General features: G+C 43.5%; 2 protein-coding genes across 4 annotated transcripts; one reads left to right on the top strand and one right to left on the bottom strand.

Moving 5' to 3' along the window:
- Window positions 1–111,080: 111,080 nt before the first annotated feature.
- Window positions 111,081–363,770, bottom strand: WDR7 (WD repeat domain 7). 2 transcript variants are annotated; one of them, XM_054986975.1, is made up of 29 exons: window positions 363,696–363,770; window positions 350,137–350,308; window positions 347,124–347,230; window positions 346,791–346,869; window positions 343,838–344,012; window positions 342,266–342,342; window positions 340,418–340,537; window positions 339,771–339,916; window positions 337,338–337,452; window positions 335,851–335,992; window positions 333,956–334,204; window positions 331,614–331,834; window positions 329,448–329,643; window positions 326,443–326,657; window positions 315,341–316,107; window positions 314,092–314,180; window positions 312,278–312,280; window positions 310,537–310,626; window positions 305,785–305,903; window positions 301,816–301,939; window positions 277,804–277,917; window positions 222,134–222,355; window positions 198,099–198,285; window positions 181,676–181,793; window positions 177,572–177,721; window positions 175,246–175,328; window positions 159,730–159,829; window positions 118,070–118,174; window positions 111,081–112,896 (listed from the first exon to the last, which is right to left on the bottom strand). In XM_054986975.1, exons 2-29 carry the CDS (start codon window positions 350,293–350,295, stop codon window positions 112,693–112,695), a joined length of 4,476 nt encoding a protein of 1,491 aa, XP_054842950.1. In that variant the 5' UTR covers window positions 350,296–350,308; window positions 363,696–363,770; the 3' UTR covers window positions 111,081–112,692. The 2 variants fall into 2 exon arrangements, with proteins under 2 accessions (XP_054842950.1, XP_054842949.1); XM_054986974.1 differs by lacking the exons at window positions 310,537–310,626; window positions 312,278–312,280.
- A 4,454-nt stretch (window positions 363,771–368,224) lies between these two features.
- On the top strand, window positions 368,225–402,028 carry TXNL1 (thioredoxin like 1). 2 transcript variants are annotated; one of them, XM_054987302.1, is made up of 8 exons: window positions 368,225–368,492; window positions 379,352–379,448; window positions 382,452–382,625; window positions 387,451–387,573; window positions 388,471–388,540; window positions 390,247–390,419; window positions 391,401–391,505; window positions 397,545–400,095. In XM_054987302.1, the coding sequence occupies exons 1-8, from the start codon at window positions 368,284–368,286 to the stop codon at window positions 397,566–397,568; spliced, it is 975 nt and encodes a 324-aa protein (XP_054843277.1). In that variant the 5' UTR covers window positions 368,225–368,283; the 3' UTR covers window positions 397,569–400,095. The 2 variants fall into 2 exon arrangements, with proteins under 2 accessions (XP_054843277.1, XP_054843276.1); XM_054987301.1 differs by lacking the exon at window positions 397,545–400,095 and adding an exon at window positions 401,710–402,028 and having other exon boundaries at window positions 368,228–368,492.
- Window positions 402,029–576,716: the final 174,688 nt, after the last annotated feature.

The following is a 576,716-nucleotide window of genomic DNA, read 5'->3' as shown; positions in this document are numbered from 1 at the left end:
GCATGAATTCTTGAACAAAATGTCTGTGACTTGAGTAGCCCACCCCATGCTTCTAGCATCCTGTCCTCATTGTTTCCCCCTTCCTACCCGTAAGCAATGTAGCTCGGCTTCATATATTTTTCATTCTGACTGAGGGTATATAGAGTCAGCTTATGACCTCTGTCACACATCAGTGCTTTCCTGGATGTAAATGCTGGTTATTTTCCTCTTTGCCTGGCCAGCAAAGTAACTGTATTTATTTTATATGTCTTGAAGTGGGCCTATTTATTTTAAACCTATGGTTACTCTCAGGAGGTGGCTAAAGATAACAGTGACATTATATGGGGAGAGCAGCTTGGCAACAACAACACAAAAAACTCGCTCAAGTATTTAGAAGACTCCGAGTCAGATAACATCTGTCTAAAAGGAGAGCACAGCTGCGAAAGAGTCTTGGAAAGCAGCGCCCACTGCCTCTCCCTGCATGTATTGATTTTTTTTTAAGGTTGGAGGGGGTCAAATTCAAATCTCTGGCACAAAAGATTGGCTATTCCTCCTTGACTGTGTGCCTTTTGACAGAGAACAAAGTCATGAAATGGAAGGGGGGGGTAAGAAGAAAATGAAGAAGGGGGGGGGGAAGATTCGGCCACATCTTAGAGCTCAGGCGTAGCAGCACAATCCTCTTTGAAGAGCATCTCACTCTCTTTTGTTCGCAATAAACTTGGGCCCCCAAAGTACAAATTGGCCAGTGGTTTATGGTGGGCCCCTGCTTTAGTGAGTGTTTAAATTGAGGGGGATTGCAACAGACTGAAGAACAGTTCTTTCTATGGGAAGGGATCTTGGTAGATTGCAAAACAAACAAACAAACCCTCACTCAACTGCTCAGAAGGCTTTGAGACAGATGACATCAGAGGGACTGGAAACCAGGGTTGTCTGGTAAATAGGGACTTCGGGAATATATGATAGGTAAGTTACTAGACTAGGGCCGTTTCCACACGGCTCTCCGCTGCTCGTAACAACCCGGAAGATCGCGCAAAAAACGCGGAAGATCGCGTTTTCTCGTGCGAGATTTGCGCAATGTCACGTGACGTCGCGCAAATCTCGCGCGAGAAAACGCGATCTTCCACGTTTTTTGCGCGATCTTCCGGGTTATGAGCAGTGGGGAGCCATGCAGAAATGGCCTAGATCTCTACTGAAAGAATCAGCAGTGGCCAGTGGAAAGAGATGTAAATCTCAAAAGAAGGGAGGGACCTCTTGGGAAACTTGGTGCTTGATTTAAATCATCTTCCTCCAGCCATAGCACTTCTGATTCTTTAAGAAGAGATCTAGAAGCTTATCCAGGGCTTTTTTTCAGCTGGAACACAGTGGAACGGAGTTCTGGAACCTCTTGAAAACAGTCACATGACTGGTGGCACCGCCCCCTGATCTCCCAGACAGAGGGGAGTTTAGATTGCACTGCTGAGCGGCGCGGAGGGCAATCTCCCCTCTGTCTGGAGAGCAGGGGCGGGGCCACTAGCCATGTGACCATTTTCTCTGGGGGCAACCCACTGAGTTCCACCACCTCTTTTCCCAGAAAAAAAGCCCCGAGCTTATCTATCATATGTTCCTAAAGTCCTCATTTACCAGAGGCAACCCCTGATTTCCAGTACCTTTCCCTGGTAAATCACTGTCATGCTTTGTCTTCTTGGAGAGAGAGCGGGTTTTTCCCCCCCTATACATTGTTTGTGTGCACAAGGACATTATGGTGCATTTACTTTCCTCCCAGCCCCTTCCCGTAAATGCTTATCCAAATAGTAAATGATGTTGAATGCTTGAGTTGTAGCTATAATAGGCACGATGAGATCAATTATGTAATTAAACATTTTTTTTAAAAAATTCAGTAGGATTCTTTTTAAAAGGGAAACTGAATGTTATGGTTGGTTTGCTAACATACTTGTTTTAGGCACCAAGCTGCCGCAATACAGGATACAAGAGGCAGAAAAGAGTCTTTGCTCAAAGCGTCTCTAGCAGGAAGCTTGGTAACATCTCCGCCACCATCTGTTCTCTCATTTAAGCCTCGGCATGGCCAGAGACACTTCTCACTCTCCTCTTACAAACTTCTCTGCTAGCGGAATGGGATTTGGTCAGAGCTCCTGCCCCCTTCTTTATTCCTGTTATTTAAACCTGGGCAAATCCAGAGGTGTGGGCCTTTGGTGAGTCCCAAGGGGCTGTTGGCCTGTGGCCTGTGGTGCTGAGCGAGCCGGCTTAGAAGGTCCAGGAAGTTGCGTCATATTTTAATGTTTGTATTTTAAATCACACTTTTGTGTTTGTTTCTAAGCTTCTTGGTGGTCCCTCTGTGGGACAAAATGCATGCAAAGTGACGGTAGGTAAGTGTAGGCCTGCGTGTAAAGTGCTGTCAAGTCACAACTGACTTAGGGCAACTTCAGCTGGGGTTTTCGAGGCAAGGGGTGGTTAACTCTTGGTACAGCAATCTTGAAGCCAAACTTAACAGAAGGATGTAACTCCATATGTATCCACTGTGCCACTGGAGAAGGATATGCATTTGATGTTCTCAAAAAAGAGGGTAGAGGGCCGGGGTGGTAACAAAACCTGGCTCTTACTCGGAATAATGCAAATTTTGCATTGATTGAACATGTTCAACAATTAAATGTACCACTTTTACTGTGATGATCAGACATGAGCAAATCACCAGGTCTGTGCAGCTCCAAACTGAACAACTTGAGTTTTGGATTTTTTTCTTCCCCAGAGCGTGCAGTTCTCGCGGTTGTCCTTCCTCATAATGTAATTTTAGAGAATATGCTGTAGCTTGTTCAGTATTCATTGCTAGGACCACATTTGTTTACCTGCTCAGTAAACTTCACAAACAGCACAGAAAGTGCTCAAGTGGCACAATCCTAAACAGAGTTATATTCTTTTAAATCCATTGAAGTCCATTTGGGATTGCACTACAGGCACAGCTGGAGGTAGCATTTTGTCAAGAGGCAAGGGTGGACTTCCCTGGAATTCATGCAGCTGGAAGCAGAAGTCCAGCACCTTGGACAGATCCATGGGCCAGATGGCTTATGATGAAACATCTCAACCTGGAGTTGTTGTTTTTCTAACAGGGCTCTGTCCCCTGCCTGCTGTAACTTCTTCGTCTTAGGTGGGTAGCCATGTTGGTGTGCAGCAGAAGAGCAAGATCGAAGTCCAGTAGCATCTTAAAGACCAACAAGATTTCCAGGGTACGAGCTTTCAAGAGTCAAAGCTTCCTTCATCAAAAATTTACTCCCTGGAAATCTTGTTGGTTTTTAAGGTGCGACAGGACTTCGATCTTGCTCTTCTGCTGCACACCAACACGGCTACCCACCCCAAACTAAAAAAGTATGGTAGGCAGAGGACTCAGACAATGCTCTCACACCTCTTTAGTGTGCCTTAAAAGGGATGCACATGAACACAAGAAATAGCTTTATGCTGAGTCAGGCCATTGACCTATCAATTCTGGCTGGCGGCAGCTCTCTGGGGTCAGGATGAGGTCTTTCACATCACCTTCTACCTGCTCCTTGTAGCTGGATATGCTGGGGACTGAACCAGAGACCTTCAGCACGCAAAGCAAAGATGCTGTCCCACCGAGTCTCAGCCCTTCCGCAATAGTTTGCAGTCACAAACTCCAGCCTCATTCTCCGAGCTTTAGCTAGGTGTTATATTTCTGCCAGCAAGCACGACTCCAGAGATTGAGAAGCCTTGGATCAGGGGTCCCCCACCTTTTCTGAGCCTGCCTTTGGAACTGTGACACAGGGTGACTGGGGCAACCACAAGATGGCTGCCACGGGAGGCAGAGCCAACCACAAAATGGCTGTCTTAGGAGGTGGATCCATGCACACAAAGGAAGCCTAAGTTCAGGGGAGAAGAGGGATAATTTCAAAAAATACACCGGGAAAGAGGAGTGAAAGAGAATAAAATCAACACAGTGGTGGCAGCTGCTGCAGATGTTATTTAAATGTTATTTAAATCTGCTTGGCCAATCAGATCTCCAGTGGCTAGTCAGAAGCCCCACTGGGCAAATGTCCCACCTGGCCCCACCCATTTTCTAAAAACACTTGGTGAGTACCAGGAAAAGTGTTGGCGGGTACCACGGCACCTACGGTTGGGGACCTCTGCTTTTGATGCTGTGGATGATAGTATTTTGACTGGGTCCAGTGAGGTCATGTACATTAGATCTACTGAGGCAGTGTGGTGGTTAGCACGTTAGACACGGAATAGGAAGAACCAGGTTCAATTCCCGACTCAGCTACAAGGCTTAGACTAGTTATTCTCTCTCAGATTAACTACTTCACATTGTCAGATAGGCTTTCAGCGTATCTGTCATGCATCATATGTATTTTGTCTCAGTGCCTCTGAGTGGGTGCAGAGAGTACTAGAACTTTGTAAATCTGTTGCTAACTGCTTATCTTCCAGACAAGGTGTTTTGGTTACGAGTTCTTGCAGATGCCTGAGAATGTGACCTTGGATCCAGGACAGAGACTGAACCGAGCGCCTCTTCTTCCCCCTCCCTTCTTCCCAGGCGATGCACGCCAAAACTCCTAACTGCTTCTTCTTCCAGCTGCAGGGAGGAGGCATTAACCTATAACTGATCTAACTTTCCCACCTTTAGTCATTCCAGTCAATTCCCTTGTTACAGTGTCTTGAAACTGGTATTTACTCTAAAGAAACATTTTTAACTCATACACCGGAGTGATGCAGCAAAGTGTTTGGGAGAAGTACCTGGCAAGACCTGACACACACACGCTACCCTGAGACTTCTGGAGGAAGGGTGAGATAAAAATGTACTCCATATAGGCAGGAGCAAGAATCCAGTAGCGCCTCTAAGACTAACAAATTTAGTTTTCAGATACCATCTGAAGAAGTGAGCTGTGACTCACGGAAGTTCATATCGTACCACAAATTTTGTTATTCTTATAGGTGCTACTGGATTCTTGCTCTTTTCTACTGATACAGACAAACTAACACGGCTACCCATCTTGGGCAATATAAATAGATAGCTCTTGGTCTTGGCGCACATCAGTGAGATCATCAACACATGCCAACAATCAAAGCCCTCTGTGAAGGCTGCAGTCTTTAGGGTGTGGGTCATATCACCACTGCTGTGTCATTAAAAGGGGGGGGGGCTGATCTTTGCGATCCCTTTAATTCCAAAGACTCTACTGGCCAGTAGAATCACTGGAGCCCCTAGCGATGTCTGTTGAAACTGCTGTGGCAGCACAGTGTGGTGCAATGGTTAGAATGCCAGTCTAGGATCTGAGAGATCCGGGTTCAAATCTCCACTTTGCCATGGAAGCTCATTGGGTGACCTTATGCCAATTGCACACTCTCAGCCTAACTTAACCTCACAGGACTGTTGTGAGGATAAAATGGAGGAGAGGAGAGTGATGAGGCCCACTTTAGGTCCCCCTTGGTGAGAGAGGTGGGGTATTAAGGAAATAAATACACACATTGGGGTCCCCATTGGAGAGGAAGGTAGGGTCTAAGTGAAGCAAATGAATACATGAACAGTTAACCAGCTCTTGCGGCAAAGCTTGCGACTAATTTGCCCATCACATGCACCATCTTAAAGCCATAGAAGTAGCATGCTAGAATATCACTCTCAAAGAAGTCCTTAATATTCTAGACAATGGCTTGGAGCCTTAGAACCAAATACTGCAGAAATAAAAATTCTGTGTCTTTGAGTCCTCAGTTGCCCATGGGGATTGGTGGCAAACAAGAAATGCCTTTTCCTGAAATCTTATCTCATTGGCTATCCCATTGTATAGCTAAAAATCAGATCCAGGCTTAGTTTCCCCTTTGCCAGTGAAATCCTTAACCCTCCGAACCTTAGAGCACGTCAGCATAGAATTAAACTGTTTCATCCCCAGTCACAGTCGCCTGCCTTAATTAGTGCCCATTATCCGGTCCACAAGAGAGGAGCGAGACAAGTAAATTGGTTGCACAACAAGACAAACACACAATTGAGCTGCGTTACACGGAAAGCTCCAGTGATCAAGAGAAAGTGCATGGGTTAAAGAAGGTAATGCATGTGACCGGTGCGCTATAGACAGTTAGCAAAGTGATGTTAATTTTCTGGCACTAATGGTTTCAATACGTCAATTTCTAGCAGCGGATGCATTTCTGGGGATCTCCAACTGCGGGCTGCTTAATAAACCTGGATAGCAAAGGCGAGCTCAAGGAAAGAGGAGGCGAGCGATGAAAACAAAGAGAAGGAAGATGATAGAGAAGTCTCTCGGGAGGATTCCCATGTTTTGAGTCTCTGTTGCCTCAAATAATTTGCTCCGGACTGAAAACCTATGAGAGGAAGTGTGACTCAGTGGCGGACCGTGTGCTTGGCACACAAAAAGGTCCCAGTCCAATTCCTTTTTTTTTTTTTCCCAGTCCAATTCCTGGCATCTCCAGGGGGCAGGTGGTTAGAAAACATCTTTCTCTGCCTGAAGCCCTGAAGGGTTTCTGCCAGTCAAAGGAGATGGTGCTGAGCAAAATGGTCCAATGCTGTGCTTCGTGGGTTTAACCAGTATCTTGACTCAACTGTCGTCTGCTCCAAATTCAATAGGAAACAGAAACAATCTAGATGCTTTTTTAAAAAGGGGGAGGGGTTATATTAATGGAAGATTAATAGCTCTTATCCATGATAAGCCAAATGGAGCCTCCATGATTAGTAGCAGTATACCCATAATTATTGGATGATGGGGCAAACAACACATGGCTGTTGTGTCCTGTCCCATAAGGCAAGCTTCCTAAGGTATAAGAAATAGCTCAAAGAGATACCTTGGGAAAGAACAGGGACTGTAGACAAGGCTATTGGGTACTGTCTACTGAAGCAGAAATGCTCCTACTGGGTAGTTCGACGTTGCTAAAGATGTCATGTTACTTTCTTACGCTTTAATTCAGAAAGGTTTCATCTATATTTTCGGCTTTCTGCTACTTTTCAAATTTGTGGCTACCATTCCCTCTTACATCTATTTTCATTGAATGTCCCAACTGTTGATCATGTTGTTTTTCTGCTCTGTGAACATCTTAGCTATTGATTATATTGTATTCACTTGCAGTATGTAATCTGCCTTGGATGCCCATGAGAAAGGCGGACTATCCATAAACAACAACAATAATAGTGCTATCCTAAACAGTTACCCCAATCAAAGTCCACTGAGGTCAATGAGCTTAGAAGGATGTGGCTTTGAGGCACCAGCTGCCATCCAGTGTTCATGCAGGAAGCTAACGTGCTTATGAATCTGTGCGGAAACAAAGGAGAGTGCTGATCATTCCCTTCACTTTGCGCAACATCTGTGTGATACCGTAAGGCTCTGATTCTTGAGCCTCCTCAGTATCCCTAGACAGGAGTGGGATCCTTCACTTTGGTCCCTTCCAGGATCCAATTGCCAGCCTCAAGAAAGAGCCAAGAACGACGGACAAGCAGCCTACTTTGCAGCAGAGCAGTCTGTGCCCACCCAGCACAAAAGAGACACTCTGTTCTTGTGCGTGAGTAGGCAGTGCCAGCTCAGCTACAGAGGAAAAGTTTCAAGTGATTCTCTCCTTCATTTGCTGCACAGACAGCAAAATAGCTCAGGATGGTCTAAGATACTGCAGCGTGTTTATCAACCATCTCATTTTTCTCAGGCATGCCCAGGGCTTTTTTTCAGCAGGAACGCGGTGGAACGGAGTTCCGGCACCTCTTGAAAATGGTCACATGGCCGGTGGCCCTTCCCCCTGATCTCCAGACAGAGGGGAGTTGAGATTGCCCTCTGCTCCGCTGGCGGTTTAAACTTTAAAAAACTTCCCCCTTGTTCCAGCTGTCCCAAAGTGATGTCACTGTGCAGTCCTGAGTTCCACCACCTCTTTTCCCAGAAAAAAAGCCCGGGGCATGCCCCTACGATGGATCAAAATTCAGGATCCTTAATATTATGGGACTGGGTCCTTTCATTTGTGCTTGATCCTTGAGGAACCACATTTCATTTTTGCCGTATTTGAAAATTGTAATGGGTTGGCTCCTGCCCCAACCCCATAAGGGGTGGTGATTTTTGAAAAGTCCCCCTCCGGTGGTAAATTTCTGATTCCCACCCTAAGCTATTTCTGGGGTCCCCTTTCCTCAGGAACAGCTTCTTGGAGGCATTTCTTGGTGCAATGGAAAGGGAGAGGCAAGTAAATTGACTTCTTGGGAATCCTTATAACTGTGGAAATTGTAAGATCAAATCCTATTTGTTTGCAACCATGAACTTGGGCTAATGTGTACCTTTCCCCCTGCAAATATATTCTACGGTATTGAAAAAGTCCATGTTTGCCTGTTTACATTGTCCAGATGTTATGTGGCTCTGAACTGACTTCACTTCCTCTCAGAGATGTCATCAGGCAATCCAACCTGATTGGCTGTGTGGCATTGTGATGTCATCTTGTCAGCTGGGATCTCCCAAGTGACGGAGTCCAGGAAGGCAAAAGCATTTATTATTATTTATTTTATTTTATCGTATTTATATTCAGCTCTCATAGGGAGGGGAGTAGATGTTATATCCTCCAGCCAGTGGAGGCCCAGCCTCAGCCATAAGCCTGGCGGAACAACTCTGTCTTACAGGCCCAGAGGAAAGATAGTAGATCCTGCCGGGCCCTGGTCTCGGTAGACAGTGTTCCACCAGGTAGGAGCCAGGACTGAGAAAGCTCTTGCTCTAGTCGAGGCCAGGTGGGCCTCCTTGGAGCCAGGGACTGATAGCAATTTCTTTTCTCCTGATCGGAGGGTCCTCTGGGGAATATACGGGGAGAGACGGTCCCTCAGGTACGCTGGCCCCAGTCCGCACAGGGCCTTATAGGTCAATACCAAAACCTTGAACCTGATCCAATACTCCACTGGCATTGTGGCATTGCGATGCCATCTATTTCACTATTCAATTTATAACATATACTGCCCTTCAGGACAACTTAATGCCCACTCAGAGCAGTTTACGAAGTATGTTATTATCCCCACAACAATCACCCTGTGAGGTGGGTGGGGCTGAGAGAGCTCTGAAAGAGCTGTGACTGACCCAAAGTCACCCAGCTGGCTTCAAGTGGAGGAGTGCGGAATCAAACCTGACTCTCCAGATTGCAGTCCTGCCGCTTTTAACCGCTACACCAAACTGGCCATGTGATCTATATGCTTGGTTGGGGTGGGGAATGGCCACCCATGGGAACGGGCCTAGGGAAAGCCATTGTGGGATGTGGGGGCAGGATGTGGGGGCAGGGATATCATCAAAATAGCATCAGGTAGCACAGGGAAAACAATGGCACATAAGTGAACTGGAAAACAAAAATAAATAATTGTTCCTTGTTCTCCAGGAAATGTGTCTGCCCTGCAAAAATCACTGTTTGCTATGCTGAAATTTAAAACAGGAGACTATTCTGTGCAGCCTGACTAGGAACTTTTTAAAAAAAGTTACCAAGTCAAAGTTATGATGGCCTTTTGATCGAAAAACATTTGAGAAACGTAAGTCAGGCACTCAAAACTGCAGAGGTCATCTAAAAACAGCCTTTCTTGTGGAGGCGAAGACAGAGTGGCCTCTGGTTCATTTATGAGAGGGTGGTAAAGTGATGCAGCACTCGGGTGAGGAGAAAGCCTCTTTTGCAGCCATTAACTAACCTCAGGATCCAGAATTAGCTTTTTCGGAGTTTGGAGACTCTTTCGTTCCATTTCCAAGGAGGGCCTCAAGCCACAAAGCTGGACTTGACTCTGCAGATAATGTTTCCTGAAGTGTAGCAGAGTGTTTGGATCTCATCTTGAGGTTGAATCTGCAGCAAGAGTGAGGACAGCGAGGATCTGTTTATTTAAATTATGCAACGGAGGTGTCTGGATTTTGTGGAGGTCTGAGCTTCAGATCTGCCTCTAAAACTAGAATCCTGAAACAATGCGAGGGGTACTTAAGTTCAACATCGACTTAAAAATGCAAGGAGAGACTTGGTGGATCACTGCAACCGTCCAGTGGGAGCAGAATCCTGTTTCCCACCATGGCCAACCAGATACCTCAGGGGAGCACAGCCAAATAGTTTCCCCTACTGCAGCTAAGAGACTGGTAGTACAACCTTAAGTAGACTAACACCCTTCTAAGCCCATTGATTTTACTGAAGGATGAGAACCAGTGCTGTGCAGTGGTTAGAGTGTTGGCCTAGGATAACAACAACAACAACATTTGATTTATATACCGCCCTTCAGGACAACTTAATGCCCACTCAGAGCGGTTTACAAAGTATGTCAAAGTATGTCATTATTATCCCCACAACAAAACACCCTGTGAGGTGGGTGGGGCTGAGAGCGCTCCAGAGAGCTGTGACTAGCCCAAGGTCACCCAGCTGGCTTCAAGCGGAGGAGTGGGGAATCAAACCCAGTTCTCCAGATTAGAGTCCCGTGCTCTTAACCACTACACCAAACTGGATCTGGGAGACCCAGGTTTGAATCCCCACTGCCACGGAAGCTCGCTGGTGACCTTGGGCCAGTCACACACTTTCGACCTAACCCACCTCACAGAGTTGTTGTGAGGATAAAATGGAGGCCAAGAGAATGATGTAAGCCACTTTAGGTCTCCACTGGGGAGAAAGGTGGAATATAAATTGTAAATAAATAAAATAGATAAATAAAGTAAGGGAATAATAGATAAGTGCTTAGATGGCACTGTCAGTTTGAAGCCACCTTGGAGTTCGAGGTGGAGGTGTTATTAAAAATGGAGGCTTTCTGAATCATAGTTCAGTTGCTCAGCCACTACACAAAACTGGTGTAACATAACAGATGCGGTAACTGTGCTGGCCCGTTCACACATATGCAAAAGAAGCTTTCATTGTTGCAAGTGACAAATATGCATTCCGTGAGCCAGTCTTGAGTAAGGAGGAAGGTAAAGGAAAGGAATGATAGCATTTTGAAAAGGCCCGGTATCTGTTGCTAGGCCAGGAAGGGTGGCCTTTGGGGGAACCAAGCCACAAACATGTCTCTGGTTGTTCTCTATAGCATAAAGGACCCTTACTGAGCAGCCCTGCAAAGCCAGGCAAAGATTTCCTACCGTCTCTGCCTTTGTAGGCAGAGCTCTCGGAGCAACGTTACTGCAAAGCGAAATGAAGATCAGCCTGCAGGGTCTGGCAGCATTTATTTCATAATGTCAGTTGTGGAAATTCACCATCCAAGTTACTGTCCCACAGGAATGCCTTGAAATTGTTTCCTAGACACAGACTAACAGGAAACAAGACGCTCGGCAGCAGAAATAAAATGCAAAAAAACACACACACATCCCGAGAAGTCTAAATACACACAAACTCACAGTGTCTGAAGGTAGGTGGGCATCTTGCACAGCAAAATAGCATTATTAATATTCACAAGGTGAGTATGGCTGTCCATAGTACCAGTCAGTTGATCCTAATTGCTATCATTGCAACTATCCATATTTATAGAATACTATAAATACCATCTTATTGGACCAGTGTGGTAGAGTGTCAGACTGGGGGCCAAGCTACAAGTGTCGAATGACACTTGAATGGCAAGTGGATTGAGTGGAGTGCAAGTGAACAGGGAGAAATACACTTGCCGTTCAAGTGTCATTCGTCACTTGTAGCTTCGCCCTGGGACCTAGAGGCCTGGGTTCAAATTTTCCCTTAGCCACGAAGTCCAATGGGTGATTGTGGGCCTGTCACCTGCTCTCAGTCTAAGTCACCTCACATGGTTTTGTGAGAACACAAATGGAGAAAAGGCAGGATAAATGCTTACATAGATTTGGATTAACCAGAATAATATTTCCTCTAGTGGTTGAAGCACTTCCCGGATTGGCAATGACAGTTTTCTGAAATCTTCCCAGGGTGGACTATGATTTAGCTCTTCACAAAACACATAGCAGTGCATGGAATTTACTCCTAGAAACAGGAATAGACGAGTTTGTGAAAGAGTGCTCTATCAATGGTTATCATCGGTAACATCCTGACAGAATTTCCATGTTTAAAGCACTTCACCTCTGAATATTAGATGCTGGGACCAAACAGCATGGCCTGAGAAGTCTCCCAGCCCCTTCTGATGCTTGTTTTGCTCCTGACCAAGAAAAATGGAGGGTGGAAAACAGCATCATATAACATTGTGTCACTTCCAGCTGTACCTGGAAGTGACATCATGATGCTCTAGGAATTCCCCAGATCTCTGTGGTACAACTGGAATTGACATTGTGACATTGTTCCACCCTCTATTTTTGCTCCTGCTGGAGTTAAAAGGCTGACTGGCAACCCTAAAGAGCTGCTGTTTGTAAGGTTCCCAGAGTGGCTACCACAAGCAACAGATGTAGTATTGGTGCTGCAGGCTGGCCTTTTCTTATGTTCTTCTCAGCTCCTTTTGTCTGTCCGTCCTTCTCCTGGCTCGTGGGAGCCGTTTCCCACCAAAGTTGTGTGTGGTCAGTCCAGAGGTGTGATTCAGATATTCTAGAGCTTCCCCCTCATAGATGTAAAAACTTGTTAAACCACATTAGCAGTCCTCCTTAGATCAGAGTATTGCCCCTCAAATTTTAGCAACCCAAGAATTCACAATTTTGATTTTTAATATGTTCATGAAACCCCAAGAATCCTGGGAACAAACCCCTAACTGTTTAATTAAACAAAGGGTTAGAGATATAGAGCGCCAACAAGATCTGATTCAATCTCCCCACTTCATGGTCTCCAGGGAATCCAGATACGTCACGGATGTGGCCAAATATCTGGTTTATTTGGATATTCCATCTTACAGAAGAGCTTTCACCCTGGCCCATTGTGCAGTCATCCCCTCAATGGTTATTGAAGGGAAATATAGGAGGATCCCGTATGAGGACAGACGTTGTTGTTGTTCTGGAGAAGTGGAATCACTTCTCCATATGTTTTTTTTTCACTGCCCTCTTCATCAAAATTATAGGGACAAGTTCGTCTTCCCACTTCTAGGTAGACCAATAGTGGAGGTGGACATGACCTGCTTGAATGATGAAAACCAGACTATCTCCAGACAAATAGCCAAATTTTGTTACTATTTGGTCAAATTCCATTGTAGGAAGTACTAAATACTGAGACTTTTTTTTTAAAAAAAAAATAACAGCCCCTAACTAGTGTGTGCCATATGCAGCTAGGGTTGCCAAATCTGAGTGGGAAATTCCTGGAGATTTGGGGGTGGAGCCTGGGAAAGGCAGTGTTTGGGAAGGGGAGGGAGCTCAGCAAGAACGTGCTGCCATAGACTCTGCCCGCCGAAGCTGCCATTTACTCCAGGAGAACTGATCTCTGTAGTCTGGAGATCAACGTAATGTGGAAGGTCTCCAGGCCCTGCCTGGAGTTTGGCAACCAGACTGATGCCAGGCACTCTCTTTTCACACTGCATGTTGCAAGCCACGGAGGCATCTTTCCTTTTGCATCCTGGAAACGATACAGTGAGACCATTTTCAGCTACATTTTAAAAGCAAATTTAAACGAAACATTTGAATTTATCCTGCGTATTTCTAGGCTGCCTCTTCAGAGACCAGCTTGAGGCAGCTTACAATTAAAACTATATCACAATATTAAAAACAAGGCATTGGACATAAACAGCACAAAACACTGCCATCTATAAAACAAAAGTAGAGTAATGCAAAGCTGGTAAGATAACCCCTTAATTAAGATCCTAGGTAAAAAGATGTGGTTTGGCCTGGCGCCTAAAGGAAAGAAAAGTAGGCGGCAGTTAAGGCTCAAATGGAAGGGTGTTCCAGAAACGAGATATTTATACATAGCCTACAATGTCAAGTCTTGGACAGTTGGCTTTATAGGATCACAGCTCGAAAGGGCCATAACCAAAGTTCTAAGCCAACGTACTTCTTGGGAGTTGGTGCCAGAGACTGTAAGAAATTCTTGTATTGGTTAATGACATCTAGATCAGCGGTTTCCGTTGTAGTGCCTATGGGCACCACAGTGTCTGCCAACACCTTTCCTGGTGCCCAACAAGTGTTTTTAGAAAGTGGGTGGGGCCAAGTGGAGCACTTGCCCAGTGGAGCTTCTGACTGGCCACTGGAGATCTAATGGGCTAGGCAGATTAAAATAATGTTGTTTCAGCACCAGCTGCTGCCACTACAGAGCTGGTTTTATCCTCTTTTCCACTGTATTTTTAAAAAGTATCTCTCTTCTCCTCTGCTGTTAGGCTTCCTCTGTGTGGTATGGCTCTAACTCCTGCAGCAGCCATTTTGTGGTTGGCTCTGCTTCCTGTGGTAGCCATTTTGTGGTTGCAGCTACTTTCCTGTGGCAGAATTCCAAAGGTGCCTGCCCTGCAGGCTCAAAAAGGTTAGGGACCCGTGTTCTAAACAGAGGTTGAGGGAGTCGAAAGGGGACTTTCACAGCTGCTTACAGAAATAGAAAGAGACCATGTGACATAAAATCTGAATTTCCAGTATCCTTTTGCATACTGCCATTGTCTGTTGTCTGTGAAGACTGACTGACATCTTTGTACATTTTCTGGCTAGTGCTGTGAGGTGATCTGGAAGCTAGAGGATTACAGGTGGTGGAAACTCTATAAATTCCTCTCCTTCAAAAAAAGTGGGGGAAACTGATTCCATCCATCCCCCTTTCCCTGAGGTGAAGAGTCCCTGCCCCTATTTCTAGAAAAGTCCTATTTCTAGAGCACTCCATTTTTATGTTTTCCTGATGGGCTTACACTCTACAAAGGACTCACATACCCCATTGAGTACCCTTGCAGACCTTGAGACTCCCTAACTTGAGAAAAGCTGGAGTGTTTCTGTCAGATAAATTTGGCCATCTTACAATATATATGGGCAGCCTCCCAAGGGAAAACCTTGCTTAATATACTTGATCTTTCTTCCTGGGTGTACTTGCTGTATCCAGCACAAGCAATCTTAAACAGTGCTTTTTAAACTTTGTTTTTATTCATTTCATTATGGTTATTTTATTTATATTGTAAGCTGTCTTGAGTTCCTGCAAGGTAGAAAGGCAGCTAATAAATGTTTTAAATAAGTAAATACATATCTCTGAGAAGAGCTTGAACCAAGGGTTTCTGTAGTGGCGAACTGATTTTGCCAAGAAAATGCCAAGGATGTGGCATAAAGAGTGAAGGAAGCTGTTGAATTCATTTTCCTGATAACTGGAAATGGTCATTCAGTCATGGGCATAGCAAACTGTTGAGAACACAGACGGGAAAGATGGGCATCTTTCTATTGTTGGACAGTTTGTCATTATTCAGGCATACTTCCTAATTCAGTCAAAAGTAATGGCTACAGAACAGTTGCTTACTCTCGAATATCTAGCTATTCAAAGAAGAAAACAGAGTCACTTTCCTCCTCCTTTTCAAAAATGCTGTGGCTCTCAGTGCAGGAAACAGCTCTCCCTAAGGGATGGAAGCAGAGCTCAATCAATGCAGCCTCTGAAAGGACTGCCACAATTGCACAAATCACAGTAATCGCATGTTCCTATGTGGAGGTACGGGCTGAATTACAAGTTCACAGGGCCATACGAGGCTGGTGCATATCTCATCTATTATGACTAAGGTACCCTTCCTTGTGAGGTGAGAGCCTCTTCACGCTTCACAAAATTTTCATTGAAGAGTCTTCTTTGTAGATATTGATGCGAAATGTGTCATTTTATAATGAAGGGGGAGGGGGAGAGAAACAAATTCAGTGGCTTTGGTTGGGTAATTCTTTTTCAATCCCCTTCAAATGGGAGTTTGTGTAAGATTGGGAGCTATCCCCCATAACAATGGAGCAGTTGTAGGGAAATACTGGCAAAAGTGGAAACTGTGCTACTGGAACCCCACTATTTTCTCTGCTTGCTAGTGGCACGGATTGCCTACCAAAAGCCAAACCCCTTTGTGGACATGCATGGCTTAACAGCCTTTGGAATCCAGTTAGATATTGTTGCCATGCGAGAAGCAAAATATATGGCAGAGATTTCCTGTATACCACCTGGACGGTCATATTTAATAATAACGGAGCAAATTTACAGCTCGGGCACCTCATGGTACATCCATTCCCATCAATTGAGACCTCACACACCATAAAAGTAAAATGGAAGGTACACACTCAGTAAGTGCAACCTGGGCAGTGTTATTAGATCATTTAAAGCTAAACACACTACTATGCTGTTTTCTTTTCTTGAGAGATATATCAGCAATGGGAGGAGGGAGTGGGGAATTAGGAGACGGTGTCCTAGGCTGGCTTACCTTCAGAGCCATGGCATTAAACCCAGTCTTGGAATGCGCTGCGAAAACACCAATGCTTCTGCAGGCCACAGGTTCTGGCATTTCACATGAGATCCCGAGAAGATGCTTTTTGTGGTTATCCATAGCAGGGATTTGGCATTGCTTAAGAGGTTTTTGTTTTAAAAAAATAATAATAGATGTCTTTTCCAGTCAATTAAATGTAACTGGAGGCATTGGAAAAGAAAATGGACTTCCATTTATTGAGACAGGATGGCCAAAGAGCACCATTTGATAACAAAAATCGTGACTGGAGTCCATTTGGGTAGCTGGGGAGAGCCGTTTATTCTGTGTATTGATCAACTTTTTTTATGTGACTAATTAAGACACATTACGCACGCCTAGCACTTAACTCTAAAATACTCCATTTTATAAAATAGTTCCAAGCACATTACAATGCTGAGCAAAACTAGTCAACATAAGGAGATGCAGGGAAATTGTAACCCAAAATGAAAATGCGCTTCTCAAAGAATGTCGCAAAGGGAGAGAGGCTGGTGTAAGGGGAGTAAAATTTCCTTGCCGCAGGATAACATTTTTCATACCATTTCCCAGTTGGAAACCCACAAGAAAGTGTGAGAAAATATGTATGAAATGTTAAAAAAGCCAACAGGAACGCTGTTTCCTTCCCAAGCTGGCAACAGACCAAGAGGGGCTGATTAAAAGCTGCACTCCAGTGCAAGGAAAAGAAGTCTTCAACAGATACAGTAAGGAGAGAGGCTAAGGCCTGGGTCACATGTTCTCATTTATCATTTGACGATTTCCATGTGTAAATGATAGAATGTCTATCACAGCTCAGACACAATGATTTTTATTATTTTACAAAATTTATACCCCACCTTTCTATTCTCATTAGGGCCACCAAGACGGCTAACAAATTAAAAACACACATCACAAAATCATGTCTTAAAACCGACAAAAACACATCATTAAAGCAATTAAAACCAGACCTAAATATATATAAAAAGCATTAAAAAACAACAGTTTTTGAAAAACAGGCAGGAAGGAGGGATCAGCGAAAAAACGTCAGATCAAACAAAAAAAAGTTTTCACTCACTTGGCAGAGAATGGTAACAGAAGGGGATTGACAAGACTCACTGAGGAAAGAGTTGCAGAGTTCTGTTGCCAAGGCTGAGAAAGCCCTCCCCCAGCTTGCCACTCACCTAATCTCGGAAGGTGGGGACATCCAAAGCTGGGTCTTGGAAGATGACCGTAGTGGTCAGGTAGGTTCATAAAGGAGTAGGTGATCCTTCAGGTATGTTGGTTCCAAATCACATAGGGCTTCAAAGGTCAACAACAGAACATTGAATTGTGCCCAGAAACAGATTGGGAGCCAGTGTAGATGGGCAAAGACTGGCCTGATAATGGTACCTCTCACCATCTCCAGTCAACATCTTGGTGGCAACATTCTGCACCAACTGAAGTTTATGTACACTTTTTAAGGGCAGCCCCATGTAGAGCGCACAGCAGTAATCTGATCTAGCGGTAACCAAGGTTTGCACCTTAGTAGCCAGATCTTTTCTTCCCAGAAAAGGCCACAGATGGCTAACCATTCAAAGCCAGTAAAAGGCACTTCTGGCCACAGCTGCCACCTGCTTATCTAACAGTAGGTTTGTGGAGAAACACCATTCTGTTTGTGGAGTTAACTTTCTATGGGCTGCAGAGGGGAGGGGCCAGTTCTGAAGTAGAATTTGATTGGAGGGAGAGCGAGTCAGTGGGAGTTGGAAGTGGACAGTTGGTGGCTGGAGAGCGGAGGGGGAGATGGCTCTGAGGGGAGATGTAGATCTAGTGTAACTCCAGCTTTCAAAGGATTGGGCCTGCCCTACACAACGTCTCATTAGGGCATGAGGGAGACAGAGTAGGGGTTTCTGTTTATGATTTATTATTCCTTCCATTCACTGTATATTTGCCTGTGTATAGTTAGAAGTTAAATCAATGAGTTTTGGAATTTATGAAGGAAGAAAGCTCTTCTGTTCCACATAGTCACCCAACCACTTGGGCCCACTAGCAGAGGAGGGAGGTTAGGAGGCTGTCCTGCCTAACCAGGACCCCATACAGGGACAGTGGTGGCAGCAACTACCTGGAGACAGGAAAAGGAGACAGCCCCTTCAGGTGCCTGGCCAGAGGCGAAAAGGGAGCAGTAGGCAGAGCGGGGTCTACCAGTGGGAGGAAAGGCCCCATTTCACCGCAAGGTCCAAAAGCATTCCCAGACTATGGACCTGTTCTTTCAAGAGGAGTGCAACACCATCCAGCGTGGATGACACCTTAAATCCTGGGTAAGATGGTCTGCTTCTGCTTACCAGTGGCACTTCCATCTTGGGTTTAAGCTTCAGTTTATTAGCTTGCATAACTAGGGTTGCCAACTTCCATGTGGGGCCTGGAGATCTCCCAGCACTATGACTGACCCCCAGGTGACATCTCTCAGTTCTACTGAAGGAAATGGCTGTTTTGGAGGGTGGACTCTATGCCATTATACCCAGTCTCTCCCCTCCCCAAACCTCACCATCCCAAGGCTTCAGCCACAAATCTCCAGGAGTTGGCAACCTTGTATAAAACATTTTATGTTGCTTCTCCAGGAACCTGTCCAAGGCAGCTTACAAAAATAAAAATAATTAAAACAAAAAAATTAAAAGATATTAATTAACACCAGCTATTCATTTAAACCAGCATTTTAAAAGTCCCAGCCCAGAGTCAAAACAGATCATAAGAACAGACCACAAACAGCTTAAAATAACATTTTCCAGGCTAAAATAGTGTTAAAAATCAGCTTATTATTGAAAAGCCTGGGTGAACAGAAATATTTTGGCCTGGTGCCTAAAAGAACGCAATGTAGGTGCCAGGCAAGCCTCAAGGGGAAGGGCATCCCGGAAGTGAGATGCCACTACTGAAAAAGCTCTTGTCCCTGGTTGCCACCCACCTCACTTTTGAAGGCAAGGTACAGAGAGCGAGGCTTGAGAGGCAGGTCTTAAGTCGCAGGCTGGCCAAACTGGGAGGAGGCAGTCCTTCAAGGGCTTTGTCACCAAGCCATTCAGGGCTTAGAAAACAAGCTTGCCAAGGCTGGGCTGGGGCATTTCCCCCTGATTTGTCATATTTCTATGGATAAGGAGCTTTTCTTTAAGAAAAAAGAGAGCACTTTTAATCATAAAATCCACCCCCCCCCCCCACCACCACCTATGTTCTGAAGTAATCTACTCAGGGCTTTTTTTCAGCTGGAACACGGTAGAATGGAGTTCCAGAACCTCTTGAAAAGGGTCACATGGCTGGTGGCCCCGCCCCCTGATCTCCAGACAGAGGGGAGTTTAGATTGCCCTCCATGCCACCGAGCAGCGTGGAGGGCAACCTAAATTCCCCTCTGTCTGGAGATCAGGGGGCGGGGCCACCAGCCATGTGACCATTTTCTCCGAGGGCAACCCACTGAGTTCCACCACCTCTTTTCCCAGAAAAAAAGCCCTGAATATAGTTGTATAAGGGCTGTAGCACAGGATATTTCTGAATGTTTCATTCTTACAGCTGTGCCTTTGTCTTATGTCTAGTAGATGCTCGCTTTAGCATGCAATTTTGTGACTGTCTGTGTAACCCTGGCAAACTGAATTGTCATTTTTAAAAATGAAAGCTCAATGAGAGGCCACAAAAGTGTGCTAGAAAGCGGTAAGAATAATTCCCTCACCAGGTTTTATAACTCTTGGGCTGCCTGGAATTCCACCCACCGTAAACAACCTCTGCAACCAGCCAGTTTTCAACCTTTTAAAAATCTATCTCTGAGACTCATTATTATGCAGCCCAATTTTTCATTCATCTTGAATCTACAGCCAGCATTTTAATGTATGAAGCTTCCTCGCTCCATCTCTTCCCCCTGAAGAAAAATCGCTTAATTTCTGCAGCTGATAGATTTTCCTGATCCTTCAAACAGTAGAAAAAGACTCTTGAAAATCGGTCGTTGAACTATCCACAGGCATTTTATAATGGCCGTAAATAGGACTATACCGAATAGCTCTCCAGGCATCATCTTGAATGGTGTCCTTGACACTGTTATTATTATTATCCTTGCTGCAAAATAAAAAAAAAAAATTTAAAAAAAGTATCTCCAGGCCTCACCACTTTGCAGTTTGCTTGCCAGTGTGAATCTTCAAGGGTGCTGGAGGGGGGAGGAAAAACCTATGTCCAACCTCAGTTTAATATAAAGGCTAACCGAGTAAATCTCCCCCACCCCCATTTGTTAATTTACAAAATCATGTTTTTCTTCATACCGGGGTAGCCCCCAAGGACATAGAGACCCCTGCCTTGTCTGAGAATGGCTCATTCATATACAGCTATCTTAGTATTAGATACAGCGATGTTAAATTCGAATACGAGATATTTAAAGATATTTGTCAAAACAGTCACAGAATATACAACAAATACTGAAAGGCAAAAGCAACTGAAGGACAATATTCTAAAGAGCGGAAGGCATTCCAATTCACTCTAGTTCTAATGACAGAGCTGTGGCTTGGGGCCTCGGGACCTGAAAGTTCGCTTATAAACCTTCTTGCTCAGAGTTCAGAAGGAGTGACTTGAGACAGGCCATCTGGGAAGGAGCCCTGGCTCAGTGACGGAGCACTGGTTTGGCATGCTGAAGACCTCAGGTTCAGTCTCCAGCACCTCCAGCTAAAAGGCCGAGGTAGTGGGTGACGTGAAAGAGCGCTGCCTGTCAAAGTAGACAGTACTGATAGATCAATGGTCTGATTCGGTATACGGCAACTTTATAGCTCTGCTGGGGCTGTGCTATGCTTCACTTTTGGAATACCCAAAAGATTCCTTTGTAATATCACTTTAACATTCAGCAATTTTATTTTAAATTCCCCGAACCATTTTTGACCATTGCTTAGTTTCTTTTAGCTGTGGAGACAATTAAGTGCTGGGATAGGAGTGGAGAAACCTGAGTTCAAATATTTGCTGTGACCTGCAACTCTATAGGCGACCTTGGACCAGTTGACCGCTTGCAGACTGACCTACTTCGCATGGTTGCTGTGAGGACAGATCTGAAGAGTTCAAGCTCTTTGGTAGAACAGCAGGATAAAAACGTGATCATTTGGTTACCATTGGTTTTATTCTGTTTATGATGGTTTGGTTTTGCTTGATTGGAAAATGGTTATTGTTTTTATGTTTTGTGATCAGGGCAGGTGTCAGCACATGGCAAGGTGGGGCAGCTTGCTAGGGCCCATCGCTTCTGGTGGGGCCCAATTATGTTGACTCCCCACTTACACGCCTCCTCTGATGCTTGCACTCACATTCTCCCATTGTCTGCTTGTGAGTGCTTTGTCACCTCCACAGAATGCTGGGGAAAAAGTGATTATTTAAATTTACCTTATTGAAAATGCCCTTTTGTGGGGGGTCAGTTTGAGGCTCTCTTTTGACTGCCCCAAAGATTTCCTTGAAATGAAAAGTGAATAGTATTTTTGCAGGGTGAACTGCATTTTTGCATTGCCGAGTTGCAATTTCACATGATAACGGCTTATTGTATGAGCTTGATCATGATGTCCCCAGTCATTTGAAAAAGTATATTTTAAAAGTAGCTTGCTTATGCTCTATATGAAGCCAATGGGCTCCTGAAGCATTTCCTGTTTCAAGGAGGTAGAAGAAATCCAGGACTGGGGAAAAATACAATTTGGGGAAGAAGAAAGTAGGCACCTGTTCCTGCACTGGGCAGGGGGCTGGACTAGATGGTCTGTATGGCCCCTTCCAACTCTGATTCTATGATTCACCTGGAAGCACAGTGGCAGGTACCATGTTGGGGATCACCTCACCCCCGGTTCTGCAAATTCAGCCCTGTTCTGTTAATGCTAGTTTATCCCCAGCAGGCTATGGGGAATTTCTCAGGAGGCCTTTCCTCCTGGCTGTGTTCACGGCCATTTCCACACAGTGGCTGATTCCGCACTTGTTGGATAATGCACTTTCAATGCACTTTCAATGCACTTTATCAATCATTTAAAGTGGATTATTTGTTCCGCACACACAAAAAATCCGTTCTAAATGATCTATAAAGAGGATTGGAAGTGCATTATCCAACGTGTGCGGAATCACTCACTGTTAAAGAGACGGCCCACTCACTGAACTCTGGTGTTTTTTTTTCTTCACTCAGTCCATAAGTCTCCGATTTCAAAGCGGAAACAGGCAGTTTGGCTGTTGTTTTTTCAGCGTCTTTTAACTGGCGCAGGAAAGTGTGGGGGATTCCGTTCTCAGAAAAGACGTTGAATAAAAGGAAGCCAAACTGCCTGCTTCCGCTTTGAAATCGGAGACGTATGGAGTGAATGAAAAAAAACCCTCTTTAACAGTGAGCGGAAATGACCATTGTGTGCCTTTGGACCAAGTCCTGAAGCATCCAGCTACAACCAACAGCACAATGGCCTCTGCTGTGCAAACACCCCATTCTCTTTTTATCAAAAAAAAAAATCTGGTGCAATTGGCCTTGAATTTTTTTTAAAATGCCCTGGATCAGTTGTGCAGCAAACAGCATTCTGGAGGCTTTCAAAATCCAGCACCAGCTGTAGAAGTTTGCAAGCTCGTCGCTATATTTCTTCCACGAGCATCCTTTCCAAACAAAACAAGAAAGCTAAAATACAAATCAATTCCATTGTCCAAGAGTATGACAGGCTGGCTCACCCGACCTGTCTCATCTGGTACAGGACCACGTGGTTTGCATTCCATTATGCTGGTGGTGACTGCTGCACCATTAGTACAGAGCAGAGGTCCCTTTTGCATGTCAGTTGGCTCTGCTTGAATCAAGGCTCCTCCTCCCTTTTACCATTCACTACAAAAAAAAAAGGAACCATTTGCCAATTGACATTGTAACATGAGTGTCACCCTACAAAGCAATCTCTCCTTCAGCACTAGCCATGCTATTGTAAAAAGAACACACACACACACCATGCTTATTGGCCTACTCTGCTCTTTTTAAGAGCAACATTTCACAGTTATAGACAGTTCATTATTTTCCATCGCCAGCTGGTTCCTCATTCTTTTGCAAAGTTTCAAGAGCTCTTGAGAAAACTCTTATGTTAACTCTGACAAAGGGCGCAGGCATCTTAACCTTTCTCACTACGGAAGGGTGATTAGATACCAGTCAGTGAAAATGCTCTTATCGAGCCATGCAAGTAGAAAATATGCAATTCGGTCTCTATTGCATAGGGTAAAGTTGCTAGAAAGGTAATAGATACAGCCTGAAAGAACTGAATGCTGTATCAATGTATATAGATCCAGAGGAGTTAGCCGTGTTAGTTTGTAGTAGCAAAATCGAAAAGAGTCCAGTAGCACCTTTAAGACTAACCAACTTTACTGTAGCATAAGCTTTCGAGAATCACAGTTCTCTTTGTCAGTTCTCATCCTTTCCTTTTTACAGGAAAGGATGGAATTAGAGATGGGCACAAACTGGGAGAATTTCAAACTGTACAGTTTGTAGTTTGTTGCATTTCATGAACCAAGAACTTTCATGAATTTGCCCTGGTTTGCGAACCAGTTTGTAAAGTTCATGAAAACAACACTTCTGGGTCAGCAGAAGGTCTACAAAGAGCCCATCCCCCCCTTGCTTAGGAAACTGACTGATTGGCTCCAGGTTGTCTGCAGTGACTAATCAAAATACGAACCAAACGAATTGGGCTAAATTTCATCACAGTTTGTGAGAAACGAGCTCCAACGAACTGCTGGTTTGGGAACCATGAACTAGTCCAATTCGCGATGAACTTCAGTTCATATTTCGGTTCATGCCTGCCTCTAGATAGAAATATTTGAAATATTGCTTCCTATTAACACATTGCTTTTGTCCAGGCAGATCCCACAATTGGCAGCACAGCCATTTCGGTTGGTCAAAATTGACTTCTTTTTCACCACTTGAAAAGCTGATTGGATCCAATTCTATCATAGGCCACTGGGCCTTCTGCTATGGTGGAAGGTCTCCCATTGGCAGCCATTTTTGCCTACCACCCCTCTGAGTGTTGGTAGAATAATTTTTTTTTAAAAAAATGACATCTCTATTGTTTCTATGTCACTTCCAGAGAAAACCCAGAAGTGACATAGGGTAGCTCTAGAAATTGCTAGAAACTCTATGATTTTACCATAGTGTTTTCAGCAATTCCTAGAACTACCCTATGTCATTTCCAGATTTCCCCTGGAAGTGACATAGCAACAGCACATGCCCCCCATGTTCTTGCCCCCTTCCCACCAGTTGCCAGGCTCAACATGGCAACCCTACTCTGTCACTGTAGTAATAGCAGTGCATTTATAATCCATATTGTCTTTCTTCAGCTTTTTCTCAGTCTGTGCACATTCTCAGTCCCCATTGGTGACCCATAATAGCTTAGAACATCATTCTCCCCTCCTCCCTTTTATCCCACTATAACAACAACACTGTGAGATTGCTTAGGCTGAGAGAGAGTGACTGTCCTGTAGTAAGTTTCCATAGTGGAGTGGAGATAAGTATGTGGGTCTCCCAGATCCTAGTCTGACATTCTAACTGCTACACCACATTGGCATGATGAAATCAAATACAAGCCTAAATCACCTGTATATGAATGTCTTCTGCATTTGTGCAAAAAAAATTACTTCCAGAAAAGCAACATTGTTCCACATTTCTTGCAATGTTCTCTGCATTCACTCGGGAACTGTCTTTGCCAAGAATAAAATGCAGGACATCTTTCCTCTGACATCGGAAAGTTTTATGCTCAAGAATGACCTTGAAAGCATCCAGGCTGAACTCAACCCACAAGATGGGATACCAGATGAAAGCCAGTCTCCTGACTAACTGAGTTAATAGACCACGGAGGGCTTTTGGGGTCATTGCTTAAACTGTGCGCTTTGGGGAGCAGAGAGACAGTGTACAAGAGAGAGAATGCACAAACCTATGCAAGCCTCTGAGAGCTAACTGAAGCTGTACCTGATTCCGAAACTATAAGAGGGGCTAACTCTACCCTAAACAGTGAAGTCTGGTGGATGGAGTGTTGAATCTATGTACTGACTAAGCAGGATGAGTGGAGTCATGCGAGAGGAAGGGAACCTGCCCATGCCACCCCCCTCGTCTCTCTGCAGCCTTCTCATCCCCCTGAAATGATGCTCCTGTGGGACAGTAGACATGAATGAGCAAAGCGCAGAGGAAATTGGGGGTTTGCAAGAGAGGCAGAATTCTTCCTCCTCTTCTCTGCAGATGGAAAAGCTGTTTTGCCAGAGACGTTATCCCGTTCTGCACTGGGGACATAACTCTTCACTTTCCCAGAAGTCAAGTTGAAAGGCATGGAATCGGCTTGTATGTGACTGTTTGCACCTCTTGTCAGAGCAGCGATGAATCTCTGGCAAAGCGCCAGTCCTGCCTCCTTCTCTGTTGCTCCCAAGCATCTGTTTCTCCACCATGGGATAAATAGAGAATCTAAAACTCGATTATTTCTGAAACCCATATATTTAGCCCCCCGTACAATATTCCCACCAGTGCAAAAGCAAAAAAGAATAAAAAGGGCAGCTGTTCAAGTAGCCCTGCTTCCCAAAGGCAGTACTTCAGTTTTCCACACAGGAGTGCAAGGGAACCATTTATTCATAGGGAGAAAGTAATTGGACAACTCAAGAGTTCCATTGGGTTCTCAGCATTCCTTCCAAACTCGTAGAAGAGTCAGCAGAGTCCTAGCAATATGTATGAGAGGAAGAAGAAAGAGGTTTTCTTCTTTCGTCTGGATTTGGGAGGAATTGGGAAGTGACACATTCATGAACAGTAGACCAGAGTACACATGTCTGTTGGGGAAGAACTGTGGCTCGGAAGAAGAATACCTGTTTTGCATGCAGAAGGTCCCAGGTTTGATCTCGGTTATTTCCAATTAAAAGGCTTATGTAGTAGATGATACCAAAGAACTTCTAACTGAGACCCTGGCGAGCCATGACCTGTCAGTGTAGACCCTGATAATACTGACCCTGATAAACCACCAGCCCGACTCAATATAAAGCAACTTCATGTGTTCAACAACTGTTCTCCCTGGAGACAGATCCATGAAGCCAAGCCTGGTGAAGTCTTCTCAGCTTGATGAGAGACACTATAGCACTGGCTTGTCTTTCCCCCTTGCTCCACATCTCCAAATTCTGCAAGTCCAGTCTTGTTTATTGACTATTAGCAACCTGTAGCATAAACGCCCAAAGATTAGGTTAAAAAGGTAAAGGTAGTCCCCTGTGCAAGCACCGAGTCATTATACTGACCCATGGGGGGACGTCGCATCATGACGTTTTCCTGGCAGACTTTTTACAGGGTGGTTTGCCATTGCCTTCCCCAGTCATCTATACCTCCAAGAAACTGGGTACTCATTTTGCAGACTTCGGAAGGATGGAAGGCGTGTCGGAACACACGAGACAAACTTAATGTGAAGAGCACTTGATTGGTCCCGCAATCTCTGCTGGGAATGGTAGTCTAAATTCTCCACCCACCCCCTCCGAGCAAAGTGGAATTTCTTGTAAAGAACAGCCGCTTAATTGAAGAGATTGTCTTTCAAAGAGATTCTCTCAAAGAGAGACTGATTCTCTTTCAAAAATCCAATCAGCTGTACTGGAGATGGGGTGGGGGGAACCCAAGTTGCGGTTTCCTGCTGGGAGGGACGAATTTCTCTCTTGCTTGCAAAACACCTCTGCTTTTTTCTGTCTCTTGTTACATCCCCCCACCCACCCCCATCTACAGCTCTCAGAGATTTTTTGAAAGAGAGAAAGTGCGTGTGTGTGTGAAACTCCCCTATCCCTCCCCAGCAGAGAATCATGTTGAGCAGATGTTTTTTTAAACTACAATTCCCAGGGATCATTGCAGGATCCAACACCTGCCCATGAGTATCATGTGTTTTGACCCTGAGTCAACCTTGAGCTGGGTATGTGAATCCGGCTTCCGCCAGGATCGAACTGAGGTTGTGAGCAGAGCTTGGACTGCAGTACTGCAGGTTACCACTCTGTGCCACGGAGCTCCTGCCCCAAAGATTAAGCCAGAGAAAAATCCTCATCCTCTCCCACCGAATGTGGGTTAAATCAGGAGAGCTTTGTATTGCTCGTTCCAATTTTTTAACCTGGGTACAGGTTAAAAAATTGCACTATTACAAATAGTGCAACAGTGCAGTTGAACATAGCAGCAGCTTAAGAACAGTGGTGGGCAGCTCTCATAGTTCCTTTACATAGTTCCTTTACTGTGTTACTGAGAATCCACCTGCTCCCGTCCTGGCAATTTGGAGTTGTCAGTTGAAGCTAAGCTTGTCAGCTTCAAGTCTGGAAATTCCTGGAGATTTTAGGGATGGAGCCTGGAGAGGGCAGGTTTAGGGGAGGGACCTCAGCAGGGAATAATGCCATTCAGTCCACCCTCTAAAGCAGCCATTTTCTCCAAGGGAATTGATCTCTGTGGCCTGGAGATCAGTTGTAATTCCAGCCACCACCTGGAGGTTGGCATCCCTATCTGAAACACATTCAGTTATCTCATCATATGGTTCAGCCAAAACGAAGGCTTGTAAAGGCAAACCCTGGCTTCCTGCTATGTTGAATTTGGCTTGGATGATTCCAGGGCACATTCCCTCTGCTTTTACAGCTGACACCTAATTAGAAAGTCCTGCTTTTTATTTTTTTATTTTTTCTAATGTCATTTATAGTCTGCTTTTCTCACTGAGACTCAAGGTGGATTACATAGTGTGAGATTAGTAGTAGCAAGGACAAGGGCAGGCATTTCCATACAGTGTCAAGGACATTTCCATAAACAATGGCATAGGGTAAATAAATACGAGTTTACAAAGACATAGCATTAGCAAGTTTCCAATACGGAGTTGAAGAATTACTGAAACAGAACACAATCAATGACAGGACTGACACTAGACAGCATGAAGCACAGGTCGTATATATTTAAAGCAACAGGTAATATGCAAGGCAACATAGTGGTGAAGTCTATGGCCCCTAACTCATTAGGAAATCATCTCCCTTCTACAATACTGCCTTCCTATCTGAGTTAAAAGCAGGGACAAACGAAACTACTCCTACCACTGCATGCGCACATGCGGTTCTTTTTCCTTCTCCCAAACCATTTCAAAGTTGAGTGTGGTCACTCATTAAAGTCAAGTAGAGTTAGGGTTTCCTCCAATCACACACAAGTTTAGAGCACATGAGACCAGGCTTTCATATGGATTACATCTGAACCTTCCACAGAAATTTCAGGCTCCCCCAACAGAGGTTCAAAGAGGGTAACCATCCCCATTTTTTTTTAAATTGATTAAACAATGCACAAAGCCAACACAACACAAAGTGCAATCTGAACCATCAGTCTGTTTAAATCAAGATCTCCAAAACAGACTGACGGACCAGCCAGGCATTGAGCATTAGATATCTTCAAGATTTTATAACAGTGGTATCCTTTTTGATATCGTTCATCTTCTTGAAATTCTCCTTTCTATTGGATTGATCTATATGACTTGATCCACTGACTTCCACACCCTCTTGCTTTGTACTTGTTCAGATCATATATTTCTTGCTTTTTGGATTCTAGTTATTTTTAATATAAGTATTCAGTATAACTGTTTGCTTTACATACACACTGGATATTGCTTGATTTTTTTCCATTTCATATCTTCGGTGGTAAGTAAACTAAGTATATATGCATTTCTTTCTTGGGTGTTCCCTTTTCATATATTGCCCCAAGTGATTCTGTAGAAAGCTCTTTCCCTCCCTGTTTCCATCTCCGTTTGCAAACACCGTAAGTCTGCAGAATTCCCTTCTCCAAAGAAAACTGACCCAATAAAGGCTACCCTCAACTTTACGTTGCTCAGAGACAGTGAAACAAAACAGTATTATTAAAGCATGTTTTGATCTCTGAAAATCCTTCAAACCCTGGTTTAGGCTAGCTATGAAAAACTATCATCTCCTGGGGTGCCAGAAGGAGTTAACAGCCCTGGAACTCTAATCTCTGCACTCAGCTGACTGTTATCCAGTCAAATTCTGTCTCCCTCGACTTCTGCTTTATGTTCTTGCGGCCTCTTCTTTTATCTTCTCTGTATCTTTGTGGTATCTCTCTACTTCCTCTGTCTTTCTAAACTGCTGGACTCAACATTTTGTCTTGGGTTTTTTTCCCCTTGCTTCTCTCTCTCTCTCTCTCCAGGACAGCAGCATCTCACGATCCATCTCTCCGTGATGCCTGATATCCTGTTGGTTGCAGATCACAACGCAGGGAAATTCTCTCGGCTCCAGTTTCTATCCTGCTGTTTTCCAGGGCACCATGTCTGTAAATGGAGAAGTTTGAAAGGCAGCTACTGAAATCTAGCAAGCTATGAAATATTAAAGCTGTGTGATATACATTTTTAAATATGAAAAAATGCAGTCCCTAAAACCCTTTACACTGAAATATTCTTTTCTGCTTCAGTGCTGGCAGTTAGAGTCTGTCTACACAATACGTTTGACACGTGTTCTTCACGTGTCAGGAGATGCAATGTTAGGCAGGAAGCATAGTTTTAAATGACAGAGCTGGTGGAGATCGCTCTGGAGGAGATGGATTTTCTCACAGCCCTCTGCTACCTCTGGTGTTTCCCATTCCAGAGACTTTGCCCTGCCGAGGCTCAGTTGAATCAAGTTTCAAGCAGTGAGGGCAGCAGGTTAAAAGGTCTGGAAGGGGAGACATACGATCCAGCATGCCAGAGGCAGTGGAGGGCTCTGAGAGAATCCGTGCCCTCAGGAGTGATCTCCACCGTCTCTGTCTTTCAAAACTATGCTTCCTGGCTAACATCGCATCTCCCAACACTTAACAGACACATGCCAAGACATCTTGTGTAGAGAGATTTTTACTCTTCTGTGCTTGAGAATTACACTTCCCCACTTCACATGCTTGATGGAACATTGGATGCTTGTGGGGTGGGGATATGAATCCCTTGTCACCACCCAGCTTCTAGCTTGTCTTCCACTGGAATAGGCTATCAGTTCACCTAGCTTAGGACTCTGATTTGTGGTGGCTTTTTAAGGTCTTAAAGGTAAAGGTAGTCCCCTGTACAAGCACCAAGTCATTACTGACCCATGGGGGGATGTCACATCACGACGTTTTCTTGGCAGACTTTTTTACAGGGTGGTTTGCCATTGCCTTCCCCAGTCATCTACACTTTACCCCCAGGAAACTGGGTACTCATTTTACTGACCTCGGAAGGATGGAAGGCTGAGTCAACCTTGAGCCGGCTACCTGAACCCAGCTTCCGCCAGGATCGAACTCAGGTCGTGAGCAGAGCTTTCACTGCAGTACTGCAGCTTACCACTCTGCACCACGGGGCTCTTTTAAGGTCTTAATGCCTCCAAAATCATTGTGACCAACCTTCCTATGGAAACCCTCCAGTGGAGATGTCAAGGGTTTAATCTAGGAATGTCTTTGTGGAAAGCATGTGTTCTCCCACTGAAATATGGCACACACTTTCAAACTCTGTAGCAAAACGGTCCTCAGGCCATGTTTTGAGAGTCTATCAGATGGATTTCAGCATTCCACCTGATGGATCCTCTTTTATAGAGGATGCTGTATTTATGATGCCATTTTTTTGCTTCTTTTTCAGAAGGTTCATGATGCTCAGACAAGTTTCACCATAGGTTGTATCATGTCTCCATTTGTATGCATGCTCAGGGGAGCAGGGGAATGGTGAGGTGAGACAACTCAGTGGTGGAGAAGTCCTCTATGGCGTTGACTCTTGGAATTTTCTTCACCATGGTACACGTCCTAGTGCGAGGCTTATGTTCTCTTCCCCCAACTTGGTTGGATGGTTGCTCAAAGTCCTTACCTCAAGCCCAGTGAGGCCATAACTCTGTATCCCCTCTTCCTGTCACATGACTCTGATGTCATATGACTTCCCATCATGTACTTGCAACTTAGGGTCAAACTAGACATGCAGTTTTTTAAACATGCAGCCACACAGAAACTTTGGGGAATTGCTGTTAAAAATAAAGGAGAGCCCAAACAGCCTTAGAATACCTCCATGGGGGGAGGGGCTCCTCCTTCCCCCCTCAAGCCATTTCCCGTGTCACCATAGCTCAGTGGGGAGTTTTTTTTCCTTCTGTTACTACTGCTTCACGTGTACAGAATATTCCACGCGCAGCAGAAAAAACAGGGGGAAAACCTTCCTCCTGTGCTATTTTGACGTGAGGAAACAGCTTGAGGGGGGAAGGAGGAGCCCCTTTTCCGTCCACGATGGCATTCTGAGGCTGTTTGGGCTCTATTTTTAACAGCCATTCCCCACAGCTGTTGTGTGGCTGCAGGGAACCTGAGTTGGGTCTGGGGAACCCCGATCCAGCTCTTTAAAAACCTGCATGTCTAGCTTGACACTTAGCGGGACCTGATTCTGGAAAAGTTTATGATCACTGCTGTAGCACACATACATGGAGACCTTCTCGATATAGTGCTGGTTCCCCTTTCTTTTCCTGGCAGACCAAACTACAATAGGGAATCTATTAGATCCTAATTAGTGAGGGGCTTTCCCCTACCTCATTGTGTCCATACCATTTAGAGTTACAGCATCTCCGCTGTGAACCTTCTGCCACTTTGTCACTTTTGGGTGGTATTGCCAAATTTTGATTTGAGGAGGAAGCTAGGGAAAAATGGAGAAATCTGGTAGGTGACAGGTGGAGATAGGATGGGATCTATTTGGTTATGGAGGAAGCCAGAGTGGAACCTAGCAGGTGATAAGCTCAGTGTGGTATAACAGAACTGAGCTTGGCAGAATCTACAGTTTACTGAATTTCTAAACTGCGTATTTTTCAGAGTTCAGTTTCATTGCTTGTATTAGCAAACACTGGTTGACATATGTACCCTCCGCTCTCTGAATGGCGCCTGCTGTTGCTTGCCTTAGGTTTCCTGCTTCTCCTTCCTTTTACAGTAGAATCCTAAACAGAGTTACTCCAGTTTAAGCCCTCTGAAATCAGCAGACTGGAGTGACTCCACATAAGATGATGCGGTTAATAACGACTCCCAGACTCATCTGGGGGCCTGAGTTGCAGGCGATGCGGGGGAGGTCACCTGGGAAGCGGCATGTCGGCCGCCATGTTGTGAAGGGGCAGAGAGTGTCCAGGAGCCAGGTGACCCCACCCAGGCACATCCGGCATGGGCCCCTTGTCTGATGGTTGGCCCCCGCCCCTCAGCACTTGGCCCGTGGCAGCATGGAGGCAGGTCGTACCTGGGGCCTGCTTGCAGGGGCCAAGCAGAAGTCGCAGTCTTGCAGGCCGTGCTAGGCTTTGGCCTCGCTGGCAGCAAGCGAGCGAGCCACATGGGGCCTTGATAGCTGCGAGGCCCCGCACGGGTTGATGTGGTTACAATGCAAACCTAAGCAGAGATCCACCATTCTAAGTCCACTGAAATCAACAGACTGTGCTGAGGACAGAGACTGCCAGGCTGCAATCTTAAGGATACTGAGAGAAAGTCCTGTTAACTAAAATGGGGCTTACTTCTCAGTAGACCCACCAAGGGATATTCCCCTGATCTTTTCGCTAACGGCCTGCCTATTTCCTGTGTAACAGGGGGAAAAAGTCTAAAAAACTGCAGAAAATGATACAAAATATCATGTTTAAAATTGCACGGCACCCTTCAATGCCTTGCCTCGGATATCTGGGTTCATCTTACAGAGACTCCATAATAAGAGTGTATGATAACAGTGAAACAGGAATCTGCCTTAAACAGCAGATGCTTTTTGGCACATGTCAGTTGTTGAGTTTTACCTTCCCAGAAACATTTCTCTTCTCTTCTTTCTCTGCACTGGCAGCTCTCCCAAGAGCAGAGATATTTCCTTCAGTCTCCTCGCACAGGTCAAATGGGAATAATTCGGCAATGTCTGCTTACAATTCCCATGATCCTTTGTGGGTACTTTACTTCCTGTGTAATGCTCCTGGTGCCTCTATAAAGAATTATATTTGCTGTAATTGAAATTCTCAAAGATATTATTGCATGAATCCATAAAAGTGGGGAAGGGGGAACTGAAGACTCCTGATTCCTCAGAAGTCAATGGGAAGAAGGTATTTTCCCCCTCTCTTGACATCTCCATAAGCAACTCTGAAGGGACCTTGTGAATGGAGTGAGTTTGAGAAAGTAATTATTACTTCCCGTCCCCCCCCCCACAGTTCCCTCCCAACCACTGCTGAAGGTGATACTTCAGTGCCGTATACCATGTGGTATAAAGAGCTATGGCAAGAAGAGGAACCCAGCCAAAATCACACTCCTCAGTATTACATAGTTTTCTGCTCTGCTCCTGGTGTTTGCTTTATTTGCTCCTGAGCAACAAGAAAATTTCAACAAACTCCCCCTTCTCATTTGTTGCTCAGCAATGATGGGACGGCCTTCTAGGAAGGGAGAAGTGGTAAGAATGCCTTCCTGAATTTGCTTTGTGAGTGGAAATCTTGGATCCAGTTTTGTTACTCAAAACATAATAACAACAACAACATTTGATTTATATACCACCCTTCAGGACAACTTAATGCCCACTCAGACCGGTTTACAAAGTATGTTATTATTGTCAGGAACTACAATGCCAAGACCACGGCAATACATCCCGGAAAACCCACAACAACCATCGTTCTCCGGCCGTGAAAGCCTTCGACAATACATATGTTATTATTATCCCCACAACAAAGCATCCTGTGAGGGGGGTGGGACTGAGACAGCTCTGAGAAGCTGTGACTGACTTAAGGTCACCCAGCTGGCTGCAAATGGAGGAGTGGGGAATCAAACCCGGTTCTCCAGATTAGAGTCCCGCGCTCTTAAATACTACACCAAACTGGCTGTCAATGCACAAGTAGGGACCCTCATGGGGGGGGTAGGGTCCCCAGCCTCCAAGTGGTGGCTGGAGATCTCCCAGAATTACAACTGATCTCCTAGCCACAGAGATCGGTCCTCCAGGGGAAAATGGCAGCTTCAAAGGAGGACTCTATGGATTATACCCCATTGCATTTTCATTCATTCATTCATTCATTCATTCATTCATTCATTCATTCATTCATTCATTCATTCATTCATTGGATTTTGAGCCCGCCCTCCCCACAAGCAGGCTCAGGGTGGGTCACAATCATAAATAAGATACAATAAGTAAAACCAATAAAATAACATCTCATGGATATCCACATTGCAAATGGCAGCTCTCTCAGCCCCACCCACCTCACAGGGTGTTTTGTTGTGGGGATAATAATGAAGCCCCTCACCTCCCAAACTCTGCCCTCTCCAGGCTCTTCCCCCCCCCAAATCTCCAGGAATTTCCTAACCTGGACCTGGCAACGGTATGGGGGTCTCTATCCTTTTTGTTCCTCTCTCACTGGGCCACCGACTCGTTCCGCTCCTGCAGAGCTGAAGCCCGCCTGACCAACCTGGCTGCTGCTGCAGCAGAGGCTCTTCTCTTCTTCCCCCCACCCACCATACGGCTGCCCAAGGAGATCCACACAATTTATGAGAAGGGAGGAACTTTCATTTTTCTCTCCTGTCAGATACACCTCAGTATATCTGCCATGTTTGTCTTAATATAGATCTGCCATGTCTGTTTTACTGCATGTTGTTCTGAACCTCTGAGAATATGCAAAGGGAACATGTTTGCTAGCTTGCCTGTTGGCTGCTTATCTTGCAGGTGTCTGGTTGCTATTTCCCGGCTGACTTGAGACCGTGGTCTTGAAGTTCCAGTTGGAGACATATCACCCTCCCTAAAGGACTGGGATGAGCTCATCCTTCCCCTCCCCCCTCCTCTCTGAGATCCTGGACCCTTCGCGCCAAAACCTTAACGGACTTTCTCTCCCAGGGGTGGGAACGTTCCACTATAATTAACCTTGCTTTGCCATCCTGCGTCACTTCTGCCGATGATCCTATCTGACTATCTTGATCCTGGTATCTCTCTTCAATTAAATAACTTTAACTCATACACCCAAGTGATGCAGTGAAGTGCTTGGGGATTTACCTGGCAAGACCTGATGCCTCCGTGGGCTGGCCATTTTCCAGCCGGCTCTCATGGCTGCAGCACTGCTGCTGCTCCCACCTGCCCAAATGACGTGGCAGTGGGTGTGTATGCTGTGGCAGATCTCACTTGCCTGCTGACATAGTGGTGGTGGTGGGGACAGCAGTGCCTCCCCTGCTCACCAGCAATGCTGCCACTGCAGCTGTGGAGGGGGTGGCATCGGCTTCCACTTTCCCTGTCTCCTGCTTGTCTGGTTTGGGGGAGGGGGGGCAGCTCCGGTGGATCCTGCTCCACATTCCTGTCCACTGGCCTGAGGAGGAGAGAGGGCAGTGGAGGGGCTGTTGTTGGCAGTGGTGCCTGACTCTGAGCTGGCAGCCCAGCTGTATCTGAGCATGCAGACACAGCTGGCTCCTCTTCTTTCTGCCTTTCCCATTCATGGTAAGTGTACCTCTGTTTGGAGGAATTGATCCCACTCTCCTTATTTGGTTTGTTGAAAAATGATCCTTGGCTGCTTCCACACACGTTGGATAATCCACTTTCAATACTCTTTAGTGAACATTTGGAACTGCTTTTCCATGTGTGGAACAAAAAATCCACTTCTAAAGGATTGCTAAAGTGCTTTGAAAGTGCATTATTCAACGTGTGTGGAAATGGCCCTTGTCCATACCTGGCTCCATTCTGTGTGGGAGCCAGGTTCAGAATTAGATATAGGATGTACATGAACATGAGGACCAGATATCCTGGAATACGCACCCCTCCCCCCTGCTTACATCAAACTTTGGCCTCTCTGACTTCAACGGTGAACTTGAAATAGGGAAGGGAAAGAATCTCCAACAATAATAAGAGGCTATTGACTCATCTTTTAGCGATGGGTGAGCTCTTCTTTGCACATTTTGGTCTCAGTTAATAAAAAGATATTTTCCCACTAACAAATAGCACTGAATAGTTCATTTTTCTTGTCCCCCAATTCCAAAATGTATTTATTTCAAATATTTCTGCCCTGTCCTTTAATCGTCAAAAAGAGATCCTCAGGGAGAGTTTAAAAAAAAAAACTGGGCTTGTAAGAGACGTTTGGTCCCGCAGTTTCTGTGGACTTGATTGACTGAGACCATATAGAAAAGGACCTGGGATTCTATTATGTTTAATACTTGCACATCTTAGGCCCCATTTATAGTGATTTGCAAGAACGGCTTTCAAACTATTTCTTTAAATTTCTGAGGATGACAGTTGTTTTTAAAGACACATTTACAGAATGGGCATGCCAACTCCTTTCACAACTGACATGAGCTGTGATCTAGAATGATGCAATTTTTAAAGTCTGAATAGATACAACACACACACACACATATATACATAAATAGACAGACAGACATATAAAAATGAGAGTCCTTAGTTCTTTTGATTTTCCTCCAAGAAGCTACAAATTGCATGAAAAGAGTCAGCATTGTTGCTGAGATCTGTCTAGTGGGTACATTGCCCCAGAAGGAGTAATGATTTGTTCCAAATGTTTTTATATTGGGTTGAGAGGGGTTTTTTTAAGGCATTATTTTTGATATGCTGAATTTCAGGTGCTGGTAGTTTTGTTGTTGTAATTATTTCAGGAACAGCGCACGCACACACACACATGCACAAGGATTGGGGACAGAGGAAGTGAGTTCTGGCTTTCAGATGTTTTGCAGTGCATGTTCACTTTAAATCTTCAAAAGGTAATTATTTTCTATGGGATAACTTCAGGGCTTTTTTTCAGCCGGAACATGGTGGAACGGAGTTCCGGAACCTCTTGAAAATGGTCACATGGCTGGTGGCCCCACCCCTGATCTCCAGACAGAGGGGAGTTGAGATTGCCCTCCATGCCATGGCACGGAGGGCAATCTAAACTCCCCTCTGTCTGGAGATCAGGGGGCGGGGCCACCAGCCATGTGACCATTTTCTCCGCGGGCAACCCACTGAGTTCCACTACCTCTTTCCCAGAAAAAAAGCCCTGGATAACTTGATCTCCAAACTCAGTAGACCAGGTCTACCCCCAATGAAAATAAGTGCCCTGAAGAATTTTAATGGGCCATGCACTACTAAACAGTTGCGGGAAGGGCGGGGACACTGAAAGTAGACCGGGTCTTGAAAGCTGTGTCTACCAATTGTAGAAAATAATGGGACCATAGTTCAGAGAGGCACCGTATCAGTACGTGGTACAGAGGCCAGGTCTACCGTCTGCAGGCAATAATGGCCACTATTGGAAATAATTTCCTATTTAAAAAATAATGGCCGGTTGGTCACATTGTTTCCTATGGGTTTAGGCCTTCTGCTGCCCATTATATGTTTAAAGTCTAAAGGGCTATTATTGTCAGTGGATTGAGACCTGGCCTCCTGAGTTGACAGGTACCATGGTCCATAGAACAGGGGAGAGCAGGATGAGTCTTCTTTCTCCTTCCCTTCCTCGCCATTCTTGCACCTCCCTGAGACCGGAACAATCTCAACATTCCAGGAGATAAATTAGCATTCTTTCTGGAATATCAGGAGTATTTGGATATCCCCATGCTGCCCTGAAACAGCTAATTCAGGTTTAATTTCAGTTCTGGTATATTCAAATGCACACCTTTAGTTTCACCATTTGAGGCTGGAAGCTTTTAAAATTTGTGACGTTACATCTTATGCGTGAAAATGTGATATAGTTTTTAGAACAGGAAAATTCCTTGGAGAGCAGAGACTGGTGTCCTCCAAAAATGAGAGTGCTCAAAACTCACTCATCTCTGCCCTTCCAACATTTCCTCGGGTACTTGTGCCTTTATCATTCATAAGTTATTCTGAAGCAAAATCATTCCTTCTGGCAACTAATATATTCACACTGAACGCCTATGCACATTTACTCAGAAGTATTCAATGTAGTTTACTCCCAATTCAGTGTGCATAAGATTGTGCTTCATTCAGGTACGTAGCCATGTTGGTCTACAGTAGAAGTGCAAGATTTGAGTCCAGTAGCGTCTTAAACACCAACAGGATTTCCAGGGTATAATCTTTTCAGGCCCTTCCCTGGATAGCCCAGGCTAGTTATATCTCTTCAGATCCTGGAAATTAAGCAGTGTCGGCCTTGTTTAGTAATGTGATAGGAGACCACCAGGGAAGAGCAGGGCCGCTATGCAGAGTCAGGGCAATGGCAAACCACCCCTGTTAGTCTCTTGCCTTGAAAATTCCAGCTGAGGTCACCATATGTCAGCTATGACTTGATAGCAATTCCCACCACCAAGCTTTCAAGAGTCAAAGCTCCCCTTGTCAGATACAAGTCGGATTGTACCATTAACCTGGCAAGATGCTTGAACGAGAGCAGGGAAGTAGTGAAAGTTTCTCATTCATTTAACAAGGTGTTCACTGCAAGCAGGGCCAAAAGTATGGAAGTGATTTTTGTTTTTATTCAGCTAACAATTTTTATTTTTTCATTTGTTTATATTTCTGTTTATAAACCGTCCATCCTCAGGGGCGCTGGGCGGTGAACAAGTTAAAATCAATAAAAACAAGAAAACAACAATTCTAAAATCAACATACAATAAACAATAATGAAATAAATTCACCAAGTGCAATGGTGGGGAGAACCCCCCCATCCCAAAGGTGGGAGGCCGACATGGCACCGCCCCCTTCAACCACTGAACGCCTGACGGAAGAGCTCTGTCTTACAGGCCTGGCGGAACGATAATATGTCCCACTGGGCCCAGGTCTCCATTGACAGAGTGTTCCACCAGGCTGGGGCCAGAACTGAAAAGGCCCTGGCCCTGGTTGAAGCGAGGCAGGCTTCCTTAGGGCCGGAGACCACCAGTAAACATTTATCCGCTGATCGAAGCAGTCTCTGGGGACTGGGGAACATACATGGAGAGGCGGTCCCAAAGATATTCAAGAGCAACACAATTCAAGGGCAACACAATGCCCTGAGGTACATGATCATAGCAATTAGCATTATAGATGTTATTTATGTTCATATTTGTTAAAATATTTCCATACTGTCTTCCCCACTCAAAAAAGGGGGGCCAAGGCAGCTTCTAAAACTATCAACAGTAAAACCATTAAATACAGCATTCTAACAAAAACATTAAAACAGAATAAATCAGAATTAACAAACAGCCCGATCAGCAGACCATTCTTGCTGCATCAACCAATAAATACTCTTCCACACGATCTCCGATAGAAGAAGTAAACCTGTAAGCTCCAAAGGAATTCTTTACCATAATACTGGGGGAAATACATAGTGGGGAAAATACTAGGGGGGGGTCCACAAATAAGGGGGTAACTGTCCTAGCCACTCCAGGAAATGGGACAATGGAAAGATGCTATGAGGAAACCCCTGATCATTCAATTTTTCAATCTCAGCTACGGGCTTACCCCATGAACAACAGCCCTGTGAGGCTAGGATGAGTGATAGTCGCTTCTAAGAGGCTGGAGACAAGAAAGGCAAGGAGTATTCCGCCCCCCCTTCATTCTTTTAGTTCTGAGCGGCAATCAAAGAGAAAGGGGTGGGGTGGAGGACTGCATAGACTCTAAGCTTGAGTATAAATCTCTTGAAAATATCTATTAACCTCCATTCCCTGCTAGGCTCCGGATGAAGAAAGTGTGGCTCTCCTTAAAAGCGGGAGAGAGTGTGCGTGTCATTTCGTACATGAAAGAGTCTTCACCTCGAGGAAACAGAAGGATGAAGAGCCCTTTTTTGAAGAAGTTTCCTCAGGAGGGATTGGGAACTGCCCGCTGCCTTTTCTGCTGCAGCTTATTCAGAGTATTTGTGTGTGTGTTAAGCCTGAAAGCTGAAGCTGAAAGCTTTTCTAGCTGTGTGTAGACTCTCTATCTGATACAAGGAACCACAGTAAGAGAAATCTGTCAAGAATTATTGCATGACTCTACGGTAGGGGGGAAAAATCACTTCAGCCGCAGAACGCAAGGCGAAATGGGGAGGGGGCAATGCAGAGACAGGATAACCGCCAACCTCTTTCATCATGAAAGGAGCCAGGAGCAATTTTCAAAATGGCACAATTGACCCTTTGAATGACTGACCGCTTCAGACTGCCGGTAAGCTCCTGTGAAAGAGAGGCTCTGTCTAGACCATCAGTTTACAGTGCAATTCGTGCACAATTGTGGCTCCTTTGTTGTAGGGATCCAGACATCTTTTCAATATATAATGTTTTGGTTGCAGGGATACAGCATTTTTGCCAGTATCTCAAGCCCAATGTTCAGTTGATGAAAAAAATGTGCTTCTTTATTTAGCTAGGGTGGCCATTACTGTTTCAAATGTTGTGAGGGATGTGGCAGTGTTGGTTTCACAAGCACCTACTGGTCAGCGCCTGTGATGGCATTAGCAATGTGCAATATTTCCTCTTCTACAATGATGCTCCACTGGTCTGCAGTGCTGGAATATTCATCTTCTATAGAGAATTGGTGTAGTTGCTAAGAGCGTATGCTTCAAAGGCCCTGATTCAAATCTTATTTCAGTCAAGACCTCACTTAGAGTCCCAGGAAAGCCATCAGCCCAAGTCAACATCAACAATATCAGAGTTGGGGGTCATCTACGGTCATGGGTGGTGGTGAAGAGTACCCTCAAGTCACTTATGGTGACCCCTGGTGGGGTTCTCAAGGCAAGAGATTAACAGAAGTGGTTTGCCATTGCCTGCCTGCCTCTACAACTCTGGTCTTCATTGGAGGTCTCCCATCCAATTACTAACCAAGGCTGACCCTGCTTAGCTTCTGAGATCTGATGAGATCAGGCTCACCTGGGCTACCCAGGTCAGAGCAAGGTCATATTCAAATCTTGACCTGGAAAAAGTGGATAAGCTGCAAGTAGCAGGATGCTGAGTATTAAGATCACAGTAAAGGTGGAGGCTGTGGATATCATGCTCTGTCTGGAGAACTGAGTCAGAATATTTGAAGAACAGACCTTTTAATGTGGTGCATGAAAGCTTCTTGAGGGAGACCTTGTTGGACTGCCCTCAAAGGCCACCTGGAGACTGCAGCTGGTTCAAAGCGCAGCAGCCCAATTGTTGTTAGGTGCTGCCTGCTGTAGACACATCTTCCCTATTTTAAAACAGCTTCTTTGGCTGCCAGTTTATTTCCAAGTTCAGTTCAAGGTGCTCATTAAAGAGCCAGTTTGGTGTAGTGGTTAAGAGCGTGGGACTCTAATCTGGAGAGCCGGGTTTGAATCCCCACTCCTCCACTTGAAGCCAGCTGGGTGACCTTGGGTCAGTCATAGCTTCTTGGAGCTCTCTCAGCCCCACCCACCTCACAGAGTGTTTTGTTGTGGGGATAATAATGGCATACTTTGTAAACCGCTCTGAGTGGGCAGTTAGTTGTCCTGAAGGGCGGTATGGAAATCGAATGTTGTTGTTGTTGTTATTTCACAGCTTAGTACCTGCATATCTAAAGGACCATCTCCCCCATGTGCCAGCTATGGTCATCCTCTCCTGCTTGCCACTTTCTGGTTGTTTTCTCATGAATGGTGGACTCACTAGCATTGATGAGGACCTGTGCTTTCTCTGGGGTCTGGATCTCTGAGGAGAAAAGGAGCGCACCATCCTTGAATTTTTTTTAGGAAGCTCTGCAAGTCTATTTTGTTCACCAGAGCTTGTAGGTTGCAGGCACTTTATTACATTTTATTAGTCTTGGGCATTTCTTGTAGCTTGATGGTTTTATTATGTATTCTAAGCCACCTTGAGCCATAGGGAAAGACAGTATAGAAAACTGGTCAAAATATCTGTAGGGGCTGGCGTTGCTCCACCCTGAGTCCCAGTTATCTGGAAGAAAGAGGAAATTTCGAACAAATAAATGTGAGATTGCTTTGAGGTGCCAAATCAGCAGGGGGTGCCACCACAGAGCTGCTGACAGAGCAACTTGAGGCATTAGATGAAAGGCAGGTTGCAGAGTTCATCTACAATCTGACTCAGAGCAACATGGGAAGAAATATGCATTCCTTTGCAGATGCTGCTGTTACAGCCAGGCTGTGATGGGCTGCACAAGAGCTTCCATAGACCTTTGGTGCCATGGCAGCAACAGTCGGGAAGGAATGCATGCCAATCACCATACCATTGAGCCAGCCCTGCTGTCACACCATCCAGATCCAAGTCCTGTTCACATAAATGCTTGAACAACCTGCATGTGCATGCATACACCTGTTTGTAAGAAAGGGCCCAAGGTGTTTTCACTTTGCCAATAAAACCTGGGACCAGTAACTTAATACAAGATGAGTCTCAATTAAAGGTGGGCATGGACTGAAAAATGGACCAAAGTTTGACGCAGACCAGCTTGGTTCGGTGTTCACAAACAAGCGGGTCGTGGGACACGCGTTTTTCACGGACACAATGATTTTTGGGCTGGTCAGTCGGTCCATTGGTCCATTTGTCTGTGAAACCAGACATCCCGGCGCCGAGCAATCTATTCCCTAGGCAACGTAGGAGAGTCACCTGTAGACCCGCTGCCTTTGGAGCACACTAATCTTAGCTCTGAAAACCTTGATAAGCAGCTCTGGCTGCCAACCAGAGAGCTCCCATTATTCTCTATAAGAGCAAGCAGTATATATAACACCCAGCACTGAGCCACGGTTTCACTTTCCTGCTGGTTACCGAGGGAGGAACTGCTTGTTGCGGGAGGTTTGTTTGGGTTACACAAGAGGGAGGCTTGGGGCTTGTGCTGCAGCAAGCTTATTGGGTTTCCTCGGCTGAGGTCTCACTCTTCTGTTTAATTTTTTTTATTTCAATTCTTATTTGCTTGTGGGGTGGTGAGCTAGACTAGGGCTCTGCCCCAACCCAGAGCTGCAGTAAGGCTCTGGGTGCAAGCTTATTGGGCTCCTTGAGGGCTCACTCTTCTGTCTTATTTCTTTCCCCTTTCAATTCTTATTTGATTGTGGGGTGTTGGGCTACCCTAGGGCTTTGCCAATTGCTGCAAGCCACTGCAAGTCAATTGGCGTTTGCGGCTCCTATTCTATCTACTGGAAGTTTCCTGGGGGCAGCCACTTTGGGGGTCTGTAACTCAGACCTCTGAAATGCAATCTTGGCCAGACTTGGAGGATGGCTGGAGGAGAGCCTGCTGAAGACTCACTGCAAGATTTGCATCTCTGAGTGTGAAGAGGGCAGTCCTAGGGCCCCCAGAAGTGATGGACCACGGACCAATGAACCAGTCCCAATTGGGTGAGTCTGTGAAAAGTTCGTGGTCTGTGGTCTGTGAAACACAATGAACCATGGACCAATAGTCCATGGTTTTTTCCCAGTCTATGCCCACCTCTAGTCTCAATCACACATTCAGCTATACATGCAAGTATAAAGAAAACTCAAGTGTACTCTGTACATGAATTGTACATGCATTCACTGTAACTTGTGAACAGGGCTAAAGAGGAAGAGTGGGAGGGAGGGAGGAGAAGGAGGGAGGGCAGTTTAGAACTTAGTCCTCAGCTTGCAACTGGACTCAGATCAACAAAGTTACTTTGCCAACTTATTAGCAAACAGCTTAGTTTATCTGATCCCCTTCTGAGTCGAGCCCAAGGGAGGCATTGCCCATCACTGCTGATGAATCAACGAAAGCTTGAATTGATCAACTGATTGATTAATCTACAGGTCAGATGGATAAAGCTGGCAACAACTGCTTTTGCATGGAGCTATATTCTACATGCTGATGCAAAATGTCTGTGTTCCAGACCTATTTTGAAACACCTGGAACACAGGGAAGGCAATCCCTGTGGGTTGAGATTCCTAGTGGTTTACCTCTATCTAGGCAAACAGCTTTCCCATCCACTAGCTTGGAAAAGAAATGTATACAACAGGCAAAGGCTGTTCTCCTACTATTCTGCTCAGAATCAGATGCAGATTTATTCGGTCTATGACCACCAGCGCAAATCAAAAGATCAGAAAATTTTGCATTAAGATAAATAAAAGATACTGAAGGTCCATCCTGCTTCTAAAGTTTAAAATCCCGACAGATTTTTGCAAGCGGCTGAAAAGAATTTTGCACAACTAATAGTAATCTGTTGGTTAACACCCATTAAAAGCTTCTTTGAAATATCAACCTCAGAACAGCCTGGAAAGCTTTTAAGCAATGGAGCGATTATATTTGAACGAATACCCTGATAAAAACAGCAACGGAACAGGACATGCTCCACTGATTCCACTTCTTCAGTGCCACAAGGAGAGATTCTCTCGTTCATGGGGATCTTTTTATATCTCCTCTCCAAAACTCCAGAGGGGAGAGCTCACCATCTTGCTGACATAAAAGCTCTCTGTTGGTTAGGTACCTCCAAAAGGAAGAGATATGGAGCCAGAGCAACAACGTATCTAAGATTCTCAGAGATCAAAAAAGTGGGTGGTTGTTGTCTCTTTTTCACTCAATATTGGCCATTTTCACACTACTAACCTGCTTCCGTAACATTGCAAAACGTCGCACAAAAACCGTGGAAGATAGCATCTTCTTGCAAGAGTTTTGCATGACATCTCGCGAGAAGGCGCTATCTTCCGCATTTTTTGCGCGACGTTTCGCAATGTTACGGAAGCAGGTTAGTAGTGTGAAAACAGCCATTGACAGCCTTGGTTTGAACATTGCTTTTACTTGGTCATGTCCAATTTTATCATTCCACTCAGCGAAATTTGAAATCTTCCTCCAGTCCAAGGAGGCTTCATCCAACTTAGGTGACACTCCCTCCAGTGAAAGAGGAGGGCTTCAGAATTTGCTGAGGGGGATGGTAGAATGCAGGCTGTGACACATACCCTATTGGGATTTCTGTCACAACTTGAGGTTTCTCTTCCTTTCCCCCTAAAAGAACCTTCAAGAATACCTCAAGATATATTAATATAGTTATTTATTTATTTGACAAAAATTCTATCCTGCCTTTTGGCCCTCACAAGGGCCTTCAAGGCAGCTAACAAATTAAAACATACATAATAAAATCCTATTTGAAAATCATTAAAACTACCCCTCAAAAACCCAGCACAACCCTAAAATAATTAAAACAGGACCTAAAATACATACAAAACACTTAAAACATTGAGCAGAAAGGAGGGATTGTTGAGGAAATGCCAAACAAAACAGAAAAGTCTGTTGGCAAAAGAGGCAACAGAAGTGAGCAGATGAATCTCCCTGGTGAGAGAATTCTAGAGTTTTGGTTCCATGACCAAGGCAGTCTTCTCTTGGGTCATCACCCATCTAACCTCAGAAAGTAGGGGCACCCAAAGTTGGGCCTTTGCAGATAATTGTAGTGGTCGAGTAGCTTCATTAGGGAGTAGGTAGTCATTCAGGTATGTTGGCCCCAAACCATATATGCTTTAATGGTCAGCTCCAGCACGTTGAATTGTGCCTCAAAACAAATTGGGAGCCAGCATAGATGGGCCAAAACTAGAGTGATATGGTCCCTACAACCATCTAAACCTTGCCCTTTTCCTCAGTGAGGACCCAAAGTTGCTTACATAGATTTCCTCCTCTCCATTTTGTCTTCACAACAGCCCTGTGAGATAGGCTAAGCTGAGAGCATGTGACTGGCCCAAGGTCACCCAGCAATTTTCCATGGCAGAGTGGGGATTTGAACCTGGATTTCTCAGATCCTAGTCTAACACCTACGCCACACATGTTGTCAATAGCGTGGTATTTAATACATATATAACATAATAATGTGGCAGTTAGTATGTTTGTATGTATGTATATATGCCATTTATAATCCATCTTTCTCACTGAGGGCCAAGCTACACATGACGAATGACACTTGAACAGCAAGTGGATTGAGTGGAGGGCAAGTGAACAGGGAGAAATACACTTGCCGTTCAAGTGTCATTCGTCATGTGTAGCTTGGCCCACAGATTCAAGGTGGATTACATAGTGAAATTAGCACAGTCAGTATCAAAGATTTCAATAAACAATGATTTATTAAGATTTCAGTAATAGAACAAATTTCAGTTCTATGTGTATTAAGCCAAGAAAAATAAGAAAAAACTAACAACTCCTGTCCTTTTATAAACCATGTTTAGATACAATAACCTATTTCCATTATATTTGTGTCCACCACACATACTTTTCTTGTCTCTAGTAATTAAGACTTTCCAGGACATATTTTCTTAACAGGGTTTCTCCTCAGTCTTCTCTTTGCCCAACTGCTATGAACCAACTTTAACTGATTCTAACAGACCCACCCTCAGCCCTAGAATTTTCAAAATTCCACCAATAAGGTATACTGCTTATCATCCTGACCAATCACAGGCAAGCCAAGCAGTAATGGTAACCAATCCCCTTTGGGATCCAACTTTTTTCTTCTCAACTCACTCTGTCAAATGCTTTTATCCTGGTTCCTTTTAAACTTTTCTGTTTGTTGTTGAACTAAAGCTCACATTTTGTCCACGCAGGCCATGGTATTTGCAAACTTCAAGCTTCAGGGTATAATCGGAGAGCCAAAGCCGTTTTGCATTGAATAAGACTTCTTTCTTTTACTTCAGTTTAATTTCCCATCATTAGTCTGAAATAGAAAATTCTCTGTCATTTGCTGCTTTAAAGAGGGGGAGGGGAAACCCAGCCTAGAAACCTTGAAAAGTTCACACTGGGTTTCTGCAGACCTCTAGAATTGCAGCGGGCACATTTTTAATGTAGCAAATGTCCTCAATGTGTTAATGGAAGCATAGGACAGCACAGAACAAGCCCCTGGCTAGGAAATCACATTTGCTGGTCTCATCCATCGGTTGCAAATGCCTTCCTGCTCTGAAAAGGATAAATGCTGCAATTGGATAGTCTGTACTGTTAGAGGGCATTTCCATTAGCTCTAAGACTACTGCTTTATTAATAAGTGTACTGCTTTTTGCTGCCTACCATTTTCTGTCACCAATGTGGTGTTTATTTAATTCATTTATGCCATACTTTTCTCCCCAACGGAGACCCCTCCTCCAGTTTATCTTCACAGCAATAGCAACTCTGTGAAGTAGGTTAGGCTGAGAGAGAAACTAACCGAACCAAGGTCACCCAGCAAGCTTCCAAGGCAGAGATGGGATTTGAACCTGGGTCTCCAAAATACTAGGCAGACAGTGAGGATTTCGGGATTAAAAAGTGGGATATAAACGTAGCACAAAATAAAATAATAGTTATGATGTAGAGCCAGCATGGTTGGACTAGGATCCCCCCCCACACCGCCTGCCAGCTGATAGTTTAAAGAGACCTGCCGCTTGCAAGCGGCAGAAAAAGTTTAAATGGCCATTTCCGCAGGGAAATGGCTATTTAAACTGCCCCTTTCCCTGCCGCTTTGCAGCGGCACGGAAAGGGGCATTGTCCTTTATTACAAACCAAACGAACCAGTAGACCAGTTCATGGAAATTTGTAGAAACGAGCCACAAACCTCGAACCGGGGTGATTTGTGGGGTTTTTTGGGTCGTATTCAGGTTCGTGCCCATCTCTACTTCCCATCATGGTATGGGATTCACATACCTGAAGAACCACCTCTCCCTATATCAATTGACATGTGAGTTGATGTCTTTACACCAGTGGTGACTTGATGTACCATCTCACCACCATGGGCTAGACCAAGTCAAATCGAATCGAATACCTTTATTGGCATAACAGGACATACATATGCATAGTCAGCAAGGAGACAAAAAAAATCCCTTGCCCCATCACTTAAACCATTCTTCTCCTCTTCAATGCACAACAAAGAAATTTAGCCACAGACTCAATGATCCCAGGGCTATGTGTGGATAGTAAAAGGCGTGTCTTACTGTCGTCCGATTGACCTTCATGATTTTGAAGCAAAGGTTCTAGATAAATGGCGCGGATATCACAATACAATAAGCAGTACAGGAGAACATGTTCAGTACTTTCTATATCCCTCACGCCACAGGCACAATACCTTGTGGAGCAAGGAATTTTCTTAAACCTCCCATGGAGTACTGCAGGCTAGACTAAGTCAGTTTTTTGCTGTCTTCGCCAAGTCTCTTCCTTACAACAGCACCTGCACTGCTTGGCTTTTATCATTGTACATCCCATGAGCTCAGTATAGCTGTTTTTGGGTGGTCAAAGTGGTCTACTCCCTCTTTCATCAGCAGAAAAGGTGGTTGGATCCATCCTCATATTTGATTTGTGGCAAGTTCTCATATTTTTCCTGTTGTTGTCTAGCTCTTCTAGAACCAAAGGAAGGTCATAGGATTCTGCCTTTAACTAGATCAGGGATCCCCAACCTTTTTGGAATGCTGACACAGGGTGGGGGGGTTCAACCACAAAATGGCTGCCACGGGAAGGAGAGCCAACAACAAAATGGCTGCCACAGGAGGCGGAGCCATACACACAGAGGATGCTTAAGTGCAGGGAAGAAGAGGTATAATTTTTAAAAATACATTGAGAAAGAGGAGTGAGAGAGAATAAAATCCACAGTGTGGTCTCAGCTGCTGCTAAAACAAGATTATTTTAATCTGCCCAGTCAATTGGGTCTCCAGCATCTAGTCAGATGCCCCATTGGACAAGTGATCCACCTGACCCCAACCACTTTCTAAAAACACTTTGTGGGCATCAGGAAAGGTGTTGACGGGCACCATAGTTCCCAAGTTCATCATGTTGGGGACTCCTAGACTAGATGCTGCACATAGTTGTAGCATAGTGGTTAAGGGGCTGAGCTGTACATCAGTACTCTTCTGGTTTGAATCCCACTACTACCGTGAACTCAGTAGGTGGCCTTGGGTAAGCCACTCCCCTCAGCCCCGCTCCCCAGCTGTATTGTGGGGATAATAATACATTGACTTTGTTTACCACTCAGAGTTGGGCACTAATCTGTCTAAAAGAATGATATATATGTGCAGTCATTGTTGTTGTTATTTTGTAGCCAATGTAAAGTGATACTTTTGTTGATCACAAAGAGTTATTGATGGATTTGGCAGTGATGTTGCTGTATTGTTATTTTGCTTTGTTTTAATTTTTTTCTTATGGTGCATTTTAATGATTGTTATTTCATTCTGTGTTTGGTATATTTTGTAAGATGCTTCAAACTTTGGAGAAAGGGTTCCAGAAAATGGCAAACAAATAACTCACATTAGGCTCTGGATCAAGGAGACTTCATCATATCTGCAGATTCTCTCATTTGTAGGCACATACCTCCTTGCTGATTTCAGGAACAAGTTCATAAACCACAAAACGAAGCCCACAAGAGCACATTTGATCTAATTTGCCTAAAGTATAACAGGAGATGGAAGGAGATTAATGAGATAATATTAATAAAAGATTTTATCTACCTGATAAATATTTAAATATGTTTAATATTCTTCTGGTTAACAGAATGGGAATACTTGAAAAACTTCACTTCCCCCAGCTGCTGTTTGCAGTTTAAAATATATTTGCTTCAGTTGAGCTTTATCTTTTTAATGATTTTTTTTTAAAATTGCCTAGAGTGAATTTTTAAAAGGATTTTCTATGTAAGCCTATAGTTTTGGTAGCAATATGTGACTGTTTCAAAAACAGGACATAAGATGCAGTAGGAAAGACAAGAATTGAGATCTACGGGGAGAAAGTCTTCCTATTTGTTATTGCAGAATAAGTTAGCAATAATGAGTAGCTCAAATCTAGACATTTTTATGTAGGAACTGGGCCTGAATCTGTCTGATCTGATCTGGAAGACTTACTAATCCACCTCAGAGGATCAACCATGATTCTATAAATATTAAATAGAAGACTGTAAACAATATTATACAACACTGTATTGCCAGAGAAATTTGAACACTTTGGTCCACAGCTTGTCTGCAAATTGCAATCAGAACCACTGAATGTCTGATAAACCATTTGCCAATTGCTCAACACAGCAAACAGCCAGTCCCCCTTATAAGCAGATACATTAATATAGGGTTTCTCCAGAAGAGTGTTGAACCTGTGAAACCAGTTACCTTGTCGTCCTAGAACAGGAACCAGCAATAAGCCCTACAGAATGACAACTGTTCAACAACAGAAGTCCACTGGCTTAAGCCTCAACCTGAAATGTTCATCCATCCTCCTTTAAAAAAAAAAAGTTCCCGAAAAAAAGATTTCAGTTTTCCCTTGCAACAATGAGCCTTTCAAAGGATGCATGACCAGCTTGGTGTAGTGGTTAAGAGCAGCAGGACTCTAATCTGGAGAACCGGATTTGATTTGCCTCTCCTCCACTTGAAGCCAGCTGGGTGACCTTAGGTCAGTCACAGGCAGCTTCTCAGAGCTCTCTCAGCCCCATCCCCCTCACAGGGTGATTGTCATGAGGATAATAACAACACGCTTTGTAAGCCATTCTGAATGGGCATTAAGTTGTCCTGAAGGGCAGTATACAGGGGTCATTTCGTAGAAAAAGAGCTGGAGGAGCTCATTAGCATAATTCATTAGCATAACTCATTAGCATATGCCATGCCCTTGCCATCCCTGGAAGTGGTTCATTAGCATAACTGATTTGCATATGCCACACCCCCTGACATCACCTATCCTGGCCGTTTTGGATCCAATCCTGGCCATTCAGGGCCAAAATTGGGCCCAAAATGGCAAAAGGGGGCTGAAAATGGCCGAAAAGGGGCCCAAAATGGTCAGGATCGGGCCAATACAGGAACCAAATAGATTACATAATTGGAAGCAGAAGATGAAGCTCTTTCCTGTCAGCTAAAACAAGATCAGGAGTTGATTGTGATACAGATCATGAGTTGTTAATATCAAAAATTATAATAAAGCTGAAGAGAAACACTAAAAGAATCTTAGTGCCAAAATACAATCAAAACAATATTCCTGAAGAATTTAAAGACCAGGTAAGGAACAGATTTGTAATACTAAGTTTAATTGATTGTGAGCCAGAACTATAGGCTGAAACCAGAGATATTATCAAGGAAGAATGTGCAAAAACCATCCCTGTAGCCAAAAGAAAGGAGAAGCCTAAATGGATGACTGAGGAAACTCTTAAAATTGCTAAAGACAGACGAGAAGCAAAAGCAAAAGGCAAAAGAAATAGGGTCAAAATTCTAAATGCAGCTTTTCAGTGGCTTGCATGCAGAGACAAAGAAAGCTATTATAATAATCAGTGCAAAGAAATAGAAGAGAACAACAAAAAATGAAGAACAAGACACTTGTTCCAAAAGATCCAAGAAATCAAAGGGAAATTCAAGCCACATCTTGGGATGCTGAAAAATCAACATGGAAATACAGTATCTGATCAGGACAAAATAAAGGAAAGATGGAAACAATACACTGAGGAACTATACAAAAGAGATGGAAGGATGTGGCACAAGTGACTACTATGCTTGTGCAAGTACTCAAGATGAATTTCAACAGAAAACCTCTGGCTCGGAGCTCACCTTTTATGTATGCAAGGATATTTGATGATCAAAGCTTGGCAATCATGTCATATTGAAGTTCTCATTATCCCTTGGACTGCTTATGACCGGCCACTATCATCTAAAACAGGATATATCTGTGTCCTGATATAGTATTTAAAAAAGGTAAAGGTAGTCCCCTGTGCAAGCACTGAGTCATTACTGACCCATGGGGGGACGTTGCATCATGACATTTTCTTGGCAGACTTTTGTTACGGGGTGGTTTGCCATTGCCTTCCCCAGTCATCTGCACTTTACCTCCAGGAAACTGGGTACTCATTTTACCAACCTAAGAAGGTTGGAAGGCTGAGTCAACCTTGAGTCGGCTACCTGAACCTGGATTCTGCCAGGATCGAACTCAGGTTGTGAGCAAAGCTTGGGCTACAGTACTGCAGCTTACCACTTTGCACCATGGGGCTCTCTTCCTGATATAGTATGTTAAGGGATTATATCTGGGTATGAAGCTGGGATGTTAGGAACATCAGGAAACATCAGTCCTGATTGACGGCTAAAGACTCGTGGCCAGAATTGAAAGTAAATGCATTTCCTTATTTATTTCCCGCCTTTCAGCTTAATAAACTTTCAAGGCAGCTTGCCAACAAATAAAACGTAAAGTCAATTACTAACAATAAAGTAGAATCAATAAAATCAATGGCTGGCAATAAAATAAAAAAAAATTAAATAAAACAGCAGTCACCGCCGTCCCAATAGCTGCAAATAAGCTGACTCATTAAAGTCCAGGTTGCACTTTGCCAATTAGGAGCCATCTGTGTGAGCAGTTAACAAGCTCGCAGGGGGTCATAATGTAGCAGGTCACAGCTACTGAATAGCTCTCTTGAAAGGGCACCTGGATTAAGCCTACCTAATTTCCTTGTCCCACAGGAGGAAAGTCTCGGAAACTAGAAGTGTTGCGCATTTCAGCTAGCAGGATAATGCCTTTATCAGGAACAACCACAGCTTCACCAAATAACAGCAACTTTCAAGATCCCCAGAACTTCTTTTTAGATCGGGTGTCTAACAAAGCAAAAAAATGAAAGGTGGGGTGGAGAGACAGAAAAAGATGTTGTTGGGCATGATGCAAAGCCTAAGACTAAAACCATCCAAAGATAAAAGCACGGGGGTGTCTCTGGCTAGTGATCTGTCCCAATCACCGTCCTTCCACGTAGCACCCCCAGAAGGATCCAAGGTGAACGGCAGAAGAAGCACCTTGGATGGATCCAAGGGAACAGCGGCATGGGATGAGACATCTCCTTTTACGTCGTATGGGCTGCATTTAAAGCAGGCCTCGGAGGAAAGGACAGATTGGGAACTCAGAAAGTGAAGCTGCAGGACCTTGCAGTGGTGGAAGATGTGATGGAAGGTCTGCAGCTTCCTCCAATGTAAGTGTCTCCCAGAGGCTTGTTGCCCCACGTGGCTGATGGGGCCAGAATGGTAGTGAACCAGCCCTCGTGGTACAGAGGAGGTGTGATCAAGACCTAATATTATATATTGAGATCAACAGCTCTTTGTTAGAGTAAACATCTTTATTGGAAGCTGGAAGCAGACAGACAGCAGACAGGCTCAACAGTAACTAATTTATACTTGCAGCAACCACACTCCCTTTTAACAACAAGCAATACAAGGTAGGCAGCTAGAATCCTTCATTTGCATGAACTATATATAAAGTAACTACTTGCAGCACAGTGATTGGGCTATAAGGCAACAGTTATGATTGGCCATTACCGGCACAAAAGACCAACAGTCTTGTAGGCTTCAGGTGCCTTCATTCCTAGTCAAGCAATACATAACACCTAAGTAGATCTGGCTATGTGGGATGGAAGATGTTGCATTGCATCAATGAGCATTAATGCAGGTTTCACAATACTTCCTGTTCCCTTGCTATTACTGTTGCCCTGCTATTACTGCATGCAGGCAAACATTTAAAAGCACTTAAGAAACACTCTGCTGGATTAGTCCAGTGGCCCAACTGGTTTTATATCCTCTGCCCAAAAGAAATGGACCAAATGACGTGCAAGGCCCGCAGCAGGAGCACAGAGACCAAAGGCTCCACTCACCGCTAATCGGGCAGCAACTAGCATTCACTGCTTCTGAAAATGGACATTCGGTTCAGCCATCAAGGCTAATAGCCATTGTTGAACTTCAAACTCAATGCAAACTTGTTTGGTCAGGCATTTGAGTTGTTCAGTGCCAAACAGAACAGACTCAGTGATTGGCTCTCATCTCAGCATCACTGTCAAATATGGTAAGCTTAGAGGGTTGATCATATTTGGTGAGAAATTCATGAGATCCCTAAACTGGAGCTAGTAGCAATTGTATCTAGGGCTTTCAGCAAGTTGTGCATGAGCCACAATCTCTTCTCAGAATTGTGGTGGAGCCTCTTCAAGGCTGTGCTACTGATTCTAGGCTATGGTCTAAAGGCACCTGTTGCAGGGAACTTCCTAAGGGCCTTTCACATTTCCATTTTACCCTAGTTGTTCTCTATTGATGCCCACATTTCATATAAAGCAATGTGGGGGCGGCAGTTTCAAACAGCATCTACATCCACTTATGAGCTGTATGTCAATCATTGTGGCCATTTCAAACAGTGCCATTTTTCCTGGTACCAGAAGTGGCTATTAGAGATGGGCATGAACAGAAAAAAACCTGAACATGATGTTCGTTGTTCGTTGCCATCCACGAACAGGGACTCATGAACAACCATGAACATGGCCCTGTTCATGAACATGTTCGTTATTGGCTGTTCGTGGGGGCCAGCAGGCTCTCCTCCAGCCATCATCCAAGTCAAGATCCCTACTACACCACTCCCAGAAACCTGACCTGGGCTGAATCCACACACCCACGGAGCGTCCCGGCGTTGCACTAAATGTTCACTAAACACCTGGAAATGTAGTGTCTTTCTAGCATGATTCAGAAATCGCGCTAGAAAGATGCTATACTTCCGGGTGTTTAGCAAACATTTAGCACAACGCCGGAACACTCCGAGGGTGTGTGGATTCAGCCCTGAGCAAGCAGCAGGAAAGGTACCAATAATAAATAATAGCTTGGCCCAGAGCCTGGCAGCAGCCCTGGAACTTGAAGGGGTAGATCCCTATCCCACCACACACAAAGAAAATTCAAGCTCCAATGCACTCTATCAAAATGCCTACAGCAGCTGTCTCTTCCTCTCCAAAGCCAGAGCTGGGAGCCCCCCTCCCCCCCCGCTCTTTGTTCCCTTGTAACAAATTTGGAGCTCCACACTTGGAAGGAAGACCTGCCTATCAAGCTAAATTGGGCTTAGATTGGGGTTTCCAGGGCAACAGCAGGAGTTCAGACAGAGTTCAGACAATCCCTTCCTGAGTTGCCATGGGAATTGATTGCAGGTGCCAGACTGTCTGGCTTGACAAACAGCAATGAACGAGGCTTGCAATGACTACCTGTTCGTTTAGAATGGGGCCTCACGAACAGCTTGTTTGCGAACAGCAGATTGGGCTGTTTGTGGCTTTTTTTGTTCATATTGCTGTTAGTACTCATCTCTAATGGCTATTCTCCTGGGCCACCAGGACTTTTGCATTTTAAAAAAAAATAACACAAAAATATTTCCATAGAGTTGTTATAATAAGTGTAGCAGATACTCTGAATTCCTAACTTTCATTTTTTAAAAAAAGTAAGTCTCTAGCCCTTTCCATTGTGGAGATATAAGGGAAAAGGTGTATCTCTGCAACGGGGAGGGCTAGAGACTTCCTTTTTAAAAAATGAAAATTGGAAATTCAGAGATACTGCTACATCTATACAACACCATAGAGTTATAGCACTAATCTATATACATTCAAAAAAGGGTGTGCTAGAATTGGGCAAAAACATCAAAAAGGCAGCACAGTCTGAAGCTATGTACTTTTCAAACAGTACTCCACAGTGAATTAGAAGCACATTGAAAATGTGAGAATGGGGGGAAAAAGTTTTTAAGAAAATGCTCAACTCCACATTGCAAATGGGACACGCACAAAATCTGCTAGCAACTGGAAGTCAAACCAGTTGTGTCTGAAATGGCACCAAAATGGCTGTGTGAAAGTTGAGCAGGCCTAAATCTGGTCAGTGCCTGGATAAAAGACCTGTGGGGAATCCTATATATGTTGCCTTCAGCTTCCCTGGTAGAAGAAATGATGGGACATTGATTAAAAAAATAAAATAATTTATGTTGATAATACCATTGCTATCTGCTTTCCCTTATTTTTGTTTTTGTTTTTTTTTTAAAAAAACTTTTCACATGCAGAAAGCTAACCTTTCAGGAAAAGACTTTAATTATAACTGTTCTTGATGTGCTAAAACTTGTGCGCCAGATGTTTTCACAATGGCAGAAGGAGGCCAGCCAAAGAAGAATTTCATCATGTGATTTTGCTCCATACAATTTTGCCACATGGCTTTGAGCTTCTGGCATTCTTTCAGTTCAAGAAGGATTTGCATTGGACCAGCTTAATATAAATTTATTTATTTGGACATTTCTTCTCTGCTTTTCTCTCTACCTGGAGACTCAAAGCAATGTAACACAAATGTGAAAAAGCAGTGTAAACTAACTGACAAGCAAAGCTACGTACAATATGGTGTTCCACCATCCTGGTCTACTGTTTGTCTCACTCAGGGCCCTTTGGCTCTTGTCCTTTGTCTCACATCTCCGCTTATGCCCAGTCTTAACAGCTGTACCAGAGGAGGAAAAGAAGTCCAGCCTCCTAGAACAGAGATGATTCAGCATGCCTGGACACTGGGGTGTGTATGCTATTTTTTCCTTTACATTAGAAGCAGACTATATGTTTGTGTGATGCCTTTCTGTGTCTGATCTGGAAGCTTTTATCTGTCTCCTCCTCTTTTTGCGCTTTCTCTCTCTCTCTCTCTCTTGCAGAGCTCTCCTTTGCAAGCATGCCAAGAGGCACACCTATTCCCAGCCATATACAGCCAGCTTAGCTGGCCACTTGTAATAGGGAATAGTGTTCCTTAGATTTCATTTCTACGTTTTCTTATGCTTGGAGAGTGATTCACAGCGTACATGATTCTATACTTCTCAATCTGCACAACTTTGCTACAACAGCTAAATAATATGTCCAGTGCCACCTAACTATCATTCAACTAGTAAAAGAGCAAGACTTCGGTCCAGTAGCACCTTAGAGACCAACTAGATAGTCAGAGCTCCCTTCATCAGATATGAGTTCTGACTCTCAAAAGTCCATTCCCTGCAAATCTTGCTCTTTTACTGCAGACCAACATGGCTACCCAACTGAAACTATTGACTGATAAAAGGTGTTCCCAACCTTACTCGTCTAAAAAGAGAGCTTTGATGGTATCTTACATCTCAAAACCCCTACAGTGGGACTTCTGAGGGTTTCCAGGTGAAATTCAGTACAGCAATGGTTAATGAGGATTTCGTTCTATGTTGGGCTGGAACAACCCAACCCGGAGAGCAGTTGTGTTAGATAATTCACACCCCAGGGAGGCAGTCAAGTGTGACTAATCCTTGAAGGATGTGATTATCTCTTCTGAAGCTCATCCCAGGAAGCCTCTTGTTTTCCTATGCAAAATCTATACAACAACTATGTTTGGTGCAACAATTTTTTTTAAAAAAAATCCTAAGTGTATATGATCGAGTAAAGTCTAAGATCCTAAGCTGAACTTATAGCTGGTCATCTTTAGAAATTTAAGATATCCCCTATGTCAACAGCTGTAACACCATTTGTCATAACTGTGCTTACTTGGGTTCACTTTCAAACTTTCTCGCAAGGAATGGTGGAAATCTTTCTCCCCAGCCTGCCACAGAAAATGCAAAAACTCCATATGTGATATTTTGGCAAAAGGAAATAAAATGGAAATGTCAACAAGAAGCTGAAAATATTTTGTTGATTTCCAGCAAGAAAATACATTGGCTCGGATACTGTGGGACCATTCCAGTAACAACAGAAGAACTGAACCAGCAAAACATTTAAATATTAAAACCCACAAACTATCACTTGCCCCCATTTGTGCCAGTCGCTCATCATAAGTCATCTGCCAAGGGCCTTCTTTGTGTCCACTCTTTTCAGAAACGAGAAAGGAGCTTTTTGGTAGTGGCTCCTCGTTCAGAATACTCACCCCTTGGCTGTTCACCTAATATCTGATCTTCTTAGTTTCAGATGATGGGTTAAGTGATTCAGACTTGTTGGGCGTGTTTTAGAACATAGGATGTTGGCTATCTTGACCAGTCCATTACTCAGTGTAGAAATTCAAAGCTAGAGCATCCCCCAATAGATGCCTTTCTAGCCTCCCTCTTTGAAGTCCTCCAAGCAAGGAAGAGCTCATGCAGGCCTAGACAGTTGCTTCTGTTGTCAAATTGCTTACAGTTTGGAGTTTCTCCTAATGTTGAACTGAAATTTGCCTCCCTGTTAATTTATACTCCGTTAGATTAAATCCTCCCCACCTGAGTAGCAGAGAACAAGTCTTTGCCATCTTTCATATGACAGCCCTTCAGGTATTTAAAGAGTGTCGGAGAAACACCTTCCACCCAAGAATTTACCCCAACATTTCAAAATAGTGTCTGACAAAGAGAGCGTTGACTCTTGGAAAACTTATACCCTGAGAATAATGTTGGGTTTTAATGTGCCACTGGATCCAAATCTTGCTGTCCAAACTTTCAGTTACTGCGACTGCTCTTTGCCCATGTGCAAGGCCCCAGCTGCAGATTGGTAGCTGGCAAAAAGGAGCCATCAAATTTCTGGCCCAGATTCCTTAAGCTTTGGGCTATGCTACTGAGTCTGGCTAAAGCAGGACAATGGCTGTTTTCACACTCCTAAAACCTCTGGAAAATCATGCAAAACTCACGGCACAACGGCATCTTCATAGTGCAATTTCCCGTTTAATGGTGTGATTTCTGACGTCACTGCACCATTAAACAGGAAATCGCACTATGAAGATGCCGTCGTGCCATGAGTTTTGCACGATTTTCTGGAGGCATTAACGGGCATATGAAAATGGCCAGTGGCTTACTGCCTCACAGCCTGTTGCAAGGTTACACCCAAAAGGGACAGGGACAGCTGGGCCATTTCCACACGGCTCCCTGCTGCTCATAACAACCTGGAATATCACGTGACATCACGTGACGTCGCGCAAATCTCGCACGAGAAAACGCGATCTTCCGCGTTTTTTTCGCGATATTCGGGGTTGTTACGAGCAGCGGGGAGCCATGTGAAAACGGCCCTGGTTAGAAAGTAAACTCTTCCTTTTGGGCCATATCCAAATGACTCCAAGTTGGACAGACACCCCCCCCCCCCAAATAGATTATAAATTCTTAGGACATGAGGAAGAATCTCTTTCTTACTCGTCTGTTTTGGGCAGCTCTTTGAATGGGCACAAGCCATGATGGACTAAGCTTTGACCTAGGGATCCATGTTTGGGTTGCCAGGCCTCCTTACCCTCCCAGTAGAAGGGGGGACCTGGCACTCACCTTTTCTGACGTCTTTGCATGAACAAAGCCCAAAGTGGGCCTAAATTGGTCCGCTGTGAAGCGTGGGAGCGCACTCAGCCCCTGAGTGATGACATTACTCCTAGGAGTGATGTTGTCATGTTGTCCTGGGAGCACTCTGGGAAACCTATTCCCCTGCCTCCCCCCGCCCTGCCAGCCAGGTGAGTGGTAGCAGAGGATTAGCATGGGGGATTCCCCACCCCACCAGGGGACCTGGGATCCCTAACCCATGTTGTCCACATGGCCAGGGACAATGAAGAAAAGACCCAATCAAAAGAACGAAGGTAATAATGAAAAACGACTGCAACTTCAAGTAAAGTGAGCCTGTCCTAAATTAAATGTCATTTAGAAAGTACCTGGTATACGAAAAGAGAACTGCATATTTCCACTTTTTCTTTGTTCCCTTGCTCAGCCCTAAATCTTGACTAAAACAACTGTATTCCTTTAGTCATTTATTAAACTTTCATATATTTTGAATGCTTTAAGTCTGGTCTCTGGAAACATACCATGCTTATTGGGTCGTGCTATTTGAAGTGAGGTAGTGGGGAGAGACAGCAGGTCAGCTCATCCTGCCCAGAGCATCGTAGCATGAATGTGCACAGATGTGGTTCATTGCCCCCACATTTCCTTGTGAAAGTGTAGGGGGAGGCACAGCAACTAAGCAAAGCCTTTAAAGGGCAAGAATGTGGTAGTAGTATGACTCTTTTTAGCAGGAGATACTGGCCGTTTCCACACATCCTTAAAGAGACGGCCCACTCACCAAACACTGGCAGTTTTTCCCCTTGACTCCAGACATCTCTGTTTTCAAAATGGTTGCAGGCAGTTTGGCTTCCATTTTTTCAGTGTCTTTTCAGGACCACGCCCAGAATGTGCACGCCCAGAAAATCCACCCCCAAAATGAAAGCCAAACTGCCTGCATCCGTTTTGAAAATGGAGACGTCTGGAGTCAAGGGGAAAAGCCGTCACCGTTTGATGAGTAGGCTGCATTAGAGGGTGGACTCTGTGGCATTATATCCCACTAAGGTGCCTGCCTTCCCTCCCTAAATCCTGCCCTCCCTCCAGCCTCCACCCCACAAATCTCCAGGAATTTCCCAACTCAGAGTTGGCAATCCTACCAACTCACCTGTTGAAAGCTCATAGCTTCTGGATCTAAATGGGGACAGTGCCTTATCTTTGTACAGGTGAGTTGTTTGAGCCAAGCAGAAAGCTAGCGCTTGAGTGGAGCTTCTTTTAAGGGAAGGCCAGTCTGGTTTTGGCTGGGAGACCAGTTTCCTCTCCCACATCAGGTATCCTGACACGTCAAGTCACCCTGAATGAGCTCCTGCTACCAAAGAAGATGACCTTACTGTTTGAAGAGATGATAAATCTGATTCTATTCAAATGCTTGGTTTCTTTAGAACATTTTTTACCCTGCTTGGGGCCAGCATATCTTAAGAACGGCCTTCTCTCATATAGACCTACCTGTCCACTCCAGTTGTCTTTGGAGGCCTTGCTTCAGGTATCCCTGCCAGCCAACTGAAGCTAGATGGTTAGCAACCCAAGAAAGGGCCTTTTTAGTCATGGCTCCAAAACGTTCAAATTCCCTCCCTAGGGAGATTACTTTTTCTTCTGCCATTGTTTTTCATTTGGCAAGTAAACTCTTGTTGGCCCACCTCCTTTGTGTGTGTGTTCGTATGTCTGTATCTCTATATTGTATTGTTAAATGTCTTTATATACATTTTAAATGCTGTTGAAATGTTTTTAATGCTTTGATGTGTGCCGCATTGGGGACCTAATTTGGGTGGAAAGGCAGCATACAAATGTTTTAATTAATAAATGCACAGTTCTCCCCTCACCTCTATTTTTATCCTCATGACAACCCTGTGAGGTAGGTTAGATTGAGAGTTCACCAGATGAAATTCATGATGAGTGAGGTTTTAAACCTCGGTTGCTCAGTTCGTAGTTGACACTAACCAATATGCCAGATTGACTCCTAAAAAAGAATTCTAAGTCTTCTAGATGGGCAAGCCAAGCAAGAATATGAGTCTTTCCAACATACAATGTTAATGGTGATCAAGGCTAATGGACCCTCTTTTGAACCCCCTCTATGCTAGACATAAGATACCCGGATCCCACAGGCAGTCTTAAAATGCTCCTGGCAGACATGGCTTTCCCATGGAACTTGGGATTTAAGGCCCATGCGGATTCTCTCTTGCTCTTGGAAACTTTGCTCACTTAGCATCTGCCTCCTGCTCTTGGTGCGTGTTGCTATGGCGATGGCTGGAGCACAGTTTCACCTTTTCCACCTCTATGTATTCTTGATGAAGGTCACGGCTGGGATATGCAACCTGAGGTCAAAGGTCTTACAGAGAGTGATAACTCATCAAGAGGTAGATGAGGTTCTAGTGGAGTTTTGCTTCCCTGGGAGATCTCATATCATCAGGACAGAAGCAGGGCAATCGGCGCCTGAAAGATTTGAGAATGTTTTCCCCAAACCATCTTTCCCAAATATTCTCCTGACTTGGCCTCATTGCTTGGACTGATCTCTTGGCTGCCACCAACTGTACATCGCTCATTTGACCCTGAAGTATGCATATAATGATTAGCATCTCTGCAGGCTTTTCAAGCATTCATATCACATTATCTCAGTAATCTTTACAGTGGTTTTGGAACGCCATTGTAACGTACAGGTGTTATTTTCCATATGCTGCAGGAGGAGCCCTAAAGCTTGTCTGCGGCCACTGAATCAGCTTCTAGCTCAGCTGATATTTGAGCTAGGGATTTCTTAACTTGGAGTTCAGGGATGCGCTGGAACATCAAAATGGCCCAGGCACTTGTCTCCAAACTGAATTGTAGCAATGACAACAAGGGTTCTCGGCTGACCCATTGCCACCTGAGCAACTCCTGTGACATTGCCAACATCACTGAGGCTCATCGGTGGCCCTACAGGATAGTGTCCCATCTGGAACGTTACGGGTCAGTCCTCCCCTGTGCTTAGTCTGGTGCCAGATTCTCAATAGCAATGTAAAACTGCCACACTCGTAATACTATCAAAGCATGGGTCCGTACAGAATGTTTATTGGGGATTATGAAATAGACAGGAAAGGCAGAAATGAAGAAAACACCAAAACTGGTGTATCAGTTATGGGTTGAGAAAAATAAGGCCCCTGTTATTAGTAACAATTGCATAGTGGATGGCTGCCACCACAAAGTCACTCCTCAGTGGCAGGTGCACGGACATTTTTACCATATGGGCACTCCAAGACATATCACTTCTCAAATCAACGTCGTCTCTTTCCACCAGGGTAGGAACTTGGTTCTCTTTTGGTTTGATTTCCCACTGAGATCACCCGTGGGATCCAAAGTGGGCTCCAAGGCACATGGAGGGCTTTTCCCTTAATCTTGTTTTTCCTCCTCTTGCCAGCTCTTTCTCCCTTGCAGCCCATGAACACCGGCCAAGAGTTCTCCTCGTTAAGCGGCAACCTCTCCTCTTCCCATTGGTCGCTTCAGGGATTTCTCCCATTCTGATTAGGAAAAGCCCCACACATTGATTCCAGCTAATACAAGAATTGGCCATGATAAAAATGATTCAGCAATAAAAATGCAGAAGATCTCTGGGTAAGGTCCATTCGAAGGATAATAGTATGGTGGGGTTGGTCTCCTACAAGAGATACAAGTGATGCTGTATATTACACAGTTATAGTCATACAGCTTCTGAGGTTTCCCATGCAGATAGGAAAATCTGGGTGGTAAATGACTAAAGTGTGCTAAGGCAAATATGTGATTTCTTCAATTGTGAATATATTCTCCAGACCATTGTAAAGTTGATGTTCGAGTGGCTGATTAATGCGAGATTGTCTAATTTAAGCAACTTGCAGAGATCTGCATCTAAAATAAACTGATTTTCTAACCACTGGATTATAAATTCTAACTGTGTGGTAGTTGTGTAGTCTACTATAGGGGAAAAAAAGAGAGAGGCCTGTGACATCTTAAAGACGTAACACATTTATTGTAGCGTATACTTGTGTGGATTTTTGGCTCACTTTATCAAGTGTAGTGCCCAACCCCTTGGTTGTGTTTAATGAGAAAGGGTCCCTGCATGTTAGAAAGGATCCTGGCAATATTAGATGGGGATGGGGATGTGGGGGGAAATAATTTAAAGCGGTTATGTTTGGGGACCAATTAATTATCAAAAACCTCCGGTTTTGAGAAGGAAGATATTTAATCTCTTCTAGCCCCTTGTGGCTCTGACCTTTGACCTCTGTGTTCTGACCTCTGGCTTCAGGCCTCCCATCCCTTAGGACATGACTAAATATAGGGCTATTGTTTTGCAAACAATAGTTCCATAAATCTTGGCAAGTGTAACGTTGGAGAGCTTTACTGTCAGTATCCTTCACATTGTCTCTCTCCCTCCTCTATTTTTCTGTATAAGCTATGAATTCTTTTTCTTGATTTTTAGCATGTTGTTCCTGCAACCATAATAACCAAGGGGTGGAAGGAAAGAAGCACAGGCCCAGAATTTGCAATAAACATGCAAGTACCAGTCTAAACAGAGCTGTGTATGTATGCGTGCATTTTGGTGCTTCAGTCACTGGAGTCAGTTCCTGCTCTGATCTGACAGTGGGAGAGTTTAGAAGATAATTATACGGCTCTGTGCGTGCCTTGCTTGCGGCGTAAGACACACCGCATTATTGACACCAATTTTAATTACTTCTATTTATCTCTCCTCTCTACCTAATCCAAAGTTGACATTAGTTACTTCACTGCAGGAGCTACAGAATATTATCTAGCGTAGGTCTCGCCCTACCTTGTGCCTCTGTATTTAAATAAACAGCAGAAGGTTATGTATTTTTTAATAGGAAAACAGCTTGGGCCAAAAGGTGGCATATAATGGATTATGTGAAGAACGTGGTTTGTATTTGTGGGAGCTACCAAGTGGAGGGTATTTTCTTGCTCAAGAAGACTCCTTATGGCTTATGTGCAGACACTGAAAGAAGTCTTTATTTCAGAGCTCTTGAATAAGCCAACTTCCTCATTTGTTCATTCTAGGGTTGCCAACCTCCAGGTGGGGCATGAAATTCTCCCAGAATTGCAACTGATCTTGAGATCAGTTCACCTGGAAATAACAGCATCTTCAGAGGGCAACGTCTATGATATACCATAGATTCTAAGTGAAATCCCTCATCAAATTCCTTTCTCCACAGGCACCACTGACAAATCGCCAGGCTGGAGTTGGTAACTCTAGTTACTCCAAGGGGTAAGTAACAACACAGTGCATACCACCCTTTGCATGCCTGGTGCAGTTGCCCCTTCCCTGCTGAAGTGAATGCAGAAGACCTTGTGGATATAGGAGAATTGGCAGTCCTGCCGTGTACATGTCCTCATTGCAGACATTACATGTTACCATGGAAACAGGAAGTGCATATGTCTCCACTTCCTGTTTCCCCCACACTTTTCAGTGGCTTATAGCCATGTCACTAGATCGAGATGCTATTAATAAGAATTTAATTCTAGTCTCAGAAATGTGTATGTTGTCTCTCCAGAGACCTACCCAAATCGGCTTGCCAAGAGAAGAATACTATAGCATCAGAACCAACAAGAGAATGATCAGTAATAAGACAAGATATAAAAAAACAAACCAAGGGCATTTAAATAAATATTAAACAGTGTTCAGCAGCCTAACAGTGATACCTACAAAACAGTTTTCAGGCTACAATTGGTCTACTAAAACATTGGTAAAAAATCACATGCTTCAGCCAGGCACCTAAAGGAGAGTAAAGTAGGTGCTAGGCATGCCTTGAGGGAGAGGGCATTGCATCAGCAAGGTGCCAACACAGAAAAAGCCTTGTCTTTAGTCGCCACCCACCTCACCTCCACAGGCAGGGTCATGAAAACGAGGGCTTAGGAAGAAGGTATGAACTGGCCGGCTGAACAATATGGGAGAAAGCATCCAATCTCCAGGTGGGACCTGAAGATCTCCTGAAATTGCAACTACCTCCAGACTACAGAGATCAATTCCCCTGAAGGAAGTGACTGTTCAGAGGGTGGGCTCTGTGGCATTATCCCCTGCTAAACTCTTCCCACTTCCCAAACTCGACCTTCCTCAAGCTCCACCCACAAATCTCCATAATTTACCAAGATGGAGTTGGCAACTCTAGTTCCTTTAAGTCCCCTGGCCTTGAGACTTTTACAGCCTTGAAAGTAAAAAATCACCACTTCGAATTGTGCCTAGAAACAGAAGTGGAATGAGCAGGGCTTTTTTTCAGCTGGAACACGGTGGAACAGAGTTCCGGAACCTCTTGAAAATGGTCACATGGCCGGTGGCCCTGCCCCCTGATCTCCAGACAGAGGGGAGTTTCGATTGCCCTCTGCGCCACTCAATCGAAACTCCCCTCTGTCTGGAGATCAGGGGGCGGGGCCACCAGCCATGTGACCATTTTCTCCCAGGGCAACCCACTGAGTTCCACCACCTCTTTTCCCAGAAAAAAAGCCCTGGGAATGAGCCAGTTGCAGAAATGAGGAATGGCTGCCTCCCCAAGCACACTTGTCGGCAAAGCCAAGCCTAGGAAGCCCCCCCCCCTTTACGTTTTCACATACATTGGGAGAGGGGGCTCATTTCTGACCCCTCCTTGCAAAGCAGCCGATGGCGTCGATCCGGATGAAAGATGGATTTGGGAATCGGCATCAGCTTCAACCTGCACATTCAAGTGTAAAAATGAATTATTGCATATTGTCAGCAGGCACGGCAATATCGAGACGCAAGGCAGAAGGAGAAGAATATTAAGCACTGCTTTAATTTAATGTAGCAATGGAGATTTCTATGCACTTATTATTATCCACAGGATGAAACATTCTCTGTGGCTAAGCTTGCACCGACATTAATAATTCATCTTCGGCTCATTCCTGACGCACTGCTGCACATCTTCCCCACCACTTTGTACGCAGGTGGATATTTTCAGTAAATGGAAGGGAGGGATTTTTATATATTTATATGACATTGGAAAAAAGTAAATCATAATGGTCGTGTTTTGAAGCTCTTGTTTGCTTTTAGTTTTTCAGCGCAAGCAAGGATTCCCCCGAGAACACATATGCCTGACCCTAAACTTTCCCCATTTTCCAAGTCAATGCACTTGATGGAAACTCATCAGGGCTCTCCCGCTTTGATTACATACCCTTTAGATCTTTAGTTGTGTAACTGTTGCCAATTTAGGGTTGGTTGAATTCATTGCATTTATGGCATTTCAAGACCCAGCCCCCCTCCCCACCCTTTCTTTTCTGAAACGTCTTCCAAAAGAACTTCAGCAGTGTAGGAAGTCTGGAGGTTTGCAAAGTGGGGTGTTAATATCTCCAAATATGCAAGCGGTTTACATTTCCCTTCCGCCCAAGTTCTGGAGGGGCAAAATTGTCACTTTGGCAACCAAGCCGGAGTGCTGAGCTCTCAAAAGTTCCCTCCCCCACCTTCAATTTTTAGCAAGCTAGTAAAAATCAATAGCCTCGTGTTCCCATCTGTAAGCCACCTGACATTCTATGAATGATCAATGGACCCTGCACAGGCACTCTTGAGAAAGCAGGCCAAAAAAACACCGCAACATTACAGTTATTTTTTTCAAGTCTGCTGCTGATTTCAAAACCATCCTTTCCCTCATATGAATGGTTTACTTGCATATTTAGGGACCGTTAATGAACTCTGGGATGTCACTGAGTGGTGATCGTCTGAAAGAGGCTTTCTTAGAAATTAGAGAATTGGGCGGGGGCGAGGGGAGACAAAAGGGATATGAAATATTATGCCATGGAATCCATTCTCATAAACAAAACAAAACAGTGCAGCATGTTTCCCAATGCATAGCCCGAGACCAGGATGCAGAATTTCACCACTCAGTTCATAGAACTGCTCATGTAATATAGCCAAAATGGAAACAGTGACCCACTATACACTGTATTAAATGCAATTTATTTATTTCAAATTTGTATTCCGCCCTCCCCACAAGTGGTCTCATTGTCCAATGAAGTTTCACCCAGCACAGTCGCTGCCAGTTGATGCTACCCTTATGGTGTCTCTAGGCTCAATGTTGCGCATGCAAATACATTTTTAATCTATCGGAAAGCCATTCTGACATTTGGGGTTTATGACAACAATCTAACAATTGGCAACGGCGAGAGGTTTTTTTTTTTAACAAAGTAATTGACAGAGAAAATGGCAAAAGCCTGGAGTCTTTTCTCCGAGAAGAAGAACATGTAACAAAGATCTGGCCTCCCTTTTCAAAGCCCCAAAGTGAACCTTTAGTATTGTCACTTCCAAGCCAAGATGAACTCTGAAAGGAATCTTTTCAAGATGTGCAAAAGCACCAGAGAGCACTTTTTTTTTTTTGGAGCTGTAAAGCACTGCCATCTGCCACAGCCGTCCACAACCCATAATCCCCAGGTCGGGACAAGCTTTCTTTCCCCCTCTTTTTTTCTTTTTCTCTTAGTGGCTCATGCTGTGCCCACTGGAGAATGAGCATGAGGTAATGAAACACAAAAGGTTCAGCGTCAAAGAGGAGTTCAGCTTAACTTCTTGGTCTGGTCCTTCGCCAAACTATTTTTTGCCAGTTCTTGGTGTACGTTGAATATTCTTCTGTATGCCAGAAGAAAGCACCCTTGTGCCGATGTATACACGAAGCTGCTATATGCTGAGTCAGACCCTCGAGACATCTACAATGTAATCCTAAACAGAGTGCAACCAGGGTGGCCAACTCAGGCTGGGGAAATTGGGGGAGATTTGGAAGCCATCAATTGGGGAGAGGAGGGGGGACTCAGCAGCGGTGTAAGGGATGCCATGGAGTTTGTCGTTTCTTCCAGGGGAACTCCACGCTACAGTGTAGAGATCAGCTCTAATTCTGGGAGAACTCTAGGCCTGACCTGGAGATTGGCAACCGTAGGTGGCACCCTTCTACGTCAGGAAGGATCACTTTCCTTGCCAGTCCAGCATCATCTTTCTAACCAGCAGTGGGCCTTTGGAGCAAGAGTTTTCCCAACCCTGCTCCAGAGGGATGCTAAGAACAATCTGGGACATTATGCCGTGCACCCCTGCTCGTTACTGTACCAGACTCATCTCCCCAATCCTGAATAAATGTGGTGTATAAATAACCATCAAAATAATGAATCATGATGAGTGTCTCTTTGTGCCGTTTCAGCTACCACGCGGTGCGTTTCTAAGCAGGTACCACTCAATTACTGGTCACCTGTTCCTATATTCACAGATTTGGTTTAGAAGGAGGAGGAGGGCTCGGTGCTTCCATCTTTGGACCTTCACAGGTCAAGTTCACGATGGGATGTCACCCAAGGCAAGGTACACCTGCTGCTTTCTCCCATGCTGTCATATAGCTAGGTCCAAGCAATATCCCTGCAATAATGCCACAAGAGATCCAGCCAACTGCAGTGTGGATTGCTGGGGGTGAACAGAGCCTCAGTGGAGCTTTAGGATCTTCCGTCTCATGATTCTAAATATAACCTGGGTTTTGTTTAGTCTAGCTGGCAGGGAAGAAAGTGGAGAAGATCTTGCTAGTTGGCTGCCAGCAGCTGACATAGATGGGGCTAAGTTTGTTCCTCCTTCGCCCACAAGTATTTAAGGCCTAGTATGGCCAAGAGCATGAGCCAAAGGGTTGCCATCCCTATGCTGGCAACCCCCAGAATGTTCGTGGGTGGAGCGTGCGGAGGGGAGTTAAGTGACATCAGCATGTCAACAACACTCTAGGAATCTCCCCACATTTCAATGGTAAAAAGACCATAGAGATAAGGGAAATTTCTAGATGTTTGTGGCTCAGCAACTGGAAGTGATATCTTTATATCCAGGAAGTCATTCTCCCACAGCTCCAGTTGCCCAAGAATAGGTGAGAGTGGGCAGGAGTGGGAAGTGGGCAGCCCTACTAGTTGGCCTGATTGAAGCCTAGAGCTGGCAGGAGAGAGAGAGAGAGAGAGAGAGAGAGATACGTTGTTGCTTTGCATTGAGAAGTCCCCCTCCCAACACACACACCTATTTTGTCTGTTTCTGCTCTATATTTTTGTACTGTTTTTGTACTTTAAGCTCCTTTGAGTCCCCATTGGAAATAAAAGTTGGATATAAATGAATGAATAGATAAATATTTAAAGTGAACCAGAGAGTGGAAGTTCACTAGAATAATCATGCTCCGAATATCTTCATTTGTGATCCCATACCCTTTTTTTTTTGCTGCTTAGCTTATTTTGGGATGGCGAAGACATCATCTCTCCTGCATTCCAGGGGGTGGAGCATTCGGGTTCTGCAAACGGCATCTAAAGCAGCTGAGGACCAGCACCTGCTTGGGAAGAACAACAACAGGCAGTTGAGTGAATCCGGCCTCATGCAACGATCCAGTAATTTGCTGCATTCATGGCCGGATGGCAGGATGCCAAGGAGTAACGTTCTGACAATAAGCCCTACCCTGAGATCCAGAGGAAAGCCTCAGATCTTCTCTGCGGACTTCCAAAAGGGCCATTACTTGTGCTTTTAAGACTCAAAGACTTCCCAGACATCCAATTTTGCCTCACTGCTCCAATGCCACTGTGAAAATGGAAGACACACAAAAGCAATTGACTTCAGTGGCACCGAGCCAATTTAGACCAGATGAAGATTTGGCTCATATTAAGGAAGGATCCAAAAAATAGGAGTCGGGTGTAAGGGGGAGAGAGTTTCATCTGTCATGCTCAAACTGCAAGAAATAACAAGTGCCAATCCTATTTTATTGTGTGGTTAAAGGGAGCAGGTTGAGAAGGGCAAAGGAATAGAAATTCAAGAACAGATAATGAAAAATCCCCAGGTTTCCTTAACACACGTTGAATGGAGAAACAAACTTATCATTTCAAAACAAGAGATATCAATATATCTGTCCTACAGACTTCATTATTGGTTCCACAACCCCACGTAACATGAGTGTGCTCTGCCCATGAGCGTCCCAACGCACGTGGTTTCCATTTTGTGTGAACACGTACAACACATGGATTTTCCATAAATGTACAGTTTCAGGACACACAAATGCATTCCTTCAAAAATCTGGAGTTTAGTTTGCACTTAGCAAACTGGAAAATGTACAACTCCCAAGATGCTTTTCAAAGAACCACGGCAATTAACTGGCAACTATGGTCCCTTAAGATCTGGGTCTGAGTGTTGATTGCCCAACCTAGCGGATTGGAATGCATGGATGTTTTGGCATACCAGGATTGATTCTGATGGGTATCACACTTCTGTGGAAAAATAAACACTAGAGGAATCAATGGGGAAAGCATTGTACTGGGATGCAAGAGGAGATCAGCAGGGGAAATGCATAGCACATCATTTTGATATGTAAGCATAAATATCACAGCCTGGGACTGCAAATGTCAGAGATTTCCTCCGACTCTCCCCCCTTCTCAGAAGGTCCTGGTCATAATATCTTCCTTTACTGAGCCCAAAAGAGTGGTTCGGAGCAGCAGGGCCTTTTCAGTAATAGCTCCGAGGATCTGACATAACAAAAGAGCAAAAGCAACCTCCAAGAGAAAGCCCAAGGCTCATTTAATTTCACAGCTGCTTGGATAGCTTAATATCAACCATGGAGATTCAGATTGCTGCTGATAACTGGCTACGTTTCTACCAGCTTCTGCTTTTTAATATTGAGATTTTGATTTTTTTTAAAGTGTTTTGATTGTTTCAGAAGCCACTTCAAAGAACAGCAGAGGTAGAATATAAGGACATAACAGCAGATATGCAAGGGAGCTATTTTTGATGCCGTGGTAAATGTGTATAGAGATTCACGCTAGATCTGCATTACTTTGCTGGTCACAGAGAGGTTTTTATTTATTATTATTATTCCTTGCAAAGCCTATATGGATTTTGCATTTTAATGAACCAGTTTTCCCATGGGTTCTACCTTGGGTGTTCTTCCTCAGAAGAACTGGCTGATAGTAGAACTGGCCCGAAGAAAAGGGAAGGGAGAAATTTACATGATTCGCTTGGATCTTCATGGTGAATAATGAACCCCTCTGGATTAGACCGGTGCCCTATCTAGTCCAGCATTCTCCTCCTTATTGTGCCCAACTAGTTACTCCAGAAAGCCTACAATGCCAAGGCCTCTACCAACTATCCCCCACAAACTGGAATTCAGAGCTTTACTACTTCTGAACATGGAAATTCCACACGTAGCCATTATGACTAACAGGCACCGATGGGCCATGAATGTGTCTGATTCTCTCTTAAAGCGAGTAGCTATCACCTCTTCTTGTGGCACTGAGTTCCATGGGTTAATAATGTGAAGAAGCACTGCCCTGATTCTCCTGCCCATTGACTTCCCAGACTAACATTCTGCACTTCCGCACACTGGTCGTGCCCTCTGTTGAGGACATACAGAACTCCCCACGGCTTGATGCACCGCCAATCTTACAGGCATGTTTTATGATGCAGCAGCAATAGTTTGTAAAAAGCCTGTGATCACCCAGAAGGCATCTATCCACATTCACCCGGATGAGTCATTTGGAGCCATCAAGTGCGCTGTGGAAAAGAGAGGAGCCATTTAAGAGACAATAGAAGATGTCCAGATTCTTAATGGCTTAGCCATCTGCCCACAAAAGGCAGAAGCTGTCTGAAACTGGCGGTCTGCTATTCAATTCCACTGCTTCTGCTGCTCTCGGTATACTTGGAGTTATGGCAGGTGATGGCCTTATATACACAAACAGGCATCCCCGTACACACAGCAGATGGGCCCACAGGCTAAATGCACCGAGTGGAATTGTGCCTGCTAGCCTCACTCCTTGCCCACGTGTACTCAGCCCCACACTGGCACATATTCAAAATGAATGTGTGTAATACCATCCATAGAAGAGGGACCCCTGGAAAATTGATTGCGTAGACGGAATAGTAAAGAGTCCAGTAGCACCTTTAAGACTAACCAACTTTATTGTAGCTCAAGCTTTCAAGAACCACGGCTCTCTTTGTCAGATGCATGGAAGAGAGCCGTGGTTCTCAAAAGCTTATGCTACAATAAAATTGGTTAGTCTTGAAGGTGCTACTGGACTCTTTACTATTTTGCAACTACAGACTAACATGGCTAACTCCTCTGGATCTGTGTGTAGACAGAGTATCTTGTTGCCTTCTCCTTTGTTAGTAGGGAAAGGTGGGATATAAATCTAATAAATAAACACATTTTTGACAAGCATAGGCTCTGTGCCATCATAGGACTGAATAGGAGTTGCCAACTCCAGGTTAGGAAATTCCTGGAGATTTTGGAGGTGGAGCTTGTAGAGGGCAGAGTTTGGGGAAAGGACAGTCCTCAGCAGGGTGTAATGCCACCCTTCAAAGCAGCCATTTTCCCCAGGGGAACTGATCTCTATGGCCTGGAGATCTGTTGTAATCCCAGGATATCTCTAGCTACCACTTGGAGGTGGCAGATGCATATAGGCAGGAATCCTGCAGTCCTGCTCTGTGCATATAGCCTGGGCATATCTGTGTATGAAGACCCTCTGCCTGAGGCCTTGGAGAGCTTCTGCCAGTCTGAGTAGATACTCCTGACCTGGATGAACCGAGGGTCAGATAGAGTATAAGGCAGCCTTTTGTGTATGTGTTTTGTGTTTCTCCACCAAGACAGTGGACTCACAGTGCAATCCCAAGAACTCTTTCTTGAGAATGAGCCCCATTCATTAGGATTCAGAATAGACCTCCTTAGGATAGCACAGTCAGAGGAGTTTATATAAAACGGTCTATACACGGACCCATATCAGTATGTTCCGTGTGTCAGGTTCTGCCCTAAGTGCTGCCCTGAGAGATGCTGGCCTGCCTGACTTCCACCTTAGCTAGTTTGGCTGCGTTGGACAGCTACAGCTGTGCTCTCTTGGCTGGCTGCCAAGCTTCCTCTGCTCCGAGCTTCCAGGAGCCTCAGCTGGTCTCTATTATTCCCTTCCTCCCTGTTTGCAGCTTGGGGCATGGCCCTGTGCTGATTCTGCTGTCCTGCCGGTAAGGTAGCTGTCTGGCTGGCTGATGGCTGGCTGTCCCTATTTCCTGTGCCTTCTCCCTCTGCCCTGGCCCCCTCCTGGCTGTCCTTACTTCCCCTGTCAAGGCAGCCTCCCACTGGAGGGTGGGGCTAGCAGGCTTCCACCTACTCCTTCTGACCTTCTGGGGCTTGGGTGCTTCTTTCTCTCCTTGGGTGCTGGCAGGTTCTGGCCCTGGGGGTCTGTTGGGGCGTCTGGGCAGCTGCCTCCCAGCTGTCTCCTGTCCCCTTCTCCTGGCAAGTCTGGGGGCTGAGCCACAGACTCTGAACACCGTGACCTGGGACTTGCATATCTGTGAGATTGCCTCGTGGTGAAGAGTGCCCTCAAGTCAGAGTTGACTTATGGAGACCCCTGCATGGCAAGAGAGTAACAGGGATGGTTTGCCATTGCCTGTCTCCTCCCATGTATGCCCACAAAGCAGCTCCAGTAGTCAGACCTGGGATGATTAAGAATTCTTCTACTCTGTCTTCTTGAACTTTATCAGTGGCTAATTCTGTTTGTTTGTTTGTTTGTTTGTTCGTTCGTTCGTTCGTTCGTTCGTTCGTTCTCTTTATTACCCTCATATAAGAAATTAATGGGGCTTTTGATCCCTCCACTCCATTTTCCATTAGGAAATGAATGAACATTCCCTGCACTGAGCTGAGGTGATCATATGCCTGCTGAATGTATTGCATGCCAGCGTGGTGTAGTGGTTAGAGTGTTGGACTAGGATCTGGGAGACTCAGGTTCAAATCCTCACCCTGCCATGGAAGCTCACTGGGTGATCTTGGGCCAGTTGCGCACACTCAACCTAAGCTACCTCACAGGGTTGTTGTGAGGATAAAATGAAGGATCAGAGAACAATGTGAGCTAGTTTGATTCCCCATTGGGGAGACACAGTATAGTAGGAAGAACCCAAAGGTCACCCACTGCCTAAGATCAGGATCTCCATCATGCACTAGAACTGCCAGGCCTCCTACTATGGTGAGAGATCTCCCAGCAGCCACTCTTGCCTGCCACCACTCAAAGTAGAGAATTTTTTCCCAAACCTGTCAGCATTCTCTTCGCCATTACATCATTCCCAAGGAAAATCCAGAAGTGATGTGAGGTAGCTCTAGGAATTGCTGGAAACCTTATGGTTTTACTATAGAGTTTCTGGAAAGTCCAAGAACTACCCTATATCAGTTCTGGGGTTTTTCCCCCCAGAAGTGACATAGCAGCACAGAGGACATTGTGCCTCCCATGTCTGCTCCCACAACCTCCTGCCAATGGCATGGCCTGGCAATCCTATCATGCATCAGCCTTCAGACTTAAGCTGTAGCACTTCTGGTTTCCAGGATGGAGAAAGCAAGGAGCAAAGGACTCTGGGCATTCATGCCCAACTTTGTTCAGCCAGGAAGCTCACATGCTCTTTCTACCGTCTCCCCCATTTGGCCAGCTATATGGCATGGGGGAGGGGTCAGCATGCCCAATGGTCAGGCTCCAGTCTAGTCCATGCTGAATGTCTAAAAGGGGGGGCTGGGAGCAGGCTGGGTATTTTGGAGCGGTCTGCTGCACCACCCAACAAGCAGCTTATAGCATCCAAACCAAGACAGGGGGTATCAGCTCCTTTCCCAGTTTCCCCTTTGGGTGTTATGAGCTGGACTGAATATTTCCAAATATTTGAAACCTGCTCCACATTTCCAGTTTTGTGAAAATTTAAATGCAGTTTTACATCAGAATTGGATACTTGACAGTTGTCGGCCAGCTTTCATCATTTCGGGTAGCTGTCAAATATAAAACCATGCAGCATCTGTCAGATGTCAAATACTAAATGTCACCGCTTGTTGCCTATGAAATGCTGTCAGGTGCTAAATATTAAGTCTGAAGTATATTCAAGATGCAAAATTTCAGGGTTCTGAAGAGAATTTCTGGAGCTAATGTGCTTCGGCAGTGCCTTGATCCCATCTGTAAAAAACTGTATAGCTACCCTTTTTAAAAAATCACAGGGACTCACTTTTATGCCTACAAGACTCTTGTCTATCCCAGGTGGTCCTACCAGAATGGAGCACATCAAATTAGGCCTACGAAAATCACAGCAAACCAACACATGGCTAAACAACACTTCAGAAAACATGTTATAGGTGCGAGAACTGGAAACACTATTCCCTTTCAACAGGAGTGATCCCTAGAGAAAGTCAGCATTATTTTCTGCAGCAAGTTCTCATTTATAATACAGGTATCCAGTTGCCTAGAAAGACCCACAATTTTTTTACATTGGCAAGCAACGATAACTGGTTCCTACAGAAAACTTATGAATGGGAAATAATACACCTAAACCTCAACATGGCCACTTCTGTGGATACTTAAACCCAGAGACTGGAGCCCTGTATAGATAAGACAGTTATTTCTATAAACCTGAAAAAGCCCCATATTGCAGAAAAATATGGGGTCTAAGGGAGGAGTTAACTTCCACTCCAAAATGATAGAAGCAACACCTGTAGCTTTAAGAAATGAATGACCTCAGTGGCTGTTGCTAGGCAACCACAACAGTATTGCCAGGCTTCAAGCTTTGGTCCCTATCAGTAAAAGTCAGGGGGAGGCGGATTTTCAGTTCTGGAGTTCAAAGATCAGAGCTGAGGATGGAGTTGGTCAGATTCATGTACATTGACCCTGGCAGGCAGATCCTCCTGAACGTCAAAAGGAAGGAGTTGCCCCTCATTGTGGGAACACAACTACAAAGCACAGGAAAACATGGCATCAACAGGCAACAGCAGGATGCAAAGGTAATTTATTGGCACTATCATAAAGCAGGATTTTTGAAAAAAAAATGTTGCATTGGTTTGCAATGGAGCTCTCTCCTGCTTGAGCGGCCACCCACCTCCACTGCTTTGCCAGTCATTTTCTCGCCATGTGCGTGCCAACCAATAGGCACCCTCTTCGGGGTCCATTGTTGTTTGTGTTTTGTGCTTGAGAAGAAACTTGTTGGATCAATGGTTTTTTGGAGTAGGAGGGGGTACTATTAGTTGGTAATGATGCTTTTGGTTAAGCACAAATAGAGCCTTGTTTCCTCACTCCCCCCCCCAAAAGGACAGTGTGCACAGCTGTCCAACATTTGCCTTGACACCTTTCCCCAAGCATTCTTCAGAGTTTGTAAACACTGAACCCTACTGTTGTGTATTTGCTCAAACTCCAGTGGGTCAATGATTTGGAGGGACGACTGTTTTCTGTGTGATTTTGATGCTGTTTAGTGCGAGAACAGTTGCCCCAGAGCCTCATTTCCCCAACCTCCCCTTAAAAAGAACAACATTCTTGTGCACATACTCAGTCAACACTCGCCTTGTGTGCACACAATAGGCAAAACTTGTGATAATGAAAAATCCCAAATTGAATAGATTCCAACTAGCACTGGCCCACCCAGAACAAACCAATAACAGAACAGAGTTTGTTCGGAAACCTCAGCTTTCAAACTGAAACAGAATTTTTTTTTTCAGTGTACATCCCTGCAGGAAACTCCCCCCGCCCTGCAATCTAAGTGGTTGAGTCTGGGAAAAGCTTTACCACTCGGCTCCTCCAAACGGTTTGCAATGTTGAACTTAAGAGCCTAGGAACTGGATAGCAAATGTGTTTTCTAAAATGCCAACCTTGTTTTTATCATGTGTACAGTTTTTCTACATACGCTCAAGAGCTTTTCACTTGCTGACATTTTAAAATGATGACACACAGGAGGGGGAAGCAAGACAAACCTTTCAAAAGAGCATCGGCTGTGAGCCTTACCTGTCCAGGAGAAACACATTGCCCCTTAGAGACATTAATCTGGCTGCTGGAGAAAACAACTGCTGGGGCACATTCTTGTATAAATAGCTTCCAGTTTAGTCAGACGAAAACAAGGTGGCATTTCATACACTTCTGAATAAGACAGACTAGCAAAACGGTTGTTAGGAGGGCTAGCAGACGTCTATGGAGGGAGGGTTTAAATATTGCTAGATTTGTCCTTACTTGACTGCTTCACTTTGTATTTTCTCCACTTTGACTTATATTTGGAAGAAAATAAAGGAGTTCAGGACATGGACGTGGCAACTGCTTCCTAATTGTGGTGACCCCAGTAAATAGTGTGTGTGTGTGTGTGTGTCTGGGTGTGTCTGTTGTTAAGTTGCTTCTGACTAGGGTTGCCAGGTCCCCTTACTCTCCTGGCAGTGGGGGGGACCTGGCACTTGCCTTGTGGGTCTGCTCCCAGTGGGGCGCAATGACATCACTTCTGAAAGTGATGTCATTGTATCCAGAGGCTAGCATGCTCCCATAATTCTCAGGGGCCAAATTGCGATGATGTTGTAGGCTCTGGCATATCTTAGGAATGTCTGATTAAGAAGTGAATGAAGAGAGTTTATTCAGGAACTACAACTTTGATAGAAAGCAGAGAAACAGAATAGATACTAAATACCTCACTAAACTGGGAGAGGGAGGGACTTCCAGGAAGAAACAGGAAGTAGCCTAAGAATACCAGTCTGGAGACATGCAAGAAGGACAGACGAGAGGAAGAAAGAAGGAGCCTACCTTGCTATCTATCTGTCAGATTTGCTGCCCCTTGCAGGTGTTCTGTGTATACAAGACATTGTATTTCCAACAGATGTCACTAAAGAAAGTGATGTGGTTGGTGGGAGCTAGGGTTCCTATCCCCCCGCTCGGGGTGGGGGATCTCCCAATCCCACCCTCCCTCCCCCGCGCCCACTTACCTGGCCGGTGGGGGGGGTGCGCTCCCTGGGGCGCCGCCTCCCCAGGTGGTGCGGCGCCCCCAGGGTGCGGGGTGCGCTCCCGCGCAGCGAGAGCAGACGGTGGCAGAGAGAAAGCAGGTGGTGGTTGCAAAAGCACGCCGCCCTCACTGCCGCCGCCACCGCCTGCTTTCTCACCATGGCCACCGCCGGCGCTCTGCGGCCGGCGCCAGCAGGGTCAAGGGGCGCAGCGCCGGCAGCAGCAAGAGAGCGAGCTGCGGTGGCCATGGCCTGCTCTCTCGTTGCCGCCGCACCTCTTGTCCGTGCCAGCTCGGGCAGCACAGGGGCAGTGGCGGTGAGGGAGCGAGCTGCGGTGGCCACAGCCTGCTCTCTCTCTCTCGCCGCCGCTGCCGCGCCCTTGTCTCTGCTGGCGCAGGCAGCACAGGGGCAGCAGTGGCTGCAGCGCACGCAAGAGCTCTCTTGCCGCTGCTGCTGCCCGTGTGCTGCCCGTGCCAGCAGGGTCAAGGGCCGCAGCGCCGGCAGCAGCAAGAGAGACAGAGAGTGCTGCCCGCACTCTCTGCCCTTCCTCCCTGCGTGATGATGTCAAAAGTGATGTCATCACGCACACTGGGTGTCTGCGCACGCGCGTGCAACAAGGACAGCCCCCAATGAGGTAGGAGCCAGTGTCCCAGTCTTCCGCTGGGAGACTTGAGGGACCTAGCAATCCTAGTGGGAGCGCAACTGCTGCGTACTGGCCCCGGAGATTTTTGGCCTCCCGGGCCCATTCCCCTGGCCTCCCCCCCATCAGCCATGTGAGTGCCAGCGGGGACAGAAGCTATGAGCAGGGAATCCCCCGCCCCCACCAGGGGAACTGACAGCCCTACTTCCAACCTATGGTGACCCTATGAATTAATGACCTCCAAAACAACCTATCGTTGACAGTCAGATCTTTCAAACTGGAGGCTGTGGCTTCTTTTATTGAGTCAAGCCTTCTCATTTTGCATTTTTTCCCTTTTCCTATTGCTTTCCACCTTTCCTAACCTTATTGTCTTTTCCAGTGAGTCTTGTTTTCTTGTGATGCGACCTGACCAAAGTACAATGGTCTCTGTTTTGTCATTTTAGCTTCTACAGAGATTTCAGGCTTGAAAGGGTAAGAGGTCAAGTTTAGTACCAGACAACAGCTTGGATCGTCTGGTAAGAGCTCAGTTTGCTAGGTCCTTCGTTGCTTGCCCCTTCCCACATCAGCTGTCTTTAACTCTGCGCCCCACCAGGCAACTCGGGAAGTCATGGGACCTACATCAACAAAAAGCTAGTAGCTGTGGTATGCTGTAGTAAGGGGGGGAAATCAGGTGAAATTGCCCGTACCTTGTTCTTGCATCAATATAGCTCTTCCTTCATTATACTTTCTCTGCTAAGATTTCTGGTGGCACAGTTTTTTGGCAGGCCAATGTTGCCTGATTCCCCTCCACGCTGACAGCTGTCTTGTATGGTGACCATTTTTCTAGAGGGTACCTACAGCCTCCAGCAACTCCAACTGTAAGTATGGAGTGGAAGTGGGTAAAGATCTGCCTCTGGGATTTCCTCTGTGCAACTGTAGGAATGTGGTGGGAGAAGGAGAGGGGCATATCACCACAGGTTTATGAATCAGTTTGTGGAAGAATTGAGAAAGGAAGGGAAACGTGTACGTCCCCTGTTCTTCTCTGTTATTGTTCGTGAGTTCATTTTATTTGATTATATCTACTTCATTTATACCCTGCCTTTCTCTGCAATGGGGCCTCCTGAAGTGGCTTATATCATTCTCCTCTCTCCCATTTTTATTCTCACAACAGCCCTGTGAGGTAAGTTAGGCTGAGAGTGTATGCTTGGTCCAAGGTCACCTAGCAACTTTCATGGCAGAACGGGCATTTGACCCTGGGCGTCCCAGATCCCAGTCTTACACTCTAACTACTACACCACACTGTTTCCATTATAGCCACTGTTTCCTTCTCCATTTTCTTCTCCACAGATAATCTCTCAACAACAACAACAACAACAACAACAACAACAGTTTGCTTATATACCGCTCTTCTGGACAGATCAGTGTCCCACTCAGAGTTGTGAACAAAGTCAGTGCTGTTATTATCCCCACAATACAGCTGGGGCTGAGAGGAGCGGCTTACCCGAGACCACCTGCTGAGCTCATGGCCGTAGTGGGATTTGAACCAGCAGAGTGCTGATTCGTAGCCCAACCATTTTACCACTATGCTACAGCAGCATTTTCCAAATCAGCATACATACCAGGCATTGCGCTGCATCCCTAATTTTGCTAACATTTTTTTATTTTAGTTATGTGGCTTACAATCCACATTTCTCTCTGAGACTCAGGGTGGATTACAGGATATGAAACAATGCCGACAGACCGCATAAGAACCAATGAACAATACAACAGAATTAAGGAACAACAGAAACTATCTAAGGCAAGGTATACTATAAGCAATACAGAAAGTGGATTACAAAGTAAAGGACAATGCAGCAGTCATTGCATTGGACTCCTATCCCATTATAAAGGTGCCCTTCTGAGCTATTTCATTCTATTACAGTTCTCTTTTTTTTAAAAAAATCTTCTCTTGAACATGACGGTTTTGCACATTCTGTGGAATGTAACGTGTCTGGAAGCCTTCCTGACCTCCTCTGGCAGGTTGCTCCACAAGGTGAGAGCCACCACTGAGAATGCTCACAAATGAGCAGCTGCCGGTTTTCTCCACTTGCTGGGGTGGCACCTTGAGAAGGCTTTGCTCAGATAAGCAAAGCTGCCACCATGAAGCATGGCGGGAGAGGCAGCCCTGCAGGTATGTGGATGCGAGGCCATTAAGGGCTTTGTAGGTGATAACCAGAACATTGAACTGAACTCAGCGACTGATCGGTAACCGATGGAGTGTCAGCAGAACGGACGTGACACGCACCTGGCGCTTGATAGTAGCTAGGCTGTGGCATTCTGCGCCAGCTGGCATTTCTGAGTTGTCTTTAAGGGCAGACCCATTAAAACGGTCTAGCCTCAAGGAAACCACGGATCCAAGTAGCCAGATCAGCCGAGGGTCATTCTACATGTTCAAGCCATGCTCTACAAGCCAAGCCAGGCTCATGGCTTTTAACAGAAGCCATTTAATAAGAATGGCTTCTATTAAAAAAGAAGAGCGTAAATGGGCTCAAAAAGCCACTGCCAGTGGAGAGGGAGCTCCTACCTTTCTCCAAAGCTTCCCAAGCTTCCCCCCTGTGCTGCTGCACGTGCACACAATACCTCCACAGGGAGCAGCAGAAATGAGGAATGTCTCCCCTCTGCACAGTTTTTGCATGGGGGGAAAAGCTTGGGAGAAAAGCGGGACGTCTCCCTCTCCCAGTGGCAGGATTCGGAGTCCATTTGCGCTGGTTTTTTTAATGGAAGCCATTCCCTGGAGCCGCTGCGTGACTGTGCTGAGCACAGAGTGGCTCCCATGGAGAACTCATAGAAGAATGAAGTCTATAGTGACCCTGAGTCAGTTTGGTGTAGTGGTTAAGAGCTCAGGACTCTAATCTAGAGAGCCAGGTTTGATTCCCCACTCCTCCACTTGAAGCCAGCTGGGTGACTTTGGGCTAGTCACAGCTCTCTCAGGGCTCTCTCAGCCCCACCCACCTCACAGGGTGTTTTGTTGTGGGGATAATAATGGCATACTTTGTAAACAGCTCTGAGTGGGTGTTAAGTCGTCCTGAAGGGCGGTATATAAATTGAATATTATTATTATTGAGTCAAGGGAGTGGCCACCTTGTGGACTAAATGAAGCTGGCAGAATGCCTTTTCTTTTTTTTTTTTTTTTTGCAGCTGCATTAACTTGCTTCTCCAGTGATCGTGTTGGATCCAGTACAATCCCCCAGGCTCTTGGCTGAGCCAGCAAGCTTCAGCTGGACCTTCTCCGCTGTAGGGAGTACAACGTAATTCAATGTCAGCTAAGATTGTTACAGGGTGAGGAATTTCTCCCCCACCCCACCCAAAATCACCTTTTTAGATCTAGCCATTGATTCCTCTTATTCTCTTTTTTTCTCTCCAGCACATCACTGGGCAGCAAAGAAAGAGAACGGGGAGTTGAAAGAATAGGAGGACAGGAGACTGTGTGCAGGGAAGAAGCTCCACTCTGCTCCCAATGACCCATAAAAAACTGACCTCCAGGCAAGCTCTCTCATTTCTCTCCAACAAGCTGGTTGGAGATGGACAGGAATGCACCTCTGGAAACACAAATAGCTGAGATTAGTCTGTGTCATCCCAGAAAAAAAAATCCATACCTTGTTATCAAGTGGGGCACAGGACTACGGAAGGAAGACTGGAGTCGGATGACTCCTGCCTCTGCTTTCCTTCCGGCAGTTAGAGCAGTTCCAAGTCAGAAACTGACAGATATATACTATCCGTGACATCACTTGGGACCAAAAAAAGACAAGTCTCAGATACTCAAAGAGCATGTGTGCTTTAAAAAAAACCCTGGCGCTCAGCATGCATGGAGGTCCTTATTTGTGAGCTTTGAAAGGATTCCTGGTAGCATGTACACTGAGGGATAGGTTCCAAAGCCAACCACAATGTGTGTGTGTATGCACACAGAAGTGTTTGGTCAGGGATCCTGCCTCTTCACTAATGCACAAGAACTTCCCTGCACAATAGTTGGTAGCCAGAGAAAAAAAGACAGTGCGGAGGCACAAATATGCAGTTATTCAGTTCTGAAATCAAATCCAGACAAGGATGGAGTCTGTGCATTTCAGATTCAATCCGGAAACCAGAGAAAGTAAGTCAGGACCCTATATTCCTCCAGAGAATTTTTATGCCATTGCAGCCGAGAGTAAGCTGGCTCTCTGTCTTACATCTTGCTCATTTATAAGCCCATTAAGTTTGACAGACTGGTAGGAGAAGCAGAGATCTGAAGAATTCTAGAGCTTTTATCCAACCTCACATGTGACCCTCCCACCTCAGAAGGAGAAGAAAGCTCAATCGCACCATTCACTCTGCCAACATCTATAATTAAGGGTAGTCAGATAACGAGGTGGGAATGGGGAGTCTCCCCAGTCTTTTGTCCTTTCTTGGTTAGGTGTTTGCAAGGCAAAGAAGATCTCTTGCAGAGAAGGTCCCATGGAGACCATATCTCTGTTCATGGAATCAGGGGGATAGGTTGGTGGGATGTGATGAGCTGCAGAACCCAGAGAGCTGTGAGTCAGAGCCAAGCTACAAGTGACGCCTGACACAGGTTGGACACTTGTCAGCTTCCCTCAAGTTTTGATGGGGAATGTAGGCATCCTGGTCTTGCAGCTGTAATGGAGAGCCAAGCTGTAAAACCAGGACGCCTACATTTTCCATCAAAACTTGAGGGAAGCTGACAAGCGTCCAACCTGTGTAAGGTGTCACTTGTAGCTTGGCTCTCAGTCAACTTGATCTAACAGACTCAGAGCAGGCCCAGGAAGATCCAAGGAGCCTCTCCCAACAGTCTTCTTTCTGCACTTGGAATCAATTTTTGACCTCCCTTGGCACTCTCTGGCCTCCTTGTGGCTTCTCTGGTATCTCCAGAAAGTGGTGGTGGTGGCATTGGAGGCAGGGCTTCAGGACGGTGGAGGGACTAGACAACTGGCTATGGTGTTCAGGTCCAGAAGTGATGCTTCCACACACATAACCCACTGGCCATTCTTCTGGGCATCTGTTTATCAGTGTTTGTATCAGTCTCACTGGGTGGGGACACTTCCATGGGTGAATAAGGGAGATGGGCCCAACTGGATATGCCAGACCTACTAGTCCTGGGCCCTCTATGGTGGCATAGCCTTTCTGAGAATGTTAGGAAGGCACCCACGTTCACAGATGCAATGCAAAGTTATGCTCTTTAAATGTGTTTCATGGTGAATTTTGATCTGTTTATGCTCTGGCACTCTTTTTCCTGTAAAGATTGATCCATGTTTATTTTTGTTGATGTTTTCTATTAATATTATAATCTGCCTTAAATTCTTGTTTGGAGAAAGTTGGTGTTAAAATGTTGTGAAATAAATAGTTTTTTTAATGCCTTTAACTTTTCAGCAGATGGCATTCAAACGTATTTTAAAAAGCAATTAACAAGCTTATGAACATATAGGATCTTATCCTTCAATAGCTCGACCGAGGTGCTGATAATATGTGCATTTCTTTAAATTCCATTGCTCAATCTCAACTAATTAAACGGGGTAAAAGTCCAGCTTTGTTAGCGAAAAAAAGTCATTGACAGCCTAGAAACAAAGGCTGTGAACCTCAGGATACTTTTCTGGGGGTAATCAACATAGAATAACATGGGAGTCACTTATGAGTAGATCTGTTTAAGATTGCTCTCTAATTATTTTGCTGATAGAGGGGGACTTAACAGTGCAATCCTAAGCAGAGGCAGAGTTACACCCTTCTGAGAGTCTCTCTACACAAGACACCTCGGCGCATGTTGGTGAAGTGTAGGGAGATGCAATGTTAGTTGGGAAGCGTAGTTTTAAAATACAGAGCCGGCAGAGATCACTCCTCAGAGGGTTTGTTAATTTCATCTTTGCCTCCCCAAAGGCTCTGCCATTTTTACCTCTCCAGTCTAAAATTGTGTGGGATCGCAACCAGAGGGCAGCAAGGAATGGAAATGGGGTGGAGTTGCCTTCCAGACCCGTGCTTGGACTTATAATGGGCTGAGGTTTCCCTTCTGGCATTTCACAGCCCTTTCACACAGCTCCAGTGTATAGCAAAGCCTTTGCCCTGCCACCAGCTCTTGTCTTTTTAAACTACCCTTCCTAGCTAACATTGCATCTCCTGACATGTGTTCACGTGTCTTGTGTAGAGAGACTCAGTTTTTGGAAGACAATAATTTGAAAGGATCTGCTTAGGATTGCACTCTTAGGCACACCTTTCTCTGTCTTTCATTCAAATTTGACATTCTGCTTTGGAGGAGGAAAACTCCACAATAAAATTACTGGGGACGAGAAGTAGGAAAAAAGAGATGAAAGTCTTAGAAAGGGAAAAATGGTTGCCTCTACGAAAGAGAGGAGGCAGATTTCAATCAATGACAACAACTGATAGTGTTTGCTGGCTGAAAAGATGGCTAAGATGTGGTTATAAGATGAACAATCCTTCAGGAAAGGCCAAAGCCGACTATACTCTTGAGGTCTTACCTGTGTGAGGTTTTAGGCAGATTCTGTCGATCTGTCAGGATGATCTAGAACAATCTTAAACAGGTGTACTCTGAATAATGATAATAATAACAACAACAACAACAACAACAACAACAACATTCGATTTATATACCGCCCTTCAGGACAACTTAATGCCCACTCAGAGCGGTTTACAAAGTATGCCATTATTATCCCCACAACAAAACACCCTGTGAGGTGGGTGGGGCTGAGAGAGCTCCAGAGAACTGTGACTAGCCCAAGGTCACCCAGCTGGCTTCAAGCGAAGGAGTGGGGAACCAAACCTGGCTCTCCATATTAGCGTCCTGCCGCTCTTAACCACTACACCAAACTGGCTCTCATACTGAGATCTAGTCAAGTCTTAGGAAAGTGTTCTGAGGATTGTACTGCAAATGGACTAATAAAACCCTTATCTGAGAAGATTGGGTTGAAATGTCCTATGGTAGTGGGTTGGACTCTATGATTTGATTCCACTAATGGCGGACCCTTCCACCAGGAGAAAGAGCCTTCCTCTGGGAGGCGTGTTCTGCCAGAAGAAGCTCCTCTCACCAGACAACTGCTCCACTGTGAGTGGAATGGAAACATAGGACTCTGGCCCTGTATGCTGCACATCTTTCCATCCGTTCTAAAAAAAAATGGGTGGAAATCAAGCTGGTATTCAAACGTCAGACAAAGATGTCCTGAAAAAGCACTCCAGCTTTTATTCCAGTCTCTGAAAGATAATGTGCGTTTCCACACTGTCTATAAGTAGCATGAGACTCACGGAAGGCTGCCGGCTTCCTCGCACGATTTTTGATGCCATCTGTTTACAAAACGCCACAAACGGTGATTTATGGCGTTTTGTAGTCACATGGTGTTAAAAATCGCGTGAGGAAGCCGGCAGCCTTCCGTGAGTCTCGCGCTATTTATAGACCATGTGGAAACGGCTAATGTTTTGCTATGTTGGAGAAGTGGATGCTACCTTGGCCGCTTCACTATGCACGTATTAAACTACCTCCCAGGTTTGTTGTGATGATCAAAGGATATCCTGTAGTCTGTGCTAAAGAGGGCTTCTGTCCCTGTAACAGAAGAGGAATTTTCTGCAGGTGCAGACTGCCATGTCATAGTGCTGCCCAAATTCCGTCTTCCATGTAACTATCCTAACCTCCTTCGCTGCTGGGACTGTACGCAGCTCCTGTTGTGATGGTCTCCTACTGGGAGAGGCGGTCCAGCACAGTTTGCAGGTCCAGGAACATTAAGGTATTTAATGTTAAGTATGACCAGCACTTTGTGAGCCAGTTTGGTGTAGTGGTTAGAAGCGGCAGGACTCTAATCTGGAGAACCAGATTTGATTCTCCACTCCTCTGCTTGAAGCCAGCTGGGTGACCTTGGGTCAGTCACAGCTTCTCAGAGCTCTCTCAACCTCACCCACCTCACAGGGTGAATATTGTAGGGATAATAATGGCATACTTTGTAAACTGCTATGAATGGATGTTATGTTGTCCTGAAGGGTGGTAAATAAATCAAATGTTGTTGTTGTTATTGAATTGAACTCAGAAACAGTCCAACAGCCCATGTACATTTTAAGATCTCAGTAACATGGCCAAATTTTTGGTCCTGGGGCTGCATTTTCTCTGGTCATTTCAGTTCCTTAACAGCCATGCAGCATGGAGACCATTCACCTTCTCTTGGATTGGTCCACATTTCCTTGGAACCAAGCTACATCTTTTGTTATCAGAATGCAACTAGCATATCCTAAGCATGTGAAAAATCTGCTCTATCTTATTTTGCTTTCATCTTGCAAAAGCAGTTCTATTCATCAGTGGTCAAAGAAGCCTCTGTGATCCAAGCTGAGAATGAAATTGGAGTTAATGTAATTTTAGCGTTTGTTGAGATCACACTGGGTGCCAGGGAACATTTGGTCCTTGCATGAAACTGACATCTGGAATGGATCGTTCTCCTGCATCCTCAAGTCCAGGTTTATCAATGGTCTCCTCCTTTCCCCTATAATTACAACCACTGGCTTTGGCTTGGGATGCTGAAATAATTTTAAAGGGCCACAAGTTTAATTAGGGATGTAATATTTCAGCATCCATGGTGCAGGCCTGAGGAAAATTCCCTCCTGGTATCCTTTGATCCTCGTTAGCCTCCGTACTAATGTCAGGCACGAGCAGAGCAAGTTGGACAAAATAAAAGTTATGTCTTCATTTAGAGACAGGTATAAATTAGCAGTGGGTGAGATCATTAATTTCATTGATTTGGGATTCAGCGCTTAAAGATTCATGCCGTAGATTTGGAGAAGGAGATTATATCACAGGCTGTGCCGGGTTCCCAGCGGGATCAGACTCCTTCAGCTTGTTGAGGTAGGTTCATTTGCTGAGCACAAAAGCAGGGGAAAGACTTAAGCGGGTCTCGCTAGAAGTTCAGCTGAGTGATTTGCATTGACCTTGGCAACGGCAGAAAGGAAAGCAGCATTGAAATGCAAGAACGGCAGCAGAAATGACACAGCTGTTTTGGATGGTAGAACATATAGCACAAAACTGCTTTCTGTCGCCTCCCATATGAAAGCAATATTCTTGGATGCTGACATAGTCTAGTGATGAAGAGACTGAGCTAGGGATCAAGAAGCCCCTGGTTCGAATCTCCCTGCTGCCATGAATTTACGAAGTGGCCTTAGATAAGCCATTCTCTCTCAGCCTCACTCCTCCATTGGCAATACAGGAATATTGATACAAATAGAGTCAACTGATGCAAGGCTGCCAGTTGGTAGGAGAGTTACCCAGGTGGGGGGTAATAATGTCACCAATGATGCACTGACATCACTTCCCATGTGCCTGGAAGTGATGTTAGCAAAGCACTGGAGATGCTCTACCATTTGGACATTTGTCCCTGGCGATGCGCTGATATCACTTCTGGGAGCAGGGGGAATGACATCAGAGCACTGAGATGCTGCCCGTCACATGCGAAATACATCGTTTTGTGTTTAGAACACCTTTGTAAGGTAGGCATGTATCTAGGCTTGCCAGGTCCCCACTGGTAAAGACAAAAATACAAAGAGGCTCCTACCAACAAATACAACCTGTTAGAAGGTGGAAAACCACATGTGTAAGAAGGCAAAAATAAATCAAATAAATGAAAAGGCAATGAAGGTCAAAGTGAAGGTATATGATTTTGCCTTCCTACACATGTGGTTTTCCACTTTCTAACAGGTTGTATTTGTTGATAGGAGCCTCTTTGTATTTTTGTCTTTACCAGTGGGGACCTGGCAAGCCTAGATACATGCCTACCTTACAAAGGTGTTCTAAACACAAAACAATGTATTTGGGGAACTTCAAAATGCTATGCTAAATTTAGGAATGTCTTTGCCAGTTGCATAACACCTAAGTTGGGCTTCCATTTCCCCTCTTGTTGCTGAGTCTTCAGTCTTTGTGTGGTCAGAGGCACAACCAAAGGGAAAGAGCATTGGGCTGTAGCCTTTAGGTCACAGCTCATGGTATGTTGCCTACGGCCCTGAATGAGCCAGGCCAGGATCCAGGACTAGCCCAGGTTAAGTTCAGTTCCTGGCTTATGCAGTTAAATGGATTGAGTAAAAACAGAATTATTCAAGAGGGTATTTTTACAAAGGGAACAGGGCTATAGTATAACAAAACGGCTCAGGAAGTTGCTGGTATAAAGCTAACAAGACTGTAGTCTATGCCACTGTTTATTGGTATGCATTATCTGTTTTTGACTCAGATCAAGATGGGTAGCTGTGTTTGTAGCAGTAGAAAAGACCAAGAGTCCAGTAGCACCTATAAGACTAACAAAATTTGTGGTAGAGTATGAGCTTTCATGAGCCACAGCTCACTCTCTTCTTCAGTATCTGAAGCCTCCATATTTTGAAGCCTCTATATTCTTGTAGAACTCACTGATTTTTTCCCTGGCTGCGGGAAGGTGAATCTGAACCAGTGTTTGTACTCAACTGGACTGGGCAGTATCTGAAGAAGTGAGCTGTGGCTCACGAAAGCTCATACCCTACCACTAATTTTGTTAGTCTTATACGTGCTACCGGACTCTTGCTCTTTTCTACTGTTTTCGCCTCAGTAAAGGAAGCCACAGCCTCCGTTTTGCAAGACCTAAACAAGGCAGTTAAGGATATTTTGGATCCTGGAGGTCATTAATTCATAGGAACAATATAAGTCAAAAGCAACTTGACAAAACATACACAGAGTAGATGATGTGAAAGACCTGGGCCTGAGACCCTGGAGAGCACTGACCTTGCTAGGCCAAGGGTCTGACACAATCTAAGGCAACTTCATGTGTTCAGGCCTCAGGCAAGCCTCCATATTCTTGCAGAACTCACTGATTTTTCCCTGGCTGCAGGAAGGTGAATCTGAGAGCAGAACCACAAGTGACAAAAGGCACAGGTTGGACACTTGTTAGCTTCCCTCAAGTTTTGATGGGAAATGTTGGCATCCTGGTCCTGCAGCTTGGCTCTCCGACTGCTGTCCAATGGACTTTTCAACTGTCACTTGTCCAACATTCCGCCAAGCTGCCTACATTTCCCGCCAAAACTTGAGGGAAGCAGACAAGTGTCCAATCTGTGCCTTTTGTCACTTGTGGTTCTGCTCTTAATTGGTGTTTGTACTCAAGTGCACTGGGCAGCCCAGAGAAGGCATGGATGTTAAAGCAGCTCAGGAGCAATGGAAGCAGAGCTTCAGTCCCAATTGGGCTTCCCATCTTCCTACCCAAGGTGGGGTATTCCCTGCCCCCACCTGCTGTCTTGGCCAGTTGTGGGGGGAGCACTGCGGGGGGGGGGAAGAAGCGTGTCCAGTACATGTTGACTGAAAACCACACTTTGTGGGGGGAGAAGTGTGTCCAGTACAAAACCACCCCTTTGGGGGCAGTTTTCACTGTGAGCATGCATGCATGAGCCACGGCTCCTTCTTTCATCCCACTGGAAAATGAGTGGGATGGGATGAAGGAGAGAGCTACAGCATATGCACACACTCTCAAAGTGAAAACTGCCCCCAAAGGGGTGGTTTTCAGTCAACATGCACCAAGATTCCTCTGTGGAGGGGCAGTATAGGAGTATATAGCATATGCGTAGTGTGTATAGCATGAGTGCATAGTGTGCAGGTAAGTGCCCCGTTGTCATCCCCCCCAGCCCCCTGCACCCCCGCTTGGGCCCCTGGCAACCCAGCCCCACTGGCCACACTGCAGGGGCTCCCTGGCCCTGATGCAGCCAGCGACAACTCATATCTGCTGGCCAAGTCAGAGAGGCCGCTGGGATTCAACTCCACTTTCTCTTGGGTGCCAGAAGCCCCTCAGAGCAGCAGCTCGCTGGGAACTTTCCTAATAGGTTCAAAGGCCAGTTCACCTTGCCCTTTCTGTTGCATCTCTGCTCAAGCTTATGCAACGTTGTTCCAGTCTAGTGTTGAACTTCTATGGGCTTAGACTGGAGTAAGGACTGCACTGTAAATGACCCAAAGTGCAGATGCCGTAATATTACCCACCTCCAACAGTAGATAATTGGAAAGAGGCCAGGTCAGGAGATATCTCATACAGAGATGCAGTGGGTAGCCTCTTCTGGGGTGCACAGGAGCTTTTATTAATTTTCCTCTTGCAACATAGCACCAGTCCCCCCTCTGCCACAATATACTCATGTGACTTGCAGTAGAACAGGGCTTTGTGGTTAAATGATAGTACAGATTTCTGATCATTTTATTAAAAAATACTTGTACATTTTCAGGAGCATCAGCAGAGCCCTTATGTTAAACGGAGGCCCATTTATCTCTTCAGGATTTCCAGTAAATCAAAAGCAGCCATTTTTATGGTGTGTTAACAGATCTTGCATTGCAGATTTGGTTTACTGTATTTTGTGTCCATTTTCCTGGAGTAATTTGTTCTGCAGTTCTGTAATTATTAGGATAAGCATTTCTAAAGATAGCCATTTGCTGCATTAGTCAGGACACGGAGGGGCCAGGGTACCAACTTTATCAATATATTGTTTTAATGTCATCTCATCACTCAGGTTTTACTGATTTGCCATCCATATTCAGAGACCTCCTCCGAGATCTCATCCCTCAATCCAAACTGAGCAGAAGTGCCTTGAGATTTTCTATGGATTGCAAGAAGCTCTAAAGTTTAGTTTCGGAGAGCTTCTTTTGCAATGGCACGTTTGTGGTCTTTTTTTTCACATGGTCGGTAACAACAGCAGTGCCTCCATGTTCTCATCCTACTATATAAAAGGCAAGCCGTATTAGCGGTGACTCACTTTTTATCCTCGTGCAGGCGCATTGCCAACGACTCTGGCCTGGAGGCTGCTGCGAAGCGCTCACTTGCAGCCGTGAGGGGGCCTGCTGAACCGACATCCTAAGCACTCCTCCCCGTGCCTCACCTGAGGGTCGCTGAGGGGAAGGCGGAAGCCTCAGCAGCACTAGACGCTTGTCTGCGCTTGCCTGGGAGGGGCCTTGTTGGATCCCGTGGAGCTTATTCTCCCCTCCCTAAAGAAACCTGGCTGCCATCCTGAAGGCAGTTTTCTCAGAGTAAGCACTATTGAATAGCATGGGCCTTACATCTGAGTAGACCTTCTTAGTGATCTCCCCCCCCCCCACTCCACTGCTTTCTTTTCTTCTCTCTAGAACCTGTTGTATTTTTTTACACAATGGGCTTTATTGCTAGTAAGGAATATTTGAGCACCCACCAGGTCAAACGGTTTGCCTGAGCAGCTCAAACCTGTGCAGCGGGTTACTTTCCACATCTGCAACCACGGGGTACTCAGCAACGTTTCACATGCTTGCGCTCTCACACAACCCATCCTAGTTCTTTCCACCCTTGACCTGTCGTCACTATCTGTCACTCAGCAGCCATTCATTTAATCAGTGAGCAAACCTGCTCATTACCAATAAATGCTATGTTTTTTTTAAAAAAGGCTTGCCCCTTGGGTATTCATCTGTGGGTCACTCTAAATGTTAGTTCTTTCAAGAGTTCACCACGGAGCCAATGTGGGCATGCACAGACACACAGCAGCTCTGGGAAATGCTGTACACGGAGGTATTGTGTGCACATGCTGCAGCAGAAATGGTAAAATCCCCCCCCCCCAAGCTGTTTTTGCACAAGGGAACAAGGCTTGGGAGAAAGGCAAGAGCTTTCTGCCCACCCACCCCCCGGGCAGCAGTTTTCTGAGTAGTGGTTAAGAGCGGCAGGACTCTAATCTGGAGAACCAGGTTTGATTCCCCACTCCTCCTCTTGAAGCCAGCTGGGTGACCTTGGGTCAGTCACAGAGTTTTGGAGCTCTATTAGCCCCACCTATCCCCACTGATTGTTGTGGGGATAATAATAACATTTTTTGTAAACCACTCTGAGTAGCTGTTAAGTTGTCTTGAAGGGTGGTATATAAATCAAATGTTGTTGTTATTTTATGTAAGTGATTCCCCAGAGCTGTTGTGTGTTTGCATGAGTCTGGGTTTCTGTGAGGCAGGGTTTCCGCAAGCCAGACAAATTCATGAAAGGAGTAATGTTTAGAGTGACCCTGTGTCTATGTTATTCCACACACGGAGGGCGCAGTCTCAAACCCTGCCCCCCCCCCCATGTCATTTACCTGAGATGACAAACCACAATCCTGGGGAGAACTAGTGTTGCCTACTGCAGATGCAAAAGTAAGATGCAAGACAGATTAAAGTGGAACTTGGCCACTGACGCCACTGTACAACTGCAAAGCTGTTCAGCAGCTGCTCAGATTGGATGGCAATGAGGCAATCTAAGGCTCAGCTCACACAGAGAAGGGCCGTGGCTCAGTGGTTGGGCATCCGGTTCTCATACAGGAGGTCTCAGGTTCAATTCCAGGTATTTCCAGTGGAAAGGATCAGGTTATAGGTGGCATGAAAGATTTGTGCCTGAGTCCTTGAAGAGCCACTGCCAGTCTGAGTAGGCAATACTGACAAGGGCTGATTCCGCACGCGTTAGATAATGCACTTTCAATGCACTTTATCAATCGTTTGAGGTGGATTTTTTGTTCCACACACAAAAAAATCCGTTCCAAATGATCTATAAAGAGGATTGGAAGTGCATTATCCAACGTGTGTGGAATCAGTCAAGGATATACCAATAGTCTGATTCAGTATAAGGCAGTTTCATGTGTTCACTTGATCTCAGCTGTCACAACTGGTATATTCACTGGGAAACCAACAGCATCTCTATCAATAAGGATGCCTTCTGAAGCAGAAGTCATGGGCAGAGTTGCCTTTGCTTAAAATTAAGGCATCATCTGATTCCAAAATAAATCTTAATGAGTAACTATTTTAAGGGGCAAGATTCAGTTCTGCAATCCTAGTCCTACTACTTGGGTGCTAAAGGCAGGCTTTAAAGGAAGACAACATGATAGAGTCATGTGAAGGACAGGCAACGCCAAGCATCTGCGGAAACTCAAAATGTCAAGAAAAGAGAATCACAGGAAAGACTAGAACAACAGGTGAACCATAACAAACTAACTACACAAACTCGTTAACACATGAATAAATACCATGTAGCAAACATTCTTGTATTGAAATATATAATGACGTCTTTATGAAGTGCAAAAATATACAATTACTAAAGTGCTCAAGTATTCAAGGTTGCACAGTCAATACTTCCAGCTCAATTAAAGTTAACAAAACAGCAGTCCTGCCGAAAACAGGAATCATAACAGACAGGAAGTTTAACCAGTTAACAGATGGTCACATGCCACAAACTTGCTTCTAAGCAGTACGGACTAACTTGTCCAAGTTCAACATAAACAGCATTTTTAGTGTAGAGATGGATAGTACAACTGAAAGCAAAGGGCATATTGGGCTTCTAATGGATGCAATCGCTGGAAAGCAAGGCGGCTTCATTGGCACATGAAGGATAGGCAATGCCAAGCATCAGCTGACCAGAGATAGGCTAGGCATGGTTGTCCATCTCCCTCTTGAAGAGAGGGAAAGCCCCCTGGGGACCCTGTGATGCATCAGAGGGCAGGGCCGGATCGAGGGGGGCAGGGGGGTAGTCTGCCCCCAGTGCCGCCAGGGAGGGGGTGCCGGGAGCAGCTGCCAGCTGCCGGGAGCACATGGGCAGCAGCACGGGCAGCCTCGCAGCCTCCTGCACTGCCTTTCGCCTGTCGTGCAGGACAGGGGGCAGCCGGCTTGCCACACACACCCTGTCCTGCAGGGCAGGCAAAAGGCAGTGTGGCCACCCACACCATTCGTCTGCTCCACAGGACAGGGGGTGGCCACGCGCCCCCTGTCCTTCAGGGCAGGCGAATGGCATGGGCGGCTTCGCAGCCCCCGCGCTGCCTTTTGCCTGCCCTGCAGGACAGGGGGCACGCAGCAAGCTGGCCACCCCTTGTCCTGCAGACCAGGTGAAAGGCAGCGTGGGGGATTGCGAGGCTGCCCACACCATTTGCTTGTGGGGAGGCGAATGGCGTGGGCAGCTTCCCAGCCCCGCATGCTGCCTCCACCACTCCGCCCTGCGTGATAACGTCACTGAAATGACATCATCACGCAGCGCCGGGAGCACACGCGCACTGCGCTCGCACGCAAGCAGTCGGACTATGGTTGCCCTGGGCGCCGGCAACCCTCGATCCGGCCCTATGAGAGGGTCTCCTATTTCCTGCTGGAAGAGACATCTGGAAGGAAAAGAGTGTGACTTTTTTCATATTCTTTATTGCCTTGCTGATGTGCCCCCCCCATTGGGAACCAAAATGGCTTATATCCATTTTATCCTCTCAACAACCCTGTGAGGTAGGTTAGGCCAAGAGTGTGTGGCTGGCCCAAGGTCACCCAGTGAGTTTCCATGGCAGAGCAAGGATTTGAACCTGGGTCTCCCAGGTCCAAATCCAACACTATAACCACTATACCATGCGGGCATGGAATGCATTCAGCAGACGTGATCATCTCAGCTCAGTGCAGGGATATGCAGATCAAAAGCCCCATTCATTACATTCATTAGAGTAATAAAGTGGAATGAATGAATGAATGAATGAATGGCATTTGTTGCCTTGTGATCTGACTGTCTGGTTTCAATAGCTCAAGGAGAGAGAGAGAGAGAGAGAGAGTCAGGAAAGATCAGTTATGGCACTGGCATCAAAGCTTTCCAGTCATCAAAGTCAAACATATCTTGCAGAGGAATTGAAATCTGCAGAAAGGCCTTTGTTCTCCAGTACCGCCAACAATCACATTGCTGGTTTAATAGCTTCAGGGGAGCTTTTAAAAATCTATATAAGCAGGAACCCCTGTCCCAAAGTTCGTTCTTTGTCTGGTTTCTTTGAGCCGGATTGAGCAATCTCATAATGCTTTCCCTATGCTTCAACTTCATTTTTGTGTTTCAAAAAAGCAAGAAAATAGACATTTCAGTCTCCTCCCCTCTGTGTCTGCCTGTGTGCGTGCTTGTTGAGAGCGAGAGCTGTGTTTTGTGTCTCTGTTCTAGCTTTGCCCATTTTGCCTAGCTTACTCAGAGGGTGGATCCAGATTGCAAATAAACATTTGTGTGTGTGCTTGCATTGTTTTGCCTAAGCTGCATCGCCGTGGAGGGGTTGGTCCCAGAATCCATTAGCCCCATGTACTAAGGATTTTTAATTATTAATTATTAATTATTAATTATTAATTATTAATTTATAGTTCGCCTTTCTCACTGAGACCCAAGGTGCATTACACAGTGCAAGTGAAATACAACAGCGTCAACAGCTGGGACATCCACTGAGCAAAATACAATGATGAACAACAGGACATTCAGTGAGCAGATACAATAGAGAATAGTAGCAGAAAATTTGAAACAAGCACGTGCCCCAGTAGGAGCATATCGACATCAGCAGATACTACCTCGTGGCATACTCTGTCTTTACCAGGGATTCTCTCTGAACTATTTCTTATGACACAGCCCAATAATCTGGGTCGAAAACCCTCCTGAATTACTAAGGTTTGCATCATTTGTGGAAAGCCAGGGGACTGGGAGCTTTCCTGACCTTCTCAGGCAGGTCATTCCATAAGGCGGGGGTTACCATAGATAAAGCACGTGTGCAGGCAGCTGTTGATTTTGGCCAACTGTAGGGTGGTGTCTGCAGAAGGCCCTGTTCAGATAAGTGATGCTGCCGTGGCGGAATATGGGGGTGAGGCGGTTGCACAGATATGAGGGGCTACGGCCATGAGGGGTTTTGAATGCGATAGTCATGACCTTGAATTGAATTTGGTAACTGATGCAGGCAGTGGAGCCAATGGAGTGATATGCATGCTCTGCCTAGCTCCAGAGAGTAAATGTGCTATGGCATTCTGCACCAGCTGGAGTCTCCAAGTCACCTTTGAAGGGAGGTCTATGCAGAGTGCATTACAGTAGTATAGTCTCAATTACTGTGGCATGAATCCAGATGGCCAGATTGGTTCTGTCAAGGTAGGGGGCCATCTTCCAGGCTAGTCTGAGTTGGGAGAAGGCCTTTTTGATCCATTCAATTCTGAGGATGCTGTGGCATGAGGAAGGTCACTGGCAGATGAATGCTACCAACAGTGCAGTTGCAAGAGCATCACACACACTCTAATGTAGCCGGTAATACTTAATGTGTCCTCACACTGATGAGTGGGGACTGTAGTCAATTTGGTGTAGAGGTTAATAGCAGCAGGACTCTAACCTGGAAAGGCAGGTTTGATTCCACACTCCTCCATTTGAAGCCAGCTGGGTGACCTTGGGTCAGTCACAGCTTCTCAGAGCTCTCTCAGCTCCACCTACCTTACAGGATGATTGTCGTGAGGATAATAATAACACACTTTGTAAAATGCTTTGAGTGGGTGTTAAGGTGTCCTGAAGAGTGGTAGATAAATTGAATGCTTTATATAAATAAAATGTTGTTGTTGTTATTATTAATTTGATCTGTATACATTCCAAAACATGAGCCAACAGGATTAATCCTGCCAACTTCTTAGGTGCAAAAGCCACGCAAGTGCTGCAATGCACTTGATTTTTAATGAAGAATTCCCTGACCTGGCGCAGATCTAATCCAAGCAAGTGAGCAAACTGTACGCCTGTGCCAGTGGGAAGTACATGGGGAGCCATCAGGCGGAATGTTTCCAGCATGCTGATTCAAAATTACTTGGAATTCTGCTTATTTTGAGTGGTAAGCTAGTCATGGCGGTAATCACGTGAAGTGCTTGGCTCAGAAACAAAAAAGCATTGCAAAGTAGTTAAACGATTTTTTTAAAACACATGTTTTGCAAACATTCAGTAAAATGTCATAAGTAATACACAAGCGTTTCTTCCACTTACTTTCCTTAGTCTGTCTCTCTGTGTTGCTGATTATGGAGTATGCATAGATTGAAGAGTTTGCCTGCACGCATACTGGAATACACAAATATTGATAGCGAATGTGTCTGTTCTCTCTCTCTCTCTCTCTCTCTCTCTCTCTCTCTCTGTGTGTGTGTGAGTTATTGCCATGCTGTTTAGGCTTGCCAACTTCCAGTTGGGGCCTGTAGAGCTGAAATTACAACTGATCTCAGACTATGGAAATCATTTCCCTTGGAGAAAGTGGCTGCTCTGGATCGTGGATAGAGATGGGCATGAACTGGAAAAAAATGAACCATGTGGTTTGTGATTCATCAAATTTCATGAACCACGAACCACAAACTTTCATGAACCTGCCCCTCGTTTGCGAACCTGCTCGTTTGGTTTGTGAAAACGTCACATCCAGGTCAGAAAATCATCACTTCTGGGCCAGCAGAAGGTCTGCAGGAAGTCCATCCCTTGTTGCCTAGGAAACTGATTAATTGGCACCAGGCTTTCTGCAGTGACAAACCAAAAAACAAACCAAAAGAACCAGCCTAAAGTTCGTGGCAGTTTGTCAGAAATGGGATCTGACGAACCACGAACCGGCCTGGTTCGTGCTTTATTTCGGTTTGTGCCCATCTCTAATCATGGACTACTCTTTATGCCCTGCTGAGGTCCCAGCCCCCCAGTCTCCACTCACAAATCTCCAGGAATTTTTCCATCCCAGAGCTGGCAACCCTAATGCACACTCATATTCACATGACTTCCACCAAGCAGTCACATTCTGGGACTTGATTCCGCACACGTTGGATAATGCACTTCCAATCCTCTTTATAGATCATTTGGAACGGATTTTTAGGTGTGTGGAACAAAAAATCCACCTCAAATGATTGATAATGTGCATTGAAAGTGCATTATCCCACGTGTGCGGAATCAGCCAGGGAGGTGATTTCATTTAATGTACAGGCTTGAATTCAGCCAGTTTTTTCACTCACTGTCACCCGATTCCCTTCCTTACTACAGCCCCTATCCCATACGGTTTTTGTTCATGCAGGTACCATGACCCCCAGCATAACCTGTGCTGGTGGTTAAAGGGAAGCACCTGCTCCCTTTATCACCAACAGAAAAGCTGGGAGGATCTAACCCCAAAAGAAAAAGACTGCTTGCCTTTCGTGCAAAAGGCACAAGCGTGTGTACAAGAGGTATACAATCCATTGTATACTGAAATGTTATGATTCCAGCTCAGAAGAAAGAGTATCTTGGCAATCTCCTGAGTTCCCGAGAGAAGCAAGCTTTGAACTGGGACATTCTGGTTCACATTCTTAGCAGAATAACGCATCCGCTCTTATTTCTTTTCAAATCAACCCTCTCTCCAATCACTTCACATTAAGCAACACTGATTCGTGTTTTTAAAGCAAACCTATGCTTTTGATTAGAATGATCTGCAGTTGGTTTCAATGTTCATAACTGAATACAATCACCTGGGGGGGGGGAAAACCCTGTAAGCAATCTAAGCCGTTGAACTGCTCTAGAGGAAAGATTCACCCTTTAATTTTTCATAGCAGATTAATTTTTAATTTCCCAACAACAGGGAAGGCTTCGAGTGAAACTGGCTGTTCAAAGGGCTTTCTCTTTGGGCGACTGTTGCCCTCTCCTTTAATTCTTTACCCCTGACCGCATCCTTGCGATGATTGCCCAGTCCGATTTGCTAGAAGCTGTGAATCGCCCGGAAAGTGGGACAAGGAAAAAACTTGAAATCCACCTTTGACTGGAACAGCTTTAACTATGAGACTGGATTCATTCATCAGGCAATTGACTTCCAGAAATATGTCTCTGCTATCTAAATATCGAAATGAGACATCTGGCATCAGTTGCATGAATGAGACAGAGATGATACAATATTCATTTTTAACACGTTTGCACTAGAATGTGTGTGTATGACCAGTGCTACTGAAAGATTTAGCTTACAAACTCAGATTATCGTAAATTTTTTATACCATTGCAGCATGAATTCCAGCAGCGCTTCCTCTGCAAACCAGCTGACGAGAGCCTTTGAACTGAAACTCTGCAGAAATTAATTGGTCTATAATTTTTGGAAGAACCATTGAATGTTTTCTTTCTTCCCATTTTTTAAAATTTCTGGTGGATTTCTATTTTCTTACATGCACTGACATAAACATGGGAATCCTTTTTAGCCAACATCCTGAGGTTAGAACATTTTAAGTGAAATTGGGATCTATCTAACATGTATGTTTTATGTGCCATCAAGTCGCCTCTGGCTTATGGTGACTCTATGAAGGAAAGACCTCCAAAATGTCCTATCATTAACAGACTTGCTCAGATCCTGCAAACTGGAGGACGTGGCTTCCTTTATTGAGTCAAACAATCTCATTTTAGGTCTTCCTCTTTTCCTACTGCCTTCCACTTTTCCTAGCATTATTGACTTTTCCAGACAATCTTGTCTTCTCATGATGTGACCAAAGTACAATAGCCTCAGTTTTGTCATTTTAGCTTCTTGGGAGAATTCAGACTTGATCTCGTACTCACTTATTTGTTTATACATATATTTGGGTTGTGCCAGTTTAACTGTCATGGCTTCCTCCAGAGAAAACAAACCTCCTGTTCAGTATATTGTTGAAAACCAGTTACCAAGGGCAACACCAGGGGGAGACTCTGATTTCTGTGTCTCCACTGTGGGCCTTAGGAACATGGGGGAAAAGATGGTGGTCTAGATGGACACTGATGTGATACAGAAGAGTTGCATTCTTATGGCTATTGTATTCAGATATGACCCAAGAACTCTTTAGTCCCTCCTCATAGAACCTCTACAGCCAAGAGAGGGAAACTAGCTATTAGACCAGTTTAGTAATACAGTGCTATGGTCTTTCACAGCCTGCAGATCTTTAGATATGTTAAAGAGCCTCTTAGACTATGCAGAGTTGTTTTACTGTTATACTAGTATACTGTATTCTGGTTTACTTTTACACTGGTATATACTGGAAGTATATAGAGGCCAAAAAATGGTTAGCATCCTATCATACTATGGTGGTGGACTAAGTTGAACTTAGTCAAGATGCTAAAAGTCTCTCAGATGTTGGTGCACTTCATTCATAGAATCATAGGGCTGGAAGGGGCCTCCAGGGTTATCTAGTCCAACACCTTGCACAGTGCAGGAAATTCACAACTACCTACTCACCCCCCCCACACACACACCCCGTGACCCCTGCTCCATGCCCAGAAGATGGCAAAACGCTGCCACGATCCCTAGCTAAACTGGCCTGGGGAAAATTGCTTCCTCACTCAGCCTTACCCTGGGGATGTAAGAAGGGGCCAGGAGAACTAAGCACTGATGAAACCCTTCCTGCCCTCCCTCTCATGATCTGCCCAGGTTCACAGAATCAGCATTGCTGTCAGATGGCCATCTAGCCTCTGCTTAAAAAGCTCCAAAGGAGAGCCCACCACCTCCCGAGGAAGCCTGTTCCACTGAGAGACTGCTCTGTCAGGAAGTTCTTATTGAACTTGGTAGATATCCAGAAAAATACTTCCTCTGCCTCTTCCTGCTCTGTCTACATGGCTGCTATACAGCACAGGATTTGATTTCACAACAAATCATTGCATATTTATAGAAGAATATCATCTGGCAAGCTACTCATATTGAGATGATCCATCATCATCATCATCATCATCTCCATCACCATTATTATCTATAATCTGTCTTTCTCACTGGGACCCTAGGTGGACCACAACTATGATAAAAACTTTTCTGTCAATCAATACATGGATTACAAGATACTATAACATTTGAACTGAACAGCAAAGATTTTTGTAAGACAAAAAATGCAGTTGGTTGGATCAAGTGTATAGCCTGAGCAGAGTTCACCCTGGCCTCATGTTGAGTGAACTTCAAGTTTGCTGGCAAGGGACGCTTTGGCAACTGGTAAAGAGTCCTGTAGCACCTTTAAGACTAACCAACTTTACTGTAGCATAAGCTTTCGAGAATAACAGTTCTCTTCATCATATGCATCTGACGAAGAGAGCTGTGGTTCTCGAAAGCTTATGCTACAGTAAAGTTGGTTAGTCTTAAAGGTGCTACTGGACTCTTTACTATTTTGCTACTACAGAATAACACAGCTAACTCATCTGGATCTTTGGCAACTGGCTTTCTGAAGAAAGGGCATGCTACACAAGTAGCTGAGGCTGTTAATGGGTAACCCACATCTTCTAACATCCTTTACTGTTTCAGGCGTTCAGTAGGAACCTCTCCTCTGCTCCTCCAGTTGTTGATGCAAAGACAATGTTAGCGAGATATGGGGATTCCATACCTTAGAGCAGGGGTCCCCAACCTTTTTGACCCCGTGGGCACATTTGGAATTCTGACACAGCGTGGTGGGCAAAGCTACAGAATGGCTGCCACAAAATGGCTGACGCAGGAGGTGGTGCCAGCCACAAAATGGCTGCTGCAGCTTACCTTCAGTCACACAGTGAAAATCCTTGTGCTGTGAAAACAGCTTCTGCCAAAGCAATGCTTTTAGAAATCTGCACAGCCAATCAAATCTCCAATAGCCAATCAGAAGCCATGCTTGGCAAAACCCCACCTGGCCCTACCCACGTTCTAAAACTTGACAGGCACCACAAAAGATGTTGGTGGGCCCAATGGTGCCCATGGCCTTTGAGTATGACTACAGTTGGACACAGAATAACATCTGATCCTGCTATTGCAATTCAAGTCCTTAAGGTAGTAGTGGGCAGTTTTAGTCCATAAACCAGATCTAGTGTGATTGTGTAACACTGCCTATGTGGCCCCTGAAATCTGAAAGGGGGTGGCAGTGGAAGTAAGCCGTTGACTCTTGGAAACTATCCAGAGTTCCTTCTGGTATCACAGCCTTTTAAAGAATCTGCTTATTATCGCATGAAAAGCTTCTTTATTTTTTTTTTACATCCATGAGGACTAGAAACACTAGGGAGCCATTTGCATTCAATGTAGTGACATTTGTTGCTGAGATGCATAGGATAGGTATGCATGGCCTGGTTAATTTAGAAACATTTTTAACTTTGTCACCAAAGCCCTTTTTCGCTTTATCCAGCAGCAGTTAAGAAAACTTTTTTAAAAAAAACCTGTAACAAAAACATTCACATCTATGCTATAAACCATCTCCTCTGTTAACTATCAAAAGTGGCTGGTAGTTTCAAAGCATATACATAACTTTTTTTTTTTAATGATGGTATTGGGTTTTTTTGCAAAATTCTTAGATCGATACCTGGGATGCAGTTTTTGTTTACAGCCAGGTTCTACATTCTGAAACAGAATTTGCTTTCCACTTGCAATTGGCATCTCTTGGAAGATGACACTTAATAAATACATGCGATGAATTTATAATTCATAAAGGCTTGAGACACAGCTTATGTATGGTATGTTCAAAAAGGAGGCCTCGATTGCCCAGGCAGGGATGCTATTATGCTAACTGTCAGATGGCTGCCTCTGCTTGGAATGGAACACAAGGCTGTTTTCAACAACAAAAGAGCAGACAGTTGTAATTTCCTGTAATAATATTTTCCCTATAGATCTCAAGTGCCCCCTCTCATCACAGGTATCCTTTTCCAAGTGGAGTTTGCAACTGAGGGATCATCTGTGATATTGAAGTAATTAGCCAGTAGGTGGCCACAGCTATTAAGCAATTTGTACCAGCTCAGATTCAATGCTGGGTTACAGTTTAGAGAGACGCCTCTTCGGTTACTAAAAGTGCATCACCTCTATGCTCAACCTCTTATTTGCCAAGCCTATTTTTCACAATTTTGGGGACATGCGTTTATTTCAGCCTCCATAAACACTGTGCTCTCCTGAACACGTCTAGAAAATTCCCTGCAACTTCCAGTAAATGACAAGGGGGAAAAATTAGATTCGCCTTTTAGTGTGATTTATCTAGAATCTTGATCTTAGCACCACAGATGTGCCTTGCAGTTTTACATTCTTATTTATTTGCTGTCTTGGACCAAAAAAGTGCTCAAAGTGGGTTAAAATTATTAAACAACAAAAACACCTTTTCCCCCCTGAGTAATTCAACCCTCAATCAGCTATAATAAAAACATCACCCAACCTAAACTACCTTATCCTTAGATTACAGATCAAAAAAATACATACAATGAAGCCAGGTTAGGGTTGCCATATTGCCAGCTTCGGCAGGCAACCTCCCACCGATAGCCTCTGTACCTGCTGCTTCTTGAATGAACAATGGAAGCAAAAAGGGACGGGGAACGGTATCGCATATTGCTGTGACATCACTTCTGGGAGAGTATCTGGGAGTGCCATCACTGCATTGGGTGACACTCAAGGAATTTCTATAATCTCTAGGGTTTCTAACAGAGATCCAGGAAATTCTTACAGCATTACCCAACACAGTGATTTCACTTCCAGGTACTTGCCTGGAAGTGAGTTCACAGTATTGCATGATGCTGTTTTTGTCAATCTCCACCCCTCCTCTAATCTGCTGCCAGTGAAAGGCTGGCCACCCTAGGCCAGGTATAAATTGGGGACACGTTTCTGCAAACATGGTGGGACTCCCAAGCATGCAAAAAATCTCAACCTTAACAAAAAGGATTAAACATAAAACAGCTTTTACCAAGACTGCTTCAGGAGATCTGCCAGCTATTTGGATTTCCTAGGCCACCACAGAGACGACATTACTGATGTCATTCCAGTAGGAGGGTTTCTGGCACAGTAACCCTACAATGCTGTTATACCCCTGCATGTAACCTCCAAATATTAAGAGCACAAACTGAAGGCCTGCGACAAATTGCAGGAAGGGCAACAATTTGACATCTCCACGCCACTCCCAAATTTCATCCTTCTGGGCTCCAGAAGCTTTCAGGGAACTGATGGGGTAGGGAGGAAAATTGACTCTCAGCTGCTCTCAATATGCAGTACCTCTCCAGGAGCATGCGCAATCCGGCCATTTTGGTCTCTTTTAGTTTTTTTCCTGTATACTTGGGGACTCCCCCCCACACACCAGTATATGCTAGCATTGCCAGCCTCCAGGTGGTGGCTGGAGATCTTCCAGGATTACAACTGGTCTCCAGGTCACAGACCTCAGTTCCCCTGGAGAAAATGGCAGCATCGAAAGGTGATTTCTATGGCAATATACCCTGCTGAGTCCCCTTCCCTTCCCAAACCCCACCCTCTCCAGGACCCCCCCCCCCAAATCTCCCAGAATTTCCCAACCTGGAGCTGACAACCCTAGTATAAGCAGACCCTTGCCTTGCCGGGGGGTGGGAACTGGTTTTGCTGCTTTCATGACTGGAACACAGGGCAGCCCTTTTCATATTAAAAGTGATACTATGGGGCAGAACAACAGACAGGCATATTTTTCATAAATTATAATAGCATATACTATTTTCGCTTAATTGTATTAACTTCCAAGAGATATCAACCAATCTATTTATGAACAAAAGTAAAAAAAAAATCAAGAAGCAATAAAATGGTTGCTGTTGTGGTCAGGGGTGGAAGATGGGGCTCTTAAAACAGCCTAGGAGCAAACTGGGCCTAGTAGAAACTTGCCAGGCTAGTAGTGCAACAGGAACTGTTCATCTCAGACCTGGGTTGTGGCAACAATGTGCCATTGCTCCAGTTCAGGTCCAAACTAAGCAGTCTCTGAGGAGCTGCCAGCACGGCAGGAAACGAGGGTTGCCAGCTCTGAGCTGGGCAGTTCCTGGAGATTTTGGTGGTAGAGCCTGGAAAGGGTGAAGTTTTGGGGGGGAATAGTGTCATAGAATCCACCCTCCAAAGCAGCCATTTTCTCCAGGGAAACTGATCTGGAGATCAGTTGTAATTCTGGGAGACCTCCAGCCACCACCTGGAGGCTGGCAATCTTAGGAATCACTGAGCCCCACTCAGTCCTTTCTGCCAGTGGCTGTCCAAGGCAATGACCACTTGGAAATTTCCTAGTGAGTTAAAGGGCTGACCCACACTTGCTTATGAGGCACACAAGATGCAAAAAAGAGAGAGGATAGCTGTTGCCTCAATGAGCTTGACAGAAAGCAAGTGGCCCATTAAGCTATCATTGGTCTGTTTAAGATGGTCAGTGGCTTTCATGGAACATCAAAGTGTGGGTCATGAGTAGACATGAGCATGAACTGCATTACGAACCAAAAAAACCCACGAACCGCCTGATTGTTGGTTCGCGATCCGGTGGTTCGTGAAGGTTCATGGCCAATGAACCAGCGTTCGTTGGAAGCCTGGTTCATTGTGTTCGCCCACAGTTCGTGAAGCCAGACAGTCAGGCACCATCAATCAATTCCCTTGGAAACGGAGCTGGGGGAATGCCTGAACTCTGTCTTCACTCCTTCTGTCACCCTGGAAACCCGAATCGAAGCCCAGCTTACCTTGATCGGCAGGGTCTTCCTTCCAACCATGGAGCTGCAAAGTGGTTACAATTGGTTACATGGGAGAAGACACCCGGGGGAGGGAGAGGGAAGGGGCATGTTCTGTAGCCATAGGTACTCCAATCTCATCCCTGCAAACCCTGATAGGCAGTTCTGACGGCCAATCCCTTGTACACTGGGCCAACATCAACTGGTGGCTCTAAGTGTATAGAGTGGGAGTTTCCTGGGGGCCTTGGATTGGAGAGGGTATAACTCCAAGATCCCTATTGCAATCTTGACCAAACTTGGGTGCTGGCTGGGAGAGAGCCTGTTAAACACTCCCTGTGAATATGGGCTCCCTAAGTGCAATAGGGGCTGTTCTGAGCCCCATGAACTACGAACAGTGAACCGGTTTGGTAACGGGAAATGTTCGTTTTGGTTCGTTTGTTCAGGTTCGTCGGCGGTACCAAACCACGAACCACAGATTCATTAATTTTTTTTGGTTTGCGCCCATGTCTAGTCATGAGTACAGGGGGTTCCATGGAGATGCTGAATGTATGAACCGTTGCCTTTATGATGGGCAGACACGCGTTGCTAGAGTGATTTGTGTTGCGTTACTACGTCTGTTTGTTGAGAGCTCATGGGAAACACAATCATTTGATGTTGCCATCTTATCTGTACTATGTCCAAAGCACAGGAGGGGCTCCACGGTTGATCTCAGGAATTGCCAAAGGTCTGAACTGGAAGAGAACAAGAAGCCCTATCCCACTTTGAAATCTTTTGGGCTTCTACCCCCAAACTGCAGTTTTTAACTGGAGATATCCTCTTGAACACCATGGGACAAACTGTGCTAGCATGTATCATATTGGATTGCCATTTAATTCATATGGCTCCAGACAGGAATTGCCAATCTTTGTTCCCAGTGATTTTTTGCCAATAAAAATGCTACCATTTGCTTCCTCTTGCAAGGCCTTCCATACTCCCTCAGTCTCATTTTATCCAGCCTTTCCTCCACCGGGTGGTTTACATAGCTCTCCCCCCTTCCATTTTATCTTCACCACAAGCATGTGAGGTAGATTATGCTGAGGAAGATTAACTGGCTCGAGGTCACTCAGTAAACTTCATAGCATAGCAGGTATTTGAATCTGGGTCTCCCCAGTTTTAATCTAATAGTCTTAACTAGTATAAAATATAAGCTGTCTAGCTTTCTTCTAACTCAAAGCACACCCAAACATACACTAATTCCTAGACGCTAATACAAATCAGCTCTTTGACTTGATCAGAAGCTACTAGGTAATTTGCATCTTTCCATAACGTGGAGACTTCTGATTACCATTTCTGAAGGCTCACTTAGAAATATGGCAGCAGCACCTAGTGAGGAAGGTTTGTGTATTATTCTGCCCATATACACAGGAAACATGCATGGACGCTAAAGCACATAAGCCTCTAGGACAGAGCGCTAGTGAGTAATACGTAGGATAATGCTCATTAGTTCGGGGGAGAGGAGGGACCTCAGGAGGGTATAATGCCATAGAGTCCATCCTTCAAAGCAGCCATTTTCTCTAGGGGAAATGATCTCTGTGGCCTGAAGCTCTATCACTGCACACGTGACCAGGAACCAGAGCCATGTTGTGATGTTCATCTACTGTCACCGAGAAAGGGTGTGGTCTGAAATTAGTAGTTAGCAAGCATTGACACTTTAACACCTGAAATCGCCCAAATATAAAGTGCATGCTCAATTCATGACCCCTCCCCCTCCCTTCTATGCCCCATCAGCTTCCATGTCTTTTCACTTCTCTGCTCATTCCTCAAATACCAGAGACCATGTTTCTTAATGAACTTGTCCATGCACAAGTGTAGTATCTTAACAAAATACAGGAAAAAGAGCCTGGTGGTTACATTCAACCACCGAGGTCTGGCCTTAGTGAACTGGCCCTGTAATTTAACTTGGCAACACTGGTACAAAAGGAACAAAGGACAGCACAAGATATAGCAGTAGATGAACAAGAGTCTCAAAACCCATAACAGGTATTTGTACTTCACAGATTACTAAATGGCTTTCAAAACAAGATGGAAATAGATTGAGGTATAACTTAAGTCTATATATATTCATCACTAGTTGACTTCCAACATCAACTGATGCTTTTTGTGTGTGAAAAGTAGCTACCATCAACCCCCCCCCCCCAATTTTTACACCATCTCACGGACAATGGGGTTTGTTTTTACACTCACAGTGCACAGATCAAACCTAAAATGAGCTCTTGATCCGTTCCTTGCTTGATTTGGTATGTAAGCAAAATATTTTGTGTTTCCCAAAGATGAATCCTGGACTGGTTCAAAATATGAGCAATTGGTAGAAGATGGTTCTGGAATACAAGAGAGAAGGAACGAGCAAGAAGCGTGTGCGCTACTAGACAATGAAAATTGCTTGAGGCAGAACACAAATGCCTGTAATCCCTCACCCCTCCCCCATCCAAAAGAGGACAAGCGGGAAGAATTCAGGGAATCACTTAATTTTTTCCCTCCCTTTAATGTGCATATATATTTGGGGAATCAAAGCCTGGCTACAATCTTGTTATTTGGTAAAGTAAATAGCGGGTAGACAATGCATGTGATTTCTGAAATTCTTCTTTGCTTTTCTTTTTGACCTTTGGTATTTGTGCGTTATCGATGCTTTCTCTAAACCATTGTACAAAAACACCTTGAAGTGTCAAGCTTTAAAAATGAGTCTTCTTTTCTCTTTCTCCTGTGCAGCTTGGATTATCTTGGCCTTGTCAAAATACATTCTCTAGTTAGAGGTTGGAAATATTTCCCTCCTGGCTCCTAAGTATTGATTTTTTTCAACACTCAGCGCTGTCTGTCAGCTGAAGAGGTGAAAGGTGAAAGTTCATCCCGCACTGCCTGGCTTTAGCTTCCTATTAATGTCATGCCCTTTCTGCGTTTGATCAGTTTAGGTGATCAGCCATAGAAGAGTCACTGAGCAGATTCTACCTATAGGAAAAATATTTAAGTCGTCAATTATTTTAACACAAGTGTGCACCTTGAGAATCAAGAGGTGCTCGAAGTGATGCAATTAAGTGTGGTCTGTGATTATCTCACGCCACCCCCTTCTCCTCTCTCATCTCCTGTTATGTAATGACCAACTTAATTCACACCATTCTGCCTTCTTATAGAAAAACAGGGTGGGGGGCACCGATGAATCAATCGTTTGCTATGATCCTCTTGAAAGAATAATTAATCCATTGATATCATGATATGCAGAACCAAATTGCTAGAATGAAGCAAAGACAACCTCTTCTGGTCCCAAAGGACAGCTGTCTAAACATCTCAATGAATAATTTGGCTCCATGGCTGCTTCTCAAGAGGCTAGGTCACAAAAAGACCTACTGTCTTCCAGTGCGATGGAGGGTGCTATTAAGACTGTAAAAGACCTATATTTTTGTTTCATGGTAGAGTCATACTGCTCCTAAACAAACAAACCCTCAAGTGGCTTCCTCTGCGCATCGCCTTATCATTTCCTTTTGCTGTATGAACACACTGGATCTGTTGAGGATTAGTCTCTTCTCATCACAGGGAAACCATTTAAAGATGTCAAATGAGAAACTGTTGCTTCCACACACGTTGGATAATGCACTTTCAATGCTCTTTAGCAATCATTTGGAACTGAGTTTTCATGTGCGAAACAAAAACTCCACTTCCAAAGGGTGGCTAAAGTGTATTGAAAGTGCATTATTCAACATGTGTGGAAACGGCCTGAATATGAAACTAAGAGTCAAACTAGACATTACGGTAAGCCGCGTGGGTGCTGCTAAAATGGCTGACCAGCTTTTCCCACGTATTTTGCAGTGGTATACATGAGAAAATTCTACTAGATAACTTTACGGAGAGGGAGAAGAACAAGATATGTGGAGATTGTGTTCAGGATGAACTGTACGTTTAACTGTAACATCTTCAGCCTTACCAGAGCAACCACCTGGTGGCGTTGAGTGTGGCAATAAAAAACAAGGATTGCAAAATAGGGAAGACAATCTTCAGTCCAATTCAGTATTTATTTTGCACACATTATCTACATAGGGCCATTTGGTACACGCAGCAACCGGTAAGTGGAATTGTCAAAGAGTTTCTTGAGGCAGGACATTTTAATCAGGCACCATACATTGCGACTTTAGCCATGACAACATTTTCATACAGGTGTCTCATCATGTCATCTTTTGCTTGTAAACTGCCAATGAAGCCACGCACGTCTCTACATTTACAAGGACAAATCCAAATACAGTACTAAACAAATCAATAAAACACTAAAAGCTTACACTGGAATGACAATACAAATTTTACTGCAGTGCTGAAAGATCTAAGCTGTGGTGGAGTTTGCAGTGAGGGTTAAGAAAGTCACTCAAGTGCAGATTTGAGTGTGTGGTGGTTAGGGGAATTAAGACCAGTAGGGGCAACTAACCCTCAAAATGGAGCACAGCTTCCACCCACTCCAGTACGGGGATTGTGCGGAGTCCCCATGCAGGCCTGGTGGATTGTTGCAGTCACTAGGAAGTAAATATTGATTCTCCTGTTTAAATTACTCCTGTTCACAGGCTAGCTTTCCCATTGGGTTAGAAGACCTGAAAAATGTCCCCCCTCTTTTAACAGACATAATGCGTTATGTTTTAGATATCCGTGGAAGACATAATCGGTGTAAATCTTATGCAACAACCATGTTGCTTTTTATTAACAAAAGTAGGTGTATTTAAAAATGTCCCCCCCCCCCCATTTGAATTTAGCAACATTTCTTGAAGCAGGTAGTTTTAAAAAGTGTAGTTTTGAAGGCCATTCACCCAGCATGGTTGCTGTGTATCCCCACACTAAAGAAAATGACGTGTGTACAAGCCTACTGAAACAAACACTGATTGTGCAGAAGCTTTTGAAAGGGTTGCACACATTCCGACCGATGCAGCACCTCTGATACACACAGACAATGGGACTAAACATCACAACACACACACAAAGGCTGCTGGCTAAAACAGCAACCCCCGAGTCTATCTTTCTCCCCTTCTCCTATGCAGTAAATCTTCCTTGTGTCCTAATATCATACATTTCCTTGCCCCTGGCCAGCATCACTGGCTGCCCACTGGTGGGAAAATACACGTTATGACATCAGGACACAGCTAAGTTTTATTAGAGGTTACAAAGGGGGAGGGAGGAAACTTGACATGGGGATAACCATTTGCAATAGCTACCCTGTGTTGATTGTAATGCACACTTCTGTCCACAGTCACCCTACATGGAATTTCATAAAAGCAGGGGTTGCCCATTCAATTTCCTCCAGCACTGGAGTTCATTCTTTGCACTACATCCCACTGCATGCAGAAAGCATTTAGTCAAGACGGAGGAGATGGGGTTTCCTCCCTGACTGTATACAGCACCATGTAAGAATGTATGCCTCGCACTGTGATCGCTGAAACAGACGGACAAGGAAAATTTTGTAACAGAAGTAAATATGCCTTTGGAATCTCCATGGGAAAAAAACACAGAAGGTTATCTTTTCATTACCAACTGCGCCAACAGTCAAACACAACACTCAGACATTATGCTTGGTTTTACCAAGTGTCCATATTCTAGGTGTTTTCTTGCCTTTTCCAAATCCCACAGCCACTTTTCGTAAGTACCAACCACATTACATACATTCCCTTAAAAACATCTACATCCCATGACTGGTTTCTTTTACCACCATTAAGTGTACACTAATTTAGCTTTGTCATAGTTAAAATGGGAACAAATTTACAACTGTACGAGATAAACATTCCTAATTGCTTGCTTAAAATCTCGAGTAGATATGTTGATTGTGGTCTATGCAATCTTTGTTATATGTACAGTGTACTCATTTTTTAAAAAATCAATTATTATGCACGCTACCATGAACTTCTCCATTGTAAGGCCCACTGAAACAGAGAAAGGATTCTGTAATACTCTTGAACAACTTTCATTCATTTCAAGGGGGACTGCACAAAAGAAATGCCCCCAATGTGTTCTACATTTAGAATCTATTATGCCCTTTTATTTATTACTTCAAAGTCTAGTTTCAAATTTTCTACAGACTCTACTTATGTTGAGTTTGTCTGCATTAAGAGTGTTCTTTCTGCACGTTTTCCAAGGCAAAGAGAATGCAAGCTAGAAGCACTGAAAACGCACATATATACAGCAGTGTTTAAATAAAACATTTTCTACACCATTTTTGTCCTTCGATGTGAACAAAATTCACACAAAAATAAATACGCAAGACATAGGGCATGGGAGGTATATATGAATATCAGTTGTTTACATTACAATTGGATCATCATAAAGAAAATGCAGAAAAATATTGAAACTGGATTCTAGTTAACTTTTTTGTTTCTTGCAGTAATTGTCAAAAGTTTGTGTCACTATATATTCCCAACTCTTACATCTCTGTTCTTCGTTAATATCGAAATGTTGAAAATGTGCTACATCATGATTAGTTTTACATAGTTAAAAAAAAAATATGAAGGGTCTTTGTGCCCATGCCAGATCCCGTGCAGGGGGAGAAAGAAAAGCCTTGGATACAACTACATTAGCACTCCTAGAAAATAATGATATTCATACTGTTCTCCTAACTTTTCTTCTCAAAGTTTTATGTTCTCAAATTTCCCACCATGACAATATCATTTTTTCCTTCCCTAACATACTTAAAATGGTTTCTTCTTCATTCATTAAAGCATACTACCATCCCCAAATCCGGAATGTACACGAAGAAGCATGCTGATTCTCAAAGCAAGTAGAAATTTCTCCCCTTCGTATCTATTCTCTTATGAAATCCTAAACCTGATAGGCACAACTTTTTAATGCTGTGAACCGTCAGCTGCAACAGGCACATGGGAGCTCCTGTGCTCACAGGGGGGACTGGAGGGGGGGGGTTCTCTTCTGCAAGTTGAGAAAGCAAAAAGATTGCATCTGTGAAGCTGCATGTGCTTGCCGCAGGACCCCCAGAGATTTGGAGCATGGCCCAAAATTGCAAAGCCAGCGATCCTCCAACAGCTGCTGGAAGAACGTCAATGTAAACATATAAGCTTTCAGTAAACATCAAGATTTTAAATATTGCAAACATTTTTTTTAAAAATTTAAGTTTGGTGAATTATTTCAGCTTTTCTTAAAGTGACCTGAGATTCAGGCCATTTTTTTTAAAATGCCAAATTAAGGTCTTCCATACTCTTGCCGGAGAAGCCACAACTCATAACTTGTAGCTGTGATTCAAACCACACACTGATCTGGACTGCTGAGTTAGTGTGCACACCTCCAAGTTAACAGACTGCTTAAAACAGGGCTCTGCTCCAGAGAGCTAAGCAGGATAAAAATGTCCTGGGCTGATCCTGTTAGACAACTTTTACGGTCACTGGCATGGTTAAGATCACAGAGGAGGAGAGAATTTTACTGGGAATTTTAAAACAAAACTGTATTTCGAGAGAGGAATTCCTGCCTCCCAGCTCTACACCACAAACCGATGTTCTTTGCCATCGTGCGCCATAAGGATAACATTGCGGTTGGAAGTCCAGATGAGCCTGGCCAGCTTGAGGGCACTGTGGGTGCCTGGGGATGCCGTCTGGACGGGGGGCACTTGGTACGTTTTAATGCAGCGAAGTTGCGGTGCAGAATTCAGCATTCCAATGCTTCCCAAAAGAGAGGTGTTCATCTGCCAGGAGAAACCGGGAAAGAGAAAACGGGTCAGTCAATATTAAAAACCAAGATTAGCTCAGGAGCAGCGTAACACGGTGTAAAATGGAGAACTTCCCACTAAACGATCAAAGGAGCCAGACCTCATGGCTTCCCTACGGATGGCAACTTCGAAGAAAAGCCTGGAGATCTCCTGAAACTACAACTAATCTCCAAACAACAGAGATCAGTTCCCCTGAACGGCGGACTCTATGGCATTATACCCCCCCGAGGTCCCGACCCAAACTCTGCCCTCCCCAAGCTTCACCTTCAAATCTCCAGCAATTTCCTGACCCAGAGTTGGCAACTCTAGGTTTTCTACAACCTTGAACCAGAGGCTAGCAGCCTCTCACTTCACTACTCTCTGTTTTGCTAAGCAGCGGATACAGGCATGGTGCACTTCACTGACTCTTTACCTATACTCATGCATACTTCCTTCTCGCTGCCACCAGTTGGAGCTTTTCTTTAAACTGCATCTAAACGAGTGCAACGTATGCTTTACTTAAGGTGAAGTCCCAGTCTGTGTGTCCTTAGGCAAGCCACTATTTTTCTCAGTCTTAGCTCTGCCCGCCCAGTTTGTACACAGGGGGATAAAGAGCTTCGGTCTAATTTACATGATTATCACAAGGGTTGCTGAATGCTGAGACAACAGCAGTCAAGTGTTTTTTGTGTGAACAGGCTTTCCCATACACTTCCATGGGAAGGTTAGCTCTACTTATGCATTTCTATCCATACGCAAAGCTCTCTTTGTCCAATGAAGAGGGATGTTCTTGTCGGCAAGAAAGATCTGTGCGCTCACCGGAACTCCTCATACTGAATCAATGAATGGGGGGCAATTGTACTTCCGTGCAAAAATTCAACACACGGCCTTTGCTGCTGAGATGCACCATTTGAACCTGCATTTAAAATGCGTTTTGAAAAACCCTGCATTTGCAGTACTAATTAATAAATCTAACCAAGAACTGACTTATGAAGTTTTGCCAAGGCTGCCTTTTATATGTAGAATGAGTATATTACACTGCCACAACCAGGGCTTTTTTTCTGGGAAAAGAGGTGGTGGAACTCAGTGGGTTGCCCTCGGGGAAAATGGTCACATGGCTGGTGGCCCCGCCCCCTGATCTCCAGACAGAGGGGAGTTTAGATTGCCCTGTTGATAATATCTGTCCTACAATTCAGAAGCATCAATGGCCAAAGATAATCTAAACTCCCCTCTGTCTGGAGATCAGGGGGCGGGGCCACCAGCCATGTGACCATTTTCAAGAGGTTTCGCAACTCCGTTCCACCGCGTTCCAGCTGAAAAACAGCCCTGGCCACAACCATACAGTATTACAGAAGAAAATATCTTTGGCCATCGATGCTTCTGAATCGTAGGACAGATATTATCAACAGGGTGCATTTTGAAAAAAAAGAAAAAAGAAAGCAACAACGGGCAGTGGCTTTCTATATTTCTGCCTTTTCTCCAAACAAGCTATCAAGGGAACAAACCTTTTAAATATTGGAGCTTCCAATTCTCTAGGCAACTGGTCAATTTATATCACTTTGCTAGATGTGTTATGAGCTTTAAAACAGGGAAATGAAGAAACAGACTTTTGCTGGCTTAAATGCCCCTGTAATCTTGAACGTCCCTGCCTCCAACGAAATGCATGAGGATCTTTGAATTTGCACAGAACAGGCAGGGGGGAAGGTTTGAGCGCTGCACCCGAGACTTTGACACACACGAAAACCTTGGCATATCCTAGGACGTTTTAAGATGGGCTACTGCTGATATCATGCCCTGAATTCTGATCAGCGCAACAGAGAAGCCATTACTTTTTTTCCCCTGGTCCTTCTCAGCGGCAGCATGGTGTCAGAGAGTGTAAATCACGGCATCCGTGGCAGGGAGCATGCAAGCCCTACTGACATTTTCACAATTTAAATCATCTTGAGTAATAACCCTTTTAAGATGACTAATGTTACTGATTTTCCTGCATTAATAGTAGTGCTGAATAGAACACAGTCAAGGGGTGGGGTGGTGGGTGGGGAGAGGTTCACTAGTGCAGGGGGAGTGTCACATTTTAAAACACAACATCTAGGCTCATTTTAACTCTTTATGTTAAAGCTGTGTTAAAAACAAACACCCACACACACACACACCTGAGAAGAGAGGAAGATTCAAATAGAGTTTATTTGTTCAACCACGTGCTTGGGACAGAGAAATTGCACCCGCCACCCCCTGCAATCTTAGACGATCATGTAAAACACCTCAATCAATACATCTGATTGTTTCCCTAGATCTTCTTACGTAACTCAGCTAAATATATGGAAATGATGGAACAGGGTTTCCGCAGTTCTTATTCACTGCTTCAGAAATCACACGCTATAGAATGATGGATAATAATTCAATACGGTTAATGGCACATACAGTTATCACCACATGACACGCAGAAATTGACAGTGGATTAGAAGATATATACTATTCGCTGATAGTTACAGGAATTCTGAATCAAAAGAAACAATAATTCTACCAGCTGAGGTTTATAAACGTATTTTGCTTACAGGGGGCATCATCCCCCTAGAATACCTGCTGCATGAGCCCGGCCAAAATGAATAGGAGCACGAGGTCCATGAAACACCTGTGTCACTCCTGTAGTGCTCGCACAGGAGAGCTTCGTGACGCCCCAAGTTATTAGGTCCCAGTGAAATCTACACTCGTGTACGTACTTATTTTTAAAGCTCTCCCCAGCTATGAACTAATTAAAAAAAACCCCAGGCAGTTGAATCGTTCCATGATTGGTGTTCAACAGAAGAATCTTTTTAAAAATCTGAAATAGGACTTTCTCATCATTTAAAATTGACAACTCTATTGATGGGTATGCAGTGTGACCTACTGGTCTTTGTATCTGTGCGTTCTCCATTTTTTATTTTTAAAGAAAGCTCTCTCATGATCATGCATGCTCCAGTCCCCATGTTGGGCTCTTATAGTATGTATCTGGTGGCTCCCAATGGGGCAAATTCACGCCCACTGTTTCCCCTTCATGTCTTAGGAGATAGTGAATCCTTTGATGCAAAAGGATGAAGCATGCCTAGTAGGAAGGACTTGGTGCTCTGAGCTACTTGCTTGCTCATAGGGGGATAAGTAGAACCTTCTGCTATCCTTTCTCAAAGATGCTCTGCAGCGGAAAGGAAGGATTTTAGACTCTGAGACCAAACAAACTCTCTGCCTCTCCCGCTCTCTGCAGACTTAAGCAGAGAGGCTTCTTTGAGCTGACCCACCCTCCGAGAGGAGAGTGTGTGTGATCCTAGCATTTGGTTGGGACACCTATGCCCAGGACGTTGTTCCCACCCACATTTTTAGCTTTGGGTGCATTAAAAGTATGCTTGAGAATCCTGAAAGAAGCACAAGACCCAATGAGACAAGTGAAAGTCATGTAACAGCCGCTGTTTGCTGGGTTGTGAGTATTCACTGCAATACAACGGCTCTAGTAGGCACGCAGATGTCTGTGTTCCTCATAGTTTAAACAGTTGCTCTGGAGCATCCGGACTGGCAGACGGAACATATTTAATTAGTTTGGTTATTTAAACAAATGCAGTTTCCCCTTCTGAAACTGGGCTGCAAAGTAAATGCACTTTATTCAGTAGCCACGTATCTGTTTTTCATGTGCTTCACCATAATCTCAGAACGATTTCCCATTCTGTGTACCATATGCTATAGTGAAGGCACATGAAAGGTTTTGTATCGGTCTAATACGAGTGTTTTTTTAAAAAACTGTGGCTGGTTTTTATTGATTGGTTGATTATAATAATGGCTTCTAGAGTTTTTGGTTGAATAAATAAAATAAAGTATCCCCCACCCCAGCAAAGTGAACCCCTGAGTACTTTAGAGGTTGAATCCCATGCAAGATTTACATGCGTGCAACCAGTCCTTGCGCAAGTAGAAGTGCTAAAATTATTTCTCGCTGTTTGCAGTAAGTAATTGTATCCCTATCTTTTCCATGAGTGTCAGACTTAGCACAAGGCATGTCTTCTGACACAATTTCAAAACAATCATGCAAACTATCTGTTGTACAGCTAAGCGATCCGTAAGCAATCAGCTGTTTTGTTCAAAATTATATCAAAGCACCGAGTGTTGCTGTAGCCCTTGTACTACTTCTTTCACAAGTGGGAGTACACAGGGAGCACGTTCCTTTCTGGTCATGCATCACTGGATCCAAGCCATTGGAAGAGCAGTGACACCTCTAGTAATACTAGCCTTTGGAGGCTTCAGGTGGGGGGTGGGGGGAACAGCTCAGCTGAGATTCCAATCATGAGACTCGGTGACATCTAATTCCAAGATTTTATCACACTGTTTTCCATCTTTTGGAGGAATGCTTTCCAAACAGAGTTGTTCGCTGAGGAATCTTCGTTTGTCTGCCACTCAGCAAATGGACATCCTAGAATTCCAGAGCATGTTCAAGGACGGACTAAGTCCATGGGGGACACTGGCCTGGCCTACTGGAGGTTATCATTGCGTGACGTGAGCGTATCTCCTAAAACATGCTCAACTTTCTCCCCTGGTTGTACGCTGAAAGGGAAGATTGGTAATGGCAAGAAAGTTGTCTTAAGTAGGCATGCCTGCCGTTACTGATCTCATCCTTGGGGAACTCCTGATCCTCCAGGTAATATCAAGATTCCGCAGAAGACAAGTTTGAGAAGCATCTGTGTTATCCTAGCCAGCTACAGAAAAAGTCCTGGCTGTTCTCTCATCAGCCATTCACTAGATCACACTTGAAGGACAAGAATGCAGTTATATGAAGCAGCAAAATATAATCTCACATGCAAACGATTAGCAACAGATTTTGTTGAGAAATTAGTTTGAGGATTAACTTTTTTAGGCCAGTATGATTCTGTGTTTACCCAAAAGGAAGGCAACTCAATGTACAACGGCCACCCTAACATGTTATATGCAAAACATTTAAAAAAAAATATTGTACATATGGGTGGAATATAAGATGACCTGCTCTTTCATGACAGCACGTCTGACATGCCCCCAGTCTTTCCTTTTGGGTAAACACAGCTGTTCAATTTGAGGACATATAATTACACTAATACAGACTGAAACATTTTTTAAAAACTAAACAGATCAAAATAAAAAAAATGCCGTGAGAAGTATCACCTGTTTGAAACACGCAACTTACCTGCCAAAAGGAGATGTGACTGTCTTTGTTTGAGTAAGTGGCAAGATACCGTCCGTCAGGAGCAAATGCCACAGCTGTTATGGGCCCCTGGTGGCCATGGATGGTCTAAGCAAGAATAAGAGACACAGATGTAAAAGACTACCTAGCAACAGGCATAAAGCCATATGTTTCGTTTAAAAAACGCTGAAAATGTGTGGAAGAATCTCTATCGAAGGCTAATACAGTTGCAGAATTTCTACAGAAAGTTGTTCTTATGAAACTTGGTGCACTGAACTAAAGGTTTGCTAATTTGCCTGCAAGAACAGATATGCCCCATCTAGCAAAAACTCCTCGATTTTAAGTTACTCCAAGCTGCAAGGAAGATTCAATCAAGGCCAAACTTAACCAGAACCCAAGATTCATTCAAGCTGAACAGCTATCAGCCATGTCATGTTTAATCAATTCTTCTCATTGCAAAAAAATAAAAATAAAAAAAATCTAAACATGCTCTGGCCGTCACAGGCTGCATATATTATAGTTACAAATCAGCAAACAATCCCGGAAACTTTTTGCTGTTAACATTTACAGCAATTTTTTGAGAACAACAACAAAAAAAAAAGGGATAGACAAAACATGCACTTTTTGGAAGTAGTTTCCTTTTTTGAAATACAAGCTAAAAATTCACTGCAAGGTAGGACAAAAAAATCAGCAGAGTCATTTCAAATGATTACAGTGTGTGGCTAATGTAGAGCAGAAACACAGTGAGGTTATAAAAAGTTACGCAAATTAGTGCATGTCCAACCTTAAAGTTTGGATTGTCTCTCTGTGAGACTGAACAAAAGATGGATCACTTCTTGGTAAACCTCTTTTTTGCACTGTTCCACTGACACATTTCCAGATATCCCCCAAACACATACTAACAGCATAGATTAAAGCAGGGCTTTTTTTCTGGGAAAAGAGGTGGTGGAACTCAGTGATGGAACTCAGGACCGCACAATGATGTCACTTTGGTTCAGCTGGAACAAGGGGGTAGTTTTTTAAAGTTTAAATTGCCCTTGGCGAAAATGGTCACATGGCCAGTGGCCCCACCCCCTGATCTCCCGACAGAAGGGAGTTTAGATTGCCTTCTGCGCCACTGCGCGGAGCGCAATCTAAACTCTCCTCTGTCTGGAGATCAGGGGGCAGGGCCACTGGCCATGTGACCATTTTCAAGAGGTGCTGGAACTCTGTTCCACCACGTTCCTGATGAAAAAAAGCCCTGGATTAAAGTATCTTTATAAAGTAGCACCCCATAACTAACATTTTCTTAACATATTTCACAGCAATGATGGTCAGATAAGTGATTACCACCATTTTTAGACGGGGCCTGAAGCTATGTAAGAGTGAATTGTCCAGGACTACCATACGAAATCATGGCAAAGGGGAATTGGAATCCAGGATGCTAGGCCAAGCCTAAATCTAGGACATGAGCCCTTATCATTCGCAACAAAACCTTTGGCAAGTGGATGGACAATATATCAGAGAGAGAGTTTAACAGTTACTGGGAAGCTTGCTTCTCCTCCATCTAAAGGAGAATGGCACCACAACTGGAAGGTAACCTATACAGAAGCAAAGAGTTCTGGCTCTATCCTCTAGCTTAGAAGCCTTCGCTAGCAAACTGAGAGGTGCTCTCTGAAATACTGCAGGAGAATTTTGTCCACTGCTCTTTTCTTTAACAAAAAGGTACGTATAAAGCAAATAAAAATTGCCAGACAAAACTATGTGCTGTCTGAATTAGCTCTTCCTGTACCTTCCCATTAACTGTGTTCTGTTGTTGGGTGTTTAGTAAGGGATTCTACAGAGCGCTCCCCCTCAGTTGCTTTAGAGATCTGAACCCACCCAACTGGCATTCATTGGGCTCCTCCTCCTGGGATCTTGGGTGAGATTCAGCTCCTATCAATTCTGAACCATCATGAGCCTAACTCTCCTTTCTACCTCTCCATCACCTTGGAGCAATTCAAGTAAGCATGTTAGAAAATATGGAGGATTTTTTTTTGAGCCAAACCTGCTCTGTTTCAAATTTACATATTCTGAAATTTAATTTGCTGTTACATATCTCTCTACATCCATTACCAGTGCTTCCGATTGCCACACAGCGGGAAGACACTTTTTAATTAGCAAGACAACTTACTATTCCCACTATTCTATACAATGTGCTTTATGACTGATATCTGATCATTAATCACGGTATGCTGTTTAAAACCGGAGTAGCTCACTACTACCACCAGAGTTACATTGCGGCAGAATCCTTTACCCTTGTTCTTTGGGGGCAGTTTTTTCCAGTTGAGAATTAAGGTACTGAGCTATGACTGCAGGGTGCTCAGCAACTGTTGTTAAGGAAGAAGCTCCGAAGTCATACTTTGTAGCAGCATTGGGTGGACAATTATACAGGAAGAACAGGCAGCAAGTGCAACTCCCCGCCCCCAAACAAGGAGGAATGTGACACTGTGGGAAAGCGACAGACGTTCAGCAGGGGTGTCGGGAACCCTGGGTCTCCCCTCTTCCAGCAGGCATGCCCCGTGCCTCCAAACAATGGGGCATCCTGCCCTTTCAGCCCAGTGTGGCCTCAGAATGGAGGGCTGCTAAGTAACTGCTGCTGCTCTCTCTGAGTCAGCCCTCCCAGCAGACAGCATCCTCCCACAATTCCACCCTGGGTTGGGCTGAAAGGGCCTTAAAAAGCCCACCTGGGCCTTCCCCAGGCCTGCCCTTTTCTTCCGTACCTGCCCAGCCCAATGGCTAGGCATATTCCTTATTACCAGGCCCTGGCCGATCCCTCTGGTCTTCACAGGACCAGGTGTGGCTGCCTGGCCCTGCTGTCCAAACGTCCCCTTCTGCGGCATCTTTGGGCCTGCACTGGAAGCCAGCGGAAGGGCTAGGTGCAACACAGCCTTTGGCCTTGACTGCGATCACGCTGCCTGCAACCCAGGCAAAGCTTGGCTGGTCCCAGCTCTTGCCCATCATTGGAGCTCTCAGCTCTTTCCTGACCTTCTGCTCGTGCTGAGAACAGCAGTAAGTGGCAGTGTGTGTCTGATTTTGTGTGTGCGCAAAGCAATGGCATGGGTTGGCGGGAGTGCAGGGCTGCGGCACAGGTCAGCTGCTTCCACCTTCGCATAAACACTAGGCCATCCCAACCTGAGCAAAATTCAGGGGCTCCCCAAACACAGCAATACGACACTCCTTTAATGCAAAATCCTGTCAATGAGTCATAGGGTGAACAAGTTCCAAGAAGACCTTCAAGGCAGCACAAAGCACCACAGAGACTGACGGAACAATATTGAAATAAAATCATGCTTCTTTTGCACATAGTTCTCCCTTCTCCCTCGGCCAATCTTCGTTGTTATTAGGTATGGTAGTATAAGGAATAGTTTGTTCTGCTTGGTTAGAAGAAAGGGGGAGGATAAGCTTCCTTCAACCAATGGGTTAAAATTAAATCGAAAGAGTTTTCGGCTAAATATTAGGAAGAACTTCCTGAGAGTTACAGCGGTCTCTCAGTGGAACAGGCTTCCCTCGGGAGGTGGTGGGCTCTCCTTCTTTGGAGCTTTTTAAGCAGAGTATAGATGGCCATCTGACAGCAATGCTGATTCTGTGAACCTAGGCCGATCATGAGAGGGAGGGCAGGAGGGGTTACATCAATGCTTAGTTCCCGTGGCCCCTTCTTACATGGCCCAGGGTAAAGCCGATCGCCACCTTGGCATCAAGTAGCAATTTTCCCCAGGCCAATGTGGCTAAGGTTCCTGATGAAGTTTTGCCATCTTCTGGGCACGGAGTAAGGGTCACTGTGTGTGTGTGTGTGGGGAGGTAGATAGTTGTGAATTTCTTGCATTGTGCAGGGGGTTGGACTAGATGATCTGAGAAATTCCTTTCAACCCTGTGATTCTGTGATTCAAGAGATGGGTGGGTGGGAAGAAATAAATAAAACTGTGGTTATCAGGAAGAGCGAGCTTCAGGACAACAAGCAGGACGGCTCTGCGTGAGTCCTCTGGTTCATACTGTTAATAAAGCATTGTTAATTGTAGAATGATTCCTGTATCACCTAGTCAGAAAACATCACACTCCCTAAACGGTCATGGGGCAGCTATCCCACTTCCCCAGAAAACAAGAGGGCAAGTAGTTTAGGGCAGGGCTCATTTCGAGGGGGGACGCACAGGAATGCAGTTCCAGCAGTTCCAAAGAGGTCACATCAGGTGGCCCCACCTACCTGACTCTCAGCCATTTTGGGCCCGTTTCAGCCTGGATTGGGGCCGAAACGTCCTGGATCGGGCCTCTGATGGGTGGTGAATCACTCTCCCACTCAGCAGTAGCCCAATCCTGATCATTTTGGGCCCCTTTTTGGCCATTTTGCGCCCCTTTTTGGCCCTGAATGGCTAGGATTGAGTCCCAAACAGCCAGGACAGGTGACGTCAGGGGGTGTGGCATATGCAAACCAGTTACGCTAATGACACACTTCCGATGATGGCAAGGGGTGTGGCATATGCTAATGGGTTGTGCTAATGAGTTATGCTAATGAGTTCCTCCAGCTCTTTTTCGACGAAATGACCCCTGGTTTAGCGTAAGAATTGAGCAAAAACCCAAGTCTTTTCTGAATAATAGTTTGGATTTCTGTACCTCTTCCCCCTCCTGCTCCCCTTTGGTCCCTCTATTATTCATACAGAAATTAAGTTCAGATACCAGTACATTTATACCATTCATTGTGCTGCTTATGTATAAGTGGACAAATAAAATCCAGAAAGCCAACAATCATCCTCAACGGTAAATTTTGGCACTGGGAGTGTTCAGAAAGAATGTTGCCTCATGTTAAGTTCTTACTTGCCAAACAATGTGAAAGAAAAAAGATCGGAACTGCTCTCATTAGTAAATCTGTTTTACAGGATTAGCACAACAAAGAGAAATGAAATAATGCAACAACTGTGTCCCCACTCCAGTGACAACATAAATGCCACTATGACACGTGCTTTCCTCCTCCTCTTTTTAAAAAAAACTCACTCATGCACTGTTGAAAGTTCCTCCCTTCGTAGGTTCTGTACAGGAAGGTACATGGAAGACTCCATCTAAGATGTCGGGAGGCAATCTATGCCTGATCCTGTCTCCCCTTGATGCAGAGAGGGTTCTTTTGACCTATGCTGCAGACTGACCTTTCTGCTGAGTGGGTCAACTGGCTGTGGAGAGAATATCCATGCAGGGCTTTTAACAGGCCGCGTGGTTCAAAGAGCTAGTTATATTCCTACAGCGATCACTCCATTAACTCTTGCTGAATACCTACAGAATCTTACTGCGGTTAAACAAGTATCACATCAAAACGGGAATTTATGCAAAGACTAAGTATCAAAACAAAAATCGGAATGAATCGGAGCTGCTTTAGGAAATGACAGAGAGAGAGAGAGAGAGAGAGAGTTTGTGTGTGTGTGTGTGTGCATGTGCATGCACACAGGGGGTTGCTTTGCTGTTTATTTTGCTGGGATTTTTTACTACGCATGTTCTGAAAAGGCAAGCAGGCAACAAACAGCAAGAATTTATGTAGCACCTGCCTCAGTTGTTCAAAACTATGCCATGCCCAGAAAATGGCCTAATGTGTTTTTTCATAAGGTATGACTGATAAATGCAAGTCTCCAATGCACAACTGACTGAGCAAACAGGGCAGCTGGGCCACTGGAGCAACTCAGATTCTCCTTTATTGCTACTTTCCAAATACTTGTGCGGATTTTAAGCAACGGCTGTTGCTGCCTCAAGAAATAACAAATTCTGGGTACGTGCATGTGATTTTTCACATGCAATTAAAAGGGGATCGTACTTTCCTTCATTAGAGATGGCAGGGCGATGGCGGCATCAGTATTATTGCAGCCCGGTTAGCAGCTTTGTGTTAGCTGCTGTCACATAATGTGTTTTGGCAACAGAGCCTTGGCAGACCACAGCATTAAGGAAGGATACCACAACCTTTGTGGTTACACTTGACTTGGATTTTCAGTAATGGAAAGAGATTTTGAAGTTCTGCAACTGCTTAAAATAGATCTGACGAAGGGCGCTGTTGTTTATGCAAAACTACTGAGGACTGGGAACAAGACAGACGATAACACTAATTTTTCTTCTGCTGGTAAACAATCCCCCCATATGTGCTTGCATGCCCTCTCTCTCTACAGAGCTTGTTTTGTAGGGTTTTATCCTTAGTTGCCCCTCTGGTGGCAGGAAAGCTGTTGGAATGCCACAGGCTCACAGCATTTTTCCTCTCCCAGCAATCAACACAGTCATTTATGATCACTCTTGACATAACCTGCAGCATGTAATTAGATGGGCCATGGCCATAAATAGATTATGACACCAGCGCATGGTGTCTGTTAGTGGAAACATGTAAAATGGGAACAGTCGCTGTTCCCGTACAATGAACGCCCACAAAACCCCATGAAAAGGAGGAGCCTGCAATTTCTACATCATCCCTAACTTCCTAGAGGTCCAGAGCTGGTTCATGAGTCACTTCTTTCAACTGCCTTGTTCAGAAGTGCGTCCTTACTTGGACAGCTGTATCATGGGAGACAGAGATCATGGAGCTTGACAATGAAGCTTCCATTCTGTCAGAAGGCTGGAAAATGTGCCCACAAGGTTGCCGCTGTGGTCAAAACCCAAGTCTAACTCCAGTTTTCCTATGTTATCCCAAGGGACCATGATACAGTGGGAAGAGAGGTCCTTGTTTGTCCCGTCTAACTATACACATTTCACTCTTGGAAAAGTGGTTCCCATGGAAATGATGGAAATTCAAGATTTTCCATCTCCCCAGTGTTTTCTGAAAGCCCGTATCCCTCTATTCACCACTCCCTCAGCTTTCACAGTAGTTCAGTTCATACGGCGATAGGTGATGAAAGAACTATATAAACATTAGGAAACATATAAACATTAGGGAACATTAGGAAGGACTTCCTGACAGTTCGAGCGGTCCCTCAGTGGAACCGGTTTCCTCGGGAGGTGGTAGGCTCTCCTTTGGAGGTTTTTAAGCAGAGGCTAAATGGCCATCTGACAGCAATGCTACTTCTGTGAACCTAGGCAGATCATGAGAGGGAGGGCAGGAAGGGTTACATCAGTGCTTAGTTCTCGTGCCCCTTCTTACATGCCCATCGTAATGCCAATTGCCACTTTGGGGTCAGAAGCAATTTTCTCCAAGCCAGTTTGGCTAGGGATCTTGGAAGTTTTTTGCTATCTTCTGGGCACTGGGCAGGGGTCACTGGGGATGTGGCGGGTAGTTGTGAATTTTCTGCATTGTGCAGGGGGTTGGACTAGATGACCCTAGAGGTATCTTCCAACTCTATGATTCCATGTTTGACATACAGCCGTGCAAAGTGTCCCCACTGGAAAGGAATATTAAGATCTACTAAGGATACATTTAAAAGACACTGGACAGATCTGCATGGATATTCCCAACCATATGAGTTGCCCAAACTATTGTCCAATCCAGCATCTTTTAAATTGTGGTATTCTTCGACCATCACAGGTTATGAGATGGGTTGGGTTCCATCTCTAAAGTGAAGACTTTCCATTGTGAGTGCCATGGAAGATGTTTTTATTGGTGATAAGCTAAAAGTTTGCAAGATGATTCATGTTTCCAGGGGATTTCTTTTGAGAGCAATCTCATAGCCTCCACCTTCATGGTGCCAAAGTGCACACCCTCTCCCAACGAGGAATTCATTATCTCTTGGACCCAAACGGCCACTTCCCCTTAGCTAGATTTCCTTAGCCAAGCCACTCAACACTGACAAGATGCAACAACGAAAGCAGTAAGATGGCACCGAAGAAACCAATGTTCTGCCACTGTACTATATTTAATCTGGAATTTAAGATGGAGCACCTTGGGAATTTTGAGAGGAGGTAATGAGCACCAACTCCAAACACCTGCTGCAGGAGATGGAGCCAAGCACAGCACCTCCTCTCCTTGCTTGGCAAAAGAAGCATGTCAACCACACTGAATAACCGGAAGCAACCAGATTTGCCTACGAGACAGACATGGCAGGAGGGGTAGGAACTTTGTTTCTTCCAGTACGCAACCAAAACAAAGGCTGGAAGGCATGTGATATGGCAACTATGCTAGGCAGATACAGGTTTAGCAGGCTAGGAGACTTCCTAGAAAGTCTCTTGTGTGCTGTCTCCAGCTCCGTGATGGAATGACACAGGATATAAATGGAACAAACAAATCCTTAATGGGAACAAAAAACCCTCACTCACTAAAAATTCAGTTTCTTTCAGATAAGTGGGAATGTCAGCATTCTTTGTCTCTGATTCCTACCAGGTTTCCCCATCCAGTTTTCACAGAAGCCTTATCGACAGTCTTTGGCTGAAGGAGCTTCATCTCCTGTTTTGAGAACTGCAAGGTCCAGCAGATATATTACAGCAAAAGAAGACATTCTGCACAGCAGACCCCCTGTAAATATGCTCCAGTCAGGTCCCCAATATTTTAAGGGCTAGGATTACCAGTGCACCATGACAGCCTCTAGAACCAGTGGGCTAAATCTGCAGTTCAAGCTCCACCCCCAGCATAAACGATTGCCAGAAACGAGAGCTGTACTACAATAGAAAATAAAATGTACTGCACTTACCAAAAAAGCAGACATTAATAATCTATTGTGATATTTGTTTACTGTATATCATGCAGAAGATATGTTGACTTAAGCAAACGCCAGTGTCTTATGTAATCTCAATTGCTTAATGATAACGGAAACTAAAAGGCCGATTAATTATGGGATTCAATATTTTGGCCATCAAATTCCTTAGCACTTAACAAGCAATTAATATTTACCAGTGAAAAATGTTTGGGTATTTCAAAGGTGAAAATCAATACGGCTAGCAAACTTGTTGCACTCTTGGCCACTGACAATTTATCCAAATAGCTGCAATCCTTAAGGGAGCCAAATCGCTTTGATGTTTTAATTTATGTGCTTTCCTTGCAGATGCTAATCCTTTAAAAACAGATTTCCCTCTCCTTGATGTAATTCAGTTTGCACTTTGCAGGACTCACTCTTATTTATTCATCAAACAAACAAGTATGGGCACGCATGCATCCATACACCCTTGCAGATGAATCAAAAGTATTTCTATTTCTTGAGGTTTTTAGCTGGCAAAGGGCACACAGGTCTGAGATAAAAGCTGTATGGAAGGATGTATTCGGTGGCTGCTCAAATGATAAATGGCTATCACTGAATATTTGTGGAAAGCTCTGAAGCCTTTATTTTATTAACGCAGAAAGCAGGTATCAGTTGGTATAGAAAATCAGAAAAAATGAGGCAACGGCTCTATGAGTGACTTTACAGTGGGAGGACTTGAGGGTTTTTTTTTTATTAACTGAAGGTCAAGACAGGTAAAACAGAGAAACACGGCAGTTACGGAGAATCAACTGTCAAGGTACAATATTTACCAAGCTCAGAACTGAGGCAAAGTACTGATCATCGCTAATGAGGGTTTGTCCTATTGCAATTTCAAAAGGCATAGGTATTATTTAACTCAACATAATGAGAGAAATAGGTTACCTTTGTCATGCGGGCACCCAACCAAAGCTTGGTTCGGATACAACATCAAGCTCTGATCGGGCCCTAAGAACAAAACTGAGAGGAGAGCTGGGTTCTCTTTCATGGCCTCTCTCACTGCATGTGGTAAGCTATTTAAATACTTCTTGCTTTGCAGCAAGTCACAGTCTGTTGTTTCATCTAGACTGGCACACTATGGGTTCTACCTGCCCAGGAAATCATGCAAAATCTTGGTTGGCACAGCAAGTGCAAGCCATAGATTGCCAGTTCAGATAAAACGGCAAACAGAGAAAGTATCTAAAGAGCTTGCCAGGTGAGATCATGAGTAAGACCCAGGTTCCCTTCCAGCCTCCAAACTCAACCTCATAAGTGGCAAGACACAGGTTGGCATTACATCTCAGTCAAGCCACAATACACAGCCTAATACCTAGAATAATGGGTAGAACCCCTTATGCCAATGCATTCTTCTAATAAGCAAGGATACCTTTGCTCATGCAACAGGCTCCAGGGTTGGCACAGGAGGCTCTTGGGATCAGAAGAATGTTCCTTGGAGAAATGTGCCAGCAGAATGGAATGACTGGATGCAACTCAATGTAAAGTGAACATGCTATAAAAACTAAATAGAGCAAAAAGCCAACGAGTGCGGAGTGTGGGGCTGCAGGTGTTGAAGTGCTCTGGCAAAGTCTCTTGTGATGGAATGGGCTTTTAAATGAAAGGTTTACTAAGTGCAACACCCAGAGAGTGGAAGGTAAAGGTGTAAAAAAATCTGCCTGAAGGGAGAAGGATTGACAGACTGCTTCCCCCTCTCTGTGATTGGCCAGTGAGAAGGTAACAATTGGCGCTGACAGAATTGTTGAAACAATTGAAGTCTGGAGCCTGACCCGGTGTGTGTGTGTGAGACTAATAACCCCCTGTGTGAGGAAGAAGGGAAGGTTTGCCCTAACTGGGACAGCTTTTGGTTTAAAGAAGTCTTTTAGTTAAAGAGTGAGAGCCAGCACTAATTTACACAGACAAGATAGAACTGGAAGGGTGTTGCTGGCAGAGGAAGTGGATAGTGAAAGGAGGCTCCCCTTCAGCCGAGTGAACAGGGTTATGTCTTTTGGAGAAAAATAATTCCTACCCAGAGTCTAAAAAGAGGGTTTTAGGCTCTGAGGAGGACCCTGGGTCTGGTGTAAAGGGAAAAGAGTGCTGTATTGAAGTTAGAACTCCTAAGCTGTAAAGTGAAATCTCTGAAGGAACCTTGTTAAAGTAGCCTAAGTCTGAAACTACCAACCCTGCCTGTTTAATAAACCTGCTGTTTCCTTTTGAACTTTACCCACGTCTAGTGCCATTTCATTTCAAGAAAATGTGGGCTCCTGCTTCTCCCCTATCAAATATTTGGGCTGGAATATAAGCCAAAATATATATGTTGTAAAGTGTAGGACAAAAAGACCATTAAATGATATCCAGAGACATGCTACCAGAGGCTGCCCAGTCCCAGCAAATAATCTTGACCGTTTTGGAAGAGAAATTGCCTCACAGTGTGGAGTGAGTGGGGCTTCCGTCCTATCTTCCATCTCTGGTTTTTCAACCATATACCTCTCTGCTCAAAATAATAAACACAGGATGCAGCCCAAGTAATTCTGCTCAAGCCAGCATATGTAATTTAATAACTGTAATGCATAGTAACTCATCTGAGTTACTAATAAAAAGACAGCAAGCCACTGACAGTGGCTTCCCGCCCGGAAGCTGGAACAAGCAGGGTGTAGCAATTAGCACGTTGGACTAGGATCTGAAAGAGAGCAATCCTGGGTCAAGCCCCAACTCTTCAATGAAATTTGCTGGGTGACTTTGGGCCTGCCACTTTCCTTCATGGCCTAAGCTATGTACTGAACAAATAAATTCTTAAAAAATGAGGCCAAACCCTACCAAGTTTATCACAATTATCCTTTATTCCAGTTGTATTTGGTCAAGGAGCTTCTGCCTATGGTAAATAACAAAGAATTCTCTACTCCTCTCAATAAAGGAAAACCACACGGACCGTGGGATGAGAACCAAAGAGCTGTGCTTTTAAGAGGGGAGAACAAGGAGGATAAAATTCCAGGGGGTTCAGGACGCTTCAGGAACCCAAAAAGCCAGGCAAGGGCCGTGATTTGCTTTTAGGTGACGTTTAGCTTGGGTCTAAGTGATAGTGATGCGAGGTGGGGGCTCAGAGGGTAACTTCGAGGTGGCTCTCTGCAGTGACGGGGAATGGCTCAGTGGCACAGCACTTGCTTGGCTTGAAGAAGGTCCTGAGTTTGACACCCGGCACCTTTGGTCAAAATACTGAGCTTGATAGACCGATGGTCTGACTCGGTGTAAGGCTTCCTGTGTAGCGCAAAATTCGCGCGTGCTATTGCTTTTCTTTTGCCAAACCCTGCGCATACCTGTATAATCCCACAATCGTGGCGTTCTGTTTATTCTGCTTAATGACGCTTTTTAAGCGGTTCGTGGGAACGACTGGAGACGATGGGGAACTATTGGGAATGCTTCACTAGTTGGGAAATGCCTCCCCACTGAGCCCCTCCCCCCTTTCCTTTTCCAGCCTGTGCCGGCCGGCAGTCCAGACCAATTTTTTATTTTAAAAAGGAAGAGATTTGCGCAATTGTGATGTTTCTACTGTGGCTGCCAGTCACGTTCAGCATGTGAACAATAAATGCTGTGATTTGAGCACTGGGAGAAAGAGAACCTCTCTGTTCTTAAGAGTTTCCCTGGGTGGCCACAAAATGGCAGGGTCCCGCCAGTCTGTGCGGGCCAGACCATTAATAGATTTGTGCAACTGCATTGTTTCTATCAATAGGACACCCCCCCTTAATGTTTATGAGGGGGGTGATTCCTATTGATAGTAACTGAAAAAAGGCAACCATCTACAGTGGATATTGTACATGTTGAATTGAGGAGGTTACTTGTGCAGTCCTGAAGAGACAGGACCGCCACTTTAGCCTTTCTTTTCGACTTTCCTCTCAGAGGCAGCGCATTAGCGCAAATCTCCTGTCTACTGTGGGAATATAAGGGCTGGTAGTCGTTCGTGGTATCACAAGATACCATGGGAGGGGCGCAGAATTTACCTATTGAAACAGTGATATAGTGCAAAAGTTGGTGAGGGAAAAAAAAGGTGGAGAAAGCAGGCGGTAAGGCCCTGACATCAACTGTGACACGAGCAGTTACTGCCCACTGCTGTGCGATTTCTACAGAAGTGTGAACTGCTGGGAGTGAAGGAAGCGCAACGAGGCGCAACATGTCGCAACGAGGCGGATGGCTGGTAAGCTATTCCTTGCGCAAAATTTGCGGTATATTTGCCCATGTGAAAATGGCCCCCGTTTTCATATATTGTTTTAGTTGATGACATTTAGTAGATTTAGGAGGTCAAGGCTGAGGGAGCTGGAACTCAATCTTATCTTAGTCTAAGGCAAATTCCTCTCAGTATGGTTAACCTCATGATTACCAGAAGCTAGTTTCTGTAGGAAGTAAACCATAACCTTTTGATCATGATCAGAGAGTGAACAAGTTATCCCCTGTTGGAGATGCTTACCCAGTTCTATTAACTTACATCCACTAAAAACTGAGTGTGGCATGGAGAAGAACCTCTTTTCTATGAGAAAAGGCTGAAGAACTGTGGGCTTTTTCATTTGGAAAAAAAGGAAACTGAGGAGGAGAATATGTCAGAGGTGTTTAGAAGTAAGAATGGTTTGAATGGAAAGGTTCATGTATTAATAAAGGAAACTTTAGAAATGTTGAAGCAGCTCACAAAGTAAAAAACTATACAACAAAACCCATAAAAACAACACCATAAAATTATCAATAATGCACATGCCATTAAAAAAAGCCAGGACATTTAAAACAAAACATAAAGTATCATTCAACAGCCTAAAAATGATACAAAATGGTCCTCAGGCTAGAAACAGACCATAAAAGCATCTTAAAATTACAGAACACCTCAGTTAGAAGACATCTCTGGGTAAAAAGGGTCGGCGGGATGGGGGTGGGGGAAGGCACTCTTTGAACAACACGGCACTGAACTTGGGCCAAACAAGAGGAAGAATTTCTTCATTAAATGTATGTTAATGTACAGAATTAGCTACTGCAAAATGTAATGATACCCACTGACCTAGATGGCTTGAGAAGAGGACAGATGATAACTTCTTCTATCCATGGCAATTAGCCATGGTATATAAATGGAACTCCTCCATCTTCAGAAGCAGTATTCACTTCTGAACACCAGATGCTGGAAGGGACTTCATGACCTGCTTTGGGCTTCTCTGAGACATGTGGCTGGCTACTACTGGAAACTGGATTTTTGTATGGGAGGACTCTTGGCCTGATTCTGTAAGGCTTCCCTTTCATTTTTAGGTTCAAGGATATGTGCAACAGCTAAGGAATATAGGAAGGAAATCAATTCAAACAGCTTTATTCAAATTCATAGTCATATATAGCTCCAGTCCAGGCTGGAGGCAAAATGGGCAACTCTTAAGGGCAACACAGCTATTGACTGATACTACTCTGAAAAAGAATATTTTTTCGCTCTTTTTTGTGCACCCCTCCCCAAATCCTATCTCTGACTGCAGCAATCTTTAGATCCTGTGAGATGAACGATACATTCTTACTTGTCATTCTTGGTAAAAGTTACCTTGAAGTAACATACAATTACTGATTTTACCATGCAAAGACGATTCTCTAGCTCCCTCTCTGTATAGTACAAACACTTTTTTAAAAAGACACCTTGAACAAAGAAGCTAGGGAAAGAATCCTTCTTTCCATGTTCCTTCAAGGGCAACAGAAACTACGAATGCATCTCACTTATGGTAAACCCCATTCTCACCTTTGACTTGCATTACATTAATGACCAGTACCAAGAGACAGGATATTAGCCAGAAGTGACTGATACACATCTTTGAAACTAGAAAATACGTTGTATGTTTTCTTGAATATGCATGCAATTTCTATACATATTATACACAACTTCAAACAGTGTTCACACATTACTTAGCAACAAACCTGGGTTTGCCAAGAGTATACAATTCGAAGGAAGCCGCAGGCAATGCTGGCTTTCTGACAACTGTACCACTATTGTTCATGTATTTGCTGCATGCACAATTCATGTTTACCTTTCAGTACACATCTCAAAAGAAGTATGAAATTTTCTCTTGAGTTGCCTTACATGTTGTTCAGCCACATACTTCAAGCCAAGATATACATATTTTGCCAACCGGTCTGCTTTCCCTTTGCAACACATTTCAAAGACACACTATCCCACTTTGATATATTTTTTTTTTTTAGAGTGGAGTAAAAATGAACTTCCAGTTTTCTGTAAGGATTGACTGCACGTTTCTCCAAGTGAGTATTGTTAGAATTTTGAGCTTCTTTGTCATCTTTACATACACTCCAAAAACAGCCATTATCCCTGGGATGAAATAATTCACACTTCAGTCCTGAATACATTTACTAGAAGTAGATTATCTTGATTTCATTTGAACTCCATTACATGTCGTTAGTATCGCTGCCTCAGTATTACATTATCGGGGGGGGGGGAGTACACTCATGTTAAGGTTTTAAATTTATTTTCTACTTGTCTTCTAAATGGTTTCTCAATAAAAGCAAGAGGTAAAGTGGCAAAGTTTTAACTCAGATATATGTCTTAATTTTTTTTTTAAATCTAATGCTATTATTTTGCATCAACCATCACAAATTACTTTGTATTAAAACGTAAAACTGCATGATTTGACAGCCAGCATACAAAGAGAGCAGAAAGTGACCTTGAACAGCAGTGTATAAAAATACATTTATCACTGAAATGGCATGCTGGCTGTCAGTCAATATATGCCTCTCATTTGTTCAGAGGTTCACCTGCTGTGATTCCCTCATTACAATTTGCTTTTACTTCCTGGGCAAATGACAAGCTGAAAATGAGGCAGCGTCTTTCTTGGCCAAACTTAATCCAGAAAAAATTAGACAACAGCTGCAGCCATCCAAGTGTTACAGCGTGTTTCACAAAATGTTATCTCAAATGTACTGCTTATATACACCCTCAACATCACATGATGCTAAACAGGAGAGCTGACGAACGTGCCCCATATCCTTTAAACCCATCACATTTTATTAAGTTATTTACGCTGATCTCTTTAAAAAAAAAAATCAATGCAGCCTATTTTTCAAGCACGCCAGACATTTACAAAGATTTGATTTACATTCGCAGTTTAAGAAGCACACGCTTCTTTCCTGTTTCAGGTATTTCAAGATGACACTGCCAAAAATTAATATGGCAGTAAAGTCAACAGCGCATTTTGAGCAGTTATTCCTAATTAGAAGCACTCACCTCTAAGAGGGCGTTGTTAAGGGATGGCTCCCAGATTACTGTAAGCGACATAAAATACTTCAGAGCAAAGGTAGTTGATATCTTGCTTTGTGTAAACATGCATGAGCGCACGGTTGCGGCAAAATGCTGCTACATCTTTTTAACACCCCCCCCCCCCGCAAGCAGTGAATTACAAGTGACCTTTATCTAGATGAGGTAAGAATATTTCAATCAGCTCAGAGGAACACCTATGGGGAAGGGGGATATCTCTCAGTCTTCTTGGTCTACATGAATAAGCATAGAATATGAATTTGTCCTCTAAAAATCAATATTTATATTATTTTAATCTTATGAAGGAATTCTGCAAACTAGCTCTGAGCTCTAGACTGGTAAAAACCTGCTTTAAAAACATTATGTGGTGTGACTCGCACAGTGGGCCAAGAAACCATCTATATAGATTTAACTCTTCAGGAAGAATTTATTGTAAGACACAATACTGAGAACTCTCAAAACGCCACCGCCACTATTACAAATACCTGCAATATTAAATGATAAAAACGTATCAAATTCACCTAATCAGACAAATAATGACCCTTGAATTTACATGTGCTTGCTGTACCACAAATCCCACAAGCCTGATGTTTAATACAAGGAATATTAGTTCAAAAAAGAGCTCTTTACATGGGAAACATATACCCAAAATCTTCATAGAAGTAGTAGTAGTAGTAGTAGTAGTAGTAGTAGTAGTAGTAGTAGTAGTAGTAGTAGAAGAAGAAGAAGAAAAGTAATATTAATTAAAAGGTTTGTATCAGCCTTCACAAATGAATTAAAATAATACTTTTAATGGACACAGATGTTAGAAGAAAAAATTATATTAAGGATACTTAACATGGTACATTGCTTGTAAAGGTATATCTCAGAAGCAAATTGGACTTTTTAATCTGGATCAGGATACAGGTCCAGAAAAGCTGCTTATTTTTGTTCATTTGTATTGATTCCATTGATTGATCGGAGTTCCTGAATTTGGCTCACAACACTGATAAAAACTAACAATTCCATTAGACTCCTTAAGAAATGAACCCACAAGGTGAGAGCAATTAGGGGGAAATAAAAGAAAAATAGATTGGGGAAAAATGAACACAAAAACATAAAAACATTTTTTTTTAAAAGTCAAAAAGGGATTGAGGCGTAAATGAATATATGCCAATCTGTTTTACAGAAAGTGGTATGCTACAATATATTTAAATCAGAATAACAACTTACATAAAGAAAGAATCTTTGTAGAATTTGTATAGAATTAGAATACTTGTTTGTAGCATTTACAGAGTTTAGATTGTAAATTTGTATGATTTCATCCAGCTCACCATTGGAAGGTGGGCATTCAGCTATTTATGAATCAAATCACAAAATGAAACAAACACCTTATTAATGTCGTTATACAAAAACATATTCTGAAGTGGTAATAACCGGATTTTTTAAAAATTCTAGCACCTGCCTGTCTATCTTAAAAGTTCATGAAGGGGAAAAAGGGGGAGAAGGAGCGAGACAGCAGATAATGCAACTGACAAGTACTTTTTCAGCCCAGCAGAACTGCAGCGATCCCACCACCGTACAGGACTGACTGGTATAAATACTTTGGACAGGGACAATCACATTTCTGACTGACTGACTGACTGATTGGGGGAAGGACTTTGATTTAACAGAAGCAGTGGCTCCTATACTGTTCTCTGGTGTTGCCTGCTAGGTACAGAAACAAATGTTACTTGCAGTAGTAGACTACAGACAGTGTTACAGGGTGGAGAATGGGGGAACAGGGGTAAAACTGTAGTTTGTTGGTGGGAAGTGCAGTCAAGTCATAGCGGACTTATGGCGACCCCTGGTGGGGTTTGCATGGCCAGAGACTAACAGAGGTGGTTTGCCACTGCCTGCCTCTGCGTAGTGACCCTGGTCTTTTTGGGAGGTCTCCCATCCAATTATTAACCAAGGCCAACCCTGCTTAGCTTCTGAGATCTGATAAGATTGGGCTTGCCTGGGCTATCCAGATCAGGGCAAAACTGTAGTTTACCCCAACGTTTATTGTGATATTATTGCATTATCTTCTACTTCTCAAATTCCATTTTCTGCATTTTTATGGTATTTCATACCTTTTGCCTTTTTTAAAATTTTGCAAACCTAGTCCTGTTGCATTGTTTATGGGATGTCTTATGCTGTCTGACTACATTGCTTATATCATATGGTCCACCTTGAATCTTAGCAAGAAGGGTGGATGATAAATAAAGTGAATCAATACCCACCTCCCGCCCCAAAGCTCGGCAGGATCTTCTCAATAAGGGGTGCTTTGCAACCAGTAACACACAGACAGAGAAAACTAGCTCAATGCACTTCTGTGATCCTTTTGACAGCCTAGCGCCATGAATGTGTGTAACAAGTCATCTTTCCCTGAGACTGACCACTGTAGGAAACTGGCATACCAGCACAGGTGCCAAAGCAGACAGAAGGGTTTGACTGGCAGCCAGCTGTGTCCTCAGGCAGTCCCTGCATAACTGTTACACCCATATTGCTAATAAATATAGTCTTTTTATTATTGGTGTCCACTCTGCCACAAGTCCTGCTTGTGCCAAACAGATAGGCCTGCTTTGCCTATAAAATGGGAACTCCCCCTTCCCCATAGCTGAAACCAACATAAAATGAGTAACAAAACAGAAAGTTAACACTCAACACACCTAAAGGCTCACAATTTGTCTAAATCACAATCTTGTACAATGCATTGTCTTCAGATGGTCTTATGCCAGCCTTACTCTGGAGGACTGTAGAAGTAGTAAATTATTTTATTCAAGATTTTTTTTTACACATACACGCACCCCATGTAAAATTGTACCTTTTTATTTTTTTTAAAAAGCATCAGTGATGGAAATTAAATAATTACTAAATCATTACTTTCTGAGCCTTATTTGTGGGCTGCAATGGAGCCAACAGAACTGTACTATATTCGGCTCCAGTGTGACCATACTCAAACTCCAAAAGGATCTTTAGAGAAGAAGCCACTAAAAATATAGAAGTATTTAAAAAGAAAGACTTAAAATAATGACTTGGGGCCAAGATAATAATAATAACATAATAATAGTGACATTAACTTTATATACCACCCTTCAGGATGACTTAACACCCACTCAGAGTGGTTTACAAAGTATGTTGTTATTATCCCCACAATAATCACCCTGTGAGGTGGGTGGGGTTGAGAGAGCTCTGAGAGGGCTGTGACTCACCTAAGGTCCCCCAGCTGGTTCAAGTGGAGGAGTGAGGAATCAAACCCATTTCTCCAGATTAGAGTTCCGCGCTCTTAACCACTACACCAAACTGGATGAGAAAAATCATGCCGCCAGCTGCATCACTTGAGGCTTTGGGGCTCAAGATTCTTGAACAGCAGCCGCCACAGAATTCATGGTGAACTTTTCTTCAGCTGGAGCGGACTTTCAAAGGCAGCTTGTCACAACATGAGGAGGGGAGCTTGATGTTAAAGAATCGAAGTCACACTACACATAAGATTCCACGGAGAGCTGCTGCAGCATAGTGGTTAAGAGGTTGGGCTGCGAATTAGCACTCTGCTGGTTCAACTGCCGCTAAGCTCAGTAGGTTGCCTTGAGTAAGTCACTCTTCTCAGCCCCACCTCCCCATCTGTATTATGGAGATAATAATAATAACCACACTGAATTTTTTCACCAGTTTTTCACTGAATTTTTTCACCACAGTATGCATTAATCTGTCTAGAAGAGTGGTATATGAGCACACAGTTGTTGTTGTTGTTGTTATTACTATTATTAATATTGGATCAATCATAAACCAGCTGTTAAGTGACCTGTTTATTTAAAAGGCTTCCTTTCCATTCACTTCTGCAAATCCCACTTAGTTTGGCTTTCGACAATATACTGAAGACAGGAAAGGGGATGCAAAAGAGATTTGTTTAGTCAGTGTTTGAAACAACGACATTAAGCACAATTTTGTGTGTGTGTGTGTGTGTGATGATTTTCCAAACACTGAGATAGCTGAGCGGCCCCCAGTAGTGCCCACTTACAGTGGAAATACAAAAAAAAAAAAAAAAAGATCACTTGCTCATCGGCTTCCCCTGCTTCAATAACGTTCAGGCAGCTCTTTGCCATTTCTGTCTCAAGGATCAACCTTGCCGGTTGTCATGTTTCACAAAGGAACCACTCCTTGTATAAAAGGAAAGAAGTATTTGGCTGTAAAATGTTCAGCACCACTTGACCCATAAGCTCTGGTCAAGTGCTTTCCCATAAAGCAGAATGCCATTTTATTTAGACAGCAATTCCAGCTGTTTGCAATTAATCTCTTAGAGCAATTCAGTTTTCAAAGAGATATTCCAATAAATTTCCCCCCTTTAAAAAAAAAATCAATCTTATTTGTTTCTAACTCATCTTGGGGAAAGGAAGTATTTTATAATTGAGGCCTCCTCTGAGGTCTAGAGACACAGATCAGAACATCAGGATGCATCTCTTGAATAAGCAAAAGGAGACTCTTCAGTACAATCATTTTGGCTGGAAGAAGTCTTTCCCTGCTTTAAAGACAGTATGGCCGAGGGTGATAGAACCTACCCCATGAACCCTAATGGGTCAAGAGTTGGGAAGCTTGAATATCTGCCAGTTTGGCTCACCTCTTGTTCACCGTTGGTAATCGGGCAGCCGGTTAATTGATAGGCAAATAACATGTTTGCACCTAGCCAGAGGAACAGGCTAATTGCAGCAGTTACAAGCTGGCTCCCAGCTGATTGAGGGATCATCTGGCAGGTGGGTTTTGATCTCCTGCTGGAGAAATGTGGCTATATACTCAGCAAAGTTGTTATTTTGCGGTGGTGGATGGACAGATCAAGGGGAGGTCAAGTACTTCTGATCTCACATCCTAGAAACTTTGCTGCATCCCAGACTCGTTGGGGCAGAAAGATTAGACACCCAGCTGATTCCCCTTCTTGCTTGTGTTGAAACGAAAAGGAGACACCCTTCCTGTTCTCTACAGCTCAAACTCTCACTCTGCAGTGGTGTTAGGGAAGAAACCGATAACTTCTCTTCTCCACTGCGGAGAAAGGGGAATCAGTGTGTTGCAGTAGTTAGGGTGTCAGGCTAGGATCTGGGAGATCCAGGTTTGAATCTCTGCTCTGCCATAAAGGCCTGCTGGGTGACTTTGGGCTGGTCATACACTCTCAGCCTAACTGACCTCATAGGGTTGTTGTGAGGATAAAATGGAGGAGAGGACAATGAGGTAAGCCACTTTGGATCCCTTTTGAGGAGAAAGGCAGGTTATAATAAAGTAAAATAAATTTAACCAAAGTCCAACAGTCCGGGGCCAGTGCCAAAAAGGCTCTGGCCTGGTCGAGGCGAGATGAATGTCCCGTGGGCCGGGGACCACCACAAGCTGCTTATCTGCAGAGCACAAGGCCCTGCAGGAGACATATGAAAAGGCACATTATTCTGCCACATATGGTGAGTAGAACAGGGAAAAATGCATCTTTCTGTGTCATCATGGTTGCAAACAATAAATGTAAGGCACATGATACAGAAAGCTGTAAAACCTGGAACATAAAACCTGCCTTACACCATTGGTCCATCTAGGTTAGTAAAACCTTTACTGACTGCTGAGGGCTTTCCAGGATTTTAAACTTGACTCCATCTAACTGGAGATATCAGGAACAGGGCCTGCATGCAAAACACATGCTCTGTCTTCTCTCCATACCCGCATTCCGAATCCTTAAAATAATGTTCCTTCCTCTCTTTGCACAGGGTAAAACTATGCTTTTTCAATGCTGTTTTATGATCTGCAGCAATTGTGGTACTAGTACTGCCCTCTCCACAAACCAATGGTGGTGCAAGTTCTTGCCTGTTACACTGTGCCTTCTATCTCCATTCACCGGCACGTCTGCAGATGCACCCTTAAGAACTCCCTCCCCCGAGACCTTCTCGCCTAATGGCTGTTTCTTTCTCCCAAAGCCATCATCAATTAGAGATTGCCACCCAATTACCAATGAAGCTCTTTTAAAAATATTCACTCAGGAATCCGTTCTTGGAAATAAATAAGGTGGCTTACTCCCCATGCATAGCTTCGGCAAAGCTGCCATTCAACTGATAAGATTGAAATTGGCATCTCTTAGCTTGCTATGTTGTTTGTGTAGCTCAGCCCCAACACAGACATATGCTGGAAACAGCCGCTACATGAATAAGGAAGGAGACTGAATCCAGTTAACTACTTAATCAGATCTCCAGTGTCTGTCAATGGTCTACACCAGCACCAAACTAAGAAAATATGAAGCCCCTGCCCAAGCATGTTTTTACTGGATTCAAAAACAGAGCTACATTCACTTTTTCCAACAAGGAGTTTGGAGTCAAGAAAAATGTGGAAGCTTGTATGAACTTACTCCAGAGAATAATGTTTTGAAAGCTCCCCATCTGGCATATGTTAATACCTGGCTTCTGTAGTAGAGCGTTAATACTAGTGGTTTTTTACAGAATCAGGACCAAGATTGCTTTGAGCACTACAAGAGCCAGACATGACAGGAGAGGAAGCCAATAAGGTGTTTGGGGTCTTACAGAAAGGTGCTATCTAACATCTAATGATCTCCATTGGGATAGCATGCCACTGTGTTTCTGGAAGAGGGGCACAGTAAATACTGACACTAGGTGTTATTTGTAGTTTGTTGCTTCTCGCTCTATCTTTTAAAAACATCTCATCACTTTCTTTGTTTGAAGCTTGACTTTTGATTAGCCGTTCAGTTTAATCAGTGCAAAAAGATGTAAACCCACTGGCCACGTAAAGTACTCTACCAGCCAATAACGACATTTGAAAACCAAAACTGTACATAAAAAAAAAAATTGTGACTAATTGTTGCCAGTCTCTTTTTAAAATTTGCTATCATACTCCAGAAATCTTAAAATATGCTTTCAAAAAGAACAAAAAGGTAGAGTTTGCTCTGGTGAGCTTGGAAAAAAAATAACAAGGTTGTTGCTATGCTTTAAAAACATAAACTCTCTAATCAGCCTCCAACTGATATGATCACACATCACCAACCTCAGCCTGCTTATACGGTCAGCCTTTCTAACAGCTGTGTCATAAGGCACATCCACGTTCCCGCATTCCCGGTCAATACCATGCAATCTGCTCTTGTGTTGCACAGTTCACGTACAGTAACGTGTCCCAAGGCATTTTTATAATCCATACAAGATAGCCCAAAAAGGCAAAACCTCAAATGAACTGTATGAAGCATAGGAGAAAGAAAGAAAGAGGAGAGGAAGGGGGGGACGGACCCTATTTCAATCCACACTTGAAAACAGGGAAACTAAGGCATTCATAAAATCTGATACCCTTGGCAGAAGCCATTCTAATTATCATCTAATTGACATGCATTTGGAAAGGAAATGTTATTAAAAATAACAACAACAACAATAATAATGTCACTTGGCACAGAGAGCCAGTGCGCATCATTCTGCATTATAAAGCCAATAAATCCAAATGATGGCTAAATTAGTATTTGGTTCAACAATGAAAATAGGTGAGCAACAGATATTCATATCCTTTTCTACTTTACAAGCATGTTATTAAAATACTTCGAATAAGATTTTACTTGCCCTGTTTCAATTGTCTTTAAAATGTGCTTCAGATATGGGGATTAAAAGGTTATTTCCGTTAAAGTTCCCAAAATGTCCTACACCATTTAGCCACACAGCAATCCTCTAAGAGAGTCACAAACAGTTGTCTAAGTGTGTGTGTAGGTTTGTGTATGACAAAAAAGAGAGAGGGGGCACCATCCTCTCTCCCCCCCCCCCCATGTTGTAAGAAATAATCCATTCTGCAAAGGAGATATAGAAGACTTCAGCTTAAAAAAACAAAGATCGATACACTTAAGGGCATGTGTGCCTGGACAAATTTAAGAGTAGAAAAGCCCCTTGAAAGAGAAGTACTTTGAGGCATTTCTGGGCTGGCTAGTGGAATTCAGCCACCCTGAATTGCCATGTGGTGTAGGATGCATCACATGGGACAGACACACACATCCAATCCTTTTCAGTGCTTTAGCTTATTTGCACGGCGGCAGGCAGCACGTCTGACCCCTTTTACAATAACTTTGCAGGTGTGCCCTATGAAGGTGAAAGGCAAAGCAGATTCTAGAATTCATGCACTCGTTTTCCCTTAAGAGAAGACGAGCCCCTCGAAAACAACCTTGTAACTTGCAAAGGTCACGTCTAGACTAGGAGTATAGGTCATCCTTTAAAAGATTAAGGAATATGTTTAACTGACACTGTTTTTAAACACAGGCAGAGAAAATCAGACAGAGAAAAATCATGCTTTAAGACCACCAGCCATGAGGGACACCCCAAGGTTGATCAAGTCTTTCCCTTTCAAAAATGGGGCCACCTGCAGACCGAGTAAGGAACTCTGGTTCGAATAAGTTAAATCCGGAAGGATTAAAAAAAAGAGCTCTCTCTCTAATTCTAATTAATTGTGCCCCTACAACCAAGGAAGGACTCTAAACAGCAAAGGGGAAGTTCCTGGAATGAAGAGTGATGTTTGGGTCAAGGCATGCATTCTCCCTGATTCGTTCATACAGCACAAGGAGGGAGAGAGAGAGAAATTAAAATCACGCATTTAATACCTCTCAAACTTAAAGCCGAAGAAGCCGCCTTCTGCTTGACAATCCCACACGGTGCTACTCAGAGTTTGGTGATCAGGAAACCATCCAGACTTCATCTGTGTTATGCTACAGCATTATGGGTATAGGAATTTCCTGTTTATTTCCTCCTCCCACCCATGATGATTCCTTGCACGTCGGGTTGCAAGGTTGCCCTGACAACCATCGGGGGGGGGGGGCAGCAGTACTTACCATCTTACCCACCCCCATGTGTGAGCACCTCTGCACCTTGCCACAACGGCATCACTTCTGGACTATATTTTGGGCCAATTCTTAAGGAATTAGTCCTTGTGCGAAGTGCACGCATCCTTCCTTGAAGAACCTCACTCCTGGAAGTGATGTCATCATTGTGAGGCATGGAGTCGCACATGCCTGTTTGTCTGGGATGCCTGGTGGTGGCAGATGATCACCAAGTGGTTTCCTCTTCCTGCTGATAACCAGCTTTCAGTGGGCAGAGGGGCAAACCACCTGGCAATGCTACTTGTAAGGCCCCTAACTTGTTTTATTTATATTTTTTTATGCCCCATGCTACAGTCTTGAACAACTCTGATCCCAGTTATGCCGCTGCCTGCTTACCCCTGGAACAATTTCGTCTCTTAAAGTGGTATGCCAAGCCAGTTCCCAAATTCCCAGAGCACCAATATTTACTTCAAATATCTATCCAAAATCTGAATTCTTCCTCAGTAATATTTTCACCACAGAACTCACACACAGCAGTACCTCTACGAGTGAACAAAATATTCGCGGACAAACACTGGTGTACATTGCTTTCTGCCACCACTTAATGAGCAGAGTTAGACCACATTAACTGCACTGCAGACTTAAATCATTTAACAGCTTTTCTTTCTTTGTAGGGTATCCTGGGAACTGTAATTTGAGGGGAGGGAAAAAGCGTCTAGGACAAAAAACAAAATCCACAGCGTCTCTGTTAAACTACAATTCTAGGATGCTTAGGGGAAACTATGGCTTGTCTCCAATCATGTGGGTTACAAAGACTTAAGGGTACTTAAGCTTTCTCAAGAGGAGTGGCAATTTCCACTCATTCCCCTTTCCTACGGTGGACCCCACTATCCTTTCTCTGAGGTTCTGTTGACCTGTCCATCCGGAGCAACATTTTAGTGGACTGCAGTAGAAATTTCTCTTTCCTCTTAAGAAAGCTTAAGTGCCTAGGTTTTCTTAACTGTGTGGTTAGAGGCAGACACATGACTGTGAAACTGGTCGAAGTTTCAGAGGACATACAAGTGCATACGGCACTGCTTTATTTTGAGTCAGACCATTTGTCTAACAAGGTCAGTACTGTCTACTCTGACTGGCAGCGGCTTTCCAGTGTCTCAGGTCAGAGGTTATTGCATCTGAAGAAGTGAAAGCTGACTCCTGAAAGTTCATTCTGGAATAAATGCTGTTCGTCCTTAAGATGCCGCTGGACTTCTGTTTTACTTTGCTGCAATACTACAAACGTGTCCATCCCGCTGGACTTCTCAGGTTAGAGGTCTTTCACATCACCTGCTACCTGATCCTTTTTTAAACTGGGGGCTGAACCTGAGACCTTCTGCACTTGAAGCAGATTGCTCTACCACAGTTCCTCTTTAGTTCAGGCCCTGCTAATGGAGCAAAGTTATGGACCGCTTTAATGGAAACAACATTCGTATTTATCAAAACGTATTTATCTTGAGACTACTTTTTTTGTTTATTTTGATTTGATAGCATCCAATTGCAAAATCTGCTCCTTCCATAAGTTTAGGGCAAGTTGCACCCCGGTAAATGTAGTTCGGACTTCATATATTAGTGATGGGATCTAAAGTACGAAACAAATCTAGCTGATAAAAGTTATGTTTATTTCCAAGTTAAGTGTGCTGGAGATCTCATCCTAGCAAACCAGTCCCCATGCAGAGCTGATCAAATCCCTCGGTTTGTTTCCCCCTTGACTGTGGAGGTACTAACAGCTGCTTTAAGCTTGACATTTTTGTTGAGTATGAAACATTTATCAAGTATGCACTTTGCCATCAATGACACATAGCAGGTATGTTTATTGTCTAAGAAGTACAGAGAACAGTGCACTCTTGGCGTAATAGAATCTTGTGAGTATAGTACACGTGCTCCCCCAGCCCACAGATACAGAGAGGTTTTTCTCACTGCCGGAAACGTGAAACATACTAGCAGGTCCTTCAACTTGACTAGGAGTGACAAGGTGTACAATATGTTTAACCAGAATAAGAATGCTTATTTGGTAAGGCAGATCGCCACCTTGGGGTCAGGTAGCAATTTTCCCCAGGCCAGTTTAGCTAGGGATCCTGATGGTGTTTTGTCAACTTCTGCACATGGAACAGGGGTCACTGAGCATGTGTGAGCGGGGGGGGGGGGGTATTTGTGAATTTCCTGCATTGTGCAGGGGGTTGGACTAGATGACCGTAAAGGTCCCTTCCAACCCTATTATTCTATGATTCTAAGCTCCCTCACTTTATCCAAATAATTTCTACAATTAACAGAATTATCACATAAAAGTTGATGCTGGAACTTACAGGACCAGCTCAGTATTGCAAACTTCTTTATTAAAAAAACAAAACAAAAAAACCCACCTTGGGTTTGTGTTCCAGGCTACTCTACCAAGGCTTAGCCATTTTTATTTTTTGTATTTAAATGCCAAAGACATAACAATTGTCTATCACACATCTTTCAAAGAAAAATCTGACCAAGGCCCACATCAAATATGTACCCCTTCATAATCCTGATCACAGGGGGGGGGGGGGAACACCTCCCAGAATGTGCATGATAATATTGTCCATTATCAAAACAATAATTTTTTAAAATTGTCCAAGTAATGTATCATATTTTGGACTGACTTTCATCATTCTTCCACAATCTTATGTGAGGGCACATGAAGGGGACACATCTCAGCAGGGCTTTTTTTCTGGGGAAAAGAGGTGGTGGAACTCAGTGGGTTGTCCTTGGAGAAAATGGTCACATGGCTGAGCGGCGCGGAGGGCAATCTAAACTCCCCTCTGTCTGGAGATCAGGGGGCAGGGCCACCAGCCAAGTGACCATTTTCAAGAGGTTCCGGAACTCCGTTCCCCCGCGTTCCCCCTGAAAAAAAGCCCTGCATCTTAGTATTTGGACTCTACTGTGGGGCATTTAAATGTTTAAAAATTGATGCCTTAACTGTACTTGTAGCTAAATTTGGAACGGCTTATCTTGCTTCCTAATTTAACATTCAGAAGTCAGTGCAAGCATGCTTTTCACACTGAATGTTGACATTAAAGCATAGAGGGTCTCCCACTCACTACTGTGCTTGTATATTCAGTAAGGACATTTTTTTTTTTAAAAAAAAGATGGAAAAAAGGTGGCAACTCAATGGTCAGTCTCAGTTGTGCAAACACACTGCAGTAATATCAATGAGCTTGTGATGTTCTATGTTTATCATGAGATAATCACACCCCTGGAGGATTAAAGGCACTCAGCTGAACCTTGTGCCTCCTAACACACTTGGGGTGTCATTATCTGATGATAACCCTACTCCCTGTCAAGCCTTATTGCTTAATTAGGGGTTACGAGGGTGATAACAAGACTAAAAGAAATCGGAGGAACGGCACCCAAGATGAGCGATACCTTAATCAACTCAAATCTAGCAGCTGAAATGGACATGGCCAACAAAAGGCATATAATCACTTAGCGGTAATTATGTGCTATACAAGAATGCATCAGCTGATAGGTGGAGCGGAAATTCCCACACTTAATCGTTGGCCCTGTCAATGGTTTTGTGAAAGGAAATTTAATAAGTGTGCTTAAGAAACATTATATTCAGCCAGCACCTGAAGGCAAATTGTTCGGGCAAAAACGAATCCTCATAATCCAGTATTTAATTATAGGGTAAGCAAGGGAAGAGCGCTGCAGAATATGATCAAGGATGATAGCTAAATACCTATCTAAAGATGTCTGCCAGCTATATATTTGCGCCATTGGGAAAAAAATGCACTCAGGGTTTGAACAATAGGCAAATACTATAACTACACAGGACAATGTATAAGTCCAGGGTCTTTTGTTCTGTTTTGTAAACATTTGCCCTCTTTTGCAGACGGAACATGCTCATGGATCTGGTACACTCAGAACTGCTTTCCAATTCACAGTGAAACATCAATTATCTTTATCAAACAACAATATCTCATCTCAGTCCATTATCAAGATGGAGTCTTATTTTAGCTGGACTGCAGCCCTATCTGTATATCAAGGCGGGCCGCAGTGGCAGAGAGTGAGTGAAAGGCTGTGAAATAATCAATAATAATCATCAAATTGTGGCCGACAGGTTGTGAGGATGGAAGTTTTTGATGAAACCTCAACCTTTTTTTGTGTGTGCGTGTGTGCAGATGATAAGGTTTAACCTTTACCATACCTGATAACTATGACTCAGAAGATGCAGCCCCAGCATACACTTAAAAGAGGTTTGCCCATTTAAACCAGGCCAGAACAGAAAAGGGTATCACAGTTGCTTACCAGGAAGCATCTTCCATTCAGGAAGGACAAGGAAGGATTGCACGAAGATATTACATGGTGCTTTGCAACCAGATAACACTATTGTACTGCTGCAATTCAAATATCTAGCACGAGTGGAAGTGCTAGGAAAATAAAGGTCAGCCCTCAGAGGGCAGTCTTTGCATAAGAATGGAGGCATCAGAATCAAGTTAAAAATCACTGCAGGTATAATTTTTAGCAGAATCCAAACTACAAACAGTCTGTGTGTTTTGCACAAGGGAAGTGGGGACACTCAAAAAGGCGCATTTAAATACACTCGCTGTACACTCGCTGTTGTTTATTGCTTCTGTTGCCGCACCATTGCGTTCAGCAATCTGAACCACCAATCATAATGTAAGATTTCAGGAAAGAATGTAATATTTCACTAAGGGACACATTTACATATATGAGACAATACTGTATTTCAGAGGGCCACCTCTCCCTGTATAGACTCACCGTCCAAATTCACTTGGCCCACCAATGTTTGCTTGAAATGCTCCCTATTGGAAGGGGAAATTTGCCCCCTCCCTCATGAGATCAATGCCATTCTTGGTGACTGCCCTGCCCTATGGAACTAGCTCCCCAAAGAGATGCACCGGACACACTCTCTACACCTCCCTTTCACAACTGTATAAAGTAGCCTTATGTCTGCGAGCTTTTGGGGGCGCTGAGTCAATGCATTTTGTATGGGTTTGTTTTTGGAAGCAAGAATGCTGGAATTTGCTATGGATCAGTTGTAATTGTGTAATTTCTTTAATGGTATATTTTGGGTAGGGTTTTTTTTTGTTATTAAGTGGCTTTGAACGTTTAGGAAAGTGAGCTAGGTTCTGACAAGTGACACCACAGAATTCCTGCCCTGAATTAAAAAATGCTAATCTACTTATGATGTGGCCTGGATGCAGACATAACATCCCTTTTCTCCTAACTGTATTTATCAGGTTGCCGAGACAACATCACAGGCTCCTGTACTCCTTTTCTGTTTGGAGTTAACCATGGTGCAACATTATGTCCAGTATTGTTAACCAGGTTAGCTGTAACTTAAGGTTGCCACAGCATTTCTGCTCAGCTTACACATGTGCTTAACTATTCTGCAGATCTATTCAGGTATTTTTAAACAGTAGTCTTCCAGTATGCAGAACTGGGGAACCCTGTGTTCTTCAGGGTTCAAAGTGCTGTGTAACATCTTACAATAGGATACGGTCTCCAAGCGGGACCCCTGTGGCATACAGCAGTCTCGTCACATGAATGTTCAACAAGTCCATGAGGTTTCCACTCACTTATGCATGTGGAGCTATTTTAATTACTGCAAGACCTGAGTTATGTTCAGCAAGCAAGTTGAGGTATCTCATTATGTGTTTCGAAACAGATTATGCCTCTTGGGGTTTTCTTTAGTGCTCAGACCACAGTGATTTAATTATGAATTGTGTTTAAAAGCTGTAACTGTGAACCATTGTTTTCTAGGATGTGCTTATTAAATATGATACAGTAACTATTAAAAATGGCTAGGCCTAGCACAGCTTCCTAATGCATCAATAAGCATGGGGTCATGCAACAGTTCTTAAGACGGACCTACTTGTAAAGAAATTAAGTTGCTTAACTGGAGTGGAGAAATCTCATTGCTAGGAGGTTAATTGGGGACAGGGGAGAGAATCTCACGGCAGTATCCTACAGGAATATGCTAGAACACCTTTTGCAATGGCGTGTATTAAACAAAAGGGCTACCATTGATTTCTTAAAGGAAGTTTAAATTCCTAAAGACGGCAGTGGCAAACTCACTCATTCCTTTTAACCTCACTGGGATCATTCCAGTTTAAGGAGTCTGAGCAGTGCAGGTTAATTATATTTAGACAGAAATTACTGAATAAAGTAGAGGGCAAACACTTCCCCACCCTCAGCATTTGACAGCCAATTAAGGAAAGGCAAAACATGAGACCCCCTCATCTCTGCCACTGAAGTGGCTAAGGCTTTGCCAGCAACATTAGACCAGGATCGGCTAGCAGGGTTCCACCTTCAACTCTTAAAGAACTTGCCTGCCCATTCAAAAGGGACTATGAAAAAAAACAATCAGTGGTGATTGCAATTTGATCTTTTTAATTTTCAGCGATGCAAGCTAGAACAGCATTCTCCCCCCCACCCCACCTCAAATTGGGGAAAAACTGCAAAAATCTAGTCCAATGCTCAATCTAAAGTTGTAACAGCTTTCAACCCCCCACCCCCCAACATATAATAAATGTTATCCAGAAATGTTGCAGTTGTACTAAAGCTACATCAGTCGCTTTCCAGAGCAGAGTAGCAATAAGATAGTATGTTTTATTATGAGTGTCATGGAGACGGTGTGAAAAATCAAGAGCCACAGGCAGCCGGCAGCATTGGGTCAATAATGTTCACAGAGACATTGTGTAGATAATCAACAACAAGGCCTTAGGTTCTCTATGCACTGCAAACAGCTGAAGGGCAAATCAATACAGCCATGGGAAGGGCACTGCCTTGTTCCACTTCCCACAATACACTACCTACCACTATAGGAAAGCGCAGCGCGCGCACACACACAAAATGAAATGAATTCTAACTTCATATATAGCAACAACAAAATAAAAATGGCTGTTAAGCATTTTGCACATCCAGGGTTGGTAGCAGAAAAAGAAAGCTCTTAAGGAAGTAAATAACATATTAGGAGCAAGCCTGATGAAAACAGATCTGAACAATGAGTGATGACTGTGAGACAGGAAATAACATGTACTCTGAATACTTATTGTGCAATACTAAAAGGAATGCAGTTTGCCTCCTGAAACAATCAGGGAATCTTATAAAGGCATACCAGACATACATCTCTTTGCTAACAGTCTAACAAGGTTATCGCAACAGTTTTTAAAATTGTAAATATCAAAACTAATGTTTAGCAATCACTTAAAAAAAAAATTAAGTAGGGAGTAACAGTCTTAAGTTAATAGATTTATAGGTACAGTATACTACAAGAGCTAATGAATCAACATAATGGGATAATAGTGCAATGCAGATTATTGTTGCCAGAGGCAATATTTTGCAAGACGTATTAATAAATGACATTTTTTTTAAATATGTGATGCTAATTTTGCAAAACCATTCCGGAAAAAAAATACGATTGGAAACAAGTGTTGATTTATTATTTCTCAAGGAAAAGGCGATTCTCTGCATCCATCATGGCATTAATCACGAGATGCAATCTCCAAGTTGCTATATAGAGCCATCATGCTGGAGAGCTGATTAAAAATGTGCTGAAAAGGAAAAAGAATGCATAACAAAAACAACAGATCTGTTTCTAAGGATTCCGAAAAAAAGTAACCTCTTTCCCCTCTTTATTCAGTGTTTTGCCATACCCTGTTTTGCTATAACCAGAAATAATTCACTGCACTTGTTTTAGAATACACGCAAATTATAATGCATGAACCAATGAAAGAAATCCAAGGCAATGTGAATAATTAAAACACATGCAGAATCAACTTACTTGCAAACCTGATTTAATAATGATGATGATGATGATAGTGACTGCGCTTATATACCGCTCTTTTGGACAGATTAGTGACTCACCCAAAGCGGTGAACAAGATCAGTGTTATTAATATCCCCACAATACAGCTTGGGAACTGGAGGTGAGAGGAGTGGCTTACCCAAGGCCACCAGCTGAGCTCATGGCAGTCGTGGGATTTGAACCAGTACAGTGCTGATTCACAGCCAAACCACTTAACCACTGTGCTACAGCAGAAACACTGATAGAAAAAAACCCGATGCATTAATTCTCTTGAGTATATAAGAACTGCTGAGCATTAACAGAAGCTGTGGCTAAGTACAGCTCACTATATTATTATAGTGACCAGCAAAGACTTGTGTGTGTGTGGGGGGGGGGGGAATCTCGTTCTCCTTTCCCCCATTATTTCCTCATCCCCTTCTCTAGCAGCCTCTATAGCACCTCACCTTTCCTGTTTCCTTCTCTCCTTCCCACCTACCAGCCAATCTACCTTCATCTGATCTCCTGTCTTCAGCTTTTTGTCCTCCCCCTGGCAATGACTCCATGGGGGAACTCTAGGTTGTTCTGGCTGCTTGGCTGGACCATGATGGGAAACCTGCAAGGATTTGAGGAGGCACCTCACTTTTCCCTGTATACCCCCCCCCCCAAACATTATTTTCTCCTTCCTTCTTCCGGGCAAACCCCATTTTTTCCACCTTTCCCTGCTTGCTTTCCTCCTTCCAAGATTTTATCTGCCCATTTTCAGCTATGTTTATTATGTATTTACTTTGTTTATATCCTGCCTTTTCCTACAATGGTGACCCAAAGCAGCTTTCGTTATTTTCTTCTACTCTGTTTTATCCACACAACAACTCTATGAGGTAGTTTAGGCTGAGAGTATGTGACTGGCCCAGGGTCACCCAGTAACCTTTCATGGGGTGGCTAGAATATGGGCCTGGGTGAGTCATGCAGATCACAAGGTATTATGTCGCCCGGAAGTTGCTTGCAGACCTTGGCCCAATTTGCCCTCCCCTCAAGGTCAAAACAGCCCTGGAAAGAGCCCCTGCCAACCACCCTTTACTGACAGAAACCAAGAGATGAAAGCTACCAACACTGCTTTCGTTGCCTAGCAACAGCCACTAAGGGCATTTAGATCTTAAAGCTACATGCATTGCTTCTATTATTTTCCAAGGTTTACCACCACCACTTTTTTTATTTTCAAGTTTGGATTTTTTCTGCTCATGGCTGCAGTCTCTAGACCTAAGTATCCACTGATGGGGGAACAAGTTGAGAATTAGACATATTGATGGCAGGTAGTGAAAATATCATAAAGACAGAAACTAAAATGCATAATGACTCTGGGTAATGCATTCCCTCCATATTTTACAAGATAATTTAATAACACTCCACACTGGAGCTACAATTACGCAATTTTTTATTTTTGAAATGCATTGGGTCAGGAATCTCTCTCTCTCTCTCTCTCTCTCTCTCTCTCTGTAACTGTTTTTAATTAAAGCAAAGGACTAGGAACAGACTAAGTGATGGATTTTTTTATACATGCAAATATAATTGGAAGTTTCACTTAGAACAAACAGCTTGTTGTATAATGATTCTCTTGCAAAGTTTTCCAAGGAGGATATTCTGAATTTCTAAGTAACTGACCCTAGGTCATAGGGTTGTTTTCATCACATAACTTAATTTTTACCATTAATACATGCATCACCTATTTTCTGGTCCACTACACCAAACTGAAGAACCTACTCTTTACATATACTTAATCCTGGCAGAATCACTGCAGCTGTCTCAGTGACAAGCAGTTCAGATGCCTGCTGAAGAAGATCAATCCAACCCAAAGAGCATTAAACTGGTTTGAGGACATCTGTGATGCTCCCTCTTTTCTGGATTCCTGGGTCAGCATGTTCTCTGTCTTCCTTCCTCTCTATAATGAAGTTGCTGTTCAGGTTGCAGTTGGGAAACACCATTTGTATTATTATTTTTTATGCCACCTTTCCAGAACCTGTCTAAGGCAGCTTACTCTCTCTCTCTCTCTCTCTCTCTCTCTCCATTATATATATATATATATATATATATACATACACATACACATTATATATATGTGTGTGTGTGTGTGTGTATGTGTGTATATATATATATATATATATAATAATAATAATGTATAATAATACAATATATATATATAATAGAAACAAAACACTAAATTCTAGCATTATAAAAACCCAGCCCAGCATAAAAATATAGACAATAAAAATAGACCACTGGCAGTTTTTTTTAAAAAAACAACCGTTTTCAGACTAATCTGGAACTCCCAGCAGAAAGTAATCCTTACACCTAAAATACTGGAATGGTATGTAGAGAAGTTTTAGCCTGCTCCCTTCTGTGCTAGTTTTCTGCTTTCAGAGAGTTTGTTCTTGATTTTTAATGCACGACTACTGGGGGGGGGGAGTCTCATTTCCTCCCTTCCAAACACATCTGCAGTAAGAAGTGATACAATTACTTCCACTGCATCTGCTGCATACGTGGACCAAATCTCAGTGACCTGCTGAGGTATATAATAAGAGGAGGGGGCTCTGTGAAGCATCTGCTGCTCTTCAGACTGCAGAAGAAGGAGCTCAAGAGCACAGTATGGCCAGATGGGTTAGCCCTTGGAGGCCGGATTGAGTTCATGGGCTGCTGGCTGTATAGTTTTGAGACAACAGCCATGGGCGTTCTTCCTAATAAGATGCAGAAGATATTGTTTCCATCTTTGGGGCCATAAATCTGGAGGAGGAAAAAAAATCACAAACAGTGATCAAGTGTGGCGTCAAACACAGAACAGCGAGACTAAGTAGTCTCCTGCCATGCCATCCCTCTAACAAAGGAGAGTTCCTCCTTCCGATGTAACAGGCTCCCTCTGCAGCAGAAATGAACCACTGTTAGCTGAGCAGAGTGAAAGGGCACAAGTCTGCATTTCGTCTACAGGTGAGCTTCATAACCACTTCAGAATAGCCCCCAATTCCGTAAGACTGCCAGAGCAGGTAACTTGCGGAATCAACAAACGACGGGCGGGATCCAACCAGGTTTTTTTTTTTTTTGCTGTTACATAGAAAGGAAGCAGGGGGTCCCCTTTGATCACCCAAAAAGGTTATGCTGAGGATGATGGGACCAGCATTTACAAAAGTCATGACCGCCGGAGTTTACAGTAAGGCGAAGAATCAGGTGAGATTGAATTTAAAACGCTGGCTGGATCCAAAGCAAAGAATGATTTATATTCAATGCAAGTCTCACTCCTAAGCATGAAGGATACAGAATAAAATATGCAGGAGTGGGATTTCAAATGGGCCATTTAGAAAAGGTACAACTAGAGTTCCCACATCCTCTGTTCCAACTTGGGTCAAACCAATCCATGCGGCCAATAACAAAGTGCTGAGAAATCACCAACAAAAGTTATCTCAGAGATGTTTCCTGATTCATGAGTCTGCTGGGGGCAAGCGACACTGTAATAAAGTCATAATAAGTTTTTCGAGACATCATATATGTTGCATCCCAGTGTGGTCCATACCTCTTATCTAGGCAGGTGATCTGCACTGCTGGGAAGGGTAGCATAATTTGCACGAGCCTCAATGTGCAAGGTTTTCAAGGTTGCCTTGATACCTTCTTAAGTATGTTCATGCACTAAATTGGAAGGGTATCGAGAAGCAATTTAAACACTTGCAACTGCTATATAAATACTAAGTATTTCAGTGATTATGACCCAAGCACTATAATTTTTACACTTGCCTTTTGAAAATGCACCTGATTACTGCCAAAGAAAAATGCATACTTTACTCATCAACTGTAGAGGTCAAACAGACACCCAAATTAAGTCACAGCAATTAAAAGTTAAAAAAATCTTGGCAGACGCATTAAGTAAGCCGCCCGCTGCCAAGAAAAAAGTCAACTTTTTATTAAGTACTTCCCTTTAGTAGTACAGGAACAGAACAACATAAACAAATGAATCAGAAATATGAGAGAAGAAAATGTGCCATTTTGTTAAAGTGATTCCATATTTTTTCCCCCACCATCTATATCCATTTGGGGTAAAAATAGCCCAAGTACCACCAGTGTGTGCAGGGCCGGAGCGCCCATAGAGGCCAGGTAGGCGGCGGCCTCAGGCGCGAGGGCACTGGAGAGGCGCGCACCGCAGAGCTGGCGTGGCTGGCCCACAGCTGCTGCAGCCAGCCAGCCCTGTGCCGTTGCTGCCGCTGCCACATGACCCAGCTGGGCGCAGCAGCCACGAGCCGCTGCCAGGGCAGCGTGCGGAGCAGCCTCCGCCCGCCACTCCAGCCATCCGCCGGCGAATGCCCCCAGCTTGCGCTGCGTGATGACATCATCGCGCAATTATGTCATGGCGTGCGTGCGGGGGTTGCTGCAGGCGCCAGAAACCCTGGCGCCAGCAGAGAGTGTGTGTGTGTGTGCAGTAATTTACAGAAAATTACAGCGGAAGGGGCAGGAAACACAGCAGGGCGGATGACCTCATTAAAACTGAAGAATTCACAATGTATGAATTTGTAGAAGATGGAATACAAAAGGGGTACAATCTCTCTCCCCCCCCCCCAATTTTGCATGTCAGTCTCACCTCCCTTTTGAGTTAAGGATTTCAAATGCAATCCAGGTTTGCCACACAAACACACACACACACCCCTCCTAAATATGCTGTGTGTTTATAAACCGTTGTCATGTCTGTCAAGGGATTGTAAAATGCAAACTTCTTCTGGCAAACTCCGTTGACAACAACCCACATCGCTCTCATTGTAAGGAGGACTTTCAAGGTGGCAACCAGGAAACACGTTTCAGGACAGACTACGAGTACAGGAGCCACAGTGCATTTTTCCTACTGGCAGCAGCTAACAAGTTATCCAACAGGCTGCTGTAATTGCAAACGTACTAAATAATGAATGACAAACATATTGAATTCATTTGTCAAATGGAAGCAGCTAGAACTCCTTCTTGAAACCCAATCTTGTTTACAGGAAGGGGCTGGCCTTGCACTCGAATGCACAGCGATACCAACGTTCCCAGCACCAGAAGTGTACAGTCCCCCCCCCCCCCGACTCCTCCTCAGTTTACAAAGCTGGAGTAAATTCCTAGCACCGATTTGTTACATACCTCAGCGTAGCTTATTTTTAACTGTGAAAAAATGTTTTGCTAGAGCGGACCCAAGGGCCCATCTATTCCAGGATTCCACTTCCAACACTGGCCATGTGGATGCCTCTTGGAAACTCACAAGCAGTTCATGAAGACAAGAGACTTCCTCTGTTTGCACCCAGCATCTGGCACTCAAAAGGGATCCAGTGGCTCAGCTTAGCTGTCTTGGCTAAAGCCAATGCTACTGAGCGTTTGCAAATACTTGGTAGTGAGTTCCATGGATTCAGAGGTTCAAAACTTGAGTTAGTCTCAGGTACATTTCGCACTCGTTTTTTAGAGCGCGTTTGTACCTGTTCCACATCCCATGTTTGTAAGGTTTTCACACTTAAAAGCAGTCATGGGATGCAGTCTCGCTTTTTGTCTGCTGTATCCCCGATTTTTCCCCCTGCGAACATACCCCGATGTTTTTTTAAGTTCGCTGCCGACTGGCAGCTGGCCCGCATTTTGCTAATGTGAACTCTTTTGCCTCCTTTTTGCTTCTCTTATCCCCCCTCTCCTTTTCCCTGGGAGCTGATTGGTTTGTGCAGAATTAACCACTCCCACCCTCCTCAGCTCTCTGAACTCCTTGTCCACCATTTTTTTTAGTAAAGCGAGCTGAGGGTCATAAGGCTGCTTCTTCCTTGGTTTCCTTCCTCCCGGTATGCATGCTGTTTTATTTTTTTTTCAAAAGCCAGGAATGATTCCTAAGCTTGCTGCTAATTCCCTGCTAGCTTTAAAATCAAGGAAAGTGTTAAATAGCTGCTTTCTCCTTCCTCCCTTAGGGTATGCACACCCAAGAATGGGTTGCAACGTTGTAATGTTCCTGCACTTTCTTCCTGGCTTTAAAAGCCAGGAAAGGATTAAACGGCTGCTTTTCCCTCCCTCCCAGGCATGTTTCAGACTTTGCCAAAGAGGGGGAAAAAACCCAAGCATTTTGCACAGCCCTTTGGAAACAAGCCTCTGCTTCCTGGGAGGAGATTAATCGGCAGCATTTTAACCCTTTCCTGGCTTGATTTTAAAAAATGAGAGTGGTATATGTTTTCCCCCAGAACTCTGCCACCAATTGCCTCTCCGGTGGGCAGGGGACAGCCCAATCAGCAAAAAGGGGGGGAAGTGTTCCAACATTGCAACGTTACTACGCATGCTCAATTTTTTTAAAAAAAGTGTGACGTGAATTGCAAGGCCCCAAAAGCCCAAAATTGCACCGAGGTTTTGAAATGAAGCACAGACACCAAATCGAAATTGCAGTGGACAGTGTGAAATGAACAGGTGCAATGCCGAAGCCACTGCGATCGGGGCGAATGCTCATAAATGGCGGTTTAAACCATAAGTGCGAAAAGGGCCTCAGTATCCAGCAATTGTGCAAGCTCTGCAACAAACTATTTGTTTCTGATTAGAATTTAACAGCAGCTTGCACTGACATCCCATGGCTAGTTTGGTTGTCTGCAGGGCTTTTTTTTCTGGGAAAAGACGTGGGGGAACTCAGTGGGTTGCCCACGGAGAAAATGGTCACATGGGCTGGTGGCCCCGCCCCCTGATCTCCAGACAGAGGGGAGTTTACATTGCCCTCCACACTGAAACTCCCCTCTGACTGGAGATCAGGGGCGGGGCCACCAGCCATGTGACCATTTTCAAGAGGTTCCGGAACTCCGTTCCACTGCGTTCCAGCTGAAAAAAAGCCCTGGTTGTCTGAAAGCCCAACAGAGTACAGCACGGGTGGGAAAGTACAACAACACAAAAACCATGAGAATCAGACCGCACTCTTGAGCAGTGCTTCACTTCAGATGAGCCCTTTTTTCAGGACCATCATGAAGTCCATCCATCAGGCTGATAGACTTCTTCATATACATTACAAAACCTGGATTTCATTGTAATGATTTAAAGGTAACCATCGAGTCAAATAGTAAAAGCAAAGCACGTGTGGATAAAATGTTCTACTATAAGCTGACGACGATTTGCTTTTTCAAATTGTCGGTTGTCAACACATAATGCCTCCTAAAAGGCTGCTGGGAGAAAAGAGGGGCGGGGGGGGGGGGAGGTCAGGAAGATAAGATAGTCCAGTATGTCCACCAAACCAAGGGCAAAGCCAGCCAGAGGGAAGATTTTCATTGCAGATTCAACCATTCATACAGATATGTAGCTGTAAGCAGTTAGCCAGCCTGTTCATCAACACCTCTGACCTTTGTTAGCTACTTTAGACTCACAGACAGGCACATTTTTAAAAGCACCCTTTGGAATGCATAATGTGGAGGCATACTTTCTAGAACGAGTGGTACATAAACAAAAAAGAATCAGAGAGTCAACCCTGCAGATGTGTTAGCAAGCAAATTATGGGGTGGGGGGTGGGGATCTAGGATACAAACATGTTCAAATGCTGGAACTTTGTTATGCTGTTTTCCCTAACAGAAATAATAAAAAACGAGCATGAAAAGCTCAAGCAAAAATGCGCAAGTCTTCTTTTGATACTATGGAACACGAGGCACAATTTTAGCCATTCATGCAAAAAAAAAAATGAAAATTTAAGCTGAGGTAAGATTTGGGTCCGGTAGCACCTTAAAGGCCAACTAAATTTCCAGAGCATGAGCTCAGACCTTGGGAATTTAGTTTGCCTGCAAGGTGCTACTGGACTCGAATTCTGCTCTTCTACTATAGATCAACACAGCTACCCACCAGAAACAAACTGAAGCAGTGACAGAGGGACAAAAAGCAGAGAAACAGAGAATTCATCCACTGATATGACCCATTTGCATAACCTAACGAAAAGGAAGGATCACTGGGTTTTCAACTACTGGGTCGTCCTCTGAAATGAGGAGATGGATGGGAAAATTCTCTTCGGCAAATCGTCTGTCTCTGAATCTGCATTTTATTTCTTGCCAGGACAAGTTCTGGGGTGAGTGAGGGATGGATAGAAGAAAAAGAGGGAAGAACTTCGAGAAGTGCCTCTTCTGTAAAATGTGAACAGTGCTTCCTCTATCAGCATCGAAGGACACTTCCATGTGTGACTGCCGCGGTTCTTTCAAGGAACAGATGTTCATGTGATAAACAAAACTGATTTATAAACCAAAGTTAAATTCATAGGTCAGTATTCAAAATCTGGAACACAAAAACACACTGGGATACTGCAATTATTTATTTGAAACATTTGTATCTGCCTTATCTCCTCAAACTGAGAGCCAAGTTCAACTACATCCACTTGCCCTGTCTTGCTAGAAATGCAAGCTATATCACGTTGGCAGGGATCCTTGGGGGGGGGAGTTGAATTAAGAGGTCCCCTTAGGTTTGGGAAGGGGAGAATAAGCAAGTGCAGTCTGCTGACTTGGAGGACCTGGCAGTGTGCTGAGACTGGCATTTCTTGGGATTAGGAAGACAAGCTGTCTTTCCACAAGTACAAGTACCACATCAGTCCACTGACTTTTGTGGATGTAGAAGGGTGTAACTCCACACTTAGGACTGCACTGTTAGCCTGATGAGACACATTAAAATTTCAGCAGGATCTTAAGTAGGCTTACTTGGAAGAAAGTTTCACAAAGTTCAGATGAGCTTCCTCCTAAAAAATAGTGTTTTGAGCTGCAGTTAAATTTGACTGATCGTGATTTAGAGCTGTTTTTTAATCTACTGTACTTACATGACAAACCTTAGAGTATATAAAAAAAACCATGGGTTTATACTTCTTTTAAAAATGGTTTTGCTTCAAATGTGGGAATTAGCAGAAATTTAAAACTAACATGGAAACAAGCTGATGAATGTCCAGGATAGTTTGTGAGGAGTTACAGCTTTTTTGGACAGCTATTAATAACCCATCTGTGCTCGCCATTCAAGTTGCAGCAAATGAAAACAGTAAGACTCTGTATACATCGAAGTCCTTCATTAAACTATTGATCCCCCTTAGCATTATCCATAATGTTGCAGCGACTCAGTATGTCAGCTGGTGCAGAGCTCGTTGCTTTCCTTTCAATAACTTCTACAGTTGAGAGAGATGAGATCACAATGATTTATTTACCTGACATTTTCCAGTCCGGATGTCGTAGAGGGCCACTGAACCCAAGCGAGATCCAACCGCTATTCGGTGACTCCGCTCGTAATAGCTGACCATGTAGAACCTGAATGGCAAATTAGAGAGAGGGGAAAGTGAAATTTGATCAGACTGCGTGCAATGTAAAACACCATTAAAACTATATTCTGGCAATTAATTGTAGTGCTGTTGCGAATATTTATTTTTACACTCCTGTCCTAAGATAGCACTTTAAGCATGTCCTAAGATAGCACTTTAAGCATGAGAAGCAATGCCATGGTCGATGTGGCATTCTCACCTTGGTAAAAAAAAACCTGTTTGGGGCTACTGACCACAAATTGTTTGTGATGTAAACAAAAACATTTGCTGCTAATAGCTTTTGTTAGTAAACTTACGTTACACAATGGAAAAAATATAGTAAATCTCTGAATCAAAATAAACCAATTTCTTCCATAATGCAAAACTGCAATATAGATAAAGTGCAACAGTATCCAAAAGTGCAAAGTGGCATATCCGGTTGATACAATGTCAGAAACTCAGTCTTATCACAATTCTTACAAATCAATAGTTGATAACAACATAGCCAAAATTAAACCAGTCCTACCAGACTTCCTAATAGCCTGTTAGCACTCAAATACAAAATCAGTCAAAACTGCAAAAGGAAAGCACATGAAACTTCTGAAGAAAAGCTGTAGCTGGAATGCTGCAGCTATGAGTTCAGTACTTCCCATGAATCTCTCCGCGTCTATCTGTGATGTAAACAAGCCTGAAATCCTTGGGTCTGAACACTCCACATCTTCTCACCTAATTCGTTTTGGAAGTCTTCAGTCTAATGTGCTGCAACTAGAGATGTAAAATCTCCAGAAATCTTGAAGCCACAGAAAAAAACATGCCCCCTCCCCTATATTTTTCTGGGGAAAAAGGAGATTTGCGGAAAAACTGAAATATATGCAGTAGCTACTTCCCTGTCAAACCTAAGCTTCTTTTGATGACGGAAGAACATAAAAGGCATCTCTTTTAGATCAGTCAGCAGACAAAATTGCAGGATTTGACATGTTTATGGAATTTAAAATAATATTTTGTTTTCTATAAGAAAAATTGCAAATATACCCAGTACTTGGCAAGGAGTTGCAAACTGCTGCCCCTTATGCTACAAAAGCTAAAGATAGAAAACAAATCCTGTTGTAAACAAAAGTAAGTGCTTTATTCTGACAGAAGCTTTCTGATAGAGTCACAATAGGTAGGACTACCAGCACATATGGAACGTGGTGCCCCTACGCGTGCCCCGAGGCTGCCTCTACGCATGCGTGCACAGAGTGTGCGTGTGCCCCCTGGACTGTGTGATGACATTACTGCATGTTGGCCAGCGGGCAGCTGGGATGGGACAGTGGCCATTGGGCGGCTGGGATGGCGCATGGAGGCTGCCCGCGCTCCCAGTCAGGCGTGGCGGGTGGCTGGGGAGGTTCCACATGCCACCTCGGATGCCTGCTGTGCCTGGCCCGCAGCTGCTGTGCCCAGCCGGGGGCATGTGTTGGCGGTGGCAGCGGCAGCACGGGGTGGGAGGGCTGGCAGGCTGCCTGCAGCAGCTGTGGGCCAGGCACACCAACTCCGCAGCGCGCACCCCTGCCCCGGCGCCCCCTCCGGTGCCCCCTCCAACGCCTCAGTGCTCAAGGCGGGGGCCGGACCTGCCTCAATGGGTGCACCGGCCCTGCATATGGATAGTGAACTACGCTTTATAACACTGAAAATACTGAACTCTAGTACATTTTTACTGAATCTAGTATATTTTTATCCCAGCCTTCCTCCATGACCTACATGGTTTTCTCCGCCCCATTTTATCCCTCACAGCAACCATCTGAGGGAGTTCAGGCTGAGGGTGACGAGTCGGAAGGTCACTGATGAGCTTTAAGGCAGAGTGGAGATTTGGACCCAGGTTTTCCAGACTGCAGTCTGACAATCTAACCACCACACCATTCTGGCTCTCACTTCAGCAAACTATGGTTAGTTTCTTGTTCACAAACCAGACTCCAAAACCATAGCCTTTCTGTAAATAAATTTAACCAGGGTTAAATGGAGGAGGGGTCATCACTGGGGGGTTTTGCGGGGGGGAATAGTTGGGAATTTCCTGCATTGTGCAGGGGGTTGGACTAGATGACTCTGGAGGTCCCTTCCAGTTCTATGATTCTAAAGCCAATGGAAGAAACACATTGACAAAGCAGTCAAGAGTCAGTAGCTAGTCATGAAACCCAAAGGGTGACTTTGGGCCAGTTATTCTCTCTCAGCTCAACCAACCTCACAGAGGGTTGTTGTGAGGACAGAGGAGGGGAGAACAATGTGCTGGCTTCTTTTAAGAAGGAGGGCAAGATAAAAAGGTAACAAATAAAAACATGTTTGGGCTTTTTTTAAAAAAAGTGAAACTGAGTTTTTTTAAAAAATGGCGCAGCTAGTCTTAATAGTTTAATGCAAAAAACAACAACCCTGCAATAGAATATTTCATCAGTAAGATTCTACCCTGAGATGAAGTACTTTGCTGAAAACATGTCCACACCCCTTCCGAGCAAGCCATTGGGAGCTCCTATGGGCTTTCCCCGCCATGTAGTACTTCTTGCTGCCACAGGGATACCTTGTCTGAACATTCCAGCTGGAAAGCATTGTGTCCCCAAGTGGTGGTGGAGAGTGCCGTCAAGTCCTAGCAGACTCAGGGGGACCTCTAGTGGGGTTCTCAAGGCAACAGACTAACAGAGGCGGTTTGCCATTGCCTGGTCTCCGTTGGAAGTCTTCCATCCAACTATTATCCAAGGCCAACCCTGCTTAGCTTCTGAGATATGACGAGATCAGGGTTGCCTGGGCTATCAAGGTGAGGCCCCAAGTAGGGAGTACCAAATATTTGCAGCCAGAAGGAATACACAATCCTGAAAGCACATTACTTATGCCAACATGCAGCTAAACATATCTGATTGCACTGTGAAAGGAAAGGGATTTATTATTTATATATTATTTGGAAAATTTCGGTGCTAAGGTAAGAGTATCTTATTCAGGATAAGAATATATGGTACTTCTTGCTGCCACAGGGATACCTTGTCTGAACATTCCAGCTGGAAAGCATTGTGTCCCCAAGTGGTGGTGGAGAGTGCCGTCAAGTCCTAGCAGACTCAGGGGGACCTCTAGTGGGGTTCTCAAGGCAACAGACTAACAGAGGCAGTTTGCCATTGCCTGGTCTCCGTTGGAAGTCTTCCATCCAACTATTATCCAAGGCCAACCCTGCTTAGCTTCTGAGATATGACGAGATCAGGGTTGCCTGGGCTATCAAGGTGAGGCCCCAAGTAGGGAGTACCAAATATTTGCAGCCAGAAGGAATACACAATCCTGAAAGCACATTACTTATGCCAACATGCAGCTAAACATATCTGATTGCACTGTGAAAGGAAAGGGATTTATTATTTATATATTATTTGGAAAATTTCGGTGCTAAGGTAAGAGTATCTTATTCAGGATAAGAATATATGGAAAAGTGCGCAGATCTGAGTAAGATGCCATTTAACATGGATAAGTGCCGGGTTCTCCACCTGGGTAACAAAAATGCAAAGCATGCATATTGGATGAGGGATACTCTTCTGGGCAGCAGTGTACGTGAACAAGATCTTGAGATACAGGTGGAATAGGAAGCAAAATATGAGCAATTGTGGGGGTGCAGCAGCAAGAAAGACAAATACAATCTTGGGGTATATCAACTAAGGCATAACATCCAAATCACAGGATGTAATTGTCCTACTATATACTGTGTTGGTCAGGCTCCAACTGGAGTACTATGTGCACATCTGGAGGCCTCACTTCAAAAAGATGTCTGCAAATTGGAAAGAGTGCAGAGGAGAGCAACCAGGACGATCGGGGGCCTGGAAACCAAGCCCTGCGAGGAAAGACTGAGGGACCTGGGAATGCTCAGTTTGGAAAAGAGGAAGTTGAGGGCAGACATGGTTGCACTCTTTGAGTATTTAAAAGGCTGTCACTTAGAGGAGGGAAGGAAGCTGTTTCTGTTGGTAACAGAGGATAGGACTAGAAACAATGGGTTTAAATTACAGGACGGAAGGTACTGGCTGGACATAAGGAAAAACTTTCTTCACGTTAAGAGCAAATCAGCAGTGGAATCGGCTGCCTATGAATGTGGTGAGTTCCCCCTCATGGGCAGCCTTCAAGGAGCGGCTGGACAAATAGTGGTTGGGGATGCTTTAGGTTGTTCCTGCATTGGGCAGGGGGTTGGGTGGAGTCTGTGATTTTTTTCAACGGTTACTTTCCCCTTACGGTTACTCTTCTTATGCACCAGCAAGAGCAATAGTTAGATTACTACCAATTTATTATCTTAGCTAGTTATCAAATGTAGAAAACTTCTATCGCTGTCGTACTGATTGCCAAGCGTTGCTTCCAAAGTGTAGACCTGGAATTTTTCCTCATGGCAGAGGGGCATTAGATCTCTCTCTCAATGGGATCACTCCCAACTCCCTCTTGGAACAAGTCTTATCTTGTATTGGTTGCTTTTATTTTAAAGATTAAAAAAAAAAAGATACCCTGGGTCTTCTGATCCTTTATTCTGAAGGTGGCTTGTAACAGACAGACACAAGGCAGTGTTCAAACCTGCGGCCCCAGGACAACCGGTAGTTAGAGTGCTTTCTGCCAGACCAGGGGAAGCAAGCTCCCTGAAGCTAGTCAATTTTTAACCAATGGCAGAAGACAGGCCAGACTTCGCTTCTGCCGTAATATCCTTCCTGGGTGGGAGAGGGTACAACCTCTCAGTGGCCACTGGACCTACTGCTAGAGGCACTGTAATTAATGCCACTGTAAGAAGCCTCAAGTGACCTTCCAGGACCGGAAGGCAAGAGATAATTTCTAAACCAGCAAAGCAGAGGGACCCAGCCTATGACCCCCTCCCTCTTCGAAGGTGTTCGGTCTGTAGATTGGCATGGTGGGGCAAGCAACTTCTGATAAACAATGGATTTTAAGGCAAAGGCGAGTGGCTTTTGTTCTTGGAGGCGCTGGAGAAAGGACGGCTCAAAGCTGAAAAGGTGATTCTGAAGTGCAAGAAGGTTTCTGTACAAGCGATTCCAAAGCCTGGGGCCATAAGAAAGCTGTACAGAATTATTTAATAGGCTTGAACGAAACTCAGGAAACAAAACGAAAAGGATGCTAAGCTGTTGTTTTGTTGCAGCAGCTTGTTCTATGTACCAAGGTGAGAGGAGAGGAATGGGTTCCTCTGTGCTATACAGAGCAGGGATGGATACAGCAACATCCATTAGGATTTGCACAAGATGTGACCCACCAAGCTGAATATCCATGGGCGGCAGCCCACCACAGGCAAGCCAATCCCCCCCCCCCCCCCCGGTTGTACTGCTTCTCTGCAACTGCAAAAACTTTGCGTGGACACACGCGCTTGCTTGGGCATTTGGCAAGCTGCCATACACTGGCAGAGTTCAATCCCTTCAGGCCTTCAATTCCAAAAGTATCTATAATTTGTAACATAGTAGTTGTAATAAAAAAAATACATCTTTAATCTGAGAGCGTTTGTTTTAAGCCAATAATCTTGTACCAAAGGGAAATCTGGAAACCCTACACATGGGACAAATCATTCTACTCTATTCCAGTTAACTTAGTCTTAAACCTGTGCGCTAAATAAAACCATATACAAATGTAAAAAAAAGAAAGAAAAAACACACAACCTATATGTTCCCCTACCACAGATCTCTAGGATTTATATCTTAGTCGGCCTATACTGGTTGTTTCTTTAAAACACAAGCTTACTAAATCAGAAACCTCTATTCTGTTGACCCTAAGGCAGTAGTTAATAAGATTTTAGATTCCAAATAAGTTTAAACGGGCTTGTAGCTTCAAAAAATGAGACGGGGGGGAAAAATGGAAAACTGACAAAATTGATTGAAAAACCCTGAGCTCTTCTAGGTATTCTCTACTGCAGAAGTATAGCCAGTATTCCAAATACGTGTTCCATAAAGGAAGTGAGAGTAATTGGCGACCGTTCTCCAGTAATCCCATAATAGCCTCTGAGCTCTTTGGCTTTCTTTGATCACCGGATATAGTTAATTTGACATTTTCAACTTCCTGTGAAAGAAAAAACATCCAGATATTTAAAGGAATTAATTTGCTTGGCTGGAGTGCTACCTAATGGCCATTTTTGTGCACAGGATTGGCATGCAACAACTAATTTTCAGTTTTCTGATAGTATATTGTAAGGTGATCTGGAGATGGGACACCCCCCCCCCCCCAATCAAGCAGATAATTTGCAATTCTGATTTAAAAAACTTTTCTTGTCTGCCAATAAAAGGGTGGAGATCATTATTTTGCCAACTTTAGTGGTTTACAATTCTATTATGAAGAAACTGCTTGTATATTTTCATATACAAATTAGAGCTGGTAGCAAGCATCTGTGAATTCCCTTCTAGAAATACTGATATGGTTTGTTGTCGCCATTTAAATAAATGCTCATCTTAAAAAATAGAATCCTGATAGAGCCCTAAAATCTAAATTCAGAAAAGTACATTTCTGTCCTAGCTTTTAGTTGAAACAATTCAAAATCTGTTTTGAGGGAGAGGCTTTTAGGCACCTAGGTAATTTATTTAGCAAAATTTCAGCTTGTCTGCTTCCTATCAAACCAGCTAACAAGGCATGTGGGGGGGGGGGGAATGAAAGGAATTGGCAGGTGTATACGTATTAGGACCTGAGTACTCCACCCTCCATTTGATTATATGCTATGATTGCATCCTCATATATTATCAAAGCTGATCTTAATGTTAAAAAGCCTAGATAAATGTGTCCAGGAGACGGCATATGCAGAAGAGGATGACCGAGTGATTCAGTATCTTCCAAAAAACTCCTGTGTGTTCTGACAAGGGGCTGTGCAACAAATCAAAACTTCATTGAACTGACAGAGGACAGCTATTTCTTGCAGCAAAAATGGGTACTGCCAGGGGTCATTTCGTAGAAAAAGAGCTGGAGGACCTCATTAACATAGCTCATTAGCATATCCCACGCCCCTTGACATAGCCAGAAGTGTGTCATTAGCATAACTGATTTGCATATGCCACACCCCCTGACATCGTCTATCCTGGCTGTTTTGTATCCAATCCTGGCCATTCAGGGCTGAAATTGGGCCCAAAATGGCAAAAAGGGGCTGAAAATGGCCGAAAAGGGGCCCCAAATGGTCAGGATTGGGTGCTGCTGAGTGGGAGAGTGATCCACCACCCATGAGAGGCCCGATTTGGGCTGTTTCGGCCCTAATCCAGGTTGAAACGGGCCCCAAATGGCTGAGAGTCAGTTGGGCAGGGCCACCTGACATGTGACCTCTTTGGGGAACTGCTGGAACTGCGTTCCTGTGCGTTCCCCGTCGAAATGAGCCCTGGGTACTGCTAATTTCTCAGTGAACGTGTTCGGCAGACAGACTTACCTCATTTGACACTCACAATCAGACTATGAGCTGATCACAGATATGTTCAGATTGCACTGAGAAACCCAAACAGCTGCCAAACAAGCAGTCTGCAACTGTCTGTGTGTCAGAAGCTGACTCACAGCTGATCCAGGAACAGTTGGGAGTTGGATTCTTATATACCTTGCTCCTCTCAGCAAAATAACTACACAGTGAAATTGCAAAAGGGAGCACTTCCCTCTCCTACAAGCTGGGTGGGGATAGGAGCAATGCTTGGAGTTGGCGCCTGATCCCTGAAATTTGCTGGATGCTGCACAAAATTTTTCCAGCGGGAGATCAGAAGACAACTCCCAGCTGATCACTCACAAGCTGAGAACTGGCTTCTGACAGCTGCAAGTAGCCTGTGCCTGCAAACACAGACAAACAGGCTGTAAACAGCTGAACAGCGCAGCGACTAATTGGTCGCCTAATCACTACTGGTTAAGGGAAGTGAGCCAAACTGCCTGAGCATCCCTAGTCATAAATACTAAAAAAGATTGATTCACAAGGATGAGAATGTGCCACATGTGCCACATGTGTCCCCTATTAGATTCAACGTTGAGTGTCTCCTCAAAATATCCTGGGCATTTCTCATTTTATATCATATAATATAATCATATTTAGACTGGCCAAAAGGCGATATTTAAACTTCTCAAAAGGTACATTCTGCTGCATTTATCCTATATTTATGGACTTCTCTAGAGGCACTAATAAATAATAATTATTTTATTAACAAAATAAAAATAGTATGTTTAGATGGGGGTGCCTTTTCTGAGGCCGGGATGATTAGGTGAGGCCTTGTTTTTGTGCCCCAGTGCCTTCAGAATCAACAGAATCCAGTCCACACTGCAGAGGGGGAGCTTCAAAATGTATTGAAGCAGTCCTTCAGTCATCAATTGGCCCACCATAAATCATTCTGAGCCACCATTACCAAAATATTATAGCATCGAGTGGTAACAAAGAGATGCCCATTTATAATTAACTTATGGACCAGGCTGAGAGACAGAATGAAAGTTGCATTTTCTAGATTACACTGCTGGCCAGCCTAGTCTTCGTTGCCATGTCCACTGCTGCTGACCCTCTGCTCGTGCATCTCCTCTGATGTTTTCGCACACACCCTTCCACTGCGTGCGTGTGAGTGCTGTCACCTCTGCTCCCAGCTGTATACGCTACCTGACGCTGATGAAGAAAGGTGTGCAGGTGGTGCACAAAGCACCCGCAAATGGTGGGAGGGCTTGTGAGTGGGCAAAGGAAAGATGCAAAGGCAGGTGGGGGGCACGTGGGTGGGAGGGCAAGAAGGGGAGCCTAGTAGTGTGCATGCGGGGGGTGGGGGGTGAGCAGTCTCCGCATACTGCACTTCCAAACCTGGAACCAGCCCTGTCTAATGGTCTAATTGATTGTTTGCTCTCCAAATATAATCTTCCATAGAAATCTCAGGGAGAGTGCTGGCGGTAATAAACTGCATAACCGTCTTCTTTAGCTTTGCCCAGGGATGTGCTCAGCATTCACCAAAGAATATTCTGGGCATGAAAACAAGCTTTAGTACCTCTCTCCAATGTTCTTTGAACTTTCTCCCATTGCTTACCCCTTCCCAAGTCTTTTTTGGAGGGAGTATAGACATGAATTTCCTCTATCTATCTGTGCTCTGCAGGCACTCTACAACTGTTATTACTGTCTAGGGATGCCATTCCCCTGGGGGGTGAATCTCCATTCCCACCCTCCACCCCCTGCCACCACTCACCTGGCTGGCGGGGTAGGGGGGAGGCGGGGGAACAGGCTTTCTAGATGCACTCCCGCATTAGCATCAGGCCAATTTGGGCCCCAGACAGGCCCAAATTGGCCCGTTTGGGCCCCAAATCAGCCCTCTGCGAAGCACACACTTCTTGGCTTGCACAATGACATCACTCCACATATGTGACATCATCATCACATATTCCTGGGAGAGCACGCAAAGAAGAAAAGAACGGTAAGGGCCAGGTGCCCCAGCACCCGCCACATAATAAGCCTTCAATAAATTCAGGAAAAAATGTACCACTGCCCTACAGAAGCAACATAAAATAAAGAATATAATATGGCAACCAACCATTGCTTCTTTACAATATAACAACAAGAAAAGGAACGACAACAGTGCGCTTATATACCACTCTCCTTGACAGATTAACGCCCACTCAGAGCAGTGAGCAAAGTCGGTGTTCTTATTATCCCCACAATACAGCTGGGGAACTGGAGCTGAGAGGAGGGCTTAGCCGAGACCGCCTGCTGAGCTTGTAGCAGCAATGGGATTCAAACCAGCAGAGTGCTGACTTGCAACCCAGCCACTTAATCACAGCTTTCCAGCACTGCAATTTCTAAATAACCTGAGAAAATGCACTTTAGTAAAAGCATATAGATCAACTGGGCACAATCCACTGTGCACTTCTGCATTAGAACCATTAAAACATGGAGGGGCATGTGCTCTGAAAGCATTTACCTACCACTAGAAAATATCTGTATCTGACCACATCTGAATCCTCTTTCCCACAGAAGCAAAGGACGGGAGAGGAATTTCTGCAATGCCTATTCATTTCCACTGGTCTTCAGCAATAGAAGTTACCAATTGATGGTCCTCATTGAATTTTAATCCTGTTCGTTAAAAAGTATAATTCAGCAATACTCATCCTTTAATGGTAGGGCATCCTTCCACATCTTGCAGAATTAAGCCCTATATAAATCTCGGAAAATAAAAGGAGGCCTTTCTCTCCTTAACATTTTCAAAATGTCAAGAGCTACATTACCCTATGCCTAATACAATTGCTACTGTTTTATTTTATTGTTTCAGGCTTGTAATATTTGTGTCTAGTATTATAATAGGCACAGAGCCTGCAGACCGAGCTAACAGGAGAAAACCAAAACACTGGAAGAGATCAGCTATAATAAAACAACGGAAAGCCAGAAAATTGCACGCAACAAATGGCTCAAGTAGACAGGTATGTTACAACCCTTTTCCTTCTCTCAGTTAGATTTTGCCTTTAACCCTTTTGTTCTTGCCCCCTCTGGGTAAATTGCTGCCACCAGGAATTATATTCCAAAATAACTTAAACATGCCCAAGTGTCAGGCTTCTTCGTGGAATTATGTGGCCCTGAGGATAGGAATGGGATATAGGAATAACAGATACTCTGGGATGAAAAAAAACAAACCAAAATAAACTTTTTTTTTACAAGAAGCATATCGGTTTTATATTATTTCTTAATCTTGATGGTTTCAAAAGAGTGTTATTTGTTCTTAAAGTTATTTTTCAAAGACAGAGTCACTCAGATCTTCTCTCAGGCTGCACACACAGTTTGCCTGCTTCTGATATCAATTTCTTACTCAAATACACATAAGACTTTCTCTCAGGTGCAAACATACTTTGCCTCTCTTGCCCTGACTGAATGTTCTTTTACAAACACACACAGTTCAGGCTTCCACACAGGTTGTATGTCTTTTAGAAATTCAGAGATACTCTCAGGCTGCACACAGCTCGCCTCTCTTGCCCTGACTGAATATTTCTCTCAGAAATGCTTAGACTTGCTCAGGCTGCACACAGCTTGCCTGCTAAAACCAGACTGAATCTTTTTTCTCCACTCAGAACTGAAACCTCATTCACTCCGCCCACACTCTCAGTCATCAGCCAATCATCTCACTCACTCATCCCTCTCTTTCACCCCCCCTCTTCAGCTGCACCACACCAAGCATTTAAAGACACACACACACACACACACACACACACACACACACACACACACACACAAAATGATTACAAGGTACTTATACATACAGAAAATAAAATACAGATGGAACTGAGTATTTCAATGGGTGGTGCAAAATAAATGGTGTTTGCACTGTCTGACTGGCTTCCAGATATTAATAATACTTCTATAAATAATAAAAAGAAATGCTGACGAACTGAGGGCCATTGGATTTCTGCAACACGTATGAGGTTTTGGAAAAAGACATTCTGATGCCTCAAGCGGCTTTGCGATGTGTACTTATTAAACGTGGAATGTGTTTAAAGACGTTATTTTGGTAACATATGCCTGCTAAAATGAAACAGCAGGACTTATTAAGGTCCATGGACTGAGCTTCCAAAATGTACCTAACGTATTTTGCAACACGACTCAGTCCTTTTGCAGAGTACTTTGGTTTTGACATAGAAAATATACCTCTGGAGCAAGGCTAACTCTAGTAAGCAACAGTTTTTATCAATCTTCCTTGGACATAAAGCGGAGCAGAATTCAGACAATGCCTGGATGAAGGGGTGATTTTAGCTACTGGGCATTTGTGGCAGCTGCCCCAGGCTGGGTAGGGTCCCACCGTCCATCATCATCATCATCATCATCATCATCATCATCAATAATAATAATAAAAATATATAACCCACTCTCCCTACAAGCAGCTCAGAGCAGGTAGCATCAATTAATAAAAAGTAAGCACATTCAAACACATTAAAACATAAAAATCAGTATAAGATGTAGCAACTCTCTGACAGAGGGAGAAAAAAAAACAGAGAAGAAGCTTCTACAGCTGCAGCTGGCTGCCCCTCTTAGCAGCTGCCTCGATGGCTCTCTAATTAAAAGGATCTGGTAGTAGGTAACGTGCAAGACCTTTACATAAGACTCTGGAACCCATTGTCAAAGCCACTTCTGGCCTGGATAGACCAATGGTTGGATTCAGTGTAAGGGGGCTTCATGTGTGTGTGTGTGGGGGGGGCGGGAATCATACAAGAGAAGATCTCTGGGTAGCCTCTAAGATAGAAAGAGTTTGAGGAGAGAGACCATTTTCCTCTATATGTTGCAGGAAGCCTGTGAGAAGGACGCATCTCTGGGCAATAAGAAAGCTATCCTGAGACACAGGATGAAACCATGGCGGATCACAGACACATTATTTGGGTTTGACAGATCAGGAAGAGTATATGTTGGTGGCAAAAGCCCCAACCGGCAATTAAAACAGAGCTTTGCTTTTTGCATCTGGCTCAGAGGAAGGTACAGTATAAGAACTGGTATGTAGCTACTGAGGTCAAGATGGGGCACCTGATCGCAAAGGCTTGGTAGGTCTTGGTAGGCCATGAAAAAAACAGCTGTTTTCTGCCTCTGTTGTGTTTACAGGAACATTCCAGGCTGGGAAAAAAGGCAGTGGCTCTCAATGATCTATCCGATTGGCGTGGCTGCTTATGCCCAGCCCCTTTACCCCAAAGAGAAAGAAAAAATGGTATCAAGCCTCTACCTCTACAGCTCCTGTAAAAGATCACACTAATTCTACAAAACAACAACGAATTGTTATTAAATATTGCCAAGTGTCAAAAGCCAATGAATCCTCTAGGTACTTGATTATCACAGAAGGGAATGGTGTTAAAGAGTACAGTAACAAGGCTATATCAACGTGTTCCCATTTGGATTCCCTCCAAAGTGAAATCATAGGAAAATTTTATCCCTGGTCTGAAAGCTGTCCTGTCATTAGTAGAATGCTGTATCATTTTTATAGTAGCCATAATTACGTACAGTAAGATATAATGCATGCTATTTAACACAATTTAAAAGGCAATGTGTCTCTATTAAGAAAGCCTCCAGGAGAGAGAATTCTCTCAACATTAATTCCCCAGCTTGTCCTTGCCTCTCTATTTACATTTCAAGTATGCAATGAATGGGGCAATTTTTAGTGACACTCCTGTAAGGTGCATTTTCTTCATTCCTTTTACAGATTGCTCTATTAAAACTGCTACCCAGACCATCGGAGTCTAAGAGCTGCAGAAATAGGATATATATATATATATATATATACACACACACATATACATACATATATATATATATATATATATATTTGCAACGGTATGTAACAGACACAATGGTACCTAGCATTACACTTTTGTTCCCTGTAGCAATATGTGGGCAACATAGCTACAACTTTTAACACCTGTGCAAAATGTGTTGGGGAACTCCCTTCAGAATGAAGTTTTCAGTGTTACTGAAATTTTGGAGGATGCAGACCTGTCATTCACGCTTTACTTTCCCCTGTATAAAAACATACTTGCAGTGATTATGCTGCCTGCATGATCTCTAAGAAGAGTTTAAACCTCAAATGCTTATCAACTTCACTTCGTTATGCAAATCATCAGGCACAGTTTGATCTTGTGGAAATATTGAAATTTTTCCTTCACACATCAACAGAACTCATTCCCTTTAAGGCTGTATCTGTGGTTCTGGAGTGTGACGCACTCCTAAGGAGGTAAAAGAAACTGCTGTGCATCACACGAACACGCAAAGAACTGCTGTGCATCACACGAACACGCAAAGATGCCTGAATCAGACCACTGGCCCATCTAAGTCAGCGCTGCCTATTCAGACTGGCAGTGACCCTCCAGGGTCTCAGGCAGAGGTATTCCACATCACCTACCGCCTGGTCCATTTTAGCAGGAGATGCTGAGGTCTGAACCTGGGACGACCTTCCATAGGCCAAGGAGATGCTCTGCCACTAAACAACAGCCCCTCCCGTAAACCACCGAACCCTGAGATACAGTATTTGGATTTTTTTTTTTAAAAAAAAGAACCAATATGGCTCTCCTGTACTTGGCAGACTTGAGCTCAAACCACTGCTCAGCCATGAAGTTCACGTGATGATATCAAACCAATTTCCATCACTCAAAGCCAATGACCTCGCAGGGTCACTGTGAGATTAAAATGGAGAAGAGAATTCTTTGTTCTCTGCTCTGGCCTGCTTAGCGGAGAGGTGGGATATAAATAAAAACAGAGGGAGCAGAAGTATTGATTGTTCTTTCAACGCATCATTTCCTGGGAAAGCCTCCTGAAATACCTGGAAAAGGTAACAGAAGCCTCCACCACCGTGGCCACCTTGTGACGGCCATCTGGGGGACTCCTGCTGGGAACCAAGAGCTGAACTCCTTAGACTTTTGGTCCAGCCAGACTCTCCTGTTCCTGCTTTACAAGACAAGCTTACAATGCAGTAGTGCTAGCAGTGTTTGGGAAGCTTGTTTTCTGCAGCCCCAGATCACCTGCTCTGTATTTTTTTAAAAAGTCTGTATTTTAAAAAAAAAAATTCTGAAGCTGACCACACGTTTTAAACAATTTCTGCACGTCCATAAGGCCCAGAAAATTAAATAAAAGCCAGGGCGGTTAGATGTTGTGATAATTGAAACGGAGTCAACTGCCTTGACTTGCTAGAGTCATGCTAGAAGGCAATTTCATTTCTAATGAAAACTTGTGAACATTGTTTAAAGAGACAGGTCACGTGGGAGGTAGCTATTAATTTATATGATGACCACTGGAAACCTTGCTGGGTAATATGACTAAGCAGATGCACCTTCCTGTAAACAAAGATGGACTTAAAAGATGTGCGCATGACCAAGTGTTCACTGCATCTGATGGCCAATGGAAAACATCTGCACTTGATTGCAACTGGATCCTTTTTGAAAGCAAAGCATAGTAACTGTAACAGTTGAACTTCCACAGTATACACAGTATTGCACAGTAGTGTACAGATCTGAGAAATATGGAAACATCTGGGCAGATGCTGTTGCATGCAACTTCCTCTTCCACAACTGCGTGCTGCCAGTGAGTTTGCCACCAGCCCTGAATTGCATCTCTGTGCTGGCAGTATGCGCCAATGTCTCTACATGGGAACAAGCTCCATTCTCTCTTGTGAAAGTCCCTTTGAGGCCAGCCCTCTCTTCATCAGCTATTTAATGAGTATGGGCTATCTGACCACACGAACATTACAATCCCAAGCAGAATTATTCCAGTCTAAGCCTGCTGATTTCAATGGGCTTAGACTGGAGTAACTCTGTTTAGGATTGGACTGTAAATACTTCAAGAGCTGCCCTGGAAAAAGGACCATGCCCAGTCACCGTAACATTGGATGGGAGGAATTTCAAAGTTCTCTAGGTACATTTTCAGGGAGAGGCTATCCCTTTGCCTAGTGACACTGACAAGTGAAGACATAAGAGAGCAAAACCAGCCAGTCACCAATCTCCGTGTTTACATTTCCACTTTGCTATTCTTCCTACCTGCAGATGGCTGGAAAGCACTCTTGAAGGCCTTTCTTCTTGACTAGCGAGCCTTCCAGACAATACATGAGGATGTCCATCACCTGAGTGTAAAAGGTAAAATATAAATAATTTTTAACTACACACACTCAAAATGTCACAGCACTTCTTAGATCACTTATTACCTGGATTCTATTCTATCAAATCTTTCCCCAACTCAATGACTATTTCTGGACTCTGATACTCATTTTGACGATCCTTCTGGTTTTTGACTAGTTGCTTTCTCTTCCTAATTGCTGTGGTTGATCTTCACCTTGCACGCTTCCATCATACTTTTAATCTTGGCCTAAAAACTATTAATTCCCTTTTCTAGCTCCCGCAAATCTGATCCATCTTTGGCCTATTCCACTGCCCTCCATGATACGTCAATCCATTTCTCTTACCTACTGGCCTCCCCCACCATCTCCTCCCCTCCCCTCTGCCCTTTCTACCATCTTTTGCTTTTGCTAAGTCCTTCCTTTGCTTGTACTTTGGACACATTTGCCCCCCATTTTGTCCATTCTTCAGTCTTTCCCTGTACACACAATTACACTCATGTATTTCTGCCATGCTGAAACAGCAAACAAAGCAGAAAATAGGTTTAGTGGGTGCTTCATCTTGTTGTCAAAGGCAACAAAGGGACAGGCAAGAAAGGACACAAGGGCAGACAACCTCAGTTCACCTGCAACAACTACGATGGCCAAGGGAACATTGTTAGTAACAGAAAGGCCACCACCTCCCTTTCAAAGTAGTACAATTTGAATCAAGCCTACACCAATTCCCTGGTGTTTTGGGTGAATATAGTGCAGGTCATATGGGCACTAAATCTACTTCAATGGGGCACTGACCTACAGCTAATTACTTGTGCAAACAAACCCTAAGAGACACCTGAGATACATGTATGAGGAACAAGATTGTGAACTTTAAGCCCTACAGTTGCATTTAAAGATAGCGTTTTTATTTGAATTGCAGTAGCTCAAATATGAGAGCCCTTAAAATACAGAAGCTCAAGGAGAGATGATGGCTATTAATTTCACCATTTACAGTGCAATCCTAAGCAAAGTTAGTCCAGTCTAAGTGCATTTGTTTCAGTGAGTTTAGGGTGGAGTAACTCTGCTTAGGCTCACACTGTTAATATACTAAAGAGCATATTAGGTCTTTCATATCGAGGATACACTATATTCTTTGAGGTTATGCATTCCCCCCCTCCAATTATTCATTTGCAGAGCAAGTTTCCATATTATACTTCCATAACAGAGGGAATTGCTACACAGGTAGCACTTTAATGACTGGTAAAAGTAAAGGGCGTCTCCCAATGACACAAGGAGTTCAAAGTGATTAAAAAACACAACACCACTATAGCAACAATGAAGATGTCACATGGTTTGTAGCTGAGCCATTGCAGGTAGACGACAAAGCTTTGTAGCCAGAATACTATATAGTACAAGGATTCTGAAAAGTTACTGTTTGGATATAATTTCTACATAGATCCAGAGGAGTTAGCCGTGTTAGTCTGTAGTAGCAAAATCGAAAAGAGTCCAGTTGCACCTTTAAGACTAACCAACTTTACTGTAGCATAAGCTTTCGAGAATCACAGTTCTCTTGTGACGAAGAGAACTGTGATTCTCAAAAGCTTATGCTACAGTAAAGTTGGTTAGTCTTAAAGGTCCTACTGGACTCTTTTCGAATTTCTACATAACATAACAATAACATTTGATTTATATACCACCCTTCAGGACAATCCCACTCAGAGTGGTTTACAAAGTGTGTTATTATTATTCTCACGACAATCACCCTATGAGGCAGGTGGGGCTGAGAGAGCTCTGAAAGAGCTGTGACTGACCCAAGGTCACCCAGGCATCTTCAAGCGGAGGAGTGGGGAATCAAAACTGGTCCTCCAGATAAGAGTTCTGCCACTCTTTACCACTACATCAAGTATAGTATTAGACTTGATCAAAGATTTATTAATCAATGGTTCAAAGAGATGCACTGGTAAAAAGACAGACTATAGACAGTAATACCGTATATTGTCTTTGGCTGTAAGTATGTTCCTGCTGGGTGGTTTCTGAAGTGTTTAACATGTCATGTTTAATTCAGCACTGTATCGGATTTCTGCTCATTTTCAAACTTTCGAATTTTGCATCGATATACCCTATTGCCATGTTTATTGCATTTCCCAGTTGTTGGTTACATTGACTTACACTCTATAAGTTGCCCTCTGTTTCAGTAAGAAAGGTGGACTATAAATAACATCAATGAAATAAATAAAGAACAATGGACTTATAGGCATAATAAAAGATAGCCCTACCTCCACAATAAGCTCCGCAACGTCAGTGGGCATCTTTTCTATAAGTATTTCAATGATCCTCAGAATCTCTCCCTTCGCCCGAGCCAAAGTTGTGGTATGAACGTTCTGCTGGGACTGAGTGTTTGCTTGAAGAGCCGTGTGCCTGTGCACCTACAAGAACAGTAAGGTTATTAGGAATGCTTACAAACTGATTCCCATTCAAACCTCTCTCTCTCTATGGAGTAGCACCAATACAGCAGCTATCTGTCATTTCTCCTTTAAAAGAAACTCTGAACTGGGTTCAGATTAGTACGTATCTTCCGAGTTCAGGTCTTTTCTTCAGTTACCAGCATGCATGAATGCTAATAATACTGGGGTGAATCTAACCATTCTCCAAGTAGCCTTCCTCCAGCCTAAGGAGGCTTCCTCCAACTTCAGTGGCTCTTCCTCCAATGGAAGTCACTTAAGTTGGCGGAAACTATCAAACTTGAATCAAAAGGAAAAGTGGGGTATATATATAGCAGGGGTCATGAGGGAAGGTGGGGAAATAGCTGTGAATTTCCTGCATTGTGCAGGGAGCTGGACTAGATGGCCTTTGGGGGTGCCTTCCAACGCTACGTTTTCCACGTTTCTAAAAAAATACATAAATAAACTTTGCCGAATGGTTTGGCAGGATAGGGGTAGGATCTACTCCACTACGACTAACACACTGAGCAAGAAGAAACCATGATGGGATGGATTCAGGATTTCTTTTTGCACAGTGATTTCACCATGTTATTTGTACAGCCAGCAATCTGCAACATGCACACACATCCAGGTTGCCAAAAGTTCTGGCCAACTGCGCAATTCCAAAATTCATTTTCAAAATGTGCGAAAAACTGGAAGATGAGTAGAACCTAACGCAAGGCATATCAAATCTAACAAAAACTACTGAATTAAATCCAGTCAGTTTTTTTTCTGTTGTTGAAAAAGAGAGAGGGGAGGGGTCCCCTTTGACCACTAAAGAAGACTGAGCAGGAGTCAAGTCCAGTAGCACCTCAAAGACCCACAAGATTTCTAGATATCTGACAAAGGGAATTTTGATTCTCAAAAGCTTATACCCTGGACATCTAGGTAGTCTTTAAGGTTCTACTGAGTGCAAATCCTGTTCTACTGCAGACCAACACAGCTACCCACCTGACACTAGAGAAGACTGCACTGGGTATCATGGGACCTGCATTTACAAAACCCACAGAAGCCAGGGGCAGTAATATGACGGAGCTTTGGGTGAGATTGAGTGAAAAAGTTGGCTGGATCCCACCCATTGTATACAGAACAGGGAATCCCCAATGATTATTCTGTCTGACCTATAAAGCATGATTTGTGATGTGTGTATACTTCCTCGCAGAGTTTTCAGTAGATTTTCCGGTTTATTTTCTAGCTATAAATTCACATTAGTTTCCCCCAGTACCGTTTGGAGTTAAAAAGGCTTTCCAGATTTTAAGAAAACATCAGGTCAGTATTGATTATTTGTCCCAAGTACTCAGATGGAATTATCCAAGGGTTCCTACTTTAAAACTTCTTTCACAACATATTATGTGATAAAACTCCAAAGATGCTGACAACGCTAAGCGTCTTTATTCTGCATAAATTAATCAGGAATTGAAATAACTTCTCTCGCTCTAGTATCATAATAAGCAACTCACATTAAAACAATAATGCATTTCTAAGTGGATTCTCAAGGTGAGTCAATGTAGATTAGCAAGGACTTAATGTGTGTTGGCAATCCTTTTCATCCCAGTCAAGTGGTTATAAAAAAAAGAGCAACACCATATTAACTTTTATTATTTTAATGCATGTTTATGGGGCAGCTTTCATAATTCCCTATTCCATACTGATTAATCTGAAGAGTCCTCGACATGAGAATGCCGGAAAAAGCGCCACATTGCCAAACCCCCATGGTTCAGCATCCTAGACGTGATATGAAAACACAAGACGTGGGAAGCCACAAGTTGTGGGGATACATTTCGCATTGGCTTTCTGGTTTAACACAATATTGGAGCCATTGCTACAATATTTTCTCCACAACCCTGGTTTGTAATTTATAATCTTCAAATAAAAAATGGATACTTTATTTCTCTTATGGTGCAATCCTAAGCAGAGTTACTCCAGTCTAAACCCAAAGAAATCAATGCATTTAAGACTAGTAACTGCATAAGATTGCACTGTCAACGCCAAATGGGCTTGTCAGTTTCTTCAGGGATTTCGTGTGGCTCAAGTGATCAGTTTCAGAATTATCGTATTAGCCGTTTCCACATGTCCTTAAAGGGACGGCCTACTCACTGAATGCTGGCAGCTTTCCCCCTTTACTCCAGACATCTTCGTTTTCAAAACGATTGCTGAAAAGCTGCCCAAAAACCTGGAAGCCAGACAACCTGCAACTATTTTCAAAATGGAGATATCTGGAGTTGAAGGGGAAAGCCTCCAGTGTTTGGTGAGTGGGCCATCCCTTTAAGGACGTGTGGAGACGGCCATTTTTAGGAAACCTCACAATATGAGTTTAGCAGTAATGAGGTGGCTTTAGGGCAACTGTTTGTGTGTGTTGGTTCATGCCATGCAACACTATCCTGAGCAAATCCTACTGTACTAAGACTGCATGATCACATAGGAGGTACCTTTAAAGACAGTGGCTTTTTTGTTTCATCTGGCATTGTTCCCTCCGTGACCCTCCTTCCTGCCTTTTGCTGGTCAAACATGTGTGGGAAGGGGGGGACTATATTTGCAGTTTTGTCTGCACTTATCATTATGTGAAGGAGGACCACCCCAGATGGCAGATCCACATATCGTAGAGATCATCATCCTGGAGGTGAAAGGACATTCCGCCCCACAACTACATCCCAGGTTGTGGCCTGTCTACTTGATGCTACAGAATCTGGGAGGCACTACATGTTCATAAAGCCCAACCCTGGCTTCCATTTCTTTACCTGGTAAATGGGTAGAACAACTGCCAGCACAGGAGCACTCTCTATGGTGGCTCCTGTGTTGCTAGATGGCTTTGCCTGAGGAGGTCAGGAAGGCCTCCACGCTTCTGCCATTCTGCAAACTATGTAAAACAGAATTGTTCAGAATTGTTCAGGAGAATAAAAAGGCAGTAGGGCCATAGTATAACGGAAATGCTCTTGAAGGTGGTTTTATAAAGAGAAGAGGACTTTAGGCTATGGTATCCTGCTTATTGTATGTATTATGCTGCTCTTGCTGCACTGCGTTCTAATTCTGTAATTCCATTCTCTGCATCACACATTCATGTGTGATACTTCTTTGCTGAGTTTCCAGTTTTTGTAATCTTATTCCTGTTGTGCTCTTTACTAGATATTTCATGCTGGCATTGTTTTATACTGTGTAATCCGCCTTGAGTCTCAGCGAGAAAAGCAGGCTATAACAAAGAAAACTGATTAATGAATCAATCATGCTGCCATGTGTGGCAAAAATGTAGAATCCTGCCACACACACATCAATCTGATTGTCTGCTCTGAGCTCAGGGTCTCAAATAAAATCCATACATAAAAGGTACTCTGCAATAGGCAAGTAAATTGCCAAGCTACCAAACATACACATTTTAAAACCTAGCAACTGTTACTGATTAAGGCAGAAGCCGGACAGTTTAATAATTTTATACTGGTCACTGTCAGCCATGTATTTTCTTAGAAATTTCTGTTCTTAACTATGTATCACTAAGGATGCAGGCTTTCACTACAGTGCCATCGAGTCAGTTTTGCACACCCTTTATATTATACATACATACGTGCACACACAGACTTCTGAAGAAGGGAGCTTTGACTCTTGAAAGCTTATACTCTGGAACTCTTGTTGGTCTTTAGGGTGCTACTAGACTTGAATCTTACAGCTCTCTCTCTCTCTCGCTTGCACACACACACACACGGGTAAAGCAAAAATGCAGGCATACAAAAACCAGAAATGTACAAGTATATATATACAGAGATGAATGAGAAACACAAGCAAAACATAAAGAAAAATATAAAAGAGACGGGGAAATCAATTCCCGAACAGTTCTTGTTGCTAAACAATGAAATAATTGTTCTTTCTGAAGCGCAGCCCAGGCAGCAGCGGAAAAGTTCTTCTGCTCACCTCTTTGGCGATGGTTGTTATGAAGGCGGGTGGTCTGGCCGTGGCAATGAGCGAGAGAGCGTGTCGTGCAGAGCGGGCGGAGTCAGCGGCCGGACTCAGAGGCAGTCCCATTGTGATGCTAATCAGAGATCACACAAAGAGGGAAGGGGGGGGAGGGGAAAAAAAGAAAGAAAAGAGGCATTAGAAATATAGAGTGAAAAGATTAGACACAGCTTATAATGTCAGTTCAAGGTCAACGGGAGCACTCAAACAGTTAGAATATAATGGACTTCCAACAATGAGCAGTGATTAGGAGTCAGGGTGTTCTAGCATCTAATACAAAATCAAATAATTAACCGTGAAGATTGAAAACAGTGTGTGCATCTGTCCAAAGTGTTAAAAAGGCCTTGTTAACAAATTATCTAGCTGTAGTGCTGAATGCATATCACAAAACCAAGGGCAACGCAAATATACAGTGTCATGCAAAGAAATGGCCGTTTTTACTTCTTGGCTGAAGTTTTACAGACAATACGCACTCAGCTGCGCTACCATTATTATTCCGATCAGCCAACAGAGGCTTATTCTGGCTTATAGGGCAAAACAGCTCTGGAAAGAATGATTTCATTTCCATTTCAGCTTGCAGTGCTGAGTCTCTCTCTTTCTAAATACAGCCATTATAAAAGGAGGACGCAGACGACTTTCAAACATGATGCTCCGCTTTGGAGTTTCTTGCATTACTAGGGCAACATTTAAAAGACGCTTATCATTTGCTAATTATTTTTGAAGTGGTCATCAACATTTCCAGACTGAGGTCCCCCCCCCCATTAACCCCCAGGTAGCAGCATGGGACCCACTGATTGCAAACCCATGGCAGGAAGAGGAGGAGTTTGCATTACAACTTCACTGGACGGGGAGGGGGGGGGCTTCAAGGGTATACTTGAGGATCAACTGGTGGGGGAAGGTGTAAGTGAGCCAGACTTGCAGAGGCATGGAAGAGCTTTTGGCCATGGGAATCGTCTCTGAACTTGTTTGTGCTTTCTGCTGCTGAGAGGCCTCAAGTCATCATCCTCATCCTGCTGCTCCTCTCGGTCTGTTTGCAAGGACAGCCGCTCTATTAATGTCCTCTGTACTTTCACTCTATACGTGTCCTCAAACAGCAAACCCTTCAGAAGATCAGCAAAACAAAATGGCAGCTCATTTGGACTCACCTGAGGATTGTGAACCATAGGATAAAAAATAGTGCTGAGGAGGGGCACACGGATCATTTTGCTACGATAAGTAACTTCTCAGAGCAAAGCTACAAGTGACTTTCTTCACGTGGAGAACACTAGATTTTTCTCGCAAGGTTACCTGGGAAGTGAAGTCAGAGTGGTCCTTCCCCTCTCTGTTAGAATCGCTGCCTGAAGAGCCACAAGGGGGCTTCGTTTGGGGGCGGGCAGCTGCTACTTTCTCCCAGGGCGTTCTACGGGCTGCCTGCTCCCGGGGAGCTGCTCTGGAGAAAGCTGCCGCGTCAGTGAAGCTTCAGCCGCCGCGACAGTGGAAGGATCTGCAGCAGATCCTTCCACGGTCACAGATCCTTCCACTGTCGCTGCAGCTGAAGCTTCACTGACTTCGCTTTCTCCAGAGCAGCTCCCCGGGAGCAGGCAGCCCGCAGAATGCCCTGGGAGAAAGTAGCAGCTGCCCGCCCCCAAACGAAGCCCTCTTGTGGCTCTTCAGGCAGCGATTCTAACAGAGAGGGGAAGGACATTTGGACTTCACTTCCCAGGTAACCTTGCGAGAAAAATCTAGTGTTCTCCACGTGAAGAAAGTCACTTGTAGCTTCGCTCTCAGGTATCAGTCTAGGGTCTGGTTTATACCCAATGGACAAACTATAATGTAGGAGTCGAACCTAAGCCTCAGGCCCTTGCACTCCCACCCCACTCTCTGACTTCTTACTCCTTCCCTCACACATTCCCCCAATGACTTCTTGGTTCAGGCAAAAAAATGGGTACATCTGAACTGGTCAACTCAGGTTTGAACTTTCGGTCTTAGCAGAACTGGAAACCTCTGTTTGAACCCAAACCAAGAAGTCAACGAGGGAGGCGGAACATACAAAGGGAGAAGGGGTTATAGGAAGCGCATGGACACTCGTGCCTCATGACTGAGGGCCAAATTGTGAGAAGCACTCATGCCTGATAGTCAAAACTTTGGTTGGCATTTATAGTCAAATCAACTCTATACATTTATCAATAGAACTAACTAAATAAAGAGCTTCAAACAGAGTAAGTAGTCGCTAATGGCTCATTTGCTGTCCGTCAACAAAGAGATTCCGCCTACTATGTTTATTTCAAGGGACTGTTGAGAATGCCACTTGAACTGTGCTGTGTTCCCTTGATGGATTTCAAATCAGAGGGTGAATGGTCACAGTAACACAGGGAGCAGATATTGCAAATGTACAAGTGGTAGGGACAGATTAGGATAAATCGCAGCTGTCTCTGGCCTTTCACACCATACTCTCAACTTATGGGGCAGGCAGCAAACATACCGGTAGAATGCAAACTGAACTGGACTGAGGAGGGCTATACAGAGTGTCTTACAGGTCCTGGTGAAGAGTTACTCTTTCCAAAAGCAAAGAAGTGCTCTCCTTTTGAGAAACTGTAGTTTAATGCATTTTTATATATGGAATGCGCATGCGCAACATTTTCCAACTGCTTGCTAACTAGCTAGCAGTTAGCACCTTCAAGACCCAGATCTGCAGGGCATAAGCTTTCGAGAGCCAAGCTCCCTTTGTCCAATACAAGTAAGAATGGAGATCCCTGAGCCCTTATATCTCCATCAGAAGGTGGGAGGGGTTTTGCAAAGACAGGAATCAGGATGCAAAAGGGACAATACAAAATGTGAATTCAGGCAGGGGAGAAATGCTCGGGGGTAAGAAATGCAGAAAATTAGCATCTGTATAATATCCAGTCTTCTGGATTGGGTCTTGAAGGTGCAACTGGGCTTGAATCTTGCTTTCCTACTGCAGACTGCTACCACCTGAAACCAGCTAGCAGTTAGTTACTGCTAGTTAGGGGCAGCTACAGCACAATACGCAGGAAGAGGATGTTTGTTAGCCACAAAATGCACATTTCTATTAAATCCTAAATCTAACGACGCGCCTGACATTCGTAACTCAAGATTGTCTTAAGACCACACTGATTTTCATCTAATATCAACAAGTACTTTTTTGAGGGGGTGGGGAATGATTAATCACATGGCCCAGGGGGAAAAAGGGGGGGGAGTACATTCACTTGCAAAGCCGCTTAGCATAACCGCTGCCCTGCTTACAATTAAGAAGCTTGTTCCTAGTGAATTCTCTGTCAGGTAGTCTGATAAGCACGCTGGGAATGTTGCCTGTTGACAGAAGAAATGTCATGCCCGCTTTACATGTTTAGGAGAAAAAAACCTCACTTTTTAAAGTCTCGGAGAAAACAGCTTAAGGAGAAGAGGAAATACAAGATGGAACGTGGTAACGTTCACATTTATGGCAAGCAGGCAACGCAGCGCCCTTCACCCCAAAGGCCTCTTTTTATTCCGTCTTTTTATTCCGTCTTTCTGACATGGCCTGATCAAGGTTTCTGTTGCCCCTCGCAGGAGTAATTTGTTGCATCTTCCTGCGCTCCTGTGGGGGCTTGGCACAGACCCCGATGAGAATGGAGTCACTGTAAAGCATTGGCAGAAAAGAATACACGTGACCCTTGGTCCATCAGACCGTATTGTCTACTCAGACTGGCAGCATCTCCCCAGGGTCTCGGGCAGAGGGCTTTCACATCACGTGCCATCTGATCCTTTTAGCTGGAGATGCTGAGGATTAAACCTGCACGCAAAGCGGGCATTCTCCTCATTGCACACCCCAAGCAGCTGCATGGGTATCTTGGTTACAGAACCAGCCCTGGCTTTGGCACTTCAGCTAAGCCTTGTTGGACTGACATCGCCTTAATACTGAATACTTATCTAGAAGCAAGCAAGAAGAACTTCCAATGAAACACGCTTGGGACAAAGCTATAAATGAAGAGACCTACCGCAGTCGCTGGTGTTTGCTTCCCAATAAAGATGAGTAGGCTCAGTTTAAGTAACACTATCAAGCGCTAAAGAGCTTGCTGTTAATTAACTGCCCTTTCACTGATCAATAATATTTAAATAAACTCACATCTTACCAAAACACTTAACAGATACCTTTTTGAGGCAGTGAGCGAAGTATAATGTAACCTACAACTCAGCAAGAAAAAACCAACACACATCATTTCTTTTGACAGCAATACACCTGGACCATTTGCAATAATCTATTAAACCTGTCCCTCACCAATTACTCGACTTAAATTTTAGTTGCCTAAAGCATCAATTAAAGGATGGAAAACTATTTGAAAGACAAATTCACCCTCAGGCGCTGCACACATATTTAAAGATTTGGAGACATACCATGTCCGAATGATGAATATCTGTATCAGAGAAAAGATGTGCAACTTTCAAGAGAGATGAAAATATGAAACTTCTTGAAGCCAAGTAGGACCATTTGTCCACCTGTATACCTGTTGTCTGCTGTGACTGCTAGGGGCTCTCCAAAGACTAACAGTGAAATCCTAAGCGGGGTTACTCCAGTCTAATCCCACTGAAATCAGTGGGTTTAGGCTGGAATAAGTCTGTTTAGGATTTCACTGAAAAGTGTGGCAGCCTCTCCCCTAACCTGCCACCTCAAATCCTTTAACTGGGGGTCCAAAAGATTGAACTTAGGACCTTCTGGATGCAAAGCATGTGTTGTCAAAGAGCTCTAGCCCTTCTCCAAAGGGCTTCTCTATTTATTCAAGGAGAGCTTGTCTAGAACATAAACCTCAGACTACTCACAATCAGAGAGTTTCTCTACACAAGACATCTTACATGGAGATGCTCAAGTGAAAGATCTTACACTTGTTCTCCCATTGAGGATACACATGCACTGCAAGGGAGTAGAGATGGGCATGAACCAGAATACGAACCCAAAAAACCCACGAACCAGCCCAGTTCATGTGTCGCCAACAAGTGGTTCGTGGAAGCTCGTTTCCACGAATTTCCACGAACTGGTCTACTGGTTCTGTTTGGTTAGTATTGAAGGGCAATGCCTCTTTCCCTGCTGCTACAAAGTGGCAGGGAAAGGAGCAGTTTAAAAGGCCATTTCCCCAGGGAAATGGCCATTTAAACATTTCCTGCCGCTTGCAAGCGGCAGGTCCCTTTCAACTATCAGCTGGCAGGCGACGGGGGGATCCCCCCTCACCGCCTGCCAGCTGATAGTTTAAAGGGACCTGCCGCTTGCTAGAGGCAGGGCCCTTTAAAGAGCCCAAACCCCACAAACCCCATCCTCTTACCCCCCCAGCCCCACACTTACCTTGTCTCACAGCTCCGGTGTTCTCCACGGCCACGTCGTCCTCCCTTCCCTCCCACGAGGGGTGGGAAGGACATTTTCAGGCTCCTCCACCACCCTGCAGGCCTGCGCAGCAGCGAAGAAGGCCAAAATCGGCCTTCCTGCCCCTCACAGGAGGAGGGGGAGGAGGCCGCAGGTCCACAGGGCAGCGGAGAATGCCGCAGCCTTGAGGCAAGGTAAGTGTGGGGCTGGGGTGGGCTGGGGCTTGTGGGGTTTGGGCCGTTTAAAGGAACCCACCACTTGCAAGCGGCAGGAAAGGGCCCTTTAAATGATCAAATCCCCCTTTCCCTGCTGCTGCTAAGCGGCTGGAAAGGGGCATTTAAACCCCATGAACCACAAACTGGTTCGTGAACTTGCCCCAGTTCGTGGGAGTTCATGGTTTCTGATTCGTGGAAACCCCATGGAACCACGAACCGCACAGTTCGTTTTTTTGTGGTTCGTGCCCATGTCTATTAGGGAGACAGAGTACACTTGAATATAAGACCACACAGAAAGTAAGTCACTTGAGCATCCCCATATAAGATGTCTTGTATGGAGAGACTCTTAAGTGAGAATCATACACCAGACTTTTGGTGACTGCTTCTAGAGTTCTGCTGTACTCTAATTTCTTCTGTTTTTCTCCAGAAATGCACCTTATCATTTCATGCACTTTCAGAGAATGGAATACAAAAGTGAATACCGGTCTTTTTCGAGTGCAACTTCCAAATGCTAAAAAGTGTGTTCCTAAGGTGGCGGGGCGGGGGGGGGGGGAACTACACATGTTTTTTATCAACAGTACTCTTCCTCCTCCTGTTGGGCAAGGCATGGATTTTTACTGAAAAGCAACAGGCTCCTTGTTAATTCATTAATGACACTCTAGTGTTAGTATGTGGCCAAAGATTAACCCCCTCCTGTTGTTGGGCCAGCTGGCCTGCCAGAGCAAGAACTGTGCATGAAGAAGCAGGCTCACAGAGCTACGATCCCAGACTAAAACAAAAAGTAACGCAAGAACAACACCAACAAGAAAGAATCAGACACCATTTTAAATGGGAGATCTTACTCTGCTGTACCAGTAACACTAAAGGCAGAACTGTACCTCATCTGCAGCTCTGGGACTGTTTTAAAGCCCCCCCCTCCTTTCTCTTCAGATTGCAAGTGCTGGGGCTACCGCCTGCCCATCCTCCTTTGCTCCCCCCTTAAAATCACCACCTCTTCACCTCTGCAATTGGTGAAAAAGCAAGCCTCCCCCCCAGCAGTCTCCCCCATGAAATCACAGCTGCCAGTGGCTGCAAGATGTATTGGGGGGGGGGGGGAGGAGAGAACTTTAAAATGAGCAAACAACATGTAACATATATAGTCCCGAGCTAAGAGGACCTGCACTTTTTTTTTTTAAAAAAAGCATTTTTAAAGAAAAAAATTATTTCAAACATGGTAATAAATACAAAATAAGGAGCAACCAAATACAATTCAAAACAGACCAATACAAACAACTATGCTGTTTGTATACAAAGAATCCTTTTGATCTAACAATGGAATCCAATATGCTTCCCAAACTTTAATTTCTTTCTTATTAACCGAAGCAGTAAGCCTACTTAAATAACTTCACCATCTCCATAATTTCCTGTACCGATCCAGTTTACTTGGAAGATACTTTGTCTTCCAAAATATAGCCATATCCAGCCCTGCAGCTGTTAACAAGTATTTAAGCACTACTTGAATTGATAAATTCAGCACCTTAACAATAATTCAATACTAAAAAAAAAATTCAGGGGCCTTGGGTTAGTACTACTCCTTAGAACGCATAGCTTCACCCTAAGAGGACCTGCATTTCATTCCTTTATTATAATGCTATCATTGCTAACATTCTGTTGGTCCATTACTATTAATATAATATAAGCATGAGAGTATTAGGGAATATCTTCTACTTGCATCCAAACATACGTATTTCTGCTGGGTGAGAGGAACACTTCATGCATCTGAGAAACACCGCTCTGGCTTACGCAATGCTACGCCACAATACAGTTTGAAACTCTTTGTGCTGTCAAAAAAAAAAGACTGTTTGGGGACTGTTTGGATTCTTTGGAAGCCCGCATCATGTGAAGAGGTCATATACGGTCAGTTTCCAGCTGATGAATAAAGCTAGGGTACTGGCGTGTTTCAGTGCTTTCCAATAAGTTTCTGCTCATTTGTAAGGTGGCAGTGGAGTTGAGATAAAAGGGACACATGTAGCAGCCTGTAAAAAATACTCATATTTTGGACTTAAAGTTGCAGCCTCAGTGATGAACAAGGAAAATCTTTTGTGAACCGCATCTGAATATGCAGAACATTTTGAAATGCGTCCAAAGTGTTCTGAAGTCTAGCCCCTACTAGGAAATCAAGGTGTGGTATATGCGTAATAACCAGAAATGCAGCTTGAAAACGGGAAAGCGGGGGGGGGGGGAGGGACACAAACATAAAAGCTGCGGGAATGCTCTATAAACCATGTCGGGAGTGATCCTGTACTTTTTCAGTTATGAAGAGATTAAGCCGTTCTCGCCCCTTACACCGCTGCTAAGTAGGGTGGTTTCCATTAATTAAAAAAGAAAAAATAATTCCCCAGAGTCTTGATTGTTTTGCCCCAGAGTTGCCTCTTGCCAAGTGACTAAAAAGGCAGTCCCCACCCCTCGCCACCACAGCTTCACTTAAGGGTGATGGTCGTGCCAGGCTACCACCTTCATGCTTAAAAACTTTTAAAGCCCCTTTTTAAGCCACGGTGTCAGCCAATATGGTTGTGTACTTAACAGAAGTCACCGATAACAAAGGCAGTTTTCACACGCCCTCACCCTCAGGAAAATCGCGCAAAACACATGGCATGAAGCGTCTTCCTAGCGCGATTTCCTGGCACGATCCCGTTTAACGGCGCTTTTTCTGACATCATCGCGCCATCTAAGCCCCCACCAGATTCACATCCAGAATAGTCAAGGCAGAACGTTGCCCTATTTCCACACAAATCCCAGAATTCACACAAAGAAAAATCTCGTTGACAAGAATTTTGTTTCAAAGGTAAACTTATAAACAACCGTTCTTATTCTATGTAGGCATTTCCAATGCCAATAATCCATAGGTACTACAGTAAACAAAATACTTGGCATTAAGGTCGTAGATGTTTTGTCGGTTAGGAGGACATCAATGATTTTTCCATTTGTTTCTTTTAGGCCCTATCTGGAAACGCGGCAGCCCCAACAAGGGAGGAAGGCTGGCCATGTACGAACTTCTTGGGTATGAGTAATTTGAACCCTGTTCTCTCTGATCTATGGCTGGTAAGCTGTCGCCTGGCTCCGAAGTTCAGACCCATTCAGACCTTTTCTATTTCGATTCTTTATTTTCCTATTCAGTCTTTGACTGTTGCAGTCTGAAGACTGAAAAATCTCTTACTTCCTCAAGTTCCAGTTCAGTGCAAGCCCTGCTAAAACAGGAAGGGGGAGACATGGAAACAGTACCGACAAACTTGTAACCCTTGCCATTAAAGTTTTAAAAGCCGCTACGTAATTACATCCTAGTGCATGAGAACACACTGTACCGATGCAAAGGGAGGAGGGTAAATTATGGGCAACAATGATCCCTACAGCTGTCCAAGCCTAGAAATCAAAGCCTAATTAATGCTAGAAAAATACTCTTAATCCTCCTGAGTGAACAGTTCCACTCAACGGTACAGTCTCTAATCTTTTGTTTTTTGGGGGGAGGAGGGGGGCGCTGGATGAGGAGGGGAAGAGCTGGACTAGAACAGTGTAATTCAAAGCTCTCCAGCACACTCCAGCTTGGAAATGTATTTTATTCAACACACACACTCGCGCGCGCACAGACACACGTAACACACAAAAAGATAAACACTGCATGTGTTTTTCTTTGTCAATAAATGTGAAGCGATTTTTCCCTCCCCCCTGAAAACCACACGCTTGACATAAAAGCTCCTTTATAAACCATGCTTAACATCACAGACAGAAGCGAGGCAGCTGTGCGCTGTTATTGTGTGCACGGTAAATCAGGCACAAAAAAGGGGCAGCTCAGCAGGACACCGGGAGGGTAAGATGCACACTTAACCCCCTGCACACTTTGTTGCTCCATTTCTTTCCATCTTAAGTCCCCTCTGCAGTCAGTACTGTACCTGTCACGGATGTAACAGGCCGTTTTCAATCTAAATCTTGTTATGGATTAATAAGCAAACACTTTCTCGCTTATTATGCAATTTATCATGATGAAAATTGCATTGGTCTCCTCAAGGCTACATGCTGATACATTCATTTATTCAGCGGCTCTGTATACAGAGAGCAATACTAATCTTTATGACAGCTAGGGAGATGTATTAGGAAGACTAAAATAGAATCCTGAAAAATTGTGCTTGGTTTTTATGAAAGCCGTGTTTAAGACACAAGCACGCACCATGTGTGTTCTTACTCCTTTCCCCCCTTTTTTTAAGGATGAAGATTTTATTTGAAGCATTTCAGTCAGAATCAGCAACACAGATGTATTTCCTGGACTCGAGTAACATAGTTAACCAATCTTGGAAAATCTGTTTCACTGATGCCAGGAAATACAATGCAAAGACTCCCTATCAATATTCACCTCTTCCTAATGTACACAAAGTTGAGTCATCCAATGACTCAGAATGATGACTACGTGCAATTTATAAAAAGGGTATTGTTCAGGTTCATTCCATCCACATGGAAATCCACATCAATCACAGGATATTGAACAGGGTTTTTTAAAAATCTAGTGCAATGCAAGAATGCATAACAACACAATTACAGGATTAGAGAAAATAAATTGTTTTCAGAATATTATCACTAGTATAGGCATAACACATACAAAAATGAACAACAATAATTAAAAAAATCACACAATACCTAATGCAGTTAAGAATCAACAGTTAAATTCACATTACATTTTCATCTACAGACAAAAACAAATTAGTATTTTTGAGTCTGTTTTTTTTTTAAGGAAAGGCATATAAAACTAGATAACATCAATGATATATTCTGATAATAAATTAAAAAAAAACTAAACTGAAAGATCTAATCTTCCCTGGAATCCCTTTAGAGTTCTTACTCAATCACAGACTTTTCACCTTTATAAAAAAGTGTCGCTAGATGAATCTACCGGAAAAATTATGTACGGCACACAAAACACCCTTAGTTTTAATCTGGATGCTTCTGAATCTATTTACACGCTAAATGCAAACTGTAATCCTAAGGCTGTAGAGAGAATCATGTTTATTTTCCTTCCCCACTATCCATTCCATAAATAATTAAATGACGGAAACCAGTGCAAAAATTCATCAAGCGAATAAAGGGGGAAAAAGTATACTGAGCTTGATAGAAAATCATGCCGTTACCTTCTTTATACATGCAGGGCTATGCTGTTTCAAGCATGATATTTATATTCTCAAATGCTGAACATGCCTTGGAATAAGATTTTTCAGCTAGGAGTGCACAGATCAAAACACATTCTTGTCACAAGGGTGCCTTTGTTGTCTTTTTTCACTAGGTAGGATACACAAAATGCTAACGTTGCTACAGAACAAGTAGATAATATTCAATCATTTCCCTCTACAATGTAGCATTAAAATATAATATATTGCTACCTCAGACAGGAATAGGGAAATGACGCTCCAAGTGGCAAAATATGGCTGGATGGTCATTAATAGGAGGAAATCCTGGCTTAGTGTGCAGAATCCTAGATAAGTATTGTTATAATTTGATAATATATGGTAATTTGAATTTTAGGTATTTATATTATGTAAATTATAGTAAGCTACAATTTTAATGATTGCCTGGATATTTTAAGTTTATATTGTTGCCAAATAATTATGCTTTTAGGACTGATCAATTTTATAAGTAAATTTTAAAAGTGGTAATTGTTGAAATATGTACCTTTTAGATATTTATTTTAAAATGGTGTGTGTCTCGCTGATGTGCAATCATGTAATTTTGAATTGATTTCAAGAATGTGATGGCCTCTGGCTAATAAACTTTGTTGTTGTTGTTGTTGTTGATATATTGCTACCAGTGTCATAAACCATTGATGTAGATTAGGCTGTGTTAAAATAAATTTATTCACTTAAGAGGGACACCACCCTGATGGCAAAATTTAAAATTACTTGACTCTGAAAATCAGGACTCCAATATAACTTAAACCATGAGAAACAGATAGGAAATGGTGGTTTGGTTATGTTTGAGATTTTGGAACAGATGGCACCACTGTCAATTATAGCCAAAACTGTGTTTTTATTAGGTGACATTAGGGGCTAAAAAACTGTTGTGCTTTGTTTTTATTACTTGTAAAATGTTAGTGCAAAAGCAGCTAATCAGAGGTTAGAAAGCTAATTGATTTAACCATGTCTGTATTGGAATGAAAGGTAATTTCTGGATCCATCTATATTATATCGTATTTTGTTATGCCCTTTGGCTAACCTAAGTTCAACTTGCAGAAAGTTTCTGTTAAGCAAAAAGTAAATATCAAAAGTGTGGATTTTTCAAGTTATAATAAGTATAACAAGTATAACAACAAAAAAGCCACCCAAGAAAAGGTTTTGATCAATCACTTGGAGGCTGCTAGGGTAATAATTATGAATATTTTGTAGAAAAGCAAATATATCTATGCGTCAGAGCAAGCCTACACAATTGCTTAATTTATACTTGATGGCTTAATTTATATTTTATCTACAATGTGAATGCAGTTATAAATTTCATCATGTGATCCCCTTATCTACTGCATTTGTATTTTGTGTCTGATGAAGAACTGTGATCATCAGAAAGAGCAGAGAAGTACCTGCTATATTATATTCTCAGTTATTTTGCTGGTTATATTTTTCAGAATGGAGTGAATAATATCATGTTTACATTTTCTCGTGAAACAGCAAGCAACTTTGAGGGAAAAGGCAATACTAAAAACATCTATATGGACTCCTCAAGGTCATTTAAATTTTCTAGTCTTGTCTATTAGGCAACTGCAAATCTCTAGGATTGGGCAATACACAAACTTAAAGGGGGAAAAACATCTTTCAATACCTATATTGAAATCTGAGTTAAATTAAAAACGGGAAAAGGATCTCTATGACCACTCAAGCAAGGAAAAACATGAGCAACTCATTAACCCAATTAATAAATTAAGGCTCTGTGTACATAACATTGATCAAAAAATAATTATTGGGTTCCCCCGTACGAAGCCTGCTAGTTGCATCAACATATTTCAGAAACCTTGCTTTTGTCTTAAGGAAGCATGGTAAGCTTTTAAGAAGCTCACAAAGCATATTAAGACATCCTCCTTGAACTAGAGTGGCAAGATTGTTACATGGAGTTAACAATTCGTTTTGGAAACTTGAATAGAAATTGAATTACTAGTTTTGCATACATTTTTGTTATTACACCCACCACTAAAAACTGTGTGAAGTAGTCTGGACTTGAATAATCTGAAGCAAATAAAGAAATATGAACTAATGCAGTAGACTTTTTTTCTCATTTTGCATGCAGTATTCAGCCACATTTTATTTAAACAAAGATATGGCCAATTATGGAACCTAACTCCCCGCCCTCCCACGGCCCAAATAAAGAGAACTGGTGGTTGAGTCTATCCACATGTTAAAATTAAGTGATATAGGAGATTCAAGGTACAAAACTAAAACCCACTCCATAAGAATCTGGCCAAGGTCCTCAACACACACATTTTTTTTGCAGGTGTACCCCCAAAATTCTAAAAATGCATAGTCTGTATGCAACAAACTGCTTGAAAACACATGTACTGCATATTGGTCTGCAACAAAAAAACAAGATTAGAGTCCAGTAGTACCTTAAAGACCAGCAAGACTTCCAAGATATAAACTTATGAGAGTAAAACTCCCTTCGTCAGATACTGTACTGTACACAGCAGAAAATCACAACTGGCTTTGAATCCTTGCTGAGATTGTTACATGGAGTTAACAATTCGTTTTGGAAACTTGAATAGAAATTGAATTACTAGTTTTGCATACATTTTTGTTATTACACCCACCACTAAAAACTGTGTGGCAAATACATATTCCTCTGCCAAAAGTTCTTTCTAGAACTTTCTCAGCTCGAAGGGGGAGCAGAGAAGCAGCCTAGGTGGTATGAAAGGTTTCACAGGACTCCCCTGCCCTCCAGTTTACCGTTTTCCTGACAGAAACATAAACTGTGCTCCTTGTTTCAGGACACATTAAAAAAAACACCTTATGCTCAAGACACAAGAATAAGGGCAGGAAATAACATCTACCTTTTACTGGCTATGTGGTGTCACCTAGAAGCCATAACAGAGTGAAGTAAAAGAAACAACACTGTGACATACTTTGGGGAAAAGGGGATGAAAAAGAAATGGCCCACCACAGTAGGCCAGGAGCATAATTACTAGTACTGGTAAGTGGGGTGAAAACACAGCTTCCTCATGACGACCCCTTCCCCTAGTAGTTGAAATAACACCAGTTTGCTGACTGCGAAGAGTGCTGATTGAAGTACGGGCCCGCGGCTCAGCACTAATTGTATGACATATGAGAACAACCCACAGTAACTTCAAACAATCAAGGTGTCATGGTTTCCCTGGCTTTTCTCATCACTATCTCTGTGACTATACTTGGATGAGAGAGATGAGGGACCACTAACACATTTTTCAACATTTTTATGAAGCTAGGATCCCTAGAATTCTTTTTTTTTTAACTAATTTATGTGGCGGCGATGGTGGTGGAAAGTGCCATCAAGTCGTAGCTAACTTAGGGTGACCCCGGAGGGTTTTCCAGGCAAGAGACTGACAGAAGTGGTTTGCCATTGTTTGCCTCTGTGTACCGACCCTGATCTCCCATCCACGTACTAATCAGGGCCGACCCTGCTTAGCTTCCGAGAACTGATATACCCGTTTAAAATTTCAGATAATATTTGGAACAGTTCCCTGTCTTAAATAACACACACAGTCCACCAGCATCTGTAGAACAAATGTCACTCAAATGACGGCTAAATAGACTGCAGTACATCGACTACAGCTTCACGTAAGCCAAAGTACTGAAGCAGCAGCAGATGCCAAGCAAAAGACATTTGACAGTATTTTTGATTCTTGTTAAAAAACGTAAAGCAGTAATTTCCCACTTACCGATTTTTAAACTATCCATAAATCCATTTATGAATTGTTATAAATAAGGGTGTCATCATCACTTAACAGAACCTTTAAAGGATGGTTCCCATTTTGGTCAAGAGAACAGAAGTCCACCTTTCTCACTGAGGCTCAAGGCGGATTACACTACAGTCAACAGTACGACAATGGAGTAGGGTACACAAATGGAGATTTGCAGAGATTTGAAAACAAGCAGAAATCTGATACAGAGCTGAAACAGAGGATGAGCAGTTCTAAACCTGAGAGCCAGTCTGGTGTAGTGGTTAAGAGCGCGGGACTCTAATCTGAAGAGCCAGGTTTGATTCCCCGTTCCTCCCTTTGAAGCCAGCTGGGTGACCTCGGGTTAGTCACAGCTTCTCGGAGCTCTCTCAGCCCCTCCCACCTCACAGGGCGATTGTTGTGGGGATAATAATAACATACTTTGTAAATCACTCTGAGTGGTTTTAAGTTGTCCTGAAGGGTGGTATATAAACCGAATATTATTATTGTATTTTTATAATTTAGAAACTACCCACTAAGAACATACAGGAACAAACAGTACACAGTATTCTCTAGTCCCTGCCTCTTAACCAGTGCCTGTCTTTGAAACCACTTCCTTATAGTACAACTCTTGTATCTGAGTAAAAAAAGCCCTCTTGAATAAGTCGGTTTTATACAGTTTGCAGAAAGCTAGGAGAGTGGGAGCTTTCCTTTCCTCTTCAGACAGGCCATTCCATAGGGTGGAAGCCCCCACAGACTGCGTGCGTGTACGGGTAAGATGTTGACGTTGCCCACTGGCAGGGTGGCACCTACAGAAGGCCCTGTCCAGATGAGCAAAGCTGCCATGGTGCAGCACAGACAGGAAGGTGGTGCCAGAGACGTGAGAGGCCAAGGCTGTGAAGGGCTTTGTATAGGATAGTCAAACCCCCTGAACTGAGCTTGGTAACTCATTTGCTACTGACAGTGTTATGCATCATAGAATCATAGTCCTGGCAGTGGCTGATTCCACACACGTTGGATAATGCACTTCTCTTTATAGATCATTTGGAACGGAGTTTTTCGCGTGCAGAACAAAAAATCCACCTCAAACGACTGATAAAGTGCTTTGCAAGTGCATTATCCAACGTGTGCGGAATCAGCCAGTATCTGAAAGTCACCTATTCCAACTGGCTGCTTTGGATTCTATCTCCGTTTCAATACATCAATTCAATACATAGGTGAACTCACATTATGTTTTTTACAGCGTGAAACATACAAAGATTAGGATGAAGAAGGTAGCCATGCCCTGGTATAAAAGTAGCTTGTGTCACCAGATCACAAATGTTGAAAGTTTGTTAAAACAAGACAGGCTGCCGTTACGTGGCTCCCCAACATGGTGCTTAAAGGAGCTCAATGCCCTCCAACGTATTTCCTGGCACCCACTTTGCTTTGTGAGTCTTAGGCAAAAGTTACAAAAGATAGAATATGAAACAACTGGGTGTTTCAGAGGGCTCTGCAGCAGCTGACTGAGTAGCAAAATGCTAAGCTCATCCCGGGTGGACCTGCCACAGCCGTATACCCTCAGTTTGGCCACAGATTCAGACGTTCTTATGTCTCCGGCTATGGCCACCTCTCCTCATGGCTGTACAAGGAATAAATCCTCCCCTTTTCTTTGGAAACTGAAGGCAAAGTCTCTTCCCTGTAGCAATAAAGCAATATTTTGTGATCGTCCCCACGGCGGTAAATTTTTGGCAGCACTCAGTATCCTTTCTAAAAATTCCAGAAGCATCCAAAGGTTCAGCAAATTTTGGGCCCCTGTCCTACCCTGTGGTAAGCACGACAGGTATCACCTATGAACAAGATCTTAGTATGATCAGATACTTCAAAGGAAGCGCAACGCAACATAGCACTCTCTGGCCAGTAATCGGAGAAGGAAGTACGTACTTAGCAAGTTGCTTCTCGGCATCTGCACAGAGCTCTAACAGGCCCATCAACACAGCAGACACGTCCATATAGGGCTCCCACACTGTGAACCCTCGTCCTATGAGATCAATGGCAGTTCTTCTGATGGTGCTGTGCGGAGGAAGTCTGGGGCTGGGAGGCTGAAGCAGAAGATAAGTCAAAGCCTTGCCTGTGGGGGAAGAAAAAACAAAAATCCAGAGTCGGAAAAAGAGACCGAGCATGGTTGTTTGGATTTAATCTATGTATTTTGAAGTACTTACCATTGGAGCCCAGCATGGAATTCTACTCATTAGGAAGCCCTGATATACCAATAAGACACAAGCACGCACCCAAACAAGAAACCCATCCCATGGCCCTCGAGCCAGCTCAAGCGGTACATTAAAAAAACATGAGTTTTGCAAATGCCAGCTGTCCGTCAAAATGATTTCTTCAGTTGAACCGGGAGCTTATTTAGTATAATGCTATTTATACATATAACAAAAACTCAGAAAAGCAAAGTAGCTGGTCATCACGCATCACCCAATTATACATGTGGAAAGAGCCAGAAAAAGGTGAAATAATTGAATGTGCCGGGTTTACTTCAGAAACTAGGGTATCTTAGCAAAATGATGAGAGCTGTTAAATAAATAAATTTTTCCTCTAGGTGGAAAAAAAGCTTTAAGACTCAGCATGTGACTAATTTATTAAAACATTTCTCTTTCAACTTTTCCCCAAAGGGCCCAAGGTGCTTTACAACAAATGTGACAATAGGCATAAAATATCATGATAGTTTTTGAATATAAGTACCAACATTAACTACCATCCATGGTAATCCCAGAACTCTATTCGGAAAGCAGTTTGAGGTGGGTAGCGTTCATCTGCAATCCAGCAACAAGATTCAAGACAAGTAGCACCTTGAAATCCAACAAGTTTTTCCGGGTATAAGCTGCTGAGAGTCAAAGCTCCCTTTTTCTGCAGTTTTAAAGCTTTGCGGCCAGCTCCAGGCAGCACTGTTTGTTGACTCACCCTCTGATAACACATATAAACTAAACTCTGCCTGAAAACACATGCTGATTCTTACCATCCCGAAGAGCTAACATGAAAAGTATCTTAACGTGTGTAGTCTCTTTTCACGGCACTGTTAATACAGTTTACTAGTCACAGTATATGTTACACAAATGTGGCGGAACAAGGAATCTGAAACGTACTTACTCAACCTTTCTACATATACTAGGAAAAGTTGACGGCAGTAGAAAAAGAGGAAGACTCAACATGAGATAGACAGATTCAATAAAGGAAGCTGCAGACTTCGGTTTGCAAGACTTGAGCGAGGCTGTCAATGAGAGGATGCTTTGCAGGTAATACGTTCATGGTGGTAGAGAGTGCCAAGTCATAGCTGACTTATGGCGACCCCTGGTGTGGTTTTCATGGCAAGAAACGAACAGAGGCAGTTTGCCGTTGCCTGCCTTTGCAACCCTGGTGCTCATTGGAGGTTTCCCATCCAATGACTAACCAAGGCTGACCCGGCTTAGCTTCTGAGATCAGACGAGATCAGGCTCACTAGGGTTGCTTTAAGTCAGAAATGACTTTACAGCATATATCACACACACATGTGCGTGTTCCTACTCCTCACAAGTTTATTTGCATCCCCCTTCCATCTACAATATGAGGGAGAATAGCTTTTGACCGGACATACTTTGGGCTAGTTGAGATGCTGCCTGGTACCTGCTAAAATTCCTCAGTGCATAGAGAGCTGCTGTGCAGGCCCCAGACACAGTTGGTGTCACAGTGAATTGTCGATTATATGAAGCAGTGCACTTTGTGTGTGTGTGTGGGGGGGGGGAGATGCCACAGCTATAAGGTGCAGCTGCCACACGTGACCCCCACCCCCTTTGTGGCGGTATCAGTTGATACAGCGAGTGTCTCCCCATGATTTCAGCTTTGTTGCAAGCACACTGCTTGCTCTATGCATTCTCTGGCCTATCACATACTGGCGAAGAAGAACACGAACTGGGCCACGGATCAGAAATATGTCATCACCTTGAGCATAAAGTTGGATTTTCTCCCCCACCCCCGCCAAAACCCCAAGAGTTGATAAAGCAGTTCTTGCAATAACGTCAACTGTTCTCCTATCAGCTTTAACAGCAGTGGTGTCGAGAGAGGGACAGAAACGTCTTCCAGACTCTAATGAGAACCCACGCATAATCTTTAATGATCCCTTCACAACATGCTGATGACCTCATCTGAGCGACTACTAGGAGCGGTTTTCAATCTGTGTGACTTCTGCTGCCTGGGAATTAAAATCATGTGAGTAGGACTGCCAGCCTCCAGGTAGTGGCTGGAGATCCCCCGGAATTACAACTGGTCTCCAGGCCACAGAGATCAGTTCACCTGGAGAAAATGGCTACTTTGCGGGGTGGACTCTATGGAATTATGCCATGCCAAGGTCCTTTCCCTCCCCAAACCCCACTTTCTCCAGGTTTCTCCAGGTTTCACCCACAAGATCTCCAGGAATTTCCCAACTTGGAGCTGGAAACCCTACATGTGAGTGATACTGCAAGAGCCGAGTGTAGACATCCTAGCCCTTAAACTTAACCCCACCATGAATTTAATTTAGTTCTTTCCTATGGCTAAAAGCTGCCGCTTCCACAGATCCCACTGCGGTCCATGACCAGAGAAAAAAGGAAGCACAAAGCACAAAAGCAGGCAAAATATAACGTGCGAGATAAACAGATCCTGACGCTAATGCACAGCATCAAAAACAAACACTAATTACCATATTAGGAAAAATCCACCAGGACCAGTCAACTAAAGATGTAATGGTGCGATGCTTAACCAGAGGTTTATAAAGTCAAATAGTCAAAGCTCGCCAACACCTGTGGCTATGCTTTTAAGACTCTGGTAACAAGTGCTGAGAACAGTTTGTCATTTGCTGTGATGCCTCTCACAGGTCACACAATACATAAGCTGGCTCCTGTTTGAATGTAAGAGGGGCTCCTCACCACAAATCTCAAACTATACATATATGACCTATACCCCCAAGACCATTAAGCTATCTACCCCAAATACCAGTATCTTCAACTGGGGATGCCAGGAACTGCGGCTTTTGCATAGTTACTTAGCTACGGTCCTTTTCTACCAAAGGGAAAGGCAGCAAAACTAGAATTCAGGACTGCCAGAAAGCCTCAGTCTCGTTTCTTAAGGCTGTTTGCAGAAGTACCCGCACCTTTATGAAAACTGCCTGTGGCTGTCAGACAGTACAAAATACACACACAGTTGCCTCAGTGGAAGTGTTTTTGAACAACAGAGAACATTTAACCACAAGGAACACTCAGAGAAAGGAAATCAGTAAAGATAAAATAAATATCCACTGACATCAATGGTTGACGAGCAGAGGGAAGAAAATAAGGCCACCTTAAGATAATGATACGTTCATTAATAGCTCAATTAAAGTTACAACCTCTTGAGGTTCCTTATTATAAGCACTTTAAAACCAAATTAGTTTGCTAAGATTTATGTTATTACAAAGAATGCCAAATGAATTAATAATGACTGGCCACTTATGTTAAGTGTTGCTAAGTGAGCAAAGACTTGCCCCACCGTAGCTGCCTGGCCCATAGATTACTGGTGGCCAAGATTTCATATTCCATGATTTCTTCAACTTTTTTTTTTAAAAAGGAGAAACTTCAGTGCCCCCAAACTTCAGACATAAACTATTTTCATTGAGTGATTTCTGTATATCTTGACAAGAGCAAATTCTTTTTAATTTTATTTAATGCAAATGTACACAAGCTATACAAGATCACATAGATGAAATATGTCAAAAGAATAGACAACACTGTTAGCTCAAGATAGGTAGCCGTGTTTAGTTTGTCTGTAGCAGTAGAAAAGAGCAAGAGTCCAGTAGCACCCATAAGACTAACAAAATTTGCGGTAGGGTAGGGTATCATGAAAGCTCATACCTTACCACAAATTTTGTTAGTCTTATAGGAGATACTGGACTCTTGCTCTTTTCTACAAATACTATTAGCATATTCCAGGGCTTTTATTCAGCTGGAACGCGGTGGAACGGAGTTCCGGAACCTCTTGAAAACGGTCACATGGCTGGTGGCCCCGCCCCCTGATCTCCAGACAGAGGGGAGTTTAGATTGCCCTCCGCGCTGGTGCAGAGGGCAACGCAGAGGGCAATCTCAACTCCCCTCTGTCTGGAGATCAGGGAGCGGGGCCACCAGCCATGTGACCATTTTCTCCGAGGGCAACCCACTGAGTTCCACCACCTCTTTTCCCAGAAAAAAAGCCTTGGCATATTCCATTAAATGGCAGATACAAAAATTTCCTATTATTTATTCTTTGTTGTATTTATATTCTTCAGAGTGCCCGAGGTGGCTAAAAACATAAAATTTGTACAACGATAATTCAAAACCAGGAAAAGAATCAAGTACCCTGAAAAGATCCAGATCTGTGGTGTGAGATGAACTCTAGGCTGCCTGACTGAAAGGCAACGGAGGGCAGGGGGGGACCCTATTGTGAGCAAGAAAGATCCAAGCACTCAAGACCAGAACTGCTTAGCCTCAAGATCGCTGCTCAACGTCCCTTTGGGCCATTCCGTAAGGCATTGTTTTTCAAACTCTTTTTTTCTGGCAGCTGGGCCCTCAGGCAGTAGCAGAGTTGCTTGCCTCAGGCTCATGGCTCACTTCTTCTCAGGAAGAAGTGGGCCATAGGCAGGGAAAGCAGAAGAAAGTCTAGAGCTACTGAGTCCCTCCTCTTCTCTTGCCCTGGGTTCCCATTCATTCCTTCAGACTGGCCACAAGGCCTTCACAAGGAGGAACGAGATGCTCAGCTGCCGCACGCAAGATGAGTGATCCACCTACAGGCCCAGTTCTATGGTGAAGCCAACAGAGAGCAGGGTCCATGCAGAGTCCTGGTGGAAGGAACAGGTGTAGCCTATGGCCCAGTGCTTCCCAGACCCGGGCCACCAGCAACCAGGTCCAACTTGAGCCCCAAATTTGCAGGACACCACCAGTGCTCCTCCAGACACTCTTAAGACTGGCAGCTGGTAGCACAGTGTGTATGGACATGATGGAAGCTACAGCAGGCTGTGATTGGACCCTCCGGCTCCTGATGTCCTAGAGGTTTCCACTGCAACAGATTAAGATGGCTAGACCACTGGAATGGGTATTCAAAGGGGAAGGGAAGTACTGCTTCAGCAGTTGCCTCGAAATGAAGGAAAAGGTTGGGAGAGGGTCCTTTGCCTGTGGGCAGTCCAAGGATCTCAATGGGAAGGTAGGCTGAGTTTAGAAGCGGCTTCCACGTCTAAAAGCTTGAGTATCGCTGCCCTAAGCCACCCATTTATACACTGGAAAGTAAAGAAGTATATACAGGCACAATGTTTGGGTGATGAGAAAATCTGCCCCAGTGTGACATATATTGCATGAGGGAGAAGAACAGGGCTGTTTCCACATGGCTTACCTTATTCTGCAAAATAGTGAAATCTCGCGAGAAGACACTGTTATCACGCGAGAAGACGCTGTTATCGTGCGAGAAGACATGGTAACAGCGTCTTCTCGTGAGATTTCGCTATTTTGCAGAATAAGGTAAGCTGTGTGGAAACGGCCCAGGTGACCCTGCTGGGCTCTGCAGCCCTTCAGAACCAGGTATTCCCCCCCGCCCTAGGAATTCTGATGCATGATGATGCATGCTCTGAGGTCAAGGAAGTCACTGCAAGGATTTTCACAGGATGTGGCGACTAGAAGAGATCTCAATGGAGCTTGTTTGTTAACATACAGCGACAGTCATGTGGAATATTGCTTGCAGGTGGCAGGGCTGACCGCCACCAAGGATACTGGAAGGCAGTACAACTTGCTAAAATTTAGGCCTCTTTGAAACCCTAAAAGGCTTTGGTTTTTAGTTAGGTTTTGACAGTTAGGGTCTTGATCAGAACAAGTTTTTAATGTATTTATTAAATATGATTTTATAGGACATTTAATTCTGTGCTTACAACAACAACAACAACAACAACAACAACAACAACAACTTTATATACCGCCCTTCAGAGCAGCCCTCTCAGAGCAGTTTACGAAGTGTGTTGTTGTTATCCTCATGACAATTACCCTGTGAGGTGGGTGGGGCTGAGAGAGCTCCAAAATGCTGTGACTGACCCAAGGTCACCCAGCTGGCTTCAAGCGGAGGAGCGGGGGAATCAAACTCAGCTCTCCCGATTAGAGTCCTGCTACTCTTAACCACTACACCAAACTGGCTCTAAGCAGTCTAACTAGATACCAACAATTATTATGTCTATTCTGTTCCCGCTTCTCTATGCCCTCTAACATCATGTGAAGTTGCATTAAAAAGGCTTTAACTCCTTCAATTCATTGCCATTAAGTCCACCCTATACTGATCTTCCTGTGCCCTCTTGCAGCTTTATGGACACCAGTCGTTTTGGCACAACATCCCTATGAAGTGATGGGGTCTGAAAAGCACTTTGTACATTTACGGCTCTCTACTGATAACACAATAAACCCCACATTTTCATTTACATTTACTGCACTGGAGTTAACAGCTACATTCAATTAGGAGAAGTGACTGGGAACGTTCCGATCCATACTACGCTACATCATCAGCTCCTAGCATGTTAAACGCAAAATTAATTTGGTCTTCTTTTCACTTTTTTTTTTTAACTTCCATTAAAAAAACACGCAAGGCCAGCCTCAGTGTAACACAAAGCCTCTGTCATATTTATTTCTACATCCAGATTATGCATACTGAAATAGTGATAATGAATCTTGTAATGGATTATTTTCATTTCCAAATGAAGCACGCAGAAATAATGAACTACAGCAATCATCCATTAGGAAAATGTGAATGAGAGCTAAACAAGTAACTTTCCTAGATAAATGTAATTGATCATTACTGTGATGCTATTATACAGTGGCTCTTTTTAATATCATTCATTTAGCTACTTATTGCTGTGGTTGAGATAAAGTATTGATTTTTATGTTTTTTCCCTCCTACAGGCAGTTCTCAAAACTCGGCTTCTTATTTTTGTTTATTGAACACACCGCCTGCCATATTTAACCGCTGGCCAATCAGCACATCTTCCTAGGCAGCCCAGTTTAAGCTATGGGAGAGAAAACTACTTTTCAAAGCACGGCAGCCATCTCTTCCTGAGATGCACACTAAGTGTGCATTTTAATTTATTAAACATTTTACTCCCAAACCATTTAAGCCTCCCCCCTATTTAAATAAAGCACCCTGGCCCTTGAACGCTAACACATTAGCGAGCACCTACTACCTACAGACACTCTAAATATTTCTCGTGTCAACATTTATCTTGTTTAAATTGAGCTAAGGGAAGGGGGGGAAAAAAGACGAACTAAACAAAAAGTCACTGTGCTGCCCACTTCTCAGTCTGGACATCTTTGTTTAAGCTTTGACTTGGCTTAAATGAACGAATTAATATTGACAAAAACATCAACTAAGCTAATGAGTTGTTAGTTAAGGCAATAAACATGTCACATTAGAGTCAGCGCAGAGAAGAGGTAATTAGCCCTAGAAAAGCTTCGCTGATTGGGGCTGTTGCGATCCTTTGCTCTTAACCTTTGAGTCCATTATCTAGTGCAGGATGAGCAGCGCCTATGCTAATGCAAATCCGCCAATACGCATCGGCCTTGGTACAGTAGCCAAGGATTGCATTAGCAAAAAGGTGCAAAGACTGGAGCCTTTCATATTTACTCAGTGTCTATTGACAAGTGTACATAATGGCTCAAAGGATTACAATAAGCTACAGATGCCAATGGATGGGAAATAATAATACAGAACAAAACTGGTTAAGAGGCAATCCACCCATTTGGATGGGGAATGGTCAGTAAGTTCTTTATTAATGGCTAGTGCTTTCATTACCCCTCAAATCAGACTTGCACGTTCATGCCTGCATGCAGCTCTCTGAGAAAAACATTCACAAACCCTTACCTAAATGGGCAGTTGGTAGCTCATGCCAATCATCTGAATTAAGTCTGAATAAAGCCTGCAATTTAGGAATACCAGTATGAGAAATCACTAGAATAAAATCAAATATTGTTAATAATCTTAGACTTTACTCAGTGCAATTCAAGAGCTGAAAATAGGCCAGATATGATTAGGGGTGTGCACTTTGGGTTTCTGAATCGGGTAAAATGCCCGAATTGGGCCCGATTTGGAAAGGTTTGGTTTTCCGAAATGGCCCCAGCATTGCTGGGCTGATTTGGAAACACTGAAGTAAAGTTTCCCGAAGTGATTCAGATCGCTTTGGAAAGCTTCGGAGTCAAGTGGGAACACTTTTCTAGCTGTTTGCAAACAGCTAGAACAGTGCTGCTTGTTTTCAAGCTTCCTGCTCTTTCTTACCTGATGGGAGGGAGGAGGGGCTTGTTGTGACTCACTACAACCTCCCCCCCTCATTGGGTAAAAAAGGCGAGAACCTTGAAAGTAACACTTTTCTTGCTCTTGTTCGCAAACTGCAAGAAAACTGCTGCTTTGAGCTTCCCGCCTTTTTTACCTGATGGGAGGAGGAGGAGGAGGTTGTGAGTGACTAGGCAGAAGGTGGAGAAGGGAGGGGGATCAGAGAAGGTGGGGGCTGGTCAGGGAGTGTCCAATTCCTGCAGTATTTCTACCTTCCAGCCAATGGGGATTCTCTGGAAGGAGAGTGCCTCTTTTGAAATGCTGCAGGGATTGAAATTGGAGGCTTGCCTTTGGGTCAGCCTCCATTTTGCCCTGGCCTAGAGAGACATTGGAGACTGGTTCCTGCTTTCTGCTAGTTTGTCTCTGTCTCTCTGGGACTTCTGGATTTGAATTCTCTGCTGATGGTGGTGAGATTCTTCAGCGGGACCTGCTGCTCTTCTGGACTGACTGGGCCTGCAATGGGAGACTGGTAGGAAAATCACTGACTCACAGGAGGGGGCTGGTGGAGGGATAGGGAAGGGATTTTTTAAAGTTTGTATTTTAATTATTTTTAATGTTTTTTTGCTTGTTTGTTTTTGTGGTCTCCCTTAACTTGATTGTGTTTGGCTTGAATGTCTGGGCCTGATTTTTTGGGGTGGGGGGTGGTTGCTTACTTGGCTTGAGTTTGTTATTTTTGCTTTAATTTCTTGTTACTTTGGTTTGACTAATAAGGGTTTCTGTTGTGGAAGTGTAGCTGGGCTTCATTGGGGGGGGGTCTGCTCGATTGGGGTTTTTTGCTTTGCTTTGCTTAATTGGGGGGGGGGGGGCTGAGTTTATTAATTTTGGTTGTTGTGGGTTTTCCGGGCTGTATTGCTGGGCTGTATTTTTTTAAAACCCACAACAACCATCGTTCTCTGGCCGTGAAAGCCTTTGACAATACATCTTTATTAATTTTGTTTTAATATTTTTTGCGTGAATGCTAAAGGTTTTTGCTGTGTGTGTGGGGGGGTGTAGCTGGGCTTCATGGGGGCAATACAAAGGGCAGTTACAGGTAGAGAATAACAACCAAAGCAATAATCCCTGCAACAACACTATACCCACTATCAATCAATGTTCTTCACAGAAATGCAAACGCAAGAGTATAACTACTTATGTTTATCATACACAAGCCGCTAGTCCCGGGCAAAAAACCTCAATACCATGTTTCAATGTTTGCACATTTACAGAACGCAATACATGACTTAATATGCATAAACATATAGGAGACCAGCTGAAGACCGAGCAAGAGAAGCGGTCGTGAAATTGATGTGCTGTATATTAAAGAACATAAATTTCCTGTGAAAAAGACGTGTGCTGAAACAGGAGAGTATCTGGAGTCCTGTTGGGAAATTCTGGAGGGGGATTTACCCATGTTAGAGTCTATGGGATTCCTCAATTTACAAGTTCTTCGGTTTTTGAAATTCAACGTTGGGCTGAAGATAAGCCTAACACAAGTTCTTCAGTTTTTGAGACCTACGTTGGGCTGAAGAGGAGCCTTATATGGCTTCATTACAGGGGTTACCCCACTAAGAAAGGGGTTTCCCTGAGGAATTGGGACTATATATTGTTTTCCCTAAGATATTGGGACATAACAGATCGTTATTTGTAAATAACTTCCTATAAGTTTGTGCATATTAAGTCATGTATTCCGTTCTGTAAATGTGCAAACATTGAAACACTGTATTGAGGGTTTTTGCCCGGGACTAGGGGCTTGTGTATGATAAACATAAGTAGTTATACTGTTGCATTTGCATTTGCATGAAGAACTTTGATTGATAGTGGGTATAGTGTTGTTTCAGGGATTCTTGCTTTGGGCTTCATGGGGGGGGGGGGCTGCTCGATTGGGTTTTTTTGCTTTGCTGTTTGCTTTGCCTGATTTCATTTTGGGGGGCTTTGTTAACAAATTTTACAGTTTGTGTTTGGAGTTGGTGTTTTACTGTTTGGGGTTGTCGTTAACTGTTGTTTTGTTGGTTGTGGGGTAGTGTTTGTAGGTATAGCAGTGTTTTGATAGTGAACTTTGGGTTTTTGAGTGTTTAGTTCTAAAAAGGTTTTTTTTTTTTAAAGGTAGGCTTGTTGTAGGCCTGCGTTACTGTACATTTGCCTCTAAACTGAATTGTTAGCTGTTAGGGACCAAAGGGTACTTCCCCCTGTTAAATAGGCTTGTGTAGGAGGAAAGTATTTAGTAAGAGTTCAAGTTCTGTTCAAATTATATCAATACATTGGCTGCCCATTAGGGTTTTCCTGCCCACCTCTGGCACCCTTGGAACCAGGTTGGGGGGGGGAGTTCTAGTGGTACCACATGGCTGCCAGCTAGCCAGCAGGAGGCAGGCTCCTCTGGTGCTCTCCTCCCACAGTTTCCTGTAGGGCGGGGATGCCAAGCCTCTCTGACGGAGACGTTTGGTATGCAGGATGCTAGTGTGCCCAAACGGGAGATCCAGAAGGCGAGCAGGCGCGTCATGTGCCTGATCTTGAACATGATCCCTGTAGATGGGCAACCATTCTCCATAGTGGACAACTTCGACTACCAAGGGCTGCTCCATGATGCCTATCCTTGGTACATGATCCCTGCTCGATGAAGCTCCAGCCGCAGCGACAGCGAAAGAATCTGTTGCTGCTCTAACATGCCCTCATTCCAGTTTTTCTCCAGGAGCTCAGGAGCAGGGGAAGGGCATGTTAGAGCAGCAGCAGATTCTTCTGCTGTCGCTGCAGCTGGAGCTTCACCGACACAGCAGCTTTCTCTAGAGCTGCTCCCCAGGAGCAGGACGCCCAGGGAGAAAGTAGCCGCTGCCTGCCCCCAAACAATCGTTGGGAGCCCGCTTGTCCAGCAGGATTGTGACTGGAGGAACGATTTGCAAAAGCTGCTGCCGCCGGCGGCTTTCTCTGGCTCTTCAGGCAGCGATTCTAACAGAGAGGGAAAGGACACTCGGACTTTACTTCCCAGGAAAACTTGCGAGAACAATCAAGTGTGCTCCACGTGAAAAAAGTCACTTGTAGCTTGGCTCTCAGCTAAAATCCCTCTACCAGGATCCTGTGGCCAGAGCACAAAACAAGAGCTAGAAGCAAGCTCCAAACAGAGAGACCCCCCCCCAAAGTCAACAACCAAGCAGATGCAAGCAAAAAAAACCATTTACCCTCTCCCCCCTTGCACCATTCAACATGCACAAAGTTGATGATTTCTCTTCAAGCTGCTCTAAGCCATCTGAAAGAATAACTTCTTATACAGGGTTCGAGTATTCATTGAGCAGAAATACTCATTCAACCATTGTTAATATCAGTGTCAACAAAATGCTCAACCATATTCATGCCAGAAAGGAGAAAAGCTGTACTGGAAGAAGCACATATTGTGACATTTTATAACCAGTATCCTTCACTAAGTCTGCAGCGGCTCTGTATCAGCAGCTTTTCTAGAAAACTATTTTTAAGTAAAAGAACCTTGGCTTATTTTTGTCACCATTGGCTAAAGAGAAATTTAAACATGAGCTCATAAGTACAAATATACGAGAAAAAATCCTGACTTTCTGAGCCCCAGGGGAAGACTCCGATTGATTTCAAGATATCACCCAACGCCCTTTATGTTCTAACAATGAAATTAATAAAACAGTGAGACATATTTTTATTACTTTAATTGTTTTATTAAAAGAGGCTTAAAGTCCATCTCTTATTTGCCTGCCAGCTTTTTATGGCTTAACTATAAAAAAAAGAGCAAGGGTATATGGTTCTGAAGGCAGCTTATCTCAGCTAGGCTACAAGCACCTTTCTGTGCAAGCCTACAAATTAAGATTTGTGGTGCACTTTTTTCAGGAACTGTAAACAAATATTAAGAGACTCAGTGAAGAATAAAATGAAGATGAATGGGATGTTATCAATTCATTTTTCAGAACAGTTAATTCTGCCCTTATCTCTTGGACAATTCTAATAATTTTAGCTGGCTGTTACACAATACTTGTGAAGTTTCAACTCTGATCATTGTTGCAGTCAACTGAGTGTTTAAGAAAACTTCCGTTTCAGAGAGAGTGAGAGAGTGAGAGTGAGTGTAGGATGGCTTAGATGGTTCAACAACATGGAGCACATTTACAGTGCAATCCTAAACAGAATTACTCCAGTCTAAGCCCATTGATTTCAATGAGCTTAGACTGGAGTAACTCTGTTTAGAACTGTACTGCCAAAACAATCATCATCAATGAGGGAAAGAAATCCAGCTATACAAAGCCTGGAAAGTGTAGATAGTGTTACCAAGTATGCAAACACCGTTATCAGTGTTGATTTCCATAAATCAAAGCTCACTATGTTTTCTAACGGATGCCTCTTTTCTGGAGAAAGTGGGAAATGACCCTGGCATGCCATGTAGGTTGAGGTCTCCCTCCAGGGACTTTTGGCTGGAAGCTGAAGGATTTTACCTTATGCTAACTGGAGTTAAGACCATGATACAAGGGGAGCTTCAGTGTGGAACTTGAGGTAGCGATTGCTGATGAAACAACCAACCACACACACAACAAGAACAACGACAGTGTACTTATATGCCACCCTTCTGGACAGATTAGTGCCACGCTTAGAGCAGTGAATGAAGTCAGTGTTATTATTATCCCCACAAAACAGCTGGGGAGCTGGGGTGGAGAAAAGCGGCTTGCCCAGGGCCACCTGCAGAGTTCGTGGCAGTGGTGGGAGTCAAACCAGCAGAGTGCTGATTTGTAGCCCATCCACTTAACCACTATGCTACAGCAGCTCACACACCCCTCCTATAATATCAGTAAGCAACAACTTTCAAGATATCAGCATTCCCCCACCCCCCAGCCACTGAAGCAGGAAGGGAAACATGAAGCACAAAGGCACTAGGCTATGAGCATGTTTCTCTTAGATCCTTCAGAGGACATTTAATTGGCAATTATTTTATTTACCTCCCCCTCAGAAGGCTTGCAGACGGCAGTTTTTCCTGGCAGTTGGCTACGCATTATACTAACCTTCACAAATAGAATTTCTGCAAGAAGAAATACATTCAAGTACACTTTCTATCCTCAGCAGCTTACAAACCCCATGTCAGTGACCCCCCCCCCCGCCCAACTCAGGCCCTGAAATTTACCGTATTACAGAGCTGGAAGAGCCCTGTTCACATTACAGCAAATGCATATATATATCCTGTTTGTACAAGCATACATGTTTGTAAGAAAGCCAAAATGCATTCATTTATGAATGAAAGCAGGAATGACACCTGAAAGGATCTTTATGAATGAAACCTGAATACGTGTGTGATTGCAGTCATACATTCTTTGTCGAATGTAACATGAGAACTACTCAAGGTACATGTAAAAAAATCAAGTGTACACTGTACATGGATTGTACATGACTTCACGGTAACTTGTGAACAGGGCTAATGTGAGAAAGGGCTCAGGTGAAGCTAAAAGATATCCAAAGAAGCACTTCCACAGACATGGGACAAGTCTGCACTAACTCATCACTATCCCATCTAGGATAACCTTCCCATTACCTATCTACTGGTTGACGGTAGTGGGAAGTGAATGTCCAAATATTCCTCTTTAGTTTAAGAAAAGGCTGTTTCCAACTAGCCCATGCCAGTGTAACATCAATTGCTCTTTCCTTCTCCTTCACACCTTAAGAGTAGGAATGGAGATCCCACTCGTATCTGAAGAAGAGAGCTCTGACTCTCAACAGATCACACTCTGAAAAACTTGTTGGTTTCTAAAGTGCCACTGGTCTCAACTCCCGCTGTTCTACTGCAGACCTACATGGCTACCCACCTAAACTAAAACCTCCCACTGAACAATCTTGAGCAGCAGCTGCTGAGAAGGATCTCTGGCTGAGATCCCAGAGAGGTGCCATTCATCTGAGTAGAATATACTGAGGTAGATGGGCCAATGGCGTTTTTAAGGCCGCTTCATATATTAACAGGTGATGTGATACTTTACGAATTACAGATGTAAAGAGCAGAGAATCTTAAGAGAACATAGGAAGGAATATTCTAACTCAGAGCCATACTACAAGTGACGAATGACACAGGTTGGACACTTGTCAGCTTCCTTCAAGGTTTTTTTTTCCCCCTCAAGCTTCCCTCAAGTTTTGATGGGAAATGTAGGAAGCTTGGCGGAATGTTGGACAAGTGACAGTTGAAAAGTCCATTGGACAGCAGTTGGAGAGCCAAGCTGCAAGACCAGGACGCCTACACTTCCAATCAAAACTTGAGGGAAGCTGACAAGTGTCCAACCTGTGTCATTCGACACTTGTAGCTTGGCCCTCAGAGCCTAAGCCACCTCTTCATAGGAGACAAAAATAATTTACCTATTAAATATATGGCCCCCAAACATGGGGAAATGAGTACTTTACAACATGCGCTAAATACAGAACTAGAATTGAAATGGGGAAAAAAACTGGAATGGAAGCATGGCATTAACCAACAGAGCCCCCTCTCCCGCTGACCAAGCAAGATTGCTAGGGATTGTCCTGCTCAAAGGCGAAATCAAGATCAAGAGTTCAGCAGAGAGAAACAAGGCCTTGTTCTGCAACATGAGCCATCAGGCGAGATCTGCTACTATACTTCAGCTGCCGTTCAGGAAACTAGGTCTATCCTACTTGATGAGCTTTCAATGGTGAAGATGAACTTTTTAATGTGATTTCTTTTTGCAGCTATTATGTACTTTTACGTAATAGTGTTAGCAATTTAATTACTTTATTAGGAATTTTAATTGCATTATAAGTCACTGCAGGATTGTGGAAAGGCACAAAGTGAAACACGCACGTGAGCTTTGTAAACAGTCAAATTTTAATCGTGAGAGCCATATAAAGGACTACGCCTTAATTTTCCTGTTTTTCAAGAAAGATACATTTGGGGGCTGTGATCATCTGAGAGTGGACCGATGATCTATACACATTCCAAGATTAAAATGGGGGAGGGGGGTTGCAGCAGTGAGATCTTCGTATCACAGATGCTCAATGGAATAATTTCTTCATTAAAATAAATGGGGAAATGAAGATATCCAGGAATTCAAGGCAGGAAACAAAGCATGGTGATGAAATGCTGCAGGGTGTGAGTGACTGAGAATGAACACAGCTGCTTGCTTACTACTTCACACAGTAGAGAGGGAAAAGCTCAAAATGCGTATATATAGGGAGCAATCAACCTTTTGTCTTTTACAAAGTAAGGTTCCAAGAAACGCACACAGCTCCTTTCGATGCGATTTATTAGACTTGTGGGTGCCTTATTCAAATATATGCGCACACAAAACAATATCCTTATCCTCTAGGCTAGAACTTTCCAGAGAAAAAACATCCTTTGTATATTTACATTAGAATAGGCACTAAACTGCATTTAAATCAGCACGCTGCTAATAAAATTGGCTATAAAAAAGAGAAAAGGATTAAAACAAGGACTTTGCCAATCTTTTCCGTCTAACTCTGGCCTAGTTAAACTGACCTAACAATGCTATTTTTCTTCCTCTCAAAATCTGCAGAGGGTGAATCAAATGTGAAAGCAAGATCAATTCCGTTCCAAGACAGTAAATGAGCTTTAGCTCAGACTTGTTTCAATTTATGGAGAGAATCCAACTATACCAGCTTTAAGTGTATTTTTAGTCCAGCTATGAAACTATATTACAGTACTGTGAAAACAGCAAACAATCAACATTTTTGGTCAAATTTGTTTATTTGACTGGAGGGGAGGGGGAGTGGCTCTGCATTTTCAATTACTAAAAATAACTTTGCAAGGCTACTTGAAAAAGATAAATATCATTACCAAAAAGGTTGATAGCCTTTTAAACTATGACTACTGTACACTTTTTTTCACGCAAAAGAGCAACTTTGATATGTGTTACACAAATGATTTCACCATGACAAATACTTTCTTCCTTCTTAGTTTTGGCTGGAAGATGGCTTCCTACCTTGATCTGGCTACCTGGATAGATGCCATGGTAACATCGAAACTGAACTATTGTAATGCACTCTACGTAGGTCTTCCATGAAGATAACTCAGAGACTCCAGTTGGTGCAGAATGTCACAGCTTGGTTATTATCAGAAGCTAAACGGAGCATGGAGGCAAACGACTGCAGAATGGAGGCACTCATTCTGCAGTCATTCCTTTGCAGGCCTATCAATTACTGGGTTCAAGGCAAGGTACCGGCCATCACGTGGCCTTCGTGGCCTCAGACCTTCATATCTGCCCATCTCCTCTTACCCTCCACTATGACAACTTCGCTTATTTGAGCACAGCCTTCTGCAGGCACCATTCTGCAAATGGGGCATGATCAACAATGGCACATACACTTGTGTTCTGTGTAGTGGTTCCTACCTTGTGGAATGCCTTGCCTGGGAGGGGCAGGAAAGGATCCATGTTTCTGGTATTCTGCAAACTATGTAAAACAGAATAGTTCAGGAGGGTACTTTTATAAAGGTAATAGGGCTATATCATAACAGAATCGTTCTGGAGATGTTTCAGTTAAGAGAATGCATCTGTGGACTTCACTGCTGTAGACCTGCTGCAGCCTAGTGGTTAAGTGCCTGCCTGTGAGTAGGGGTGTGCACCCCCAAAAGATTCGGGTTTCCTGCTTCTGGTTTACCCAGAGCAGGAAAAAAATTCGGGCAAACCCAAAACCCAAAGCAGCAAGCTGCTTCGGGTTCAGGTATTCAAGCAGATTCGGGTTTATTAGGGAAGATTCAGCCATTGTTTCCAATGGGAAACACTGCTCCCAGCTATCCGGGGGTCATGGGGGGCATTTTATTCCCTATTTGCACCAAATTTTCAGGGTACCCTCTCCTAACCCTCCTCTCACAGCCACCCAAGTTTCAGGGAGATTGGACTTCAGGGGGCCATGCTATTGCCCCCCAAAGAAGGTCCCCCCAGCCACCTGCCTGCAAGTTCAAATCTCACTACCACCATGAGCTTAGCAGGTAGCCTTGGGTATGTCACTCCTCTCAGCATCAGTTGTATTGTGAAGATAATAATAACACTGACTTTGTTCACTGCTCTGAGTAGGACACTCATCTGTCTAGAAGAGCGGTATAAAAGCGCATTTATTAGTGTGAGTCTTGGCGAGAAAGGAAGACTATAAATAATATAAATAAATTATACAACCTTTTGTATTGCACATTATAGGCTAAAAATCACAAGCACAATCCAGCTCCTTTAAAACCAACATGAGTACTTCCATTAACTTCTATTGGAGGTAACTATACCACCCAAATTAAAATGTCATTAGATCACTTTTGAATGTCTCCATAGTGGCAAACTCTGATCTAGAGTATGAAACTTATTGCTGTGAATTTTTTTCCATGGAGAAACTCATCTTCTGTTGCTTCAGAGAAGGCTGCAGTTAAACTGTACAAAACAGTTGTGGAATTGTTTCACAGGTGGTGCTCCTGGTGATGGGCTTTCTGGGTAGACTGTAACTTCTTTTGGTATATACCAAGCGATCGTACGTAATTAGTTTCCTAAGTGACACTACCGGTGAAACTAGATGAGACGGCGGACATGGGTTGCCATTAAAAATGCCCCCCATACAAAATTTATTCTCTTGTCCACAATGCATTATTACAGAAATGTAAGGCATAACATCACATCATACATTTGCCTGATCTCTTGCCCGCCAATTTCCACAAGAAACAGCCAACAACAAGAACCCCCTTGGAAGGGTCCTTTGGCATTCCAGTCTGTCCTGTTCAATTTGTAAAGGCCTGAGTTGTGCCCTCAGTATAATGGCATTAGAACCAAATTCTTCTTCCCAACTAACTTGGTCTCTCTCATTATCTCAAAGCTTGATGAAACATTTGGCTATGATTTAGAAATAGATGAGAACAAGTGTGTTGAGAACTGACTGTAGATAAATGTTACCATTGTTTACAACAGGGGTCCCCAAACTTTTTGACCCTGCAGTCACCTTTGAAATTCTGACACAGGTAGGTGGGTGCAACTGCAAAATGGCCATCATGGGAGGCAGAGCCAATCACAAAATGGCTGCCACATGAGGTGGAACCAACCACAAAATGTCAGAGAGTGAGGTCATGCATACCACTAACAGTAACAATTCAATATTAGATGCCTTTTAAAATAAACGTATCGTTATTTTCTTCCATACGCACAGATCACCTTCAATAACACAGTGAAGATCTTTGTGCTGTGGTGGCAACTGCTGCCAAAGCAACATTTTAAAAATATTCACAGTTGATCTCCAATGGCCAATCAAAAGCCCTGTTGGGCAAAAGCTACTCCTGGTTCCATTCACTTTCTGAAAAACACTTGGTGGTCACCAGGAAAGGGATACAACATTGGGGACTACTAGTTTACAAGAACTGATAACTCTTCTTGTTAGTTTTGTTATGGTTTCACTTTCAATATACTTAAGGTTTTGTCTAGTCCATATTTTTGTTTCCACCACAGCATATGCTGAGCCACAGTGGTTGAGGCAGGTTAGAAAAGCGAATAAATACCTTTTTTTGCAAAAGAAGAAGGAAAAAGAACGAAGAAAGAAGCAGCAGCTCAACATTCACAGCGCCTGATATTATATATATATTTGACTATGACATTGACTGAGCTGAAGTGCAAAATGCTTATCATTAATAGCTATATTGATGGCACATGGTTTGAAAAATACACTGCATAAATGACTGAACTGAGTATTTTCATATTCAGGACAGAGGAGTCATTCAGATTTATCAGCCCATTAACTTTATAAACATAGCATTAGCTGCCGTTTAGGTGTGATGTGGTGAATCAGTAATGAGAAATTCTTTATGTGGCATTTTATAATTAAATATCTCATGAACCATTTGTAAGGTCAACAGAGATTAATGCGAGATGTCAGGCAAGGTCACTGCATGAATTCCTAAAGAATCGCATCCTTCCTTACAGGGCAGAAATAACACAATTAATTGGCATTAAAACACAACAGAAGGTAATTGTTTGATAGAGTTTTATATGTTACAATACCAAATCAATGAGATGTTTGCTTACTGAAACAAGCTACTTTCTAATTGTTATTAGAAATTACATCGCTAGTTTAGGGCTGACTGCCTTACTTTAGACCAGGGGTTCTTAAAAACTTGTCATAAAAAAGGTTGCAGGACCTACTGGTTTTAATATGAATTTTACTTTTTATATTTATTACACTTTTCTGCGGCTCTTTCTTCATGTGGTTTCTGACAAATTATGGAGCCATCTGGACAAAGTATATGACCCGGCTGGCTCTTTTAAAAATCTTTAAATGCAATAATACAAGATCACCAAAATCAGACAGAACAGTCCAACCTAAATATGGTGTGTGTGGTGCGGGGAGGGGAGTTGGGACAAGAGATGAATGGTTGGATAATGAATGTCAGATAATAGTAATTATTCCACAACTGCACTTCCTGTCCATATTCATTTTTGGCGTGTGAGCATTTAAAGTAGGATAACTCACTCTTTTCCATGGCAGATCCAGTTTTGGGTATGGTAACCCTGCCCTCTCTCTCTTGCCTACGCAGACAAAAAATGCCTCATGCATGCTAGACACGTTATACATCAGTGTAGGTGAACAAGAGTTAGTGACAAGAAGACTATCTTTCTGGTGACCACAAACTGCTTCTGGTCAGAGTGGGTGGGAAAAACTGGAAGTAGCATTCTAATTATCTGGCAGACATAAACTACTCCTGCAGTTGTGGTCTTGTCGTTGCGATATGGCTGAATCTGGGCTGTGCCACTTCAGAATGGAGATGGGGTGCTTACATCGGTGAATGCTCCTCCACATAAAAGAACGCTCTGCACAGTATAGTCTCCAGGTCAGGCAAAAAACCTCCACTAGAACCATTTCTCCTGGCCTGTTCCATTTGTATTATTGTAGGCAGACACAGCCCAGGCAGAGCTGTACCACCTCAGGAAGAATCAGTTCTCTAGGAAGAGAGGATTAAGAAATCCTAGGTTATTTTCATAACTGTGCACCTCTACCTCTCAACGAGGATTGACTTTGTTGCCAAGTTGGTGTAGCTGAATCAAAACTGAAGCAATTAAACGAGCTCAACATTTGCATTACATAAGATGCAATCATCTACAACTTGGTTGACTATGGAGTCTACTGCCTTATTTGCAGACGTAACACCACCCAGGGCCTTCTGCAAGCCAGTTTGTAAAGCCAGATTTCCTGAGCAAATATTAAGGGAGATACATGGCCAGTTGCTTCAAACAAGGCTCACACAACAACTGGGCTGGGAAAGCTCAAGGAAGTTTTTGTAAATACCTGCAGAAGCAGCCTGTACTTCCTGAATGAGGAACCCTTAAGCCAGCTGCTATACCTAATGATGGCTGTAGAGGAGGAGTGAAGGTGAAGCACACCCATTTTGCTTAGACAGTGCATGAAAGACTCAAATATAACTAGTGCGGTTATAAACAATCTACCATTAACAATATGAAAGAGAGTGAATCGCCTGAAGTGCAATGCCTACTGATTCTCACATATGGAGAAAAATCTTTAGCTGTACAAGCTTAGAGATCTACTCACTGTTCAGTTCGATATATTGACTAGTGTGTGAATGCACAAAAGGTACATTGTCCTATTTTGCTGAGTCACCACAAAAGCAAGACTATCCAGATTGTGAGCATCGAGGACATTCCAAATATTGGGATTTACATAAAAAGTGGGTCATGTACTTTTTTTCCTTCCTTGCACAGGTCAGATATTTGATGCTTATGAAAGAAGCACAGTACACATCGAGCCTATTGCTCGAGGGATACTTTCATTATTAACCCAGTTGCATATACCATGGATGTACATGTACAACTACTCAACATAAGATGTTGGGAGGGGTTTGAATGGCCAACTGAATCTACTTTTATTTAGTTGTTTAACCAGGACATGATCCCACATTACTTTTTAAAGGAAGAATTCTGAATGAAGGACAATTTAACTTCCAAGTTCTTAATGGCACTCAAGAATAAGAGTAAGCATTCAGAAATGTGTAGATTGCATGCCAAAACCTGTTTTAGACGATGAATGTGGTCTTCTACAAGCATTATCCAGAGTTCACTTGAGATAAAGGGCAGCCAATATTTTCAGTCCCAAAGGGACTTGTGGTATCATACATTTGCAGTTGTGTTTGAGAGCGCCTATGCTCTTCCTTACAGGGGAGCAGCACTCGAGGGGAAAGGCAAAGGGGTCAACAAATGTGATTATAGAGAGGCAACACTCAGTCTCTCGGAGAACTACAATTAATGATAAGTAACCTCTCTCTGTCAAGATGTTCTTTGTGCCTTTCCATTCTAAGGAAGGACTTAGCTGACAGTACAAACTCCAGCAACATAGACTATTTAAGCTTCGATTATAGACCTGCTCTCACAAATAAACTTGAGGTTTTTCAAAAGTGAAAATGTACAGATATACACAAATGTTTTAAATCAAACCCTCTCAGCACTTTTCTACAATGGAGATGATAACAATGAAAGGCCGACTCTGACCTTATTCTTAAACATTCACCTTCTGATATTCCAGCAAGGAAAACAAGCAAGAAGATACACGATTTTGCTCAAAATTACAAAATATAAAGAATGCACATGCATTCTCCCACCACCACAGAAGTGTTCCTAATGCTTATATTGTGAGCGTGAAAACAGAAGTGCGTTGATGTCGATTGCTACTTTAGATTTAATGAAATGACGTTAACTGAAGATGCGTAATATTGGAAGTTTTCCACTGGAAAGACCAATATATAGGTAGTCTTGATTCAGAGATTCAATGCTCAAGGACACATTCATGATCAACTGAAGGGGAAAAGGGAGATGGACGTTTCCTGGCTCTTATCAAACCACATCATCACATCACAGGTTTTAGTTGGTATAATTCTGGTTACCAACAAGTTAAGCAATGACTACCTCATACAGTTAATCCAAAGTCATTGGCCTTGGCCTGAAACATTTCTTTTCTGTACAATTTAAGTTTAAAGTTCACTTTAGCATATGTGTGAATGTGACAAAAGGGGTATGACTTCTCAGTCTGACAAACTCATCCAACGGATGTCTGGATTATGGATTGAGCACAAGTTTTTTTTAAAAAAATAAATAAATAACAGAACCAGTATACAAACTGAGGAATAGTCCATCTTATTTGATTTTGTGCTATAGAAGAGTTTTGTCATAATCTTTGAAAATCTGTACAAGGGCACTGAATTCAAGTTCACCATTCAAGTAAGTAGCTCCCAAATTTATACGCTGGGGACTGGAAGAAAAACATGAATAACTTTACCAATCATTATTTCCTGCGCTTCACAGTTCATGTTCAGCTATCATTAATCTATGAGATGGGATCATAAGGACTCTGTTCAATGGCTCTTGATCTAGCTCTTTCTATGGGTGTAAGTGTGTAAGGACCACAGAAAACTGGAACAATATCTGCAAAAAGGACATAGTAGCACTCTACGGAGTGCTAAACAAAACACTGGGTACCAGAGCTAACGGATGAGAGCTAGTCATTAATTTAAAAAGGATACAAGTTTTAAAAAATCTAAAGTGGTATGAAATTGTGGAGTTGTCTCCCTAGAACAATTATAAAAGTAAACAGCATTCAGTTCCAGGCAGATCTGAGCCAGCTAACAAAACCAGGAAATTCTTTGGGGTAGGGAAAAGAATTTCCTTCTCTTATACACACAATTTTTGTTTACATATTTCACTCATCTCTACAGTCAATGGGAATTTCTGTAAAGAGACATGTTGTGTGATGCAGAGTTGTCCCTAACATAATTTTCTTTCTTCAAATTTGATTTGAATGGTGGCATGCCCAAGGTCTGGCTAAACAACATATTGAGCAGGAAAGGAATTTACTCACAGGTCAAAATGGCTAGAGGATGCGAATGGAGAAGGAGAACAGACTATGTTTCCTGCTCCGGTTGCTTGAATAATATGAAAACTTGCAACCTATGCAGGCAGCTCCAGGGCACTTGGTGACCAATTCTTCTAACTACACACACTCTTAAATACACTGTCTTTTTGCAATTTGATCTTGATTATGCCCAACAGTGAATGTAACTGTGAATCTTTCTTCTCCCTTCGACAATCCTTGAACTGAAATTTGGGGGAATGATTTGTAAACAGATCCTGCCTTCAGGCATCAAGTTTGGATACAATGGTCTAAAGTTCTAACAATCTGACCATACTCTGCACACATCTACAAATATGGGTAAACGCTCATAAATTAGTATAGTATGAAGCATATTTCCAAGAATTCAAGGACATTAGGAACTTAGTTTCAGATGGTTAGCCGTGTTGGTCTGTAGTAAAAGAGCGAAATTTGGGTCCAGTAGCACTTTAGAGACCGATGAGATTTCCAGAGTATGAGCTTTCGGGAGTCAAAGAACACTCATACCCTGGGAATCTAGTTGGTCTACAAGGTGCTACCGGACCTGAATCTTGCTCATCAGAGACTTGCTTATGTGATATTGTAGTCAGGATTATTTTCTGGTATTTGCACACTGGAAGTCCCATCCTTGGTTGCTCAAGTGCTCCAAAAGTGTTTTTCTCCCCTTACTCCCCCCCACACAACCGCTTGCAATCAAGAGACACTCTACGGAGCCCCAGCGGTAAATGTTTAGCAAGCTAGCTAACTTAAAAGGGATAGAGGAAACTTACAAGTATGCCTTGCCAAAGAATAGTTGGATCCACCGCTAGTTGAGCCAAAGCCTTCAGGAATCTGACTGGAACTGCGTGGTCTGGTCAACAATTTTGGAGGTTCGATTTCTGCTCCAAACTCAGCTCCGATTACTCCTAGCAGAACAATAGCCGTGGCTTGCTTGCGCCTCTCTTCGTAAGACATAGATATTTTTTTCATTTGTGGAAATCCAGAAAGAGAACCTGCAATGTAACGCACAGAGAATTAGGAGGACCATCAACCATCGCTATCATTTTGGTCATAAACTTCAGGGCCCCTTTCACTGTGCACAGTTCAGGCTCTCCCCAATTTTATCTTTACTTACATGGGGTTTACTGCAGTGCTGCTTGATCCTTCCCTGCTCATCAATGTCAGAAGCCTCTGGCTGCATGGGAGAGGTACATTATGTGGCTCCTTCCCATTCCAGCATCATGCTTGGAGCAAAGCCAGCACAAGAAGCTAGAGCATGGATTCTTCCCACATCAATGTGCAGCATAGGAAGAATACACGCTTCAACAGCTGCTAGTGTTGGACTAGACCAAGCAGATCTAGATTCAATTCCCCATTCCATCATAAAGCTTATTGGATGACCTTGGATTGGTCACCATCTCTCATGTCTTTCTAAGCCTCAGAACCTTGTGAGAGCAAGAAAAATTTAGTTATTTTATTTATGTCATTTATAGTCTGCCTTTCTCACTGAGACTCAAGGCGGATTACATAGTGTGAGATTAGTACACTCAGTAGCAAGGACAAGGGCAAGCATTTCCATACTGTGTCAAGGACATTTCCATAAACAATGTCATGGGGTAAATGAATATAAGTTTACAAAGACATAGTATTAGCAAGGATCCAATATGGGGTTGAAGAACTGCTGAAACAGAACATAATCAATTCTAGGACTGACATTAGCCAACATGAAGCACAAGTAGTATATAGGAATACATATTTAAAGCAACAGATAATATGTAAGGCAACATAATGGTGAAGTCTATGGTTTCTAACTCATTAGCGAAGCATCTGAGTCCCCTTCCCTACAATACCACCCTCCTATCTGAATAAAAAGCCTTTTTGAATAATTTGGTTTTGCATTGTTTGCAGAAAGCCAGGAGAGTGGGGGCTCTCCTGACCTCCTCAGGCAGCCCGTTCCATAGGGTGGGGGCCACCAAAGAGAAAGCCTGTGTATGAGCTGCTGTTATTTTCGACCATGGGCAGACTGACACTTGCAAGAGATCCTGTTCAGATGAGTGAAGCTGCCGTGGAGGGACATAGGGAGGGAGGTGGTACCATAGGTACATTGGGCCAAGGCCATGGAGAGCTTTGTATGTAATAACCAATACCTTGAATTGTGCACAGTAACTGATAGGTAGCCAATGGAGTGAAATTTGTTATTTTTCAGCCTTTTCGCCATGGCTGTCAGGCAGCGATCTAAGATTTCTACTGCATCCTGCAGTAACCTGGATAGCGAGATATAGAGTTGGGAGTCGTCTGCATACTGATGACATCCAACTCCATAGGTGTGAATGAGTTCTCCTAAAGGTTTTACGAAGAGCTAGCTGATCTCCAACGGTAACCCTTTGAGTACGTTCCATGAGAAACGATTTAAACCATGGGCACATCCTTTGATGCCCACTTCTGTTTCTAAACGCCTCAAGAGGATGGCATGGTCTACTGTGTTAAAGGCTACAGATAGATCCAGGAGGAGCAATAAGGAGCCATGGCCTTTGTTTATATTCAGACGGAGATCATCCTCTAACGCTACTACTGCTGTCTCTGTCCCATGTCCTGGTCTGAATCCAGACTGGAAAAGGTCTAGAGCACTAGAGTTTTCCAAAAAGATCTGGAGTTGGTCAGCTACTGTTCTCTCAATCACTTTGCCCAGAAAAGGCAGATTAGAGAAACTGAAATGAAATGAGTAAATATCTGTTAAAACAATCTTCTCAAATAGCTGATCATTAAAGTTAAAAAAGGAGCATTTGTAACTTTAAAAAGTCAGTATAAGCATACTTCAAACTGGAAGATTTCCTCCATACACCATTTAACTTGCAAAGGTATAGTGGCTTTGGAGTCCAGACCTGGGACCAATAATCTCTTGCTTTCTGAACACTTATGCCAAACTGTAAGTGGCTCATGGGTATTACTACGGATCCAAGATGCAGTAGAACTACTTTTAAAGTACTCCAGAGTAATGAATATGGGGCAAGGGACCAGGAATGTAAGTGACTGAGCTGAAAGTCTCCCTTTCCTGAAGACAAAGGAATACAAACCTGTACTGAAACAACAGAAGAATATGGCTACTTACAGCAGGTCTTCAGGCTCATGATTTTCAGCCTTTCTAACAACTAAACAAACTCCTTAAATGCTTTTAAACATCACCTTTGTGATTTTGATGACTGTATTTGAGATTTATTTATATTTTTTTGAATATGCCAGGAAAGACACCTTCATATATTCCAGCCAAAGTAATGACAATCTCACCCTTCCGTACTACAGTCTGCTGTTAAATTTCTTCCATGAAAAGTCAGAGGAGAACCCTTGGTGCTTGGGGAGAATTACTAGGTCTGAAGATTAACGAAGTGTGCATTAATAAAAGGTCTTCAGTACTGTACCGTATGTCCAAACTGTAGCAAATGAAATTTCTTCTTCTTAAAAAAGAAAGAGCATAAGAAATAATCCCTGTTAAGAAAACTGATTCCCAGTTCAGCTCTAGCTGTGATAGTTTTACACCCAAAGGGTGGGTGGAATCTTTAACAATGAGAAGGAAAAGAAGTAAAAAAAAAAAAAAATCAATAGTCACCTTCTACGGGAGAAACGATGAAAACACTCTCTATGCTAAGTGATAACGTAACCATTTTACACACCGACGATTTGGATATATAATCGCCACTATTAAATGTAACACAAAGTGAGAACTGGACTCTGCCTAAATAGATCCATTTTTAAATTCGCTTCGCTCACAACACAATGATCTGGAAGGAAGCCACCAAGCTGCCCTTCCTCCGCCCACCCTCTCCCCCCCCCCCCAAGAAGCATGCTCCATAACAATAGTTCAAAGGAAAGCTCCATTCTGCAGTTGCACTGATTGTTCTGTCAGCTGACCTCTGCAGAAGGGAATTGCTAACCGCTGCCGAGCTCCTTAGCTGACAAATGAATGATCGCAGCTCCATCTATTTTCACTATGGCTGCCTCTAGCCCAGGTGCTCAGACAGAGAGCCCGGTGTGACATCTTAGATCAAGATGAATTGGCACAAACTCCTGATCCAAGATTGTTTTATACCATTTAATTTAGTTTCTTCCCCTGCTCGGATGAGCACAGCTCTGGTTATGGATTTCTATTCTAATGTACTGAAGCAGGCACTGAAAGAAGCCAATGAAGCAGATGCTGGAGCTAGGGACGGCAGGGATACTGATCAATAGGCAAGGCATTGACCCCAGCCACTCAGCCTCTGCAATGGTCACTGTTTAAAGAAAAGAAAGGGGGGGAAGCCCCACACATGTGCTGCTTCCAGTAGGAAATTAAACAACAGGGGCACTTGGCAAACTGCCCCCCCACACCCCTTGTTGATCTTCCTTTTGTTTGATTAAAGCAGCCTCAAGTTAACCCTTCCTGCATTGGAATAAATTTATAACCCAAATACTCCTTTATTTCAAAGGCTTAGTTGCATTGGCCGATTTCAAAATGTCGCCTCGTTAACGTAGACCTGATTCCACAGGAACAAAAGACTAAAGTTTACATCGGCTACTACTGGAGACTTTCGGACTTACATTAAAGCATGCCAAGACACGTTTTGCAAATTATAGATACCTAAAGTCCGGTGCGCTACTCATTTAAGGGTCAAAACCTTAGAAGGCAGTCTGAAACTGGTGACAAGACTTAGGGAGATCTCAGCGTTCCACATCAGCGTTTTAAAGTCACAAATGCTGGAAAAATTGGTGGCTGGCTAGGACAAAAGTTTCAAAGAGATTCATTAGCATCACAGTTTGTGCAGAGCTCAGTGGATAAAAACACACAAGACGCTGCCCTCCTCTGTTTAAGCAAAGCCGGGTTTTACTTTTGCTTGCTTTTGAGTTATTAGTAGGAACATGCAATTAATTGTGGCCCTTCCCAACAAATAAACTGACAGCCAAACGGGAGATTTTAAAATGAAATAATGTCTATAAAAGTTGTCCTCCCTACAAGTTTCATTTGTCTTGTGAAAATTTGGTATTTTCTCACAGTGATGTGCCTTCATTTAATCATGCTAAAGGGTGACAGAGAGATCCATTTTCTTGACAGTACAGTTGATCACCCTATCACAGTGAGAAAATTAATAACCTCAAATAGCCCTATGTGGAAAACAGAAGCTATGCCAGAGAAAGGGAGAAGGTTTCTGCATTTAGGTTGTAAAGACAGTGCATAGAAAGTGCAGTTAGTAAATGGAAGTGACAGATTTCTTCATTATTGGCTTGATTTTAAGCAAAATGAACATTTTGCCTCCCTATTTAAAATGCTTTGCAAAAGGTGCCGACGGAATATCAAAACAAAAGGCAGGGACATTTTTGAGGAATGGGGCTACAAGTGTGAATGTATATATTTTCCACCCTAATGTGTTTAAATAAAATATAGGTAAAATGTCTGAAAAGTTTAAGCTGTTTAAAAGGTTGCGAGATATTGATTACTTCATTTAAAAAGCAGTCAGGGAGTGCAAGCGAGAGGTCAGGATAAATTTAACAGTTTGAAGCACTTTACTAAATAACTCTAAAGATCATGTTAATTGGCTTTGCACAGTTCTAGTGTAAAATTAATTTTATCCTAGCTTACAATAAAAGGATTAAGAGACATATTAAGTTCCGCAGGTTTAACTGGAACAGGAATCAATGGATTTGAATTAAGGCTAAAGGCTGTTTTATGGGTGATGGAGTACCCCCAGATACTTTATATCTGCTATTAGACATATATTGATGCTACTCTGTTATTGTATTAGGTATTAAAAACTTGGGAAGAGCAGATGCCAAACTAATTTATTATCATAGAAATACAGTTCAGTATTTTTGAGCAAGAGAAAGCGCATACCCTGGAAATCTAGTTGGTCTTTAAGGTGCTACTGGACCCGGATCTTGCTTTTCTACTACAGACAAATATGGCTAGCCATTTGAAACTACTATGAGCAAGATCAAGGTGGGTAGCTGTGTTAGTCTGTCTGTAGCAGCAGAAAAACTGAAAATCCAGTAGCACCTATATAAGACTAACAAAATTTGTGGTAGGGTATGAGCTCTCGTGTGAGCCACAGTTCAGTTCTTCAGGGTATCTGAAGAAGTGAGCTGTGTGGCTCATGAAAGCTCATACCCTACCACAAATGTTAATCTTACAGGTGCTACTGGACTCTTGCTTTTTTCTAATATTATGAGCAAGTGAGGGTTGTTTTGGTTTCAGTCCACAAAGATGGCAGGGCAGCCGACTCCCACTCCCCTCTCCTTACCTAACTAAACCGTGAACCCAGCAGCCATCTTTGAACAGCAGATTTTTTTTGGTTAAAAGTCAACTGCATGTAAACAGTACGTACCGCTGAGGGCCCAGAGAACGCATTTTATACAGATAAGGTGTCAGCAGCAGGAAGAACATTCAGGTCAGCTACCGTTGTCTCCCTGCCCTACAAAGCCTCCTAGGGTCAGTCACAAAGGACAAGGACCTGATAGGTGGGAACAAGATTTGCCTGTCAACGGCATCCATTGATTTAATTGTATGTTGTTATCTGATTTAAGCTGCTTTGGAAACTGTGAAGTTGGGTGCATAAAGTAAGTAAAGAAGTTAAAAACTTGGTGTTTCCAACTAAAATGGACTCAGATAGCAAGGCTTGTAAAGACTCTCGCCCGAGACCGCCACCACGCTGGACCAGAAAGAACGATGCTCTACTTCAATGGAAGGCAGAGTCCGTATCAAGCTATCCCATACTCCCGAACAAAACAGTAAATTAAAGTTAAAAGTGCAGAGCAACTGTCCAAGTTGGATGGATGGGCCTGTGAATAAAAAGTACACAAAAATGGAGGAAAATAGACTTTCTTTTTACAATGATGCATTTCTTAGACTAAACGCTATTTTCTGAGTGATAAGGGAAATGCCTCTTCTGAGGGGAAATCTGCAAGTACGTCTATTACTTTTAAATTAGGGTTTGTTTGTTTTTATAAATCAACTTTAAAATCAGACCAGAGGTAATTGATCAAAATGTTTTAAAATCAGTTAATCTGATTAATGGATAAATGTTGTAGGCAGCCCTGACAGCCAATGTGGTGTAGTAGTTAGAGCATTGGCCTAGGATCTGGGACGCTCACCTTTGATTCTCCAACTCTTCCATGAAGGCCAGTGAATTATCTTGGGCTGGTCAATGATGAAGGCAACTTCCCTCCCCTTTCCCTCCTTCTGTCCCCCCCCCCAATTATGCTTCTGTGGGTCAATAAACCCCCAGGAACAGGGAAGGTTTAGAGGGCAAAATGGAGGTCTGCATTGGCAGAGTGGAATTAGTAGACACCAACCTCCTTTCTTCCAGTGGAAGTGATGTTCTACTGAAGGAATTGCTTATCCACTGATGGAACAGCTTAGGATTGTTAGATCCTTTGCTTCCCAGGACTTCTGTTAATTTCACTCGGCCCCCCTTTCCCATGGTCTTTCTCTATTATCTTGTACTTTTTATAGAGACCTGAATTATGCCAACTGCACTCTGATTTGTTTGGAGCGTTCTGAACTTATTTATTCATACAGAATGTTTCTACGAAGCCTTTCCACCCAAACAGGGTCCCCAGGGTAGAGAACATCAAAATATTAAAACATTTAAATGCCTTCCATATGGATATATAAAATATTTAAACAATTCAATAAAAACATACAGACATATAACCACAACACAACCAGGGAGACAATGATAGAGGAAGACAGAAGAATGTCCCTGGGAAGGGACTTCCAAAGTTTTGCCTCCACGACCGAGAAGGCCCTTTCTCAGATTACCACTCATCTAGTCTCAAGTGTTGAGGGCACCTGTAGCATACCTCCAAAGATTACCAGAGTGAATGGATAGGTTCCTATGGGAGAAGGCAATCCTTCAGGCATGCTGGCCACAGGTTATATAGGGCTTTAAAGGTCAATACTAGCACCTCAAATTGAGCCTGAAGCAAATTGTAAATGTAACAAGACTGGAATGATATGGTTCTTACTAAAACTCACTCCAGTGAAAAGTCTGATCTCAGCATTCTGTTCCAACTATAGCCAGTTTAGTATAGTGGTTAAGAGCGCGGGACTCTAATCTGGAGAGCCGGATTTGATTCCCCATTCCTCCACTTGAAGCCAGCTGGGAGACCTTGGGTCATTCACAGCTTCTCGCTCTCTCAGCCCCACCCACCTCACAGGGTATTCTGTTGTGGGGATAATAATAACATACTTTGTAAACCGCTCTGAGTGGGTGTTAAGTCATCCTGAAGGGCAGTATATAATTATTCTTGACAGTCAAGGACAGCCCCAAGTACAGTGAATTATAGTAATCTAATCTAGATGCTACTAGGCTATGCACTGTAATGGCAAGATCTTTCCTCCAGAGAAAAGGCTAAAGGCGTCTTACCATCTGATGCTGATGAAAGGCACCGTTGCCACCTCTTTATCCAAAAGGAGGCTGGGGTCCAATAATACCCCCAAGCTATGAACCAGCTCCTTTAGTGGGACTGCAACCCCATCAAGGAACAGGAAATATTGTAATTCCTGGGTCAAACCTTCCCCCTACCTGTAGCTCCTCTGTTTTGTTGAGATTGTTTCAATTTGTTAGCCCTTATCCATCCTGAATCTTCCTCCAGGCAACCTATTTATGATTTCCAAAAGACGCTCCAGTAGGATACCATGATCAATGGTGTCAAAAGCCACTGAGAAGTCTAGGTGAATTAAGAGAGGTACACTCCCCCATCCATCTCCCAGTGCAGGTCATTCACCACGGTGACCGAAGCTGTTTCAGTCCTATGACTAGGCCTGAAACCACACTGGAAAGTTGTTTTATCATTATCTCTGGGGTTTTTTTTTCTTGGCCTTGTTCACAGCTATTAGTAATTTCATTTTAATCATTTTTATTCAGTATTGGAAATCTGCCTTGGGAACAAAAGGATTTGAATCCAGTGGCTCCTTAGAGACCAACGAGACCTGACTCATGTCTGAAGAAGGGAGCTCTGACTCTCAAAAGCTTACACTCTGAAAATCTCATTGGTCTCTAAGGTGCCACTGGACTCCAATCCTGCTGTTCTACTGCAGACCAACACGGCTGCCCACCTAAACTATCTCCTTGGGAACAAAAGTTGATAGTAATTTTTTTTTTAAAAAAAACTAACTAAATGGTTTTTTTAAAAGGTAATATTTTCATGCCTTACTTTGGAGGTGTTTCAATCCTAATCGACTGACATGCTTTTTTCTTGCTTCTTGGAAAACTGCTGGAGTCCAGCTTTACAAATTGGGGTCAATGGAAGGTTTTGGTTCTTTAGAAATAAAAATCCTAGGCAAGCTATTTCTGTAGCACTCAAGCATTGTTGACCTGGAGAGTAACAAGACTAGACATTAAATACAGAAAAGCCTATAAGTGATGCAGTACATTAACAGAAGTATACAGGCAATGCTATTTGCCTTTTAATTATTCATATAAATGTGACACCATCTAGTGACCTGAACCTCTGGAAACTTACTGTGTTGTCATCTGTGAAGTGTTGAGATTCTTGTTGTGTCGCTCTTGAGACAGAACTACACTTGACCATCAGCTAGCTGTGTGTGTCCTGAATTAAGAGCACCAAACACTACTTATAAAATTTTCAAGTGCACATCAGGAAGTGTGAAAAACCGATTGTAGCCATGTACCCCTTTTATTGCATTCCCCACTTGCCAATCCCACAAATATATGTCATATGTCCATCTCCCAACCCTTTGTTGACATTTATATCCTTTCACTAACTACGTTTTTTTCTTTAAATGCAAAAAAAAAATGTTTCTATTTTACTACTAAATGCACAGTTTTGTATGAATGCTCTAATCACCTTGTAATGTACACTGGTAATATTATTCACATGCTACAGATGGAGTGGGGAGAAGCCTGAAATATAGTGACTTGCCAAGTTGGCTCATGGAATTTATGTTATTTACGTTATTTATAGTCCCCCTTTATCACTGGGACTTTAGGAGGATTACATGCCGTAAGTTAACACAATCAATAGTAAAGGACATCCAATAAGCAAAGAAATAGGATTTGGATTGTAGATATCTGGAACCAACCAGAAATCTAAAACTGATCTGAAGCACAGGATAAGTATTTACTTGATGCAGTAACCAGTGCAAAAAATATACAGCAGGATCCCAGTTACAGCACTAGACAGTACAAGCTATACACAGTAGTATAAACTAGAGATGGGCACGAACAGAAAAAAAACTGAACGTGATGTTCGTTGTTCATTGCCATCCATGAACAGGGACTCACGAACAACCACAAACATGGCCCTGTTCATGAACATGTTCGTGGTTGGCTGTTCGTGGGGGCCAGCACTCTCTCCTCCAGCCATCATCCAAGTTTGGTCAAGATCCCTACTGCACCACTCCCAGAAACCTGACCTGAGCAGGCAGCAGGAAAGGTACCAATAATAAATAATAGCTTGGCCCAGAGCCTGGCAGCAGCCCTGGAACTTGAAGGGGTAGATCCCTATCCCACCACATACAAAGAAAATTCAAGCTCCAATGCACTCTATCAAAATGCCAATAGCAACTGTCTCTCCCTCTCTACTGTCTGCAAAGTCAGAGCTGGAAGCCCCCCTCCCCCCTGGGCTTTGCTCCCTTGTTGTAACAAATTTGGAGCTCCACACTTGAAAGGAAGACCTGCATATCAAGCTAAATTGGGCTTAGATTTGGGTTTCCAGAGCAACAGCAGGAGTTCAGACAATCCCTGCCTAAATTGCCAAGGGAATTCATTGCAGGTGCCAGACTGTCTGGCTTGATGAACAGACGAACAGCAATGAACGAGGCTTGCAATGACCACCTGTTCATTTAGAATGCGGCCTCACGAACAGCTTGTTCGCAAACAGCAGATTGGGCTGTTTGTGGCCTTTTTTTTGTTCGTATTGCTGTTTGTGCCCATCTCTAGTATAAACCACAGTCCCTAATCCTTTACCCAAGTCTCTTTTTGAACTATTTTGTTACAGTATAACCAGTGTACAAGGCCCTCTTGAACACAGCTCCATCTCTTAATCACGATGACGCACAAGCTCCCAATGTCTGGCACAGAGTTAACAGCAGCAGTATTTGATACTCAGTGTGATCTAGAAAGTTACCTCTAAATTCAGAGACAAGGCATTTTACTAACATTTATTATTTCTAAGATGAATGTACAGAAATTAATAAAGTTTTGCAAAGAAGCTGACAAAATTACTGTGACAACAACAGTTCATTTGCATACCACTCTTCTAGACAGATTAGTGCCCACCCAGAGCAGTGAACAAAGCCAGTGTTATGATCCCCACAACATAGCTGAGGAGCTGGGGCTGAAAGCAGTGGCTCGCCCAAGGCCACCTGCTGAGCTCATGGAGTAGTTAGATTTTAACCAAGGAAATGCCTCATTGTAGCTCAGCAACTTAACCACTACATTACACCAGCTCTCAGAAGCAAAAATTCAGAGAAGTCTTCACTAGTTTATTAGCTCAAACATAGATGTTTGGGCCATGTGGTCAGAGAAAAAGAAAACTTCTTTTCCAGATCTCCTAAAAGGATTTTCCATAAGCAACTAAGCTATGTATGAAACTAAATATCATGTTTGATAAGAGAGAGAGAGAACCAAGTCATTTAGTTGTTAAAACTATTTATATCCTGTTTTTCCACTTAATATCCAAGGCATCTTACAATTACGCCTATATAACCAACAATCTGTATATAATACAAAAGCAATTAAATAACTGATTAAACCAATTTTTAATTTGCATTATGTAGACTGTAAGGAAATGTACAGCAGTCTACACACATTGCAATATACAAACAGAAACATATAGGTGGAAGAAAGAATCCCAGAAATATATGTTAGATATGGGTGAATAAAAATATTTTAAGTGGTGTCCAAGAGAGAACAAAGTAGGCACTGGACAAATATGCATGGCTAAGAAGGGTATTCTACAGTGGAACAGGAATTGTGCAAAAGCTGCCATATAAACCAGGTTTATGGGCTTGTATCAAGCATAACATGTCTACCTGTTCGCCTACCAACAGTTGGAAAATCCCAAAAGTGACTTGAGCTTCTTTTGCCTGTGCTCTGTAAGTCTGTAACATGTATCACTCCACAAAGTCATTTCCTTATTCACTTTTTACAAAATGGAATCAAGAGAACTGGGTCAGGATTTCTAATATCTGAAACATTTCCTTCTACGTATGTTCAAGCTAAAATAGTATTGATGGTTGTTGGGGGTTTTCCGGGCTGTCTTGCCGTGGTCTTGGCATTGTAGTTCCTGACGTTTCGCCAGCAGCTGTGGCTGGCATCTTCAGAGGTGTAGCACCAAAAGACAGAGATCTCTCAGTGTCACAGTGTGGAAAAGATGTAGGTCATTTGTATCTACTCAGGAGGGGTGTGGTTGAGCTGAGTCATTCTGTAAGAGTTTCCCAGGGTGTGGAATGCTAATGGCGGGAGGCTTCACTGTATCCTGAGGAGGTTCTTTTGCATATGGATTGGTGTTTGATGTGCTAATCTTCTCTGCAGGGCTATTGTCGGGTGTGGAGTGTTTTGTTGGCCTGGTGTTTTTCAGAACTGGAGCCCATGCTCTGTTCATTCTTAAGGTTTCTTCTTTCCTGTTGAAGTTTTGCTTATGCTTGTGAATTTCAATGGCTTCCCTGTGCAGTCTGACAAAGTAGTTGGAAGTGTTGTCCAGTATTTTGGTGTCCTGGAATAAGATACTGTGCCCTGTTTGAGTTAGGCTATGTTCAGCCACTGCTGATTTTTCAGGCTGTCCAAGTCTGCAGTGTCTTTCATGTTCTTTTATTCTTGTCTGGATGCTACGCTTTGTGGTCCCGATGTAAACTTGTCCACAGCTGCAGGGTATACGGTATACTCCTGCAGAGGTGAGGGGGTCTCTGCTGTCTTTTGCTGATCGTAGCATCTGTTGTATTTTTCGGGTGGGTCTGAATACTGCTTGAAGGTTATGCTTTTTCATAAGCTTTCCCATCTGATCAGTAATTCCTTTGATATATGGCAAAAACACTTTTCCTGTAGGTGACTGTTTTTCCTTGGTTGTTTGATTCATCCTGGGTTTGATTGCTCTTCGGATTTCATTTCTGGAGTAGCCATTTGCCTGAAGTGCGTGGTTTAGATGATTAATTTCCTCATTGAGAAAGCGCGGCTCACATATCCGTCTTGCACGATCCACTAATGTTTTCATTATGCCTCTTTTCTGTCGGGGGTGGTGATTGGAGTTTTTGTGTAAGTACTGATCAGTGTGAGTTGGTTTCCTGTAGACCTTGTGACCTAACTGAAAGTTTGCTTTGCGGATGACCAAGGTATCCAGGAATGAGAGTTTTCCCTCACTTTCTTTCTCCATTGTGAATTGTATGTTCAGGTGGATGTTGTTGAGATGATTCAAAAACTCCATCAATTCTTCCTCCCCATGGCTCCAAATGATGAATGTATCATCCACAAACCGGAACCATACACTGGGTTTGTGGGGTGCTGATTCTAGAGCTGTTTTTTCAAAATGTTCCATGTAGAAGTTTGCTATCCACCTGAACATACAATTCACAATGGAGAAAGAAAGTGAGGGAAAACTCTCATTCCTGGATACCTTGGTCATCCGCAAAGCAAACTTTCAGTTAGGTCACAAGGTCTACAGGAAACCAACTCACACTGATCGGTACTTACACAAAAACTCCAATCACCACCCCCGACAGAAAAGAGGCATAATGAAAACATTAGTGGATCGTGCAAGACGGATATGTGAGCCGCGCTTTCTCAATGAGGAAATTAATCATCTAAACCACGCACTTCAGGCAAATGGCTACTCCAGAAATGAAATCCGAAGAGCAATCAAACCCAGGATGAATCAAACAACCAAGGAAAAACAGTCACCTACAGGAAAAGTGTTTTTGCCATATATCAAAGGAATTACTGATCAGATGGGAAAGCTTATGAAAAAGCATAACCTTCAAGCAGTATTCAGACCCACCCGAAAAATACAACAGATGCTACGATCAGCAAAAGACAGCAGAGACCCCCTCACCTCTGCAGGAGTATACCGTATACCCTGCAGCTGTGGACAAGTTTACATCGGGACCACAAAGCGTAGCATCCAGACAAGAATAAAAGAACATGAAAGACACTGCAGACTTGGACAGCCTGAAAAATCAGCAGTGGCTGAACATAGCCTAACTCAAACAGGGCACAGTATCTTATTCCAGGACACCAAAATACTGGACAACACTTCCAACTACTTTGTCAGACTGCACAGGGAAGCCATTGAAATTCACAAGCATAAGCAAAACTTCAACAGGAAAGAAGAAACCTTAAGAATGAACAGAGCATGGGCTCCAGTTCTGAAAAACACCAGGCCAACAAAACACTCCACACCCGACAATAGCCCTGCAGAGAAGATTAGCACATCAAACACCAATCCATATGCAAAAGAACCTCCTCAGGATACAGTGAAGCCTCCCGCCATTAGCATTCCACACCCTGGGAAACTCTTACAGAATGACTCAGCTCAACCCCACCCCTCCTGAGTAGATACAAATGACCTACATCTTTTCCACACTGTGACACTGAGAGATCTCTGTCTTTTGGTGCTACACCTCGGAAGATGCCAGCCACAGCTGCTGGCGAAACGTCAGGAACTACAATGCCAAGACCACGGCAAGACAGCCCGGAAAACCCCCAACAACCATCGTTCTCCGGCCGTGAAAGCCTTCGACAATAAAATAGTATTTTTAGTATCTTTCTCTGTTTATAGATGATTTACAACTAGACATGGGCACGAACTGCAAAAACTGAACCGTGCAGTTCGTGGCATTTTTACGAACCAGGAACCACAAACTCCCACAAACTGGGGCAAGTTCACGAACCAGTTCATGGTTCGTTGGGTTTAAATGCCCCTTTCCGGCCGCTTAACAGTGGCATGGAAAGGGGCATTTAAACCTCAGGTTCAGCTGCTTGTCGGGGAGATCCCCGACAAGCAGCTGATCATTTAAACAGGAGCTGTTTAAATGGCCACTCCGAGGAGTGGAGAAATGGCCATTTAAACTATGGGTGGGGCTTGGCTAGCTGGCTGGGAACTCCTGGCCGGCAGCTAGCTGCTTGTTGGGGATCTTCCCGACAAGCAGTTGATCTGTAGCGGCATGGAAAGGGGCATTGCTGTTTTAAAATGAACCAAACAAACCAATAGACCAGTTCATGGAAGTTCGTGGAAACAAGCTTCCATCAACCACTGGTTTGTGACCCACAAACTGGTCTGGTTCGTGGGTTTTTTGGGTTCATATTCAGGTTCGTGCCCATCTCTATTTACAACTGACATTGGGCAGTGTTCATTTGCTTCTTATAAAAAAGCTTGTATGAAGATTCTTACAAAAGAGATCTGGTTGGATCTTTATTCAGCCCTTGCAAGATTATCAGCACTGTTCAGGAGATCCAGTAGATCAGGGCTCCCCAACCCTTTTGAGCCAGTGGGCACTTCTGGAATTCTGATACGGGGTGGTGGGTGCAACCACAAAATGGCTGCCACAGGAGGTGGAAGCAACCACATAGAAAAAGCCCAAGTGAAGGGGAAGAAGAAGGGTATTTTAAAAAATGCACTGGGAAAGAGGAGTAAGAGAGAATAAAACTAACACTGTGGCGGCAGTTGCTACTGGAACAAAGTTATTTTAATCTGCACAGCCAGGGCTTTTTTTCTGGGAAAAGAGGTGGCGGAACTCAGTGGGTTGCCCTAGGAGAAAATGGTCACATGGCTGGTGGCCCCGCCCCCTGATCTCCAGACAGAGGGGAGTTTAGATTGCCCTCCGTGCTGCATGGCGGCGCGTAGGGCAATCTAAACTCCCCTCTGTCTGGAGATCAGGGGGCAGGGCCACCAGCCATGTGACCATTTTCAAGAGGTTCCGGAACTCCGTTCCACCGCGTTCCTGCTGAAAAAAAGTCCTATGCACAGCCAATCAGATATCCAGTGGCCTGTCAGAAGCCTTGCTGTACAACAGCCCCACCTGGCCACTTTCTAAAAACACTTGGCAGGCCCCAGGAAAGCTGCCAGCAGGCACCATGGCACCCATGGATGACATTTTGGGGACATTCTGCAATAGATCAGTATAAAGAAACACCAGTACATGATGGCTATCTGGCAATAAAAGTATTGTAGCTACTGAAATATACATTAGCTGCATCTCAAACTAGAGTTATCACGTGACCTGTTTTGTTTTTAAATAGTGCCCAGTTTTCTACCATCAGTTGTGATCTCTAGATAACAAGAAGCTTGTATTTCAAATTAGCCCTTCCTTTCCACTGAATTCAGCAGCTTCCATAGTGGAATTCTGCTAGAGATTGCCTTACATCCAGTAGGAAATGTCAAGAGGACTTCACTGAGTTTATCCGTCCTCCTAGTCAACTAGAATGGTGGAAATATGCAGATTGTAAGCAGACTCTGGTTTCAAACCTTCATAGGGTGGTTATTATTAACTCCTCCTCCATTTTTCACCCCTTGGCCTCTCTAAGCTTCCTAGCAGACAACACTACAAATCTTCCCATATCTCCAGGCCTGGCAATAATAGTTACATTGACTGGCAACTGATTCAAATGCAAATGATGTTTTCGCATGCCGGTTTTAAATTAGGTGTGCTACCTTCCTTTGCACCCACCTGCCACCCCCTCGCCCCGCTCACCTGACCAGCGTGGTAGAAATGTGTGCACACACGCTCCCACGCTCCTCCATCCTGCTGAAGAATGATGTCATTTTCCAGTACGACGGACGAGCCAGAGGGTGCACTGATGTCTGTTCAGTAAAAACTGCCTCCAACAGGTAATTTTTTTTAATGAACTGGGCTTCAGCATGCTCCGCAGCTCCTCCATTGCACTGGAAAATCATTTTCCAGTGCAACAGGGGAGCATGGGAGTATGAGAGGAAGTACCCCACTATGCCCCTGCCCCCAGCTCCTTGCACCCTTGCTTTGGCCCCTGCGGACCCTGGCAACCCTTTTAAAAATGATTTTTAACTTGATTTTAATCTGTATGTTCTAATTTGTTAGCTGCCTTGGTGGCCCTATTTAGGCATAAAGGCAGGATAAAAATCTTGTTAATAATAATAATAGTAATATTCCCCCATCTGCAGCTGGTATGTTCATGAACATTCTGTACCACCACTGAAGCACAGTCACTAGCTAAGGGAGCCTTTCGATACATGTCGGCTAGGCATAAATTAAATTAATCCCCACCCTCTTTATAACACTTTTTTAAAGAATTTGCATCAACTTTTCATGGCTTTTGGAATGAAGTAGAATGCACAAGCACAACAAAAACAATGGCATTTAAAAAAAAGGTCCTGGTACGCATTCACACAACGGCTGCCCTTGCCTGTCCATCTTATTCATGGTAAACACCATGGCAGGACCTTATTTTAGCCCACAAGTTCAGCATTCAGGCTAAAAATTTGCTTCCATTTTTCAAGCAGCTGGAACCAAATGTTTTCATAGCGGCTTACAGTAACCGTAAGGATTAAGGTGCTGATTTTCTGCTGCATACTTGGTGCTATTCTAAGCCAATAGCGTGCTTAAATCCACACACCAATGAAATCAATACAGCACTGTTCTCTTCAAGGTGAGACCAAATAAACCTGTCTGAAGCTTTGAGAAATAGGCTTTGCAGTACACTTTGAGTGCTAAGTGCCTTTCAGTCCAGAGATCTGTCATTAAATAATCATTAGCCATCATTCATTCTTCCTAAAAAGCTTAACATCTAAACTTGTTCAGCATCCACTAAAGTATTAGTATAGACTACCAAGTATTCATTAGCTCTTAGGGATGTGGATACAGTTAACTTTAACAATGCACTGACATGCTAGGGAACATAGTGGAATCAGAGCGCTTTGCACACAGTGGTCCTCCCTTAATGCTTCCAGGTGCCTTTAAATTGCTGTCATTACACGGAAGGGTTAATAGTGCTCCTAAGTTTTTTTTTTTTTGAAGAAGATAGATGTCGCTCACAGATGGCCTTGTCAAGATATAAAACTGCAAACATTTTTTATCATCTTTACTCATACATTTATGGCTTGCTGTTTCACAACCAATCTTATGTAGCTGATGATTTTTTTTGAGCCTTTCCATCTGAGTTTTCGTTAATCTTTGGGGGCTGTGGGCAGATGACATTTTCATAATTAATTCAGGTTTACCCACAGAGTTCTACCGAGATTCATCTGCACTGCAGAAGCAAAGTGTTAAGCTTCCTTATACTCAGCATAATTATTCACAAAAATAATAAAAGCCTACTTTGTCGCTCATTGTGATTTACTCTGATTACGGCATCCAGTACTCTCGTGTACAGTGAACAATCTACATACACGTATTACTGAAATATACAAACAGCCGGTGCAGACAACAAGCTTCATATCTAGTACATTTATTACTGTACAGTCCAGCCTCTCAAATTATTCAGTGGAAGCACACTTAGTTACTACTTGGTTTTTCAATTGTGGGATCGCAGATCGTTCCTGGAAGTTTATCTGTATGTGACAAGCACAAACCAGGTTGTCAAATTTCAGAACTCTTTTGCTTTGATATTAAAATGATAGAAAACGTATCAACAGTGGAAAAACAGCTAGTATTTTACAGTATTCGTTTGTAGTTTATTAAAAACCATTTTTTAAAAAAATCAGTACTCGCGATGCAAATGTGGAGTGTGTTTGTTGTAGATTATAGGAAAACACACAAAACATAGGCCAGAGGTTGATTAAAAGCCTGGTCTGTCTGTTCCATATACAACTGCAGAGAATCCATTTTGTGTCGGACTATTTCTGGCTGCTCTCACTGTGGGTTAGGGAAATGGTACCTTCATCCATTTTAGATTTTCTCATCCTTCAGTATAGTGAAATGTTAAGTCCAGAACAGCAAGGAAAACTGGGCCTTGGTTAAGAGAAATGTATACTGTAATATGGAGTCTAAAATATATCTACTTATGAAAGGAAACACATTTAATATGTGCTAAGTTTAGTGTTAATAGACATTTGAATATAATGTTTATGTGGTAAAAAGATGGAGGATTTGATTAAACTATTCTTGCATCATTTTGACAGCTTTAAAGGTATCAAAACTGTGGCATGGAGAAATGCCTAATTTTTGTCTCTGAACTGAAGAACTAATAAAATGTTGAAAATGACATTTATATAGTGATGCATGATGAACTTTTATATCCTTAAACCCGTCATATAATCATAGCTTTGGGCGTTAAATGTACAGGAACTGAAAACAATATTCACAATATTAATAAAACAAATAGAATATTTAAAGTTATCACTTAAATAAATGGGGAACTCAACACCAAATGTTGAAGGCTAGATTACAAGGAGATAAAAAAAAATCAAAGTACATATGAAAATATTTTTTCCAAATCACTCTTGCTTTTAAAGATATGCTAGATTACAAAAAGCTGATCAATAAAAGCAATTCATTGCGGAGTATCAAACCTCACTGGGCATTGGTAAAACTTCAATAAAACCAGTATTCTGGATTTTACATTTTGAAGCATGATTACTATTTTATTGAAAAGTATAAGAGTAACAAACTATTTTAAATTGCAATCATTTCAAAACCGAGTTGCAACTTATCCTGATTCTTTATGAACAGACCAGGTTCTTATTGGAAATCAATAAGAAGGCAGGTAAAATTAGATAGCCACGATTTGCCAGGAAATCAATAAGAGATACAGCAATATCAGAAACTAAAAATGGAACATCTTAGAGAAACTGAAAATGTATTTTCCCCCATAAAGGAAAATGTTAATTTTTTTTTAAAAAAACAGCAGGATATATTTTAAGCAACATAAAAATATCAGGGATTGTGTGCAAATTACATTTATTAGTACTCAGTTGTCCTTTTTGTTATTAAAAACGAACCTACATGTCCCATTTTCTTATATTTCTCAAGACATGTTTGAAAATGGTTCATTAAATCATTCCAGCTGTGGAATTGTATCACAAAAGAATTAAACAGATTATAAAACCAAAACCACAGCGCATATGAAGAGGTATTAAAATGGCAACAATTGTTTTGGTAATAAGCAATTTGTAAAAATTGACAGTAACCAATACATGTTAAATGTGTAAGTTAGGAGAATTTTTATGTCAACAGTTCACAGAACAACAGTTTCAAATGCCTCCGAAGGCAGTTCAGGGAGGCATAATGTTATGTATGCAATTAACAAACTTGTGGGAGGAGGGAAATTGTACCTAGTTCTTTATGCTGCTCACATGCTTTTTAAAAGGCAATAAAACATCATCACCATAACTGAATAGTGCCTCTTTGTAAAGGATTATCTGCCTCTGCTCAGAGCCCCATTTTGTATTCCTCGCACCCATAATTATCAAGGTGAGTTCTGGATAAGTGACAAGCACGAAGAGAGTATAGATAATTCTGCAACTCCAACAATTAGCAGAGGTCCCGTACAATCTGACAGCATATCATTAAGTAAAAATTAGAAGAGTTACATAAAACCACAGTTCTTCAAGCTTCTCTCTCTATGGAAAGACCGACAGTCACTAAGCAAAGTATGCAGAAGCGCAATACAGAGAAAAAGGGAAAGGAGGAAACAGTGAATACATAGTTAAAGCACTCTGTAGTGTCACACAAACGACACTAATAGCCTAACCTCATGGGCTGCTGTGCAAAGCAAAGAGATTTAGATGTACAAGCCACTCCAGGAGCACAATTGTGAGTTCCTATTCTTGTGCAGCACACACAAACGCTATTTTTTTTAATCCCGCCTCTTCAGACAGCTAATAATTATCAGTAAAGGCACAGTTGATCAAAATTAATGTGCATACATTTATAAAATAAAAAGAGCCAAATGTAAAATTACTGCAGTGCTACTGCAGGGGGAAAAAAAGAGAAGAAACAGCTATTTGTTTCCTCCTCAGACACAATATTACACCAAAGCCCTAGCAAAAGTCTGTTTCACTGTCACCCTCAAAAAAATGAAGAATGCCAAGGGAACTCAAAGCAATTAATAATAAATTAAGACAGACTCAAAAAATATTAGAACAACAAGAGATACATAGCTGCAGAACATACTGCATATTGTTGCCGGATAGTTGAAATCAACCCAGAATAGTACAAAATGCAGTGTGCAGGGCATGGATCAGAGGTAGGACACACGGTGGGGGCAAGCAGGGACTGTGGCCATCCTTAATGGGTCCTAAGCTTATAAATCAACAAGAACCACCACCCACCTCTGCAACTGATGCAATACTAGAACTGCAAAAAGAGAACTACTACTGATGCCTCTATCCAGTCAGAACCAATAAAAAATGCCAACACGGCAACTCGATGGAACATAACACACGCACACAGGGTACACAGATACCAACCCTGCAACCTTAAAACAAGTGCCAGCTCACAATCACCCCCACCCCCACTTCCTGTACACAAACCACAAGGGGAAGAGTCCAAGCAGCACAACGACATCTAAAGGAAGTAACTGGGAATACTTGAGATTGCCTGAAAAGCCGCTTCAGAACTGCACAAATAAATACAAAGAAACAGGGTACCACACAGCTTACAACAGAGAGGAAGCAGCCTTGGTTGCCCCTCACAGAACCAAAATGCACACGTTATTCCTCAGCATTAGGTGTCCGTCAATATACTGGTAGAGAAGAGATCTGTTCCTTCCACTTTATAAAAGCAGAAAAACAAAAAAAAATTCCAGCGTGCTCCCTCAAGTTAATTGGTCAAATGTAATTGGATACATGAAAGACAGCTAGAAAATTTTTAGCACTTTATTGTCTGAAAGCTCGCCCAAATCAGAAAAGCCTCTGCCTACACGCTATTCTACTTCCTAATTCACATTATCACTTAAATCGTTCTGAATTATTGTTTACACAACATGTCCAGGGTGCATTGTGCTTCAGAGAGACAGTTCCATACCAAGCGGGATTTAGACAGGGCAGGGGCGGTTCTACCTGAGGAAATAAGTGGCTCAGAGAGAGAGAGAGAGAGAGAAGAGGAATATCCACAGTGATGTGTCAATGTTCATTTAAATACCATTGGTTGCCATGACAGCATGAACACTAATAGCAGTGGGCTGTGCTTATCACATTCTTTCTTGAACAGCGCAGAGACATATAGTTCATTCTTAACACATTACAGTTTATCTCACAGCACCGTTCAAGGTGTTAGTTTGTGGCTTTAATATTGTGCACCCAGAGTATCTGGGGATTCTCCTCTCCTCAACGTGCCCTTCGCCAAGAGGGCTATTTTGAATGCACCGGAAAGGCGTTTTTGATTGATGCCTCTAACATAAGAGGGGCTCTCTTCTTCTGGAATCTTTCAGGGGCACTATATGACCTTATAAAATTTGGATATGATTGGGAGACTCAATTTAAAGCAGTTATAAATGGAAGACTTGAGCAATTAATCTCTCTCTCTCCCCCCCTCTTTGCTCCCCAACCCCCAACTACCTGCTTGGTAAAAGCAGAGTGTAACAAGGAATTCTAGAAGTGTACAATTAAATTCAGGAATACAGATTTGAAACATTCCCGAAACTAAACGTAAGTAATTTGAGGTGACCTTTTCAGGGATGTGGAAACTACCCAATAAGATCACTTCTACATTCACAGACAGTACTCAGTAGTATAGTCTACAGTCCCTGACCCTTACTCTGTAATTGTTTGTTTGTTTGTTGGCAACCTATGAAAAATTGAGTTATTCTGGAGGGCTTTTTAACTCAGGCAAAAGGGTTGTGCTGCAAGAAAATAGTTCAGAGAGATGATTTGGTAAGAGACAGTGACTATAGACTCTACTACTGGGTAGTTTCTGCATCATTTAATAGGTCACAAAAAATTATTTATGTTTTGTTCCAGCAACATTTTATCTCTGTAGTCTTGTATTTGAATTGTATGTATTATTTTCTGATGCATCAGCTGTTGATTGCATAGCCTTACACTATGTAATCTGCCTTGAGTCTCAGTGAGAAAGGCAGAGTATAAATGAATAAATGTACACATACATAAATGAATTATATACTACTGACCCGAAACATGATAATAATATGAGGAAAACGTAATTGATGTGATTGCTTACAAGCAAAAGCGGGAAAGAAAATACCATCCAACAAGGAAGTTGGACATCTGCATCAAATTTACAGAAGGGTTCTACAGTACTGGAAAGGCTCAATACTTAGGATGCTTCTGCTGCTAGAGCAACTCCAGAGAGTTAACCTGGTGTGATAAAAGACTTGACAAAGCAATTCTGACTGTGCAGCAATGCTAAGTTGTGGGCTAATACGAGAACAGGGGGCCCAATGGCTGTCTTTCAACATGTGCAATTTACACGTGGCTTTATCAATAGCCCTAGCGCTGAATACAGAACACACTCTATTTGGCTTTCAGTCAATTAAGCTTTAAGCTGTCAGCAAACAAGACTTTTAAGTTAATTTTGAATCACCGTGAATCAAGTTGAAGGTTGGAAAAGGGCGCACTCACATGCCGGCATGAAAAAAGGCAGTTTAATTGCCTCTGAATAGCTATTATATGCTGCAATTGGCCTATTGAATCTTAGATGATCTATTTATTTATCAAAGTGCAGCCGAAAATGGGTAAAAGAACGAGCTGCATGCATTAAACTTTTAAAGTGCGGCATAAAGAAGGTGATAATATAGTGTTCCACATGCAAATTTTGCAGCTGCTAGATTATGAGTGTAAGTTATAAATGTTTTACCATCACTAATATTTAAAGCTGGCTACATTCTGAATAAATTCAGTAATATAAATCTAAGAACAGAGTGCTCCAAAATATATAAATTAATACTCAGCACTATAACAGTTTCAGATTGCCAGCATCATACATATGTTAAAAGTTCCTTTTTTTGTAAACATTGTTTTGACATTTAGATACAAGAAAATGTTCTGAGAATTGTCAATCAATGGTGAGACATTCATTTAACTGTGAAAGCTAATATACCAAGAAGAATGGAAGGTATAAGGGAGAAAATGCATTAGTTTCTGTCTTATATAATTACTAATGAAGTGGTTTGACTTCTTTTTGCATCATCAACAAAAAATAAATTTGTTCTGAAATTGTTTTTACACAATAGATGTCATTACAACTATTTCTGGAATTACCATCAATTTCTATAGCACTTTTCCTAATGTACACATTGCTTTACAATTTCCAGATTTACTGCAAGCAAGCCACACTGGACAGACGCTTATGCAAGGGAATACAGAGACTTCTGTGGGTCAGTAAAGGTTTTTTGAACACCCCACACTTAAAACTCAAACCTCTGTACATGAATCATAGACAAAGTAAACTAAACCTTTGCACATATGCATAACATTTAGAAAAAACACATTGGCAGCTTCATTGTCTAGCAAGATATTACTTACTAAAATAATTACTAATGAGTAACTATTACTCATTATTTTTAGCTTTAGCAAAAAATACTTTTTTTTATTTTTAGCAAAAGAGATTTTTTTTTAAAAAAAAACCCTTTCTCTTAATATATATTCACAATTGCTGAGGCAGGAACAAACACGGCAGTCACATGCTCATTTTGAATGTGGTCAAAAGGCCAAAACATTATTAAATCAAACTTTAACAAGATAACCCCTAATGGCCATTAGGTTATGCTGGTGGCTTAAAACTGTGCGGAGACACTTAGCTGCTTTGCTATCAATACCCCCTCCCACCTACTCCTTGAGCATACAGTGTCCTGATTAATCAAACACAGAGCAACCGATCCATAATAAGTCTACAGCCACTAACAAGTGACAGGCAGTGAGTCTCCTGTGTTAAGATGCATGCAGCTTCCCTTAGTATTTTATCCCATGCTGCCATTTGGTGGTGGGTTTGCAAAGCATGGTTTGGCTAAATTTTTAGCCATCCTGAGGAGAAAGAATGGGTTTGAAAAACTTGGAATTACTATCACAAGGCAGTCTAACTCGGTGGTTAACAGTATAGGCACAAGTTGGAGCCCTGTGAGGAATTACCAGGGTGTGCGTGTGGGGAGGGGTGGGGGGACTAAACAGATACATGCAGAGAGTATTGAAACAGAGATATACCAAAACAGCAATGAATACTGTAGAATTTCACCCAAAATCTGCAAACAAAGAGGAATCTTAAAAACTAACATTTTATTCCAGCATTATTTCTATTTTATTGGCAACAGTCCACTTCTTTCAGTTGCAGTAAGGAGGTGATACTTATGGGATCTGAAAAAGTAGGCAAAAAAAAGCTTATGCTAGAATAAGATTTTGTTTGTCTTTAAGGTAGCACTAGACTTCTGTTCACTTTTGCTGCAACGGATGAAACGTGGCTCACTCCACTAAAATTATGCACAAAGGCTGGTAATTGGTACAGACTTCCAACAGCATTGGCTTAAAAAAAAATCAAGTTTCTATCCCTCATTCCTGTGAACTTGTTTGAGAAAACTATGCAATCCGCCTCCCTGCAAAAGTGTCTAAAACTAGTCGTCTGGTGGAACTGGTGGGGACCAATCCACAGCCAAAACATGCTTTTGCCAAACAATAATGGCATACTTTGTAAACCGCTCTGAGTGGGCATTAAGTTGTCCTGAAGGGCGGTATATAAATCGAATCTTATTATTATTATTTGGAAACTATTTAAAAAAAATGCAGGATGTTACTGTATCATCATGACATTTACACATTTAAAAAAAATGACTGGAAGCAAGAAGACTGGAAGCTATCAAGAGGTTTCCAAACTGTGGCAGCTGTCTGATTTACTGAATACCTTCTTACCAATGGACTAAATTCTAAGTGTTTTTTTTTTTAAATATAGGCTTGGTGCCAAGATACCTAGGAGACCTCTCACTCAAATTCCATGACCTTCCACAGCAGATGCACTCTTCCAGCACAATGGAATTATCAGTCACAGCGATGAGGCCCATAAGGGCAGGAGCACTTTTCGAAGCAGCTGGCCTACAGCTTTAGAACTCCCTGCCACAATAGATTTTTTTAAAAAACCTGCCCATGGCTTTTCCTGCTTTCTGGTTTGTAGTACATGAGATTCAGTAATGTTTTTAGTGATTTTTGTTTTCATATTTAACAATGATATCCACTACTGTGGGCAAAATGGGAAGGTTTAATTATACAAGAACCTCCCCACTGAAATAGCAACAAGTGATTTAAAGGTCCAAGAAGGACCCTCAGAAATGCACTAAAACTTCAAGGATAAAAGAGTGATACTGACTTTTTAACTGAGCTCTACACGGCTAAAAAGATGCAATGAAATAAGGGATACTCATTTCTATAAAGCTGCAGCAATTTCATTTCAGAAAGAAGTCTCCAAAACAAAAAGGTTGGCAGGCTTCAAGCAGTAAAACTAATAACCCCAAACCCCCAAAGTCGGTGCTGGCCTTGTGGCCACATTAAAATGGACTTATTTTGATATAAATAGCCAGAAAATCATTTGTAGAGTAGCTTCTTTACATTGTCCTTGGAAATAAACTATACATATGTTTGGCTAAACATGCACTATATCTACTCGACTGCAGTCAAAGAGCTGAGTTAGTTATACTGAAATATTTGTGCATGCCCTGGAGGATTTGGCTTTTCCTCTTTTGAACACCTCCCTCCAAACCGATTAAAAACTAGCCCTGTTCACAAGTTACAGTGAATGTGCATACAATCCATATACTGTATGCACTTGATTTTTCTTTATACCTGCATTGAATAATTTTCACGTTATAGTCAACCCATATCCAGCTGAGTGCGTGACCGAAACTACACATTTATCCAGGTGCTGGTTCCCGGTTTCATTTATAAAGTGAACGCATCTTGGCTCTTTCTTACAAACAGATGTACTTCCAGTTACTGTAACATGTGGACAGGGCTACCAGCTTAGAAAATTTCAGACTTTCTCAGCAGTTTTCCACGTGGCATGGAATTGGAGTATGCTACTGTAAGAACGAGAGGCAGCAACGAAAAAGACAACCTTCATGCTGGAGATTATCAAGAAAGGAATTGAAAAAAAAACGGTCAATAGTGTAATGCCCCTGAACAAACGTCGGGTATGGACTCATTTGGAGTATTCTGCACAGTTCTGGTCTCTGTATCCCGAAAAGGACAGTGTGGAGCTGAAAAAATGTACAACAGAGGGCAATCAAATTGATAAAAGGGCTGGAACACCTTTCTTTTGAGGAAAGGCTAAACAGTATCAAATTTTTCGGTTCAGAAAAAATACAACCGAGGGGAACATGATAGAAGTTTGTTAAAATTATGCAGGGGTGGGAAAAGTGGATAGAGAGAACTTTTTCTCCCTCTAGTTTATTTGTAGCCTGTCTTTCTTGCTGAGACTCAGTGCTCTCCTACAGTATAAGATGTTCAATGAGCAATGCAACAGTAGAGAAGTAAACGGCAATGTAAACAACAAACTGCCTAAGGCAAGGTTAGAGCCTGACAGTCAGCAGGACGGTTGGGGATACGGTGCAGTGGCATTGCGAGCATGATGATATCACTTCTGGAGAAAACCTGGAAGTGATTGTGGTAGCTCTAGGAATCACGGGAAACTCTATGGTTTGCTTGGTGGCCCTCCAAAGCAACTGGTTGGGCACTGTCTGAAACTGGAGACTGAACCAGATGGACTACCGGTCTTATTCAGCAGTACTTTTCTTATGTTCTTAGAAACATGTCCAAAGACCTCTTGTAGGTGAACTAGTCGGGCATTTAATTCAATCTTGCCCCATTATTTTGTCTGTAAAAGGGATATGGCCTATTAATCACGAAGCAGCAAGGCAATAGAGTCTATAGACAGGCAGTCCAAATGGCCATATAGTCGTCCGTTCCCAGGGTACACCACTCTCTCAACTAGGAGAGGGACACCTGCAACAGAAAAACTGCTTTGTTATGCAATGAATATATTTTATCATGGGACTTACTTTGGAAGTCTTTATATTTATATTTATATTTATATACCGCCCATCCCCAGGGGCTCTGGGAGGTGAACAGTTTAAAATCAATAAAAACAAGAAAACAACAATACTAAAATCAATATACAAAACAATAGTGAAATAAATTAACCAAGTGCAATGGTGGGGAGAACCCCCCCCCAAAGGTGGGAGGCCTTAGAACAGTTTGGCAAAATCTGAACATATTTGTCAAATGGCAGCATTTATTTCGTAAGAAGATAGAACAATATCACTGTTTAAAGGCAAATTATAAACGAACAGAACAAGAAGGAACCAAAACTGACTGGCATGGCTTCCAGAAGGTGCCTTCTCCTCAGCATGACTTCAGTATGTGAACAGCCTCACTTATAAGCCCAAACTTTATACCCTAACAGACTTCAGAAAGGAAACATTAAAAAAAAAATTCAAAATAGGCAAAACCTTTTAAAAACAACATTAGAAAACCATTTTCCAGAGCCAATACCAGATACAAGCTTTGCCAGTCACAGAAATGGAAATAAAATAAAATATATTTAATGCCTAACAAAGCAATTTTTCTGTTGCAGATGTCCCCCTCTTCTGGTGTAGAAGGTGGTATAATCTTGAATAAAACCAAACTTCTTTATCTTGATGGTCAGTTTCACTAACGGAAAACTGGGTATCGAAAAAGCTTGCTTTTCAAATTAATTAGATTAGTATAATAGACAGGTTTGGAAACATCTGGCCTGCCTGAATTAACAGAAACTTTATGCAGACGCCAAGGAATTTCAAATCTTTACATAGTCTCTTAAGAAACCTGAAGCAAGCTTTCAAAGACAGCTTAACTATTAACCAATATGGATCAATAACAACAACAACAACATTCGATTTATATACCGCCCTTCAGGACAACTTAATGCCCACTCAGAGCAGTTTACAAAGCTTGCTATTATTATCCCCACAACAAAACACCCTGTGAGGTGGGTGGGGCTGAGAGAGCTCCAGAGAACTGTGACTAGCCCAAGGTCACCCAGCTGGCTTCAAGTAGAGCAGCGGGGAATCAAACCCGGCTCTCCAGATTAGAGTCCCACGCTCCTAACCACTACACCAAACTGGCTCCACAGTCTAGGACACAGGTCTTGTACTAACAGAGCCTATGCTTACTGTTGACTTAACTTTACCTTCTTTCTCTTATAAACAGGTGCTGAAATACATTGTTTTTATGCTTCTCTTTAAAGGCATGTGTAAAGTGCTATTAAATTGCAGCCTTTACTGCAACCCTCACCAGGGTTTTCAAAGGCAGGAGACTAACAGAAGGGGTTTGCCTCTGCACAGCAACCTGGACTTCCTTGGAGGTCTCCCATCCAAGTACTAACCAGGACTGGTCCTGCTTTGCTTGCATGACCTGATGAAACTAGGTTTAGCTGAGCTATCCAGGTCAGTTTCTAAATACTCGTTCAGAAAAACATAATATTAAAAGGAAAGCTCTTCAGACAGAAATGAATTTGTTATATAAAAAACTGTCAAATGTCACTGAGGAAAGCTGGGAATGCTCAGAAAAAAATTCTTTTCAATAAGAAAGATCAGCCTCGTGCCAAGAAATATTAAACTTAAGCACCTTATCAAAAAGATTCTGCACAAAGTTGGAACAAATACACATCGGCAAAGTACCAAGGAATTAAACATCAAAACTGATGCTTGGAAAAACATTAAACAAGCTGAGATAGTACTAGCTAGAGTGTCAGATTAGGAGTAGGAAGTCCCATCAAATGCCCACTCTGACACAAAGCTCAAAGCCGATTCTAAGACAACCATGAACTCTCAGCCTAACCTAGTTCAGAAACAGAACAGGCGGAAAGACCAAATATGCCACCTGGATCTCATCATCGGAAAGGTAAAAGACAAATTATACTTCACTGATAAAAAGATTGGTAGCCGTGTTAGTCTGTCTATAGCAGTAGAGAAGAGCAAGAGTTCAGTAGCACTTATAAGACTAACAAAATCTGTGGTAAGGTATGAGCTGTGACTCACGAAAGCTCATACCCTACCACAAATTTTGTTAGTCTTATGGGTGCCACTGGTCTCTTCCTGCGCTTCTCTACTGATAAAAGGATTGGTAATCAAGAGTAGTATTTCAAACTTGACAAGCTAGAAGCTTCAATGTTGACTGGTTTTAATAAGAATAAATTATCACATAGACAAAATAGCTACCAGTCAAACCTGATAAAACAATGGGGAAAAAACAGTTTAGGGCTAAAGAGTAGGGGGATTGAAATTATCTATATTTGAAATATATGCCTTAGCTTTGTAGTCCGCGTCACAAACTATGAGGCTTTCATAAACAGGGCATGTTCAAGAAGGACCATTTTTTAAGTTATTTTCTTGCTTTTTTGAGCCTTACAGCCAGGGTGTCAATATACGCAAAAATATGAAATATTTGATTTATGACTACACAACTAATATGCACAACGATTTCTTGAAATTATAGCTGTAATGTATTACATTATATACCCCTGGTCAAAATTGTCTGGTTTCCTAGAACAGCAAACGACCGCCTTCATTAGCTACAAAGTCTAATGCTGTTTTCCAATTATTAGTATTAACACTGCAATATCAATGTATGCTTTAGAGAAGACAGACTTTGGCCCCAGGAATCTTATCGCATAAATTCAAACCATGGTAAAGCAAAGGAGATTAATATGAACATATGTACTGACTCAAATTAAGTGGAAGGAGAGCCAGTAGCCCAAAGGCCTATTTTGCACATAGAGAATCCCAGCTCATACCAAAAAACCTCTATTTCCAAGGCTCTCAGGTAACTGGTGATAGGAAAGAACTTCACCTTGAGATTTTGGAGAGATGCTGCTAATCAGAGTATACAAAGCTGAGATAGAAGCAGGGCTCATTTTGAGGGGGAACGCGCAGGAACACAGTTACGCCTTTCAGGACAACTTAATGCCCACTCAGAGCGGTTTACAAAGTATGTCATTATTATCCCCACAACAGCAATCACCCTATGAGGCGGGTGGGGCTGAGAGAGCTCTGAGAGAGCTGTGAATGGCCCAAGGTCACCCAGCTGGCTTCAGGTGGAGAAGTGGGGAATCAAACCCAGTTCTCCAGATTACAGTCCCATCGCTCTTACCCACTACACCAAACGGTATGAATAAATATTCATGCAGCTGTCGTTTTCCTAAAGGTTTTCTGCAGAATAACTACCTATGCAAATTTCATGGGTGACATTACTTTGATTGACAGGTGCCCACTCTCTTGTGAATTTATAATTTGCTTATCACATTACCTCTCTAAAATGCCTTCATGTTTTGGGTTGTTTTTTTTAAAACACGTGTGTGGTACTTGGAAAAATTAATCCAGCTACCAAAGGACAGATTGCATTCTACATGCTACGTAAAAACTCAAGCTTTGGTTTATTACGAGTTCAAGAAACTAGTCATGTTTACACAACCACCGCTCGCTAGCAATTCTTTCAACACCATGTTTTGTAGCATGTTGTCAGCATTGCTGTTTGAAATGAACTTGCTACTGTTTAAATTCTAATCTATATTGAAATGCAAAGGAGACAAAAGCAACATATTGGAAACTCTGTGTATCTCTCCCCCCCCCCTCGATTGTCTTGCTTAGCATCTGAAAAGGAGGCAGCTAAACCTTACATCATCAAGTATTTCACATAATACCTAGGGCGGGTTATGGTGGATGGTTTTTCAAGGAGTGATTAAGCAAAAATTAAAAGCTTCTTTGATCTGTCTCGGACAGGCTTCTGCAAGAGCGCATACCGAAATCCATGTTGACAGGATCTGTGGAAAGTTCTCAGGTTTGGTCTAACCTACTTAAATGAAACCCAGCAGGAACTTTGTCCAAAGGCTGACTCCTTTAGAACCATCATTGTTCCGAACAGTGGGGTTCTTGGCTTGTTTGCTGGGGATGACAGATGGTTTCATTTGTTGCAAACTTCTATTGCTCACCAAATTTTAGGTAGCGGCCTGATGAGAGGGAAGTAATGCGTGGTTGCACCTGCCATTTTTCACTTAAACAAAACACAACTTCAGTGTTTGTGTGTGGAGGGAGTAAGTACAAAAAGGCGGGTGTTGAGCATATATCACTGACTTCTACTTAATTTATTAAAAATTGGAAAACGCTAGCTGCAGTACAAAACAAGGCAGCCATACATGAAGGGTTACAGTGCAAATCTTTCTTGCTGCAAACTTCATTTAAATGAGTGGGAAGTTACACAAGAAAATGTACTATTGCATAACTGCAGAGGAGTTAGCCGTGTTAGTCTGTAGTAGCAAAATGAAAAAGAGTCCAGTAGCACCTTTAAGACTAACCAACTTTATTGTAGCATAAGCTTTTGAGAACCACAGTTCTCTTCGTCAGATGCAGATGCAATAAAGATGGTTAGTCTTAAAGGTGCTACTGGACTCTTTTTGATTTTATTGCATAACTGATACTCTTTTCAAAGGAGGGGTTGCAGGTAAAGCTACAGCCATTGTGCCCGATGACGTCTGATTTTCAATACATTAGAAAGGTAACAGGCAATATCAAATTTCTCAGTAACACATTCTGATAACTCCTTGCAGTATTTTTCGTAAAAGCATTTTCTTCAAATGTAATTAAGCAGAACCTTACCAGTCAAGACACTTTGTGAAATGTATTAAGAAATCTTCTTAATACAATGAATGTCAAGTGCCAGCAAACCCCATAATGCAAATACAGCAAGACTGTAAAGGGTGTGTAAGGATGAGGGAAATCCCAAGATATATTCCGGTGGGTAGGTGTGTTGGTCTAAAGTCTAAGAGATCCAGGTCCAATACCACCTTATAGACCAACTACATTTCCAAGGTATGAGCTTTCAAGAGTCAAAGCTCTCTGATGAAGGGACATTTGACTCGTGAAAGCCCATGCCTTAGAAATCTAGTGGGTATTTAAGGTGCTATTGGTCCCTGATCTTGCTCTCTAAGATATATACCATCTACAGGCTGGGGATATAGTCTTGCTATACAAGCAATCTCTAGGGAGCACTTGCACCAGTGTAACATAGCCATGATCATACGTAGGGGTGTGCACAGGAATAAAATTTGGTAAATTTGGGTTTGGTAATGCCAAACTGGGGAAAAAAACCAGTATTCCCCAAATACCGAATTCATTCTCCAATTTGGTTCGGTAACGCAAAACAAATTAAAATCCGGCCATTGTTTCCTATGGGATATTCAATTCATGTATATTGGGTGGCCTGGGGTGGTGTCAGTTTTTGACCAAATTTGGTAGGGTCCTACTTGTAACTGTCTTCTAACGTCCTCCCAAGTTTCAAAAGATTGGACACCCAGGAGCCATTTTATGCTCCTCAAAGAAGGTGCCCCCACCCACCTCTAATCTCCATTATTCTCTAAGGGGGAAATTATAGGGGCTATCTAGGAGCCTGGGGGAGGCATTTTGCAAGCAAAATCCACCAAATTTGCAGGCGACCTACTCCTGAAATTACATCCATACATCACTAGGTAATTTAAGCTAAACTGAACCAAGCACCCCACCAAACATGCCCCCCCAAGATGAACAACAACCCTGAACCAACAAAAATTTAATACCAAACCAAACTTATGGCAACAGAAAACACCAGCCAAAAATAGTGAACACTATAAAGAAACAGCAGTCCAAGTACCAACAACAGGGGAAAACAGCTCCCCCCTCACAAGAAACAACCAGCAAACCCAAGATGAATTTAATAAAATTTAACAGATCTGTAAAACACCCACAACTGGATCATCCACAACAGAGTAAAAAAAAGACACCCCCTCCAGAGAAACAAGCAGCAAAATGAACAGTAAATATAACCAACTTCAAACCAAAGCCCCCCACAACAGGCCAACCAAAGCACCCCCCAAACAGCAAAAAACAGTTTTTAAAATGCAAAGTAAAAAAAACAAACCCTTTCCCCTCTCCTCCCAACACTATCCCTCCCAGATACCAAGCCAAGCCCTTCCCCGCCCAAAAGAGAAAGAACCCAATGAGTCTGCCTCATTCCCCGCTCCCTTCTTCCCCTCTCGTCTGGTTAAAAAAGGTAGGAAGCAGTGTTTCTTTGCTACAATAAAGTTGGTTAGTCTTAAAGGTGCTACTGGACTCTTTACTATTTTGCAACTACAGACTAACACGGCTAACTCCTCTGAGTGTTTCTTTGCTGTTCTTAGAAGAAGAATAGCATGGAACAGCTCAGCCGTGATTTTCGAATTTTACCGAATATCTTTGGTAAACTTAAATTCAGTATTACCAAATCTGATTTGGTAATCCTTTTTAAGTTTGGTATTTTTTTACCAAATACTGTTCTCAAATTGAATACTCCTGTAGTCCAAGCTCTGCACACAAACTGACTTTGATTCTGGTGGAAGCCAGGTTCAGGTAGCCGGCTCAATGTTGACTCAGCCTTCCATCCTTCTGAGGTTGGTAAAATGAGTACGCAGTTTCCTGGGGGTAAAGTGTAGATGACTAGGGAAGGCAATGGCAAACCACCCCATAACAAAAAGTCTGCCAAGAAAATGTTGTGATGCGATGTCCCCCATGGGTCAGTAAGGACTCGGTGCTTGCACATGGGACTACCTTTACCTTTTTTAATCTTATGCACACCCAGCAATCATGGAAGAAAGGGTGAGAAAGCAGTTTCAGGAGGGTGATAGTTACCAGACTAGAAGAGGAGGTCTGCGGAGGCAGAAAAACATCAAAACTGGCAGAAAAACAACCAGCGTTTCACAAAGAAGCTCAAACGGATTTGAGGACATGTGGATGGATCCAGGACACGCATGCACTCTCTGGTGGCTAGAGAGTCTAGTTATAGGGCCAAATGATCCCTGGAGTAAGCTGACATCTTCCTCCCAAAACAATAACTTAATGGGTTGAGACTGAGGTTTGATGGTCCTATCTGGGGTAGACTATGTGTGAAAAAGTGCTTGATGACCCTTTGAGTACTGGATGGGAAAAGCTACCAGGTTTGAATAGCTTTGATTTAGGTAGGTGGGTACAGGGAAGTGAAACTGGGTGTTGATAAGTCAGGAGTTTCCTGGGAGCCTCATTGTCCTAAGTTATACATCTCTCTCCAGGTCATGGAGGGGCATCAATCAATCAGTCGCTCTGACTCACACACTGGTAATTTTCCAGGCTCCCTCCTGACAGGCATCCGCTCGGGGCCATGCAGTGCAGACTTAGGATATATAATAATAATAATAACATTTGATTTATATACCGCCCTTCAGGATGACTTAACACCCACTCAGAGTGGTTTACAAACTATGCCATTATTATCCCCACAGCAAAACACCCTGTGAGGTGGGTGGGGCTGAGAGAGCTAGAAGCTGTGACTGACCCAAGGTCACCCAGCTGGCTTCAAGTGGAGGAGTGAGGAATCAAACCCGGTTCTCCAGATTAGAGTCCTGTTCTCTTAACCACTACACCAAACTGGCTCTCCTTCTGCTATGAGGAAGGAGAGTTTATGATATTCCATCCATAAATTGCCCTCGTAGCAGTGAGGAGGGGTCTGACTGATAATATTCCTGCCATCTCTTTTCCTCTCTCAAGTACATTTGGTTGCGTGGTCTGATGACATTTGGAGATAATCAGCTACAAAGGTGAGTGCAGATACAAGTGATCTCACCTGTGAAATACCTTCCCCGCAGGTAGTATAATTGGGGTCAAATGCAACAGTCCCCTTCCCACCCAGAACATTGCTGCTGGTCAGCTTTGTGTAGAAGCAAGAAAAGGATGGCCACACCAAGCATGGAGCAACCCCCCACACACACCAAAAAAACCCCAAGAGATGACTGGTGTAGTGGAGAAATTAATTAATTCACTCTGAGAACCCTACGCGTTTTGCATACACTTCATCAAGGGTATCTGTAAAATATCATAGAACACTTCCCATAGGGTTGCTGATGAAGCGTATGCAAAATGCACAGGGGCCTTAGAGTGAATTAAAATTAATTCTCTCACCACACCAATTGTCTCTTATCTTTTGCTCAGGTTGAAGAAGGAAAAAGACATGTTTTGCCAACGTGGTTGCCAAAGAATACGCATAAATATGTACTCTGCATACTCTGGTGATCTCTTAGCCATTGTGCTGTACAGCCACCTCTGGCCCTGTGGCAGCTGTCTAGGAACAGGGGAGGTGCTTCATCTGTCCACTGCTCACCCCCAGTGCAGCCACTGGTTTCTCCATGAGCTCCCAGGGACTTAAATTGGGCAAAGATGGGGACAATTCTCTACTAGAGAACTGCCTAATCCTCTAAATTCCTAGTGTTTTGGGGTAGGTGTGTGGCTAAAATCAGTTAAAACTTGTAGTATAGATAGCCGTCAATAAGGCATGTTTTTGTTTGGCATTATTCTCCTAAATTTATGATTTCTAGGTTAAATAATATGTATGAGCTTTGCTTTGAGGGTTCAAAAGGCCTTTCCCAGCCCCATATCATCTCAACTGCTTAGTTTCCCATTTACACAAATGGACAAGCTTATGCTAAAGGACTGAAAAGACTTCAAGTCAATTAGGCAACGGTTTGCATTTATTAAAATTCTTCAGCTGTCTGAATATGAATTATGTGGAATGCCTGTACACCATCAACCTCCAAAATCCATCAAGTGAGAAAACTGATCTCTCGCTTAGCAATAGACACAGGATAATGTCAGCAGAGTTCTGAGTCAACTCTGAAAATTGCTTGCATGCATGGCTCACAGGAGATAAGCATTTTTAATAGTGTTGCCATGTTGCAAGGAAAGAAGCATGGGATGCATACCAATGGAGTTATGGATCATATGTATGGATAATGTCAAGTTGAAACTTTTTTTCGGTACTAGCAGAATGCTTAGTGCAAGCTCAGTTCCTCCAGTTTTATACATCATGAATCTCAAAATATTGGTCCATCCCAGTTTAGTTTTGAAGATAAAATGAAAGCTGATTGTATATACTGGAAATAGTCTGTTAACAAACTGCAAGATATTTATGGCATGTTTATTGTTCTATGTTAATTGCACAGCAACTGGAAGACTTCATAGCTTTGTGCAACAACAAAAAATGGAGATAATGTAAGTTGTTTAATGCCCTCCCACAGCAAGAAAGCTCTTGTAGTTACAGTTCTAATTGCTTAGAGTCTGTTCTTATTCAGGTTCTGAATTAATCCAATTAAAGGACACAGCAAACCCACATTAAAATGTCAGATTAACATTTCAGAGAGTCAAACACCTCCCTTGAAATCAATGAAGCAGGTGTAGAGTGGCCGATTAAAAACATCCCTGCCTGGACCACTGAAAAGACACAGATTCTGCTTTTGATACAAATGTGATTTGGCCCGTAATAAACGGAAAGCAGAAGAGGGGCACGAACTATGCTGCTATCAATAGTCAATAAGTGAAACTTTAATATGTAAGAGATGCAACAAATGTGCTCAGTGTATTTAAAAACTGGCCTGTTTAGGTGCCTAAAATGGATTTTAGGATTTGAGTCCAGTGGCACCTGAGAGAACATTTTCAGGGTGTAAGCTTTCAAGAGTCAGAGCCCCCACACCCGGAAAACCTTGTTGGTGTCTCTCAAGTGCCAAAGCCTGGACTCAAATCCTGCTGTTCTACTGCAGATCAACACGGCTACCAGCCTAAAACTAAAATGGGTATTGTACAGTAGACAGTTTAAAAGCCATTAGTAAGCTTTCCATCCCATCCTGCCCCCCTTTCCAATACCGTTTCCCCAACTGTGTTTTAAACTTTCAAGATACGCAAACAAAATCACGGGGAGAGATCTGATAAAGCATCGCCTACCATCTACTTTGGCCCTTACCTGCTCCACCATTTCAAATGAAATGAAGCATTCCTCACCTTTGTGTCTTCCTAGGACCTCAGGGTGCATATGTAGTTCTGTGCCCCCATTTTGTCCTAACAGCAACCACAAAACTCCTTGAAGGGTTTGTTGTGCGGAGGACAACTGGTCCAAGATTATATGCAGTGAAGATCATCGCAATGGAGGGATTTAAACCAAAGGCTTGTATCCTACAACTGCACAGAGACAAGCTGAAAGCCGTTTTCTGGACTATGGAGCCTTCTGACAATGCAAGCAGCTCTCTCACCGGAGGAAGAGCCGTTTCTGCCTGAGGAAGGCTTCAAACTGCCCGAAGTGGTAAGATACAAACCAAGGTTTCCTTGGTCTAACACTCTAACTACACCCCAGTAGTTCTGTGTATGCATACCTGAATTTTCTCATACTCTTTTTAATCCTGAGAAAAGAGCAGGAGTCCAGTAGCACCGTTAAAACTAACAAAATTAGAGGAAGGATATAAGCTTTTGTGAGTCACAGTTCACTTCTTCAGATACTGAAAACGTCAGCTGTGACTCATGAAAGCTCATACCCTACCACAAATTTTGTTAGTCCGACAGGTGCTCTTGCTCTTTTCTACTGCTACAGACAGACTAACACGGCTACCCATCTTGATCTTTCTAATCCTTGTTCTTCACCCCTGCCCTCTAATCCAACCTCTTCCAAAACTTAGTACGCTGATGTTACTTACAGGAATGCAGTAACAAAACATTTCCTCCATTTAGTCCATCAATTATGGCTTTAATTCCCCCCTCCAATTAGTAAATCATTCACACAGAAAGACGATGCAAGCCAGAGCTTCAACATAAGACTTTGTTTTAAGAATACAAGACAAGACCTTAAGCACCCATACGGAATCCATTAAAGAGCTAGCATACTTTGCCTAAAAATAAAACAGCCAGAGTTGGCCAGCAGCCTGATTTTTTTTTTTAAAAAAAATTCTTTCCCCCCCCCCCATTTTTATACGGGTTTGTACACGGATAGTCATAATTCACAGGTGAGATGTAAAACCTCTGAAATATGAGACACTGCTGTCATTACTCTTGTGAATTACAACTTTTTTCATATGGGCTTGTGATCAATTATAAGGGCAATCCATGTAATATATATAATAGTGTGCCACAGTCTAATGTAATTTATTTCCATCAGTGAGGTAATATCACCCAGCACATCAGAGGCCAAACCTGAAAGTTCACTCTGAAGGTTATTTCTTCATATCAAAAGGTTTGCTTTGCACCATAGACAGGCCTTCCTCTTTGCCCAAATTTCAGAGGAAGATGCTTTAATTTTGACATGCAAGGCCATGCAATGTCTTTCGTGAAAACTGGACCATCAAATGGTTAAGATCAAAGCATAAGCACCAAAAGCTTACTGAGGGGAAGTGCGGACCCAGAAAAGGCATTAAAAAAAACGGAAGCCAAACAGCCTGCAACCATTTTGAAAATGGAGACGTCTGGAGTCAAGGGGAAAAGCCGCCAGTGTTTGGTGAGTGGGCCATTCCTTTAAAAACACGTGCAAACAGCCCTGCTTAGCCTAACATTTAAAAAAGAAACCCTAACAACATCTGTGCCCCCTTTAAATTGTTATCCATGTAAATTATGCAGAACTCGCAATTTTGTAAATTATTATTATTTTATTGATTTCAAAAAGAATACATACATATACACATAGACATCACATCAGGGGGTATCAAGCACAACTTCGTAAGAAATCAACGGTGATGATAACAACTCATAATTTTTCATGGTTTTGTGTTGTTGTGGTTATTTCATAGGTAATGCAGTGGTTCTTTCTTACCCTTTACCAGCATCCAAGGACACCACAGTATTGTTGAATGAATCCCACCGATGTATTTATTTAAATATTTCTATGTTATTTTCCATCTTTCCTGATTTGCAGGAAACGTTTTTTAAATGCCCACCTAAAAATAATAAGCTACACTCCTTACAGAAGGCAGACAGCATAGGGTCCTCTACACCCCCTTTGGGAGAAAACTGCATACTGCTGGAGCTGCCACTGAAAACGGAGGTCCATGGTGCAGTTAGACAGCTCAAATTAAGAGCTTGACAAGGAGGCGGGCCCTGGAAAAGTCTGAAGCGGTGAACAGGTTCATAAGAAGTCAACACATAAAAAACTGGATCATAAAGACAGCATGCTAGATAAGCCTTTTATTTATATAGGCATATTAATGATATACGCGTATCATGCACAGACCTCAGGCATACACTCAGTGAGACCCTTGTGCCTGATAGCCACCAGCCAGTTTAACGTTAGGTTTGATTCCTGATTGCTGCATGCCACCTTTTTAAGGGCCTGGGGGATAAATTTAGGAGCTAGAGTGTTATCCTCAGAGCAGGGCAAGCAGCATTAAAAAAAATCTCTGCTGGTGGCTGCCAGGAACCATTACAAGTAGGAGGAAAGGTCTGCATAATACCTGCAATCAGGGCTCTTTTTTCTGGGAAAAGAAGTAGTGGAACTCAGTGGGTTGCCCTCAGAGAAAATGGTCACACGGCTGGTGGCCCCGCCCCCTGATCTCCAGACAGAGGGGAGTTTAGATTGCCGGGCAATCTAAACTCCCCTCTGTCTGGAGATCAGGGGGCGGGGCCACCAGCCATGTGACCATTTTCAAGAGGTTCCGGAACTCCGTTCCCCCACGTTCCCCCTGAAAAAAAGCCCTGCCTGCAATACTTTATTTGCCTCCTAATGTTCTGAACGCACTACAAGATTGGGAGACTACCCCAAGAGGCCATATGGACCCTGTTAAGAATCACTGTTTCGATGTGTACACGGGAAGCTAACATACACACATGTCCAAAATACATATTTGATGACATGGCCATTTGCCAAGAAACCAGGAATAACTGTATTTCCTACTTTTGTTAGTAGTAAAGGTGAGCTTTCTGCTACATAACAAGTAGTTCTAAGTTGGAATACATATCGGCTTCCGTAAGCCAGGACCGATGTAGATCTATATATTTAAATATTTATACCCTGACTTTCCTCTGGGCTTAAAGTGGCTTAAAACATGACAAGTTAAAACAAAAATAAAACAACTCCCAAATACGCACCCCCTCCCCCGCCAAATGTAACTCCTGTGCATAGCTGATCAAAAGCCCTGACTAATAAACAATCTTGCATTGCCTCCTGAAGATCTCTTACACTCAAATATACAGACTGAGATTTTGAGAAGTGCATGATACAGACCTTCTTTCCCATACTAATATAACTCTTAATTTTCATGGATTTGCAATCTTCACAGATTTGTGCTCACAGCGTCCCTGTATTGAAGGCCCCAGGTCTCATGAATTTAAGTCCAGGTTTCTAGCAAGACCAACCAAGCCCTCTGTGAATCCTTGTAAAGCTCTCACCCTGCTTTTTTCGTAGAAGCTGACAATAATATCAAACACCAACTCTGCTACAAGAGGGCTATTGTTAATTAAAGAGATCACAGAAGTCAAATCTGAACACACTTTTATACAGTCTCACTCTGCAATGCTTGAAGAGGAACAAGTCCAATCTTCAGGGGTTTGAGTCCTTAAATGGGAATGCTGGGGATCAAATTACAAGCCCCATGCACTCTTCCACCAACCTATGACCTCTCCCCTTGCTTAATGTATTTACTATACCTACCATATGTTTGTTCGGCTCCTTCTTCCAAGGAGCTCAGTGTGTTGTCCCATAGCCTCACAACAACTCTTCGGCTAAGAGTGAGTGGCTGGCCTGGTATAACTCGAGGAGCTTCACTGATGAGTGGAGATTTGAACTCCAGTATTTACATTACAAGTCAAATAGTCTATCCATTGCATAACTGAGCTCTCATTATAGCTGGAGAGAGCTCTGGAGGTGGAACACAGGAACTTGTCTGAACCACTAGTCAACGGAGATATGTCACTGATCCCACTTTCACAGCTGCCAGCACATCTGTCTTACAAATAATACAAATTTGGTGGTGGGGGGGGGGAAGCCAGGAGTATTTACTATCATGTTGCTGTTAGAGTGTGCAAGTGTGTGACTGGTCCAGAGTTGTTGAGAAGATAAAATAGAGGAAGGAAGTATCATGTATGCTGCCCTAGGTTCCTTGGAGGAAGAGCAAGATTATATGCATGTAAGCTACATCTTTTGGCTTGGTCACTGTTATACACCCTGTGTCCCTAAAGTCTATGTGCTAGAAATCAGTGTGGGGGTTGACACAGAAAGCAATCCAAATAACAAGCAGGAGATGAAAAAAAGAAACAGTTCACAAGAGCTAACTTAGTGCTTCTAGGTTCACATGCTCTTTTTAAAGTTCTTCTGCAAACCTGTCAAAAAGGAGCTTCAGCAAAACCTGTAACCGTCCCGTGCCAGGTATAGAGTATAAATGCCCAAAGCTGTCGCTTGTCAATTCTGCATAGCTGGCTCAAGGCAATTTCCTTTCAAGAACAAAATGTGTTTCCTTGGCTCAAGCATTGAAAAGCTTGGATACTTCCCACTGTATGATTTCTGATTATGATTAAAATAAGTGATCTAACGTCACACTTACAAACCAAGGACAGCAATTTTTAAGATGGTAGAATGAAACAAAACTCAGAGAATAAAGAAACTGGGGGAGGGGAGACTACAAACTGCTGTCAATACAGGAAGGGCCACCAAAGCCCAGTCTGAACATGGCATGGTGTTCCCTGTAGCAGAACACTAATAGTGAAGCAGATACTGGGGGGGGGGGACCCTACGTTGTTTTAAAACAGGCTTTGTTGCATCCAAGAGGATAAGAGAAATAAGTTCAGGCAAGAAACGCAGTTCCACAGATCAGTTTAATTGCCAACACATTAATTATATGGCCAGAACAACAACTTTATATTGCCACCTGTTGGATAAATACAATTCCAGTTTTTATAGCGTAGTTTCGTTCAATAACATCTACATATAGTATTCTCTCTTGCTCAGCGCTCTTTTTTCCTGCTCCGCTTATTTAAGAACAAGAACTGAAGCAAGGTTTTGAGTGTGGTTTCAAATACAGCTGAAAGTGAAATTCAAAGATCGTACTGAACGTTACGTAATTCAGAGAATACATTTCCTTAGGATTGCAAAGGGCGTGTTACATCAATGGCTCTTTTATTATTAGTCTAAATGAATGTAGAACATCATGCAACAATCTAGGAGTGATACTTCCAATTACATAATATGTATCACAAACTAAGGCTTTTTGTTGGTTTTTTGTTGTTGCTTTTCGGCAGACTCTGTCTCCCCACTTTTCCACCCGTACCAGCTATGTTTACCTATCCAGTTTTGAGATTTTTAAGCACGCTTAATACAAAGCTACCTAGAAAGCAAAAACTTCATCTTTAAACAGAGAATGTGCAGAGTTACTAAAAACAGCCATTGTTGATACTCACTGGACAATTTCCTAAATCTATAACCGTTTACAAATATTCTGAACGGAACATGTTGAGATTAAGCCATTCTCCTTTAAAAAATAGCAAAAAAAAATTGGTATAAATTATTGAAGACATTATTGGTCAGTTTTCCATCTTTGCAACTCCCTTTATTCAGCAACGCAAGCTGTCAGAGGCAACGGTAATGCTGATGAAAGAAAAAGCCGGTGGTTTCTGACAGCGGCACTGAACTCTGACCCAGGAGGACCATAAAGCAGCCAACTTGGGCCCATTTTACATGGATAGGGCAGAGTGATTTACGTGGGCTAGTTTAAGTTTCAAGAGACAGATAACATCTTATGAAAAGACATAGAAATTATGGGAAGAGCCTTCTAAGCACAATTTTAAAGATGGCAAAAGCTTTACAATGTAGGAGATTTTCAAGGATGTGTAACTGGATGTTAATGCACGCCCATAATTTATGGCCTCCTTGTAGAGCTGGAAACTTGGCTCACCTTTCCCAGACCTTAAGAAGTGCTTTGGAAAGCTGAAGAATTTGCTTAACCCTCTAGCAGACACTGGCACCATATAAAGATGCTAATCAAACCATCTTACCATTAGAGGAGGGGGGGGGGAAACTATGCCTTATAGAAAACACAGGGCTGCCACTATATGTTTTGCGCATGGGCCAACTGTATGTTTTGCAACATAAAGCAAAGCCTATCTGTGTGTCCTGATGGCACAATACTGAGCATTTCCCCCATCTGAGACCACTGGCAAGGGCAAAGAAACTCACAATGCTGGGAGAAGGGGACATAATGCAAGCTTTACTCAACGTTATAAAACAGGAGTGACACAAGGACAATGTTTCCAGCGGGAGTTCCACGTTTATCGTAACATTTAGTCCTGCACTCCTCTCTGGGCTTTTATTGGGGAGTTAATTAACTAAAGGCGCACAAAGAGGAACTGTGAAGAAAAAAAGTAGTTAGATCAACAGCTTATCAAAACCTTTGCTGCTGCCCCAGGTTTTTCCCAGAGCAAAATGAAGCAGTTTTCAGCCATCATCTTTCCATAACGGCATCACGATTTCAAGTGTCTAATATATGAATGCTGCTACTTAGAAGTGTCTTACACTTTTCACTTTTCTTCTAGGCACACCTACTACCAGGGCTTTTTTTCAGCAGGAACGCGGGGGAACGGAGTTCCGGAACCTCTTGAAAGTGGTCACATGGCTGGTGGCCCCGCCCCCTGATCTCCAGACAGAGGGCAATCTAAACTCCCCTCTGTCTGGAAATCAGGGGGCGGGGCCACCAGCCATGTGACCATTTTCTCCGAGGGCAACCCACTGAGTTCCACCACCTCTTTTCCAAGAAAAAAAGTCCTGCCTACTACTAATAGCTAATAGGAGAGGGATAGTGTCTTCTTGAAAGAAAATTACATGAAGTCATGTAGTATTTGAAAGAAAGGAGCTCCCCACGCTGTTCCAGAATTTTTTTTTACACTACCTAAATGAGAAAGATGAAGGACTAAAAGAGTTTTCAGAGAATCAGTTAAACCTCACAAAGAAACAGATCCTCCGCAGAGGAGTTACAACTGGATGATGCACTAAGGTGTACGTATGCAGATCAGCCTATGAAGAAAACCGATAAAAAGTTACCCCGTTTCTGTTTTTTTGCTACAAACGTACTATTTTACTGAGTAATCTTTACGTTAGTTATACATTACACTAAAATAAGACCAACTTTTATAAAAGAAGCACTAGCTGGTTTTACTATACGTTCCCTAAAAACACAGGAATGGATTGTATTTAAATAAAGTTTCAGCAGTAATGGCAGGAAGAAAGATAATTGGGAGCGCTATCACTACATGTTGGCAGAGGTGTCTAAAAAATACCCACTTCTACAACTGGATTGGCTTCTAGACAGATTTTGGTGGCTTCTGCAATGGTGGTGGAAAGTGCGGTCACGCCCTAGTTGACTTATGGCGATCCCTACTGAGGTTTTCAAGGCAAGAGTCTAGAAGAGATGGTTTGCTACTGCCTGCCTCTGCATAGTGACTCTGGTCTTTGTTGGAGATCTCCCATCCAATTACTAACCAAGGCCAACCCAAGATCTGATGAGATCGGACTTGCCTGGGCTATCCAGGTCAGGGCAGTGGCTTCTATACATTCATAAAATGTGCAGCGGTCATTCAGCTTTGAATTATAAGTGCTGCCCACTTATAAGTATTCCCCATCTCAGAATATCAACTCTGTGGCTGCTGTAGCTGGCCAGCTGACGGATACATGGGCAGAGAGCTCCTGCCTTTCCTTCCTTTTTGCCACCTTCCAAATCCTGGCAGCTTGGAGACTATTTCAACAGCATCTGAGACTGCAGAAAAGCGGGCGAGCAGGAGAGAAAGGGAAAGACAAGACATCTGTTCAGCTGCCTGTTCCCCAGATGGCTACTTCCAACTGACCTGCCACAGAAGAGAAGCTAGGAAACAGAAAAGCTAGGTGAGGTTGGAGCAATTGATGGTGTCTGGGTCAGCTGGAACAGGTCAGCTGGAACAAGGGGGGAGTTTTTTAAAGTTTAAATCACCCTTGGTGAAAATGGTCACATGGCCGGTGGCCCCGCCCCCTGCTCTCCAGACAGAGGGGAGTTTAGATTGCCCTCCGTGCAGCGGCACGGAGGGCAAGCTAAACTCCCTTCTGTCTGGAGAGCAGGGGGCGGGGCCACCGGCCATGTGACCATTTTCAAGAGGTGCCAGAACTCCGTTCTACCACAATCCCGCTGAAAAAAATCCCTGCTAAGACGTATGACCAACAATGGGGCACTTGCAGGAAAAAAAAATATTTATTCTGTCTTTCTGTAAATGGTCTTTCTTGACTGTCCTCTCAATTTTCTGGGTCCTTTCTTGTTTTGACAGTGAGTGAACTTCTCCAACTTCGTTTGACTACACTTATATTCTATAAACTACAGGAAGCTTTTTGGAAAGATAGACCTCAAATTCATCATGACATATTTCCTGTTTACAAAGCAACAGCCCACTGACCTATGGAGAAAGGATTTAATTCTCCAAGAAAAATCATAAACAGCAGTGACAGCTCAAAAGAGTTGAATTTAACAGATTTACAGCCCCATCCTAAGCAGAGTTACAGCCTTTTAAGGCCACTGAAGCAAATGGGCTTAAGTAGGGTGCAACTCTGCTTAGGCAGGCACTGTAAGCCTCAGAAAAACAGAGAAAAAGCAAAAAGAAAATGAAACAGTATTTGGCTCAATTGAAGGCTGCGGCATGCTGACCATGAAAAAGAATGGAAAGTTACTGAAGAAGAGTCCCTAAGGCCATCTCACCAATAGGCGCTGGCAGCAACTGCTGACTGTGCTGCCAAAGGAATACAGAATAAGCCAGGAAAGGGGGCTTGTTGCTTTTATCGGCTATGGGTATAAAATGGAAGCAACCGTATTTCATACACTATACTGCCTGTCGATCACGCCACTTTTAAGACAAAAGCAAACTCATTTGTTCTAGAATTCGGGGAGGTTCACATTATTAATTGATTAACCAACACTGCTATAGAAAATATTTTCTATAGCACTGCTATAGAAAATAACTTTGCTGTTAATTTTTCAGAATTCTTCCATCTGTAAATTAAGCTCTTAAAGACAATAAAGTGCCGCTGTCTTGGACACGAGGAAACTATTCCTTTAAGCATAATTCTAGTATCTTCCTTGTAAATGGTTCTTTCACCTACATAACCAAAAATCTCTGAACAAGCTCTGCTAATCTCTGAACCTGAAATAACTGAAAGGCAGCTGAGGTTGACTAAGAAATGCTTTTGCACTGTTTACTGGGTGCTGTTTCAAATCCGCTTCCACACGTCCTTATAGGGACGTCCCACTCACGGAACGCTGGCGGCGTCTCTGTTTCAGAAACAGTTGCAGGCTATTTGGTTTCCATTTTTTCAGCGCCTTTTCTGGGACCACAGGAAGGTGCGGTTTTTCATCAGATCTTGGGTAAATTAACTTCTGTGTAGGTCCCACTGATCTCAGAGGAACTTACTTTCTTCCGTGTGGGTTATATAAGGAAAAGTTTCCTGGGTGATTTGTAGAGTTCCACATGCACACAGTACCCACCTGCACCATGTCACTAGTACATAGGCTGTTTTCCACACAGCCAGTCGTTTCCACCCTTTGCCCGCTTTTTGTGGGTGTTTTGCTGAGTTGCTACAAAAACTCAGCCTCCACACACATTCCCCAAAACCACTTACCTTGCAGTTTGGGAGGGGAGGTCGGGCACTTACGTCATCGTCGCCTGCCTCCCTTTCAAATTGTTTTGGCTCTGCACATGTGCGATTACATGCCGAGAGCTTCAGGGGAGGAGCTTAGCTGTAATCGAACAATTCCTCAAAGCGCTTTAACCATTCACATGCCCAAGAATGCAGAAGAAGCACTTCGCCAGCCCACAGCAAAAGAAAAGACCAGGGAAAGTGTAGTCCTAGAAAAGACACCAAAAAAACCGGAAGCCAAACAACCTGCAACCGTTTTGAAAATGAAGATGTCTGGAGTCGGGGAAAAGCTGCCAGTGTTCTGTGAGTGGGCCATCCCTATAAGGACGTGTGGAAACGGCCATAGAGTAAGTGACATATTTTTTGGCCCTATCTAGTATTATTGCACTGCAGTGTGGCCTTAACAACTAGTAAGGCTGTTGGTAGTACTTTCTAGAAAAGTCTCTGTACAACAGACACATGGAAAATAAACTTGTCTTTAAGCAAAGCATGTAGGAGAGCCATGTATTTTCATAGAAGCTTCTATTTTTGCATTCCAGACTTGGTTCACCCTTCAATATGGTGCAAAATTACCTCAACTCTGCCAGCCAGAAGGGATATACAGATGCTTTATTAGCAGGGAACCTCAGAAACGAGAAACAAGCCCAAATCAATACTCAGTCTCACACTAAATTCTCCTTCAACTATATCCCTGAACACTGGAAATGGATATTTTTCAGCATCAGATGCATTCAAAAATGATTCATTTATACTCTATTTACATTCTTGAACTTAATAATGACAGTACACTTTCCCCAAGTCTAGCAAACATCTTAAATAAATTAAGAGTCTGATTGTTTGTGCATTCATGTGTGTGTGTGCGCGTGCACAGAAGGAAGTAGAGTGATGGTGGTTACTGCAGCTGATTGCTTAAAAATGGAACAATTGGCTACAGTGAGCAACGATTTCAAGAGGCATTTACGCATCTCTCACTCCTCCATATGTTCCATGTGGCACTAACAGGCCAGAATACAAAATACTGTAAGGCAGATTCTCAAATTAGATTTCTGTTCATGAACAGAAGCACAAACTCTTTGAAGAATGTTTTTAAGTACATTTCTTATTGTGTACAAAGAAGAATGTAAACTATGACTGCGAACCAATGTAACTCCACTGCTCTCTCTCCTGTTTCCCCATAGGAAACAATCAGCTTTTGGTAAATGAATGTCAGTAATTAGCCCTCTCAATTTGCATAACACCAGGGATTTAGATTTTTAAAAATACATTTCTAGTACTTATGAGCACAAAGTATCCATCACAAATGCTAACTGATGGAGAGGTCTTTTGCTGAGATTACAGGCAAAGTATCTCACTTGGGAGAAAAAACAGAGAAAGAGAAAGCCGTTGTATTATCTAATACTGTAGATTGCCTTGTTTCTGTACACGTTGAATAATACCCTGCCTTTTAAAAAAATTCCACAAGGTACAACAGTTCTCAGGAGATTTATTTCAGTTCTTTCCCAGTTTCCCCAACAACTCCTCAGACGTTTTCATAGTATACATTTTAAGTGAGAAAATTTTTGATAAGCATCAAATCTTGATAAGCAGTGGGGGGAAAATTCCAAGTTTTTTGGCAGTGGGAAAAACGTGGGGAGGGGTGACCTTGTCTATTTCCCCCCAAATCCAGTTTTTCTTCTGGGCCTTCACATCTGTAGTGACCAGGGCTCATTTCGAGGGGGAACACACAGGAACGCAGTTCCAGCAGTTCCCCAAAGAGGTCACATGTCAGGTGACCCCGCCCACCTGACTCGGCCATTTTGGGCCCGTTTCAGCCCAGATTTGGGCCAAAACAGCCCGGATTGGGCCTCTGACGGGTGGTGGATCACTCTCCCACTCTGCAGCGACCCGATCCTGACCATTTTCGGCCCCTTTTTGGCCATTTTCAGCCCCCTTTTGCCATTTTGGGCCCAATTTCGGCCCTGAATGGCCAGGATTGGGTCCAAAACAGCCAGAATAGGTGATGTCAATAGGGGTGTGGCATATGCAAATCAGTTATGCCAATGACACACTTCCGGTGATGGCAAGGGGCGTGGCATATGCTAACGGGTTATGCTAATATGTTCCTCCAGCTCTTTTTCTATGAAATGACCCCTGGTAGTGACCATATATAAATTGAAGTGGATAGGAATACTCACCTCTCTTAGTACCACAGGAAGGAAGGTAAAAATTAGAAAAGGCTGACCCAGACAGACACATAGATGTCACTCATGTAACACACGGATGTCACATGGATGTCACAAGGAAATTAGTGGGGTGGCACAGGCGCACATATCCTGTTAAAAGTGCTCACTGCACCCATTTGATATGAATGCAGAGACCAAACCTATTGGCAAAGGTGAAAGGAATGAAGCACCTTAAATCTTTTGAAAGTCTAATCACCACATGCATATTATTATATATAGGCAGGGCTTTTTTTCAGGGGGAACATGGGGGAACGGGGTTCCGGAACCTCTTGAAAATGGTCACATGGCTGGTGGCCCCACGCCCTGAACTCCAGACAGAGGGGAATTTAGATTGACCTCCGCGCCGCTCAGTGGCGTGGAGGGCAATCTCAACTCCCCTCTGTCTGGGGATCAGGGGGCGGGGCCACCAGCCATGTGACCATTTTCTCTGAGGGCAACCCACTGAGTTCCACCACCTCTTTTCCCAGAAAAAAGCCCTGTATATAGGACTGCATGCTGGTCTTAGAAAAGAAGAGATACAGCATGAAACTAAGTTAACTATCATTTTTTTAAAAAATCTACTAAAAAATTAGTCGATTTGGTTGAGAATTCAAAAGTTCCTAAGTTCAAATATTTCTTTTAAAAACTATTCATGTTTTATTTTTATTTTTCACATTAAAATCAAAATATTTATTTTATTTTACAAAATGTATATTCTGTCTTTCTGGAGTCGTAACAGCCACCAAGGCAACTAACTAGCGAATGAAAACATACATAACAAAATCGTGCCTTAAAAACCTATTAAAACACATCATTAAAACAATTACCAGAGCAAAAATACATACAAAAACAATGAAAACATGGGTCAGGAAGAAAGGATCAGCGAGGGAACACCAAACCAAACAAAAAGTCTTCACCCGCTTGTGGCAGATGGCAACAGAATAGTACAAATGAATAGTACAAAAGTTGCTACCCACCTAATCTCAAAAGGAGGACCTCAGAAGATACTCATAGCGGTCAGGTAGATTCATGAGGCAGTAAGAGGTCCTTCGGGTATGTTGGTCCCCAACCACATATGGCTTTTAAAGGTCAACATCAGCACCTTGGATAGTGCCTGGAAAAAATCTGAGAGTCCATGTCGATGGGCCAAGACTGGAATGATATGGTCCCACTCCAGTCAATATTCTGGCTGCAGCATCCTGCACCAAACGAGGATTCCAAACTGCCCCTTTTTAAAGGCAGCCCCAAGTAGAGCGCATTGCAGTAATCTAATCTAGATGTAACCAGAGCATGCACATTAGCCATATTTTTTCTGCCCAGGAAAGACCACAGCTAGCTAACCAGTCAAAGCCAGTAAAAGGCACTCCTGGCCACAGCTGCCACCTGCTTATCCAGTAGTAGGCCTAGATGTACCTTTCCTTATATATCCTAATTTTACGTCATTAAAATTCCAAATCCGCCGTAACTAGAAACTTTGAAAACTACATGCACTGAAGCTTAAAAGTACAGCATTAAAAATCACATACAACCAGATTGCTTTTAGTTGTACATAGTTAAACCTGTCAACAAGAAGCAGTGATATAGTATCATATTGTCCGCTTTTGACAATGTCAGTGACCTTTGACCTTTACTCCTATTATGTGGTCAGCTGCACTGACCAAGGAGGCAGCTGAAACGATTCTAACAGTATTGCACAGAACACAGAATCCATGCAGAAAGCTTAAGTTTTAAAAATACAAAAAAGGGTGCCGCACACTTTTCTAGTCTTAACGTTTAAATAATAAAAATACCTACATACCTTTATAAAACGGGCTAAAAGAATAGAAATAACTGCATTAGGAGCAGAAGTTTTCCTCCCTAAACAAACAAACAAAAATACAGTGGCACTATTATTTATCTTGTCAAGTTTTCCTTTCAAGGTTCTCATTGAAAAGCTGAGTAAGAGGAAAACTGTGGCAGTTTGAGAACTACTGAAGCACTGAAGTAGAGGGGGGAGACTTTACCGGGGGGAGAAGAGATAAATGTGAATTAATAAGCAGTCAGATTAATAGATTGATATATATATAGATATATATAGGTTAACAAACAGAACATAGATAGAAAATAATTAACTATAAGGATTAAATATAAGGATTGATTAACTAACAATATTTTCTTTCTTTTTGGTAAGTTTTGTACCAAACTGAATGTCTGAAGATATAGATGAGTCAAATTGATTGACTACGTGATGAGAGATATATAGAATTATTACAAAAAGATAGAATGAGTAATATATAGAGAATAAGTCAAATTGTTTGATATAAATGAATGTATGATCTATATGGTTTATGATATATAGAAATATTTGAAATTGAAAAATGGGATAAATTGTTTATCTAAGATGGAAACATAGACTTACAGTTTGGGCATACAATGTTAAAAATAATTAAGGATGTACTGCTTAGAATAATGGAGAATATATATTTGTTTTAGATAGAGGAAGCTAATAAAAGTAAGGGAAAGGGGACAAAGGGTTGGAAAGCTGTTGGAAGTCAACAAAAAGGGGGGGGAAAGGGAGGGGGTTAGAGATGAAAAAATTGGGGAAAATTGAATGTAAATGTAAAAATAACGGATTCTAACCCAATAAAAAAAATTTTCAAAAAAAAAAAAAGAAAAGCTGAGTAAGGTTTTATTAAGATGGGTAGCCGTGTTAGTCTGTCTGTAGCAGCAGAAAAGAACAAGAGTCCAGTAGCACCTATAAGACTAACAAAATTTGTGGTGGGTATGAGCTTTCATGAGTCACAACTCACTTCTTCAGATTTTATTAACCTAACTAACACCACTGAGTGGAGTTTTCGTAACACAAATTTACGTTTCTCCCCAAATGTCTTAACATTCTTGTTAAAAAAAACACACTGTAGCCTGAAATGAATGCTTCAATTGTACCTGCAGCTAATCTGCTCACCATAACAAGGAGCAGAGAGCAATGGGCCATTTGCTTCAGTCCACCCAACATAATTTAAAATGTTCTGCTTTTAGATATAACTATATAAAATGTTTAAATCCATTACAACACATACCTGAACATGATGCACGAAATGAGAGTTTAAAAACCTGCATCTGAAACAGGCTTCTACATTTTTAAATGCCTGAAAAGCAGCTTCACTTTTAACATAGTTGGTGCAGACCTGAACAACTTATTTAAAAAATAAAATGAAAAGTTTTGGTGACTCACAAGTTCAGCTGAAACCAATTCCTGGGAACTATTTTGCTCTGTCTAGCATTATGCAACCAATCAATACATATTAGCATTAAAATACAGATACAGAAAGAAGCTGCGGCATATTTTTAAGATGACAAGTTGAGATTTAAGTTGTCACACCCTCAACTTATTATTTCCTTATTTGAACTTCCCAGTTGTCATCCTACAACCAAGAGTTATTTTTATTATAGTTAACTGACTGACATTTAACTATACATGATTTCATCTGCATTCTCCCGTTTTCTATCTGGATTGCTTTGATACAGATGGCAACCTTTAGCTTTTAAAGGAAAACTAAATGCAGAAAGATTAAAGCTGTTGACAAGATGAATAATAACAATAACAATAATAATAATGGAGTGATATTCATGCTCCTCCTAACTCCTGATGATAACCACGCTGCAGCGTTCTGCACCAACTGGAGTCTCCAAGTGAACTTAGAGGGGAGACCTATGTACACTGGATTACAGTAGTCAAGTCTCGATGTTACCATGGCATAGATCCAGGTGGCCAGATCAACCATGTCAAGGGAGAAGGCCATCTTCCAGGCTAGACTGAGTTTGTGGAAAGCATTTTTCGCAGCTGCCTTAACTTAATCTTCCGCCTTTTAACCAAGTAATTTTAAGTTTTGTACATTACCAAAACCTGAAAAAAAGTGTGAGTCTCAACTGAAAACCAACCAGGTTACGTGTCCTAGTTAGAAGAAAACACTACCTTTAATATTCTCCCTTTTCCAGTAATAGGCTAAAAGCTTTATATACTCTCAAAATAATTAACAAAATGTGAGGATAAAATAGACGCAACAATAATGCTGCGAGGTAGGTTTGACTGAGAAACAGCAACTAGTTCAAGCAGCTATTTGAAGAAGAGGCCTTAAGATCTTTTAATCTACTTCCAACTTAACATATTACTTTTAATTACTGCAGTTTTGCTTTATACTATATATTCATACACATGTAATTAAAAGTATTTCGTGTTTTAGGAATGCTTCACATACCAGCTTCTAAGGGGGCAACTGAATTGGAGCTTCAACCACTTAGATGCTCAGTTCTTGTTGGAAGCATTCTGATCTGGAGTATAAACAGTAATTTGATCATATGCCTGGGACAGAGTCTAGATTTCTTTTATCTTATGGGTTCAGCCGACCACAAAACTAAACATCAGCAGAAATAAATAGCTGTCAACAAGTGAAAGCAACCTGTGGTGTATGTTTTATGAGTCAGAAAATGCCATGGATGTATTGTTTTATACATTCGTAGATCCAGGAGTTAGCCATGTTAGTCTGTAGTTGCAAAATAGTAAAAAGTCCAGTAGTACCTTTAAGACTAACCAACTTCATCAGACGAAGAGAGCCGTGATTCTCGAAAGCTTATGTCTCAATAAAGTTGGTTAGTCTTAAAGGTGCTACTAGACTTTTTACTATTATACATTCGAATGCTCTCTCACTTGACTTCAAAGTGACTCAAAACAAATGCAGGAACATTAAAAAGTAATCAAGCTCACAAGCATAGAACTACAACAAAAATGCCATATGCACACCAATTTTGCAGCAGCAGTCTCCCTGACAAATAGGGAGACATTACTAAGAGTTTGCAAAATGCAAAAGATCATCAAAACCCCGAAAGGATTTACTGCCTCATGCTATTTTCACAGCATAAGCACTCTAGCTACCAGCTCAACTTCGCCTTCTTTCAGTCTCCACCAAAATAAATAAATTAATTAAAAAGGTGCAGCTCTTGATACCAGTTCTACTCCTATGTTTACCAGATTTTTCATATTGTAATTTATACGGGCTTCCAGTCAATAGAAATAAATATAGTTTTCTTTTAAACCTGCACAGAAATCTATACAGAGCTCAATCAAGTCCCAGAACCCAACAGGAAACTCACACAGTCTATAATCTGTGGCTTGGTAGTTGTATTGACAGAATGTTAAGGAAGGCTTTTAGTTATTTAAATTGTGGAGATACTGACTTAGTAGAAGCCATATGAGCTGATTTCAAGAAAAACATACCATGAGTTGTATCCCTACAATAATCTCCACTATTGGAAGCAAGAGATTGATTTTCAACCAATTCCCCTTGCTGCAGATATCTGATTCTCCTCTCATGCTGTCCTTGGGGAGCCCATGAGTCCAGCAGCAGCATTTTGGGAAGATCAGCGGGCATGGAAGGACAGAAATTTTCAGGAATCCAACCCACTATTCCTGTGTTGATGCTGAACTATAAAAGATCCCTCGCCCCAGACCACTTTCCTGTGAAGTCTTGGGCTTAAATCCTCAGTTCTCTGAAACTGAAAGGGAGGCCAAAATCGTACAACCAGCTCAGCATGCATTCAGTCCTCAAGATTACGTCCCTCCCCCTTTGTTTTCTCTCCTCTGCTGACATTTAGGCTGTTAGCTTCTTGGGGCAGGGATATATCTTTCTTACTTCTGCTTACTCTCAAAAGCACCACATAATGCGATGACAGTATAATTCATCTTGCAAGATGCACGTCTTCGCAAAAGAGCTTTTTTGACATCCAACATGGCAGCAAAGAGACTTAACCGGACTCTAGAGGAATTCCATACAACTCTCAACAAAATATAAACAAGGAATATGCAAATATCCAACCACCGTTATTAGACCAACAGCGTGAGAACCTTTAGTAGTCCTTTTGCTAAGAATTTCTTTTCTACAACCATGCCTCTTATCATTACGGAGGTATTAGCTAGAGATAAGTCACGTAATAAAATGAAGAGTACTGAATATTCACAGTAATAAGAATTAGAGACGCGCATGAACAGAAAAAAAACCAAACTTGATGTTCGTTGTTCGTTGCCATCCACAAACAGGGACTCATGAACAACCATGAACATGGCCCTGTTCATGAATATGTTCGTGGTTGGCTGTTTGTGGGGGCCAGCAGGCTCTCCTCCAACTATCATCCAGGTCAAGATCCCTACTGCACCACTCCCAGAAACCTTACCTGAGCAGGCAGCAGGAAAGGTACCAATAATAAATAATAGCTTAGCCCAGAGCCTGGCAGCAGCCCTGGAACTTGAAGGGGTAGATCCCTATCCCACCACACACAACGAAAATTCAAGCCCCAATGCACTCTCTCTATCAAAATGCCCACAGCAGCTCTCTTTCTCCCTCTCCACTGCCTGCAAAGCCAGAGCTGGGAGCCCCCCTCCCCCCTCGTCTTTGCTCCCTTGTAACAAATTTGGAGCCCCACACTTGAAAGGAAAACCTGCCTATCAAGCTAAATTGGGCTTAGATTGGGGTTTCCAGGGCAACAGCAGGAGTTCAGACAGAGTTCAGACAATCCCTGCCAAAGTTGCCAAGGGAATTGATTGCAGGTGCCAGACTGTCAGGCTTGACAAACAGCAAGACGAACAGCAATGAACGAGGCTTGCGATGACCACCTGTTTGTTTAGAATGGGGCCTCACGAACAGCTTGGGCTGTTCATGGCTTTTTTTTGTTCATATTGCTGTTCGTGCCCATCTCTAACAAGAATCTATCTTAAGTTTATGTAGAAAATATTTATAACCTGAAACTTCTGTAATATGGAACTAGGAAATAATTCCACTGCAGCCTAGTTTAACACCCCTGTTCCTTTCAATCACTTTCTAGAGCAGTACAGTTGAGAGGCCAGGCTTAGAGTGATCAAAGATACAAATGCTCACCTGCCGAGATGTCGTCATCAGCCAAATCATGTTCTTCTTCTTGAGTTTTGATTTCTGATCCTGACTGTTCTGGACTAGCTGTAGCAGTCTGAATGGCTTCTGTGGTCACTCCAGCTGAAACAAGTCAAGCCATGGAAAACTTAAGTCCACTGTTGTATTCCAAGAGGTATAACACACATAAACTGCATCAAATAGATCTTACAGAAATCAGATATCATGCTTTATTTCTCTTCTTCAGAAGACCTACTAACTTTGACCTTATTTTATCAGATTCTCTGAAGGTAACAGAACAGAGGACAGGTTATTCCAGTCCCGCCTTTATGATTGTTTGGATAAGAATTTTGATTTCATCAAGCTCTGGCCATGCTACTCAAATGATGGCAAATCAATTGCGATGGCCCTTTGAAGCGTGTAGTGCACAACAGTGGGGTTTTGTTTCCAGACCAGCGAGAGATTATTAAAATGTGAACCTTGTTTTAATAATAAGCAGAAACAGTAAAAATAATATAATTAGTAAATTCTTCTGCCAAGCCATAAATTGCCTGTGTCTACTTTCCTATACTACAGAATGTTCTCTCAGAAATGTACACTACAGTGACTCAAGGTATAATGCCCATTAATGTTTCATTCTCATGTATTCATTAAAGAGCTCACTCTAAATTTTCTTCAAAGTTTAGAACTATATACTCTATAAACTTTTTGCAGTTTAATCGGATCGGTTGGACCCAACGCCTAAATCCATGGAGCTAGCTACCTTTTGCCCATCTTCTTTGGTTCTTGCCTTTTCAATTCTACTCCTCTCCTAGTTGCCCTTGCCTTTCCATCCTCCCTCCTTCTGTCTTCCTCACTATGAAAATTCAAATTGTAAGTTCTTGGAGGCAGGGACCTGCAACAGTATAAATCAAAATGCTGATCTAATTTTATTCCCATAGATCATCTGCTGGTGGAAGACAAAGGAGAGAGAGTTTTGCTCCCATCTCCCTGACTTTTTAAAATTTTATTTTTATTTAGGGTGGCTGTAGAGTCGTCTTGGCCATCCCCCAACATCACAGGAACAGTGGTGGCAAAAGGCCCAGGCAGAAGTGGTGCAAAGGAGGCAAAGTGCAAGGCTGGCAGTGTGCCACTTCTCTACAGATTCAGAACAGAACACGGAATGAGATACTTCCTTGCAGGATCTTGGCCAGACCACGTCACATCCTCCTGCACTCCCACACCTGCCCGCAAATGCAGCTGAGCCAGATCACCCCTCTGCCTATTTAGGCTGAGACTTGAGAGAGCTGCATTGCTGGATCAACTGGTCCACTAGCAACAAGATCATGCCTTGTAGAACCCTGCAAGGTAATTCCCACACAGAAGATAGCCAGACACCAACAGCAATCCTTTGAGTCACCAGTCCAAGGCACATTCCCTGATACCTAGTTCTGCCTACAAGTGCCTCAACAAGACAACATGGTTTACTGTATCAAAGGCTGCCAAGGAGCAAGAAGGAAGCCTTTTTCTATATTCAGATGGAAGTCATCAACTAAAGCTACCAGAGCTGTCTCCAACCCATAGCCCAGATTGAAACCAGACTGAAAAGGTCACACTTTATTGTTGAGATAATCAGTTTTGCCACGCTGGGGTATTTAGTGGATCTTCTCACAATGATTCCAGAGCAAAGACACTCCACAGTGGCAAAGAGGTCACAAACAGCCCACCCAACCCATGCTCTTAGAGTCCAACCATGGCTGATCAGGTAGATCCAAGATCTCTGGAATATAGAGGCCCCATCATACAGATTATTTATTATTAAAAGTATTTATTAGCCACCTTTCCTCCATAGATGCATGAATGAATGATGAATTCCTGCTATTATTGGGTTAGATGTTACCAGAATGACTATGTAGCTCAGACTATTTTTCTTATGAGATTCCAACAAAGTCACAGTATTTATTAAAATTTCAGCATCATGTCTGCACTGGAAACTTTTATTTGCTTACATAGTTACATGAAATTCATTGGTGTTTCAAGACCCACTCTACAGATGTCTTAATGTCAGAAAACTTTTCGGATTGTTTTACATTTTGCATGGTGGAGAAAACATCGGAAGATGCAACGTCTCTATGAGGTGCAAAGGGGTACATGGGGGAAGATGCCACTGGCTGAGGCTTCCTGGATTTGCAGGTACCTCATTCCACTTCAGGCGTTACAGGGGAATAAAATGCATACACTAAGATTTCAACCAAAAGATGTGAAAATAAATGGAAAAATTGGGTTCGCCAGTTTATAAGACAAAAAAATTAGGCAGCAAAGAAATATACCAGAAGTGGGACAGGGCTCTACTTTTATTGTACTTGAAAAAAAAGAAACTTTGAAATGCTGTCATAAGATTTTGAGAGGCAAAACTCACTTGATGAAGTGAGCTTTACCTCCTGAAAGCTTATAGCTGGACCATTTTGTTGGTCGTTACAGTGCTACTGGACTTGAACGCTGCTGTTCTATTGCAGACCAACATGGTGACTAGGGATGCCAGTCCCCCGTCAGGAGCAGGGGATCCCCCTCTCCCACCCTCCACCCCCTTCCTCTGTTTACCTGGCTGGCCTCCCAGGGCTTGCCCTCGGGGATGCGGTGTGCTCCTGCGTTCCGCAACAGCCCAAATCGGGGCACAGGAGCGCTCCCACACTTCACAGTGGCCGGATTTGGGCTCAATTCAGCCTGAATTAGGCCTCTGCGGGGTGCAGGAGAGCACCGTGCCCCACAGGGGCACACTCTGGGAGGCGTGTCCCCTCCCTCCAGCTCCACAGCAGCTGGATTCAGGCCAAATCAGATCCAGCCACAGTGACCTGAATTGGGCCTGATTTGGCCCCCTGGGGTGCACGGGAGCACTCCCCGGGTGGGCCATGACCCACATGATGACATCACTTCCCTGAAGTGACATCATCATGCAAGCCAGGAGCATGTGCATATGGCACACACACAAAAAGGAAAACACACTGGTAAGAGCCAGGCCCCAGATCTCCCACCGGGTCGGGGCGGTCAGAGGACCTGGCAACCTTAATGGTGACCTACCTGAAACGTGGTAAAAGGTGAATACTGTTCAGATATTTAAATGATAGAAGTTCTGATTATAAGTAAGTTAGTAAATGAAGGTGGTATGTATATTAAATTCCATCATAGTATTTTAATTCTACGGATTTAGTCTTGTGTCCTTTACTCTCTTCATTCCAGACAGATTGCTCTATTGACATTAGTTCAGTGGCATAACGGAAAGCAGCAAGCCATTTTCTGGACTTATCTAACTTGTAACTGACCAAAATAATTTTTTAAGTGGCCATTTATTTACAGTAAGTGTTCTTCCAGACACTTGACTCCAACCTGCTATAAGTGCAAATGAAAGAAGCACTAAGACAACTGACACATGAAAATCTTCTGAAATGCATATGATGCAACAGAATGTGCAGGACCTGGTATCGTACAGCACTGATGAGATGGGAGGGGGCCGCAGGTCAAATCTTATCTCTGCCATAAACTCAGTAGGTGGCTGTAAGTGGCTATGGGGGAAGAGACGAAAGGGAGGACTCTGGGACAACTTTCCTCAAAAGGCCCAGCTCCACACTCTGGCCTCTCCTTGTCTTTTTTTAAAACCTCAACAATCTACAATCAGACTAAAGAGGGACACAGACTTAGAATAATGAGTTGGCAGTGCATAAACAACGTGCTCCTTTTGTTTGGGACCCTACTAGTATAAGGCTACGCTTATTTATAAAGTAAGCATCAATCTCCTCTTCATAGATATTTGACCAGGCAGACAAAAAACAGATGGAGATAAACTTTTTTTTTATTTAACAGAAAATAAGACATTTAACAGGTTAAAGGCTTTGTGTGGAAAACTTCAATACATAAAAGTAAAACTGGCACTCAACTTCATCCCCAAATATTACAATTTTTCTCAATGGGAGCTAATATGTTGTAACTGGGCTGCAATTATCCTAAATAAACATCCAAGGATGATATGACTTGGTGTTGGTGTTCCTAACTTGTATCGGGTTAAAGAGGATGCTGAACAAACAGGGCTATTTCTGTAAGGCCTTATCCATCAACTTTGCCAAGATCAAAGTAATGGTCTTTGGGATGAGACCTCGACGATTTAAATGGTCAATAGATAGCAATCCTATGGAACAATGCAGAGCCTTTAAGTATCTTGGGGGTGACATTTAGTGAAACTCTCTCATGGAAAACCCACCCAGCCACAACAAACGCCTCAGTTTTGAAAACCACTGGGGTCGTCTTTAAATTTTATATCTCGAAAGGAGGTTTTTTTGTTGAGCTGGCCTTGAAACCATTGCAGTGCAAGGCCATCGCACAGCTTCTATATGGTGCAGAGATCCTGGGCTGAAATGAATGTCTGACCTTGAACCTGGAACTAATTCAAAGCCTCTTTTTAAAGAGGATTATATAGCTTTCCCTCATAGCACTCCAGTGGCTTTAGTGTGGACTGAACTTGGGCTATCTTCTATTAGAGCTTGTTTGCACTTGGTCATATTTCGATTCTGGTGAAAGCAAAGGAATCTCTCTGGGAGTCCACTCTTAAGGCGAAGCAACACACTGCTGCATCTAGATGTAGTTTGCTCCACTGGCTTTAACAATATGCTCCATTATTATTCACTGGCAGAGGACTTTTGGGATGTCCCCTTACCTGATCTCAATATACAAGACTGAATCTTTAAGATGGATGCTGCATTGGACAGAAGTACAACTTGTTCCAAATTTTCTCCCTTAGTTCAAGTTGTTCAAGAGGGACCATGGCAAAGCCTTTTATTTGATCAAAATCACTTTTCCTAGTCTTAGAATGGCTGAGAGCCAGTTTGGTGTAGTGGTTAAGAGCGACGGGACTCTAATCTGGAGAACTGGGTTTGATTCCCCACTCCTCCACTTGAAGCCAGCTGGGTGAACGTGGGTCAGTCACAGCGTCTAGGAGCTCTCTCAGCCCCACCCACCTCACAAGGTGTTTTGTTGTGGAGATAATAATATAACATACTTTGTAAACCACTCTGAGTGGGCGTTAAGTTGTCCCGAAGGGCGGTATGTAAACTGAATATTGTTATTGTTGCTATTATTAACTTCTGAGGTTTTAAACCATTCTGTCAGCCATTCTAGAGGGTTCTTCCACACATAGCAATTGATGCCTGTTTCTGAATTTGTAGTGCTTCAACCCATGAAGACCTGCCCCATTATGTTTTGTTCTGCCCTTTGTATACAGAGTCCAGAAATAAATTTCTTGGGGAAATCTTTAAAAACATTGATTCTTCCCCTGTGGTGGAAAATTAACCCTCCTTCTTTCCAATCTGTATCTTAGAAAATCAGGGCTTGAGCTGTACTTAATAGTTGAGACTCCTCTACCTGTGTATAACAAAGGTGCTTATGTGTTTTAAGTAATTTTTGTGTGTGTTTTAACATCACAGTTCTTTTGTTTGGTGTTTAATGCTTTTCTTATTTATTATTTGCTTTTTATTTGCTTGATTGTGATGGCCTTTGGCCACATGAAATAAATATTCTGGTCTGGCCACTGAAAGAAGATTTGGTTCCCTTTTCTCCAGACAGGTTACCTCCGCATACATAGTTCAAGTGGAACCTTTTACCACAACTGACAGGTTCACGATTGCTCTTTTTAACACAGCGCTCCTATGCACACAGCCTGTACACAGAAGTTAGGTAAGCCAGGTCCTTAACAGGGTGCTTGTTTGTCTCATTTTTTTAAAAAAAAAGCTTTCTTCCTTATCATAACTAAAAGCCAAATAAAACCCTGTTCAAACTGATGCCCTTATCCAGGCCTTAGGCAAGCCTCTCTCAGCCCAAGCTGCACCTTCCACATCTACAATATAGAGATAACACTGGGTCTACTACACAGGGATGTTGTAAACAGTACAGTAATAAAATGCAAATTTTAGATTTTGAACACTGAAAATGCTATGCATTACCACCGTCATGGACATGTGACTGTCCACAGACCAGATTGCTACAACAGATTTCTGTAAAAGACAAAGAGGCAGAAGGCTGCATCCGAATACATATTAAAAGTGAGACCAAATGGACAGCCTCAGCTGAACAACCCCGCAGGTCAATATGAACGCGGTACAGTATTAGAGAACCCCGGTTTGCCTAATTTAGCAACCGTGTTGATAAAAACACAAGTGGCATTTCAAAGGCACTGGCAGCCTACAGAGAAACAAATACATTTTATTCTAGCTTTTATTTAACATTCTAAAATTGGAGCATATTATTTTAAAAGCAAATTATTTGAGAGGCTTCAACCAGTATTTCCATAAGGGACAGGGGGCGGGGAATCATAAAGAATAACAGTAAAAAAGAGCAGCAGCAACCCAAAGACAAAAAGGAGAGAGAATGTGAAAAACAGAAATAAATCAGATGGAGACAGACTGTGAAATATGGCTCCTTTTTTGAAATAAAGTCAATGAACAAGAGCATGCATTACCAGACCTGACCTCTCTTATTCTCCAGTGCTCTCTCGATAACTGGTTAAGAGTCACACCAACACACAAGTTTATTTTATATACAAAATAGGGAATAAAAATTATAAGTCCCAAGTGTAGCAAATGTAATATGGCTGCTGAGGTGCCATGTGGGAGGCATCTTAATCCACTGTGCTCTAAAAAAAAAAATGATTTGGCTCTGTTTTTTCTATTTTTGTTTCCTCCTTTATGGAATCTGGAAATGTGAGTCTGCCTGTGTACTAAAGAGGAGGGAGACGATGCTGAGAGCCTGTGCAGTGTAATGGTTAGACTCAGGGCTTGTTTTCTGGGAAAAGAGGTGGTGGAACTCGGAGGGTTGCCAGCAAGGGGGCAACTGCTGGCGGGAGGCGGTGCCCCTGGTACCACATGCGTGCGCACAAAGTGCGTGCATGCTTCCAGGACTGCACAATGATGTCACTTTGGGTCAGCTGGAACAAGGGGGGGAGGTTTTAAAAGTTTAAATCAACCTCAGTGAAAATGGTCACATGGTCACATGGCCGGTGGCCCTGCTCCCTGATCTCCAGACAGAGGGGAGTTTAGATTGCCCTCCACACCATGGTGTGGAGGGCGATCTAAACTCCCCTCTGTCTGGAGATCAGGGGGCGGGGCCACCAGCCATGTGACCATTTTCAAGAGGTGCCGGAACTCCGTTCCACTGTGTTCCAGCTGAAAAAAAGCCCTGGTTAGACTATAAACAGGGAGACTCAGATTCAAATGCTCACTCAAGCATGATGCGATTGGGGGCCATTCCCTTCTACTCAGTTTATCCTACCTCACAGGGCTGTTGTGAGAATAAAATTGAGGAGGGGAGAACCACATGAACACTACTCTGAGCTCCTCTGAGGTAGGATGGGAGGAAGATGTGACAAATAGGACAGACAGAGACTGTGCTTTGAGTCCCTTTTCTAAGTGGAGCTACATTGTCTCGGATGAAGGGCGGGGTGCTCTCGGCAATGGTACCTTTATTAAGAAACTCCCTCCTCAGAGAAGTTACTCAAACAGGCTCTATTTTTTTCCATTGCAATGAACAACGCAAAGACCTTTTATTTTGCAGATGTTTATGAACGTGGCAAGATGCTTGCGAATGAAAGACAACTGTTAAAAACCGATATTCTAATATTTTTAAGCTGCTTTTATACAGTGTTAGTGCTGACAGGTTTTGTCCCCCCCTTCCCTGATCAAAGCTAGTTTATAATGATGACTTTGTTGTTTCCACACCAGCTGTGATATAAGGCCTCTCTGAGAGTCTTATGGAGCCATGCAATGAGTTGACGTTAGATAAATGAAAATGGACAGTAAATTGGTGGGGGGGGCAGAGATCTGCATCAGCATCTGACTGTCAGGAAAGTTGCACTATTGCATGAACATCCCTTGAGACATTCCAAACCATAACTAAGCAATAAATTCCCTGAGTGGCCGTCAAGTCCAAGGATAGGTATAGGCAGGTAAGCCGCTGGCAGTTCCACGAATTGTCCAATTAGGGGCTCAGGCTAGACTACTCATATCCAAGTCAAACATGTATTGTTCATATATTCCCTACTGGGCCTGTGTAACTGAGAAGTATTGAGTTTGAAGGAAGGGATAGAAAGCAATACGGCCCTTCTGTCACTGGTGTGATCTATGAAGTCTGTTACACACAAAATCTCCTCACTGATGTTCCAGTGCGAGAATTTGAGAAATATTATTGTTTTCCTCATTTCTGGATGGGCGGGGGGAGGGAGATGTCTAAACATTATTTGGAAAACTTCCCACCACTGCCAATGGTCTCTACATTTTTAACCAAGGATTTGGTGGCAAGTTTGGCCTTATGTGAACACTTTCTCAGAGATAACCGCAAGTTAATATATTTTTTTTAAAAAACTGTATCCCGCTTTCCTACCTGATCAGGGACCCAAAACAGCTTTACACACTGTTCCTCCATCCTCCACTTAATCCTCACAAGAACAACTTTGTGTTAGGCTGAGAAAGTGTGATGTGCCCACAGTTATCTAGCTGGTTTCCATGGCAGGATCTAGTTGTCCAAGTTGTACTCAAACCACTACACCACACCAGCCCTACTGAGCAACTAGAGGCTCCTGGGCCTAATTTGGTCCACTGAATGATGCCCAACTGGCTCTCCTGTTTCCTATCTAGAAGAAAAGAGGACTGAGAAAAGTGGTGTCTGTAATACAAGCCTGTTGACATGGTGTGGAAGGGTTGAGGCATTTCTGCCCCTGACCTGTTTCTCAGAGTGATTCTCCGGAGAAGACGGATGCTGCAAAGCAAAATAGGCTGTTAGGGTTGGTAGTGATAATAATAATAACGTATGATTTATATACTGCCCTTCAGGACAACTTAACACCCACCCAGAGTGTGTTATTATTTTCCTCATGACAATCACCCTGTGAGGTGGGTGGGACTGAGAGAGCTCTGGAAGAGCTGTGACTGACCCAAGGTCACTCAACTGGCTTCAAGTGGAAGAGTGGGGGATCAAACCCGGTTCTCCAGATTAGAGTCCCGTCACTCTTAACCACTACACCAAACTGATGGGGTACCCAAGACTGCTACAGGCCCTCTTGTCAAGATGAGACTGAAAACTAAATGAGGATTCAAATAATCAAAACCACCACAGCGTGGTCATGCCGAAGAAAGGACACTTCTATGTCGGCAATCCAAAAAAAAGTATCTCTTCTCAAAGGTTGGTGTCAGAGAAGCCAAACGTCAAGCTAAAAATCAATGGCAAAGGGTTTTGTTCATGAGGTCAGGGAGTAAGGAATTAGAATCTGGAGGCAAGAAGCAAACTGGACAAGAGCAGCAGTGATTGGGTATGCTATGGAAACAGTGAAAGTAGTACTCAAGGCAGGATCGATGCAGTCAACAAGCAGGGAAAGATGGGCTGGAGAAAATAGCCCTGTTGATCAGACAAGGTCTGAGATGAACCCCAAAAGTGATTTATAGAAGCCAATCAAGATTCCAGTCCATGATGAGGCTATCATGAGTCTCAGCAGGAGATTAAAAAAAAAAAAAAAACCTTCTCTAGGCCTCAACATGCAACTCTGAGCAGTTCTGTATGGAAAAGAACTGCCAGTGGACCACTTAAGACTGTAGGTTAGTCATTCCACATATGGAGTCAAGAAGAAATTATTTCTGTTTTTTAAAAAAACGTTCTTTGTATTAATCTCTTTAAGCCACAGGGATAATCTTTCTTGACTCGTTTTTAGGGCTTACATATATGAATTGAACGTAAACCTTTTGATGGCTTTTTTAAAAAAAACCCAGATCTTCTTACGAGTCACACATTTTGCATGCTCTTCTCCATTTGGAGCATTAATCCACAAGTAAAAACCTTAGAGGTGCCTGAGCTGACAGTCAAAGAGTCAACAGAAAGCATTCGGAGATTTTTCAAGAGAGGGCAATGAATGCTTCGTATTTGACAGAGAGCTTCATAACGATGCAAAATCATAGGCTGAAATCCCTAAAACCATTATGCATCCTTAAAGTCAATATTATTTGTGCGCATGGTGGCTGGCGCAAGACTGCAGCCTTAATTTGAAAGAAACAGATATTGATACACAAAGACAGAATCATACTTGTTATAAAGAATTTATTGTATTTCCTTTTGGAGTGCTAATATGGATTTACAGGATCATTTGAAAGGTTCAAATTATTAAGACAGCTCATTTGTATTTCATACCAATACATCCTGCGAAAGAGGGGTTTTTTTGTGTGTTTGTTTGTTTGTGAGGGCATTACAATAGCGGAAACAATTCTGTATCAGTGCTATCTGAATAAAAAAGGATTTAACAATATGGGAGGTGTACGACTTGTCTATAGTTTATTTCCAGACAGAAGGCTTAAATTTATTGGAAACAGATTTCTGCAGTGACTGACCAGTCCTGCCCCACATTCCCTGCAATCCTTATGACAGACAGACTGCCTGCCTCACATTAATTCACTTCACACTATTTCTATCGATCCACAGTCGGTTTCCTAGTCTCTTTGCACACATTGCCTGTCTGGCTGCCTACATCCACATCAGCACATATACACAAAGGCCACAGAAAGATAACCTTTTGCTTTCCATTAAAGACACAGTGGCCATTTTTCCCCCTATCTGCAGCAGAATCAGAACATATAAAATATACCAGAATTTCTATTGCCTGCCGGACAAATCGAGTGCTCGGAAAGATTTCAAGTACATCCACTGCTATAGTTTAGAAAACAATTATTTTCACATTTTAAGAAAAGATGTTAGTTTGGCCAAAGACGACATGTGCAGCGGTGATGGGGCTGAGGAGGGGGAGAGGAACCCGGGACAAGAGATACATACAGCAAAGAAATCTTTTCAAAATGGCATTTCAGTTCAAAGAAGCAGCATTAATGGACCAATTTATAAGTCCTGTGTAGCTATAACCAAGGGAGCTATTTATTGTGTAGATGTGACCTAAAACGTCACCAAATCCAAAACTTACAACCGATTACATTGAATACGTTTATACAGTAACTGTAAGAACAACCCATACAAAGAATATCCAATATAGATAGTGAGCACATATCAAGTTGCTTATCGTAATGCTTGTCCTGACACTATAGAGGGCAAGGACCAAAACCTTATCAAAATTGACAATACTGTTAACGTTATATTCCGATATAGACCTTTAAAAACAAAAAAAAAAAGGTGCAGACAACAAGCTGACTACTCTAGTTTGGGCTTTCAAAGACCCAAACAAAAGGTGGAACGATACATCTGTGCTGCAGCATAGAGAGGCTTGGACAAATCCATCTTAACATACAAATTCTTTAGCAGAGTTCTGGGCAAATGTTATTTTCTGAATCGATTATTATAATTCACAATGCAAAGTACCGTACTTTGGATAAGCCCCAAATCTGAACAGTTGGGATATTTTGAAATGCAAATCTGCAAAGGCTTCTAAAGAAGAACCCCTTCGCCCTGCGGCTATGCCACTGACCACCCTTCCTTTTCTAAACCACTGGAACTGTAAAAAAAAATACTGTGCGCGTAGTAGATTAAATGGGTTCTTTACAGAAAACAAAACATGGTACCATTAGTAAAGGCCACAAATGATAGTGTCACAAATGACAGTGGTGCCTACGTTGAGGGCTAGTGAAACACAGGGAGGAGAGCAGAGCTGTGTAAAGGGCAGACAAGGGGTAACAAAGAACCCAGATCTTAACTAGCCACACAAGCACAGCCCTATCAGAAATCTGTATTGCCAACAAGTCAAAATAAAGCTCTCTTTAACACAATATTCTCCTTGCAGACAAAGAAAGTCAAGTTAGATGCACAGAAGAGATCTTTTGTCTATTAAACAAGGACATAGTTCTATGATAAATATTAAAAAAAAAAACTAAAATGCAGGCTGAATGTTTAGATGAAAACCCTAAATTTGCCAGGCATTTGAATTAGCAATGCTGAAGAACACTTTGCATGACTTACTTGTAGGAACTGAACAGTTTTATGAAAAGCATGTTAAACCATACAGGTGGCAAAAGATCTGTGTCTTTGATAAACACAAAAGCTCTATGAACCATTAAGCATCATTTTTTAAATGTGTTTATCATCCTGGAGGTTTAACCCCCCCCCCCCCCTATTTAACAGCATTAGCTTTCAGCAGATCCCATATGCCTTTCTTATTTTTCCATTCAAAAATACAGTTATTTGGGGGGAGGGTTAATAAAAACAAAAACATATGGTATTATTCAATAATTTTAGAGTCGGGAGCTGTGGTCAACAGAAGGGGACTGCTGTTGACAGTCTATGTCCATGATAGGCAGGGCAAAAGAACTGTACAGCTGGCCTGTCAGTGAGTTAAGTGATTTCAGGTACGAGAACGGGAAGGGGGGTTGGAATTAAGCATTATATCCTGAACTCTTAACACTGTCATTAACTGCTTGTTAAGTTAAGTAATTGAATAAATCCATTAAATACTAAAATACTAACCAAAATGCTTAAAGAAAGGTCAATAGTAAGAACAGAATCATTAAACTATCATTAAAAACAGCAGATTACACAGCATCACCAGAATAAAATTCTAGCAGGTAGCTTGACTGCATGTATCAAAACCCACCAGTATCAATAAAAGCAGTAGTATGAAAATATGAAACGGCCGGGGGGGGGGATTAACAACACACTTCTATGTTGCTCCCCAAGAGAAGCATATGACTTAACTGTGTACCCACAATACTCAAGAAAACATCATGACAAAACAGGAAACAAGAAACCTCTATTGGTGGTAAGCTGCTCATTTCTAGGCCAGCATTGCTAAACCAGTTTATGCAAAGTGGTATTAATTCCAAACAACAATAGCACAAGATGTACATGAATGTCCCAAACAAAACAACAGCTGGATCACACAGAGCCATTCCACTAGAGAACGTGCTTTCCCTTGGCAGAAAACACTTCTCGTAAAACAGATCCAACAAGATCCAACACAATGCCACGATGAGAAGGCAAGAGGATGCATATAAGATCACTACATTCCCTCCCAAAGATGCTGGAACAAAGTGAACTTCTTCAGACGGAGAAAATGTATACATTCAGCAAGCTTTTTGAGCATTCATCTAAGGATGAAACCTTTGCATTAATTACCTCCACTTTCAAAACTGTGCAGAGATAACAATTCTGATGAGACATAAAGCGAAGGCCCGTGAGCTAACCAAACTCAGGAGCGGGGAAAAGGTTTGAAGCAACTGGATGTTCTCAGGCACAGGAATGTAAGAATAAATGTACTTAAACTCCACATACAAAACATGCAACTACCTTCGGGGTTGGGAAACTACGCTGGGGCCAAAAACTGCAGACAACTCCAGGACTGGGTTTTGTTTTTGTTTTTTTTAAAAAAAGAAGATAAATAATAAATTAAAACAGCTTTTGCTTTTAAAAAAAAATCAAGCTCAATAAAAATGGAAAGAACAGACATCCCCAAATCTGCCCACTCAGTTTTTCCTATATATTCTGCTTATTACGAAGAACGCTAAGCATTTCTATGAGTGCTCATCTGGCCCTGCTGTTCATCTTTCACCAAAAGACATAATCCTCTCACTATGACATCACAGTAGGCCATCTGAGAAGTTAAAAGGGAAGTACAAAATTATGAACAATCAGAATTTCTTCCAAAAGGGACGGCAAAAGCTCTCAATAAACTTTAAAAGCCTCCTTGGGGGAGGGAATAAAACCCAGCAATTCTTCATTTGGTTACAAATAAGTTTTATACAACTTTACTAGCCTATTTCAGGATTCAACTATTTGGAGCAATCTGGGGATTCATTTCTTTTGAAAACAGCTAGGAAAACCCTCCTAGAGGAGGCAGCTTAGGAAGAAGCTGGTGCTGTAGAATAAAACACACATCTGCACTACATAAAATGCCCCTAAAATAAAAATAAGACAGACCGGCACTGGAGTTAAAGTAGCGGCAAGAACAGGACGGGGCTCAGGGTTCATCTCCTTTAGCACCAGAACCAAAAATCTTTAGATTTCCTCCCATGACACAACAGACTCCGGAACCTTTAAAAAGTTACCACTGAATCTCACAGGTAGCTGCAAGGTACATTTTAAGGAGCTCCATACTAAAGAAATCCCAAGCTTTTCTGCTGACTTCTAGCACTGAGCTCTCTCTTGGTTCATTTTGTGTAATTTCCTGGGACTTCCCTCACCAAGAGCCACCTTGGTGATGACCTGCCTTCCCCCAACTCCCAGAAGACATGCCCTATGTTTGTAACTTAAGTGTCAGGAAAGTGATTGATGGGATCAGACCGTGAGGCTTAAGCCCATTCCTCTCCTTCCCAGAGTTGGTTATTGTGATATAGTGGAAGAAGGCATATTAGTAGCGTTTATCAAGATGAAGATGTACTACAACAGTATTTAACAAGAACTGGCTGTGAACTGCAGTCTCCAATTCAAATCTCATGGGAGATAAAAAATCATTGGGTATCCTTAGACAAGCTATCATCTCTCAGCCTTGACCACCACCTTCAATACAAGAATTGTAATACTGGCTCACCAAGCAAGGTTTCTGTTAGTGAAATGTAAGTTGAAAGACAGTCTGAAGTTTGCAAGGACTTCTGGGGAGGGATTGAATCGCTTCTGTAAGATGGTAGACTCAGACTATTTTGGGTGGGGGTAGGCTACCTCCTTAACTATGGTGATGACAGTTTATGGGAAGACCCAATGGAACCTCCAATCCCAGACCCATTGGTACAGTCTATTTCGTTTGCGGCATGGAACTCAATGAAGCCTTGAAGAACTAGGCACACTCCTATTTATTTCAACCCACACCATTATTTTATCACCACCACCACCACCTCATCAATTTGTGTCCTAGAGTTATGGAATTCAGGAAAGTGTTCTTATGGATACACAAAGGCACACACCAGCTGCAGCCACAGGACTGAGTTGCATACTGGGTCATGGGACGGAGATAGTGTTGGTTGCCCTCAAGGACAAGCTCTGTAGGCACCTGTATCGGGGCGGGGCAGCGCTGCTCATCTTGTTAAACCTTTCAGCAGCATTCGACACAGTCGACCATGAGTTGTTGGCCCACCGCCTCACCAATGTAGGGATTCGTGGGACGGCCTTGCAGTGGCTTGTCTCTTTTCTCCACGGTCGGGGACAGAGGGTGGCGCTGGGGGAGAGATTGTCCACATGCCAACCTTTCGAGTGTGGCATCCCACAGGGGGCGATACTCTCTCCCCTGTTGTTCAATCTTTATATGCACCCCCTCACCCAGTTAGTGCGGAGTTTCGGACTGGGTTGTCATCAATATGCAGGTAACACCCAGTTGTATTTGTTGATGGGTGGCCGACCTGACTCTGCCCCTGACACCCTGTTGAGAGATCTGGAGGCCGTGTCTGGGTGGGTAGAACAGAGCAGGCTGAAGTTGAATCCCGCAAAGATGAAGGTCCTGTACTTGGGCCATAGACAGGGATCCTTCTCCCAACCTTTGGGGGGACACCACTTGTGCCCATACCATCGGTTACAAGTTTGGGCATGATTTTGGATTCCTCATTATCTATGTAGGGCCAGATTGTGGCTGTGGCTCGGGTGGCCTTTTTCCACCTTCAGCAGGCCCGGCAACTGGCGCCCTGCCTCTCGGCCCAGGACCTAACAACAGTGATCCATGCAACGGTCACCTCCAGGTTAGACTACTGTAACTCGCTCTACACAGGGCTGCCCTTGGGCTTGATCTGGAGACTTCAACGGGTCCAGAGTGCTGCTGCGCATGTCCTAACTGGAGCTTCGTGTAGGACACATATTACGCCTATCTTGCAGCAGCTTCACTGGCTCCCAATAGAATTCTGGTTCCAGTTCAAGGTGTTGGTTTTGACCTATAAAGCCCTAAGCAGACTGGGACCAGCATACCTAAGGGACCATCTCTCCCTGTATGTGCCCCAGAGAGCACTTTGTTCAACCGGAAAACATCTACTGGTGGTCCCTGGCCATAGGGAGGCTCAGCTGGCCTCTACCAGGGCCAGGGCCTTTTCAGTCCTGGCCCCAACCTAGTGGAACTCTCTGTCTGAGGACACTCGGGCCTGCCAGGATCTTGTATCATTTAGGCAGGCCTGTAAGACAGAGATGTTCCGCCAGGCATATGGTGGAGGCTAATTTTACTCCATCATTGTCCATCATTCCACCAGTCTCCCTCTACAAGGGGTATGGAGAGTCCACTGATGCTGGTTGCCCTGAAAGGGGTACAGTATTTTATCTGTTGCTGTTTTTATGATTGATTTTAAGTTGTATTTTAATCAATGTTGTACCTCGCCCTGAGCCCGCTTGTGGGGAGGGCGGGTTAAAAATAAAATAAAATAAAATAAATAAATACTAGACTGCAGGCTAAACAGAGGGTGGCAAAGACAAAGCAAAGGAAGGCATAGTGGAGGCAAGAACACATCGAGTACCATGATCAGCAGTCCATCAGGAAGCTCGGATCCAGCCACGCGGTGCCAATTTAAGGAAGCAAAGTTGGTTAGCAGAGTTAGATGGGAAGCAACCCTGAACGCTAGATCCATCTTCTCTGTAGCTGCACAGCACTGAATGCTTGGACAGCTCCTTAGGGAAACAGACTCCCCCTCTTCTATACAGTCCTCTGGTTCATGCTGTTGAGACTTCCCTCTCTCTCAAGAACAGGATAGGACTGGATCCCCTCCTCGTTTTTTATATTTCTGTAAATCTATCCACACTAATTTTGTTTTAAAAAACCAAATTTAACTGCCCATATTTAAATTCAATGTTACAATGAATCCAGCGATTTATAACTTTACTGAAGAGAGAGATAAAAACATTAATTACTTTCCAGCTATAATAATACCATGTACAGAATGATAATAGGCTTTATTAGTGAGTTTTATTGTGTGATGACCTCCAGATCAAAAACTTGGTATTAACCAAAAGGCTTATAAAAGTGAATATAAAAATGAAGGTCAAGGATGTAGCCTGAAATGGAGATGGCATAAATATAAGTGATAACAGCATGCGGTTAACCTTATCATGTACAAACTACCAATAACAGTCCTTCAGATCGTGCTTTATGAGCTTCATATAAAACCTGCAAAAATCAGATACGTACACTGGATGATCATTTTGAACTCATTTTACGTTGTGAACCAAGCTGAAACCAACAAAAATGTGCTGTATTCATGCATACAAAGTTTCACTTGCCTCAGAATTGGAATCTATCACCCCAAAAAAAGCTACCAAACACTATGGCTAACCTAACATACAGAAGCATACCAAAAACATGGCAGTCTTCAAGAGCAGGAGGCTGGTTGTTTCTAAAGATATAGTCCTTATCAAATCTAGGGCTATTAACATGCACAGAGAGCCACGTGCAGCGCTGAGGACTTCTTTCACGTTTATACAACAACTGCTCACACAGCAGAAGCAGCAAGCCGTTCATCAGCTTAAAATTTGGCTTGCCCATTCAATATGATCATCTGCAGCTGGAACTTCGAAGAAATCTTGTGTGCTTATCCAGTTGTCTCCCCCAAATAGAAATGGGTCCACTGGCCTTCATTTTCTTTTCATTTAGTTTTACCATTTCTTTCTCAAATGTATAACTGAATAAGCTATCCATAGGCCCAGTCCTAAAACCTGCTGTCGCAGGAACGTCACAGTAGTAACAGCTGCTGAGCATTTCCTGACGGACACCTTCCCCACCACTATCAAACTTCCCTTGGAACGCACAATCATAGGAGCAGCTTAGGTATGCTCTAGGACCTAAGTCAAGAACTCACTTCACGCTAAGTGGCAAAGAGACCCAATTTGCGGTCAGTGGGTTGCACAATTTACACATGTAGCTTTAAAAAAAAAACACACATACACACCCGTTTTCCAAAACATCAACATGCCAGTTTTTCTGTGAAAAAAAAGTGAACAACGGAGTTCACATTACTCAAGTCCGGCAACACCTTAAAGACCAACAAGATTTCCAGGGTATAAACTTTCCAGAGTCAAAGCGCCCTTTGTCAGATACAGCCATATCCCAGTCAGGAGGTCGGAGAGGTGTTGCAAAGGACCGAGTCAGGACGCAAATGCACAGGGCTTTTTTTCTGGGAAAAGAGGTGGTGGAACTCAGTGGGTTGCCTGCAGAGAAAATGGTCACATGGCTGGTGGCCCCGCCCCCTGATCTCCAGACAGTGGGGAGCTCAGATTGCCCTCCGCGCCGCTGAGTGGCGTGGAGGGCAATCCAAACACCCCTCTGTCTGGAGATCAGGGGGTGGGGCCACCAGCCATGTGACCATTTTCAAGAGGTTCTGGAACTCCGTTCCCCCTGAAAAAAAGCCCTGCAAATGCATAAGGCAAAATGTAATCAGTTAACATTAGAAGGTTGGCACTATTTTACATTTTCAGCAAGGAAGCCTCCAAATTCCTCAAACACACACACAAAGGTGTATTTCTAAACCGTCACATGGGGAAAAACTGGAACTAGATTTCACAGCTGTATCATCTGTGTCCTGAATTATACATTTAAACAAGCTGTGGTTGACTTGGTGGAAGAGGACCCATAAGCTGTCGCATGTTCTTCTAGAGGTTTTACACACATGGCTTTAGTAGAGGGACTAAAAATGACAAACTGTTGTTCAACCGCAGAAGAAACAGTAATTACAGTATATGAAAGTGTAATGCGTCTAAAGCAACGTGTAGCTACAGCAGTGCATTACACTGATTAAATCCCACCGTTTTTTTCTATATATCCATACCCAACAAATGATTTTCAAAGCGTCAAGTGTTGAACTAATTTAGGAAGCAATCAGTGCATACAGCCAGGGCTTTTAGAGAATTAACTTGCAAACATAAAGAGTGGGAAAATATGAGCAAGAGGTTACTAGACCACAGAATCACTAAAATAAATGTAAAACGAGTCAGGTATTTGGCAGATGAAAGATTGCAGAGAAAGGAAGGCAGGCATACAAAGAATGCAGCTGCATTTTACACTCCTTTATAATAATTATTATTAGTTTACCCAACCCAAGATATTTGTACAACAGCAGCAGGCTGCACTCAGCAAAAGATATAGAGGAGAACCCAACGATGCCCCTTCTGGGAGCAAAGGGGTATTCCCATTCATGGAAACACCATCTGATGCCTCACACTGAAGTGTGGTGCACACTAAAGTGTGCGGCAAAGATCCAAAGACACTCTGCTGCATGCACTTGTGCTTATACAACACCTTACTCAAGTTGAAGTTTGAGAAGTACTGCAGAATCTATTATATGTTGAGTGAATTCCTATGCGAGCTCTTGCAGAACTGCTGCTATTATCGTTTTTATATATACATACACATACACACACACATATATCCACACACACAAATATAAATGCAACATTAAAACTGTACAAGTTTTTGTGCAATGCCATTGTACGAGCAATGGCCAACACAAAAGTTTTATGCAGTAGCTATTTTTCTTCTACACATGATTCTTTGGATCAAACCCATTGATTTTTTAAAGCTGTGATTTAGTACTGTGCACCAAATGTTTTCAGCTACCACAGAGCTAAGACAACCCAAGGTGTTAAAAATATTTTTCTAACACTGTTCACAGCCTTTTGTGTGTCTGCCTTTATGTACATCTAGCTTTGCTAACCGAGAATTTGCTTAATGCATCTCACACACAGGGCTTCAGCCCACAAAACTTATGCTTCAATAAACCTATTCATCTCTAAGGTCCTAAAGGACTCCTCTTCATCCTTAAAACTGGATACGTCCAATAGCTACAGTCCAAATGAACCCTTTTTAAAATTCGTGATTTCTTACCGACGAAGGAGATTCATACATACACACCGCGCAGTTGTTCAGTGTCACGACACACAGCTGGATTTGCAACCTCTATTGACAAAGGTTGTGCCTGAGAGGGAATGTTAAGGTCGTTTTACAAGTTGGCTCTGGAGCTCTATCAGTACAAGCAGCTCCATATTCCTCATGTTGTGTGATCCACACCCATGTGTGAGTTCATCATATTGAGACATACAGACAGCCTCTTTCATTAATAGGACTTGGACCCAACGGCAATCTTCTGCTAATAGGACGCACTTCCATCAGTGGAAGAGGGGGCTGTTTTAAGCAGATTCTCCTTTTGCCCCACGTGCTGTTCTAATGCTTCCATGTAGCCCCAGAGAAGCATTGGGGGGGGGGCTTAGTGGATGCAGCAGGAGGTGGAGAGCACATTAACGTAAACTGCATTAACTGTGCTGCATGAGGATACTTTTCACAAAACCATTTTCCTAGTGACAGATGGATGAATCTGACCATCCTGATTAGGAAGAGCTTGGGTACAACGTGATGGGAATGACTGCTCAAAATGCCACACGTGGACGGCTTTGGGTCCCACCATGAACACTCATTCAAATTCACACAAGCATATCAATAATCAGAGAGAAACTGCACTGCTATCGGGATTGCCAACAGCTTGCATGGCTGCATACTTATTTATATAGCACGATCCACACAGGGCAAGCCAACAGCACCCTGCTCCACGGAGCATAACGGAGGCAACAAAGGGATAGGAGAAATGGAAGGCAACAAACAAGAGAAGGGGCCCGAGCTCTGTGGCAGAGAACCTGCTTTGCATGCAGAAACTCCCAGGTTCAACCCTAGTGGATCTAGTTAAGCAGCTTGGGTATAGCTAAGAGGCTCGGGTAGTAGACTGGAACCTGGAAAGCTGCTGCCAATCTTGAGCAGGCAATACTGATGCTGATGGACCAGTGCCCTGGTTCAGTCGAAGGCAGCTGCATGTGTTAAAGAGAAACACGTGCATTTGTTCCAGTTAGAGGTACTTAGGCTTAGTTTATGTAGGGAAGGGAGGCTGTGCTAAAAACAGCATGGAAAGGGGGGGGCGGGTTAGAAGAAATGTGAAGAAAACAAGAGCTGGCATTCTAGGGGGACATAAAGGCCACAACAGAAGAAGTCTTTTGAAGGGACAAAAGATTTTCAGACGGCCTAAGATGGTAGAGCTAAAGGAAAAAAGGTAATGGCTGAAGGGGATAGAAATTTGGCAGGTGCTGAAAGACATGAACTAGGAACAACATGTAATATCTTTCAAACCCAGGCTGTGGAGGGTTTTGAAGGTAAAAACCATAGTTAAACTTACTTAATCTTGTTTTACGATGATGTCTAAATTGAATGTTTCTTACTGAAAATGTCTCTGGATTCTCCCCATGGGATGGTTTGTCTGTACTAATCTTACTGGCCTAATTTAGAGATAGCGTTTAATTCTCAATACATATCTGTCACGCCCACGCACGATGGTATAATTCGAGAAGAGCTACTAGCAGGTAGACAGCAGTGCCTGGAACCTGAGAAAGGCTCCGCTATCAGCTGCGCGATCTGCTGTCAGCCGATAAATTGGGGGGAATGGAAACGGATGGGGTGGAGGAGAGCGGGGACTGAGCTCCTAGTGATAGCGCTGAAAGCACAACAGGTTCCAGCTCAGGATGAATGCAAAGGTTTTAAAATTTCGTTAAAATAAACTGGAGCATTTATTCCCATCAAGTTGTACCTAAGCGCATCCTAATCAGGATGGTGGAAAATGGTTTTGAGAAAAGTATCCCCATGCAGCAAAGTTACATGTTTCACATGAATATGAAAAATGCTAGATATTTTAAAAACCTGAGCACTGGTATAGTGTAGTGGTTAGAGCACTGGGCTAGGAACTGGAAGGCCCTGGTTCAAATCTTTGTACCACCATGGAAGCTTGCTGGGTGACTATGGGCCAGTCACACACTCTGTCTATCCTACATCACAGGGTTGTTAGGAGGATAAAATGGAGGAGACGGGAATGATATAAGCTGCTTTGGATCCCCAATGAGAAGAGAGGTGGGATATAAAAGAATAATAAAAAAAAAATTCAAATACACATTTTCCACCAGTTAGGAGTTCATTCATTTTTGGATTTAACAAATTATTGTTGGTCATAAGGTCAAAATTTTAAGGCTGTATTTATTCAAACTTATTCTTGGAAACAATACAGCAGAACACCATGCAAAGCTAGATGATGTATCCTCTTCAAGATTTAACAAGATCATTATATATCTTTCAAAAAAAATCAATTGGCATTTAAGATACAAAGCACTCTTGATGAAAGGAAATTAAATTCCTTTGGGTAAAGCATTTCTCATGTCATAAAAATGTCTATTGGAAATAAACAAATTGTAATCTACCAATAAAAGCAAAACAAGCTAACTAACAAAGCTTGCTTGGAATGACTCCATAGACATACATCTTTCATTTCTAGATGGATGTTTGGGTCACGTCTGACTGATATATTCATGGGTTCAAGAAAACCACCAAAAGGTAGCTCAGGATGAAATATAACTAAACTTAATTCAGAATATTGACTCAAGTACAAATGAAACTCATTCATTTAATTAGCACAAATATATTTGCTTCTGAACTCATGAACCATTGGGAAACTGAGGTACGGATTTGCATGAACCTTTCAAAAGGACCAAACAACAATTGCTGCAAAAGGCAAGCCGAATGCAACAGATAGCTCCAGCTGTGGTCACAGATGCTGCACGAGTAAAATCGTTTTCTACATACCCTAATCTTCACTGGATCAAGACTACTCACTAAACTGCAAACACACAAAAAGGATTTAAGATCTACAGGAGAATCTACTCTATTCAAGTAGTTTTTCATTCAGATAGCTGGAGGACAGAGCAGGGTCTTTCCTGTATTGGCTACATTTTTTAGAAAGCTCTGTAAGATTTTCTAAAGTAAATTTTATAAAGTATATCATACCAATGTTGATTTACAAGGATCTGTTTTAGATATAACTGGGCTTCAGAACACTATCTGGTGCTTGTTATCAATGAACAACAACAGATGAGAAGTAATGGGTGGTGGAGGTAACCGTGAAATTCTAAGCGTTAGATCTAATTTCTTTGTATGAACTGACATAAGCACTCGATAATGGCATTCATTTTGGAGACAGATCAAGATGGGAAGCTGTATTAGTCTGCACTGCAGCAGTAGAAAAGAGCAAGAGTCCAGTGGCACCTATAAGACTAACAAAATGTGTGGTAGAGGATGAGCTTTCGTGAGTCACAGCTCACTTCTTCAGATACAGCTAGAACGTGAGTCCATCTGTCTTTATATCTCAGAAAGTGAAGTGATTTCAGATGCTGAATGACAATAGCCGGTGAATGACAATAGCAGGCATGACTGGATAGGGTGAGGTATGCAGAGGAGTAGTGGGTGTGGAGAAATCAACATTGGTAATGAGACATTTTGGAGTTGAAATAATCCTGCTAGTTCAGACAGCAGCAGCAGATAGGCATGAGGAACGTGCTGGTTAAGCTTTTCTAATGGCAAGACGCATATTACCAAATGTAATAACATAAAGCTGACTTCACAGACCTTATGGTGGCTGAAATGCATTTATGGTCCTAAGTATCAGCCATTCTTAAACTAGGTTGAACCCTCTGAATGGTGACCACTTCCCTTGCTGCCGCATCATGTCCTTACCTGCTGAACGTCCCCCTTACCCCCATTTTCACTGACAGCAAGAACTGACTAAATAGCTTACAAATATTGAAACCTCAGTCTTTAGATCAACAAAATAGTTTGCAATGGTTGATTCCTGGTCCCACAAACACTCCCCCCATTGTTACAGACCTTTTTGTCTGCCTTCATGTTGCCCAATTCTGTCAACAATCTCCATCTTCCACCCCAGAATAAGAAAATAAGTAACAGTTCATCCAGTCTTGCTTCTTCATCCTTTGTTGTGTCATGCTATAGCTTTGCACAGTGATGCCACATCCCACTGTGGTGGCAGGAAGTTATGGCAACATTTGTGTGATGTGCGCATCATGACATGTAACATGTGTCACTCCTTATTTGGCAACTAATATAGCTTGGAACACTGCTATAAGTCTCCCTTTTTTACTCAAGCCAACACGCAAAATAAAATCAAGTTTCTCCTGTGATACATATTTATAGCTCTAATTATTTTAACAGGAAAGGGTTTTTTTAAAGCAAGTTTAGGTTTGGTAATAGAAAATACTTACGTGATATAACACTGTCCATGTACTGTGGTAAGTAAGGAGCCCAGATATCAATTGTTTCCTTCCTGCCTGCCTGTTCAATTCTTCTCAGTTCTGCTAACAGCAAGGCCTGGGCAGCTTCTCTCACCTGCAAATCCAAGCAACATATGCATTTGCAAAGATTAGTCATACCTATCTCTAATGCCTAGTGATAAGTGCTGGGATGAGTTTTTAAAGAGCATCTTCAATTCACAAAACTAAGTAACTTTACAAAATAACTTTAGAGGAAGAAAAAAAACCAGGAAGTGATACAATAGCAACTGTTATTTTGGCCAATAATTGTGACTCATCAAGGCAAAGCAACAAGTGGTAACTAGACATGGGCACCAATCAAAATACAACTCAAATTTCATGATGAATTGGGCCGTTTCATGCTTCGCGAAAACGTGATTCGTGGGGCTGTGTTTTTCACAAAATCTACAACTTTTTTGGCCAATTCATAAGCTTCGTGGTTGTTTCATAATGCCAAACATTATGAATAATGTTTCATAAGGCTGGCACCCATCTATTGATTCCCTAGGCAATGGAGGCCAGGAAAGTCTGCAGACCTTTCATTGTCCTGGAAACCCCAATCTTAGCCCTCAAAACCCTGATAGGCAGCTCCTCCTGCCAACAGGAGATCTCCCAGTTTGCTCTATACAGCAAGGGGCACGGGATTAGGCAACTGAGGAGATGGGCCTTCCGTAGCTATGGGAACACCAATCTCTTCCCTCCAAACCCTGATGGCCAGGTCTGTCTGCCAACCACCCAAGGGCTCCTGTTCTGCTCTATGTGAGCATTTCTTATTTAAAGCACAGCTCTCTCTGCCTCGTGGTTCAGTTCCAGTAGACAGAGAGAGGGGGAGGAATTGTTGCAGGAATTGGGAGAGTGGATTTGGAAGCTTTTGGGGAGAGAGAGTAGAGAGTTTTGGAGAAGCATTTGGCTTTTTGGGAAGAGAGGGAGAGTGAATTTGAGAGCTCGCTGGGAAGGTCTTTTGGGTGAGGGTGCCTTTTTTCTCCAAGTTCCAACCCAACCCCCCCAACCCCATCTTCAGGCCTGTGCCTGGCTCTGAGGCCTAGCTTGACTGAGGCCTCTATTTATTCTTTGCTTGTCTTTCTCTGGCATCTCTGGGTAAAGGGGCCCATTGAAATGCCCCTGGTTCTGATGAATCACGAAACTAACAAATCGTTTTGTGAAACGGATCAATTTCATAAAAAATTGTGGTTTGTGATTTGTGAAACATGACAAAACATGAACCTCTCATTTTGGGTTTTTTTCCGTTTCGTGCCCATGTCTAGTGGTAACATAAACAGCACTTTACCAGGATGGTCCCAAATGTCTCTATTGCTCACTCAAGCACACAGAGTTTGCCACAAGGTCTTTGTTTTCAGCCAAAGCTACAACCATCAGAAAGTCTTCAGCAACTCATGCACTGGCATCAGCATAGACCCTTTACATGCTGTTTTGGTAATGTGTTGATGGAGGCACCATATGGACAAGGCAAAGCCAGCGATGTGACTCCATCCCATGTAACTATCATTCAGCCTCCAAGATGGTATGATATTCTTTCCAGCTTTCCAAGTTTATGGAATAAAAATGGAAACTGCCACCAAGAAGAAGGTCTCTAACCACAACAGTAACAGGAAGCATATACTAGCCAGAGTTCAAAAGTTCCCAGCCACTCCAACTCAGTATGGAGCCACTAACTTCCTAAAATTAATGGTATCTTGCTTAACATGAAGATCAGATATCCATTCATTGAGTTTAATTTATGAAGCAATGAACTGGAGGGTTGTGCAATAAATGAATTGTATACTGATGTTTTTATATTTTTACGCTATCCTGTTTGATTTTATATATTTTTTTGGTTATAAACTGCGCTGAGCTCGGATGCAGGGTAAATGGAATATAAATCTAAATAAATAAATAATTTTTTTTTAAATGGAAAGTTTTCCACAGAAATATAAATCACTTCCACCAATGAATTCCTAAAATTTCATCGTTTCATAAAATTAACTCCAATGCCATTGCCAATACAGTATTGATCAAGCTTGGCAGTTGCAAGTAATCCCCCCCCCCCCCCGGTGATTATCCATAGGAATTGTGACATCGTCTACAGATACATTTCACTGTTTCATGAAGTTGGGATGGAGGGGGTTAAAAACAAAAATGCATATCCAAATACAAAAAGCAATACAAGTTATGAATTCACCTAGCAGACTGTGCAGGTCAAATTAAAACCAAAGCTAACATTCTTATTCATGTTTGTCCTTTCTTATGGCAGAAAAGAAATTGTAATTATCAGTCTGCTGTGGAATTATCAAATTCTTTGGAAGTGCCAGAATTAGTGCATCAATAGACCTCAGTGGCTTCAAGCCGTTCCTTGCATTTGCACATACAATATCATCGTTAAATGTACAGAAATAGCATTCCAGTGAAAATAATGCTCACATAAATTGTTGAATTTGTTTGAACATATTTAAATCACACTTTTGCCTCCCACCCAGTCAAACCTCTTCAAGTTTTTGCTGCCATTTTGACATAAAATTAACACATGGTACTTTTAAGAATATTGTTTATTAAACTTAAGCAAGATTATGTTCTATTCAGGGCACTGGAAACAATTGCCAGAAAATCTTCCAATTCAAAATATTCAAGAAACCCCCATTAAGGTGGAAAGTGGTTTGTGAGCCTCCAAAGCTCCATGTTTGCCAGCTATTCTTCTCCCCAATTCCTGTCCATCAGCTTGATTTTCTTGTAGAAACAAACTGAAGTTTTCATAATGTTGCGATGACTTCCCTAGCAACAATAAACCTCCCTCCCCCACCAAGCTCTTGGAACGAGGCAGGATACAAACCCAGAGACTTCCATCTGCTGTACGTGCCACAAAACACCGCCAATACTGCACAAAACCAGCAGCATATTTTCAATTAAGCTGAGGAGCCAGTGCAAAACTGCCCTGTAAATGTCACAGGTCTGCTCCTCATATATTTCTTTTTAAAGCTGCACAATCAACATTTTTTTTTTTTTGGCCACAACAACAGAGATGCGGTGTCAAGGCCAGACAGTCATTTACCAAAAATAGTGGATGCCAACCTCATTTGCCGACTAGTGGAGTTGCCTTCAACAACAACTCAACAGCCTCTCCTTAGGAACTGGCATGAGAAGCCTGTTCACTAAGGGCTATTTTCTTTACCAGAATAAAGATGGTTCTAAAAAGTTGAATACAGTAATCACTGGGAAGACGAATGTCATCTTTGAATTTTTCATCTACCATCATCTGCCAAATCAAGTGACTATTAACATGAAAATGTCACTAAGGGCAAACAGCTAATTCTCATTCCTAAAAAAAAAAATAAATAAAAGGAAGTGCATAGGCACCTCCAACCCCAAATCTTATTTCAAGAACTGATTATACAGTGGAGAAATGAAAGTTCCTGAGCTGTTACATAAAGGGTACAGTGCTCTCTATACATGCATTTTTAAATAGAATATTTTAAAGGCCTTAAAATAAATCTGCAGCAGTTATTGAACTGCTGAAGCATAAAAAGTAAACAAACTATGAACGACTTAGTCCAAATTGGCTGAAATGGTCTGCGGCTTAGGGGAAAGGGAGGCATTTTATATTCCAAAGGGCTTCCCCATGTTCTGACGGAACAATGATGACATCCAGTGGCCGGCAAGATGCATCATGCCCTTTGCATTAAATCCTGCTCTCCCGAAGTCGAGCTTCCCATTAACTACAACATACAGATGTCAGGCAGGGATTTTAACTCCCCGTTTTTACCAAACTGACCCACAAATTGAACTCCATATACCTCTATATAAAATCCAACCTTTAAGGCAGAATTTATATTACATTTTTCTTGGAACAATATATTCGGTATAAAAATATCCTCCCGCATTGGCCAACGGATTCATTTGCCGCCCCCTCCGCCTTCAATAAAACAGTACCTCCAAGCATCGATCTTGCCATCTACGAGCCAACATTTCAAGGAGAGGCGGTCTAAATTTATCCAGGCCCAACAAGTCCGGAAGCATCACACAGTGCATTGCGGCAAGCTGACTCCATCCTATTAAGACACAGGTGAAACAGATGAGCCTACCATCACAGAGGTAACTGAACACCACGCTATTCATCAGCATTTGCAATGTGCAATCAGGAATTGCCAATGGTTCCCATGTAAAGAACAAGTATATCTCAGACTAAGGCTGCATTCACATGGCGAAGATTCCCCGTTCTGCATTCGTAAGCACCACAGCAAATGCAGAGGCCCTTGCACTGACAACAGAGCTTCTCACACGGAAGTTTGCTACACAATTTCTTCTATCAGCCACCAAATTCCTTGAATCTGCCTCCCCTGCGCCATGGCACTGAAGGGTTCCCTCCTATATGGTAACTGCTATAGCTTTAAAAAAGTCCTCCAGTGGCAAATTAGAAAAATGGCAGCTGCTGGGGGCTAAGGAAAATGATGCAGATGTGCGAGGGGCTCCTTGAAAAGGCATACCTTCCCCAATTGTCCACAGCAAAATCACGTTTGGGAAAGAGTATACTAACAATTAGAGAATGTTGTTGTGTAGATGCTCCAAGAAGCACTCCAGTCTGAAATCCAAAATGAAGAAAAACCGCCACATGGAAGCAGCCTTATATAAGGTTGCTACTGCACTAAACAATGTACAACTGAACTTACTTTAGTATGTATTTGCACCTGAATCTCTGGTCCTGATCATTTAATCAAATTAACTGAGGATTATGTTAACCACATTTATTATAATCTTATTACTTCTTTTTGTCTTTGTCTCCACCTGTCTTACTCATCTCCCAGCAAGGGTCACTGGCTGCTTTTTACAACTTTAGACTGCAAGCCATTCAGACAAAAAGGAATGAAGGAATGGATTCCTTTATTCTTTTTTCAAAGGCGTATACAGAAAGTAAAACGTTTTCCAGATTCCAGGCAAGCAAGTGCGCCACAAATGAAAAAGTTAAAATGGGGCATATTGCATCACCTTTTCTCAATAATTATCTTTCTGTAACCGCATACTGACAAGGGGTTTGCAAACCGCAGCTAACAAAACCCTTTACTGAGATCAAAAGAAAGCTGGTGGTACCAGAAAAGAAAAAGAACCACCTGCGTGCCGAGAGCCATCAAATGAAGAATGCCAGCATCTCTTCCCTCCCTCTATCCCCTTGCTTCCTTCCCAGTGATTTATCATACCACCAAAAGAAACTCATATCCAGTCTTAATCCCCAAGCCAAAACCACATAGTATCCAATCACTGCTTAATACAATCATACACACACAGAGAGAGCTTTTTAAAACATGCTGGTGTCTCTCATTGCATAGGCTACAAGACACATGCATTATTTTTTTAAAAAAAATACCTCTTCCATTTTGCTTCCATCATTTTTCATGCTACAGGTTTATCACAACACAACTACGCACAGAGACAAAAACACACAAAATGGCTGCAATCCTGGTCCTGCATCCACAAGCTTCAACAAGCCACACCACAATCGCACTACAGTGTAGTTAGCAGCAAGCAACGTCTTTTGTGGGTAATATCAAAGCACTGGTTTGTCACCACATGCAACAGGGACAAAAAAATGTTACGGAAGGGGGGTCAGAGTACAGGAGGTTACATCTTGCTGAGTGTACTGTGCTCCCTTCCCTATGGGTGCACTGGAAGAGCAGCGGCAGTGGAAAACTATCTACTCCAACACTGGTGGATCCAAACATATGGTGAACTGTTCTGCATATGCAGTGCCATAGCAACGAGATTGAAAAATAACTCCTAAGCACAAGAATCAATTCTTTTTAGAAAGAGTATCAATTTTATTTAGGTTGAAGCCATAAACAATAACATAAAAGTGACACAACTGTTAGGTACCAGCATCAATCTTTTAGACACCTTGGTGACCATGCTCCTAGGACTTTTCCAGCCCTGCTATCAACTACACCTACATGTAAGCAAGTTAGGTGCAGGATTGCAGCCAATACGTAAAGCTAAAATATCGACAACAAGCCACCAAAACCTCTGCAGGAAAAAAATACTCCCCCCACAACTAATGATACCAGATACTCGCTTTTAACACCACACACAACAAAAACACAATTTAGAAGTTATAAAAGACAGTTCTGAACCCCCCCCCCCAAAAAAAAACACTTGAGTTGTTTATGATGTTCACCAATAACAAGATAAAGGATTGGTTCCATATAAGAATCATTGTTGTATAAAATGTATGGCAGATGTTAAATTCTACTAACTAAAGAAATCTTGTATGTTCTTGTGGAGAAAAGGTTAAAATATACCTACTTCAGACCTGTGCACACATTACATTTTGGTTTGTATACTTAGCACACTAACACTCTACTGTAAGTAGAGCTGAGGCAAAAACTACTAATGGATATTTAGAAAAATATGTATAAAGCCAACCTTTCTCCCCAGAATAGGGTCCCAAGCTGGGTAACAGATTCTCTTATTTGCAGACATTTTCATGTGTGCCAAAGTAACGCTCTCTCCTCCCCCCTTCAGCTTTGGGGACCTCCTTGCAAAAATATTCACTTACTCGTTTACAAAGGTTCTCTTAGCCCTAAAACTCAACTGCCCTCACTAACACCGTCGGTCACTTAAGTAAATCTGGTTCTCTCTGTAGTGTTAACATACCATTCCATTCACTGTGAGATCTCCAACTGGACCTAATCTAACAAGGAAAAATTTAACAGGGAAAAAGATAGAAACGATGCTGCCAAAGAGGTTGTTTTAAAAACAAACAAATATTTGCATAATTGGGGGGTATGAAAAGATGTTAATCCTCCCCAAATCTCGATTTTTGAAGAACTGAAACCATGGAATGTTCAGCATCGCTACAACAGCAGTTCTATCATTTTGCAAACACTATCCTTGAATTGCTCTAGAGCAGGGGTGGCCAAACTGCGGCTCAGGAGCCACATGTGGCTCTTCTAGACATATTGTGTGGCTCCTGGAGGTCTCTGAGTATTGCCATAGCCATACATTTTAGTTTAGTTTATTTCCCTCTCTCCCTTCCCTCCTTTCTGTCCATGTCTTTCCCTCCCTTTGCCTTTTTTTCCTTCCTTTTTTCTTTCCATGTCTTTCATATTTTCAACAAAAATGTTGGGGTTGCCAGGTCTGACTCAGAAAATACCTGGGGACTTTGGGGGTGAAGCCTAACAAGGATGTGACATCACTTTCGTGATGTCACTTCCAAGTCAAAGGTCAGGAGATGGCTCTTCCTAAGCTCCACCCTTCCGATGATGTCACTTCCAGCATACTGCACCAAAACCCCACCCCTTCCTGTGATGTCACTTTCAGGACACTCCCCCCAGACCCACCTCTTCATCTAAAGTCACTTCAATGCATCATGTCTTGCGGCTCTCAAACATCTGACATTTATTCTATATGGCTCTTACACTAAGCAAGTTTGGCCACCCCTGCTCTAGAGGTAGATCAGATGGTCTAATGCTTGCTTCTAATGATTGCCCTCCCACCCCCACACCAGTTGCTGCTTAGAAGAAGGCGGGCCATTTCCATCAGCTAAATGAAGCCATTCTCTTTCAGCATAGCAACTCTGGGATACAATGCAATGTGTGCCCAAAGCCATTAGATTAATTTGTGTTACCTGTTGAAAAGATTGCTTGTTTCTTGTGTAAAAGGAAAACTGAATCCACTGAACAACATTCTCTTTCTGAATGAGAACAATTTACACAAATAATTGAAAGCCTCTCTATAAATCAGTGGCAGTAATATATATATGAAAATGGCTGTAAACTGTGTGATTTACAGCCACTAAAAGTGACAGTTCTACTCACAGCCAGCTTCATTCGACAGAAGTAAACAAGGACGAGCAGATAAATGCTCAGTTTTTCATTCGTTTGCTGATTACACTTTTAATCCTTAAAGTTGTCACAAATCATGGTCTTGTAACAGACTGGATTCAAGGGCTTAGGAAAAAAATAAGCTGCATGGCACAATGCTGTATTAATAAAAGCACTCACAAATCCTTTTTTTGTTGTTTCTTATGTATTTTATTGATTCAAATCCCACCTTTCCTCTTGGCTCAAGGCTGCTCTTTCTTCACAGATAAAATAAACCCCAAACCTTACTTGCACTAAAAAAAAAATAGACGATATTCGTAAGCAAACCTGTTTTTCAAGCCTAATTATAGGTACCAATTTAAGTTTCTTTTAGGTTCCCAAAATATTCCATTTGTTGAAGCCAAGCTGTGTAAACCCTAAATCTGCAGACACTGGGGCATTTACAGTGCAATCCTAAACAGACCTATGCCCTTATGTCCATTTAAGTCAATGGGCCTGGGGAGGTTTAACTCTACTTAGGACGGCACAGTTAAAGCTGTGGTTATTTTCTTCCTCCCCAAGTTGAAAGAGGTTAGAAAAGCCAAGTTTAAAAGATCTTAATACTTTAAATATACATTTCTTTACCAGTCAGATTAGGCGGCTATTTACATGATACCATAGTCTTCCTGCCTTTTAAGTGATCGCGGCCCAAAGGCAGAAAAAACAAATTAAAACTGATCATTAGTTCCAAGCAAAGGTTGCTAAGTGAAGCTTCTCTTAGTATTGCAAAGTGAATGGATGTGTATAGATTAAGAGAGGCATGTAGCAATGAGACAGCAAGTTAGTCAAGAGAAAAGGCCAAGTAGACAGATAGAAAGTGAGGCAAGAATACCTTCATTTACTAAGAAACAGGTATTGAAAGGAGGAGCAGTATCAGAGCCACAGAGACCAGCTTCAGTGCTAGCAGTAACAGCAGGAACAACTTGAGTAAGAAAGAGAAATAAAGAGGATAATGAAGACAGACGTTTTCAGGAAGGGGGGGGAAAACTGGTTAGTATTGCTAAATAATAATTAGAAAAAAATAAAGAACAGAGAATCTCTAGGACTTGTTTTAACTGAAACAACCATCTTACAATGACCTTCCAAGAAATGTGTCAGAGACAGAAACGCAAGTCAGTTACAGAACAAAGAGAGAGAGCGCTTGCTTACTTGGACTACACCCAGAAACAGCGAACCAATCCCATTTTACAGGGGAAGGGGGGGGAGTGGCAACCTTACCTATAGTAATGCTAGTGGAAATCAATGCAGACTATGTCACTGAGGCCAGTATTATGGCTACCTTCAAAATTACGCTCAACTATAACCTCAAAAAACTTAAATATAAATAAAGTCCCCCCCCATTCCCACTCACTCCCCAACAAGCAACTTTGACAAACCTAATTTTGAGTATTTCAACCTTTGAAACTTGTTTTAAAAGGCCAGGCTGAATAAAGCACCTTGAAAGCTAATCTCCTAAAGGCCACGCCGGGATTGATTTAATGTGTATTCTCAACTACTTTTAGCGAGGAAGACACTTAAAACTTAATTGCTCAAAATAGTTTTTGCCAAATTAAAATTTCTGCAGTTTTACGACAGCCATTTTGTGAATTGTGGTGGGGTTCTTATTTTTTAATGTGAAGGCAGTCCAAAGGCAGCCATAAACTTTATAGTTTCACTAATGCTCCATGAATCAAATTATCATATGAAAGGACGGGCAGACCTTATGGCACACACCATTCTACAACCAGAGGTCAATGGTAAGATTTAGAGGTCACTAGCTGCCACTTCCTTCTCCCGAAGAATTACCATATGTCATGCACAAGCATCTTCAAATTAATCCTTCTCTTTTATTCTGCTGCAGAGTAACAATAGGTTCAAGCTCCTGAACAGATTCACTATTGTTTCCTGAATGGTATGTTTGGTTTTCATGCAGTGAACTTCCTTTTGTCACTCTAAGACATCTGCATCAAAATTACTCCTTCCACGATTTCCACACAAATGAATCGTGGTGGCACGTGCAACGTGGTAAGGAGAACCACTGTAAAAGTAGATCACATGTATTGCAAGCAGCAAAAAAAAAAAATTATAGGCCTTAAGAATGGATGAAGCATTTGTACTGATAAATGAATGGGCTTTCTGAAAATACACACTTGCCCCGCCCCACTCCCCTAGATTAAGTTTACTGTTTATTTTAAGCTTTGCTCTTTTGTGATGGGGCAAATGAGGGACAAGAACAGTCCCTTTCTGGCTGTCATTGTTTATATCAATCAGTGTAACCAAAAGTAACAGCTGGCTTGGCAGTAGCTCAACAGTACCAGACTCTCTGGCAATCGGAAAATAAAATAAGACATGGACTGATCAGCCCCATCCTCTCCCCGTTATGCGTTTGCTGCATTGCAAGCAGACAAGTTTAAAGTAGAAGGAATCTGAAACTCGCCACAAAAGATTTTTGAACTCCCAAATTTAAAATGCAGCCTAGGAATTCTATTGTATTGGGTTTGGCATATGGGCTGCTGTGCAGAGTTGCTGCTTTCTTGTGCTGAATTTTATGGTTTTAATGTGTTTTAAATGTGACTTTTATTATTTGATGTTACCCGCTCTGAGCCCGCTTGTGGGGAGAACGGGCTAAAAATCCAATAAATAAATAAATAGGAAGTGATACCTTCAAGGGGGGAGAGGGGAAGGATATAGGCTATCATCTTTAATTTTAAAAAAAATCTAGGCTATCATCTGAGAACTCTTTTTGTTGTTCTGCTTTTTGGATTGGTCTTACTAAAAGATATTATATGGCTTTCATTTTGGGATTTTTCTTTGGTCTAAAATCTGCAATTTTTGTTCTACTTAGCCTAGCAATCATTTCTGATTTCTGGGATGATCTTCTCTCGAGTTGTGAGCTCTATGTGGGCAAAATATGGGTCAAGGTGCTATGTGTGGGAGGGGGGGAAGGGAATTGGAAAAAACTATCCCCACCTCTCTTTTGAGAACAGAGATCTCTAAGCATATTAAGCGGCAAATTCCCTCCAACAGGAATGACTACTGCCTTTTTTACTTTGGCAAGGAGAACACAGTTAAACTTTAATTTGACCAAAGAAGGCAGTCATCATCATAGCTTTTCTAGGCTTGGAGCTGATTTGCAAAATGAACAACTACAGCTAAATATGCAAGTGCCCTTATGCCATGTGTCCCACCCCATGCCTGGTTAATTCAGGCCGGAGGAATACAGAAGGTTTGGAGTGAGTGAACAGAAGAATACTGGTGCCTATTTAGAATGACAAATTTATGTTGCATCAGAACAAAATAAGCAAACAATGCTCTCTCAGTGTCTCTTCTGAGCACTATTCCCCAATGTGGCACCTGCCTCATGTGTGAGATAAGTGGGTAAGGCACCTGAACAGTGGGGCTTCTGGTTGGCAGCGGGATCTCACCGTGAAATAGCTGCTGCCAGAGGAACGGGTAAGCCGCAAGCCTGAGGCGCAGACTTCATGCCAGGGACGGAAACACATACGGCTCATTCATTCGATGGAAATTGTATGGCTCTCCATGAGCCCCAGATTGAGTATCACTAAGATGAACATTATGCCTGGAGCAAGAGGGTTTACTTGTTTGCCCAGGCACGAGAACAAAAATTGCTTAGAGTTGCAAAGTCAAGTGGTATAGAACTTTTAATATATACAACTTTTGGAAGAGAAAATAAGTATAACAACATAAAAAGCTCATTGGCTAAGTGGAGGGTTCAGTTGTTATTTCAGCCACGGCATCCCTGAGGACTATCACTGTACACAGAAGGGTGCTTGGCAACTGACCCATCTCTACAGGCTAGAAACAGCAGTTTGGCAGGGTAAACTATCCCAATCAAGCAGAAATACTTCGTTTTTTAATAGGTGAACACTTCAACTGCCACCAGTTTAGAAACAGAAACAAACCTGAAAATAAGTTCCACGGGTAGCTACCGTTTCCCGTTAGACCCAGTTAACATCCACCTCTGCTACCGTGGACTAGGCTTATCTTAAAAAAAATTGCCCACATCAGCTTTTTGAAACCCAGCAGCGACTGTATCAAAACATCAGTTTGTGACAGTTGGCAAAAGATAGTCCAGGAGTGAATGCCCAGCTCCCTTGGGGGTCAACACAGGCATTCCAAAAACCATGGCCGCTGCGTACCCATATACACGGGGAGTCATCCGCTCCGTGACACTTGGCAATCTCTTGTAAGAGTCAGACATTTCAGCTTCATTTAGCCACAATAACCAGTGTCTGGCAATCTCATTTCAAAGCTTTAGTTGTCCTAATTCTCTTAGAGAGGCCAAAGTGTTTCTTTTCCAAGCCCCACCCCCCAAGAGGCTCTAATCAAGATAAATACAGTAAAAAAAAAATGGGAGCGCTCCTTGTCTCAACCCTTTTGATGTTACCTTGTTTAATCAGCCCTTGAGATGCTGGACTGGCAGGTGGAGCAGGCATCTTCACTTTGGCAAGCTCAGGAGTCCCTGGCCGAGGGGGCCTGCAAATAAGAATCATCGTCAAAACTCACCATGTAAATAGCAGAAGATATCAAATAAATTGGGTTTTCAGAGGTGGTTTCATATGAGATGGTAAATATCTCTCCTCTTCACTCTACAGATCTTGGGAAACCTTTCTTGCCTCTTTGTTCCTTTTCATTTTCTTCCAACTTCTGCTTCCCCCCCCCCCCCCAAGGCCACAGACATCCTCTTGGTCTTGAAATTATACTGTCCCTATTCCTCCTTACAGAAGTTAATTCGACATGCTATGTGGACCCCATGCCCAGGATAGGGGTAACCCACGTTCTGAAGTGGTTTTTGGAAGCATCTCTAAAACTAGACGGATGCATAAAATCTTGCCATAAAGTGTTGTAGCTGCCCCACTACCTGACAAGCAATAATGACTTGTAGACTATGAATAAAAGCATTTCTGTCACTGGCAATTCCTGCCAATTACTTCCTTCCACTGTAGACCCCATGCTGCTTGGTTCACCAATGCCCAGGAACAAGATTTCAGGGTATGGGCCTCAATGGGTTATAGCTCGGTTACAGCTGTAGGGGGAGGCATGAAAACCTGGTCCGGTCAGAGATTTCATAGGATATAATCCACTAAACCCAAGTTCTATGAAAAATCCAGGGCTTTTTTTCAACTGGAACGCGGTGGATCAGAGTTCCGGAACTTCTTGAAAATGGTCACATGGCTGGTGACCCCACCCCCTGACCTCCAGACAGAGGGGAGTTTAGATTGCCCTCTGTGCCAGCAATCTAAACTCCCCTCTGTCTGGAGATCAGGGGGCGGGGCCACCAGCCATGTGACCATTTTCCCCAAGGGCAACCCACTGAGTTCCACCACCTCTTTTCCCAGAAAAAAAGCCAGGGAAAAATTTATTACATAGCTTTCGCCTACTTGAAACGTAACATTTTAAAGATTCTGAAGGAAACAGCATCCCAAAACGGAGTGCAATTTACATATACCTAGAATTTCACCACTTCTGATAACAACGGACTAATGTTAAAGATCACAGGGAAGGGTGAAAAAAGCCAATCTGATCTTGAGTTTACCACTGGTAAATAAAAGCCATAAGATGGTGACATGCATTAAAAATATACCGTAAAGGTAACAGGCAATGAAAAGAGAACATTAAATTGCTTTTCATAGTACCTGACTGGTCCCTTCTTCATATGGTCTCCAATAAATGTTGCATTCGTCATACTCATCAAAGTGTTCGCCAGGGAGATAATGGAGAGAAGGTGCTGAGTAGTCACTGCCCGTGATATGCCATACGTACCCCTGACGTGTCCCTCCGTGAGGGACACGGACATTCCAACCTCTGCATCAGCAGACGGTACCTTGCCTATAGGCTGATTGTATCCCGGAAGCATCAGAGACATGTGGCCTCCCCTTGAAAGCAAGCCAAAAGAGACTGAGCAGTGTGGCTTCAGCATCCCCAGGCGTTCACCGCAAAGCTCATCTAGATCACCATTCAAGCCCCAAGCATGAAGGCATGACATAAACAGCTTGGCTGTGTCCATGGTTAGGTTATATTCTAAAAGAGTCAATGGCTTAGATTTGCTGGACCGGTATTCTGGGTCACTATCTTCTCTTCTCTGCCTGGACTCATCATCTTCATCATCCTCGTCGAGGAGATGTTCTTTTATGTTTTCTTTGATTGTTTCTTTAACCTGCTGGAACAGGACGGCTGCTCGTTTGCCAGCCTGGAAGGAACCCCCTTTGTCAGAACTGCCAGATGCTTTCTGCAAATTCTCTGGGGAAATAAGGGCTGTGTTAGGCCTGGAGGCTTCTTCAGTTAGTAGCTGAATAATCAGAGCTTCCACATCAAAGAAGAGCACGTGGACATCTGGGTCTGTTAAGTTAGTCTTGAGGGCCTGGACCATCAGAGAATTGTGTGAGTATTTAGGCAAGTTTCCCTGCAACCAATAAGAAATTCAAAATTATGTTTTTGGCTTGTTCTCCATCTTCAGGATTTACGGGCAACATGAACACTTAAGGAAAATGAGAATAGTGACATCCATTAAAAAAAATGTGACACGCAGATGATTTGCAATTGCAAAGCAGCAGCACACACATTTTAAAATCTAATAATCAGCAAACAGCATGGAAGTTCAAGTGTGCTTATTTCTAGGAAGCAGGGCAGAGTTTTACCTAGAGAACACAGCCTCTGGAGATGCAGGATACTGTGATACTGTTTTAATTTTTAAAGACCCATGCATCCTTCCAACTTTCACGATTACACAGAAATACAAACCATGAGACATTCTTGTCCCTTATCCACCCCCCCCCCCACCCCTTCTCAAGCTCTGTCTCAGATACACAGATTAGACAAACAGCACATTCACGAACAGGTCACACTGGAGGGGAGGAAAGGGTAGGACTTGTTTAATATTAAAAACTTCAGCTGAGAGCCAGCAATTGCTGGTTCAAAAATACTGTCACTTTCCTATCTGCCCTTTCCACTCTCTGCACAGGCAGTAGCTGATAGGTTAGAGAACAAACAAAACAGAGCAAAACATTCAGGAAAATGACCATCTTCCTTCCCATCAAAGAAAACCCCTTGTAGAGGTGAAATTGACGAGTGATTCAAATTTCCTGCTACAAAGAAGGACTTTTTTGGCCATGTACAGGTTTTGCCACTGTTCTTTCCCCCTTTTGCAGGCAAACCCTTAAGCCTGTGCACTGTGGTGTGGATCCAAATGCTTTTTTCTCTGAGCAGTAAGTGTAGGCAGCATTTGCATATCTAACCAGTAGCCCCCCCCCCCCTTCCCTTAGACGGAAATTACATCTTATAGAATTAGACATCAGCATACTTGACTGCACTAAGAACTATAAAAATCAAACCTGATACTACTGTGGCTTCCATAAGTCTAAGACTTTTCTGATGGTAAAATTGAAATCTTCACTTACCAGTCATAGAACAGAGGAAAAAAGACTTTGCTGGTACAACACAATGAAGACCAAATACACTGATTAAATCAGTGTGACCATATGAATACATGAATATGCCGAATAACGAATCAGACCCCTGGTCCATCAAGGTCAGTACTGTCTGCTCCGATCGGCAGCAGCTCTCCAGGGTCTCTGCTACAGATCTTTCGTATCACTTACTACTTGGATCCTTTTAACTGGAGATGCTGGGGGACTGAAATTGGGCCCCTCCTGCATGCCAAACACATATTCAACCTTTACATAGCAAGGGGGTGGGGGTGTTTATTTTCAATCAGCATCCCCTGAAATGATATCAGCCTGGTCTGTAAGCTGGTATTGTGTTTAGGCCAAAACAATACTCCATTTCATGTATATGCCACTCTGCCTTGGGAAGCTCAGAATTGCTTACACTGAGCTATCAGTGAAACAAAGTGTTACATGTATTTTCTTTACTGGGAAGAGTGCTGCCCCTATATTTCTAATTCCTAGGTGCAACATCCAATGGTTAGGTTTCTAGATGGGCAAGTAACCGGAGATTTATTAATCTCCAGCAATCAAGACTACTAAAGCATTTAATAATTATTTAACTATTATAGAGTTACAGGGAACATCTCCTCACTGCTTTTATCAGGAGTGGTTTTGCTGTGTGCCCTCTTGTATATGCAGGTATACACACTGCTATGGTACAGGACAAAACGTTGGCATTGAAATACACTCTGAAATACCCTCCCCTTAGAGGGATCCTTTTCATCTTCAAGCAAAAGGATTTTTAACAGAATGATATTTATTAGAGGCAGGCATGAACTGAAATACGAACCAAAGTTCGTCACGAATCGGGCTGGTTCGTGGTTTGTGAATCGGAGGTTCATGGGAGCTCATTTCTCACAAACCATGACGAATTTTAGCCAAGTTCATTTGGTTTGTGTTTCGGCTCATCACTGCAAACAGCCTGGTGCCAATCAATCAGTTTCCTAGGCTCTCTGCAGACCTTCTGCTGACCCGGAAGTGACGTTTTCATGAACTGAACAAACCAGTTTGCGAAACAAGACAAGTTCGTGGTTCATGAAACATGGCAAGCCACAAACTGCACGGTTTGGAATTTTCCCAATTCATGCCCATCTCTAGTATTTATCGACTGCTGACTTTCTAATGTTTCTACTTTTTGAAATATGCTTTCCATGCTGGTTATAGGCTTCTGTTTTAATGCCGTGAACAGGGCTGTTTTTTAATATGATCATTGGCCATGTTAAAAATATCTGACAATAGTATTTTAGGGTTTTTTTATTTGTATGTATGCTCCTTGAGAAACTTATGAAAGTAGAAACACATAAAATATGCTAAATATAAAATATAAATGTTAAACAAATGGATGTTTTAAAATTGTAAATATAAAACCAACAAACAAATGCATGCACAAAAAGTGGGAAAAGAATAGAAAAATATAGTTCTACTGTTTTAATGAAATTGCTGTGATAACTGAGATAGAAGGTACAGAAGGTGATTTTACATGGATGATGCAGAAGATATGAATGGAATAAGACATATTTTTGCCTGCAAATCATCTATATGACAACAGGATACTATCCAATACTCTTATACTAAAATTATGCGTAGCTGACTGGGCACTGCCTATAAAACCGGAACACAGTGCAAGGAATTTAACTATTTCAAGGCATTAAAAGTCACAACAAAATCATATAAAGACTTAAATGTGCAACAGAATTATGGACACTAACATGACATGCTTTTAGTAAAATAATTAAGTACCATTTTTCCTAAACATATATTTGGGCCATACGCAAAAGAATTATTTTCACTAAATATACCTATTTCCAAGACTGCTGCATTAATGGGTTGCTTCATTTCAAGATACTAGGATTTTTTTAAAAAAAAAATGCATATTATCATATGTGAATTTCTTATCCTGTTAAATCAACTGGATTTAAATCATCTTATAGGAGAAGGATAACTGGAATGGAATTTAAGAGAGCAAGCTTCTGGATTCAGACAGCCAATATGCACACAGGATCACATGTGTGTAACATTGATTCTAGTGGAACTTAAAGAAATCTATATATCTGGATACAGAATGGAAACTGCACCACAGAAAAATGACATTGTTTAAAATCAATACCCACCATAAAATCCAGGAAGAAAAATATGAATTTGCAACCAAACGTGGTTCTCTGATGCCCTCTGCTGTCAAAATTAGAAATTAAGTTTCCCTTTGCTGAAAAGAAACCAGAACTTTCCAGCATACTTTTACTTATAGCACAGCACCTCCATCCTTTATCTTTGTACCAATACTGTAGCCAAATGAGGATTCAAACTTGGGGCTCTAATTCTAAACAGTACATGCCACTGGCTTTTGTGGGGTGGCTGGCTGCAAGCAGCCATGTCTGGGTGTCATTCAAGTCATGTGGTATCAAGTTGCCTAATGGTTGCTGCCCGGCCTGGTCCCAATGAGTCCTTCCTCAAAGGTCAAAACACCTCTGGAAAGAGCCCTGTCCCTCCTCCTGCCTTTTACGGACAAGAAAGCTAGGCTTGAGGGCTGGCATTACTGTTGTGGTTGCTTAGCAACCACTGCAGAAGACATTTTTTAAAGGTACAGGAGCTGCTTATATTATTGGAGGGGGGGGGTAAACCCCTCAACATATTTTTGTTTAGAGTTCAGATTTTCTGAAAACCTGGACTTCTTCAGTTTTATAAAAAGATCTAAACGGTCTGGTCATGGTTCCAGTCTCCAGATTTAACTACCCACATATTTGGCATGTTGAAAATTAGGAATATAGGAGAAGAATGCTGCATCTACTGCATGCCCAGAGCATCAATAGAGTTCTGCACCAAGGCTATGCCAAAGGAGCATCCAAAAAACCCCCCTCAATTCTGAATCTTGTATGAATAATACAAAATAAAAACATCGATTTGCACACTCCATTCTGTTTCTATCAGTCATAGGAAGGAGCAAAGTTCTGAGCATCACTGAAGTTCGCTCCTGGCTACTGGAATGTTTGATGTATGCCCACCCTTGCCCTTCAATTTCCAGGATTCCCCAAGGGCCATTCCCACACACATTGTAGTCTGTCTTGACAGGCTAGAAATTTTATTTTTTCAAGAAAAAAGTAACTGAATGCTGAGTGATTCAGAATGCTGGATTCTGCTCACGGCACCAGATTCCAGCGTGTGTGCATAATCATGAAAGCTCTTCTGCATACTTCAGCGGTCCTCACTGAATTCTCCTACCTTTGATCAGTCCAGCGGAGCAACTCGGAAAGAGCTATCAGTTTCCTTCGATACCAATATTCTGTTCATATTTGTGTTCTGTTCCATTTACACTCTGTCATCCTGGAGCTAAAAGAAGCTTCTATATTTCTAATCCTACAGAATTTCTGCAGAAACCCTGTTTTACGCTTCTCATTCTTACCAACCATGGTAAAAGTAGCTATTGAAATTGTAGAGACAGGGTGACATTTAATTCCAAATTCCAGACAAAGACTACAGTTACTCTTCCCCTCCTAAAGCAGCTGATGAGCTGGACGGTAGGAGTTCCCTGTAAGCGCATCCAGTTTGTACCCAGGCAAAAGAAAATTTGCTGCATTGGCTTACTTTTATATTGTGTGATTGCTAAAACAAAATTATTATTCTTGAGCAGCTTGGCTGAGAATCTGACTGCAGAAGAGAAAATCTGAAGGATTCTAGTTCAGCTTACGAAACTCTAAAAAAATGTACTCAAGTGATAGTTCGAGCTCAGTGGTAGCTCCCAGTAGCCTCAGAGCTTACAGGGACTGTAAAATGCCAGCACGGAATCAGGGTGAGAGCTGTGAAAACGGAAAGCCCAACGTTTGTACTTAAGTAAAACAACTGATCTGTACTTCTTGCTCTTCAAGTCCTGAGATATAGTTAGAGGGTGTACTGATGCAGCAACCCTGATGAATTAGCAGGTTTGGTCAGTGTCAGGATAGAAATGTAATAAACTAACCTGTAAAAAAAAAAATAGTTTCAGGTGAGTAGCGATGTTGATCTGTAGTAGATTTGGGTTCAGTAGCACCTTAAAGACCAACTAGATTTCCAGGGTATGAACTTTTGAGAGTCAGCGCTCCCTTCATCAAGAAGTACAGAAAACATGTATCTGTAACGCGAGAAAAATCCGATGCCCCCCAGGGCTGAAATAGGACAGGATTTTTCTCGCATTACGGATGCTAATTCTCTGTACTTCGTACCCAGGCTCTATCAAGCTAACTACAACATGTATTACAGGTAGCTTCCTGACACTCCAACTTACAACACCCCTCCCACCTCTCTCTGGATTATAAGGACTCCTTCCTTTTTCTACTCCTTACATCTGATGAAAGGAGCTCTTACTCTTGGAAGCTCATGCCCCAGAAACCTAGTTCATCTTTAAGGTGCTATTGGACCCAAATCTCGCTTCTGTAAAAAAAAAAAAAACACACATACAACTATCATCTCTACAGCCATTTAGCCTTAACATGTGATGTTCATACTTTCATTTTATTAAAAAAAAAAAGATACTGATCATCTGCTTGCATTATTGATCTCTATCCTACAATGTAGCTTTTGTGCCAAAGCACATCTATACTGACTCAGTCTGCTGCATTTAATCAAAAAGAACGGTGGTAGAAGACGGACAAGTGGAAGAGAAGCGATCTTTCTCTGTCCATTCTTACTGAAAACTATTCGAGTGCATGCTTCATAACCACATCCACCAACTCTACATTAAAACAGCAAATAGGTGGGTGAACAATATGGAGAAAGAAAGACGGTAGCTAAGACTCCGCAGGGTGAATGGGTTGGATGTGACCAAGAAAGAGCCCTATCCCTCGCTCAGGGGAAGAGGGTCATTGGATCAAACCCCTTATATTTATCTTAAAGAACAACAACAGCCTTTGTAAGATGCCTTTCAAATCAAGAGTTACCCGTAATTGCACACGGAATCACTGTACGATTTTAACCCTAGTCCGCTGTACCTCCCAGATCCGTCTCATTTTAGGGAACCCTACTAAAGAGGCTGTAAAGCTGGGCTTGGTTTAGGGCTTCAGGGCCCTAATGGAATCAAAATACCTTCATAAACGTATCTGGTAAACGTTTATATGTGCAGAGCTTTGTAAGGTTTTAAATCTTACATCGGAGTTTAAAATTTCTCCTAAACAAGGCTACGATCAACATCCCTGTAGTCCCACGTGTTGACTGTAGCTTGCTGAAACCAAAGCCATTAAAGAGGTGTCTCTTCTCTGTTTTTATCTTCATCCCAGGGATGAGAAATCGCTACTCAAGAGCGGTGAGAAGAATTCCCAATGCAAAGGAAGTGGCAAGAAAGATCCCGAGTGGCTCAGCACTAATTAATTTTTCATGAAGGATCTCTGTATGCAGACCTCCTTCTATCATTGTTTTCTTTTTAAGCTAAGCAATAATAATAATAACCATAGCTGTAAGCTATGTAAGTTAGAAAGCATTCATATGCTAGCTTTCATCTGTCACATAATTTCTAAAGGACAAGCAAGACAAGATTTTTTTCATATTTATAAATCTGACTTTAAAAAACAAGAAAACGAAGCAAATATGGTATAAATGCCTCTCTCAACAAAGAGGGGGGATAATCAGCTAGTTGATAAAAATAAGGTTTCCACAGGTACATTCTGACAAGCTATCTTCTTCTCTAGTTAACCAAATCATTTCTAAGAGATACTAGTATCACGCAACCTTACTAAATATGTAAAAGATTCATTATATTAAATGGAAAAGAGCAAGAGTCCAATAGCACCTATAGGACTAACAAAAATTGTGGTAGGGTATGAACTTTTGTAAGTCACAGCTCACCTGAAGAAGAGCACTGTGATTCACGAAAGCTCATACTCCACCACAAATTTTGTTAGTCTTATAGGTGCTACTGGACTCTTGCTCTTTTCTACTGCTACAGACAGACTAACACAGCTTGGTCTATCCTTCATTACATTCAAGGCATTTCAAACCAATTTCAAGAGATCGCTACTCAAGAATCTTGAGAAATCCTCCATTTACTTCAACTGTTGCTAAAATTATCAGGTTAACAACCATTTCTTATAGTCTTAAAGCACCAAGGCTTTTAAGTTGTCCCCACTTTTACCTCTTCAAGGCTTGGAGGACAGGATATATATTTTTATTATTTATTTCATTACATTTGTAACCTGCTCTCCCTGCACACAGGCTCAAAGCAGATACAATTGTTTTAAATCCTAAATCCTAACAAAATTCCTTTAATCAAGACAGATGTATTAAATACTATATTTCTAAGATCTTCTGCAACTGTTTTCCAATTTTCCTGAATCTTTGCACAGGGCCATCATGCATTAAGATGTGCGCATATCTAACTCTGTCCAAGGGTTTCACACTGTAAAGTTCCACAATGTATATAACTCTGTTGGCACGTGCTTACTTTCCTTCTGTAACAAAATACTATGTATTGAATTGATTGTTTGTTGTACTTGTTCAAGTTTGTATGTTGTAATTGTTTTATTTCAATAAAAAGTTAAAAAAAAAGATGTGCGCATATCTGGTATGCTTCTGTCAAACCTGTTCATCTTAGCAGGAGTAAGAAATCATTTTAAAATATTTTACCGTGATTCTTCCCAGACTGAAACGTCTAAGTAACCAATAGTGCAATCCATAACAACATCAAGACTACTATAATGCACTCTACATAGGTCTTCCCCGTAAGTTAACTCAGAGACTCCAGCTGGTGCAGAATGCTTCGGCTCGGCTATTACTGGGAGTTAGGAGGAGCATGAATATTACTCCCGTTCTGCAGCCTCTCCATTGGCTACCTATCTGTTACTGGGCTCAGTTCAAGGTATTAGATATCACAAAGCTCCTCACGGCCTCGATCTGGCAGATCTACGGGACAGCCTCTCTCCCTATGTTGCATAAGCTTCACTCATCTGAACAGAGCCTTCTGCAGGTGCCACCTTTCACATGACAAAATCAACAGCTGTCCATTCATATGCATTCTCTGCGGTGGTCCCCACCCTCTGAAACAGCTTACCTGAGGAAATCGGGAAAGCTCCCACTCTCCTGGCTTTCCGCAAACTGTGCAAAACTGAATTATTCAAGAGGGCTTTTTTCAAGATAGGAAGCTATAATATATGGAAGCTGTCTCCAAGAGAGCCAGTTTGATGTAGTGGTCAAGAGCGGCAAGACTCTAATCTGGAGAGCCAGGTTTGATTCCCCACTCCTCCACTTGAAGCCAGCTGGGTGGCCTTGGGCTAGTCACAGCTCTCTGGAGCTCTCTCAGCCCCACCTACCTCACAGGGTGTTTTGTTGTGGGGATAATAATTACATACTTTGTAAACCACTCTGAGTGGGCAATAAGTTGTCCTGAAGGGCGGTATATAAATCAAATGTTGTTGTTATTATTATTCATCAGTAATGGGATAGGGAGTGGCTACACTTTACTACTATTGCTGTAAGTGTGATCCTACTGGATAGTTCCTATGATCCTTAGCTCATCAGTCTTAGAACCGCTTATGCTCCGTTTCAGCATTTCTTCAACTCTGTACTAGATTTCTGCGGGTTTTAAATCTTTGAAAATTTGCATGTATATACGCTATTACATGTGTTTTGGAATGTCTCTAAAATTTACTGTACTGACTCACTCTGTATAATCCACCTTGAGTCTCAATGAGAAAGGTGGACTATAAATAGCATAAATAAATAAATCAGCTTAGACTGGGGTAACTGCATAGGATTGCACCGTAATTTTATTAGTGTACGTAGTTTTGAATACTTCAGGTATCTCTTTATTAAACAAAGTCTTTACACATCAATCACTGATCTTTTCCAGCTGTTCTCTGATTCAAGAACTTCGGATATGAAACCTTTGGCAACCATTTTGACCACCCCATAGCATACTAGAAGCAGTTTTGCAGAGCGGTAACTTCCGAGCTTGTGCATTTATTTCATTATATGCTTTAAAAATGCACACATAAAGGAACGCTGAAAGACAGGGAAGTTTGAAAAAAGATTGTCGTCTGCTGTGATATTCCCACACTTATATATGAATATCACTGTTCTCCAACACACAAGAAGCTATCATAGATGGAACTTTATTAAGAAAAGATCTTTACCAACTTACATACAACTAGCAGTTTACCCTGAAGGAAACGGAGCTGACATACTGGAATGCAATCTAAACCAATATTGACCACAATCACACCTGACCACAATCACACCCTACCACAGTAGTTCTTTATTTCACTACCAACAACAAAGTTTGCAACATCGTCATTAAATGTCCCCAAAGCATTAAAGACATGACACTCCAGACAAGACAGCTTTATGTAAATATTTATGATATTTGCATGTCGTACGTTCAATAAGATCCTTGTGCCTGAAACCCAGTCATCTCCTCCCTGTTAAGTTTGATTACTATTTGATGTGTGCCATCTTTTTAAGGGTCTAGAGGAGAAAGCCAGGATTTTACCCTCAGAAAAGCGGTATCATCATGGGCTGTCAGAAGCCACTGCAAGTGGGAAAATCGGGCTGCCTAAAATCTCAAATATCCCACCCAATTTGTAGATCAACTGTTAGTGAGGCCATATGGACCCTCTTAATAATTGCTACTCTAACATGACCAAGAAAGAGAGATCAGGATGATGCTATAATAATAATATTTGATTTATATACAGTCTTTCAGGACAACTTAATGCCCACTCTGAGTGGTTTGCAAAGTCTGTTATTATTATCCCCACAATGATCACCCTGTGAAGTGGGTGGGCTGAGAGAGCTGTGACTGACCCAAGGTCACCCAGCTGGCCTCAAGTGGAGGAGTGGGGAATCAAACCTGGTTCTCCAGATGAGAGTCCTGCCACCCAATAGAGATGGCATAGTTCTATAGGACAATGTACTGTAATACTGGGACACAGTGAAGAGGTATGAAGTCTGTTCCTCGGACTAAACACTGGACTCACCAAGAAAAGCAAGCAAGTTTAACTCCATACCAAAACTGCCCCTGAGGGTGTCCCTTTAATTTCTCCCATATAAATGAATGCTCACCACGAGGGTGGGGGTGCAACTAATAAAGCACTGCACTTGAGAGCAAAATCTGTACAACCCCTTTGCCTGCCAACATTGGTTGTGCAGATGCCCACCAACAGGGAGTCTTTGGAGAGTTGCATACCCCTGTGCACTGCAGACACATTGTAGGTGCCAGCACCATGGGGTCACATTTGACACAGGCCTGCCTGCTGTCCACACATTTACAAGCATTTCACCTGAAGAGCAACCAGGCAGGAGGAGGGGGGATTCTTAGGGGTGGAAGGAAAGCTTACTTTGTCAGATGAATCAGAAGCCAGGAGATTGGTGGCAAGAGTCTGCAGTTTCTGATGGGCCATGTTCTTCAAAGCAGCGAGGCTACGCCTGGTCATGGCCTGTTTTAAGTTAACAGCAGGGTGGCTGAGGGAATCCATGGCAGCAGGCACAGCCTCGTCGCAGGCGTTCAAGATCTCGACAGCCGTTATTCCCATGACACAGCGGTCGAGGGCACCTTGGAAAGAAGGGGGGGGGGGAGAGAAACTGGTTGAAACACAGAAACAAATTCAGGTGTTTTTTTTTCTATGGATCAAAGGAATTGCTCCATGCTTAAGTGAGATGCATCGTACATCTATCTCACTCTGAATAATCTTGTGGATGCTTAATGGTCCTCTCTTATGTCAGAACTATTAAAATACAGTGGAGAGTTCGGAAAATGAAAAACCTTCTTGCACCATGACGGACTATCGTGGCCCGGGCTTTTGTGCAGGTCAGAGCCTACTTCACCAGAAACGTTCAGCAAAGCCGGCTCCTGCCTATGGAAGTTCATAAAGATATTGAACAGCCTTTACAGTGTTACAGTTGTGTTAAAAACAGGGTATTTTTATGTTGGTTTAAGTCTATGGTGACATTTAAAACCAACTTATATCTGTTTTCAAGAACAAAATATAGGAACATAGATGCGAACTTGGCTGAGAGACAGTAGCAAAACACAGGGAGACATCTGGAAAATGGATATTCTTCCAAGCTTTGGAGATTTTGGGAAGTACTGCTGGCATATGTTTAGTAAAGGTGTTTTACAGCTCTCTGCATCCCAGTTTTATTGTTCTAAGCATACTCCATGGGCCCAAAAGCTTAAGCACAGAATTTAGGCTACGGTGGCATCAGTATGCTTGACATCCACGCCCCTTACCCTTTCCACTGAATTTCTGGGAGACGCTAAAGGCCCTGAAACAGTACCTAAGATCAACACTGAACTGAGTACAGACAATTACACATTTGTACAATTGTACAAATACAAAGATGAAGCTAAGCCTATATGGGATGGGATTGTGCTCCTGCTTTAAGACTTGCCATCCGAGCTTCTGAATCTGGCCCTATGTCCCTGGACGTTCAGAAGGCAGCAGCGCCCAGGGACCGGAGACAGGCAGAGATGACTGCAGCCATCACTGTACGAGGAGGACAACAGTCATGCAGGCACTGCCATGCGTACCTTGATTACATCTACATGAGATCAGGGGTCATTTTGTTGAAAAAGAGCTGCAGGAACTCATTAGCAAACTCATTAGCATATGCCATGCCCCCTGCCATCACCGGAAGTGTCATTAGCATAACTTATTTGCATATGCCACACCCCCTGACCTCACCTATCCTGGCTGTTTTGGACCCAATCCTAGCCATTCAGGGCCAAAATTGGGCCCAAAATGGCAAAACGGGGCCCAAAATGGTCAGAATTGGGCTGCTGCTGAGTGGAAGAGTGATCCACCACCTGTCAGAGGCCCGATCCTGGCCATGCTGGGACCAATCCTGGCTGTTTTAGGCCCGATCCTGGCCATTTTGGGCCCAATCCATGCCAAAACGGGCCCCAAATGGCCAAAAATCAGGTGGGCGGAGCCACCTGACATGTGACCTCTTTGGAGACCTACCGGAACTGCATTCCTGCACGTTCCCCCTCAAAACGAGCCCTGCATGAGATACATGTTATGCATTCTATGTAGAGATATCTTTGGAGAACATTCAGAAACTTGAATCTGGTCCAGGATGCAGGGATCAGTGTTTTAACTAGGGCAAGCCATTTGGAAAACATTTTTAGTTACACTGGACCCCGGTTAGTTTCTGGGCCCAATACAAAATTATGGTTGTGATCTTTAAAGCCCTCAAGAGGACTTCCTTCTCATATAACTCCTTGTTCTACTGCCACTTGAGGTGGCTGGGCACACAAAACAGGGTCATTTCAACTGGGGTACATATGACAGATTATTAAATTCCTTCAATTCCTCCACTGAAGGAGCTTCATTGGGCTCTTTCAGTGTTTTAAGTTCAAACTGTTCTTGTAGAAGGCATTTGAGACAAGTGATAATTAGTTTTTATGCCATACAATGTGGATTGCTGATGTCAGAGTTATGATGCTTCATTTGTTTTCTTTTTTAACTTGTTGTGATTTTGTGTATTACTCATATTTGTAGATCTTTACAAATGGAAAAAGCAGGGTGTGCATGTGTTTACGATTCATTTTATTTAAATGCTCAGCCAGTCCACTACGGTACATGAAGAATGTTGAAAGGGAAGGATCTAAGGGTAACCGCTTGTTATTTGATCAAATATGAGGATTTAGATAGCACGTTTGGACCAGTTCACACCAATCCAAAGCAGTTAGCAGCACAAAGTACAATATGAGAAAGGATGAGAAAAACAGAATGCTTCCACAGAAGGATTTTTGCCTGCGCGACATGACTTTCTTGCCTCCAGTCTCTGGTTGCTGCTCCAAAGCTCCCCAAATCCTGCTCCTGGGGGAATCAAAAGTTGCACTATACAGACAGAAATCCTTCCACCCATGGAAACACACTAGAGAATCCAACCCAATGTGTAGATAGGAAGCAAGTGTGAACATGCACTGTGTTAGTAAGGGCACAGATTCAATATAAAATTTGCATTTGTGAGAGCAGTAATATTTTAAAAACAACTTTCCAAGCATCCAAAGCGTTTTACTACCTTTTTCCTTGTCATAAAAGACACGCACAGTTACTAAAAACGGTAGTTCAGGCCTCTAATATTATTAGTAACAAATAAAGAAACAAGATAAAGAATATTAGCACTTCATGCTTCAGTCCTTTCTCTTTAAAAGTAAACCACCAATTCACGCACAGAGACAAGTTTTCCAAGGATGACTTCTTCGGGAAGACAACACATAGGGTTGGCAAACTTTTCTTACAAGCAAGACTAGACCCAGACAGCTTCAACATTGCTCAGAGCATACCTTTAACGGAAATATAATTTAAGGTGCTTCGTGCACACTTGGCCTTACCAGTATCCATCTGCCAGACATACACGGATCCATCTGAACACCCAACCACTAGATAGTCATCAGATGGCCTCCATTTTATTACGTGGACTGGGAAGAGATGCCGGGAAGCCAGCATGATGCATTTCTTCTCTCGTAAACTCAGAAGTCCTACTGAGTGGTCACTGGCTACAGAGCATACGCAGTGCTGAACTCTTGACTGAAAAGTCGGGGGGGGGGGAATAATAAATCTCACTTGTCATATTTGTCAGAGATAGAAAGAACTTACAACTGAAATAAAAATTCAAGATTTAAACCACTGCAAATCATGTAACGTATCTGCACGAGACTTTAAGACGTTTCAAATTTATGAGCGGAAAGAAGTCTACTGTAGGCAAGGCAACACAGTTTGCTGAAACTTAGTTTCTCCACTTGGAGGCTAGCTGTGATCTACGTCTTGACCGTTCTGCCCTATACTGGGCCAGGCTGCTGCAGCACAAGCAACGAGTTGCACCTTTCAGCTCAAGAACAATCCCAGCCAAAGCTCTGGCCCGCTTTCTAGGACGCTCCTGGCCCTTCTGCTTCTTTCAAGAACACCCAAGAGCTGGATGCAAGGAAGATGTCCCTCCAGGGGCAAGCGTGGCAGTGCAGTAGTACTGAAGGACAGGCCCTTATGCCTAATTCTACGAGCTCCTGCAAGAAGGTGGTGATTCTCACTTGGTAAATTACATGAAAGAATGTATTAACAGACTCTTAGCCAACAAAGCTCTTTTGTTAAGGTTGTGAAACCAAGCTGCACTCAAGCATGAAGGCTGAGTCTTGCCAAAGACCAAATACTAATCACAAGCACAGAAGACTGCCCCCCACCCCACCAAAGATTACTTTGAAACTATAAGGAATGCAGATCTGTAAAGGCTATGGAGATCTGCCCTCAAGTCACCCTTTGCAAAATGTGTGTTATGAAATGTATGTATTATGTGCTATCAAGTCACCTCCAACCTGTAGCAGCCCTATGAATGAAAGAACTCCAAAACATCTTATCATTGAGAGACCTGCTCAGATCTTGCAAACTGGAGGATGTGGCATTGCGCTACCAGTAGTATTAAGAAGAATGTGGGGCCAAAGTATTACACGAGGCTTGCATGAGTAGTAATCTGTGTTAAAGAAGAGATAAATTTTCCGGGAGAGGGTGTGCATTGAACAAAGTCGTGGCTTTTTAGCTTAGAAAAATGGTGACACTGGACTGCATGCATGCACGTGCAACAGTCAGAAACACAGAGGTTTAAGAAGCCATGAGCAATTACCTGCCATCTTTTAGGAATACTGTTACTCCTTGAGCACAAGTCTTGTGGACTCAGGTTCCAATTCCCACTTGTACCACCAATTCACTAAACAATGTGGGGCAAATTTCTCCCTCCATCTCCCATTTATCCCAGACACATCCGTAGTAATGGTCACCCATCAGCCAGAGTTTACGTAGTTCTTCCCACACAATACTTTATAAATGATCACTGCTGGTCGTAAAGCTTCTTCAACAATGGCTCAGAAACAGAAAACCACTGTGGCGATTTTCCCTCGGCCGTTCTAAAAGCTGCATTTGCTTGCTTTCCTGCTACTCAATTATACTTTAGAAAGCAATGTTTACAGAGCCAGGTTGGTGTAGCGGTTAAGAACGGCAGGACTCTAATTTACAGAACCGGGTTTGATTCCCCACTCCTCCACTTGAAGCCGGCTGGGTGACCTTGGGTCAGTCCCAGCTTCTCGGAGCTCTCTCAGCCCCACCCACCTCACAGGGTGTTTGTAGTGGGAATAATAATAGCATACTTTGTAAACCACTCTGAGTGGGCATTAAGTTGTCCTGAAGGGTGGTATATAAATCGAATGTTGTTGTTATAATGTTAAGTCATATGTATTCAGAGTGACAAACATATAATGCAATCCTATAGATTTTTTTTCAGAAGCCCAGTAATGAGAGATATTTTGAAATACGCATGGGCAGGACAGCAGCCTAATGTCAGTATTTTACTTTTGTTAAACCAATCGTATCTTTAAATCTTAAAAAAGAAGCGTTTTCAGATTAACAGAGTCACAAGGCTGAAAACAATAAAGCAATTCTGAACGGACAGTACTGGCCACGGCCATTATTAAAGGATGATAATAAACAGTCATTTTCTTTCAGCATAAACTTACACTGCAGTTTTCTGGAGGAACTAAAAGTTGTGTAATTTCTCCACCATGCACGCAGAAGATGTGTTTCATTTCTCCAGAAAAGATGTCCCAGATAATGACAGAAAAATCTACACCACCTGAGACCAAGTATTTCTGGTCATACCGAGAGGAGACCTGGTGAGGATACAGCAAACAGGTGACTTTGTTCCGATGACCCCGCAGAGTTCTATGGGGTGGCCAACCTGCAAAATGGGGGGAGGGCACACAAACGCATATGTATGAAATTATGAACAGTTTCAACATTAGGTGGAAATCACAAAAATAAACCAGCGAGTATAAGTTATGCAAAAGGAAAAAATATTTCCTTCTTTTCTCTGGTTGACCTGTATCTGGCTTTTTCAGCTGTTAATTCTCGCAGCAATATTATAGCTTCTGTAACGCCTTTAACTTATTGTTATCATGTTTGATGTTTAACCTACTCTGCCCCACATACCTGTCCTAGGGTTTTCCTACTAAATTGCTACTGCCTATTCCTAGGCTCTCCCTTATCCCACACCGACTCAAAGTGCCGAGGGGGTGGCAACGTATGACTTACCATCCGTGGCTGTCGTACGGCTAAGTGTGTTGGGTTCGGGAAAGCAACGGTGAACTACCCTGTAAAAACTTCACTGTGAGACTCTGCGGATCTCTCTCGTCGCGCTATAGGACAGAAAGGCCTGGAGGGGGACGATCTACGGAGTAGCCGAGGGCCGGACACGACTGTGTGGCTTGGATCGGATCGGATTCCTAGGCTACTGATGATCTATGCTGTAACTACCCAGCTGGTCCATATAGGCCTGGGCACAAATTCATGTAAATCTTCTGATTTCCCGTCACATTAGTTAGCCAACAGCTGAATGTGCAAAAAACTGATGCTACTCAAAAGCACTGTGTAGCTCACTAGATCATCCAGTTCTGCCAAAGCAACGGGCCATGGTTGTGTAATACGTGTGCTGCTTTACTGACGTTTATATCAGGTTTTAAATTAACATGTTTATGTACTTTATATAGGTTGTATTCCGGCCTGAGCCCGTTTGTGAGGAGAGTGGATTAGAAATAAATAATAAATAATAATAAATAAATAATATCCATATGGAAAAACTGCAGCTTTCTGACATAACACCTACAGAACTGCAAAAGACGGCGCTACTTGGAACGGCGTACATATTACGCCGATATCTGGTTGATACTTAGGTCTCCTACGGAAACCTGTATCAGCTTAGCAAGGCCAATCAATAATAACATGTGACCTCTGCTTATTGTTGATTGTGTTTCGGATAATTTGAATAATAATAATGATGATGACAATAATAATCGTAAGCGTAAGCAACCAGTTGCTGCTATCGATCCCGAGCTGTGACTTTTTATTTTTAGGGATGTTTATGTACTTTTAAATTACTTGCCTGTCTCAAGGAACCTAACCGATGGTCAACAGAAATGGACCCTTTGTGCCCTTACAGTTGCTAAAAGACTCATATTACAGCACTGGAAAGACAAAAGTCTGTTTCCCATAACTCATTGTATTGAGGGCCTTATAAACTTATAACATTTGAACATACTATATAAACGACAACTGGGTATGGATTTATTTTTAGATATTTGGAGACCCTGAAGCTTATCTATAGATTTGCCAGCATTGTTTCTTTTTGTTGTTGCTGCTGTTTTTTTCTTTGCTTCTTTTTCTTGCTTCGCACAAATAAATGTTTTTAAAAAGCTGTGTGTGAGAAAATGTGAAAGTTCTACCTGCATATCTCTGTGACAGCCTACTTTCCACATGCAAGTCTTTATTCAAATTACTTAAACAGCCCCCAGAGAAGAGCCTCTACAAGGACATTCAGCACGAGGAGAAACAAACAAGCAAGGGGCATTCATTGCTGTCAAGATGCAATAATATCGTGACCTGGAAGTTAGCTCAGTTAGTTGGTCAAGTAAGCACATGACACTTTACCTACTAACTGTTCAAGAATCTAGATATTTTCATGACCAGTTCTATAATCTGTACTACAATTCCCTACGTTTTAAATCCAAACATAATTTTGAAAAGTTCTCCTCTGCTTTCTATAATCGAGTTACATTGGTCACAAGCAGCAAGGGAAAACAGAGCCACTTTCTACTGTCACTTGAAATCACAACTCATCACAGATATCACTCTTTTTTTCCAAAAAGGGCCAGCTTGTGTTCACTAAAATTGTTGCATAAAGCCGGAAAAATGCCAACGCTCACTTCAAAAACCACCTCAATACGAATACAAAAGCAAATAACCGTATCACACAACATGACGTAGGGCATGCAAGTGACAGACGTGTTCCATGTCCCTCACGCACCTCTTCTGCGCATGTGTTCATCTTGCAAGAGCTGAACTATAGCAGTCTGAGTGGCTGGTACAATAATAATGCTTCCATCTTCACGACCGCAAACTAAGCGTCCATGAGCTGGGATATAAACGCTGGCGGTGACTTTAAGCGGCTCTTCACTGTGGGGCATGAAGCTCAACTGATCGATGATCCCAGCAGGCCGTGGAACAAGTTTGTTGAATGCTTCCTGCAATGACTTGGATGTTGTCACTTTCAACCCTGCTTTTAAAATAAAATACTCAGAAGAGAAGGGCTACAGGTTTGGTTTCTCTCTCAAAGCTTTTAAAAAAAAATAGCCTACATCTGGTTGCCTGCAATGAATAAAAACGGTATCCAAGCAGCCCATACGGGCTTTTTTTTTTTTTTTTACACATACGTTGGGTCGCTCACCCATCCTTTCTAGGCCACAATTACTTAACACAGGTGTACAGATCTGTCCAGGATAGTAACAATATCTGTGGACTAGTAAATTTTGATAAGTTTGCAATAACTCTTTGGGAAATCTTTTAAACTACAGCATGTGAATTACATCACCACATAAAAACGTGATTATCAAAAGAAATGAAAAAGAAGGGGGACCACACCAAGTCAAAACGAAGAAGGAACAGCAATTGGTGCAAAGGGAAGAATTCTTTAATTAATTTTGCATTTTGCATCAGCTTCATTAGGGGAACGTAAGAATTCCTTTTAACGTCTATTCTGTATATATGGAATTCTGAAGGTCCCCCTGATGAAGCTGATGTGAAATGCGTAAGGGTCGCTTTATAATTAAAGAAATCTCCCTTTTGTACTTATTGCTGTTCCTTCTCCATCATCAAAAGAAACCCACAGTTGCAAGCAGCAGTGGGGAGAAAGAGAATGGAAAGCTAGTCTTCCTTCAAAGATAAGTCCAAGGCAGCATGAGAGAGAGAGAGATGGTGCTCAAACTTTTAAAAGGTCAACTGCTATGGACATTTTGAGTAGAGATGGGCATGAACTGGGAAAAAAACGAACCATGTGGTTCGTGGTTCATCAAATTTCACAAACAACGAACATTCACGAACCTGCCCCCCGGTCTGCAAACTGGTCCGTTTGGTTCGTGAAAATGTCACATCCAGGTCAGAAAATCATCACTTCTGGGTCAGCAGGAGGTCACTCCCAGGCCAGCAGAAGGTCTGCAGGAAGTCCATCCCCTGTTGCCTAGGAAACTGATTGATCGGCACCAGGCTGTCTGCAGCAACAAACCAATAAACGAACCAAACGAACCAGCCTAAAGTTCGTGGCAGTTCATCAGAAATGGGACCTGACGAACCGCTGGTTCACGAACCATGAACCAGCTTGATTCGTCATGAATTTTGGTTCGTGCCCATCTCTAATTTTGAGTATTTATCCAGCCACTACTAATGTCTGTAACAAAAGGAATTTCTCTATTACATGGAAAAACATTGACTTCATTGGGCTTTGACTGGAGTAACATTGCATAGGATTACACTGTGTGCTCCCTACCCTGACTCACCACTCCAGGGACCCAAATGATATGTGTAAGACACCACATCTTCACTATGCAATTTATGCATTTGCTGAAGTAGGGTATTGCCCATTAAAGTTCATAGCAATACATTTGTTCATCTTTAAGGTGTCACATGACCCATGGTTAGTTTTCTACAGACCAACACCTCTATTCTTTTACAATCTGATTTATTAACTTGTTTGCTTTTCCATCAACACTTTTTTTCTCTTCCACTTGCACAGCAACAATGCACGTATAATACAGTCTGCGAGATTATCAGAAAGACTTCCTGGATTTTTAAAAAAAGATCACCACCATTAGGAAGCACTGTCCCTATGCTAACGTTTCACAAAACAGTAAACTTTGAAGTAACTACCTTCTGTTATATCTTGCTGGTCAAGTGTTTCTGGGACACTCCAAATGCTGAGCCTGCCCGATGAATCTCCCTGGATAAGTAGTTTATGGAAACACTCCCTGCGGCCATAGAAGAACCGAGTAACAGGAGGGCAGATTATTAACTGCAAAATAAAGAGGCATCAGAACAATCTCAGGTGGCAAGTAACAAGCAGAGACCCACGTTTAAACCAGGCTTCCACCATGGCATGCCTGTTGCAGCAGCTACTTATACCGATAATAAGGGGCATCCGCTAGAGTAGTTAAAGGGGGGAGCTTTTTCAAATAACAGGTTGGGCCCATCAACACACATTTCTACATGCATTCCCTTTCAAACCTTTCTGAACACCCCCACAGTGGCTATCAGTTGATGAATGATCTTTTGGCACCGTTTATTTGCCCGCTCTTCCCCGTCACTTTGAATTAATCTCCATCATGCTGCTGCCAGACCTCTACCTTAGCTTGTAGGTGGCTCCTTTTTAAAGCTTGTTCCTCCTGTTTTGTAATGCTGCCTTTTGTTTGCCTGTATTGTGTACTCTTGAGTTGCTAACACCACAAGAACTTTTCGATGATGTGAAGAAAGGGGCCCGAGGGAGACCCGCACTCAAAAGTCCCTACTCTGCCATGAAGCTCACTGGATAGATAAAATGGGGGAAGGGACACAATAACCCTGAGTTCCTTGGAGGAAGCTTTCCTTTATTCTCTTAACATTCCTTCTTTATTCTTCTCTATCTTCCAGTGCCGAATCAACTGGGGGAGGTTTTTGGTCCTTATGTTCTCTATACCTTATCAGAATCTGTTCCATGCTCCACTTTCTTCAGCACCCCACTATTATTCCCTGCTGCTTTTCTAACATGTTTCTCCATTCACTTTCTTCCTTGTTTTCCGGCTATCCTACGACCATATCCATTAAAGCTTGCATGTTAGCTCCCACCCCTACTCCCAAAGAGCAAGGCCAGCTGGAGAATCTACCAGATTGCTAAAAGAATTTTGGGAAGCGCCTATGGCTGACTGGTAAAGTACATGCCTTTTACACTTTTGGTCAATACCTGGCATTTCCAGTTAGCAGTGCTGAGGAAGACCCCTACCTGAGATGATTACTGCCAGTTAACAGGCACAATAATGGGTTAAATGAACAAACGGTTTGACTCCGGTAGCAATTTTCTCCAGGCCAGTTTGGCTAGGGATCCTGACGGGGCTTTGCCATCTTATGGGCATGGAATAAGCCCCTCCCCCCCGCCCCGGAGAGATTTGTGATTTTCCTTCATTGTGCAGGGTGTTGGGACTAGATGACCCTAGGTGTTCCTTCCAACCCTACGATTCCATGACTCATCCAAAGGCAAATATATATATTCATGGCAAGGTTGACCATACACAAGCTCCCTAACAATGATGGCTAACAGCAGTTAAGAGTTTCCAGTCACTCCCTCTTTTTTCAGAATTTTGACACAGTAAACAACATCTCCTTACCTGTTTATCTGATTTCGCCACGGCTCTGTCCATGACACAATGGAGCTGAGGAGGGTTTAGATTCTCAACAACCTTCCCAACATCACTGCGAAAGGTATCACTTGCCGGCAAGCAGCTGGGGGGGGGGGAGAGAAGAAAGCCACATAATGATGGCATGTGTAATAACCCCAAAACCACATCTCCGTTGTGCACACATTAGCTGCAAAACATACTCAGAGGTAGGCATGACCAAGGCTCTCCTCATCTGCTTAAACTGACTGATAGTACAACTTCTGCCGGAGCTTTGGAAAAGGGGAGAGAGCAACCTGACTATATGCTCCAGCTACGCTAAGACATAAAAGGCAAACCATGTTGCCAACAACTCACTTCTTATCCATGTGCAGGCGCAGGCTCAGTATGTGCGGATAAGAAGTGAGTCAGGGGCAAAACTGTTTGCCTCCCTGCCGCCTCCTCAGGATCTCCAGAGGCCCAGAAAGGCCCAGTGCAACTATGGGAAGGCCTGGCAGCGCTCAGGGCTTCCGGAGGCTGGCGAAGCCCTGGCCCAGCAATGGGAAGGTCCAGCGTGGCAGCCAGAAGGCACTGCGGCACCAGGCCTTCCCGCCACCTCAGGGCTTCCAGAGGCCTGGAAAGGCCCAGCATGGCAGCAGGAAGGCCCAGTGCTGCAGACCCTTCACCTTGGCGCCAAGCCTTCCCACTGCCTTGGAGCTTCCAAGGAGCCCACCACCATGGAGGAGCCTGCTGCCGCTGCAGGAAGACTCACCGTAGTGGCGAGGCCCTCCCAAGGTCCTGCTGCTAGAGCACAAGCTGAGTGGGGGAGGACAAAGGAGGAGAGAGCCTCCCCGATCTCTTCCCTGATCCCCCCCCCTCAACTGATGCCGCGGTGCGGGGAGGCACGGGTGGGGGGGGAGGCATGTTGTATTTTTCCAAACAATGGGCCTTATTGCTAGTAATCTATAAAAGAAACATTGGCATCCAAAGGACTAACCAGGGTGCTCTCTAAGTGCAGGGTGCCATCTGAGTTCAGAGCTCTGCCACTCCCCTTCCCAATGCAGCCTCCACAGCAGCTGACAAGCCACTTCTGAAACTCTGAAGAGCTTCAGGAGCCCCTGACCTAGCAGGTGGGATGTCCTTGCTATAGCTCTGGGATGCTTAAAATCTCTGCTGACCCTGCACCAGGCCCTTTTAAGAGAACTTATTAATCCAACTACTCCAACGCAGCACATCGTTCTTGTCCCTTTATACTACAAAAATATACTTTAAAAATAAAATCAGTGGTCCATCAGATTTCAGCGTTTCCCAGTGCAAATGGGTGGATGGCAAGAACTTTGCGAAGCTTTGAACTTTACAATTATACAGTAACTAACTACAGCTGGTAACAGCAACAATCCAGAAAGATAGCAGGATTTGAGTCCACTGGCAACTTAGAAACCAACAAGATTTTTAGAGCTCCCTTCTTCAGATGTCTGAAAATCTTGTTGGTCTCTAAGGTCCCACCGGACTCAAATCCTGCTGTTCTACTGCAGCTATCCACCTAAGACAATCCAGGAGGAGGAAGGGACACACACAAGTGCAAGAGTTCTGCTTTAAAGCCCATCAGCAGTGCTCCTAACGGTGTTGAAAGTAAGTCAGATTCTTAGGCCAGGAAGTAGACTGGACTGTCCAAAAACATTATGCCTTACCCTTAATTGCTGCTAAGACTAATGCTGACCAAGCGTTTCAGCATGGGGTGGAGAGACAGAAATAGGGTAATTTGGTGCAAGGATGGAAGAATACATTCTGTCTGTCTGTCTGTTGTCTGCCTTTCTCACTGCAATCCAAGGCGGATTACAACAGTGCAAGTGACAAGATGGCTAGGACATTCACTGAGCAAAGTATAATAGTGAAAAACCGCTAGGACCATTCAGGGAACAGACACAACAGGGAAGGGCAGCAGAATTTTTTTTAAGCAAGCATAAAGCTCAGCATAGAGATCTATCTCAAACAAAGCATAACTAATTTCCACGGCATGTTTAGCAGGGTGGAAACTTGCTAGTAGGTGCATATCGATATCAGCAGACAGTACTCAATAGTGAAATGTTCAGTCCTTGTCCCTACCAAGGCATCTCTTGGAGCTATTTCCTACAATATAGTCCTATAATCTTGGTAGAACGCCCTCCTGAATAATTCAGTTTTGCATAGTTTGTGGAAAACCAGTAGAGGCTAAGGCTATGAAAACTAGGGGGAAAGTGTTGTACTTTGACCAGTCCCAGAGAAGAGCATATTCTGCTTGATAAAGAGCCTTGCATTAAAAAAAATTATTCTCTTTAACCAAGTATGAAACATCACCACCTCTCTCTATGCTAAGTGGTTAATATGGCTGCAACTTCTCTCTGTACCAAACATTTCCAAGTTAAACCCCTTGCCTTTCTCCCTATTATACATCATGCCACATACCTGGCAGGCAGCGTATAGATAAGACTTTGACCATCTTCTGTCCATATGATCACTTTGTCTGCCGATACAAAGTCACCTCCCGTCCAGGTCTGCCCATTTTCACTCGGGACTGAGCACAACAGAGAATAATCTCCAGCATCAAACACCTAATGAAAAAGATCGGCAATACAGAATCATGTCATACAACAGGCCAGTATTTGTCTAGTGGAAAATGCTACATCGCTTGTCTTCTTTGCCCTCTTTACATGTTCTAAACAAGTCATTTTTTAAAAAAAAATCAACATGTGAATGCAATGTTAAGCTGTAAACTCTTCCAGTGATCAATGCATGTACGTTTATAAAAGTTAGAAAGCATTCTTTTTAGTGTTTAAGGTTAACATTTAGAAAGCAAAGACCAGTATTTTACTGATTTTCTGATATATGATCACAGTTCTTAAACAAATATAATATTTAAACGAAAACAATCCAGTGGCAGTAGTGGGAATTCACACACACCAAACAGATTATGCATTCAATTAAAGCAAACCCTAATTGATTTATAATCCAACTACCCTGAGCTTCTTTGCATACAAGCGTCACTGACAATTTGATTACAGCAGCTTCTACCACAAAGAAAAGCCTGCTTTTACTTAACCGGTAATCCTTACCCTCCAGTATTTGGAGCACACTACCAAAAGTGATCTTTGGGTAAATGCACAGAAAGAAATGCTTTGGCAGTTCTGAGAGTAAATTGGTTTCGACTCCTCCTCAAAGATTGGTTCCGTATCCTAAAAAAGGCAGAGGAAGTGGCATTTACTCATATAATATCATCAGTAGCTGGAAAGCACAGCCATGAGCCAGGCATGTTAAAGGGCGGTATGTACTGCATGATCACATTGCACGAGTGCATGCTATAGCGCTGGGACTGAAATGCAGCAACGAGAAGCTACCCATTTATACAATGACACACACACGTTATGCGTCTAGCCCTTCTGGTCAAGAGACCAGCCTGCCAAATCTCAGGCTCCACAATGAGGCGAGGCAGGATTCCCAGCCTCAGGGTTCAGAGCCTTAGTTACTAGGCACAGTTTCTCGCCGCTTCCTCGCAATCAGCAGGAACAGAATAAAACAATGCCATATGCAACATTTGCTTATTTTTCAGCTTATCTAACCCCAGCCCTAGCTTCAGGAGGCTCCAAGCCTGTGCCTCATCCAGGCAGTTCTGAATCAAAGTCGGATGTGCATTGCTTATAATAACCCCTCAATGCTTCCCATCACCACCGCAACCTAAAGAGGAGGAGATCGGCTGGTGGGAGGAAGGGCAGGGCCCTCTCTAACTTAGATGGCTCAACATTCTCTTTGTACTCTAACAGCTGACTATTGTTTCAGGTGGGCAGCCATGTTGGTCTGCAGCAGAAGAGCAAGATCTGTGTCTAGAGGCAGCAAGAGGGCAGTATTGCTCAGGGGGATGCGCTGGTATGGGCTGTGGGTCCTGGCCAGGTCCCAGGAATGACTACCGCCTGATCATCGCTACTGTCCTCTCACCACTGGGGTGGGGGGGGGGGGGAAGCAACCCCATCTCCTCATAGATGCCTGTTAACAAAGCTTTTACTGAAACACCTTGGTATGTTGGGCAACAGGGGACGTGCTGAGAACCTGTCAAAACGTCTTGCGGTAACGGGGCTGTGCACAGCTCGCCACACTGCAACAAAGCTCTGAATCGCCTGTATTCATCCATGCTTGTGTGAAATAGGTGTAATGTGTACCATTTACCCCTACATATGGGATCACTGACCAGAGCGGAAGTCACTGGATCGCTAACCAGACACAATTTCCCTGCTACTCTTGCCAGAATTCAGAAACGAGCCGGTCCAGAAACACACACATACTGTGAAGTTCAATACAAGTAAATGTAAAGTGATGCATACTGGAACAAAAAAAAAATATGTAATTTTAAATATAGGCTCATCAGATCTGAACTGGCTAAGGGTGAGGAGGAGATCTTGGGGCTGCAGCAGAAAGCTCGATAAAAATGCTGACCTGGAACAGCAGGGACAAAAGGGCAAGCTCCATGCTAAAACGGTTAGGAAAGAAGTTGAAAATGCGTGTATGAAATACTGCCCTGTTTTCAAGGCCAATTATCAGTCTTGTTTACTTTGCATTGAAGCGGTCCAAAACGGGCCACTGTTTCCTGATGCACCCATAACAGGTAAATGCTTAACAAACACGCTATAGGAAAAAATGCTCTTAGTCCACCAGGATTGGGAGGAGATTCACGAATTTTAAATACGGCCTTTTTTGTTCGCTGTTCTATGCAAGAATTTCATATCTGAGGATAATTTATCCCCAGATATGAAATTCTTGGATAAATAATTATGAAAGGAAGAGACACAGTGCAACAGATGAAAATAAGACCAATGAATAAAGAGTCAGAGATAATAGCTATGTTCATTCTTGGGTGGGAGGTGGGGGCAAAGACTATAAATGATTATAAAGTTTATTTTCCCCCTCTTTACCTGCATGTGACTCACTTCAGAAGTTACTATCCACACTTTCAGAATGCCTGTCACTGAAACTGCTACAACAGTATCCTCTAGAGAAAATAAAAGGGGGGGGGGATGAAGAATACTCATAAGATGAGGAACAGTCATAACTTTGCTCATAAAGGCAGTGAGTTAAATTCTCAAATTTTAAAAAAGTTGGTGGAAATGCACCCTACGGAATATATTCGCTGCCGGCTGATTCCGCACACGTTGGATAATGCACTTCCAATCCTCTTTAGAGATCATTTGGAACTGAATTTTTCGTGTGTGAAACAAAAAACCCACTTCTAAATGATTGCTAAAGTGCATTATCCAACATGTGCGGAATCAGCCATTAAGCATTCGTGACCTGAGAAGCTCTGGGCAGAACACAGAGGATTCTTTAATTTTATCTCAACAATGCAAGGTGGGTTAGGCTGAAAGAATGCCTCCGGGCCTGCCAGTGAACTTCATAGCTGAGCAAGGACTGGAGCTTGGTTTTCCCATATCCAAGCCCAAGCCCATCCCTACTACACATAGCCTTTGTTCAATTATTCTTAACAGAGATGGTCGGCGGCCACAAGCTACCTATCTTTCATGAAGCTCCTGTATGGCATGAAAACACATCACTGCAGATTTGTCTTTATGTTAGAGTCTTTATGTTGTTAAATATTACTATTAGCAGATAAAAAGCGGAGGTTTGCAACGTAATTATTTCTTGGCATTTTAGTGCTGGGAGGGACTGCAGGGGTCCTCTATTAACAGCTTAGAAAGGATGCAACTTTTTTTTAGGATGGCACTGACAAATAACCAAAGACGGTTTCCATTCTCAGAACATAACTGATTTGTAAAATTTTACAACTGCAAATTCAAACCATTTTCCTCAACAATACTATAATAGGCAAAATACTGGTAAAGGTAGTCAGTCCCCTGTGCAAGCACTGAGTCATTACTGATCCATAGGGGGGACGTCACATCACAACATTTTCTTGGCAGACTTTTTGTTATGGGGTAGTTTGCCATTGTCTTCCCCAGTCATCTATACTTTACCCCTCATTTTATCGACCTCGGCTGAGTCAACCTTGAGCCGGCTACCTGAACCTGGCTTCCACCAGGATCGAACTCAGGTTGTGATCAGAGCTTGGGATGCAGTTTGGTGTAGTGGTTAAGAGCGAGGGACTCTGATCTGGAAACTGGGTTCGATTCCCCATTCCGCCACTTGAAACCAGCTGAGTGACTTTGAGTCAGTCACAGCTCTTCCAGACCTCTCTCAGCCCCGCCTACTTCACAGGGAGTTTGTTGTTGTAGGGATAATAATGACATACTTTGTAAACCACTCCGAGTGGGTGATAAGTTATCCTGAAGGGTGGTATATAAATCAAATGTTATTATTGTTATATTATTATTACCACTCTGTGCCACGGGGCTCCTTAGCAGGCAAACTAGAGGCTGATTAAAATGATATACTCTGAAACAGATTCATCGCTCTAAGATGAACTCAGATTACAAACTTTAACTGGAAAGAGCCAAGAGAAATAAGAACCAGAAGTCATACTCTGCACTAACCTTGTGTTCTGTGAGATCGAATTATGCTCATGGAGCTGATCCAGTCAGGAGAGATTTTTGACACCAAGGAATAAAGGACCTCAAGGCTTGTGGCATCCACAACAAGAATTTCTGGATAATGGCCATGACACAACAACCTGCCTTCACGCTGGGTCCCAACTGTAAACTGATAGAACTAAAGAGAAAAAAGTAGATTCATGGAACAAAGGCTACATAGTTCAGCATTCTCATTTTATCTATGAGACTTGATGGCGTTTCGGTCCACTGTTTCAGCATAGTTTTCAGACCAATAAAGTAACCAGCTCTATACCACCGCAGATGTAAATCACAATTCAAAAAATAGAAAGTATCAGATTATCTTCAACAATTTTCTATGGAAGCCGCCGTATAAGTCCTGGCATTATGCACTTAATGGAAACAATACTTATTACATTTCATTTCTTGTATTTCCAGTGACCAAAACTTTCAAGTCAGAATTCCTATTATACAAGTAACCTGTTCAAAAACTCAATCGCCCTGCTCACAATACCTGTTCTCTCTCAAGCCATGCACCCCATACATCTGCAATATTTTGCCTGCAATTTAAAATATGCACTATTTAGAGCACATTTGTATCTGCAAAACTGGTAGCTTTCATCGCCACACAGGCAGCCGTACCTGTACTTGCTTTCGGTGTATGCTCAGAAATGACTAGATTGTGGTGACTGATAGAAATTGTAACCTTTCAGCCCAAATCAATTAGGGAGGTATCAGAAACTAGAACTCCCATCACCCCGGCAAGAAACCATGCTGGATAAAACTGCAAAGATTGGCGTGGACCAATCCCGTTTAAAAAATCACCTCTTGTGGAAAATTACTGCCCACTCCATTGAACGGGCAAATTTCTGGCATGGGAAAAATGGCAAGGCATGCAGGTACAGCAGTAGGCTCTGCACAGGCATAGGTGAACATTTTGCAAACTCCCCAAAAGTATACAAGCTAGGGGTGTGCAATTCAGATTTCTGATTCAGGAAAAATACCCAAATCAGACCCGATTCGCAAAGATTCGAAATTTCTGAAACAGCCTCAGCGTACCAGGTCCATTTCAAAAAACCCAAATCAAAGATTCCCGAAGTGATTTGTATAGCTTCGGGAAGTAAAAGGTCAAGGCGTTTAAATGGCCCTTTCCATGCCGCTGCACAGCAGTATGGAGGCATTTAAACCCTCAAATGAGCTGCTTGTCAGGGTTTTCCCCGACAAGCAGCTGAGTCCAGTCTGCAGGGTTGAAATGCCCCTTTCCGAGCCGCTAAGCAGCAGCACGGAAAGTGGCATTTAATCCCCCAGATTCAGCTGCTTGTCGAGGGTTTCCCTGATAAGCGGCTGAGTCCAGCCTGCAGGCTTCAAATACCGCTGCTGCTGTGCAGAAGCACAGAAAGGGGCATTTCAACCCCCAAATCAGCTACTTGTCAGGGGTTTACCCAACAAGAGGCTGAGTCCAACCTGTGGGGTTGAAAAGCCCCTCGCTGGCATGCAAACAGCATGGGGAGCGCTTTACATTTTACACCCCCTCCCTCCAGCTAACTAGCGCTAGTCAGCTGAAGGGTGGGGAAGTTAAAGCGCCCTCTGTGCCTGCTGCACCCGGTGCGAGAGGGGCAGGGAGATTTTCTTGTCCCTCTTCCATTGGGCCAGTGGGCGCTGCCGGGCTGCTGCACATGGTGCAAGAGGGGCAGGGAGATTCTTTCGACCCTACTGCATTGGGCCAGTAGGCACCACCGGACTGCTGCACATGGTGCGAAAGGGGCGGGGAGATTTTCTTGTCCCTCTTGCAGAATTCCCTTGCCCCTTCCGCAATGGGTGAAGGCAACAGCAGAGCAGTACGCTTAAGCCTGCACTCTTCCGCCGGGCACTCCATTCGCCCACCGCAGAAGGGGCCAGGGAATTTCCTAACCCCTTCCGCAGCGGGCGAAGGCATTGACGGGGCGGTAGGCTTAAGCCTGCACCCTGCCGCTGGGAGCACCGCGGAAAGGGCTAGTTTAACTTGGCTGCGCCACTCATTCACTCAATTCTGGGAAGATGAGGAATTTCCATGTCTCCCAGGCATCAGGTGAGGAGGAGGCAGTGGCAGAGGGGCTAGTTTAAACTGGCTGCGCCACCACTCATTGACTCAATGCCAGGGAGACAGGGAATTCCCCTACCTCCCTTCCCCATTGGATGAAGAGGAAGCTGCAGGATGGGGAAGCTTTGATGTGCTCTGAATCTTTACGGAGCATATTGAAGCGGGTCAATAAGCAATTTCCGAAGTAGCTTGCCACTTTGGAAATCGATTATTTCCGACTGTTTTTCCCGCTTCGTAAATTACGAAGCAAGTAAACCGAACCTTTTTTGCTGCATACCCCTAATACAAGCACCCAAATATTTTTAGGAGCCTAACAGGGATATTTGTAAAAATGAGAGCAATTCTGCTCAAACATGAAGCGTGTTCATTTGTCATTGTATTCTAGGTCATATTAGCACAATCAGTTAAGTATTTTTGCATGTACTTTCATGGATAGTGCTCATTTTTGCCCTATGCACATCCATTCTCTCACCAATAAAGTGAGACTTTCACAAACACTAAATGATTTTAAATACTCCAGTCACCTGATTCCACCATTTTCTACATCCCATGCAGTCTACGAAAGGCCAGAGAACAAGTTTTCTTTAACTTTCTCAGAATATAAATATAAACCAATTATATAATTTTTCACCAAGAGATCATCAACAGCCCCCTTTTTCAACTCTCAGGTAGCTCAAAACAGGGAAGAAAAAAATCAAATCTGTGTCACCTATATGTAATAAGAGGCTAAAAAAATCAGTTGTCGCGAAGTTTATGAATGAGAGGTCAAAAGGCTTTGAAACAGCATTTATAGCGAAGCCTAAATAAAAAGCATTCATATTTTTTATACAGCCAGGTTAAATCATATCAAGTAATTACCTGTATGCCAGTGTGTGTACAGGCTAATTTAGTAAATTCAATGCATCTTCCATCATTCACATCCCAGAGGCACATCTCCCTAAACAACATAAAAGGCAATTAACTGATCGTTAACCTGTATTTGTACAAACTCAGGCTCTCTCCTTTAATTTGCTGATTCCTGGTGGTGGTGAGGGAAGCAGGGAAAGGCAGCCTTAAGCTCAAAGACTGCTCCTGATCTCCCCTTGTTGTCTAACCAGACCTTATCACGCTACACAAAGCTGTTTTTTCTGAACTCTTAGAATATCCAATTATGCAACTGATTACACAAGAAGAAGAAAAAAGAGCTCTTACCCACTTTCCGATGCACTGACTATATACTGTTTCTCACTCGAAGCGCTGGCTTTAGACAAACAAGTAACTGATGCCGTATGACCAAACAACAGAGCTCTGGGATTTATCTAGAATTGAGAGAGAGAGAGAGAGAGAGAGAAAACAACGGAGAAGATCTCAGACTGGTTTTTAGAAGAAATGCTAAATAAAAAGTTACTGTAGTTATGGGGAACACAGTACACTAATACATGAGGAGACTCATCTATTACCCAAAAGTGGTTATTAGATATACAGGAAGTGTCAACTTTTTTAAGGTGTCAAAACACACCATAGACAGATTTAGAACTTTATTTTAAGATACCAGATACATTTTATGCTACTTTAGTGTAAAGGAAACAGACTAAATATATTTCATAAAAATTATTTTCAGAATATCACAACTACCCCAATTATGTCAAGTAATTTTTACATTGGATGAAGTTGAGTTTCTACAAGAGCACATGTGCCTTTTTAAAAAATTATGTTTATAAAAAGGTCACTTACTGCAATTACAATTATGACACTGATATGTTGGCTTATTTATAAAGATATACTCCTTGCCTCATCCTGAAACAAAAACTTTTCAACACACAAATTATATTAAGTGGGGCTACACACTTTAAACAGTTTAGTTGTAGATCAACCAAAATTTATCTTCCGATTAGTGGGGACTAATTCTAATTAGGGTCAATGTTAAGCAGCAAGCTGTGAATTAACAGCACACATTTTAAGACTATTTTATTTTGGCGACGTAACATAATAGGGAACAAGCAGCATTACTAAATTGTACGTTTTATAACTACAGAATGATTGCTTATAAAAGTAAGTTTCCATCGATTAAACTGCTTCAGGACATGAGCTAAAAGCAATACCCTAATATTAAAGTATTATTTAAATTTCTCCACCCTCTGCCAAATGAACCCTGAGCTCTGAAGACCAATGTAGGTCCTACAAGGATTCCGAAAGATGCTCAAGCTTGGATGATGGCAAATTACCAACAGATGTTCCATCTACTGGAGGCCACCATTGAGAATAAGACACTTTGCACCAATACTATACAAATCTGAGATTCCGATTGTATCAAAAGTATGCCCCCTTGGTGGGATGTCTACAATCATAATAGGACAAAGTTGCAAAGTCGACCTTCATGTATGTTATGTTTAAAATATTTTTGAGTTAATCATATTGGCAGAGGATGGTATATTTTTCTCTAGGAAAAATTGGGGGTGGGAAGGGAGAAGTAGCTAGATGTGAGAATCCCTTATTCAGCTTTCATTATTCCTGTCAAACTCTAAGCACGTCAGGTAATTTCTCTGCCGCCTGCTATTTATAATATCCAATCAATATGATCCATCTTGCTTCTTCAAGCTCTAGCTTGTGACCACGGGGTTGCTTATCAGCAAGATGAATCCTTATTTCAGAGTTTTGAGTTTTATACAAGAATTGGTTTACAGTATATGAACGCTGATGTCTTTTTATCTGATATGTGGAAGATGTGTAGTACAGTGTTGTACTTGACAGCTGTGTTTTGCATGCTGAAGGCGCCCGAGGTCAGACTACACACTTTTCATTGCTGGAGAAGTACCAGTATCAAAGCATAAACAACGTCTTGTGTTGGTGCTTCCACTTCAGGATTGCCTAGCACTTTAAAAAAAAATTTATAACTATTTTTTTCAAAACAGATCATTGCTTAGAATTGGCAGTGACAGCTCAAGCTCAGTAGCAGATGCCTGACATTACATTACACAAATCAGCCAACGTGACTTTCTCATCTTATAGCAGAAAACTGGTAGAAAAAGTGGTCCCCCCCCCTTTTTAAACATTTTCATGATGTCAGAAATCTATGAAAAAACATTAAAGTTCTGTGGCTTCTTGAGATTTTCTATATGCAGAAAATGTCTAATCAGGTTTAAAATAAAACCAAAAAAAAGTCTATCCTTATCAACATAAAAAGAAAAAAGGGCAAGTATTCTGATACAGAAGATTCAAGGATTTCAAGACCACCTGCCCTTCAAAGGCTGAGCACAACTAGCCCCTTTTAACTATATGTAACAAAATAAAATAGTACACAGTTTTAAAAATCAGAATTTAAGAAACAATGTATTCCCAGGATTGGTATCTACGTTAGCTATTCGTGTTAAATTGACCTAGTGGGTTGACCCCCCCCCCAAAAAAAAGGTCAGGAGGGGAGGGAATGACCCCCACGAGTCACTTTCCAGCTTGGCTCATTGATTTTCCATGGCTTAATGATTTTGTTTATAAAAAAACCCCCACACTCTACCCTTCAAAAGCAAGCCTATGAATATCAATCACACACATTGATTGCTCTGCATCAGCACAAGCCGCAATGTTTTGCTTTAGGAGAACAGCACATATTGCAACAAGCCTTACCAACAGATTAGAGACCCTCATCCAAATCAGAGTGGGCCTGACCAGAAGCGTATTTAAATCACACTTCTGTAAGTTATTAAAATAAAACCAACGTTGTTTCATAAAAAGCAGCATGAAATACCTGCAAATTAAACACCTCCTGGAAGACAAACAAATAAAAACAACCCTCAAGGAACCATGATCAGATTTTGAAAGACTGATAAAACTTGACAAAGGCAATCAATCAGGCTTGATATCCCAACTGTACAATATTCTGATGGAAAACAAACTAAAGGACAAATCGCCATTTTACCAGAATATCTGGCAAAGAGATTGTTATCTGAATTTAACAAATGAAGACTGGACAAATATTTGGCAGTCTTATAGCTTTACTACAAAAATAATAAACATAAAACAGCAAACGATAAAATTACTAACGCCTTGGTACATGACGCCAGTCAAGATGCATCACATAAACAAAAACATATCGCCTCTGTGCTGGAAACCGTGTGTGGAGAGAGGATAATATATATACACTGCTGGTGGGAATGTGTATATATTAGAAAATTTTGGGAATTAGTAGCACAAAAAATAAAGTCTATAATGAAATACAGGTTACGCTTACTTCCAGATCTGACGAAAGGTCCCAAAGACATATCTGCCCATCATGACAACCCGTCACAATCATCGACACATCATCCATTAAGAGAACAGCTGACACGCAGTGAGTGGGGGCTTTGCGTCCCCACAGAACCACCGGCAGCACCAAGCTGTTGCCCGCCATGATGCTTTCACACCTGGATCAAAAAAGTAAGATTGTTTAACTTAAGATGAAACAGCTTTTGAAAACAGAAAATTGTTCAACAATCACAAACTCATATCATTAAGCAGGGCTTTTTTCTGGGAAAAGAGGTGGTGGAACTCAGGACCGCAGAATGACGTCACTTTGGGTCAGCTGGAACAAGGGGGGAGTTTTTTAAAGTTTAAATTGCCCTCAGCAAAAATGGTCACATGACCGGTGACCCCGACCCCCTGATCTCCAGACAGAGGGGAGTTTAGATTGCCCTCCGCGCCACAATCTAAACTCCCTCAGTCTGGAGATCAGGGGGCATGGCCACTGGCCATGCGGCCATTTTCAAGAGGTGCCGGAACTCCGTTCCACCGCGTTCCTGCTGAAAAAAAGCCCTGTCATTAAGTAAGGTTACCAAGCTAAGGTACACTTTGAACAAACAAAATTCCCTTGTGATTTTTAGCACTTTCTCCTCCCCACCCACCCCTGCAATGCTCAACTCCCTTACTGAGGGTCACTGCAGAATAATACTTCATGTGGCAAGGGAAGCTACAGCAAGGAAGAGGACCCAGCCAAAGCCATTCCTCTACACTTCTGCAAGACTGCAGAGAAATGATTTCTGCCAATTTCACTTCTTACTATAGCATCTCTTGCCAGCAGGCATATTGTTATGGAGATGTCCTGATCTTGGAACCATCGTCCAGGAGAACAAGACGCTGCACGGGCTGGTGCCGTAAAATTGCTTCTGCAAGCTTACTCCATTTCGGAGCACCTTAAATACAGTCCTGTTGGTTATTCTGACCCAATGTCAACTCATGCTCAGCAGAAGCATTATACATTTGGTTTTCTTCATCCAGAAAATGTTCAGTTTAATTAAAGATATCAAAGAAGGAATGCTGGACTGTTCCATTAGTTGGTAAATGATTATGAAATGAGGGGGAGGGGGTTGCTTCTTGACCAATCAGTGCGTGGTACTTGGCCTCTAAGAACAGCACAAGACGAGGAAACATCAGGAAAAATGTGTTGTAGGTTCCAAATCAAAATGGACGTAATTCAATATAAAAACTGAAACATGGAAACTATTCCAATTAATCCATTTGTACACAATCTTTGTATCTGCCAGTGATGAGGAGAGCCCAGAGTTGCCAGCTCCAGGTTGTGAAATTCCTGGAGATTTGGGGGTGGAGCCTGGAGAGGGTGGAGTTTGGGCTTGGGTGGGACCTTAGCAGGATATCAAGCTATAGAGTTCACTCTCCAAAGCAGCCATTTTCTCCAGGGGAACTGATCTCCGTTGCCTGGAGATCAGTTGTAAATCTGGGAGATCTCCAGCCACTACCTGGAGACTGGCAACCCTAGCAGAGCCCCTCCTTCCCTTTCAATCATACCATGTTATTTATTACTGTTACTGAGAGCAGGATAAAAACAGCTTTAACATTTAGAGCAAAATATTGTGATCAATTCTGCTTTTTCAAACAGCAGTTGTCTACTCTGAGATTAATCAATAAGAACTCTACATGGACTACTCTGAAGTCCATCCATGGGTTCTTTAAGAATGCTGGAAACCAAAGCTGATTTCCGCAGCTACAGTTGATATACCTCAAACCCTCAAGAAGAAGAGGCACTTCCTAGTGGTCTTGGTTCCTACAGTACAGTTTTACAATTAAGTGGCAAAGTTGCTACAAAATAGTAAAAAGTCCAGTAGCACCTTTAAGACTAACCGACTTTATTGAGGCATAAGCCTTTGAGAACCACAGCTCTCTTCATCAGATGTAATGAAGAGAGCTGTGGTTCTTGAAAGCGTATGCCTCAATAAAGTTGGTCAGTCTTAAAGGTGCTACTGAACTTTTTACTATTTGCAACTACAGATTAACACGGCTAATTCCTCTGGATCTACGACCATGGAAACTTGCTACAAGTTCTGTTATGGTGAAACTGCACTATTGCTCAATTACAGGTCTGGCTTTTTTTTTTAACAACCTACAAGATATTCATCCATTCCCCTCTCCTCAGACAGACCCTGAAGTATTTTAAGAAGAAAAAAAAAATACTAGCAGTTCTGTATTCAGATGCTACTTGATGAAATGATCAATAAAGTAAATTTTATATAGGGACAACTTGCATACTGAGTTGTGAACAGTTAATGGGCATATTATCTTGTAACAGTGTTTTTCCTGTGCTTCCCTTCTGGCCATTTATTGTTTCTCTCATTCTGTGATTTTTGTGGGTATAACAGCAGTACACAAAGCCTCTGCTTCAGGGAAAGGGACATCAGCTGCCAATTATTTCATCCCTCAATTCATCCTCGCTTTTGTGCTAAACAGCTAATTTGGCTGACTATCAAAGGCTTTTTAAATATTATATATTTGTGCTGCCATAAGAGATTATTCAGTAACATGACCTTTGCAAAGGGAAATGAAGCCGCTTTTTACCTTCCAACGGTTACTACTAAAATCAGCACCAACATACTTCAATTTCAGACATTTAGACTGAATAGTTCTAATATCCTGATGCACGCTGGCTTAAAACTACTTGCACAACACAAGTCTACTGGGTGTTTCCAAGCAAACCAAACAGCTCACTGATTGGGTCAGAAGTCAAGAGAATCTCTTACATTAGCCTTTTAGTGGGCTGCACGGATTTTCCTCATTCAATTGTCATACTTGTACAAATCCACTACCAGAAATGACCCCTTTGGATATGCGACTGTATCCACAGTGGGAAGCTACCAAAAGACACACGCAGACGTACTGTAGGCATTCTAGGACAGCTACTCACTCAACTCTACTATTGTTCACTTGTAACCTTTATTTAAGACAGATAAAACAAGTAGCAAAGCAGCCACTGTGTGTTGCTCAGGTTCCATTCTTCATCTTACCCTCTACCGTTCCAACTTTATTCCCTGCCCTCGCTGGTCTTGCCTGATTCTCTGCCTCTGCCAGTCCCACTACCCATTTCTCCCCCATGTAACTGCCTGGACTGTTTGTCTGGAAAGAATCATCCCTACAACAACTGTTGGCTTCTTCTCCTTCCAAAAAACCCCTGCATCCTGCATAGCTATCCTCTAGCATAGAACAAATGGATGCATGGGAGGGATGTTAAATACTTAGGGTAAAGCCATCCTCTGAAATACCATCTACCAGCTTTGGTTTTATTCTGTCTAGCTTCACCGAAAATTACTCCTTCATTAAGAATCCTTTCACAATATTATTTGCAATAATATTCACAGAATTATTGACAATTAACGTTTTGCAAGAGCAGCGATGGCTGAAGTTAAACATTCTGCAATCTCTCAATAGCTCTGTACATTCAAATGAGCCTTGCAAACTTTATGCTGGATGAAGGAAACCAAACAGCATAACTGAAGGGAAATTTTTTATTTAAGCTCTGGACTAAATGGGCTGTCATAAATAGTTTGTGGTTTAAAACTGCCATTTTTGTCTCTTCTAGTAAAAAAAAGTTTTACTGTCTTTTAGGTGGTGTTGCAGATGCTCTGATAAGTCAATAACTCTAACGCCAGGTATAGCTTATCCAAAGCTTACCAATTTATTCCACTTCTCATCTGTTTACATCAACCTTCAGCTATCTAAACTACACATCTCCCCTTCGGCATGGTACGTGTTTGAACCAATCACATATGAGGAAGCATGTGAACTCACACACAGAAAAAAAAATACACAAAACAAAGAGCGCACTTCAATATCTAAGTGGGGAATAACCCTGCGTTGATAACGGCTTAAAAGAAGAAAGCTCAAAAGCAACAATGATTCAACGGCAAAATCAATTACAGGACACACTACAAACAAAAAGATTTCCCATTACTATGTATCACTAAGTTCTGCGTGAACTTCTCACTCTAACAAGGATACCTGTAAGTATTTTCAGGTACCAGGTGATTCCTGAGAGTCATCTTTAGAGGTCTGGGGAACAAAGTGCCTTTGTAGATATACTATTAGCAATGCTGAACTCTGCGGTTCAACTACAATCAAAGGAGTTAGCCAAGACTAGGAAAGTATTTTAAACTTCCTAATCAGCAGTATTAAACATTTAGGAGGCAACATCACATACTTTAGGCCCATACTTTGTATATGCTTGAACACATTCCATGTTTCCCTGCACTGGATATCTACTGCAATTCTTCAATAGTCTATGGATTACACACATAACTGAACAGATTTTAACAGACAATTGCTCAGTAAAATTGCCTTTTTATTCCTTACTGCCAGGTTCTAAGTTATAGACTTTTACCCCAAACATACAACTGCACAGTCAAATATCAATCTTTTCAGGGCACCATAGACGTTTTTACTATGAATTTACACCTTTCCCCAGACACATTTAAATTAAAAGTTAAAATGTTGTACACTACATATAACATTACATCATTTAAATTTTCTAAATAGAAAATTTCTAAATAGAAAATTTCTAAATAGAAAATTTCATATATAGAAATTATGCACATTTTTAAAAAATTCATCACCAGATACAGAAGTAGCTAGCAAATATGGGCAAGAATACACTATAAACATCCACATGAAAAACTGCCACTAATCCTTCACAAAGGAAATACTAAATTGCTAGAAGAGAAAAAAACATTCTTTACCTGCTTTCTTCCATCTTTTTAGTACAAGATTTCAGTGCCTTTATCACCAGTATCTTCATTTTCAAGGAGTGCCACAAGCTCATTTTAACAGATAATAGGCTGATTACAACAGACTACCCTTCTCTATGATTTACAATGCTAAATATAACTGTGTAAAAATCAATATTTTTACATCAATGACAAAGCTACAGTGGCAGACAAACATTTATCTACTAACTACTAGTCTAACAGCCAAAGATGTACAATTATATTTCCATATAGGTGTCTTTTTTCTTTTCTTTGTGAAGTGTCCTTTCTCCCATCCTCGTATATGCCGTTATACTTCTCTTTACCCGAATGGCTGTTCAAGCAACTCAAGTCCAACTCTATTATAGCTGGACAAATCCAATCCAATTCCCACCCAACTCACAAATGCAGTTAAAATAAAAGAGCTCTTTGTTGAGGGTTGCAGTTAAGCATCCTGGGTATGACCCTGGTAGAAAGGTACTTAAACAGTACTATAATCTGTTTAAAATGATATGCATACAAGAGAGCAAAGTTAAAAATTCAAGTGAAAAAAATCAATTGCAAAAATCTTCCGTAAAATTAACAGTAAAGCGCCATAATGTCAGCAGTCATGCTAAAAAATCATATCAAACACTAGTTAAGGCACAAACAACATTCGACAGTTAACAAAATGACCAGTTGTAGAGTAAGAGACAAATGTTGCAGCATTTACACAGAGCAAAAATACAAAGGCAGCTATCAACAAATAACTAGGAAAGTACATCTCAACACTATACACAATTCCAGAAATTCTGGGCTAGGCAAATGGGGGAGGGGGGGTAGATTTCCAACATGAGGCTCCATCCCTGAGAAAGTCCTATCCTCTTGTAACCATGACCTTCATCTGTCAAAATGGAAGTGTATAGTGCATGGAAAAGCTGAACTAAGTTCAAAGGATACAAATGGTCTAGTCATGCCAGGCCATTTAGGGCTTTACGGATAAGAACCATAAGACTGCATGAATGGAAAAGCACTGGCAGCCAGTGTGGTTCTTTCAGTACTAGCACGATGCATTCCCTATAATCTTTCCCAGCAAAGAGGCTATATTCTGAACCAATTTTATTTTCTAAATGGTCTTCAGAGAGAACTCCATATGGAGCACATTGCAGTAATTTAACCTGGAGATCTATGACCGGAATTCACTAGCTGGGCCAACCGGCCTCGATCCAGGTTCAAGGTCTTGGTTTTAACTTTTAAAGCTCTTGGTGAACTTGGACCAGCATACCTGTGGGACCGCCTCTTGCCATATGTTCTCCAGAGGCTGCTCCGTTTGGCAGATAAACATCTACTGGTGGTCCCTGGCCCTAGGGAGGTTCGCCTTGCCTCAACCAGGGCCAGGGCTTTTGTGGTCCTGGCCCTAACCTGGTGGAATTCTCTATCTGTGGAAATCTGGGCCCACCTGGATTTATTATTTTTCCACCAGACCTGCAAGACAGAGATGTTCTGCCAGGCATATGGGGGTTGAGACGGGTGGGCCGAAAAACTGGCTTCCTATCAAGAAGGGGGGGAAGTGCTGCCGCCCAGACTGTTGTCATCTGGTAGCTGGCCACCCTCCTCTATGGATCTGTTTTAATATTTGATGGATGTGCAATATAGGCACGACTGTCATATACAGATTTTATTCAACTGTCTGATATGTTTTAATTCATGCTATCTTGTTTTTATTGTATTTATTACCATCTGTAATCCGTTCTCAGCTCGCTTGCAGGGCCAGCAGAATATAAATTGAATAAAATAAAATTAAAAATTTTAAAAAAATCTCAGAAGGACCACAGCTTGAGCACTAAGGTCGATAAAGGTACTTCGTGCCACACATGATGCAAAAGTATCCAACTCCAGAAACAGAGCTAATGCCCCCAAGCTGCTTTCCTTTAAGGAAAAGGAGCACCCATTCAGAACAAGCTGAGCAACGGAGCATGCAGGCAGCTAGCTGGTTAAAAAGGGAGGGCCTACCTGGCGACATAGAAAGTAAGCAAGGTGGAGCTGGTGACTTGATGTATTGTTGAAGGCTTTCACGGCCGGAGAACGATGGCTGTTGTGGGTTTTCCGGGCTGTATTGCCAAGACCACGGCAATACAGCCTGGAAAACCCACAACAACCACTGGTGACTTGACTTCCCTTGTTTGTTGGCCATAATAGAAAAATCTAGGCAGAGGGACTTCGGAAGGTCCCTTGACAGAGGAAGGGGGCAAATTGTGGCTTCATGGAGCCTTCTAAAATAGTAGTTTCAGCATGACATTGACACCTGCTTTGTTCAACACACTACCACAGCTGCATCCAGCAAGGAGGTAAGCTATCCTTAGAAGTTGGGGCAAGCACTTCCTGAATAATGATCAAGCGAAAACAAGCCTTATTCCACCACTATCGGAAAACAATTACCTACGTAATAAAACTGGAGACAAAAGGCTCACATGGCTTTGTACAGATTATGTCCAATTCACGTGGCAGCGCTAGGATCAGACACATCCGACTGTATTAAGATCATTGTAGAAGATCTTGGATCACTTTTAAGCATACATCCTTTATATTACAAAGGATAAAGGGAGGGGGAATTGTGGAACCTTCTGACAGTTTTGTAAACAGATCAGAAAGGGGGAGAGGAGGCGTATTTACAAAGATTTTTTTTAGCCAGGACAGTTGTGTTGTATGAACAGAGAAAATGAGGGCAAAAGTGAACGTATTAATGGATTTTGCAGCCGCAGTTCCTCTGCACGCTGGATGAGAAAATTGTTTGTTTGGGGCAAAATGCTGCAAACCATTATTTTCAGCTTGCTTGGTGTAAGGGCTTTTAGAAAATTAAGTAGGCAGATTCAATCCTGGTTGCCATGGGGATGAATCCACCACAGCGACCAGTAATCAGGCTATCATTATCAGCAAGAGGGCCAAGGATTGAACTGACCTGGAAAATTAGCTAGGCCACTACTTAGAAGGGTAATCCTTTAACACAGCTGATGGAAGGGACTCGGATAATACGCCAGTAAACGCAAACATACATTCACTTCTTTGTGCATTCTTCTTTATATATCCTCGTCAGTCTGAAGAATAGGCTTGTTGCGATAATTACAAAATTAACCTTTTCCAAATCTGCATCAGCGAAAGAATGTAAATGCCAAATATGTAATACCTTTTCAAATAAGCAATATGTAGCCACTGTGATTGCGCTTAAACTTGTGCAATTTCTGAAACTTTCGGAGGACGAAACTGAAAACGCCTCCCTGCTTGTATTCTACCACTTTTGCTCAGCAACATTTGAAACCTTCCTCCCATTTAAAAGGCTCTTACACAGAAGACAGCACTACTAGACTAGAGGAAAGTTTCAAAAGCTTCTCAAAGCGGCATGATACATTCAATTTTTTTAAAAAATCGAAGCAACACCTAGTCTGAAGGAAGTTAAATCGCAATTTTTTCAATTGCATGAATTTTTCACTGACGGGATGCATGAACCTTTCAATAGGCGAAGCAATATGAGTTTTTAGAATGTCGATATTTTAGTACATAGGTCAGGAATATCGCTGCTTGTACACAGTAGAACATGCACCCTTGCTTTAGAAACCAAACACCACATTAATTATTTTGTGCAACATAGTACACCATTAAATGCAATCCTAAACAATCTTACTTGCAACTAAATCCAGCAGAACTCAATAGGACTTATTTCCAAGCAACATCTTTGCAAATTCTACTGCCAGCAACTACCATTCTGGGACATAAACTGTCTTGTTATTTCTTTAGTCTGCGCAGTTTTGAGCAATGTATTGATTTAAAGTTATAATGAGCCTCCCAAACAAAATGTATGCTCCCCCCGCCAAAACCACACATACTTTGCTTTCAAAATAATTTCTTTGAAAGTTAATTTGCATTGATTTTTAAAAGCATCTTTAAAAAGAATTCCTGTAATGATTTCTTTTCTTCCCCACATTCACTGTTATGCAATACAAAATCATCTTCATAGCTTCATGCCCCCCACCCTCCAACCCTACTTTGATTCAAATTGCCAGAACACAAATCTCCTGGGAGAGGAACTGCCTCGTGTTCCGTAAACCACGCGAGTTCGGTTCACAGGGGGAATTTTCTAAAGCTACCACATTCTCACAACTCAATATAGCAAGAGAGACAATAAATGTTTGAGTGCTTTAAGAGAGGGGATTCATGAAAGCGGGTTTACAACTCACCACAGGCAGGTAAGTTGTAAAAAAAAAAATGGCAATGCTGGTATCCTGCTTTGTGTCCCAAAACACACATAAGCGTGCAAAAAGAAATATACTTTCATTCAAGAGACACCCCTCAGTTCTTACAGCTACCTCGTATGAACAGGAGAGGCTGAATACAATACAAACCCATGATATTACATCTCACACTAATTGAAAGTGCATGCCATTTCAGCATGATCTACAGTTGATGGCCCTGATCCCGTAAGGAGTTATTCATAAATCACCACATTAATTTCGACTGAGACACTGGTAAGAAAAAAACACATCAGACTCCGTGGGTCTGTACCTTAGTTATGCGATAAGATTGCAATTCTAGAGACAACATACTTAGTAATGCAACACAATGCATTATGCTGTAACCCCAACCAACTGATTACAGGTGGGGTGGGGGGGGGTGCAGAACATACAGCATCTCTACCAGACATCATGCGCAGTTACAGATCATCATTCAAACATAACTGGCTTAATTCTTACTTTTGTTACAGCAGTAGCTTAAAGATTGTACAAAACGAGGGGAAGCGGAATATGCCAAGTACAATGATCTGAAGGGGGCAAGCTAGCAAGTGGCACGATCACACTCGACGCAGCACAAGGCCAAGAACCATGCCTCAGTAGCCAACACGCATCTGGAAACTGCACCCACGGTTTCTTGCAGCTGATGAAGAGAGCTCTAATTCACAAAAACTCACGCTGGAATAAATTCTGTTTGCGTCAGAGAAGGGAGAGAACTACAGAGAAGCAGCAGCAGACAGATGGGGGGGGGGGGGTGTCTGGCTGCTCTGCCACCCAACACTCCCCCCCCCCTCGTAACAGCCAAGAGGCTTCACACAGTAAGGTTACTGCCCCCACCCCAGCTCCAAATTCCTCAGTGTCATTTATTCTCTGCCTGCCCAGCTCTCTTCATACTCTCCCGTGCCCCTTCTCACTTTCCTTCCAGGCTCTCCATCTCTATCCTGAGGTAAGCGAGCTTCAAGAATCAGAGTTTTGCAGCTCTGCTTGTCCTTTTCCATTTTGGCTTTTCGGGGAGGGGGAATGATGACCTCCTGCTCCTGGGTTACTACTAAGCCAATGCACAACGGCATGTGCCACCTCAACACTGACAGCTGCAACAATGACATATGACAACTGAGAATTGCAGAACACACAGTCCTTCCAATGGATCTATGCCACCTAAGACAGGGCAGCACCTCAACATATCCTGGCAGCCCCTGGTTCAGGCGGAAGACAAGATACCACCAAACCCTTGGTGGAGAAGAGAGTTACCTGCTCCTACATGCTGGAAAAAATGCATAATGGCCCTGAGCTCGTCTGACGAGAGGGCAGTCTAGAAATGTAATGTAATGAAATAAATAAATAAATACAATTGATTGTTTTGAAACATTTTTAAGGTGTTGATAAATGTTTTCTTCTCCCAACCTAGGCTTCTCCTATCAGCATCTCTCTTATCAGACAAACTTTCCTCTTTTTCCCTACTATAATATGATATTCTCTACATCAGGGCTTTTTTTCTAGGAAAAAAGGTGGTGGAACTCAGTGGGTTGCCCTTGGGGAAAATGGTCACATGGCTGGTGGCCCCGCCCCCTGATCTCCACACAGAGGGGAGTTGAGATTGCCCTCTGCGCCGCTCGGCAGCACGGAGGGCAATCTAAACTCCCCTCTGTCTGGAGATCAGGGGGCGGGGCCACCAGCCATGTGACCATTTTCAAGAGGTTCCGGAACTCCGTTCCACCGCCTTCCAGCTGAAAAAAAGCTCTGCCCTTTATACTATTGTCTCTGAAGTGTTAACCTAGTAGTTCCTGTGCTCTCTCAAGACATAGCCAAACATAGTAATTCACACTATTTTTAAAAATGTACCTTGCCACATTATTTTTAAAAAAGTACCCGCGCAAATGGCCCTACTGACACATTATTTCTGTCAACAGCATTTTAAAAATAAGTGTTGCTTTCATCACGGAAAAAACCAGCATTCTAGCCGATACCATAAAGCACAGCAGAGCAGCTGCAGTTCTATCAGACCGAATATATGTTGTGAGAATGAAACAGAGGAGGGGAGGAAGGACCATGCTGTGAGCTGCTTTGGGTTCCCACTGGGGAAAAAAGCAGTGTATCAGTATCCAAATACAGCTCTGAATATCATTAAAGTCAGCTGGAACAAATGATAGACATATATTAGGGAGTAGAACAAGAAAGGGTTGCTTACTTCCCAAGCAAGCAGATCTTGCATTTCTTTTCTAAAGAGCCCAACACTTTCAAGAGCCAAAGTTGTGAAGAAAAAAAGAGCAGCTGTCAGGCAAACAGAGAATATCGGCAACCCTATCAATCTGACCCAGTGCCCTAGAAAGTACAGCTATAGGGCAGAAATATAACAGGTGATGTTAGCCACAAGATGGCCTAACACACATGAAAGGGCTACTTCTTTGTGAAAGTTGATGGGAGGTGTATAAACACCCAGCAGCATTTGAAAGGAGAAGGTCCTTCACTTAGGTAGGTAGTCTTGGGGATTCTGACATCCAAGCTGAACGGAGGAAGAAATCACACTCTGGAAAAGTGATAGCAACCAGCCTGCTATTCCTAAATTATTAAAGGATTTTATATTGGAAGGGATAAAGGCTGCCTAATGTTCATGTTTGTATTTATCAGACCGCAGAACTCCAGACAGTTACAGCACATTACTCTGGCTCTCTACAAAAAGGCAGCCAGCTGAAGGGTCGGTTCTTCTAGTCAAGTCTCGGGCCATAACGAGAAGGAATCTGTAGCCAGCTGGGGAAGAAGATTGTGTTTTTAACAGAACAGCCGCGATGTAACACTACTGCTTTCAGCATAGCAATGAACCCAAGAATAGTATTCCGAAGAAACTCAGCTTTGGATCCCACCAGTTTTTCTGCTCAGTCTCTTCCAAATCACCTCCTCATTGTAGCTACTGTTCCACGTGGCTTTCGTCCACACAGGTCCCACATAGCCCAACTGATGGTCTAAATAGATCATGGGTCCCCTTGTCCAGCTTTTGCCAGTAGGATACAGCATATACCCATCTGTTCTGCTTATGGTAATGCAAGGCAATGGGAGGGGGCACTACTATGAAACGGAAAGGAGTTCCCACTGCAAGATTCAAGGGTACACCTGCCAAGATCAAGACCTCCAGAAGACAGAATGGGCAACAGGTGCCTGCCACCTACTAAAGGCAAGGTTTTTAAGAGGGGGGAATAAGACCAGTATTTCCAGAAATATACAAAACAGGGTACAGCATGAAAATTGCACACTTGCTGAAGAAGGGGAGAAGCCACACGTGGCATGGAGAGAGCAGAGAAAGCGTCCTCTACTAAAAGAGGCCAAGGACGCTGCAGTACAGTGAGGTTGACTCATGCCACCTTCAATGCCTGAGAAAGGCTACAATGGCGCACCCCTAGAAAGGCTTCTGGGAAAGGAAGAGCTGCCCCACACCACATTAATACCACTGATTAGGACAAACCCAAAATAAGACAGCAGCAAGCTTTCCAAAACCCTTCACCAGCTCTGAAGAACTCCAAAGATTGTCCACTTGCTGTGGCTAGTAATTCAAGAAGGCAATTGCATAGCTTTGGGGTTTTGTTTTGGACCAACATGCCTACCTATGACTCCTCCCAAATGTGCACCTTTCCCTCTCCCGCCCCCAACACACACACTCCAACATACACACTATACCTCTCCCCCTTCCTCCCTCACCCTTACACCTCTCTTAAAGCAGCTTGCAATGCAGAGAAAACACACACACGAACACATACTACACACATAATATAGGTGGGTAGCCATGTTGGTCTGCAGTAGAACAGCAGGATTTGAATCCAGTGGCACCTCAGAGACCAACAAGATTTTCCGGGTGTAAGCTTTCCAGGGTCAGAGCTCCCTTCTTCAGACAACAAGAGAAGAAGGGAGCTCTGACCCTGGAAAGCTTATACCCTGAAAATCCTGTTGGTCTCTAAGATGCCACTGGACTCAAATCCTGCTATACTACATACACATTCCATGTACATACTACATAAGGGAGCTTGGACACTCAAAAGTTCATACCCAGGTGGTGGCTGGACATCTCCCAGAAGTACAACTGATCTCCAAGCCACAGAGATCAGCTCCCCTGGAGAAAAGGGCTACTTTGGAGGGTGGGCCCTATGGAATTATACCATGCTGATGTCATTTCCCTTCCCAAACCCTGATTTTTCCAGGCTTCACCCCCCAAATCACCAGGAATTTCCCTACTTGGAGCTGGCAAGCCTACCTGGAAATGTAGTTGGTCTAGTACACACACACTATATACTACGTGCATATATACATATTTAAGTGTGTGTGTGTGTATAGAGAGAGATACACACAGAGACAGCATGTACATACCATACATATTCATACTACATATACAGAGGGGCGCTTGGTCCCCGGGAGGAAGAGACTGGCGAGAGGGTGGAAGGAAGCCGAGGGGAGGGGGCGCCGCTTTCCGGAAGGAGACTGGCAGGACAACCTTGGCAGCCGGCACTGAGGGGAGGGGGGCCTTCAAGGGGCGCTCCTACCTGGCTCCCGGCGGTCCCTGCCTCTTCGCCGCCCCCTTTCCGGCGAGGGCAGGAGGGGAAGAGGCAAGACGGCAGCCCGGCCCGGCCGGCCACCCACCCGCGGCTCCTCGCCTCCGCTTCGCCCGCCGGCGCTGCGAATCAGCTGACCGGCTCCACCAGCTGCCGCGCCTCCCGCCGCAAGGGTCGCAAAAGGCTCACGCGGCGCTTGACGGCAACAGCTCCCGCCCACCGAGGGAGGGAGGGAGGCGGCTCGCTCCCGTGGTCATGGCAACAGGAGGCGGCGGAGAGCGCGCGCGCGACGCTTTGGGCAGGTGCTGGGGCGGGGCAGACGAAGGTGGGAGGGGCGCAGACACATTTGTCTCTGCCTGTATCGTGTATGATTTCTAGAAACGTATACGCAACGATAATAGAATGCATACTGCACATGAAGGGTGTGTGTACACACATACATACACACATATATATGTGTATGTATATGCTTGTGTATATATGCATATGTGTAAAATAGTAGAGTCCAGTAGCACCTTTAAGACTAACCAACTTTAATGTAGCATAAACTTTCGAGAGCCACAGGTCTCTTCGTCAGATGCATGGAAGAAAGCAGTGGTTCTTGAAAGCTTATGCTACAATAAATTTGGTTAATCTTAAAGGTGCTATTGGACTCTACTATTTTGCAACTACAGACTAACGTGGATAACTTCTCAGGATCTATGTTTATGTCTGTGATCTCTCTCTCTCTCTCTCTCTCTCTCTCTCTCTCTCTCTCTCTCTCTCTCTCTCTCTCTCTCACACACACACACACACACACACACACACACACACACACAAAAATTTAACATATATGTGTAGGGATTTGTGTGTGTGTGTGTTTATCTGCAGGATTTGAGTCTAGGTGTCAGGAATGGAACTTCCAAAAGCTCATGACCTGAAAATCTTGTTGGTCTCTAAAGTGCCACTGGACCCAAACCCTGTTCTACTGCAGACTGACATGGCTAACTACCTGAAACGAATATTTATGTTATTTATAATCCACTTTTCTAAATGAGACGTACACACACTTTATTAATAATACCGTGGTGTCTCTAAAGCTGTCTATATTGACTGTGAGTGTAGGCATGCACATTATGCTAGATGTGGATGAATATATATGTATATAGAGACACAACAGTCATAGACACACAGGTATGGTGGGTATACTGTTGTATGTATGGTTGATATAAAGGGATTACTTGTAATGAATACACATTTAATTTGTGTAAAAAATCATATATCGGCTTATGGAGTGGTTGCAGACAATGAAAAGACAAGGCAGACAGCTAGAGCGAAAGTGAAGAAAGACTTCTGACAAATATGACAAGGCATGTGCTAGAGCACATTTATAACCATTCTTTGTGGAAGTTCTACCAACGAAGAAACAATATTCCTCTGTCAACAAGGTGTATTGGCTAGAGTGTCAGTCTAGAACCTAGGAGACCCAGGTTCAAATCCCCACTCTGCCACGGAACCTTATTGAGTGACCCTGGGCCTAGCCTACTTCATAGCGTTGTTGTGAGGATTCATTGGAAGAGGGGAGAACTATATAAGATGATTTGGGTCCCCACTGGAGAGAAAGGTGGGATATAAATGAAGTAAAAAAAATTAAAAATCAAAAATCTGCACAATGTAGGTCTGTGGAGCTCTTCTGGGTGCTCAGAGTCCTATTAGGTTCCACCATACAAGAGAATGTGGACAGCTCTGTAGTTCTCTTAGCAGTTGACAGATAAAATCTCTTACATCCTTTCCAGCTTGGACTCTACATTAGCTGTGATAGGATTGGATGGTCCCAGGGTGCCAATTTGTCCAGTTGAGTGGGATATATTTTAGCTTGTCCAATCTGAGGATGTGGACAGGATTCTTGGAAGTTTGAGATCTACCATGGGAGAGTGATGGGTCGAGTGACATATAGCAAGCTTCATGGCGGGGGGGGGGGGGTCAACCTGGGCCTCCTAGACCCTGTTCTGACACTTTTTACAGCTACATCAAGTTGGCTCCACACCTTTGCACGCAGAAGGTTCCAGGTTCATGCCACAACTTATCTAGTTAAAAGGATAAGGTAGGAGATGATGTAAAAGACCACCATGCGAGACCCTGGTGAACTGCTACCAGTCAGACTGACCCTTGATGGACCAGTGGTTTGGGTCCGTAAAAGGCAGTGTCGTGTATGCAAGAAGGAGGTGGTGTTTCCCACAGGTCCTGTCCTATGCTAACTTTTGAAATTACGGGAAATTTAAATTTTAAAGGATACAAATCTGTGTAAGGTTGATATGCACACATGAATGTGAAAACACACTTCCTGAACTGTAGAAAAAGTGTTTTGGTCATAAACATCATAATTCTGTATTGTTTTGGGAAAATATCTTTATCCGTAAAATAAAAAAGGAAACGAGCAATGTATCTGAAGTGGATTTTTATAATGTGGGATAAGAAGATAGCTTCATGGTCCAGGTGTGACAACAAACCGTGAGCCTGGGAGGGAGGGTCTCAGGCACGTCTTCCAGAGAGGTGGATTAGAATATTTTTCAGTGCTTAAATGTTTTCAGTGCGTAAATGATATTGACATATGTTCTAATGTTATACTTCTTTGAATATCTGTATAGGTAAATATTTATTTTTACCATAGGCGAAGGACCAGCAATAAATTCTCAAGTCACACCTTGCCTGAGACCCAGGAAAGCATGCCTATAGCTCCACCTTGGCAACATCAAGGATTTTATGTGACATTTTTTGTGATGTTTGTTGGTGTTCCCAGTTAGTATAACGCTGTCTGGAATCCGAGTATATATTACGTATTTTCTGTAAATGGTTAGAGAATATCTTTCGGTATTATTGTAACGATCATTCAACAACCAATACTGAATGTTCTTTAAGTTATTTTGTGCCCAAAAATAAAGCAAATGAGTGATTTCTATTCAAGTATTCATTACATTCTTTTCTGTTTTCTTTTTTAAACTCAGTTCATTAACTGTAGAGAAAAAACTTAGCTATCAACTTAAAGGAGGTCAATAAAATTTCTTCTGCGTTATTCAGTGTGTTACCCTTTTAATGCAGCTTAAATATTAAATAAATATTAAATAGTCCTAACTGGACATTCCCCAATTTGATTCTGCCAAGAAAGCATCCAGTTTCAATAGGTAGAGACTCCTTTATACCAGAAAGAGGCAAGAGAGATGCTAGGAGTATCACATCCAAAATTTATTTTTATTAAGCTATTGAAATCATTTATTAGCTGCCTTTCTATCTTACAGGAACTCAAGGTAGATTACAATATAAATAAAATAACAATAATAAAATGATGGTTGTTGTGGGTTTTCCGGGCTGTATTGCCGTGGTCTTGGCATTGTAGTTCCTGACGTTTCGCCAGCAGCTGTGGCCAGCCACAGCTGCTAGCCACAGCTGCTGGCGAAACGTCAGGAACTACAATGCCAAGACCACGGCAATACAGCCCGGAAAACCCACAACAACCATCGTTCTCCGGCCGTGAAAGCCTTCGACAATACAATAATAAAATGAATAAAAACATAAGTTTAAAAACACAGTTTAGGACTACCAATGAACATAACACATGGAATGGATCTTTGTAGTCTGAAGACCAATTGTTATTCTGGGAGATCACCAGGCCCTATCTGGAAGTTGGTAACTTGAACTGGAAGGTCAATATTTGCCAGTTCCCTGCTCTCTCTGCAATTCCTCACAATTCCTGGAAAAGTGTGTGTGTGGGGGGGGGGGGGGGAGTTAGACCCTGGAGTTTGGGAGGGTTTGGAGCTCAGCAGGGTATGATGCCCCAGAGGCGAGCCCCCCAGCAGCCATTTCCTCCAGGGGATTTGTTCTCTATCGTCTGGAGATTAGTCATAATTCCGGGAGATCTCCTGCTACCACCTGGAAGTTGGCAACCATTGCTGCTTTATGACAGCCCGACCCTCTGCTTGATTACTCAAAAGTCTCATCCTGTTGAATTCAAAACAAAACATCCTTAGACACACATCCCACGTATCCAATGACCGCAGAGGCTCTGAATCTCTGCACCGTGGGAAAAAAACTGGCCGATCACTCCACAGACAAGGGAAGAGATGTGCGGCGTTACTTAGTTGCCCCAAACTAAAATGGCTGACACGGCTTCTCCGTTTTCCTAATCTACCTATTACCCAGAGCCAAGACATCTAATAACCCCCTCGCCCAAGCTACAGAGGGCCGCCACCAACCCCGCCCTTCGTGTGGGAGAAGGTCAAAATGGTGAAGTTACTACTAAGCTGATTTCCCTTTTTTCCTGAAGCTTGCCCTATACCAAGATGGCGGTCGCGGAATGCCCGGCAAGAGCCTCCGCCTACCGTGGACCTGACTCTAACTTCCGTAAACAGAGATGCTGGCGCTAGAGAGACCGCCCTCCTGGCCAATGCCGCTCTTTTTAAATCGGAAGTTGAGTCTTCGTGCCGCTCTAGCCGCTGGCGTTTTGTTTGTCCGGGAGTGAACCTGAATGACTTTCTCTCGGGCGAGGGTTTCCTGGGAGGAGGCATGAGGGGAAAGGCGCCTGCGCGGGAGGCGGCTGCGGTGCATGCTGGGCGCGCCCCCTTCTTCCCGCGGTGACGGTGCACATCTCGGTCCGTCGGCTCGTCTGGGACGCTGCGGAGCCCGCCCGCTTGCCTGCCTGCCTGCCGCTGCCGGGATGGTCGGCGTGAAGGTGATCGCCAACGACGCGGAGTTCCAGAGCGAGCTGAGCGCGGCCTGCTCCCGCCTGGTGGTGGCCAAGTTCACGATGAGGGGGTGAGTGAGGGAAGCAGGCGGGCGAGGGCCAGCCCCGGGCGGAGGGTGACCCGCAGTCCTTCCTCCAAGAAGCCGCAGAGCCTTCGCTCTCATAAAACGCAGCAGCCCGTAAGACCGTACAGAGGAGCCTTGCTGGGTATAGGAAACCCCTGAGTAAGACATGAAAGCAACAGTCCTCTCTAGCTCCCCCCCACCAGAAATGTATATTCAGAGATAGACTGCCTCCAGCTGTGGAGGTTCCATTGAGTGATTTAAATGTTCTCCCTGAAGCGACCCAAAGCAAAAAAAAAAAGCCCTTCCTCTAAGATAGTTTATTTTTTATTTAATTATTATTACATTTCTAACCCGCCCTTCCCACAAGCGGGCTCAGGGCGAGGTGCAGCAGTTATAAAAAAATACAGTACAAATATTAAAAACAATTCATAAAACAACAGTTCATCATAAAATCAACAAACAGATAATAGCTGTCCCAAGATGGGGCCAGTTCCAGATTCCTGCCCATCAGCATACAGGGGGAGGGAAGCGGACAGATAATGTACTGCAACCCATACATGGGTCAGCTAATGAATGGGCGCTACATAGCCCCGTGCTGTACCCATACGTTGGGCAGCCAGCTGGTGGACGCTGTATAACCCCACACTTAGTGGGAGGCTGGTGGGAGGCTCCATGAGGATCTCATGCTCAGTTCAGGTGGGTAGCCCTGTCTGTCTGCAGTAGAATTTATGTTATTTATGTCATTGATAGTCCACCATTCTGACTGAGACTCGAGGCGGATTACACGGCGCAAAATTAGTACAGTCAATATTGAAGACGTTTCCATAAACAATGCTATAGGGTCAATAAATACAAGTTGACAAAGACGCAGCATTAGCAAGAATCCAATACAGAGGTAAAGAGATGCTGAAACGGAGCACAAAGAATTCTCGGACTGACATTAGACAACGTAGAACTACCCAGTAGGGTCATACTTGAAACACAGGTAACACATAAAAGCACATACTTAAAGTGATAGATAGGATGTAAGTTAACATAGCGGTGAAGTCTGTGGTCCCTAACTCATTAGCGAAGCATCTGAGACCCCCCCTCCCTACAATACAGCCGTCCTATTTGAGTAAAAAAAACAAACAGTTTTGAATAATTCATTTTTGCATTGTTTGCAGAAGGACAGGAGTGTGAGGGCTTTCCTGACCTCAGGCAGGCCGTTCCACAGGGTAGGGGCCACCACAGAGAATGCCCATATACAAGCTGCTGTTGGTTTCACCCATGTGCAGGGTGGCAGGATTTAAGTAAAGCGGCACCTTAGAGACCAACAAGATTTTCAAGGTGTAAGTTTTAGAGAGTCAGTCCTCCCTTCTTCAGATATGAGACTACCCTCAGGGGAGTCATCACGTTCAGCCATATGGAGTGGAAATCTATCAGCCACATCTGTCTAAAGAAGGGAGCATTGACTCTTGAAAGCTTACACTCTGGAAATCTTATTGGTCTCTAAGGTGCCACTGGACTCAAAATCCTTCCTCTAGGAAGCGCCTTCTCCCTTTTCTCCTCACAACAACTCTGTGAGGTAGGGTTGCCAGCTCTGGGTTGGGGAATCCCTGGAGATTTTTTAGGGGCAGGAAGGAGCCTGGAGAAGGGAGGAAGCTCAGTGGGGTATAATGTGGTAGAGTCCGCTCTCCAAAGCAGCCATTTCCTCCAAGGGAATTGATCTCCATCTTCTGGAGATCAGTTATAATTCTGGGAGATCTCCTGGACCCATGTGGGGATTGACAACCCTACTGTGAGGAAGAAGAGGGAGGGAGGGAGTGGCTGGACCAAAGTCACCTTGTTAGCTTCGGAGCTGAGCAGGGATTTGAAATCCGGTCTACCCAGTTCTTACGCGACTCTGTTCCTACTATACCCCGTGTGTTCTATAATTTGTTATGCTTTTCAGTGTGCTATTTCTCAGAGGAACTTGGGTTGGGTGTCCATTTTTGTTACCTTCATGATAGTCTTGTAAGGTTGAGAGAGAGAGAGACTGGATCAAGGTCAGCCAGTGTGTTTCACGTGGGCAGCCATGTTGGTCTGCAGTAAATTCAAGTCCAATAGCACCATAAAAATCAACAAAATGTGCAGGGTATATGCTTTTGAGATTCAGAGCTCTCTTCATGAGATACAAGTAGCAATGGATTCCCATAGCCCTTATATCCCAGTAAGAGGCTTTTAGGTAGGTAGTCCTGTTGGTCTGCAGTAGAACAGCAGGATTGGAGTCCAGTGGTACCTTAGAGACCAACAAGATTTTCAGGGCTTAAGCTTACAGGAGCCAAAGCTCCCTTTATCAGATATAAGGATCTGAAGAAGGGAGCTTGTATCAGAAGAAGGGAGTTCAGACTCTTGAAAGCTTAAACCCTGAAAATCTTGTTGGTCTCTCAGATGTCACTGGACTCATATCCAGTGAGTTTTGTGGCTGAATGGGGATTTGAACCGGCATCTATATAATCCTGATGGAAAAATTGCATCATGATAGCTCTGTGAAAAGAGGATTATCTTCCTTGCTTTTTAAGGTGGGGTGAGCAGAACCATACATACCATTTCAAGCATGGTCATGCGCAGGCTTTATTTTGAACGGAATAATAATAATGCTTGCAATTTTATTCTTGATCCCTGTTTAAACAATTGCTAGTATAAAATCTGCCCTCTTCTTCTACCACTGCATACTGAATAGTATATTCATCCAGCGGTCTCCTATGGCTCTCGTATCCCTTTCCTGAGTAGGCATTACTGTTTGAGACCTGTCAGTGTGTATGTGAACTTATAAATTCCAGAGAGGTAACTGTGTTACTCAGTTACAGGGGGGGAAATGTCTTATAGCGCCTTAAAAGATTGAAGGCTTATACCACAATCAGTGGTTTACAGATTAGACCCCATTTACATCTGGTACATGAAAAGTATTATGTTGGAATGGGGAAGGTGTATGTGCATTAAAAGTGTTTTCACACTGCACATGTGGGCAGAGGGGAAAATGTAAACAATGGGGTCAAAATATTACAAAATTGAAGAGGCATAGCGTGAGACATTGCCTTTTGGCCTTACTGCTAAGTATGTATCTGAAGTACTGGGCTCCAGGCCCAAAAAGCTCCTGTCACAACTTCTTAAAAGACTGTAAAAGTTCTTTATGTTTTTAAGAAGTTGATTCCAGGTGAGTAGCCATGTTAGTCTGTAGCAATAGAACAAAATACCTATTTGATGAAGTGGGTGTTAAGGAAAAATTTCTTAAAGGTACTCTGCGTTCAGATTATATTTCCCAACAGCCATCACCCACAAGTAATCAAGACGCCAAACAGTGATCCATAAAGAATTAATTAGCTTTATTTACAATAAAACCCAGATGCTATGCCATATTCCAACATATGCATAAAAAATCAGCATAACAGAGAATCTTACATACTTTCCAAAGTTAACTGTGTACAGAAAGGAGATAAAATTGTTATACAAAACTAGAAACACACAATTCTTCAGGAGACATGGCACAAAACAGGCCTGATTGACAAGATTACTCTCATGTCTGGTGCCACAAAGGAATCTTGGGTGTCTTCCTGAGAGGGTGCTTATTCAAGTCCAAACAAAGTCAAAACAAGAGAGATAAAATCAAAAAGAGCCCAGTAGCACCTTTAAGATTAACCAACTTTATTGTAGCATAAAGTTGCATCTGACGAAGAGAGCTGTGATTCTCGAAAGCTTATGCTACAATAAAGTTGGTTAGTTTTAAAGGTGCTATTGGACTCTTTTTGATTTTGCTACTACAGACTAACATGGCTAACTCCTCTGGAGAAGAGAGATACTGTCCTTGCAATAGGGCTTTCTAACCTTACTTAACCACAGTGTCAGAAGAAATATGCTGACAAGAAAAAACTTTTGCCTTCTGTGTTACAGGTCAACTCCAACAAATGCTCATACATAGGTCTTTTAGAATAGGGGTCATAGAAATTCCCTAACAGTGGCCTTTAGACTCATGAAAATTTTCTTGGAAAATTGTATTGGTCTTTATGGTACCCCTGGACTAGAATTAAGACATTAAGATTCCTGACTCTAAGGCACATTACTTTTCACTTAAAACTGAGCTGCTTTTACCATGTCTTGCAATTTGGCCTCTCTGCAGACTAGATGGAGATCTGTGAAACTGAATGGGAGTTATATTTGTTGTTTATATAAGTCATAACTATGTAGAAGAGTATGGGTGGTTATATTGTCCATAACTATGTAGAAGAGTATGGGTGGTGAGATAACGTTCTGTCTCTCTCTCTTCAAGAGTACTTATTTGTGCAATGTATAATTAACTGAAGGAATTTCTTGCCGCATGCTATGGCGATGGCCACTGCATTGAATACCTTTAGAATATTTCTCCCATCCTCCCTGGATTTATCTATCAGTGGTTATTAGCGATGTTGGAGCTGAGTACCTCTGAACATGTCTGCTGTGGAGCTAAAGTGGCTGAGGGCTGTTGCCATCATGCTCTGCTCGTGTGGGTTGTCCACTGTTGGAAAAAGAACGGTGGGTGCTGTGGACCTTTGGGTCTGATCCAGAAGGGCTCGTCTTACGATCCATCCTTGGTCAGTTGTCTGTCCCATCTCAATGAGTTTCTCCTTTGTCCATACAACATATTGGACTAAAAACTGCCTACATAGCTTGTAATAAATGTTTTCCGGTATTTTATTCATTTATGTGAAGGGGAAGGGGGATGAGTCTTATATAGGTAAGACAAAAGGGCTCTCCTGCTGTCGCAGAGAGCCAGCATGGTGTATTGGTGACAGTGTCATCCTCGCATCTAGAAGGCCTGGGTTTGGATCCCCCACTCTGCCAATCACAATCTGGGCCAATCACAAGCTCTCACTCAGTCATACCTACCTCACAAGGTTATTGTGAGGATACAGTGAGGAATGTTGTAAGCCATTTGGGGCCCCCACTGCGGGAGGGAAGTGGGGTGTAAATGAATTGAATAATAATAAACAGTGTTTTTCAGCCAGATATTTCAAATAGGGAAACTTCTGCTGCTTGTAGACTGTCAACCTGTTTCTGTACAAAGTTGGCCTTAGCCAGCTTCCTACAGATCTAGAGGATAAGCTCAGGTCAAGGCACGCTGAGTCAGGTGCAGCTCCTTAGCTGAGCGGGTAGAGAAGCTCAGCCCTTAGTAGAATGGACTCCCTGGGAGAAAATAGTAATCTCTCTCCAGTTTTCATTTTGTAACGTGCCCATGAAACTGGGATTTGTGCACAAAATGTGGCAGTCTGCTTGTTTAATGCACCATCTGCCAGTATGCTTCTGGGTTCGATTCAGGGTGCCATTAAAACCGTTCTTGGTCTGGGATCCATATTCTTGAAGGACTGCCTTCCCATTTATCAATCTGCTTTGTGCTCCTTTATGACTGTAAATGAGGAATAACTGTCTGTAGAGCAACTGCACTCCTTCGGCCATGTCTTGTTGGTTGTCCCTTCATGGCAGCAGGTGAGGTCAGCCTCAGACAGTTCACTTTACTGTGGTGGTCACATTTTGACAAGCATGCATCTCATTAGCTCAGTGCATTCTCAGCACACTGCACAGTGCAGGTACCTCACTCGTCACATGTTGACGAGTGAGCACCACATAATTTCCTCCACTGCAACTAAATTTTGAAATGTTACCATAGACTGAATTGCTGTTCAATCAATTTTGCATATAGACAATCGGGGTAAGGAAAATGAGAACAACTTGCCCCGTAAATCCATGACTGTCTAGGTTCATGTCTCTTTGATTCAATTTCAACTTTCTGTCCTGGGCTGTCTCATTCTCCTTGGGTTCTTCTGTATCTACCCTATATACAGCATCTTCTGTATCTACCCTGTATCTTCCCTATATATAGCATTTAGTAATGGTGACTCTTCCTTTAGTAACAAAACTCACACCCTAGACTCTCTTGTCTGGTTTCATTCATACACTGTGACTAATCACCACGCTTCCTGCTTGGAATATGCTCTTTCATCATTGTAAGGGAGGGATAGTTTGTCAAAGGATATGTATTTGGAAAGTCACAAATGCAGAAAATCTCGCAACTGTGCTAATCTTCTTTGGGTTGTACTTGTGGCAGTGAAGCCTGTGGTCCAGTTTAAAAGTCATGCTGGACTCTGAGCTCCTCTCCTTCCTTCTCCTTGGAGGATCTCCACACAGATTCTAGAAGTATGATGACTGAACCGGGCATGATATGTTGAGCAGCTATGATGTCATATATTCTTCGCCTGCTCAAGGAATTAAACCAGTTGCAGTCCACCTTCTAGGAAGGAAAGGGAAGTTGTCAGTCAGCTAGGATCAAAACCAGGGTAGCGATGAGAATGCTCATCTAGGACACCGGTTCAGATCTCCACTCTACCAAAATCAAAAAGAGTCCAGTAGCACCTTTAAGACTAACCAATTTTATTGTAGCATAAGCTTTCGAGAATCACAGTTCTCTTCGTCAGATGCATCTGACGAAGAGATGCATCTGATGAAGAGAACTGTGATTCTCGAAAGCTTATGCTACAATAAAATTGGTTAGACTTAAAGGTGCTACTGGACTCTTTTTGATTTTGCTACTACAGACAAACACGGCTAACTCCTCTGGATCTATGACCACTCTACCAAGAAGCTCATTGACTGAGGGTAGGCTAGTCATTTAGCTAGGCTAGGCTGAATGACTAGCCCTACCTTACAAGGCTATTGTGAGGAAAAAATATGTCTGTTTTGGGTCCCCTGTTGGAGAGAAAAGTGAGTTTACATATCTCTACATAAATAAAGCCAGTTAAGCTATCATCCTTCAGTACCTCCTGAGGCAGTGAATTCCACAAGTTAATTACTCCGTAAGTGAAGAAAGGCTTCCTTTTGTCTGTCCTTGCCTCCCTGGCAACCTCTTGAATATTATTTAACAAATGCTTATATTTGCATAAGTTTCTTAGCGATGTATAACAAATGGTAATAGCTTGTAAGTTAATTTCATTGCTTCATAATGTAACTCAAGTTTATTTTAAGTCCCTCTTTGACAATTATTTTAATTTAATATTCAAAACGTGGCCTTATGTGATCCCCCCTTTAATCTGTACAGCACTGTATTGCCGGGTTATTCCACATAAATAAGTTTCCCTTCTTCTCACACAGAGAGATTTGATCTTTTCCATGGTATGTTCAGCCAGTGTAGGGGGTCTGATTCTCAGGCAATGGAGCAAAGCATCATCAAAGCTATGATCAGATTCCGTTCAGATTCTTAATTAGCCTCAATTATTAATGCTCGCTGATTTGCCATCATGACTGTGCCTTATCACTTTGGTTGCACCCTATTGAACAAATTAATTTGACCTAGCTTTCTGTAGAAACAAAACCTTATCTTACAACTGATTGTCTATGGGCATCTCTGATATGTGTCTTAATCTACTTAGGTATTTTTGCCAAACATAGCTGAGTTAGTATTTCAAGATAACAACAACAACAACATTTGATTTATATACCGCCCTTCAGGATGACTTAACACCCACTCAGAGCGGTTTACAAAGTATGTTATTATTATCCCCACAAAAAAACCCTGTGAGGTGGGAGGGGCTTAGAGAGCCCTGAGAGAGCTGTGACTAGCCCAAAGTCACCCAGCTGGCTTCAAGTGGAGGAGTGGGGAATCAAACCTGGCTCTCCAGATTAGAGTCCCGCGCTCTTAACCACTACACCAAACTGGCTCTCAGATAATAATGTTCCTACTTTATAACCTCCACATCTAGCTACTATCCATGAACAGTTAACAACGAAACAAAAGCAGAGTTCTGCTTTTGTTCTGAGGCAGGGAGAATGTCAAATTGATTGAAAGGTTGTGGGGGAAGACGGGTAGCAGTGGCTATCCAGGTTCATAGATGACTCTTTGAAGGGGGGGGGGGGTCCTCTAATACTTAAGGTCACTTACAATGCCATCCTGTGCAGAGTTACTCCAGTCTAAGTCAATTGACTTTAATGGAATTACGCTGGAGCATCTCTGCACAGGGTAAGATCCAGGTCCAGTAGCACCTTAAAGACCAACTAAATTTCCAGGGTATGAGCTTTTTGAGAGTCAGTTTCCTTTGAAAGCTCATACCCTGCCAATCTAGTTCGTCTTTAAGGTGCTACTAGACCCGAATCTTGCTGTTCTACGACAGACCAGCACAGCTACCACCTGAAACTATCTACCTAGGGTTGCGCGGTTAGAGTGCCTATCCACTCTGACTCCTCTTTCACTTTCCTCTTTCTCAGGGCCAAGCTACACATGACGAATGACACTTGAACAGCAAGTGTATTTCTCCCTGCTCACTTGCCCTCCACTCAATCCACTTGCTGTTCAAGTGTCATTCGTCATGTGTAGCTTGGCCCTCAGTCATCCATAGCAGTGCCTTTTAAGTCAAAATAGTATCATCTAATTCTATTCCAGTAATAACTAATTTGCTTTTTGTGTGTGTGTTTATATCCTCATTGCTCCTTGTGAAATTAATATACTGGTTTCACTTTTCTTACTCCTTGTTATTGGTAGAAATAGCTATTTATATCCCCCCCCCCACACCAGTAAGAAAAGGAGTTGGGATTCTGCTTTATTTAACAAGGGCTTTCATATGGTTCTGTTCACTTGGGACAAATTGGGCGTGGCAAGGGAGCTCCATATATTTATGTAGAGTCTTGCAGTTGGAAGGGACCTCAGAGACCATTGATTGCGTTGGTTGTCTCATGTGATCCTCCCTGAGTCTCAGCAAGCAAGTTGGGTTATAAATAAAGTACATAAAAATAAAATAAAATGGATAGATGTTTGTCCAACCTCTGCTTGTAAACCTCCAGTGAGGGAGAGCCCTTGCCTGGGTGCTTGGTTCCATTACCAACCTGGGCTTGCTATTGGAAAGTTTCTCCTAGTGGTTCAGCCCAAATCTGCCTCCTGTAACTTGAGCTTGTTTGATCTAGTCCTCTGGAGCAGAGAACAAGTCTTTGCCTGCTTCCATATGGCAGCCTTTCAGATCTTTGAAGAGCGTGATCATGTCTCCCTTCAACCTGGAGAAAGGAACTTTAAACATACCCATTTCCTTCAGTCTTTCCTCCTAGGACATAAACCTGCGCTTTACTCCTGAGTGGGGCGGGGTATCTTTACAGAAAATGACATGCATATGTGAGGGTAACTGAACCTTGTCTGCTGCCCCCTGGTCCTCACTGCCTTCTGTTGTTGGAAACTTTTTTCCCTATAGCTTGTCTCACTTGCAGCATCAGAGGTAAGGTGGGGGACAGATTTAGCTCCTTTTTCTGACTCTATGGGAAAGTACATGAAAACAGTCCATACGGATTCCTCATCCCATCTTGTTTTGCTCTTTGCATTCAGGAGAGCCAGTTCTAAGACTGAAAGCAGCTCTGTGTGCTTTCTTTACTGAATGGTTAAAATACCAGATATTGAATGACAGTGAAGGTTTGACAGTGAGCTGTCACTGGGGCCAAGGTTCCACAGATAGGATCTCTTCTCCCCCCTCCCCCTCTCAGACCCCTCAGATCTCCAGAAACTGGAGATCAAGTATCGGAGGTAAGATCTTCTCTCTTGCATAGGCCTGTTGAGGCGGAAGTGGTGGGAATTCATTTTCTCCTTCCTGTGTGAGTGTGCCGTCGAGTCACAGCTGACTTACGGTGACCCTGTAGGGTTTCAAGGCATGAGACGTTCAGAGGTGACTTGTCATTGCCTTCCTCTGAACAGAAACCCTGGCCTGACTTGGTGGTCTCCCATCCAGATACTGATGTGGGCCGACCCTGCTTAGCTTCCGAGATCTGATGAGATTGGGCTACTTGGACCATCCAGGTCAAGGCGTGCCCCACCCTCCTGCCTCTCCCTAAAGTTTAGAAACCAAGAGCATGAGTCAGAGGAGCTGGGTGAAGGGTTGCTGCTGACAACCTCTAATGACTCGCTAGTAAGTCAAACCCAAATTTGTGGCTCTGTGATTGGGGAAGTGCTGGAAGCACTTCAGTATGGGCCTCACAAATAGCTGAAGGCATGGTGTTAACATAAGTGCGTGCGCAAACTGGCCAGGGATATGTGTATGGCGGTGAGGGTGGAGGTTATGAACAATTGTTACAGCTGTATTCGCCTTATGGGCTTGTGTTTGTAACGAGCGAAAAAGTGATCTGTTATACTCCCAAGGCGGCAGTGTGCTTTAATAAGCAAGGAGTGTTGCATCACCAGGCAGCTGAAGTGTACTGAAGGCTTGGGTAGTGTTATTTCGGAAAACAATTCTGCTCCCATGGCTTTCAAGTTGTGTCTAGTCCCAGAGCCCTATAGAGAAGTGTTTAAAAAAAAAATTACCGAAGGTTCTATTCCTGAACTTCTAAGATGATAAATATTGTTTTCTAGTAAGGTCAGAGATCCCTGTTGGATTCCAGTATAGAAACGTCCAGTTTCAAAGGCTCCGCTGGTGATACCTCATCATGCATCTTACTGAGCAAAAATATTCACTTGCGTGCCTTCTCTTTCTGAAGCTAGATGTTGTGCCAAACGCGGGGATCCTTCCAAAAGCACTTGTCACTTAGCTCCTTCCTCTGTCAGATTGAGTTAGCTAAACGTGACACCTTTATACCGCACATTTTCCTGCTTATACGAGTAAAAGTCAATGAACTGGCACAGGGAGACCAGCAATAAGGTGGCATCGCGTAACACGATTTAATTGCCTAAAATGTCTTGAGGGGAAGAAGAGAAGGGGGCAACACACAGTTGTTTGGAACTCTGTGAATGGCACATGGATTCATGTGAGCCCTGTAATGCCTTCTACCGGTCTAAGTTAAGTGAATCTCAAGGTCTGCTCCTATTACTGAAGTGGTAATTATAGGCTGTTCTCCTTTCCCACCCCTGACAGATGCGGCCCATGTTTAAGGATAGCTCCTGCTTTCAACGCTCTGAGCAATAAATATCCCCAGGCAACCTTTTTGGAAGTCGACGTACATCAGTGCCAGGTAAGCAGTGGTGGTTCTTCCCGATGTGGTTGCATGCAAATAAACAAAATCCAGCTTGAGCAAGTATTGGTGGATTTAGCTGCTAATATTTTCCCTTATTTGAAATATATTTATTGGGAAACCCATTGAGTCTAACTGCCATGTTACATAGGACTTAGCTGACGCTCACAGTGTTGACTTTCAAATCTCTATATGGCTTGTGATTAGCATTCCTGAAAGACTGCCTAATCCCATATGAAACTGGTTCCGGGATTGGGGGGAGAGCTCTGGGCAGAGAGTGCTCAGAGCCCCCCCCTCCCTGCCCACTACTAGGCTCCCCTTCTCGCCTTCCCATCCATATGCCCCCACTTCGGTGTGCATCCTTCCTTTGTCCACTCACCAGATTTCCCATCACCTGCAGTCACAGCTGCCCACACTGCCTGCATGTCCCTTCCCTGATGGTGCAGGGGGTGGGTGCAGCTAGGAGTGCCACTGCTAGGAATGCTGGTGCTTTGTGCATCACTCGCATGCCCTTCTCTAGCAGCACTTGGTAGCGTATGCAGCCAGGAGCAAAAGTGACAAAACCCTCACAAGCAGGCGGTGGAAGGGTGTGAGTGCAAGCATGAGAGGAGATGCGTGAGGAGGGAGTCAGCAGCCGTGGGGCCCACCAGAAGCTGTGGTCCCTGGCAGCTGCCCCACCACATTTCATATGGCATTCCCTCAGTGATCCCTCCTTGTTCTATGTTTTAATTACTGTTTTTATGTATGTATTTTAGTTCTGGTTTTAATTGTTTTTTATGGTTTGATTTGATAATGCTTGTTTTAATTGTTAGCTACCTTGGTGGCCCTGATGGGGCAGGTATGCAGAGAAAATTTTTGTAAACGAATAATACTTTTGCCGCCAAAAGCCAAAATTAGCTTATACCAAGCAAATAGTTTTATGATTTGAGCTGGGTAAACTGTTATGCTGCTTCGATTGCTTTGAACAATTAGTATAGTTAGCTGAGATTGCTGTTTTTAGCATGGATAAATACTGTGTCCACCTAGGAAAGAAAATTTTATCTATGATAGCAGTTGTGCATTATCTCTTCAACACAACTAAAATGTTCTGAGTGTATGAGCATTAGTTAGCTATGGTCCATGTTCAGGGTCCATTCCAAATCTTTAAACGAAGAAATCAAAATCTGAATATACTTTGTTTTCTGATTTAGGTATATACAGCCACCCTTACACTGAACTTATTTCTCTGTATTGTGGCTACAGTGAAACAGCTTTAAAACGTTGGCATCTCCCTTTTGTTGTTACTGCAGGGTTGGGTATCTGTAGTTGTCATAGTGTGGCTAGCTTGTCTTTACTGCTTTTGACTGCCAGGTGGCTCCTTCTCAACTGATTCCACCATTGACTTCAGTCTGACCACTGTGTGACCTGTATGGGGTACGTTGGCTAGAGAGCTAGGCTGGCGAGATGCAGATTTAAATCCTCATGTGATCGTGAATCAATAGTTTTCTTTTACCCTATATTGATTGTAAGAATAAAGCTGGATAACCCTGCCCAGGCAGTTTGGGTGGCTGGTACCATTTTTTCCGCTCTTGATTTTTGTGCATGAACTTGACCCTGTCAGGAGCCTACCTTCCCTGTCCTGCAGATGCCAGAAGGAGACGTGATCAGTTTGCTGATGTAATGGGTTATGATGACCCAGGTTAAGTTCACCCACACCCTCTCTCACCTGCTCACCTCACATGGCTTGCAAAATCATCCGGACTGTCCTAATTCAGTCGGCTTCTCAGTAGCTCCAACCCCTACTTGTTATACAATGCCCAAAAATTCTTGTGTCCTTTCTCAGCTGTCTCCTTGATGCCAACTTATATTAGATATTCAGTTCAGTTTATTGTTATTACGATCTAGGATCAGAATTTGCATCAGCATATACAATAATATATAACAAATACCATTGATAACATGTCTAAGATATTAGATTTTGGTTAGCCAGTCTTGTTTGCCTTGAACTTGTATATCTGTCTGGCCCAGTCAATACATTTGTCTTGCTAAAAGACTTTTAAATAATTATTCAGAATTACGGTCAGCATTTAATCATACAAGCGATACCATACAGCTTGTATTATCAAATAAAAAAACATGTAGTAAGTTACTCTGTTCCTTTCTTACTGCCCCAAGGTATTCTGCTTGGAGAGAGAAGCACAGAAGGAATCATATCCGTATTCTCGATAAGATATTTGAAACATTCAATTAAAGTAGTTTAGATGCAGGTACATTGCTTCTCATGCCAGCTTGCAGTTTTTATGCTATTCGGTTTTAAAGTGAAGTTAGTAAAAAGGTAATGTGTTGATACAGTTCTGTATTAGCTCTTGACTGCGCGAATGTGTGCGGGCTTATTATACAAGCTACTTGCCTTATATGAAGTACTTTCAGTCTACTTGCACATCGGTTTGCCAGCAATCCTCTGCTGCAGAGTATGTTATTCTGGCAATGGGCATCTTTGTTCTCTGGTCAACACTTATTTCGACCCTTGAGTCTAGGGTGGTAACTAAGCCATATCAAACAGTAGTATCAGAATTATATTGAGCATCTCTTTCTGAGAGACGCACAACATTCAGAGCAGCATCCAGTGTGTCTTTCCTATAAACATCTGCCTTCGGAAACACATGTGGTTTTGGCTATCAGGTTTTCATAGCAAGTGCTGCATTTCCATATGGGGTACCGTTCTCTTTTGTGTATATCCTGTGAAGCAGCCAGTGATCTGCTTAACTGCTTTATTTATTATCGCTTTCAAGGTTTTGATAATTCATAGTTTAAATGCCAATATGTAGGCACTGGCAGTCTTCTCTCTCCATAGGATCAATGTTCATGTTATGTCTTAATGAAAACCAAAATAACTTTTGGGGATTTGACCAGATGTGTTGTAATTACTAATGTTTACACCAATGACTTGAGATGTGTAGCATCCTTACTTTGAAATCTGGACTACAGTGTTAACTTTAGGCCTTTTTTTTTAACACATGCTAGGGAACAGCAGCAACGAATAATATATCAGCCACCCCGACATTTCTTTTCTTCCGGAACAAAGTGCGAATTGACCAGTATCAAGGTGCTGATGCAGTGGGACTAGAAGAGAAAATCAAACAGCATCTAGAGAACGACCCTGGAAACAACGAGGATACTGATATTCCAAAAGGATATGTATGCACCTTTTATTTGGAAATTATTCTAATGAATTATACTTGTGCTGTATTGCAAACCTCTGCTCCAGGGATCGAGTAGGGTTGGCATGACCGTAGGTCAGATATTGACAGCTGATTATCTATTTGACTGCAGTCAGCTATTCCATGAAGTCAAGAATTGTCACTGTGCAAGTTGTAGCTTAATTCTTTTGTTTCCTTCTGGTGTTGTTCTTAGCGGGGGCTGCTTGACCCTCCCGCCCTACAGTAGTCAGGGACAAGCTCAGCAAAGTTTCTTCTTTTGGGCATCTACTAGAACTGCAGAAATCTCCAAATGGGAGTCCAAAGAGTCATCAGTGGTAAAAGTCACCAACCAACAGGGATCACTGATCCAAAAAATAATTAAGATTATTACGATTTTTTTTAAAGTTAACTTTGAAATATTAAAATTACCTATTTCGTCTTTTGGAATCAGGAGAACTACCAGACTAGTTGTTTTTCTTTTTTCGTTCTGATAAACCTTTAGAAACAGTTGATCTTTCAGTTGAACAAATCTGTTTTTGACTGGTCGAATGCCCGGTCCTAGAATCCAAAGAACTGGGGATGGGATTTTCAATGCATTCATGGGAGCTGATTTATGAACTTCCCCTTCCTACTGCAGTCTAGTTTGCTTTCCAGAAAGCCATTCCAGAAAGTTAGGTGCCCTCCGGAGCACCCCCTGATGTAGCAGCAGAAGTTCCAGAAGAAATGAAAAATGGAGCGAGTCTTAAAGCATGTGTGGGGACAGCTGAGCCACATTAATTATAGTAGATATTAGTATAGTATAGTAGATAGTAATATAGTATCAAGTAGTAGTATAACAGTACAGTATAGTAGATCTTGGGCCACATTAATATAGTACTGCACCATGTGTACCCAAGCATTATTTTGGTTGTATTTGGTTGTTGTGGGTTTTCCGGGCTGTATTGCCGTGGTCTTGGCATTGTAGTTCCTGACGTTTCGCCAGCAGCTGTGGCTGGCATCTTCAGAGGTGTAGCACCAAAAGACAGAGATCTCTCTGAGAGATCTCTGAGAGATCTCTGTCTTTTGGTGCTACACCTCTGAAGATGCCAGCCACAGCTGCTGGCGAAAACGTCAGGAACTACAATGCCAAGACCACGGCAATATAGCCCGGAAAACCCACAACAACCATCGTTCTCTGGCCGTGAAAGCCTTTGACAATACATTGGTTGTATTTCATTGAACATGCATTGATTTATTTATTTAAGTACTGGGGAAGTGCAATGTGTAGTGAGCTGGACCAAGAGAGGGAAGACAAGGAAGTCCTATTCTGTGAACAATGCTGACAGTACCTTGGATCCCCTCCCCCCATCCTTGAGAGACTTGAGTGTGGGTTTTGTGTGCAGCATAATGAGGTGGCACAATGGGCTCTGTAGATAATGTGTGGATTACACTTCTCAAAACATTCTCTTATGTGTGAACATCTCACTGTAAACAGAAAACTAGCACAGTAGGTACAGAACTGGCCCAGAATTTTTGCAAGTTGTCTTTCTGCAAAGCATTCTTAATGAGGAAAAATGTTCCCACTGCATCCTCGCCATGCACAGTCTTCAGTGGAGCAGCCCCCTCTGCCACCTGATTCCACTGCATGTATAGACCCAGCCTAAGTTAAGGAATTGTTGAAATATAAATAGGAATGGATACTGAACATCTGTTTATGACTGCTGTGTTTCTTGTGCATGTGGCAAACTGACAGCTCGACAACAACTCTTGTTTGTTGTCAAAGGAAAATACAAGGATTGAGGCCGGCTGTGTGTATTTCCACAAGAGAAATGACTCAGGAAAAGCATTCAGTTACCCCAGGCTCTGTTAACGTTCAGTTGCACTCTACCACTCTGTGCAACTAAGCACGGAGCCTTCCGCTGACAAAGGAAAGCTCCACATATTTAGCTAAGCAGTGTGGTAGGACAGAGCCCAGCTAACACAAGTTGTAGGACGTTGAAGGCACAACAACTTGGAATATGCTGAATTCCATTAGCGGGTCTGGTCTCTGGCATGTGTCCCATCTAGGAGTATCATCCTTATGGAATTCCTTGGCAAACTTAGAGAATCAAGGCCACAATTCAGCAGTTGCCCAAAGCCCTGGGAACATGTTCAGAGTCAAAAGAGTTTATTGTCTATAGCCATAGGCCGTCACAATTCACCAAACATTGACTAATAAACAATTAAGTCCCTTATCACAGTTTATATAGGTTACTAAAAAAATTAATTAAAACAATACAGTATGCACTAAAAATCAATTAAAACAATACAGTATGCTGAAACATGTTCTGTAATTTGTACCAGTCCCCTGTACCCCAAGTTTTTCTCCATTTCTGTAAAACTTAAATAGCAAGATTATGTTCAATCAGCATAAATCCTGCTCTTTTTCAGGCTCACAAATCCCAAATCGCATACACCTAATCAAGCCAGAAGAGATCCTCATCACAGATTTCTCCCGACACATTTGATTTGATCCATACTGCCTTCAGATGTAACACTGATAAGGAAGATGATTTGCACAAGAGATGAACAGCAGGAGCATAGAAGCATATGCCCCATTCACAGCCTCAGCTAGCTAGACAGCCCTGCGTTGGCATCTGGCCCCTAAAACTATCTTTGGGGAAGTAGGGAGGCGGAGAATTTCTCAGCACTTTCATGACAAACAGTGTTCTAAGTTTTGAGTTGGGCTGAAAGTCACGACGACTGGCTGTTGGCAAAAACGGCTGACCACGTTTTCCGCATTCAAGCCTTACCTTCAGGCTCCTGAACGGTGCAGATCAAAGCCTTGCCTGACAGCTGAAGTAACAAACACATGTAAATGAGACCCTTAATGTGACAAAACACTCAACTGGAGCTGTCAATTTCATGACAGCTTTTGAGCAACGCTTGGCTTAATGTTCCTGCTTTAAAAGGGGTCCATTTGTTCTCCCTTTCCAAAATATTAATAAAACCTTTGACAGCGCTCAGTACTTAATATTTCAGTAAAGTGTCAAGGCCACCGATAGTTCTGTGTAAGCCTGAATGGCTCACGTTCCATTTCTGTGGTGTCGTGAAGGTTTGTGTTCCTTATTAGCAAATCCAATCCATTAGACTTTGCTGGGGAAACAGCTTTGCAGAAGCCTAAAATTATTTTAAATACGAAAAACAAAACCATGTCTCTTTTGAGATGCAAAGTGCTTTAAATTCACCGCTAAATAGACACTGGCCCTGTCCTGCAAATACAACCTAGTTTACCTTTCCAGCTGAATTTTTCTTATGCAAATCACCACCACACCACCACGAATATTGTATATGAGTCTGTTTTCACCATATCACCATGAATACCATTTGAATTTGCACCAGTTCAGATTTACAAATCTTGTCTCTACTATTGTGTTCACTTATCTAGTGTGAATGTAAATAGTAACGCTAATTAAGTTAGGGTTACATATAATGTGGCAGCTTTAACTTATGTAGAGAAACCAACTCTGCCTATACAGAAACACTTAAAACATGCCTTGGCTAAGTGGAGAGTTTCAGAATTAAGTCTTTTCTCTAGGTTTGTTTGTTTGTTTGTTTGTTTGTTGGGCATTTATACCGTGCTGTTTTCCTCATTGGGGACCCAAAACAGCTTACAAAAATACTACAATACAATTTAGACAAATAGGATTTAAATGAAAGCAAAGAAGAATATGTTGTGTACTCAAGCTGGCTAAAGCAGCCGATGATCTGATCTCAGGAAACTTTCTTATATAGGTTGCCATCAGGCCTGGAGAAAAATGTAACAGCTGTTAGCTGAAAGCTATACTGGTGACTATTTCTTATAACTAGTAGACGTTGGCTGAGCTGCCACTAATCTCCCTTACTTCTAAAAAGTAGGGTCTTCTTATACAGATGTACATTTTCTAGAATTTTTTTGATACCATAAAAAAACAAAAGTTTGGGGAAATTTTAAATTTATTCATTTACTTATTTATTTTATACTCAGCCATTGTTTCCAGTGGGGACTGGAAGCTGCTTACATCATTTCTCTCTCTTCCATTTTATCTTCACAACAATGCTATGAGGTCAGCTAGACTTGAGAGAGTGTGACTGGCCCAAGGTCACCCAGCACACGTCTATGGCAGAGAGGGAGATGTGAACCTTGCTTTCCCAGATCTAATGAGATATGAGAAGGTTCTTCTTCACGAGGTGATCTTTCGCTCTGAGAATTTGTCTCCCCCCCCCACCACCACTTAATTAGGGCGGGATAAGATGCGCTCCCTTCCTTAGAGTTGAAGGAACCTTCATGGAAAGCCCAATGGTACTTTTCTTGATTTTAATTTGAAGCAGGGTGATGCAAGTTCTATCTGGTGTTCAGGTCATTCATGTAGGTGAGACATCACTTGATGTTGTAGTTCCTCAAGTGGTCAACATGCATGTGTGAACATGTCCTCGATAATTTGTGCAAACTGAAGAAGCCTGGGCTGGGGAAGAAGCCAGTAGAGAATTTTTACTGTAAGAAAGTAAGGCCCATGTTCCAAGCATCTAAGCTTCTCCGGTGAAAGTGGTGTCAGGTTTTTGGTTGTGGGAAGCAAATAAGTTTCTGCAATGTCCTGTCTCTTCCATGATCACGCTTTTATGCATTTTCACCTGAATCCTGAAAAAGGACTAAATTGTAAAGAAGTTTGGATGGAGAACAAGTAGTGGTGATGGTGAAGGGCTTGCCAGTCATTATGTGAAACCTGGGCTTTGCTCTCTGATCTTTGGTATGCTACTGCTCGAGTGCATCATGCCTGCATATGCAGCCCAGCTACTAAATCTGTCCCACTATCTGTTCTTTTCAGATGGATTTGATGCCGTTCGTCAACAAAGCTGGCTGCGAATGCCTTAATGAAAGTGATGAACACGGGTTTGATAACTGTTTACGTAAAGACTCCTCTTTCTTGGAATCAGACTGTGATGAGCAGGTATTTGACTTCCAAGGAATGTTTCATTTGTTCTTCTAAGGGGCAGAGGCTATGTAACAAAGGGAGAGAAGAACCCTTCCATTTATGCATTTTAACAGTTCAGTCCTATGTGGAGTTACTACTGTTTAAGCCTGTCGATTTCAGTAGGCTTAGACTGGAGTAATACTGTACAGTATCGCACCAGTAGGCACCTATGTCTACATGAATTGGGCTTAGTCCAAATTATAGCCAGTAGAATGAAGCTGGGAGAGTGACATTTTCCCCTCTCCTACTGCAGTGATCTGATGAGTCCTCTTGAAATTCTGCTCCTGGGAGGCCAAGAGACCCCCCCCCCCAAATTCAAGCCCCAATGCACTCACCCTGTCTCTCTAACAGCAGCTGTCTCTCCCTGAAAGCCAGAGCTGGGAGCCCCCCTCTCCCCTGGTCTTTTCCTCTTGTAACAAATTTGGAGCTCCAGTCCACACTTGGAAGGAAGACCTGCCTATCAAGCTAAATTGGGCTTAGATTGGGGTTTCCAGGGCAACAGCAGGAGTTCAGACAATCCCTGCCCGAGTTGCCATGGGACTTGATTGCAGGTGCCAGACTGTCTGGCTTGACGAACAGCAACAGAGGAGGCTTGCAACCACCTGTTCATTTAGAATGAGGCCTCACGAACAGATTGTTCGCGAACAGCAAATTGGGCTGTTCGTGGGGTTTTTTAGTTCGTATTGCTGTTCGTGCCCATCTCTAGTTACGAACCTCTGCTCTAGTTGCTGCACTGGTTCTTGATAGGCTCCGAGGTCTGCTTGTCACCACCCATAAACGAGCACTGCATTTCAAACCAGAACGAGATTGTGGAATAATATTTTTTGTAGATGCATTTGAAATTTCTCTCACAGCTATTTTTTCCCTCCACAGCTGCTTATTACAGTAGCTTTTAACCAGCCTGTCAAGCTTTATTCTATGAAATTTCACGGGCCTGATAATGGTGAGTAAAAATAATGTTCTCAGAGCCGAGTTGTTTCTTCATGTGACCCACTTAAAATATTTTTAGTGCCATCATGGTTTTGATAATACGTGAAGCACAAGCTGCAGGCTCATTGCTTGTCGCCCTTCTCCTTGTTTCTTCTTTTCCTTCGGACATCGTCAGACTGATATCCTTCATTCTGTTCCTTCCATTCTTCTTCCTTTTATTGATATTTTACTTTATTAACAAAATATATGTTCTGTCTTTCTGCCCTCATCAGGGCCACCAAGGCTGCTAACAAATTAAAACATACATAATAAAATCACATTGAAACTAACCCTTAGTCATTAAAACAATTAAAACCCGAGCTAAAAATGCATAAAAAACATAAAGACAATAAATCATTAAACGGAGGATGGATCACTGATCACCAAACGAAACAAAAAAACCTTTCCCTGTTGAAGGAAGGCAACAACAGAAGGGGAGAGAGTTCTAGTGATGCTATTGAGAAAGCCCTCTCCCAGTTTGCCATATGCCTAGTCTCAGAAGATGAGGCTCCCAAATAAGGGCCCTCTGAGGTGACTGTAGTGCTCAGGCAGGCTCATAAGGTTGTAGGTGGTCCTCCACGTATGTTGGTCCCAAACCAAATAGGGCTTTAAAGGTCAGCACCAGCACCTTGCAATGTGCCTGGAAACAGATTGAGAGCCAGTGTAGATGGGCAATGACTGGAGTGATATGGCCTCCACAGTCTGCTCCAGTCAACATCCTGGCTGTAGTATTCTGCACCAATTGTTCCGAACAGTTTTCAAGAGCAGTCCCACGTAGAGCTCATTGCAGGTATCTAATCTTTGTGTCTTGTTAGACTATAAGGCTGAGGAGGTGCCTATACGCCTCTTGATTGGTGAGATCTACTTTGGGAGGCAGTTGTCTGAAAAGTGGGCTAGAACTATACCGTAGCAAGGGACTCGGTGGGGAGACAAAATCTCAGCCCCTCCACCCCAAGCTGGTGGTCCTCCCCATGCTATTTTCCCTCCTTCCTGCCCCCTCACAGCCCCACAGCTCTTCCCTTTTCCTGTGTCCTTCCTTGTCTCCGTTTTACTCCATCTCGCTTTGCTTCTCTACCCCCAGTCTCCCTCCTTGTCTTTGCTGTCTGCCCGTTTCTTCTCTACACATCAGGGTTTCCAAAACGAAACCGCAGCAGACATTTTTAATTACCCAGGCAACTGTTGTTGCCTAGGCAAACCAGAGTGGCTGCTGAGATCTTGTGAGGCCATCTCATGAGATCTTGGCATTTAAAAAAAATGTTTTCTCCTTTATTTTTAAAATTTAATATCAACATCTCCACTTTGAATACCCAGCCCCATTGTGCAATCTTTTTTGATCCGTACTCTGGGGCCAGGTTTACAATGAGATATATAGGTAAAAAAGTCCTACCGCTCAATGAACAGTACCTTACTCTTGTTCAAGGAACCTTCTTCTGTGGACTGGAGGAAGATGCAGCCTTTGGCCAGATGGTTAGAAGGAGCCCACTGGTTTAATTTGGACCTGGCCACCAATATCATGTTGTTGTGTCATGTTGCAGGACAGAGATAAGCAAAGTGATTGAGTTCATGCCACGGGCAAGTGACATACAGAAGAACTTTCAGAATTCCGCCCGCTGTAAATAAAGTATTGATACCTGTTCTAAAATTGTGCATGTTGTTTTTTCAAAAAAAACGTTAACACAGGTCAAGGTCCCAAGTATGTAAAAGTGTTTATCAACCTCCCCCGATCCATGGATTTTGAAGAAGCAGAAAGAAGCGAGCCCACTCAAGCTCTCGAACTATCGGCAGACGATATTAAAGAAGACAGTATTATCCAGCTTCGCTATGTGAAGTTTCAGAACGTTAACAGTGTAACTGTAAGTTAAAAGACTTTTAACTCTTGTCTTCCCGTCTTCCTGCAGATCATTTCAAACGACCACTTCCAAAACATGGTAGAACTTTGAAACCGTCCGCTGGGGCTGTGATACTTTAACAGAGACCAGTTTTGTCACTGGGTGTCTGTATCTGAACACGATCTTCATATGTCCTTAACAGTCCCTGTATAACAGTGAGAGACTAGGGCACTCAGGCTTTCTATAGCAGGAGGAGGGCAAGGTGAAGATGAGGCTAGACTGCCAAAAGTGGTCTGTTGTAAGTGACAGCAGAGGAATTCTGTGTTGTTCAGACTGGTAAGCAGGTGTGGTGTGCGAAGTTTCCCTACAGAGCACAAGAATACCAAGCGCGAGCTGCCAGTTCATTGCCTCTGGCCCTTACATTGTGTTTTCTCCCATGTTTGAAGATTGGGCCTGGCCACCAAGCACGGTGCTGTCATTGCACCATGGTTCAGAGCGTGAATGAATTGGTTAATTCTATTTGGGGAGCAGGCAGGACCATGTGACATGCTTTCTAAGAGACTTCCTTGTAGGCCCAGCTTATTCCCTGTCGTTCTCCCATCTGGCTATAGCTGGAGGGTGGCTTATAGGCTGGCATCAGTCTAAGTACCAGGTTCAAATCCTCCTGCAGGGTCGAATCCTGCCATTTATTTCAAACCTGTTTCCCATCAGTGTATGTGAAGTGTTGAGAGATGCCACCCAGCAAGGGACAGCTTGGGTCGGATCCATATTAAACTGGCTGCTTCCGCCAGTTCCTTATTCCCACTGCAGACCATCCCCATGTCACTTCATGTAGATCAGCGAGCTGCAGTGAGAAGGGGGAGGCAGGGAAGTTCCATTCTGCTGATGGAGAACTCCAACTGGATCGGACCCCTTGCCTTGCTTACTGCTTTTCATTGGATCCGAAAGACATGAGATGTTGGCTCTCCATTTTCTGTATCTCAGCGCTAAACTTTTACATTTCAGTTATTTGTCCAGTCCAATCAAGGAGATGAGGAAACAACGAGAATTGCATATTTCACGTTTATCGGAACGCCGGTCCAAGCGACAAATATGAATGATTTTAAGCGGGTATGTTCAAAGTCTGTCTCCAGTCAAAATGGTGTATTGCAGAAGCTGTGTGTATGTGTATGTGTATGGGGGGTAGTTTTAGCTGAAAGAGTGGGTTTTTTTTCATTTTGGCGTCTTAATGTACCTTGAACTTGCACTACAGCTTAGGCGCTGAAAGCATCTTGGCTAGATTTCTGTGTGTTTGCAAGGTGTTGAAGAATGCATGGTTTCTATAGGGACAGTTTGTGAAGACCAATGACATCTTAAGGCAGGGTTTTCCAAAGTGGGTTATTTTCTCTCCGGGAAGCCAAGATTTGGAAGGACGGGGAGAGCTTAGGGGAAGTTGCCATTAGTCTGCCGTTCTGCAGTACTGTGAGTGTCTGTGTTTCCACCAAAAAGTTTGGAACACTAGTATTTGGGTTTTGTAAAGAGGACATCGAGCAACATCCTTCTACCTCCAAGATGTACTTTACAGGTAGTAAAAGTGTAGAAAATTGTAAACCAGGTAGAAGACATAATTCAGATGGGGAGATGGCTTGGTGTTAAAGTTGATCCTGTGATCTCAGAAAGCGTTGCTTGGCTGTCTTTTTAATTACTTGGCTTTCCTTGAGTATCTTTCACGATTTCTCTGCATGTGGAAGGGCTAGGGGTCTCTTTCTTTTAAGCCAAACCAAATACACTCATGATACAAAAATGATTCTTAGCTTGTGTGCTGCGCTCACAGATAAGACAGTTAATACTGCTCTCAGGAAAGCCTGCCTTTTAAATTGGCAACAGGTAAGCGTAGTATTGTGAGACAGAGTGAAATGGGGGCCACCTGGCTAAGTAGCCAGTGCATGTTAAAATGATCTGAGTGATGCTAGGATTGGCGTGCCTGCCAGTTGACCAGTCAAATACTGCCAATGGAGGCCACCTACTTAACCCCAGTCAAATAGAATCGATATTCCATGATGCTAAGAATGTCACTGTTTGCGTCCTAAGCTGATTTTTGATACTCCAGGCTGGTGTCTTGTATCACAAAGAACACAACGCCCCCGTAAATACCAGACACAATAATACTGATTTCTATTCCAATTTTTTTCAATTAAAAGGCAAGTGTGCAAAATTATCGGTGCATAAATTGGTAAATAGTTTCAACATCAGCCACAGGTACATAGCAATATCAATTAAGTGCCTATGGCACATATCAGTATCAGTTATTGATATGTGCCTGTGGCTGATGTTGAATTTATTGTAATTTATTTACTAATTTATGTACTGATAATTTTGCACACTTGCACTTTAATAGAAGAAATTGGAATAGAAATCAGTATTATTGTGTCTGCTATTTACAGGGGCATTGTGTTCTTTGTGTTCTTTGTAATTGTTCATTACCTGTAAGGGCCCTAGTTGTTGTGGTGTCTTTTATTGGCAAGGAAGTGAGGGCTGCTTGCCCCCTGGCCTGCAGCAGTCAGTGGGAAACCTAGCAGTGTAGCACAGTTTCTCCTGCTTAACCACTAGGCATCTTCAGCGATTTCCTGAGCTGGCCGTCACTGACAACAATTACTGACTGACTAGGACTGCCCAAGTAAATTCATAAACTTGAAATTTTTTTTTAATGAATTTATAAATTTACTCTGTTTCAGAAGAACAAGGCTCAGTTGGCAGCAACGGGGAAGGGAAGGCGGGGAAGCCCCTCACTCCAATGGCAGTGCTTCACATCCAACCCTTCTTTAGTGTGGTGTGTTGAAGGGAGGATCCAACCATCTTGTGAGTGGCTCTTCCTCCAAGAGGAGTCTCCTTAGACTAGAAAATCACTTCAAACTCGAACCTAAAGGAAAGGCGGGGTATAAATATTTTAAGAAATAAATTTTGTTCATTGGAGTGGGAAGATAGGTGTGGGGTCCACCTCAGCGGAAGTATCAAACATTTTCATTGCTACATTGAAAACAATACTTTACAATAATTGGCCAGTCTTGTTTTGAACAGCCAGATACCCAACCTTAAGTGAGGTTTAAATCCCTGAAGGGAAAATCAGTGGCTGGAGCTAGGCATAAACACCTGAGAACCCCTGACTTAAGAAGTACATTCACATGTTTGCAATGCGCATGGTGGTGTGTTGTAGACTTTATAAAAATGGTTGCACAGAAGGAATTAGCACTGCACAGAGAGCTTGTGCATTTCTCCAGTGTGGTCAGAGTTGACTTTGGTTTTTACATTTTGTACATTGTAGCCAGCCCAGTGTCTTTCTGCTTGTCCACAACTTTCTTGTTGCTGTTTTTCATGCCCATTTCCTTCTAAAATAACTGCATGCGCAGTATATATTATGTTCCTATGGAGAGATGGAGAGTGCCCTCAAGTCACAGCTGACTTATGGCGACTCCTGGTGGGGTTTTCTTGGCAAGAGACTAACAGAGCTGGTTTGCCATTGCCTCTGCAACCCTGGTCTTCATTGGAGGCCTCCCCTCCCATTACTAACCAAGGTCAACTCTGCTTAGCTTCTGAGATCTGACGAAATCAGGTTCTCCTGGGCTATCCAGGTCAGGGCTATGTTCCTATGTAGGAAAGTGTTTTTTAAAATGCTGGGCAAAATTAGCAAAGAGGCTTGAGTATGCTGAGTCGGAGTGGAACTTTCCCACTGCAGTCTGCTATGCCTCCCCCCCCCTTCCCCCCTCCCACGCCAGTTCTACTCCTGGACTAGTAAAAGTGCCACCACCATGAGTAATTAAAAGTATTGGATTCAACCCTTGGTATTCAGGGCACTGTGGAACAAGCCACTGCTACAGATAGTGAATGCTCTGTATAGCCAGTTGAGTACCCTGATGCAAGAGAAGCCAGTGTTGCAGAAGGCAGAATTTGTGGCAGTGGCAACTTGTCATGTTGGGGGAGAGAAATCCACTAAAACACCCTTCTTTGTTGAACCATGGTTCGTGAGCTCTGTTATTTGCATCTAGTTTCCCTCAGAATCAGTGAACTTAGCAGTCTTCCTCGGATCACTTAAGACAACCTCATGCTCTGCAAAGCTTCACTCAGGCACACACATTTGTTTAGTTTTATACGTAGCGATCCCGTGTTTGCCATGTTCACATCCTGAGATGAGTTAGAGGCAAGTCAGTTGAGCATAACAATCCAAGGGATCTTTTTTCCTTTTGTAGACTTTGATAATTCATTGTTATGAAAACGGTATTGGAGATTTCAGTTAACTTACAGACTATGCAGGTTGAGTTTTACAAGGGGGTTGGAGGATTCATGCTGTCAGTCCTTGGCAAGTAAATCCCCAAGTTCTCCACATCACTCACACAGGTGATTTGGTTGAAGTAAACTTTATTAGAGATCCATCAGGTTCAAGGTGCTCAGACAGTGAAATTGGCAGAAGTGACGTGTAGAGGGAAAGCATGGTTAGTTATAGAATAAAGTCCCACCCCCAGGTTAGCAGCCTGTTAAAATTCTGTCGTGAACGCCAGAGACAAAAAGTTTCAAAGTTTAGACTACGATAGGAAACAATAGCAAGTGAGGAATGAAATCATCCTTGTTCTCATGGCAGATACGATTCAGTCTAGCTGCACCTGGCTGCAAGGCTGTCGGCTACAGAAGTGAAAGTGTTTAGCTTCAAAGGAGAGAGGACACAGTGAACCTCTAAACAACACACATTGAAAGGCACTCGGAACTCTTTACAGTGTCAGGAGACTACTGGGCATCACACAACACACCCATGGCATGTATTGCAGGCTGGCATACATGACACATGCCTTATTTTATTTTATATTTGCAGTGAATTTCTTTAATGACTAGCTGTGTTTGAACCAAAGTGCCATTTATGTGAATTTTCTTGTCTCAGAAAGTGGCAGCACCGCCACCTGAGCTTGCCAGGTGAGCACTTGATGAGCTCTCCTAACCTCCTCTTACAGGTGATGCTGTGATGGGAGAGGTTAGCGCCCTCTCGATTTGAAGTGCATAAGAAGGGGAGGGGGTATTATTGGGCCTGGAGACTATATTGGGGGCTAGAATGGGAAGTCCCTGAGATCTCACCACAGTGAGATTCCAGCTGCTTATTCTTGCACTTAGAGCTGCAGAACATTAAATAGAAGAATGTAGGTTGGCTGCATCTGAGCATGTAAAGAGAAAAAAATGTGCTTCCGTTTTGAAAAGTTCACATCATTCTGCCTCAAATTAAAACAAGGGCATCCTTAGAAATGCAGGATTTGTTTTTATCATTGCATCAATAGGATTGCAATATTGCAGTAATATAACAAGACTTCTAGATGTGTTCAGCATTGCAGAAATCATGAATAGGGCCAAGTCTTCATAGCCTTTTGATCTTTTTCTCAGTGGGCACTCACCTCTGTTACATCTCCTTCAGAATTAATTTCTGTTACTAATTTCTGCTATGATCTTAACAGCTCTTCCTCTTGTGCAGTAATCGGAATTCAGATTAAAATCCAGGCAGATAATAACTAGACTTTTTCTCTTAAAAAAAAAAAAACTTCCCTGAAGGAGGCAGCTAGTGTTTTGTTGGGTTGTAAGTGTCCACTAACAACGACCAATGTCTGATGCTTTACAAACTGCAAAAAGCATAGCAATGTTTGCAGTAATCTCACAGTCACTCTTTTTGTTTTAAGGGCGTCACATCTGAGTTTCCCTTGCTCAGTGTGAACTGCCCAGTTTGATGCAGCTCAACAGCCATGATGTGTGTTGGCCTGGCAGATGTTCTTGGTTGGATCCAGAAATGTCCTTCCACTGGAGTAACACACTAAGAGCAAAGCTACAAGTGACTTTCTTCACATGGAGAACACTTGATTTTTCTCGCAAGGTTACCTGGGAAGTGAAGTCCGAGTGGTCCTTCCCCTCTCTGTTAGAATCGCTGTCTGAAGAGCCACAAGAGGGCTTTGTTTGGGGGCAGGCAGCTGCTACTTTCTCCCAGGGCGTCCTGCAGGCTACCTGCTCCTGGGGACCTGCTCTGGAAGCAGCAGCGTCAGTGAAGCTTCAGCCGCAGCGACAGCAGAATAATCTGCAGCAGATCCTTCCACTGTCACTGCAGCTGAAGCTTCACCGATGCGGCCACTTTCTCCAGAGCAGCTCCCCAGGAGCAGGCAGCCCGCAGGACACCCTGGGAGAAAGTAGCAGCTGCCCGCCCCCAAACAAAGACCCCTTGTGGCTCTTCAGGCAGCGATTCTAACAGAGAGGGGAAGGACATTTGGACTTCACTTCCCAGGTAACCTTGCGAGAAAAATCTAGTGTTCTCCACGTGAAGAAAGTCACTTGTAGCTTTGCTCTAAGTGAAATGGCACTTCTGTAGGCGGAGAGGAGGAGTGATTTTTTCCAATACTGTCCCCCCCAGCAAGAATTTAGCCAGAGGGGGGAAGGCCAGGTAGTCCCATTCCACAAACTTTGTTCTACTTACAGTTCTGTGGGAATGCAGGAATTGATCGCCTTGTCACAGTCCCTGTAGGTATAGTAACTGATAGAGCTACATTCAGCTTGGCGGTCGAAAAGGCCTGCACATTTTGGTCTGAAGCATTCCCAGTGGCACTTACATTCTGTATAAAGAATGAAGTCCATATTAAAAGGCAAATTCACAGCTCTATGTCTTACCTTGCTGGCACATTGGTTAATTAACTGCTGTACCATAGTGTCGGATGATAATACTATATCTGAGAAGGTTTTAAAAAAATCAGCCTTTCCAGATTAACCTGCTAGGAAGTCTATAAATCCAAGCAACAGCACGAGAGGTGGTTTGATTCCCTTTTGACTGACTTACGTTGAATAAAAACTTGCAGTGCTTGGCATGCTGCATGCGTTGCTGAATAGCTGCAGGCTTAAATTTAGCCTGCACAAAGAGGGGTCGGTCCTTCCCTGTAAGTTCAGGTAAAACTTGACCAGATCGTCTTACTTACTTTTTACTCCTTGCTAGAGTTCCTTCCTGCCACTCGCTTGGTGTTGGACGGTAGTCAGTGTGCAGGTGCATGAGACACGCGTCCATTTTTTACCCCCTGTGGCATGATGCTTCCATTCATTCGTGTTCATTTGGTGGCTTTTTTTTCCTTTGCTTCATTCTAACGCTCTTGTTTTACTATCTTTCAGCATTTCCCTGGCCCCAAGAGATAACATTGCAGAAGATATAGATATGTCTTTTTAAAATGGTCTGTCCTTCCACTACCCTGTCCCAGTTCCCCCTGCTCTTCTAGCGTCTGCCTTGTCTTTCCCACAATTTCACTGCTTCCGGTGCCATCGCTGCCTACTCTTCTCCGCCTTCTGGGACTGCGTTCCTGGGCCTCTTCTTTTCTCACGGACTCGTCGCTTTTGTTTTCACCATACCATTTAAAAATCTTTCTCATACAGTGTTGCTTTTCAAATGTCTTGTTGTGTTACCCGCCAGGCGGCTTGCATCTCTAATTTGGATGCTTCGTATCTTGAGAAGCCAATTCATACTTGTCTTTTTTTAATGATGTTTTCCAGGAAGTTATCTTACAATTTTATTGTGTGTTGAGTAATTGGGGGGACGGTGCTTTTGCAAGATCACTTTGTGTTGGGAAGATCTAAGGTTGCCGCATTGGTCAGTTGATCACCCATGAATCGAGGGATACCATGGATCAGGGGGCAAAATTTCTTGATTTTGTGTAGTTGTCATTTGTTAGCAAGAACAGGAGTGAGGGGCTGTGTACTCTTTAGCCCTGCAGTAGTCAGAGACAATCCAGGTGACATAGCAAAGCTGCCCCTGTCAGCCTCATGCTAGAATATATGTCGGAAGGCGGGGCCTGCTTCCTACTTGGCACAGTTTTCTTTAAAAAAAACCCAAACAATATTTTTTAAAAAACAGCTGCTATTACCTTGCCTTGTTTCTGTAGTAGTTTCATTTTAAAAAATCCAAAATGTAGGCTAGCCCTGATATTCCAGGTAGGTAGCCACAGAGATGTTTAGTGCAGTCAGAGGTCATTTCGTAGAAAAAGAGCTTGAGGAACTTATTAGCATAACTCATTGGCATAACTCATCAGCATATGCCACACCCCTTGCCATCACCAGAAGTGTGTCAGTAGCATAAACTATTTGCATATGCCACACCCTCTGACATCACCTATCCTGGCTGTTTTGGACCCAATCCTAGCCACTCAGGGCCAAAATTGGGCCCAAAATGGCAAAAAGGAGCTGAAAATGGCCGAAAAGGGGCCCAAAATGGTCAGGATCAGGCCACTGCTGAGTGGGAGAGTGATCGACCACCCGTCAGAGGCCCGATCTGGGCCGTTTTGGCCCCACTCCAGGCTGAAACAGGCCCAAAATGGCTGACAGTCAGGTGGGCGGGGCCGCCTGACATGTGACCTCTTTGGGGAACTGCCGGAACTGCGTTCCTTTGCGTTCCCCCTCAAAATGAGCCCTGAGTGCAGTGATAGTCAAAACTTTTTTTGAAATCAGACCCACTTGTACACTTTCTGTCTTCGGAGGCCCACTTGTCAAGTAACTCTGCACTACTTTTTCACCTCCCCCTGCATAAAATCCAGGAATCTTGCATAATCTGAATGCAAACTGCATTTTATATGTTTACGTGCACCCTTTAAAAAAGTTATGCATGCACCGTCTTGGTTGAAACAAGATCCTTCATGAAAAGAAAAAAAGGGGGGGTGGCATTTCTACTGAGCAGGAAGCCAAGATAAGGCAGAAACCTCCATTTACCAGAATTGGAAAGCGTGAAGGATAGGCGGGCCAGTTGTCTTATGGAAGACGTGTCCAGGACAGACCGTTCCACCCTACTTCAATCCCCCTTTTTCTCCAAGCATTCAAGGTGGTGTATGTCGTTCCCTCTTCATTTTGTCTCACCACATTAATCCTGTGTAGATGGTTGGAATGAGAAAGGGAGGGAGGGACCAGAAGCGCTCTTGGCTGTGAAATTTAAACCAGTAGATATGATGAGGCAAGATAATAAAATTAGAGGCTTCTTCCTCTCAGCTGACGTATTGTAGTAACGGTTAGGTCTTAATCCCAAGAAGAAACTCAAGAAGGGCAGGCCCATTATCGAAAGAACCTCAGTGACACGGGCTCTGTGTGTCCTTTGAATGCTACCATCTTCCGGGGCCATTTTTCATTCTGAGACAGGAAACCTGCTCTGTAGCTGAATGGCAACACGCCCTAAAAGGGGTAGAACTGGGTGAAAGGACTACTTTGCCTACCTTGGCGGCGACCTGCTCTAGCTCAGCTGGAGGTCACTTCTACCTGTAGTCAGAAGGCTGCGAGTCATTCGCCCCCCAAAATATGTGATCTGAACAGAGGGAAACGAATCACGTGGAGCTTCTGTATTAAGTGCCAGATTAATGAGGAATTGCCTTGCTGCTTTTTTAGCCATGCATATCAGTTGCTTGGTTGGTAAGGAAGAGAGCACACCATCCGTTCCGACTGTGCTGACAAAATACCAAAATACCAATGTCAGAATGTTTAATTTTTCAGGTAATTCACATGGGCCAGTTGACCATTTCCCCCTTCTGAATGGTATAGATGTAAAAGAAAATTTTGGATTGGTTGGTCTACCTCTGCTAACCTCGTAATTGTTTAATTTTTGGATGTAATTCTGCTTAATCCAAACTGGAGCACTTTGCTTTGAAACACAAGTGAAGAATAAATGTTTCACTCCTTTGTTCTGGTTTAATTTTGTGTTTTTATAACCTAATTAATCAAATCTTAACGTTTGAAAATTTTTACCCAATATTGTGGTGACGTGAGACTTTAATTCCATTTTGGTCTGTACACTTTAGAAAGTTCCTGTCTGCATGCCACTGTATAGTAATCCGTGTTCTGCAGGGTTAACCTAGTCCTTATTTGGAGACGGGGAAGATTGGGAGTCACTTCTTTACAAACTGGTGAATATCAGATATTGAACTTCAGAGGTTGTCAAGCTTCCTGCTACTTTGTTACCAGATAATACAGAAAAATGTCTTCTTAAATGCATAGTTGACCTGTGAAATTAATGTCCCCAGTATGCCTGTTGGGTAGGTACCATTCTGTTACCTGTAAAGAGAAGGTAGCTTGAGGGTTACTGTGCTGTGTTTCTTCTGAAAACAAAAGTGGTGGTAGAACTGGACTCTTCTCCTTGCCTTATTCTGTTGAAGCCGTTCATAGCAGGCAAAAATAGCACTTACTAGGTGTTAGTACAGCAAGCAAGTATATACAAATATAAGTTACAGGTTTCTACATAAACTGAGACTTGAAATCTTCATCCCTAATTTGAAAATTAGATGGTTTATGACTGATGTATTCACACCTTGCTCCTAAGTACCTAAATTTCAATGCTGTGAAACCTTCTCTACCTTCCAACCGACTCCCAATAAATACGTATTCAGAAATAAGCCCCATTGGCTGCAGTAGGGTTCACAGCAAAAAAATGATATGATTAAGAAAGAGGGGACTGATTCTGTCACTGTCTGACCAGTTTCAGTCTTCTCTCTCAGGCTTCCATGAGGAATCAGTCAGTCGTCATACTGAGTCCTTGGAGTGGCTGTCTGTTTTTATGGCGCTTTAAGTTCTTGTAAGCCATCTTGGACTACGGAGAGATGGAATAACATTCTTGCCAGTGACAATACCTAGACGCCGCAGATCTGAGCTAACCGTTTCAGAGCCTCCGCTGGTTGAATCATATTTTTCAGTCTTTGCACTGGAAGCCAAAACAGCCATCTTGGATTGTATTGTGAAGATGCGTCAAAGTATCAGAACTTGCTTATAATCAATACAGCTGCCTGTTCCTGCCAGAGGTCTGGTGAAGTTGTTGGTCACTTTCCATTGAGAGGTTCTGGTGGAATTTCAGCTTGACAATCTAGAACTTCATGAGGTCACTGGGGAAGCCCACGACCATAATTTAGTGTTCAGTACCTCACAACCCGTTTGCTTGGGCTTTACCCCAGAGCAGGACATGGAGTGATGCCTATATCGGAATCGACATCAGAATGTAGACACAAAAAGCTAGGCCCGTGAATTGGGGGAGGGAGTTGTATTCAGCTCAACTCTGGCATGTTCTCATAACTCAAAACGAGTATGTGATGACTTGATTTGTTGGCTGGATAAGGTTTAATTTTCCTGCTCTATCCTTTATTGTTTTGCTGTGGGCCAAATTAGGTTTATAAGCTCTTTTACCCCATCCCTGCCCTCTCATGAATGCATGTAGAAGAGAGAAACGCTCCCAGCAGTCTCTAGCGTCTGTAATTGTGTGGGCGTGAGTCCGTTTGTCTGTCAGTTCCCCCCAGGTAACTTGACCTTTCTCTTTCCATAGGTGGTAGGCAAGAAAGGAGAGAGCCACTAGGTTACAAAGAAAACACTTGGAAGGCCTTAACTGCAATCAACACAAGATCATCCTATTATCTCTGACTCCTGGGCAACCGATTGATCTGACACAAGAGAGAGACTCTCCGTCTATTCCATTTTAATACCATTACAAATCGCTGCATTTTGTTAGTACGGGATATCACTCAAGTGTTTACTGTTGTAATCTTGGGACGTGAATTTGTAAATAAAATTCATTAATTTTGCCAAGTTGCACAGTGGAAGATGTGGCTTTTGCATTGAAGATCACTAAAAAGGTTGAAGCTGGACTCATAGCTTGTTCTTGTGTGTATCATTTTTTTTCTTTCATTGAAGATATTTAAACATCTATAATATTCTAAAAATCTCTGATTTACAGGTGTTTTTTACTAAGTGATAACTGATATCAAGGTATTTTAAAGCAGTTCATCTTCTGAAAACTCGGTTTCCTCTTGTAAATCAAAAAGCTTTGATCAGGAACTAATTTTTCCAGGGCTCCACTTTTACTAAGGGAGTAGATATCTGGCTTCTCAAGACCGTCATGCTCTGGCTCACTGTCAAGACGCCCATCACACTTCGTTTGCCTCTGAGAATGACAGCTGGAGGGAGGGTGCAAAGGCAGTACTTGGGCAGCTCAGGTAGGCTTAAGGGCCACCAGTTGCTGACTCCCCGTTGTGCAAACTCTAAATGTTGGTGGCACTCAAGTGCTTCTACTGAACCATTCACCGCAAAAGGGACTGCTGGTTCTTCAGCATACAGACTGTTGAAATGATCTTGCTATTTCTGCTGCAATGACATCTTAAGCCTGCCAGTATAGGACAGAATTGACTGGCTCTGTCCTCTGTGTCTCAGATATCTACTCTCCTCCACCTTATTAATACACAGGATTGCATCCACTTTCCTACCCTGACAGTTAAAACTGTGGTGGGGGCCTCTCCACTGTCCCTTTCCACTGTTGCTATTCAATCTTCCTTGAATCTGCCTTTTACTGAATGAGACGGTTCATCTGTCGGGGTCCATATTGTCTACTCTGACTGGCAGCTGCTCTCTGGGGTCTCGAGCAGAGGTTTTTTCACATCAGCTATTGCCCGATCCCTTTACCTGAAGATTTATTTATTTTATTTATTTTCTTAAATTTATAGTCCGCCCTCCCCAAACAGGTGGGCTCAGGGCAGATCACAACAACTTAAAACACACTACACAATTTATCAGCAGTAACCATTAAAATATAAATCATGTATATAATTCATTTAAAAACATATATTACCACTATATAAATACAGCTATAACAATAGAGAACATGGCAGCACGTTATACATTCACCTGTCACCGTCCATAGAGCAGTTTACAGCAACCATATAAAAGATGGGAGGTGTCATTGGGCAGGAGGGCACAAAATATCACCCCCCCCACACACACACACACTCGGGGTGGGGGGGGCACCGCCCAGCACCACCCGTATGCCTGGCGGAACAGCTCCGTCTTGCAGGCCCAGTGAAATGCTAACAAGTCCTGCTGGGCCCTGGTCTCGCAAGACAGAGTGTTCCACCAGGTTGGGGCCAGGGCCGAAAACACCCTGGCCCTGGTCGATGCTAGGTGGGATTGAGCCTGTGCTCTTCTGCATGCTGGGGGATTGAGCCTGTGCTCTTCTGCATGCAAAGCAGCAGGTGCTATACCACTGAGTCATGGTCTTTCCCATAATACTACTGCGAGGATGGAAGGCAAGAAGACTAACTCACTTCTTGTATGCCAAGTAGAGATCCTTACGTGTTGCACCAGAATATAACGTTTGAATAATTGTCTTCAGAACTTCTCTGATAACGATACTTCGTTACGGGCAGCTCTTGGCCAACGAAAGCTTTCTTCAGTTTGAATTTCTTGCTATCCTTTATTCAAACATGCCACAAATACATATCCAAATGCCAAAATGATACAGGCAACGGGACTAAGTTTTGCAGAACATTTCTTCATACTCATCTTCTACATTGTCTCACGGTAAAGATAAAACAGGACGAGATGGAAGAAGTGACCACGTTGCGGTTTCGTGTTGTCCTAAAGTAACTTTGCAGAGGCAGTCTAATCTTTTACTCTTCCATTTCTTTTCCCAGATTTAAACTCAGTGGGAGAGGAAAAACTGTCATTGGCAAAAAATTCTGATATCTGTGTATTTGGAGTCTTTTTAAAAACATTTATTGCTAAACTTTTAATGGCATTACAGGAGCTCTGTGGGAGGTTTAATACTGAAATATTTAAGGCAGATAGTTATCTTTATCAAAGGACGAGTGTCTAAGCTTGATTGCTTTAAGCCTCTTCTGCAAATCTCCTTGGCAGAACGCCCTCTCAAGAATTTTTCCTAAGTCGTACGCTGACCAGCGCCATGTCCGTATGTGGCTGCTTTCTAATTCACAGTAAATTTTAACAAAGACGTTTTAATTGGAATAATTACTTTGTTGACTTAAATTTGTTGCTTTTCTAAGTACAATAAATCCCAACAAAAATTTAAATCCTAGCCTCATTAGCATTTGGAGGGAGAGGGGGTGTTAAACGCTGTAGGCATTTTTCTTGCGTCTTGGCAGATTTAGGCATTAATGCCAAACTAAACTCTTGTGCGCAAAGAGTTGGACACAGTCCACTAGAAATATCTCCTGTGGAAGCCACCTTGGAAAATTGAACCGAACTAGCAAAGGAACCCAGCTGGTTTTTCAGCCAAGCCGCGGCTTGGGGCAGCGCAGTGAGGAGAAAGCACATGTGTTGCTGTTACTCAACTCACTGCTAACTATCAACAGCATGCAAGACAAAAGGTATTGGATCTTGGACCTGTGCTACCTGGCAGCTCTAAGGAGAGCTCTGTGGTATTGCACAGGGGTTCAATTGGGAACTTAGCAGTCTTAATCAGAGGCAAGCAGGGTGCCTTAGTTGGGTATGACAATACGCTTTGAACCAGCCTTACCAAGGAGAGAGGAGGAACAACTGAGCTCTAACTTGGTTCTAGGTAACTTCAAGAGGTGCTCTGATTAGGATGGCCTGGGCTAGCCACCCCCCCCCCCATCTCATCTGATCTCAAAAGCTAAGTAAGGTTGGTACTCCCATCCGAGACTTCCAAGGAAGCCCAGGGTCGCCTCAGCTTATCTCTTTTCTTGAAAGCCTTGCGGGGTCTCCATAAGTTGGCCGCAACTTGGCAGCTTTTCTCACACACACACCTTCAATGGTGCGTGTCCATGAGAGTCGTCCAGTGGACTGATCCCTCCACCCTTTTGTGATGTGCTTCCATTAATCTGAATTTGCAAATCCTTGACTAGCTCAGAGGAAAACCACCAGGGATCAGGAAAAAAAAAGGTATTGGGTTGTCCCCCAAAGGGGGCAAAAATGTAGAGGGTGGATAAAGGAAGTAGGTTTGGATGGAAGGAGCTTCTATCCTGGGATTGGAGGGTTAAGGAAAGCTGTGAGGATCCAGTGGATCCACCTAGCAAAGAAATAGGGTTGGTAATCAAGAAGCAGGAAGAGAGGAAGAATTGGGAGTACTGTCCCAATACAGACTCACACTGGCAGCAGGCAAGGGACAACTCCCAAGTTGTCCGAGCAGGGCAGCACCCAGTTCCAAGGTTCAGGCACCAACTGGGCACACTCACAGCTTCAAGTCCAAAGGGGGATTCCAAAAACACATCCACAGGAACAGGCCAAGGTCAGGGACAAGAAAAGCAGCAAGGTCAGTAGTGAGCGGACTCATTGCTTCCACACAGCCATTCCCTCTTCGGCTGCTTTTAAGCCTCACTGTGCTCAGCTGCTTGTGCTATAGCATGCACCTGCCGGCTGTCTCAGTCCTGCTCCTGCGAGCACTTATCATCACTAATGATGCTGGGCCGGTGCTGTGCTGCTAGCCTGGTACTGCGCCTTCTGGCTTGGAGGGCTCTTCTAGCCCTCTGGCAGCGCTCCCGAGGCTCTGGTGATGAAGGGGGAGAGCTGGCCTGCACCCGGCTTTCTGTTGCCAGCCCAGGGCTGGGAAGCTGAGGAACCGATGTGCTGGGACCTGGCTGTGGATCAGTATCTGAGCCTTCAGAGCCTGCCTCCTCCTGCAGTGTCTCTGCCACTGGCTGTGGATCTGGGTCAGGTTCACCAGCTGCCTCTTCCTCAGAAGAGTCCTCTGAGTCACTCTGCTCCACTGGGCCAGGTTGGTCCATGACAAGTAGGTTCACAGAGGGAAAGTGAAAAGGGAGAGATTAGGTTGAACTCTTTTCTGCCCTGTAGCAAGATCTGGTTCCAATTTCACCTTAAGCTAGATTTCTGAGGTATGACCTTTCGAGACCCAACGCTTCGACTCGCAAAAGCTCATACCTCTGAAACTGTCTTCCTGTCCTGTAGAAGTGGTCCTCATTGCATGTCAGCAGGTAAAAGTCCAGAGATGGAAACTCACTTGGGAGGGGGCACAGTGGCAGCTTTGGGAGCCCTTTTGATACCCCTTTCCCTGCTTAGTGGAAATAATTGGGTTTAGTAGATGTCAGCACCAGCCAGTGGCATTAAGAGCCCCGATGGGGGATGCCTCATGTAACAGACAATGGAACGCTCTGGGGCTTTGGTAAGGTAATCGGGGTGACTGAGGCCCGCCTTGGGGTTGCAGATAGGGCAGGAGGCCATGCCGTCCTCCTTGAGTGGACATTAGATTAGGTTACCAGTTACAAGCTGGCATTGTCCAGGATAGGCCTGAGAGGTCTGGAGTTTTCATTTATTGTCCTGCAAACATTGGTCATTAATCAGAGAGTCTCAGAAGTCCGGATTCGATTGTGTCGGAGTCCTTGTGGGAATTGGGCTGCTGCCTCATGCATTGGCTCCTGCTTGTGCGTGTGATTGCGGGTCTCCGGTTTGATGTCCAGGATGAAGCCCCTCTGTGCTTTGGCCAACACAAGGCCTTTGGGGAGGGGGTGCTTTTTGTACAGGTGGCAAAAAGACAGCTCAGATGCAATCAATAACATGAAAGTGGTGAGCGTGTGTATGTGACATGCTTGAGATCGAGTGTAATGAAATGACTGGAGGATCAGATTATTTATTTATTACAATATATGCCTTTCTTCTTTGTTTAAGGTGGCTTACGAGTAGCTATTAAAACCCCAAACTCCAAGCTGAACTAGGCCCAGTTGCAAGGTGGGAAGCTTGCAAGGATTGTGGGGGGTACTTCACTTTCCTCTTCCCCACGCTATTGCCTCTTTCCCTCCTCCTGGAAACTTCCATATGCTCACCTTTCCCTATATCCTTCAAATAGGGTTGCCAGGTCTCCCTATCCCCGGGTGGGAGACGGGAGGCCTGGGACTTACCTCACACATTTGCGCACCCAGCCTGCACGATGATGTCAATTCCAGGAAGTGATGTCATCACACAGCACATGCTGCCCTTGGAGCGCTCCCACGCTCCGCAGTGTGCCAATCCAGGCCAATTTGGGCCTGATCTGGGCCTGGATTGGGCTGCTGTGGAGCTCAAGAGTACTGCTGCACTCTGCAGTGGCCTGATTTGGGCTGATTTGGCCCCAATTCGGGCCAATCCTGCCAACCACTGGTGAGTCAGCAAGCAAGGTGGCAAACCCCCAGGAGTTTACCCACCACCAGCAGGCACCTTGGAACCCCACCTTCAAACCTACTAAACAACTTACTTTTTATCTGCCCTTCATCTTCATCTATATTTATTAAGCAGCTTACATCATTCTCATCTCCATATTATCCCCACAACAACTCTGAGAGTTAAGTTTGGCTGAAAATGTGTGACTGGCTCAAAGTCTCCCAGAGCTTCCACAACAGAGTGGTGATTCAAACCCAGCTCTCCTAGATCCTACTCTGAAATTCTAACCACTACACTACACTACACTGGCTTGAGAGGGGCGCTGTGGAATAGTAGCAAGCAGCCAGGCCTGGATGAGTCACGCAAGTCATGTGATACCAAGTTGTTCAGTGGTTGCGTCTGGGCCTGGTCCCAATGAGTTCTCAAAGGCCAAAACAGGTAAGTACCCTGCCCCTGCCCCCTGCCTTTTACTCACAGAAACCAAGCTTGGAATGTAGGCAAAACTGTTATGGGTGCTAACCAACAACCACTGAGGGCATCTGGTTTAAGCTATAGGTGTTCCTTTTATCATTTTGGCAGTTTTTACCCCACCCACTCCTTTTTTTTTAGATTTCAGATTTTTCTGCAAACTTTAAGCATTTTTCAGGTGTGTAAGAAGATCTGTCTTGTCTGTTCACGGCTCCAGTCTCCAGATTTAAGTATCCACGGATCAGGGGCACTTGGCTATTAAGATAACAAATAAGGCTGGCAAAATAAGGGTACTATCTCTCTTATTACAAGTACCAGAGCACCATGGGCAACGGACAAGGGATACAAAATTCTGGACATGATAGCAGCCCACAGAGCTGGGTAAGTCCTGCAAGATTTTTCATGCCGTCTTTGGGTAGGTGAGCGGTGGACCCAGAGGGAATCTTCTCTAGGGGGCTCTTGGTGGCCCTGGTTCTAGACAAGCCAAAAAGTGACAAGATCAGGAGACTATGGAGGAAGCACAATCCAGGGCAGGGCAGTTTCTTTTTGATGATATTTATACCCTGTTTTTCTGCTGAGCAGTTTCTAAACCATCTTGCAACAATTAGAATTGTACCAGAAAGGTACATGGCAAGGTATTATGCACAGCCCTTCTGTTGTGCTGCAATTACAGACACTGAAGTTCGTTTTTGGGGTTTGCATGTGTGTGAACCAAACGAGGTGGTGGTTAGAGTTGTGCTGTCGGATATTGCCAACCCTAAAAGTCATCCAATTTACCTGGCATTGGACTGGGTAGTCTATATTTGAGGCAGTCAAAGTCTTCCTGGAACGATTCCTATACCTGTTAATATTGTGAATTTAAAGGTAAAGGTGCAAGCACTGAGTCATTACTGACCCATGGGGGGACGTTGCATCACAACGTTTTCTTGGCAGACTTTTTATGGGGTGGTTTGCCATTGCCTTCCCCAGACATCTACACTTTACCCCCAGGAAACTGGGTACTCATTTTACCAACCTCGTAAGGATGGAAGGCTGAGGGCCAAGCTACAAGTGACGAATGACACTTGAATAGCAAGTGAACAGACACACATGTATTCCTCCCTGTTCACTATGTGATCAAGTGGAGTGCAAGTGAACAGGGAGGAATACACGTGAGCCTGTTCACTTGCCGTTCAAGTGTCATTCGTCACTTGTAGCTTGGCCCTCAGTCAACCTTGAGCCGGCTACTTGAACCCGGCTTCCACCAGGATCGAACTCAGGCCATGAGCAGAGCTTGGGCTGCAGCACTGCAGCTTACCGCTCTGTGCCATGGGGCTCCATATTTTGAATTTATTGTAGGGAATTTAATGGAGCCTGCCTGCATGGTTTTTAAAAAGTGTTTCTCCCTGTTTCCTGGGAAACAATATTCATCCCAGCCAATCTTAACCCTGGAACCATTCAGGCAAGTTGCTTTGGCCAATCACGCAGCCCCTTGAAGCCCTTTGAAGCCCACAGCCATTCTGTCTGCACAGTGGGAAATGGTAGTGATATAAGAAGCTTTGCATGTCTTCTGCAACTCCATGCGTCACCTGGCCTCTGCCATATAATTTTGGATTTCCCAGCAATTTCCTTTTCCCCTTTGAACTGAGTTTTTAAACCCTGATTTAGCTGCCTCTGCCTCTTCCAAAATACACAAATGTTAGATTATGAAGACACAATATTCTCTCTTGTGGGCTTGCCATAATGTTCCCGATCCAACATGCCTGCTATTTCCCAGTTGCTCCTGCTACCTTATTACTACTTCCTGAATGTTGCACATTAGTCAGCATTAGGTATTTGAGGGAACGATCACTTTTTGCTCACTTGGGTCATGTGATCTGTGTGCCGCTGTTCCACCCCCTTCCAGAGGCAATGAAAATCACTGCTGTTAAAGTTACACGCACACAAACACACCCGCACCCTTCCTCTGCACCATTAATTCCTGATGTATTCCTGTTCCAACTCTATCATACTCACTTAGCAAAAGGTAACTTACTCCCATTAGTAATTGCATTCTTTCCCTACAGGGTGTTATGCCAGAAGCAATCTCCCAGAATACCTGTGTGTGGCCTTCTGCCATTCTTCAGTGCCCACTTCCAAGCTCATGTTTTAACATCCAAATTCACAGAAAGATTGTAAATAGGGCTAAACCTAGTGTAAGCGCTCCTTATGCACATGTGGCTTGTTAAAGCAGAAATATCCCAGTCTGCAATTCATGCCACGATTCAGGCTTAACTTTTGTGACATGCTGATCTTCTGTTAACGAAAATGAAAGCTGGTGCACTTAGACTACAGCCTTTTAACATCTGTACGGTAACTGATATTTCCTCGGCTTTTTTTCTGGGAAACGAGGTGGTGGAAGTCAGTGGGTTGCCAGCACAGGGGGCAACTCTTGGTGGGAAGTGGTGCCCGTGGTACCACATGTGCGCACGCAAAGTGCACGTATGCTCCCAGGGCCAATGATTTCACTTTGGGTCAGCTGGAACAAGGGGGGAGATTTTAAAAGTTTAAATCGCCCTTGGCAAAAATGGTCACATGGCTGGTGGAGTTCCGGAACCTCTTGAAAATGGTCACATGGCTGGTGGCCCCGCCCCCTGATCTCCAAACAGAGGGGAGTTTAGATTGCCCTCCACGCCTCTGTGGCGCGGAGGGCAATCTCAACTCCCCTCTGTCTGGAGATCAGGGGGCGGGGCCACCAGCCATGTGACCATTTTCAAGAGGTTCCGGAACTCTGTTCCACCACGTTCCAGCTGAAAAAAAGCCCTGGATGTTTCCACAGCTGTATTCACTTTTTTATACTGGGAGCTTTGCTAGTTGTTGATTACACTTGTGGTCTTGGATATCTCTTCTCCACAAGGACTGGACAGACTGAAATCTACTAAGGTTAGCAAAGTTGCTGTGTTTGGGGCCTCTTGGACTGTGTCTCAGCCGCAGCCCATAGAGGCTACGCTAGTATGTAGCAAACTAATCACAGTTTGTTTGGTGTGTGCCTTGGAAGTCCTTGAAAGGGCAGGCGCTGGATGGTTCATTTTCTTTCTTAAAAAACAGAATGAAATAATAGTTTGGGATCTTGATTTGTAATCAGGAGAAGAAGGCACAGTTCTGTCACTTCGTCTGATTTATTGTGTTGTGATTAATTGCAGTTTGTAGGGATCCAGGAAATCTTCATGCAGGGACGGGTGGGTGAATGATACAAAGCCCTAACCTCCCAAGGCCTATAACTGAAAAATTATGGCTTCTGGCATGTGCTGGCAAAATGTGGCATGTCTTATTTAGCATTTTTGTATAGCCTTACTCTCAAATACATACCACCTGATGTCTTTTATAAAAGTTGGTTGCATGTTAGTTCCAATGAATGTTGTAGAATGCGCTGTTGGTATAGTTACCCCTCCCCCAATTTTGCTTTCTTTCATACTGATCAGAAATGGAACATTTGTATAACAGCTTTGCTCAGGGCACTGAGTATTTATACATCCCTAGGCCTTGTAACTAGGATTACCAGCTCCAGATTAGGAGAGCCAGTTTGGTGTAGTGGTTAAGAGCGTGGGACTGTAATCGCCGGGTTTGATTCCCCATTCCTCCACTTGAAGCCAGCTGGGTGACCTTGGGCCAGTCACAGCTCTCTCAGAGCTCTCTCAGTCCCACCCATCTCACAGGGTGATGGTTGTTGCAGGGATAATAACAACATACTTTGTAAACTGCTCTGAGTGGGTATTAAGTTGTCCTGAAGGGTGGTATATAAATTGAATGTTATTATTATTGTTAAATTCCTGGTGATTTTGGTGTGGAGCCTAGGTTGAGTGGGTTTTTGGAGGGAGGGACCTCAGCATGGTATAATACCATAGAGCCCACCCTCCAAAGCTACCATTTTCTCCAGTGGTACTGATCGCTGTAGCCTAGAGACCAGTTGTAATTCCGGGAGATTTCCAGCCAGCACCTGGAGGTTGGCAGTCTTACATACCCCCATGTCTCATTATTTATTTCATTTATACCCTGCTTTTCTCACTGGTGGGAATCTGATATGGCTTACATTATTCTCCTCTCTTCCCCTTTTTTCACAACAACCCTACCAAGTAAGTTAGGTTGAATATCTGTGACTGATTGGCCTAAGGTCACCCAGCGAGTTTCCCTAGTAGAGTAGGGATTTGAACCGGTAGTAGGCTCTTCAAAGATGGTTTTGCATAAATCCCCTCCCAGCTGTGTCTTCTGCTAGATACTATGCTCAAGGTCTATGGAGGATGAAGCTGGCCTTGATCAATTAAGCCAAAATGTTGGATGCATCCATTGTTGTATGTCCCTTGGAGTCGTTCAGAGGTTTCCCCTCTTTGTCCATACATGGGCAATGACATCATTATGTAGAGGAAGTAAGAATGCACCTCTTTAAATGCTGTTGACAGATGGTGGGGAATCCCAGAAACGTTGTTATCCAGAAAACAGGGTCTCATCAGTGTCTGTGTTAAATGGACTATTTGTGCAACTGACCAAGAAAACACATATAAGGTAGAAAAAATGAAGCACGCGTCTGATCTAGAAAAAGAGCCTAGAACTGACACCTATCTACGGTTTTAGTATCTATTACTTAGAATCACAAATAAGGTTCTGTATTGTGACAAGAAGAGAGCAAATTGTCCTCTTACTATGGAAGAAAGGTAGCATAGAAAATAAAATGTTCAGATATGTCTTTTAATCAGCTTTCTTGATTTCCATAAACTGAGAACATGATGTCTGCAAATATTCCCTCTCTCTAACATATTTTTCCCAGTCCCACAAAAGAAACAATTTTAGTCAAATTGTTGGAATTGGTCATTCTTGCTAACCTGCTAACCATAATCTCCCTTGAGTCATTTATATACATCACAACAGATGAAATAATAAAAAAAGATTCTCAGCATCATGGGTTTTTTGTTATTTTTATGAAGGTGAACCCCAGTTTCTCTTTGCTGTTGTTAATTTGAATATGCCTAGGCAAGGTACATTTCTTAGCATTGTTGGTATATCGATAATCAGTATTACGTTTCTAATAGATGTAAATTAGGAACATTGTACAGATAAATCACATATAAAAACGATACAACATCCATACCAAAAACCAAATCTATGTAGCTAGCAACAAAAAGCCAGCAACTGTAATGTCTGAAAAAATATGAACCAATACGAACATCCATACATCCCTAAATCAGAAATCTTTATTGAGAGCCAGTGTGGTTTAGGGATTAGAGTGTTAAACTAGGACACTAAGATACCAAGCATATATATGATATCCTTATCTCTCATATATATATATAAGGATATATATAAGATAAGGATATCATATATATGCTTGGTGTCATATATATATATATATATATATATATATATATATATAATATGCATTTCAAACATATTTCAAAACATAGCCCGCTTTGATCAAAAAGAGTTATGGAGAAAACAAGGAAGTCCGAATACATCCCACTCTCACCTCGTGTTTCGAAAGGTGTGAAATGCCGCTCAGTATGAATGGCAGTACTGTGGGCCAAGTTATACAAGGTGAGAGAATTGTATGCTATCTTTATGGAAAATAGCTTGTCACACTTAACTGATGCCACAGGCGAGGAAGTTATTAGAGGTGTAAGAAAAATGGAGGTGCAAAATGAAATGGTGTCAGATGCGAGTTTTGGTGACAAGCTCGTCCAAAACTAGACCCGGGAGAGCACGTTCCACTTCTACCCAGAGCACATGCAGTCAAATGAAAGGAGGCTTTGGAGAATTTAGAGGCCCGTGTTTTGGCTTGTGAAAAGCAGCATTTGTTCAGATATCACACCTGGGAAGAACTACACCTGTTTTGATGATAGGTGTAAGAGAAGCACAAGGGAGCGTACCATTAAGAGAGATTCTTCCAATCAGGTATCTCCCTGCCCCCACACACAATATGGAGAGCTTCAGGTTTAATGGGGGGGCATCCCCAGGGGTTCCCCCTCCCATCCCAAGCACTGGCTTCAGGAAAAACCTTCCCAGAAGTCATTTTGCAACACAAGGAGAGCCACCATAGCTTTCTGACCTTCCTTATCCTGTCAGAGGCCGTTCAGGCAGAGCAGAGAAATCTCAATCAAGCCAGAGGTTAAGGGAATTGAAAATCGGAAGAAGAGAAATCCATAGGGATTTAGGTATGGAAGGGTATGGAAGAGGCTAGGTTGGGCTGGAAGTCAGTCTCCATATGGAGGCAGTCTAGGGTTAAGCAGAAGCCCGGCCAAGTTCAGTAAGGCAGTCCACGTAGAAGACGGGACATGAGATCAGACAGGGGCAGAAATCTGATCATCTGTGAACCCATAAAGCCTCCTTCCACTGAGTCGGGCCTTTCATCTACTCTGACTGGCGATGGCTCTCTAAGGGTTTCAGGCAGAAGTCTTTCATGCCACCTGTTACCTGGTCTTTGTAACTGGAGATGCCAGGAATTGAACCTGAGACCTTCTGCATGCAAAACAGATGCTCTGCCACTCATCCATGGTCCTTGAAACTTCATCAACTTACAGTTGTATGCTTACTAGCTCACTCACTCAAGTGCAGAGCCTTGTTCAAACAGAAGGATCCAGTCTGGAGTTGCCAAATTTGTGTGTCCAGGCTAGATCTTATTGGACACATGGGTCAGCTGTTCCCTGTTGATCATTCTGGACAGGAAGCTGTTCCTCTGCTGGCAATCTTGAGAGGGCAGCTGTGGTGCAGAGGTAATTTGGCAAGCATCCTCTCTCTCTAAAGCCACTTTGAAGCTTGAGTTCCCAGACAGCGGGGGGTATTTTACATGCGGCAACAGTCAAACAGGAGATTTCACCCAGTTCTGTTCTGAAGTTGTCCCCAGGTGTGTGTTTTTCCTCTTGATTATCAGACCTGGCTTAAGAATGCTACAGTATGAAGTTCACTTAGCGTGGTGGTGGCAAGCCATTGCCATCACAGGGAGAAGAGTAAGATTTTGGAGAGGTGTGTCTTCGCCATATGTTCCGCGGAGGGCTGTACGTTCAGCTGATAAACATCTGCTGGTGATCTCTGGTCTCAAGGATGGTCGCCTGGCCTCAACCAAGACCAGAGCCTTCAGACACCAGTCTGGTGGAATGCTCTCTTTGTGGAGACCTGGCACCTGTGGAACTTGCTGCAGTTCCACTGGGCCTACAGTTGTGGTCGAAGCTCTGGCGAATTGTCCAGCTGGCTTCCCCGCTGTGCTTGTTTTGATTTGTTTCACCCTGCTGGTTTCGATCTCAGCGATTTGCTATGTCTATCCCCACAGCAATTAAATGTACTTGACTGATTTATAAGCCAAATGCTGCATCTTGGAGTACCTCTGTTTAATTGTAGTTGTATTGTATTTTTAGAGCCCCGTAGCACAGAGTGGTTAGGTGCAGTACTGCAGCCCAAGCTCTGCTCACGACCTGAGTTTGATCCCGGCAGAAGCCGGGTTCAAATAGCCGGTTCAAAGTTGACTCAGCCTTCCATCCTTCCGAGGTCGGTAAAATGAGTACCCAGTCTCCTGGGGGTAAAGTGTAGATGACTGGGGAAGGCAATGGCAAACCATCGCGTAACAAAAAGTCTGCCAAGAAAACATTGTGATGTGACATCCCTGGCCATGGGTCAGTAAAGACTCGGTGCTTGCACAGGGGACTACCTTTACTTTTTTACCTTTACCTATATTGTATTTTACTCTGTATTTATTGTCTTGTTTTTAAATGTTTATGTACTGTATATGATTATAATATTGTGACCCACCCCGAGCCTGCTTGTGGGGAAGGCGAGCTAGAAATTAAATAAATCAAATCAATCCGAATTAAAGCCTTGGATGAGATGTGCAATCGTTTTCTTCGATCACAAATATATATTGTTCCATGCTTCTCCCATGTCTATGATGTCCTCACAAAAACCTTGACAGGTTAGGCTAAGAGAGAAAGTAACAGATTCAAAGGCCGCAGTCTTCTTCACAGTTTAATACAGTGGGATTTACTTCTGAGTAGACCCATTTAGGATTGATCTCATAGTTGCCCAGTGAGCTTCATGCACGAGTGGGGGCTTGACTTCAGGTCTCCATAATCCTTTGCTGTGACCTTACTACATCACCTTGGCTTCTTCTCTTCAAATATGAAAGATAATCTTACGGTAGTAGTTCTTACATGGTGCCCAAAGTGCATGTTTATATGTGTCTGAACTTTGTAGACCACTTTTCTATTTAAAAGAAGTACACAAGGCAGCATACAAAAATAATACAGAAAGCGTGTGTTATTTTTGACAGGCTTCCAAGCAACAAAAGAATTGGTGTGTGTGTGGAGGGGGCAGTGTTTATATTTTGACATTGAACTTTTTGTGGCACTGTTAACAATATTCAGGTTAACTGAAAGAGCAATTGTGGTTCCCCGATGCTGAAAATTTAATCCCATTAATGATATTGTTTAAGTAGCCTATTATGAAAAATGCAGGTTGCTAAACTTCTAGAAGCTATCCCTGTTGGAATATTTATTCTCCAAAACAAATGCTATAAAGAAAATGACATACTTTCTGGTAATTACAAATCTGAACTTGGGAACTCTTTTTAAAGCTTAGCTGAAAATTTTTAAAAGTGGTTACTAACACCTGTTATTAGACAACTGTCTAATAAGAAAAGTGTCTATTAAGAAAGAAAACCGGCAAACCACTCCGCCCTTTAGACTCTTTATTTCATAGTATCACCAGCAGTTCTCGTACGTTACCACTAGATGTCACTAACCGCATAGGTCATTGGGGATGCTCGTCTTTCCTTTGCGGTGGTTTTTACACACGCGCATCCCTTGGAGAAACACATTTTTCTACCTAAAATCTGTTTGATAGTGGTTTGAGATGATGATGATAATGATTATTCACAAGCCAATAGAAAAAATATCGTTCTGTGATTTGGGGGCAAGTTTTCTTGATTGCCCCAGAACTCCATTTCTGTAATTTGTTTTTTCTAAACACTTAGTTGTTGGATGTTATACAGACATCAAAAGTGACACCGTTGCTGCAAATGCAACGAGTTTAGACCAAAACGAAGACTGCATCATAAAGACTTGTGCTGTGCAGCCTGAACATCATAAAACATCTTCTAGAATCAAAACGGCTTCAGTCCACTCTGACGTCGGTCTCACCCATAACTTGGGGTCTCCACTAGTATAGAATGCCGCTGCTCTCTGTGTCCCATTCTCTCGGCATTTCTATAGAGAAAACCCTAAAGAATTTGCACAGGGAAGTTAGAATTGAAAACAAGTCCAACTGTAGACTCAAACAGTGCAATCCTAAGAAGTAGGGTTGCCAGGTCCAGGTTGGGAAATTCCTGGAGCCTTTGGGGTGGTGCCTGGAGAGGGTGGACTTTGGGGAGGGGAGGGGCCTCAGAATGGCATAATGCCACAGAGTGCACCCTCTAAAGCCACCATTTTCTCCAGGGGAACTGATCTCTGTCACCTAGAGATCAGTTGTAATTCCGGGAGATCTCCAGCTACCACCTGGAGGCTGGCAACCCTACTAAGAAGAGTTGCTCCAGTCTAAGCCTATTGAAATCAATGGATTTAGACCGGAGTAACTTTTAGGATTGCACTGAAAGTGTTGGGGAAAGGGGAAGGGCCACGGTTCAGGGTTAGGGCTGCCGATCCCTGGATATTCCTTGAGATTTGGGGGTGGTGCCTGAAGAGGACAGACTACAGGAAAGACAGGGAGCTCATCCAGGATGTGATACCAAAGACTCTGCTGCCCCAAACTCCCACTTCTTCCAGGGAAACAGGGCCTGAAGTCTGGAGATAATTGTAATTCCTGGAGAACTTCAGGCCCTACCTTGAGGCAGGCACCCCAACTCAGAGTCAGAGCACCCGCCTTGCCTTCCAAACATCTCAAGTTCTGCTTCTGCCACCCGCCTCCAGTTATCAGGGCCTGGGAAGGACTCTCCTCCAGAGCTACTACCAATCAGTCTGGATGATACTGAGCAAGGTGCACCAAAAGTTTGACTCGGCACCAAGTAACTTCATGTATGTCTGTAAAAACTGGATGTGGTTGCCCCTGGCAACATTGGGGAGGGACTGTGGCTTAGTGAGCGGCAGTGGCCTGCTTTGTAAACAGAAGGCCCCCAGTTTCAGTCTCCAGTGGAAGGATATCTGGTCAAGGATATTGGGAACAGGCTTTTTGTCTGCTGGAATGCTGCTGAAAACAGCCAGCGCAGATGACTCAGGGCTCGGTGGACCAATAGTTCGAGTCAGTATAAGGGAGCTTTCTACTTTCTGTCTCTGTGCCTTACTTATTAGAGACAGTTTGGTGTAGTGGTTAAGAATTCTGGGACTCTAATCACATTTAACTCCCTACTCCTCTGCTTGAAGCCAGCTGGGTGACCTTGGGCCTATCACAGCTCTCTCAGAGCTCTCTCAGCCCTACCCACTTCACAGGGTAATTGTGGGGATAATAATAACATACTTTGTAAACCTCTCTCAGTGGGTTTTAAATTAATAACAACAATAGCATTCAGTTTATATACCTTCGATTTATATACCTTCAAGACAACTTAATGCCCACTCAGAGTGGTTTACAAAGTATGTCATTATTATCCCCACAACAAAATACCCTGTGAGGCGGGTGCGGTTGAGAGAGCTCCAGAGAGCCGTGACCAGTAATTAAACTTAATGTTGTTATTATGATGATGATGCAGGTGTATAAGGACACACAGGTTAGTTAGAGTATGACAAGGTAAGATTTTAATTTATTTACATCATTCATATATAGTCTTTTATAGATAAGCATAGTTAAATCCTTAGGGTGAGTGAGCTTTAAAAAGCTGTCAAGCTCTAGGGCCATAATAAAGACTTTTAAAAGCTGGGGCCTTAGCCCTGTGGTTTTGTCTGGGAACTTAAAAGTACCTATGCTATGGACTTCGATGGGTTGAGCCGTCAAACCCTGCTCCCTTTGAGTTCTGTGCGGGAGGTCGAGGAATGGAGGCAGAAGATTTGAGGGCCTTTCCAAACAACCGTTCCAAGGGTTCTCTGAGGAGAATCGTGACAGTTCAAAACAAAATATAAGTAGAGAGAACAGTGGCGTTCTTCGGGGAATGCTCAGACTCCACAGATGAATTGGAGCTCATGGAGGACACGGAAGAGATTGGTGTTGACATTTCTTGAATGCAAAGAAATGTCATACTTAAGAGAAGTCACCTCACACAGACCTAACAGCTATAAATTTGGCAATTTGGAAAGTCCGTATTACAGTGAATGGAGATGGGGGTGGGACAAGAAGACAACATTCTGTATGGGGGGGGGGGTTGGCTACTCTTGGACTTTTGGAGATGGGCAATAAATTTTCACCACATGTTTGGATTGGGCCTGAAGGCCTAAAGGGAGATCCTGAGGAAGTTACCGTCTGTGGATTCTCAATAACTCTCAGCAGCCCTGCCAAGCTAGCATTGACAAAAGATTGTGCCTTTTACAGGATTTCATTGTATCTGAGGAAAGGATCTTTGACTCTCAAAAGCTCATACTGTTGGTCCTTGGCAGCTAGAACCCCCAAGTTCTCCACAGCAAACACACAGGTGTATTGGTTGAAGTAACTTTATTAGAGATCCATCAAGTTCAAGGTGCTCAGACAACTGAATTGGCAGAAGTGACAAAAATGGGGTTGGTGATGTTAGTTATAGGGAAAGTTCGAGCTGGCCTCAGCCAACCTTCAAGGACACTTGCTGGAGACAGCGGGGAAAGAGAAAGTAAATACTTGTGAGATAACCTACTGCCGTAACATCAATAAGAAACTTCTCATGCCCTCAGAGGACCAGTACATAACACATAACACTGGTCAGAGGACCAGTACATAACACAGAATACATTCATGGCAGATATGCAGACAGGCGTATATCTTGTTGGTCTCTAAAGTGCCACTGGACTCAAATCCAGGGCTTCACTGGTTGATCTTAAATCCCTAGACTTTTAACAGCAGCAACAGCAACAACAACATTTGATTTATATATTATCCCCACAACAACAATCACCCTGTGAGGTGGATGGGGCTGAGAGGACTCTGAAAGAGCTGTGACTGACTCAAAGTCACCCAGCTGGCTTCAAGTGGAGGAGTGGGGAATCAAACCCGGTTCTCCAGTTTAGAGTCCCACCACTCTTAACCAGTACGCTAAACTGGCTCTTGAAAGGGGCTTGAAAGACTCAAAACAGAATCTTGAATTGGGCATGGACACAAACGAATAGCTAATTAAGCCAAATAGGTGTAATATGACCGTTTGGGCTAAAACCAATAAGATGACTATATTTCGAACTGGATGCATTTTCTGAAATGGCAGAAAAAACAAAATAAAAACTTAATCTAGAAATTAATTTATAAGTCATTAAGGCAGGAATGACAGTTGCCAGGTTTCTTTATCTTCCAACTGTGATTGAAATGGGTAAAATTGTTGAAAAAAGTGCCTTAGGTGACATAGGCCCTTTGCTAACCAGGAACATTGACTGGGTCTAAAAGTCGTCTCCTGGGCCAGCTGCACTAAACTCTTGGGAGCAAGGCTGGGATAGACCTTTGGCCACTGATCGACCCTTCTGAGCCTATCGGAGTCAATGGTCTTAGAAAGGTGTAACTTTGCTTAGCATAGTGCTGTGAATTCAGTGAGGGACTGAATAAACAATAAAAGACGAGGAGACATCAAACATAACAACAGGCAGCTGCGAAAGAGGCATTATACTACAGGATTTCTTAACTTCTTTGAACAAAGTCCGACATCAGGGGGAACAGAGGTGATTGTATTGAAAGTTCTGCAGCTGTTTGCACTGAATATGAATGAACCCTGGTCCTTGGAGATGGGGAAATCGCAGGCGCTGCCTCCCGCTGTTGTAATATCCATGTTCGTTCCATTAATCATAGATGTCTCCTAGTTCTAACTCTGCGTGATCTCTCTCTCGGTGTCTCTCTCTGGGTATGTCCCCTACATAAATGAAAGTATCAACGTAAAACACAGTCAGAATGGTCTTCTTTGCACAGTGTAGCCTGAGAACGGCAGAGGACCATCGGCGACAGAGCCTCTCTGGCTGTATGGTTTGAAAACCAACCCCTTTGGTATCTACAAAACAGCCTCCCCTTTGTTTGGGGGTGGGGTTATAGTGAGCTTTGACTGTATGTTGCAGGATCAACAGATGTTTTCCAAGTATCCTGAATCTCCTCCAAGGCTGCTCAGGGGTAGCGATGGTCATGAACAGCAATATGAACTAAAAAAAGCCACGAACAGCCCAATCTGCTGTTTGCGAACAAGCTGTTCGTGAGGCCCCAATCTAAACAAACAGGTGGTCCTTTGCAAGCCTTGTTTAGCTTGAGAGGCGGGTCTTCCTTCCAAGTGTGGATTAGAACTCCAAATTTGTTACAAGAGGAAAAGACCAGGGGAGGGGGGGGGTTCCCAGCTCTGGCTTTCATGGAGAGACAGCTGCTGTTAGACAGACAGGGTGAGTGCATAGGAGCTTGAACTTTCTTTGTGCGTGGTGGGATAGGGATCTACCCCTTCAAGTTCCAGGGCTGCTGCCAGGCTCTGGGCCAAGCTATTATTTATTATTGGTACCTTTCCTGCTGCCTACTCAGGTAGGATTTCTTGGAGTGGTGCGGTAGGGATCTTGATGGCTGGAGGAGAGCCTGCTGGTCCCCACGAACAACGAACATGTTCATGACAGGATCATGTTCGTCAGTGTTTGTTGTTCATTGTTTGTGGATAAGTCCGTTAACACCACCTTCTTCTCAAGCCCTCAGAGAATGAGTTTGGTTCTTGCAATTTTCTTGTATCCAGTCTGAATTTTTGTATGCCCAAGATGAAGTGAGTTCTCTCACGAAATGGGTTAATGACAATTGCCTGCACATCCCCGTCGGCGTTGTTGGATAAATCTTGAATTTTGGGACTGGGAATGTGATTACATCTTCCACGATTCTCTCCATGGGCTTCCATTCAAAAATTTTTTTTGCATGTTGCACTTTAAATGAAAGCAAGGAACTGTACGGACTGTAAAGACTTGTTTGAACAACATATGTGCTGTATATGATTATACTGTGTATTTCTGTATTGTATATATTTGAACACATCGCACTTTGCACTTTGCACTTTTACATGTGGACAGGAATATATGTACATTCGTTATAGTGGTGTCCTGGTATTGTGTGGTTTCTTCGCAACCATTGTTTGTGGATGGCAACGAATAACGAATGCCATGTTTGGGGTTTTTTTTTCCTGTTCGTGCCCATGTCTACTTAGGGGTTCTCAAGAGAGAAGACTGGTAAGTGCAGACAAAAGAAAATTTGGGTTGGATCTTGCAGTTCCAGTCTTTTAATGGTGGCACTTGATGCAAGAATGCCACCCCTCTTACATCAGGGGAAATATCCTTGCGCTGCGGGAAGGCACCACTCCTAGCAGAATGAATCCATACAATCCAGCCTATACACCCAGCCTATACACCCAAATCAGGTGAAACCACATGAATGACTTTTAGGGCTCATTTGGAGTTTGCATGCCCTGCCCAACCATAGGAGAGGGGGAGAAGTGATTACATACTTTACCATGGCATGGGGCTATGGAACGGCCTGTCTTGCAATCCCATTAACATGATGCAGTGTATTTATGATATTTCAGAGGTGACACAACTCATGACTGTAGGGATGGGATGGCAGCCCATCGTACACATTTGTACCAAGCCCCAGAGAAATGGTGCTTGATTCCAGTTTCCAGGAGAGCATTTCCACCACCACCAGTGGAGAAGGGGAGCATGCAGTTTTTGCCCATTTCTTCTATAGTTTCCCATGACACATGCAGCATTGTGCCTTGGAGTCCCCAAACTCTGGGGCAGCATTGGAGGAGGGGGACTCAGTGGGCTGCGGCATGAGGAGAGAAGGGGGCAAGGGCTACTTCATAAGCAGAGCTGTGCTCATGGTTTGTGGTTTCCACCCCAAGGTGTTATTTCCTCCCTGGATATGAATCTTCCTGTTGAGGATTGAAATACAAACATTTTTAAATAAATGAATGAATACCTAATCTTTGGGCACACCCAACCAGCAATTTTAAAGGGGAACTAGTACATGTCCTCCATATTCTATATATGAGAATATTCCTCCTATATTTTGGACCTTCCCATACCGTAAGGCAGCATGGGATAGCCCAATCTCTTCAGATCTCAGAAGCTAAGCAGGGTCAGTACTTGGATGGGAGACCACCAAGGAAGACTCTGCCGAGAAAGGCGCCGGCAAAACACCTCTGCTTCTCATTTACCTTGCAAGCCCCTTGCTGGCAAGCTTTAAATGTATTGCTTGTTTAACTCCCCAAAACTATTCTATATGTACTGTTTACATACCTATTGTTTATATATGATTGTATAAGCCTCAATTTAATTTCCAATTTAGAATCTGTATAATCTTTTTATTATGCACTTACTTTACTATTTTTTCTTTTAAATAAAATTCCTTATTTTTTTAAAAAAGCCCCTTGGTAGGGTTGCCGTAAGTCAGTTGTGACTTGATGGCACTTTACACACACAGATTACAGTATAGGCTGTGTTGTTGGTGGGATTAGCAAACAGGAAGTGCCTGCTAAAGAGAGGGAACTAAAGAGAGACACGTTGGCCAGGATTATTATAGGAGAGGATGGGTGTGTAGCCTGCAGTAGAAGAGCAAGATTTGAGTTCAGAAGCATCTTAAAGCACCTGGAAATCTTCTTGGCGTTTAAGGTGCTACTGGATTCAAGTCTTGCCATATGGCATGTTTAGCTGATGGAATTCAGCAAGAGTTCCCTGCTGTTTCTTGCTCTTGGTGGGTGACCTTGGGAGACTGGATTTCAGAGCAAGAAGAACAGAGATCTAGCCTAAAACTGGTTGGCAGGTTTAGTTATTAGACACTCCCCCGCCCCCAGGATAAATATATGACCGTGTGCTTTATGAGAGCAAATATACCTCACAAGGAAAATATGTAAACATGGCTAAAGGCCCAGGTGGCTCGCTCTCCATTGCCACCTGTGTTGCACACACACAAGATTGTTAGCAAACAGGACTGAGCTGGGCCGGTTAGAAAAGTGGTTTGGGTGGAACTGTCTTCGAGGGCCAACTGCCATCACTCAGCGGATGGCTTATGACATCAGACTCGGTTGTAAACAGGCAAATGGTTTTTCCTTTCAGCCTTTGGTTCCGAGCCATTAAGGTGAGGGAAGCTTGCCAGGTACCATATCTGTACTTTAAACAGTTATGCAGAGTTTTCTACTGAGGAATCCTCTTGCGGTATATATCAGTCTTCTTTGGAGAAAAGTTGGGCTGTTCTTTCTCAGTACTCATTCCTTCTGGATGGGAGAGTGGGTGAATTTATCCTGCTCACCGTCTCCTGCAACTCCCTGGCCTCATCCATCCACACAGGTCCTATGACCCTGAGAGTAGGGGGGTGGAAGCAACTGAATGGGGGGAAGAGGCAGTGGGGGGGGACATCTGCATGCTTTCCATTGATGTATGGATGTATGGTTATTGTGGGTGCATTGAATGTGTTCATGGAATGTGGGGGTGTCTATATATCTCCCCCTTCTTCCCTATGTGTCCACCATTCCCACCTTATGCGGGAGGGTTCCCTATTTTTCTGGGATACAACTGGGGTAGCCACCCCAATTAACTAAATCTATTAAATAACTAAAAATAAAGTTCACTCCCTTCCCAAGCAGAGAACTACTACTAGAAGTTGTACCGGTGTGCCATAGGGAAGCTGTGGTTCCATTTGCCCCAGACTGACAACAGAAGAAAACCATTTCAAGAGCAAGATTCAGGTTCAGACAAAGGGAGCTTGGACTCTCAAAAGCTCATACATTGGAAATCTACTTGGTCTTTAAGGTGCTTCTGGACCCAGACCTTGCTCTTTATTTACCACTTGCAAACCTTGCTGTGGTGCCAACATAACCAACAGCCCTGTTGGATGCTCCTCTTGGCAACAAATTAGTGAAGTGGCAGCTACTAAAAGTGGTGGCAGCTACTGAAGGGAAAAGGCCCCCAACAGTCTTAAAAGAGTTGAGGAGCACTCTACTGGGAAGGGTGGGTTTCCCTTGGCAAAACTGATCCCTCCCATGGCTTTTGGGCAAGGTGCTTTCTGCTTGGTTGCCTGATGGTAGGTTGAACAAATCGTAAGTTAGAGTGGCCTGACAGACACTGAGATGGGAAACATTACACCATTCTGCATTGGTGCATTCTGTGAAGCTCACACGGCTCAGTTGGGCAATGGCGAATGACAGACATGAATCTGACCTGTGTTTTACAAACACAACCCTTGAGACAGCTGCATTCTTTGCTGATGTGTAGAAAAGTTTTTTTAAAAAATATGCTACAATATCATACATATGAGGAAAGCTTGCCTGCCCAAAAGGATACTAGATGCAGGCAGGAAGTTCTGTAACCAACAGGAGTGCCGGACACTTAGCTAACTGAAGAAGCAATGACTTTGAATGTCTCATACTCCCTCTTTCAGACTGAAATTCCCATTTTGATTTTGTTTCTCCTTTGTGCAGATTGAATCAAAGGGTTGGACTACACAATAAATTTCCATTAATGAAAGGGAATGATTTCTACCAATTCTCACCCCCCCCCACCCGACAGCAAACCTCATGTTCAACCCTTATACAGCTCCTGGAGGTTATATACCAGGAGCAGTATTTCTGAGAGCATAGTCGTTTTCACACTACTAACCTGCTTCCGTAATGTTGCGAAACGTCGCACAAAAAACATGGAAGATAGCGTCTTCTCGCGAGAGTTTTGCGCGACATCGCGCAAAACTCTTGCGAGAAGACACTATCTTCCCCATTTTTTGCACAACGTTTCGCAACGTTACGGAAGCAGGTTAGTAGTGTGAAAACGGCCCATTTTATACTTCAGGAGGTGGGAGTGGTGAAGAGAGAAGGAAGTCCACCTTGCTGTAGAAATAATAATCCAGCAGTGGAATCGGCTGCCTCGGGATGTGGTGGGTTCTCCTTCATTGGCAGTCTTCAAGGAGTGATTGGACGAATACTCGTCAAGAATGCCTTAGGCTGTTCCTGCATTGGGCAGGGGGTTGGACTAGATGGTCTGTAAGGCCCCTTCCAACTCTATTATTCTCTGAGTCCTCCTGTTTGCAATGATTTGTTGTGGGATCCAAGCCCAGGAATCCTTCTTTTCATGCCATGTTCTGTAGCTTCGCACCAAACTGTTCCTGTGAAACAAACAACTAATTCCAATCTTTTTTTCATGCGCCAATAAATCAATGTTATATATAGCTTATATGCATAAAGGACCGGATAGTATAAATACTGTGTAAACTTCATGATAAAAAGTGCCTGTCTAACTGACAGGGGAAAGCAGAGAAACAAAACGGTTGAATTAAAATACAAATGACCACGAGAACGGCACAAAACGGAGAACATTTACTCATCCCTAAACTGGTGCACCAACAATTTGATATGGTCGAGAGGAATCACAGACTGTTAACTGGACTAGCTATTTCCTATCTGTAAAGTGGCAAGTGCCATACCCTCTAAGTGCCGGATGAAGAATTAGGAGGAACTTAAACACTGCTTCTTGTGGGCTTTGTCTCTGCTAGCAGAGGTTCAGGCTACCGCAGTTATTTCTTTGAGTTTATAGTATTATTTTTCTGCTCTCTTTCCCTCCCTCCCATTTCCCTCTGCAGCTGTTCTTGCTGCTAGGGTTTCTTGGAGAGAGGGAGGGGAAAAGAGGCAAACTTGCACCTGGCAAGAAACCCTCTCCAGACTGGAGCGGCTTTTATCTCTGCAGGTTGAGTATTTCTTGAGCGATCACCCTATGAAAATACAGTGGCAACATTTATGGAAATGGTATATATCCCATGGAAATGGTATATATCCCATGGGCTGAGGAATATGTTCAGGACATATACTTGCAGAGCAGCTTCTTTCACAGCTGACCTCAAGCGATAGAAAGGGGGAGTTGTAAAAGCTTCATCCCATGAAAATCTCTTTGGGGCAGCTTTCCATGGGGAGGGCTGACATTGCCCTCACCTAGAATGAACTTCATGATGTCATCACAGAAGCCAATCTGATTGGCTGCATGGCATTGTTACATAGTTGTAATCATGACGTGATTCCGAACTGGTTGGGAACATATTAGCATGATAGAGGCCCCATTATTTTAAAAAGGTGGGTGGAGACTGCTGCCATCCAGAGCACCGAATGCAGAGCACCGAATGTGCAACCTGGGCTCCTGAGGGGACTGCAGAAAGTCTCCATTTGTAGTGAAAGTGCTCACCTCTGAACATACAGCCAGATTACAAAACATACAGATTACAAAAATCTACTCGACCCATTCAAAGAAGTGCTGAAACAATCTATGATAGACAATAGTGGTTGCAGTGTATCAACTGGGCCTTAAAATGCTTGGGTGAATGGCCCATTGCAGTTATAACATGCCAGCTCACATCTCTTCAACTTTGGGTTGCCAGGTCCCTCTGTCCTCCCAAAGGGAGGTAGGGGACCTGACACCTACCTTATGTGCTTTTTCTTGCGCATGCATGTGCACACGCTCCCAGGCCCATGCAATGATGTCACTTCTGAGAAGTGATATCATCACGCAGGGGGCCCGAATCAGGCCGATTCAGCCCGGATTGGACTGCTGCGAAGTGCAGGAGTGCTCCTGCACTCCTCAGTAGCCCAAATTGGCCTGGATTGGGCCCATTCCAAGCCAATTCAGGCCTGATCTGGGCCAGATCGGGCCTTTAGGAGCATACCGCACAGCCTGGGAGCGCACCCCCGGAAGGCCCGTACCTCCCCTGCTGGGTAGGTAAGCAAGGGCTGGGGGTGGAAGGTGGGAGCGGGGAATCCCCCTGACCCCAGGGGGAACTGGCAACCCTACTTCAACTGCAAGGCTGTTCTATGAAGTAAATACACACGTTCAACAGCCAGCTATCTTTCAAGTAGAGAACAAACTCAAGTGGTGCGTCTGCACCTGTGAACTGACTCTTCGTGGGACTTCCGTCTTATTTTCAGATTCAGTTTTCAAAAGGGAATTTTTAGCTGAAGAGCTTTCTCCAACTCGCTCACGTGGGCCCTAAACCAATTTGGCATAATTTATCTAGGAGGTAGAATTAGGAGAACCTTGTTTAAGCCTTTGTTTGAAAATCTAGCATTAATCCCTTCTTTTTTTTCCATTCTCCTTTCTCATCGTCGAACTGGCTTGGTGCACTGTAAGCTTCCCGTTTGCAGGCATGCTGATTTCCAGAGGAGATTGGTCGCCAGAGAGAGGGCCAACACTTGCACTTCTGGAAGTTAACTTCATTAATTTAATCTAACACATCTTGAAGAAAACGAATGCATGCAAATGCCATCATTTATCACCATTCTTTTAAAAGCCCGGCTCCTGCTCTTCTGAGCATTTTCCTCAGCGCTTCTCATGTCAAGTGCCGCATGCAAATGTGTTAGCACATGGATACGTGACATCCTTTTAAGCGCGCAGGCTTTGACAAGCCACAAACTGTAGGAAGCGATGGAGAAAGGTGAGGTTACGCTGGTTTGTTAAATCAGCAGACACATTGCTCTTTGGTGCTGACATGTATGCATCGATGTAGAGGTGGGAGACTTACATTTCACCTTCTCCTGGAATATTCTGGCAGGCTGGACCCGGACATCCGCCAAAGTGGTGCTCTTGCCACTCACCTACCCCCGAAGCAGATGAAAGACAGAGCTGGCATCGCCAAGCAGAAAAGAAACAAAAGGATACATGGTGCTTAGCCATGTGTTGTGGGCCTTGGTTCTAGTTAAAATCACTCCTTTCCTTTAACCCCACAGTAGAAAAAAATCAAACACCTGCATCTTTTTCCCTTGCAGGAGCTTGTAGCAAATCTGAGCAGAAACATAGGGGAAGGTTTGGTCTTCTTCTTCAGTTTGCAGCCGTTGCGGTTGCATTTTATCAACATGCACACAAGTAAGTATCACTGGTAGTTTCGCTGTAGCTTAGTGGCAGAGCACCTTCTTTGCACGCATAAGATCTCAGATGAAACCCCCAGCATCTCTTGTTAAAGGGCTCAAGTAGTAAATGATACCCGGAACTGGATGCGCCCAGGCTAGTTTAATCTCATTCTATCTTGAAAGCCAAGCTGGGTCAGACCTGGCTAGTACTTTGACGGGAAACCACCGAGGAAGGCCAGGGTTCTTATGCAGGGGCAAGCAATGACAAACCACCTCTGAATGTCTCTTGCTTTGAAAACGGTATGAGGGTCACCTCAAGTTGGCTGTAACTTGATTGCACTTTCCACAAAGTAGGAGTTAAGACAGGGGTGTACCTATGCGCTGACCTGGGACCCAGGCTAGCCTGATCTCGCTGGATCCCAGAAGCTTAGCAGGGTTGGCTATGTGTAGTACTTGGATGGAAGACCACCAAGAAAGCCCAGGGTTCCTACACAGAGGCAGGGAAACCAGCTCCAAATGTCTCTTGCCTTGAAAACCCTGGGGTTTTCATAAGTTGGCTGCAACTTGATGGCATTTTACACACAGTAGATGTTGTGAAAATTCTGCACAGAAGTCTCTGGAGAGCTGCTGCCAGCCAGCATAGACTATATTAACCTTAATAGACCAAGGGACTGAGACAGTAGAAGGCATTGCCATGAGTTCAATTTGTCACATTTTTATCCTGCCCTTCCTCCAAGGAGCATGGGGGGTATATAGAGTTCTGCCCTCCTGCATTTTACCTTCTCAGCAACCTTGTAAAGTAGGTTAAGCTGAGAAAGAATAACCCTCTGAAGGTCACCCAATGGCTGACCAAGGATTGTCCACCCTGAGCCCACTGATGTGGGGAGGGTGGAGTATAAATCGAATAAATTAAATTAATTAAATTGTAAACCCAGGTCTCTCAGGGTCAAGCTACACATGACGAATGACACTTGAATGGCAAGTGTATTTCTCCCTGTTCACTTGCCCTCCACTCAATCCACTTGCCGTTCAAGTGTCATTCGTCATGTGTAGCTTGGCCCTCAGATTCTAGTCCAACTTTCCAAGTGCTACAGCATATGGCTGGATTTGAATCCAGTGGCACCTTAGAGACCCACAAGATTTTCAGAGTGAAAGCTTTTAAGAGAGCTCCCTTCTCCAGATACTAGGAGGAGTGGAGGTCCCTGAGCCCTAAGAAAATTTACCTCAGGGATCTCCACTCCAGCCCCCAGCCTAAACCCTCAAGCTATTACACTGATCTGAGTCCAGGGGCACTTTAGAGACCAACAAGATTTTCAGAGTGAAAGCTTTTGAGACTCAGAGCTCCCTTCTTCAGACTGTTGTTTTAAGTTGTCTTCAGTTATCTGAAGAAGGGAGCTCTGACTCTTGAAAACTTTCACTCTGAAAATCTTGTGGGTCTCTAAGGTGCCACTGGACTCCAGTCCTGCTGCTCCTGCTGTTCTACGGCAGACCAACATGGTCACCCCTCTGAAACAGTACACGGCCATAAGAGACGAAACTTTGAAGTCCCCATTCTCCTCCCTCAGTAGCATAAACATCTCTGTTCCCTCAGCCACAGTCTGAAATTCAGAGATAATAGTATCCATCTCCTTTACAGGGTGCTGTAATGATAAAATAGTATATGTGAAGCATTGTGAACTCTCGAACAGGCACTCTGCAAATGCAAAATATTATTACACGAGAGATCTGTTTCTCACCTTGCTGTTTTCATATCCCCCAAAAGAGCCATCTCTGCTGTAGACGAGCATCTGTCTGCTGTAACTGCTAAAGGAGAACAAGCTGAAAACTGAGCCCAGACAAGACAAAAGTGAAGCTGGTTGTCAGGGCTGATATTTTTTACAGTGTTATGCTGCCTACCTATGATGGGGTAAGTGTATCTCTTAAAAGTGTTGGGGTTTTGTTGCACGAAACATGCTCTTTGGGCAGAAAGGCAAGGTGATGTGGTGGCAGAGTGCTTTGTTCCAACTTCATTTAGCACAGAAATCAGTTTCTTCCCTAAGTAGCTTTGCTGATCCATGGCTATAGAAGCCTTGAAACTGGTCTTTTGCCTGGGGCTGCCCTCAAAGGCAGAAACGTCAGTTAATGCAAAATGGAGCAGCACAGATATTACTTAGAGAAAAGGGCTTATACATGTGCCCCCCCCCCTAAAATTATTACATTGGCTACCTGTTTGCTTCTGAGATCAGGTCAAGGTGATGCATCTTGCTGGAAACCCTTGCTTGAGATCAGCATATGTGGAAGGATTACCTCTTCTGCCATGAACCAATGCAGCAACCTTATCAATCACATTTGGTATAGTGGTTAAGAGTGGCAGGACTCTAATCTGGAGAATCAGGTTTGATTCCCCGCTCCTCCACTTGAAGCCAGCTGGGTGACCTTGGGTCAGCCACAGCTTCTTGGAGCTCTCTCAGCCCCATCCACCCCACAGGGTGATTGTGGTGAGGGTAATAATGACATACTGTGTAAACCGTTCTGAGTGGGCATTAAGTTGTCCTGAATGGTGGTGTATAAATCAAATGTTATTATTATTATTTTATCAGCTCCTTCTTCCCAGGAGGGAGGGTTCTCCTGACCTATCTCTCTTGCCTGCAGTCAAATAGCAGTGTGGCGAACTTATTTGCCCAAGCATGCCAGGGTCCATTGAGGATCAGGAGTCGGACCATGGCGCAAGGAAAGAAAGGGCTCCAGCCTTTCCTATCCTGTTTCCAGGTCAGGACAGCTCTGGTGGCAGGGGGCATTATCTGCAGTATTCAGGTTAGGTTAGGGTTGTCAGCCATTGGCTGACAACTGTCGGAAGAGGGAGGAGGGCTGGGATGAGGAAATGATGTCATGCCAACTGTGTAACATCACTTCTGGCAAAACCCTGGAAGTGATGTCATTGTGTTGGCATGATGCTCTAGGATCCCAGAGTCATGTCAACATGGTGACATCATTTATGGGTTTTTGCCAGAAGTGATGTTACGCTGTTGGTGTGTTGTCTGTTCGCCCCACCCCACCTCCACCGTCCCTGTTGCCCTGCCAAGTGGTGGCATGACAGCAGGTAGATGGCAGGAATGCCCCCACCACAGCAAGAGACATGGTAACTAGCCTTGTTCCCATACAGCCCTGCCAGGCCATTTTGGCTCAGGAAAATGTCACAGGGGATTTTGTAGCCCTTCTCCCATGCTGTAGTCCAAATTCAAACTGGGCTCTAGCATGTTTGGGTAAATAAGTTCCCTGCAGCAGCCATCTGGCTGTGGGGAAGATGAGTCAAGTCAGAAGAAGTCCAAACTGACTTGTGGTCCAACATTTTGTCTAGTTCTGGCCCAAATGGAGATTTGAACTTAGGTCACTTCAATCTTAGACCTGTACTCTGGCCACTACACCACACTCAATTCCATTCTTCCAGCCACTACAAGTTTGTTAAAAGGGTCTCAGGTGTTTTCTGAAATGGCTTCCAGTTCAATTTCATTTTTTAAAAAAATTCTGTTAAGCAGAATTGTTTAGAAGACAATTTGCACATAGAGGGTCAAATTCAGGGGGGTTTCCTCTGCAGTTCATAATTGTTTATGAAGATTTATTCTGTGGTTGTTGGAGGTCATTGTGTGGCACTAGAAGGAGGGAGGGAGGGGGAGAGAGAGAGAAAGAAAGAAAGAAAGAAAGAAAGAAAGAAAGAAAGAAAGAAAGAAAGAAAGAAAGAAAGAAAGACTCCTTCTCCAAATTACAAAGCAGCTGTAAAACCTCAGAGTCCTTGACAGGACGGGGTCATGAAGATTTGTGATATTTTTCTCATTCTTTATTTCTCTGTAGATATATGAGTAGGAAGCAAACTGGGACACTGATTGCCAAATGTTACTCTCAAAACAACATCAGTACAACATCCTAAAACAACCAGATTGAAATTCTTCGCATTTCCCAGCAGCTCCCGCAACAGTTTCTGTTTCTCAGACCAAATGAAAAAAAAGCTGAGATAACTCTCATCTAAATTTGGCTTGTGGTTCTCGCATGGAACGGTAACTTCCCCAACAGATCTTTCGATGCAATGGGCCGGTTTGACAGCCTCTGGGGATGTGAACCAGGCCTTAGAGAAAGGGCCGCTGTGCAGAATCAAAGAACACATTGAGAACGATACACCTCTCCATCTTGCGGGAAGCAAACTGGACGTAGATACAGACAATTATTTTCACATTTTAATCCTACCCTACATTTAAGGATTTCAGGGCAGTCTGCACAGTTCTCCGTTTTATACTCACATCATCTCTGATGAGGTTGAGAGAAAATGGTCTGTTCCACACGGCAACAGCTTTCTGGGAGCCAGTTTGGTGTAGTGGTTAAGAGCTCAGGACTCTAATCTGGAGAACCAGGTTTGATTCCTCATTCCTCCACTTGTAGCCAACAGGGTGCCCTTGGGTCAATCACAGATCTCTTAGAGCTCTCTCAGCCCCACCCACCTCACAGGGTGTTTTTTTGTGGGGATAATAATAACATACTTTGTAAACCGCTCTGAGTGGGTGTTAAGTCATCCTGAAGGGCGGTATATAAATGGATTATTATTATTATTATTATTATTATTAAGGCAGTGAAGATGGACTTCCTGTATGGTGGATTCCCCCACATTTTCCCCGCTTCAGTCCCCCAGTAGCCCTTTCATCCCTGTGCGACTGGGGGGCGGTTTCAAAACCAAGTTATCGATATGCCATTATATCAGTACATCGATATGTTTGTCACCAGTTTTTAAAACCCTGCCGAGAGTGGTGGGGCAAGGAAAATGGTGCCAACGAGGGAAAATTGCACCAATCGGAAAGTAGAGGGATGGTGCCTGAGAGAAGGGATAAAAGGCCTCACCACAGTGGGAGGTGTTCAGTCCTAGGGAGCAGAGCTGAGGAGAGGCTGCTGCAGACGGAGGGATCCCTCATCCGGAAGGGGTGAGACAGTTAAGAACAGTCTAGTTAGATGTGTCAGTGTGTGTTAGTTTGTTTATTCACCAACCTTCACGAATCTCAAGTTTGAACACCAGTTATTAATAAACCTTTTAAGTAAAGTTCTTTATTATTCTGCCTGGGTCCTCACGCCTCATTCGGTCTCATAATAAATCAAACCTACTGGGAAAGAGTAAACAGAAGGGTTTGGATGGGTGCTCTGGGCCCTTCTGGGGAATTCTGTACCAGAGTGGTGGCAGCCTATAGAGAGCCTCTCTGGGCCTCAGCCAACCTGCTGTGACACAGAGCCAAGCTACAAGTGATGCCTGACACAGGTTGGACACTTGTCAGCTTCCCTCAGTTTTGATGGGAAATGCAGGCAACCTGGTCTTACAGTTTGGCTCTCCATTTAATTGAAGTTTACAGAACCCCCCCACGCATACGCAGCGGAGGGGAAGGGGGGCACCTGGCGAGAGCCTGATGCCTGCACTCCCCTCCCAACCACATGATCTCCCTCCCATAGACTGCTGCTCTGTAAACTTCAATTAAATGGAGAGCCAAGCTGCAAGATCGGACGCCTACATTTCCCATCAAAACTTGAGGGAAGCTGACAAGTGTCCAACTTGTGTCAGGCGTCACTTGTAGCTTGGCTCACAGTGGCACAAAGAGACACAGTTTCACCCCTCCCACCCCTTGACCCCCACCCCCACCTTATAGAGCAGCAAGATGGGACAAAGATAAATGGCAGGAGGTTGCCCACTAAAGCAGGCACCCTGGCTAGCCTAGGCACACACAGGCTCTGCTTATTCGGTTTGCTTTCGGCAGCCGAATGAAAGCACAAGACAGAAAAAGAAAGGCCAGCAGTGCAGAAACACCCAAAGAAGGTGCAAGTGACAATGACAACCCATGTACATTTGGCTTCCCCTTTGGAGAAAGCTTTTTGGTGGGATTCTGTCTCTCTCTCTCTGTGTATGTGTGCAGTTGAAGAAGGAAATTAGTAATTAGTAATGTCAGGTTTGTGGAGAGGAGCTCTTTGTTTAAAGAGGGATGTTTGGAAAAATAAATAATTCCGTGCAGATGGAAGGAATGCATTTTAATGAATAATTATAAACGGGAAGCAAAGCTTCTGGGTGGTTAGCTTTCATCTTGGCTTTAAAGAGGATGCATCATAATCTATACAATATTGGAATGAGAAAGGAGGTGCATGAGGGGTATATGAGATACCGATGTTATTATAACAGGAATCAGATTTTGAAAAGAGCCTGCAATTGTTTTATTTGGATTAGCAAGATTATGAGGATCTGGATTATTAGGATTGCATTATTAAGATTACTCAAAGGCGATAGGATGGAGGGTGCATTATAAACTTCTTAGCAACAGAGAAAACTCTTTCACCATGTCAACGGCTTGGAGAAATAACGCTAGCTAGGAAAGAATAAATGTATACACTTCTGCATATACTAAATATGGGAAAATATACTAGCACTACATCCATCAGAAAAAGATACAGAGATATTTATAATTTAAAAATGGAAGAAAAGTGACACAGTTATGAACCCATACATATATACACTCGTACAGTTACCAACTTTTCTTTTAATTACGGGATGGAAAGAATGCTTGTGATGTTTTGTACTTCTCAATGACCCTTTACTTCATTGGCGAATTACGCGTTGCCCATTTTTACCTAGTACGTTTGTATTCCTCCTTTCTACCAAAAAACTTGGGTTCTCCCTTCCCCACTGTTATCTTCACAACAACCCTTTGAGGTAGGTTTAGCTGAGAGTGTGTGACTGGCCTACCCAGCTGAGTAGGGATTTGAATATGGACCACTCAGATCCTAGTATGGTACTCTAACCATTACGACGATGATGATGACGACTACGACGACTACTTAATTTCCTCACCACCAAGCCAAATAAATCCTAAAGCAACAGCTTTATTAAGACTAATAACCAAAATATGACAAAGTAGTAAGCAAACTTTCAAGTTCACCATAATTCTTCATCAGGCTGAATGCTGGTGAAAAAAAGGGGGGGAGAGAAAAAAAAAAGATGCTGTTTAGCGTGGTGGAAAGCCCAAGAGTATGGACTGTTGCATTCTCAAAGTGGAGTGGTGGAGGTGATATACAGAATTAGGAGAGACTGTGCCAGGTGCAAAAAAAATCTCGGTGTGTACATAAGGTTACTGGAATAAAGATTGTATTGCTACTTTCTCTTTAAAAATATAAACGTCAGCTGAAATTTGGAACTGAATGCCTACAAGCTAAATAATTACTGCTTCTCAAGACTTAACTTTCAGTCAAAATGCTGGCCATTTTGAAGATCTAGTGCTGTAGTTTCACACTCCTTCTGGAATGAATACGCCTTTGATGTTAACCTACTTCTCCCTTTCTGTAGCATATGAGATGGCTGGAGTGGGTCACTGTCATTGAAATGAGAGCATTCTCTTGAATTTGATTGCAAGGCTATGGTAGTCCAAAGGATGATATCTTTGTTCATGAACCTGTGTTTACTGGACAGAGCACTGGTTCACACATTCACATGGTGACTTGCATGTGTGAATGAGCCAATCGCATTAAAAATAAACCGCGAGGCAGAATTTTTCACTGCGTAACACTTTGCTTTGGAGTCAGTTGATTTGAGCAGATGCAAGAGAGCCCTGAGAAGTGATCAAAAGACTGGAAAGCAAATGACATCTATCCAAATGTGAACCAGTCCTTTGATTTAGGGATGCTTCTCGTCATTTGGACCAACACAAAGTTTCATCTTGATGACAAAAAGATTTTGCCTTGGAGGATGTTTGAACAGTGGCTTATTATTCTTGCCCCCCCCCAAAAAAAACAATTTTAGAAGCAGAGGTCACTGTGGCAATCAAGAAACACAAAGAACCATCCTCTGTCCATCTCAAGGTGCAAACACTAGAGTAAGCCTGTCCCCAGCCATTACAATGAACTGGTGTCCCTTGGCCTGCCAACAAAGCAAGGCGGCTCAGAGGTGGGTTAGCATGTTAAAACAGCCACGGAGCACAGACATCCAATGTGGAGTAGTGGAAAGAGTGCTGGGCTAGGATCTGGGAGGCCCAGGTTCAAATCCCCACTTGGCCACAGAAGCTTCCTGGGAGACCTTGGCCAGCCACACATGCTCAGCCTAACCTACCTCACAGGGTTGTTGTGAATATAAAATGGAGGAGGGAAGAAGGGCAGGGTACAATTATCAAGATGAACTAATGAAGAGCCCAGCAGCCCCCCCCCCACACCCTTTGGTGCTGAGAGCACAACTGAGGTCTGTTGTCGCCATCACTGCAGGCAGACCTGCGCTGAAAGGCCCCAGTGGCATTGTTGGCACTGCAGAGGCTACTTGGTTCTATCAGCTCCTGTTCACCAGTGGCCCTCCATGACAATGGCCCACTGGAAACTTTCCCCAAAAGTTTTGTAGCCATAGCTAGTCCACCCCAGGCTCGTTGAGGCAGGAGGCACGATCCTTCGGCTCTTCCAAACACAGCTGACATCTCATGTGACTGGGTTCCCCTTTCCTTATTTACTCAATATTCCAACCAGTAAAAGGACTCTTTCTTTATCTTTTTGTAAATTCACAGGTATAAACACCTGTGCACTAGCTGTTAAAAACCCCTTCGAGCAGCAGTTTATGCCTTCTCTTCCAACCACAAACACTTCCCTAAAACAATGCCAGGTAACTTCTGTCCGAAGTTCCTTAGAGTTAAAGGAGCACTGAAGTGTACCTCTGTATATTGTCATTTTAGCCATCAAGAGAAAGAGCTATTACAGGGGTTTCATCTGGTAAAAGGGATGATCTGGTTAAATGGATGCCAACTTTGGTCAAGAGAACCCATAAATAGAGGTACGAGCGGCCAGTCCTCCAGAGCTGTTTGAGCAGAAATCAGATGTGTGAAAAAAATGAACCACTTGTAAATCTCCACTGGAATCAACCAGAAGCTACAGTCTGATGATATCATTTCCCCCCCTTCATTTAGGTTGGTAAGATTTACATAACCTGTGATGATTTGTGGAAGGCAAATAGATGTGTTCCATCTTTCATCTCAGGCCACTATTAAGTCCATCAGTATGTCAACTCTCTCTGTTTTCGGTTTCAAATATGTTGTCCTTTGAGCAAAGACATCTGGTACTGTTCTAAGGTCATGACCCAAAAGCCTGTTTCTCATAGCCAGGAGTTTGACACCCACAGATTATAACACTGGAAAATAAAAACATAGCCACTTGAAATCTCATGTTTTTGATAATGTACTCCATAAAGCTTCTTGCTTCCCTCTCAACAAGATAATGAAAAACAAGCCACGTTCCAGCTCATCCAACTTGGCCTGGAGCTCCTAAAATCTTGCGTCAACCCATCAGCACACAGTCCTTGTCACCCATTCCAGCTATTTTGAAAGTTAATCCAGTCTGCCATAATGGCAAAACTCTGTCTTCTACCAATAAGCAATTGTCTAGTGGATAATTAATTTGTTCCCCTGATGGTTATAAACATGTCAGGTTACAATAATCCTCTGTTCCTTGGGAGTGAAATGTGGATGTGATTTCAAGTGTCATACTTTTTGATGCATCATCGTCGAGTCTCTCTGCGCCATCAGACACAATTAATTGTGTGATGATCTATGGCAATGAAGTCCTGCTTCTGGTGGTGTTGGTCAAGCAGGGAAGCATAGCTTCTGAAACAATATATGCAAGGAAATTTCCTAGTGCCTAAAATGTAAACACGTTAACAGAGTTGTCTACAATGTGGGTTAAGAAAGAATCTAGATTTTGAGCTTGGAGTTGGAGCTGAACAGATTTTTCACTGGTGCAAAGGGGAGAAGGGAAACCCACTGACCACCAAAAATGCTGGAAATCATGGGACCTGTTTGGACAAAAACCATGTGGGATGGGAGTAAGGAAGGCAGCTAGGGAAAACAGAGAGAAAAAGCTAGTGAGATCCAGCACATGAAAACAAAATACTAACACACATATTGAGGCCTAAAAGAAAATAAAAGACAATAGACCAACTTACTGAAAACTTTGATTTAGATGGAGATGCCAATTATTGGGCAGTAGGGCAAGATACGAAAGATCCTTTAGAAAGTTACCCATTCATTTGCAAGTTGTCTGATCACGGGGCAAGAAGGATTGTGAACAGGTAACCGTTCCGTTGCTATCTCTCTGTTCCTGCCTCTTAAGAAAAAAATATCTACCTTTTTCATAAGCAGGAACCTCCAAGATTGGAGTTGAAGTGATCATCTCTGAGCATTCACTGAAAAAACTTGGCACCGCAGGCATGTTCAGGAAGAAGAAAATTGGGAGCAGGGCTCTTTTTCAGGGGGAACGTGGGGGAACGGAGTTCCGGAACCTCTTGAAAATGGTCACATGGCCGGTGGCCCCGCCCCCTGATCTCCAGACAGAGAGCAATCTCAACTCCCCTCTGTCTGGAGATCAGGGGGCGGGGCCACCGGCCATGTGACCATTTTCTCTGAGGGCAACCCACTGAGTTCCACCACCTCTTTTCCCAGCAAAAAAGCCCTGATTGGGAGAGAGAAGTGCTTAAAGCCCTACTATGTGCTTTAATTGTTCCTTGCCTTTGACCCCCCCCCTCCATTCAGACTCATTTCCAGTAATGAAGAACACAAAAAGGAGGGCCCCTCCCGTGAAAAAGGCAAACAAAGCAAGTGGCCAAGCCACAACTGGAGGCACGGGGGTGTCAATATCCTGAGAAGAAATCAAAGATAGATCAGGGTATAATCAACCACAAGAATATCCAAATTTATAAATAGGCAATATAGCTCTGTTCAGTGTATAAAGTGACAAAGTGCATATATAAATAACAATATACTTAATAATCTAAAATTGATACAAGATCTGATAAACAGCCAATAAATACAATCAATACAGTCGGGAGTTCTAACATTCAAGTCGAATATATCACAGACAAATTGAATATATCACATACACTAAACAGAGCTATATTGCCTATTTATAAATTTGGATATTTTTGTGGTTGATTATACCTTGATCTAGCTTTGATTTCCTGTCAGGATATTGACACCCCCGTGCCTCTAGTTGTGGCTTGGCCACTTTCTTTGTCATTTCCAGTAATGGCAGACAGGCACAAGGAAAATTGTGCTCATGGGCACCATGTTGGGGATCCCTGGTATACATAGATCTTCCTTCCCTATTTTTCTTTCATATGAACATAAGAGGAGCTCTGCTGGATCAAACCAGTGGATTCACACAGTTGCTAATCAGGGCCATTTCCACATGGCTTACCTTGTTCCAGAAAACAGCGAAATCTCGTGCAAAAACGCTGTTATCATGCAAGAAGACGCGATAACAGCATCTTCTCGTGCAATTTCGTGCGGGATTGTGCTGGTTTCTAGAACAAGGTAAGCCATGTGGAAAAGGCCCAGGTGTCCCAGAAGGTCCATAAACTCCACATAATTTTGCCTCCTATTACCGGTGTTCAGAGTTTTACTGCCTTTGAACATGGAAGCTGTCTTTAGTTGTCATGGGAATGGCCTGACGGACCTCCTCCAAGAAGCCATCTTATCCCATTTTCAAGCCAGCTATACTAGTGGCCATCACTATGTCCAGTGGTACCCTGACCTACCACACAACAAACCTGTGAGGTCGGTTAAGATGTGAATGTGTGGCCCAAACGCCATCCAGCAAGTTTTATGGCAGAAAGAGGGTTTTTAAGCCGGACTGATGCCACTTGGATTTTGGTCCATTTTTCTTCCCAACTTTCCAAAGCATGGAAGAACATAATAATTTTATACTCATTTCCTAAAAGCTCCAAAAGACCAGTCTTGGAATACCGCCCTCTTAAAGCTTTAGGTGGGTAGCCTTGTTGATCTGCAGTAGAAACAGCAGGCTTTGAGTCCAGTGGCACCTTAGAAACCAACAAGATTTTCAGGGTACAAGGTTTTGAGAGTCAAAGCTCCCTTTTTCAGATATCTGACTCTCTGACTCTCAAAATCTTATATCCTGAAAATCTTGTTGGTCTGTAAGGTGCCACTGGACTCAAATCCTGCCACCCTCTGAAAGGTTCCATTTAGAGGATGCCACCATATCCTGATGAAGCTTATCCACTCAATGCAAGCCCCATTGAGTTCAATGGGAGGGATTTAAGCATATGATTTACTCAGCCATCTAAAAGTGGCTAACATTGGCTGGATGACAATGGTTTGATCCTGTAGCTTGTGGACTGTCATACATTTCTGGGGCATCGATATCTTACGGCATGGCTCAGGCATTTTGTTTTCAAAAGAAGACTGTCTTATGATGAGGTTCTAATATATGGAAACTGCCCTTTTTAAAGAAGTGCTATATTCTTTATGAGTTTTTAAAAATATATATATAACTGCAATACTCCTATGGCGATTTTGTCAAATGTGCAGAACAACACTTGATCCACATCAAAACTCCTATTGCTAAGCACTGACCTATATTGAGAATTAGGAAGGCTTTTGTATGCTTAAATAGCTGCCCGCTAGAGAAATTTAGGACTGAGTGAGCAGGAGTCATGTTGGTTTAGTTCCAATAAGGCAGTCATGTGTAACTAATACTGTATTATTAACACTGGGTGAAATTTTCAACTTTCAGTATCTTGATGAAAAACAGACAATAAAAATTGCTTAGTGACTTTTTCTAACCTTTGTAACATGTATTTTACTCACCAAGCCCACTGCTACTCAACTCCACATTCCCAGACATTAAAACAGGGAGATTATACGTGTGCCATTCATCGGGAAGATGACTTTTTTGTCGCTAAATGAAACTTTCATGGAATATTAATTGGCTCATTTTTAATTCTAGCTATTTCCTTTCCTGGCTGCACATTAGGGTTCGAGGTGGGGGTATGTATGCAGCACCAGCACGATCTCCTGCTCAAGTCCAGAGTCCCTTGTATTCTGCGTGGGAGTTGTGTATATAATTCCCTGCCTGTGTGAGATTCCATATTCACTTAAATGGTAGGGGCAATTTCACGACTTAATTAATTAATTGAAATATTTCTATCTCACCTTCTGGTACAAAGAGCCCCTGAGGCGGCTTAGGAAGCAGTTCAAGCTGTCGGGACAACATACAAGAAAACACACAAGTTAAATAGCAGACAAACCGCACAGAAGTCAGAGAACAGCAGCACAAAGCAAGCGAAGTTAGAAAGACAGCCTTGGGCCAGGTCCAAAGCTCAGTGAAACACTGCCGCAGTCCTAAAAGCAACAAAGGAGGGTGCCAGGCATGCTTCATAGCATAAAGCACTCTCAGGGCCACCACCAAAAAGGCCCCATCACAGGTTGCCATCCATTGACTTCTGGCACTGGCAGCAAACGGAGTTCACGAGGCAGTCTCAGAGTGCAAGTACATTTGCATTGGAAGCAGGGATTTTTTGAGCAAAGGTAAAGGTAGTCCCCTGTGCAAGCATCGTGTCATTTCTGACCCATGGGGGGACGTCACATCATGTTTTCTTAGCAGACTTTTTACGGGGTGGTTTGCGATTGCCTTCCCCAGTCATCTACACTTTACCTCCAAGAAACTGGGGACTCATTTTACCGACCTTGGAAGGATGGAAGGCTGAGCCAACCTTGAGCGGGCTACTTGAATCCAGCTTCTGCCAGAATCAAACTCAGGTCGTGAGCAGAGGTGGGGCTGCAATACTGCAGCTTACCCCTCTGCATCACAGGGCTCTTATACATTTGCATTGGAAGCAGGGATTTTGGGGGTATCTGGTCCCAAAGGGCCATATGCAGGGCTTTTTTTTCAGCAGGAACGCAGTGGAACGGAGTTCCGGCACCTCTTGAAAATACTCGGCAATAGTGTGTGAAAATAATATTATTTCAAAGAATCCCGTGTGTTTCTTCCTCATTTCCCTCTTGAGAGTTCCGCCACCATTTTTCCCAGAAAAAAAACCCTGGTCATGTGCAATGATAATTTTCCACTGGTGGAGGGGGAGGCAGTGATTTTTGCAAATTCCCTTCTCCCCCAGCACGCCTCCACATCTTTTGCCCCATGCTTCCCCGAGGTGTCCCCAGCACTGCAGGCGGGAGCGAAGTGGGATGCAGTGAGAAGAAGAAAGTGTGAAAGTTTGTTGAATACAACCCAAACTGTAGATGTCTTTAATGGTCAAAAATAGCATCTTACATTCTCTCTCGAGATAAATTGGAAGCTAATGCAACTGGATCAAGAATGGTGCCATATGATCATAGAGAGTCACAAAATTGGGCATTTGGATTCACTGAAGTTTCAGAGATTTTTTCAAAGGTAGCCCCAGACAGAAAGCATTACAGTTGTCTTAACTAGGAACTTTTTGAGTCCTGACTACCGCCCCCCCCTTATTGAAATGGAGAAGATATGACAAAATCCTCGTGTAAATTTCATGTGTAGCATTCCTGCAAATGTGGGCTTCTCTTTTTGTTGTAATGGCAACAGCATTTACCCTATGAATCATGCCTTTAATGAAATCAAGGGAGATTTTATTGGGGGGAGCTGGAGAAAAACTATTCACAGTGCAAGGGATTGATTAATTGGACACATGACTGGTAACATTATGCTGGTATTCTGAGTAGACACATTTTGACTCTGTACACAGTGGATTAATTCAGCACTCCAATTCCAGTAACTGGAACTCTTGCCTAATATAATTTAATATTGAGGCGGTATGCGAGTACAGAATTCGGAACGCTTCAGTCCTTACTCCCCACACCCTGACGGCTTGTTTATTGTTTATTAGTTAAACCATACAACAAACCACAATTGGTAGGAACTGTGATTAACAAATCAGCTATAAAAGAACTTCAAACCCTAGTTTGAAATCCTGGCTTAGTAGGAACCAGTGGGTTGGATCCAGACGAAATCGACATTTCCCACTGATTTCCCAATTTCTTCCTGTTGCAGAGTATGACGCCCCCCCTCATGTCATTCCTCAGGATCGCCAGTCCCCCACAAAGCACCAGTTTTTGGATATCAGTGGGTTGCAGTGGGAGGGGGGAGGCAGGTAAGTTCCATTCTGCCATTGAAAAATTTAATTTTGATCCATCCCAATTGAATATCTGGTTGTCGATGTCCCAGTGGGGGCTGGAGGTCTCCTAGAGTTACAACTGATCTCCAGACTACAGAGATCAGTTCCCTTGGAGGAAATGCCAACTTTGGAAATTGGACGGTAGACTTGATATCATGGCCAAGCTCACCTATAATAATTGCATACTGCTAGACCTAATACAAGGTTGCCATGTCCCCTCACCCTCAGGGTGGGTGGTTGGAGGACTGGCATTCACTGTTTTAGATGTCTTTGCATGTATGCGCTCCCGGACTGTGTGATTGTCACTTCTGGGAAATGACATCATTGTGCAGGGCCTCGCGCTGCCCCTGGGAGCCATCCTGCGCTCCGCGGCAGGCAGAATCAGGCCCATTTGGGGCCTAAATAGGCCTGCTGTGAAGTGCAGGAGCACTTCAGGGCTGTCCCGGCAGTGCTCCCATGCTCCGCAGAGGGCCGAATTGGGTCCGTTTGTGATCCCTCACCCCCAATAGGGAACTGGCAACCCTACTGCTTGTCGCTGTTTGACCAAACTTTTGACCCCTCCCATTGAATGGCCTGTTCGCCATCAAGTGCCAAAATGGCATCACCCCCTATTTTGGCACTTTAGAACACACAAGGAAGGGGACAGCAGTACCTCAGTCCACTGTGTCATGGGCCCAATCAGGATCAGGCTCTTGTGGCATTTTAAAATGGTGTTGTCCACAGGTCAGAACTGTGGACCTTGTCACATACAGTTCGGCCCTAATCCTTCAATGTGTCAACAGGGCAAAATGACTAAGACGTTAAGGGAACTTAATGTGTTCTCAGTACAATCTCTGGTATCTGATCCCTTTCTTTTCATTATTTTAATTATTAAACTCCTAATTGGAAAAACAGTCTTAATGGGAATAACAATCGTTTATTACTCCATGCTGGAAATGGAGTTTTCAGTGGGTGTGTCGAACAAACGGCATTAAATGTCTGCCAAATAGTTTATTCTTATTAAGCTGGAGTGGGAGGTTTGAAACTTGAAAGCATATTTGCTGTTTTCTTTCCTGTCTCCTGAAATACACATTTCCTTCCTTGAAGACATATTTGTGAAATGAAAGACAGGACTGAAGGAAAGTTGGTCCAGGCATTCCATTCTGTGTTCCCATAAAAAAGGGACAAACTCTGTCCAGAAAATGTTTTTTCCCCCTTGTTGTGGGTAAAATCCTGAACTATGATCAGCCTGAAAATATTACGAAGAGGTTAAAGTCTTCATTTTCTGCTGTAGGACTGTATACAAATAGCTAGATAGAATGGCCTAAGGGTAGAAGGCAGTGAAGGTTGGTAAGCAGTGAGTGAGGCCTCTTCCGCAGGCTTGACTTTACAGCTGGTTTTCTACATATTTGGCCCATGCAGATTAGATCAGCAGTTCAGGATCAGATTGGATCGTCGGTTCTGGCCCCCATAAAGCTGTGATTTTTAAATTCTGCACACGAAGGAGTAGGATAGAAGTGGTGCCTGGTTTTGATTTCTGCGCTGGAAAAATGGCCCATATCTGCTGAGTGCTTTCTGGGGGAAGATGACATGTCAGCAGCAGTTCTGTCAGTGTGGGTTTTAGTTTGATTGTTTGCACGTGCGTTGCAACGTTGCAGTGTTTGGACATTAGAGGGGGTTGCATGATTGGCTGTAGGGTTGCCAGGTCCCCCAGCCCCCTAAATGGGAGGTTGAAGGACCAGCACTTACCTGTGTCCCTCTCGTGTGTGCGCTCCTGCACAATGATGTCACTTCTAGGAAGTGATGTCATTGCGCAGTTCATGTGCCGACCTGGGAAGACTGTCGCACTGTGCAGGGGGGCCAAATCGGGCCCAATTTGGCCTGAATCGGGGCATTGTGGAGCATGGGAGCACTGCTGCGCTCTGTGGTGACCTGATGCCAGCCAAATTGGGCCATCGCAGCATGTAGGAGCGTGCTATGTTGCCTGGGAGGGTGCCCAAGAAGGCATGTTCCCCCCCTGCCAGCCAGGTAAGCAGGGGCAAGGGGTGTAGGGGTGATGGGGCGATCCCTTGCCCTCAGTGGGGGACTGGCAGCCCTACTTGGCTGAGGTGCTCTGTAGGGAAACTTTAAAACATTAAGCTGGATTCAGTAGCCTTTGAAGCGTTTTCCCCCCAGTGTCACAAGACTAATTTTTTGTTGTTGTTAAAACATCAATGTTGTAACGATTTAAAAAACAACAACCAGGAAAACCAGCGTGTCACCCTGATAGCTTCTTGTGTTGTGAGAAGATAATTTACTGCCGAAGTTAGCATACACATACACACAAACAATGACATTTTTTAAAAAAAAGATTACAAATGAGAGTGGAGAGGGAAGAAAAGGGTATAGTTAGACATTGGTGTTTAACCATTTAGGATGCAGAGGGATAAAGGAGAAGGAGGAGGGCCAGGCCAGGGCTTACATCAAAGAAAACATTCTGCACTGCAAAATAGCTGTCTTTACTTTGATATAGCCCTGACCTGGATAGACCAGGTGAGCCTGATCTCATCTGATCTCAGAAGCTAAGCAGGGGAGGGAGGAGTAGATGCAAACAGTAGCTTCTGATCTCCATATCAGAAGCTACTGTTTGCATCTACTCCTCCCTCCCCTCTCCACCTATATATCTGACCAGTTTCTTCTTGCCCTCCATGCGTCTGACGAAGAGAACTGTGATTCTCAAAAGCTTATGCTACAATAAAGTTGGTTATTCTTAAAGGTGCTACTGAACTCTTTTTGATTTTACAAGTCAGAAGGGAGTTCTGACTCTCAAAAGCTTACACTCTGGAAATCTTGTTGGTCTCTAGGGGGCCACCGGACTCAAATCCTGCTATTTCACTGGGATGTTGCGATGATAAAATGGAGAAAGGGATAACAACGTTGTCAGTTGCTTTGGGTCCCCAATGGGGAGAAAAGTGGGCTACATTGTCTCTGTACCAAAGAACGGTTGCCATTCCACAAAGATGAAATACAGAACAACTGAAGTCGAATTGCTAAGCAAAATCAAACGTGTATGTTTTGGTTATTTAACTCCTTTTTATATTATGGACATGGCCTCTGAGCCCTCATTTCTGTTTTTCTTTAACATGTGTGTGTCTAACAGTGCAATCCTATGGAGAGTTACTCCAGTCTAAGCCCATTGACATCAATGGCCTTAGACTGGAGTAACTCTCCATAGGATTGCACTGAAAGAAACATTTTCAGATTGGCTAAATACTTTCTGCATATATCTGCCCATATGTGTGTTGCAAGGTCTGACAGTCATTATGGGGTTCATGTGTTTACCTACCATGCTATTGTTTAGATTGACCTGGAAAGGGAACCTGGCACAGAGCCAATAATCTGCAAGCCCGGGAAACTGAAGTGTGTTTGTAAACTGTTATTGGTCAACAGGTCAGGTGACTTTCTTTCTAGGGTCAAGAAGGAGGAGGAAGAAGAAGATTCTCCATTCAGTTATCCCAGCTCTTTGTTTGTAACAAGTAGTAAGAAAATGTAGCTCTAGGTGTTTGTTATTTTGTAGGCAACCTGTGACCCTTTTCCTTTAGAAGTAAATGATTTTTAAAAGCTAAACTCGTGTGCTGACTCTCTATTGATTCGAGATCCATTGCACTTCTGATTTAAAGCTATTTTTAACCCTTTCCCCCAACACTTTCAGCCTTGAAAAATGCATCTGATCGTTCTTCAAAACCGTTAATTCTTCTTCTGACACTTCTCCTGGCTGTGAGGTAAAAGCCAACTCCACACCCCAGGGAGTGAGAAGAGTTATCTAGCATATTCCACAATGAAATGAAGCTGGGCTATCATTTCGAGGCCATTGCCTAGAAAATAAGATGGCATACCTGTTTTTAAAAAAGTGAGAGAAGAAAGCATTAAGTAATTGCTTCCCGACCCCATGGGAGTTTGCAGGTTCCTTGCATCGTGGTAAGGGAAAGTGTTTTTTTTTTTAAATGAGATGCACCAATGTCTGCAGGATCTCTATGCTTTTGGCGTGGACCACAAGCGATAACAATAATCGACGTCTCCTTTCTTCTCCCCAAAACACCACGTTACCTAGAACACACATATATCTGGCAGAGGACTCTGTTCTTCCTGCATATCCCTTTTGCACCATCTGCCGGAGTGTACTTATATCCACTGGAATGTCTTTAAAGGTGTCAAAAAATCCCACAAACTCTGCTCTGTTTGGCAGCTGAATGGGGAAACAGAAAGGTATCTGGGGAGCCCTACAGCGAAGATAGTTCTGGGGCTCGTTTTTCCAAGTGACAAACGAGACAATGGTTTGCTTTTCACAATATATGCAAAATGGATGCTAAACATCACAAGATGTAAGAAATAGGCTAGTTTTACGATGGAGGCAGGTGAGGGGGAATGAAGAATAGTTGGTGCATTCACAGTGCAATCCTAAACAGAGTTACATCAGTCTAAACCCATTGACTTCACTGGATTTAGAGGGTTGTAACTCATTTTAGGATTGCACTGTAAATCTCTGCATTTTATTTCTACTTAAGTCCTCTGTGGGGTTCATTCTTCCTGTCAAGTATTCTCATCAGTTCTCTCTATCCGAATCTAAAGCACTTAGCCAGTGGTCGTTTAAGAGAGAACTGTAGCAAAAACATGTTTCAAGATGCTATACTTCCTCAAATATTTTACAGGGTAATAGACAACCCCAGAACAGAATATCATGGGTTAGATTCCTTGTTAAATTTTATATGCGTGCATGCATTATTTGTCTAGTCATTTATGACAGACAGACAGATGATGGGGTAATAGATTGGCTCCTACCAGCTTTCCCATTGGCACAAGAGGAAATTGGGCACTTTCACCTCCTCCTTCTTGACAGACTCCTGTGACATGTAGGTCCTTCTGCACTCTTAACCCAGCAAAAAAAACTGGTAGAACCTAACCCGATAATAACAGCATCAAAATCTAAAGACCCACATGTAATCTTCTACTTGTGCACAGTGGCTTTTTGATGTGTGGCTAGAAGTTGAAGGATGGGAGACTAGGCTGGGTGCTGAAGCCAACAACACTATACTATGGATGTTGTTCCAGCAAAGACCTTAACTATAATCTTGTAAGAAGGTGGACATAAAGGCTCCTCCCGTCCAGGAAGAAGCTACCAGTATTGTGCTGCACCTGGTTATGGGGATGAGTACTGTGAGGGGGTGAGGTGGTTTAGGACACGGAGAGGCTTGAAAGTTGGGTTGGGGACAGATCTTTGGTGCAGCAGCAGGGTCTGGGGCAAAGACTTCACGGTCCAAGAGAGCTAGTTTGGTGTAGTGGTTAAGAGCGGCAGGACTGTAATCTGGAGAGCCAGGTTTGATTCCCCACTCCTCCGCTTGAAGCCCGCTGAGTGACCTTGGGTCAGTCACAGCTTCTCGGAGCTCTCTCAGCCCCACCCACCTCACAGGGTGATTATCACAAGGATAATAAGAACACACTTTGTAAATTGCTATGAGTGGGTGTTAATGTTATGTATTGGGACTGTTGGAGCCACTGTAGTTTTGGGGGGCGGAGCCACTAGTTCTCGTCAGAGCTGAGAGAGCCTGTGAAGAGACAATTACAGCCAGTTAGAGATGGCTGCAGTCATTGTTCCCTGTTAATTGTTAAATGTAATAAATTAAATTAAATTACTGGTTATTGTTCAATAAATATTGATTGTTTGAAGCACTGCAGTTTCCTTCCAGTCTCAATACATATTAGTTAAGTTGTCCTGAAAGGCGGTATATAAATCCAAGGTCATTCGAATGGTATTTAAGTCAGAAGGCAGGGCTGCAACCCACAGTGAGCAAGCTGACCAGCGTTTTGGGCTCCTCCTGCATGTCAAAGGGAGCTACTGGAGATATTCTCAACTGCCTCCATCTGTGGTGGTGTCAGCTGTGCACCTTGTCCGGCAAAATCCCTGCTCAATGGCATTTGGCCAGCTCTTTCCACCACAGCCTCCTTTCTTCTACCTTGTTCTCTGTGTGCAAAGTGCCATATCAAGTCACAGGTGACTTATCCCAACCCCTGCTGGGATTTTCAAGGCAAGAACCATAACAGAGGTGGTTTGCCATTGATTGCCTCTGCATACTGCCCTCAATCTTCTTTCATGGTCTCCCATCCAAGCACTAACCTGTGACCATCCTGCTTAGCTTCTGAGATCAAACAAGACCTTGCTCGAGCTGTCCCCCAAGTCCAATGTCCTCTTCCTCAACACTCTTCCTCAATGCTTGCTTACTTGAATGTAAACAAAAACCAGAGAGTTTCAAAGCACAAATCTGTCCTTGTAAAAGCTCTCTAGCCTGCTTGACAGTCTTGCATGCATTGTAGGGGCATCCACAAAGCTATACTGGTGGAACTGTTGCTGTCTCTAACTGGCAAGGGTTTATGTGTATGAAAGGTGGCACCTGCTAAGTTGTCCTTAGCCTGGGTTATATCACAAAACCTATTTCATTTGCATCTGGCCCTCCTTCTAAGGAGCTTTGAGCAATGCTCCTGCCCTCTCAACAGCTCTGGAGTTTAGAGAGGTTTGGCTGAGAGAATCCTGCCCCCGAGCCTTCCAGCTGTACCTTTGTAGCCAAACAGGGATTTGACCCACTCTCCCTCATCAAAAGACAGCCACTGGAGCCTCTGCACCTCACCAGAGGAAGCTGGAATAAGCTGAGATAGCTATTAGCAAAGATGGCAGCCGCTTCCAAAAACGTTTTGGAGGCATTCCAGGCTAACGAGGCCTGCAATGGAAAATCACAAGGGAAGGAGAGGACTGGGAAAGAAATCTGCCGGCCAGGAGTGAAATGATGATCACTTTGTCTAAGGGTAGATGAGACAAGACTTGCTACGGGAGGGACCGGGGAATGCTTTAAGCTGTTTTTCTGATGGGAACGAGGACTACAGAACATACGAAGCTGCTTTACACGGAGTCAGGCCATTGGACCATCTAGCCAAGCACTCTGACTGGCAGTCAGGCAGAGAAAGATCTTTCCCCAAAACTGCTGTCTGAGATCCTCAACCGGACCTACCATGGATTGAATCCAGGTCCTTCTGTACACCAAGCTTGTGGTCTTCTGCAGATTAATGGCTCCTATCCTTTATGTGTTTGCAGATGGTGGCAGATCTAAGTGCCATGGAGTACAGGAAAGGACTGGCAGGACAGGTGGGTGAGTGGTCAAGGGAAAGGATTTGGAAGATGACATACTTTTCAGTTGTGTGCAAAGTGCCATCAAGTCAAAGCCAACTATTGGTGACCCATAAGGTTTTCAAGGCAAGAGACTTCCTTGGTGGTCTCCCATTCATGTATGAACCACGACTGACCCTGCTTAGCTTCCAAGAGGTGACAAGATCAGGCTAGCCTGGGCCACTCAGGTCAAGGCTCAACCTTTTCAAATTGGGCTGTGCAAACACCCCCCCCCCCAATATTGTTAGCATTCTTGAACCTATTTTGATCTCCATTGAAATTCTCTCCTCTGACAAAGGAACGTTCAAACTCACCTTGAATTTTATGGACAGAACTTGACTTTTTCCGTGCTATGGGTAAATGGTGTTTTTGGATGATCTTACAGTGTTTTGTCAGCTGTTCGCTCACCTTTTGAAGGTTACAAAATCAAATGAGAAGTTGCATGCATGAAATAGCTATTCTGGTCAAGCATCAGAGACAATCCCTTTCCTCTCACTTCAGATAATCTCTAACACAATACTTTTCAGTGTCGGGAGTTCATACTCACTCAAATATCAGCCACTGAGTTATGAGGGGTTAGTTAGCAAATACTCAGGCTGAATCTAGACAATACACTCACCACATTCCTGGCTGATGACTGATTTGCTACAAGTGTAGATCATTGCAAGTATTAATTCCATGGCATGGCGTTTCATCTTTAGATCAGATCCAATTTAGGATTACTTTCTTGCTGACTCAACTGGAAAGCTTTGGTTGCAAAAAGCAAGGAAGGGAGTCTATCGCTGATTATATGGAGTCTGTGCATTAAACTGCTCGTGGTCATCATATTTTAACATAGTGATTTTGTTCAGTAACACGATGTTCCATATCTTACATGCTAGAATTACTGATGTCATATGACTTATTTATTTTTTGTGTAGAAAAAAACCGCGCTAAAATGGGAAAAATTTTTAAAAAGGTATTTTCTTTTGTTCCCTAGACCTCTGGAGAGCTTTTCCCATAGCCCCTAGCAAGATTCCTAAATAAAGTACAGATGTCAGTAATTACCAAAGAAGAGCTCTAGACACAGAAGGCTAGATAGAGTCCCTTCCCCCCCCCCAGGCAGCTTGAAATCAGAACTCTATGGCCAGCTAATACTGAAAGCTTTGTTTCCCAGAAGCATAATGTGAATATTCTAATTGCCACTGGATATAAAGATCATCACGAGCAACCCAAATAGCCAAGTTTGGCCTGAGCTTGTCAGGTTTTGTCAGCTAACCAGCATCAGCCACATGTCAGTAACTTAATAGGAGACCACCAAGGAAGACTAGGGTTGCTATGTGGAGAAATAGTAAAGAGTAGAGATGGGCATGAACAGCAATAGGAACAAAAAAAAGCCACGAACAGCCCAATCAGCTGTTCGCGAACAAGCTTTTTGTGAGGCCCCATTCTAAATGAACAGGTGGTCGTTGCAAGCCTCGTTCATTGCTGTTTGTCAAGCCAGACAATCTGGCACCTGCAATTAATACTCTTGGCAAATGGAGGCAGGGACTGCCTGAACTCTGTCTGAACTCCTGCTGTTGCCCTGGAAACCCCAATCTAAGCCCAATTTAGCTTGATAGGCAGGTCTTCCTTTCAAGTGTGGAGCTCCAAATTTGTTACAAGGAAGCAAAGAGCAGGGGGGAGGGGGGCTCCCAGCTCTGGTTTTGCAGACAGTGAGGGAGAGACAGTTGCTGTTGGCATTTTGAGAGAGAGACAGGGAGAGCGCATTGGAGCTTGAATTTTCTTTGTGTGTAGTGGGATCAGGATCTACCTTTTCAAGTTCCAGGGCTGCTTCCAGGCTTTGGGCCAAGCTATTATTTATTACTGGTAACTTTCCTGCTGCTTGCTTAGGTAAGGTTTCTGGGAGTGGTGTGGTAGGGATCTTGATGGCTGGAGGAGAGCCTGCTGGCCCCCGCAAACAATGAACAATGAACATGTTCGTGTACAGGTCATATTCGTCAATGTTCATTGTTCATGGATGGCAACGACCAACGAACACCATGTTCGGATTTTTTTCTCTTCATGCCCATGTCTAGTAAAGAGTCCAGTAGCACCTTTAAGACTAACCAACTTTATTATAGCATAAGCTTTCGAGAACCACAGGTCTCTTCATCAGATGCATCTGACAAGGAGAGCTGTAGTTCTCGAAAGCTTATGCTACAATAAAGTTGGTTAATCTTAAAGGGTGCTACTGGACTCTTACTATTTTGCAACTACAGACTAACACGGCTGAATCCTCTGGATCTATGTGGAGAAAGGCAATGACAAACCACCCCTGCTTATCCCTTGCTTTGAATACCCTATTGTTGGGATCACCATGAGTTATTTGTCACTCGATGGCACGTTCTTCTTCAAAAAGATCACGGGAAACCGTCTCAGAATTGTTGAGGCCAGTTTCTGTGCTGGCAAATGGCAATGAACATGGTAAGAGTTCTAAATGAACTAATATGTCACATGAAAAGTGACACTTTTTAGTAGAAAGTACCACGAGTAGAGGGGATTCCCCCCTCCATTTTATTGTCACAGCAACCCTCCATGGTAACAATTCCAGAAGAGTAGCCATGCAGTGACTGTTCCCAGGTCAGCTAGTGAGGATCGTGGGTAACCAAGGCCTCTCCTGTCCAAGTCCAACCCTCTGTCCACTGCATCCTTTACACTGGCCCTTGACTTGGGTTGGTGGGCTGCATTCAAACCTGGCATAGTTGCAAGGAAAATGGGAGTGGGGAGAGGTTTTGGCTTTATCCCAGCTGTATGTCTACCACTAGAAATCTCTCCTTGTGTGCCGAAACTGAAACAGCAGGATGTGGTTGGGCTGTTAATATGATACCTTACTTAGCTGTCAACTCACCTTGGATTCTCGAGCGTAGTGCTAACTGTGTAAGAATGTCATTTCTCTCCCTCTCTCTCTCCCATTGCTGGGGCAATTGTATATAACAGGATACAAGAATGTTTCACAGGCAAACTGCCCAATCAGGCTAGGAGGCAGGGCACCAGGCTGTCATTTGCATCATGAGAAAATTGGTCTTTTGGTGTAATTTCCTTCCTGTAATTAGTCTCTCTGTGCTTTTTAGATTCTATGTCATGCTGTCAATGCAACATGTTCGACAGCATACCTGCCGGGGAAAATATTTGCTAAGGTGGTGAGAAAAATCTCATTTTTCATTAAAGTCATCAGGAAGGTGGGGGGGGGAGAAACTATTGTAGGAACCTTTTGAGAAAAAAATCAGGGCAAGAGAACAATGAATTCTGTATTAAACATCATGGCAAGGATCGGTAGAATCTGTTGATGGGGATATTTTTCTCCTCTCTGGGAAATTCTGACCATGCAAGCCTAACTGCCTGCATCCATTTGGATGTGGAGGTGTCAGAAATCCCACGAAAAAGTCACCAGCGTTTGGTGATTGGGGTGTTTTTTTTAGGATGTGTGGAAACAGCAGAATTACACTTTTTTAAGCCCCACTGTCTTCAATGGACTTAGAAGAGTGTAACTCTTGCCTCAAGTTTTCATGGGAAATGTAGGCATCCTGGTTTTACAGCTTGGCTCTCCATTACAGCTGCAAGACCAGGATGCCTACATTTCTCATCAAACCTGTGTCAGGCGTCACTTGTAGCTTGGCTCTGAGAGGTTCAGGACTGGTGTGTGTTGGGAGGCACCACAAAAAGCCAAAGCCCCTGCCCCAATGAAAGTGGCCTGAGTGGGGGAGGCTTCCCCATGGCATGGGAAGAGGGGCAAAGTTATTTACGAAGGGCAACAAAAACCCTTGGGCTGGCCCTGCCTATTGGTGTACATGCAGCCTCACTCATGCCATTTCTGGTCAGGAAAACAGTGTGTGTGTGTGTGTAGGGGGGGGACATTTATACCCCCTCTCCCAAATCAGGCCTTGCATTCCCAGCGGAGATCTCTCAAAACAAGTTCTGACTGAAAATCCTCATGGCCGACCCAGCGGCCACCATAGCGTGCAGGCTGACCCTTCGTTCTCTCTACTATTAGGACGTTTGTTGACTACATATGTTTTTATGGATTATATTTAATTTATAGATTTTAGCTTAGAAAGTCATCTTGAATGCATTTTGACATGGCAGGATACAAATGATCTAAATAAATAAGTCAATGCAAACAGAGAAGCCACGGAAAATAAAAGCGGTGAGAATCAAATCAACGTTAACAAGGGAGAGAAATACAGGCAGGGGACAGGCCTCCGCCTTCTGCTTTACCCGGTGTCTTGAATTGACTGGTACATGATTCCTTTTAGAGTACTACAGCATCCATCAAAGGCAAATTGTTCAGCAACTTCCACGACAGCATGATCCGTACTGAGCATCTGTTCTCTCCTGTCGGGATGCCACAATGATAAACTAGTCGGGACGGAGCCATCTTTCAGCATTCGTGCGGCACCTTCGGATCGAGGTGGGTTCTGATCAGTTTCAAGCAAACCCAGGTGGCCATGGGAGGAAGGCGCCACAAGAAGGCCTCTTCAGCTGCAATAACAGCTTTCAGAGAGGGAACGTCAGCATGCGGTCGTGAAACTCTCACTCACGTGCACCACAGAACACACATGGCATATCTGCCTGCACATGCTATAGATTGGTGAACAACCAAAAATTAACTGGGGGGGGGAAAGGATGTGCTTTTTCACCTACGGAGCATTCCCCGGTTCCGTGATTGCCCCCCGCAGCTTTATTTATTTCCTCTACATTTGTTTGCAAAGTGAGTCTTTTCTCGTTCATGTATTTGCTTTGTTTAAACCCACAATCATGACACAGGCACCGTGTGAAATCCTGGCTTAAGTAAAATAACTATGGGCGTTTCACTAATGATACTTGGTCAGGATCCATCAGACATGTGGAGTGGGTTTATTGAGCACAGTCACTCACAACTATAGTTTTGCTTGATGCTTGAATGCAGACATCTTAGGGTTGCCAGGTTCCCTTAACCTCCTGGCGGGAATTCACCTTGAGTAGATCTTTGCGCTCACACTTCCAGGAGTACTTCTGCATTTTGCACTGGGCCTATTTGGGCCCCAGACAGTCTGATTCTTTAAGAATCATCCTGGAGCTAAGCCTGTGCGTGCACTCCCGACTACAATGTGATGTCACTTCCTAGAGTGACATCATCACACAGGCCATGTGAACACTCTCACTCTTCTCGCAGGGCTGATTCTTAAAGAATTGGCCTCATTTGGGGCCCAAATCAGCCTGGCATGAAGCATGGATGCACTCCCGTGGCCTACGGATGACATCACTCCTAGAAGTCACGTTGTTGTGCTGTGCCAGAAGCATGCCCTGGGAGGCCTGTTTCCCTGTCTTTCCCCCTTGCTAGCCAGGTGAGTGGTGGCGGGGGGTGGAGGGTGGAAGTGGGGAATCCCGCGCCCCCACCAGGGGACAGGCATCCTAAGATATCCTGGCTTAATCCTGGTCCAATCTTGGCCCATTCTCTGGTGACGCCTTACCAGACTACAGAGAGAATAAAAAGAACCCTGCTATGGAAGACCCCTCCCCAGCCTTTCACACACCCTGCCACTCACTCTAAACCTCCCTTCACAGGTTTGGGGCTTCCCAGGGAGGTAAGATCGCCACACATCATCTATCTAACCCCCCACTACAGTGAGCAGAGACCCTTGACCCCGCTCTTCTTTTCCAGAGGCTCCACCAGACAGGCTGCCCATTCCCAGTATTTGCTTCCCTTCACCCAGCTACTTCTCAGGGCTATCGTGGAAAGGGAACTTAGAGCCACTCTACAAGTGACACCTGACACAGGTTGGACACTTGTCAGCTTCCCTCAAGTTTTGATGGGAAATGTAGGCATCCTGGTCTTGCAGCTGTAATGAAGAGCCAAGCTGTAAGACCAGGATGCCTACATTTCCCATCAAAACTTGAGGGAAGCTGACAAGTGTCCAACTGTGTAAGGCATCACTTGTAGCTTGGCTCTTAGAGGTTATTTTCCTTATGTATGCTTCCACCATTTACTTCACTAGGCCCATTTAATGTGACTAGAGCATTTGAGGTCTCTGTGTGAGGTATTTTCCCTCAGCCAACAACTTCAAGCCAGCCAGGGTTAAACAAAACAAAAGGAAACTTTATTTATAAGATGGAACATAGGAGTGAATGGTTTTAAGTTCATAACCTGGAGTCAAACAGGGAAGGTTTTAGTGTAACAGAACAGGTTTTATAGCCAGCTATCTTCCTGTCTCCGTTTGGTATAGTGGTTAAGAGCGCAGGACTCTAATCTGGAGAACTGGGTTTGATTCCTCACTCCTCCGTTTGAAGTCAGCTGGGTGACCTTGGGTCAGTCACAGCTCCTAGCTCTCTCAGCTCCACCCACCTCACAGGGTGTTTTGTTGTGGGGATAATAATGGCATACTTTGTAAACTGCTCTGAGTGGGTGTTAAGTCATCCTGAAGGGAGGTATATAAATTGAATGTTATTATTATTGTCTCCTCCCTTAGCAGCATCCAAATCCCTTTCCCCCCTCAGCAGCTCCAAAAGCCTTACCCTCCACCTCTCACTCTTGCCAATGGACTCCAGTTCTCCCTGCCTCAGCAGTCCGTTCCTCTCACTAGTTGGTTTCTCAGGAGAGCCAATCCTGTTCATCACACCTGCATTCATCAAAGCAAACCAGAGTTTGAATGATTGTCAGCTAAATCCTGTTTCATAAACTACATCAAGTCACAACTGATGTATGGTGACCACAGCAAGGGGCTTTCAAGGCAAGTAAAATGCTGAGGTGGTTTGCCATTGCCTTGCTCTGCAGCAGAGTCATCTTTGGTGATCTGCCATTCAAGTACCAACCCTGTTTAGCTTCTGAAATCTTACCGGAAATAGCACTAAATTGTACAGTATGTAAAGCAAAAAATTAAGCAAGCTTTAACAAATGTTTGACATTTTATAAGAAAGTACAAATTGCAAAAAGTGCTGAATATCAATTAATACAATGAACGCAAATATTAACAAGAGTACAAAATAGTATCCTAAAGTCCTAAATGCAATAAATACACATCAAAGTCTTTATAACAGTCCAACTGATGAGGGAAGACTAATTCAAACAGGTAGGTCACAGGTAAGTATCACCGTGTTCAGCCTTAACAGTAATTTGCTCTTTCTTATTCATTAGTAGGTGTCTTCAAAGAAGGGAATCATCAATGTTACAATCAATAACTGGAACAATTATATCCAGGGCTTTTCTTCAGCGGGAATGCAGTGGAACGGAGTTCCGGCACCTCTTGAAAATACTCGGCAATAGTGCGTGAAAATAATATTATTTCAAAGAATCCTGTGTGTTTCTTCCTCATTTTCCTCTCGTGAGTTCTGCCACCTCTTTTCCAAGAAAAAAATACCCTGATTATATCCAACAAATGGATGCTGTAATGAGCCTAACGGGAATTGCCAGCCTGTTGTTCTCCATTTTGTGCTCGACCTTATCAAAGGCTCATGAAACACAATTTTAAATCCAAAACATCATGAAAACATTTTCTTATCACCAAGTTGGTGCTGTGACTGCTATTACGGTTGAACAAGGTGATACTTACCTGTGACCTGCCTGTTTGAATTATTCTCTATATATTAAACAAAGGAGCAGCAATCTCGGTTATTGGCTTGGATTTCCACCAATTTCCACTAATGGAAGGGGCAGGTGATTTTTTCAACTTCTCTTCTCCCTCTACAGATCTACCATTTATTCTCAAGCTGTTCTTGAAGATCTCTTGTCTCCATGAAGCTGCATTTTGGGGACAATTTTGGGCTGCGGAAGAAGAGGAGAATGGAAATTCCATTCTGCTGATGTAACTTGTATTGTATTTACCCAAAAGGAAGATGACCCTGAAAGTAAACAATCCCCTCCGCAAAGTTACATACAAAAGTCGTTTTTATTACTGTACATACCTGTAACTTGTGTATGAATTTAAGAGAGTCTTGATGGCACAAGTGGAAAAAAACCTAGTCTTTTTTTCAGGTGAATAGGGTATGTTTGGTTAGCAGACTTCTACTGGAGGTTCAAAGCTATCAGTCTCCAGGTGGCAGAATTTTCCCTGTTGGCTGCTGGTTGGGCTGACTATGCTGATAACCACAGCAGCCCTCTGAAAACCCGTGCTGGGAGGGGGGGCGGCCACTAGGGTTACCAGCTCCAAGTAGGGAAATTCCTGGAGATTTGCAGGGGGGGGGGCGCCTGGGGAGGGTGTCAGAACCGTGGCTAGATAATATTCTTACTCCAATCTGCCTTCTGCAATTAGACAATAGTCCATTGTTTCCAAAAAGCATTCAATGAAGAAAAAGATAATTATAGTCCACTGGCCTGAATGCAATATTCAGGTTGGTACATATGCATTGTTACCAATGACTAGCAAAGCATGAGGTACAAAGTAACAGATCACAGAAGGCCCAACCTCCCCCATAGTTCTCAAAACATTCCCTTTGAAGTCAGGATAGCGAAAGTTCCCAAGGCCGGTTCTTGGTGGAACGTCGGTAGCCAAAACAATCCTCTTCTGTGAGATAGCTGCCTGGGAACCTTGGCACCTGTGGAGAAAGCACTTAAACACTGAAAGGATTAAATATGGAGTCGGTTAAGCAAAGCAGCACAACACAGCATTCTGAACCTGACATTCAGCCCCCTCTAAGATGCTTCCCCCCCCAGGCTTATGTGGATAACGAGAATGAAAGGATTTAACTAGTCTAGGAGCGTGGACATGTACAGAATTCACCCACTCATCGAACCCAGAGTCAAAGTCCTTCCATCTAATGAGATAAAACAACTGATTACGTTTTACTTTAGAGTCTAATATTTGTTGAACTTCATAGTGGGTTTGATCATCGATTAATGTAGGGATGGGAGGAGCACGGGTGTGCCACTGGTTTGCAGGAGGGGCTTTCTTCAATAAACTGACATGGAAGGTATCATGTACGTGGCGTAGATTCTTTGGTAAATCCAAGGCAACAGTCACTTTGTTAATTACTTTGCGAACAGGAAAAGGTCCCAGGTACTTTAATGCGAGCTTGCGGCTGGTTTGGGTTACTTTTAGATTCTTCGTAGAAAGATAAACGAGGTCGCCTGGTTGTAAATCCCATTCCGCCGCACGGTGGCGGTCGGCGTACTTTTTGTAATCCTGTTTGGCTTTGTCGAGGTGTTTTTTGATTTGAGTCCATTGTTGAGCTGCTTCCCCCCACCATTCGGTGACGTCTTTGGAAGCTGTAGTAGGAGGGGGGAGCGCTTCAAACGGAAATGGTTTGAAGTGGAAGCCATAGACGACTTTGAAGGGAGTTTCTCCCGTGGAAGCATGGATGCTGTTATTATATGAGAATTCTGCCAAGGGTAGCAATTCAAACCAATTATCTTGTTGGAAATTAATGTAACAACGTAGAAATTGCTCGAATATCTGATTAGTTTTTTCTGATTGTCCGTCTGTTTCTGGGTGATGGCTTGAACTGAGACCTTGTTCAATGCCCAGCAGTTGTAAAAGCTCCCGCCAGAAGTTGGCAACGAATTGTCCGCCGCGATCCGAGATCACCTTGGATGGAAAAGAATGTATTTTTACAATGTTTTTGATAAAAATGTCAGCCAGTTTTCTAGCGGAAGGAATCGTGGTGCACGGTATGAAATGAGCTTGCTTGGAAAACAAATCAACCACAACTAAAATACAGTTATGCCCCTTTGAGGGGGGTAAGTCAGTGATAAAGTCCATAGAGATTATTTCCCATGGTCGATTGGGCGTCTCTAATGGTTGCAAGAGTCCTGGGGGTTTGCCCTTTCGGGATTTGGCGCTGAGACAGATGGGGCAAGACGCAACATATTGGGAAATGTCCTTGCGCATGCCCGGCCACCAAAATTGGCATTGCACTAAGTGAAGCGTTTTTAAGTACCCGTAGTGCCCCGCCGTGGGGGCATCATGACAACGGTGTAAAACTTCTTTCCGCAAACTTTTGGGTACATAGAAGCGATCTCCCCAAAGCCATTCCCCTTGGGCGGACTGTTGCAGCTTGTCTTTGGGTGCCTCCCCCCCTCCTTTTCCACTTCAGCTTTCAGCTTTTCTCTCCATCCCTGGTCGGGTTGACGGGAGGGGTTTGTGCGGCTGCGAGTGGTCACCACGCCCCCTAATTGCGTAGGTGAAAAGACTGTGTCAATTGTCTCCTCCCTTTTGCTTTTGTGTTGGGGCATGCGTGATAGAGCGTCGGCCAAGAAGTTAGTTTTGCCCGGGAGAAAGTTTAATGTGAAGTCGAATTTGGAGAAAAATTCCGCCCATCTCAGTTGTTTGGCGTTTAACCTGCGAGGGCTGCGAAGGGCCTCTAGATTCTTATGGTCCGTCCAGACTTCGAACGGATGGCGGGCTCCTTCTAACCAATGTCTCCAGTTAGTGAGAGCTGCTTTTACAGCAAAAGCCTCTTTTTCCCATACATTCCAATTCCTTTCCGCCTCTGAAAACTTTCTGGAAAGGAAGGCGCAGGGTTTGAGCTGTCCGTCCGCCCCCCGCTGTAGGAGCACGCCCCCAATCGCCATGTCGCTGGCGTTGACCTGTACTATGAAGGGGCGGTTTTCATCGGGGTGTTGCAGAACGGGCTCTGAGACAAACTGCGTTTTGAGGTGACTGAACGCTGTTTGGCATTCTGGTGTCCATGACAGTTTTGCGCTCGGCTTTTTGGCTTGGTCCCCCTTGTCTTTGGTTTTTAACAGTTCAGTTAGGGGGAGTGTGATCTGAGCGAAATTTGCAATGAATTCTCTATAGAAGTTGGCAAAGCCCAAAAAAGATTGCAGTTCCTTGCGGGTTGCAGGGGTTTGCCAATTTAATACGGCTTGTATTTTGCCTGGATCCATTTTTAGGCCCTCTTGAGAAATACAATAGCCTAAATAAGTGAGTTCTGTTTTGTGGAACTCACATTTGGAGAGCTTAATGGGCAGTTTGTTATTCATGAGAGTGGTTAAGACCCTTTTTACAAGGTCCATGTGTTCCTCTTCGGTCTCCGAATAGATTAACACATCATCTAGGTACACTACAACGCCTTTATACAGAAATTCGTGCAGTACTTCATTGATCATGGACATGAAAACCGATGGGGCCCTGGCCAGGCCAAAAGGCATAACTAAATATTCATATTGGCCGAGGGGTGTGTTAAACGCGGTTTTCCATTCATCCCCTTTGCGAATACGAACATGGAAGTAAGCGTCTTTTAAATCTAATTTCGTAAAGACCTTACCTTGAGCCACGACGTTGAGTAGATCTCTGATGAGCGGGATGGGGTAGGCGTTGCTGGAGGAGACGGCGTTAAGTCCCCGAAAGTCGGTGCACAGTCTTAAGCCCCCATCCTTCTTTTTGACGAAGAGCACCGGCACGGCATGGGGACTGTTAGCAGGGCGAATGAATCCCCTTTGAAGATTGAGATCGATGAATTTGCGGAGCTCTTCTCTTTCGTTGGGATTCATGGGATAAAGACGGCCCTTGGGCAGCGAGGCGCGCGGTATGATTTCTACGGCACAGTCCGTCCTCCTGTGAGGAGGTAAAGCATTGGCTTCTTCCTCGGTGAAGGCTTGGGTGTATGCTCTGTATTGCTTGGGTATTTGGTTGATTTCTTCTTGGGTGAGGAGAGCAGATTCACTTATAGTTGGGTCATTGCCCCAGTTTTGATCCCAACGGTGATTTTTACATGATTCATGGGTAAATGTAATGCTCCCCTCTGCCCAGTTGATATAGGGGTTATGATCGCATAACCATCGGCTTCCCAGGATCAGGGGGTATTTCGCTGTGGCACTAATGACGAATGATGTTACCTCCCAATGGTGTCCCATGCCGGTTATGATTGGTGTGGTTTCAGTAGTGACTGGATTCATGTTGGTGCCATCCATTTGCTTGAAAATTACCAGTATTTCCAAATCTTTTACTGGAAGCACTAGTCCATTAACTAAAGCTGGTGCGATAATGTCTCTGGAGCAGCCCGAATCAATTAGAGCTTGTACACGGATATGCATTTTCCTGTCCGGATTCACCAACGTTACTGGTATGAAGAGTATGGACCCATGGGGTCGGTTCAGAAGCGGGACCCCCGAAGGTTTGATCTGCCGTTTGGGCCCCTTTACGACAGATCCATTTCGTTTCCCAATGCGGGGCTCTCTGGATTCTCTCCCCCCATTAGGGCAGTTGGATCGTCCTCCATAACTTCCTCCAATTCTAACCCTCTCTCGGGAAGATTTCTCCTCAACGCTCCCCTACCTCTTGGAGCGGTTCTTGGAGCTGGAGTTGGGCGCGATGGTGCCGGGTAGGCTGCGGGGGCTGGGCGTCTTAGTTGGAGCAGAGGTCTTTGCACAGGCCGATATGGGCATTGTGCCGCAAAATGACCACTTTGGCCACATTGCAAACATAGCCCCTGTTGCCATCTAGCATCTCTTGCTCCACGAGTAGCATATCCAGCCCCCCGGCTTCCCCTGAGGGGAGTAGAGGACCGTCTTTGGCCCGGAGGTTGTTGATGTTGTTCCACTAAACGAACTTCTAGGAGCCGGTTTTCAACTTCGCAAGTCAATTGTATCCACCCCAACAGCGTAGAAGGGTTATCTTGCATGAGAGCCCGGTCCAGCAATTTCGGATTCAACCCTTGTTTGAACAAAATAATCTTGGTAGACTCTTTGCACCTTGGGCATTTAGCAGCGAGCTGTCGGAATTTTGTGGCGTAGTCTCTAGCCGACATGCTGCCTTGCCTAATTGCCTGCAATTCCGTTCTAGCCCTAATTTCTTCTAGGGGGTCTTCATATTGGGCTCGGATCGCATCCACTAGCCCTTGGAGCGTATCTAATTCAGGGGCCCCCACGTTATAAAGTCCCACATACCAGTCGGCAGCTTTACCTTGGAGACGTGATCCCAGGTGCTCTATTTGACTGGCCTCACTCCCGAAAAGATGCCCCCATCGGTTGAAAAATTGCACCACTTGTACCAGGAAAAATCCCAATTTGGAAGGGTCTCCATCAAACGTAGCGTCCAGTTTGACCCATCCCATGGGAAGATCTTGTCTAGGAGCTGGTGCCGGCATTGGGTAGGCATCAAGCGGAGCGAGTTGTAAAGGAGGCTGTCGCGGCGTTGGCGGTAGCTGTGGCGGAGGATACTGAGGGTAGGGTTGAGGTTGGTGCAGCAAAGGCGCTCCCGGAATCGGCTGGGGAATCCCCGGCGTTGGCTGGGGGATCCCCGGCGCCCCCGGAATCGGCTGGGGGATTGGCTGGGGTCCTCTTGGAGCCGGATGTACTGATGTTGGCCGAAAAGGTGTCGGACGCTCCCTCGGTGGGGCCCTGGGTGCTGGTTGAAGGGGAGTGGGGGCTGGCCGCAACGGAGGTGGGTGAGGAGAGATGGGTTGAAGAGGAATCATATCCCCTCGCGGCCCCGGTGTCAGAAGAGGCCTGTCCGCTCCTGGGATGACTGGTGGTGTGGTTCCTCTCGGAAGGCTTGGGGGCTGGCTCGCTTGCGTTGTGGGTGGTGGGACGACCGGGGAAGCTGGCTCTAGCAGTCGTCCTGGTTCTTCCCCTCCTCCTCCAGTCCCACTAACCACCGGAGTTATAGGGTGATCGGGACGAGGGTCTTCTGGGCATGGCTCTCCACCTCCCCCGCCGGTGCCGACATCTCCTGGTACAATCGGTTGATCGGGGCAAGGATCATCTGGGCAGGGTCCTTCCCCGGTGACCGAGTCCTCGTCTCCCGTCTCTGGTGGCTGTTGCGGCCACAGTTGATTTTGCAGGTTAGCCAAACTTTGGCTGATGTCCAGTAGACCAGTTGGCGGAACACGACCTCTGTCTCCCGCCACTAGCACCGACAGCAGGTGGACGGCATTCGCCAAACTTTCTTCCATGTTTAAGAGTCTGTTCTCCAACAGCTGTACTCTATCCGTAGTTTCCTCCTCCCGTAATTCTGTGGACCCCACATCTCCCATCGTCTGTGAAGTCGGTATAGTTTCGGGCGGCGGTCCCGTGGTTAACGTCTGCTGCCATGGCAAGGGTGTTTCTAACCCTTGTTCCTCTTGAGATCTCGCCGCTAACACTCCTTTCGTCAGACCAGTGATTGCCGAGATCCCTGAGTCAATGGCAATCGTCCGGCTCTGGAGCTGCACCCATTGGTGCTCGCTTACATCTTGTTGCCCCGACCACGGGGTGACTTCCGCATAATCCCAACTCAGGGCGCCACGGCGGGACGTTTCCCATTCCGTTTGTTCGGTCGTCCTGTTCCAAAACAGCCACGGTCGGCCACCGGTTTGCTCGGGTATGGATTCCAAACTGCGCCGGCTATCCAACTGTAGCTGTGTAAACATTGTGCTGGCCCTCCGCTCTCTCGTTTCCCTTGGCCTTGCACCCCACTGCGTCGGGGTGGGCAAGTTGAAGAGTGGTGCGGCTGTGGCTCTAGGTCGCGTATCTGCGTTGCTGAGAGCGAGGGTATAAATCGTTGTAACCGAGGAGCTGTCTCCCCGCGGTACAGGTTCAAGGGATTCCAAACCTTGAGAGCCGGGAGAGGCATACGGGTCAAACAAAGGATCCCTGACTGGGACAGCTTTGGAGTCCATCTGATCCGGCTTAGGCATTGGAAAAGTTGATTGGTAACAAAATGTCAGAACCGTGGCTAGATAATATTCTTACTCCAGTCTGCCTTCTGCAATTAGACAATAGTCCATTGTTTCCAAAAAGCATTTAATGAAGAAAAAGATAATTATAGTCCACTGGCCTGAATGCAATATTCAGGTTGGTACATATGCATTGTTACCAATGACTAGCAAAGCATGAGGTACAAAGTAACAGATCACAGAAGGCCCAACCTCCCCCCATAGTTCTCAAAACATTCCCTTTGAAGTCAGGATAGCGAAAGTTCCCAAGGCCGGTTCTTGGTGGAACGTCGGTAGCCAAAACAATCCTCTTCTGTGGGATAGCTGCCTGGGAACCTTGGCACCTGTGGAGAAAGCACTTAAACACTGAAAGGATTAAATATGGAGTCGGTTAAGCGAAGCAGCACAACACAGCATTCTGAACCTGACAGAGGGTGGGGTTTGGGAGGTGAGGGGCCTCAGCAGGGTATAATGCCATAGAGTCCACTCTCCAAAGCAGCCGTTTTCTCCAAGGGAACTGATCTCTGTCGGTTGGAGATCAGTTGTAATTCCCGGAGATCTCCAGCTACCACCAGGAGGCTGGCAACCCTGGCGACTACAGGGGGAGGTTTTAGCCTTTGTTCCCTGTTTGTAGGCCTTCTTCTGAGGCATCTGATTGGCCACAGCATGAAACAGAAAGCTGTACTTGATGGACTCATCCGATCCAGCATGGCTGCACTTACGTTCTTATGACTAAGGATAAGATAATAAGAAGTTGAGAATTGGTGTCTGTGCTGTACGTGCTTCATAAGAGTGTGGCTTTGGCTCTATGGCAGAGCATCTGCTTGGCATGAAGAAGGTTCCAGGTTCAATCCCCGGCATCTCCAGTTAAAAAGATCAGACAGCCGGTGATATGAAAGACCTCTAGCAGAGACCTCAGAGGGCTGCTTCCAGTCAGAACAGGCAATACCGGCAGGGATGGACCAAGATCTGATTTAGTGTACGGCATCTTCATATGCATGCAGACTGCTCAGTTCCTTTGTGCTGAGTGATCTGATTTCTCCAAACCCAAACTCCTTTTAAAATAAAAATTGTGTGTGTGTGTGTGTGTGTGTGAGAGAGAGAGAGAGAGAATGTGAGTTTCAAGAGCAATAGGGGAATAAGTGGCAGGAAGGCAAAGTATATTGTGTTCAAGGGACACAGAGACTGGAAATTTATAATAGGATCATGCATGAAATTTTCATTCAGAAATGACTACCTGCAAGGTGCACTGGTACAGGGTACCTGTAAGCAGGGTTTTTTTTCTGGGGAAAGAGGTGGCGGAACTCCGTGGGTTGCCCTTGGAGAAAATGGTCACATGGCTGGTGGCCCCGCCCCCTGATCTCCAGACAGAGGGGAGTTTAGATTGCCCTCCACACCACTCACCGGCGCGGAGGGCAAGCTAAACTCCCCTCTGTCTGGAGATCAGGGGCCGGGGCCACCAGCCATGTGACCATTTTCTAGAGGTTCCGGAACTCCGTTCCACCGCATTCCTGTTGAAAAAAGCCCTGCCTGTAAGGAAGAAACAAGGAATAAAGATAATTTCCCCTGGATTCCTCCCCAGAGCAACCAGTTCCTATCCAAAGTAACTGATACCAGTTCCTTGGCACATATTTCCTGAATGATACAGGGCCAGGCTAGACATTCAGGTTTTTAAAGAGTTGGGTCAGGTTTCCGCAGCTATACAGCAGTTAAAAAGTAAATGGCTCAAGCCATTTTCCCGTGTCACAATAGCATGGGAGGAGTGTTTTCTCCCTGTTTTTACTGCTCCACATGCACAAAATACTCCATGTGGAACAGAAAAAATGGGGGGGGGGGGAAACTCCCTCTCCTCCTATTTTGAGAGGGAGAAACAGCTTAAGGGGGGAGGGAGGAGCCCCTTCTCTCCCCCCCCCCATGGAGTTATTCTGAGGCCCTTCATTTTTAACAGATACTCCCCAAAGCTTCTGGGGAACTCAGACCCAACTCTCTAAAAACCTGCACATCTATATTGGCCCATATATGTCTGCAAATGCAATTACTCTTTACATTTTTAGGTGCACACTGAAGGACATAAAGTCCAAAGTGACCCCCAAGTGGAAGCCACTGCACAATAGGGTTCACAAGTGCTAACAACCTGAAGAAAAAACAAACCCAATGGCCTGCCTCTTTAACAGAGACTTAATAGGATATTACCGGGTGACGGTTTTTAACCTCTGCATTATGAAAATGTTCAGCTGCCCATTTCCCCTCATTAAGCTTCTGTTAGGATGAAGACTTTGGGTTGTTGTCAGCCCTAACAAACTCGCCGGGCATTCAACCGGTTGAAAAAAAACAGAAGTAACATCAGAAGAAGTAAAATACTTTATGGTTTCCCGCCTGGTGGATGCCTGCTCGGTGGCTTCATAGACACCGTGCAAAATTAATCGCCATGGTAAGAAATGATTAATTCATTTGCACAGTCTTTTTCGAAGGAAATTCAATTCCAGGAAAGGACTAAGGACGTTTAAAACACGCAAAGGAAGGCCAAACATCTCCCTCCCTCCGAGCACGGCAAGGACAATGACTTTTAATAGGAGGCTTCAAATTGTTTGTGCAAAGGGGAGGGGGACAGGAGAAAGATCTCTGAACTAAGACTTTATTTCCTTAAAAAAAAAAAGCCAGAATATTCCCAATTCCAGCACAATAAGAACTCATTTGCATGAGACTCTTATTATAGCTGTTCTAGTTGTCGATTTAAAAGAGTGAAACAGCCCTGAATTCAAGCATATAATAGAATATGTGCCTCAGCCATGGGGGTGGGGATTGGAATGGAAGCAAGCTTAGGTATTTTATGAACAGCAGCTCTTAGGGCTGATTCAGTTAATCCATAGGGCTAAAGCAGCCACTCAAGCCATAATTTTATCATAGTTGCATGAAGAATCCTTAACAAAGTTAATATTTAGGTTGCCAACTGATGGTTGGTAACTGGCAGGAGGGCAGGGACATAGTGTCACGTGCAGCATGACATCGCTTCCAGGAAAACAAGAAGTGATGTCATGTCATTCTAGGAATAGCCAGAAACTCTATCGTAAAATCTTCCAGGTTTTCCCGGAAAGTGACATCATGCCATGGGCAATGTCAGCTTTTTAATCTTACTTTTCTCCCTTGACCCAAAGGTGTGGTGGCAAAAAGAAAAGGTTGCTTGGCAAACCCTAATCCTCAGAGCAATCTACGTTATTTCCCCTTTCTCCATTTTATCCTCTTAAGAACCTGTGAGGTAGGTCTGACTGAAGAAAGAATGACTCGCCCAAAGTCTTTCAGGGAGTCTCATCCTGGGCTAGTCACAGTTCTCTGGAGCACTCTCAGTTCCACCCACCTCACAGGGTGTTTTGTTGTGGGGATGATAATAGCATACTTTGTAAACTGCTCTGGGTGGGCATTAAGTTGTCCTGAAGGGCGGTATATAAATCAAATGTTGTTGTTGTTGTTGTTATCTAGGGCTGCCTGGCATTCGGTGGGAGGGCTTGGGGTGGGAAACAAAGATGCGTGCTCATGTCATTGCTGATGTCACTACATCACTTCCTGATACAACCCAGAAGTGACAAAGGGTAGTTCTAGGGATCTCTGGAAACTCTATAATAAACAATATTAATAATAGTTATAAATTTGATTTATATACCGCTGTTCAGGACAACGCCTACTCAGAGCAGTTTACGAAGTGTGCTGTTATTATCTATATGGCAATTACCCTGTGAGGTGGGTGGGGCTGAGAGAGCTCCAAGAAGCTGTGACTGACTCAAGGTCACCCAGCTGGCTTTAAGTGGTGGTGGTGGTGACTGCCCTCAAGTCATAGCTGACTTATGGTGACCCCTGGCAGGGTTTTCATGGCAAGAGACTAACAGAGATGATTTGCCATTGCTTGCTTCTGTAACTCTGATCCTCATTGGAAGTCTCCCATCCAATTACTAACCAAGGCTGACCCTGCTTAGCTTCTGAAATCTGACAAGCTCAGGCTCACCTGGGCTATCTATATCAGAGTGGCTTTAAGTGGAGGAGTGGGGAATCAAACCTGGTTCTCCAGAGTAGAATCCTGCTGCTCTTACCCATGACACCAAACTGGCTCTCGTTAAAACCATACCAATTGTATCCAGAAGTGAAGTAGGGACGTCAGCAATGTCGGCCTGCTACTTCTTCTGCCAGAGCGGGCAAGGTTCATTTGGAAATGTTGATGGCACAGTACAGAACAGTGTTGCTTTTCTAGTCACAGACCTTTCACAAAACCAATGCCCTCTTTGAGTCGAAACACACAGAGTGACGGCACAAAGCTAGTAGAGTCAAGTCATTAGCAATTGCATGCGAGCAGGGATTCTTGCAATGATGTTAGTGACAGAATACAGACGTTGCAAGTATACATTTCCTTCTATTTTAACCTGTAAATTGCTGGCGGGAGTGGATCTTTTCAGGGCACTTTCTATAGGTCAGGTTGTGTGCTGATGTTCTTGTGTGAACCTCTCTTTCTTTGTGCAAGAGGAGCACATATGAAGCCGTCCTATACTGAATCAAGACCTTTGGTCTATCCAGGTCAAGATTTTGCCTACTCCGATTGTTGACACTTCTCAAATTTCTCAGGCAAAACTCTTTCCTATTAGCTCCTATTAACTGGAGATGCTAGGAACTGAACATGCAAACTTCTCCTTGCAAAGCTCCACTGCTAAACCTCTAACTCTCTCCTAAACACACAAGCACAACTGCCTGGCACTCTGATGGGCAGCAATCCTCCAGGGTCTTAGGTATAAGTTTTTCACTTCACCTATTACCTGGCCCTTTTAACTGGAAACCCTTGGAATTGAACCTGTGACCTTGTAAATGCCAAGTAGATGCTCTGTCACTGAGCTATGGCCCCAGTTTGAAAGCACAGGCTATATTTACACTATAGATTTCCTATGGTTCAAATGACAGTCTAAAGCACATCACTTTTTTTATGTGATCTACCACGTGAATCACAGCTAACCCCCTTGTGTATGTGATGCACACAAAGGTCTTTTCCTATGTGACAGGTTTCTTCGGGTGCTTCAGTGTGGAAGTCAGCTCGGTGCATATGGAGTATCTCTTTATGAAGGGCCTGTCTGCACTATAGGTGTATCTCAGTTTTATACCAGTTTAGGTATCATAGTTTCCACCAAATAAATAGCTGGAGATTTCTGTAATAAAAACCATAGAATCATAGAGTTGTAAATGGCCGTACAGACCATATAGTCCAGGAACAGTCTAAAGCATCCCCGACAAGTATCCGTCCAGCCACTCCTTGAAGACTGCCAATGAGGGGGAACCCACCACATCCCTAGGCAGCCAATTCCATTGCTGGATTACTCTTCCACCATGGGCCCCTTCATCATATGACAGTTCCAAGTGTTTCTGGGGAGATAATAATCACATAATAATAATTGCACTTATATACAGCTCTTCTGGACAGATTAGAGCCCCACTTAGAGCAACGAACAAAGTCAATGATATTATTATCCCCAGAATACAACTGGGGAGCTGGGGCTGAGGGGAGTGGCTTCCCCAAGGCCACCTGCTTAGCTCAGGGCAGTAGTGGAATTCATACCAGCAGAGAGCTGATTTGCAACCCAACCACTTAAATTTGTAGTGTTGACATGGCCAGTGTTGCCACCAATGGCTAACAGCACCATGGCCGTTCCCACACGGCTTACCTGAACCCGGAATGCTGCACAGCATGCTGAAAAAAACGCGGAAGATCGTGTTTTCTCTCGTGAGTTTTGCGTGAAGTTGTGCAACATCGTGCAAAACTCGCGAGAGAAAACGTGATCTTCCGCATTTTTTTCGGCATGCTGTGCAGCGTTCCGGGTTCAGGTAAGCCATGTGGGAACGGCCCATATTGAGTAGTTATTACATTTCTGCCCCGCCTTCCTTCCGTCATAGAAGTCAAGGTGGCATTCATTCACAGAGGTTGTCAGAGGGTCTTGCATCCAAGGTCTGACCAGATCCAGGTCTCCTTCTCTTCAGCAAGGTTTGCTGTATCATGTGTGTGTCAATCATTTCCTGGGGTACCTTCATTTCTGTGTCTTTAATTTTCACACATGAGGCATCTTACATGAGGATGCTCAAGTGTAGAAATATGCAATCAGGGCTTTTTTTCAGCGGGAATGCGGTAGAACGGAGCTCTGGCACCTCTTGAAAATACTCAATGACAGCACGTGAAAATATTATTTCAAAGAATCTCGTGTGTTTCTCCCTCATTTCCCTCTTGAGAGTTCCGCCAGTTCCTTTCCCAGAAAAAAAAATCCTGCATGCAATGTTAGCTAGGAAGTGCAGTTTAAAAAGACATAGCTGAAGGCTCTGTCAATTTCCCCTCTCTACACAAAGCCAGCAGAGATGGCACTTTAGAGGGTTTGTTAATTTCATCTTTGCCTGCCCTAAGGGGTGATGAAATTGACAAAGCCTTCCCGTAAGTGAAGATGAAATTAACTAACTCTCTGAGGGTCGATCTCTGCCTGCTCTGTGTAGAGAGGGGAAATTGACAGAGCCTTCAGCTCTGCCTTTTTAAACTATGCTTTCCAGCTAACATTGCATCTCCCCACACTTGAGTGTCCTCATGTAAGATGTCTTGATTTTTAGTCTAAAGCCTCTAACTGGAAGAACAGTGGAGGGGAAATACTCATGAACTTTACCAAACTCTCCCCTCTGCTTCTCCTTGAAAAGAAGAACATGGTGGCCAAGAGGGACGTTGCCAAGAACCGAACTGTTGCCTCACTATCTTGCTTCCATTGCCAAGCCTCCATTTTGTCAAAAGGCCCGTGTTTACTTGCCAGTGCAAATGTGGAATGGGTGGTGTCCCCTCTTCTAGCAAAATGTCAGCATTCCTCTGCCACCTATTGCTAAGCAACACTTAGTGAAAATATATTCCATTTTCTGCGGTTCCCATTTGGCACCTCCTACCATGTTCTTTCATGTTCAGCTCCACAGTGTAACAAATCAAAAGGCTGTTTTCTATCTTTGAGTGCCAGTGCAAATTGTTGCCATCCCTGGAAGGAGAGGCACGCAAATTGGCAAAAAAAGTTAAGACCTCCGAGTGACTGCGTGTACTGAAGCGCCACGATTCAGCGGAGGACGGTGTGCTGCCAAGCAGAATCCCAAAAACATTACTCCCCTCCCCCACTACACATTAGAACTTCAAGCTGATCAAAGAAACAAACACTTTTAATGAAGCATATGCAGGATACATCGAAGAAGAGGATTCACAATGCATCTGCTAGGGGACCAGAAGGCTTATCAAAAGTGTGAAGTTGGAGAGGAGAGAAAGATTACCAGGGGGTGATGCCAGAGGAGATTACAGAAATATATATATATTTTTTTTTAAAAAAGCAAAGGCCCTTAAGAACATCTATCCAGTGAGAATCAGAAATGCTTCTCCTCAATCTGCAAAAACCTGTTGTATACTCTGAGAACATGCATCGATTTGGAGTCACTCTCAAACGGCAGACCGGCTTGTGGTCTCAGAAGCTCCCCAGAAACAGAAGGGAAGCCCTTGCGGAAAACGTCAAAGGCCTTTGCCAGAGCAAAAAAAGGAGAAAATGCTGAATGAAAACGCAGTGCCCGTTACTGTCTTGATTGACAAGTGCTGCAGGGAGCACGTGCAAATTTAGCAGCGCTGCCTTTTCTTTCCGTTGCGCAGGCAGACTGAGCACGGCTGCATTGGTGCAAGGGAGGAGCCCCTCGTGCTCCCTCGTGCTCCCTCTGATGTTGAAACGGTGAGGCATTACAAGTGTGCCACAAAGAAAAGAGAAGGTGGTCCATGTGGCAGCAAAATTCATGAACTAGAGTCTTGGATTTAAGGAAGGACCCTGGCTGTAAGCCTCAGGACACTTTCCTGGGAGTAAGCCCCATTGAATAAACCTGGACTTACTTCTAAGCCATAGGGGTAAACTACAGGGGGGCTGAGGGGCTCGAGCCCCCTCAGATCTCACATGAGGGTCTCAGTTACAATAGCCGATGAAGCACAGGATTGTCCCCCCTTCCTGTTATATCATATTATAATTTCTATGATTCTTTGGGGCTTTGTTCCTGTTTTTTGCTTGTATGTATTAGCGTGTTTATTAAGAATTTATAATTTTTAAAGGTATTGCGGTTTGTATAAACAATTTACAAATAAATGTTATAGAAGAATTAAGAGACTCTGATAGAAGATATTTGATTTTGAAAATCAGGTTCCTGCAAGGCAAGGTTTACACTCTAGCAACAATATATACACCAAACAATGCAAGAGAAAGTTTTTATGAAAATGTTTTCCAATCCATTTTCAATTTTCAAGAAGATAATGATCTTCGGAGACAGGAATGGGGTAATGGATCTAAGAAAAAGATAGGTGGGGGAAAAAACCAAAGAAGGCAAACTTCTTCAAAATGTGCTCTCTCCCCTCCTATCAAGAAACTATTTTTGAGGTAATATCTTAAATAGTATATGATGGCTTCAGTGGATTAAATGTCTAAAAGATTTTTGATCCTACAAAGGGAACACAAAGCTTACAAACTATCAACTAAGCTTGCGTTGCTTTTACATTGTGGGCGACTGAAGCGGTTTACATAAATAAAAGAAAGGACCAGAGAGCATATGAGATTTTGACAGCCATAAATCCAGAGAGCATTTACCTCAGAAGTCTCTCCCCTCTCTTCACTTCCCCCCCATCTTCTCCAAAATGTGTTTAATTATACGGAAATGTTACAATTGGAAGATGCTTGTAGGATCAAAAATCTGAATATTGGAGACTATACTTTCTTTTCTGACAGAAACCAAACACATTCAAGAATTGTTATGTGCTGGATATAAAAATCTGCCTCTCTGGCAGATATGCCAGAGAGGCAAATTCCGGGAAAAATGCGGAAGATCGCGTTTTCTCGCACGAGTTTTGAGATATCACGCAAAACTCATGCGAGAAAACGTGATCTTCCGCATTTTTCCTGGCATGTTCCGCAACATTCCGGCTTCAGGTAAGCCGTGTGGAATTGGCCCATTATGAAATTTACCATTATATCTTCTGGGGGGGGGGGGAAACAGTCATTATACTGCTGGCATGAATCAACCACGCCGTGTGCCATCACTTCCCTTTTGACCTATAGTGGCCCTATGAATTAATGACCTCCAAAATGCCCTATCATTAACAGACTTGTCCAGATCTTGCAAACTGGAGGATGTGGCTTCTTTTATTGAGTCAAACCATCTTGTTTTAGGTCTTCCTCTTTTCCTACTACCTTCCACTTTTCCTAGCATTATTGTCTTTTCCATTAAATCTTGTCTTCTCATGATGTGACCAAAGTATAATAGCCCCAGTTTAGTCATTTCTGGGTCAATTTGATCTAGAACCCACTGATTTGTCTTTTTGGTGGTTCATGGCATCCATAGAACTCTCATTCATCAAATGAATACATGAGCACGTGAAAGGAGTTGCAATGTTAATTTTCTCTTTGCCTCCAGAAAACTCTTGTCAGTTTAATCTCCCCTTCTAAGAGGCAAAGAGGAAATTAACAGCCATCTCCCTCAGCATTGCGACTCCCTTCACATGCTCCTCCTTGTGTAATTTGTCTCTTGTAGCTTGACTTTAGGCCAAGCTTCAAGTGACGAATGACACTTGAATGACAAGTGAACAGACTCACGTGTATTCCTCCCTGTTCACTTGCGCTCCACTTGTGCTCCAGTTGCGCTCTACTGGGCCAAGCTACAAGTGATGAATGACACTTGAACGGCAAGTGTATTTCTCCCTTTTCACTTGCCCTCCACTTGCGCTCCACTCAATCCACTTGCCGTTCAAGTGTCATTTGTCACTTGTAGCTTGGCCCGTAGAGTGCAAGTGGAGCGCAAGTGAACAGGGAGGAATACACGTGAGCCTGTTCACTTGCCGTTCAAGTGTCATTCGTCTCTTGTAGCTTGGCCTTTTGAGTGGAGATTTGAACCCAGGTCTTAGGCCCACACTCTAATCACTACACCACTCTCTCTTTCCTATTGCAGAAAACTGCCTTCTCATATTGAAGGTCAATGGGAAAGGAATTACACTTAAATCCTTAGAGAAGGAAGATCTTGCAGTCTTGATTTCATGCTCACACATACAGACTGCCAAACATCTCCATCAAGAATAACGAGTGTGGTAATCATTACAGAGAGAGCTTTTGAAGGTGGGAAGTTCTTCTTCTGATTTGAAATGCAAATTCTCCTTGATAGTGTGAAAGTACAATAATTTAATAGATTTGCAAATTAGAAATATTGCAGAAGTACCAACAGGATGATTTTACTGCTCGCATTGTAATAAACTTAAAATAATATCTCAGAAAATTCCAGGTTTTGTTACATCTATTTGTCTTACAAAACCTTCAACACAGAAACTTAAATTCATTTTTCCCCTCTTTGATGCATAAAACATAATCTAAATGATCTCCACAAAATGAGCCAATATTCATAACCTGGCAAACAGTAGTGGATTTTATAGAGTATTGCTATATGGCTAAAGTTTATAGGCATCTGGTGTAGAATATGAAAATGGTATCTTAAGAAGCTCGAGATTCCCCCCCCCCTCTCCTTTTCTTTAAAGCAAGTTTCTAGCCTTCATGATTTCCATGATAAGCACAAGCAGAGTTAGTAGAAGCAGAGCAAAAGCCACATGGACTAGGGATGCTTGAATACCTCTCATTTTGACTCATTGGTAGGCTGATCGTTTACCTGCTTATGGCAAGTAAACTCCCAGTGATTTGATGCACTGCCTGCCACCACTCTGAGCAGCAGTGGGAGGAAAATAAAGAAAAAGCTCTGGCCTAGTTGCCAACAGGGCTTTTTTTCAGCTGAAATGCGGTGGAACAGAGTTCTGGAACCTCTTGAAAATGGTCACATGGCTGGTGGCCCCGCCCCCTGATCTCCAGACAGAGGGGAGTTTAGATTGCCCTCCGTGCCACTCAGCAGCGCGGAGGGCAATCTAAACTCCCCTCTGTCTGGAGATCGGGGGTGGAGCCACCAGCCATGTGACCATTTTCTCCGAGGGCAACTCACTGAGTTCCACCACCTCTTTTCCCAGAAAAAAAGCCCTGGTTGCCAGCTCATCATTTCTGGGTAAACCCAGAAGTGACAATGGTGGCACTAGGAATCACCATAGAGTTGAAATGATTCCTAGAGCTACCACTGTCACTTCTGGACTGTATTCGCACTGACATAACAACAACATTCGATTTATATACTGCCCTTCAGGACAACTTAACGCCAGAGCGGTTTACAAAGTGAGTTAATATTATCCCCACAACAATCACCCTGTGAGGTGGGTGGGGCTGAGAGAGCTTTGAGAAGCTATGACCGACCCAAGGTCACCCAGCTGGCTTCAAGCGGAAGAGGAGTGGGGAATCAAACCTGGCTCTCCAGATTAGAGTCCTGCCGCTCTTAACCAGTACACCAATGTCACAACCTCCCCCAGCTCCCCGTCTCCAACCCTCTTGCTGGATGCCAGGTTCCCTGGCAACCCTACTCACTGGTCAAGAGCAGGGAGCCTATTTTTTGTCAAACAGTTTGGGTGTTCTTGAGTAGATCAGTGGGTTATCTTCTTCATATTCAGGCAGTACATTTGACATGATGGAAGTCCTAGTTTCCCTCCCCAATGACCTTCTGTTAAGGAGGCAGCTGTGAGCTGTTAAGGAGCCAATCAGGCAGTAAGTGATGATAAGCAATGTATTTTTTAAAAAAGTCTTACCTTTTTTTAAAGTGCGTGTTATTGAGAATACATTTTTGCACAGCCTTATGGGAGCTATTGCCACCCACGTCACCTCAGCCAACCCTCTGTGACCCTACGGGGAGAATTTATTTCACCAACTGCGCAGATGCAAAAGCCCCTGTGAGGCAACGGAACTCCGCCCCCCCCTAGCTCCCACAGAGTTGCGAAGAGTTTGCGTGCTCACAAACACAGGAAGCTGCCTTATAGTGAATCAGAACATCAGTCCATCACGGTCAGTATTGTCTGCTCAGGCTGGTAGCTGCTCTCCAGAGTCTCTAGCAGAGATTTTTCACACCACCTGCAATATTCCTTTTTAAATCCTCACCGCCTTCTGCTGCTGCAGGTGAAGTTCTAATTTCTCTCATTGCTGCCCCATCACGATTACTACCCACTCTTTACAAATAATAATAATGTGGGTGAGCACTGCAGCGGCGAGGACTGAAAGGCAACAGGGCGGGGGTTTGGCTCGGTGGTAGAGCCTCTGCTTGGCATGTAGAAGATTCCTGGTTCAATCCCACACAGTTAAAAGAACAGGTGCTGTGAAAGGTTTCTGCCTGAGCTGCCGGACAGCTGCAGCCAGAATCAACCATAGTGACCTGGATGGAACAAGGGTCTTTTTCGGGATAAGGCACCTTCGTATGCTCATGTGTGTTGAGTGATCCGTATGTGGCAGACGCGCATCTTTGCCACATTTCCTTCCCCCCAGCATTCCCTTCCAACTCCAGGAAAATTGATTCCCCTCTGGAACTTGCTTGAACTAATAACCACCTGAGCTGGCGGAGGCTGCACTGATAAGGAGGGTGATGGAAATCTCCCTCCCTCCCTCCCTCTTCTAATGGTAGTGCTGTCCTTGCAGGAAAGACAAGAGGGGATGATCCGTCTATGTGGGTCCCGTAACCCACCCGGCACAGGCTTTGCAGGGACTGCAGCAAAAATCTAGTTTTGATAGACTGCTGGATCCAACCCAACGGCGGCTGTCAGGAGGACAGAGGGAGAAGGTGCAAGGGTCAGTGAACTCCTCCAAACCACTGTAACCCTGCATCCTCTTGGACTCGAACCCAAGTCCCAACCCTCAAGCATGCCACCTTACTGTGCAGTGATGGATCTGTGCCAGTGTAGTGTAGTGGTTAGAGTGTCAGATCTGCAAGAGCTGGGTTCAAATCCCCATTCTGCCATGGGTGACCTTGGACCAGTCACGCTTTCTCAGCCTGCACTACCTCACAGGGTTGTTGTAAGGATAAAACGGAGGAAAGGAGAACCATGTACGTTGCTGTGAGCTACATGGAAGGAGTATGGGATTAAAATGTCCTTTCCTACCTATGAGACCCCATTAATGAAAGTCATCTTGATCTTGTATTCATAAGCTTCTCCCGTCACCCAATACTTATTTAAGCACCAGCCACCTTGGCTTCATTGTTGCCCTTTCCTTCTGCCAGAGAAAACTGAAAACTTCTTTCCATAGAGTCAGAACTGCATAGTGAGAAAGACAGAAGAAAGACCGCTGCAGGTCTCTTTTGCCCACGTCCATTTTGCCTTAGGTTACCGGCCTCGCAAGGCTCACCAGCATATGCTCCGGCTTCCGAGAGGCAGCTTTCATGAATATTCTTGACCTTTTCGAGAATATTTCCCCCCTTTCAAACGGTACAAACCTGCAAACAGGATGGTCTCAAGACAAGTAGCATTGATGCTCAATCTATACATTTTAACTGTCCTTCTGGATAAAGTCAGACTGAAATGCAGAGAGGGGAAAACCTCTCCAAGACTCTTAAAGGAATTTAAAACAACAACAACAATCATCTCTGGGCTTGACTCTCTTCCCTGGATTGCAAATGCACACATGCAGAAAGAAATACGGGATCGAGCGCTTATTAAAGCATGCAGACCAATGCAGGGTTCCCAAAGCCATCTTTCCAGGGCTCCTGGTAAGCCACAGACCAGATGCTGGCTGTCTTGAGAGAGATTGCTGCAGCTTTCCCCCTTCATATTCAGCTGGTAAATGTCATTGGGAGGTAGTTAAATGCCTTCTCCCCCCCCCCATCTGAGAAAGAAAAAAAACGTTTTTGCCACAGGGGTGTTATATTAGAAGTCCATCAGGGAGCAGCTGCTGTTGCTGGGAATATGGGAATGGGTGAATGGCTTTTAAACCGCAAGCCCAGAGGCAACCTCTCATGAGATGCTGCCCTTGTTCTCTGCTCCCTGCCCATACGGGGTGTTTTAATCAGTCCGTGGCTTATAGACGAAATTCCTGTACATCCTGGGCTGCCAAAATGCATATCTGGACAAGAGGTTAAGCTTCATGATTTGTCTCTGCTGCCTATATCAGAACTTCCACAGGGCTTTTATTCCTTAGAATTCCAAGCTGCCTTCCTCCTAAACATCTGGGCCAGTATTCCTGGTTTGCAAGGATCCTGTTTAACAGTCAGAGGATATGGCTTTCCCATATTGTTCAAATGTTTTTGATTTTATTGATCCATTTATTTACTTCCTTTATGCTCCTCTTTCTCCCCAGAGTGGTTTGCAACAGTCTCCTTTTCTCCATTTTGATCCTCACAACCACCTGTGAGGGAGGTTAAGCTGAGACTGTGTGACTGGCCCTAAGTCACCCAGCAAGTTTCCATGACAGGGGGAGGATTCGAACCTGGATCTCCCAGATGCAAATATTTCAAGTTTAACCAAGACAGAGACCCTGTTTTCTGATCCCCATCTCAGATAAAATCACTGCCCCAATTTTTGCATTTTATTAGTGCGAGTGGCAAGTATTGCCATTAATCACAGTGCAGTTCCTTCCTCACGGCATCTAAAAGTTAAACCTGTGGGCTGGAGAACAGAGATCCACCTAATCTCTACAAAAGATCCACGCCAACACAATACACATGAACATTAAGGCATCTTGTACAACTTGGCATTTCACACTCAACAGCTGTTGGGTTATATTTTGAACTGTTGATAATACAGTGTGAGAGACAGTGGTGGTCTAGTGGTTAGCGTGTCAGATTGGGATCTGGGAGACCCAGGTTCGAATCTCCGCTCTGCGGTGGAAGCTTGCTGGGTGACTTTGGACCAAGCACACATTCTCATCCTAACCTACCTCACAGGGTTGTTGTGAGGATAAAATGGAGGAGAGTCAAACGATGTAAGCCGATTTGGGTCCCCATTGGGGAAACAGATGGGGTATGAATGAAGCAAACGGAACAAAAAAATATTTGACCGGGGGCAGAGGGGAGACACTACTTTGGCTTTGAAATCAGTGCAAGACAGCAGACAAGCAGGCTGAGGTGGGGTAGAGTTTTCAGCTGAATGAAAAATGGGCTATGTTGCGTGTCTGCCCCAGTGAGAGGGGGCAGGAGGAGCAGGGTGCGATAAGCGTGTCCCTATTTTCATCTGCAAAATATTGGTGAGTGTGAATTTCCTTCCATGACAATGCTGGTGCCTCGCTGAAAGGAGATGCTTGCCATGCCATGCCTCTTCCCTTCCGTCTGTCCGGGGTGCCCCAGGAAGAGATGGGGGGGGGGGCTCTTTTCAGGGTTACCAAAGACAAAGGAGGACCCAAACGGGCTGCGAGTCTTTTGAATTAGCTTAGCAACCAGTTTGGCTTTGCGACATCACCGTTTTGTACCTCTGTTCAGGCCAGCCTACACATTCATCAGAGCCAAGCTACAAGTAACGCCTTACACAGGTTGGACACTTGTCAGCTTCCCTCAAGTTTTGATGGGAAATGTAGGCATCCTGGTTTTACAGCTTGCCTCTCCATTACAGCTGCAAGACCAGGATGCCTACATTTCCCATCAAAACTTGAGGGAAGCTGACAAGTGTCCAACCTGTGTCAGGCGTCACTTGTAGCTTGGCTCTCATCATAGTTGGCATTTCTAATTGGACTGCAGTTAGGTGGTTAGCAGCGAAATCCGAAGCAGAGTGACTCCAGTCTAAGCCCATTGAAATCAACGGGCTTAGACTGGAGTAACTCTGTTTCGGATTTCACTGTGCTTGTTCCCCCATATACTGGGTCCACATGGAAATCTGGAACCTACGTGGATATTGCAGGCCTCTTGCCTGAATTTGCATTTTCCAATTTTTTAAAAAATCAAGGCTTAGACTAGAGGAGATGGGGGCAAGGTATCCCCTGGATCTCCCAGACTCTCTAAAGGCCAAACTTCCAATGCCCAGAGCCCTGGTATGAATGAGTATGATACAGGGAAGGGAGGGGGGGGAAACCTTTCCATACCTGATTGGTTTATTGCCATGGCTCAGCAGTACAGCATCTGGTTCAACCCCTGACATCCAACAACAACAACAACAACAACAACAACAACAACAACAACAACATTTGATTTATATACTGCCCTTCAGGATGACTTAACACCCACTGGGAGCGGTTTACAAAGTATGTCATTATTATCCCCACAACAAAACACCCTGTGAGGTGGGTGGGGCTGAGAGAGCTCTGAGAGAGCTGTGACTGACCCAAGGTCACCCAGCTGGCTTCAAGTGGAGGACTGGGGAATCAAACCTGGTTCTCCAGATTAGAGTCCCGCGCTCTTAACCACTCCACCAAACTGGCTCTCATCTCCAGTTAAAGGGACCAGATAAGGTGATAGGAAAGACCTCTGCCTGAGATCCTGGAGAACCTTCACCCATCTCAGTAGACAATACTGACCTTGACGGACTGATTCCTTATAAGGAAGCTTCCTGTGTTTTCCCTGCTCAAATCATAGAATCATAGGGTGGAAGGGACCTCCAGGGTCATCTAGTCCAACCCCCTGTACAGTGCAGGAAATTCACAACGACCTCCTCCCCTCCACACCTCCAGTGACCCCTGCTCCATACCCAGAACGGGCAGTTGCCATTGACTGCCACTGAATATTGACATTGTGTCACATGGTTAGCAACCCTAGACAGAGCAGTGAGTACTCACTATGAGTCAGTGGCCCTTTCTTGGCATAGCTTGTAGCCAGATATTCCCTCGTGGACTGAAGGGGCTGTGACTCAAAGGCAGAGCATCTGCTTTGCAAGGAGGAGGTCCCACCCAGGTTCAGACTCTGGCAGCTGCAGTTAAAAGATGATGTGAAAGACCTCGGCCTGAGTCCCTAGAGAGCTACTGCCTGCCAGCATCGACCATGCTGACTTTGATAAACCAATGGACTGAGTTGGAAAAAGGGAGGTTCATGTGTCCTAAAAACCCTGCTGGCCCCACGGTCTGCTAAAGGTCCTCAGAACATCTATAATAAGCAGAGACACAGAAGACTGTTTCCTCCACCTGTTGTTCTCCAGCAACTGGTATGCAAAGGTATACTGCCTCTGATTATGAAGGTTCCATTGAATCATCACAGGCAATGGCCATTGGTGAGTCCAATCATCCAAGAATTTTACTAATTCCCCTTGAAAGCCTTCTAAGATAGAGTTTCTCTACACAAGACATCTGACATGTGAAGAACACGTGTCGGGGGATGCAATGTTTGGCAGAAAGGGTAGTTTAATAAGACAGAGCCGCCGGCAGGGCAAAGGCTTTGCTATACACTGGAGCTGTGCGAAGGGGCTGTGAAATGCCAGAAGGGAAACTTCAGCCCATTATAATCTCTCAAGGTCCAAGTCCATTCCTCGATGCCCTCTGGTTGCAATCCCGCACAGCTTTAGACAGAAGAGGTTGACAGAGCTTTCCAGGAGGCAAAGATGAAATTAACAAACCCTCAGAGGAGCGATCTCCACCAGCTCAGTCTTTTAAAACTACGCTTCCTGGCTAACATTGCATCTCCCTTCACTTGACGAACGTGCGCCAAGGCATCTCATAGAGAGACAGCTGGTGGCCATCACTATATCCTATAGCAGTGAATTCCATAAGCTTTATATGAAGAAGTATTTTCTCTCTCCTGAATCTGCTCCCCACTGTTTTCATCGGGTGCGCCTGAGCCGGCCCCTCACTTTGCCAAGGTCATTGTGCCCTTGTGTCAAAATGTTTCTTCAACAATTTGCAGCAAGAGTCACATCACACTTCTGTGGTTTAAAAAAAGGGTGGGGTGGGGGACTAAAAAGATGTCGCCTGGAAAAGAATCTGGGCCTCATGGTACACGGGACGAGCGGAGATCCTCGAATACTTGAAAGCAATTGATGTGGCTGAGTTGTACATTTCACCCCATTTCTTTTAAGTGCTGACAGCAAAAAATCTTTTTTTAGTTTCAAAAATTTACTGCACATGGAAAGGAACCAGGGTCATGGAAAGTAAGAGGCACAAGGACTTTATTAGATAAAACATTTGTATCAAATTAACTTGGGTGGTCCCTGCTCAATCAAACTTCTGAGGGGATGATGAAAACCGTCTAGATCAAGAAAACAAATAGATTATCTACCAAAGAGGGGGGGAAACAATGAATGCAACTTGTTTTTGTTGATGTCAATGTGTTTTATTTTAGGAAGGTCAGTGCTCTTCTACCCATGCTGAAAACATCCTACTCTTTTAGAAAGGACAGGATTAATGCCTTGATGGGTGGCATGGAGCATTTCCCCCCACATGTTTGGTGCGATAGCTGCTGTTAAAAGGGGGGGATGGAGTTGTGATTAAGTGTTTTGTAGATATGAATGATGCGTAGAGATTAGAACGGGGCTGGGGGAGAGGCAGACAATAGTCAGAAATCTGCTCATTGTGTCTGCACCTCGGCAGGTGGACCAAATCGCTAAGAACTCCATCCACAGGAGAGCAGCATAGTTTGACAAAAGCACTCACCGAGGAATCAAATTGTTAAAATGAAGATTATAAACAAAATTCTCTTCTTTTTCCAGCCCTCGGCTGGATGATCAGTAAAGTGTATGTGTGTGTGTGTAGGAGGGGGAAATCCTTCCTTTTACTAAGCAACCTGGAACAGCAACCTTGCTTTCTTCCTCATTGCATTCTGCCCCCCTCCCCAATTCTGTTCTTTGTAGTGCAAGATTCTGGCACAACTTGAAAACAAAATTAAACTGGACCAATTTGAGTCTTAGGTCTTGAAAAGCAGAGCCCAGAAGGAAGGTCACACTCTGTCTTCCCTCACTGGGAAATCTTCCATCAGTCACTCTTGCTGCAGAGTTGCTAGTTACTGCTTCACATTTTATTTATTTAGATATTTATACCCTCTTTCCGCATCCCCCCCAAATGGGAACCCAAAGTGGCTTATAACATTGTTCCCCTTTCCCCCCTTTCATCCTCACAACAACCATGTGAAGTAGATTACTAGGCTGAGAGAGAATGACTGGCCCAAGGTCACCCAAACAAACTTCTATGGCAGAGCGAGAATTCAAAGCTGGGTCTCTCAGAGCCTGGTCCTTGTTGAGCCTGGTCTTGGGTCCATCTGATGAGCCTCCCTACTAGTCTCCTGTTGGGGGCGGAGGTGTATAATTATCAGGGCTTTTTTTCAGCGGGAACATGGTGGAAAGGCGTTCTGGAACCTCTTGAACATGGTCACATGGCTGGTGGCCCCGCCCCATGATCTCCAGACAGAGGGGAGTTGAGATTGCCCTCCGCGCTGCTCAGGCAATCTAAAGTCCCCTCTGTCTGGAGATCAGGGGGCGGGGCCACCAGCCATGTGACCATTTTTTCTGAGGGTAACCCACTGAGTTCTACCACCTCTTTTCCCAGAAAAAAAGCCCTGATAGTTATCTTTGGGAGAGTCTGTGACAGGCCCAGTCACCCATTGAGCTTTCATAGCAGAACAGGGATTTGAAACTGGATCTCCCACAACCTAGTCTGAAACTCTAACCACCACACCACAATAGCTTTTGTGCAGTGTGGCTGCTGTTGAACATTAGCAAGTAGTCAAGTCTGGGTGAATCATTCAAGTCAAGTGGTAACAAGTTACTCAGTGGTTGTCTCTAGGCCTGGCCCCAATGAGTCCTTCCTCAATGGTCAAAACAGCCCTGGAAAGGGCCCTGCCCCTCCACCTGCCTTTTACTGACAGAAACCAAGGCTTCAACTGGCAATACTGTTGTAGTTGCTTAGCAACAGCCACAGACGCATTTGTTTCTTAAAGCTATAGCTGCTTCTATTGTTTGTATGGTGGGGTGTTAACCCTCCAGTGTATTGTATTGTATTTATCTTTTCGCTTTTAGATTTTTATTTTGCAAACGTGGGCATTTCTCAGGCATGTAGAAAGAGCTATCTTGCATGTTCATCGATTGAAGTATCATCTCTGGATTTAAGCATCCTCAGAACTGGTCGTGTTGAGACTTTGATATATTGAATGAAGACTTGTTTGTTCATTTAAAATATTTTTATAGCTTCCTTTCTCCTGAGCATCTCAGTACCCAGGTCTGAAGATGGTGTACCTTGGCTCTAAGAACGGAGAACTGATCAGAAGACAAGTGTGAAAGTTGCTCGTATCATTGTGGTTTTGTATCCTTGTGGTACTCAGCCAGAAGTGACATCCTAGCATCCCATCCTGTTGTCCTCCCCGGTCTCCGCCTTCCCCTCGCAATGCTCCCAGGTGGCAATCCTACATGAAGCTCACCAAGTGATCAGCTATCAGTCACGCTTTCTCAGCATAACAGGGTTGTGAGGATAGACTGAGGGAATGGAGAGTTGCAGACATCCTCCTGAGTTTCTTGGAAGAAAAGAGGGATACAAATGTAATAAATAGACGAACAAACCTGATAGAAGCGATGCATGGAAACACCTGGGGGAATAAAGCAGGTATACAATGTGAACTACTGGAAGAAGCTGCTGTGATGAGGATACTCATTTACTTCTCAGTGTGGTCCAACGATGAGAGTGTTATATTGGGAATTATATATTTAGTTTGGTTTAGTTTAGTAACTTAGCAGAGTAACATAGCAGGGTTATTTAGTCAGAAGCATTTAAACACTTAAAAACATGCAAATTAATTAGTTAATCTTCAGACAAAATCATAGAAAGAACTTACAGCTTATTGCAGCAGATTTCTTCCATAGCAATAACTTCTGGTAATAAGAAGGGAAAGATCCTAATCTAAAGAGTTACATTCCCTATTCTAATGCCACGGCCTGAAAATACAGGCAGCGAGGCTGGAGGTGGGTCTGTGGATAAAAGGGGGCTCCATAAGGAGCATGGAGGATTTACATCCTTCCTCTTGGAAGACCATGTGGAGAGAGAAAGATTTCCCACAGGCACAGAGGCAAGAGAGGAGGAGTCAGTAGACGTTCCCACCTTAGACAAGAGAGTGGCAGATTGCTAGACTTGTACATTACATTCAAAGAGACATGCAGCGCCCCCTAGTGCCCAAAGGCAGGCTGAGTCGCCTATTCCAACATGTTAGATCTGGGAGATCCGGGTTTGAATCCATATTCTCTGATGGAAGCTCATTGACTGACCTTGGGTTAGTCTTTGGCCTAACTATAACCCCACAGGCTTGTTTGTGTGAAGATAAATTGGAGAAGGGAAGGAAAATCTTGTGTGCCACTTTGGTTCCCCATTGTAGAGAAAAACTGGGTATCAGTAAATACAAGCTATCTTATTGTTCCTCCAAGGACGGAGCACAGGATACATGGCGCCCCCATACTCCTCTTATCCCTGTATTTATCCCATGGTGTATGTTACGGCAAGAGAAAGAGTGACTGGCTAAGGGAGTTTTAAATGGTCTGCCCAGCCCAACGCTTTAACCACAACAGCACACTGGCTACTAGTACTGCTCTTGAATGGTGGGCCTTGGTACAGAACTCTTTTCCTAAGACACAAACAGTGCGTTCCTGAGCAGCGTTACTCCAGTCTCAGCCTAATGATTTCAGATGAGCTTAGACAGAAATAACTCTGCTCAGGATTGCCCTGGAAAGTTTCTTTTTAAGGTTTTCATTTTAAAAAAGCACTCACGTTTTAACTTAGAAAGTCGTCCCATCCTGTTGTCTGTTCAATGGCCTGTATTCCCTCGAGCCGTTCAGTGACAGGAGAATCAGAAGACGCTTGGAAGATGACAGCAATTCTCCGAGGAAAGGAGCGGCTCAGTCAAAAGGCTTTTTTTTTGTGTGCCAGTCACATTCGATGTGATTTATGGTTTGGGTCAGGTTATTCCCACGATGACTGTAATTGTCACATCATTGGCTGGCTGCTCAGAACTGTCATCGCAGGCTGACTCAGCACAACAGGAGAAATCCTGAGCTTCTTGCAACCCTGGCTGCATTGCACACAGATCACGCACATCCTGCTTTGTGGAGCACAGCAAGTGGGGATCCTAAGAACTTCCATACAAGCCCAATTACCATTTGCGCTTATGGCGCTCGAATGGATCATTTACATGTGTGTTGGGCCCCTGATCGCCTTGCCTCAATATTTTTGTTCAATGTGTACATCTGGCACCACGTCTAAGTGGCTTTGAGTACACCCTGTTGTCACTTCTTCAGAACTTTTTTTAAAAGTTCTTCAGATATTTAGACCCCACTTTTCTCCCCAGCTGGGGACCCGAAATGGCTCACACTGGTCCTTTTCGCACTGATGGTTTAAACCGCAGTTTATGAGCATTCGCCTCGATGACAGTGGCTTCGGCATGGAACTCACATGTTCCACACTGTCCAAGGCAGCTTCGGTTTGGTCTCTTGTTTGAAGCCTTGGTGCATTCGCCTGCAGGGCAGGCGAATGGCACGGGCGGCCACGCTGCCTTTTGCCTGCCCTGCAGGACAGGGGGCACACGGCAAGCTGGCCGCCCCCTGTCCTGCAGGGCAGGCGAAAGGCAGTGCAGGAGGCTGCAAGGCTGCCCAAGCTGCTGCCCGTGTGCTCCCAGCAGCTGGCAGGTGCTTCCGGCACCCCCTCCCTGGCAGCGCCAGGGGCAGACTACCCCCCTGCCCCCCTCGATCTGGCCCTGCCCTCCTCCAAAAGCATACAACTCCCCTGATGCTGTGTAAGAACGTGCATTCGTGAGTCATGACTCCTCTACAGTTTGAATAGCTATCATATAGGCATGATGGACCAAGTGAAAACAAAATCTGCACAGACCCATGCTTTGTTTTAGGGAACACGCTTTTATTTCTTAAAGATCTTTGTCTTTTTTGTCAATCAATTTATAACAGATGGAATTTGGCAGGTATGGGAAGGATGTCCAAGGAGCTCAGAGCGGAGTATATGGTTCTTCCCTCCTCCACCCCTGATTCCAGGGATACCCTTAATTGCTAATAAAATGCAGTTTCAAGAATGCTTTGACTATCACATATTACATTTTCCTTTCTTTCCATAAAACGAGCCTGGAATTGAGATAGTGTTCATGTTTAGAAGGTGTACTGACTGCTCATCATTTCAATGTGATAGATCTCAGTGCTCGCAGGAGAAACAGTATAACTCTGTATTTTAATCTTTCCTAGTTCCCTTGAAAATGGTACTGGAGTATTGCTGGCATTTTGAACTTGAAACTTAGAATGGGGACCTGAACCTGCACACCATTTTCTATTTCAATATCTTGATATATCTCATTATGGTGTTTTAAAATATTTTTTTCTCCCCACTGAAAATGGGTTTGGTGGTCAATCTCTTGTTCAAACATGAAATACAAAACTGTGTCTTTAATAACACTTGGGGGAGAAGCAGAATCTATTAAATATCTAAATAATTGAAAAAAGCAACAACCACTTTCATTCTGATAGCTCAATTTTCAAGGGTTAAATTACATTACACAATACTTTGCCTTTCCCCTGCTTTGTGCAAGAATCAAACAGAGAATGAACTTCAGATACAGAATTATGCTGCAAATGTACCTGTCAAATTTCACTTTGGTCATTGATGGTGGTCGTGGTGGGGAGCTGAAAATACAAAATTCTCCAGAGCAGGTTGCTTGTGGTGGGGGAGGGAGTCTTCCTGCTTCAATATGATCACATACTTTCACCCAGCAACAATCTCAGGGCTTTGGAAACCACCACTAGAAGGCTGTCTAGGAATCTATCATTGGTCATTTTCAGAGCCAAGCTCCCAGTGACTTTTTTCATGTGGAGAACACTTGATTGTTTTCGCAAGTTTTTCCTGGGAACTGAAGTCCAAGTGTCCTTCCCTTTTGCAAATCGTTCCTCCAGTCACAAGCCTGCTGGACAAGAGGGCTCTCAACGATCGTTTGGGGGCGGGCAGCTGCTACTTTCTCCCTGGGCATCCTGCTCCCGGGGAGCTTCACCGACATGGCGGCTTTCTCCAGAGCAGCAGGCTTGTGACTGAAGGAACGATTTGCAAAAGCTGCTGCTGCTGCTGCTGGCTTTCTCTGGCTCTTCAGGCAGCGATTCTAACAGAGAGGGGAAGGACACTCAGAATTCAGTTCCCAGGAAAACTTGTGAGAACAATCAAGTGTTCTCCATGTGAAAAAAGTCACTTGTAGCTTGGCTCTCAGTTAAACTCTGAGTCCTTACTTGACTTGAAAGCACAGAAAATAGTCTCCCACAGCAAGGAAGTCATTGCTATATTTTGCAGTTAAAGCATTAAAGTGAGCTATTATTGATTCTTAGAAAGGTTTTTTGTAAGGATTGGTGGGTTCTTTCCATCCCTCATCCATCTCTCTCATCTTTAAATGGGGGGTGGGGGGTGGGGAAGCAGTGACTTGCAGTGTTTGTGGGCACTCTTGCTCTGATTTCACTGTCTTGAATCCAGATGTAGTGATGCTTATATTTTTCCTGCCCACCCCCTTGAAATGAAGGGTCCCAGTGGGGAAACATATTATGGTGCCACGAACGTGCACCAACTCTTTCAGCTGATATTGCACCCTTCAAAGCATATTAGTACCTTGCAATACGGTTTTTACGTTACCATCTCCTTTCTGAAAACAGGTGCAACGATGGCTTTTGAATGGAGCATAAAACTGAAAATAAGGACTGCATTTCATTCCGCTTGGACTTCAGGGGAGTTGCTTTCCCAAAGAAAAAAGAAACCAATTTAAATTTACAAATGAAATATCCAGTAGGGAAGTCAAACCCAAGACCTGACTTTTCTGGGCCGATAACGCATAAGCCCCTTCCTCTTGTGCTAAAACCTGGTTGAACAACATATCCAGCTAGGATTGCCAACCTTCAGGTGTGGCCTGGAGATCTCTCAGAATTACAATTGATCTCCAGACTACAGAGATTAGTTCCTCTGGAGAAAAATGACTGCTTCAGAGATCAGGTTGCCAACTCTGGACTGGGAAGCTCCTGGAGATTTGGGAGGGCAGAGCTTGGAGAGGACAGGTTATGGGGAAGGGAAGGGTCTTAGCAGGATATAATAGGATTGTCAACTTCCCAGCCCAGAGTTGGTAGCATTATATCCATCTTAAGTGAATGTGTGAATTTGTGAATGTGTGCGTGTGTGACTGAGAGATTGCAAATCTTCAGTTAAATTCTGCACAGAGTGTACATACACATATGTAGGACTATCATGATCAGGAATCCAGGAAAAGTATAGAAAAGATTCTTTGCCCTTGGATTGGCCAAGTACTTTAACCCCCTCCGTCCCACAGTGAAGAGCAATGGAATCTCTCGCTTAATTCTCTCCTGTACAAATCTTTACTGCCTATTCCCATTTGTCTATGCTTTCATTGTGTATAAGAAATTAAATATGCCCCCTCCCCTAAGACTTGGACGTAGCTCTTATGTTGTTTTAATTGGATTTTTGTAGGAAATGTTTTAATTAAATTCATATTAGTAAATTCATTGGACAGTCATTTCCATTGGTTTCAATAGAATGAAACATGGGTGCACATCTCACCCAGATTTTAGGCAGAGACGTAGAGAGGTAGGCAGGCTGTCTAGTCCTAAGAAGGGAAGCCTGAAACTCTGCCTCTGTTTTCCCAGGGTCTCTATTTTTCCTTAGTCTGCCTGTCTGCCAGCGTAAGTGAGTAGTCCTTGCCTCTTCTCCCTGCTGCCAGCAGCTTCCTTACAGTGTACGCGTGTGTGTTGTTGTAGTGTATGTGTGCACATGTAGCCTGAGTCTTAGCTTCTGCATCTCCAGCCTGTCTTCTTACAGCTGCCCGGGGGGCTACCACTCTGCTTAGGAAAGCCTGAAGGCTTTTTTGTACCTAAGAAGCCTTCCTTCCCCTTAAGTGGTTCTTCCATTGGGAACATGTATAAGCAAAACCTCGGACACAGTCTAGCAGAACAGGTAGAAGCCAAGAGAATGAAACAGCACCTGCAAACACAATCCCTATGCTTTTATAGTATGAGAAAGCCCTCAGCCAGTGAGACCATGCAATGATTAGCGAAAAGCAGAAATATTGTGCAGAGGAGTACCAACTGAAATGAAATGAAATGTGGGAAGATGGGCTAACGTCTTGTTGGATGACATCCCTGTCAGCACATGTCTCCTGAGACACACTCTATCTTCACTCCCCCTCCTGCTGCCAAACGGTATAGTGCCAGAGTGTCAGACTGTAAGGTTTCCGACTGCTCTAGAATGCCGGGAATGGTTCTGTTTGTGTTTGGAACAAAATGGTGCCATTCAGGTTAAATCTTTCACATTAAATGTATTTATCTGGATATTTTAAACCCACCTTTTCCTAACACCAGACTGAGGGCCAAGCTACACATGACGAATGACACTTGAACAGCAAGTGTATTTCTCCCTGTTCACTTGCCCTCCACTCAATCCACTTGCTGTTCAAGTGTCATTCGTCATGTGTAGCTTGGCCCTCAGTTTTCCAATGGCCCACCCCTAGTGAACAGCTGAGGTACATGAGAGGATTCTGGCTACTTCAATTCAGCAGTCTCTCCTTCTAATCTCCCTTTGAAATTCCTCTACAGGATAACTGCTACTTTTAGGTCAGCAACTGAATGTCCTGGAAGGTTAAAATATCCCCCCACTGGTTTTTGATTGTTTTGGTTTCTGATGTCAGACTTATATCCATTAATTCTTTGTTGAAGGAACTGACTGGTTTGTCCAATGCAGAGGGTGGAGGGGCATTGCTGAAGTGATGGTGTAAATCACACTGGAGGATGAGCAGGAGTCTGAACCCGAGATGGTGTGGCTGATATTGTTGGGTCCACTGATGATGTTGCTTGGATCTCAGAAGGGTGTGAGTGAGGGAGCAGAACCAATGTTTCTTCACACACACACAAACATACACACACTCTGCCTTTAATAATTTTTAGCTCTTCTTAAAGCTGGCTCACGAAAGCTTCTGCCACGAAGAATTTGTTGGCCGTTCAGGTATCCCCAAACTTGTCATTTTGTCTTTCGCAGACTAACACAGCTGCTCCTCTGGGAATTCTTAACACATAGTTACTGAGTCAGGATCAGAGTGCCACAAAATCATACCTTAAGCAGGTAGCTCAGGAGAAATCCCTGCTCTTTTGTTTTTCTGTTTTTGTTGAAGGGGGAGAAACCACCCCTACATGCTCCACAAAATGAGCAAGGAACCCAAGGAAATAAGTGATTAATGGCATGAAACAGGCTCACTAATTGGACTGCCAGAAAGAGTCCAGATGTAGGGCTCTTCCTGGTGCTAAACGGCTGAGGACTGCCCTACAACACTTTTCAAGCCTTATGAAACCTTAGCAATTTACCTTCCGCCCATTGCTTCTTTGAGTGGCATTTCATGTTTCAAGCGTGGAAGAGATTTCAGTGGGGGAAGGGAAGCAAAATCCTCAGTCCAAAGGCCTCTTCTTTAATTCAAGATTAAATCACACACCCCCACCCCCAAAGTGCTTTCTAAAGCCTTTGGTTGTGTTTACATCTTTTGAGTAACTATAGCAACATCAGAGGAAGAGCAGCAGGGGGAAATGCATTGGAAATAAGTCAGGAGAAGCGCAGAAGTCGGCATGGGGTAATGGTGAGAGTGTCAGACTAGGATCTGCACGGCCCAGGTTCAAATCTCCACTCTGCTGTGGATACTCGTTGGGTGACTGTGGACTAGTCACACACCCTCAGTCTAACCTACCTCACAAGATGGTTGTCAAGATGAAAGTGGAGGAGGGGATAGTAGTGTAAGGTACTTTGGGTCCTTATCAGAGGAGAAAAGTGGAATATAGATCAAATAAATTAAAAAATAAGAAAATTCTGTCTTTTAAAAAAATGTTGTAAGGCATTTTGAGGATCTTATTTAAAAAAACTAGGATGTACATCTATTATGTACATGCATACACAAATAGGTCAATATTACATGTAATACCACTCCTTCCTGTTTCAGCCTATGACATTTTTATCTGCTGTATTTTAACTGAGCCCTTCCTCTATGGAGTTCAGAGTAGCATGCAAAATTCTCCTGTCCTCCATATTTTACTCACAACAGCCCTATGAGGTGGGTTAGGCTGAGAACAGTTTACTCAGCCAGCTTCAGGGCTGAATGGAGATTCAAACCGGCACAGATTCTATGCATTATAAACAATTGTATTGAGCTATATACTGGGCCTACATCCAAAATGCACAGATTCATTGCTAAAAGAGGGGAGGTTGATTTTCCGCGACTATAGTGGGCCTTCCAGTTGCCATTTACAATGCAATCCTAAACAGACTTACACCATTCTAAGTCCATTGAAATAAATGGCTTTAGAATGGTGTAACTCTGCTAAGGGTAGCACTGCTAGCCAATCATCAGTTTCCACTGATGGAAATAGGATGCTTGACTAAATGGACCATTGATAGGGTTGCCAGCTCCAGGTTGGGATATCCCTGGAGATTTGGGGGGTGGAGCTTAGAGACAGCAGGATTTGGAGAAGGACCTCAGTGCAATATAATGCCATAGAGCCCACCCTCCAAAGCGTCCATTTTCTCCAGGAGAACTGATCTCTGTTGCCTGGAGGTCTGTTGTAATTCTGGAAGTTCTCCAGCCACCACCTGGAAGTTGGCAATCCTAACCGTTGATCTAATGTGGCAGGACTGCTCTTCAGTTCTTATATAGAAAGGCAATAAGCAGCTTTCTTGGAGTCTGTGTGGATACTTTTGGCTCCCTAAATTGTTTATCTTACCTCACGCTAGCAGGTCTTTTGCAGCATATTAGCTTGCCTAAGCATATGGACTGGCACTGCCACACTTACATGTATACAAGTTTATACGTATGTGATTCAATTCTTTTCTTCCCTTCCAGTTCCAGGAAACCCTATGGAACAAATTTTTACTCCAGTGGTTCTGTCAATCTTTCTTGCACCTGTTACCACGCAAATGAAATGGCTTCTTATAATTTACCCATCTTGTTGCCAGTTGGAGGAGAAAAAAAATGCTCACAAAAGTAACTCTTAATTATTTAAATTGTTTTGTAAAACATAAAATTAAGATCACATCCTATAATAAGCATAATAAACTTAGCAACGGAGCATAAATAAAATATAGGTTATTAAAGTACTGTAATATGACGGTAAAGAGCTTATAGGTGCTTATAATTAAATGAGCAGCATGTAAATAATTCCAGGAGTTTAACCACTTTCATCCACCGCAGAGCTGATGGGTTTGGGGGTGTACGGAGTAGTGGCTTCTCTCTCCCCACCCCTCCACTCCCCATTTACCAACTCCCAAATGGATAATGAAGTTATGAAACACACAAAGTTCCAACTGATAAACACACTAAGGCATAAGAGCCAGCGTTTTGCTTTTCCTTCATGTAGGAAAGAAACAGCCAAAGAGAATAGGACACCAAGGTCAATTGCCTTGACTTAAGGGATATCATCTATTCCTTACAGAAGTCCTGAGCATCAACTGGAAGGTTATTGCCATTAAAGAAGAAAAAAAAAACCTACTGAGTTTGCGGCCTGATTTATGCGAGTAACCAATGCTCTGTCTTAGGGAACACGCTTTAATTTCTTATAGAACTCAGATTTAGTGGGCAAAACGGAACTCCCCCAAGCCATGCAGCCAAATGCCAGCAGAATCCTGAGTTCGTGTGGTTCATTTCTTGTTGTCCTAACAGCTGTTCTTGATAGTCTTCCCTGCAGGTATCTGTTTGGGGATTAGTAATGCTTCACAGGGTCGTACATCACAAGAAGTGGATGTGTAATTACATTAAACATGCTTCATCTCCTTAGATTCACTTATCCTGAATCATTGATATTGGATAGACTCGGTGCCATTTCTCCATAGACTGTTCTATATTTTATGGCACTGCAGATTATCCTTGCAAATCAGAGGGGCTTTGCAGAAGACAGCGTTCAAGGTGAGCTTTGTATGGCCGATGCCGGGAAAGGGGAGGCTTTTTTTTTTTTTTTTTAGAAAGGAAAAATTCTACTCTGTGATACTTTTAAAGTCTGACCTCTGAAACAACTAAAATGATGTGCCCTAAATTGAATAAAACTGGAGCTCCATAGGTTTGCCAACTCTAGGTTGGGAAATTCCTGGAGATTTGGGGGATGGATCTTGGGGGGGCTGGGTTTTGGAGAGGAGTATAATGCCATAGGATCTACCTTCCAGGGCAGCCATTCTTTCCAGGAGAACTGATACCGTCTGCAGATCAGTTGTAATTCCAGGAGACTTTCAGGCCCCGCCTGGAGGCCAGCAACCCCAATGACAGTATGGTGGAAGTGGCTCTCCAGGGTCTCACAGGGAAGGGTCTGTCCCAGCCTCTGCTCTTGAGATCCTTTAATCGGATCTCAGAATCGAACCCTTTCTTCTGCTTCTCCAGTGCAGCTTTCCTGTGCAGAGCATGGTTCCCCAGAGCAATATTGCAATAACAACAACAGCAGCAGCTGTGCTTATATACTGCCCTTCTGGACAGATTAGTGCCCCACTCAGCATGGTGAACAAAGTCAGTGTCATTATTTCCCCCACAATACAGCTGGGGAGCTGGAGCTGAGAGGAGGGGCTTACCCGAAGTCATCCGCTGAACTCATGGCAGTAGCAGGATTCGAACCCGCAAAGTACTGATTTGCAGCCCAGCCACTTAACCACGATGCTACAGCCGGTCTAAAGCAATGATAGATAGCACTGCAGAAATGGAAGACAAGGTTATGATCCCAGAGAGTATTTTTAGGTGTCAGTCTGAAAAACTGAAGAAGTTAAGGATGGAAGAAGCTAGACTTGTCAACACACATAGTGTGTGTGTGTGTGTGTGTGTGTGTGTGCGTGTGTGCGGGGATCCCCCGTCCCAGTCCTCATTCCCCCCACTGCTTAGAGCAGTGGCAAGATTTTTTTAAAAAGCCATTGGGCCATCTTGTTCCCAGCGATTCCTAAAGGTATGTGACACCCCTCCCCAGTTTTTCCAGAAGTGACGTCACGCTGTTGTCAATGGCTGTCCCCCTAAGTCCCCGCCCCCTGGTCTCCCACTGGTTGCCAGGCAACCCTAGAGAAAAGGCATGCCACATTTCAAAATTTGTACAGAACCATGAAGTTTTGCTATACAAGAGTTCCATGGCAAATGTGGAAAGAATTCTGAAATTTGATCTCTACAGCATGAAGCATTTCTAAAGATTTCTAGAACAAGATTCTTAGGAGGCCCCCAACTTAGCTGATTTTTATGCGGCCTGCATGGAAAGCTCTATGCTCAGCCCAGCCTGTATTTTGTGATCTGTCCAGATACAGTAAGGCAAACAGGGGTGATGCCTCATCAAACATTGATCATACCCCTCCAATCAGCACCTGCTCCTCCTAGGGTCCTTGATAGGAAATAAACTAGAGAAGTTGGCTGACTACCCATTGGTGTCCCAGAGAAGAAAAGAGAATCTGCTGTGGTCAGAGAGCACCTGACCTTCCTTCGAGCCCTAAAGTGACTAACAGCGCAATTCTAAGCAGATAGTTTCAGGAGCATAGTTGTGTTGGTCTCTAGTAGAAGAGCAAGATTTGAGTCCAGTAGCACCTTAGAACCATAGAACTGGAAGGGGCCTCCAGGGTCAAAGACCAACTAAATTTACAGAGTATGAGCTTTCGAGAGTCAAAGTTTTCCAACAGTTTTGACCCTTGGAAGATCATACCCTGCAAATCTAGTTGGTCTTTAAGGTACTACTTGACCCGAATTTTTACAATTCTAAGCTGAGTGACTCCAGTCTAACTCTGTTTAGGATTGCACTGTAAAAGGTTTTAAAGGTTTTTTCTCCTTCTTGGTGAATTTACACCAAGCGGGTTGGAGAGATGCTCTTATTTATTTATTATTGATTTAGAATACTTATCTTTAGAACACTTCTGTGCTACCTCTTCAGAATCCTTGTGTTTTCTATGGGCTAGTTTTAGTGTGAAAGGCAGCAGACCCTTGCAATGATTTTTGTCCTGCAGACCTTTTATTGCTGAGAAACTTGTCTCAGGACAGGAGACAAATACTTAGGGCCTTAGAACCATTAGTAAGTTAGCATAAGTGGTCTTACAGTGCAATCCAAAGCAGAGTTACACCAGTCGAAGCCCACTGAAATTAATGGGATTAGATTGGAGTAACTCTGTTTAGGATTGCACTGCTATTCTACTATATGCTGCCTACCAGGAATCTGTACTTACAGGGAAGGGGTGCAGTGTTTTCTGTAATGATATAAAGGTGCTGGGGAAGGGTCCCTCACCTGTGAGCAGTTTGAGGCAGATAGAAACTCTGGGTAGTTCATAATATCTTCTGGTTTTGAAACTATAAATTCCTGCAGAATAGTTACGTTAGTCCATTGCAGTAAAAACCAAACGCGGTGTTGTGAAACCTTAAAGACTAACATATTCATTGAAGCTAAATTTCATTTCTTTATATGCATCTGATAAAGTGTATTTAAACCCACAAGTAAGTGTATGCTTCAATACATTTGACAGTATTTGAGGTGGGGTTGGGAAATGCCTGGAGATTTGGGGGCAGAGTTTGGGGAAAGAGCAGAGCTCAGCAGGGATGTGATGCCATAAGAACATAAGAACATAAGCAAAGCCATGTTGGATCAGGCCAGTGGCCCATCCAGTCCAACATTCTGTCACACACAGTGGCTAGAAATCCAGTGCCATCTAAAGGACTGTCAGTGAGGCCAGGACACCAGAAGCCCTCCCACTGCCTTCCTTCCAGCACCAAGACAACAGAGCACCACCTCCCCACAAAGAGAATACCATCTATCTCCTGTGGCTAATAGCCACTGATGGACCTCTGCTCCATATATTTGTCCAGTCCCCTCTTGAAGCTGGCAATGCTTGTAGCTGCCACCACCTCCTGTGGCAACGAATTCCATGTGTTTATCACCCTTTGTATAAAGTAGTATTTTCTTCTATCTGTTCTAACCCGACTGCTCAATAATTTCATAGAGTGCCCACGAGTTCTTGTATTGTGAGAAAGGGAGAAAAACACATCTTTCTCGACCTTCTCTAACCCGTGCATTATCTTGTAAACCTCTATCATGTCTCCCCTCAGTCGTCTTTTCTCCAGGCTAAAGAGCCCCAAGCGCCTCAATCTTTCCTCATAGGGAAAGTGTTCCAACCCTTTAATCATTTTAGTTGCCCTTCTCTGTACTTTTTCCAGTGCTATGATATCTTTTTTAAGGTGTGGCGACCAGAACTGTACACAGTACTCCAAATGAGGCCTCACCATCGATTTATACAGAGGCATTATGATACCGGCTGATTTGTTTTCAATCCCTTTCCTAATAACCCCTAGCATAGCATTAGCTTTTTTTATGGCAGTCGCACACTGTGCTGACGTTTTTAGTGAGTTATCTATCATGACTCCAAGATCTCTCTCTTGGTCAGTCTCCGCCAGTTCAGACCCCATCAACTTGTATTATATTTTGGATTTTTGGTTCCAATGTGCATTACTTTGCACTTGGCTACATTGAACCTCATTTGCCACATGGATGCCCACTCTTCTAGCCTCGACAGATCCCTTTGGAGTGCCTCACAATCCTCTCTGGCTTTCACCACCCTGAACAATTTCGTGTCATCTGCAAATTTAGCCACTTCACTGCTTAATCCCAATTCCAAATCATTAATAAACAAGTTAAAAAGCATTGGACCCAATACCGACCCCTGTGGCACCCCACTGCTCACCACCCTCCACTGTGAGAAGTGCCCGTTTATGCTCACTCTCTGTTTCCTATTAATTAGCCAGTTTTCGATCCACAAGAGGACTTGGCCCTTTATCCCATAGCTACTGAGCTTACTTAGGAGCCTTTGATGAGGAACTTTGTCAAAAGCTTTCTGGAAGTCAAGATAAACAATATCTATCGGGTCTCCCTTGTCCACTTGTTTGTTCACTCCCTCAAAGAACTCTAACAGATTGGTGAGACAAGATCTTCCCTTACAGAACCCATGCTGAGTTTTCCTCATCAGCTTTTGGTCATCAATGTGCCCACTAATTTTATTTTTGATAATAGTTTCCACCAACTTACCCGGTATTGACGTCAGGCTGACTGGCCTGTAATTTCCCGGATCTCCCCTGGAACCTTTTTTAAAGATGGGGACAACATTAGCTACCTTCCAGTCCTCAGGAACAGATGCAGAGTTTAATGACAGATTACATATTTTTGTGAGGAGATCTACAAGTTCACACTTGAGTTCTTTCAGAACTCTTGGATGTATGCCATCTGGGCCCGGTGATTTATCAGTTTTTAAATTATCTAGCAGTCGCATAACCTCCTCTCTCGTCACCTCAATGTGACTCAGGTCTTTCAAAACCCCTCCCAAAGTCAGTGCTTCCGGAGTGGGCATGCACTTCTTATCTTCCACAGTGAAGACAGAAGCAAAGAACGCATTCAGCTTCTCGGCCATTTCCCTATCACCCTTTAGTAATCCTTTTACGCCTTGGTCATCCAAGGGCCCCACGGCCTCCCTAGCTGGTTTCCTACTTCTAATATATTTAAAGAATTGTTTTTTTTTTCTTTATGTTCTTTGCAATATGCTCCTCATATTCCCTTTTTGCCTGTCTGATCACAGACTTGCACTTTTTTTGCCACAGCTTATGCTCCTTTTTATCAACCTCACTCCGACTAGTTTTCCACTGCCTAAAAGAATCCTTTTTACCTTTTACAGCTTCTATTACATTGCTTGTTAACCATGCTGGCCTTTTCCTAAACCTATTTGTGCCTTTCCTAACCAGCGGTATATATTTAATTTGAGCTTCCAGGATTGTAGTTTTAAATAGTCTCCAAGATTCCCCAAGTGTTTTGACCTTTTTTACTTTCCCTTTCAGTTTCTTCTTCACGTACCCCCTCATCTCAGAAAAGTTACCCCTTTTGAAGTTAAACATGGCTGTGTTGGTCTTATTTGGCAATTTCCTATTTATATATATGTTGTACTCAATAACATTATGGTCACTGTTCCCAAGTGGTGCATACAAGTCCACCCTCCAAAGCGGCCATTTTCTCTAGGGGAACTGATTTCTTTAGTTTGGAGATCTGTTGTAATTCCAGGGGACTTCTAGACTCCACCCACCTGGAGATTAGTCACCCTAATTTGAGGTGCCAAGACTCCTTTTCTGCTTCTAATTGTTCAACCCCGTATTGGATCCTTGCTAATCCTATGTCTTTGTAAACTTGTATTCATTTACCCTATGACATTGTTTATGGAAATGTCCTTGACACTGTATGGAAATGCCTGCCCTTGTCCTTGCCACTGATTGTATTAATCTCACACTATGTAATCCACCTTGAGTCTCAGACAGAAAGGCAGACTATAAATGACATAGGCCATTTTCATATGTCTTACTGGCCATGCAAAATGGCGCAAAACTCCCAGAACAACGGCGTCTTCCTGGTGTGATTTCCCATCACTACTCTGGTTTGTGGCACAATTTGCGCCACAAACCAGAATCATGACAGAAAATTGTACCTGGAAGATGCCGTCGTTCCAGGAGTTTTGCGTAATTTTGCATGACCGTAAGACGTGTGAAAATGGCCACAAATGAATGAATGAACAAACAAACACACACACACACGTGAGTGAAGGCTAAAGAATTTTCCCAGAGTTTTAATACCTGCCTGTTAGTCTAAAAGACTGTTCATCATTCTTATAAAAATGTGATTTGTATCTAAAGTAACAAATTTTAATTTATTGTGAACTTTTGTACTCTGTAGTTCTAGTAAATGCGAAGATTGCAATCATAAACATACTTACTGGGAAGAAGGCCCTGTTAAAAGCCATGGTGTATGTATATTTAAATAGAAGAGCATTGTTTAATTGATTTTCATTAATTAGACAAACCAATTAAAAGCTTTAGGTCAGTTAAAAATGCCCACAATTAATTTGGTAGCAGATTTTTAAAATATATATGTGTGTGTGTGTGTGTGTGTGTGTACATGCCCACATGAGTGCATGCTTATAAAAATAACTAGTGGCAGGCACCGCTGTAGAAGAACCATATTCTTTCTTGCACAGGAGGGAATGCCTCTTCTAAGATAGTTGCTTCTCTGAAATTAGTTCAAATGTGACATCATGCATACCTGAGAATTGCTGGAAACTCTATGATAAGACCATAGAATTTCTGGTGATTCTTAGAGTGGACTGATGTCACTTCTGGGTTTCTCCTAGAAGTTATGCCATGTCATGGTCCAGCACCTATTTTTTTTACCTATCCCCATGTCATGGTTCAATACCTATTTTTTTTACCTGTCCCCTGTCCCCAGCAGGAGAAAGACAAGCCTGATAACCATTTAATATGTGTGTTATGTGCCGTCAAGTTACCTCCTACTTATGGCGACCTTATGAATGAATGAAAGACCTCTAGGAGATCGCAGTCCTGCCCATACGTAGATGCAACTTAATTGGAAGCGGCTGTGGCTCAGTGGTGGAGCCTGTGGCTTTGCATGCAGAAAATCCTAAGTTCACAGGTCTCTGCAGTTAAAAGGTTTTCTGCTTGATGAACAACTTGTTTAACTCAGCATAAGGCCACTTCATACAACCAACTGGAGGCAGTGCTCAATTTTGGAACTGGTTTTCGAATACCAGCCATGAGTAAGAAGGAAAAACAAAGAAGCACCAATCCATATGCAAGCACCAATCCATACACAAAAGAACCTCCTCAGGATACAGCGAAGCCTCCCTCCATTAGCATTCCACACCCTGGGAAACTCTTACAGGATGACTCAGCCCAAACCCACCTTCCTGAGTAGATATAAATCACCTGCCAAAATCTTTTCCACACTGTGACACTGAGAGAGATCTCTGTCTTTTGGTGCTACACCTCTGAAGATGCCAGTCACAGCTGCTGGCGAAACATCAGGAACTGCAATGCCAAGACCACGGCTATACAGCCCGGAAAACCCACAACAACCATCGTTCTCCGGCCGTGAAAGCCTTCGACAATACAAAGAAGAAGGAACTTGAGCAAGTGGTGTTGAAATGCGGATTGGAAGCATTTGGGTGTTTAGGTTTTGCTACTTTGTACAATGATTGCACAAGAACAGCGACGGGGATGATAATAACGTGAGAACCTCCGGAACTCATGAGCTAGGAACAAATAGGGGTGTGTGGAGTAGGTTTGCCAGCTCTGGGTTGGAAAAATCCTGTAGATTTGGGAGTGGGGCTTAGGGAGGGCAGGAGGGCTCAGTTTGGGGAGAGGAGGGAGCTCAGTGGGTATGTGATGCTATTCTCCTGAGCAGCCATTTTCTCCAAGGGAGCTGGTCTCTGTAATCTGGAGATCGATTGTAAATTCGGGAAATCTTCAGGCCCTGCCTGGAGATTGGCAACCCCACTGAGCACTGAAATGACATTGGGAATATTTTCCAATTGTTTTGACTTTTAATTTATAGCTATCACACCTGTTTGGATTACGTATTTATTTATTTGCTTACTTTATTTATAGTCCCCCTTTTTCAATGAAACCCAAGGCTGATTACACGGTGTAAGTCAATACAACCCACAGGACATCCAACAAACAACACCATAGGGTTTGGGATAGCAGGAATTTGAAAACCAGCAGAAATCTGATACCGGGGGGGGGGAAGCATAAGGGATTAAATGTGATGTGGTAAGCAATGTGGAAGCTTCCTAATAGGTAGTCTACTTATATAAATGGACAGTACACAATAGTATAGTCTACAGTCCCTATCCCTTTACCAAAGCCCCTTTCTGAAGCATTTCCTCTCAGTACAGCCCTCCTACCTATGTTGTAACAACAACAAAATTCGATTTATATACTGCCATTCAGGATAACTTAATGCCTACAGAGTGGTTTGCAAAGTGTGTTATTATTATCCTCACAACAATCACTCTGTGGGGCTGAGAGAGGTCTGAGAGAGCTGTGACTGACCGAAGGTCACCCAGTTGGCTTCAAGTGGAGGAGTGAGGAAAAACACGGTTCTCCAGGTTAGAGCCCTGCTGCCTTTAACCTCTACACCAAGCTGGCTCTCAGATTGTAAAAAGCATAATTTGTAGTTTTGCATAGTTTGCAGAAAGTCGGGACAGTGGAAGCCTTCTGGACCTCATCAGGCAGGCCATTCTGTAAGGTGGGGGCCATAACAGAGAATGTGCATGTACAGGCAGCAGTTGATTTTGCCCATTTGCTGTTCAGTTGAGAGAAGCTGGTGAGGTGGTGCATAGGCAGGGAGGCAGTCCTGCAGATATGAGGGACTAAGGCCATGAAGGTCTTTGTATATGACAGCCAGCAGTTTGAATTGAGCCCGATTGCCAGATAGGTCCATTGATGGATCCATAATGGTTAAATGCATCCTCCACTTTCAGGGGAAATGCACCCCGAATGCCCACTGCCGGACAGTGTGCCACAACAGGCACCGGCCACCATGCCCTGCATCTGGGCTTTCCAAGCATAGTGTAGCGGCTAGAGTGATGGAGTAAGATGTGGGCAACCCAGATTTGAATCCCTGCTCTGCCATGGAAGCTTGCTGGGTGCCCTTGGGCCAGTCACACACTCTCAGCCTAACCTACTTCACAGCATTGTTGTGAGGAAAAATCGAGGAGAGGATAATGATGTAAGCTGCTTTAGGCAGGGTATAAATGAAGTAAAATTATTTTTTAAAAAAAAATCCAAGGGAAATGAGGGGCTGGTCTAGATGGCCCTCTGCTCTGGCCGTATGTTGATCATGGCCACCCCATTAATTTCTGTGCCACACACATTCCTCCGTGCAGAATCCCAATGCATGCATGAACTCTGTGGAAGCATCAACAGCACACATGGAATTCTGAGGGGGCCCCACAGAGGGAAAGAGAAGCCCGCCTGAGTTCCATTCATTTCAGCTTGGCCGTCTCTGTATTGCTTCCATCCGGTTTGGAATGCAGCCCTCCAGGTTAGAAAGTTCAGCCATCCCCCACATACATGACTTCATTGTAATGAAGAGGCTGACATTGTGTTTCATCTGGTTAACCTATCTGTCTCAGAGGAAGACTGGACAAGCTTGTGCTCCGGCTGGCCTTACAATGGATGGCTCGGCTCCTGAGAAGAGGAAATGAAGAACTAAAACCTCTCATCAGATGCTCCAAAAATTATTTCAGCTGCTAGAAAAGCCAAACATTTTTTTCGTATTTTGAAGGAGATGTTCCAAAAAAACAAATCCCTCTTGATAATTGCTTTTTAAAAAACCATCTGTCATGCGTTCCATTCTCTTCTCCAAGGGCCAATTTCTCTGCTCGCATTATTTGTGCTGAAGAGAGCACAACGTTCGAGATACCGACTAAGGTGGGTTCTTTGGCATGAAGACTTCTCCTCCCAAATATGTACATCATATTCAGGGCTTTTCCCCCCAGGAGGTACATACTGGTACACAGTACCAGCTCCTAATTATGCTGTACCAGAACCTCTTAGGCATTCAGGACTTGGGCTGAGAGGGGAGAATATCACAAGTACAGACACCTCCCTCTTTTTTTAAGAAAAAAAGCACTGATTATATTTTCTTGCTGTGTTCTAGAGTGCTCCCAGTAATTAGAACCAGAGCTGGCTGTGATGAGCCTTTGAGCATAAGGGGCCAACAGCCGCCCCCATAGCAGCTCTCATCCCCACCCAGTCATGCTACCCCCCCACCCCCCATGGCTGTCTCCTCCTCCAATCACAGCTACCTTCCTCACCCCAGTCTTAGCTCTTTTCTCACCCCCCACCCCACTTGCAGCTACACCAGAGGCCATTTCCACACACCCTTAAATGGACGGCACACAAATGGAACACTAGCGCTGACTGTTTGCAAAACGGATGTGAGTTGTTTGACTTCCGTTTCTTTTTCAGCGCCTTTTCTGGGACCGTGGAAAGTGTGTTTCCAAAAAAAGCACCGAAAAAAGTGGAAGCCAAATGGAAGCAACTGGTTGGAGAGGGACTGGTTGAGAGGCGCTCAACTGGTCAGCCTCCAGCCGGTGGCAACGACGCACTGACATCACCCCACTTGTGCTCGGAAGTGATGTCAGCATGTTGCTGGGGTCACCCTAGCACTTGGATGCACTTTTGGTCAAATGCTAGAGCACCCCTGGTTGTGCATTGGCATCACTTCCAGGCGCATGGGAAGTGATGTCAGCACATTGGGAGGCTACCCATCATCCCCTCTGTTTTCTTCCCGCAGGCCAGCAAAGCAGTGGTGGGAAGGACCTGCTGGTGGCAGGGTATGCCCTGCCACCAGCAGGGACACGGTAAGCCTGCCTGGCACCCAAGGAGGAGGGGCTTCATCCTTCCTTCCCATGCCATTTCCCTAACCTGAAATAGCCCTATGGCTGCTATTTGTGTTATTGGGGCTCCATGTGTCCTGTTGGAGTGTGCTTAGGTTTCCCCTATGGGTCAAATACCACCTGCTGTTTCATGGTAGGAAAATTGAACTGGGGGGGGGATTTGCATGATTCTCTTTGTGTACCAAATCCAACCCACACATAGGGTTGCCAACTCCAGGTTGGGAAATTCCTAGAGATTTGAGGATGGACCTTGCGGAAGGCATGATTTGGAGAGGGGAGGGATCTCAGAGAGAGATAATGTCATAGAGTCTGTCATCCAAAGCAGCCCTTTTCTCCAGAGGAACTGATCACTGTAGTCTGGAGATTAGTTGTAATTCTGGGAGATCTCCAAGCCCCACCTGGGGGTTGGTAACTTCATCCACGCATGCCTGGGAACTGAGATTCCAGCACAGAATCTAGGCCCACATCTGGCCACGTGGACACAGGGGGAAACATGATGTGTAGATAAGGGCTCAGCTGAGAGGTTTGCAGGATGTCCAGTCAATGTGTCTCAGCTTAGCTCACCTAACAGGGTTGTTGTGAAGACAGAAGGGGAGAACTGTCTATGCTTTCCTGTGCTACTTGGAGGAAAACTGGGATTAAATTTAATGGGAAAGATCAAACCGATTGCAGTCTGTGCGTTGAATGAAGGAAAGAATCGTGCCTCCAGCCTTCTGTGTTGTAGCATCAACGGTCTAACTCAGACACCACGTTGATTATTGGCTTTCTCCATGAACCCTTGCAATCTGAAAATTGCCGTCTGGAAATTGCTACTTCCTTCTAAAGTTTCACTAATGGAAATAGGGATTCCTACCCATTGGGCATCTGTTAATTAGAGTTGCAAACCTCCAGGTAGTAGCTGGAGATCTCCCAGAATTACAGCTGACCTCCAAGCTACATAGATCAGTTCCTCTGGAGAAAACGTTTTCTTTGGAAGGTGTAATCTATGCCATTATGCCCTGGTGAGGTCCCTTTCCTTCCCAATCCACACTATCCCTAGACCCCACGCCCAGAATCTCCAGGAATTTCCCTACTGGAAGCTGGCAACCCTATTGGCTATAGAACAGCTGCAACTCAAACACTTTCTCCCATCAAACAAGAACATTTTCAGGTGAGCCCCCACCCTCCTGGTTTTCTGCAAACAATGCAAAAACGAATTATTCAAAAAGGCTTTTTTACTCAGATAGGAGGGCGATATTGTAAGGATGGGGTCTCAGATGCTTCGCTGATGAGTTAGGGACTTCAGACTTTACCACTATGTTACCTTATGTACTATCTGTTTCTTTAAGCATGTGCTCCTTTGTGCTACCTGTGCGTCAAGTATTATCCTATTGGGTAGTTCTAATGTCAGTCCTAGAATTAATTATATTCTGTTTCAGCATTTCTTCATTTCTGTATTGGATTCTTGCTAATGCTACGGCTTTGTAAACTTGTATGTATTGAATTGTATGTATGTATTGGGTATGCTTACGGGTACGGCTCTGAAGTGCTTTTTCCTAGCCACTTGTGTGTATTGTATTGTATGTATGTATTGAATTGTATTGAATTGTAATGCCCTTGACATTGACTGTACTAATCTCGCATTGTGTAATCCGCCTTGAGTCTCAGTGAGAAAGCAGACTTTAAATGGCATCAATCAATAAAATAAAAATAAATCAATTATTAACGAAGGTCGACCCTGCTTAGCATCGAGATCTGACCAGATCAGGTTCTCCTGGGCTATCCAGGTCAGGGCTACTCATAATAATGTGTTTTTTTAAAAGATCTCCTCTGAAGGCAAAATAGATACTGTGATTTAACAGGGAAAAGTAACAGAAAATAAAGGATTATAAATTAATTATAATTTATTAAATTTAATTAATTTAATTAAAATTAAAGATTATAAAACAAGTGTGTATAAGGTTAGACCAAATGCATCTCTGTATCTTTTTTTTGAAAGAGATCTTTTAATCTACAGGACAGCACAGAATCTTGGCCATTGGACCTACGTGTAAGCTATATTTTCATTTCTGTACACCTGCAGACATTTTATAAGTTTACATTAAAATTCCAATAGCGTCGAAGTTTTGTAACAAGGCACATTTCAGCCCTAATGTTCTATGATTTTTTTTCTGTCTAAAACTAATCATGTGGGGGGAGAAATGATAAAAAGGAAGCATTTTTCATATTTAACCTATTCAAAACGGAGAATGAAAATAATTACTTTTGTGCCGTATTTTGTATTCTGCTTTGTTTGATTGAAAGGGAGGGAGAAATAAACTAAAAGTGCGCCATCTTGTGGTGAAGATCATGTTCTTCCAACTTTCACCTCCCAAATTTCACTCATGAGCCCTTGTGAATTTCTGTGTGCAGCTGTGTGTTGCGGTATCGGAAGGAAGTTCATCGCTGAAATCCCACAAGCATAGGCCATGTGCCAAATGGAGGATGCACGAGACAGAAAAATCAACTTTCTTGTACTACCAGAAACCAGCTCAGAAACCCAATATCAGTTTAGACCCCTGGAACAAGTGAATTTGAAATGGCTCCGTCTTGCTTTTTACGCACAAGAGGCTAGGAAAAAGCACTTCAGAACTGTACCCGTAAGCATACCCACCTGGCATCTTCTTAACTACCCATCTGGCTCCTTCTTAATTTCTAAACCAGATTCTCTCACTTGTCTTCATTCTTCTCATTCTGCTTCCTACCTGGGCCACATCCTTCTTTCTTATGTATGCACTGCCCAGTCATTTCCCCATTTTCAGCCCCAGCGCCTAAAAACTAATCTTTTTCAAAATTTGCCATTTCTGGTTATTACCCATTGCCCTCCCACTTTCTCCATTATTTATTTGATTTTTATCCTGCCCTTCCTCAAAGAAGCTTGAGGACGCATACATGTTACATCCATTTTATCTTCACACCAATCCTGTTAGGTAGATAAGGCTGAAAGTTAGTATAAGCTCCTCCCTACATTTTCACAGCAGTGTGGGGACTTGCACCCAGGCCTCCTAGACCCTACTTCAACACATTAGCCACCACATAACACTGTTTCTGTGTTGTCTACCTATATTAATAGATAGGTCTATATATGTTATATATATTTGCCTATACTATATATTGCCCTGACCTGGATGGCGCAGATGAGCCTGATCTTGTCAGATCTCAGAAGCTAAGCGTCTCCAATGAAGACCAGGGTTGCAGAGGCAGGCAATGACAAACAACCTCTGTTAGTCTCTTGCCTTGAAAACCCCACCAGGGGTTGTCATACATCAGCTATGACTTGAGGGCACTCTCTGCACACTTCATACTATATATTATTGCCTGTTCCATTTGGGTTTGTCCCCTGTTAAACCATTGCATAATGTTTGCAGTGTTCTTGTGTATCCATCTTCTTCATCATCATCATCATCACCATCTGATCAACCTGTAGTTGCTGTAATTAAAAGTACTTTCACAAATTAATCAACTGAAGCTTCAGTTGATTAATCTATTGATTCAACCAACTGAAATGTACATTACTAATAGCAAATGGAAAGCTCAGGCACGGGCAAGCATGTGCTTTGTGACTGCCATACCTCTTGTATACAACCTGAATTCTTCCTTTGGCATATTTCTTTCTGCGTGTAGATATGGTCATAGTACTCCCATCTGGGAATCATCCCACGTCCATGTGAAGTGGACTCAAGATGCCTTCTGTCACTGACAAACCAACGATTGTTCTACTTGGCCTCCCCTCCCTGCCCCATATCGAGTTGTGTCAAGGTCTGGGAATTTCAGCATTCTTTCACTTTGGTGATGTAATTGCCAAAATATTTCCTTTGGATTCAGCGTGCCCTGTAAAAAACAGGAGGGCAGAGAAATCTTTGCTTGTTTGCATTACATGGTTTCGCTCCGGAATGAGGGATACAATCACATCAGCATTTTCTCATTGCTAGAGGAAAGCTGTACACTCTGAGCGGAAAACAGGATGCGATTGCCCTAGTTAATTTTCTTATGGGCTTAGGATTTCAAATATCACTCAGAAATACCAGCGTTTCTGCTGTTTCATTGACAGATTGATAGCCCGCAATGTGGTTTGTAATACTTCAGCAAACATCTTGAAATACTTATGTCATGATTGAGGTAAGGGTTTGGAGGGGAGGAAAACAGTTGGTTCTTTTTGCTACACTTTCTAAATGTTGTGCTTTAGATGAACGTTAGCATGCTGCTAACCCAAACAGTGGAGCACTCTGTGGAGTAAACAGGCATTTTTTCCCTTTTCGTTAAAATGCAGGGATTTGTGTAAGTAGAGATCGTATCAGGGCTACACATTTTCACGGAGATTTTAATCAGAGCTGATTAAAATTCCCTCCAAGATCAGTTTACAGGGCTGAAAAATGAAGAGGTTGTTGGTGTGGAGGCCACACAGTTGAATCGGCCTACCCTGTCTCAGATTTGATAGAAAAGACACTGTAAGGTGGCCAGTTCTTTCTAGTTCAACCAATTCTTTCCTGTTCATTTTGCCTTCAAGGTGATAGAAAATGGTGATACCAAGGGAATCCATGTGTCGATATAACAAAACATAGACCCTCAGCTAGCAGCCTACTGTGAATAAGAAAGGACTATGAGAGATCATAACATACTCTGGAGTCTCTATATTAGAACCCTAAGAAATGTAAAATGTTTATTATTTATTTTAACACTTCTTGGATAGGCTGTTACTGGTAATCTGCGTGAAGGCTTTGGGCCTACTCTGGCAATAGGGATGCCATGATAAGATTGCCCATCTCACCGGAAACTCTAGAGCTAGCCTTTGTCACTTCTGGGTATAATTGTAGCAACATCGGTACTGTTGCTGTTGAGCAGGCAGCAGGTGATAGGACTTGCTGACAGGAGGACTCCTGTCATGGTGGAGGCCTAGCAAGCATAGGCCAGGCCTGTGCTCCCTCATCTCTGCCCTCACCTGGCTTCTCTATCTGGCAACCCCAAAATTCTGTTAAATACCATAGAGTTTTGGTCAGTTCCTATGGTGGCGGTGTTAGTGATGTCACTTCTAGGTCTTCACTTGTAAGTGATGTCAAAACATCAAAGTCATTGTTTCCGCCCCATTTTCCTCACACTGCTCACCAAGGAGAGGGTGGGCAATGAAGAGTGTGGTGTTAGAGTTCCATTGCCCTCAGCGAATATTTGGCTACCGAAAAGTTCCCTGGAGGAAATGGCAGCTGCAAAGGACAGTCTTTATTATATCATATCCTCAGTGAGCTCCCTCCCCTCTTCCAAATTCTGGAATCTGCCAACCATGAATATTGGGGGGCATGCTACTCTGATCTTCTGAATTTGTAATGTTGCCATGTTGTCTGAAAGGAGTAACACATTTTGTACTCATCTACAGCCTCTGTACATGTTACATCAACCTTTGTTTCTTTGGGGGGTTGATGACATGTACCAAAGCAGAAAATCTGTTTGTTGCGTCTTTCAGACAACATGGCAGCCATACATATTGGGAAGCTCTATCAGTGGTTGCCAGCCTCCCACTACAAGTGGACTGTAATGTCTGAAAAGGAAGAATGTGTTAGATCCAGCCAGCTTTTTATATCAATTTTGCCCAGTTTTCCTCTTCGCTGCAGCACCTGGACCCACATGGCATTTGTCCAAGCAGGTCCCATGATCTCCTGGTCAAAGGAGTCCTCTCCTCCCCTTTTCCCCAGTGGAAAAGCTGGTTGGATCTAACCCAACATGCCCCTCTGTTGTTTCTTCTGAGTGGAAACTGCTCAACATTTAATCAGTAAACAGTGGACTAGTTGAACCTAATACTCTGAAAAAAGATCTATCAAACAGATCATTGTGTTCAACACTTATAATATTGTCTAGACTCCCAAAGAGTGTTCTTTCTAGGTTTAACTAACAAATCATGTGAGAAAGAAGACTTCTATTAGAAACCAGTTTGGTACAACCCTTTTCTTTACTTTGTAGCCCTCCTTTTGTTTGCAGTATGAAATTTTACACACGTGGAATTAAAAATTAAGGGTTGATCCAGACAGCTTTTTTTTTTTACTCAGTCCTGCCCAATTCCCCTCTTTACCCCAACCCCCATCCACTAGATTTGCCAGGAGATTTGTGGTGGTAGTGCCTAGGGAGAGTGGAGTTTCAGAGGATTGGGACATCACTTCCAGCTGATGATCTAGGAATCCAGAGCAGCATAGAGGATGTGATGTCACATCCAGGTGGAGGGGTGACGGATGTGATATCACTTCCAGGTGCCGCTCTAGGAATCCCACATCTCTATGGTCTTTTTACCATAGATATTGGGAGAAATTCCTAGAACATCACCACTTATACCATCTCCCCATTTTTTCTTCTGCTGCTCAAATTATCAAGGACAGGTGACAGAGAATGGGGGTGGGAGATTACACTCTGCCACCAAGACTACACATGACTTGCTCAGTCGGGTCCCATTATCTCCATCATCATATTACTTCATGGTCAAAGGTATCTCTCATTTTTTTCACCACCCAAAAAGCTGGCCAGCTACAACCCACAGTTTATCAAAATTCCATTTTGAGGGATCCTCTAACCAAAATGGAACATTTAAAAGAATTCCAAGCAGCCACGGTCCAAGTATTGCCTTTCCATCTTCAATATCTTTCAGTTCTTTCCCGTAAACCTTCTAGATCTGAAGTTCCGTGACAGAGAATGTAGTTTTTAAAATTTAGTTTAAAGGGTTAGAGATGCACATTGTTATTTTAAATGAAATTTTAACTCCGAGAACTTGCTTTGGGAATTTTCTCCCCTCAATTTTATTCCAGGTTCAAGAAAGACAAGGAACAGCCAGGCATGTTTAAATTCGGCTTGAGTGAGTAGTGATGACACTCATTAAAGGTCACTGTTAGACGTTAGCGAGAACATTTGCGATTTCACAATCCTTTCCCAAATTCTTAGTGCAGACAGTTTCTAATCAATGGCTTCCAAAGGTCTTTAGTCTGTTTCTACTTTAACCAGTTTCTGCCCACAAACATGTTCATGAAGCTGCTCAAAAACCCAAACAATTGCCAACATTTCTTTCCCCCAATCTGTGCATAGTTCTGTTGCAGGCTTAGTCAGATTTCTCAAAGTGCCAGATTGGAAACATATGCCTGAAGCAATTTTCCACCAAGGAAGGACAAGGCCGAAACCATAGCTCATACCCTGCTTCTGTGTTAGGTGCTGCCCCTTGATGTGGCACACATAGGAACAAACCCTGGTTTGCTACTGAAGGTAGAGTTGGATCCATCCTTGAACACATGAAACTGCCTTATACTGAATCAAGGTCAGTATTGTCTAAGACAGGCGGTGGCTCTCCAGGGTCTCAAGCAGAGGCTTTTCATATGCTACTTGACCCTTTCAACTGGAGTTGCCGGGGATTGAATTTGGGATCTTCTGCATGCAAAGCACATGGTCTTTTACTGAGCCACAGCCCATCCCTTCTTCTAGCAGTAGCACTTTCTTCTGGTGCAAGAAGTCTCCGCTCAATGAACAAGGAGACTCTTGCATCAAGGAAAGGTTCTTGGTGCTGGAGGAAAGCATAACTACTACAGGATTGTGCCCACAAGATCCAACCCATAGGCTCAGCAAGGAACCAGAGTCAATCCTGTTCTCTGACAAGCATTCCTGTATAATAAATATGCTCCCCCCCCCTGCATATCTAATTAATGCTTGACACTGAAATTGAATCCTTAAAGCGTAGGTCTAAGTACAAAACACCTCATGTATGAAGAGACCTCCAGTTGGTGCCTTTCCACCAGGCAAATTAATTAGGGTGTATGAAAAAAACTATTTGATCATTAGGAGTGTTTCCAGCTCATCAGAACTGCCTCCCCTGCAGACGACAGCCACTCAGGGCTGGCGTCAGCACATGGTGAGGTGGGTCAGCTGCTGCTGTGTAAAATAGGATGCTGGACTTGATGGACCATTGGTCAGATCTGGCAGGGTTCTTCTGTTCTTATGTCACCTAGTGAGCTTCCATGGCAGAGTGGAGACTTGAACTTGCTTCTCAAATCCTAGTCCAGTGTTCTAACCTGCCACCCTCACCATACAATGATTTCCTGTTCCCTCGAATAACTCTGACCTTTCTCCCTTCCCACCCTTCATGTTTGAAACTGCCTCTAGCAACAGCCTTTCTTAGTCTTCTCCCCTCCACCATTTTCCCAACCTGAGAAAGCCCTGGGTGGTGCTATTTACTCAACTAGGAAACCGATGTCTATTCCATCAGTATACACAGAACTCCCATTAGGACTAATAAAACCCTACTGGCACTGTTTGAGATTGGGAAAATGGTACGAGGAAATGCTTGAGTTCCCTCTGCCTGAATACCATATTCACAATCTGAATTAGGCCTGCATGTACCTTGGGGGAGATGGACTCCACAAATATATTTGCTCACCTGGCCTAGGGATGTACCCAGGAAAAATGTATCACGTAGTTAGGTCCAACCAACAGGGAGACTGCAATGAAGAAATCAGAAGAAGATTGAGACCGGCTGTGATGGAGCTAGATAAGATCCTTAACGATTAAGATGTCTCTCTGGGAACCAAGATAATCCAAACTATGGTATTCCCCACTGCCATGTATGGATGTGAAAGTTGGATGGTAAAGAAAGCTGACAGGAAAAAAATCGACTCATTTGAAATGTGGTGCTGGAGGAGAGTTTTGCGGATTCCATGGACAGCCAAAAAGACAAATAAGTGGGTACTAGATCAAATCAAGCCTGAATTCTCCTTATTCTAAAATGACAAAACTGAGGCTATCATGCTTTGGTCACATCATGAGAAGACAAGATTCTCTGGAAAAGTCAATAATGCTAGGAAAAGTGGAAGGCAGTAAGAAAAGAGGAATACCTAAAACAATGAATTCCTCTGTTTTCTCTCCTTGAGTGTCATGTGCCATCAAGTCACCTCCAGCCTATGGAGACCCTATGAATGAAAGACCTCCAAAACGTCCTATCATTAACAGACTTGCTCAGATCCTGCAAACTGGAGGACGCGGCTTCTTTTATTGAGTCTTTTATTGAGTCAATCCATCTCATTTTGGGTCTTCCGCTTTCCCTACTGTCTTCCACTCTTCCAAGCATTATTGACTTTTCCAGAGAATCTTGTCTTCTCATGATGTGACCAAAGTACAATAGCCTCAGTTTTGTCATTTTAGCTTCTAGGGAGAATTCAGGCTTGATTTGATCTAGTACCCACTTATTTGCCTTTGTGGTTGTCCATGGTATCCCCAAAACCCTCCTCTGGCACCACATTTCAAATGAATCAATTTTCTTCCTGTCAGCTTTCTTCACTGTTCAGCTTTCACATCCATGCATGGCAATGAAGAATACCATAGTTTGGATTATCTTGATCTTGGACCCCAGAGAGACATCTTTATCTTTAAGGATCTTATCTAGCTCTCTCACAGCTGCTCTTCCAAGTCTCATTCTCCTTCTGTCCTCGTTGCAGTCTCTAGAAAAGCAACTGCATCCTCACCTCAGGGTAGCATCAACTCATTCACACAAAAGACTTCCATGTGGTGGCCTCTTCAGCAGGAGTGGGCTGGGACACTGAAACAGTTTGGGAACAAGCTGAGACAAGTGGCCTCTAGAAAGGGTTTCCATCTCCGGCATGGAGGAATTCCTGGTGGTGGTGGTCTGTGGAGAACAGAGAACAGGGAAGAGAGGGAGTATAGTAGTGATATGGGGCCATATACTCTACCTTCTGAAGCTGCCCTTTCCTCCAGGGGAACTGATTACAATTGAGATCAGATGGCTCATGCACTCTTCACATCACAACTGAGATCAGTTCCAGGAGAACTCCAGGCCCTACCTGTTTGACTCAGATCAGACGTGGGTTAAAGCGATAATAGCATGGGCATAGGGTCACCCATTTACCATTGATGCCATTGTCCAAGTCCAGCCCAGTCTGAGGTGAGTGAATCCTGCAGCATGGCCAGGGGTCCTGACTCATCTAGCTCCTGGCTGCCAGTAGCCCTCAGAGACTGCAGTCCACCAGGAATTTTAAGTTCAGGGGCCAGTCCGTACCTGCTCCCCAGCTTTGTCTGAAAATATGAAGGTGAAAGTTTGAAGCATCCTTATAGTGTCTTAACATTGCTAATGTGGTCTATGATCATGACATTCTGCTATCTGGAGACTTACAAAAATCTGAACGTTCTATGTCTTGATTTTGGTATCTTCTGCCTACAAAGCATAACAACAACCACAACAATAACAATGTGGTTATATACCACCCTATTAGTACCCTGCTCAGAGTGATGAACAAAGTCAGAGTTGCCCACAATACAGCTGGGGAGCTGGGGCTAGAAATGGGCACAAACCGAAATACGAACCACAGTTTGTGACGAACCAGACCGGTTCGCGGTTTGCGAACTGCCGGTTCATCAGAGCCCATTTCTGACAAACAGCTGCGAACTTTAGGCTGGTTCGTTTGGTTCGGTTTTTGGTTCGTCACTGCAGATAGCCTGGCGCCGATCAATCAGTTTCCTAGGCAAAAGGGGATGGACTTCCTGCAGACCTTCTGCTGGCCCGGAAGTGACCTTCAGCTGACCCAGAAGTGATGATTTGCTGACCTGGATGAGATGTTTTCATGAACCAAAAGAGCAGGTTCATGAAAGTTTGTGGTTCATGAAATGCAATTAATCATGAACCGCATGGTTTGTTTTTTTCTGGTTTGTGCCCATCTCTAGCTGGGGCTCAGAGGAGAGGCTTATGCAAGGCCACCTGCAGAGTACATGGCAGTTGTAGGATTCGAACTTACAGAGTGCTGATTCACAGCCCAACCACATAACCACCTTTCTCATTGAACTATGACCCCCTTTAACATTCTAAGAGATACCACTGCCTGGTTGCTCTTGGCTCATGCACTCTATACATGCTCAGAGGAATTATAACTTGATCTCTCCCTAGTATTGAAAACCACATAGCAGGATTGAGGCCCAATAAACCTCTAGACTCTAGTGATGCCCTCTTTGCAGGAAAATATCAATGAAATAATGTGTGTTCCCTTGGAGGATTTAGGGAGGCAGAGCTGCAAATCGCAGTCACAGGTGCTTAATTCAGAAATAGAACAATGCTGTCACTACCTTTTAACATGCAACGAGCCTTCTGTTTCACACAGTCAAAACAAAAAAACTCCCCGAATAATACAAAAAGGAAAAAAGGGCCCATTTGATTTCCAAGTGCAGCAAATCAGCTGTTCAGCTCCTAGTAACAAAGTGAAATCCCAAGGCACTGCGCTGAAAACTTTACCCCCAATATGTCTATGTTTGAAGTATGTGGGCGGATTCTGGCTGGAGATACAGAATGCAATTCAATGTTTTTCTGACTCCTCCATTACCACTCATCGAATGGCAACCAGCAGTGCACTGAGAAAATGTTAGCTCTCAAAATAAAGCAAAAAGATATAAGGGTGACCAGATGTTCTGGGCACCAAATCAAAACAGTGGAAGGAAAGGGTATCTCTTATGAGAAGCCAGGAATTTCTGGGGGGTTCCTTGTTTATTAGTGCAATCCTCTGAGATCCAAGTAACCTGGAGGTGACAGGAAAAACATCTCCCCCCACCCTGATTTGGTGCTCACAATTCTTTAACCTGGGGGAGGGGGTTGAATTGTACCTGTATTAAACTTCTGGATTTCCCCTAAGGTCTGATCACTCCTTCTCAAAGCATGAATCAATTAGATATCGATACCGACATCAAACAATCAATCAGTCAATAGATTGGATTTCAAGAGATGTGCTCTTCAAGAGGAACGTAATGTCAGTGCAAAATAAAGGGGCAAGAGTTGTAAGGCAGATTTATATGATCTCCTTGGTGTATAGATGACTATAATCAGAGAGAGTCTCAGACCCATTTTAGAATGCTCTCTCTCTCTCTCTCTCTCTCTGTGAATCAAATGTCTGAAGGTCCATGTCCCCCACACATCCAAAATGAGAAGCTTGCCCCCCCCAGGATATTTATTATTAGTTTATTTATTAAAATACTTATATGCTACTTTTGTATCCGTATGGAGTACTTTATAGAGACGAGGCAAGCCTTCAAATTTTGATCCTACACCTTCTGTTTAAGGAAGGGTACAATATAATCCTTAAATCACTTTCCTCAGAATATGCCCTATTGAATAGGATTCTGAGTAGACCTTTTTAGGATTGTTTTCAAAACGGCTTAATTTTATCGCTTGGTATCTTCATCGCCTTAGTCACCACATGAATTAATTGAATGACCCATAGGTTATATCACTATGGATACATCCACTGCCATATCAAGGGGAAAGACAGTGGAGGGAGAGGTATATGTCTCATAAGATAGATGTCTGACAGACACACCGTCCCAACCAGAACAATTGATGATGATGATGATGATGATGATGATGATGATGATGATGATGATGATGATGATGATGATGATGGGTTAAAGTAGTCCCCTGTGCAAGCACCAATTACTGACCCATGGGGGGACGTTGCATCACAATGTTTTCTTGGCAGACTTTTTGTTATGGGGTGGTTTGCCATTGCCTTCCCCAGTCATCTACACTTTACCCCCAGGAAACTAGGTACTCATTTTACCGACCTCGTAAGGATGGAAGGCTGAGTCAACCTTGAGCCGGCTACCTGAACCCAGTTCCGCCAGGATCGAACTCAGGTTGTGAGCAGAGCTTGGGCTGCAGTACTGCCGCTTACCACTCTGCACCATGGGGCTAATAATAATAATAATAATAATAATAATAATAATAATAATAATAATAATAATAATACAAAAAAGCATTTGATTCACTGCCACACAGTTGGATTAATACCTGCCTGGAAATTTTTGGAATTAGTGAAAACATAAAGCTGTTCCTGAAGGAAAATATGCAAAAATGGAAAACCATGTTAATGGCTTATGGTGAAGAAACTGGGGAAGTTTGTATCATAAGAGGTATATTTCAAGGGGGATCCTTGTCGCCTTTAGTATTCAACTTCTCATTAATCTCCTTGACAATGGTCCTAGAGAAAACAAAAATGAGTTATTATATTTTTGATCAGGCTGGGAAAATAAACCATCACCTGTACATTGATGATTTGAAATTGTATGCAAAGAGTCCCACTGAACTTGAATCATTGCTTAATACAGTGAAAATGTACAGTGATGATATTCAAATGAAATTTGGCTTAGACAAATGTGCAGTACTCTCCATGCAACGTGGAAAAGTAAAAAATATTGACGGAATAGAACTTGAAAATGGCAACATTATGAAATCATTATCAAACAATGAAAATTATAAACATCTTAGAATATTAGAATTTGATAACATCCTGCATGTGAAAGTGAAAGAACTGACTCAGAAAGAATATATTAAGAGAGTACGAAAAATTCTGAAGTCAAAATTAAATGGCTGAAATACAATCAAGGCCATAAATACATGGGCAATTCCAGCGATCAGATATCCAACTGGAATAATAGATTGAACACAAAGCGATTTAGAAAAATTGGATCGAAAAACGCAAAAACTAATGAACATGCATCACTCTTTACACCCAAAAAGTGATGTTGACAGGCTATATCTATCATGAAAAATTGGTGGAAGAGGACTGTTACAAGTGCATCGGGTAGTGGAAGAAGAAAATAGAGGCCTGAATGATTACGTCAGTAGAAGTATAGAAAAATTACTTCAGGCTGTGAAAACAGAGAACATATTAAAAACAACTGAAACAAAGGCTGAATACAAGAAGAAACAGTTTGAGAATAGATTAAATGGCTGGAAGAACAAACCCTTACATGGGCAACATCTAAAAAATATTGAAGGAAAAAGTGACAACAGCCTAACTTGGGCATGGTTGAAGATGGGTACAATCCAGAAAGAAACTGAAGGTCTGATCTTTGCAGCACAAGAACAAGCATTGCAAACGAATGTTATGAAAACCAAAATTCAGAAAATCAGTGAAAATCCAAAACGTCGACTTTACCAGGAAAAAGATGAAACTGTGTCCCACCTTATCTCTGAATGCAGCAAAATTGCACAGATGGACTACAAAGCTAGACATGACAGGGTCACAAAGCTGATTCATTGGTTATTGTGTAAAAAGTATAACTTGCCAGTATCAAAGAATTCATGGGAACATCAGGTGGAAAAGGTGCTAGAAAATGAACAAGTCAAGATCTTGTGGGATTTCAGAATTCAGACTGATCGGCACCTTGTACATAATATACCAGACGTAACAGTTGTGGAAAATCGAAAAGTCTGGATAATCGACATTGCAATTCCTGGGGATGCCAGAGTCAAAGAACAAGAACAAGAAAAAGTGATAGAGATCTGGCAATAGAAACCACCCGACTATGGAAGAAGAATGCAACAGTAGTCCCCATTGTCATCAGGGCACTTGGAACCATCTCGAAAAACTTTGCAATTCATATGGAAAAACTGTAGCTTTCTGACGTAATGCCTACAGAAGTGCAAAAGGCGGTGCTACATATTACGCCGATATCTGGTTGATACTTAGGTCTCCGGCAGAAACCTGTATCAGCTTAGCAAGGCCAATCAATAATAACATGTAACTTCTGCTTATTGTTGATTGTGTTTCAGATAATTCGAACAACAACAACAACAACAACAACAACAATAACAACAACAACAACAACAACAACAACAACATTTGATTTATATATTGACCACTAAAAGCGGTTTACAAAGTGTGTTATTCTTATCCTCATGACAATCACCTTGTGAGGTGGGTGGGGCTGAAAGAGTTCAGAGAGAGCTGTGACTGACCCAAGCTGGCTTCAGTCAGAAGAGTGGGGAATCACACCTGACTGTCCAGATTAAAGTCCTGCCGCTCTTAACCATTACACCAAACAGTGTATGTCTACACTGCACAGCATCATTCCTAGGGGTTTCAGTACTTACTACTTAGCATTTCTCCCAGTCACATTGCTGTTTTGCTGGCTTGGAGGGGGCTCTCTTTCTGTATTAACTGGGTTTACCTCTCATCGGAGACATTTCAACTATCTGGCATTAACCAGTGTAAAAATACCTTGCTTGAAACTGCTGCTGTGGAACAGAAAGAGGACTTTCCCAATTTTTCCTCCTCCAAAAGGGGGGGGGAACCCCTACCAAATTGATTAACTACTTTCAATATTTGATGACAACATTAAAGAAAACATAATTTTTTAAACACATGGGCAGAAGCCTAATCTAACGTTTCTGCACATCCCTGATTCTTGCCCCACAATCTCAGAATGGGAACTAGTTAAAACTAGTCTAAGTAGAAGAAAATGGATGGCGCGAATGCATCCCGAAAGTCCCCGCTCATCAGTTTTCAAGATATTGGCAAGCTTTTCTGATAGCAATTGCCAAGTCCCCCAGGCCTGTTTAGAGAAATGATCCCCTGTGTAAGACGCGCATTCTTGCTATTACAAGTTTCCTGTGGTCCCTCCAAGCTTCTCTTTCAAAACCAAGCTATTCTTAATGACCTCTGCATTTCCTAATCGAGGTGTGGAGGGGAAACATTATACTAAGACAGATGAGCAGCGCCCGTCAGTTGTACCAAAAGGCCATGGAAAAGATTACAAACATCTACACTGTTAGTTACAGGAGCATTAGCCATAAAGCATGTAATCCTATCCAAACCTCCCTGCAACAGTGTCTCCGTATGCCAGAATTCGTTCTCGTTCTCTCCTTTTTTAAGGATGTTTTCTATTTTCATCCCATGATCCCATGTAATACATAGTCTTGGCATTTCTTATCACTTCCAACCATGCATTTCTCCATTTTTTTAATGTTTGTTCCAAATTTCAGCTCTGTGCATCCTTTTTTGCCTTAGACCAAAAGCCTATCATACATTTTCATCATTTTAATTAAACTCGGGCCAACACAGGGCAAATGTTTGATTTCGACTCAAAAGGTGCATGCAAATTACAAATTCCAGTCGATTAAAAAAAAAAAAACGTGGAAAATACCTCCTGCTCCATCTTTACAGACTAATAATAAAAAAGCAAATCTGAAACGTATGAATGTATATCATTTAAAAGAGACTGTGTTTAGAATATTTTTCAATGCATATAGCTTAGCTCTTTTTATTATCAACAGTGCATATTACATGCGACTGGAGTTCCCTCAGTTGCTCACCCTGTTTTGCCTGTCCGCTAAATCTTCTGTGGGTGTTGCAACTGGAAGGGGGATTTTTTTAATGAAGTGGGTAGGTGTGGGGAAGTATATGGGTGATGGAAGCTAAAAAGCAAATTACAGAGTGGGCTTTTTAGTAACTACCTACTATTTAAAGATAGCACTCTTGTCTTTTGCTCAGCTGAAAATGACTTGGAATGGTCAGCAACTTTTTAGGTAGTATTTTTAAGAAACATTTCGACCACAAATGCAATTGTAGGCTCGAATACTCCCCTGAGCCAGCTATGGGTGTTTGTTATTCCAAATATGGCAATTTTGTGGAGATGTAATATAAAGCGAGTGGACATTTGTCCCAAATGTGAGCGGTACTGGAGATCACCTCTCTTATTATTTACTGACTTGATACGTGTCCTTTGCTACAGTATTTAACTACTTTAAATCCAATTATAATACTTATAGGTATGTAACATTTTTGGTTTGTGTGTTTTTGTTTTTGTTTTAGTTGGTTTTGTAGAATAATAGCATAATACCCAAGCTTCACAAAGGTGTTTGAATAAAGTGAAGGGTGTTGAGGGGATGAGAAATATTGTGAGCCTCAATCAGCCCGCATATGTAAATGACCTTGAAAGATTGGCCCAATCAGGGAAGAGTGGCCGAGCTGGCAGTGGGCGGGGCGCAAGCAGGCAGGAGCCTGCTAGCTATACAGGGAAGCTGTATCCCTTTGGGAAAACACGGTTTACCTCTTTTTACCCCCTTAGGGGGCGAATTTCTTAAAATCCCTTCTTAGTGGGTGTTTACATCATGAAAGGAATGTTCTCCCCAAATTTCATGTTTCTAGGTCCAGGGGTTTGGGCTGGGCATTGTTGAGTTAGGATGAGTCTTTATATATATAGATTACATTGCTATCCTTCCTTTTCTTCAAGGGACTCAGGGTGGCACATGTGCCTCCATGTTACCTTCACAACAACCAGGGCTGGTTCTTTGGCCAAACTAAAGATGTGCCTCCATGTTACCTTCACAACAACCAGGGCAGGTTCTTTGGCCAAACTAAAGATGTGCCTCCATGTTACCTTCACAACAACCAGGGCAGGTTCTTTGGCCAAACCAAAGATGTGCCTCCATGTTACCTTGGCAACAACCAGGGCTGGTTCTTTGGCCAAACCACCCCAGCACTGCTGAGGGGGGACAGAATGAGGAAGGTACCAATGTACAGGCAGGTTCACTCCCACACATCAGTGGTATGTGAGTTGATTATCATAACCTCTTGGGACCACACGATTGTGGGTCAGAATCAACAAGCCCCTGTGGCAGGGGTGGCCAACATGGTGCCCGTGAGAGCCACGGCAGTGTTCCTGATTCCTGCCAAGTGTTTTGGGAAGTAGGCAGGGTCCAATGGAGCTTTCGTCCACCAGGAGACGTTGGAGATCTGATTGGCTATGCAGATCTTTAAAAATGTTGCATCGATAGCAACTGCCACCACAGCACAAGGGTCTTCACTTCGTAACTTAAGGTAAGCTGTATGGATGCAAGAAAATATTTTTAAACAATATTTTCATTATAAAAGGAATCCTTTTAGGTAGAGCTTCTGCCTGAAGTGTTGAAGAGTTATTATAGCCTCACTCCTTTGCATTTTATGGTTGGCTCCACCTCCTGTGGCAGCCATTTTGTGGTTGGCTCTGCCCCCAATGATAGCCATTTTGTGGTTACGCCCACCACCTTGTGTCAGAATTTGAAAGGTGCCTGCAGGCTCAAAAGGTTGGGAATCCCTGCCCTGTAGGAATGCACAGAAGGTGAATGGCATTGTCTGATTAAGGCAACCAAATACTTTGAACGTAAGGTTGCCAGCCTCCGGGCGGTAGCTGGAAGTCTCCTGGAATTACAACTGATCTCCAGGCAACAGAGACCAGTTCACCTGGGGAAAATGGCTGCTCTGAAGGGGGAACTCTATGGCATCATACCCCATTGAGGCCCCTCCCCTCTCCAAACTCTGCCTTCTCCAGGCTCCACCCCCCAAATCTCCAGGAATTTCCCAAACTGAACCTGGCAATCCATTTGAACGGGCCCTGACAACACCCCAAAGTTACCAGTGACTTTTATGACTATTGGGGAATTTGAACCTTGGCCTTCCCATGCCTAATCCAGCAATCTAAAGGCTAGGTCCAAGTGGCTGTAGCTACTTGAACCTGAACACTGTTATTCTAAGCACCAGCTTGAAAACCCACTGTGGAAGGATGGGCTAGGAAAAAGTATTCTAATCCAGTCAGGATGAAGAAGCTGATGAAAATCGTCTTTATTTGTTTGATCAATATATTGATAAAATTAACCCACATTCTGTATTCTCATTATTTTCCCTTTAATTTTGTTTTTTGCCTTTTTGTTTTAAGCTGCAGTAACTGCATTAGCTGAATATAAATTAGTAAAAAAAGAAAGAAAAATCTATTAATTGATCTTATGGTCATGTCTAGCACTAAGCCGAAACATGGTGCCGTGTGTTTTGTGAACATTGTCATCTCACTTTGTGAAATGCTGGAAAACTTTTGTTATGGGGTGACATCCGGGGTGTCAGGTTCTGGCAGTTAGATCCCCCTAGTACTCCACTGCACACACTCCAAGGTATGAGTTAAAGTTACTTTATTAGAGATCCATCAGTATCAGCAAACACAGACAAGGTAAAGATGGTCTTTAAGAATGAATAGAGCATGGTTTCCAGTCCTGAAAAACACCAGGCTAACAAAATACTCTACATCCTACAATAGCCCTGCAGAGAAGATTAGCATATCAAGCACCAATCCATATGCAAAAGAACCTCCTCAGGATACAGTGAAGCCTCCCTCCATTAGCATTCCACACCCTGGGAAACTCTTACAGGATGACTCAGCCCAAACCCACCTTCCTGAGTAGATATAAATTACCAGCCAACATCTTTTCCACACTGTGACACTGAGAGATCTCTGTCTTTTGGTGCTACACCTCTGAAGATGCCAGTCACAGCTGCTGGCGAAACATCAGGAATTACAATGCCAAGACCAAGGCTATACAGCCCGGAAAATCCACAACAACCACAGACAAGGTAATTGGCAGAAGTGACGTGTATAAGGTCGGAGGGGTTAGTTATAGGGAAGGTTCCCGCCTTTAGGACAGGGATGGTGATGGTTCTGGCATGAAGGAACCAGAGGGGGAGGGGAAGGGATTTTAAGACAGGAGACGAGAAGAACTGCAGGAGAGATGAAGTTATTGTCAGTTCCCAGGAGGAGCCGGTACTCAAGGAAACATTCCCAAGCAGCTGTGAAAACGAAAGTAGACATTGCGGCAGGCACATGTGAGATAAGCACCCTCAGCTAGATTGGCTCCAAAATGCCACTTCTCATACTCTCAGAGGTTCAATATATAATACAGAGCACAGAGAATACTCATAGCAGATATGTAGACAGACATATATGACACAGGGAGAAGAGGAAATGTATCCCCGGGGCTGAGGCAACTGGACTGATGCTGCCTTCTCCAGTCCAGTCATACACACTTGTTTAGGTGAGGCAGCAAACAGATGCACAACTGAATGGGCATCTGAATGCATATTCCATTGACTGGAATGTGTTGTGGATAGATGACACTGGAATGTGTGTATCATTCATACACACTGTGTTATTTCAATGGAACTGTAGCTCTTCTCTGCCTCCAAAGAAGGGTTTCCAGGTCCCCTTACCCTCCCAGTGGGTGCAGAAGAGACCTGGCTCTTACCTCCTTCTTGCCCTGCACTGCAATGTCACTTCCGGGAGACATCACTTCTGAAGATGTCACCATGCAGGCACAGGGGGCACGCCCACTTCACAGCAGGCAAATCTGGGTCTCAAACAAGCCTAATTCGGCCTATAGCAAAGTGTAGGAATACTCTCAGGGCGGTGCGATGACATAAGTGATGTTGAGTGCATCTAGGAGGTCCATTCCCATGCCTTCCTCCCCCACCAGCCAGGTAAGTGGAGGCGGGGCCAGAGGGTGAAAACGGGGAATCCCCTGCTCCCACTGGGGGGAATGGGATCCCTCCCTCCTCCAAAGCCCCATGGAGAGCATTAAAATGGAATCAAGCCAGGCAGGTAGGCTTGCCAGTCCAAGGGTGGCAACCATTGGGAGGCTTACATGTGGGGAATTTGGTGACATTACTTCTGGTGCAACCCAGAAGTCATATCCTTACGTAGAGGTGACACTCTAGCATTCACCAAAACTCTGTCGTTTAGCCATACAGTTTTGGGTGAATGCTAGAGCGTCGCCTAATGCAATGATGTCACTTCCAAGCTGCACTGCAAGTCACATCATAGCATCAGCCCCAATGCTGTCTTCTACACCCATTTCCCCATGTATTCATTTCACCGACTGCTCAGAAGGAGACCTAGAATTCTTACAGGGAGGGCATGTAGAAAGATGAGAAGGTCAAGAAGAGTGATCAAGAGTGAAGAAGTGAGAAAGTGAGCAGTGTGGAATTCAGGGCTATTCCACAGGCATTGTATCTATCTATCTATCTATCTATCTATCTATCTATCTATCTATCTATCTATCTATCTATCTATCTATCTATCTATCTATCTATCTATCTATCTATCTATCTATCTATCTATCTATCTATCTATCTACATTGTTTGTAGTCAGCCTTTCTCACTAAGACTCAAGGCAGATTACACACTGTCAGTTGATACAATTAATAGAATTAGACATCTAAGCAACATAATAGGATTAGGGTTTCAGAAACTTAAAACAAAGCAGAAACCTGAGGTGTTAAAAAACAGTAAATGGTATTACGTTAGGGGAAATACAAAGCAGTGAGAACAACATAATGCATGCAGCAAGAGATAATGCATCCCGTACACAGTAGTGTAGGCCGCAGTCCCATTCCCTTTATTAAAGCATCTTCCTGAAGCATTCCGTCATAATATAGCCCTGTGATGCCACTGTAAAATATTGTTCACCTGTTGGTGTGTGAACCGAATTCAGGCGACTCTCACAATCTGTGAACTGTGATCATGCAATTCCTAATCCAAGAATCAATTTGGCTTGGCACATCCTCTCTGCGTTAAGAGCACTGGATGAACGGAAACTCTGTTCCCTTTCAGCCCTACGAGCTCTCTGGTTTCTGTGCTCGTCCGTGGCATTCTTCAGTGTCTGGTACCTATGTTGTTACACCTGTACACCGAAATCTGCAAGCAAGATTCACTTGCACAGACCTCGGGTAACAGGCAAGCATTAATGGCCTCGTAACATTCTCTCCACAAAGAAACTTGCAAATGGGAACAGCTGAGACATCCACAAAACCTACGCATGTAGCTCGCTTATTCAATATGCAAAGCACATGCCGGCATGCATAGACAGGTGCATATAGATGCAATTAGCGTAGCTGAGCACATAGGTGCCAATTTGCAAATACCCCCAATGCAGGTGCATGTGCAAATACTGCTGGAATAATCAGTGTGTCCAGATTTAAATATTCAGCCTACACGGTCATGTCTATTTATGAACTCGTGTTTCCCATTTGGAGAGAGCAATGCCTATTTCTGTGCAGGTGCCGTTCCCAGTGCTATGAGGTATATGGACTGAGTTGCCAATGTTCGTGGGTATGTTTGATGAGTATGTGAGTGCATCAGCATTGTGTTCCAAACCCCCACGGCCCTGATTCAGGGATTCGGCTTGCACTTACGCTGCCATCTCAGCAGCCTGTTAATACTCGTCCTATGCGGAGTTACTCCCATCTGAACTCACTGACTGCGGTGCTTAGACAGGAGTGACTTAGCATAGCAGTGCACCATGACTGCGCTCTCCCACTGCATTTCTACTTGGAAGTAAGTCTCACTGAATTCACTGAGGCTTACTTATAGGCAGGGCTTTTTTTCTGGGGAAAGAGGTGGTGGAACTCAGGGGGTTGCCCTTGGAGAAAATGGTCACATGGCTGGTGGCCCCGCCCCCTGATCTCCAGACAGAGGGGAGTTTAGATTGCCATCCGCGCCCCTCTGTCTGGAGATCGGGGGGGCGGGGCCACCAGCCATGTGACCATTTTCAAGAGGTTCCGGAACTCCGTTCCCCCGTGTTCCCACTGAAAAAAAGCCCTGCTTATAGGAAAGAGTGCAGGGAACTGTGGCCTGCAACAGATCAAGGCATGCAATCCTAAATGCATTTGCTTGAAATGAAGCTGCATTAAACCTACTTCTGAGGAGAGATGCGGAAGCCCTGGCTTAGTTGAACCACTACAATGCACTTTACCTTTTACACCCTGGGTCACCTGGTGGGTTTTTGTGTAAGGTTGCCGACTTCCAGGTAGGTTAAAAAAAAGGAGAGAGATCACGGTACAAAGAAGAGAAGATTAAGGAATAGTTATAGTTGTATTTCACATGAGAACTTTGATTAAGTTGTAGTAGTAGTTATAGTTAGATTATCACGGTGGTTATTCCTTAACTTTCAGGTAGGGCCTGGAGATCTCCTGGAATTGCAGATGATCTCTAGACAACAGAGATCAGTTCCCCTGGAGACAATGGAAGGGGAGGTTTCTCCTTTCCTCAAATCCCACCCTCCCCAGGCTCGACCCCAGATATCCAAGAATTTACCAACCCAGAGATCTGAAGAAGTGAGCTGTGTGACTCACAAAAGCTCATGGTGGTGGTGGAGAGTGCTCTCAAGTCACAGCTGACTTATGGCGACCCCTGTTGGGGTTTTCAAGGCAAGGGACTAACAGAGATGGTTTGCCATTGCCTGCCTCTGCAACCCTGGTCTTCCTTGGAGGTCTCCCATCCAATGACTAACCAAGGCCGATCCTGCTTAGCTTCTGAGATCTGACAAGATCAGGCTTATCTGGGCTATTCAGGCTAGGGCCACAAAAGCTCATACCCTACCACAAATTTTGTCAGTCTCATAGGTACTACTGTACTCTTTTTCTGCTGCTACAGACAGGCTAACGCGGCTACCCAGCTTGATCTTTCTTCTTTGAGTTTTTCATTCCATGTCACAAAACACAAAGCTGCCTGAGATCCTTCTTGTACTAATGTAACACTAACTCGATGATGCTGGACCTGCTCTGTCGATGCATCCCCTGATATTTCTTTGGACAGACAACCTGATTCTTCAGTGGAGATGCCTAATGTTGACCTCATAGTATACCTTCAATAGGGAAAGGAACAGATGGCATAGCATACATTGCCTTAAAGCATTTCAATTGAATGAGACGGGATGTGCATCCCATAACTCTGTGCTGGCCTAACTCCTTTCGGCCCTGATCTTTTATAACTGTAAAACTGCTACAAAGGCAGAAGATAACAGAACATCTAAACGGGAATTAACATGAAGCTGGACTCTGTTTGGTCTTTTTATTACATTATTAATGAACTAGTAACAAAGCCCATTGTGGGAAAAAATACAATGAGCTCTAGAAAGGGGAGGGCAGGAAGGTGGGCATTGCTTCCTGCTCCGTGCCTGATTTCAGCTGGGTGAAGGTGGGAGGCAGGTATTGCCATCTGCTCTACTCCTGACCCCAGCCGGATGAAGGCAAGGGGTGGGCTTTGCCACCTGCTCCACGCCTGATGCCAGCCACGTGAAGGGGGGTAGGCATTGCTGCCTGCTCCAAGTCTGATGCCAGCTGGGTGAAGAGGAGGGAGGGCATTGTCGCCTGCTCTGTGCTGATTCTGGCGGGTTGAAGGGGGAGTGGGCATTGCCATCTGCTCCCCTCCTGATCCCAACTGGGTGAAGGCAGGGATGGGCATTGCCACCTGCTCCACTGATCCCAGCTGGGTGAAGGCAGGGGGCGGGCACTGCCATCTGCTCCGCTCCTGATCCCAGCTGGGTAACTGCGGGGGCAGGCATTGCCACCTGCTCCACTGATCCCAGCTGGGTGAAGGCACGTACTGCCTGTTCTGCACCTGATCCCGACCTGGGCTTCCCGCCACAGCATGCTCTCTGGAGGGATGGGCTGCCTCGTCTGGGCTTCCCTCCGCAACAATGCCCTCTGGAGGTGCACCAGGGTAGGGGGTGAGTTGTCAGGAATACAATTTGCCTTTTATACAGTAGGATGTTATTGTATCTCCTTCCAATGTTGTTGCATGCATTGGTCTGGGATAATTTAAACCAGTAATGTCCCATTTTAGATTAGATTGGATTATACAACGGGGTCCCTCAAGCCCAATGGTTCTAAGTATAATGTGCGATAGCAGAGGGCTGATCCAATCATGCATACTAAGCGAACTGACCTTCCTGGGTCTGTATTGTTTCAAAATGCAAGGCTAATAAGTGGTAACTCTTAAGTCTGAATGTTTCTTCTTGTTACGTTCAAGAACATAAAAGTTTAGCACACCATGTTGAAAGAGTGGCTATATTTTTATACCAACACACATGCAGTCTTTTTGTCACACGGAGAAATATTTCCTATGTGCTTCCCCAGATTGCATTCCCCCTTACCTCTAACGTTGCAGGTGGCTGACGAGTGGGTGGAAAAGACTAACGTGATTCGTTCTGATCAAGTTCCGTTCCATATTCACACATGCTCAAGTAGTGTTGGGACACATCGCAAGGAAGTCCTTCCAACGCATCCCGCCAAAAAGACATACAGTTGAGTCTCCATGAACAGTCTGGTGGTGCAATGTCAGAAAGAGCATGTCGTGTAATTTCTCCAGATTAGAACTGGATTATACTGAATGATGGCTACAGTCATCCTTATATCCTGCTCAGGCTAAAAATGTATTTGGAGAGGATGAAGGGAAATCTCTAGCCCGTGTTCCTAATTTCGGTTTGTTCGCAAAATGAAATGTACATTCACTCTCATCTCTGGCCACTTCTATTAATTTCTTGGATCTTAAGAAAGAGGGCGACTTCTCCAAGGATAATGCCGGGAGGGGACAGTTGTAAATTGGTATTTACTCCGGCCCAGTGCATTCTAACATCGCTGCACTGGAAGCCATCTTTCCACAGCTTTTTACCCAGTGATTTTCTGGGAAGTAAAACGATTCTCTAGAAAATGGATCAATTAAGGCTTCCTTCAAGTGCCTGCCTGTACACGCTTGTCTGCCCGCCAATAGATAATCAGTCCCTCGGTTCCAACCACTTCCACTCTTGCTTGATATTTCTAAGGATTCAAATACATCTTTCCAAAACAACTGCGCTTGGGTAATTTATAGATACTGTACTTCCACATGTGCTTTTATTTTTGGTTGTTGTTTTAAAATCAACTGGGTTCTAATTTGATTGGTAATGTTCCCCAAAAGCCATTCTTGCAAAATCTCTTTTTAACTGTGTCTAATTATGCGCGGGCATTTGCAAGATACCCCAAATAAGAGCATCTGATATTGTGTTTATTATTTCTCACACAAAGGGGGAAATCATAAATTCTTTTTAATGGGATCTTTAATAATAAAAAAGAACATAATCATTACTATCAAAAGATGAATTGCTTTCAGGGGGTTTACTCACCAGCACTTTGTCTGATTACATTCCCGTTATACTCACAGCATTAATTACTGGAGACTAATTAGGCAAAATTGCAATGGAAACCCTCATGAAAGCTAGTTTGACGCACTTCTAGCCTCAATCTACCTCACTGCTAGTTTACCTTTTGACAGTGGTTAACCAGTGCTCAATTTCTAAGATTACTCAGGTTCAAGAATGCCTGACAAATAATGCCCTTTGACCCCTCTCCCTAATCCCAGGAAGGCAAAGGTTTTTATGGCTGTGGTCAGTGCTGAGAGGAAGCCCTTGGTATATGTGCAGAAGCACTGCTGCCTTTCACATGAAACTACCTTATGCTGAGTCAGACAATTGCTCTATCATGGTCAGTATTGTCTACTCTGACTGGCAGCTGCTTTCCAGGGTCTCACATGTCCTACTATCTAATTCTTTTCACTGGTGTTGCTGGGAATTGAACCTGGGGCCATCTGTGTGCAAACTAGAGGCTCTGCCTGGAGCACCCCTGGAATTATCTGAAGCAGTGTAGCCTTTACTAGCAAGAAACTCTGGGGATGTCCTCTGAGCATGGATATGTAGTGGCCAGGGAAGCTGGTGGTGAATGCTGAGATGGGCATGCTTCCCCAATCTCCTTAGCTAGCTATTACTTTTGTATCGTTCTGGTTATACAAGCTGTTTGAATTTACCAACAAATCTTGGGGAGAAAGATATGGTAACCTAAGGGTTAACAGTGACTGTTGTTCCCTGTTAAAAAACTTTGTACTCCTACAGTCTACTCGGAGGCAGTGCTTGGTTCACGCTCCGAGTCTTCCTTAGAAATCACAGCCCAGTTTATAATTATGGGGCAGAATAAACACAGACCGTTCGCCCACAGAGACCTGCTCAGACTCACAGACATTTATCAAAGGGGATGGGATCTGCCTTTGCATTTGGAAAAAAGAAGACAAGTAAACTGATAATTTTTTCTTCAACTTTAATTCCAGGAAAATGCAAATGCTCTAACTGCTCTAAACTATGTCCTTTCTTTTTTCTCCGAAAATTTGTATTGTGATTATCTGAAATGTTTCCTGAGTACTGACGAAGCCTTTTATGAATGATTGTGCACAAAATATTAGAGCGCCATCTAGTCAAAGTTAAGCTCTGTTAAAACCATCAATTGTAATAGCCAAACTAGGTGTGTTCAGCGCCATTTCCCCATTGAAGACATTTTTAAATCTGAATGGATTTAGGGTTGGGTGAATGTTGCTCATTCTATTGGTACATACTTTGGGGGGTGGATCCTATCCCTATCCTATCACTCCGCTGAACAAAGTTCTGTTGGGCCTGTAAGACAGTGATGTTCTGTCAGGCATATGATGGTTGAGGTGGGCAGGTCATCCTACTGGCCTCCTGCCAGGTGGCCCCACCTCTGTGCCCCACCTCATTGGCCACCTCACCTTGTGGACCCCGTTGTTGAGAAATAGGGTGCAATATGTATGCTGTATCAGGATGTTTTAAACAATAAAGATGGGCACAGAGCGGAAAATGGACCTAAATTTCACACGGACTGGCCTGGTTCATTGTTCGTGAACCAGTGGGTCGTGGGGACGCCCATTTCCCATGGACCCATGACCTTTTTCTTGGTCCATGGTCCATTGGTCTGTTTTTTAAAAAAGTTTAAACTGTTCCCAATGCTGCTTGCAAGCGGCACCAGAAGCGCTTTAACCCCCCCTTGCTCCAGGCCCCAGAACTGGCCCCATGGATCCACGAACCCACGAACCTGTCTGCAGTTTGTGGAAGTTCGTGGTCCGTCTGGTCCGTGAAACTCCAGCACAGACCAGCATAAAATGTAACAACATTCATATATTCAAGAGCTCAAAGGTAAAAATTGTTATAGTACACAAAACTAAGAAATACAATATCGGCATTTCATCAAGTATTTTTATACCTTCCTTAACTGGCAAATTTTATAAGCTGCCAAAAAAATTTCACACTGCACGCTATAACCATTGGGTTTTCATCCATTAACAACATTCTGGTATACACTAATTCTGAATGAGCAGGGTACCTTCTAATTATAGGGAAGATAAACTTGTTACGACTTCCTTGGATAAAGGGGCAATGTAATAAAACATGTTCTATTGCTTCAATCTCCCCAGTACCACAGGGCCATGCCTGTCTTCTATCCAAACTTTTTTGTAGTGCCCCTCTAAAACTGCCAAGGGGAGGGCTTGATTGCCAATGAAAATGCCCTCCTGTGACTGGGTATCTTCAGTCGAGATAAATAGGCGGCTGGAAAAACTACATATCGAGAGCTATCTGCTGATAAGGCTACTTAGAGCTATCTGCTGATAAGGCTACTTAGAGGATGGTTGGATCCACCCATTGCCCATTGGGGCTCCCTGCGGACAACATAGCAAGATGACATTGATGGGCCCAATCCTCCATGAATCTGCCTAATCTCCCTTTAAAGCTTCTATGCTGGTGGCCATCATTACGTTCAATGGAAGTCAATTTGACAGTTTAATGACTCATTGGCTGCTTCCATTGAGTAATCAATCTCTCCTTCCCTAGTACTTTCATAATGTATCATGATGTATCATGTATGATACATTATGATACTAATGTTCCCTAGTATCATTTCATAATGATAATGATATCTCACCATATGAGCCCCGGAGGACTCTTCGGTCAGGCAGGAAGCATCTTTTAAGGGTCCCTGGCCCTAGGGAAGCCCACCTGGCATTGACCAGGGCCAGGGACTTTTCGGTCCTGGCCCCGGACTGGTGGAATGCTCTGTCTTGTGAGACCAGGACCCAGCAAGATTTGTTAGCATTTCGCCGGGCCTGTAAGACGGAGCTATTCCACCAGGCATATGGCTGATGCCGGGCGGTGCTCCCCCGCCCTCTGTGGAGAGGAGGATCAAACCATATGCCCTCCTAAGCGGATGCAGATGTTATTATTATTGTCCACACTTGATACTGTACATAGTTGCTCTGGAAAAACCTCTGTATGGAACATCAAATCTCAATTATGTGCTGCTTTTATCTATTTGTATGTAAATATATGACATTTATATACATAGCTGTAATTTTAATGATTAGATATAGTGTTTTTAATGTTTTTAATGGTATTAACATTTGTATTTTTGTTATCCGCCCTGAGCCCACGAAAGCGGGGAGGGTGGAATATAAATGTAATAAATTAAAATAAATTAAAATAATATGCACAGTTCTGATTCTGATCTCATAAAGAGCTGATGGACAGCTCTTAGAATTTCAGTTTTGTGTAGGGTTGTGACTTGTGAGCCCAGCTCTGGCACCTGGTTGAAGACGGCAGGGAATGGGGACATAACTGATTTGCATCATGCTGCATCGTCCCTTCTGGTATGAACTGGAAGTGGAACTGGAGAGGCTATATGGGCTTTCAGGAAAGGGAAAGAGGAAAGAGGGGGAAATGATATTCAATTTAATTTTCAAGGACCCCACAAGCAAGGGGGAGGCTGTGGTTCAGTGGAAGAGCCTCTGCTTTGCATGCAGAAGGTCCCAGGTTCAATTCCAGACACTTTTTTGGTTAAAATGATCAGGCTCTAGGTGATGTGAAACATCTCTGCCTGAGACCCTGGAGAGCTGATGCCAGTCTGAGTAGTTAATCATGACCTTTGTGGACCGATGGTCTGATTCATTGTATGGCAGCTCCATATGTGATCCAGAACTTGTGTGTCCTCTGCTTGTCAATATAGCTAATTCTCAACATGTGGATTCTTAATTCCAGAGACTGGAGCCATGAACAGACAAGACAGATCTTTATACAACCCTGAGAAATGCTCCAGGTTTGCAGAAAAATCTGAAATCTAGAATAAAATTAAAAACTGGTGTGTGTGTGTATGGAGGGTTAAACCTCCATAAAATAATAGAAGCACTGTCTGTTCTTAGGAAATGAAAAATCTCTCAGTGGTCATTGGGGAGCTGCTAGGCAATAGGGCTGTCCACCTCCTCCTCCTGGGAGTGGGGGAGCCTCTGCCCCCATCTCTGCTCGCCTGGTTGGTGGGAAAGGGAAGGTCCCTGGGTGGGAGGCATGTACTCATTTCTTTATTTACGGTCATTTGACCAATGGTATAACACAAAGCACACTCGTGCTTCCTTGTCTTGCTAGAAAGTGACATAATGGAAGTTCAGAGTTGCATCGGGGATTAGTCACTAAAAACATTCCCTTCCTTATTGTGCTGGGAATGAGCTCCTGGGCCCATCCCCCATGTTTCCTCCACCCCACCCCCCCGCTACCAGGTGAGTGGTGGCGGGGAGCAGAGGCTGGGAGTGGGAGATCCCCCATTTCCAATGGGGGGCTGGTAACACTAGCCAAGCCAGAGATGAGCAGTAGTTGTAAAAGAGTTGAAAAATTTGAGAGCAGAATTGCCTTCCAGGGTATACACATATATATTGGGTTCCATAACTGACTCTTGTTAAACAGGCTTTTTAGGTTTTTGAAACAATGCAAAACCTGCAATACCTGATTCCCTTTTGATAAAGTAAGATGTGCATATCTTACCCCTCAGTTGTATACACAGATCTTTTCTCTGTCTCAGTCTCAGTCTTTGTTGTCTCAGGACTCTGTTGTGTCAGCTATTAAAGAGTAAACTAGCTCCTAAAATGTATACCTATATAGTTAGTGTTAGCAGTCTTAGAATGCAAACTTTTCTTCTCCACTGGCTAAGAAGGATCGTTGCTTTATTCCCGGGACTCATATTCCCCAGAGAAGCTTATCCGACCCCGCTCATGAGGTTGTTTGGAGGATAAACAAGACGAGCATCGCAAAGTGCTGAAAATGGTAAATTGCTGAGAAAAGTGTTAGCGACATGATTATTAATAACAATATCTACAATAAATAATCCCAACCATGCTGTGTCCACAGTCAAAATGCACCAATAAGGGGCAGAGGAAATGGATCTTTCCTGACCTCTTTTCCAGCTGAGCTGGCGATGCTTAAAGCTCCTTTAATGTAGTGATGGATGCACTGAGTCAGCTTAGCAAGGTCACAAATTTCTTTTCCTCCCCACGGGCCAGCTGTCCTGGGACACAACCTTTCTCAGAATCTCTAAAAAAAAGAAAATTTATGCACCGTAGCTGGAAAAAAGCAGCCAGGACGCATTAAGTGAGCTCCGTCTCCATGTAGGCTGGCAAAAGGCACTGCAGAAGCATGCATGCTCCTGGGCCATTCTCTGAGGTTTCCATCCCTTGTGCATTGTGGTATTGTGCAACGGGCTTAAATTACGTGCAGAAAGGTACCGGCTGGATATTGGGGAAAACCTTTTCACGGTCAGAGTAGTTCAAAAGTGGAATCAGCTGCCTAGGGGGGTGGTGAGCTCCCCTTCAGTGGCAGTTTTCAAGAAGAGGTTGGATGAATATTTGTCAGGGATGCTTTAGGCTCATCCTGCACTGGGCAGGGGGTTGGACTGGAAGCTCTGTATGGCCCCTTCCAACTCTGTGATTCTGTGATTGAGTGATTGTAAGTATTTAAGGTCTGAAAATACAGTAAGCTCCATCGCTCCAACCATAACCCCCCTCCCCAAATCCTGTCCGAGTTTACCCCATATTCACCAACTTCTGCCCTGGCCTAACCACTCACTTGCCAAATTCATCCTTCCTTCTCCAAGTTTCTCAATGCAGCTAGGCTGTCCCCACACCCAATGCAATTCTGCATAGTTCTATTTGTACTGACTCTACCCCAGGATCAGCTCTCTGTTTCTACGAAACGCTAGCCAATGCAAGAACAAATCCATTCGCACTTTCGGAATGCAAAGAGTGACAACTTCAGCGGGGTGCAGGATTGGGGCAACTGCCACCACTCCTGACTGGCAAACTTTGTGTCGGGTTCCTAACTGCACATACAAAACTTGACATTTCTATAGACACACAGCATGTGTTTAAATAAGCATATGGTTGCCCATCTCCAGGTGAGGCCTGGAGATCTCCAGGAATTGCAACTTCTCTCCAGATTACAGAGACCAGTTCCCCTGGAGAAAATGGCTGCGGTGAAGGGTGGACCTATGGCATTATACCCCAGAGAAAGTCCTCCGCTCCCCAAACATTGCCGTCTCCAGGCTTCACTCCCAAATCTCAAGGAATTTACCAAGATGGAGTTGAAATTTGGAGGATTATTTGAGAAACTTCCTGTATTGCACAGCTCAATTGCTTTATCACCATAATTTACTCATTGTCAGGTCATAGGCACCACTTGGTTTTAGAATTTGTGCTCTCTCTTTCTCTCTATCACAAACACACATACATATGCATGCGGACTTACTGGTAACAGCCCCGAAGAACAAGACTAAATAAGGAGAAAAGGCAGGCAAGTTGGGTTGACAACCTCCAGGTGGGATGTGGCGATCCCCTGGAATTACAACTAGGGTTGTTGGGTCTCCTTACCCTCACAGAGGGAGGGAGGGGTACCTGGCACTTACTCTGGGTGATCTCCTGGCCCCAAAAAGAAAAAAAGGGGGGGGGGAATCCAACTTCCTCCAAAACCAACACAAAAAAAACAAAAGGAAGTGTGCTAATACTAATATATATTACACAATGAAATACAATTCCAGGAACAATGAAAATCCAGTGAAGTCACATCCCAATATTAAGGTCACATCTATTAACAGTTCCTATAGACAGAGAGATATTCACAAGTAAAGTTCAGTCATTTAAGTCCATACAAATTCCATGTAAGTCTGTAGGTCAGCTGGTGGATTCTTGTGTTGATCTCCTGGCCCCCCTGAAGCGCAGGAGCATGCCTGCCACCAGGCATGATGACATCACTTAAGGAAATGATGCAGTTGTGGCTGACAGGAGTGCTCCTGCTGTTCACTGGCCTGGGAGGTTTTTTGCCTCCTGGGGCCATTCCCCGGGCCTTTCCCCCCTGCCAGCCATGTGAGTGGCAGGGAGGGAGGCAGAGGCTGGGAGTGGGGTATTCCCTGCCCCCACTGGAGAACTGGCAGTCCTAATTACAACATATCTCCAGACCACAGAGATCCATTCTTCTGGAGAAAACGGCTGCCTTGGATGGTGGACTCAATAACATTATACCCTGACAAAGTCTTTCCCTGCTCTGAATGCTGCCCACCCCCCAGCTCTGCCTTCAAATCTTCAGGAATTTCTTGAACTGGAGTTGGCAACTCTAGCAGCCCGGTGGGGGAGAGAGACACTGGCCATGGAAGACTGCCCTAGGAGGAGACTACAAGCCAGGACTGGTGGCGGGTGGGGAGGCACTAAGGTACAAAATTATCTGGTCCTGCATTCTTCAGGGCTGGGAGGGTGAAAAATCCATGCCTCCCTCTGGCCTTATGCCTTCACCTGGAAGGAAGGATACCTGTAATTTTAATGCTTCAGAAACAGTTAGAAACCTCTTTAGGAATCTATAACTACTCATTTTTAACTAGGGTTGCCAGGTTCCCTTACCGTCTGCGTGGAAGGCAAGAAACCTGGCACCCACCTTTGTGCATGCATGCTCCTGAGCTGCACGACGATGTCACTTCTGGGAAGTGACATCATCAAGCAGGCCCTGGAGTGCTCCTGCACTTTGCAGCAGGCGTATTTCGGCCTCAAACGGGCCTGATTCGGCCTACTGAAGAGTGTAGGAGTGCTTCTAGGAGGGCCCTGGCAAACTCCTGTGCTCCACAGTGGGCCAATTTAGGCCCCAAATGGCCAAATTGGCCCACTGTGGCACACGGGTGTGTGCCACGCTGTCCGGAAGCATGCCCCGGGATGCACGTTCCCCTGCCTTTTCCCCCATTGCCAGATAAGTGAGGGCAGGTGGAGGGGGACTGGCAACCCTATTTTTAACCCTTTGTTTAACTTTACATCAAGTATCCTCTTATAGCAGGAGACCATGCACTCTGCTTTCTATTTAAATTTAAAGTGAACCATTATGGATTCCTAGAAAAGCTGTTATGTTCCATTTAGAATTGGTAAGTTCTTTCTTTCTCTGTGGAGTATCTCTACTCTTTAAGTGGGTAAGGGGAGAGAGAATATTTCCCCCAGGAGCCCCTGGTGTCAGATGGCCAATTCAAACTTATGTGGGGATAGAAAAGGATTGTAGCTGAATTTAACCCCTTCCTTTTTATGGTGAGGCCAGTGCAGTGGACTTCCTTCTCACATCTGGCACCTGAGATCTAATTACATGTGCACCATCCATGAGTGTACTTCTTTTTTCCGGTAAATGTCTGAACATTTAAGGACAGGACATTTTAAAAATGAAACCTAAAGAAATTATGTGATATAATAGTAAAGAGTCCAGTAGCACCTTTAAGACTAACCAGCTTTATTGTAGCCTTCGAGAACCACAGCTCTCTTCGTCAGATGCATGGAGGGTATGAAGAAACTGGCCAGAGATATATAGGTGGTGAGGGGAGAGAGTAGATGCAAATAACTCAGCCTGTATTGTGCACTCCATCTCTTTCATGACTTTTGCAACTGATCTGCATTTACATGGCCCTCACTCCCTGCATCCTCTCCCTGCTCCCCTCACCACCTATATATCTCTGACCAGTTTCTTCATACCCTCCATGCATCTGACGAAGAGAGCTGTGGTTCTCGAAAGCTTATGCTACAATAAAATTGGTTAGTCTTAAAGGTACTACTGGTCTCTTTACTATTTTGCAACTACAGGCTAACACGGCTAACTCCTCTGGATCACAAGATCTCTGGAGCCACAAGATCTATGATCTTGTGATATAATGCTATTCACTGTTTGTAAGCTGATTTTGAGGCTGCACATCAGGGCCTCCTGTCTTTCCAGAGTGATTAAGAAAGCCACTGGATTCAGTATTAGGCTACGTTCTGTCTAGAAGGGAAAGCAAAAATGCATGGAAGTGTTCTTTAGATCAGCGATTCCCACCGTTTCTCATTTGGAAAGAATCTGCAAGTATTCATACTAGGCTGTGGATGTTTTAAATTAAAAAAATAAGTGATTTTTAATGTGAAAAATATACAACCTACTCATAACCAATACATTCCAATTCATTGCAGTTCAATTACCCATGTCAGCCTTAACCACTGCAATCGTATGTTCCAGTCTATTTTTATTTCTATATTTTTATTGCAACTTTGCTATTTAAATATTGGGATAAAGTGAAAACAGAATCATTTTGAGGGTACACAGACAGTCTGGATGCGTTCAGATATTCACAACAAACCTCTGTTTGTCTATGATGGGCAGTTGGGCACCAACATACCTTAGTTTCATGCCTGTGCCGTCATTCACCCCTTTCATTTTACAGAGAGTGTGGCCGAAGACTAGGGCTGCCAACCTCCAGGTGAAGCCTCCAGATCTCCTGGAATTACAACTGATCTCCACACTAGAGGGATCAGTTCCCCTGGGGATTATGCAGCTTTGGAGGGTGAACTCTCTGGCGTCACATCCCTGCCAAGCTCCCTCTTCTTCCCAAATCTCCAGGAATTTCCCAGCCTGGAGTTGCCAAATGCCAACCCTAACTCACTCTGGTTTTTTTGCAGGTTTTAACCTGGCTCTTTGCATTGTTTAAATAATGCCTCCCTAGCATATTGGTTTCAGTCTGCTAGTTGATTTAGAGCTTTTGTTATGTAACTATATTGCTTGCCTGGTTAGCTTTTTATCTACTAGTGCTAATGTGTATTGTTGTGGTATTGTTTTATTTTTTTTAAGTTTTTGTTGTTTTATAACTATTTTACTGTCTGTTAGTCATCTTGGGAATTAATTGACTAATGGTGCGGCATAAAACTTTGAGATACATAATACATCAAAAGAAAGTATGCTTATTTGGAAGTCAATCCCACTGTATTAAAGACATGATTCCAGAGACTTTGTAGGATTTCATTTTATGCTTGATCGTGGCAGCCGGATTTATTTATTTATTGCCAAACATTGGAAAGGACGGACATGTCCAAGAAAGCAAGATTTCTTGAAAAATTGACAGAGAATTAATAGAAAACATAAACATTCGGTCGAAGTGCAGTCTGCAGTAATCATTTCTAAATAATGTATAAATTATTATTCTAGTACTCAAACTTAGCTTGGCAATTTTTGTCATAAACAAAGATCCTTTGGCAGGCATCAGAACGGTGCGATCCTAAGTGATGCCCTTCCAAGTTGAGTTGCCGGATTCCCACTGGGGGAATCCTGCCTCCTGTTCCCATTGCTTGCTGCCACTCAGCTGAGTGGTGGAAGGACATGTTTTACAGAATGGGAAGGGTACAATCGGTACCCCCGATGTGATGACGTTGCTTCCGAATTGTGCCAGAAGTAACATCATTAGGCCTGTGGCTTCAGTATTTTAAAGGGAGATGCTGGTTATTGAACTTTGGACCTTCTGCATGAAGCTGCCGTATATAAAAGACTAAATAAATAAAATAGAAGTAGACTACTGGTCCATCAAGCGCCGTACTGTCTACTTTGACGAGCAACAGCTCTCCAGGGTGTCTGCTAGAGGTCTTTCAGATCCTTTTAATTTGGAATTGATACAGAGACTTTCTGAGTGCAAAGCAGATATTCTACCACCAAACCACAGCCCTTCTCCAATCTATAATTTGCATTTTTAGATGGAATGAGACACAGCATCTTACTATTAAGCCCTTATTGTCATCTATCTCACAGTTATTGTAAAGATAAAATGGAGGAAAGAAGACTGAAGAAACCTAGCTTTTAGTTAAGCGAAATCAAAAAGAGTCCAGTAGCACCTTTAAGACTAACCAATTTTATTTTAGCATGCTTGGGGGTCGCATAACTAGTTTTGATTTTGCTACCACAGACTAACACGGCTAACTTCTCTGCATCTATGACCATAGTTAAGCGAAGACTTTTATAGACATTATCTAAAATGAATAGAGAAATTTGCAAACAGCTGATCTGCAGAACACATTGATGTAACAAGAAATATACTAGATTGAATGGTGCAATGTATTAGAGTTATAAAATATGAATTTCTTTTCCCCATCCCCTCTATTCTGTATCCCTTACTTCTTAGTAAAAAAATTAAAAACTTATTTAAAAAAAAAGATAAAATGGAGGAAAGAACCCCAAGCTTCTTGAGGAACGATGAGATATACATGTGACAGAAAGAACAAGAGTGGTGTTGTGCCCTGCTGGAATCTGGGCTTTTGTGAAGAAAAGTATCACCTGCGCTTAAAGTGCGATCCAAACCTCTGCCAGGGAGCCACATAAAATTCTCAAGCACCTCTAATATGGCAGTTTGGGGAACCTCCCTGTTCTCTTTTGAGTGGAAAAAGCAGTACAGGCTCACAGAATAACATGGGCTTTGATCCCTGTTAATAAAGTATGCCTCACGTAGCATTACCTGGAGATTTATTCAAGAAACAAGTACAACTGAATGTCTGGGAATGTGAACAGCAACGATTCTTGTGCTGTTATCAGCTAACATCCAAAGAACTGCGTTGCTTATCAGCTGCACTCCTTGATAACTGAAACGGCCTTATATGTTGGGATCTCCAACATGTTGGGATCTCCAAGCAGACAGTATTGGAGTTAAAGAATGAAACAGATTCAAATGATACTCATCGGAATGCAAAGGGTTCTTCAGATGTGTCTGTGTCATTTGTCCAAATATGCATGGCAATCAAATTGGAGAAACAAAGAGCAACAGGATGAATTGAGATGTGGAATATTAAAACATCAAAAAAGAAAGAAAAATCCCAAAAAGCAAAATTAGGAAATGGGATTGAGAGAGGGGGTGTGTTGGCTTATTTTTCATGGGCTACAACCACCTGCATTTTTTCCTCCGGTTTTGCAGCCTTACAGGTACCTAGTAGAATCAGTGGATTAGAAGAAACTACATAGCAAAATCAGGTGGGATGTGGGATTGGATTCTCCCCTTCTTGCTGCTTCATATCATTTTGTCGTCTCTCAAAGATCCCGGGAATTATAGTGCAGTGACTTTCTGAGAGTTCTGTCAGAGATCCAGTGTTGTGGGTTCCCCCCCAGCAACTGGCAGGGGTATGGGTGGGCTTTACAGAGTATTGGGGTGTCCTTGCTGGTGATGTCATAATGTCACCTGCAACATGATGACATCACTCCAAGAAGAGATGTCCTCACATCATTGGGGGCTGCTGGAACCTCACTGGTATTTGGGCAAAACGGCTCTGGTATTTGGTTTTTGTCCAAATACCAGGGCTTCACCTGGTAACATGATGGCATCAGTTCTGGGTAGAGATGGGCACGAACAGCATATGAACTTAAAAAAAGCTGGAGGCAGGAACAGCCTGAACTCTGTCGGAACTCCTGCTGCTGCCCTGGAAACCCCAATCTAAGCCCCATTTAGCTTGATAGGCAGGTCTTCCTTTCAAGTGTGGAGCTCCAAATTTGTTACAAGGAAGCAAAGAGCAGGGGGGAGGGGGGCTCCCAGCTCTGGTTTTGCAGACAGTGAGGGAGAGACAGTTGCTATTGGCATTTTGATAGAGAGACAGGGAGAGTGCATTGGAGCTTGAATTTTCTTTGTGTGTGGTGGGATAGGGATCTACTCCTTCAAGTTCCAGGGCTGTTACCAGGTTCTGGGCCAAGCTATTATTTATTATTGGTACCTTTCCTGCTGCCTGCTCAGGTAGGGTTTCTGGGAGTGGTGCGGTAGGGATCTTGATGGCTGGAGGAGAGCCTGCTGGCCCCCACAAACAACGAACATGTTCGTGACAGGTTCATGTTCGTCAGTGTTTGTTGTTCGTTGTTCGTGGATGGCAATGAACAACAAACACCATGTTCATTTTTCCCCCTGTTTGTGCCCATGTCTAGCTCTGGGTGCATGAGGATCAATGTCATTGCATTGCCAGCAACATAATAATCTTGCTGAGAAGGGCCTGTATTGTCAGGTAAATCCCTCCAGTTTCCCACAGCCTCTGTGCTCTGCCCCGATTCTGCTCTTGTCAGCCAGTGTACCTTGGGTTGCCAATTCCAGCTTGTGAAATTCCTGGAGATTTGGTGGTGGTGGGGTGCTTGAGGAGGGCAGAATTTGGGGAAGGGAAGGAGCGCAGCTGGGATGTGATGTCACATCTAAGTAAAAGGTCAGCTCCTCCCTTCTGTAAGGTCTCTTCCTCCCACCAAAGTTCAGATTTAAAAAATTTACACTTCCCATCTCATATCACTTCCTCTTGCCTTTTCCTCCCAACTGACAGCACCTGCAGGGTTCTGTATGAATGTATTCTGTATATCATACTACCCCTTATTCCTAAATATTTGTGTTGGTATAACTGGCTGCTATCCAGTTATGTTCCACTCAACCTTAAAAAAAAACCTTCTCAAAATCCTCTTTAAATTTTCTTCAGTGTTAAGGGGAAAAATCAACTCTGTAGGCCCATAGAAGGATGCCAGCCAACAGCAGTCCCACCCCTCTATCAATCCCCAACCAGTTTCTAGCTTTTAGAAAGCAATCCCGAGGGGGTCTACTCAGAAGTAAACCTCATGTTATTCAGTAGGCTTTCTTTCCAAGAATGGGTCCTTAGGATTGCAGCCCTAGTGTCTTTACAGGTGACAGTACCATAGGTATCGAATTACTAGAGCATCTACCCTCTGTGGCCTCTCTAGTACTTCTATTTCTGTTTAATGAAATGTTTTAAATGTTTTTAATGCTGTTATCCGCCCTGAGCCTGCTTGCGGGGAGGGCGGAATATAAATATGATAAAATAAATAAATAAATAAAATAAATATACCACAGAGCTTTTCTTCCTAAACTGCTGTTTCCTTCTGTGGAACTGATATCTGTAATTTGTAATCTCCTAATTCCAGAAGAATTTCAGGCCCCATCTTGTGGTACCTGCAAGTGTACCACAGGTAACAGTGTAGGAGGCAACATGAGGGTCTATAGTGAGGGGGGAACTTGCCTTCTTCTCCTCCCCAAACGGGACTGTCCTATCAGCAGAACATTCATTATACTAATAGAACAGCTGTTTAGGATGAAGGACTTAGTTCTTTAAGTCTAGGGTTGTCAACCTCCACATGGGACCTGGAGCTCTTCTGGAGTTATTATAACCAATCTCCAGAGTACAGAGAGGAGTTCCCCTGGAAAAAAATGGCTGCTTTGGGGGGAGGGGTGGACTTTATGGCATTATTTCTTGCCGTGGTCCCTCCCTTCTCCAGACTCCACTTCAAAATCTCCAGGAACTTCCCAACTCAGAGCTGAGAATCCTATTCAGCCACCCCAAAGCCACAGAAGAGCATTCAGACCTGCAATCTCCTGCCTACAGTCTGAAAGGGAACAATCCAGAAAGGAAGCTTTACCATTTGATTCCAATGATGCTGCTGAATGACATGAACGTAAAATAGTACAGTTCTGAAGGGGAACAATGGAGTGTACCACTGCAGGAATGAGAACCATATTTTAAAATGTTTCTTTGTATTCAAAAAATACTCCTTTGCAAGTTGAAACCTATCATAACATAAAGTGGGCTGGAATAGATCCTTTCTCCTTGATTTGTTAGGGTTTCTTTATGTTGGAAGAGGAGGATCCAGCGCTGTCACTGTCCTCAGGTTTCAGAGGGGGACAAACCAAAAAGTTAAAAAGATAGAGAGGTCAGGGCACTCTGTTTACTGTTTACTATTGTTTACTGCTCTGACTGTCCTTTAATATGCAGATTGCTATTCTCAGGATTTCCTCCTCCTGACTTCCTCCCTTTCCCTCTTTCTTTTCCTGGCTTTGTTCCTGGCAACACCTCTCTCCTTCTCCTCCCTCCATCTTGGCAGCACAGATGCAGGACTTGCCCTGCAATCTATGTGCATCCTTAGACTAGATAGGTAGTTAGGATCTATCTCTCCTCCTTTCCTATCTGAGTATGGAGTTCCTACAATAAAGAACTCTTATTTCTTTTCTAAATATTAAGCAAGTGTATGCTTTGTCATTTTTTCTCCTGCACACACACCAGCCAGCAGAACCAGCTCACAACGACCTATAATTATGCTTCCTATGCCAAACGATAGACTTTGCTAATGGCCCAAATGTGGAATCCTTTAACTAGGTTTCTGGGGCCTACATAACGATTTATTTATCACTTTACTTACAATGATTCCTTTTCAATAGGGGAGCATTAGAAATGGCCTCTCCCACCTGCAGCCTGAAGTGGTATGGCCCACTCTACCACCTGAGAATTCCATCCTGGTTTTCCACATGTGCAGGTCATGCTGTATAAATTGACCTTAAGAGAGTCCTTGTCAATTGGCAGACACACATTTTCTGACCGCGGAGTCACCTTGGCAGCTTGAAGCAATTTTAAAGTCAGGAATACAAGAGGACTCTATTATCTGTGCCTCTCTTCCCCTGAACATATGGAAGACATAACTGAGTATGCAACATATGTACTCTATGGAACAATGGCAGGGAGGTGAACTGTGTTTTATTCTGTTTGCAATTGTGTGTTTCTATGAATAGAAAAGCTCACTGCTTGGATTTGCCAGCAGTAAATCTCAGCGGCTGCTGAAGAAGAATATAACATAAAAACAGCCCTACTGCAGCCAACCAATGGCCCATTAAACAAAGTTCTTTGACTCTGATGGTGGCCAGTCCAGACGCCTGCGAATGTGTAGAACAGCAGAGTGTATTAATAAAATACTTTGTTCCTGATGGTCGCTCCTGGCCTCTGGCAATATTAAATTTAGGCACACGCCAAGTAGGCGATTCACCCAACAGTCTGACTTATGGAATATTGAAACAACTGCTCTTTCTACTGCCAATGAACGGGGATGGAAGAGAGGTCAGAGAGTGTCATGATGAGCATGTAATGGGATAAGGGAGACTGAATGGCAGGAAATGGGAAGGGGAAACAAGATGACACCGTATTTTTAAGCATATTTGGTTTCTTATTATTTCAAAATATTAATTAACAAACGAACTTACACATAACAATAGTATGTCTAACAACAACTACTACAAAAGAAATTTCTTACCTACTTCTATAGTCAGACTTAACAAATAAACAAATAGAGTAGAGGAAATCTATTAACACTATAGAATTTATTACTAAAAGAAATAACCGGAATTCGTAATTGATTGAATTATTTTTGATTTAGGTTGTATATTGTTTGTTTCTATATAATCAAGAAAGGGTATCCATTTTGCAAAGAAGTTTGTACTATTTGGAAAGTGTTCCTTATTGTACAGATCATTGTTTATCTTTTCTAGAATAAAATGATTCCATATTTTTAAGAACCAAGTCTCTAGTGTCGGTGTTTGTTTCGATTTCCATAATGTTGCGAATTGTGATTGTACTTTTTGCTGCTATAAAAAATGATTCAATTCTATCCTAATCTTGGGGATACATAAATCCTCCCACTGGTCGAAAAAAATTATTTTGGGGTTAAAAGGGAGTTTATAACCAGTGATAACTTTAATTAAGTCTATCACTTAATTCCAAAAACTGTTTGATGTATTGGCATTCCCACCAACAATGGGCAAATGTGCCCTCTTCCCCACAACCTTTCCAACGCAATGGGGATGATGAAGAGGAAATTAAAGATAACTTTTTAGGAGTCAGATACCATCGATGGGTGACCTTAAAGGTTTTTAATTTGGTTACCATAATATTTTAATTAAATATTCCTGATGACCATGGGCCGTTTCCACACGGCTTACCTTGTTCCGGAAAACAGCGAAATCTCACACGAAATCGGGCGAGAAGACGTTGTTATTTTGCGAAATCGCATGAGAAGACACAGTTATTGTGCAATTTTGCACGGTAACTGCATCTTACGTGATTTCGCGCAAAATTTCGCTGTTTTCTGGAACAAGGTAAGCCGTGTGGAAACGGCCAGTATCTTTTTCCAATTTGATGTTGATTGGTCTATATCACAGTCATTAAACCATCTGACTTGGCAATTTTTTAAGCATATTTGTAACAACTTCAGCTGATGGATCATTCACTGGTTTCAAGTAAGTAGCTGTGTTGGTCTGCAGTAGAAGAGCAAGATTCAAGTCCAGTAGCATCTTAAAGGTGAATAAGCTTTCCAGGGTATAATCTATCAAAAATCAAAACTCCCTTTTGGCAGATTCTATTCACTGTATGAGAAGACCTCAGGGTCCAAAAATGTGGAAAATCACTTGGCCTTTAACAGCCGCATGATAGCCAGAAATTTAGTAGGAAAAGCCCTTTCCCAACAGGGAAGATTGTAATATTGTATTTATTGTTACCATTGTTATGGCCTTTTGTGTTCTTATGTTGTACATTGTAAAGCCACCTCGAGAAAGCCTAGAAATTATGCCACCTCAATCACGCCACCTCAATCAGGCATCTATGGAGACATGGCATAGGATTCATCAACATGAATTAATGGAGGTGAGTGATGGGGAAAACTCCCCCGTCTGAATTTCCCTCATTGTGCAACCACTGAACTATGTAAGAAATCTGGCCAATGTCCCAGTCCTTCCTATCTATCATATTTTTATCCTACCTTTCCCCTGAAAAGTAAAACTCAGTGTAATTAGTTCTCTCCACTTCCTTTTTCTCCTCACAATAATCTTGTGAGGCAGACTCGGAGCAGACAGGGTGTGTTACTGACTCTCCCCTTTTAATCCCACAACACCCCTGAGCGAGCATCCTTGCGATATGGTCAACCAATCCATTTTGTGGCAAAGTGGGGATTTCCACCCAGTTCTCTTCAGTCCAAGTCCAACAATCTAACCGCTTGCTTTCAATGACATATTTTCACACTTCGTATCAATAAACCCAAACTGAACTATGGCCATTTCCACACACGTTGAATAATGCACTTTCAATGCACTTTCGTAATCCTTTAGAAGTGTATTTTTTGTTCCACACATGGAAAATCAGTTTCAAATGTTCACTAAAGAGTATTGAAAGTGGATTATCCAGTGTGTGTGGAAGCAGCCTATGTTTAGCCACATACCACCCGAAACAGTTCTTGGGGTATAGTGAATTTAGAGGCATGTTATAGTCACAAAGGGGTAGCTATGTTAGTTTATCGCAGCAAAACAAAACATAAGTCTACTGGCACCTTAAAGATGAACAACATTTATTCCATTGAGCTCTAACTCACAAAAGCTCATGCGGGAGTAAATATTGTTAGACTTAAAGGTGCCGTTGAGCTTCTCTTTGTTACGTTATATGGGAAGGGTGAGAATCAACCACAAAGCTGGGTCAACTTTTAATGCACTGTGGGAATCTTAGTGGTTTTCGACTCATCTTACCACATGGTTTAAAAGCAATTAAGTTGTGTGAAAAAAAGAATCACACGACTGATTTAGGACCATCCATACAATGTGTGACACATTGTATATGAATTTCTATTGTCACAAAAGACTGATAGGTAATGGATTAAAATGGAGCAAAGTACAACATGCGGCAGGAGGTCACATTAAAAAATGTTTTAAAATGTGGCAAGATTTGTGGTCCCTCTTCCACATGGCTGATTATTATAAATGTTGAATTCTCTGTGCACTCTGGTGCAGTGCTGGGTTCCCCACAGCCTTGCCTCCCTCCGTTTGCCCAGTTCTTTCTTGAGATACTCCAAGACAAGTCTGTAACAGTGCAATCCTAAGCACAGTTATACCCTTCTATACCCACTGACTTCAGAAGGCAATTCTGCATTGTAAGCGTCGTTCAACATTCCCCTCCTTCATTGGATAAGAGAGTATCTTAATCAGGGTCGTTTCCACACCACTCACCTTCAATTGGAATGCTGCGGAACGTTGCGGAAAAACCCGGAAGATAGCGTTTTCTCGTGACCGTTTTGGGCGACATCGTGCAAAACTCGCGCGAGAAAACGCTGTTGTCCGGGTTTTGTTCGCAACGTTCCACGGCGTTTTGATTGAAGGTGAGTAGTGTGGAAACGGCCCAGGTCGCTCAAAATGTTAATTTAAAGCAACACAAAGAAATGTGTGCAAAGTATCTTCTGCAACAGTTCAAAAAGAACGGAATTTAAAGTGTAAATATCCTTTTCTGGGAAATGGGCTGCTAAATTGTGGTTCTACCATAGGGTTGCTAACTCTGGATAGGGAAACTTCTGGAGATTTGGGAGGGCGGGGCTTGGGGAGGGGAAGAACCTCAGTGGGGTGTATTACCATACAGTCCACCTTCCAAAGCAGCCGTTTTCTCCTTGGAAAATAATCATTATCTGGAGATTGTTGTAATTCCAGGAGATCTCCAGACCACTCCTGGAGACTGACAATCCCATACTACCTTCTGCCAGGGTGAAGATAAACTTCTTCCACTTGGGACACCAGTATCTCGATTATGTGACTTTGTTCATAACCCAAGGAGGACTATTTCCCTTAGAGTTGCCATGGCCTTCTAAAACAGTAGCAGTACCAAGAAGGCTAAGAAGCAGACACTTAACCTCTGCCCCCCCTTCCCCAGACACACCAGCAGCAGAGTTGCTAATACCATCAAGCTTGTGAGGCTACAAGACTAGGGCTGCCATCACTGGCTTGGCCAATTTCTGGAGATTTGGGGACGGTGCCGGCGGAGGGCAGAATTTGGTAGAGTTGGCAATCGGAAGAAATTTTGTGGTGTTTAGTAGAACTGGCAATTGGAAGGAATTTTGTGGGGTTGGGGACATGTAAATCAGCATTGCTCCAATACTACAATGTCACTTCCAGTGCAAAACCTCGGATCAGGAATCCCAGATCATCTCCCCAAAGCAATGACCTCACTTCCGGGTTCACACAAGAAGTGACATTATGGCATTGGAGCTGCACCAATCCCTTCCAGCCGCCATCATACTGAGCAGTGGCAGGGGTCAGAAACTGCCAAGCGGAAGGTCTCCAGCTGGAGTGGGGGACCTGGCTTGCCTCGATCTCAGTGAAGATGTGATGCTGTAGATTTCACCCTTTGAAGTTGCCATTCCTTCCAGGGGAACTGATCTGTGAAGTCTGGAGAGCAGCTGAAATTCCAGAACTCCAGAATCCACCTGGAAGGCGGTGATTGTATAAAGGAACGTCCTGTTTAAGATGACAGCAGAAGAAACAAAGTGGAAGTTTCAGGTTAAGGTGTTTTAGGCTATCATGACTGTTGTCCAATTTTGCTGCCTGTGTAAATTGCTTTTGAGAACTTTTTGTTCAAAGCCTGCATATGGTAGCTGGTAGTTTCAGGTGGGTAGCCATGGTCTGCAGTAGAAGAACAACATTCAAGTCCAGTAGCACCTCAAAAACCAACAAGATATATAACCCTATGCCCCTGTCAGCAGTATTATAGACTTCCTTGGGGTGAAAGGGCCTCGGGGTTATACAGGGCACTAAAACCAACCACGACTACAGGTGGAGAAGGTAGGGCATTCAATGAGTTCTCTGTAGCTGGATTTTTTTTTCACTGGAGAAGACAGTTTGGGCCGGTCTACAATTGTATATGCAGCTAGGTATGATGCAGTCACTCGCAGGCAGATTGTCCACCAGATGGTACAGCCTACTCTTTGAGAAATATTTGAAAGGACAACAAAATATAGCAGGAGCCATTTGACAGTCCACATGGCCATGGAAGGCTTAGCCAAAACATTTCCATGGGCGTCGGGAAGCGAAAAGATAACTCGGCCCCAGAGTATTGAGGGGGCGTCCTAGCTACATCACCACTCTCCTAACACAGTGGCAGTGCAACTGCACAGGTTGGGGGAAATACCTTTCCGGCAGACACCCCCAGGGCCCCATGTTGCCTGCTCTTGTCCTACTGAAAACATCCCTCCCTTACTCCCCAAGATTCTGGAACTGCCTGGGCCCGGAACTTCTGCCCTCTACCGTCCTCCTGGCTGCAGCCAGCAATGGACTAGGAAGTTGCAATGACTCTGGAGCAACACAAATAGAGGGGCCATTGCTGTGCTACAAGCCAGCCCTGCAGGGCCGCTCGGCTCAGGGGCACTGGCTCACCAATTAACTCTTCTGGCAAACTGGCTCTAGGGCAGGAGGTGGCAACTGCTAAGCATGTCATCGTTGCTACTGAGGGGTCCAAACTAAATGCCCCCGGAGCACTGGCAGAGTTGCCGGGCCCTGGTTTTCCTTACTGCTCCCTGCCTGTGGTCCTGTAGCAACCCACTGGGATACTTCCTTGTAAGTTAAATGGCTGATCCACTCCTGCCTGCAATGAGTAGTGGGCGGTCGAGTTGGTCTCCCTGCAGCTCCCTTGCAGACGGTGTCAAATGTAGCAAAGACAGAGGAAGAGCAAGGCTGAAGGTTCCTTTTATTTTAATTTTACAGACTGCGACAGACTGTATATACAGCAAGTATTAAAAGAACCTGACCTGAATCATACAGGTTAGCCTGATCTTACCAGATCTTGAAAACTAAGCAGGATTGACCCTGATTGGTGATAAATAAATCATATGTAGGCCCCAGAAACCTAATTAAAGGATTCCATGTTTGGGCCATTAGCAGAGTCTATCATTTGACATAGAAAGCATGATTATAGGTGGTTGTGAGCTGGTTCTGTTGGCTGCTGTGTGTGCAGGAAAGAAAATAAATCATACACTTGCTTTATATTTAGAAAAGAAATAAGAGTTCTTTGTTGTAGGAACTCCATACTGTGATAGGAAAGGAGGAGAGATAGATCCTAACTACCTGTCTAGTCTAAGGATGGACATGGATGCTACAACAAGTCCTGCATCCATGCTGCCAAGATGGAGGGAGGAGAGGAGAGAGATTTTGCCTGGGAAAATGCCAGGAAGAGAAGTGAGAGGGAGGAAATCAGGAGGAGGAAATCCTGAGAATAGAGCAGTAAACAACAAACAGTAAACAAAGTGCCATGGCCTCTCTATCTTTCCAACTCTTTGATTTGTCTGAAACCTGAGGAGAGTGACAGCGCTGAATCCTCCTCTTCCAACAATTAGTACTTGGATGGGAGGCCTCCAAAGAAGATCAAGGTTGCTACATGGAGGCACTCATAATGGCAAACTACCTCCTTGGAAACCCTGCAGGGTTGCCATAAGTCGGCTGCAACTTAACAGCACCTTACCCACAGATACACACACGCAGAATTAAAATAACAACTGTGAAGGGGCTCATCCACAAGAACAGTAGCACAAAACAACTAGAGAGTTGTCCGATTTTACATCAACATGCTGGGCAGAAGAGTTTGGTCTCGATCTGCCTCTGCTCCCAAAAGAGCCAAGAAATGTCTCCACCCAGCACTGTGGGTGTAAGTTCCGCAATATCAGGATAACTATTGTGAAGTCCCTGCTTTTATGGGATAACTTTGCCTCCTCTAGAGATGAAGGGCCTCATTGACAGATTTTAAGGAACCAGGACAGTAGACATTCCTTCAGGTACCTAGGACCCAAACTTTCAAACCAGCACCTGGAATTCTGTCAGGAAACAGTGTGAATCACTGGGCCAAAGTGTAATATTTTGCCTCCTTCTCATACCTAGGTGGCCCCATTTTAGAACAACTGAAGTTTCCGGACAGTCTTCAAGGACATTCCCCGCCCCCCATGGAGCACATCACAATAGTATAATCTGTAAGTCACAAAATTTATAAATGATGGAAATATTCTATATGGATGGAAAGGTTATCTCTGTGTATTAGAAGAAGCGGATCTCCTAGCTGCCCAGACCAGGAAGAAACTCATAGGAGCCAGGGAGTGTCCGCTAATCTGGTGCAAGGATGCTTCTTTGGCTGGCAGGGTTGACTTCCTTGCAGTGATCTTCTCTGGGTGGAGAGGGATTCAGACTGAGTCTTGGCCAGAGGTCCCTCAGGTCACCACTTTAGAACCCACTGAGGCTGGGCTAGTTCTATGGGCTAGATCTTGGGCTAGATCTATAGGCTGTGTGTGTTATGTGCCGTCAAGTTGTCTCTGACCTATGGAGATCCTATGAATGAGAGATCCCCAAAACATGCTATCATTAACAGACTTGCTCTGATCTTGCAAACTGGAGGGCGTGGCTTCTTTTATTGAGTCCAGCCATCTCATTTTGGGTCTTCCTCTTTTTCTACTGCCTTCCACTTTTCCTAGCATTATTGACTTTTCCAGAGAATCTTGTCTTCTCATAATGTGATCAAAGTACGATAGCCTTAGTTTTGTCATTTTAGCTTCTAGGGAGAATTCAGGCTTGATTTGATCTAGTACCCACTTATTTGTCTTTTTGGCTGCTCACGGTATCCACAAAACTCTCCTCCAGCACCAAATTTCAAATGAATCGATTTTCTTCCTGTCAGCTTTTTTCACCATCCAACTTTCACATCCATACATAGTAATGAGGAATACCATAGTTCGGATTATCTTGATCTTGGTTCCCAGAGAGGCATCTTTCTCTTTGAGGATCTTTTCTAGCTCCTTCATAGTTGCTCGTCTGAGTCTCAATCTTCTTCTGATTTCTTCATTGCAGTTTCCCTTTTGGTTGATGGCTAGACCTTGGAAATTGGTGATGCTGAAATAGCTTTCCCTTTCACACTAGCCACTTGGGTATGATAAAAATGGTCTCGTTTATTCTATCAATGTCTATCATTGCCACAGCATACAATCTTTCAGAACTGAGGTTGCCAACCTCCAGAGAAGATCTCTCAGAATTACAATTTATTTCCAGACGATATTAGAGACCAGTTCCCCTGCACAAAATGGCTGCTTTGAATGGTGGACTATCTTGCATTATACTCTGCTGAGCTCCCTCTCCTTCACAAACCCCGCCTTTCCCTAGATCAAGTCCCAAATCTCCAGGAATATCCCAACCTGGAGTTGGCCACTCCAGGCTACACAGAATTCCACAAAAACTCTCTGTATTCTGTAATTTGCTAGTGCCTCTCTAGCTTCTTCCACAGAAAGAAAACAAAGAATATGAAACGTCTTAATTGGATCCTGATGAAAGATACTGTCTTTCCCCTGATTAAGGCAATTAAAAGTGCAGATTCCACCGCTCAAAGGCTGGCCTCTTCAGGTGTCTCGACATCACCAAAATGAATGCCACTGCTCACTGTGCCACCTAGCCAGCCAGCCAGCCAGCCAGGAAAGGAAATTAATTACTGCAACAGAACTAAGAAGGGAAGTTCAGGCAAAGCTGTAACAATCCCCCGCTTGCCATCACAGGCTGCGCGAAGACTTTTGCTTCTCTGCTGCCCATGAGTGCAACCTGGCAGTTGCTGACTGTAACGTTTCTATTGTATAGTTTATGCTAAATATGCATATCTTAATTGCATTAGTCAAAATAATTAGCTAATATATTTTTGCATAATGACGAGGTAAGCAAATATCACTGTAGCTCAGTGCTTCGTGCATGAGTAAATTTGGAAAATTAATAGACTCCCAATTTCCTAATTATCTGCCTTTTATTCCAAACCCAAACAATGAAATGCTATTGCACACTCCTGGGCATCTTGTAATTCAGTTTGCACCTTGGAATTTTTTTAAAGCACCTGGCTTTTACTTCTCTCCTTCCAGGAAAAAAACAACAACTCTCAAATAGTATTCTTTCCCCTGAATGCTTTTTCAATGAACGTGCTACACCAGCTTCTTAATTTCTTGACACAGCTGAGCCTAATCATTATAAGAGATTTTTGATGCTATAAAATTGGTCTAAATTGAAAAATTTATACAGTGGTGGTGCGGGGGCACAATGAATGAATGATGCGCTGGCAATGAAGATGCTATTCTTGAGACTGGGGAATCTCTCCCTCCCCCTTTAAACTATGAAAAAGTGACTGGAATAACATGAAAAAATGTGGGTCCAGATTTCAGACCTGTTGTGACATCAGTACAGTTCATAGTGGTTAGAGTGTTGGCTTACAGCTAGGGAGACGCCAATTCATAGGTTAAAATTGCAACTCAGCCACGAAACCCGCCAAGTAATGTTAGTCCAATCACTTTCTCTCAGCCCAGCCTGCCTTGCAGGGTTCTTGTGCAATGACACAGCCAGTCATTTAGGTATTTATATGCCGCTTCCCCCTCAATGGGGGTCTAAAGTGGTTTACAACATCATTCTTGCCTGGCCCAAGGTCACCCACACACATCCATGGCAGATTGGGGATTCGAACCCAGGCCTCCTAGATCCTAATCCAACCTTCTAACCACTACACCGCTCTATCTTTTTTTGATTCTATTGCAGCATAGCATGTAGTTTACCTGTGGCAGCTGTGCAAAGGTGATACGCCAGGCAGAGGCAGGTTTTGTGGAAAGAGCTGAACATTTCATTCCTGTAGGAACCAGATTGATCGCCAAAGTTTTCATGTGAGCATGTGCCAGAGCCCTCAGGCCTTCCACATCTGGATGGGAACTTCATTCCGAAGCGTCTTCAATCAAATCTCCTAAACAGCAAAGTGGTTTACAGAAACGAGCATCAGGGAGAAGGAATTACCCTTACATTTCCAAAGAGTACTCACACGTATTGTGGCTTAAGGAAAAAGCAATCCAGAATCAGATAAGAGAGCTTCTGCCAGATGAAACTTGCGTTTCTCTCATCTCATCTCATCTCATCACATCTCCTCTCCTCTCCTCTTTAGACTGATAGGAACAATTATTTGGATTCCAGGAGCAAAAGAATTTCAGAGCCCGTTGGAATGTTCACAGAAAATCATGAGAAGTTCCAGTCCTTGTACCCGATTGGAAAGTGTGGGTGACTGGGGAGGAGGGAATGTTTGAATGCCTCTCCATATCCCAAAATTCCTGTATTTGGAAAGCTAGCTAGCACATCAGACAGAACTATCAAGAAGGCTAATCAGGACAGAAGCAAAATCCCCAACGTGCACGTTTTCCACCTGCAGGGAGTCCCCCTCCCCCCCACATAGGGAAGCATTCAGAAATGCCGGTGGAGAAAATACACCATCTTGAAGCATCTTGAAGACTAGGGTTGCAAACTCCAAGTGGGGAAATTCCTGGAGATTTGGAGGTGGATATTGGGTACGGCAGGAATTGGGGAGGGGAGGGACCACAGCACAGGTGCCATAGACCCCACCGTTCAAAGCAGCCATTTTCTCCAGAGGAACCGATCTCTGTAATCTGATCAATTGTAATTACAGGAGATCTCCAGGCCCTACCTGGAGGTTGACAACCCTGTGTGGAGACTAACATTTTTATTGCAGCATAGACTTTCATGACAATATAGGCAACAAAGCCAATGGTGCAAGAAAGAGAATATTAATTCAAGAATTACAGGTAAGTAACTACAGGTGGTAAGCTGCAGTACTGCAGCCCAGGCTCTGCTCACAACCTGAGTTCGATCCCGGTGGAAGCTGGGTTCAGGTAGCCGGCTCAAGGTTGACTCAGCCTTCCATCCTTCTGAGGTCAGTAAAATGAGTACCCAATTTCCTAGGGGTAAAGTGTAGATGACTGGGGAAGGCAATGGCAAACCACCCTGTAACACAAAAAAAAGGCTGCCAAGAAAACGTCGTGATGCGACGTCCCCCCATGGGTCAGTAATGACTTTAATTACAGGTAAGAAAGATCTTTATGTTTCAACCCTTATGCATTTTGTGTTAGTTTTGTGGCATGGCGGCAGGACTACTAATATTATTTTCTCTTGTACATTCCTCATTCAACAGGAATCCTGGAAAACTTTCATGAACCAAAATCCACTTAGTGATGTGCATGGGGTTAGGCTGAGTGGGTGGAAGTACAATGCTACGAATGTATTGTCGAAGGCTTTCACGGCCGGAGAACGATGGTTGTTGGGGGTTTTCCGGGCTGTATTGCCGTGGTCTTGGCATTGTAGTTCCTGACGTTTCGCCAGCAGCTGTGGCTGGCATCTTCAGAGGTGTAGCACCAAAAGACAGAGATCTCTCAGTGTCACAGTGTGGAAAAGATGTAGGTCATTTGTATCTACTCCTCGTATCTACTCGTCTTTAAGGTGCTATTGTACCCGAGTCTTGGTCTTCCATTACACATCAACGTGGCTACCCAACTGAAACTATGCTACAAAGTGTGTATGTGTGTGTGTGTGTGGGGGGGGTTATTATAAAGAGACATGCCAGGAATGGTGGTGGTGGAGTGCCGTCAAGTCATAGCTGATATTGGTGGGGTTTTCAAGGCAAGAGACGAACAGAAGTTGTTTGCCACTGCCTGGCTCTGCACCCTGGTCTTCTTTGGAGGTCTCCCATCCAATTACTAACCAAGACCGATCCTGCTTAGCTTCCGAAATCTAATGATTTGGGCTTGCCTGGGCTATCCAGGTCAGGACTATTTGTAGAATACAGGAAAGCAAAGATCACTGCCTTTATGCTGCATCAGACTATTAGTCTATCAAAGTGAGTCTTTTCTATTCTGACTAATAGCAACTATCCAGGATCTCCTGTACAGATTTTTCACGTCCCTGAGCCTTTGAACTGTAGATTCCAGGGGTTGAAGCTGAGACTGTCTGCTTGCAAAGCAGATACTCTGCCTCTGAGTCACGGCCCCTCCTGATCCCAACCAAGGAGAATGCCATCCAATCAAAGAGCACGTGGACCTCTCCCAACTGTCGATGAATTGTCATAGTAAGAGGAACTGTTCCAAAGTTAATCTGTTACAGCAAAAACAAGCAGGTGTCTTGTCGCATGTTAAAGACTAACACATTTTTATTCTAGCATAAGCTTTGGTGGACCACAACCCACTGCTTCGGATGTATGAGGTGCATCTTAAGTATAAATATATGGTACTAGAAGGGGAACTGTAAACAGAGGAATCAAAAGGCCACGGAATGCAGGAAGAACACGGTTGGACAATATTACATAAAATCGAAATGCAATCAAGAAAAGCACAGTGACCCTTGGCAACAGCAGTAATTGGTGATAATGCAGTCTCTCTAGTTATGCTAAGCTGATTAACACCTGTAATGGCTGAGAAATCCCAAGTCCTTGCTCTTGCCTCAGGGGAAACACAATCAAATTAGGTGAGTACTGTACATAAAACCTGAGAGGAGTAACAATTACTTTCTGTAGCAAACTGTACGTTCCCTGGTCCCACGGAGGCCAAATCTGAAAGTATCAACTAGACATGGACACGAACCACATTATGAACTTCAAAAACCCACGAAATTGGTGATTGCGCGATCGCGATCTGGCAGTTCGTGATTGTCCACGGCAAATGAACCAGCGTTTGGAAGAAGCCTGGTTTGGTGTGTTTGGCCGCGGTTTGGGAAGCCAGACAGTCAGGCGCCATCAATCAATTCCCCTGGAAATGGAGCCGGGGGAATGCCTGAACTCTGTCTGCACTCCTTCTGTCGCCCTGGAAACCCGAATGGAAGCCCAGCTTACCTTGACTGGCAGGTCTTCCTTCCAACCATGGAGCTGCAAAGTGGTTACAAGTTGGGAGAAGACCCCCGGGGGAGGGACGGGGTGTTCTGTAGCCACAGGCACTCCAATCTCATCCCTGCAAACCCTGATAGGCAGCTCTGACGGCCAAACACAGACCTCCTGCGTTGCTCTATGGGACTTCAGCTTATAAAAAGCACTGCTCTCCTAGGCTGGCTTTCACTTTCAGCAAGCAGTGGATTGTGAGAGCTGTTGCTTGCTACTTGCTAGCCTTTGGGGAGAGACAGTGAGAATATAATTGAGCTTGGATTTTTGTGGGAGTTTCCCGGGGGCCTCGGATTGGAGAGGGTATACTCCAAGATCCCTATTGCAATCTTGACCAAACTTGGGTGCTGGCTGGAGGAGAGCCTGCTACACACTCCCTGTGAATATAGGCTCTCTAAGTGCAACGGGTGCTGTTCTGATCACCACGAACCACAAACTGGTTCGGCAATGGTAAATGTCCGTTGCAGTTCGTGACTTCGGGATCGTCATTGGCACCAAACCACGAACCGCGGATTTGTTAAATTTTTTTGGTTCGTGCCCATGTCTAGTATCAACTCTACATGTAAATTCCAATTCCGAAGTTTCTCTCTAGTCTTTTGAAACTTGTTGGTGTAGATATGTAACGGTTTATATATGTGACTTACGGCACCCCTATGAATTAATGACATCCAAAATGTCCTATCATTGGCAGCCTAGTTCAAGTCTTGAAAACTGAAGGACGTGGCTTCTTTAATTGAGTCCAGCCATCTCATTTTAAGTCTTCCTCTTTTCCTACTTCCTTCCACATTTGAGTCCAAGAGTAAGCAAATCCACCCCTCCTTCGTTCTCAGGAGATGACCTTTAAGGTCTTTGTCCCTACAGCTGAGGAGGCTCCCCAGCCTCAGGACACATTTTGCCCTATAAAAACCAGGGCTCTTGCCCCATTCAAACTGAGCACATTTTCCTGGATCCAAATGCTGCACCCTTAGGGTCACTTTCCCTAAGTCTCTCTACTAGCTGAGAACATTGGACATTTGAAGCCCTCTTGCTCCGTGCACTACTCTATGCTACACCCCGTGTCATGGGTAGGTAATATACCCCAAATCCCTCCCTCTATTCCACCCTCTGGCTAATTTCCTAGGACTCTGTGTGCTTGTGCAAAACGTTCAGTACTTCTTGTGTGTGTGCATTTTCCTTTTTTAAATAAAAATACTCATTAATTTAAGATCACCAGTCTTGTCTGTTGCCTTGGGGAGGGGACCCCGTAAAAATTGGTGGAGTCTCTCATTGTTACCCCTCTCGCATAGCCCTCCTCCTTGATGCTAATTCCCCCCTCTTACTTGCAAGAAGTCCCATTTTGGTAACATTGAGCTTCCATGGCAGAGTGGGGATTCAAACCCGAGTCTTCCAAATCCTAGTCCAACACTGGCTCTTAACATCACCATCACCAGACAATTGTTTACAAATTCCATTACAAGACGAAGTCCATTGACAGTAACCTCAGAAATGTCATGAACTACACTCTATGTCAATGCAAAAAAGCTTAAAAATTAATATACAGACCTCCTTAAAACAAAGCAAATACCCCACCGCAAGGACAATGAGTTAAACGAACACAGACGACAGTTTTGCAAAGCAAAAAAAGAACACACATTTTTTTAAAAAATGTTTTATCCCCCTAGAACATTTTCATTGCCAAGGCTGCAAGCCAATTGCTCTAGACAAAAGAGGAGCATGCTGAACTATCAGCAGGGGTTCTCTAACATTTAAAAGCTAGAAGAAATTGTAAGTTACCAACAGTTATTATTATTGTTTTGGAAACAGAAATTTATCCAGGGCTGAATTCAAGATTTCGAGCCATTGTGTATCCTCAGAAATGATCCATCCAGTATTGCTGAACATTTTCGTCCAGATACAACTTGTCCACACTCTTCTCATGTTTTCATCCTCATACATGATGCTAAGTTAATACAATTTTGATGCCAAACTCGTTTTGAGCATTGCATTCATAATGCCATCCATTGAGAAGTAAACGCTACATCCATACAGCACTATCACCTTTTCCTCTCTAATGGTATTCATTTCTGTAGACATCTGTAGATCTTTTGAATTCATTTCCTTTGGGAAACTTTCCAGTGGGAGTGATGTCTGTTGAAGATTGACAAGAACATTTTGAGGGGGGGGGCAGGGAAGTAATGTGAAGCCAAGAATATTTTTAAAAATCACTTCTGAACCTTGTTTAAAATAAATTTCAAGGGATATGTTTTCTTCCCAAGCTTTCAACATGGCTGTGTCTGGTCTTTAAAGCAGATACAATACCCAGCTCCTAGCAATGTTATAATTTTTCAAACAGCAAGGATTGTCAAACATTCTCCCAGACTGAACTGTTGTTTTTTGGGGGGGGGGCAAGTGCGTGTATATGATCTGAATGTATTGAGTTTGTTAAATTCTCCAGATATGGCAGGTTAGAAATGAACTGAGTGAGTGCGAGAGAGAAACAGGGGAGCGAGAGAGAGAGAGAGAGAGGCACCCACAGAAGTAAAGGTCCAGATACGAAGCTAGATAGAGAACTGCAGATGGAAATATATGGGCACGATTTCCCAGTCCAGCAATTACAATGAGACACACATGCACGGCCAAGTACAAAATCAAGCTACAATCTAGGTGATTAACGGGTCACAGGAGGAGCTGTTCAGCCACCTTCCTGCAAAATACCTGAATTGGAGAGGGCTCCCTGGCTATAGCTGCTAACCTCCCAGTGAGGCATGGGGTTCTTCCAGAATTACAATGGATCTCCAGATGACAGAGATCGGTTCCCCTGGAGAAAATGGCATTCAGAGAATGGTCCCTGTGGCATCACATCCCTGCTGAGCTTTGTTCTCTGCCCTTCCCAGGCTTTGCCCCCAGATCGCCAAGAACTTCCCAACCCAGATTAGGCAACTCTTGGCCCAAGTCAGTGGCAGTGCATGTGGAAGATCCCAGGAATATCCACCGAAAAGGACCAGGTATTGGGGATATGAGAGATCTCTTCCTGAGAGCCTCAAGGACTACTGTCTTTCAAAAGAAAACAGTGGCCTGACTCAGTATAAAGCGGTTTTCATGCATTCATGAGCCTGTTTGGTGTAGTGGTTAAGGGTGGCAGGACTCCAATCTGGAGAACTGGATTTGCTTCCCTGCTCCTCTGCTTGAAGCCAGCTGGGTGACCTTGGGTCAGCCACAGCTCTTTCAGAGCTCTCTCAGCCCCACCCACTTCACAGGGTGATTGTCATGAGGATATTAATAACATACTTTATAAACCACTCTGAGTGTGGCATTAAGTTGTTCTGAAGGGCAGTATATAATCCGAATGTTAATATTATTCATTCTTACCCCAGCTAAGCATCCTGAATTCTGTCTTGGCTCAGCTCCTTGTTCATCTGATTCCTCCAGGCTCTCCCTCTGACCTGCCAAGTTTTGAGTCTTCCTGTCCCTGGCTCCACCTCTTCCTCTGCAAGATGGCCATCCAACCCCAACATCTGCAGCGATTGTAACAAGAGATGTGGATCAGTTGTCCTGAGGCGGCCATTTTCTATGGCTTCACTGTGGCAGAGAGAACATGGGCTCCAGACTGAAGGCTCATAAAGGCCATGTTATGCAGTTTCTTTCATTGTATTCTTTTATTCCCTGTGACATTTGCCCAGTCAGAAATCACTCCATCTCCCTACCAGCAATATTAAATATCCGAAGGAGGGGAAAGTCAGGTTCCAAGTTTTGTTGGTAGCAGGCCAGCTCTTTCCCACTCACCCCACAACGGCTTCCCTTCTTCAGAATTCACTCATCTGTGTGGCTTGGACCCTGATCACAGAGAATGCACATGGGCAACCTCACCATTCCTCAGTACCAAGGTCCCTGATCCATACTGCCCACTTGCAGCCACACCCCACCCACGTTTGGCTGGAATATAAAGGCGCAGGGATCTCCATTCCTACTCATGTCTGAAGAAGGGAACTCTGACTCTTGAAAGCTTACACTCTGAAAATGTTAGTCTCTCAGGGCCAAGCTACACATGACGAATGACACTTGAACGGCAAGTGGATTGAGTGGAGGGCAAGTGAACAGGGAGAAATACACTTGCTGTTCAAGTGTCATTCGTCACTTGTAGCTTGGTCCTCAGTTGCTCACTGGACTCAAATCCTGCTGTTCTACTGCAGACCAACACACTGAATAACACACCAGGATTTACCACTAGAGAATTCTAGCATTTGGTGTTGCTTGGCTCTGAGAATAACTATACAATAGTGGGAAATCCCACCTGGGAAACAACAATATCAAATCTTTTACCTCCAATATATATTAAAGTGACCAGTGCTCAACCAATTATATTCATTACAGGAAAAACCATTTCATTATACTGATACAATTCCGACAGATCATTTCTATGCAAAGTATCCAGTACATACAAATGACATAATCAATGACGGATGGAACACTCCCCTCCTGTATTTTCAATAGGAATCAGGGTAGTTGCTATGGGACCACATAAAGGTAAGTATCAAAAGATTCTTGTTAGTTCTCAAGGTAAATGTCTTTTTTCTTTTCTTTAAGGTCTCTTCCAAAGATCTTTAGTTGACTCGGTGGAAAGGTGAAGATCCAAAAATACAAAGCCCAAACTGGGGCCAGTTGTCAAAACTGCAGATTTTGTCTTGCGGACTTCCTCAGGGGCATCAGTGGACCACCGTGTCCTTCTTTATTCACTCATGGGATCCGGAGGGTGACACTGATACGGTCTATCTGAGAATAAGACCTAGAGCATGCCTAACTTTCTCCTGCAGATTCACAATGAAGCCCCCCCTGTCTTTGTACAGAAGCTTGTTCCCAGTTGCTAGCCTTCTTGTTGAAGTACCCCCAATAAGCTTGCAAGTACCCCAGTCTGAAATGGCCCCTTTGGAAAACTGACTGTGCCATGAATTTTTTGCAGGCAACTGTCTCCTTCGTCTGATCGCGGGTTCATGATTCCTAGTCCGCACACGGCTTCTGTTAATGTCTTTTCTGCAGTTCAGTTGTAAGGATAGCATTACTCTTTGCGTCCGATGCATATGTTGAGTGTAGCTTTTCAAACTGGATACAGGCAGTGATCATGGACAGGTTTAACCTATGTTTAGTGTATCACTGTCAATAACTGTTTAGTGAAACTTCTGCAATATATATGAGCCAGCTGGTATTAGAAGAAGTGTGAAGATATTTTCATTCAGTGGGGGGCGGGCAGGGGGGAGGAGGAGGTGGGAGGGAGGTTTGTGGGTGTGTTGCGAAGTCTGTTGCATGAAAATGATAGATTTTATTTTGTTAATATTCCTTTAGTATTTTCACTCAGTTTCGATGGATTTATGCCTTGTGAAATCTGCTGATATCGCGGCACTTCTTCTGCTTGGCAGCTGCTATTAAACCTTGTGGCACATTTCCATTTTGTAAACTTTCACTCTTGGGAATCCCAGTGGGGAAGGAGAGTTACACCACGAAGTCTGTTGCTGGCTGATTTGTCTCTGAGCGTGTGTTGGAGAGAGAGAGAAACCTTGGGCATTCAAGAGATGCGTCAAGGGAATTCGAGCTCAGGAAGAACAATGGATTCGATCATTGACTTTGACAAGCTCTTGACTCCCTCTCTCTCTCTCTCTCTCTCTCTGTGTGTGTGTGTGTGTGTGTGAAAGAGAGAGAGAGAGAGAGAGAGAGAGAGAGAGAGAGAGAGAGAGAGAGAGAGAGAGTGAACCAATTGCCATGAAGGCCGATGAGAGCTAAGATAAAAAATGAAATTGGGGTGAAAGCTGAACTGGATTTCTATACATACTCTTAGCTTAACAGCAAGATTTGAATCCTGTAGCACTTCAATGGCCAACAAGAGTATCCCCTGGATGTATAGTTGGTCTTCAAAGGGCTTCTGGATTCAAATCTTCCTCTTCTACTGAAGTAGAAAAGAGCAAGAGTCCAGTAGCACCTATAAGCCTAACAAAATTTGTGGTAGGGTATGAGCTTTCGTGAGCCACAGCTCCCTTCTTCAGATACCTGAAGTACCTGAAGTATGCCTGAAGTGACTCATGAAAGTTCATACCCTACCACAAATTTTGTTAGGCTTATAGGTGCTACTGGACTCTTGCTCTTTTCTGTTGCTACAGACAGACTAACATGGCTACTCATCTTGATCTATCTTCTACTGAAGACTGACATGGATATCCACCTGAAACCATCTTGTTTTAATGGGATCTCTATAGGTGTTTGACCTCTGAATAAATAGCACACTCCTTTACTTGGGAAGGAACATAGCTCAGTGGTAGAGTGTTGCTATAGGCCCCAGCATCTTCCGTTAATAAGTCCTTGGGTATCAAGGCTGGAAAGGAACTGGAGAAAGATGGAGAAGTCCAACAGGTCAGAGTGGCCATTACTGAGCTAGATGGACCAATGGTAAGGTTCTGCTTACAGGCATAACATGGAGGCATACTACCTCAATTCAGGAAACTTTGCTATGCTTACCCAACACTTCATATGAAATGCAGGGATGGTTTCCACTTCCAGGTATTTTGGGAAGCTGGAGTCAGGAAGGAATTAATGAGCTGTGATCTCACATGTCAGTGCATTAACAGAACTTGTCACCATTTTAGTCCCTTTTTTTCACTGTGTGTATGAATCCTAGGAAGCTGCAGAATTCAACTGGTTTAATGACCATTTCTTCTTTACAAGGAATCCTGAGGGCTGTAAGTTCAATGAGGGGGAAACTTGAGATAGCTGAGGACTGCTACCTTGAGTGGCATTGAGGAGACCAAGCTCTTACCACAACCTCTGGAAATAAAGGAAGGTAGAGGCAGGGATTGTGGCTCCATGGTAATGTATCTGCTTTGCACGCAGAAGCTCCCTGGTTCAATCCACGGCATCTCCATTTAAACAATCTGGCACTAAGTGATGTGAAAGATCCCTGAGACCCTGGACAGCCGCTGCCAGTCTTGATGGAGAGGCCTTGATGGAGCAAGGATTTAATTCAGTGTAAAGCAACTTCATGCTTACCTTGATCAGATGAACTCTATGGTATTATACCACCCCCTTCCCTCCCCTAAATCCTGCCTTCCCCAGGGTCCACCTACAAACTTCCAGGGATTTTCCAACCGTAGCATCCTTAAAGAGGAGAGAGGAAGAAGAAACAAGTGGGAGGAAGAAGAGGTAGAAGGAGCAAGAGAGAAGTGAGGGCTCTGAATGAGACAAGCAATCAGGTGAGAGAAGGAAGCCAGGCCAGTTTGGTTTCTGAAGTAAAAATTCTGGCCCTTTCTAAGAGGCCCAAGTGGATATGACAATGGGCTGTCGATGAAAATGGTTACTGATTAGCCATTAAAGACCTGTTTGTAGTTGTGATCAATCCCAGTGTTTCTTCACGGAAAGAGAATTTGATGTGCTGCCCCCTCCCCTGTGTGGGGCTAACACGGGGAAGGGGGCACGAGAGCTTAGAGCTGGAAATATATTGTGCCTTTCATTTTCCTTCTTCTATGTGGCTGAAATTTGAGAGGGTAGCTCTCTTGGGTCGGGAGTATAATCCCTGAGAATTTCATCTGAGTTGGAAGATGGCGGGGATGCTGTTTGCTGTTTGCGTGCGTGTGTGCAAAGCGCTGGCGTGCTCCCAAATCTGTGTGATGATCTCACTTCCAGGAAGTGATATCACACAGGCCTGATTCAGCAGATTTGGGGCCCAAATCTGCCCAATGCGAAGTGCAGGTGTGCTCCCAATGCAACGTGATGACGTCACTCCAAGAAGTGACGTTTTTGCGCCAAACCAGGAGTGTGCCTTGGAGGCCTGTTCCTCCACCTTCCCCCTGCCCACTGGTTGGGTGAGTGGTGACGGGGGGCAGAGGGAGGGAGCAGGGGATCTCCTGCCCACACTGGGGAATGTAACCCTAGTTTCCAGCTAAAGCCAATAGGAATGGCTATGTAATCAACTATTTAACAAATGAACAAATAAAAATGACTCGAATAAAGAAGTTATTTAAATGCTGGGTCCTGGTGGGGGAGAAGACTCCATCAGATATGATTATTTAGGGTGTGTTCCAACACTAAGATTCTGTAGAAATTAAACTAATGTTTTTAAACAAGGGTGGGGGATTATACTTCAACCCTGCCAATCTAAACGACCATTTAAAAATGCAACTGTGCTATATTTTACTGTTTTTTGTTGCTTAATTAATCAGCATGCTGGATGGGTTTTTTTAAAAGATCAGTTTTACAGTCTGTCAAAGGGGGAATGAAAGCTGACATATGCCTGTCTCTCAAACGAAAATTGCCTTATCGAAAAGGAAGTACTTTTCTCAATGCATGTGGATAAAGAAAGGATTTGTGCGACACTCGTGGGTTTTCTTTTTCAGCAAAGACGCCACTGGCCTGAAATGATCAGTCTGTGTTTTCTTACATGCCCATATTTGAGGGTGTCACATACATCTCAGCTGACGGGAGATGGGGGCTGGCCACCTATGCAAGAGAGAAGAGGTTAACACATTATTTAGAACTCACATCTCTGGGCAGAACATCTTCATTTATTTATATTATTTCCTGTCCTGAAATATCTGGAATAGAGATGGGCACGATCCGCATTATGATCAAAACCCCCCCACGATAATGGCAATCGTGTGATTGGGACCCGGCGGATCATGCTACGGCCAATGATCCAGTGGTCGGGAGCAGGGCTGAATTGGGGCTTGATCAGGGCGATCGTGCTCGGATCGGGAAGCCAGACACTCAGGCGCCAGCAATCTATTGCCCTGGCAACGGAGCCAGGGGTATGCCTGAGCTGTGTTTGCCCTCCTTCTGTCGCCCTGGAAATGCGAATGGAAGCCCAGCTTGCCTTGATCAGCAGGGCTTCCTTCCAACCATGGAGCAGCAAAGCAGTCACCAGCTGGAAGAAGACACCCAAGGGAGGGAGGGGGAAGGGGGTGTTCTGTAGCCATGGGCACTCCAATCTCATCCCTGCAAACCCTGATAGGCAGCTCTGACGGTCAAACACAGACAGCCAAACACAAACACAGATGCTGCCGGCATCAGCCACCGTTCCTGTATCGCTGGGAACAGCATGGCGCCCCTCCGCTTTTGCCTCCACGATCCACAATCCACGGATTGGAAACGGAAGATGATCGGTATGGATCATTAATTCGGGATCGTTGCCGGCGCCGATCCACGATCAGCTTGATCAGTATTTTTTTTTATCATGTCCACCTCTAATCTGGAACATGCAAAGCCAATAAGATCCTCGGCTTTTCAAAATGACTTCCCTAACAATGGAATCAAATTCTACTTCCTTTTCACTATACAGTGATACAGGTTATTATAAACCAATCTATTTTCTATTGGTGTGGCCCTGATCTGTAGATTTAAGTATCTGCAGATGGGACCATACTGGGCTATACCTAGTGGAGGACCCACAAGGACTTGCAGGGGACATCTTATTTGCCCTCCCCCACCACGTCCTCTTTCCCGTCTCTACCCTCCATATCCTCTTCCCATTTTCCTGCTTACTTCTCTCCTTCCCACCCACCTTCGTATGCCCTCGGTTTTCACCTTTCCCCCTTTAGCAGCCTCTACCCTATGGCCCAGTTGCATGGTGCCAGTTGATCTAGGCTCAGTTGCATGGTAGCGAACATGCAAGGACTTGTGGGGTGGGTACTTACATTTCTCCTGTATCCTCTTCCCCGTACTCTTTCCTCTTTCCCGCATATGCTCACCTTTCCCTTCGCTTTCAATTCACTTCAGCATCATGCGCAGATCCCATTTTGTGGATGTGTCTACTTTCAGCCACACTCATCAGCAAAGGGCTCCTTATGCTCTTACCTCTGTGTTGCACTGACATGATGTGGCAGTGAAGGCAGTGTGATGCAGTGGTCAGAGGCAGAATGTCGGACAAGGACTTGGGAGACTTGAGTCCACATCCCCAGTGCAATTGATTTTATCCAACGGTGCTGAAAAATGTGGATTGTAGCCGTTCGTTGCAAACTTAGAATGAGTGAAATTCTGACCCTTGCATGGTTTCACTAATGAAAATCGCCTCCCACCCCCATCCACGTCTTACAGCTGTGAACAGGCAAGACATTGTTTTGAGGGTATGGACTGTGTGCATTGCCAACCACTGCCTTGCCGTAAACTTCCCCCGGCCTTCCTATCACCCGGGGAGGGGGAAGTGCTCCCTGATTTAAAGCTGGCTCCCATGTTTTGCTCCGAGCTGAAACGAGTCCGGTCAGCAATATCACAAAAGTATTTCTTTATCAAAGGTTGTTACCAATTATTTTCGTACAGAGCTGATGTTTTGGTAATTACCTGATTTTTATCTTTTGATACAGCCCATTTATATTTCATTATTGTCATGTTATGACCTATCTGCTAGCAAAGAAGCGTATATTAAAACCCCCATCTCCATCCAGGTCTCAGAAGTTATTGCTCTATAGATTGCATTTGCCATTTTATCTACTGCTCTGGAGAAAATCACAGCTCGTTAGTTAAAATGCTTTATAAAAGAAATGACACATATATGCATATCCTCTTCAAAGCAGTTTTACTAGGATTTGAAAAGCCTATTTTCAATGCTTAATTTCATTTTTAATGTAAAAAAACCCCCACAGGTAACAGGGCTCAGTTTTGCTTAGAACAAAGCCTCCCTTCCTTGACTTCTCAGTCCTCAAATATCAGATACTTGAGATTACTGTGGTGCCTGATTAGTGAAAGAAATGCATTCTGTATATGCTCAATGGCACAGGGGCACCTGATTGCAGATCTAGGGCACGCGCATGTGTGTTATGTCACATAATTCCATCTGGCTTAGAGCATGAGAGAATACACTTTAGTGGCCAAACATTCGTTTCAGAAAGCGATTTTTCCCTCTGAATGTCAGAGATTAAATACAAACTGAATTAGTTTTTTGCATTATTTTAAATGACTTGAAAACAGTTCTGCACTTTACCTTATTAGAGACAGTCTGAACAAATGCCCCACATTTAGCTTATTTTTATATGAATTCATATTTTTGTAGATAGTTTTCAATCTCCACTTTTCACTCTTACAGATTCATTAGGAAGGGAAAAGAAAGCTGAAGTAACAGGATACTTCACAACGTTAGGCACAACTTGGCACATAATCTTCTTAAAGTTTAGTTTCAAATATTTACAGATCTTAGAACTGAGAGGCTGGCAGTTTCAGACTTAAGATATTTAAACAAGGCTCCTTTATAGATTTCACTTCACAGCTTAGTTGTTCTGAGTGACTTCAACACAACACTCTTTTCCTTTTACTCCAGACCTAGGGTACTCCACAGAGCCCAAAACACCTTTCCAGATACTGGACAGGAATTATTATTCTCCTAAAGACCTAAAATCTAGGTCCCAGTTCTATCTTGCCTGAGTAAAATTAGTGCTGGTTTTCCCTCTTTAGTTCATCAACTCAAAGCTTTTCATCAACCTTAAGCTATTCCAGTTAGGGCAGATTTTTTCTCTCCTGACAATCCTGTCCACTCCAGTTAGCCAGTCACAGAGAGGAGGGAGCAGCCTGTCAATCATCCTCCCTTCAGGCAGTTGTTTTAATCCTTTACCTTTCAAGGTTGGGTGCAGCATTTGGTAATCTTTGGATTTAAAACCCATTCCGTCACACTAGGCTTCCCAGGTCCTTGCTGGTAGCAGGCAAACTCCTGGTAGTTTGTCCCATTGTCCACTAATCACTTGCAATTGATGGAAGGTTGAAAGCTGGGCAGCGATTGTCTGCCACTGCCAGGCAGCCTAAGCAAACACATGGTGGGTGCTCTTCCAGCAAGGCATGACAACATTACTTCCTCAAATGATTTCCTCGTGCTTTGCACAAGAGTGCTCCTGCACTTTGCAGATGCAGATTTGGGCCCCATGTGAAACACAGGCGCACTCTCACATGAAGTGCGATGAGGTCACTTTGCATCTGGCCAGGAATATTTGCATGCTTTGCATGCTTTGCATGGGCACGAAGATTTCCACACTTATGAGTACCGGTTTCCCCTTCTTCCTCCAGGATTGTAAGGCTATCTGGCAACCCTGCTAACAGCTAACAGATGACAGCTTTCACTGAACTGAGTGACTTTGACTACTGGATCTATTGAACTTGTAGCAAGTACATTTTTTATCCTACCCTTCCTCGAAGAAGCTCAGGGCATCATACATGGTTTTCCCTTCTCCGTTTTTTCTACACAACAACTCTGTGAGGTCAGTAGACCTATGGAGCCCTTGGTTGGGGCAGGAGATTCCCCCCACCCCTCCAGGTCTCATGCCTGCCACTGCTGGAAGAAATGGCAGGAGAGAATTTTTAAAAAAAGAAAAAGAAGGCATCATCTACTTAAAGGTCTTATCACAGAGTTCTGGCAATTCCTAGAACTGCCCAGAATTAACAAATGGTAGCTGTAGTAACCTCTAGAAATCTATGATAAGAACTTCCTGTAAGTAGACAAGGTCTTATTTTTCTTTTTAATTTTTCTCCTGGGAAGCTGCCCCTGCCCCACAGCTCTCCTGCCAGTTGCCACTTTCTCCTGCCACTTTCTGGCAACCCTAATGGTTGCAACAAAACTGAGCGAATGAAGCTAACAGGGTGACCAAGGTCATCTAGTGCACATCATGGCAGAAAGGGATTTGAAGGACTGTCTTCTCCCATATATTCCTGCTTGGGTGTTAGGATCACAGGGAGAAGCCCTGTGTTGGGTACACAAAAGAAGGCCTTTTTGGTGGCGGCCCCCCAATTATTGAACAATCTTTCCAGGGAAGTGTGGTTGGCCTCCTTACTCTCTATCTTTAGGAGGCAGCCAAAGACATTTTAAAATTCAGGATGACTTTTATTTAATGTACTGTTTAATGTACTGGCATTTTAACTGTATTTTTTAAAATGTATTTTGCTGTTTTTTTTCTGAGTTCCCCTAAGGTGGAAAGGTGGCTAATAAATGTTTGAAATAAATAGAATGCTAGTCCATCTCTCTAACCGTAATGCTGTACAGAATCTATTGTTTGCACCAGGCTTTTGATAAACTGTGGTAAGCAACATCTGTGATATATAACTGATAAGCAGCATAATAAGCAGGACTTCCCCCTCCTGCTTTGTCCATGTTGTGAATTTGAGCAGTGCCATTTTGAAGAAATGCCCCTCTCATCAATGGTTAGTACTATAGGCATGGGCACAAACCAAAAAAAATTAACGAATCCGCAGTTCATGGTTTGGTGCCGATGACGATCCCGAAGTCGCGAACCGCAACGGACATTTACCATTGCCGAACCAGTTTGTGGTTCGTGGTGCTCAGAACAGCACCCGTTGCACTTAGAGAGCCTATATTCACAGGGAGTGTGTAGCAGGCTCTCCTCCAGCCAGCACCCAAGTTTGGTCAAGATTGCAATAGGGATCTTGGAGTATACCCTCTCCAATCCGAGGCCCCCGGGAAACTCCCACAAAAATCCAAGCTCAATTATATTTTGTCTCAAAAAATGTAGGGATTTCTGAAAGATTATATACTTGCATGAAATGATGGTTCAGTGCTGAGTCTGACACACTGATCAGTAGCTTTATTATTATAATTATAAGGCAGTGACTTTCCTGTTTATTAATAAACATAATGGATCATGGCCACAATGAAATGAGACACTTGGACAGTTTGCAAAATAGTGGCGCTTTCATGCTCTGTGATTATGCTCTGGACAAATATTGTGAACTTTCACAAGGATGGTCCCCTTTTAACTTTCTGTGTAAATCTCAAATAGTTGAATACTTAATACATATGACAATGGCTTTTATGTATCAAAAGGAAAGCAATTTTTTTTACAGAATAGCAGGAAGAAAAGAAAACAAGGGGAAGTGATAAAAGAATCAAAAGAAGGATCAGAAGTGAGTGAGAATGAAAAGATAATATTTTTAGCATCTGGTTTGTATGAAGGTTTACAGATAGTTACATAAAACAAATCCAGTTCTGTGAAAATGGATGCAAAGCAATGGGAAGTTTATTATTTAAGAGGCAACGTAACATGCCTTTAATGTCTTGCAAGCAAATTATAACATCCTTTGTGGGTGGATAGTTTGGTGAATGAAGGGACTGAATTCATCAATGGGTTGACTAATCTGATCAGTAAATGGGATATTTAGTCCATCCAGAGTGAGTTAAAAATGGCTTGATTTATCTCGGTCCTTTAGGTTATTTTTTATGAAACTCAGATTGTTCAATGCTGTAGGGGGCTCATTTAAATGATACCTGAAGTTGAATTTGAACTTTATTTGCCTTCATAATATGCCATGAAAATAAATGTACAGAGGATGGGGAAAGTCATAAATGAGCCATCTTGTTCCTGTTATTCCCCCTCCAAACATTTCTGGAGTGTAGAATTGTTATGGGTAGGGAATTCCTTTTTTTATTAAATTCACTTTTTTAAGGTAAAGCTGTTGATGGTTCTTAATCTCTTTTTACTCTTTTAAGAGTAGGATTTCTCATTTCTCTTCAAAGACAAATCAAGGCGCCCTTTTGTAACTTCAGCCAGCCCTTGCAGTTGTTTTATGTTATACACCCCGGGATGGTGCTCTAGCAGGAAGACAGAAAGACTTTGAAAGATGTTGCCTGCCTCTGAGCACCTACAGATTGAAATTCTGGAATTTTGCAGAATCTGCCTTCCTGCCCCCCCCCCATCTTCATATTTCTCTTCAATTGAAAAGGAATTGGTTAGAAACTGACTGCAAATTCCCAAATAGAGAAAAAGAAAAAGATGGATGTATTTTAGGGAGAAACTGGGTAAAGAGGAATTAAGAAAATTTCTTTTAACAACCCTACCAGGTTGTTGGTCTTAAACTGGGAAGAAATGAGTTCAAATTTCCTTTGCTGTGAAGCCTACTGGGTGATCTTGGGTCAGTCACCGTCTCTCAACCTAACCTACTAAACCAGAGAATAAAATGGATTAACTCTTCTTGAAGAAAAGAAGGAGACAAAATGTATTGTCATCATATGTAAAGTATACCACACATAGACTTCCAAGATAAAAGCCTTCATGTTCCTAACATTGCTACCATCTTAGATGTGTTTTTATCTGTGTGACATGGAGTTAAATGCAGGAGCTTAAGCCACTGGAATGTCTGTCGTGTTACTTGTCTGAGAGCGGGACCACAAGTGACGCCTGACACAGGTTGGACACTTGCCAGCTTCCCTCAAGTTTTGATGGGAAATGAGCTTGGCAGAATGTTGGACAAGTGACAGTTGAAAAGTCCATTGGACAGCAGTCGGAGAGCCAAGCTGCATGACCAGGATGCCTACATTTCCCATCAAAACTTGAGGGAAGCTGACAAGTGTCCAACCTGTGTCAGGCGTCACTTGTGGTCCTGCTCTGAGAGGCCACCAACCTTGATATTCCAGGCCATGGAGGATGGCATGATAGGAAATCTGAGATCGCCCCATTGAGGCATGTTTCCTGGTCTTCAAACCCTGCTGGATGACAGGAGTTGTTGCACTGGTAACCAGCCACGTCCCTGACAAATGGCTTCCTAGAAACTATACCAGACCAGTTGCTATGATTTCAGGCAGTGGATTAGGAAGCACCATCCACCAACCAATGAGGAGACAGGGTGTCTGTTTAAACCCTCCTGGTGTGTGTGTGTGTGTGTTTAAACCCTCCACAGATAGGACAGCATTTACATCTGCTGCCATGTCAGGCTGCCTTGCAAAACCTGTTGCTCAGTATTCATATTTGGCGCCTTGGTACAAAGTAGCTCTCCCAGTTTGGCTATACACTGGTGCACAGATGGTGTTGAATTGACCCAACATTTTGCACCAGAGTGAATGCCAAGAAAGCTACATAAGTGGCCAGACACCAGAAGTCTTGCAATGAGTCAGATTTGAGATAAACCTGGCAAGAATTGATCACAATGGCCTTGTGGCACGTGACTGACTTTGACGGTCCTGCTGTTGTGACCTATTAAGGGCAAGGACTGATAAAACATCTGTTAGTACTACGAAAGTGCTTGTGCTTTTTGATGTCTCCTTCCCCCTTTTGTGCCGAAGAAGTGTGCTTGGTTCTTAAATGGGAATACAAAAATCCATTGTTTGGGTCAACTACATTTTTTAACCTAATGCTTATGATCATTTCAGGAAATAATATCCCCCCCCCCTTTTAGAATGCACGGAAACTTCCAGATATAAAGGGGGGGGGATACCTGAAAGTGATTCCCCAATCAAACAGAAACGCTGCAAGTAAGCTAATTCTATAACAGGGCTGTCTTATGTTATCACTTACGGTTCCCTGTTGTGGTAAGAGTATTTTAATAAACTACGTATCATTTAATTAGAATTCATTTACCTGACACAAGTAATTCCAGTGCCCTGTAATATAATAAATCTCAAGTGTGAAGAATCTGGTTAATAAGTTTTGACAGGAGGTGCAAGTTATGTTACAAACCTTCCTGTCTTCCAGTCTGCTAAGTGTTTAAAAAAAAAAAAACTGTAAGAAGAGGTCTAACTCAGTCCTTACTCAGGTTTCAGAGGGGGGCAAACAAACCAAAGATTTAGAAAGATAAGAGAGTTGGGGGGGGGGATTTGTTAATACTTTGCTCTTTACTGCCCTGGCACTATAGTTTGATGTGTAGAATGCTATTCTCAGGGACTTCGTCTTCATGACCTCATCTTCCTCTTTATCACATTTTCCATCTTTCCTCTCCATCTTGCACCAAGGATAGAGGACCTCCCACCCCACCATCCATTGGCATCCTTAGACAAGACAGCTAGATCGAGATCTATCTCTCACAGTTGCTACCCTGTATAGATTTCACATAATGAAGGACTCATTTGTTTTCTAAAGCTTAACCAAGGCGCTGAGTGTCAGTCTGTTTCTTTCCCACATACACTTAAAATGTAAGCTCCTACACCCCATGTTTCCCTCCTTACAATTCACTCTACTAACAAAAGAGCAGCAGGACTCTAATCTGGAGAGCTGGGTTTGATTCCCCACTCCTCCACTTGAAGCCAGGTTGATGATCTTCTTGAGTCAGTCACAGCTTCTCGAAGCTCTCTCAGCCCAACTCACCTCACAGGGTGATTGTTGCAAGGATATAACCCACTCTGAGTGGGTGTTAAGTTGTCCTGAAGGGCGGTATATAAATCAAATATTATTATTATTAATTATTAAAAACAAACCATGAGTTCAAGTGGTTTTGATTCCAAGAATCTCATTTTTAGCGCCAAAGAAGAGACTAATACCCTCACTCTGTGAAAGCCATGGCTGTGGTCTGGTGGATAATACATGCATAAAGATCCCTGGATGTTTACTTGGTGTCACTGGTCCGGTTTGTGTATCTGTGTCCTCAGGGCTTTTTTCCTGGGAAAAGAGGTGGTGGAACTCAGTGGGTTGCCCTCGGAGAAAATGGTCACATGGCTGGTGGCCCTGCCCCCTGGTCTCCAGACAGAGGGGAGTTGAGACTGCCCTCCGCGCCGCTCGGCGGCACGGAGGGCAATCTAAACTCCCCTCTGTCTGGCGATCAGGGGGTGGGGCCACCAGTCATGTGACCATTTTCAAGAGGTTCTGGAAGTCCGTTCCACCACATTCCCGTTGAAAAAAAGCCCTGTGTGTCTTTCATAACCTGATGACTGCGGTCTCCCAGTGATGATGCATGTGTGAATGGGATA

This window comes from Eublepharis macularius, chromosome 8 (genome assembly GCF_028583425.1).
Source record: "Eublepharis macularius isolate TG4126 chromosome 8, MPM_Emac_v1.0, whole genome shotgun sequence".
Taxonomy (NCBI): Eukaryota; Metazoa; Chordata; class Lepidosauria; order Squamata; family Eublepharidae; genus Eublepharis; species Eublepharis macularius.
Note: the sequence above shows the minus strand (reverse complement) of the source record. Positions and strands in the feature narration are given on the sequence as shown.

Bases quoted from the DNA above. Each gene is read 5' to 3' on its own strand.
- TXNL1 (XM_054987301.1), top strand. From the start codon at position 368,284: ATGCTGGGCGCGCCCCCTTCTTCCCGCGGTGACGGTGCACATCTCGGT. The intron at 379,449-382,451 runs GTAAGCAGTGGT...AACACATGCTAG, and splicing joins TCGACGTACATCAGTGCCAG to GGAACAGCAGCAACGAATAA. The intron at 388,541-390,246 runs GTGAGTAAAAAT...ACGTTAACACAG, and splicing joins ATTTCACGGGCCTGATAATG to GTCAAGGTCCCAAGTATGTA.
- WDR7 (XM_054986975.1), bottom strand. From the start codon at position 350,295: ATGGCGGGCAACAGCTTGGTGCTGCCGGTGGTTCTGTGGGGACGCAAA. The intron at 329,644-331,613 runs GTAAGTTTATGC...CCGACTTTTCAG, and splicing joins TTCCTCCAGAAAACTGCAGT to TCAAGAGTTCAGCACTGCGT. The intron at 118,175-159,729 runs GTAAATAAATCA...ATTCTTGCTTAG, and splicing joins TCCGGACTGGAAAATGTCAG to ACCATCCATGGCCACCAGGG.